At 38.0% G+C, this 528,491-nt stretch overlaps 1 long non-coding RNA gene across 2 annotated transcripts; it reads left to right on the forward strand.

Moving 5' to 3' along the window:
- Positions 1 to 6,986: 6,986 nt before the first annotated feature.
- On the forward strand, positions 6,987 to 460,161 carry LOC144246789 (uncharacterized). 2 transcript variants are annotated; one of them, XR_014957211.1, is made up of 8 exons: positions 6,987 to 26,669; positions 176,553 to 176,725; positions 264,587 to 289,322; positions 289,604 to 298,417; positions 307,721 to 307,773; positions 326,707 to 331,309; positions 457,945 to 458,064; positions 459,889 to 460,161. It is a non-coding gene; the product is annotated as an uncharacterized LOC144246789 (long non-coding RNA). The 2 variants fall into 2 exon arrangements; XR_014957212.1 differs by lacking the exon at positions 289,604 to 298,417 and having other exon boundaries at positions 264,587 to 264,714.
- The last annotated feature ends 68,330 nt before the right edge of the window (positions 460,162 to 528,491 follow it).

Genomic DNA, 528,491 nt, shown 5'->3' on the forward strand with positions numbered 1-528,491 from the left:
ATCTAGTTACATAGAAAAATTATGTGTATGTGTCTGATTTGTATTTAATCATAAAGCAAGCCAAAGTCACACTGATGAACAAGTAGTTCTACATGCACAATTTAAGCCTGTAGGTCATGAGAGCTAGAGATTTCAGGCATTGGGATTAATCTGATTTTGTGTTATAATTTGCATATTAATGAATATGCACAATCATTTGAATATATGACATGATCTCTAACATCAGGTCTTAGCCTAACAACATATTTCCTCAGTGAGAAGCCAAATGACTCTGCTTTAATCTTGCAAATGCTGGAAGCCAATGCACTAGAATTAGATAAAATCTCTGTACTGTGAGTAACTGGAAGAAAGTGACCCTGAACTGTTTAGTCTGTAAAAGCTGTTTGTAATTTCTTGGAATGACTCTCTTCCCACAGAGGTAATATTTGGAGATAATATATAAGGTTAGCACTCCTACATATCTTAGGTCAATGCTCTTTTGTAGTTGGATGTCCTTTTGCCTTCTCTGTAGTTCGAATCCTGGAGCAAATCTAGCCAATAACTTTGTTCAGCAGATTTCCAGAGAGGCTCGTGTTTAGCTGCCTTTGGGACAGGATGGTTCACTCCCAGGAGCTGTCCTGTCAGGGTGCTCCCTTTAAAGTGGTGGCAATTCCCCTGTTCTCTCCATCCCCAGCTCCACAAGCCTTCCCAGGTCTGTGCACAGGCTGAGCCTGGGGCTGGCAGGAGCAGAGCTGAGAGCAGGAATCGGGGGCTGCCTGGGATGGGATGGGAAGAGGGACAGTGGGACTGTGAGGAGCCCTGTGCCTGAAGCACCTGGGAGACACATTCCCACCAGCAGGCTTGTAGACTTTGGTGTGGGATTCATGGTTTGGGAATACTGAAGAAGTAGTTGGGCCTGTCTTCATTTTTGCATTATGTTCTTTTCCCAAAACGCTGTCTTTGTTTTTATTTGTCACAATATGACTTCCTCACTTTTCACAATCCACTGTAACTAAAGAAATTCAGCCCTGCTTTGGTCCAGTCTCCATAGGTACTGGTTTCCCAGGGATCCTATTTGTTCTTCCCAGCTTCTGCTCCAGTAGGTTTAAGAGATGCTGAATGGAAGATGAATGTATCACAGACTGCAAGACTCAGAAAAGATTATGTACAGAGTTAAAAAGATGTCACTAGAATAGAATTATCTTGATTAATTCAGGACTTTCATTGCATTTTTATACTGTTTCAAAGTGCCTGAGGTAAAAGTCTAGACAGTGGCTGCTACCCTGCTTCTAGAAAAGCAAGCAGGAAGAGGAGTTGGAAAGGAAAAGCACATTCAATACTTTGGTTTAAATTATAAGTTTAGGTGGAAATAAAGGATGTTTCTTCATACCTTATCTGACACAGGAAGAAATGTGAGAGCCAAAAAACTGATATAAAAAATAAAAGTAATATGATTGACATGAATACTTGTATTGTTTGCCTGGTGTGTTGCAGAAGAGTGTTTTAATTTTTTTTTTGTTTGTCTATTTATTTTTGTATATTGTGTCAAGGAAGTCTGGAATGTTAATGTTTTCTGTGAGATAATGAACAGCTGCTTAAGGCTTATTTTCTTGGCTTTTCTAATGACATTGGTTTTTTGGATCTTTTAGTCCCTGTAGAGTTGACAAGAGGTGAAGTTTCATTGTTACAATTTGTTTAGGAGCTCTAAACATGACCTAGGATTCTACTTCATAGGTATTAATAACCATGAAGCAAAAGCACAGATGCTACTTCCCCTCCTGCTCACCTCCAAATGTTTCACATGTAAATAATACCTTCCTTCCCCTCTTCCCAAAACAGGAACTGTGGTTGCAGCTCTAGTATTTTCTGGTTAGGGTTCATTGCTCCCGCTCTTTTCTGCACAGGAATGTTTATAGACTTTCCTGGCGCACACTTGATAACGGAAGTTCTGTTTCTGCTTTGGGTAATATTCAGCTAATTTAGTTAAGTGCTTAACTAATAGTGTTCAACAGATCAAACCCAAGCATTAAGGTCTGGTTTTGCGGGTTTTTCCTGTCCTGTTCTGGGTATTTCTCCCACTGTCCTGCTCTCTTCCATTCCCTCTCTGGGAAAGGGCTGCCCAGCTCCTAGCTGTACTCAGTCACTTGTGCAGTGGAGTGGTGAAGCATTTCCAGAGCCAGCAGAATGATGGGTCACAGGCAAACACTTCTTACTGGAGCTTTATTTACTGTACCAAAGATATTTGGGTGCCCTCATCAAAAGGTCAGGCTTTTATTTATTGGCATCCTAATCCAACTTTCCAGGCCAAAAGAATTCTCCACATTCTGGAGCACTGACACTGAACTTGGTATATTTTGACCAGAAGAATGTTACTTAAGCTGCTGCAAGTTTTAGGATCTTGGCCTATCTTAATATCTCGTGTTTGTTTTAATATTTTAATGAACCCCAACTGGCAGCTCGTGGTGGTGTGTTTTCTTGTGTAAGTTTATAATGGTTGGTTGCGTTGCCCCTGTACAAATCGTTTATCCCCAAGTTGTATTCTCCCGCTCCCCTTGTCCATTTCCCCAGAGACCTGCCCTTTGTTCCAGGCCCTTCCATGTCCGTCACTTTAACCCTGCCCTTCTTCCTGTCTGTCATTCTAGCCCCACCTTTACTTCTAGAACATTCCACACCAGCCCCTGGTATTCCCTATTGGTTGGAACATTGTATTCCCTGCTTTAGGCTCCTCCCCAGGATCCTTGCGATTGGACAAAGTTTGTAACCTCCCCTTGTCCCTTCCCGTGTGTTGGTGCATGGCTTTGTTTTTGTCTTTCTGTTCTTGACCTGCTGGGAAATAGACGCCTTTGGAAGATGTACAGAAGCCCTCTCCCTGTTCCGTGTCCCCGCCCTGGGCACAGTCCTGTCCCGGGCAGAGCAGCTGTGCCCTGCAGCCCGGCTCTGGCGCTCTCCGGGGGCGGCCGCTCTCGCCGACCGCGTCGGGAGCCAGTCGGGCCGAAGAAATCCGGCGCTGCAGTGATAACCATGAGTAGGAAAGAAATCTTTCTTGTTAGATAAATATGTTCCAAGAGAAGCACAAATATTCTTCCTAGTCTATTGAGACGTTTGATAATAAAATATTTCCACAACATGTCTCTAGTCTGTATTTAACGGTCTGATCTGCTGAGGATCCAGCCAGAAAGGCGGAAAACAGAAATGCATCACATTTAGAGTATTATATTTTCTTCATTATCCAAGGTGCTGAACTGTCTTCCAGTAGAATTTGTAATAAAGTTCCATCAGTCCAGCCGTTTTATGGAAAGTATTGAAAGCTTGTGAGTGGGACCATGCCTATTTCCCAAGGCAGGAAATAGTGTTAAAATTAATGGTCACATTATACTTCAGAAGAAGATTGATACATTTTTTTTTAAGGTAGGATATTTTGTTTAGACTCACATAGGATCACTTGTAATTTAAGTAATGGGCTTGCCTGGTAGCTCATTAAAGACCTTTTGTACTGAAAGATAGCAGAAAATGGCAGCATATGAAATAACCTAGGCATTGCTAAATAAGACAATTTTCTAGAATGCTTGAAAATTGGACTAAATGCACTTCCTATGAAGGACAGGTAGCAAATCTCATTGCAATGGACTATCTCAGAAGTAAGCTGAGTGATGGGACCTCAAATGACAGATGTACTGAAAGATATAATATACTTATTGTTTAATCATGTGGCTAGAGCAGAAGATGGAAACATTGAGAATAAGAAGATTACAGTAAGAACAAGTGCTTAATCTGAGCAATAGCCTCTGAGGCTTCTTAATCTACTAGGGGAATTGTATAGATGCAGTAAGTCTGACAAGACAAATAAAAGAATAAAGAATCTTGTAAGCAAGTGAAAGTCTAGGTTTTAATTTCTGTTATTCTACAAGGAATTGAAGAAAGGGAAATGAAAAAAGGCAGGCAAAAAATATGCCCTACATTACTGCTGTTCACGATGTAGGAAACAGATGAATGAGTGTAAGATGTGACATTTTTTGCTTTGGAAGCATATGAATTGCAGGCTTAGAATCCCTAGCTTTGACTGAGGAGTCAAGAGGACTGTGCTGCTGATTGATGCAGTGTGTGGTCAAATATTGCTATGGTGTCAAAAAGCCTCAGCTAGGTCTGAGGAAAATGTGGTGAATACCTGTCCCTCACCCACACAGCTTGTGGTTTAGAAGTTTGCAAGAAATGAAAGGATGTCAAAACCTGCTTGAGGGTTGTATGGCTGCTGCCCCTAATGATGTGTGTTGGGTAGGCAGGATTGAAGTAGCTCAATTTTAACCAGTGCAGTAGGTCTTAACACACCCATCTTAATAATATTACAATGTAAACACACAAAGCCAGGTTTTTCAATGAATATGCTTGTGTGGGAGTGTATCAATATTGCACTTGTGGCCACAGAAACCAGGACAAACAAATGCAAATGTATTTCAGTAAATCTGCTGGTAGGTACAGGAACCTCAGATAAAGCTGTCCCTTATGTACTGCAAGAATACCCTGCATGCTCAGAAAATCATAAATTTCTGTAATTTTTACAAGCTACAAATCATGTAAGCTATTTATTATCTCTCAAATAAGTCAGTAATTTTGGAATCTGTGTAAAGTAAGCAGAGTGCTTTCCCTGACTCATGTGTCATTCAGTTGTTGAATAGCATGTTCACTTAGACAATTCCAGCAGCTTTTAAATGTTCTAGGAAACATCTAAATTACATCAGTAGGAAAGGTATTTTGGGAAATTTAATTAGATACAAAAGCATGCAGGTGCTTGTAAGTTAATTGCTGAAAAAGGAGGGATTAGTAAACATTAATAATAATATTTTTTATTCATCAGCTTTTGCTTAATGCATATTAGTTCCATGAATGCTAATTAGCAGAATTTTTATCAGAGATGTTAATGAACACTGCAAACAGTCAAAAACAATACAGACTTTAAATCTTCTTAAGTCTATATAGTAGCATATGATGCAATAAGTTAAATTCTTCTTCATGTTATTATGAGAATCCTGGAAAGATTTCTATCCCATCCAAGTCCAGAAAATCTTGTGCCTTATATGAATTCCTGCAGTGTTGAAGACTTGTAAGTCATAAGAATTCAAACAATATAAGCCTAAAAGAATAAATCACTTCTGTGTTTTCCTTGGTACATGTTTTAAAAATTTCAGCTTCAACTTCTCTTTTTCTTTTAATTTCTCTCCATCCTATATTCTTCTCATCCCTTCAGTTTCCTGTCATCTTGACTTACCCTGTGTCTCTGCATTTTTCTGAGTTCCTTCCCACAAAAGCCTGGCTTGAGCTGCCTCTGGAGGCAGTGGTGAAAGGAAGCATGACTGTGTTATCATGGGGAACCACGGAAACTTGGGATCCTTCTGTGGCTGTTGAAAGAGATGGCCAAAAATCATCTTTGCAATTACAGTAAACATTCATAGCAGTTGGCAATTGAAGATAATTTTTCTCTCTCCTAGGCATCTTTGCTTGTAAAGCAAAGACTTGAGTGTATTGCTTTCCAGACTGTAGCCACTGCCCTACCAAGAATAATTTCACGACTCATTCTTTAAGGCCTAAAAAGTAAATCTAAAATATGTTTAATTAAAGCTCATAGAACTAATTATTTTATCTCTTTCCTACTATTACCACAAACAGGGCTGGAGGGCTAACACCAGTTTGTTGGTTCCCTTACTGCCATTCTGTCTTGCTGGATTTGGTGTTTTCAGTACAGACCCATTATCCCTGCCAGGGAATGCCCTGCAGTAAGCAGCAGAACAGGAATATTGCTGTATTACACAGTGAAATGTTGTATGACTCCCTTCATCCTGAGAGGAATTGCTCTGATTGTAGTATTTGGACAGTCATTTAGAACATGAAAGTGTTTCTGTATTGAAAGATGAGAGGAAGATGGTTCAAGGTTAGTTCACTGCCCGAGCATTTGTGACTGAAGATTACTGAAAAATATTGTTAAAAGCCTTCAAAGTCACCCACCTCACTGGAGTTGGTGTGTCTGAGTGGCTTTGTTTTATGCTTGGCCAGCTTTGCAAACACAGTTCCTTTCAAAACCCACCTATTTTCTGTGTCATTTTGACATCCAAGGTTTTCATGCTAATAATGATCCATCTGCTCTTTCCTCCTTCCTCCTGGCATTGCCATACTGTTTCAGTGAGTTTTCTTGGTAAAAATTAACTATATGAAAATATCAAAGAAGAGATTTGTAGTTTCAAAAGTATGGTGCGAATGAAAAATTTACATACTTTTGTATTATTTTTATTTTAATTTGGGTATGCCTCTTTAAAATTAGAACTGAAATGAAGAATGAACTAATAAGGAATGATTAAGTATTAAGCACCTATAATCCTAAACTGCTTTGATATCTGTATTAGGCTTATTACATAAAAATACACAAAATATTTTTATTTCAGGATAAATGAGATGAAGGAGCAATAGATAACTTATAGCAAAAAAGGACTCAGTTATCTGGCTATGAGATTACTGGATAATCACTGCACAAGCACCAATAAAATCATTAATTCTCTGATTGTTTTTTTTTTGTCACTTCTCAGTGTTTATACAACTAATTCAGAAAAATATGGCATCCATGGAGTTCTGGTATTCAAAACAGGCTTTGAAACTCTAATCATGCAGGTTTTTAAAGTATTCCCAAGTAATGGGAATAGTCAATATAATGCAGGCAAGTCTTTGGCCTATAGTATGAGCAGAGCCTGGTCTTCTGTGGTTGTTAGCACCATTACTTAAATCGGATATGAATAAGCATCTGCTTCAGACTTGGTGGCAGGGGCAAAATGAAGCCAGATAATTTAAATGGGGTTTTCATGTGTTGGGCGGCATTGTGATTACTAGAAACTCTTCAGAAAAAATATCAAAAATATCAATAAATTTATATGTAGAAATCTTATTTACAAAAAATATATAGAAAAAAGTATTTTATTTCTGTATATTGTTATTCATAAAATCTGGATCTGGAAAGGCAGATGTCATTCCTGACATCTGCAAGCTAGTTCTCTAGCTGTTTTGTAGAGCTGGGCATGGTAAGATTTCATTGTAAAGAATCTTTTCCCACTCTTAGCTTAAGGCTCTTTCCTAGTGTACTGTGATAAAGAAATGGCAAACCCTTGGTTTGCTTCCATTTATCACTGAATTCATATAAGAAATCCCCAAACAATGAACAAGGAATAAGTGCTTGCCAGTTTTTATTCTGATCTGATCTACTCTGAATTCCTGCCCAAATACTGATGCAGTGGAGAGTCAGTTCCATGAGCTGTGCAAGAAATTTACAGCTATAAAGGGCACCTGCTGTACTCTTTCTGTTCCCTCTGCCTTTGTGGAAAAAAGCTGTTGATCTATGACAGGTTTTTCATGGAAAACTGTACAGCTGGGAAGATCAATCTTTCTTGCTAGATATTTAATTTCTATCTTTTTGTGCCACATAGAGTTGAATTGTTTAGCTTAATGACTCAAGTGCTTTTTTTGGCTTGGTTTAATTTTGCTGGTTTTTTTCTGTTTGTTTTTTTGGCGGGGGTGCTTGGGGAGGTGGGGATGTCTTTGTTGGGCTTTTGTTTTGTTTGGAGGTTGGTTTTTGGCTATGGTGAAAAGTCAAGTTCAAAACTACTTATTTAAAGCCATGAAAAATATTTTTAAAAAGATCTTGAAACAAATATGTTCTGTCATGTTTAAACCCAAATAAGTATCCATCAGTCAATCTAGAGTGTCTGCTTTGTAAACACAGTGTCAGGGTGGATAAACTGGCAAAGAGCTGTTGCTTCCTTAAACCACAGAGAATTATACCAGTGAAGATTCAGTTCATTTATGTCTTTGATAAAACCAGTGGAATATTTCCTGTATCCCAGCTGGTATTCTGAAGAAGGGAGATGAGGAAGACCTTATCAGTAGCTAAGACTTGATAAGCCATAAGCAAATTGCATGTAATCAGCTCCCAGGAACATACCAGTCATTTAGTGCCCCTAATCAGGGTTTATGGTTAAGGGTGAAGGTTACTAAAGCCATTGTGAAATAAGGAAAAATGGAGATAGTTAAAGCAGATTTGTAGCCATTTGTGATATGTGGTTTTGCAATTAACTTGTGCTGTTTTCTGTTTATGAACACAAAAACACACTGACTCTGTAACATTGATTGGCACATAGCAAATTGAATCTATTTACTTAATCTTCTTAATAGTTTCTGCATTAAATGGGGGGCAAGGTAACTGAATATAAGACGGAAAATCAGAGCAGCTGTCTGCTTCCATTTGTGGTATATAGAATTCTAGACTGCAAAGAGTGTTTCAATGCTGGACAACTTATTTCATAAGGCAACCTAAGGAGACACTGTGGGAGAAAATCTCTTGTTCATTAGAAAACAGCTTTAAAAATACTGCCATAAAAATCCCTGAAAGTCACTGGTTGGAGTTAGATGAATTAAGATTTACATCATCGTTAAGTCTCATTAAGTTTCATTATGTTTTTTATGTTCTTGCTGAAGATTTATAAGAGCCATTAACTTACATGTTGCAATTCTATAAAGATGCATCATTCTAAAAAGAAAAATGGTTATTTTTTGGGTCGGCTTAATGCCAAGTTATATGTGGCACCTATTCAAGGCCTTTATAATTTGTGCTCTAATCATGTCCCAAGTTCTCTTCCTTACTGTATGGTTAAGCTGATAAAATTGTTCTTAAGATGTTTCTAGCTAAGATACTTTTAGCAGATTAAAATGAATAAGCAGGATGAACATCTGTTTAAGTGTATGAAGAACCCTTTCAGCAGGCATCTCCTGCAGCCACCTTGGAAGATTTCTGCTCACTGAATTTTAACAAATCCTTGGTACAGATGATACCTGTTATCATCATTGTACATTTATTTATAATAAGGTCATTATTCACAGGAGTTCTCCGCCATCTAGATGTGCCAGAGGAAAAGAAAAAACATGTGGTCTTGTACTCTAATTGCTTTAAATTAGGAAATGAGAGGAGAGAAATCTATAGGATAAAACTTTGGTGGTTATTATAAGATCATCTGTGTTGATGATTAGAACCAAGGCATGTCCCAAAACCACATTTGTAGTAGAGATTTTTCCCTTGAGGATGTACAAGGGTTTTCAGAATGCCTTGGGAACACAGGGATTTTTGAACGCTCGAATTTCAGGATTGACTTAAGGAAGATTTACTGAGCTGCTTTTTTTTTTTTTTTTTTTGTTTTGTTTTGTGAAGAAAATGTTTGGTTTTTTTTGCTTGAGGATGCAATAACTGCAGTTCAGATTATTCACAAGGTATATAATGTTTTTTCTGTCTTGTGGAGAGACAGCCTGTTGCTTCCCACTTTCTAACCAGTGATCTGGATACAACATATTCCAACATGTAATTGCATCTAACATGACATAAGTGGCTTCATTTTTTTTTTTTTTGTTTCACATAATTCCTAACGGAAAGTTCATGTGTTATTTGTGTCTAGGAAATGATAAAATATTTCCCAGAAACAGAGATGTGCTTTTTCTGGAAATTACCAGGAGCCATTTGAGTGCTCATTTGAAGCAACCCCTTGTACATTCTGTACCTAAGTATCCCAGTTTTCAAGTTTGTCAAGTGGATCTCATCCATTATTACCAAGGACAATACAATGTCTGTTTGAATAGATCTCAGAAAATCTTCTCTGATAATTCATCTCCATTTCTTCTGAAAATTACACTATCACAATCTGTTTATGTAGGATAGCAGATCAGAAAATTTGACAGCTAAAGCTGATCACTTCAATAAAATTTCATTTAGAGACTGAAGCCAAAAACTGAGTTCAAGGAGTGGTTCCTCAGAACTTAGCTGCAATAACATCTTTTGGGTTGATGTTGTTTATGACTTGCATCACAGAGCAGACATGAACAAGGTCAGGATGCCCTAAGTGCTCAGTGAGAGTGTAGAGCTGTACAAGAGAGTACTGACTTTATATTTGGAGAAGGAATAGCTGGAGAGAAGAATGATAGAAAAAAAGTGCTTTCCTGTACTGCTTCTGTCTTTTTCCAGCTGATCAATCTCGAGAACTTTAGGGGGGTTATTTTGACATGAATTAAAGATGTATTAATACCTGGGCTGAGCAGTGCTGCCCTGCAGTCTGCCCTGGGGCATCTGGAGGAACTGAGCAGCAGTTCAGGGTCAGCAGGAGCAGTGTGGCTGGGCAGTGGCTCTGTGCTCACACCCACATCCCCTGGCATCTCTGCTGGCACTGAGAACCAGCTCCAAAGTATCTTGGCTAAGTCAGTCTGCACTTTCCTAAGGTCCTGCAGCTGTGTGAAAAACACAGGAACAAAGAAGTGACCAAACCTTAAATTTAGAAATGATGTATGGAGGCTTTTACACAGAAAGAATCTGTGCTTCTGTTGATTCTGCTCAATTCTGGGAGAGGAGGAGGCTTCTGGATAGTGTTAGATTTACTGTTAAATTCCTTTTCTGAGGCTTTTGAGAAGGGTATGGTACATGTTTCCTTGAGCAGGCTGCAGAAGGGAAAGGAGTGTTTGCTATGCTTTTAAAATGCACTCATCCAATTTTAATTCTGAAATTTTCTCTTCTGTCTGCTTTTAGTTATTGGCATAATATTACCTGGCTGATTTGCTGCTGCTTGGAAAAAATATAGGACTCTTCCAAACCACTAAGAAGCACTTGAAGCAATTACTACTTTACCTGATTTTGTGATGCTCTCTGGTCAGAATGGAGGTGTGAGAGAGAGGAAATTGATGACAGGGGAGCAGGGAATTTCAATGCACTCAGGTTAAGCAGGTGGATGGCTGTCTCTGGAGAGGCTGGCCCATGTCCACAACATTCTGCACTATAAAATGATGATCATCCCACTCAGCAGGTCTTCCAGTTACTTAGAGAAGACTCCTCTCTGCTCCATGCTAGTGAAAACTAACACAACCCCTTTTAATCTCTCGAGGCGGATCAGTCAGTCTAAAACTACTCACTTTCCTCTTGAAATTGCTTTCAGAAATTGCATAAGGGGAGAGGGCACTCTAAGAGCAGCAGAAGGAAAAATATTTTTTTTTAGAAGATGCATTTCCAAATGTAAGTGAAACCATTTTGGAGTAGTCAATCAAAATTGGCCTTTTCATCAAAAATGAGACCTTAACTTTAGTTAATTTCTTTAGTAGGGTTCTTTCTTACTCTGTAGCACACTGACCTTTTATATTTTTTCACTTTAAAATAGATGTATTCATATATGGATAATTTAGATCTCACTTGTCCTGTGGAGTCTAGTTGTTTTCTGGTCATGGGATAAAGCAAACATTTTTCAGATGTGTATGTAATTTATCTTTTAATAGAATGAAAATTTGTAATGTTTTGGGAATCTAGAAAATTTTTACTTTGTGAATTATTTCATCTCTTAGCTACAAATTTCCTATAAACCACACTTTAAAAATGTATTTATTTTGTTCGTGTGATAGAAAAAAGTGGGAAAGGAGTCAGAACTCGCATAAAGTGAAAAATTTTGAAACAATGCATGAAAAATACAGCTCTCCTGTCACTGCTCTTCTGTTAAAGCATGATTAATTTATTCTGTCTACTAATTTATTCTACCTGGTGCAAAAAACCTTCACACAACTGAACAATATCTAGCTGCTTTGCTGTGGTAGTTCTGGACCTGCAGGACATATTTAAGTGGTACCCTGGTTTTGGTGTGTTCCTCAAGTAGCAACACTCTGTGCCTGCAGCTGGGGCAGGCTTGACACGTGAAGTCCCTGGGGCCACTTGGGGATGTGTGGGTGCCCACACCACTGCAGCTACCAGGGAATAAATAGTGCCTTGCACCACCTGGGACAGCTCTGCTCCTCTGGAGGTGTCTGACACGGCTCTTACAGCACGGGCTATTTATCCATTCGCTGCAATGTACAGGGTAATTGGAGGCAAAATTAACGTGTCAGCTTGAACCAGCCTGGAAATTCTTTTATTCCAGGAGGAATAAAACTTCTCAAGTATAAATAAATATCTGCTGGTGTTTAAGGTTACCAAGAATTCTATATTTGCTGCTCCCTAAATTTAAAGGCATAATTTTGCACAATTTTCTTTGAGAGTGGAGGTAATTTAGCTTTCAGAACTTTAGTTTCTTCTGAATTTTGCTTGGCCTCTTTTCTGACCTGGGAAAAAATTGCAGTTGATCTGAAAAGTGTTGAAGTATTTTCTCAGAAGCTGCAAAGAGGTAAGTATATCCAAAAAAAGAATAATTTCCCTTTATTGTGTTGCTGTTTTTTCACACTAACCTTGAAGAGCTTGGTGCAGTACATCTCTCCAAGCCCCATCCATGACTGACTAAATGCCAGTGAGTCCCTGCAGCTGATTAGCCTGGATAACCATGTTGTATTTGCACTTTGCAATGCATGCAAAAAGCTGACAGGAGCACACACAATACCCCACACCCATGAGATATCAAGACAAACTAACTAAGCTTTTTTTTTTCTGTTGGCTGAAAACAAACATAGGTGAGTTGGAAGGGAGTAGTATGGGGAAGGAGAGGGATTTAAGGTGGTTAGTTTTATACCAGGGAATCCAGTTTGCTTACACTCTTCTGTGGACGATGATGATGATGGCAGAACTACTTCAGGAAAGTATAATCTGAATCTTAACAGGAGGATCCTGTCTCTTTATCTACTGAGTATGTTAAAAACATGGGGCTGCTTACCTCTTTGAATAGAATGTATCTCATTGATCTGTACAGAAAAAGGAAAAAGTTATTTTCACTTTCCCCCCTACCTCAGATGGCTAAAAAATGCTGTCCTGGTGTTTTATAAACATGCTTTGTTTTCAGTGATAACTAAATATGCAGAACCTAAACCTCCTGTTTGTGCAGGCAAATCCAAATCATTATTGTATTAAATAATTTTCTCTTTATGTCTGGGTTAAGATTATCCTGTCTCAGAGAGCTGCACTGTGTGTACTGCTATGTGCAGGATCTTTGTGGGACTGTACCACTCACCATATAGGCAAAAGATTTCAATTATAGCAACTTTTTATTAGAGCTTAAGTATAGTTACTTTTTATCAGACCATAGTTAAAATGACTCATCAACTGAAATGTCAATATGCATGTAATTATTATAAGTTACTCATTCTCCATAAAAAAACTTTAAATGAGACAACACAGACATTCTTTGGTGCATGGGGAAGAAGGATCTAAGCAAAAAAACACACAAACTTATCCCAAAGTTGCTGACCTTGACTTTTAAGACCTTTTCAAAATGAGCCATACTCATAAACCCCAGAATTTAGGCTTGTCTTCATCACTGGGGTGTGTTATCTATGTTGACACTGTAAATTGAGCCCAGTCAAACACACAGCTGTCACCGGAGCTGGTTACAGTTTATTTAAAGTGTTTTAGTATACATGGGAAATAATTCCATCTGCACTGCAATAGTCAACTACGTAGCAGGGAATAACAATGTTCTAATCAGCTTCCTGGGTTAATTACAGCCTTGGCCATCATGAAACTCAAGGGAGGATGGGGGAAGAGGGGTGCCTGGGATTGTTCATTGGACATAGAGGTTTTTCTTCCAGAAGGTGGTTTGACACCATGTGGTCACTTCAGAGATTCCTATTTAGCTGTCAGATGGTGCCACCTTTTTGGGACAGCCCTCCTGTGCTTGTGTCACTCCCTCAGCCATGTCTGCTGAGGAGCTGCTGCGTTCTGAGCAGGTGTCAGAAGCAGACTTGTCTTGTGCACTTAAGCACAAATGTTTCCCTACCTTGGGAAGCCTTGGTCTCTATTAAGAGAACTGGAATTGAGGATTTCTAGGGCTATTTATATGTAATATCCCACATTATGTCATTATAACATTATGTCATCTTATTGATGCTCCCTGTCCCTCCATGCAAGCCTACCTTCAAATCTAATTCCTGTCCTGTCTCTTTCAGTCATCCTTTCTCACTGCCAGCAAAAGGGGCTGGGCTCTGGACATAAACATTTCCCTGTTTGAGCAATAGAAGCAGCTGAACAGGCTGCCTGCTTTTGCTGTGCAGTGCCTTCTGTTGGTTTGCTGTGTTCTAAATGGGTGGGGTCAGACTTAGTCTTTGGATAGAGCTGCTAAAGTCATCAGTCCATCAAAACCAGGAATTATGTGCAGAGTGAGCAGGTGTCTGCTGTGGTAATCACAGTCATTGTAATCTCCTAGCTGACACTGAGTGACCTATGGAAATTCACTAGCAAAATCATCTGTAGTTCTGTGAATACCTTTAGTCTGTTTTGCTCTATTTTTCTTGGCTATGAGTTCCGTGGTCTGTTTGACAGTGCTGTTGCACAGCATGAAAAATTTTGCCTCCTTTTTTTCCACGGATGTAACACTGACTGGTGGATGGGGTAGCGGAAAAAAAATACAAAGGGAAGTTTCAATAGTCCTTTGTGCAGATTGTTTGGGGAAAAAAAATCCCTTTGTGTCAAGTGCAGAGATCTGCATTTAGGGAGTAATAAATCAATTTTATCATTAATTTGGTTATAATAAAAATTGCAGGGCTTAACCATAAGAAGTGGTTTCAGTAACTTGCGAACTGACAAAGTGAAGTAATTCATTCCCTTTACCCCGATGAACACATTATCACGAGTGGCAGCTGCGAGCTCACTGACAGGAGGTCCAGCAACATCAGCTGCAAACCAGACTCTGGAAACTTGGCAGGAGAAAGCCCCCTAGCCCGAGTTTCCATAGTGGGTTGCAGACTCCAAGAGATTCTCAGTGAGCCAACCCTGGCTGTTGCACAAGTAAATGCAGCTGTGGTTTGTCATCTTCCCCCAGATTTGCCTTTGGTACTAAACAAACTGAAGACAAAAAATAACATGCAGGCTTACTGCAGTGAAACAGAAGTCTAAACCTCTGCTATGGAAGTGTAAGAGTTATGACAGGGAAACTAAGCATGAATTTAGTGCACATGAAGCCAAATATTTCTCTAAGATGCTGCAGCTGTGCAGACAGTGACAACTTTAAGGAGAACTTAATTCTTTCAGTGGACTTTGAAATTACTGTTAAGGCAAGTTTGGGAATGAGAGAGTACTGGAAATCCAGTTCTTGCCTCCCTATGGACAGGCAAACAACAGCTCAAGACCTTTCTCTCTTTTTGAAAACATATTTTTCTTTATCCACTAGTCTTTTTTTTTTTTTTCCCATAAAGTGAAAGGCCTCTGCTTTGCAAACCATCATTAAGTTGTATCTCTACTGTGTAGTAACTAGCATGTTCCCTCCTGCTTAAATTCCTCCCATAGTGACACAGTTCTATAAAACATAAGAAATGTTCATTGTTCATGCATCCATAAATTCATTATTTTTTCCTCACACTCAGCTCTGATGGATGCTGCATGTAACTCACTCAAGGAAATGTCAGTCTCAGTGTGCATTAGTCAAATGAATTTCACCTTATGTTTTCCTGGGGTTAAAAATAAAGCATTTTCTGTTGAAATGTGACACACCAGTGTTTGTGTTCTGGTTATCTCCCTTTGCACAGCCTGGAGTAGAACATGCTAATAGTTACATTTATAAAATGTAGCTGTAACTGCAGTAAGTGCTAGTGGAAAGCAATTTTCCTGATAGTCTGTGTTCTTAGCCCAGATTAATGGCTAACTAAATATACTGCTTACCCTTCTCTTATCCGTAATTTCTGTCTCAAGCTGAGAGCTTGCAGCACTCACTCAGCTGCATGTCACTTTTGGAGGTAGATGTGATTTAGCAGCCTCTTGGTGAGGAACATCTTATTAGCTGGAGATTTGGATAGCAAATAGCTTGGGGAAGAAGAGTGTACTGCAGAATTTTCTTTCCATTCTTTAATGATATTTTGTATATGCAAAGCAATAGAGTGTTTGACAATTTGAAACAGAAATGTGAAGGGTTATCAGGAGAGGAACAAAAAGAGAAGGTAAACAGAAAAATATTGGCAGGAATCAGTACACCCCAGCTAATTTGATCTAAGGTTTTTTCTTACCTGATATTTCCTGTAAAGTTTTCTTAATCAGTGTTAAAAATTGTATTTCCCCAAATGCTTTACTTCTTTAAGGGTTTCTGTCCCAGTTCTCTCTAGTGAGTGTTTTTGTGTGTGCCCTGGGTAGCTGTAGAACCCTTGCTGAGAAAGAGGAACAGCAGCTGCTTGGTGCATTCTGCAAGTGTCGAACACCTGCTGCTGGAGAGGTTCTCAGGCCTCCCCAAGCTCAGAACAAATCAAAGCAGGATTGTGCAGGCAAGACTGGGAAATAAGGAACTGTTAGAGAAGCAGTTCCTTTTTATTGGTTCAGGAAAATGACTCTTCAGATGTACATGAGATTGGGAATTGAATCCAGGTTTCCTGGGTTTAGTCTGATGCCTGCTGCTACAAATAGTTTGGAAACAACAGTTTCCAACAAGTCTGCAGCTAGATTTTGGAAAAGTCATTAGAATAATTTCCAGTATTGTCACTCTAGGCTTTAGATTTCTGTTTTATTTTTCTGTGCTTATAATCAGTAAGTGTGAAATTCTGTAGTGAAAAATCAAACTTATTCCTGTTCATAACTAATTAAGCTTTAAATCCCTAATACCTGACAGGTTGGAACCATGTTGAGATCAAAATAACAGGGAAGAAAACCAGGAAACTGATGATTAAAATTCTACTGGTTGGATAGAGAGAGTCATAGTATATAAATTTATGAAACCAGTGATTAAACTGAGGCTTGTGACTCTGTTTAATCTGCTGCTGTGACTGCCCTTGCTGTGCTGCTCTCAGGTGTTCAATCCTTGTCTTCTTAAGTGTTTGTTCTGATCTTTGTTTTCTGTTCACGCTCTTAAAGTTTTTTAATTCTTTCCACCCTTTGGGGTCACCAGCATTGACCAGGGGTACTGAAAAGAAAACATTACTGTTCTGGAGAACATAGGCTGGATGAAATGATGGCTCTTCCTTGTCTTGATGTTCTTTAGGAGATCCATAATGTCCACTGCTGGCCTGGTGTGAAGTCCCAGCACAAGGATGTGTGAAGCAGGTACCTGGAATCCTGAGGTGTTGCCTACAAATTTCTAGGGCACAGGCTGAGTTTTTGTGCCTGAGCCATTATGTAGTGGAAAATAATTTTCACTCCTGATTGCAGAGAGATATGTTAAAGAAAAATCAAACTTTTTAATGTTTGGTATCTCTTTAGTGCAGGTTTCTTCTGTATGACCCAGGGGACTCCAAAAATGTGACTATTCTTACAGGTCTCAGTGTCAGGAAGCCATGAGCTTAGAATAAAGAATAATGTAATATAAGAATTGAATATTTATATAATTCTGCTTTCACTTGGAATACTCTGGCAGGGAAATAGTACTTTTAAATTTGGATCCCTGAACTGCTGTTTTGACTTGAGGAATAAATATATGCAATTAAATGAAGTAAATAACTTGACATTTTGCTTCTAAGGAAAAGCAAAATCATCCCACAAAGAGCTGTATTTGTGAATTGCCTTAATAGCAGGGTCAAGCACAGAAATTTCCATAACTCTCCTGCAAGGGCAAATATTAACATGTACACTGGAGTTTCAACAGATTTAACACAGTTTTGTTATGAAGTGTTTGTGATCTTACAGTTCCTGAAGAATTCCTGAAGAATTTCCATGTGTGATGGATGTAGAAATAATAGGCTGAAGATCTGCAGGAAGCATAGGAAGGAGTTGGAATCATTGCTCCCATGAGTGGCAATTAAAGATTTTAAGTTCTTGGGCTAGAGGACCAAGATTTTATTTCCACCTATTCCATCTCTGTATGGATATTATCATGTGGTTACAGTTTTCGCTTGGCTGGGTCAAGAGAATTCAGAGCTGATCTGGTTTGTGTGGGTCTGTCTCACCTCAGAGCCCAGGTTTTTCTACCTTTCTGCATCTTGCTGAAATTTCAAATAAATAGTATTTGGATTTCAACCCCTTTTTCTCCTTTCTGAGGACCTTGCTGCTTATGAGGCTGCTGTTAGCACAGAGGAGCCTGCAGGAAACAGGCAGTTCTAGCAATGAAAAGACTGTTTACATATTGCTGTGTTCCTTCCAATGTTTTCCTTTTAAATGACATAAAGCTATGCTTCAGAAGGTATGGAGGGCACACATTTCTATTTAGTTTAGCTTCCCAGTTTGCTGTGTTTAAAAGCACAAGCAATTCATCAGTCATCTAAAGAGAGCTGAACACAACTGTTAGAAAACACACATTTTCTCCTAAAAATGTGTTAATGTGTGTCTAAATAAGGTGTCTATCTGTTTGCACACTGCTTATTGTATCAGGGTCAATAATGTAATGCTTACAGTTCCCATCTGGTAGGATTATTTCTTACTGCTTCTGGTTCAGGCAACTTCTGGTTCAATTTAGCTCAATGTTTGTATGGCAGTCATAGAATCATCAACTTTAGTCTGTAGTGAGAGACTTCTGCAAACAATTTAATTTTTCTCTATGATATATATAATTGTTTAGAAAAGTTGTGTTAAGAAGGCTTCACTCAGATGCCTAGAAATGCACTAGAAAGCTGAAATCTGGAAATGCTTTAGAAAACCAAGATCTAAATTATTTAGGGTTATGTTCTTTCTCTTTTTTGCGAATACCAGTGAAGTTGCTGGTATTTTCTGCATTGTGAGGTAATGCTCTGCTCAAGTGCAAGTCAGATTTGGACTCAAGTAATTGAGTTTCAATAAAGGAAGATCTTTAATATCTCTAATAAAGGAAGATCTTTAATATCTCTACTCTTTTGGTCTCTTGCCCTGAGCAAGATGAGGAAGAAAATAGTTCAACAACTGATTTGCCCCCTAATGAAGATGGAAGAGGTTTTTTGTCATCTTTGCCTTTGGACTTCACTGCTTGATTCATAAGCATTTTCATTTGAAGAATGCACGGGAAGCAAAACAAAGGTGTTGCCAGCCGAATTCCAGATACTGAAAATTAGTGATTGTAGTGGTGCTTAAGCTGTGGCTTCCAGTTCCATGTACTGCACAGCAGGACAATGAATGTGGTATCAATGCATTTCTTTTGGAACTCTTTTTGGCACTCTTGAGCTGTAATGTGCAGCTCAGATGAAAAGGCTGCTGTGTCTCAGGCAGCCAAGGATGGTGAAGTCTCAATTCTTCCTCCTGTGAGCTGCAAGAAGTTTGTGTTCTGCCCAATACAGTGCAGCAGCTTCAGAAGAAAACCAGCTAGAGGCTGTGGGGGCATCAGAATTAACACTTCATTAACAGGAAAAACTGCTTTCTGCTCACAAATAGCAGTCTTAAAAAATTCAAGTTTGTGCTTCACGGTGCCAATTGTAAGGCTTTTAGAATTTTTCTGAAGAACTATTTTGCTGTATTTGGGATGTAACTGCCTGTGCCTCTGTTTTGTGTGAAGCTAATCAGGATTTTGAGAGTCTCATAAATACTGCCCCCAGTTTTGTCTGAGAAGAAGAAAGTCAACTGCATATGAACTTTTTATAGAACTGTTTTGGATGGAGTGAGTTAGAGTACTCTGTTACCAGTTAAATGGAGAATCCCATATTTGAAGTGCTTCTAGTGCATTCCAGATAAATTAGACTACAATAATTCAGTTTTTAATAAATAAAAAAAGTTTGTTACTTATTTAAGCATTTATAAAGGAAAAAAAAAAGAGACACACAGAATATTAACACCTAATTTGCTGAACTCTGATAAGAAGATTTTTGCCTCGCTGGCTTCTGGGACCTGATCTTGTGAGAACATGGAGTGCCGATTATGGGTGCTGGGCTTTCTAAAACTTCTTATCTCAGGAGCCAAGCCTCCTGCAATTAGGATTGGTGGAATATTGTATTTTCATTGCTTAAACATAAGTGTATACATTATGAAATAAAACAAGAATGAGCTTTAAATCAAGCTAAATTTGAACAGAAGGATTCTTTAATATTAAGAAAAATTCCAGTGGGATGCTGCAGAAAGGAAAGAAAAAAAAAGCTATCATCTGGCAGTATCATACAGGTGTTGGTGTGGCTTTCAGACACTATAAAATAATTCTTAGGAATTTTCATGCCTAAAATTTCTCTGGATGTTTATATTTTTGAAGGTTCTTTGCTGGTTATCATGAGTGCTTTAACCATTTTCAAGCAAAGAGGAATTTTTTTTTTTCTTGGCAGAATGTCACAAAGACATTGATTATAGCTGTAAATTAAAGTTTTCTGCATGTTTTTCAATACTGTAAGTTGAAGAAAACTGATAAATTAATTGCTGCTGCAAAATAACTCCTGTTCTACAAAAACTGGTGTGTAGGGGGAGAAAACACAAGCGAAGTATTACATGATGGCTTAAGGGAAAAGTGGGACTAATAGAAGGTTAACTGTTGGATTTAAATTCCTTTTTCCAATATATTCCTCCTACCTTTCCCCTCAGCTGAAGTTGGCAGCTTTGCAGGAGTGGTGCTCTCCACTGTGTGTGTGTGCTATGCAATAATATCCAGGTGCATGGATGTTAATAGAACTTTTACCACAGATTAAAATAGGCCAAAAGTTTTACTCTGTACATCAAAATGTCTTTTGTTGTGTCCTCTTGGAGAGTGAGCAGAAACGTTGAAACATCAGGAATATGGTAGAAATGTGCACCACTTTATGGGCTTCTAAAGGACCTCAGTGGGCCTATGGGCTTGTAATGAGCATTGTATGAATACCTGCAAAAATCACAGGTGAATTTTGTATTAATTGGTCATTAGAGTCCAATTAATATAAAGTAATTTATCTAATTAATTTATTAATTGGTTTAGTTAATATAATTTAATGGAATAGTCAGTATTAAAAGTAGTAACATTATAGGATGATTCATGTTGGAAGGCACCTCAGTCCCAGCTCCAGCTGAAAGCAGGGAGAACTCTGAGGTGAATGTTTTACCACCAGTGTGGCTGTAGAAACTCTCCTTGCTCTTGGTAATTAAGTCTCAACTAGAACTGAGCTTTTGCTCTCCAAACAGCATAACTTCATGTCTGGTCAGTGTGATGGAATTATATCTGTATACCTCAAGAGAAAAACAATGTAAACGTTTTCTTATAAAAAGTGTAAGATGTCTGTTCATTATGAAGACTGCAGAAATAGGATATGATTTTTTTCACCAGTTCTCTTTTTAGTCCTAATATTGGGGTTTTTTTCTGCATTTGATCCTGCAAGATTCGGAGCTTTCTGACCTAATTTCAGTAAAATATTATTTTAGGCATGTGAGGAGACCATAAAAATATAATAGGCTTTTCTCCATATTTCATTTTTATGCCTGCCTGGTTTCCTGGATCATACACTGCCTACAATTTTCATGATGATTTCCAAATTTCATGTTTGCATGTGATAGCTAGACAATGTTATGTTTTGATGCAACTCTTTTACTCCTGTGTACATCTGATGATTTAGATGATGCAGCAAATTGTGTCAAGGCTGAAAATTGTTGAATCTCTGTCTCCTGGTCAGCAACTCACTGATTATCGAAGCTGAAATACTTGGAAAACACAAAGTATTTCACCTCAGTGTCTTACTTTTGGGGCTGCAGTCAGTGTTCCTCACTAAAATCAGGATCTGACCCAGTGTCCTCTTTTATTCTGGAGCATTTGGTCATTTGTGATGTGTCACAGAAATCACATTAAAAAATAGCACTGATCCTCTGGGTAATGTTTGAACTAGGCCTACTTTCACTTATCTGGTTACTTTTTAGTGATTTTTTTTTTTTGTTTTGTTTTGTTCTTCATAGCTGCCAAGCCACTGCAGAACTTCATGGTTATAAATTTTTTTAATGTGTTTTCTCTAAAGTGAATAATTTCTCCAGCCTTCCCAGGATCTTCGCAGAACATTACATAAATGTGAACATCCAAACATTTGACAGCCCAGTTTTAACACACTTCTACAGAGCATTCAATGGTGCTATTACAGTAAAATTACTTCCAGAAGTCTTCAATACAACAAATAGTGATATTATTTTCTTATATTGCTAGCACTGGTGACTGCTTTCAAATTGTCTTTAACTTTGGCTTCTTTAAATAACTCTTTAAATGCATTTCAAGGGATTTAAGGCTTTTCAATTGGTTTGTCTCTATGGTAGTGTTCATTTTTCCTTGTGTTACATCAGTACTTTTCAGCTGTGCTCCCTCCCTTTTCCTTGCCAGCTGAGGTGTGACAGGCTGGCCACAGGCTGCCAGCCTGGGGCACTGGGAGCAGCTGGCTCTTGCCATAGCTCCAAATATCTGGGGAATTGCCCGAGTCCCTGTGAGCACTCAGCAGCCAGGTGGGTGGGGAGCAGGTGTGTGACAAGGAGATGGTAAAGCTCACCTGCAAGTCAGATTCTCTTTTCAGCTCTGCAGGCAGTCAGGTAACCATTTCTTCATCAAAAGCAGATATACAGAATCCTGCCCAGATAAAGCTCTCTGATATCAGGGGGAGATGAGAACAGGTTTTCCTGACTTAATTTTGAGGTGTCTCTGGTTTGCCTGCTGTGTTTGTGCCAGAAGTCACAGCTGGGGAGCTGACCCGTGGATAATGTAGAGCAGTTCTGTCAGCTCTGCTCCAAAACCACAACCTTACACAACACAGGGCAATCATCTGTCCAGTGCTTGATCTTTCAGTGCTGCAGGTGGAATAAGGGGAGTGCTCCCAGTGGTCTGAAGAATTCAGCCTTGCCTCTCCAGGCACACTCTGTAAATTTTCTGTTGTTTACACCTGTGTATTTTCTTTTTTCTCCACAAGGCCTTTGTGTTCACACAGGGGTTTTTTTCTGTTATGTTTGTTTATGCTCGTGTGGTCAAAGGAGTCTCAGTTTGTCAGTGTGATGCTAGATGTAGCAAGATGGCAGAAATCTGAGGATGCTGGCAGATAAAGAAATATGTTTTATGCATGTGCCTTGGTGGTGTAAGGATTGGGAAATGATGATTGCTTGTGACAGAGTAGGCTGAACAGCACCACCCTTCTGCAGTACATTTTGCATTTGAAATGTTAATTGCAGGTTACTGGCTTACTGAAAATGTAAAAGGGATGTGCACCTTAAATGTAGGTCACTGCTACACACAGAAAGCTCTGCCCTTGCAGCTGCAGATGTGCCAGGCACTCTCTGGGGGCAGCACACACAGGCTGCACTTGACCTGGTCTGCATCGTTCACTGGGTCCAGCATCTGTGCTATGATACCAGAGTTCAGGTGCTGCAGTTTTCCCTTCCTTTTGTCACTTTGTCGCTGCCAAAAGAGGGTAACAACTGAGTGTGAAATAAACCAATGTCTGCCTATGCCAGTGACTTTTTTTTTTTTACAATTGCATCTGTTAGATTTTTTTTTTTTTTTAATGGTTATTCAGGAGTCACTCAGCAGCTAAAAGGGAAAACTTTTAAATATTTAATGTCTCTGAACTGCTCTAAGACTGAAATAATTGTGTTTTTGCAGATTTGGGTTAACATAATGGACTGTGAAAGGAGGCCAATGATTAGATAACCATTTGAGAGTCAAAATCACACCTAAATCAAGTATGTCAGCAAACAATGACTTGATAAAAATCAAGATGATGAAAGTATAGCATAAATATAATCTATACAGAAGTAAAATATGGGGTGCATTGAATTTACCTTTGAGTCAATATTAATTCAATAAGATAAGGCTTTGCAGACTGGTGTTTTTGCATCTAAAGGATGTGGAATATGGAGAATTTCTTTACTCTTCCTGCTCTATACTGTAATTGGATGTGCTGAGCCAAAGATCATAAACTGTCATTTTGTCAGTCTTGAGCAACAGGTGTATAATGCTTCCCACTCTGAAGCAAGATCTTGGCAACAAAGGTGAATTTACAATTAAAAGAAAAATAAAAAAATTCCACCAAACTTCTGTCAAAGTTAAGATGTTTAAAATAATCCTCCATTAAATCCTACACTAATGCCTTTTATTTATTTTTCAACAGGCTTTCTATTTTTTTTGTTATTGTTTTTGTGGTTTTTTGGTTATTGTTATAGAATACATTCAGCTGATTCTCTTGGGCTTCTTGTGCTGCAACACTAACTAAACCCCACATATTTCCTAAACATTTTTGTTCACCATTTTTGCAGGGCCTAATTTTCCTCACCTTACTATTGGGCTTCAATGAACTTCCATCACCTCTAACATGAGGAAAATGAGCCTGTGACATGGAAATTTTGGTGTCTGATTTTAATTTAGCTTTTGATTGATTGTCCTTGGGCAATTAATGTTTTACATTGACAGAAGATGGTGCAGTTAAGCAGGACCAAAATAAAAATTGTTCGGATATTTCAGTGGTTAACTTGTATCTGTAGTGGAAGGGACAGCAGAATATATTCATGAATCACCTCTGTTCCCCCAGACAATGAACAAGAACACTACAACTGAACAATTGCTTGCAGATAATAAAGCCTTTATTTCCTTTCAAGCACTTAAATTTCCTTTTGATTAAATAATTCCATGTTTGAGTGCAGTTTGCAGGTAGGACACACTTATGTAATCCCCACTGATTAGAGCAGCATCCTGAGGAATTTATCACTTCATGATTTTTAGCTTCAGTCTGTTGTGGCAAAGGAAACCTGGCTAAGCAGTCTGCACACCTAATCCTGCAGACTCTTTCACACTGGCTTTAGCACCCCCAGCTTTATTGCAGAGGAGCTGGTTGCTCTGGGGTGCAGCTGTCCTGGTTTGGTTATCAGCTGGCATTTACTGTGACATTCACATGCCCTGGACAGAGAGGCATAACTCTCTCTCGAGATTCCTTGGAGACATCGAGGGGCTGCTGGCAGCAAGGCCACTGCCTGGTACCACTGGCCATAGGATGCCTTCATTTTAATTTGTGCTCAGGTGTGTCTTCAGTATCCATAAAAACTTCCATTTGCAGCACCCTATATTTCAAAGGAGCAGGTTGACAAAATCTAGCAATGATGCAAAAAGTATATTTTAACTGAATTTCTGAAATGTTAGACAAGTATGCCAACAACACTGCAGCTTTTAAAAATTAAGTTAGAGAATCTATAACATTTCTGTGATTTTTTTTTTTTCTGGGTGGTTGTAGTTGCTCTGCATATCTCAACATATCTGAGGATATTTTGTGTTCATATTGCATATTTCTGAGTTGTAATGTATAAGAAGACATAAAAGTAGATTGCAAAGTTTTTATTCGGTAGTTATTCACGCAGAACTCTCACAGAAATCTATGAGAACTCTGTTTTTGTGAAAGTAGAGTATACCTGTCTAAGGTGTCTACATTAATTTCTTTATTTCACTTCACATTTATTTCCTGCACCATATATTGTAAATACACAGTGAAATCCAAGAAATAGCTAAGTTCAAATTCCAACTTTTGGAAGACTGAGGAAATGCACAATGCAAAATGCACTGGTAACCTGGGCTCCTCTGTGCAGAGCAGTGGCACTGCTGAGCCCTGCCCCTCCTGCTGCTCCTCCTGGGGCACAAAGTGGCAGAGCCAGACCACCAATTCTGTCTTCCTCTTCCCAGGGCCCTTTGGGAAGGGTTGTAGGAAAGCACAAAGTACCCTGTCACTTCACAAAGCATGGCCAAAGAAGTTTTCCAAGTACACCACTTTGGTGTTTGCATCCCAGTCCAGTTGTGCCAGGATGAGCCTGAAATGGTGGGAGAGTGCTCCTCTCCTCCTCTGTGGCACACAGGAAGGAGAGATGGGGACATTAATTACTCTTAAGTTTCTGGCAATGAGGAAAGTCTGCATCTGAATACTCAGCATTTTCTCAGGGAACACAGACTTCTAACTACAGTGAGTCAAACTGGTGTCTGTGTGCATATATATATATGTATACATATATACTTCTTTATCTACATATGTCCTTTTCATGTTTGGGTCCAAATATATTTATGTGTTTCTTTAGTTAAGTCCAAAGCTCTTGATTGGAAACAGAGCCTGATTGCTTGAGAGTCTAACCTAACCTACAAAATCCATCAAAAGCAATGCCAGTCAGCTCCTGTGTCATAACAAACTTGGTTTGAATTTATGGCAGGAAAACATGTATTGATGCTGTTTGGGGAGTGTCTGTATGGATTCATTTTTTGTGTGTCTTTTGCTGAGCTGAAGCAGGGAATAAATATTTCTAACTTTGCTTGGAGATACCCCTGCAGTGCAAATCAGCCTTGAGGGAAAACTTCTGTTTTTACCCATAGTAGCATATGAGGGGCAATAACAAGACCTAGACATCATCTGCTTCTGAGCTAACTAAATGCACCAGTAGCTCTTGCTGTTTGCAAATTAATTAAAAGCTTAATTGATTATTTCTGCTTGGTGTAAAGAAATATCCTTCAAATGTAAAGGTTGCTGATCCCATTTGTGTAGATAGAATAAATATTTGTGCATACTTTCAGGCAGTGCTTTGCAATCTCATTGCCATAGCAGTTTTGCAATGTTTGAGTCTGGCCCTGCTGCCAGGGGTGTATCACACCTCACTCATTGTTTCCGTGCTGCTGCTTTTTCAATGCCTTTGCATGGCAGCACCTGTGCTGCAATGGAGATCACAGCTCTGCACCATGTTCGTTTTCAGAAACCTCAGGGAAATGAATTTTTGTTCCTAGGCACTTCTCCAGTTTCTTTTTTATGTTCAATTTTGGCACAAGAGAGAGCTGTACAAGAATGCTGAAGCTGAACTTATCAACCTTTGCTGCTGGTGAAAGCTGTTCCCTGGCAGCTGAGTGAACGAGGATTGCTCCCACGTGCTGCACTTACCTACCCTCCTTGTTTGTTACTCTAGGTCTCCCTCACTCTTGGAGGTATTTTCCTCTTTATATGCAGAGATAAATGATGGATCTTGCTGTTTCCTTTGGGGAATGATATCCTTCTGCTTTGAATTTTTCTGTGGCAACGCTGTTGTCTTGGATGCATTCAGAGGCTGTGGAGTCAGGGTTACGGCTGCAATTGGTGTGCATGGTCTAAATTAAGCAAATCCCACTTGCTGCATAATTATAAAGCAACGTGAAGTTAATTTCACTTTTCATTTATAAATCGAATTTTGGTATGTGTTAAGTGCTAGTAGGAACAAGATTTTATCTGTTAAATGTATCTGTATTGGAAGGAATACACAGGTTTCCCTACTTATTAACTAGATGAACTGTGGCATCATTCCAGGAATGACTTTATAATACCATGACATTGCAATTCCTGCATATATTATATATATTTTTTTTTTATTTAGTTTGAATTACAGAATGATAATGAAGAATCTTGTGGAGGCTCTAGACAAAGACAAAAATTTAATCAACTATAAGGAAGTAGAAACTGTTGTGCAGACCAGTGCTGTTCCTGTGGGAAGTGGTAGCAGCCACGTTCTTGTTCTTCTCCCTTAATATTTGCTGATAGTAGGGCCCTCCTTTGCAAAGGGGGATCTGCCTTACAAATTCAATAGAACAATAAATTACCTAATGGAGGTGACTGATTCATTTTTCAAGAGCACAGAAGGTTAATTTTCCATTAGTAAATAATAAAACAAAGTTTACTTGACAGGGACAGATGGGAAACCATGCAAATAAGCTTGCAGTCAATTATATTTTGGGTTTGATGAACATATGGACAATAGACAGACAGAAAAGTCCATGCCAGACAAATGAGTTGACTGCATTAAGAAAAACATTTACAAAGAGCTCCAAGTAGAATTAAAACCATTAATAAACAAGATAGATTATATTAATGGCAACTTTAAAATCGCTGTAATTTTGTCTTTAGCAAGGAAAAAAATGTTATTTAGACATCAAAGATCATTTGGAAATGCAAGGAAACTGATGTACCCAGATGAGCTTGTATGTGTCTGGTAGTGAAATTCAGAATGTTGGTGGTGGCCAGGAGTGGTCACAGCTGTTCCCAAAGTCCTTTTTCCTGTGTGCCACTCACAGAGTCTGCACCCTGCAGCAGTGGGTGAAGCTGCCATTGGAGGCAGGGTGAATTTCATTGCCCCTCTGAATTCCAGAAACAAACCTGCCCAGTTGGGTGTCACCCACCTCTGTGTGCTGCAGGTGCCACTGCTGGCTGCTCTCCAGATTTATAGAGCAGGAATGGTGAGAAACTGTAACGAGGAGTTTCAAACAATAGTCAATGCATTCATTTTCTGAGCTAAATGTTTCTTATCTAAATAACTTTTTGTGTTATGTTTCTTTTTTAGTTTTAGTATTAAACACTATCAAAAGAATTTGTGGTGGATGACAAAATATTCATAAATATTTCTGGAGATTTCTAACCTAACCTTCAGTTGCCTAATATTTCTCCTTTTAAGTAATTGTAGAATTCAATTCAGCAGGTGAGGGGAGCTAAAATGTATATATGAAAATGGAGTTGAATGTTAACAGGATTTATGCTAACAAGATATATACCTACCTACCTGGTTTCTATGATATCAGATATATTTTTATTTCCTAACTTGAGAACTCATATTTGTTGTATTAAGAGCAATTTAACATAAATTGTGGTCTCTCTGAAGCCAGTGTTTCATTAACTTCAGTTTGAAATAACTATACCTTCTGCTAGGATTTTGCCTATTAAAATAATACCAGGTGTGGTGATCACTTGCCAAAACCCTGTGTTTTACAGTTGCCATGCTCCACTTTTTACTAGATGAATAAGTTTCCACTTTATCTGTAGCAGGAAATGCTCCATTTCTAGTCTCTGCCTTTTGCTAAATTTGCAAATTATTGCAAATAAAAATCAATTTTTGTAATTATAGACTGGAATTTATTGTTTATGTGATGTATTTAGCTGCAGGAAGCTTTTGTTTAAAATAATCTCCTCACTGTAACTGCTAGAAATGCTTTTTTAATCTCCATTAAACTTCTGGCTTTGTTCATTAACATATTGTTAATTGTTGTTTGATTTAGTTTAGTTCCACATGAGTGGCATTTGTGAAGCAGAAAGGATTTTTTTGTAATTATTGTTTGGAAAGAAAGTGATGGGAAAGTGACAGGAACATAGAATACATGTATCATACCTGAATGTTTAGTAGGAACTAAACATAAACACAAAAGAACCCAAAAATCCAAGTGGAATAAAAAAAAGAATCTGCAAGGTAAGGTTATAGGAATTCATAAAAATGCCTTTTCTTTTTTTTTTTTTTTTTTTTTTTAGTAACACTAGAATGTGAAATTGGAAAATCAACATTTGTATTTCAATGAAGGGAGAATTTTATTAGCTGTAAAAGTTTGCATTTGAAACTACTCAGCTTTTTTTTTTTCTACTGCAACACTCTCTAAGCAATGTTTGGTTTCTCACATATTGTGCTCCATATCCCTAAAAAGCCTCTTTTTAAGAATGAATTTTTTTTTTTTTTTTGTAGTCTTTAGTAAGATTTAGGAAACGTCGTGAGTACCTAGTGCTTAAGAATTGATTTGTTTCCTGTTAAACCTTTACAGTTTTGAGCATAAAATTTGTGGTTTTCCAAATTCTGATGAATTGTTCAGCAGTGTTTGTGCTGACCTTTCTGTTTGCTGCTTTGGCTTTGCTGTGTCTGCCAAAAATCTGCCTTTTTAGAAGAGGTGCTTCTTGGCTGATACCAAGCCTGAGATAAGAGGAGCTTAGACACAGCTCTTTCATAATTCTTCGAAGAGGTTTTTGTTGTTTTGAGTTTTCCCCCCACCTTAAAGAGAAGTGATTTTTTTGTTTGTTTATTTTGAATATTTTTCCATGCTTCTCTGGCATTCTATTAGTAACACAAATTATAGATTATGCACAGTAAATAAGCACTTGTTCAAAAATAACAGAAGAATATACTTGTGAACATGAAAAATCTTTTGGATTTTTTAAAAAATATATTAAGCTCTTAGAACCTGTGTTATTTGAGATGATTTCTTGGAGGCTGTTAGTTTAATTGTATCCTGGAAAAAAATCATGCCTTAGCCTGTTAGTGATCTTTATACTGAGCAAAGTATATGGAGTACAGAGAGAGCAGATGAAAGAATGTGTTTAGAAAATTAGACCAAAATTACAAATTTACTTAAACCTTTTTAAAAACTAGACATCAGAGAACATGAAGTAGAATGGCACATTTTTGCAAAAATTGTTTTAAATGTTTGAAGCTATGAAGTAAAAAGATGCCATTCAGGCAACTTAGGTGAAGGCATTAATGAAAAGTAAAAAATTTACAGTTTAAAGGGGCATGAAATAGTCTAATATTAAACTACAACTAGTAGTTGAAAGTCAAACATTTTTCTAGTATTCCTTGCTAGGCCTTTGACCAACTGCTTAAGCAATTTTGCTTGTTTATGAATGTCTTCCTCCATCTCTGATTTGGGAAAGGACAATCTCAAGTGTTAGAGCCAATTATTAATATTTAAGTGAATATTTATGGTGTTGTCTTTAAAGACCTGTTTTTTTTTTTTTTTGTGGATCTAAAGAAAAGGACCTCAAAAAAGAAATTATTATAGTCAACAATGGATTCTAAATGCATATTATTGAAGATTAATAAAAATAACTGTGCTTTTAGAGGGTCTGAAAAGAAATTAATTTCTTTTGGTGGGTTTTGTAGGAGACATCAGACTGGGGATCTCAGTGATAGCAGGAGTGAGGCTGTCACCTCGTGAGAAGCCGGAGAGGTTTCTCCTGTCTAGGCTCACTTGTTCCTGCCCTCCCTTTTGGAGGCACCTGTGCACACGAGAGCTGGGATCCAGCTTTGGACACAAACCCAGCACTGGCACTGCTGGGGGTGCAGGGTGAGAGCAGAGGGGAAGGGGAAGGCTCAGCCCCTTGTGCTGCCTGTGCTGCTGGAATAAATCTGACAAGAAGCTCTGTCAGTGCATGCCCTTATCTGCTGGGGCTCTGTTTAATGTAGTCTGCTCCTCCAAAGAGCTGGTATTTATTTGATCAAGAGCATTTGTAATAAAAATGAGCCACCCAGAAAACATGATCAGCTTATCAAGAAACTTAGGGCCTGCACTTGCTCCTGGGGATGCTCACTTGGAGTTTACCTACAAGGGAAACTGTTCAGCTGGGTATATGAAACATTTTTATTTCAGTACAGAAGTGCTCACATAAGAAGTCTGTTCAGGATAACATTCTCCCCTGACATTTGCATCTTTCTTAGAAGTCAGTTCCTTGTGTGAACAGAGAACATCACTTACAAGTGAGGTGCCTTCCTTTTTTCCTGGTACCCAAAATCCTGTGATATGCCGTTTAAAAGATTAATTGGATTCAAAGCTGTTCCAACTGAGTTTTAGCTTTGGCTCTACTTAATGCAGGGAAGGTATCCTAGGAGTAGATTTTTGCTGAGCACATGCATATAAGAGCATAAAGCATATCTAGACCAAGGGTACTTGGGATAAATTAAATAGAAGGTATATGTAAAAATAATAAAAAAAAAAAGTGCCAGTAAAAAAAGTGAAATCAGAATTGTTTTTCATGCTAGGAGAAAAAATGGTGGAGTGATGGCTGAAGAATGAATTTTAGTATTACATTATTAAGGCTGAGTAGTACATTTTGTCTTTTGAGTGCTAAGTCAGAGAAGAGAGGTTTGACTTAAATCTTCATGATTATAAAATCTAAAAAATAAATTCATTTTTCATGTAATTAGTATTATATTCAAAGATAGCATATAATTTTTAAAGCACATTTCTTTAACTCCAGAGCTTTAACTCTGTAGGTAGCAGTTAATGCCTTGGGATGTGCAAGGTGCTTGTGTGCTGTACTTTGTACACAGAGCACTGGAAATCCTTGCTAATGACATGCTGCTGCACATTGTACTGGCATCTGTAGAAATATCTAATGCTTATCTCTCAACTTTGTAAACCCTACATGGATGTATCTAATGCAGAGCAAGACTAAGCCAGTGGCTTTACTGACCCTAATTTAAAGAGAGTCAATATAAATATGTTGTATTTAGGGTTTTAGAAAGGCTTAAAGGCTGGTAACAAAAACTGTGTTACTCTAAAGAGACAGGAGTAAAAATAGATACGGGATTACTAGTAACTAATGTAGGGGTAGTATGGGAGAAGAAGAATCCTGGGGATATAAAGAGTTCTGAAGAGTCAGGACATGCTAGAATCCTCATGAGGATGCAGAGCCTCATGTACTGCTGAGGAGCCAGAGAGTGATGCAAGGCAAAAATAAATTTAGCAAATGCAAGAATGTTTATTATCTTCACATGCAAATAAAACATCATTTATTTAACCAGTTTTTGATGTCTGTAGTAGTGTGTATACTGTGTTTTATATGGTTCCTGTGTGGCCATAAATAAATTTTATTTAGCGCATTGGAGGGAGCTGATATTAACAGAGTTACTCTCAGCCAACATCAATTATCTCTGGTACTCTACAAATACTTATTTATGGTTACAATAAAATATTCTTGGGGAAGTGCAGTTCTGTAAAGCTACCTAGAGTACCTAGAGTGGGGATTTCATCTTCTAGCATAAAGCCACTGTTGTACATGACAAAAATATGGAGAATCAGTGTGTTGCTGAATAACCCTCGAAGTATTCACTCTTATGAGTTAATGTGTTCTGTCATTTGTCTTTCTTAGGGCAGGGGCCTCTCCCTTAATGAATAAATCTCACAAGTAGAATACCTTTGTAAGGGGAAAAAGGTATAATAATTTAGAACGTGGTACTATAAATGTTCTTTAAAAAATTGAGTAGCTAAGATTCTTTAGCAAAGTGATTATAGATATTTCATCTAATTAGTCTATTTTTTTTTTTTCTCTGCTTTTGTCAGAGAGGTAATTTAAATTTCTGGAGCAGAGAGTGTATTTTTTAACATTTTGATATATTAATACCTAGCCTTTTACAGTTTCAAAGATCTAATGACTTTCTTATTCTGCACTTTGAATATCTCCTTAATATAAGGCTACACATATGTGATGTTCTTTTTTCCCTTATGCTAGTAGTAGTAAGGAGCATTATAGATACCAAAAAGTCTCAGTTTTATGACTTGTCTCTCTGTATTGCAATGATCCAAATAAAGGACCCCATGCACACTGACAAGTGTGTGCCTGCCGTAGAGTGGAAAAGTCATTACAAGTTTCCCATTATATGACAATTTTTAGCTTCTTTTGTGGTGAAATGATTGGAAGATGATTAGTGGCCCAACTTTCTTCCTCTTCTGAAAGGGGGTTGACTTAGTCATTTGCACACAACGAGAATTATCAGTCTATTAGACATGAAAATTTATGACCCATTGCTGGTAATTTGTAAATCACCAGAGGCCCTGAACTAGCAAAGTGTGTGAAGTCATTCAGGTTCATAATTAGGGTTTTTTTCCCTTTAAAATATAAAGAAGTATAGATATTGATATGATATCTAAAAGGAGCATGTGTTAGTAATTTTTTGACTGTTAGAGAATTCCATTTTCATTGGATTTTCATGTCTTAGACTTTCTAGAAGTAAGGAACTGTCAGTAACTGTCTGTTATGTGTGGGACTGTGCAATTAATGGCAATGCCCTTCTAATGTGTTTATCCCAGCTTCTTGAAGGCCTGGTGAGTGGTGGAATATCATCCAATTCATGTTTGTCAAATCACTATTACACTGCCAGTGAAACTGGAATCCTGCAGAACTTGAAATATATTTCTCTTCTGTACTATGCAATATGGGAAAGTAAAGAGAGTCAGTCTAGCAGCAGCCCACAAAAAAGGGTATATATCAGCAATCTTAGGTGTCAAATTTTAGTCTGATAATAAATGAAAAGCTATTAAAGAAGAATTTGAGGTCATCCAGATAATCACACCGAGCTTTCAGACTTCTTCCCCTAGGAGTCAAGGAAATTACTTTATTATTGATCATTTTCTTATTTTGAAATGTATTAGCAGAAAGAGCAAAATATGATGTTTTCATCACCTTCTGCTCTATTGTTAAAGTTAGATCTCCAAGCAAAAGAGCCTTTCCATGTTGCTGGAGTACAGATGTAGAGTCAGAATAAAATCCATGTGGAAACAAATGTTGTGCCATGTAAAGCACAGCTCACTGGTCACAGTACAGCTACCAAATTGCATTGAACTCTGCTATGTGTTTTGCAAAATTTTTCCCTCCTCTGTCAAATATTTCTCATTGTTGGTTGGGCTGCTACAGATTTATCAAGGATATTTATAGGTGAGCTGGAGGCTAAACTGCCTGAAATACTGGGAGTATGAAATAGTGTGAAGGACAGGAATGTTATTTAGCAGATACATTAATCATAGGACTGCAGAATATGCTAAACTGGAAGGAACCCATCACGATCATCGAGTCCAAGTTATGGTCCTGCACAGGACACCCCAAGAGTCACACCTGAGAACCTTGTCCAAACACCTGAACTCTGTCAGGCCTGGGGCTGTGACCACTTCCCTGGGGAACTTGTTCAGTGCTGGCCAAGTTTAGCAGTCATTAAGGTAAGGCTGCTGTTTTTCCATACCTCAAATGCTTCAAAATTCTGACTTTACTGGAAACTAAAGCAAGCTGAGGAGTTAATTTTTGCATATCTGTAATGCTGTTTCAGCTGCAACTTTTAAAGGGAATTTCACTGTTAAATGAGCTACTTCAGTAAACAGATCTTAATTTTCAAGGACCCTTCCCTGTACTGCAGTTAAAACCTCCCAGAGCAGAGCCAGTCTCTGCATGGTTCATTTGTTTTGCTGTGTTCACCCCAAGAGAAAACCCTTCCTTTGGATCACAGAGCAGCTAACACTGCTGCAGGAGGCTGCCCACAGCACAGCTTTCTGCTGCTCACTCTTTTAGTAAGAACATTATTCAGTTGATTTTAGCCACAGCTTTGTAAAATTGACTAGGCCCATAAGAAATTTATCCATTTGTGATAATTTTTGAACGTTGATAACTAATTTTCTTGAAGAACGAAATAAACAAAAAGTTGAAAAAGATGAGCAAATGCCAGAAAAATACCTGGGAACTTAAAATTTTAGAGTTTTTAGTTTGGGTTGGTTTTTTGTGGAGTTTGGATTTTTGTATGTTCATTCTGAAAAAATTTTGTTTATACTCTTAGTTTTTACTTAGTATACAACATCAGTGCAGGTTTTTTTTTTTTTTCCTGCATCAGATATTGTTCCTGCAACATGCTGTTTATTATAGTCAGAAGCTTTAAGGACAATTCATTTCCTATTGCCATCATTACATGGAACACAATGGCATGGCTGAGTAAAAGCTCTTCCATTGGATGAACCTGGAGATTTAAGCAAGTAAAAGGCTTGGATTTTAATTGGTTAATTTTTATGTATTATGCTATTTCAGACAGACTCAAGGCAGGATCTATATGAAAGTTCATACAGATCCTCAGGGTATTTGAAATTTAACTGAGGTGCACACGTATTTTTGTCCTTATGGCTTGCATATTTGCCTTTGATAGCAGATTTTATTAGTAGCTCATTAAATCCTTCATATGAATAGAAACACATACAATTACAGGTCCTCCCAGCTGAGAAGAAAGCACTAAAACACAGATGATGCTCAAACTTGGCTCATGTTAAGCAAAATAGGAAACGAGGTACAGAAATACACTGCAAGAGGAGCAAAGTGGGAAATTTTCCCAGTAGAGAGCGTGGCTGAGGAAGGGTTTTTCTCCAGCCTGTGAGATAAGGCAGCAGTTAGTGGGTTTTGCCATCAATCTCTCTCTTTGCCACCCCCTGCCACTTCATCCCCCTGGGCTGTGGGTCTGGCAGTGGGTGCTGGGGATGCAGTCCTGGGGCCCCGAGGGCAGCGCAGCTGCTCAGGCTCTGGGGATGCAGCAAAATCCTAAAAGGAACTCGGGTTTTCCTCTATGCCATGGCTGTTTGTCCATTTTCCAGTGGCACAATTCCCAGTCTCAGGCAGCTGCTGTAATTGTTCTCAGGGAGAGGTTTGGTTAGTTACCCACCAAAGGTGTAATTTGTCTTTTACCTGTTGGAGCTCATCTAGTTAGTGAAAAGCATTGAAAGAATTCCCTGTCCTCTCACCATTTCAAATAATTCTGTGTGGAGTGCTGGCTGAAAAGGGAAATTCTGTCTTTTTGAATTTAAATGATCTATTACTCACTAATTCCCTTGAGTTAGTAACTGTTGAAAACATATGTAGCATATTCTATATTCTTTATTTAATGAAAATGAGATTTCTTGGACTAAACCATTCTAGAGGGAGAAGAGGAACATTTTTACTTGAATTTTATGTTTATATTCTTACCAAGTCAGAATGTTACATACTAAGTGGTTTGAATCCTTTAGTTATTTAAGCATTTCATAATCTTGACTGCTGTACTCAAAAGAAACTGATAGAAGCTGAGGTTGTAATTTGTCTGTCAGAATGCATTTCCTTTGCAGCAGCCTTATAGCAGTGGTAAAAATTAGTGGTTTGCCTTGGGTGTCTCAACAAGTGTGGCCAATTTAAGATGCCAAATCAGAATGGATTCCATAATTATTATAGCATGTTAAGTCAGTTAACTAATATTTTTCTGTCTACTTAGTCAAAGAATTCTCTGTGTTAAGAACTGAGGCTAGGGTAGGAGTTTTTTGTGGTTTTTTTTTTTTTTTTAATTTTTTTTGTAATAACAAGCACATAAAATCTGGCACTTTCACCAGGAGTTGGAAGGTCATTGTAACAATCACTGAATGAACTTTAATTGCAATAGGAATGGATGGGAATCTCTTCCATTAATGGAATTCTGGTAAAATAATTCAGTGTAAGCTATCATGTGTGCCATGATGCTGTGTTGCACAGAGAAGCATCTGTGAAAGAGGCCAAGAAACATTGACTGGACTCCTGCTCTGCAGCGGTGGTTTTTGGTGATGATGTGAACTGTGCAGAGAGAAGGATGAAGCTGAGGGGGGTCAGACTTGCTTTGTTCTTTGAATCTCCTCCAAAGCACTGCGAGCTCCAGTCCACTCACAGGCTGCTCTCATGCTTACAGCATGGACAGGAACACCCCCATGTTCTGCATGTATATTCTGCACTAGTCACTGTTTAACACTTGTCTCTTCATCCCCATTTCATACCAGGCAGACAGACTTTGAATATTGTTACACTCTTGAATTTATAGTTTGAATAATTGTTCATTTAGTTAGTATGGTTTTTACTTTAAACAAACTTCAACTGAGATTTTGGGTAGTCAGTGCATCTAGAATGCATATGATAAGTGTGATGCAATTTAATCTCAGTAAATTGTCTTTTCTTTGATAGAACTTGCTAAAATTGTACTGTAGTTCTATATCAAATTGAAATTGAGGAAGAGAAATGAAGTTTTGTGTTATAATAAGCTTAGTCAAAAGCCTACAAAATTTTTTCATCAACTGTAATGGGCTCAGGTCAGGTGATAAAGGAGAATTAAATACTGTTGCAGTAATAACTAAACGACATTAGAAGATGACAGCTGCATGTGGTTTTTGTGGGTTTTTTTTTTGTTTTTTTTTTTTTTTTAACATGATGAAGGATACTTTGTTCAGAAATAATACTAGGACAAAATCACCTTAAAATCAAAGATGAAAAAAACACCTCCTACCTCCCTGATGGGGTGGAACATTTCAGTCCTGCAGCTCAGGAAATTGCTCTTTTCTCTACACAAAAAGACTGAGGATCCAATACTGGTCTCTTACCTCCATTCTACCCATCACAATTAAGGAAAGCAATTTGTATCTCTAAGAATCCCACTGAATCAAAGAGCATTCATTTCAGGACATAATAGTCTCATCAGAATCAATAGGAGTGTGGCTGTAACCTCTGTGTCCAAGGGGAATTGTGTGTGCTGGTGCCTTCCCTGTCTTGGAAGGTCTCTGAACCTTTTTGCTCAAGCCTTTAATACAGAAGGAGCTTATTGAAAGCCTTGTTTGCTCTATACTGAACTGCTTTGATTTTCCTTCCTTTCTGAGGTATTGAGAGTGTGTACTGCTGTCCTTGGGGTGCCTATTAATATCTATTATTGTAGATATACTGGTTCATTTCTTTTTCATGTCAGTATAAAGCTTTGCATCCTCCAAGAAAAATAATTACTGTATATTTTCTTTAATGTTTTTCACTTAAGAAAAAAGAAACCCTCAGTAAGTGGCAGACCTTGATGTAGTTGTTCAGAAATGTAGTTTAAATCTGACTCTTCCATTTTCTGTATCTTTTCCCAGTCTGATTAACATACACAATGAAAGTATTTATCTGTGTGGTTGAAAGAACAAAGTGCATCTGTGTGCTACCAAATCTAATGAAAGACATCTTGCTGTCTATGGAGGTTGGTTTGAATTTTCCATCCTGCTTTGTTATCCTTGACAGAATCCTCTCAGACTGATTATGACAGTTGAAGTTTTGACGGGGAAAAACCCCAAGTCATTAGAAATGCAAATTTTTTTTTTTTTTTTGCATATGAAATTTTATATTGCTATATAATTGCAGTGATCTATAAGCTTACTGGAGTAAACATAACAATAACTTGTTTTCACAAAATCCTGCACTAACTTGCAATTTAAGGGATCATGCACAAAGCAGGAACCAGCGATTATCGAGCTGATGCTGGCAATGTATTAATTAATGCAATCAAGCAGCAATAATGACACTTGAGGGCATCATGCAAATCTTTTAGTTGAGTTATGCTTATAGTCAAATTAGAAATTACCCAAGGGAATTCACATTATTAACTTAGTCCTTTTCAGACCTTTAGCAGAAACCTTTATTTTCTTCCCTTTGTTTGTGGATAGTAAGTACAGGGTTTTTTAGTCACTCTCTGACTACACCTTTCACTCTAGAATCATGGTCTTTGTTATAGAAATGATGTAAACCATTTTGTCAGTTACCTGAGAGTCAGCAATTGGTATGTTCATAAGGATAAAAGGAATAATTTTTTCTAGAAGGCTTGATTTCAGTCTTGTGAATAGGAATTGTCTGTGATGTCTCCCTTCCTCATAAACAGTTTAACTGCATCAGCCATTGTGGTGATCAAGATCTTTTAATTTCTAAGTGTTTAAACCATCTCATCAAACGTACACTAAGAATAGAACTGATGAACAGCCAGTCTCTCATTTTTCTGATGCTTTTCCTTCAGTTTTCCATTCAAGTTTTGAAACCTCTGGGGATAATTAGCTTGCTCTTGGGATGGGTTTCTCCTTTGGCTGTCAGCTTGGACAAGCACCTAAAGCTAATTTAGAGATTGAAAGCTGGTTTATGACGGAAAGCATAAGAGCAGTCCAATAAGTAAATTTGCTGCCTGTGACCTCTACCTTTTAAGAGGTTTTCTTCCATGTAATGCCAGGTCGGTCATATCAGTGTTCATCTTTTTGAAAAGAACCCAAATCCCTTCTACTTTTGAAAATGAGTTATTTTAATCATCTGCCTAAGTGAAAGATCTTTTATGGTCTTCAGAGAACATGATACAGCTGGGAAGGAGAGAAGGAATAAAGACAAGCACAGAATACTCCAGAGAGGAAGGAAGGAAAAATAGAATTCTAGAAGTAGCCCTCTCTACTGGGTTTGCTGCATTATGGTGCAAGCTGAAACTATAGAAAGTCTTATGGAAATTACATAAAGAAAGTAGAGTTGATCTCTGTTTACAGCCCCTATGCATTAGAAAAACTTTCCTTTTCCTCTTTTTTTCTTGATACATTTCACTTGCTAGAAATTTCAGAATTTTTGTAAGATGCAAATACTGGTTGTGGGAAAGTTGGCTTTTTTTCCCTTTTTTTTTTTTTTTTTTTTTTTTTTTTAATTTGCCACACACAAAGATTAAAACAAGGAGGTGAGGCAAGATATAGTTAAAGCACCAAAGTTAACATGCTTAGCTTTGGTGTGTGAGTGAAGAGGCTCTCCCAGCCCAGCAAACAGCCCCATGATTGCAGTCTATAAAATCATTAGCAGCATGCAAAGCGTGGAGGGGGACTGGCTGCTGCTGTTTTTTCCAGCAAGAGTAACTGGAGGGCATTGAATGAAGCCAGGATGGGTGGGGATCAAAACAAACAAGATGAGCAGGATTAAGGGGTAGCAGGCCTGTGATCTCCTTGACGAGGAGCACGGTGGGTGCCAAAAGTTCAAGTTGGTCCTGGGGCAAATTCATTTGAAGTTTTTTACATGAAAGACTGTTTTATTAGCAAAATGAAATTGTGATCTCTCTTAAAAGAAACTCTGCATGATTCTCTCTATTTTTTCCAGTCACCATGAAAGAAAAAATTAGTTAGTGTTTTAGAAATTCCAGCTCTGAGAATGTTCAGAGAGATGGCAAGGTATGAGTAGCTTTGCAAACAGACTTTGTCTTTGGAAATTTGGTTGAATTTTGTGAGAAAGTTCCCATATACTGATAACAAATGAGATTGTAAGAATCTAAATGAATGCAGAATAATAACTACTAGGAACAATAGTATGAGTAGGTTTTGGTAGCATCCCATCCACACTGCTCAGACCATTCTTTCAGTAGAATTTAAAAGAAATACTCTTTAATGAAGCATCTCCTTTTCTGTAACACCTATTATTTTCTCCAAGCTCCCAGCATATTTCTTTCATGCTTGCATTAGATCAAATTAAATGTAGAAAGCAAGCAGTGATTTATACCTTTCCACTGAGTTTTTAGTGTGGAAAAGCTCTCCATAGAAATGCCACATTTGTTCCTTAACTAGTACTAAAGTATTATATCTTACTGCATGCTCCATTTGCCTATTGCAAATTTTAGGTTAATTTGGCATACAAAACTAACCCATCACTCCAGCTTCTTTAAACCTTCCAAAAACCCCTCATAAAGCAAGTAAATGGAGTTTTGCATACAATATATAGTGAATATGAGCTATTGTCTTCTTAATTTGCCTTTTTCTTTCTTTTGTCAGTGAATGTTATGTGTTGGCTGATTCAGGGTGGGGTAGTTTTTCTTTGTATAAAGATCAGATTCTCATTTTAAAGTGAAACATACAATCAAATAGTTTTACAGATGAAAAGCCATAAATGGATTTCTAAATTCTACAACTTTCTCATGTGTAGGGCTAGTGGTAAGTGCTAAATTCTCCCTAATAAGAATATAGGAAGAAGAATATGAAAATTACATTTGTAGTGATGCATATCCAGTAATGTTTTTCTATCCTTCAAAATACCTGAAGTTTATTATTTAAGCCAATCTGTTCCATTGTAAAATCCCTCTATTTTTCTCTTGTCTCTCCATTTGACTTACTGGGGAAAAAAAAGGAAGGAAGAAATAATCTTATGGGCTTGGATTTATGGGAACAAAGTTAATTTTTGGTGTTTTCACTGCTTTTACTATGTGATAACAAATACCCAGATATGTGTTTCTCATAAGACTCAATTCTCTATTCTTCAGAGTTGTTTTGGTTAGTCCCTGACATCTAATTCCATTTTACTTTTGTGTCTGTAGCCATTGTGACCTAAAGTGAGATCACCTGCTGGCTGACACCTTTAGCCTGGCTCAGAAATAGAGTGTTCCTGTCAACAGTGCTCTTGGTTGTATGCGTGAGACTCACATACATGCAGATGTACTGAGTCTGCCTTCCTAAGTTATATTTGCCCAAGCAAACCTCACTGGGGAGCAATCTGGGCTATAAGCACTAGTCTATGGCATGCATGAAGAAAACCCTTTTTTATAACAGCTATAACTATATATCATAGGTGAATGCTGGCAGAGGTACTAAAAAATTTCACCAGCTGTTTTATTGAAATGTAACTTCTTAGTAAAGCTTTGTTTTGATCCCACTGTGGAGTAAGTCAGTTGGATTTCCTTCAGAAAAACAATCTCTACATTCCCTAATTACAATTCACTACCTTTCCTTTTCACAACAGAATATAGCTTGAGTGTGACAACTCTGACTCAAAACCACTGAAACTTTCAGCCTGGATCACATATTTAAAGTGAAAAATGTTAACCAAAACTTGAGTCAGATAAAGCAGTGTTGCCTAAATAATATATTGCAGTGGTCAAAAGCCATCCTTGTTAAAACACACAGTATTGGAAGGAAACTTAATCTCATAAAAGGACATTAATGGAAATATGACTATGGCTAGAGGGCTAAAACAAGTTTTAAAAGCATTTTAGAATACAATTGGGATCAAAAGATACTTTTATTGGATTCTTTTCTTGATACAGACAGTGAAATCCTGAATAGTGAAGCAAAATAGGCAAGAAATGTCAACAACAATTTGTCTCCTGTATTTGGAATGAAGCAAGAACGTGCATGCAGGAGGCAGGTTTTGAGTGAATGGAATATTCACCAGCTAGGGAAAAAAAAAAAAAGCGGCAGCATTTACTGGATCTAAGGTATTTTTTTTTTTTTTTAAACCACAGATTCAGAAAATTTTTCAGAGACCTAAAAGACATGATGTCAAAAAAATGGGGAAATTTGGTTTTTGAAGGAGAGGAAACTCTAAGCTGGTTAGCTACAGGTCATGCAGAGGCATAATAAATACTATAGTTAAATAGAGACTGTGAACACAAAATTTAAGAATAAAAATGGGTGATGTAAATTCATATGGCTTCAGGACAAGTATTTTTTGGTAAACAAATCTGTTACCTGTTTCTCAGAAACACAGGTTGGATGGACAAAATCAGCTATGTTGAGTAGTAAATTTTGTTTTAACATAATTTAAAATAACATAACATACTAACATTAACCTTGCAGTCTAATTGCATTCTGCAGACTTAACAGGGGTACTTAATACCTTCAACAAAAAAGCCAGTTATCCTCAGGGCAACCAGTTCCCTGGGATGGGGGAGAGGGATAAACATCAGAACAGACCCACTGCAACCCAGGTGGGAGTAGGTGATGACCTGCAGAGCCACTTAGACCCTCTCAAGTCTCTGGTACTGGACAGAGCCTGCCCAAGGGCGGTGAAGGTGCTGGAAGGGTTTGTCCAACTGCTCTCCATCACTGATCGTCAGTCCTGGTAACCAGCAGGTCCCAGCTGGCTGCAGCGTGACCAGGGGGTGCCTCTCTGCAGGAGGGTCAGAAGGAGCACCCAGGGAACCACAGGCAGGTCAGCCTGGCCTCGGTGCTGGGGAAGGTCAGGGAGAAGATCAGCCTGAGAGCCATCCCATGGCAGGCACAGGACACCTTGCGGGGCAGGCACAGGCATAGGAAAGGCAGGTCCTGCTTGACCAACCCCATCTCCTTCCATGGCAGGGTGACCTGCTTTGTGGATGAGGAGGTGGCTGTGGATGTGTCTGTCTGGACTGTAGTAAAGCCTGTGTCACTGTTTGCTGCAGCATCTCCTGGAGAAAGTGGCTGCTCATGGCTTGCACAGCTGCTCTCTTTGCTGGGTGAAGATGGGCTGGATGGCTGGGCCCAGAGTGCTGGGGAATGGAATTCCATCCAGCTGGCTCCTGGGCACTGCTGGGGCTCCCCAGAGCCCAGCACTGGCACCAGCCCTGGTTTATGTCTTCACTGATGATCTGGACAAGGGGAGCAAGTGCACTCTCAGCAAGTTCACAGGCAGCACCACACTGGGTGGGAGTGTGGATCTGCTGGGGGCAGGAAGGCTCTGCAGAGGGATCTGGACAGGCTAGGTTGATGGGCTGAGGCCAAGGGTGTGAGGTTGAACAAAGTGAAGTGCCAGGTCTTGCACTTGGGTCACAAGAAACCCCTGCAGTGTGGAGTTATTAAAAGTAGTGGGATGCTGCTTTCAGTCAGGGTGGCTTCTTGACATCATCATCTCCCAAGCATGCTGGGGTCCAGTGCTTTCACCTCATTTCAAAACCCCACAGAACTTAGCCCTGTTAGGTCTCCATATGCTGTGGTGTGGTTTATGTGTAAATACCAGGTAACAAACCCAAAGAGCTCTGTAACAGTTTTGGTTTGTTCATTCACATGCACAGATGTTCCATGTGTTGGGGTCAAACATGTATTTGTGGAGGAGAAGCCAGCATAAGAATGTGAGCCCCTAAAATATCTCTAAACACCCCTTAGGAATTCCAAGCTTGGGAATAACACTCCCCTAAAACAGAGCACAATTTATAACATCTGCAATTTATTATAAATTTAAATTGCATACAGCACCCAAGTATATATTTTCCTTCTCACAGAAATATTCCTTTCTCTGGCAGCATTATAATATACCTGTTTCATTAAACTGCTCAGGCACATGACTGAAGAACTCTCAGTGGAGAAGAAGCTGAAGTTCCCCAAGTGCTGCAGTATGCTTGACATAGGAGTAATATCTGCTGACTTATGGTCTATATAATTTTTGAATTGTGTTCCACAGCACTCAGCAAGATCTGTCATATGCTTTGTATCTATGTCACAGTTATTGCTCAGTTCAGATGAGTAATACTTAGGTTTGTTTGAGAAATTCAGGTGAAAATCTCCAAAAGATTTGCACTGTAGCAAAGTTTCATTTTCTACTGATGAGTCATTATTTTTTATGAAAGTTTAATGAACAACAGCAAGCACATATAAATCATAACTGAGTTCACAAAGAAAGGTAGTATTGTAATGTCTTCTTCTGTGCTCATCTAGAATGTTGCTGACTTCCAAGGACAAGATTTTTCCTTATTAATTGAACTTTCCAATAATTATAACTGTATGTTAATGTCAACAAAACTGCTTGTGAATACAGTTATTTTAAATCAGCAAGCTTTAACTTACAGACATCATGCTTAGTATTCAGTTATTTTCAAAGGGAAGAAATCAAAGATTTTCAAATAATCAGAAACTGGAAGTGGAAAAACCTATTTAAGCCACTCTCATTGTACAGAAGTTCTTCAACTTTTGTATCTTTATGAGCTGGAAATTTCTGTTACTTGGGAATTTTTATCTTAGGTAGCCTTTATCTTTACCATTGTATGCCAACCTTCCCATGTTTTTGAATGAGCAGCATTTTTTTTTGTCTGAGGGATGAAAACAGCAGAGAATATTCAGCTTTTACTCTTATCCACTACCTCTGCATTCTCCCCAGTAGTAAAAGGCTCCCAATTTCTATGCTATACCACTATATATATATATCTGCCAGTCTTTACAGCAAAAGACAACATGGAAATGAGAGTCTACAGAATATTTTAAATTCAGTAGAGATAATTTTCCTTCCTTATATGTATAATAGCTGGTACATTTCTTTGGACCCATATTTACATTTCTATAGATAGTGCTCTTCTAAAGCTCCCAGGCAAAGTTGAAATATTCCAGAAGCTGGATCTGAAATACTGTCTTAAGTGTTTGGATTACTTCATGTACACAACATTCTTTGCTGAAGGAGGGAGATTTAGAGAATGACATGGTGTCTAATTCTTGCTGTTGTCTGAGTACCTCTGAAGGGAACAGCAAATCTTCATATTTTTAGAAAATAGCACTTTTACCTTGGCAGTGAATTTACTGGGCTGTGCCATCCTGCCAGGGCAAGCTGAGCTCAAGTGCATTGCACATTGCAGCACAACACAGAGCTGAGCCAGATCCTAAAATAGCAGGGAGACTTTAGGTACAGCAGCATGATTTGAGGTGTAGGCTGCATTAGATCCTAAAGTTTCCATGGGGTCTCCAAAGTCAGTGGAACTGTTCTCTCACCTGCAGTGCTTGCTATGTCATGGTTGCTCTGGCTGAGCTCATGAAGTATTCCTGGTGCTTCAAGCAAGGAGGCCAAGGGTCTGAGCACAATATACTTTTAGAATATGAGCAGAGGCAGAAATGAAAATGTAATTTCTTATCACTGTTGTGTTCTTCAGGCCTGAACCTCAATGGGTCCAGCCCCAGGTCCAGACAGTTGTGATGAGGTGCTTGAGCTGGCAGAATTGAGTGCACTGTGGTCATGCACCCCCTCTACCCAGAGAAGGGACATAGGATGAAGGGGCTTCATTTGCTTCTGCTGTCTCCCTGCCACAGGAGCTTCCCTCTCCCAGGAGCTGTCAGCACCTCGATCTAGAGTCTGTGTTTTATCACCCTGCATTGCTGATCCACCTGGTGGTGTCTTCACAGCATGAGAGTCACTGATTTCTGCAATACCTCAGTCTCCAATGTGAGAAGGTTTCAGAGATGGTATCAGTGCAGCTCCCAAGCTAAGAGTGCTTGTCTGTCAGTGCCACAGCTGGACAGGAAAAGCTGTGCTCAGATATTGCAAATTCCTTCCCTCTTACACATGCTTTACCTTTTCTGCAAGCCTAAGATGACACAAGCACATTAATTCAAAGGTGCTTACCAAGATATTGTGCTTTTCTTACTAGGAATAACAAAAGCAGACAGTGTGAATGTAGTGCTCTCTTGCTGTCTGTTCATACTTTATGTAACATATTGTGCTTATCAGCTCTTGTTGGGCTTGTGACAACAACCAGATGAGTGCAATGGTGCTGCATTGAAGGAGCTGTGAGTTATTTGGGCTGTGGAAAGGAAATGCTTTTTGTATGAGTACTGGGATTAGGAAGACTCTACCACAATGACCAATAGGAAACTAGGCCATGGGATTTTGGGCAAGACCCCTTTGACCTGTTTAACAGTTTAGTCTCTTTTGCTAATTTTGCAAGCAGGCATCCCACTTCATGCTGAAACAGAGTCACAGATCTGATAGAGCTTTGATATTTCTGTGTGTCTCAGTGAATAATTGAAGAAGGACCCTGTGAAGATGGAATGCTCCGAGTGTAAGTGGGAGCTCCCAAACAAATGAAAATGATTGGGGACATGCCTCAGGCTCCCAGGCCTTGTTTTTAAATGAAAAATATAGAATGAGGCTCCCAGATATCCTTTTCTTTCATGTTCCATGCTTAAGGCCATAGCAACTAAAAAGCCTTGCTGCACTGAGACTTGAGATAAGCTGAGGGAATATTAAATAAGCCAGTATGCAGAGATCACTGGGAGTAGGTAGGAGTTTGAAAGCTCCAGTTTATAAAAGTAACTAGGAAATTGTGCTGGTAGCTAAAAGATCAAACATTCAACTTATCAAAGGTTACGTTTGAAGTTTTGGGAAACCAAATAAAGAAATTCCTTGTTCTAATTTAAGTTACTTCAGTGGCATATTTTCTTTGGCCATTGTACTTTCCCTAATAACATCTGATTTCTGTAGGGGTAATTTTAGCAGTGCTGCATCATACAAGATGCTTCCAGAATAAATGTTCTGCAAACAGTGTGTTTAATTGATTTCTTGTCCTTAATTGAGGTTGATTAAATGTAAATTTCAGGTTCTTGATCTAGTAGTTGTTGGCTTTTTGCCTTGGCTCTGGTTAGTGCATTTCTTCTAAAACACACTTGAGCTAAAAGCACCCATCTTTCTTAGTCCTCAGTATTCACGTTGAGAAAAGTATTTTTCTTGCTGGAGCAAGACAGCGACTTTATTGAATATTTTGTCATTTGGTATATGACACCTAGGAGCTCTGTGCCTCAAACCAGCTTTAGCATTGTGCTGCTGATCTAGAACACAGGCTTCAAATGAGTTTAGAAGGCATGAACTGTAGTAGGATTAATGAAAATTACTTATGTATGCTTCCTTATTTTGGCAATTTTGATTGAATATTTTTTTCCATATTGGAGAAGCATTAAAAACATGTCTATAGAGAATTAGATTTGTTTGAGAAAGAATAGATTATTTTCTTTGAAGCAGAAGCAAAACCATTGAAAATCAGGGCTATTTCTTCTAAGCAAAATGCCAAAAATTTCCCTGTGTGTTTATTGGTCAAATCTCAAGGAGACACAGAATCCAGCAAATTTTTTCCCTAGCCTAACCCATAATTCATCCAGTAATTTAACTCTGCTTGCCTGTCTGCACTGTGAATAATTTGATTTCAGTGGGATTATGTATACCACATAGAGTTAAATCATGAGTGAGTTTTGCAGGATTGGGACCTTCAGAGGTCAGATTTAAAATGCTTTCTTCCAAAATGTGGCAGAGAGTTCTCTGTGTTATGCTAAATGGGCTTTATTACACTGAACTAATCTCTTGAAGCCTGGTTCTTTTCATCCTCATTTCAGTATGTGCAAAGTCATTGAATCAAGTCAGGGAGTTTGGCTTTTTTATTCCTTCATCCTTAATTATTACATAACCTTTAATACAGGGTTTGCAGAAGAGAGAGGTAGGTCCAGCGCATAAATTGGATTACTCCTTCTGTAACCTGTGGAGTTAGGACTGTGTACAGTGACTAAGAATCTGGCCCATAAACTTCACTGAAAGGCTTTCTCTAATCCAGCAGCGTAATTAGACTGAAAGAGTTCTTTTCAAGAGTTGTTAGTACCTGAAAATGATTACTCACTGGGGCATTGTTAGTATAATAGCAAAGTCACTTCTCAAGGATGCTGGAAATCCAAACACTCTGTGCTGCTTGCATTCCTCAGTAGGACAGTTAATATATTGCCTCCCGTGTGACCTGTTTAGTAAAACTGCTGTATTAACTATAACAGCACTGGTGCATGTTTCCCTAATCAAAAAATGAAACTGGTGTCTCTGGCAATAGATAATGCTACTTCTAGCAAGACACATACTTGTGCCTTTGATAGAGAGAGCAGCAAGGACTCAATTTACAAAAACACATAAACAACAAAACAATTTATATTTGTAGATAAGAAGCAGCATCATTTATACTGAATAAGCTGGAGAAAGCTGAGTGTATAGGTTTTAATACACTTCATCAGCAGTACATTGAGGAGCAGACCCAAAGCCTCATGGAAATGGGAAGAGTCTACATGACTTCAGTCAGGCCTGATCCTGTTATCTTTAAGGTGTGCAGGCTCTCAGGGGAAAAAGGGATCACTGCACAGAATATTGAGTCATGATGGGGGAAATCTGGGCTCTGATGGGTGGTCCTGCTGCCATGTGGTCTGTTGCTGTCTTATGTGGGGAAGGGAGGAGATCGAGAGGAGGGGGCAGCTGCTTGCTGTGCTGCGAGATCCTCTTTCGCTGCCCTGGCAGTGTGCTCAGGCTGCCAGGCCTGCTGCAGCAGTGCCAGCAGTGAAGCTGTCTCCTCCTGCCTCCATCCTGCTGGGGCAGGGCTGGACCTGAACCTCAGGGTCCCTCTGGGCTTTTCACAGGCCTTAGAAAGTGCGTGAGAGCAAAGTCCTCTCACAGGTACTGCTGCCGCAGCTCTTGCTGCAGGTAGGGCTGGTAGGGCTTCGCATGTCTCCTGGGCAAGAAATCGGGTATTAATAGCATCTTTGGTGGCTGGCACTTTCTTCCTAAAAATCCCACTAAGACTCCATTATCTGTTGGCAAAGATAAGAAAGTGTTTTCTCATGGTAGGTCACGCCAGTCCCCGCCACAAGACAGATGGAATCACGACGGGCTGTGGTGTTTCTGTGCTTATCGGGTGTGGGCAGCCTGGGGGAGCCCTGTTCACTCTGCTCCCCCCCTGCCGTCCCCAGGCCTGTGCACAGCCCTCCTCGCCCCAAATCTTGGGCAGGCAGCACGAACATCCCCGTGGTAGGGCAGCAGAACATCACAGCAGCCGGCTCTGCAGAGTTCTGCACTCACGGGACTGGTGGTGCAGCACATCTCATTGTACAGGCACAAAGTGCTTTGTGACTGGGCTTAAAATAGGAGCTCGAGCACAAAGACATCTATTTTACATCAGCTGTGCATACGAATGCAAACACTGGTCTTTAAAGGTAATTTTAACTAATGTGCTCCCCATTGCAGGATTCCCTGGCTTGATGTATCGTGAGGGAGATACATCCAATGCCAGCAGCACTCCATGTTTCAAAGCAAACTGTAATATGTGGCTGGTCTGAAGCTTAAGATGTGCTTTGTTAAAAGCCAGCTTTTATCTGAAAGGGTTTCTCTCTATCATCAGAGACTATTTACATTGCAGAAACATAATTCTGCCTCTGAAAGTTATCTGGTCAAATTAATACTGGCAGTTTCTAGGAGCTGTATCAGGGAAGTGTTGGGTTATTTCATGTTTCTGCATGCTAAGCTTTAATAGCCTTTTGTCCCATTTTATGTATTTATGCCTTTACAGTTTTTAATACTTGACTACTGAGGGCTAATCTGGTGCATCATGTATAAAATAAAAATATGTTCTTGTTATCCATTTTTATCCTAATTTGAGTTTAAAAATAGCTGTTGAACTGATTAAGTAATGGCTTGTAAGTATTTCTATATTTTCTAAGCACAATTTTGGTCTCTATTTAATCACTTAATGTAACTGATTGTAATATTTCTAATCATAGATAAATCCACCCACAAATCACAAAGAAACTCTCTTAAAGTACAGAAATGGATGGTTCTGAGATGAATGATAAGAACAGATTTATTTTGTGGAGCAAAAAATATTCAAAAACAAATTTCTGCCAAATTATCAGTTTCTACAAATTTGTGTTGAGCTAAAAAAAGTTCTCCCCTTTTGTGAAGTCTGCAGAAAACCACTTTTAAACATGTATTAATCTAGCACTGCCTGTCTTAAAAGCTAAAACTGGAGGGGAAAAAAATGGAAGATATCAGGATGTCAGAGTGGTGAAAAGATGTGGTGAGAAGATGAAGTCTTTTCTTCATTGTTGGATTACAATAGCGAAACTTGGCAGTCATTTGACTGGCTGGATGATATTATCATTAGATATAATGATTGTACATAAATGGTTACTAATGCCAAAAAGATGTGAAAACATTATTTTCTCTGCTTTGAAATCCAGAGGAACCTTATGCTACATATTTATTTAGGAGAACTGTAATACTACCAAAGGAAGAGACCTCTGACATTATTAATGCCACTAATTAATTCTTCCTGTCAGGAGGATTCTCAGACCTAATTTAGAAGGACCTCTGTGATTTTTCCAGCACTGTGCCCGCTGTGGAGCTGTTCCAGAGTGGGCACTCATTAGTGGCAGAGTTACCTTGCACTCCTTTAGCAAGGGCTGCAGGTGCAAAGCAGTCTGGGGCTTCATTTTCCTTCTTTCCACTTAAACTGTGCAAATTAAGAACAGATATTTTGGTATAAAATATTTTAAAAGTATGGGGTTTTTTGACTTTTGTATATTTTAATGAGAAAATGGAGGGAGGAGACAGATATTGTAACTTTTAATAACACTTCTAGAAAACACCTGTATGCTCCATAAATTAGTAATCTTTTCAGCACTTTTTGTTTGCATTACTGTCCTCAGCCAACACTGAAGCAGGGTATTCTGATGCTGAAGTAAAGAAATGGGCTGATGTGAACTGAGAGAAAGCCTATGACAGATCCTGTGTGAGTAACCCTTAGAAGATCTGTAATGTTTCAGAGAGCTCCCAGACTTCGAGTCCTCAGGCATCTGCTCCAGATCCTGGGAAGGAGCTGGGGCCACCATCCCTCCCTGTGCACAGAGTGTGTCTGCTGCCTTCCTTTGTCTTCCTGGGTTGCTGTAGTTACAGGTAATTGCTTGTGTCTGAGGGGCCTCCTGTGTCATCTCAGTAGCTGCTCTTTTTTTATTTTTCTGGGATGCTTTCTACAAACATCAACAGCCTGTTACTCCTTTTCAAAGTCACAACAGTCTGACAGGCTAAAAGTACCTGGTTGGCAGTTCCCTGGTTTGGAACAGACTCCTGACTGCTTCTTGATTTTTTAACTGCACCATGGGGAAGAGCTTGCAGCTTGACACAACCATCATCCTGTAATAATCTATTCCATTAAATCATTGTTTACTGCTTCTATTACCTTTCATTTTATTTTTTTTTTCTGAGTGAGGCAACAAAAATAAATGCTTTTTAATTTTTTTTCCCCAAGGAAAAATAAAAAAAAGTTATATGATGGAAAGAGGGATTTTTGGGCCTGTGGAAGACTTAACAAGAACAGTTCTGTATTCTTGACCCTCTAGTGAGGAACTGCAGAAAGGAAAAAGTCAAGATTTTCTGTGCAGTGGGTGTTTATGTGCTTAACAGTATTCAGCTTCATAAGCTGTAACAGAAACTTCTTTTGGTAGGTCTTTCATCTCTATAAACAGCTTACTGCAGCCATCACAGTTAATTTGATTAGTGGCACTCAGACATGAACCCAGTGAAACAGCAGCTTAAGAGCACTTTTGCAACCAGCAACTATATTGGGAATTCTAATCTTTGCCAGAACTGCACAGGAGGAGAGCTACTTCTCTCACATTTCTGAATGTTTTAAAACTGTTTTGAACACTTATGTACTTCAGGGAATGACACAGAAAGGGTGAGAAAGATTATCACCTGACAAAGCTTTCTTGAATTAGGTCACTGCAGGCTGTTTCATTTAACAGTTGTTCCTTTTCCTACGTGCTTAAAATCAAGCTGTCCTTCTCCACTCTTGCATAAGACAGGGCAGTGTTTTTGCTCTGTCAACGCAGAGATTGCATGGCTGTGGTGTCAGAGGAGGGAGGACAATACCTTTCCCAAATATCCTAGGAAATAAGGACAGGATTCATACATCATATAACAGCTGGTTTCTGTACGTGTCCCAGGATTGTGCTGTGCAGGTCCCTTAAATTGCCTTCTCAAGAAATATCAATGCCCATTGTAGTTCACATGGCTCTGTTTCCTATTTCTCAAGTTGGATATTTGGTGTATTTACTTGTGTAATTGAGGAAATGCACGGATCATTTGGATCCTGCAGATTTTTAGATAGAAAATATAAAAGGCAAACAATTGTGGCAGAAAAAGAAGGGAGAGAAGCTGCAGTTTTTGAGAGGTCAATCAGGGAGTCTTCTGGTGTGAAAAGATTGGAGTAGTGTGTTTCCAGGTTGGACATGCAGGTGGCAAAGGCAAATTTTGTACCTGGGAAAGGATAAAATTCCCTCTCTCCTCTGTTGGGGAAGTACCGATCACATGCTTGTTAAAAAGGCTGCACCTGAATATGTCTTGGTGCTGGAAGAGCAGAGCAGAATTAGCTCTTATCTCTGCATCTCTGCTTGTGTAAAATAATAGTGTGTGCTTTTGATAATCACTGGTTTGGTGTGGCTGCCAAAATGATTAATAGTGAAACAGTTAAAGTGAAGATATTTAAGCACTGCTGCTTGGTTTTATGGTTAACACCTGCTGAGATAAATTCAAGCTCCTAGCATCAGTTGCTTTTTATAAAAAAGTAAATAGAAGTTTAACTTAAGTCTTTGATTTGGCAAATTTTAGGAAAGACAAAACTAAGCAGCAATTTATCTGACAGGTAAATAATGTCTTCCCTATAGGATTTGAATTTCTGTGACTCTTGGCTCTCACAGGTTTTAATAAGAAGTAATATGTCTTCCAGGAACCATGTGCATCTGAGAAGAGATACAAACTATGGCATTATAGATGGCACTGCTTCTGACCAATAATTTTAATCTGTAGGGTTTTTTTCCTTATGTTTTTTTACCTGAATAGTTAGATCTGACTTAGAAGGTTATGCACTTGATTGCAGACATATCAATTATTTTCTCACTGTCATATCAGCCAAATGTACTGTTTTATTTTGAATGTAACATTAATCAAGCAATTATGGCAAATATTCCTGTGATACTATGGAAATGTATGTTTGTGTAAAGGGTTATTTGACTTTTACTAGTGCTGTTGAGTAAGCCAGGCAAAGAAGGAATATAGTGCTTGCCAGCTGTTTTTTCTCTACAAAATTACTTGGATCAAGGTATTTTTTCTAAATATGTTCAGGGTGCATATGAAATATATTTTGGATACATTCATATATTTATTTTAGGTAAAGAGCAGCTTTGAAAATTCCAGCTGCTTCACACGCAAAGTGCCAGCAGCAGTTAGGTGACAGGATGTCTGCAAAACAGTAGAGTTTCTTTAAACAAACTATTCAAACTCCCAGATCAGGTATGTCTTATCCTCCATCTCACAACCCATCAAGCATCCCACCCCTCCCTGGGAAAACATGGGAAAGCACGAGTGTCTGGAAGGATGATGAATAGGGAGCTGATGAACACAGGTGGAACAGGACTTTCATAACTGGCCGTGCCTCTGGAGGAGTGCCCTGCTCTATGGAGCCTGTGTGGATTTACACTGGCAAATTGCACTGCAGGGAAACAAGTTCTTCAGCTCTAAAAGCAATTTGCAGGGAAACAAAGGCTGTTGGATTCTATTGGCCAATAATAGCTACTGGATATTTTTTTGGTTTCTGCTGTGCAGCTCGGTTTCAGGGGCCTGAACAAATGACAGGGAAGTACTGTAAAAGTGCATGGCTGGAAGGTCTGCTTAATAAGATACAGAGGCTCTTACCTCTGAGTAGTCTGTGTGGGTTTAATAGGGCCCAAATATTGTGACAAACATTTATGCAGACAGCAGAGCAGTGTCCTGATTTTTTTAAAGGGCTGAATACTCCAGGCCTGCTGACATCAATGCAAGCATGAATGCCTCAGCTTCTTATAAATGACTTGGTCTGCACTGAAAAAAACTAATTTAGTTCTCACAGTTTTTAACTCTCAGCCATACAGAGCTCTCACATAACTCAGGACAGCAATATACATTTTAGCTCTAAAATCCACAAGGATCCACTTAATACCCAAGGCGTCTTTTGTTTGAACAATTGTCTTTTTCTAAACTGCTTCACAGTTTTGGCACAAATAGTTGGTTCTGCTTCTTGGGAGAAGGACGAAATAGGCATTTAATGGTGTTGTGACATCTATGCCATTTGTTGCTTGTGTTTTATAGTGATACCACTAGATGCCAAAGTGTTGAAATTCCAAAAAGGAAGTGTCAAAGACTGCCAAGAGATATCACATTGCATTGGATATGTGTTTGTAGAGCACTTATCTCCTTTTGGAAATCCCACAGCTAGGTTTTTTTGGTGCTTGTCATCTGCTCAGTACAGAAGTGGTTGTGTTAAGGAAGGGAAAGACCACAACTTTTTATTCTTGCAGCCAGTGACTCCCTCAGAAGAGAATTATATTTCAGAAGTCTGTAAGACCTGGCTTGCGTTGCAGATGCCAGGGATCCTTGGGGGCTGTGCTAAGTCAAAATCTACAGCATGGCCAATGTCTGCACTTCACTTACCAGAAGGAGGGAAGTCATCTTTCCAGAACTCAGTCTGAGTCCCTTCATGGGTACTGACTAACCACACAAAAATTAAGGACTAAAAGGAAATTAAATGTTTACCATCAACAATCCTAACTAAACACTGCTGCTACTGAGAAGAGATTCCATTAGACACCAGTTGTTCACAGCTTCAAAGGTTCTTTTATTAGAATGCTGAAAAATGGCTGTAGTGAAAGAAATATCTCTACTTGCATAATGTATTCACCTATCATAATTATGTATAGTTGTGAAATTCAGGTTCAGCAGGTTCAGCATACAAGAGAATCCTGTTTGCAAGTAAATTGTGCTTGTTTAAAAAGATAGAAGTAGACAGAAAGAAGCACATATTTGAAAAGAAGGGTATTTCAAAGAACTTTTCTGAGAGACTTTGAAGAGTTTTGTGTTTATTCTGTAAATGCTGCAGAGGAAACTGATCTACTTTAAGCTGCCTAGAAAGCGCATTTTTTTTTTTTCAGAAAACTTTTCACACTTTAAAACTAAGTTTTAATGTGGCATAAGCCAGCAAATTCAGGCAGCTCATCTAAGCAATTTTTTCTCATCACAGGAAACCCGAAGCTAATCCAAGGAGTAAAAAAATGCATTTCTTCCTTCTCGTTTGTACAGTGTAAGAAACTGTTGTACCAAGCAGACAAAAACCTGACGTCAGCCTCTTGATCTCCATCTTGCAAACCAACAATGGTATCCATTCATTACTTCTCCCAATATCCCTTTCTATTCTGTTTAATGGGAACTATTCTTTGGTTGCAATGTATTTCAATGAAAATTATTTTAAAAGCCTCTGCTTCCACACTTTGTTACTTTATATTCAAGCAAAAAGCTCCTTAAAAGTTTTGCACTTACGCCTTTATATATGTACTGTTCATACCCAAACCTATGTGATATACACAGAAATAGTATCTGTGTCCTGTGCTGCACTTGTTCTCTGCTGGCTTACTTCCCATTCATGAATGATGAAAATTCTGTGCCTGGGAGTGGCCAAGATATGAGATGTCTCCTTCAGAGCTCTTCCCATGTACAGTCACTCATTTTGGGTAGAGTTTAGAAATTGCTGGAAGTTTGAAGGGCTGGAATTTTTTGGGTGGAAAATTGTACTTCCCCCCACCCCATCTTTCCAATATCTGTTTTTAATTCTTTCTGTGTCTTCTAGAAAGTATCTCTGTTCCTATTTTTTTCTGTAGTTCCTAAATAATTGCACTTCTCCATATCCACAGTAATATATCACTGAGGTGTCTGATTTGCAGTGGAAAAGCAAAGGCTGTGGAGGCTGTTTGTTTAGGAGTAAGCCATTTCCATATTTTTACTGCTTCAGTTTGGAATGTGGAAATCCAAGTCTAATAAGTGTAAAGAACCTGTAGGGACTCCTTCCATAGAAGGAGAAAGCTTAGTAGCATGAGGCTATGGAAGTGCATGTCATCACATGCTGACCCACAGCATTTGTTGAATGAAAAAGGAAAGCATTTCATTTTGAATCTCAGAATAGCCCTGACAGAGCACTCTGTAGAACACAGTAGTTCAGCAGTCAGGCTGCTCAGCCCTTGCTCCCGCAGCAGCCTGCTAGAATGGGACAGTGCACTAATGAGCAGCTACAGAAGTGCAGAAGACTTGCTTTGCCTCCTGCAAACTTCTACAAACTCAACTCTGCTCATAAACTGTGTGGCAGAACCCAGAACATACCTGGAGTCACACAGCATCAGCTGATCTGGTTGTAATCTGGGGAGTGCCCTACTTACCTGCTCAGTAGCAATAGTTAAGGAAGAGTCAAGCCTAAATAAACCTATAATGCAGTGCTAAATTGCTTTTAGTGAAAGCTGAAACAATATCCACCTGTTGTAGAGCATACCTGAGCATTTTGAATTATTATTTCAGCCCCATTTAAGGGGATAATGCCATGATTGAGGGAGTGTATAATCATGCATACATCAGTACTGGAATTTGGGTAGTAACAGGTTAGTTCTTGTTCACAGCAGATGTTCCATATTATAACAGGGAGGTGTGGGAGGGGAAGCTGCAGTTAATGAAGCACTTTTCTGTGCTTGCAATTGTTCTGTTATTTTTTTTTTTTTTCTCTCATTCTTCCAGGTGTGTTAGTCACTCTGCATTTTAGTCATGCAGGGGTGCAGAATAACTAATGCATTTCTGAGAGACTTTTAATTTCAGAAAGTTAGGAGTAGAGAGCAGTAGATGGCATTTAGTGAGAGCTGTTCTCAGCTCTGACTGAAAGGTGTCAGAGACCTATTGGACCATGCTGAAGTCACTGTGTGGTGGCCTATGTGTAGGTGCACTGCACAAAACTGAGCTTGGGGCTTTCTTCCTTCCTCTTTTGTCCCACTAAACCCTAGAAATGGGTAGGAATTACAGTATTTGAAGCAATATTTTGTGCACAGGCTTGATTTCCCATCAAAATCAATGGGTAATTTCCTACAGCTGCAGCTGGCTGGGAGAGCTGCTGTCACCAACTCATTTCCTCTGTAATGACCCTTTTCTCCCTAAAGTTGTGCTTGGTTTTGCATCCAGATTTCACAGTAATTTTTATTGTTAATTTTGCGTACAGTGAACAGAGAAGTTTTTGTTTACATAGTGTGAGACTTAGCAGCCACTGTGGTGTTTATCAACCATGATACTCATTTCACATCTCATCTGTTATATGAGTGAAATGTGAGAATAATCATGTTTTTGTAGCATATCAGGGATGAAATTACTTATGACCAAGAGGGATGGCTGGGGTTATTTTTAGTCTTCTGTGTTAGTGTAATTTACCAGCCAAAGACTGGAAACTCTTCTCACACATTTATAGTAGTAAGTGCCAAAACTACAGAACTGCTACAACTTACAAACCCATTGCTGAGTTTTGGGATGCAAGTCTCAATGGCAGGGTTGTTTTTTGGCAATTATTTTACTATAGTAAGGCAGATTCAGAATCTTGACTGCTGGCCTTCCAAGTAATCACAATTGGCCAAATTCTGTTGCTCAAGCACATAGTGTAAAATTTTGGGTGGACATCAATATCAGGTACTTTGTAGTCATAATGCATAACAAAACAGAAGTTGGAAGCTGATTTCTAGAGGTAAAAATATTTGATTGGAAGGAAATTATGATTCTTTTGCTTTGCTCTAGAGAAGGCAAATATTTGCAAGAGAGGGAAAAGACAAGCCTGTGCTGTCCCCTATAGAGTATAGCATCAAATTACAGTCAACAGGCTTTTAAAGAATCAGAAAATAATTCATAGCACAAAAACTCATAAGAAAGTCACTGCCCTGTCAGAGCAAAGTAGAGGATAAGAAGGATGAGGTAAGGCAAAGAAAAATTACCAAAAAGTTATCTGAGTTTTCTTTGTAATGGGACAAAGGCCTAGGGCCCAGGGAATTTTGTCTTTGGTTGGATTTTTTGAGGGGGAGTGGGGTGGGGTTTTGTACCTTTTTGAGAGCAAGATGGGTTTTAATTCTGATGTGGCTTCCATTGTGAACACAGTCATTATAACTCACTTGATTATAACTCTGAAACTGATTAGTTCCTTAAGGCAATGCTTTGATGAAGTTTAGAATGTAGTTTGGAGAATCTGTAAGAAATGTCATGTTTTACCTTATAGGCTTCAGATTACATATATAGTGCTAGTGTCATAATGAGCATTAGGAGAACCAATTTGATTGCATACCTAAATACAGTTAAACCAGAGAGCTCCAGGCTTGCCTTTATGACTTTTTATATCTATTATACATCAAAGGGACATGACAGTTGTGCTCTGAACCAAGAAGATTCACAATTACAGGAAAAAAAAATTACACGTTAACACATACTCAGCAAAAGCACAGTGCAACTCATTAGAAATTAATTAAGCATCTCACTGCAAGATCCTTATGAAGACATAACTCCCACTGGTCCAAATTCACTGCTAGATTAGAAGGGTCTAGCTTCCTGAAAATTTATTTTATCTCAAGAATTTTTATTTCAAATGATGGAAACCAGTTGTAATTTCTTAGGGCAAGGATTGTAGAATAGTGCACTAGACTTGAGCAGGATACATCATCTCAGGTCATCCCTAGTGCTTTTTCTTTTAAGGTTGAAGAAGTAATAAACAGATTTTTCCTTAAATAGGGTAAGTAGGATGCAATGTCATTATGCTAATAAGGATTTGGATTAATCCAGATTTCTGTCATAATTTAGGCCATTAGCCTAAGTTCATTAGAAAGAGAGAGATTCCCTTTTCAGATTAAGGTGACCCTTAGTTCCAGTGACTTGCAAGGAACACCAGCCAATAAATGAAGGTTGTAAGTTCTATTCCTCCTGTAATGATGTGAACAGTCAAATTGTACTGATGCAAATTGTACATGTGCAACTCGACTCCTGTCTATATCACATTTACCTTACTAAAATATCTATTTTAAGATGTGAAGATAGCCGTTATCTCCATGCAATTCTTCTAAAACTCCCAGAGTTTGTTTTCATAGTTGATAGCAACTTATTAAATGAAAGACTGGCCTGAAGCACACACTAGCAAAAAAATAGGCAGATCAGTGAGGGAGCTTTATGGAACATGTAATTTACATATTGTTTCAGACATTCAAACTTACAAAGGTACAGCTGCTTGAAGATGTTTGAGACAGTTTCTGTGGTTATCTTTGCTACATTTTTGTACAGAATTATTCTTTGTTAAAGGGAAGTGATTGAGTAGTGCAGTTAAGTATTATGAGAGAAGCATCATCAGGAGTTTATTTGCAGTTGGATTTGAAATCCTGTAACCTACCTGTACACAGACAGTACCTTCATCTTTCTAGCTGCTATGTTCAACTTAAGCTTTATTATGATTTTTCTTCCAACCTTTCCTGAAGATAAGGAGCTGTTTGAACAAGGAAATCCTGGTAGTTTGACTTAGTGATGAAACCAAAGTTTCATGTCCCATTGATGTCCCATTGCTTGTTCCATGCAACACGTTTGTTTAAGATTTGTAGGCATATGATGAAAACAACGAGTCTGTCTGAAATCCCAGGCAAATGGCCTTGTGGACTTTGAGACAGCACAGCTGAATTTTATTCCCATGCTGAGCACTTGTTAAATGAGATTCAGACCTTGCTGCACCTGCACTGCAGGACACGCATGGTCACAGGGCAGAGGGATTCATCAAGTCCCAGTCACTTCATGTGACTCTCCCATGGGCCAGGAGCCTGAACAATATTATTAAAAACTATACTTTTGATACACGATTGTTCTTGCCATTTCAGAGGGTTGTTTCAGTGACAGGATATTATATACTCATGGGAAAGCAGAAAAATTGTCCTGTGATAGTTGTTCATCTACAGTTCTGTGTAGCCAGAGCAAAAACTCTTTAGAAAAGAAGACTGTTTCATTAATTTAAAGGCAGTTTTATTTTTATGCCACTGCTGGAGGGAGAAAAATCCATATGTGATCCACCTTTCTCTAGCTGTCTTACACAGAACAGTATAAACAATTTTACATCTTAATTATTGCATTTGGCTAACTGATATCCAGAGACCGAAACAGGTCATGAAGCCAGGTACCACAATGGATAAATTGTATTTCCAGTTACGTCACTGAAAGACCTTTAGGATTCAGTGCAGTTAAAGATGGGCTGCATGGGTGTGACTGATGGCAGAAAATGGTCTATAAACTATGAACTGAAGAGGGGAATAATCTGAATATCTCTAATTAGTGGGGCTGCTGAAAGCACAGATGGAGCTTAGCTGCTGCTGCTGTGGAATATAAAAAAATTCTGAAATGGTTTTAAAATGACCTCTCAGCGGGAAAAATACAGGAGGAAAGCCAGTTTTTCTCCTTGAAAGGAATTAAACAACAGGTGTTAACATCAAACTTTAAAGAAACTGATATTTTAGACCCAAGTAAACAAGTAAATAAATAAATGTTTAGTTAGGGATATTGTCAAATACTTAACAGTAAATATAGAGACCTGTCAGGAGAAAACTGGCCTACTCTAAAGATTTAATAATGCCTGTGGGAGCAGAGAGCATCATCTTCCATGCCTTTGAGGTACTGTAGATTCCAAAGCAAAGCAGAGGAAATAAACCATAGTGCAGCTGCAATGAAAGGACTTTTTTCCTCAGTTTTAATTTAAGATAAAGTATAGATCTGTCTCAGTGTTTTCAAAATAAACCTTATAAGATTAGAATCCTGAAGAATTATTCAGTAAAATACTTTCACAATCCACTGGGTCTCTCCCAGATGCTTTTTTGGAATATCAATAAGGTATTTCTATTTCATTGAATACATTTATCTTTTAAATTAGCAATGGAAGTACATAGAAACTAGGAAATAAATGGATCTTAGAGTTTCAGAATTGAGTGTTTTGACATGGTCACATGCAATATTCAGAAAAAATCTGCAAAGAGGGCAGCTCAAGCATCTTCTAAATTGACTCACATCTTGAATTTCCTATTTAATTTCCATTACATAAGCAGCAAATTTCTTTTTTTGAGTTCTAGAACCACATAATAGATGGAAAAACTAAATATAACACAAACATTGCAGATTTCCGTGTATTAGTTTCCCTCTTGTAACTGAACAGTAACTTCAGGCTGGTACAATAAGAGATGACAATACTCAACTGTTATGAGAGCTGGTAGGAAAGGAGGAGGAAATTTCATCAGAAGCTGGATACTAAGTTCTGGATTTAAAATCACTAATGGAATGCAGAGAAAAATCTATTTTGATCTTATTATGGCTCAACGAGACTTTGCATCATTGAAATATAAGATGGACTAATTGCATTAAAGCAATTGCATTTGGGTTTTTTAGTTTGTGGTGAAACTAATTATAAAACAGCTTTTAATGAAATATTCTGTGGCAAAGCCAATGTATTTTATATTGCTGTTACAAAATGAATAATCTCTCATGCTGTAGTTTTAAATTCTGAATCACATTCTTAATTTAAACTCTAGGAAATGAAAGAATATCTTCTATATTACAGTCTTTTGACCAGAATTTTGTTGTGAATAGTCCAGCAAAGTGATGAAATACTTTCCTTAATGTGGCCTAGGTGATGTATAGAAGCTTTTCTCAATAGTGGTGTCAGTTTAACTGTGATGTTTCCAGATACCTATATGCCAGTGACATGCTCCAAGTCTGAGATCATTCCTAACACTCCATTGAGGCTTTCCCTAATTTTGTTCATCCTTATTGAATCTGCAAATTGACTTACATATTTAAAGAAAGCCACCAGTTCTCAGGATAAGCCACAGTCTAAAATAGTCTTAAAAAGAATCTCAAATTTTATGCTTCAACTTCTTAGGCTAAAATTTAGAAAGGTATGTTGATTTAATTGCTGAAAATCCATAGCCTTTAGCGGGAACTGTATACATAAAATCTGTCACCATTCTTAGATTAGTTAGAGAATTAATATAAAAAGAAAAAGAAAAAGGTATGTATTTATGCAATTTGGAATTTTTCCTCTCTTAATCTTGGCTAAATATATTGGAGTATCCAATCAGAGACTTTGTAGAGGATATAACAGTCAGAAAACATTAGGCAACCACTCTTTGAAAACATTTGGTGTTTTTTTTTTTTTTCCAATGTTTTAAAATAAGGTTTATGAAGTAATTTGAATATTTCCTATAATTGATTGCTCCTGTGCAACTCCAAAGATATTCCATGTCCTGGAGGACTTGCACAGCAGATTGTCTGGGCTAGAGTGTGATGTGATGTCATGCCATTGCCAACCCTGATGATAACTCCACTTGGCAATCAGTGACACTAATTCCAGTGGAAAGGTACTGCATGTGAGACATATTTTTGAAGCTGGAGGGGCACTGTTTTGTAACTGAGCTGTTTTGCTCAAGCATCTTATTTTGACTGACACTTTTTGAAGTCTGTCAGTGTCTTAAGAACAATGTGCAGATGTCTCTTGCTTGGGATCAGTTTTGTTTGCCAGCATTGGCTCACATCTTTGTAGTGACATATATAAAAGTGGTGTTTCTTGCATCACTGTGGCATTTTATTGCATATCAACTCAAAGGAGAATATCTCCCTTGAGATATTTCTAGGATATTTTCCAAGTTAATGGAAGACGGAAGGAGGACAGCTGTGTGCAGGGATGGTCCACCAGGGATCCATGTTCTGCAAGCCCACCTGTGTCACCTCCTGTAGGCTCCAAGCACTGTGAGCCAAACTCCTCCTTTCAATGCCCAGCTGAAGCATTCTCCTCCCAGCCACTCAGCACAGCAGCAGCCTGCTGGTTTTGTTGTTTTGGTTTCTTCAGAAGTGCCACCCACATGTCTGACAAGCCCTACGAGTGCACAGAGAGCCAGGCTCCTCCAGGCATGGTGGACCTGCCACACTGACACTGTCAGGGTCAAACTGCTCACCAGCCTCAGGGCAAGGCAGGAATTTTTGCCAGGTAAACTCATTTATTTGCCTCAATGGCTTTGGTCCTTGATCCTCTTGATGTTGTAGCTTGTCTGGAGCAATCTATGGGCAAGTATATAGGAAAATTATTTTTTAATATGTGGAAATCTAAAGGTTTCCATAAGGAAAGAGATTAAGATCTAGGTAAATGATCTTATAGTGCCCTCTGACCTGAAGATGTACTAAATATTTTACGTAGAGATGTGCAATGAGTAGAAGGTGTGTACCAAATTTATGGAATTCAGCTTGTCAGAGGCTGAGCTCCCCTCCCAAGGAGGAGGAGGTTGGTGCTGTGTGAGAGGAGGATGCAGGTGAAGGTGCATTTCAGGCTGGGTGTTGTGTGAGAGGAGGATGAAGAGGCAAGAACTGTGGTGTGGGAGACCAGGAAAGCTGCAGGACTAAGGGAGGGACTGGTAAGAGTTAAAGAAGGTGAGCACTGAGGCTCAGGTGAGAGATGTGCAGGGAAATGGATTGTCCAAAAAAGCAGCACAGAACAACATAAAGTAAAGACAGTGAAACTGAAGTCTAGTCCTGAAAGAAGAAAGATGACTGAGGAACAAAAGGTCAGTTGTTGAAAGGTGTAGCTGGTGTGCCATGTGCCAAAGAGAAGACACCTAACAGATCATTACTAGGGGCTCAAGAGCAGGGAACTCAGCAGTGGAGGTGGAAACTGAGGTGGTGGCTGAGGAGCTCAGTGACAGCAGGGCTCTGTGGCTCTGGGTACAGGAGGTGGTTCTGGCTCTGCAGGCAGGAGATTTCATTTGGATTTTCTTCCTGAAACCTCTTTTGTGGAATCCACTGCTTTTCAACTCTCAAAGATAACTCAAGATTGCTGCTAAGTGAATGGGAAAACACACTGGTTGATAGCACAATATAACAAATGCTTAATTTCTTAAAGACATAACTAGCATTGGTTACCCAGACCCATATGTGCAAGCAGTTAAACAGCCATTGTGTGACTCAGCCCTTACCACTAAATAGCTGGAGGCTTTCACTTTGAAATATTTGTGTCATGCTTATTTTTTTGGGCAAAGCATGATCATGAGATTTCTCCACATACTGCTGTCTGGCTTTATGGTTTTTAATGGTCTGGTTTCTGGTAGCTGTCAGTAGAAACAAGACAGAAACCTTGTTCAGTTCTGGAATCTGTTGGACTGTTGGCTATTCCCAGTAAGAGGTGTCATTTACTGAAATCAGTTATGCTGGTTTCATCAAGCCTTGCTAGATTGAGCTACTTTAAAACTTACTTCCATCAGAAAAAAATTGTCATTTAGGTATAAGCTAGCCATGTGTATGATCTATCTACAAGCAAAACTGAGTTCCTGCAGTCAAGTTTAAACAGCATATACAGGTGTTTATGCTCATTGTAAAGCTGCATTTGAACTACTGCAAGTAAATAGCAGATACAGCTCAGCCTTTGGGTAGTTTGTTGGTGCCAGGTTACACAGAAGGAATAAATGCAGGGGGCTCTGGGCAGGACTGACCCCTGTTCTGCCATCAATCCTCCCCAGATCAGTCAGAGCTAATCAACACTTTTCCAGGTATGGATATTGAACACTTGTCACAATCTGCAGCTGAAAAGTTATTTACTGAAATTATACAGTGAATTAATTGAAGTAGCACCTTGGAGAAAATTATAAGTGTTTTACAGACAATTTGTGAATAGGTAAAGTGAAACTAATTGAATGAATGCTTTGCTATGAACTGTTCTCACAGAAGTAGGAAGGTTCTATTTTTGGTTTTTCTAATTTTCCTGAGAAAAGTTTGAAATGTTCACCCATATATACTGCTATAGAAATGTAATCCTAGGCTTGGCCATTCTCATCTTTAACATCTTGCCACACTCTAAAGATCACTGAGATCTTTATCTGTATTTCTGAAGCAACTTTTAGCTGAAATACTTTAACAGTTTATTGATTAATATTCATTAGAAATGGAAAATGTCCACCTTGTCATTTTCCCTCAGTTTTACTCAGTTTCTCCACTGTAAAACATTTACATTGGCCTACCATATAATGCTCAAAGGTAGAATTTTGTCTAGAAGCTCCATTTTGAAGCAGTAATCTAAGGCAGATTTCTGCTTGATGTATGAAGTAATTCTACCTCTGAAAGACCATTAACAGTTGACAGTTTTAGAAAAGAGAAATGAAGCAATCTCCATATTTTTTATTCTGTCTTTAATGCTTAGCATAAATTTTCTATTTCCACAATGTAATGCATGATAGCTTTGCCTTAGAAAACAACTGTTCAGTCTTTATTAATGAACACTTTTATTTAGGCTTAATAAATTTATTAAAATGGCAATACATGCTGATGTGATTAGATTGAAAGCGAATGCTGTGCACCTCCCAGATATCCTCTGTTCTATGATCTTGCTTTATTTCATAGGAAATATGTCCAAAACATAAAACAATGTCATATTTCCTTATACTTCTGTAATTTTTCTGTTAAGATTTCACTTAACAGTGATATCAGATACAATTATGAGAGCTGCCAACTTTTCTTTCTGCTCATGATTTTTGTCCCTGTTGATTGGATAGTGATATGTGGCTTAAGTCTCCTGAGGATGTTGCTATGTTCTTGCTATATTTAATGCATTCCTCGATAAGTGGTGGTTTCATACACTATGTAAGGTACAGGAAGACTTTTCAGAAGTAGCTCTCCATCTCTTCCTTCTGAAATCAGGCTAAAGTGAATTCTTTTGAAAATCCCATTCTGCTTGTCTATACAGGAAAAAAAATTGTGCTCTAAAAAGATAAAAGCTTTCTCAGAGAAACACTGGCATCTTCATATCACTCTTGGGGAATTCTTATTAGCACTTTATTATATTGCTTTGGAGGGCAAAACCAAGCTGCTTTGCTGTCTCTTCCAAACTATCTGAGGAATCCTTGAGCAGTATAAAATAAATATTCTTAGAGCTTTTGAAGAGATCAGAGGTACCATGACAGATTTGAGGCTGCAGTTCCTGAGGAACTTGGTTCTTGAAACTCAAATTGTCATTATTTAAAATAAAAGCTTTCTCCTACTGTGATAACAGATTTGGCTTGTTGCAATAGTGCTGTGGAACAGTATATTGAGGAACAATTAAACATTCTTTTTTCTTGCCCCCTTTCTCCCAGGCTGCATTGAATTGTAATTGTTGCAAGCAAGCTCAGGTTTATAGCTCCAACATGATCTAAGGTGAAGAAAACCTTTAACTAGATTCCCAACCAAACAGTCAGAATTCCCTTCCCTAGAGTCTAAACCACATATCTTTATCGATGTAACCAATGTGAAACAGAGAAAAGTACATTTGTTAACATTTTTTAACAACCTGTTTATTTTGTCTGCTGCCTCAAACTGAAGTGACATTGCAGTTATAACTTCTCCTAGAGACAGGAATGCAGACTGAGAGCAGGGACCATGCTGGGAGCTGTAGATCTTTTTTTGGGAATGTATATATTCCACTGTCATGTGGTAAGAAGTAGAGTCAGGCAATGCTAGAACTAGAAGTGAAATGAGTTTATTTTCCTCCCTCTCTCCCATTGGATTTAATTTGGAAAGGTGAGGGAGAAGAGTGCTGTTCTCATGTACTTTTAGAGGAGTACATTAGTGTGGCCTGTGTGGGCAAGGCAGGTAAATCAGCTGGCAGCTAGTCTAGGATGGCTGACACAGTCAGTGCCTGCTTTTCCAGTGTTGTTGAGATGATTCCCTGTTGCCTGATTGTTCTAAGGGAGGAAAGGTGTCAGGCTGATCTGTGCGTGGCCTGCCTGCTGCCTGGTCACTTCATCCCAGTGTTCCCAGTTCCATAAACTGGAGAAGTGTTTTAGCTTTTCTCAGCTGTGGAATTCCTTCAAAAATGAAGAATTCTTTTCAACAATTATTTTGCTTCAACTCAGATTGCCTTGGCAATCCCCAAATCCTCTGAATTCAATATGCTTCCCAGCTTTTGTGTTCTTGCTGACTTCATCTGTTCAGGAGGGACAGGGGAGCTGTGGCCCCTGCTGGCACTGGCAGGAGCTTGCCTGGTGCCCTGTCCCAGGAATCCCTGTCCCAGGGCACCCAGCCTGGCAGCTCTGCTGGGAGCCCATGGATGCCCAGTTGTCAGACATTGCTCCATAAATCTGCATGTTGTTCTCTGGAAGGGACTAGGGAGCTATGAAAAGTTCATGACTGATGAGATTTAAGCTACTCTAATGAACTCAATTAGTATTTTCTGCAGAGCTTTTCTACAGAAAATATTTGGTAGTTGGAATTTTTGTGTCGTTATTTGATTTGACAATACTGCAATAGGGAAGACCAAGATGTTTTAATTTCCTCACTATTTTAAAATGAAATTTTCTATTTGCTAAACACAAGGAAATCAGTATGTTTATGTTTGTATTTTGAATTTAAACCAAGTCAGGTCTGATTTTCTTGAGCTTAGTTTCATGTCAGTGAAATTGATACAGTATTTGTGGGACATGAGGGACAACAGAAGCCAGCTTTAAATAAGAAAATGACATTGTTTTCTAAGGAAAGGGGACTTCAGAGATGCAAAAAAAAGCTGGAGCTAGATAAGTGAGGCTTGTGTTTTACTGAGTTCAAAAGAATTTTGCTGTTTCTGATCTGCATGTCACTGCAAGTCCTTTTTTTCCCCTTGAATCTCAAGACAACACTGCCACGATAAGGAGAATGGATCACCAGACAGTGTGTGGCTGCAGCAGGGCTCATGCTCATAAAACTCTGAGTGTATCCCTAAAAGGCTGATAAATCACTAGAAAGCAGTTCCACCAGCTGTAACCTTGGAACACACTGAATTGTTAATTGCCAAGACTAATTTTAAGCTTCCACATTTGTAGATGCATAGCAAAATTTGCAGTCATTTCAAGTCCAGATCTTCTATGGGATGTGATTTAAGAGTACTGTGTGTGCATAAACTGCTTCTGCAATGTTTTCCACTGTCTGAGGTAGAACAAAGGAGTAAAGACTGGATTTGCCACGTTACATTATCTTCCAGCTTTGCTAAACAGAGGATCCCATCTCCAGGAGAGGCCAACCCATCACCACCACCCCCACCAAATTCCAGGTTAGCCAGAATAAAAACAGAAGCCAGGTTCAGCTTTCAGAAACATGAAATATACCTTCCTGTTTACATACACAACAGCAAAACTTATTTGTGATCATTGTGGTATCTGACCCTTGTGGTGTCCTGCCAATTCCTATTAAATGGAAGGATTTCAGCCTAGGTACTGTGTACTTGCAGTGTGCAGAAGACAGTGTCCTAGGAGATCTGCATTGTTCTTCCTCTTGGTGGTAAATAAACAGCATGAGTCTCGAGACCTAGTCTGTAATTGTTATTTGGAGAATAACAATTCTCCAAACTTCAGCTTTTCAATTTAATTCTTCTTCACTACTAAGTAAAGATTGGAGAACAGGTTTCCCTGCATACAAAAAACTTTGAAATGGAAATATTTTTAAGTATTTTTTTTTTCTTTTTAATTTTATTTCTGACATTGAGAATAGCTAATCTTTAGTTCTTAAATGTACTTCAGGGTTTTCCAAGAATACTTATTTAGTTTTCTTGTGAAGAAACATAGCAGTTCCTTGTAAAAACAGCCTCTCCTGATTGATTTGTATTGTTTTTCCACCTTTGTGCCTTCATAATCAAATGCAAACATGATGGACTAATGCAATAATGATTAGCTGGAATACAGATGTGAAAAGGTACAGATGCAGTGGAAAGGAAACACTCATTAAACATTTAAATGTATTTGATAGTGCAAATGAAAGGCTGAAGTGGATCAGTTAATTACTGAGTGAATTCAGAGCTTGGGCCTGTACACCAGGTAGGTTCAGGAGCAAGATGTGTGTGCTGATGCTGCTCCTGTGTGCTGAGAGGAGCTGCCATTGTTTCCCAGGAAACAACAATTGCTAGAAATGTTCACATGCATCAAATCATCTCTGTATTAAAGCTCATTGCTTTAGACAGAGACTGTCTCTAGAGGTAGAAGGGATGAGAATGGGACACAGATGATTTTGTAGAGTCTAAAGAACTGTTTATAAACTCTGTTTTTCAAGATGTTAGCTTGTATCTGAAGCAAATTCCAAATTAAGTATGTGCAAATCTTTATTTTGTAGTCTGTCTCAGGCTTTCAAAACAGGGTACTCGAGATGATGCTTTATATGAAGGGGCTTTCCTGAACCCCAAACAGGTGTTTGGGTGTTGAACTCAGACTGTTCTGTATTGGAATTCACTATTGCATAGGCCAAGAGAGTGCCATAATGGCATTAAAAGGAGCATGACTCTTGTCTCAGTGAATTTCTTTACCCACACCTCAAAGGAATAATCAGTTGGAACAAGCTATTATGTTTTAATGTGATATATTTGAATGTCATGTAAGATTTAGTATCCAGTTGGACTTGCTTTCCTGAGAATTTTACCTTGATTATTAGATCTTCAATATTTTTAATTTTAATACTCCCTCCCACTCAACATCATATTGTCAGTTATCTATGGCATCCAGGGCATCCTGCAAATTACAAGGGAATTTTGTATTTGATAACTTCAATTAGAGTGACTAAATTATGTACATAATTGCTTCATTATATGCAAATATGTATTTGTGAAGTAATTAGAGTATTCCAGGTAAACATTGATGGGAGGAGGAATCCACACACCATGAATTTGACTGAAGGCATAATGTAATCTCCCAGACAGAGGGAGCCAACTTTAAGTTGCTTTCTGTTACATCTGGAGGACAGAATGTCAGTCCATTTTGCAAATTTTCCTCTTTCCAAAATTAGTCAACACGATGGCTACAGGGAGACCACTGAGCCACTCTGATTTTCTGCTTCCTTGCTTTTAAAAGTATTGTTCTCTTGTCTCTTCCATCCAAAAAGTTCTGTAATTACCTGGATACAGTTAATGAAAAGCCTGAATTTTGGCAGCTGCAGTGTTTGAAGAACAGAAAATTTAAGAATTAGTAGCAACAATTTAAAGTATAAAACCCTCTTTGATGCCTCTCGGCATTATGGAAATGAATTTGTTTTGCAATTACCTGTTCTCATGACAGGCTTTGTCACAAGGACTCGTGAGCTTGATGAAAGCCAGGTACTTGGTAGGAAATGTTCCTGTGTGCTGAACTGTAGGAATCCTTGGCAGCTTTGTTCCTTTGAGCTGGAGTTTCAATTAGAGGTAGAACATGTAACAATAACCTGGCAGGCTGTGATGAAGAAGTGTCATACCCAACAGCAAATGATTGAAAGTTGGTTTTATGAGGCTTAATTTTTGTTGTCCAGATGAATAGGATACAAATATAAATTATGCTGGGCCCGGTGATGAGATCCATGCAATTCTGCCCAAATACAGAGCAAGAAAGGTTGTGGTACTGACTGTCACTTCAGTGTCATTCCTAGTGTGGGAATTCATTGCTCCAGGCAGAGAGAGGGAGTGACTGTGTGGGTGACAGTGTGAGAACATGCTCTGCTTCTTTCCTCACCTCCCTTTAGGACCACTGATGGGCCATTATAATATTTAGGGTATCTTGCCTTGCAGAAATATGAGAGAGTGAGTTAAGAAAGCTACTGCACAAATAGATGGCATTAGCTTGGAGGCACCAACTCCTCCTTCTGTCCAGAAGTTCACCAGTGGACAGCAAATTGCTCCAAAAACATTCTCCCCAAAAAACTTCTGGGAGGAATCTCAAGAGACAAGATTTATATAATGTTCTCATTCTGCACTGCTTCTGACAATGCCTCTTGGAGGTGTTTTTATTCCACACAATTAATTGTATTCTACCCTATAAACATCTATTTAAAGAACACTTTTTTTCTGCCAAGTGTTCAAGGCAGCTGAGCATGTTGACCCAGTGTTCCATGGAAGCAGTGAATGGTCAAAGATTGCAGAAATACTAAATACTGGGTAGCTCTTGATGGAGAGATTCTAAAAGTCTTTTGTGTCTGTTCTAATACAGGCAAAAATTATAATCAGAACAGTTTTTGAAATTGCCACTGAGTTTCCTACTTGGAAAAGCACTTATCTTGCAAAAGCAAATGATTTCTTTACTACTTCAAACTGCAAACCCTTTTGAAATGTAAATTAGGAAAATGGAGGTCCTGACGTTTGGAAGAGCTCTGATGATTCATTTGTTATGATGTTCCTCCCTGCTGTGCTATACTGAAACTCATACTGTGGGGCTGCCTCGCATGGTTCAGCTGCATCAAACGAGGGGGTACCACACTGAAAAGATGAAGCTCAGGGACGTGTGTGTGCTGCAGTTTATGGAAAAGCCACCTCCATCAGCTATAGCAATTAGCTGTTTCTCTTCCCTCTGCTTTTAAGTTACAAATTAATGAGTATATTATGAGTGTCCGTGAACCCACTGTTACAGCAAGAGAACCAAAAGCAGTTTGCTGTTTGATGATTGTAAATGCAGGAGTAAATGTGCAGAGAAACTTCCTGCTGTATCAGAGAGGATATAAAGGAAAATGATTGAAATAAATGAAAAAGATGGCAGCCTTCTAAGCTGACACCTCAATTTTTGTGTAACTGGACATGTGGTCATATTGTGTGACTGAGACCACCATTACTAATGAGATGATGGGACACTGCTAAAAACATGAATCCCATGTTTTTGAACTGTCAGCAGTGGAAATTATTTTCCTAGGAAAACAGCAGTCCTTTTAACTTCACTTCTATAGGTGCAAATAAATTAACAATTTTATAAAAAAAAAAGAATGCTTTTCCCCTGATACTGATTCTGTGTTGTTAGGCAGGACTGAGTATATTTTTCCTAAATTAAAGAAAGCCTCTGCACTAAACTGGAAAGTGAAATGTCAGTCTGTGAGAGTAGTGCTGAGGCTTGCAAGTGGCAGCAGATGCTTTTCTACAGAGATCTATATTTGGCTGCATCTCTCCCCATATTTGAATGGCACCATTACAATGCCCAGCAGGCTGTGAGAGCAGAGCTCAGGCAGGGTGAGCTCCAGTCCTTCAGGCACCTTGCTGTGGATCACACTGCACAAGTTTGTGCTCTCGCTGTTCTCCTGCTGCTTCAGGAAAGTTTGTGCTGATTTGTGGAGTCTGTCTAATCTTGCATGACATGGCTTTGTGTTACTACCATGTGGCAAAATACTGACTTCAAACATTTTGCCTCAGGAGATGATTTCCTTGTTAACAGTGGGTGGAAGAGCACTTTTGGTTATGTCTCCATTAGCATTTAGATAATAAGAAGGCTTTGGTACCTTCTTTAAGATCTAATAACTTAATGACAGCTCTCACTGTTTTATCAGGGTATTTGCCTGTCACTCACCCCAAACAGTGTTATTCTGGGTTACTCAATACATTGAATAATCTTGCAGATTAGACCAGGAAAATGAATAGATAGAGGTGTTAGAGTGGATTGTTTCACACAAATTTGCCTCTTTGTGCCTGCACTGATGGTATGTTCTAGATGATCATCCAAAAAACTATGCTGAGAATTGCTGAAACTTTTGTTTCTTGTTTATGCATGAAGTATCTGAGGATGGCATGACAGTACATTGTCTGCCATGTGGCATTCTGAAGAAATTTATGAGCAGATTTTGTGTGGCTGCACTTTAGATTTCCAAGATCATTTGTTAAAGAAGCATGAGTACAGAGGAGAAATGAGCTTTCTTTTTCTTTTTACCCCTCCAGACTTGATGATACATTAGATCATTATAGGACAGGTGCTTTTAGTTTAGAGTGTGATATCACCAAAGCACAGAATAGAGGAGACTAATGGCTTTGAAATATCTATCACTATTCATTACACTCTGTGAAATGATTTTTGGAGGATTTACCATAAATCCATTAATTTTCAAGATCTCAAAGACCCTGAAGCAAAGCTAAATCCACTAAAACCTTTTCAAATTCAGTGGGTTTTGGATAATACAAAATGGCTTACTACCTGTGACTAGCCCTCTAAGCTCTCTGCTTTTGGTGCAAGGTACACAGCTCAGTGAGTTGTATTGATATATTTTCCCAAAATATATACTTTAAAAAAAATGTCCGGGTGAATTGTTCAGTTTCTGTCATATTCTTACTTCTGGTTCATTATTTTTTTCCGACTAGGTAGAGTGTTTAATCGTAAAAACTGTAAGCAATTGAGAGCAATGCCATTTGCCTTTTCAAAAGAGGAAATTTTCTGGTATTCCCATACATAAAAAATAAAAAAGGCCTGTCTTACTGCACAGAAGAAATTACTCGAGCATTGCTTGTGAGCAGACACCTGAGATGCTGTTATTCCTGACTGGAATCTGTCCTGACAATTAACACTCAGCATGGCAGAAACTGCCTGGGACAGAGCTAATGCACTGTGTCATGATTATTGTACTCCTCTGAGCATAAATTGAATGGGGAATGGTTGGTAATTAGCTCAAGCAAAATAGACTCTACACTTGTCTTCTTTTGTCATTAACGTCTGGGCTGATAACAAAAGAATCTCTGGTAATTAGCACAAACCCATGCAAAAGGTCTGACTGCACTTCAAGAACCCTTTCACACATGCATTGTTGTTCTAATGAAAACTTGACTTGAGAAAACAATGAGCAATGGTAGGAAAATTGTACATTAATAAGCAATAATGAGCAATAATTGTACAATAATAAACAATAATAAGCAATTTTAGAAAGAAATTAAATTTAAAGATCATTTTTCTTAATGGCCAGGAATAATTAATAAAACAATTCTACAAAGGACTCTGGATATGCAATGAAATAGATGTATGCAAGGAGCCCTCCCCCCAAACTCTCATGAGTACATCTAAACAGAGAGCTGGCTTTGAGTTTGCTAATATTCCATGCTTCCAGCAATAAGATATGTGGAATCTGCATTTTGTGCAGTGATTTAGAGGAAGAGCTATCCTTTGAGTGTTGGGTTTTTTTCATTTGATTTTGATTTAAAGAGTGTAGAAAACACCTAAGGAGATCTGTACAGTTGAGTATTTGATTTTTTTAAAATATATTTTTTTACAAATATATGTATGGGGTTTTTTGCTGCCTGAAAGGGAAGTTGTTATTAGGGTTGTGTTAATTGGCTTAAAGTTTTATATTAAATGTTTAAAACCCTAAATACTACATAGTGTGGCTTCTAAATGCATAACAATCATAATGGTGAGATCCAACTTCCATCAGGATTAGAGGCTCAGCTGTTGGAAGGGTGTAGGTGGCTTTCTGCAGATGCAGAGATCTGAGGTGTAGAGCTCAGACTGGTGCTGGATACAGTTTTTCTGCTCTTCAGCCTAGTGTAGTTTTGGGCTTAATAAATGCAGTGTGAAATAATAATTTAAATCAAATGTTAACAAAGGTAATGACGTGGTGACAGTGAAGGGTTTTAAAACACCAGCATGTTCCAGAAGTTTTGGAAGCAGCAAGTTAAATCATCCTTACTGCTCCTTCAAGGTATAGGGCAAGAATTTTAGCTATGTTTTGTCTCTTCTCACTAGCAATGAAGACTTAGGGTAGAGCATGTCTGCATGTGGGGCTGTGGAGAGGAAGTCTGTTTTCACACAAGTGAAAATTCACAAGTGATGAATTAAGCTCTCATAATCCAAATGCAGTGATGGTATCTCAGAATTTAGTACAGCTAACTCCTCTATCCCTGGAAGGGACAAAGGCTGTTGACAGGGCTAGTTAGTACTTTCCTCAATAGTTTGTTTAGTTTATTTGTTTGTTGTTTATTTAATTTTCTTTTTTTTGCTAATTTAATTTTACAAAAGTAAGATTATGCAAATTTTGGGAGAAATATTTTTCTTTCTGTGCCTCAAAGCCAATCCAGCTTTCTTCTCTCTGGTAACAGTGTTTACACTTCAAATAGCAACAAACAATATTAGAACATACCCATAGAACATACCCATAGTGTGTGTGTACAGGAAATTCAATGCAGGAGTTCCCTATTCTGGCAGCTCTGCTATTTTCCTCTTTTTTTTTTCTTTTTTTTTTTTATTTCTGAAAGTCCTATCTAAGCATATTTTCCCAGAGAGATCAATAGCTGCTTCATGTGTGTAAACTGATATGTGTGGCTTACAAGGAAGATATGATAAAGGAAGAATCTGGAATTGCTTGTATAGACAAATTCATTAAGATAACAGTCTGTTTATCTACTCTTATTGATGTGTTGTAGTTATAGATCACCTAGTACTATAGCAATTCATTTCTGTTTCTATTCAGGTGGTTTTTATCATTAGTTTTGTTCCTGCATAGATGACTCTAAATCACTTCTCTCGAGATTTAGAGATATTTTAGATTTAAAAGACAAACCACTTCTGTCAGCTACAATGATAAAGACCAAAATACATAGTTGGAGTCTTTTGGCCAGTACTGTGAGGTCTTCACGGAAAGTACTAGAATCAATCAGAGGACAAAAAAGCCCTTGGGTGATCCTGGTGAAGAGTGAGTGAAGGACTCTGCAGCTGCGGGTGCCGGGGATAGCGGAGCTGTAATCTGCCGCCTGTGGGCTGCTTCACACTCAGCTCAGCGAGGGGGACACATCTCTGGGACCAAGGGACCTCTTGGGCTCCTGTGAGGTGGGCCTGGCATGGCCGTTCCCTCTGTGGAGAGGACAGAGCCTCTCCAGGCTGCAGCTTTGGCTGCTGACATTGGCTAAAGATGGAATGCTCGGGTGTGGGGCCAGTGCAGAGGCCGTGGCTGCTCCACGGGACCCCCCAGCAGCAGCAGCGAGTGAAGCTGAGCCTTAAAAGAAGGGTGATTTCCTGGGGGAAATACCTTGCCTATCCCTGCAGTATTCCTTTCCAAAGCTGCCAGTTTCTTGTGTGTGTGTGAATGAAACATCCTGATACATGCTGAGCTGGGGAGAGATGGCATTCCTTGTGTTTAATGCTCTCATTGGCATCACATGTTTTAGCTCTAAACTCTGAAATTGTATTCATTGATGCTTTTGGAAAGGCAACTTGATAGAGCTCATGTGGGTATGTGAGGTCCTGTGTGCCTTTTTTTGTCCTGCCTTGGAAAGGATTGTTTGCTGTCCTGTGAGTGCCACAGGAAGGAGTGACATGGGCAGTGCCAGTGGCAGCTGGGCACTGGGCCCTCCACCTGCCTGGCTCTGGAAAGACCCTGCTTCTTGAAGGTGGAATTCCCTCTGTGAAAAAACTGTTTCCATCAGGCAAAGGTGCACCATGGGTGTGGAACTTGGGGCACAGCTTTTAAACTGTGTTAATCTTGTTTAACTTTGCCCCATTGTGCACTCTTAGTTGGAAAGCCCTTTTTCTTACTGCCTATGAAACTTCGTGAAAAAGCTGAGGTCTTGGTTTATATCTTGAATTTAATGCTCTGTTTATACAGTAAGTGCAAACAAAAACAGCAAAATATGATAGGTGGTTCCAATGGTTTTAATGTGCAGTTAAAACTTGCATTAAGGAAAATCTGTTTATACTACATTACAGTATGCAGCTCTTCAGCATAAATGTTTTTATAGTTATCAAGTCACTTTCCAAAATTTTACATGGGTAAATAGCTGGCAGTACCAAGAAACCTTCATACCACATAGGAAAATGTAATGGTTATAATATTGTAACAAGTAACTTATTCAAGCCTGGATTATATTTTCACTGCTTAGATGATACATATTTGTGTTTAAACATGCACCAATTTTCAAGCATTTTGAATGGAAATAAATGAGTGCTGATGGAATTTCATAGTATAGCAGACAATATTTCTGTGTTTAGCATTTTCACAGTTGTGTTACCTAAAATCACAGACTGGCTCTTTTTTTTCTCCTTTTTTCCCCACTCTGCCTCTCCTTATTGCTTGTCCATTTTCAGTTTTGATCACAGTCACTGGAAGCACAGGAAGCAGTAGTTCAGTGCTGTTATTTGAGTGTTATTTTTTTTACTTTTCTGAAAAGTTTTGATTATAATAATTCATGCAATTACTTGAGTATCAGGTACTTGGATACAAGGACAGAAATAGATATTCCAGATGGCCTCTCCTTGGCATTGTACTGTCTAGTTTAATGTTTTATTTAGTTATGTAGCCTTGTCCTGATCTTCATTCTTTTTTTTTTTTTTTTAATTTTGGTCCTGATAATATCTGACAGATGCTGATTTATCTGAGATGTTGATGCTGATTTAGTTGTCTGTGATTTCCCAGGGAAAGTTTAACTTTATGGGTATTATTCTGAACAAGATATTAAAGGAATGGAAACACTATTTTTAGTGAAAGCCAAAATAGTATCTAAGACCAGGTGAGCAGGTGCTCTTAATTTTAATGATTCTTTCAAAACATGTTGGGTGGTTATGTCGAACATTTAGGCAATAAAAGTGATAGCACTATAAAGAGTAATTGTCAGTTAATGACTGGGGGTTTTTGGTGCCTTCCTGGGTATGTTGGGAAGAGCAGCTTGAATCAGCATGAAACAGCCAGAATAGCTGATGCCCTCAGCTGCTTGCTGCATTGCAAAGAGGAGTGGTGAAACCACTCATGCTGCACTTTTATAATGAACTCACTTCTCAGAGACTTGTGATTCAGTCCTAGACTGGGCTCTGTTCTTGCATTTGGCAGTAGTATTAATCTTAAAGTGATGTGGTTTCTTTTCTAATCAGGTGAGAATGCAAATAATAAGAAATGAATACTTTTAAAACCTCCTTTGCCATGTGATAGGTGCAGCTGGCAGCCCCTGATTCCCCAGGCATGTAAGTCCATGTGACCTTGCAGGCTTACAAAGAATTCTGTCTGTGAGAACCGAGTTTGGTAAATACTAAAAAATAGATAAACTACAACTTATCAGGCCAAGATATGAAAATGTAAAGGGATGCCCTTGGATAGAGCCCCTGTTCCCTAGAGGGCTTCCCCAGGGAGGTGGAGACCTGGGCTTGGTGCCTGCTGCTCTGGAGGTGGGAGCAGAGAGAAGCTTGGCAGCCCACCTGCCCCAGGCATGGTTACCCAGCTCTGGCTCTTGGACTTCACAGGTGACTTTATTCTATTGATTTTTTTTCAAGAAATGTGTGAAACTTGCAATTTACTGTGAATTGAGATGACAGCTCATGTTTTCTTCTTTATTACCCTCTCATGACTACTTTGCAGAGAGTGTAATTTAGACATAGAGCAATGGGAGTTGTGATGCTGGAGTCTGTGGCTGCCAGAGAATATACTGCACCTAACACAGGGTATGTTGTGGTGTCTCACATGAATTCTTTGGGAAATGAGTTGAGTTGAAGCTTAAATTTTGACTTGACAGCATTGCATTTAAACAAATACATGGTGATGAAAACCTCTGCATTCTTACACTGATTCATGATGCCAAACAGAGCCTGTTTATATCTCAGAGGATCTTAGACTAACACTAGCAGAGAAAATAGGGCATCAAAACTGTTGGCTCCAGAGCAGCAGGAAGCTGATTGATTTCCCCTCATCCTTTCACAAACCTGGATTAGAGTAGCTCTACAACAGACAAATCAACAGAAATAATGGCACTTCTGACAGTATTGCAACCTTTTATTAGCTCCACCTGCACCACTTGACATTCACAATTCCTGCTAGAAAATGTGGGATACCATTCAAAGCACAGAGTCTGCAGTAGGCTCTGGTGTGCCTTGCAATCATGGAAGTACTTCCAAAAGCAATTTTTTTTTTAATCTTATGGAGCTTTTTATTTGAGAATGGGAGAGTTAGAGGTAAGATTTGAATGATGTTTGAGCTGCCTGATGCAATAGAGATGGAATTTGAGTCTTCAAAAGAGCTTGATGAACATATGGGTACTCTTTAGGGATAGACTGGGCTTGGTTAAACCTGGTGTCTCACATGTGAATTAGCAAACTAGCTCAGATTTCTGTCCAGTAAGCTGCAGATGGATTTGGACATGTCTTTACTCACTCTATTGGTCTCACTAATATTGACCCTTCAGGTACTGGAAAGTGCTGTAAGGTCTCAAAAGAGCCTTCCCTCCCCCAGGCTGAGCAGCCCCTACTCTCACATTTTTCTTCCACATTTTTCTTATGCTATTATGAAATGCTGTAGCCATTTCAATTTGTACTGAGGAAAAAATTATTCACTATGAGGATTTCACAGATGCTTCTGAGTTTTTATCACCATCATATTAAAAGAAGAAATAAAATAAAAAGAATAATAATTTTAATGTAAAAATGGAAGTGACTAATATTGAAATTTCTGGTTTAATGTGCCTTTTGTTCTCAAATAAGTAAGAGTAAAATTTAACAGAGTTGATTCAGGTTATGAATATATTAGCTTCAAAATTGTTGATTCAAAATGGTTGATTTTTAATGAGCTTCTGTATTGAAATTGGATGCCAGATTTTGTTTAAATTTCTGTCAGTGGAATCTCAGCTCACTTGAGTTAATAACAAATTAAAAAATAGGCTCCTCTTGTTTGATACAGAACTGAATTTGGAAGCAAGTAAAACTAAAAATTATACTGGGGCAACAGCTTTAAACTTAAATATCTGAAAGTTTTCCTTAAAACAGAATTAAAAAAATTACATCTGTACCTAGTCACAGTCTTTTGTTCCTAAACTGAAAAATAATTGAGAACAGCAGTAATACAAGCCCCAAAATTGCAATATTATGAAGAATGAATAGGGGAGAAATCCATTCCCTCACAATGGGAATTTACTGAAGAGTTACCTGAGCTCCAGAGACTCTTTTGTGTAACTTCAGGTGTCTGGATGACAGGAATTGTGAAGAAATTAAATGAAAGCTAAGCCAAAGTCTGTTCAGTTTAACAGAGGAGGGATTTGGAGGATGCTGGTACTTTGGGAAGTGTGTGGTCCTCGGGAGATTTGTTCTGCAGCATAATTTTTCTATGGAACAAGAAGTCCAATTTAAATAACTCCATAGATGTAATTTTAGTTTATAAACTGCACTTCCAATTTCTGTAAAAAGAATATCACCTAGCTTGCCATGGCACTCATTCATATTGAAAAGAGAATTGTAAATCTGGACAAATAAGCTTCTGGCCTTGAGAGGGAAGCTTCAAGAACAGTAATTTGATCAAAACACTGTTCTATTTAGGAATCTGGGAATATGCATCAGCTGAATTGTGTCTGTGCTTTTAATATTAAAGGAAACAACAACAGGAATCTGCATAGACACAGGGGGATCAGCATATCCATATCTCTCAAAACATAAAAGAGGGGCACAGGGTAGCAGAAGGAATTCAGAGCCATCCTCTTCTTCTTCTTTCACATTATTTCTTATGCCAGTATCTTGTTTTGTATTGCCAGAGGGATTAGGAATGTCATGCAGGAAAAGCATATGCAGTTTCTGGGGAGTAATGGTATACTTTCTGGTTTTAAATTAATCAAGAATTTATCAACAGTCTGTTTGATAAAGGCCAGTGAAATCTGCATAGAAATGTCATCAATGCTCTCCTCAACTTTTTGACTAGCATAACCTAAGTGGAATTTTCGGTAGGAATTTATTTTTTTAGAACTGTGTATAAAATTAAAGATGTGATCTGAAAAAGCTGGTTCAGAAATTTAAAAAAATCTATCTTGTTCAGGTCAGCTATCAGCTGTGATTTTTTTGAATGATTAATGTCAGACTTTAAATCCTTTTATTTTTTTCTGCAAGTTTAGTGAGAAGCCAAAACAGCATTACTCTGAAATGATCCCAGCTCCTCTGAGCAGATTGCTGAGAGCTAATGCAGTGGCAGCACCCCACCTAACAGGATGTATCTACTCCGTTGGTTTTTGCGATTGCTGGCAGTGCATGCGAAATGGACTATTCACTTTTTGCTGGCAAACTGAAAACAGACTGATGCCAAGATAATACAGCTAAACTGGCTGTCTCAGCCAGACAGTCATTTTTCCTGAGCTTTCGAAGGCAAATCCATGACCACTAGTTTTTATTAAAGCCTCTACCTCCAACGCTGCTCTAGATCCTTCCCTTTCAGCTGATGTTGCCAGACCATTTTTTCATTGAAGTGCTCATCTTGCTCTAACAGGTTTGTGTGCTGTGGTGCCTTTGAGGGGTTTTGAACCCAGCAGCTCCAGCAGGAGGTGGTTGCACAGTATGAGAAACAAACCTATACATACCTTTTTTCCTTTCCATATAATCCTGACAGGTGAGCACATTGCTCTCTGGAACCACCATTCCAGTCTCTGTACCCTGTCTGTGGTCAAAGCAATTAAAACTCTTTCTTGCCCTTCTACCACATTCAAATTACCTGCCTAGAAAATAAGAACTTAATCAATTAAATTGATTAGAATTTAGAGTGGAAGCTATGTTGGCACGTGTTACCAAATATATCTCATCTAAGTCTGCAGACTGCCAGAAAAGGAGTTTTGCTGGTTCATTGAGTATGAGAAATATGCAACAGAAAATGCATAGTTGTAGCACTTTTTCTTTCCATATGCAAGTCAAATACATTTTGCAGATTCAAAGCATGCTTCAAAAAACTAAAATCTGAATAAACTCCTAATGCAAAACCTGCTTTTTGCTGAATCCGTAGAAAAATATTTGAGTCTGCATTAGCATAAAGGGAGTTGTTACCGTTTTATTGGGATCTGTAATTTTTGTAAGATGTTTATGAAAGACTAAAGGTGTCTGATACATGCTAGATGGGCTGTTGAGATTTGTGGGGAGAGGGACCAAAGTGGTAGTTCTGGGTTTTGTTATGAGAAGCAGAGCACACGATCCCTACCCTCTGAACTGCACCACTGCCTTGACAGGACACCAGCCTTGGTGACCATGTCTGATCTGCAAAAGGAAGAAATAGCTTCATATTAGCTTTCCATAAAACTTAGTCCACAAAGCCTTCCTTGTGAGGTAGCTTCAATGCTGTGAATAAGTGTGTTCCACCTTAAAACTCATGGTTCAAAGTTATTACTGGATCCCAGGAATTATTGCTTCCCTTCTCCACTTCCTCCTTCAGTCAGGCAAGCCCAGGGGCTCAGAGGGAAATGGCAGTGCTGTGAAGGGGATGAGAGAGGGTGAAAAAAGCATTTATATCTAATATCAGTCAAAGGACAAGACTTGCTTCCCTCTGCCTAAGCCACTCCACATTAAATTAATCCATTTGAAGCTTGGGCACAGAAGACTGGGCTGTATTTCTTCCATGAGAGTTGTAATCTGCTTATCTCTTGTTGTTTGTCTTCCTAATTTAGTTTTCTTTTTTTTTTATGCTAAAACAAGTTAATTGCTCTTTCACTGCTAGTTCTGTTGATTAATAATTCAGAAAAATCATAAGATACATCTGGGGTATTGCATTTTCCTCCTGGAGGCAGCAGCAGTGTCACAAGCACAGGGCTGTACACTTGCAGTGGGAGTACCTGGGGAAAAGGGAAGCCAGCAAGCTGGGAATTTTTGCTTAAAAACAAATTGAATGAGTGAATAAAGAAATCATTAAGACTTCATCTATAAATACTCTCTAATTTAAATTCACACTGGCATGAAATTTTAAAGATTTATTTCCATAATTTGAAGTAAAAGTTATTTGTTTTAGGGGTGATTAATTCACACACTGCCTTATGGGTAAGGGAAAATTGCAGGATCAGGGTAGTATAAATTAATGATTGGAGTATGTGTGCTAAAAGTGTGAGAAGATTTTAGTCAAGATTTTTTCTAGTTCCCTCTTCCAATTAGCATAGTGGTTGTAGAATTTCCTGATTCATTAACATTAAATGGGTACTGGTTTTATCACAATAATAAATAAAATTATCATCTCAGTGGTTTAAAAAATTACTCATACCAGGAAGTGGGTGGACAAGAATAAAGAAACAGAAAGAATTTATTACCTGTTTTAGACCGGGAACCAGTTAGAATACCCTCTTCAAGAAAAGAAATATACTTCAAGGTATGATCATGCATATTAGTAAATATTGTGTATAATAACTAGAACTCAGACACCAGAGTCCTTTGCCCAGACCTCATCCTGCGAATCCTTCAGAGCAGCTCCACTGCTCTTACTGAGCAGGAAGAGGGTTCTTGAGTGAGTTATTAGGGGACAGCTGGTAGAGGCAGATGTCAGTGCAGGGGCAGAGCTCTGGGAGCTCAGGTTTTGTTTATGAGGTGATCACTTTTGAGCATTTGGTGTGTGTGGGAAAACTGATCTGCAGCCTTTCTTTGTGATATGCTCGGCAGTGTCTGGTTCTCTAATAAACTTTTCTTTCTTTCTTTTTGTTATTGACAAATTGCCTGGTTTCCCTGCAAGGCTGTTTAGTGATTAGAATGGGAAGCACATTGCAGTGTTTTGGCTTTTTTTTTTCCGTTAAAAGATCTGGTACTTATGAGGATTGTGATATTTCAGATTCTAAAGACAATTGCAGCACCTTCACTGTCTGCTGTCCTTTGTCACTCCTTGGATCCAGCCCAGACTCAGGGCCTTGTTTCCATGGAGGCAATGCTTGTTATGAGACATATTCCTTCTACAAACAGACTTGTGAATTCTCACACCTTTGGTTCAAGCTTTATAGTTTTAAGCCTTATCTGGAACTTTTATGTTCCATCTTCTTTGATCTTTTGCCAGAAGGCTTTATGTTATGATGTTTGCATGTCTTACTTCTCAATTGCTCTGTGAACAGCAAGCAAGAGATGAAAACCTTACATCAGAGTTCCTTCCTTCAGAAAGCAGCATTACAAATCCTTGATAATGGACAAAGCATGCTTTTGTTTGATTAATCTTATTATTTGCACATTTTTTAAAGCATGAATAGCAATCGACAAATACATTAAGTTACAGCTTGGCTCATCCCTTGCTCTCCCTCAAGACAAAGCAGAATTGTGAGAGGCTTGACTTAGGAATATGTTTCTTTGTAAACTGTTTCTCTGGGGTTCTTTTTTTTTGTTTGTTTGTTTTTTTTTTTTTTCCAGTAATGGTTTAACTTTTTTTCCAGTTTGGGTAGAGTGAATTTCTAAGCTAGAAAATCCTCTCTGAATATCAAGTCATTTTACCCATTTTACCTCTTTGAGTTGCCAGAATTCTATATATCAGTTTTGTTGCCAACATCATAGAATTCCAACTGACTTTTAGGTTTTGAAGGATGGGGATTCACCATTGCTAGTGAGGAGCTGTTGCAGGGGCTAATGATCTCTCTGTGCTTATTTTAGGTTTCTTTCATTCTCTGCCCTTCCTCTTCACTACAGAGGCATTACACTGTGGGTTTTCTTCCTGCAAATGTGCTTCTATATCCTCTTCTGGGCACCATTCATTCTTTTCTGATAAAATAAACATGTTGAATTGTTTAGCACTCTTTCTGTAAAGGTTTCTTACTACCACAGAACCATCACTGTTGTTCTTTGCATACTGTTTTCTATAATTGTACCAATCACAATCAAGTGAATCATGTAGAAGAGGTTTTTTTCTCTTCTTTTTCAGATCTTTCTATGCTTTTCCTTATGGAGACTCAATAAATCTCTGATAATAACTTGAAAAATTAATAGATATCTTTCTTTTAGAATGCAATTTGATGGTGGACGGCTATCAGTTTTTTAGTTTAAAGAGAAAAATCTGCTCCTAAAATTATTAGCCATTTTGAAATTGAAACTTAAAACTAATAAACATTTTGAAAACCAAGCTTAGAATGAAAATAATTATTAGAAAAAATGTGTAAGGATACAGGTATGTAATCAATTACCCAATTAAGTAATTGGAAGCAACTGTTTGTTCATTGTAGTTAATACATAGATTATAGAGACCTTGGATTTCAACAGGGTAAGTTAGAATATGTTGTGAAAACCTTCTAATAATAGTAAAATTGAGTAGTAGAATGGATTTCCAGCAAAGATTATGGAGCTTTCATTACTGGAGAAAATTTTTTTTAGATTTGTCAAAAATGGTTAAGTACAGTTGGTCATGGTTTGGGGAATGAGGGAGCAGATGGCATTGAAGACAGTTTTAGTGTTTCTTTTGAATTGTTTTTTGACAATAGATATTTCTGCAGAATTCTGTGAATCTGTGATCCCTTCAAAGTCAATGTCTTCCCCTGAATTCAGGGAGTGGGAAATTGAAACTTGAAGCTATCCAACAGTCTGGTGACCTGAAGTGACTCAAATGTTCTTATATCCCCAGAATATTCAAAAGTGGTATGAAGTGCAGGGGATTTTTCCTTTTCCTCAATCATCTGATGCTGTTATGGAGTAGATGGAGGGATCATATAGAACATGAATGTATCTACCAATACTATATTTTTGAGGTCTAAGATTTTAAAATCTGACTCTGAGCAGTCTTATTAAAAATGGTTATACATACGTATGTCTTGTCAAGAATAAACTTCAGTAAGAAATGCTATGAATGCTAAGGAATGAAAGCCCAGGCATGTATTTTTGCATTTTTGCAGATTCCAGTCATAAGTTTTGTTAGATATTTGTCTTTCCACCTTATATCTCTATTTCTTCTGAACCTCAAATTCCTCTTACATTCAGTTTAGAGTAACACTCTTAAGACCAGCAAAACCAGATCCCTTTCCATTCAGCTGGCATTAATTGCTTCAGGCTCTCCATTGGCAGAAAGTTGTTTTAATGAAAAGAAGCACCTCAAAGCCACCCAGAACTGCTGAGGTGACCAAGAGAGACTCGCTGGGCTTTGGGCAAGGAAAAGGAAAGCAAGGAAAGCTGGCTGACTCCTGCTGTGAGCTTGACTCTCTGACAGGTGTAGCAGGAAAGGCCTTTTCAGATCAGGTGTCTCAGAGTTGTGTGGATGCTCTGGATGAGGAGGAACTCTACAGGCCTTTCTGGAGTTTTGTTCTGGTGAATAATCACTGTCCTGATGCATTGACTTCTGAACCAGGATGTTTTTCAGTGTGAGCCTTTCTGGTTTGGCCTGAGGGTTTTTTTTCCCATAACTCTGAAAGTTTCTCTGTGCTTCAGTTTCCTTTCATTTCCAAAATTAGAGTGCAATTTGCCTGCCTCAAAGCAGCAAACCAAGATCCTTTTAATAGTTACCTAATTTATGAAGTATGCAAGTAGCATAATGGCAAAGGTGTGAAATGATGCCTACAGAGGGTTTGGGGGCTGACTTTCTAAAACTGTAAAAGTGAACACATACAGGGAGCATCTTCTTTTTGCTTTGAAGATACTGCCTCAAGGTGATATAAGGATTACAGAAAACAGTGTCTGTAGGATTCTTACAGGTTTGTATTTGCAAGTGAAAAGCAGAATTATTCTGGGTTTGTTTTCTGTATAATAGTATATAACTAGCTAATTATTTGCTCCATACTAATATATAACTAGTGATAATTAGTCCTGTTGTTCAAGGAAGTTACCAGGGTAGGTTCACTTGAGGATGCTCAGCTTCAGACAGCTTCTTATAATCAAATTTTAGAATGTACTTATACATGTAAATCTGAAGAGAAGCCCATAGCAGGATTTCTAGAAGCCTCCAGGCACATTCCCTGAGTAGATGACTTTAGGCTTTACTCTAACCTTAGAAAAGGGGCATATGCAGTTCAGTTGTGGCCCCAGAACAAATTAGAAGATTTTTGCTAGCTTGATAATCATAGTTTTCTCTGTAAATTGTATTTGTTCTGTGATATTTTTACCTGCTGTGAGCTAAAATCCATGTGTCATATTAATCCTCAGCTTGAGTCTTAAATAGAAATATTTTCTCTAACATCAAGATGGGTTAGGAGCTTAGACATAGATAGTTATAATGGCTTTGCTGCTAAATGCTATCTTGATAACATCCAGATGAGCCTCCTTGGAAAACAGGATGCACATGACATGCATTAAATGTATACTGATAACATATACTGAGAAAATAATCTCGAAATATTATCTGATAACATTTATTCTAGCATATTGTTATTACTACATATTATTGGTATGGATGAAGATAAATGTGATTTCCAAGTGATCAAATGTATTCACAGGTTATTCTTCTCCTAGAAATATGACTTTTTGATCTTGTCAGAATAATCTCGACCCACAGTTTAAGGAAAGTAGCTTTAAAGAAATGAGAAAGATAGATAAATTTCTGCATTCCCTGAAATTGTGTTACCTCTGAAAACTTCCACCTGAATATGCTACATACAATTTAATGTACTTATCCAAAGGTGAGATTTCTGGTGATTTAGACAATTTTTCATAGTCAGAATTGGTTTGGTATAATAAGTTTTTAATTTCAGTGTCTTTTCATTGGTTCAAATACTCTGCTGCTCTGAAGTAAACAAGATTTCTTTCTTTCCTCATTTGCAAGAGCTGAGTTAGATCCTGTGCTTTGTCTTTTTTCTTTAGTAAATGTTGATGAGTTGAAGTAGAAGATTCAGTGGTCAGATTTGAACTTCTGAAAAATATTTATCAAAAACCAGGACATAACTATCACTTCCTTCCCCTTTCCTGCTGTCCTTTGCTTGTGGGATATTGCCTAGGCTGTTATTCCTATTGATCTTGATGGACAGATGGGTTACTCCTGCAAGCATTAAGAATTTGCCTTGCAGAAAGGCAGCAAATAATTTCAAGGTTAGCCTTTTCTCAACTTCCATTAAAGCTGGTCAGTATTTAAAGAAATTCTACAGTCATTGATTGTCCTTTAAATGTCAAAACATTTTACCCATGAGTCCCATTTTTTAAACAGTTTGCTTGTTGCAACAGGCCAAATAATTAAAATATATCTCTCTGCTTCTATTTCTACACTTGCCAAAAAAATGTATTGCTTTCATTTTGTTTTATCCTTTGTTAATGACAGGACAAGTGCACTATTCAGAAAAGAAAATGGTCTGAGTGGTAGGTCCTGAGAGGTTATCTCTGAGAACCTGCACACACTGCACCATGGAGGGAATGGGGAAATAAGTCTTGTATAGAAATAATTTCTAGGTATAGATTAACATGTTAACTCTCTAACTATTCCCAATGTAGAATAATCCAGGATATCTGTCTATATTTAAAGAAAGCATTTCAGAGTTGTAGAAACAGGGATATAGGTTAAATATCCATGGGACTTATGGACAAAAATAATGAAATATCTTCCCAAGACCTGGATAAGAGATGCAAATACCCTTTTAATGGTATAATTCCACAAGTCAGGAAACATATCTTCTGACCTAGGCTTTCTCTCTTTGAAATTTGCAATATACTGAACTGAGAAGAAAGGGAAAGGAAAATATAACGGAATTTATGTGAAGTTCCTGTGAGGTTTTTCATTTTAGTTCTCTGTAACACTAATTTCAAACAACCAAACTCAAACTAGCAAAACAGTGAACAAAAAGCTCTAGGGGCCCCTTCCAATCACCCTGGTCATTCAATACCTACACTTAAATATCAGTTCACCCTTGATACTTTGCAGGGATCTAGAACTGAGTCCAAATTGCTCTTAGCTGTCACAATTTCATGGATATTATAGTAATTTACAATATTGCCGGCCTCATGTGGACCTCAAATTATTTCAACAAATGAGATTTGTGCACGAAAACTTAATATATAATAAAAAAAATTCTTGAACATGTTGAAAGTAATAGTAGGAGTAACATTCTTCTATGTTTTCAGTCTGAGGAATGTTTTAAGGTAATCCTGAATTTGCTACATTGGTTAAATTGACAACAGAACTTAAAGCATCTTTAGTAACACTGAAAATTAATGTCTCTAGATTTAATGCTCTGATTGTTTGGAAAATTATTCACCCAAATGTCACATAGACTCGGCAAGGTGAAAGAAATATTCACATGTTCATACTGGACTACAGGAAAACCTTTTTCTTATTTTTAACCTCCTCCACCCCACAACCAACCAACCAACCAAAAACCATGAACAAAACAAACAAAAAAACCTCAAACAAAACCCAAAAAAACCTACCAAAAAGCCTAAAGAAGATAAGGTAGGCTCAGCAGGCAATTTCTTTATCTGTTAAAAAAGAACTAGTTCTTGTTGGGTAGTAGCAAAAAGGATTTTTGCAATCTAGAAAGAATAAAACACAGTATTACCAAAAATACCTGTTGAATGACTTAGAAATGGCTAATTGGTTCTACATGTCCACCTACAAATAATTCAACAGAAGTATGGGGATATGGAAGGGCGGTTGTGATCTAGTGTTTTAGAAGATTTTCAGGACATGACATTGAAAGGAGTGGGGTGGTTAGATTTGGAGAGACCTTCAGCAGCTTTTCAAAATAGGCTCTTCAGAGTTAACAGTCCAGCTTCACTGCTTTTACAAAACGAGAATGTTATTTAGGCTTTTTTAAGGACATAAGAATATTGGTGAAATTCAAGGATAATACTTGGAAAAGCTGTAACAACATTTTTAACATTTAATGCTGGGTAGACCTGTAGACTGTTATAGCCAGAACAGATCATTAAACTTGTCTAGTGTGACTTTTACAGAAATACAGACAGCTTGAGTTTCAGTAAATGGTACTTGTAGCCAATGTCTTTGAATTTCTGAACTTCTTCTAATTCTTAAAAATCTTATCAGGATTGAAAAAGCTGAACCAATGATGAATATTATACAGCCTTGAGTACCTGGTCCTGTACCATCATTTCTCTGTTTAGAGCTAGAACTTTATTTAGAACTAGAATTTGTTTTGTTCTTTCTCAAAATGTAGACTGTTTTGCAATGTAAAATAATTACCATAGAACTTCTGCTAAGGTCTAGGAGTTTATATTTTTAAATGTGGACACTGGAGCTGAATGCCACAGCCCACCAAAATCCCCACTGACATGCTCGTGCAGAGGTAGCATTTCCTGACCTCCAATCCATATATGGAAATATTCACTATTTGAGCTCCATGTTAACTCAGATGCTTATGTTGTGTAGTCTCACCTCTGCTCTGGTTCTAAAATCTTTCTGTATACCACTGATTTCTATGAAAAGGTTGTTTTGGTTTTTTTAAAGCATCACCTCTGTGCTTTCTCTCTGTGTGTGCAGTTCTTTAACTGGCTATTTTACAGTGACACTAATTAGGATAAATACCTTCTTGCTACAGTATTTTGTGGACACCAGGGCTTAAAAGCAGTGACATATTCCACTGGACATCCACAATAAATTAACAAGAATAAAAAATTATAAAACTCTAGAGTTCTTGTGTTCTGAGCACAACACAAATGATAATTGATAAAGATTGGGAGAGAAAATGAGCACTGCAGGAACCAGGATTTTAAATAAGTGTGAAGTACTGTCTGAAATCTCTAATTCAATGTAACCTCAAAGCATGTCAAATTTGTTATGCTAAAGTGTGTTGAGTCAGAACCCTTGGTTGTGGTTTTTTTAGTTCCTTTGTTTTTCTTTTTTTTCCTCTTTCAGCTCATGCCATTAGTTATTACTGAAGTGTCAGAGGAGAGTGTTAAATTTTATATGATGTTTTCTTACCTCAGGGACCTCCTGGAGAGTGTCTGCATTCTGCACTCCATGGTACACATAGAGGGCACCTCATGGGAAAAAAACAGATTACAAACCACTGATTCTATGACTAAAACACAATATGGGAAGTTTTTACATTTTGAAAATCTCTATTATATATAGTTTTAATAATCTGGAAGTGGCCTGAAAAGTTCTGCCAAGTGCATGAGCTTGGAGGGAAGAGAAAAGCTAAATCACAGACACTGGAGATATAAAACATTCTCCCTGATCTCTTGTAAGTGCAAGATAGCTTTAGGTTGCCTATTTATGACAAGTTGAAGCCATCAGATATCGGTGAAATGGTTCTGATTCCTTCAAAGAGGGGCTGTTTCCTGAAAGCTTTGTGTTATTCACTTCCAGGATGTCATTAAGCCCATGTTTTGAAGGTGTACTGGAATGACAGCAAAATCTGATTGTCACAGATCTCAGGAGAGGGCTTAGAATGGATGTCTCTTGGGAAATATCTGATTTCCAAACAGTGTGTTCACCACTCTGATCTATCTTTGATACGAGAGTAAGGATATTTTATGTTTATTTGCACTTAAGAAAGATGTGTAGATAGCTGTGCAGCTTTTTCACAGAGCATGATTTTGGAAGGAGCAAAATTTCTCTTGGAATAAAATTAGATTAGGTTAGTAGGAAGAGCTATTTAATTGCTAAGAACTTGCATTCATTCAGTAAACATTAAAACTCTTGCTGTCCTACCCCACTTCGGTACTGTAAAGATGTTTCTAGGCTCTGCTTTTTATAAGATTAAAAATTCTATTTGTCAATATACCTTATATTCAAAAAATATCATATTTACATTTTGTGTGAAACGAAGTGCTTTTATATCACAAAGTACATATGAAAACAAATTTATCTTTTTCCAAAAAGGAACATATTTGACAAAACTTAAAAATGGGTTTACTTTCAATAAAAATATGCATATGATGTGTTTTGAACCCGTTCTAAATTAGAAATTCTGTTCCCATTGAGTCAATTCTAAGATTCTTAGAAGTTGAAGTCTACTTAGGAAATAGCAGTGAAATTGGAATATGCTTAGTTGGAAGAGAGGAACTCTAGCAGGCAGCTCACATTTCTGAGGGGCTGTTGGCAGGCTCGCTGGGTCAGATGCACTTTTGCCATGCTGTGGAAATTAAATACTCAGAAACTCCTTCAATGTCACTGTTTCCTTTGAAAACCCCACTTATGCTAAAACACCTGCTCTGACACTGCTTCTCTAGAGCCTCTAATTTATGGCATAAAATACCATTATTTTTAACAGAGCAGAAAGATTTCCTACATCAGCCTGTAGATTTTTTTCTTTTAATATCATATTGAGCATTTATAGCTGAGTGTGTACCTTCAAGCATTTCCATTTTATCCCCTAATTTTTTCCCATTTGTAGAGCATGAGAGTCCAATTTAACATCAAATTTCTCTTCCATGGGTTTAATAGCACTTAGTTTGGTACTTATGGAAATTTCATAGGTAGAACCAATCTCTGTCAGCTTCCCCAGGGTGGAAATTGCAGGGTGTGGGAGAGAATATGGAGCTGCTGAAGGAGAACTCCCTCGAGTGATCTCCCTATCTTCCTCTCCAAAGCACACCAGCAATCATTTCTGAAGGGTCGCAGCTAAATTTGGAGGTTTTTTTTTCCCTGACAAATAAAAGAAGATAAAATCTGTTTTGAAGTCCCTTAAGCTAAAAGCTTTACCATCCAAAATCTTGCTGCTGGATGTGTCAGCTGTGCTTGCAATTATGAGCAACTCCAGGGAAGTTAATAAGATGCTACTATGTCCAAGAGTGTTCACAGCAGTGGAGTTCAAATTACAAAATTACACTACTGAAAGAGAGCGGCCCTTTTCCACAGCTGTGAAATTATTAACTCTCGGAAAATGACAGAATACATTTTTTTTCTTATTTTTCAGCTTTTAAATTAATGCCATCACTACTGATTAAACTCAAGGTCACAGGAATTCTATTCTACAGAAAATGGTCTCAGATCCTATGGCTGCTGGTTTCTGTGGCAACATAATTCATATGAGGAAAAGCTTAATTTTATTGTGAAAATTATGCTTTTAGCACCATAACTCTTGACAGTTTGTTTTGAAATTAACTTTCATCCTTTTTCTACAGTACAGTATGGTGCAGGATTTTTTCCTCTAAGAGAACAAAATCATTTGAGAAGAGTTACTAATAAAACATTTGGGTGATGGCTTATCACCACTTGTAAAACATTGGCTGTCTGTTCATCAGCTCTCATTTCCTTCAACCTTGATAATATAGTGGGGGTAGTGTTCCCTGCTAGAGCTATGGTGCTTTTGAAATGAGCTGGATGTTGTTCACAAGTACAAAACCTAAAACAAACAACCCCTACCCCCAGCTCCTGTACATCCATGTGTAGATAGAGATATATATCCCCCAATCACTATGTGATATTCATGTTTGTTTTATTTTGGAATTCTATGAGTGATAACAGTCACTGCCAAAATGGAACTGAAGTTCCTCATCCACTTTCTCTCTAAATTCATGGGGCAACTGCAGTCACAGGGAATGAACTCCGGGAGAAAGAAAGGTTTTTATTCACTGTACTAGGGACAAGTTCTTCCTCTGCAGGTTTTTATGGATATTTCCAAGTGTGTCACTTGCTGACAGTAGGTGAATGACAGTTGGCTCATGCATATGAGTTTTCCTGAAAGTAAGGGTAAAATTCTGTAGAAATTGCAATTTGCTCTCTGTTTCAAAGAAAACTTGGCATGATATTGTATTCACACTGATTTTATTGAACCATAATTTTATTCAATCAGAATGGTTGAATCCATCCCTGTTAATTTTTTTGGGCAGTTACTGCTCTTTCTTGTATATCTTTGTAATAATTGAAATCCTTTCCCACCTCCCTGAACTACTGAATTTCCAGTCTTTCTGAGCCATTCCATTCTCCTAACACTGACTGTATTGAGGGTGGCTATGCTGGGAAACTAAATAATATGAGTCTTGTTTTTTCCATTAACTGATTTTCTTATATTGATGTGCAATGGGAAAGTTGATCTGTGTTTCTAAATTAATGAGATTGGCTATAAAAGTATTTCTACTCCTCCCTCTCAGACAAATACTAGGCACTCTTTCATCTGAGTTGTCCCATTGAAGGACATGGCTAAGACTCTTCTAATCTGAGTGGAACAAGATTAGTCTAAAATCCTTTGTTACTATTGCAATCAATGAGAACTGAGATTTCTTGACCGAGTGTTTGATGCAAACTGTACAATCTCCCTTAGACAAAGCACAACTGGAATTCTGAAGCAGCTGTCTGCCTTTATCAGGATGAAGCACAAGGAAGCAGCTGTCAGAAACTGATAATGAGATGCACTGATAGAGCTGTGGGATTGCTCTACCCACCTCGTGTCTATACAAGCACAGTGGAAGCTGAGTTATTATTATGCTAAATTATTGAAGAATTTTTATATAATTATATATTCAGACCTGTCAAATACAATTTTAATGGCATGAGATATGCCCATAGGTATTTACTCTTCATGTGGCCATCCAGTGGAACCACAACCTCTTGCCACAATCAGCATTACCTGGTTTCATGATGCCATCAAAGGCAGCCCACAGGACTGTGCTTTCCTCACCTGCAGTCTGATGCTGAAGTGACTACAGGAAGAGCTTGATTTCTGAGTCAGAAATCAACAATTTCTGACTCAGATTTGCCACTGTTTTGGTCTGTTTCACTAGATCAATGGAGAAAAAGAGGCAGGTACTCAAAATATTTATGTCCCTGTCTAACTTTGAGCATCTAATTTAAACTTAAATCTGATTGAAATCTAATTTAAATTGATGAGATTGTTCCTGTGCTAAAAACATGCAGCATTAAGGTCTATGTAAATAGGACTCAATCCAATATTCTTAAGGTTCAAGATTATTAAGCATCTCTATAGTGATATAAAGATTCTAATTACTGGTACGCTGATGTTCCATGGAAAACTTTCTTAAAAATCTTCTGAACAATGTTCTTCAGAAGAAATCAAGCCAGAAAGCTGCTATAACAATACCCTTGTATTCTGGTAAGCTGGTGGTACGGAAGCACAAGTCCTATTGATGTTTGATATTGATCAGACTGTTTGTAGACAGCTCTTCCTATTTTTTTACTTGCCATTTCTTCCTTATTCCTCTGAAATATTAATAGTGATCTTTTTGCTATACCAAAATACAGAAACAAAGTGTAAATTGTAAGTGTAAATTTTTTTAACATTACATAACTGAAGAATCAGTTTAGTTTAAGGAATGCATAATTCATTGTCTGGGTGATAGTCACATTGATGGATACTGACAAAATTCTATTAATCTTTTTTTTTTCCTAGCTAATTGAGGTTTCTTTGCCCTTTTCAAGAAAGAATATCCTATTCATAAATCTAGTACATCCAGGACTTATGTTGCATTGCTTTTATTATTATTGTATCACTGTTTCAGTAGTTCAGTTTTAGAACTGCAGACATAACTGTCAAGGAGATTTACAACTGACTGTTATAGCAGCATTTTATAGCCCAGACTGCACTACAGATCCTTTAAAGTCTTAACACTCATCCTGTGACTTCAGTTTAAAAATGCAATTTGCTTCTTTCTATTGGTAAGAGCTATTGGTACCATGAAATGCTGAAATAATCTGTTGTCCACAATCGTTTTTACTTATTTTAGGTAGTGTTCTGAATTTCCAACAGCAATGATTTGCTGCTAAACTAGAAGTTCATTATCAGAATGTGCTTCTCCCCTCCCCACGCATTTTCCTTGCCCATGGCACTGCTGTCCCTTTCCATTTTCTGCATTCTAGAACCTCGCAGCAGTAACTGAAAACCTAAACAAGAAAACACATTATTTCCTTCCCCTCTTTTTTAAGGGTCTCTAGAGAAAATACTGAGAGCAAAACCAAAACTCTTCTTTGTCACTGGTAATCTAATTTTCTTCAATTTTTTTTAATCAATATCTTGCTCATTCTTTCTCTGTCTCTTTCTTTCTTTCTTTCCTCTTCTTTCCCCCTTTCCCTCTCTCTCTCCGTTTCTTCTTTCCTTTATTTTCTCTCCCTTCTTTCCTCCTTCTCTCCCATTCCTCACACCCTTTCTGAAATTCATCCATATCCCTTTTCTCATTACTGTTGCTAATCTCAAAAATCTGATATCCCCTCTCAAAAAGGAAATATCTGTGTGGCTTATCTCTTGTACCTTGAAAATTATTTACTGCTCAGTGTTCTCCTTGATATGCAGTTCACCTGCTGGTTTTCCTGATGCAATCTTTCTTTGATAAATCTCTCACTGAATAGGTTCAACATCTCATTAGTGAATAAGATGGGGTGTGGGGGTGTACATGTACAATCTGAGTTCTGTGAGGAGTAAGGAAGGAAAAAAAGGAGGTAAAATATGCACCTCAATGTTTCTATAAATTGCTATTTTTACTACTCATTTGTGTGAATAGTAAATGTATACACAGGTATAAAATTGCAATTATGATGCAAAAGGTAGTTGTTAAGAAAGAACATTTCACTATGACCAGGGAAATTAATGAGGTCTGGCTTCCTATGGATTTATGTCCTTTGTGCCCTTAGTCCTCTCTTCTGACTGCAATACTCCCAGTTCCTTCCCAAGACTCCTGTGATGATCACACTGGCAGGAAATAGCACTTTCTGCAGTTAACATGCAGCTGCCAAAGAGAAGTGTATAATGGCTGAATCCTGTCTTTCCCTCTGTTAGAGCACTAATTTGTTTCTTTCCTGTACAGCTGCTGATTTCCAGAATGTGTCTAAGAGCTTCAGACTTTTATCTGTCTTTCAAATTTGTTCTCAGATGGCCATCATTACTGTGGGAAAGGAAATTTAGCAGATGTGCAACATTTTAAGATGTCTTACTCCTAAATTTTCAAACTAAAAATGAGATCAAATTAAAAGATACAGTTTGTGTAGAATAGTCATTTGAGAACATCAGCCTTTATTGCAAAATCCTTTTACTCTTGCTATATTAATCACTGAGCCTATTGAATAAATAAAGTGCTAGTAAAAGGATGTACAGCAATAAGAATTTGAACAAACAGATATTATTTTAACATTTCTGAGCATCAGATACAAAACATCTCTCTCACTGACTGTCCTGCATAGTAGAACTACCAGATTTCACAGATGCTGAACACGTGCTTTAAGGGGGATAATGCCTGCCCTCAGCAATACTCTGCCAGTGAAAGCAAGAAACTGGTGAGCATGGAAATAAAAAGATATAAACCAGAAGCCCTCAGCCCCAGAGGGAGAGCTATTAATGCACTGTCAAAAGATGATCCAAGGATCATCTGTAACTCCAACCAGATGATAAAAGTCTTGAACACTATAGAGGTACTGGTGTTACGGCACATCATGTTTTTCCATGTTTTCCATCATGCTTAACATTTCTGAATTCTAGAAATGGTAATTTTCTTTCTCCATTTCAGAGGAGCTAAGGACTTGATCACAGTCCCTGTTCCCTTTTTCTTGGTGTTTGTATTTCCTTTTGTTCCCACCATCCCCATTGTCTATACACATGGCAGTTAACCCCACTTCCAGCAGACAAATAAGGCAAATTTTTCCATTTGTGAAGGTCGGAAATTCTGTGCACCTATATCAGACTTATTTTCTTTCATAAATGAAAAATTACAGCCAACTTGTTAAAATCCAGGTTTTAAATAGTGCTGAATCATGCAATCAAGAATTGCATAATAATCCTTCCAAAGTATGTACCCAGCACCTCAATGGTTACAGAATGCCACCTCTCAGTTGAATCAGTAAATGTGATGGCCTGTGTGTGCCAACTGCTTGATAGAATATAAATATTGTAGAACAAAATATTGCACTTTAAAGAGCCCAGGCAGAAGGCGTGGAGAAATGGAATCCTAAGGAAGCATAAAGGTTCAGAGGCTGGGTGTTTGCCTCTATTTGCTATTTCAAATAAATAACATTAGAATATAAGCCCTGAATCCACATAAAAATAGCCTTGAAATGGTAAAAGGAGTTTGCAATATTAATGGCTTAGAAATAATTCATCACTCTAGCATATTTCTGAGTTCTGTGTCAATTTATTTAAACTGTTTTGGTGCCTAAGGTTCTCTAAACCATTGTAACTTATTTTACATGATGAGATCTTTGATTAACATTAAGTAAAGGTGAGGGATTTCAAGGTCTTTAATAGATTATTCCTAGTTAAACATAGCTATAAATACAAAAATTTAAAGAATGAAAGGGATGGGAATAGGTTAAAATGCTGTGGAGATCTTTAGAAGTGTGGGGACAAGTCCATTTGAAGGCCTGGAGCCTTGTGATGTTGAAGCCAGAAGGACACCTTTGAAGGAGTGACCAGAAAGTCAATTTTAAGCATAATATACTGAATTTGAAAAAGCTCGATGTCTGTATTCTGAAAGTACCTTTATAAACCCAAGTCTAAAGTCTGCAGATCTGCTTAGCAAAGCAGGGGAGAGGACAAGTCTCAAGGAAAGGGGACAAAAATAAGGGACAAGTCTGAAGGAACGAGTAAAATTATCTGCAGAGTTTTACCTGAGGCTTTTGTTTTGCTTTTTTTCCTTATTAATTATCTCTCTGGTATAAATTTCCCTTTATATTTAATAAATTAAAATAATTATACCAGGCTGCATGCTGAGATACTTTGCTGGAACCAGCCATAGCTTGCATGAGGAAAGATGTGGCACAAATTGCATTTAACTGATTCTCAACAATGGAAGCAGAAGACACTTGTAAATACTTGAACTAAAACACATTATTAGATGTGTAAAAGGCCTCATTGCAGGAGCAGTTTCAAGAAACTTCATTAATATTTAATAAAGATTTTAAGACAAGGACAATAAAGGAAGATGCTGAGACACTGTGGGTACCTTATTATATCATACTTAGTTGTTGGTTAATGATGGTTGAATCTACTGTAATTAATAGAAAGGAAGGAAGACAAAGATGCAAGGAAGGCATTTCTGAGTAAAAGATGTGTGTGAGACTTTCAAGCAGTTCATGCAAAGATGACATTAGGATGTTTATGCAGATATTTGAATTATTTGGCCCAGAAGATAGAGAAACTCAGAGGTTCAGAGTAGTTTTGTTTCTAAGGTAGGTCACTTCTAGCCTTTGAAGAGGTCTTCCAAAATGCAATCTCCTTCCCCTTGCATTTATACTTGTGCTTGGCCCGTCATGGTAGTGATGGTTTTCAATTTCACTATATCTGGATTTAGGAATTTCAGTCTTCCAAATCCAAGAATTCAGATTTGTATTGCAAACAGAAGACTGTTGCCAGATTCTGCTGTTCCTTAATTCCTGCCAGAGGCAGGGTCTTTCCTCTGCATCATACTGGATGAGCAGTCTGTCAGAGATTTGCTGTCCCACTACTTATGTTTCCTTCAGCAATTGCTGGACAGCTGGCAACAGCTCCTCACCCACCCCTCGGTGCTCTCTTCTTATCATCGTTGGAGAAATAAGTTAATAATTTTGTCCATTAATATCTTGAAAGAGGACAACTTTTAAAATATCCTTTGTATCAGGAGCTAAAAACCATAGGGAATTCAACTGAAATGAGGGAAGAAAACCACAAATAACAAATATAACAGCTGTAGATTAATCCAGGGTGTCTGATCACAAAGGAGTATTGGCTGTCATATCTCAGCCAGCTTCCTGCTCTCTCTTGTTCATATCTCCATTCCCAGTAGGCAAACTAGGCTGTTGGTGTTCCCAGGCAGGCTGCAGAGAAGTTCCACCATGAGTATATGGGATCATGGAGCATATTTTGCCTTTTAGGACATGAGGTTATTATGGTACCCCAACATCTAATATTTCCACTTCCACACCTATGTAAGTGGAATGCTAATGTGTTCTCTTTTCCTTATAAAATCTGCAGTAAGAAGTTTAGGTATTGAATCTCCCCTTTCTCAGCATTTGCTTTCAATTCTTATGTCTCCTTTTCTTTTTCAGTTTGGTATCTTAGCCAGTCTCCTGCATAAGCCAAATCTCCATGACCCCAATTACATCATACTTCTTTTTAACTGCATTGGGTTGTATCTAAAAAAACCCTGCTAATTTGTTCCTTCTGCTGCTTCTATTTTTGTAGGAAGAATTGACTTGCACAGGACTCATGTGTTCTCTTCACCACGTCTCCAACTCACTTGCTCCCTGCTACTGGGAGATTCTGCTTGTTAGGTGCTGTTTGAGTTTTACCTAGGATTGTTTCTGCTCAAGATTTAACTCTTGACAATCTACATAGTGTTCCATAAAAAAAAAAGGAACATTCCCCAGGTATTTTATTTTACTTTTTGTTTTTTAAAGGAAAAAATAATGACTTTCTGAAATATTGACTGTGCATTTCAGTTATACATCTTAGCCAAGCACATGTGCTTATGATTTCTCCCATTATTTTTGCTTATTCTTCCTCTTTGTTTTCCCTCTTCATTTTCCCTTAGTGATAATTTGTCTTTTTTTTCATATTATTTGAAATAGACGTTGCTTGCACTTCCTCGAAATGAAATTAGCTGTAACCCAGAAAATCCTTGAAACACTGCTGCCAAGAAATTAAAAAGTATTTAAGTGACTTAGCAAAGAGCTGTTTCCACAACCCAGCACTAGGTGTGATGTTCCCAGATGGAAGCTGGCATCCTTCCCTGCCAGTGCAGAGTGCAAGGATACCACCATAGCTTGGGCAAGTCATGTAGCTGAATATTTCTGGTTTTCATCTCCTAAATCACACAAACAGTTCTGAAAGGTTTTTCATACCTCACTACAAAGCAGGATGTGAAATTTAAACAGTCTGGCAAATACCAGAATGGTTAACAGTACTGCAATAAGATGCATTCAACTTAAGTAACACAAATCCTTTGTCAGAAACAGGGATGCATAACAGGCCACACATTTTAATATGTCCATGCCTGCTCAATATTTGCTGGGTATCAGTGAGGCTGGATTCTCTTTGGGAATTATTATCATTCAAAAGTGTTCAGTATCCCTACACCATCATCTCCCTCCATAGTTTGGGAGAAAATACAAGAGGGACAGAGATTGCTGAAATGCCATTTTGAGATGTGCACTTCTGTGTTTGAATTGCAGTTACACAGCATTTCCCAAAGCTGCCAGTGGCCCTCTGTATGATCTGTGCATTGCACAAACAAATGGTGAGAGTGATCATTAAAAACTTTGAGGAATTGGAACCACATCTAAACTAGGATATGGGAAGAGTAACCAAAAAAGGCTTGATCTCTGAACTTACAGCATAAAGTTTTCTGTGCTGCTTCTGTCCTTCCTCTCTCATTTCAGGATGCTCATCTGACAAAGTGCACATTAAGTGTCACAGGGATCTCCAGCAGCTTCACAACGCACAGCTGCTGGTCCTCAGAGCTTAGCTCAGCATTTATGTTATCCATTTATTTATTGATTTAGCACCTCTCTCCTGTCCCAGGTGTGTCAGTTGGCCCTCCTGAGCCTCCTGTGTAAGGAGACTTGCAAAACGAGAGACAACAAATAGGATTAGGAACATGTGAGTTCAGAGCAGTGCTAGAGTTCCAGAAATACACATTGTGGACAGGATAGAAGCTTTATCTTGGTACTTGGCAATTCAAAACATGTAGTGTTTGAGGAGATGGGTGTGACAGAGAGACACAGAGAAAGCCTGTGAGAATACCAGTGGATTACTTTTTATTCCCTCCCTGTAATCTATGAATTCAAGAGCCAGGGTTTTGCTTACCTTTAAATTGGTATTGAAAATCATCTGGACAAAGGAAAATAGTATTCAAATTGATCAAATAGAGAAAATGTTGCCTTATAGTACAAGGTTTGCAAAAAGAATAAAAAGTAGGCTGAAGTGGAGTAATCCTGGCTGAATTCTCAAGGAGACTACTGTTGTGTGCTAAATGACATTCTTCAGGCATTTCAGGTTCCCTTTCTGGGTAACCTGCAACATCTCTTTTCATGGCTGCCATGGTAACTATCGTGGCTTCAGAGGGTGCAGCCTGGGCAAGGTGTTGAGCACACCTGGAGACTCCTTCAGCAGAGACACACATCCACTATGGTGTCATTTGTGCTGAATTTTTCTAGCAGAGGAACTGATTCAATGGGATACCTTGTGCATTGATATGTGGAATATCTTGCTGCTGTATCTTGGCAGGTAACCTAAAAAAAGGACTTTATTTTTTTTTTTTCTGGACATATTTCTTTTCATTTGCTCTACAGAGGAAGGAATCGTGCACTATGGTGGCCATCATCTGACCTCCCACTTCCAGAGTTTTTTTCACTCTGACAGTAAATGGCCTCTAAATATATTCCATCTACCTTTCTGTGTTCTCTGACCCTCTGTGCTGCACATAGCCACACATCACAGGAGAAGTACATACTTTTTCCATTAGGAACCTGCACAGAGTGCTGGGAGCTGTGGGAAGGGCCAGAGGGCCAGAGCCAGTGGGGCTGCAGGACTGGAGCTGTGGGGCAGGGACACAACTGAACCTGTGCCCATCCTCCTCCTCCTCCTCCTCTTTCCTGCTTCTTCCTCTAACATCCAGCACAGCAGCTGGAGTGTTAAGCAGTCCCCTCCAATTTGTGTCAAAACTCCTAACTCTTATTTGGTTATTTTTAATCAGAGTACTTGAAATGAAGCAATTGCAGGGAGAGAAAACAAATAGTAAAAAAGTAAACATTACCAAGAATGTTACCAAAAAGAAGTGTGATTTTAAATTACACTGTAATTCTAGGTGCTGCAGATAATTTAAAAGGGTTCAAATAAGTAGATTTAACTGAAAAGAACAATGTTTTAGGTATTTTTTTAAATTATTGAGTTCAGTAACACCTTAGATTTTTTTTTTCAGCTTACAGAAAGTGAACAAAACAAATCAGACTGTGCTTTAGAGACTTAAAAGAATGCTACATTGTCAGAACAAAATCCAAAGCAGCTACATCGGAGTTAGTGAGGTTGGATTACTGTCTTTGAGACTCATGGAATTTGAGGACAGATTCTATCAGGGATCAGAACACCCAAAATAACTAAAAGACTGCTGCAAAGTCTGGCTTATGAAAAACAAGATTGTTTTAAGTAGGAGAGCACAGAAGTTTTGGCAGAAAGATGGTATAATGACTCAGTGGAGTTAGTTTGCAAAACAAAGAATTGGAATTTCTAGCTATGCTGGAAAAAAAAAAAAAGACTGGGAAAATATGAAGTGTGATTCTGAATAAAATCCAACATGCAAATAACGTAACAGAATGCTCAGCACTAAACAGTGCCTTGCCTTTACACAAAGTTCCAATGTTTGCATTAAACAAAAGCATTTTCTGAAAGCCCACAGACAATGACAAATGCAAGCACTTACACGTGTGCTCGTACATATTTGTCACACTGCAGATGGAAGGAAAAGGTGATTGCAGAGCAAGGAGAACCAAAGGATAAAAGATTTCCCTTGACAATTTTTTTTGAGGAAATGGTTGCACCTTTTGTTTGAAACTTTAACATAAATACTCTTCTGCTGCTTTGTTTGTAAGATGTTCTCCCCAGACAGTGATCAAATTGCAAGTCTCAGTCTTTTTACGTCCAGCTTCCTTTTTTCCCAATGCTCAGTAGGTAAATGTTGCTGTGCTAAAAATGAACCTTGTTCCACGCTCAGGTGTGCCCAGTGAAGCTCCCACAGCTGTGGACTCTGACTTCTGACAATGTGGATACACAAGAGCAGTGGTACTGTTGTGTAACTGATAGCCTTTTTATCTGCAAGAGTTTAGATTTTGGTCCTACAAAGTGAAGGAAAGTTAACATTTAGAAAAATGCTACAAGTTTGAAAAACGATTGGAAAAAGTACTGTGGGACTAGCAAAGCTTTGTTTAGTTTAACACAAAAAAAGAGGAGAGATAGGATATATTTGCTCTTCTTAATGGTATTTAATTAAAATATCTTTATTTATTTAAGATTAATTTAATTAAACAACGTAAAGGGACAAGAGTGAACAAGAGGAACACTTTTTTAAAGAGAAAGGATAACATCTGACTCAGGCAAAGGTCTGGATAACTTATTGATTAATAAATAATCTATCTCATACAGGAAATTATAGGAAGCAATCAGTTCTGGACCAGTTCAGTAACAGTAAGAATGTGGTTAAATCAACAAGTCTGATCTCAAGGCAGACTATATAAATTGTGTTGGCTCTAAATCAGGATCTTAGGGCATTACTGCCTTCAGTACAAGGAAGGTTTGGAGTCAAAGCAGTGTCCAAATTCTCCATTCCTATACTTTCAGGTTTTCTGATTAACCTGAAAGACGAAGCCTGGACAGGTCAGTCCCAAGGCAGGGAGGTTGTGTTGGTGTTGCCCCCCAAAGGTACCTCAGATTCATTTACCATTTGTTCATTGTCTCTCATGAACAACTGTTTTATAGACCCTTCATTGAACTCCTGTGCAAAAGATTACAAAATATTATTGTGACTCTTGATCCATTTGAGGCTTTTCAAGCTAAAAGTTCCACTTTTTGGTTGTTGTATAAATAGTCAAGAAAACTATTTGTATTCTTGGAAGTCATTTTGTTTAGGGCTGAGGTTCTCCTGAAGGATCGGTCTCATGCTGGAGTGAGACAGAGTCTGCTTCAGTGTCTTGCATTCAAAATGAGACTCTGACATCCCAGAAAATATTGTTCTACGCACACAGTTTCATGTGATTCATGAAGGTACCATTGAGAATTCATTTTGTATTATTTTGGAGATATTTTTCATTGCTGGCAAAGAGGTGAACATTTATCTGTATGTAAAATAGAAACTCAATATGCCTGTTGAAAACTAATAATGAAAAATGTCAGAGGAAAGTTTTTAAACTACAGCATTTTTTTTTGCAATCAGGTAAAATAGCTTGTATTTGGATTTGAATTTTATTTTCTATGGAGGATGGAAACAACAATTTGCTTCCTTCTAGGTCTACCTTTCATTATACAGTTGTAGAGACCGTAATACAGAGAACACAAAATGGTAATTATTCATGGTTTGATAATAAGAATTAATATAAATCAAATTATTAAATAATGTATGAAAATACATAGCAAAAGTCCCTTGAATAATATTTAATGAAAGAAATTTCAACTTTTTCATGAATCTGGGCATGTGCTATTGATTTATATCTTCTGAAGGAGGAACAATCAGGTCAAGCAACATTGCATCCTTGCCAAGCTATTTAATGGAACTTTCTCTCCAGCCCATGCTTTGACAGGTCTCATACTCCTAAGAAAAATCCCGTTATTATCAATTCATTATTAGTTTTCATTGAAGGCATGGGGTCAGGTCACAAAACTTTTTTTTCCAAAGACTCTCTCACTATTGCTTTCACTTCCAGAGATAAATAAGGAAATGATGGATGAAGCTTACTTACCACAGTTAAATTATCAGTAGAAAACTCATTGGCTGGTCCACCAGGCTAAAGAAATTGAATAAATTCAATAAACCACTGGCAGCATAATGTGTAGATATACATGTGACATGCAAAAACCCAGAGATTGACCAGGCTGATTAAAAGACAGAAACACATTAAAATGAGTGACTGCTAAGCTCTGGAGGAGGCTGTTTGATGTGGATAAGCTTCTTCCTGTGCCTCTCTGCTGGAAGCAAAAATAGCTGGAAATTGTACAGGGACAGCATTATAGATGGTGCAAGCAGTTGGCGTGAAAGGCAAAGGAGGGAAGCCAAATACTTTCCAATTTGTTTCTACCAGGCCTTTGTGACTTTCTGCTCTATTAGTAATAATGAACAAAGATTTTCTCAAACTATGTTAAAGACTTTGGGAAAGAAACGTATTTATTTATCATGGATTGTTTCTCAGCTGTTTTCTGATACTTCTGAGTGTGACAAGCAATTAATTCCTACTTGTCTATCAGTTCCACTGATTTTATTACAACTCTGCAGATGCTTCAGTGCAACAAAGGTGTCAAACTATATTTAAAGTTTAAAAAATGCTGAATGCTGTGTAAAACGAGGTACTCTATGTTTAATAACATACTCTGACACTCAGAACCACTTTGTAACATTAGCAACAACTCCAGCCTGTGGAGAAATTTTATCTGTTACATTGAGTGCAAAAATCAAGATTTGGTCTTTCCTGGGACTAGTGACTTAAAACTATTGCTTCATTACATTTTGTCTGCTTCATTACTGATAATTTCCTTTGCGTCTAGTATAATTTGTAACCATTTGTGAAAGATTGAAATGGTTTCTGTATTTGGACAGCTTTTTTTTCCCCTTACAGTCAACTAAAGCTTCTCTCTTCTGTCTCAATTCACTATTTTATGAACACTGAAGGAGGGGAGAAGCGTATGGTGGAAACAAAGAGTGTCTTATAAAGTGAAAAAATGGGAGTTATTCTGTGATATTTTTGATTCAAGTGTTGGTTATGTTGCATCTCTCTGCTGCTTTAATTGGTATTCTATTTCTGTTTGGAGTAGTGCTGAATCAGGGCTGCTTGTACATGACCTTTTATGCTTTCTGTGGATTTACTATAATGTATTACTCATGGAAGTTGTCCTCATTGATGTTACCAAAGCAATGAATGTAGATCCCATCACAAACAGAGCCTGTTGTGCAAACACCTCCAAGTTTGTTCAGACACTGCTCATGCAGGCAGTAAGTCCTGTCTGTAAAGTGTCACTGATGTGTAGTGGGACTAGGAAATATTTTATATAACAGGAAACCACTCCAATTCACATATTTTTCAACTTTATCAGGGAATTTCACTTTTGGGAGTGTGTACCCATTGGTAAAGCTTACAATGTAATTGTGAATTAAACATGGATCCAAAATTTGCTGAAATAATTAAATAAGAAAATTGGACTGTGAATTTGCTGTGAGTTTATACCCAGTTTCCCGTGCTGTTCATTTCACTGTGTGCCACTGTGAGACACAGGTACCTAGTGCTTTAAAGAAGGCTGGCTGTGGCTGCTTTTCATTCTCATTTGGGACCAAACCCTTCACACACCAGCTCTGTCCTCGCACAGGGGGAAGGCACCCGGTAGCTCCAACAACCTCCTGGAGCTGAGCCCTCTGGCACAGGAGGGACAAAAGCTGATCCCACCCGAGAGGGTTCACAGGAACTCACTTTCCATACTCTGCTCTGTTTTCTCTTGGGGGCACAAATGGTGTTCCTGCTTTATTTAGGGACTGGATGACACAGGGACCATCATGTACCTGCTTAGGTTCAACAGCTGCTTAACATTAATTGGGTTGGTTTGGTCACCCCAAGAGGGACCAATAATTGCTTTGGGGCAACACCGAGTGTCCCTTGAGAAGCCATGCTCCCTCTTAGTCCAAAGGTGAGTGGGAATGAATGAATTGGGAGATTATTCCTCTTAGTCCAGCTTGTAAAGTGGCACATTTTATGATTAAAGTAATTTCTTCTAAAAATAACTGGTAAAAAACAATGGCATCAAAAAAAATTTAAATCTAGAACCAGATAAAAATGAGGATATATTTGGGCGCACACTGAAAGATAAGCTTTACCATAGGACAATTTCTTGCTTGCAATTCTGTTCTGCAGCCTGTGGAGGCTTGGAAGGGAGCCCAGCATTTGTACAGTACAACTTATCTGGTACTTGAACCACAAAACACAGCATGCTTTTTTGCTTTCTGAAGACATGATTTTGGCCTGAATCCAAAGAGGCATCTTGAGATTTTTGTTTGATGAGCAGCAGACAAGGTATAATTTGGTGACTGTATCATGTTATCTGGGCTTCAAACTGACGCTTCTCTGGAGTAATGCAAAAAACATTTGTTTGTGGTTTCTTCTTTATATTTTTCTGCCAAAATACAGATATGTTTTATTTTGGCAGTCCACATTTCTGTTTTGTACAAATGTATTTTTAACATAAAATAAGAACGAGGTAAAACATTGAAAATTATTACCAAAAACCTGCTCATTAGTGATTCTTCCAAGGAAAGAAGAAACACAAAAACAAAGTCATCTTTGTTCCAGTGCTGCTGCAATCTGTCTTTTCAGCACTCTGTACTGATGGTTCCACTATCGAGCTTTTTCATGAAAAGCTAGAGGACAATAAATTCCCAGGCAGTGCTCAACAGCAAGAACATGACATAGCTCCTTTGTGAACTTCAAACAACCGGTGCTGCCTGAGCACATGGTTCAGAGAGCTCCTCGGCTGCTTGATTGATGCAAGATTTTCTCATCTGTACAAATACAGAAAGAATTTTGTGTGTGCCAAGCTTCAGATGAGAGGTGCTGCTGAAATGTTAGCAATCAGTCTGAGGCCTCTTTGAAAGTGGGATCCTGAGGAATTTTACACGTGGACAAATAGGAGGATTATGAAGATCATCCTAGGAATCAGCATGTCAGAAGGAGGGATGGGGTGTGGTGGAGCAGGGGTGAGTGCAGTGAGTTCCTTGTTAGCAGGAGCAGCACGGTGGCACTCACTGGCTCTGTGGGCACAGGGTTTGGATGCCAACACCCACGAGTAGCCCGGAGTCCTCTGGCCTCAGAGTTTAGAGGATCCTAAAGGCCTTATGTAGCACCATATCTGTTCCTCTCAGATCTGCATCTAATGGATGCAGAAGGGTTAAAAAAAGGCATTTTATCACTTTTCTTGATTGGCATCTCAAATGCTCTTCCTCTCTCTCTTTTCTCTTTAGATTTTTTTAAGTCAAAACAAATAATGTGAATTAATTACTTTAGATTAGAACATCTGAGAACTCCAATCCTCTTCAATTAATATGAAAGACAGCAGAATGGTAACAATACCAGTACCCACAGACTTGTTAGTGGTTAATTTTCTTGCTCTTTCAGCTTGGGTTGTAACTGCCCAGAAGAGATGCCACTGAGAACATTTTTCACTGCTGTCATTCTCATACTCTCAAGAAAATACACATTTATTGCTCTTTGCATGAAATACCATGCACATAAAAGTCAACAGCTAAGATCCCATTTATTTGAGGAGATTAAGATTTCATTTTCTGAGTCATCTTTTGTGTGTCAGCAATGACAGTATTTACAAGTTTTCCATTCATACTGCTTTTATTTTATTGTTGTTATTGCAGTAAGATTGGTTCTATTCATAATTTTTAAAAAAGTAAAATATTTGTAGCATGCAGTGTTTCATTTTGGTTCCATTGCTTGTTCTTGTAAAACATACTGCCATAGAAAAAGTGGAATTACTGAAGGAAAATTGCATAACAAAATCAGGCTGGTGTTAAAGAAAAATTTTAATTTGCAAGAAAGGTGAGTTGCTAAGTTTTCAATACAGACAGACGTCATAAAATGAGAACAGAAGGTAACAAATTAAATTCCAATTTAATTTGTCTTTCAGTTGCCTTTTAATTGAAAATTTTATATTGAAATTAAGCTTATTCCCACTCCCAGTATTGTTTTGAGTAGTCCAAACTGGTGTTTAAGTTTGATTAAATGATTCCACATTTTTTGGATCTGTTAGGGGAGAAAATGGCTGTTTGACTGTTCCAGCTTCTTGGGGTGTCTGGGGGTTTTCTCTTTTTTTTTGGTGGGTTTTTTTTGCTTGTTTTTCTTTTATCTTTCCCAAGAATATAATTTACTGTCAAGAGTTTGTGGCAGAAATTTCCATTAATGTCCATGCAGTAAAGATCATTAGCTGCTTGCTGCTGCAATTTCCAAGCACTTCTTGTGCAAGAAGCAGGATCCATAATCACAGAGTGGCTGTAGCTTCTGTGGACAGGACACAGAAAAATCCTTGACACTGCCCATCCTGTCCTGCCTGTCTGGTGAGATTGCATGAAAAACCTTTAGAGGCTAAGGCCACAGCGTGTGAACTTGGTGGTAGATTTGGTCACTGTTGGTTGTTTTTTTCTCCTGCAGCCACCTCACATGGCAGGTTTGTGTTTCAAAGTCACTTTGGCCTCTCTGGTTTTTGTGATAGGAAGAGAAACTCTGTCCTTTTATTAGAAGCAGTTTAAGGAGATCTTTTCTGCCACAAAGGTTAGGTACAGAGACTAAGCATGGAATGAAAATTTTTGTTCTGCTGTATTGAATTTGGGAAACTTTATTAACTTTCTCTTCAAAATATAGTACAGGCTTACTGATGCCTGTTTGTTTGCTCTCAGCTTAGCAAAATGCTCTAAGGCTCTGCTCCAGCTGTGGTGTTTGCTGTCCTTTGAAGTCTCAGCTCTTGAGGATTTTGCATTTGAAAAGTAGCCATCACTGTGAGTATGCCTGAGTTACTCTTACCAGTGTTTGCACTGTGCCAGAGGTAAATCAATTGCATGAAATTCCTATCCCCAAAGATAGGATTTCAGTGGGAGCATCTCTCTCTTAGTGTCACTTCCACTGAGACCAAACTTTCTGAGAAGAGGATAGCTGTGCCATTAGAGTCCCATTGCATCTGCAGGGCTTTGGGGAGGGGGGCACAATGTCCCTGCAGAGACAGAGATCCACAGAGATCCTTCCTTTCTTTAACAGCGTAAATACCAAGGATTTTGCTATTGAAAAGAAACTGCTTTTATGAATATATTTTAGTTGCTGTTAATAGTGTTTTCATTGTGTCAAAAGTGTATTGAATTTCTTCCAATAAAGCTCTATCTCCTGAGACACAGTTTCAGTGGGAGCATCTCTTACTGTCACTTCCATTGAGATCATGATTGCTTGAAAGGCAAAAAATAGCAACTGTGTCATTAAAGTTATACCATATCAGTAGGACTTGAAAAGACTACAAAGCCAATGAAAAATGTCATATGCACTTTCTCAGTGTTTATCTTTCAGGGTTTTAAAATAAGAAAAAATTAAAGATATATTTGAAAGGTGAATGCAATATTTTGGAACTATTTTAGTACCTTCAGTCCCCAGTGTCTAAATCAACAGGAAATGTGCTCAAGCACTGAGGCACACTTGGAAGCAAAGGTGCAAATTAAAGAGAACAAAATCTTTTGTCTTGTGTCAGTCACCAACAAAGATGAGGCTGTTGCCTGGGGTCAGGTGCAACCACAAATCTTTCACATCAAGTCAGGAAGCAGCTGAGCCCATGAGAAATGGTAAAATCCCTGATTTTGGCTTTGCTGGGTGTTGTGTTGTGCTCAAGGCTGGCATGCAGCAGCTGTGGCACAGGGACTTGTGTGCTTTGTGGCATGGAGGGATCTTCCAGCAGTGCATTCTTCTGAGAATGGCAGGAAGAACTGCTTCTGCCACTGCCCAGGAGATGAAAATAAAGGTTTATTTTGTATTATTTTATACTCTGAGACCCATCTGAGGAAAGAAAAGGTGTCTTGTTACCCAGCCACTAGCCAATGGAGTCTCTGTACTAAGCCAATGACTGCTCAGCCAAGGTGCCAATTCTGCAAATTATTTGAGAACTGTTTATAGTACTGAAATACAAACATGCTTTTTTTAATTTTCTTTTTGTTTCAATATCTAATTTCTTTTCTTGCAGATACCTATTCAACACAAGCCTGTTGCTTTTTTGACATGTAGTTTTGGACTTTATACTGAATATGTTATTTGTTATGCGAAGTGAGCTGAGAAAACATGCAATTTGACTTCTTAAATTATATGGGTGTACTTGTTATTCTATTCTCAGGAGCATATGAAATAGCACTACCAGCAGAGATTCTGACAATAACTTCAGCTGCATGCTTCTTCTCCCTTCTGCTCACATCTCATTAGTGATATTGTTCTAATAGAATAAAAATTAACTTGTACATCTTCACAGATGAGCCAAACAGCCCCAAGTGAAAACAAATTTCAGTAATTTGCACTTCCACATTTTCAGTGATTTAAATCTGCAGCATGGTAATCTCTGGCTAAGAAAATTTTAGATCTAGCCATGTAAAATAAGTTATTTTAGTGGTTGGAATTAGCAAATACCACATACTGTTGTCTTTTTTAATTTTCCACCTCATTAACATCTGCAAATGAGTATATGAGGTTGAGCCTACAGAAGTCATACTCTTTTGTCATTAAATGTATATGCTGCTAGCAATAACTGAATCTCATAATGCTGATTTGAAGATATATGTGTATTTATCCCCAAAATCCAGCAATATGGACAACTTAAAGTTGTGCAATCAATACTCATATCCTGAATTTTTGGGACAGTTATAGAAAACCTTTCCAACTCAGTGGCATCTGTCCACACAGCTCCAAGCTGTCAGCTGTTTTCAAGAAATAAAATTCAGTTTAAAAAATTAAAATCACTCACCACAGAATTTTCTTACCCCAATCTGATGATGTTAAAATCTCAAGAGAAGTTTTTTCTTGGGCCAAGCTCCTCTGTTAAGCTTTATATCAAATGTCACACTTCTAGGTAGCTTTTCAGAAATATCCCCCCAAATGGTGTAGCTTGGAAATAAATGTAAACCAGCTTCCTTTTCAGTTCCTGCCTCCAAAGGGCTCAGTCAATTTTGTTCATGCAGAAAAAGGTGAGGCATCATCCTTACATTAATCTGAGTACCAACTCTATTTAGTCTCTATAATATTGTCCCACCATGTATGGACTATAATCACATCCCAGTCATTGAATGGGTCACACGCAGGCATTATTATGGGACTGAAACTTTAGCCTTGGACTCCAACACTGGATATCATTTGAAGTAATGCAAAATTCTGTTCCCATGGAAGTGTAGAAGGGCAGGGAAATTGATAGGCACTGTTACATTGAATTCAGCCCTTTTGATAATGTGCATTAGGGTTCCCTTTAGCCATACTCATCCTCACTAGCTGTGAGGAGCATATGATGGCAAATGCACCATTACATAAATCCTTAACAGTTTCTATATTGTGACTTTCTTTGTTGTCCTATGATCAGTAAATTTTGTTTCCTTCAAAAGCTTTTCAATGTCAGAACTGGTTTTCAATTCTCTTAAAACTGCTGCCATCCACATCTCTATCAAAATCTAAGTCCACTGAAGGAGGATTATACAGCTTGACAAACCAGGAGGAACAACTTGACCTTTGTAGTTTTGACTATGCTTTTGTAATGCTATCACAAAGTAAAGATAAACAATATCTGATGATCACATATCAGGAAAGACTGGAAAATTTCATTGCTCAGACTTGACATTTTGAGTGGCAGATGGCATAACAAATAATGTTTTCCCATCTTTTCTTGTCAATATTTATTTTAAAGTACAGAAGCTGATAAATATAGTGCATTTTAGTTCCATAAAATGTGATTATCAATATGCTTCTCTGGCCTAATTGCTAATCTGTTGACAAGAACTGGATCATAATTTGACATGAAACCAGACTTTTTTCCACTATTTTGAAATAGTGAGCAAGGCATATTATTGTGCTGATAAAAGTAAGTATCTCGTCAAATATTCCCTGTGATGTTTTCACAACATCCATATTTTTGAGATGTCACTCACTAAAGTTAAGCACCCTTCAAACCTGCACCAAATACTCTCTGTTTCTAATTGCTCTGACCTACAAACCCCAAACATTTTAAGCTTTTATCCAAACATTAATGAAGTCAGCACCAAGTCTGTACATTATGTACCTGACCTATGTGAATATAAAACAGTTAACTGTGCATATATTGTTCTAATTCTAGTAGCTGCATAGACCAGTGTCACCACGGATTCCTGCTAATTAAGCTTGCTCTTACCCCATGGGTTTTCCACTGAGCCTTTCACAATATAATTAAATTCTTTCCCTGTCATCTCCCACGTGCCTTCCAGTAGGTTTTGGCAATTATTTGCCCTGTGTTCTGGACATAAAACCTCTACCAGATACACTTTGTTATTAAACAGGATCTCTGAAAAACCAAACACTAGAAAAAGTGTATGGATTTGGCTTGAACTGAAGATCAGCTGAAACGGGCCATATGCAATCCTTATAAATATTGAGGCACCTAAAAATGAAAGGCCTTTAGTAACTTAAAAAAAACCCTCTCAGTAGAAGAATTAAAGCACAACTGACAATGCCACAGCTGCTGTCTTCAACCCGGTGACACCCTGGAGCACCTGTACAACCTGGAAAATGGCACCAATGAGAGGATTTTTAGACACATGACCATCTTCTATCAGTAATAGCTACAAGAATAGAATTGTAATTGATGTATAATTTATCTAAAGCTTGCCTTCAGTCATGCTTTGCTAGGAACTTTTTACTTTGGTCCTTATTTTCTACCAGTAATTTCACGGAGTATAAATATATGGAACAACGTATATAGGGACCATTAGAGTGTTATGTTTGATACAGCTATAATTGAAACTGCTTGGAAGCCTTCAGGGAAAGCTGAATGGAATCTTTAATATGTTTCCATATTGTTCTTTTTTTTTTTTTTTCTTTTATCTCTATGGATACGGACTGATTCAGGTTAAAGGGATTACAAATGTTATAGGAAGTTACTTAGGAAAAATGTGAGATAAATTTGATGGCAATATTTGTAATAGACTGAAAAAAAAGAGTAATTTCTCAATTATTAGGGCATTTCTTCTAAGTTGTATTAAGTTGTCACACTCCTGTCATAGTTGTTGCTTTAGTGTCGTGTAAGATCATAAATGTGTGACTCAGATAACTATCATGTTAATTTGCTTTTAGCCTATAAAATGTTCCTCCTACAATGCATTTCTTTTATTGAACCTGTGAAATCTATTTGTTGCTTTTAAAATAATTTTTAAAGCCATATTCATTTTACAGTCCTTAACTATTTATATGTCCAGCCTATTGCATTTGAACACAATAATAAAATCCTTGTAGGAATTTTTCCTGAAATCTTTATAAAGGTTAGAAGTTTTCAAAGACATAATCAGGTAAGTGATGTTAAAGCACTGAATACAATGTTTGGTGGCTATTTTCTTTACAATGATTCCCCCTGAATTCAGGCCTTTCACTGATGGGGGATATTCCAGTCACATCCTTTTGCTGAAGGCAGCATCTTCTAATGTGAAATTATGGGAGTGCAGTGCACCTCTCTCCAGTCCCTAAACCAGCCTTGGGTGGGGGAGATGTAGTGCTGTCCTAGCCTTTCAGCTGGCTAATCGCAAGGAAAAAAAAAAAGAAAGGAAAAAAAAAGAATTAATTGCTGCCTGACTTTCATATGGTCAAAATATCTGGAGATGTCTCTGCTGAGGCCTGGCTACTCTTTAGGATGCCATTGGAGTACCTTGAACAAAGTTTTAAGATTAAAATGTGTAGGTACAAGATAGCTAACCTGAATGTTCTGGAGTTGAGGGTCACTACTAAGCAGACAAAACTATATCATCCTTCTTATTTCAGTTTTGTGGAATAAAATTACAGAAAGGTGTGAAGGATGGTGAATGAACTCATAGATTAAATGAAAGTCATGTATAACCATTTTCCCAGGTAAACGTCCAAGTGTTCAAGTTGCTAAGGAACACGTTTATGTATTTTGAAAAATATATATGCATATCTTAAAACATATACAGACATCTTAAAAATATAAAGATGTTGTTACCTCACTCATATGAAACACGTTTTCTTAGCTCTATGAAACAAGAAATTAGAGCTTTTTACTTCCTAAACCAGACATGCTGTCTGCATCTAAAACAATTTTCTCTTCTGTATGCTCTCAATGTACAAACATTAAATTGTAAATGTCAAACTTGATTTGAGATTTGGGTGGGGGCCTTTCTGCAAATCCTATTTTCAGTTTGCCAGCAAGCACTTTTCCCTGCTCTGTAGCTTGCACCTTTTCAAGCAGAATAACTTAAGGCACTTCTCATACAATCATTAACTTGTTGTTCCTAGTGGGATCTCTTTCCTGAGTACTTGTTAATGTTCATGATATGGGTCACAACTCTGCATTGCTATTTTCTCTAATTACCATCCTTCAGTGTTTTTTTTTTTTTTTTCCCTCAGCTGGAACATTGTGTTCTCTCAGGCACAGTGTATACAAAAGTTGAGATATCACAAACTGAGAGGAAAAAATAACCTAATTATCTTAATGGTCCAGGAAGGTCCAATTAGGAATTCAAGAAATGTGTTGAAATAAAAATTATATATTGTTTCTTTGGACTCTGTTTCTAAACTGATAAATTCACTGCTCAGATTTATCACGGGATTAACTAACTACTGATAAGAACACTTTTAACACCAAAGCTCTAATGTTTCTGAGCACAGATGGTTCAAGGTGTTTGAAACTGCATGAATTTCTGAACTATAGTATCATTGCAGGGTTGTTAATTGTTCACTGAGCCTTGAATGGAAATAGACTTTAATTCATGCTGCATCATCACTGGAGGTGCAGTTTTCATAAATGAACATGCAGCTGCCATGCTGAGAATGCAGGAAAACGACCTCATGAGTGAGTGACCTGTGAATGTGCAGACTCTGCTTGGTCCTGCTTCTTGCATCATGCACACAACTGATCACATGTTACAAAACCTACAGAAAAGGTCCCACAGTGGTACTGCTTTATTCTGAGGTTTCATAGTTTATGCTGAATTAAAGAGGGTAGGGATGTTTGGTGTGGAAGGGGAATGGTTTATTGCAGGATGACTGACTGCAATGACAGCACAGTTTCCCTTTGGACCCCTCCTTCAGCATGAACTGCACCTGAATTACAAGGTACAGTCTGCAAAAAATGATTGCAAACTAGGACTGCATTTGAGAGGAAAAGATCCATAGTCAAATCCACAATTTACATTCTAAGGATTGATATGGTTATATAATAATCCTCATTTATAATTTATACCATTATGTTTCTACTTTGGTAGGTGTCCACATCAATCTTTGGAATCTCTCTAGCAAGTCCTAAGGGTAAGCATAGATTCCTACCAGCATGCGGCCTGAGCTTGGAAGTGTTCATAGTGAAATACCATTTCTTAAAACCTCTGGAGGGAAACTAGAGGAGATCAATGTAAGCACAGAGGGAATAAAGAATTTTAATACTTATTACTCTGCAGAATCACTTTTTTTTTAATCCAAATGAATTCACATTTCTGGAATTGAAAGCTTTGAAACTGGTAGCTGACAGTAATATATACATGTCTTTATTCAGTGGTGGTGGGGGTAGGCTGTAATACAATATCATAATAGAACTTGTTAGCTGTATGATATGAAAGGAACAGAGGATAATACCTACATTTTTCCTGCACTTTTTTGCCCTGAACTGAAAAAAAAGCAGCAAAATAATTTCTCTGCTTACTATCATAGATTATGCTAGCTGTTATTCATCCATCCTGTTATTCAGTTGTTTAGACATTTCGCATCTCTTTGTCTTGTGGCATGGGCCATGTATAACCTCGTCTTATCTTCTTACCCTGGAATATGCTTTCTATTTTTAGATTTCATTCTCCATGTATTTATTCTCTAATTTCTCACTCTGAAGCCAAACCAATTCTTGACCACGCTTTGCTGCTCAGGTGCACCATACAAATCAGGCTGGAAGAATAATGACAGGCAAAGGCAAAGTGCATGAGGCCTGAGTGCTTGGAATCCAAGATTGCTGCATTTAGCATCTAAATACAGGAGTGCTCACTAGGGTATATGAAATGAAATGTTATTACTTAGAAGTATTCAGAAAATTATGCTTAGCAGTTTTTTCTTGTAACAAAAATCTAAAAAAATTGCCTTCATCATGATGCCTGCTGCATTTAGGGCTTCAGTGTCCTGTGCAGGGGATCCTCTGCACAAGAGGTGTTGTTGCCTTGTGTTGGAAGGTGTCAGGGAGAGCAGGCCATACCTCAAAGATAATTGTATAGATCTAGGCTGGGAGAAGGTTCCTGATTTTCCATTCACTGCCTATCAAAGAGGAGTTGGACCATGTGAAGAAGGTCAGATGGAAACCAAAGAGAAAACACAGAGGTGTAGAAAACAGGAGGTATGAGAGTGTGGGTTTATTTGTTCTAGAAACAGACAGCCACAACTCCTTCATTAAGGACAAGAAACAGGCCATTCTGGTAAGGAAGGGAATAACATGAATAGTTCAACTGATAAGACAAAACTAAGGTGATGAATTAGATTTCTGTTAGGAGAAAATAAAAAAAAAAAAGGCGGAACAGCAGATATTAAATATAGAAATATAGCATTTCTGCCATGGGTACTTTTAAAGAAGAAGTGAAATAAGCATCTGTCAGCAATATCAAGAAGCAGCTAATCCTTCCTTGGGGCAGGGAAATGTTTTTGCCTATCCCTTAAAATCCCCTTCAGTACTAATTTTTCATTGACTCTATGAAGATTTTACAGGGAGATTTTCAGCCCAAAGGGTATTTGCTAGGAAGCCTTGTATTGTTTTTGTTGAGAATTTTTAGATATTTTTTCTCCAAGAGTAAGTGGAAAATATCACGTGGGGAATGTCTGGTCAAACAAAAGAATGTTGAAAATGACAGTGTTTTATAGTTGTGCAGTGGGTAAGTCTGTAAAGCGGATTCCTGTGGTTACTGCAATCAGTGTCAAAAATCCTATTCACTTAAGTGGTTGGAGACAGAAACCTTAAGCTGCTTAGAAGAAACTGGTTAATCAATTTGAACAAAATTCTTCTGCCGTGTGTTTTGAACCAAGCAATAGTTTTCTTTCTCTTTAGATGTGACAATCTATCATGCCAATCTCTCTGCCCCCAACATTCTTTGGCACTCATTTAAGTTAATATTAATTAAATTTGCCTTGCGGAAGTTATTTTGCTGCCCAGATTTTGTGAAAGATTTTTCTTTCTGCCTGCCTGCTTTATCACCTCGGCGCATCCATTTACAGGAGATGTAGACGCAATATGAAATATTAATTCCTCAATTTGATGATTAAAGCAGTGTGTCCCCCCTTCCCCTGCAGTGATTTGGACCTGTAGCTCTGCGGGGTGGCCCGGGGGAGGCTGTGCAGGGCCCAAAGGGCTGGCGGAGCGCGCTGCGGAGCCCGGGCACAGCCTGGGCGGGGAGCCGGAGCGGGGCTCGGCGCCGGGCTGGGGCTCGGCCCCGGCTCTGTTCTGTGCCGTGCCCCGGGCTCTGCCCTGCCTCTGTTCTGTGCCGTGCCCTGGGCTCTGCCCTGGCTCTGCTCCGCGCTGTGCCCCGGCTCTGTTCTGTGCCGTGCCCCGGGCTCTGCCCTGGCTCTGCTCCGCGCTGTGCCCTGCCTCTGTTCTGTGCCCTGGGCTCTGCCCTGCCTCTGTTCTGTGCCCTGGGCTCTGCCCTGCCTCTGTTCTGTGCCGTGCCCTGGGCTCTGCCCTGGCTCTGTTCTGTGCCGTGCCCTGGGCTCTGCCCTGCCTCTGTTCTGTGCCGTGCCCCGGGCTCTGCCCTGGCTCTGTTCTGTGCCGTGCCCCGGGCTCTGCCCTGCCTCTGTTCTGTGCCGTGCCCTGGGCTCTGCCCTGGCTCTGCTCCGCGCTGTGCCCCGGCTCTGTTCTGTGCCGTGCCCCGGGCTCTGCCCTGGCTCTGCTCCGCGCTGTGCCCTGCCTCTGTTCTGTGCCCTGGGCTCTGCCCTGCCTCTGTTCTGTGCCGTGCCCTGGGCTCTGCCCTGGCTCTGTATCTGCCATGCCCTGGGTTCTGCCCTGGCTCCGTTCTGTGCCGTGCCCTGGGATTGAGCTCTGCCCTGGCTCTGTTCTGTGCTGTGCCCTGGGTTCTGCCCCGGCTCTGCCCTGGGCTCTGTTCTGTGCTGTGCCCTGTTTTTTGCTGTGCCCTGGGCTCTGCCCTGGCTCTGTTCTGTGCCGTGCCCCGACTCTGCCCCGGCTCTGTTTTGTGCCGTGCCCTGGGCTCTGTCCCGGCTCTGTTTTGTGCCGTGCCCCGACTCTGCCCCGGCTCTGTTCTGTGCCGTGCCCTGGCTCTGTTCTGTGCCGTGCCCCGGTTCTGCCCCGGCTCTGTTCTGTGCTGTGCCCTGGCTCTGTTCTGTGCCGTGCCCTGGGCTCTGCCCTGGCTCTGTTCTGTGCTGTGCCCTGGCTCTGTTTTGTGCCGTGCCCTGGGCTCTGTCCCGGCTCTGTTTTGTGCCGTGCCCTGGGCTCTGTCCCGGCTCTGTTTTGTGCCGTGCCCCGTTTCTGCCCCGGCTCTGTTTTGTGCCGTGCTCTGGGCTCTGCCCCGGCTCTGTTCTGTGCCGTGCCCCGGCTCTGTTTTGCGCCGTGCCCTGGGCTCTGTCCCGGCTCTGTTCTGTGCCGTGCCCTGGCTCTGTTTTGTGCCGTGCCCTGGGCTCTGTCCCGGCTCTGTTCTGTGCCGTGCCCCGGTTCTGCCCCGGCTCTGCTCCGGGGCTGCGCCGTGCGCTGGCAGTGACCCCGCGGCGCTCCGGGCGCTGCCGGGGATGCTCCGCTGCTCCCGCCCGGTCCGGGCAGGCTGTGCTGTCCCCGGCCTGCTCGGGCCAGAGGGATCTCGCCGCATTCCCTTGGCTTTTAAGGGATGTGGTGCAGGGAAGATGGGAGCTCCCATAATATGAAATGTTCTGCTCTGTGAAATTCCACGTTTGTAGGGTGTGTTCCTACGGTCCTTGGTGACCGTGGCACAGCTCTGTGTCCTGTACAGTGCTTATTGTGAAACAGGGGTTAGTGGAGAGGGGGAAACACTGCTGCCTCCCTGTTTTATTTAGGGTTAATCCACATTTTATCTCAGAGCACATTCACACAGACTTGAAGATTCTAAATTTCTGAATCTCAGTGAGTAGACATCTGTGAACCTCCCAGCATATTTTTTCAGGGTTGTGGTTTGTTATTATAATTACTTTTTTTTAGAATACACATTGTTTTACCTGGGGTATAGATCAAACTATAGCACTCCTTTGATTTCTTTATCCCATTCTTCTGTGTACCAAAGAATGGAATAATGCATCTTTCAGCACTGTAGAAAAATTATGTAACTCTGCTCCCTAAACACAATTTTTCTTGAAACATGGTATGTATAAATATATACAGATAGTATATAACACTGTGTCTCACTTTAGTTTTTCTCATGTCTTTTCTAGAATCTCATTGGATTAATATCTGCCTGTGTTCTTAATCAATAGAATAAGCAGCATATCTTTTATTTTATTGATCATTTAGCATGCTGTTCTAGATTACTACATGAGTTCATCTGAAACCTGAATCTTTTATTTTTTTTCCATTGTGTGCCCAATTGAACATTGCATTGTGTTATATTGGAGATACTAATCTGTAGTAAAATCACTGTAATTATGAAAATGTTCTTAATTTCATTGTACTAAGCATATATTGCTGCACAGGTACACACCGTAAGAAAATCTAAATTGAAGTAATTTCATTTGTGCTCACAAAGCTAAGAAAGATTTAACACTCTTTCTATAAATTAAGGATAATTTTAGCCATTTAAAACCCTAGGGAAAATACCAACTATAGCAAACTACTTAATTGACATTTTAAAATACAATATAGCCTTTAATAAGGAAGTATAATGGTTTGTGAGAAAGCCCAAGACTAATATTTTGGCAGCCAGCTTAGTCTTTAGCACAGCAAAACTAAGACAGCTACAGCACATCAATTACTGTTTGTACAACAAGCTGGTTTTCCAAGCATGCGATTGTCTTGTTTAGACTGACCTGTTTTTCTCAAAACAGGCTGTTGTTTGTGACTAAAATTATTGAATTTGGTACTCTTAGTGCCCAGTTTGCAAATCCCTGGATAAATCTCACTGCCTTGCAGACAGTGAGAGTGCTATTGACTTGGAGGAGGACAAGCTTGAGCCTTACTCCCTGTCTCAGCTGGAGGGATCCTCCAGATCCTGGAGCACAATCCCCTGCAGGAAGCAGTGTTACACCTGGAGCTGCTGAGAAGTTCCCTTGCTTGCTCACATGCACATCTTCCCCTGGCTTCCCTGTTCTGGTTGTTGAAACCCTCCTCTGCTTCCTTGGTTATCAGTCTTCACTTCCAGATTAAACCTGCCAGTCTTGAATCTGTTTCTGGCTCTCCCCCCTGGTTCTTTTTCCCTTTTCAGTAGATCTTTATGGACAACAGTGATCATCTCGGGTCTGTCTTACTGGACAAAGCCATTTAGGAGTAGGCAGCTAATACTGATGAGCAGTCACTCTTCATCAGCAGCTACAAGCTCCCTTTCCCAGGCAGTGGGTGACTGACCAGCAACTTGTCTGGCAGTGACTTGGGGATGCATGGGGAGAGAATGAAGCTGACTGTATTATCCTAGGCTAAGATTCCATTTTTTACTTGCAGTTTTCTTTAATTTTTGAGTCTCTCCACAATGTAACACCTATAGCTGTTTTTGCTCTCAAAACCACCTGCCTTTCCTGCTGCTGGCCCCACAGCTCTGCCCCAGGGCCTTGGTTCTCCCCTGTGCCTCTGGCCACACTTGGCTGTGGATGGTGCCTGTGGAGTGCCCCGGTGGTGCCTGCTTTGCAGGGAGGCAGAAGCAGGTGACTTAGTGGCTGCTGTCTCTGTTGTTTATGGCTCGGCAACGGGGCCAGCCAAACTCTTAGTTTTACCCAGAGAGTGCAGCAGGCTGAGGAAGTGCCTCAGTGGAACACATCCAGCTGAAGAGTTATGTGTCATGCAAGCCTGGTACTGCTCACGGACTTCACACAATCCTCTGAATGTAGTTCAAATGTAGTCCATTCTCAGACTGCAAAATTCTCTCTGCTTGGAATTGCCTAATGGCAGCCAGAAGTTTGCTATGCACCAGTGGGGCCAGAACCCCAAGAACATCTATTCCAAATCTTGGTCTACACACAATTTCAGCTGGAAACCTTTCTTAGTAGAGCTGTTATCCCTTGAGCTATCCATATAAACATTGTGTGAACAGTTTGACTAGGATTCATCTTATGGTACTGTTATCTGTCATGAATGCCACCTCCCCTTGTATTGGGACTATTGGTACATGTCTTTTAAATCTTGCTATGATGAGAAGGAAACTAATTGTATTAGAAGTCTTACTGATAGCTGTAAGAACACTTGAAGCTATTTGTCCCACTCTTACTCTAGATAACATGTACCAAGAATAGGAATATCAATAAGTATTTGATTGCATTCCAGCATATTACTCTCATAAAACTTTTGTTTTGGTGTTGTGACTTTGAAAACTCTGGCCTGTAGTTGTGAAAAATGTTTTCAGTGGATGGATTGGAAAAGGGATACACCTGGAAAGTCAATGTTTTCCTGCTCCTGCTTGGTAATACCCCAAACTTGTCTGTTTCAGATTAGATTAGATTTATGTTTAGCTAGTTTCCCCAGCAATGTTTGAATTTCAGAAGTTATATTTGCTTATTGGATTATTTTTTTTTCTTGGTGACTATTCCAAATTGGACTTTGTGCAGTTTTATTCCTTTTAGAGATTATTAATCATGTTTGATTATTTAAGAGTGGCTATTCTCAATGTTCTTGCAAGCACTGCATATGAAACAGATTTAAATTTTAACCGATAATATTTATTTTACTTTGGATAGTGGGGAGCATCCCAGTAAGATATTTGGAAAAATATATTTATATCTGTTGGACCATTAAATAAAAAAAACAGGTGAACAGGTAAAAGCAGCTCAGTGAAAGCCCAAAGGAATATGATAACTGTATTTTTCTCTCTCTGTGTGTATAAATACATGTTGTGCTCCTTAGTTCCAAAGTGCAATAAAAGCTAAACAATAACTGTCAGTGTTATTGCCAGACACTTTTGGAGAAAAAAGTCTGAGGACAGCTGGGGTTACTTTAGTGGGAAGAGTAAGAGAGGTACTTAGTGACCTCAGAAATTTGCAGTGGTCACAAGATGAAAGCATATTTTGGATCTACAAGGGACTTCTAGCTGTTACAACATGACTGTTATTGCTTGTTTAGTAATATTTACTACTAAAAATTTATGTCTTATGCCTAGGAAACTTTAAAGGCAATTTTTATATATCATTGCAACTGGAATGAAAACACAAACATTTCTAAGTCCTAGATTTGGTTTGGTTTTATTATGTCTCCTTGTGTTTTGAGCTATGTATGTTGTTGTAGAGCAATGCAGTGGTCGCCCAGTTTAAAACACATAAATCTGCCTGAGAACTGGCTATGCAGAAGAGTTTCAATATGATCCTTGGCTCTGCAGGCCCTCCCTATATGGAAGCAAACCCTCCCTCCATTAATCCTCCACTGCACCTTTGGGTGATGCCGTGGCTGTGCAGTGCTCTGCTTTTCCTCACACCACGTTTCTCTCTGTGATCTTGCTCTAATGTGTTGCACTCAGAGGTCGTTGCTAAGTTTGGCACTGCCCCTTCAGTGCTTTGTCAAGACTTTGTCTTGCTATTGTGTTTCTGTGGCTTTGCCTTCATTTATATTCCTTTGTGAAGGATGCCCTGGTTCATCCTGACGCTCGCACACACAATGGTATTCTGCAGAACCTGCGTGTGTACTTCTGCTAAACTAATTTCCTTTTGGCTTCATTGATCTCTTTAATGAAAGTCTAAGCATTTTTATGAGCCAAAACCTCATTACACTGTACAGAGGCTGTACTTTAAACCTATCTGTTCAGTTACTGTACATTTTAATAAAACTTTATTAGATTACTTTTCTGATGAAAGACAGCAGAAAATATTTCATTCATTAGAAAACTTGAGGTGCTGGGAAACTTAATGTTGCATTTTTGTTTTCAGATTAATTATGAGCTTTGTTATACCTTGTTAATGGTTCTTCCATGAAAGGAAGTACTATAAATTATCCCATGAAGATAACTGCATTCATGGCAAGATTATCTTTACATATCCTACCATGTCGCTTCTTTTGCATGAATAATAATTTTTTCAGTCTTGATTTATTTTTCCTGTTGTAGATGGGTATGATACTCATTTTATAAGGATGTATTTTATTTAAGTTCTGCTTCTACTAGTGACACTTCGCTACAGCAGCAGATGCAAATCTACTACAAATGTAAATCTGTTGGAATACATTTTCTTCCTTCTTTTAGTGAAAATACTTCATTTTTTTTTCTGAAGTGGTTTCCTATGCAGCATGAGATACAGTAATCTGTACAGTTATTAAGTTGTCTGAATAGGATGAAATGAAATTCCATTTCCTAGTAATGAAAACGTTTTTATGTAACTTAATTTTTTAAAATCCTGGGTAGCATCTGGAGGAAAGGGAATGCTGGGGAATTAAAAACTTGGAGGATTTGTTCAATATGTTGAATCTACTCCAGCATTTATTTTTCTCTATGACCACTGTCCATATGTTTGGGCTGCTACTGAGAGCAGAAGGAGATGCTTAACTGAAAGCTACAACAAGTTTGTGTAGATATAAGCTATTTTCCTCTCTTTTTTTATATTCTAGCCACATCTCATTAGTGTCCTGGCTTAAGTAGGAGGATAAAATCAGTTGCATTTTCTTTCCCTGCTGCCACTACTCTGGAAGGCTGTAATAAAGAGAATTGGTTTTTTCTTTTTTATCTGTGCCTGAGTTATTCCTATATTTCTAACTCTGGTATGGTTTTTATTGTTGTTGTTTTGTCTTTTTTTTTTTTTTTTTAATGTGCCTGTTCTTTGGTTTTGATAGGTTGCATTGCTTTTTTTTTTTAAACGAGGAAAATAAATGAAATAAACCAAAACCAAACTGTTTTTAATCTAACTGCATAATCAATATAAATCACCTTGCATATTGTTAATCTTATGAGGGAAATTGAAAATTGGTGATGAGGTTCCTTTCACTAATACAGCTTTGTTTATTTGAAAGCAATTTGCTCAAAACCCTAGGTGTAAGCAGGCTCCAAATGTAATTTTTTTGAGCTGGTACTCCTAATTGTATCTTTCACTAATTGTTATTCCCCTGTTGCTTAACCAGTACTGAACTCAAAAGCTGCTTCCTTTGCTACCTGTCGGAGACAGGTTGTCAGTCAGAGCGTTCCAGGCTGTTTGGGGTTCTTCTCTGTCTTCTCCATTCAAGCATCCTGAACTCTGCAGCCCCAGCAGGAAAGGTTTTGGCTCTGTGACCTGTGCTTTGCTGTAGAAATTGGTTGGACCTGAATTCTCCAGCTCTCCTTGGGAGACAGGTGGGATTTTTGACACCCAGTGAGGTCGGTGCTCTTGGGGTCGGTGTGGCTGGCCAGAGCCTGACCTCAGGCAGATTTCTCACACCTTCTCCCCTCAGTGCCCCCAGTGTTTCAGGACTCTGGACGTGGCTTCCAGCAATTGCCTTGCTTCTGTATGAGCTAGGAAATACTTTGCAGTGAATGTGCACGATCCTGATGAGATAAATACCCCGTTGGAAAGTTTCACCACACACATCTGATGCTTTGGCCCATCCAGTGCTGATAAACAATGTTTGCTTTCTAATGCTTCTAATTGTGTTAGAAAGTTTATTTTCCAGCTGGTTCCAGTGTCACACCCCAGCTCCCATGGCTGGGCAGGGCCACCCCAGGGCTCACTGTGCTGTCCTACACTTGAACATCAACATTGTCCCAACAACAGCTCCTTCCTTGTCTCTGCTGGTGTCTTGCTGCCCTACAGCCCCACAGCTGAGCAGTGGGGGTGTGCAGGGTGGGACACGCTCCCAGCACTGGGGGTGCTGCATGGGGGCTCTGGGGCTTGGGAGAAACAGTGGCAAACCATTGCTAACAGGGAAAGGAGCTGAAAGGAGATGGGAAATCTACAGCTACAGTAAATTTTCTGCCTTTTGGTGGGAACGCCTCAACCCTGCATGGCAGTAAATAGTCATAACATGAGGGAGAGTAGTATTTATCTCAAGATATTGTGGAAAAAGTGAAATAACACTCTGTATGGCAGCAAGGCTGATCAGTTTTTGTGTCCTGACCAATAGTGTTTGAATTGCTCTTTTTTATACAGAGTCATTTTAATCCTAAATTTTTAAACTTTTACTTATATACAGATGTCACCACCAACCAGGTACTGTGGATTTCATCCCTTGGATTTCATTATCTTGAGGGTTTTAAATCCTGCAGGATAAAAGAAAGAGTGGTAGTAAAATCTTTCCAAGGCTTCTGAAAGCTCTTAGTTTCTGAGACTTCCTGGGCTCCATTCTGGTTAGTTTTGGGCTTAGCATTTAATCTTTTAAAAGCCTTTGGGAGCCACCAGCTTGAACATTAGCAACCTTGTATGAAATATATGCCAAAGCCTTAATCTGTACTAGGTGCTGTTGAGTTATTTGAATTATGTACTTCTGAAGTAAATGTCTGTTTAGAGTGACCTACTTCTGACACACTGTCTGACATAGGGAGCGCCTTTCTTTCCAGCAAGCAGGTCCCTTTGAGGTGTTTCTAATAATAGCAATAAATAGGTTATGAATATAGAGCATATGGGCTTTGATCTGGTTCAGATTTCAGGATAAAGATTTCCCATACCTTCCAGGAAGTGATTTATTTTTCACCTCCCCAAAATCTTCAGGTCTTGGCTCCTGACAGGCATTCTGGCCTAGGTAAGGGAGACTCATTGATGAACATACCCTAGGAGTTGTACTGAATCATAAAGCAGTCATAATTTGGCTTATGCCAATCCAAAGGACACCCAAGGATGGAGCTGCTCTTTTGCACCCTTTGGTGAGGAGAACCCTGTGGAGGGGTGGATTTGTTGGTTTACTTTTTTCTGTTGGGAAGAATTGCATTTCCAAACACTGCAAATGTTTGACAATTGGTTTCTAGTCAGTAAAATCTGAGATCTGCAGTTTTGGATCTCTTCTAGTCTCGTTCTACTGCCCAGTCCAAGGGCTTATTGGAATGCCTGTGGTAGGATAATACTGCAGGGAGTAGCTGAGACATAGTCCTTGACCCTGTTTTCACTTGTCAATAGCTCTTAATACTGTTCAATATTCTGTATGAATGAGAAAAAGCTTGTGAAGTCTTGCTGGGTAGATGGGTTGATGGATCAATACTGACCTTTGCCATTACAACTGCAATTAACACTGAGTATGAACTGTAACTGTAACAGGAGTAGCAGTTTTGGCACAAATGGAGACGGGGGAGACGGTTTGCAGGGAGATGTTTTAATCTAAGAGCATTTTATGCCATTTTTATTGTCTCTGAAAATATCACAGAACTGAGAATAAAGATGTATGGAGAATGGCTTGAGTATGTGGGTAGTTTAAAATCAGTTCTATGTTATTTGTTTCATTCTTTGCTTTTATCCTTGAGAGTGCAAAACCTCTTAGGACTGAGTTTAAGCATCTTCATTAAAAACAAGCTATGAATTCAGCTGGCATTTGTTTACCCTCATTTCTATCACTGCACTTGCTGTGTGGTTTGGTGAAGAAATGATATTTATCTCAAGGAGATCTCCCAAGCTCTGGGCAGACAGGGCTAGCAGACAGGCCATGGCAGGGGAGCCAGAAGTTTTTAAGGTCATGCCTGCACTATTGTTTTGGTGGTCTTTTTTGGCTTTGGGGTTTTTTTAGGAGTTTGGGACAGCAGTATATATGTGATGGTTCAGTTTCAAACTTTGTATTGATAAAGCATGGAAATGAGACCCAAAAATGAGAGAAAAGAGAAAAAGGGCTGTGTGGGTGGAAAAGATCAAGGACAATCAATTCACTTCAGAGTACTTTCTCTCTTTTCAAAAAATGAAATAAAAGGCTTTTCCTCTGTGTACCAAATCCCAAGCACTGCATTCAAGTAAGAAGCTATATTTGTGGTGGCTTTAACCCTAGTCTTTTTAGCCTGCTTTTCTCATGGACATTTTTTATTATGAAATACAGAATTGAGAGTGCCTACTTTAAGAAACAAGAGGACACAGCAAATAGTTAAAGTCCCCTAAAATTTTGGCCAAATTTGTTTATAAATTCTGGAAGGCTATTTTTACAAGTAAAGAAATGAAAAAAAGAATTAATTCCCACACTGTGTCCTGAAAAACTATGAGTGGTTGAAAGGGTAAAGTGAAATGGGAAAATGAGAATGAAAAACTTCAAAGGAAATTTAAAAGTAGCCAGGAGACATTAAGTGACTGAATGGAGGACAATTTCATCCTTGAGTACTGCTGGTTTTTGCTGCCCTAACTGAATTATTTTTTTAACATTGCAAAGAGTTAGAAGCTCTCTCAAAGCTGTGCTCTACCTGTGATTGGAGAACAGCTGCCAGCACTACAATATAAGATTTTCATCTATCCACAGATGTTTGTGGGGGGTAGGGGGAAGTACAGAACACACATTTTCCAGGCTGGACTATGGAGTATTCCCTTCTCCAGAAAAAAAACACGTTTTTGACCATACCTGGGCATGAATGGGATGCTGCAGGTACCTGCCTTGTCCTTGGCACTCCTGCCAGCTGCATGGCCAATACTCTGCTGCAGGGCAGTGACAAGAGTCAAAAGTGCCAGGGGGGATTGATCTTCCTGGATGGGTTCAAGTGCAGGATGCTCCCCAACGGATCTGGGAGAAAAAAGTGGTATTGATCTGTTCTGTAGGAATGTTAAACTTGCAGCAAACAGAAAAATCTCATTAAAACTCCCCAAGATGCCCTTTGCTGCTATTGTTGGCTTTTTTAAAAACATTTTTCTTAACAACAGTTTTCCTTAGATTAAACGGCCTCAAGTGTAGCAGGATCAATGCAGCTATCTGGAGATTGATTTTGGTAAATATAAATAATTGTAATACAGCAAATAAAACCTATTTGCCATGCTATCTAGTGAAAAAACACAGCAGAATATTTTATTTGTTCTAAAGCACTGACAACCTGTAATTCCAGCTCTTTGGGTGATTTTCTCTCCATCCTGTGCTAGAGCCTGTTCTCAGTGTGACAATCCTGCCAGTCAAAGATGCTGTAATAGATATATCTCTTTTTAAAAAGCCTTTTTAGAAAACCCAACTAATATGTTTGGAAATAAATGCAGTTGAATGTGACTGCAACCTTTATCACATGCCAGCTCTATTTAAAATCTAATGGACCTTTCATTTATGTTCTCTTGAATTGTTATAGAAGTTATTATTTAATAGTGGTATACTTTATGATATTTTTAGACTGCTGCAGTAAAATTGTAAAAAATACTATAGTTAATCACCTTACCTTTTTGGATTCCATATATAGATGGTTATCTGCCTCAGATTTTTGAGTGTCTTAGATGCTGGTTAATGCTTTGGTTCTAAATTATTTCTGAAAATGAAAGCTCAGGTAGAATTTGCTAATATTTTACAGAAGTAATACCTTGGATTTGCACTGTTTTTCAGCTGAAGAATTCAAAGCACTTTGGAAATGTGTTATTTATTATGTATCTGTAGAATCATGAGGGAGCTTTGTTAAATTCATGACCTGTACAATCATGTTTAGAGCCCAGCCTTCACTTAGAAGAGTGGTCAGAAAGGAGAGCCTGGCCCCTTCTGGACTTCATTTATGGGGGTGAAGCTCCCTCTGGGCAGGAGCTGGCTGAAAGCTGAATTTGGGCCACGTTCAGCACTGAAAGGCAGGGCCAAGCCACTTGCATAGATTCAACTTACCTTTTTCTTCCTCAGTTGGCCTGGCAGGCAAATGTACCTAAACAAATTCAGCCTGCCTCTGTTTCTCCTTTAGAGTTTAGGAAAGCGTTACTAGGAATTCAGCATGCAGGAAAAGGGCAGTTTGATTCCAGAGATAGTACAGCAGCAGAGGTCCTGGTCTCTTGTGAATCATCACTTCTGGAAAAAAAAAATTAAATATATGGACAGATCAAGGCTTACTTGTTTGATCTAGTTCATTTTTTTCTGTGAATGCAGCAATCTTCTAGCAGTGTAATCCCTTAGACCGTGATTTTTACTTGACAGCAACTAATTGCTCACATTTTTGTCAACTTTTTGAACTTTAAATGGTGCCACTTTTGACAGCACTTGAAAATGGTGACTGCTTTTAGAGAAAGGAGGAAGAAACAAAGCATGCATTTCCACATTAATTAGGATTTGTAGTGCATTAATGACAATCATGTTGTCAAAAAACTTTAGACCCTTGGAAGGCTGTCATGATGGGCAGTTGTTATTTCTTGTCAACTTCCTTTCTCTTCTTATGTCCATAAAAGTGATGAGTGTCCCCAAGGGTAATGTGTCTTGGTGCAGTGTTTTCAGTAGGATACTGCTACTGACAAGGGGAAAATCATTGTATAATGTACTGCCAGACTGCCCGTGGAGAGAAACCAGTGGGGAAGGAGGTGCTGTGACAATCCCCATGTTTTGGGGGTAATGCCTCACTTGCTAGATGATCTGAACAAGCAATTTCTGGATCCAGGAAAGTTCCACATATCTGGGGTACTAAATTCCTTCTGAAGGACCTGAGCACACAGCTCTGACCTGTGCTGTAGGTCTGGCCTCACCCCAGCATGGCAGCAATGGAGCTGAGCTGTGTGTTTGATATCCCCATCCCACACTAGGGAGCAGCTGCACTTGGTGCTTGTCACCAGAACTGGTTGTTTTTGCTGCTTCACACACCTCCTCAAATGCTGGGGCTCCATTTCTCCTGTGTGACTATGTGGATGGAAAAGCCACAGGGGAAAAAAATGGTGAGGGTGTAGCTGGCACTGGAATAATTTACTGAGCTGTAGTTAACTCTGTGGTGCTGTCACTGGCAAAAGAGAGCCTCTAGGCAAAGATGTGAAGCGTGTTAATCACTTGGTTTCCCCTTACTTAGTGGGATGTCTGTCTATAACTTTAGATTTAAACATATACAGACACCTTTCACGTCTGCCTTTTCTGGTTCATAGATTGAGGTCCCAGCACCTAATAAACTGCTTTTACAGGCTTCTCTCTACTATGCTTGTACAGAAGACTGCACAAGACTGATTCATTCTAAGACTCTTACAGCAGATTATAAATGTTGACTGTGTTTTTGGTTGGGATTTTTTAAAATCAAAGATTCACCTCTGACCCATTTCAATATCAGTTTTACCTATATCTATTATATTGTCTTTTAGTATTTGGCTGTGGTTCCGCTTTTAAAGGAGATTTGAGACTCCTAGGAGTCTCAAATATATATCCTATATATTTGTTTATTTCAGAAATTATTAGTAGCTGAACTATTCATTTTCAAGTAGGTGGATTGAGTCACTGAGTTCTGGTATTATATTTATAAAACCTGTGTGCTAGATGGATAATCTTGTCTCAAGGAGCACATGACTTCTGAACTGCTCAAAAAATGGTTTACTTAGTATTTGATTCTCTCTGTTTTGCCTGACTTAAGTATATCAATACTTATATTTGTTTTACCATTTATTTGAATGGTCAGTATACAGTGATAAACTTAACAAAGAAGTAGTGAAATGATACAGTTAAGATTACAAATATTCAGCCTTCAAAACAGCAAAAATAAGATCCTTCTTGGAAAGAGGGTTAGATGATTCTGCTTTAGGCTTCTGACACAAGGGATGTGGGTTCTTCTGGCTGAGCTCTGAGTTTCTCTTTTATTGAAAGTGAAAGCCTGATCCTTCTGTTGGGGAGAAATGTGCCCTTTCCGTCTTTCAGAGACATGGAAAATACTGATATAGGCCATATTTAACCTTGAGTTTTTCAGGATTTTGTTTAAATATCCAAAACATTTTCAAGTTAAAAATGCCTACATGGAAGATCCCAAATAAAAAGTGTCTTTATTCCATTGGTTTGTAATAAATCCTGAAAATAACTTCTTTAGTTGCAAACCAGGAATACTTTTAGAGCACTGTGCTATTCATAATATTTCTCCTATTACAATAATGACTGTAACTGAAGCATGAAATGTTAATTAAATGTTAAATTCTTTCTTTTTCATCGTGTTCTGCGCCTTCTAGCAAAATTCTGACAAGCACCCTGGAGCAGGATGGCTTATTCTGTAACCTAATTGAGTGAGGTCTCACAAAGTCACAGCTTCCCTGCTCTGGGCTGTGCACACTAGAATGTAGATGTGTGCTGGGTTTGCATGGCCAGGTTCTGATTGCAGGGGTGGCTGCAGAGGCGTTGTCTGTGTGCAGCTGCTTGAGGCACAGCCAGCACCTGCCAGCTCCAGGACAGAGCTCCTGGGGCCGAGGCAGAGCCACCAGTGTGGTACCAGCACCAGCACCTCTGTGAGAGCACGGTAAGAATGCAGCCAGGGGAAAGGGAGTGAGAACATGTGAGACAACAATTCCCTGCAGACCCCAGGGCAGTGCAGAAGGAGGGGCAGGAGCTGCTCCAGGCACTGGAGCTGAGATTCCTCTGCAGCCTCTGGGGAGGCAGCTATGCCCCTGCAGCCCCTGGAGGTCCACGGGGGAGCAGAGATCCACCTGCAGCCCCTGGAGGTCTATTAAGGAGCAGAGATCCACCTGCAGCCCCTGGAGGTCTATTAAGGAGCAGAGATCCACCTGCAGCCCCTGGAGGTCTATTAAGGAGCAGAGATCCACCTGCAGCCCCTGAAGGACCCTGTGGCAGAGCAGGTGGATGCCCAAAGGAGCCTGTGAGAAGCCCACTCTGGGGCAGGGTCTTCACAGGAGCTGTGCTCTTGTGGAGGGAGGAGCCCACACTACAGCAGGTGTGCTGGCAGGACCTGTGACCCGCAGGGGAGCCGCCCTGGAGCAGTCTGCTCCCGAGTGCAGCCTGTAGAAGGGATCCAGGTTGGAGCAGTCCCTGCAGGAGGTTCACACTGGATCAGTTGATGGAGGAGTCTCCCATGGGAGGAGCCCCATGCTGGACCAGGGCAAGGTTGTGAGTCCTCCCCCTGAGGAGGAAGCAGCAGCAGAAGCAGTGGGTGATGAACTCACTGTGGCTTCTGTTTCTGTTCCCCTGCCCTGCTGGTAGGGAGGAAGTAGAGAATTTGAGTGTGAATTTAAGCTCTTGAAGAAGGGAGGGATGAGGAAAAGCTGTGATAAGATTTATGTTTTATTTCTCATTATCCTAATCTGATTTGAATTGTAATAAATTAAATTAAATTCCCCAAGTCGAGTCTGCTTTGCCCATGGGAGTAACTGGTGAGTGATCTCTCCCTGCCCTTATTTTGACCTAAGAGCATTTTGCTTTATTCTCTTCCTTGTCCATCTGAGGAGGGTGGTGATAGAGTGGCTTTGTTGGGCACCTGGAACCCAGCCAGGGTCAACCCATCACAGCCTGCAAGGACAACATGGAGAACTTAGCCTTGAAGACATGACACTGAAATTCTATTTGTTAGTGTGTTTTAATAGGCCAATCCAAATACTTGCACAGTCTGAAGAGGATGAATTTGTTGCTGTGTTTAGATGAACATTTAGGGGAAAATGCATTGTTCCCTGCCCTGCCTGTGGCTCTATAGTGGTTTACTGCTCATTTTCCTCTGCTAGCTATGCATGTGGTCTTTAATGTGAGTGAAAATAATGAGAACACCTATTACAAAACTATCTGAATAAGTTTATATATAATTAAAAAGCCTAAACCCCCTTTTATTAAAAAAGAAGGCTGTACAAGTAGCAGTTGTTACTGTTTATATTGAATTCTGTATAAGGCTATTAACAACATCTAATGTTTACAGACAAATACTTCTGTTTTTCATGGGAGACAAAAGAAATATTCAAAATACTGAGTTTAATGTGATTTACTTTTCAGTAAGAGTACATTGACCTGTTGGCTTTGCTGTGGTCTGCACTGATGAAAGTGTGACCTTGCTTTGGAGCTGCAAGCTATTTATTCTGGGCACAATGTGCCTTTTGAGAGTGTGGCCAGCAGTTTTCTTTGTCTGAAAGAAGCATGCCCAGCTTGAATTGTAGAGAAAATGGCTTGCTTTAAAAATTATAATGCCTGGAAATAAGCCTGAAGACTAGACGAAAACATTTGTCTGTGTCTTACAGCACAATTTATTAGACGCATATTTAAATGGTGTTGAGTCAGGGTCTAAATTGTTTTTCAGGATTTTAAGTAGTTTATTTATTTTTAAAATAAGCTTCAAAAATGTACTCTTGGTTAAAGATGGTGACACCATGATGCAACCAGACCTCAGCTCTGGTTTTGAGACGCTTCCACCTGTCCCAGTCTCTCCTTGCATGGGGCCAGAATCCTGCAATGCTGATGTTTACCCAATATGTTGCTTGAATCAGTTTTTAGATACTGCTTTTCAGGATACAGTCTCCAGTTCTGAATTCCTTTCCCAAATGTCTGACCTTGTGTTTGGTTGTGAATAGCTTTAACTTGCCAGCTAAGCCAGTTCACTTTTATGGCCATCCTACCTTTCTCAATATTTAGTATCACTCTAGTGGCTCAGTGATCCAAACATTTATCAGCAGTGACTGCAGTGACTAACCCATTTATTTCCAGCTCATTGTTTTTGCTTTCTCTGTTCCTTTGGATTTGGGATTTTTTTTTGTTGTTTTATTTTGGTTTTGTAACTCTAATAAAAACTGGAGAAAGAATTGCCTGTATAATTTGCAGCTTATGTATCTTGGAGACATAATGTCAATCATAGAACGTGGAGCACTTGTGCAGATTCACCCAGCTAGATCTGAGGTTTATGTCAACTAAAAAATTTTATCTTCTCATTGTGATAATTTCTGTCTCTGTTAGCTCTGCTTTCATTCAGCAGTAGCAGAAAGGGATGAAACCCCCATTTATGTGCAAGAGAAATAGTTTAATTTATCCCTGAGCACATGATTCCTTATCTTCTTATGCTGTATTCCAGCAAAACCACAGCATAGGTGTCAAAAGATGTTCTGTGAATATTTACCAAAGGTTATCTGCATCTGGGAGATATCAGATGTGTGCTTTTCTTACCTTAGAGGGGTCACAGACTTGATTGTTGCTTGTTCTGGGGTTTACAGTGCAGAGGGATGAGTTCCAGTAAATAATGGCAGGACTGAAGGGTTCTTAAAACATTAACTGCTTCAGTGCCCCAAAGATGTAAAGAATGTGCCCAATAAAAGTTACCCTACTGTGACCCCTTAGTTTCACTGGATTTTCTTGCTCTTTTCTGGAATGTTTCTTGTGTAATAAAATGTCTCTGCACACAAGGGATTACCCTGTAAAAGCATATGCTGCAGGCATTGAAATACAGAATAATGGTTTTATTTTTCATTCTCTTGCACAAGGGAAGAGGGGAAAACATGATTTTTTTTCTCTTGAGAATCATTCTTTGTGGCCCAATGAATCATCCTGTGAATTTTTTTTCCTTCTTCATTTCTTCATTCTAGGAAAAAAAACCCATAATTGCAAAGTCCTTGGTGGCTGAAATCAATACATCATCTTCATTTTATTAGGAGTTACCCAGAGCCATTAGGAAATCTGGGCCATAATTAAAGTCAGTACAGAGTTCTAATAGGTGTGAGACAGCTCTCGTCTGTCTTGTCTCGGGGTAGTGTGTTTTAATAACTGAACTGTGAGCTCTTCTCAGAGAGGCTGAGCATCCAGGCAGGGGTATATCATTGCAGGAAATGATTTACAGAGCTACAGAATATTTGTGCACAGCCAAGTGCAATTATTTAGATAGTTCATGTTATTCTTAAATCTGATACTATTTTGACATGTTTCTGGAGATATTTGTGTGAAGAGTGGATAAACAGAGCAAGTCTGTTATTTCACTGCATTTTGAAGCTTGTTGATCTCCCTTCGTTTAAAAAATTGCCCATTAACTGCATTTTTTGTCTGTGTTTATATCTACAAATGTTAATTAACATTCTAGTTTATAGATTTCAGAAACCTGACTGCAAATCTTTGACTGTTTTTGCCTGGATGTCAAAAATCCTTTTAGCCTTGTACTTGATATTGATGTGAGAATGGGATAAGGCCTTCTTTTTGGTGTGGGATTTTTTCTTTTTTCTATGACCACTAAAGAAGTATCTGTTTAGAGGGATGTGATAAAAATAATCCTTACTGAAGTTGCTTAATGGGAAGACAGTGGGTGAGTAGGTCAAGGTGACAATATAAAATGTACACTTCAAAAACTGCTTGCAAAGTAAAAATTCCTTTGTGTTCTGAGATTACAACTCTGTTATCCCTAAGTATTTTTCTATTTGAAAATATTGCAGAATTCTTTGTTGCAGTGGGCAACCAGAGGTAGCAGAGTTAACTTTTTAAAAGGTCAAGAGTTGCCTCACTCTGACTATGGACAATGAATTTATTTACAGTTCTGGGTTTTAAAGTCAACTGGTATCCCCTGTCCCGCATGCCATCTTTATCTGGAAAGACCTGGATTTGACAGATGGAGCACTCAAATGTTGAGGAGCATATTCAGTGCAGGCAGCTCGGTGTGTGAGCCACACGTTGGGCTCTGGGGGCAGGGGCCTGAGGCAGGAGACCCCGGGAGCTGGGGAGCTGTGTGGCAGATCCTGGAGACGTGGCAGGAGCCCCCAGGCTTCCCTTGCTTGCACTGTGACTGTATAAGGCTGTAAGAGCCTGGGGGTTCCTTTGTTCAGAATCCCCTCTTGGAGGTGAACAGCACGAGATGTTTTGGTATTTTATTGTTTTATTATTTAATTATTACAGTATGATTAGATTCTTTTAAAGATCTGGATGTCTGAGTTCCTGCTGTTGGAAACCTGGTGAGGAAACATGGTCTGATTGTGTGAGTGGGGTGTGTTGCTGTGAAGGGGCTTTGGCCCCAGTTCAGGAGGTGTGAGTGTGACAGTGGCTCCTGCTTGGCTGGACAGGGAACTTCCCTTAACACAGAGCTGTGGTCAACAGCCATGGCCAAGCAGAGACCAGTGATGAAGAGTGCTCCTCTGGGCTCACACTGGGACCAGAACTGTTTAACATCTTTAACATGGACACATGTTAACATGTTTAATGTGGATCGAGAGCACTCTCAGGCAGTTTGCAATAGCACGGAGCTGTGTCAGCGTGCAGGAGGGGAGGGATGCCATCCCCAGGGACCTGGACAGGCTGGAGAGGTGGCCCTGGTGTGGCCCTCATGGAGTTCAAGGAGGCCAAGCGCGAGGTCCTGCACTGGGTCAGGCAATCCCAAGCAGAGGCTGGGCAGAGAAGGGGGTGAGGACAGCCCTGAGGAGAAGGAGAAGCTCTTGGGGTGCAGGGGGAGGAGCAGCTCAGCACACAGGGACGGCTCTGCCCCTCTGCCCTGCCCTGCTCAGACCCCACCGCGGGGCTCTGTCAGCTCTGGGGTCCCCAACACCTAGACTTTGACAAAGAGGAAAAAGAACAAATTCTGCCTTTCAATTTGATATGATTCTATCATGTTAACAACTGGAAACAGCTGCCATGGTTCAGGGTCCATTGCTTGACTATTGTGCTAGGGCAAAGCAAAAAGAAGCAGGACTGTCTAGAAGGAGAAGAAAGGCAAATGCAGCATACATAAGAACCTGTTTAAAGACTGAGTCTAAAAATGGGTCACCACTGTTTTCTTAAACAACAAGGCTGTATTTTCATGTTTTCAGAACAGACACTGAATTTGTTCAGTTTAAACCTGTTAGAGATATAAGCTTTGCTATTTGTTGTCAAGAGCCAATAGGATGGAGCATCAATTCAGAAAGTCCTGGGTGTTTTATCATGAAGGGATCAGCGATTGCTTTTTAGTGGTGTTAAGAATTTTAATCTCAGATAGTGGAAAGATTTTTGTCAGTTTTCTAAGAGACAAATGTACTTACATGGCAAAATGGCTTAATCTGAGCATCCTGCTCATAAGATTAATGTCAAAACAAGAAAGAAGTCTAGTGATATGAGCAGAATTGATATCTATTTCAGAGGAAAGCAGTTGTATGAACACAAGATCAAGTACAAGGTATGGTTAGGAAGTTAGGCTGGCTGAAAGATAACTTAGTTTAGAACCATGGAAATCTTAAGCAGCCTCTGCCTTTCCCATTTCAAAGGCCTACAGAAGTTGTGGTGTGACTGTGACAACAAGAGTTAGTGATGGTGCATCATTTGTTAATAAGAAAATGTGTTTTAGATACAAATCTGGATTTGGTTGGATTTTTAAAAATTTTCAGTCTGGAAAGAACCAGAAAATCTACAGCAATTAGCAAAGTTAATGGCAGAGGATGTGGGATATACAGAGGTGACTGAAAGCAAACTTACATTTCCAGGAATCACTGAGGAAGAGAGAGCACAAATTGAACTATGGGAGAACAGTCAGAAAATAGAAGGTTGACAGGAGGGCTAGGGATGACTGAACAGGGCAGAATAATTTTTTTTTCTTTGGTGAAAGTGGGTGAGGTTTTGAGGCTTATTAGACAACCACACATTTCTTGTGCCTCCTGATTTTCTTTGGGTGTTTTGCTTGTTGGTTTGGTTTTTTACTTGTTTATTGGCTTTTGGTGGCTGATGGTGTTGCCTCACCTTCACACAGCTATTGCGTTTGGTTCCATATCAGAAATTCAAGCTGAGATTTAACAGATGAACTCAAAATATTTGTTTCATAATTGTGTCATAGAAGCATATTATAGGATGGCTGGTCTCTATAATTCTGTGACCAACTAGATATAAATATAATTATATACATATATTTCATAGATATAGATACTCTAGTTTTTAACAGTTGATGCCAAAGGTGTAACCTTTTTGTTTGTTTTACTTACCTTTGTTCTTGTGTAATTATTTTCTGGAACATGAAGGAAAATACAGACTACAAAGCAGTTCTGACTTTTTTTTTTTTTTAATGACCTGCATCTAATTTTGTATAACTGTGTTGAGATCTGGAAACATAAAAGTTTATCTCTAATTTACCGCATATTTCCCAATGGCAGAGAATTGTTCCAGCGCTGTACAAATTGTTTTGCTATAATTACACTGGACTGTACCAGTGTGTTTAAACACACTGGAAGAACCACTTTACAGAACATAACCCAATTAGTGCTCGTCCTTAAAAGTTAATGTTAAGTGCACCAAGACAATAAATCAGCAAGTGATCCTCAGAGCAGTAATGACACTTGTGGTTTTCAGCTGGATGGAATATGAGCCAGCAGCCTGCAGGTGAATATCTCTGGGTAGGGCCCCACCAATCACCTGGGCTAAACAGGCTGTCAATACCCACTTGGCACAAATGTGTTTTTCAAGCAAAGGATCTATTGCTTTTTTTCTTATTCATGTAGCTCCCATTAATGTCAAAGGGAACTATGTGTTTGTGAAAGGAAAATGGATCCCCTGAGGGTGCCAAGAATTGTAAGGTAATGTTCTTCTGTAACATTTTATGCACTGCTTATTTTTATGAGTTGTTGTAATTGTTTAGGGCATATGATTGCTTTAGGGCCTGCTGTCAGGTGTGGAATCGCTGCATAAAAAGGGCTCATGAATGAAATACTGAGAATTCAGAAAAGAAACCTCATTTTTTTAGTGTCAGCAAAGCAAATACATAATATTTTGAATAGTAACTTACATAAGGAATAGCAAAAACTGATACCTGCTTGAGAATTGTGAAAATTCATGGTCCTAACTGACCAATTAGTGCCTACAGGTATTGACATTCCTGAAATTAATTAAGGTCTTTGTCAGTTCTGAAGCAACTGTATCAAAACCAGCTGCTATGCTGGGAGGAGAGCTTGTAAAAGTGGCATTGGTTAAATCACTGAAGCTGAGAGACCTGATTAATGGTCATATTCCTAACTTGTAAATTGACTACTACAATTTAAACTGCTTCTTTAATCTCATTTTGACTAAGCCTTTTGACGTGATTTTGGAAGTGCTGCATTATCTGAGCTAACAGAATTGTCCCAAAGTAACTGTGAAACTTTTTTTCTTGGTTTATGCAATTGGTCAGTGAAAACATGGTATTTCTTGACAGTAATTGACCATGGCTTGATACAAGCCATTTGTCTTACTACCCCTACTAATGTTTGAAAACTGATTATCTCCTTGTTTATATAGGCACAGTAAATAAACACTGAAAAGACAACATGAGTAAGAGTTTCTCTGAATGTCAGTCAAGAATTGATACAGATGAGAACTATTGTAAAAAAAGCTTTCTATGAACCCAGGGGTTTTTTTTGTGGCATTATGTGAAACTCTTAATTTAGAAAAATTTTGTATGGGTGGAAAGCTGTTTTAAGTTCCACAGGATGAGGAGTTTCTTCTTGCTGCAACTTCAGTACTTTTCTACATTTCTGTTCACCATCAAGATGACAAGTTATTACCAGGATTGAAATCCTCTTCCAGCATTGTGTTCCAAAGAACTATAGAATAGGCTGTAGTTTACCACACCAGGATTTTTGTTAAGATGAAGAATATTTGCCTTTAGTCCTGTGTTTCTACTTGATAGGCATTATCTGTGGTGCAAGGCAGCTCATTTGCAGTTTAGTCCACTAAAGCGAGTGGTTCTGATGGGTAAGTAATGAAAGTATTTATTTCTATTAACTTACAATTTTCTACCCAATCCTTGATCAAAAGAGCAAACCATAACTGATTTGGGCTCAAGCGAGGAATGATGAATTTAATTTTTATAAAAGTGCAGTCTGGAGGTCAGATTTGTGGTTCATGATTGATGTGGAATGTGAGGACAATCTGTTTGTTACAAGCTGATTTATATACCCAGTTATTAACTCTTTTCTGATGTGTAAGCTGGGTTCCAACCCCAAACAAAATTCATCCTTCTGGCATATTCCTGAAGCAGCTTTCTCAGAACTTTCCCTATGTACAAAATGCAGGCCATTGTTTGCATAAACCCTATTTTGGAGATGATTTTTGTCTATTTCTGATATATTTTTGAATAAAGCCAGAACTGGTTACTTCAATACTGCTGTTTTTATTAACAAAACCAGTTCTTTTTCCCTTGGAAAATGCAGTATTTCTCTTTAAGTGGACCTCTGATACTGTAGCTAGGTTACCAAATTGGCACAATAGCCAAGACATCTGCCTGGCCAAGTCTGTGTATCTGGCAAGACAATACTGCAGGTGCAGGAATAAAAAACTTGTTTTCAACAACAAATTTCTGTGGCTTACTTCATGTCCTTGAACTTCTTAAAGCTAGAATTATTTTTCTTCTCATTGCAAAGCTGCACTAGAACAACATTAATCTACTTACCTATAACTTTCTGCTGTAGAAATTGATTCTATCTGAAACCATTTTTCTTGTGTTCCCTTTCTTACCAAACTTGCTTTCATATTTCTCCCTCGTTGAACAGGAAATGCCTGGATTGCAGGTGGTCCTATGAATTAATTTCAAACCAGTTTATTATTCAGTGACCACTTGGGTTCTTCAAGTGGTATTTTCCAATGTTTGATTCAAAATTCTGAAAAAGTCAAATTATATTCGAGCCTAACTTTGGGGAACAGGAATAGGAAAATAAAAAAGTGTATTTGAGGGTGATTTCTCAGTATAAACTTCAAAAAAGTTTCCAGTTTGGGATTGATGCCATTGAGCTGGCCTTAGTGCATGAGAGCTGATCTTTCTAATTATAACTAATTGGTGAATTAATGCAATCAGTCGATGCTTAAGTTTACTAGCACAGGAGTTACCTGGAGGAGAAAGGAGGGTCACTGGTGAGTGAGGCTGCTTTGGCAGTGTCAGTGTCCTGTGGCCCTGGAGCTCCAGGAAAAGCAGCATCTCCTCCAAGGGTGAGCCTGGGTTGTGCTCTCAGGCACTGACTGGCAGCACCCAGGCAAAGGACATCCCCCCGTTCAGCCTGGCTTTGCCAAGCCTCCCGAGGCTGAGGGCTGGGCACAAGGAAAGCACAGCAGGAGCTGGGCTGAGATGGCAAAAAGAGACTGATTCCTAAACTGCATTTCACTGCGTCAGCTTGCCCTATGGTACTTAGTTCATTTGTTGTTTTAAAATTCAAGACTGAAAAGCTTTGGCTTTCCTCTTCCTTTTGGCACTGAATATTTTTACTAAGCTGTAAGAGAATGAGTTAGCTTGGTTTGAAGTAATTTTGAAACGTGTTCAAGAGTACTTAAGAAATAGTTTTCTGTCTTTTTTTTTTTTTGTACAGTTCAACTTATTTTTGGCACTTGCATAAAATAATTAACTAATCTTTTACTATGTTTTCTGGGATATTTTACATTGGTATGTTGTCTACCTAAAGAATCAAGGTGATCTATTCTAGCAGTTTGTTTGGAAATGTGTTTTTGTCTTGAAATGCAAGAGGAACTTCAATTGTTCTAATGTCTTAGTAGGGTGTGCACTTACAATGCTTAACATGGTTCAAACATAGATGGTGAAAATGGTTACAAGATCTGAGTTTCTCTTCTGGGCTGGCAAATTAAGATTTTCCAGTTTTCAGGTGCAGGTGTTAGCTGATCAAAGGAAGAAATATCTGAATGGTGTATTTGAGCTCTGTGGTTTTGTATTCAAGTGCGTATTAAATAAAGAAAGATAGTTATGACGGAACAGGGAATAACTTTAAGTAAAATTATGCATATCCAACAAGAATATACACAGAAAAGCAAAGGCAGCCTGACTCTGACTGATGAAGTTCATAAGCAGTGTTTAAGTGCTCAGTGGATTGCAGCTGGTCCCAAGAAGGCCCCACATGATTCTGGATCTTTAAAAAGCTGAATCTCCTGGCTCTAGTTTAGTTCTCCACACATTAACTCTTCTCTCTCTTCACCACCTCATTCCTCAAGTATTCTGCTAAATAGATCAGGTAATTTTTTATCTTTCCTTACTTTTGTTAAACATGTCCCAGACTGAGGTATGTGTGGGGGTTTTTAGTTTTGTTGGTTGGCTGATTTTTGTTATTTTTATTTTTTTCTGAAAGGAAGGAGGAAAAAAGACCTGATGAAATATGTGCTTCTCAAACTCTCCTAAAACACAGAGTGATGTATTGGCATCTGGTAGGTTTGCCAGCAACAAAAGTTTTATGATTGTGATTTCACTAAAGTCAAGGGAACAGAATGCAAGTCAGCAGTGTTATACTGCTGTAAAACCAGTGTTGTGCTAAGATAATCAAAACCTAGTGTCTGTCTTTTTCGTGGATTTATTTCTGCTTTCTATGTTGTCAGTAGGGGGGATGTGATTGATGTGAATTAGTGTCCTTACAGGCTTAAAAATAGAAGAGGGGTAAAGCAAATTATCCTTAGTTGTAAGTATTTGTAAACCCTTTCTCTTGTTTATGAATTTAATATACAACAGCTTGAAACCCTGAGGACATAGAATTGTTCTGCAAGGCAATTGTAACTAATGATCTCTGGAGGCCATTGTATTTCAAGGCAGACCAAGTTCTTGCTAAATCAAACCCTTGAAGTTATATTTTATGCATACATTTCTTGCATGCAAACCCTTTATCAATCTTATCAAAAGATTTTCAGACCAACTGCAAAATTTGGGTGCCTTCATTGACAACATGTGCAATACTTTAAAATCACGGCTTTATTTTTTATTTCAGTCTTGGAAGACTGAGCAGACCAAATTCCAAATTTGTAGTGTTTCTCTGTTGCCTACGTGCCCAGACCTCACTAAGATTAGACTAGCAAAGCTGTCTGGTGAGAAAATTGCTGTTTTCTGGTGAGAAAATTGCTGTTTAATGAATTCAGTTGGCTTGGCCAAAGGTTTGATTCCAGGACAAATGCAGTGAGGTTGGGTGGTAGGATGAGGAGACCCTCCCAGACTACAGAGATCCCATCCTGCTGTCCTCACTCTCTCCAGGCCTGAGTCTTGACCGTTTTTAACAACTCAGATTGATGACTTTGAAATTATCTGTTCTGAAATTATCTGTCATTATCTGAGCTGCTTTGGGGGAAGGGAAATAAAGTCCTAAATCCATCAGCTTTACCCCACTCAGTATTTTGTGTTGTGCAAACAAAATGTAGTAATTTCAAATGCTTCCAGTGGGTGTTGACTAGAGGCTCTTACAGAGTACAGATTACTGTAATAATGGTACAAGAAATTGATTATCCTTTAAAAAAATGTACTGCAGGACACTTCATATCATGCTATGGAATATGGTAAGAGCTGAACTATACCTGTCAAATGAGCAAAGAATATATTGCAGTCTTTTACACTTGCCCTACTTGTATTTCCTCACTTTCTACCATAGTTTGGATTTTTTTCTCAGTCAAACAACCATTAGTACTAATTAAAACCTTGTAATGCTGCTTTTATGTAAATGAAATTGTCATTTCATGTGGTGCATTTGACACTCAACATATGTCACTCTTTGTTTTGCTGTTCCCTCTTTTGGAGGAAGGCATATAAAATGGGTGTTACCTTCTGTTTCAAAGCTGATGGCTTTTAGGGAACCTCTGAAAGTACTATTTTTCTAATACTGAACATAATTCATGGACTCCTGAGGAAGCCTGCATGGCATTGTCTCCATCTAGAGATAGGTTATTAAAATTCTACTCCAAACTTTGTTTCCAGATGACCTGTGTGACTTCAAAGTGAGGTTACACCTTAGCAGCTGCCCAAGTGCCACTTCAGTGTTACACAACTGCTTGGAACTTGCTTTTGCAACAATTATGTAGAAAAAAATATTTCTCTTGGAATCTCTGAATCACCAGAAATACTGGTTGCCATTAGTGTGGCTGTAAGTGGATTTCTCTCTAATGTAGGCATCTTTATATAGGAGGAAAATGCATTGTTTTTAGACTGCATTTAAAGTGCACCTTTTATGAAAAGAAATGGAAGTGAGGAAATCCCCAGAGGAATCTCTTACACTATTCTGATGCCTCTTTACTTAAAAAAGCTACAGTATTGTTACACTCACCCAGCCAAGTGGCCTCTGCACACATACATGCTAAATTCCCTCCCAAATTTGCAACCAAACAGGATAAAATGCTGTTTGATGCTTGGAGCTGAATTCAGTTTGAGATAGCAAAGCCTCCTCTGGCCTGGGACGTCCATAAGCTCCAGACTGCTATGATGTGAGATGAACAAACCTGACAAGGTGATACTTTCTCATCATGACTGAGTGTCTGAAATATTTATTGACATTTGTGCAGAACTTTTGTCTTTCAAAGAGGCAGGATGATACTGAGATTGTGGAGAATGTTGTTTTCTGAAACACTTCAAAGAGCTGGAGTTGTGTATTTCATTGCTAAAATGTGGTGTATGTGAATCAATAGTTCAGATCATGTCAGGAGAGTCTAATTCAGGTCTGCCATTCTTGACAATGTCACTTTAACAATAACTTGGGCTCTATCTTTCTGTGAGATACTTGAAAATACAAACTCAGTGGAAATTGTAGCCAGTTTTTATGCAGTATCTGATAGGAGTCAGGTTTGGAAGTGTGGCTTACTCTGCTTTTGCTGGCTGCTCTCATTGATTTCTGTGTCCTGAGAAAAGTAAAATGAAACAAAATTTCAAATACAGTTTCTGTTACAAATGAATTGTGTATTTCAACATGTTGGTAACCTATGCAGTACATACTTTTTTGAGAGCTGGCTATGCTGAACCTGCCAGCTGAGAAATTACCAGTGAATTTAGGATCAAATGGGGTTTGTTGTCCCTGATGTTTGTGTCCATGGGGATCCTGAACTGAATGTAAAAAAAAAAAAAAAAAGAGAAACACAAATTCAAAAGTTGACTTTCATTTGCTGCTGGACTGCTTTGATTATTTAAGGACACTGCCTCTGTGGGTTTCTGCCTCTTCAGATTTTTTTATCTAAAGTTCTGAAAGGCATTATTTTTTTCTAAGCTGTGTCATAAACAATGCCTTTATTATTTTTGTCTCTCATTTTGTAACACAATGATAACAGATAATTTCTCACTGTTTCTCTATTACATCCTAGGATAGCAAATAGCTGCTGCATTTATTATTAAGATATCTCTGCATACATGTTATTTGGCACACATTTATGAAATGTAAGGATGCCAGATATGTTAGTGCAATCTGTTACAAAGACAAATCTTGTGTGTGTGTTTCCAGACTGAAGGGATGGGGGGAGTGGGAAGTCCCAACACTTCAGTGGCAGAACAACCATAGCACTTTGCTGAGTGGTAGATGCTCAGCTTTCTCTAAGCATTAATGGAATTTAGATAAATTTATTACTGTGCCATGCCTGCTTTACTATCATAGAGCATATGGTATCCAAGGATGGGACATGCTTGGCAAATAATTATTTATGGATTTCTCTTTGCCAATGCAATGTGTGTTCTCCTCTTTGGTTGTTAAATACCCAAGACCAGTGTCTGGTTTATGTTCAGCAAATATCTTATTTCATCAGTGTAAGTGTGTATAAGTATATAGCCTGAGCAATACACATTCTGAGACTCTCTAAGAGGAAAAAAACTTGATACCTTTGAATAGATATTACTTACTCAGACATAAGCCACTAGCTGAAATGTCTGGTGGCTCTGGGTTGTTGCAGAAATAAAAGGAAAGTGGAGCAATTGTTCTTTACTTAGAACACAATATGAGCATATTTCTCTGAACATAGTGAAAGAGTAGGTCTGTCTTTCCTGGATATCCCTGAATGTTTCCTCTTCAGAAAGCTTTCTGTGGGAGGTTATTCTAAGCAGATATTAATTTGCTATATCTTAGACTTAGGTAGCTTACAGGTAGAAATTAATTGTTAGAGATAAGCAATTAAAATAAATCATGATGAAAGTCACGTTAGGCCTTAATATATGTTTGGTCCAAATTTTCAAGGCATTTTCACAATTGAAATTAGATATACAATGCAATAAATGAAAACTGTTTTGTTGCCCAATTAAAATCTTTTTGAAATTGATATAAAAGTATGTATAAAGAGCAGGGTAGAAAGTTGCTCTACTGTGTGGGACCTCTAGCAAAACTCATTATTACCTAATTTTGTTCCTGCTCTCAGTGAAGGGGACAAAGTTTTGTAAGCATGAGAGTGTCCATGTCCATGTTTTCTGTCTCAGTACCAGAGCTGGTGGTTGCTGCAGTCCAGAACCTGGGTTTGTGTGCGGTGAGTCAGTGCAATAGCTCAGGAAAACTCAATTAATTAGCACTCTTTTAGGGCTAGGCTGGAAGATGTTCTATTAATGCATTCTCACAGTGTGTTTTTGAATATCCTTAAAAATATTACATCTATTTAGGTAAGTACATGAGCTTATGTGTTCTGTCAGTTCTCTGCAATCATTGGACCAAGATTATTAAGGCTTTTTGTTTCATTTTTGTTAATAACAAAATAAATATTTAAGACTTCCTGAAAAAAAACCCAGTTGTTTCTGTTGGAATTAAGAGTGTGATTTTTAGGAATTCTAGTGGAGATTATTGTCATGTTGTAAAAGATGGCCATTAATAAGGGCTAGGCTTGGTTATTGAGAAATTGTGTGCATGCAGAGGCAGAGAGTAACTTCCCTCTTAGGGTTTTAATGGCCCCTGAAGTTACTGTGCTGTAAATGCCTCTGTTAGGATATGAATCTACCCACTTAATATGGTTACATGAGAACATAGTCTAATTTCTTCAGTTATTAAATTATAAATAAAATGAAGCTGTCATGTTTCCTACTTGCATGAAGAAAAGGCTTCTCCTCTAAAATGTATTTTTTTTCTAAAATACAGGTTTTAACTCCCTTTATTTTGAGTTTTTAAAAAATTCTTCCTTTATTTTGAGTTTTTTGGCTGTATTGTTTCTTATAGTTTTTAATAGGATGAAAAGTCATTTTGCTTGTTTACAGTGTCTGACAATAGCTCAGTTCTGGTGAAGAGGCAGCTGAAAACAGCTGGTTAATCTCCAAATAAACTACTACATAAAGCAGCTGGTGGGTCAAACCTTTCTTGAGTTTGCATTCCACGTGGGTCTGGGTTTCCTTGCTCTGCTTTGTATGCAGTACTGCAGACTGCTCTGCATGAATCTAAAACTGTGTCAAATCCAGTCCAAAGTTTATACTATAAAGTCCCATAGAAAAGGAGAGCGTAATTATTCAACCACCATCTGACACTTCTGTTTAAAATTGCATTTTTTGTCTTACATGCCAGCTATACATTAAAGAAGTCTGATGAAAGTTAAGTCTGCCAAGAACAAAGGTATTATCAAACAGCCATGCTGCATAACATTCTACTATATTTATTCAGAGTTTTTTAAAACAAAAGGAAAGATTGGCAGAAAAAAGTTTTCCAGGAGTCTGGCAGTTAATATTTGGCTACAATATAGAGTACCTTACAAGATATTAGTTGCAGCAGTTTACCCTCAGATTACTAGTGCAAGTTGAATCATTGAAGGAAAAAGTTTCCACGTGATTCTGATTTTAAAACTTGTATTTATTTCCTTTTCCAAATATGATTCTTTAATTCCATTTTGAAAATTTCTGCTATGTCAGAAACTTCTGTGCTCTTTTAACCACCAAGTCTCCACAAGGGCTTGTAGCAAATATCTTCACTGACCTGGAGATGGCAAGAAACAGTTTTAACCTGTTTAATAATTTAGTCGATCCTTTCTTCTTCACAGCATTGTAACAGCTACCATACTTTAAAATCAAATTTAGTGTTCTAGGGGAAGGAACCTTGCCATTTGCCCCAGAATGAAATGCTCTTCTCCCTGAAGTCAGCCTAGAACTGGTGAACACAAATGCAAATTTCTCACTCCCCTCCGAATGCAGGGGGAAAGCTTTGCCCTGGTCCCAGCCAGCAGCACTTACAGGGCTGGGCTGGAGCTCTCCCCTGGTGTGGATCCATCTGCAGAGCAATGGGATGGCACCGCCAGGTTTTCATACTTGGCAATTCTTAGGATTCTGCTTTTCATTTCCCTAAGGCACCAGGTGCTTTCAGAGCAGGATTTGCAGTACTGAGGTGAGTGGGAGGAGTTGGGTTGTTCTGTTGTTTTGGGGTTTTTTGGTGCTCCTTGCCCAGTACTTCTCTCCTATGCAAATCCTGATCCTGTAGCAAGCAGATTTCCTCAGCAGCTCATCCTGAGGAGCAGGGCTGGCCATGGAAACCTCACCTGGAGCTGCAGCAGGGGCACAGCTGGGGCAGGGACTGACCTGCTCTGAGCTCTCTGCCTGAGTGAGATTCGGAGGATCCCATTTTGGAGGTGGGGAATCAAGGTAGCCCTCCTTGTAGGGCTTAAGATGAGTAGCTGGGCTAAGCTAATTCTTCTGTCCACCCTGTTTGGGTGGCTTGTAGTGAACTAAGGCCCTCTTTACTGAGGAACTGAAAAAATACCCTTTAAAAGTCCAGAGGTAGAATTACTGTCAAACTTGTTTTCTTAGTAAAGTGTTTTTACTGCTGCCTAATTCACTGATATCTATCATATTTCTTTTTTACTATTAGGAGTTGGCTTTCTGTGCCTATAGATTTGTATTTGTTAGTTTTAAATAAGCTGGTTGAAATGCCACACTTTCTAAATTGAATTTGCACTTGAACCAGTCCCCCACAATGATTTCCAGGTGTTTTCAAATGGCTGTGATCTGTGTTCATTAAAAATACTGTGTTTTAGACCGTGTCTAAAAAGCATTTGGATAATTAGTACTTGGAAAAACTTGCCTCTGCCAGTGAGATGCATATTGCAATCTTACAGATACATAATCAATAAACCCGGAATTCTGAGCTGTGGTCCAAATTTCCTTCCAAGCTTTCCAGCAGTATTTATTTAGCCATTAGCTATGCCCATGCCTTTATTGATCTTCAGTCTACAGCTAATTTTTTTTTGGTATAGTTTTTTTCATTATAACTTGGCTTCACAGCTGGGTTTGGTAGTTTCAAAGAGGCAATTCCATTACCCTCTTTACAAGAATGAGGAGACTTGGTGGAGTTCCACTAAACATGAACTTTTTCCTTTTTTTGACACTGGTATTTCATCATGGTCAGTAAAGCTTATCCTGAGTTCCTGCCTGGTTACTGCATTTACTATAATGAGCCATGGACACCTGATTGGTGCTGCTGTAAGAAAAGATAGGAATGCAGGAGTTGTCTCTCACTGTACTTTCCCCCTTCATATTTAGGATGTCTCTTTCAGGGCAAGGTAGCATAGTGCTTTTGTGGCCTGAAAGAGATGACTCGGTGAGAAAGTGCCCTGAAGTCTGAGGAAAAGCAGCTGATGTCTCTTGAGCTGTGGGCCAGATCCATTGGATCTGTCAGAGGTGAAGGGAATTTTTAATTGCTGGGTGCCATGCACTGCTCTGTGCTCCTGCAGTGAATGTTAGAGCAGGGGCTCGGAGGGAATTCCAGTAGGAGCCCAAAGAAAGGGATATGTCTGCTAAGATAATTTTCTTCTTTAATAAGCACTTTATAATTTCAAAGCATAAATAATTAGAGTAAATTGCTGATGTTTCTCACAACATCTGAGAAACTTATTTTTTAATAAAAACAGGGCTGTTTCATTGCTTTTGGTGTGCCATGACTTTCTCTGGGTTGCTGTGCAAGGCACTGGAAGCTCCGCTGAGTCCAAGCAATGCATTAAATCTGCAGGCAACATGCAAATTACAGCAACTGAAAGGTGTAGCACTGTTTGGAAAATTACATAAAAGCTTATTATTCCTGGGCATTACGTGAGCAAAGCACTGACCTCCTTTGTCATCTCTTGCTCTCAGCTGGGATGGCTTAACCAAAGCAGCTCAGGGCAGGGACGTGGCACAGAACAGCTCTGGGCAGTGCCCTGCTGGAGGTGGCACTGACTGACCATCTGCTCTTGCTCCAGCCCCTTCTCTTGGCTCCTGCTGTTGCTGCCACTCATTAAAGAAAAGCATTCTTTGTGGGCTGGGGGATGCAATTGTGTTTAGACAAAACTAAAGTCTCTGAAATCAAGCTCTGTTGTCACTAGACTTCACAATAAATGTATTTAATGAGGGTATCTTAATCCAGATAAATATGTCTGCTGGTTTGGTGCCAGTGTTTTCCTTCTGTAGTAGCTGAATGTTTTGTACAGGGCTTGTTCCCCTGCTGGTTGTCCCTAGATATTAGAGCAGTGGTGGTCCTGCTCAGGAGTGGGTGCCATGGGTGTTAAAGTGAAATGAACTGATGAAGGGATGGTTGCTCACTCACAAAAAAAGTTGGGATGTTTGGTAAGGCTGTATACAGTGGGTTTTTAAGGTTGTGTGGATCTGAAAAACTGAATAATTTTTGTAGCTTTAAGATAGGAGTTATTTATGCTTTACAGTCCTCCTATACATGTGCAGGGGCCTGCAATGGGCCTTCTTACTATTTCAGTTTGATTTTTTAAGACCAGGTTTGAAGCTTTTGCATTAAACTTTGAGGTTTTTGCCACTTTGATGTACCTGCACTGACAGGTGAATAGAGACCTGACTCTACCTCATGTGAGGTAATGTATTATATTTTGTGAGGGAATGAATACTGGCCTTAGTGATTTCTTCAAGTCAAATAACATGGGGTTCTCTGTGTTTGCAATATTGCTTTCATTATCTCATAAATAGCAGCTGTTTGTCCTGGATGTGAATTGCCACAAAAATGGTTGAGAAGGTAATTGTGAGTGCTTTACACAATTTTAAACATGTAAGAAATTATGTTTTCACTCTTCTGTGCAGAAAAATTGGATCATTTCTAACATTATTGGAATACAATGCAGATTTTAATGGTAAAAGTAGTTCTGGGAATTAAAAAATTATGCACATGAGGATGAGTTAAATACACTGATCGAGAGAGGATAAGAGCCTGTGAATAGAAAGAATCTGTAAAATTTGTAATGTTCACTTGTATACTGTCATCATAGGACAGGTATTTGAGAAATCTCATCTTTCTTGAATGAAGCTGATTGTGAAAAGAAATCTTATCTCTTCCTGTAATATTTCTGTTATTCCTTTGCTTTCTGGATTCATCATCCCAATGCTCTTTCCACGTACCCTCTCTCAGTTCTACTTTGAGCCTGGGCAGGTTGCTTGGAACTCATGAAAGCTGTAGCAGAAAAAGCTCAGAGCTAATCAGACTGTTCTGTCTTGTGCTGCCTCTGCCCCTTTCTGCAGTCCCTATAGTTTCACATTTATGCAAAACTGTGTGATGTGGTTGGATAGACCATATGGTAAACAATGGGTGCCCTTCAGCTCCACAGGCTGTGCCCATAAATCAGGAGTGACCCTGCAATGTTCATCCTACCTGTGCTGGCAGGGGCTGCTCTCTGCTCACACCTGAGCCAGAAGTGCCACTTCAGCTGTGAGCAGCACAGGCTGTGAGCACACCCACAGGGGTGGGTGCAGGAGGGTTACTTGTGCTTTGAGCCTAAATACCTGCAAGTGGTGGTAGCTGTGAAAGCACAGTGTTTTTCTGAGATGCTGACATCAAATATGGTTTTCTGTCATCTCTGCACACTGTCTTCAACCTGCAGTGAGAGGGAGGAGTAGGCTTAATTATTTCAGAGGGCAATTTCCTTCCTAAATGTATCCAAGTCTGGTTCCTGTTTGGAAGGCAGATCGTGGCAGAGGATTTTCTGATGCCGGTCCTGGATGTTTTCCATTTCTACAGATTTAGCTGAATTTTGCATATGACTGTGCAGATACATAGCCTTGGAGTGATTGAGTCCTGAGGCCAGAATAATTAATCTAATACAATTGGTCTTGTGGCCAAAGCTCCTGCACAGATCGGTAATTATGCATTGCAAAAGTTACTTTTGTCATCTGCTTTTTATTTCTCTAAAATAAAAAGACTTGTTAAAAAGGCCACATTTTACTTTTGTGTTGAGAAAAGAGAGTTCATTTTAGTCTTTGATATTCTCATTACTAGAAGAGGGGTTTCCATTTAATATTTGTCATTATGCATGCATTTTAACATTATTTAGGCTTTTTTTGGAGGCTTTGTCAATGTTTTTAAGACCTCTGAGCTTAATAATCATACTCAGCAGTTATCTGGTTACTGTCCTGGTCAAGCCAAAAATGGTATTCAATTTTTTTTGTTCTAGATGCTATACTGGCAATTCCTTCTTTGTGCACTCTCCCCTCTACCTAAACCACCTTTTTTTAATGCACATTGAAAGTGCACATCTGATAGTTCATAAAAAAATGATCGGTGTCTCATTTCTCTATCAATTCTCCAATGTGATGAAATAAGCAGATGGCATTATGAAGAATCCAGCATGAACAGAGTTAGACTGTACAGTGTAGGTTCTAAGTATATTGAGAGCAGATGAAATCCAAATTATAATTTTGTAGTCAAACATGATAAAATTGTTGATAGTGGTAGAGCAGAGAGTTTATAAGAATAGAAATATTTCTGATTTGAAGGAGGGAAAGTACATATCTGTGGTGACATATTTTTAGCATATAAAGTTTATTCAAACCAGGTGAATGGCTTTTTCATGAGGCTGAATTATGGCTGATAAAGTTAAGTTCTCTCCTATTAGCACTTGCAGATAACAAGTATTCAAAGGAATTAGAGACTCACCAAAGGAATCCTGTGGAACTCAATATTCTTTGGTTAGGTTGATTTTTGTGTTTGTTTCTTTCCCCTAGAACTCCCAGGCAGTAAAGTGTTGGCATTCTGGAAGAAGATTGATCTTTCTTTAGTATTTTGTAAGGGTTAATATGATTATTTACTTGAATATTAGAATTGGCCAGTATGACTGGAAATAATGAATGTCTAATGTGGTCCTTGATTAATACAATTAAGAGGGATATAGATCTGAGAAAATTGGCATGAGTTTTTGATAGACAATACTGTCATATTAACTTTATAAGACATTCTCACTCAATTCCAGGCTTGGCTGTACTAGAAGCACTACTAAAGATAGATCATAGACACAAGGGATTTAACTGTAGTAACACAGCTTAAATAAACAAAACAAAAATTATGCAAAGTGTAGCAAACTTGTGTTATGTGAATAGGATGTAGTTTATGGTCATCTCAAAATGCAATTTTAAATAGGAAGTAATCACTGCGCTTCAATAGTTCTAGATTCCAGAAGATGTTGGTTTCAATAGTTTGGTGCAACAGACAAAGTAGTATTTAATCATTACTTACATGTACAGATATCTCTGGAAAATAGAGACTACTGAACAGCAGCCTCAGGTTCTAGACATTCTGTATGGTTTGGGCAGCTGAAATCAGTCAACCACACACTCTGTCTGAGGGCTTTTGATTTGGTCATGCTCTAACAGAGGTTAAACATTTGAGAAGCAATTGAGTTATGGAAAAAGCAAGAGGATGATGATAATGGTTGACAGTTTATGATCTCTTGGGGTGAAATTACACTGAAGCCCTTATTCTAGTCCTAGATTTACAAAAAGGGAACTGTTTAGTAGGAGTAGAAGATCCTGGATTTGACTTTGATATGAGGGCTATTTGAATCATCTTAGTCTGAGTCCAGAATGTAACTGGAATATTGGTGAAGATGCATAAAAAAGGGTTAAACAATAATATATATTTAGAGTGAGAGAGTGCTGCTGTTTATCTAAAGGGACTGCTTTAGATGTTTATGTATTTTTGTGAGACAAGTATTTTGTTGAGATTTGAACAAAAAATTGCCACTATTTTGTTTGTTGATTTTAAAAATTTTTTTAAGGATAAAAATCAAGTTTGGCAATATTGTTCTGTAAAGAATACTTTCAAGTGACAAGCAAAAATCACACATTTTATGTCAAGAAACAACTCTGTTTTTCTTCGGGAACATGAGCATAAAAATACTGGAAGAAATGGCAGATTATATCCATGTAATTCATTGGAGCCAATAATGATGAGTTATCACAAATCAGCTTTCCAGCTAAGTCATTCAATAACCTGTGGTGTTTATTTATTGTCTTATTAATGAAGTACGAGAAGAGCAGCCTAACCAAGAAAAAAAAAAATCCTTCACTAAAATTGAGCCAATCAGTCCAGAAAAATGACTAAAAGATTCTTGTTGTGAAACTTTACTAATTAAAATAAAAGCTTTGGGTAGCAGCGTGCTGTTGAATGTAACCCATCGGTGGCAGTGGTCCCAGCTCAGATGTGAATGCAGCCTACAGAAATTAATTGACTGAGTTGTTTTAGCCTTGCCAGAGCCTAAATCCTGTCATGTTTGTCTGGGAGATGAGAAAAAGCTGTTCTGTTTTGTGCAAACCATGGCAGATTACACACTGTAAGCGAGACAATGAGGTGGGGTTTGGGCTTCTTCATGCTCGTGTACAGTGTTGCCATTTAAATGAGCATCAGGCTGTCTTGGTTTTCATTTCAAATAATCCATGAAGGTTGAGTTTTGTTCCTGTTTAAGATTTCCAATTGCTATAATGTTTAACTGATTAAATTAATAATGGCAAAATCTGTTTAACTTAAAAATCACCTATTTAACCTCCTGCCAAAGTAAGTCCTGTGATATCCATCCCCCTCTTACACATTTTTGTGATGAATCATCCAGTTTATTTTTAGGTAAATGTATATTAACAGTAGGGAAAACCTTCCCATTAATTATTTTGCAAACAAACTCCAGCCCCATGGTTAGATGCCTGAAAATTAGGTTTATGCAAAGCAAAGGCACAAAGACTGTGCTTCACTGGCCTCTTGCTTAAGTTTTTTACCTTAGCCCTTTGAATGGAAGGATAATTTAATTTATTCTCAAGAAGTCAAAATGTAAATTAAAGATTAAATTCCATTATGGCAATAAATGTAATGTTCTCAGTGAGCCATGACCAACACCTTGTACTAAAAAAATGGATCATGAAACACAGTAGGGATATTGCCAGTCTTTCCCTTGGGGGAAGAAGAGGATCTTATTGCCCATGAATGATGGAGAGAAATGTGTTCCATATAATTTGTCATTCACTGAACTCGCTTATGAAAATCAAAAATTAATTGAATAGGAAAAAAACGGGAATCATTCAAGAGTCTGCCAAGGGATAGTAAGAGAAAACAACCCTAAGCCAGTAATTTTCAGAAAGCTGTTACAAAAATAACCCTGCTCCAAACAAGAGCAGAATATGGGGTGAATACTTGGAGGTCTAAGAACATGTCCATTGAAATCAGCATTAATCTATGCCACTTATACAGATTCCGAAGGAACCTTCCAAATGAGCTCCCAGCTTGTTTTCTGGAATGAAATTTGAAAATGTTATTTCTATAGTTGATTCAATATGAATGTGGCAGTCTCTTGCCTTTTTGTTCCAAAATCATTCCTAATCAAGTCTTCACTTAAAAAGCCCCAAACAAACCTGCCTGAAGATAAGCAGTAAAACACCTCTGTTAATCATCTTATACAGCACTAGAGTTATCTTGTTAAGGAGTTTGTTTCTTTCAAATGATTCAATCAGCTAAGCAGATAATTTGTATTGCCATGGAAATGAAATCGTAATGTGTAATTGTCAGGTTTTAAAAGTTTGATGTGCAATACAATGTTTTTCATCTTTCCTTTGCTTTCTTGTTTCTTCCTAATTAATTTCCTGATTAGAATCCGAGTGATAAACTTGATTTGTACTCAAGATAGGAACCCAACATAAAGAGCTGAGTCATAGAGGTGAAATAGATAATTGTTTGAAGTTTTACCAAGTTGGTTGTTTTCTTTTTATCTAATTCTTCTGGAGAAATCTGGATAATTTATTTTACTTTGTGTTTCTGGTGCCTCAAAGACTGAAAAGTAATTGTTTGGGACAACAAACACTTCCTACAAAGCACAGACACACCAGTTGGCTTCAGGGCTGTAGTTACTGATAATAAAAAGAAAAAGTGTTTAAATTTGAATATTAAATTATGTTCCACATTCACAGTTCTTGGTTTTCTCTACTTTTTGGCTTAGTGATTGAGATTCAATTTTAACATGCAATTACTTATCTTTAGACAAAGAAAAGTCTGTTGTGTACCTAGAGCCATCCTAGACCAGAGCGTTTGTGTATTTATCTCCAGATTTCACTGTTGATATTTAGACCTGCCTTTAAAGTGAGGCAGTTCCCATTTTCATCCCATAGCCACTGCCTTATATAAAGAGCCACAGACTATAGTCTCTCTTATCCAATTATATACAAGATATAGCAATTACAAGGCTTTTTGATCGTTTCAGTGACTGGCTTCTTACTGAGATAAGGCAGAATTTTATTTTTGGGGATGGAGTCTCTACCCCAGGACACTATTCACAGTTCCTTACTTCTCCTATTTTATAAGAAATAATAATAATAATAAAAAAGAAATCTAACAATAAGGCTAGGGAAAGTGAACAAATTAAATTCTTTTCACATGGATTTGAGTATATTGGACAGTTGATTCTCCAACATTCCTCTACTATGCTTATTGAGCTTTATTCTTCCAGGCATTTGGAGCTGGTAAAGGAGAGGCTCCCAAGGATGCTGCTCCAGATCAGGGGGCCGAAATGAGGAAGGCAATCTTCCTGCCTCACAACCTCACTCCTCAGCTACAGCCGTCTGCATTCAGGGATGGTCACACAGGTACGCACAGGTTAAAATAGAGAATGACATTGAAAAAACGGAGGCAAATAACAAATACTCAAGGAATTGTTTGCTAGTCCTATAACCAAAAAGAAAGACTTTTTCTTTTCTCACTGGAAAAAGAAAAGTAGTCTTTTTGCACATCTTGGCATCAGGAAGAGGGATACCAATCCCAGCTCTCCCAAGAAGCTGCTCAGGGACCACAGGGCTGTACGTGATAGTATTCAGCCCACAACAGAACCAAGTAAATGACGTGATAGATGTGGTTTTGTACTTTTGCAATTACAATTCTCTCAAATGTCAGAAAAAATATTTTCAGTCCATGGGGAATGAAATTAATTTTTCAACTGTATAAGAGGATTTTTCTTGATGTAGAATTGAACTATACCCCACAGTCATGCAATTTACTTGTCATAGGCACACAGTACTTTCATTTCTTAAATCTATATTTCCTGGAATTGCTTTTGCTATGTATGTTTTACTGGAACTCTGTCATTCACTGAGCCCTTACCTTTCAGCATAAAAAGAATACAAACAATAATAATGAAAACCCCAAAGAACAACAACATCCACCACACACAAAAGGCACAAAATTCTCCTTCCCCACAAAAAAAAAAAAAACAACCAACAACAAAATTAAAAAAAACCAACCCAACCAAAAAACCTTCAAACAAACAAACAATATAAAACAACCCCAAACCAAGTGAAGATGAGAAGGGAAATCAATTCTGAAGTAGAGATACTGTATCAGTCACCTGTTTGAAATAGCCAGGCTTTCTTCTGTACTTTAGGTGGGTTTTTTGTTTGTTTTGTGTGTTTTTTTTTAAAAGGAGGAAAATTAATTGTCATAACTGAGTGTTCACAGTGGAGTTCAGTGGAACCTTTTCAAGAAAAGGGTGCAATTTTCAAAAGCCATGTTGAAATGTAATTATTCATGATATCCCAACCAGTCCCACCTCTGCTGCCCTAGATGTCTGTGAAGGGATTCTGAGCAAACTTCTGTCAGTTTTCAGCTCTGAATCACTTTTAGCTTATAGACAAGTTCTGTAACCCTCCCCTCCTCAAGGACGGTTTCTGATAAATAATGTGTGCTAAGATAATTAGTATGCTGCATTGAAAAGAACTAAAAGAACTTTTTTTTTGAGAAAAGCTACTTAGAGGTTATAATAGCATTATTACGCAGTTTCATACCCCTAAATAAGGATTGGCAATTTTTTAACTGACTGGTCAACTCTGAAAGCACATGGTAAATGTGCCCTTATGTGGCTTTTGTGTAAACCCTTCTAAAGATAGCCTTCCATTACCATGTTTTCTGCTGATGGCATGGCCTTCATATGACCTTGGCCTTTAATAAGTGGTATATTCAAGAATTGCTACTTAATTAGTTAATGATACCTTGATCAAATTAAATAAATGGTTTGGAACAATGCTGTATTCAATTAATTTTCATTTTCAACTGATTACTATTACTACTAATGCCTGTAATTCGAGATGTAGTTTTGTGCTCTGATATCTCATTCATTTCTATTTAAAACAGGAAAGCTAGATCTTTCCAGACCCAAATGCATTTATTATCCTGGGTGTAATTACATTTAAGCTTGTCAATTGGCACCGGATATGTATTTTTTACACGTGATGCTTATGTAATCTGTGCCCTGGCGGTGTTTGCAGGTGAGGGGTACATCAGCCTCGTGTCTGAGGGTGCAGATGTCCCGAGGCAGCTTCCCAGGACACCAGGAGTTGTTTCAAAAGGTATTCCAAGGCCTGAGCTGCTCCCCAGTGCCTGGCGGGCTGCTGGAGAGCAGAGGCTGAGCTGGCTCAGGCTCTGCCCCAGCTGCTGGGCTGGCAGCACATCCCACCCCAAACCCAGCGTGGCTCCGGGCCCTGAAGGACAGTTTGAGATGGAGCTCTGCCCTAGGGCTCTCCTCTAAGAAAGTTCATCATTTTAATGGTGACTTGAAATGTTTTATTGTCAATTTAGCCACGTTATTCTGTGTGAAATTTTAAAATGCAGTATTTCATCAGATGAGGAATCAAAACGGCATCAATGAAATGTCAACCTGATACAGAGCTTACTGTGAATTTTCTTATAGATGCAAGAAAGGGCAAACTTAAGCTACATGCTATTTTTTGATGTGGTGTTTGATCTGATGAATGGTCTTAATCTCTCATTAAAGCAACCTTTTCTGCCAATAAAGGCTTTATTCAGATTTTTTCATATGATTACTACCAGACAATGATAAGAAGTGAGTGGGAGGAAGGCATAAGAAAAGACCAATTTGTACCATCTGTTCCAGACATAAGAACTGAGGTGATACCATAAAAGGCAGAGCCAAACACTTGTATCTGAAAGGGTGATCAGTGGCTATTTTACATTCATTTGAAAAATATTATTCTCTTGATACTAGTTCTGGAAACAACATATACTTTATATAGTTAAACCCCCCCCTAAATCTCTACTAGATTTTGCATTGCATTGACATGGTGTTTTAGTTCTGGATATAATGAAACCTATGTGGAGAACTATAGTGGGCTATTTAAAATGTTTTTATTAAAGCAGTGAAGGATCTTCAATTCCTGGTAATATTTTTAGGTACTGTGCATGAACAACACTGTTTTTCCATTGGTATGCTGTGATCTATCAGCATAAGATCTGATCTTTTATGAGTGCCAGAATGCTCATAAGTGTCCAGAAGGTCTGTTGGCAATCAGTGAGTTTTTTTAGCTTACAAAATAACATTACAGCTTGTATTCCCATTAGCTTTTCTATTCCCAAGGACTCCTACATGTTCTGTAGATTTGCTGGTCTACTGGGGTTAAAGTAAAGATCATGAGGTGTTTATTTGCTGCTGCATCCCAGAGCATTTGCAGTAGCCTTAGGAAATACTGTCACAAATCATACTTCAACTACAATTTTGGTCTCAGTTCTTGAGGTGGTCTGTGGTGATTTAAAGGCACTTTCATTATAATTGTGTAAGGTTTCTCTTAGCAAAATATCACGGAATAGAATCATAGAACAACTTGGGTTGGAAATGACCTTAAAGATCATCAAGTTCCAAAGCCCTAAAGCATGTTGGTATCTTCTAACCTCTGCAGGAAAGATTAAGTTGCACCTAAAAGTGAAGTTAGCCACATCCAATAACTGTAATACAGTTGTGAAAATGTGGTGGATTTAGCTTTAGTTTTGACATCACAAAGAATATTAAAATATACAAATAGAATTCTAGGACTGTATTTCAAGTTTATTAAGTCAGTTTGAGCTTTTGGTCCTTACTGAAGGTAATATAAAATATTTGGATCCATTATTTTATGTCTCTCAATATGAAATGTTATGAAAACATCAGAACTTATTCCAATAGATAAAGTGCTAATTATGTTGAAGAAAAAGACTTCCTGAATTTGCAGAATCATAGAATTGTTAGGATTGAAAGGGACCTCTGGGGATCACCCAGTCCAACATCTCTGCTGAGACAGGTCACACAGAGCAGGACAGACAGGATCCTGTCCAGGTGGGTTTGAATGCCCCTGGAGAAGGACACTCCACAGCTTCCCAGGGACAGCTGTAAATTCATGTGTGAGGTATTCATTTCTATTTGTTGAACAGATGATAGTGTTGTGATTAGAGAAGCTGATCTGCTAGTTTTTGTTTCTCTCTGTGTAGGTTAATACTGAAGTTAATTACATTTTTCATTCCAGAAGCAATTTTTTATTGTCATGAATGTAGGTTTATTTATTTTATTGGCATATTTTGAAATTCAGTCCTGTAGGCGTTTTATACATAGGGAGCTCTGAAAAGGAGTCAGCTCGTGAGTCTTTAGTGGTTTTGGAGAGTGATGAAATGGCTGGGAGACCTTGGAGGAAATCAGTGTCACCCCCTGCAGGATAGAGTGTCCCTGCTGTAGCTCTCTGTAGGCTTTTTCTGGAAACTCAGTTCCACAAAATCAGAGAAACCCAGCTGTTGAGGAGAGTTGGGGGCAATAAGGTAGCTTCAGAAGCTACATTAGAGTGAAGAAAAATATCCTCATAAAGAGCATAGAAAGGGGGTTTAGGAAACCTTGGGAAGAGAAGTCATAAATCCACAGTTTTGGTTTTTTCTCTCTGTAACTATTGTCCTTATCTTGAGAAGTTTAGTTAAGTTTTACTTAAATGTCAAGTAAATCTCTAATAATTGTAGTATTGTTAACTGAGAACGACAAAGAACCTAGTAGTAAATTGAATAATTACAGTTATTTTTGTAGCCCTTGTTATGTAGGGTTTGAGACTAGAATGTATAGAATGTGTATGTCTTGAATTGTATTAGTGCTTAAAATATACACAGACTCTTGTTTATCTTTTATTTTATCTTCCCAAAATCTTAACTGCCTTATTTGATTCTTTATATATGCTGCCTGTTTTACAGCACCCATCCACACCAGCTGTTTTTATTATAATGCATGCCATGTTACCCCAATTCAAATAAACCTTTGCATTTCAAATAGTAATTTTTTTTATTTCTTCCATGGAAATGAAAAAATATCCTTGTCAGAAATGCAAAGTGTTCTCTTCACAGTCTCATTGAATAAGCAAAGTAGGTCACTCAGATGTTCTTGTACCAAGCTAATACAGAAACTAAACAGTCTATGTATTTTCAAGTTGTGAATCCCAACCCTTGTTCCTACAAGGTGTGACCTTATATCCAAACTGTCACTTCAAAGTTTTGACATATTATAACTGTAGCATGTCAGGAAGCCATGGGATAAGCTGAGGAGAATGAATTCCTTCATAGGCCAGTAACAAACTGAAGTGTGAACTGAGGTGGAGATGTATTTGTCAGTCATCATGGCAGGTTTTTTAAAAAAAATAAATCAAACCACAAAGAAAAGCATGTTTTGTAGGTGCTTCCTTCTTCATGAGCCCATAAGATTATAGAGCTGCTTTTGTTCTTGGCCAGAGATGGAAATATATGGGAATAATTTCTGATCAAAGATTATTTTGATAATGTGTCACTGGTATTTTTGTTAATATTTGTCTGTAGTTCAGTGAAGTGACAACCACTTTATTTTCTTGAAATTGTATGACATTTTTAATATTTCAGCTCAAAAAATTTGGTAAAATGGCAAGTAAATCATGCATACATCTGATCCTATTCACAGAAGCAGCCTGCAGCATTGTAATGTGACCTTCTTGGAGCACAATTACTAGTATGTTTTGCAGGAACAGGGTTTTTTTACAGAATTCTGATATTTTTCTAAGCAGATAATGCAATCTAGATGGGAAAGAGTGAGAAAAATATGAATAAAATTAGATTATTAATCTAACTTTAGGTTTTAACTGGGAAAAAAAGAGGAAAAACACACACACAGACACACTTGTAAAAAAAAATGGTCAGAAAGCTATTATACCACAAAAGATGTCTCCTTACAATTCTGCAAAGAGTAGGGGAGATACAATTTATTTTATTATCTGCTATAATAAAAGATAGCAATATTGATATAATATAGGTGTCCCTGTTTGAATATATTTACAGAGAGACCTTGAATATAAATTTTGTTTAACCTTTGAAAATAGCCTAATTGTATAGAATGCCTAAAGAAGTATGTATAGAGAAGATACCAATTTTTGCAGATGAGGTATATCTAAAGTCTGATAGTGCTCCACTGCTTGATGTGGTGAAGAGCTTAAAGCAGTCATTGAGGGTGGGCATTATCTAGAGCTATGAGCATGCTTTTGTTCCAAGTGGTGTCTGTAGTGTGTCATACACATACACCTTCATGGAGGGGACCTAAAACGTTTTTCTTCATCCCAAAACCTTTTCTACATAAAAGAAGAATAGTTACTCTAAGTGACATTTCACTTAAAAAAAAAATGGAAACAAAAGAAACCTAACAAAAAACCAATTGTGCCATCCAATCAACTGAGTTTCAATTATTTCCTCCTTCCAATTACACAACTGTTTAAAAATTTATTTTTCACCTTTCTATCTCCAAAATAAATTGCCAGAGAAGGATAAATTTTGCCAGTCAGTTATAAAAATCAGGTTGTGTTTCACTTCAGTTTTCCAAATAGGAATGTTTGAGATGCAGGCATTACTCATTATTATTATTATTTATGCTCTAGTAATGCTACTTTGTTTATCACAATAACTTTCAAGAATCCAAAGTAGCTATTTAAAGAAATATAAACTGTTTATTTTTTCAACCAGTCCAATATGCTGGCAGTTCAGAACACTGTCTTACAGCATACAACTTTAAAACTCCACTCAGACCAGATACCTTCTCTTCAGACTGTTATAGCTTCTCTTATTTAATAAATGTTTAACAAGACCTGCTTCTGATTTGCCTTATAAAGGTTTAGATAATTTGATTTTAGAATGGTTACTCTAATAAAAGCCAGAGTACATAAAACTCATGGCTTCAGACTTGAGCTGCATGTACAAAGTATCAGCTGCTCAGCTATTCTCAGTCTGGTTTATGCTGGATAAAATCTTGTGAGATTGGTAATGATTTCTGCCCGCCCTATGAACGACTGCGAGGGGCTCCTTTTACACAGGGATTACAACTTTTAAGGTAGTTTTAGTCATCCTCTTCCTACTGTGCTCTCATTGCTGTTAAAAATATCTTCATCAATTTATTAAATAACATGGTTAGTGCTAGAGGTATGGCTCATTCAAAGAACTTCAGCACTCTCCCTGTGGATATAGCTGGGATACACAGATGTGCTGAGACAGGATCTGGGGAATCAACCAGGCTGATTCAATGGCTGAAAGAGAAGTACACCAATGTACACCATGATTTTGCCCAGAATGGGTGTTGGATAATAATAAAATCAGTAGGATGTAATCCTTACTCTCATTATGAAGAGGAGAAAATTAAATTAGTTAAGAAAACAGCATACAGGAGGTAATATCCAGAAATCCAGGTCACATGCATAGCACATGTATTTCAAGAATTTGCAAATGACTTCAAGCAAAATTCCAAGATGGACCACATGATGTAATATCTAAGTAGATGCTGTAGGGTCTCATTCCAGCAGACCTAATAAATATTCCTACTGCTATTGTTTATCTGTTTAATAACCCTGAGTCCCTGTTGTTTTCATCTGAAATGTAATTTATACTGTTTAGCCTCAACCAATGGATTATTTGCACTGGGAGACCTCTAGAGAGATCTATTTCCTGCCCATACTATCTTAGCACCTGAACTGTTTTCCTGTAAGATGATTGTAGCCAAAACTGTACAGATAAAAAAGCACTTTCCCCTACACAGGTCTCCAGGCAGGCATCTTTTTTTTTCCTGATGCATTGTAAAAGTTCTGTACATCATGAGAATACATGGTACTGTTTGCCTTGGTGAAGTGCCTTCATCTCCTGCTGAGTTTGCTCATCTTGTTTTGCTCATTGCTTCACAGTTTATAGTGCAGTGCTGACTTCCCAACAGCTACATTCTTATTGCAGCACTCTGCTTTGGAGCTGTTTGAATGGTTGCAAGGCCAAAAATTCATTAGGCACAATGGAAAATGCTGTGCTGTGCTGTGCTGGTCCCACCCCCTGTGCTGCATTTCAACAGGCAGCACCAGGAATTCTGACCTGCCTTAAACTTCTGTGCTCTGCATTTCAGATGCTAAGTGTTGACTGCGCTTCAATGTAGTTGTTCTGAGAATTATTTTCCTTATGTGAATTTATAACTTGACTTTCTGTGAGACATTTGAAATGCTTTATGGCATTGGACTAGTCTGTATTTATCATTTAGCAGGTCTGCAGGAATGCATACTGGGTCTTGGACACGTGCCTGAGTTAGAATGGAGATACCCATGCTAAGATCAAGAGCTATGTGAAGATTTATCAAATTGCTTGGCTGGTAATTTACTGCAGATGGAATATGAGAACTTACAGTCTTGAATATAAATGGGCTATAATAAACTTGGAGAAGTTTGGTTTCCATTTTCCATTTAAAAAAATTTCCATAGTCCGTTGAACTAAGCAAGTAATTTCCATAGTCTGTTGAACTAAGCAAGTTATTAGTGGCCAGATCTTTGTGAAGAAAGCATAAGGAGCAGTCTTTTCAGATTTTTTAAAAGTCTTTCAGAAGACTATTCATCTGCAGCTGGCTAATTTCATCTGTGAGATTTCTTTTTAATTGGAGGTTAAGAAGTTCTTATGACAGTAATTATTCAGGGAGCAACCTCTGACTTGATGCTAAGCCTGGTAAATGAACATTTTTTTTCCCTAAATGGCAGGGCTTTCAGAATCTTTTGGTTTCTAAGAGGTGTTATTCCCCCAGTTTAGATTTCTGGTGCAGCTGTAACTCTAAGGTGGGCTGACAGCATTCAAGGGGGATGGGATGGGTTTTATTCTCTGCTCCCCCGTGTGCAGGGGCAGGCAGAAGGGGATGTGTGGCCAGCTGGAGGTGCAGCGAGGCAACCTGGGCTGGGCTGGGCTGCACAAGGTGTGGCTGTCTAGCTGCTCTGCCCCAGCTCCAGGGAAGGCAACTCAGGAGGAGGCTCCAGGGAGCAGTGGGGAGCAGCATTGGTGTTCTGGGGTGGTTCTGTGCAGGGCTGCAGTGCCAGGCTCTGCCATGGCCCAGCACCTCCTGCACGTGGCACCGGCACTGCCCTGGCACCGCGGTCCTGGCGCTGCTCTGCTGCTTGGCCTCGCTGGGAGAGACATTTATGGACAATGATGGGGAGCTGGCCTTTACTGCACAGGGGAATGAATGGCTTGAAGGCATCTCAGAGAGCTGGGTTAGCAGAGGGAAGCACTAGGGGTAAGACATGCATAGAACATGCGAGCTTCATTCTAATGTGAATACAGAATTTAGTGTTAGCTGTGTCAGGGAGACTTAGAAAGGGAAAGAATTTCAACTAAAGCAATACAAATTACACTGAAGAGGAAAGTCCTGTCTTGTAGAAGAGTTTTATAAAAACAAAAATGTGTTCTGATGTTTTAAGAATTAGGAAAAAATAGTTTTAAATTTTGTTTCCCTCTGGGATTTAGCAGTATGTAGCGTGCTCAACAACAAAATTTTGCAATTTGTCATGTAGCTTTTAATTTTTTTTATTTAGCTATTCTGAGAAAATCAATTTAGCTGAGTAACAGTGATAGGATCTCCAGCTATTATCACCTAATCATTAATTTCTTCTGGTCTCTGTTAATACAACTACTGCAGAATGTTTGATAAATCATTAAAATAGCTTGGATTTAACTGGGGAATAAATGATTTAAAACTATAACTACAACTTATTTCCCCACTCCCAACCCCCAAAACCCTTTTCACTTATTAAAGCATAAGTGAATTAAAGCACAATGAAATCATAAATATGACAATCTACAGCTTTTAAAATAAAAATAATGAAGAGAATGAATGTAGACGACTGAATTCCTAAATCTCATCTGTTCATGATCCATGCCTGCAGACACCACAGGGCTGTATTTCATGAAGTACTTAGCACCTCTAGCGCTCACACTCCCATTGTCTCGTTTAGAATGAAGATATTGCTCTCTTTGTTTTTGTCACTGCTTTTTCTTTTTTTCCCTTACCCAAAGCAGCAGAGAGACCATTGGCAGGAGCAGATTTATTTGTGACTTGGCTGGTGCTTTGCAGCTGTGATTGCAGCCCTGCCACCAAGGTCAGGGCACAACTGAGATGTGGGTGCACAGCTGGCTCAGCACCCTGGGGCTCTCGCAGGAACAGGACCAGCAGCACAGAAGTGCCTTGCACCTCTCAGTAGCTTTAGTGAGAACTGCTCATAAATACGATTATTTTGCTAAGGTGTGGCAGTTTATTTTTTACTAAATTTGGCATCTGGTTTGCTTCCTGAACATCAGGTTCTGGCAGCACAGCAGTGGAGGAGTAGAAGAAACTTTCAACTGGTATAAAATGAATTAGTGATCTCTTTTCTTCTTCATGTTTGTGGACTTGATAGATGCCTGGAATCTTTGTTTACAGGAAATTAATAATTAAAGAAATTTAAGGCCCAGTTGAATAGCATCATTAGGTTAAACAGATTCCTCTTCTAGGATTAAAGGTTAAGGTGAAAGATAAAGTAAATAAGTAATTTGATCTCCTAGTAAAAGGCTTAACTCATTCCAGCATGCTTTGTGTAATTTTTAAATATATATCTGTAGTCACTTAGTGGCAAATCCAAAAGCAGATGGTTATCAATATAGGTCTTTGCTCCTTTTATGGATACATCATCTCCTTCTTTTTTTTTTTGTGAAAGTCATGTTTTTAGTAGCTAAAAATGAAGGGAAATGTTCTCTTGCCTTACAAGAATTCTTTTATAGTCAATTTAAAGGAACAATTAACTGTCTCTGAAAGCTGACTTTTTATTTTTTTCAATTTTCAGGAAGAGAAAAAAGTAATGTAGTCAACAAATACTTGGAAAAAACCTCCAATTGTTTATACTAAGAAGGGACTGTTCCATTATTCAGAAGGGTCTTTTGGTCTTACTGTCTTATAAAGGGACTCTTGAAGCTATGTTCTGTTTCAAAGTTACTACAAGCCAACTTGATTTCATCATGTAGCCTGGAAAATGCATCCACCAAAATCAATGTCAACCCTTTGGAATTTTGTTTGAAGGATTAATTACGAAGCTGTGTTACCTGGCTGCATAGCTCTAAGTGTTGCCTCTATTTTAGGAGGCCTCTCCTATTGTATTGAAGAATTTGCCTTATGCACCTTAACACACTGGCTTCACATTAAAAAGAACTTGAACAACTGCAGAACAGAAAATGAGGTGATTGCAAGGAAAGATATCGGGTATCAAATGCTACTGCAGAGAAAGCCATGCCCAGATGCTTATTGCTTTCCTTAACAGAGACATGATCTGTTCATTTCTATTAAAGCAAATTACAGTGGATCTCTGATTTGTACCAGGTGAGGGTCTGCCTAGTGATGTATTAATTCAGTGCTCTAGAGGTGTTCAGTGGGAGAGTTGAACCAGAGCATGGAAAGGACAAATCAAAGTAAATGAAGGAGAATCCATCTGTGCCAGAACCTTTGGATGAAACAATCAGCAAATCAGAGCTGAATATTTGCAGTTGGCCAGTTCATAATGTAGTTGTTGTGGAAAACAAACAAAATATACACTGGGTGTAGGTCAGCAATACCTCATAGCTGTGAGAGACAAAAATGAAAAAATAGAAAAAAAGAAAATGCTTTCTCCCTTGTCTCAACCAAGGACATCCTGTACAATGTGCTATTGTAAAGGTGCTCAAATGCAAACATTTGTTGTCCCAGAGTAACCCAGCACTTTCCCAGGGGAAGAACAGGAAGAGAACATGTCTACAGCTTCCACTGCTGTGCTTTACATTTCAAATACTGACTAGAACAGAGCAAAGGCAAACCCAGAACTGATATTTTTCTGTTTCCTTGCACAGAGGCTAGAAAACAGCGTTTGTAGGAATTTTTAGCCATTATTAATCCATGCAATTGTAACCTTTGTAATTTTCTCCCTTCAAAGTGTAGAAGACGTTGAAATAACAGCCTAAGGAGGTTTCAAAATTGGGACTTGGCATTTAAAGCCTAGTCAGCTTGCATGGCATTGTGTAGTAATTGCTAGTTAATGTAATAGCAAAACCATTACGGTGACAAAATCTTAGAGTGTATTTCTCTTTTGATGTGTAAATTAAGACTGTCAGAAAGCAGTCCCAATATTAAATAGGCCCCCTCATCCATTCCAGTTTGAAAACACTTTGCTTAATCACTGGCAGCATATAGGTACTCTTTTGCTTGTGTCTGCCATATTCACTAAACTGATCTTTCATGCATTCTTAAGGAGGAAGGTTTATTTGGGCTGTGAAATGTTTGAGGGGTTATCTGCTGAACAAAAGAACAGTGATTTTTAACTCAAATTCTAGTCGAAATTTTTGTAGCAAACTACACAAATTTCAAGCTTCTTAAGCCTGAGTATTTAGATACATTTCTTTTTAAATAGCAGTGCAAGATTGAAGAAATTCAGAAAAGATAATGTGTTTCCAGAGGATGGAAGAGAGATTTTGAAATAAGTACTAGCCTATTTGTAGAAATTATGGGAGCTTCAATAAAACCAACCAGTACTTACGGGTTTTTTTCCCATTCTGTAAATCTGAATTGTTGCCATTATGGTATAGACATTGAAATATAGTTATCTAACCTTTTTTTTAGCAAACATATAAAATAGCAAACCAAAATTTCCCATATTGCTTTCTCACTTTAGCAGAATTCTTCACAGCTATATTTCTTCTACCAAAGGTCTCACATGATTTTATGAATTACCAGGAAAAGTCACTATAACATTTCTTCATGGAAGAGTGAAATATTAATGACTGTACTGCTGTTTCCCCTCGTGTGCTTGCTTGAACACCTTTGTGCTTTTACCTCCTCCAGTTCCTCTTCTGCTCCTGATGAACTTTTAAAGTAATGATCATGGCCCAGCAGCAAGTGAATCTGCTGCAGGTGGTCTGAATGTGAGTTGTGTATCTTTAGTTAGGGTTAGTGAGGACTTGGAATGCCTGTGGTACTGCGACCCATTTCAGGGTCACTCAGCTTGCTCCTTGTCTTGTCAAACTCGGTTAGTTCCTTCCTCCTCTAGTCAAATAGAAGTTGCAAACTAATTTTGGAGATGTTTCTATGAGTTTATGTACTCTCCTAAATTGTTTTTGTGAAGCTGTGGTTTGATGGGATTCACATCTGCTGAAATAATGGATCACTTCCAGGGAAGGGAGTGAAAAAACCCAACAAACCACTACAGAGCAGCACATTCCCCAAAGCCAGCAAGCTTTGGTTTAGTGGTTGAATTCCATGGAGGAAATGAGCCTCCATGGAGGAGGTGAGTAGCTGATATGTGGTGTTAGGTCAAGCAATGACTTCAGCTGGGATTAGCAAAGACAGGAGTTGTTGCTCATCCTTCTCCCACAGTACAATCTCTGCTCTGCCCCTGTGCTGGAGGCTGTGTCATGTAAAACCTGAGGCCCTGTGCTCTGACCCAGAAATCCAGCTCGTTCCTGGTGTGGTGAGCGTCTTTCCTGGCAGATTTGGACAAAGGGCCTTAGCAGGGCACAGTGGAGCTGCTCTGAGGGCTGTGTGCAATCTTCCTTCATCTCTAAGTCCCACATGAAAAATTCTTTTTCCCCCTAATGGTTTCACTGCAGTGGGATGAACTGCTGTTTCTCTGCCCTGTATTAAGGGTGAATAGGTAGTTTTTCATCATTGTGTTACTCAGTGTTGAGGAATATTTATAGGGATTCTTTGATCAAAATATTCAAGGTAATCACTGTGAGGCAATTAAAAAAAAAAAAAAGAGCACTTTGAAGTTGCTGACAGAAAAAGTCCTTCCTCAAAGACTGCTTTCTGTCCAGTAGAGAAACTTAAATTTTGTATAATAATCCTTGTGCTCTATAATGGTATTTAGACAGCCATTTCTCCTTCTTCTTGCAAATGAACTTTGAACTCTATAAAAAGACCTTCCAATAAATTAGCATGATTTAAAAGGATCTAGGAAACACCCAAGAGGTTGTGCTAAGGCTGTGACAAGTGTTTGTTGCAGCCCATGATAACATCACCCTAAATGTGTGAAGTCACCTTTCAGCATCTTGCCTCACTGGCTGCAATCTCCTTCATGGACTCTATCTGCATGATCCCACAGCTGTGCCTTGTACCCCACGCCACACACGCTCCCACCAATAATAATCCTTGCTCTGTTCTTCCTCCTGAGCCCTGTGCTGCTGTGCTAAGCCAGGGGGATAACAGCATTGCCACGAGAATGGCCTGACTCAGCTCTGCAAAGGCTGCCAGAGGCTCTGCTAATAACCACTTTTAAAACTAAACAAAGAAGGAAAAAAAAAGCTCCAAATTTCAGACCCTCCCAACTCAGTAATCAAGTGTTATCAGGAAGAGGAAGATGGGAGAGATGAAAGATGTTTAATGATGCGTGTAAAATGCTGTTTCAGAGCTGCACCTCTGGTTTTGCCCCCCTGCACTGCTGTGTTTAACTTCTCAATTTCCAGGTACTTAAAAGCTGTGCCACTATTTTGTTTCTAGATTATATTCTACCCTCTCTGTTATTTGAACCAATCTTGACAGTCATTCTTTGTCAGAGTACCTCTCTGCAGTTTCATCTGTTCTGCATCATATTTTCTAGGATAATCTGATATGAACTGGTAAATTAATACATCATTGGGAATGGCTGTCACTTTAATGATGTATTAATGTTACATGTCATGAAGGTGAAATTCAAGGTAGAAAATATGTATTATGCCAGATATGGTGCCTTCTATAGAATAAAATTTCTGAAGGAGAGATGCATTAATTTTTTTAAAATAAAAGATTTTTATAAAAATCCCAAACAACATAAACCCAACAAACCCTCCAAAACTGAAAAATTCTGTCATGCCTCTGCCCACAATCAAAGTAACTAAATTAGACAACTCTGTAATTGTGACTTGTTGTCCAGTGTCGCTGGGCTAGTTTTGCTTTTTCAATTGTATAGCCTGTATGGAATGTAGCATTGCTATATTTGAGTGTTGTAGGTAAAACAAAAGTGATTTTATTGCTTTTCTATACAACAGCTTTTTTTTTTTTCTGTTAGATTTTAGCCAGATTCACTAGGATAAGTCTGCAGGGCATGGATAGAGAAACAGCTTGATGGGGATCTGCCTAAAAATTCATGTTTTATTTTACCATGGAAGAGAGCCTTCTTCATGTCAATTTTCCCTTGCAACCAACATCTTCTTATCTGAACTTAGAAGAAACAAAGTGGTTTTGGAAGGGCTTCCTTTCCAGTGTGTTTTCTGCCAGAGGTGTCTGCAGCCCCTTTATCTCATTATTTCACACCTGTGAGATATGGAACACAGTCCAGAACACGACTGGTGCCTTCCCAGGGGCCTGCAGAGCTGATTCTGGCTGGTGGGTGCAGCTTCAGAACTCTGCTGCTTCAGACTTTCAGCTGCCCTTGAATGGGTCATGCCTATGTTTTGTGATTCTGTTTCTTGCATTGGAGAGAAGAAAATCTTAGTGCCAAACATTCTGGGGCTAAGTAGGATTGGTGGCTGGTTCTCACTGAGGAATGGATCTGGTGCAAAGAATTTTATTGAGCCCTGTGCTCCTGCAGGTTTTATTTCATGTCAGTTAAACACACATCACTGCAAGGTTTGGATTTCTTACCTGGGCTTTGTGGGCCAGGTGCTGCTCCTCTCCCACTGTGACTTCTCTTTGGGTGTTTTCTGAAGTCTGGGAGACAAGGGTATTTGGAAAGGTTTGTCTGTGTTTGGTGAGTGTTAGCTGGAGAATGTTACTCTTCAGTTCTTGGAAGTGTTTTGGAAACTTGGGGAGCAGCGGCTGGTTTTTGTTCATTGTGTTTTTCTCTATATATTTACAGTAAAAAATATCAATCTTCTTTTCCATGGATGAAGCCTACCTGTTTCAGGAGGACTGAAACTCAGGAGAACTGTGTCATAATCGTGGATATTTTTTGTGCGTTCTGACAAGTGCTGTAGCAATTTGGTCTCCATGTTGCCTACAGAGGATTGTGTGCCTTGCTGCTGGGATTTTTCTATTAACATTGTTCCAGCATAGGACTGCAGAATATATTGTTCTAACAAAATATTGTGTAAAGATGAAGTTTGGCTGAAATTTTAAAATTAAATAATAAAAATATTATATTTGACTTGATATTTTGCCACTTCCCCTACAGCCAGCTGTTAGTGTGGTATGTTGTGCTCATAATACCCCAAGTCACTAGACCCATGTGTGATTTTCAGCACCATCTCCTGCCACGTTTCTGGCAGATGCTCTTGTGCTTTTAGCTGTGTTTATCCCTTGCACAGTGAAAGCACGAGTGAGCTCACTGTGGCTGCCTGGGAACCAGCAGTAATCCGGGTAATTACACCCTGACAGACCCAAGCTGTGCTGGGGTCAGCACAGACATCTCTGTCTGCTCACACCTGAGCACTGGAGATGAACTGTCCTTAACCACAACCCATCTGTTGGGATAGCAGGGGATAGAGGATGGTGGCTGTTATGTGTATAATAACACATAAATAAATGCACTGGATTGCAGATGTGCAGTTTAGGAAGAAGGCTTGAGGGAAGGTGATCTAATTCTAGTGGAATAATTTACAAGAACTAATGTTTTGTTAAACAAAAAATCATGGTAATATTCAGCAATGAAGCAAAACATAGACACAATTAAAATATTTAGAAATTTATAACCATTAAAAATTTTATTTACTGTTATTTGCAATGGTTCCCCTTCCCTTTAGTTTTAGAAAGACTCATAGTTTGTTACTCAGAAAGAAAAAATAAAGAAAAAGGAACCACGAATATATAATTGTGCTTATTATAAGAAATAGTCACAAACTGATTAGTGTGGGAGGAATTAATTATTAAATCTACCCACGCTCTCTGTTTTTTTAAATTCTGCTATTCAATTATGCAGCAGTAAATGTTATCATGCAATCACTAGCAAGGTGGTAATTAGTATTTATGAATTGCTGCTTTTTAAGTCTGACCTTTTGATAAATTCCATTTGTGGAGGTGGTTTTAGGTATACAGCGATCTTGAGAAACTGTATTTTTTTGTTTTGTTTTTCCTCCGTTCTGATTTTTTTGATACGCTGTTGCAGTAGCAGTGACTTACAATCCCCTTTTAGTTTTGCTAATAAGAATAGACACTTTAATGCACAGAAAGGTTCTCCTGTAAATCACTGAATTAAAAGAAAACAATTCTTAAGGTAAGGAAATGCATGGAAATGAGAGGTCAGTGAAAAGTACTGTGAAAGGTAGTAAACAGATGCCTTTTAACAGCAAGCTTCTTACTGGGTGCCTAAATGGGATTTAGATGCCTGTGTTTAAGCAGACACTGACAAAGATTTTATGTTTTAATTATTAATGCGCCCTTGAACAGAGCAGAGGTCAGTGGTATTACCTTTACTAGCTAGTATGACTTCATTCTGCAAATAACCATTTTCACCCCTCCTGAAACAGAAGCCCAGTGTTCCTAATCTCCCAGGCACTGATTCTGCCATGTCCAGAGGCTGCTAAAGGGGATTGTGGGAGCAAGTGGGGTCACAGCTAATCAAACTGACTGGGGGGATTGTGGCCAGCCCTGCTCAACCACTTGTCCAAATGAAGGCTCCAGCCATGGCAGAAAAGCACATTATTGCTTTAATTCCCAGCCTGTCCTACCAACAGGATTTGTGCCTCTGCTAGAATAGCCTGTCTGGGGCTGCAACTCTGCCAGAGTCTATTTAAATGTTCTTCAGCTAGCAAAGAGAGAGAAAAAAAAAAAAAAAAAAAGAATGAATGGGAAATAACTGTTTGGTTTCACCAAAAAATGAAAATAGGACTCTTGTTAAATTTATGCATATATAAAATTATGCATTTGTGTATATCTTAGATTAGTGTGATGTGTTTGGTTTTAATATTATGCTGAGGATTCATTGCTGGCTGAAGTGCTCCACTGTGCCAGGATTTCAGGGTACTTGTTCTCTTGAGGAAACAAGCTTGTCTGGAGAAGAATTACAGAATCTTAAAGTTGAATTACTATGACTCACGTCTTTTACATTTTGAATTATATTGTTTGCTTATGGGACAAAGGATTACTTTCTAGTAGGTTGATTTAATGCTTGCTAAGGCACTAATATATATATTTTTTCCCAAATACTAGAACAGCTGATATCAGCACATTTGATTTGATCAAAATGGGTTGAGTCTCCTGGGTGCCAGGTTGGGTGTGCTGCTCTTTGAGGCTGCACAGATGTCCTGGGAGCAGGAGCAGAATTCCTCCAAATGTCAGGTGTGCTCAGAGAGCAGCTCCAGAGGAGCAAATAAGCCATGGCTGGGGGTTGTTTGCAGCTTGGTTTTGTAAGCTTTTAAAACAGATTTAAGAAGGATATATAAATATATATACACACAAATAGTCTTTACCCTCTGGTGGGAAAATGTGCCCTTGTTTCCCATTTTTCCCACAGCTGAACAGTGTAAGGTAACTTTGCAGAGTTGACTTGACAAGTATTAAATATTCCGTTATGTTCTAGATGTGAGATTAAACTTGAGGATGAATTATTTTTTATAATACTATTTTTCTGTGTTCTGAAAGTGGTTTTGAAATGTATTGAGTCATAAAGTTGCTCCAGCTGGACAATAATTCTGTTATAGAAACTGGATATGGAGAAGAAAATACACTGAATTTCTTTATATTCTTGGTTTCACTTTTTAAACCATCTCTTCTTTAAAAAATCTAGAATCCTGATAAGAACATAATATTATGCGCTGCTGTAATTGAACTAGATACAGTAACAAATCATCGAACAGCAACATAAATAAGGACTCTAATTTTACTTAAGTAAAAATTCCCATGAGTAAAATGGTAAATTTTAAGACTCTGAAGAAAGAATAAAGAATTGAATTCATGTTTTTTATGATAAAAAAGTTTAGTTACTTATGTTGCATTAATAAACAGTAATTTTTCAGCAAAGTAAATTAGGAAATTAATTAAAGGTGCAGGAAAATAGCAACATCTTAGTTAATTTTCTTTGGGAGCTGATTCCTTTTAACTATAGGTGAGTTTATTGGGTTTTCTATATTTTGCACCTTAAAGTCTGTGACAATTTTAGATTTTACCTATTATTTAAATATATAACTTAGTTGAATTATATTTTGGTATTCGTGAGATTTTTGTGGCCAATTTAATTTTGTGATCATAAACAGGAAAACCATTCTAACCTTCAAAAATTTTTTCTTTAATTTGACTTTAGGTCAGTCTGCATTGGTTTGTTTTTTCTACTTTCATATGAATTTGAATGTAAAACTTCTCTGAGAAAAGTTCTACTAAAAACAAAACTCTGTGTGTGCATGCAGAGCCAGGGATACTTTTTATTTAGGGTGGATTTTTTCTTTTTTGCCATTTAAGTAGAAGAAAATATTTGTATAATTTCAGCGTGTTTGGCCCCTAATGTAATGGATCAACTTAGCTGGGAACTGAACTGAGATACTTAATGAGCAGAGACTTTGGCTACACTATAGCCTTACATCTGGAAAAGAACTAAATAATACCAAGGAGTTGTGGGAAGAGATGTAGAGGTGTCCTTCATGAATGATTTATAAGAGTTCATGCTCCTTCACACACAATGCAAATGGATTTGTGCTAATGAGCTAAATTTTGATCTTCAGAAATTTAGCAATAGTATTAACACATGAAATGCTATATTTAATAAGTAGAAATATGTGGTATTAAAATACCTCTAAGTATTTTTTTTTCTATATTAGGAGAAGAATGTGTTTGAGTAGGATGCACTGTTTCCACTGCCATCTTGGTTTCTACACTGTATTTAAAATCCCATAATAGAGTTAATGATCTTGAACTTTTCTTTATTTGCCTTTTACCAGCCACCCTAGAGTGATCTACAGCACTGGAGTTATCAAAGACAGAGGAGAGATGCCTCTTGGCATTCTGGAAAGCAAATGCTTTTGCATGAACTGCTCCCTGAAGTTCATATTTAGAGGTTGACTAAAATTGCCTCCCTTTGCCTTCAGCCCCACTATCTTTCACACAAATTAGGCTCACTGGCTAATGTTGATTATGTAATAATTAGTGTCATTCCATTGTTGGCAATTTTACTTGAAACACTAATGCAAGATATGAAAGTTATTAATCTTGAATTATTTTCCAATCCACTTCCCAGATGTTGTGCAATAGTCTGCTACTCTGTGATGCACAAGAAAGATGCACTGAAAATCTGAGATTTACCTGTGCTGATTCACATGACCTGTAGTCAGTATCCATCAACAAAGACCTGCCAGTTGCCTCTTCATGTGGAGGAAACTCAAAGCAATCTAAAGGAAATGCTTCTCAGAGGTAAGAGAGACTACTTTTTTTTAAAATTTATTCTCTCTTGACTGATGAATTCTGACCATTTTGAAATGTGCAGTTGTGTTGTATTTGTTGCAGGAAAGAAAAAAAAAAAAAAGCATGGGGAAATGAAAGTAGCTCTTTAGCCTTGAGTTTTGAATTATTCCTCTAAGGCTAATTTAAATTTTCAAATCAAGATTTTTCTGCAGTTATGGTATCTATTTCTTGTCACCAGTGAATTTGTATGCGTTCTTTCTTTTGCATTACAGAAATGGAAATTCTCCTCTTACAGAATATGGAAAAATAATACCTAAAAACTTAAAGGTTTCTGCTGTGCCTTCTGATCTGCTCCAAAAGGCTGATTAGCAAATTAATGTGCATTTCTGGGTTATATCCTATCTATGTAGGCACACAGTTTGTGGTGATTGGGGTGGGGCTGTGGGAGCTCATCCCCAGTGGCTCAGCTGTGAGCAGCAGGTGAGCAGCACTGACACAATGAGCCATGGAGTGCCCAGGGGCACTGAGCAACCCCCAAAGGGAGCAGAGGGCACACAGGGGCACTGCAGCAACGTGAGGGGATGAAAGGTTGGGCTAGAGAACAAGAAGGGGAGATGCTTGCAGCCTCCTGAAATTGTGAGATAATGTTTTGTGTATCGTGGCTCTCTCAACTGTGACACATCTGGTTGGTGAAGTTGGCCAGTTCCACACCCCTGTATGACAAAGTGGGGAGGGAAGCTGTGCATTACATTTTGAGCACAGGGAAATCTGAGCCAGGCTTTGTTGTGGACACTCTGGGGATAGCTTTTGCTGCTATTACTGTGCAAAGTCCTTGTTACAGCCATTTCTCTTAAGCTGTACCCAGGGGTGATTGGTCTTCTGTAGATGGGTAGGAGGGAGCTGGCTGTGGTGTATGGCTGCAGTAAAAAAGCTGTGTGTTTGGAGAAAACTTCATGGTTTGGATTTGACCTCTACAGAAAATGAGCTGTGGAAATCCTTGGGACTCTCACCCAGAAAAAACAGAAAGCATGCATTTTCCTCATCAAATAGCCTTCAACAGTTTAGCTTAGTTTTTTGTTGCTAGAAGGGCAAAAGCCTGTCTGTATCTATGCCTCTCAACCTTGCCTTTTGTTATTTAATATATAGTTTTAGCTAAGGCAAGACACTCTTGTCATTCTTAGCTTTAAAATTTTCTTCCTGAGTGTGATTATAGTGAAAAATATTAGACAAAGGAGTAGGAGGGGAGAGAAAAGCTTTAAAATTGTGCATGTGGGCTGTAGCTAGAACCCCTAGGTGAGTTAATTAGCATGGTGGGAGCCTGCCTGCCTGGGCTATTAGTACTTAGCCCTGTGGTATTGGTGCTTTGAACATGCTCTTGAAGCTCTTGAAATGAAGATTGCCCACAGAGCAGGAAGGTGATATGTGGTGTTATTGTCTATACATTTTCTGCAATTTCATACTTCCAGGAGACTGCTAGCAATTGATACCAGTTTATGATGTTGCTGTGATATATTTTTTAAAGCATGCATATCTTAAAGGCTACAAGCAAAAGCCTGATAAATTATGAAGTTGAAGGCAAGAAGGGATTTTATTTGTTTAATTAGGAGTGCTACCCTTCTTGCAGTTCACACTTTCACTCCTAGAAATCTCAGTCAATTTGTAGAAGCTGGAGTGTTTACAGATCAACTTCTGGTACATTTTGAGACTAATCAGTAGCCAACCATTTCTCTCAATCTTAATGGTGCAGTGGACGCAGGGCAAAAGTCTCTGTCTGCCATTTCCTGCCTCACAGGCCTGAAATGGCTGGAGATGTGTTTTGCCTCTCTCTTGTAGGACACCCTCTCCCGTAATAAAAGCAGCAAAAATAGCAGAAAATTGACTTGTAACAGCATATTGGCTTGTACCCCATCAGCAAAAGCCACACGTGGCTGTGATGTTGAAAGATTTTTCCCTTCCTCAGTTAGGAGTACAAAGTGGAGAATAATATAGAAAATAAGTGGTTAGCTTGTCCCCAGGTGTCAGATGCCAAAGTCACTGAAACCTGTGATTTAGCTGATCTGGCAAAGATGTCAAATTCTGGGAAAGTTTTTGAAATCTTTCTGTTGTATCAGTTTTGCCAAAGTTGGCAAATTTACTTTGTAGTAATTGCACAGAGAGCAGAATAGTTACTGGGTTTTCTTCCTTAGATTATCCATTAGGATGCTTAACCACTTGTGGTAGGCCTCTTCATTTAACCAGATAAAATCTAGTATTAGATTCACTTAATTGATTTAATAATTTATTTCCTGCTGTTAGACCAGGAAAAGAGGTTCTTATACTTTATTAGTAAACAATTGACACCGTCATCCATAATTCTGTCTTCTCCATGTCTCTTTGTGTATATATTTGTAGTGTAATGTTGAACGAATGTGCTGAGTCTCTATAGTAAAAATTGAGCTGAGTCTGTATCTGTTTTGGATCAGTATGTTGGAAAAAAATATTAATTTATAGACAATACCAAGACCTATGTCAAAGGTAAGCAAAAAGGTCTTGTTTTGGGCAGAGTTATAAGGTAGGTATGACTTGAAATAATAAAAAGGATGAGGGGAAAAAAATAATAATTAAGATAACATCATGACCTCTAAGAAGTTTTGAAAAAGCAGAAATTTTACCCATTGTTCTTTAACTTCTGATACAGATTTCATGTATTTACATATAAACAGAAAACATTATCTTTAAATATTCAGACAGTCAGATACTCAAATATTTTGTCCCTTTGCAGGAATTTAAAATGCTAATGAATGACTAGGCTTCAGTAGCAAGCTGCCTAATTTCACTTGCAATGATTTAACAAAAGTGTTTTCCATCTGGGAGAGCCAAGAAACAAACAACTCAATTTTTGGAAGCAGATTTTTTAATTTATTGTTCTTTCTGAGGTTGCATTATGATGGAGCAATGTAAAGGGAGTTATTTGTGGTTTCTGGTCCCTGTCAGAAAAATACACATGGGTAATCTTGTTAGAGAAGGAAAAATTTATCCAGAAGACTTATGTCAACACATTCTCTACAGCTCTTTCTTTAAAAGCACAGATTGAGTATCATATTTTTCAAAGCCAGGAACCAAACATTTGTTTAAAATGGGATATTCAAATCTTTGAGTCTTATTTCTAGAGTAGCAGTTAGGAAATTCAGGGGCCATGCTGCAAAACTACAATAAATATATTATGTTATGTAGAAAAATCTAAAAGGAGAGACATTGTGGATTTTGTATAAAAAATAATTTTTAAAAGTGCATTTAGAATTTGTAGTTTCCTAAGGCACTTTATTCTCATAGCACAATACAATAAAGTTTTGAGTTTTAGCACGTGTCAGGAACCACACAGAAATAAGGTATTTTTTTGGCATTCAGTGTGGATATTATTTAAAGACAATGCTGTGTGATATCAGCTGGCACTTTCACCATATCCTTAAAAGCTCTATTTGTTCCTTCTTCACTCCTTTCCCCTCAGTTTCAAATAACTTATTTCACCTAATTTCCTTTAGAGTTCTAAAACCTGCCCTTTCAAAGGAAGGTGTAATGGAAATGTGAATAATCATTCTTTGGTCTGTTGCAAATGCAGAATATTTACCTTAAGTTTTTTCTTTTTGCAGTTTAAGAACTTGATGTAGATTGAAAATGTTGAATTGAGGCATCCTGGGTAATGGAGATAAACATGAATATTTTTGCTACAGGTATCTCTGTTGACTGCTCAGGGAGAAAGGGGATCCTATTGTGATATTTTCATCCCATTTGCATAAATAAGAGTCTCTGCTTTATGTATTTGCTCTAATAATGTACTTAATGTGTGCTGTCTCACCAGCAAGGGATCATAATGTAGATGCAACCATTTACCTGGGAAATTCCTTTAATCCTGGCAGTGGCTGTGCATGCATTTAGAGCTGTGGATGTCCTTGGAGCAGTTTATCCAGCACTTTGCAGCATCAACCTCTCAGTCTTGAAAACACAGAGAGAACAACAGCAGAACTCATTCTTTGTATGAATGTGCTTAATAAGAACAAATGGTACCAGCTACAACAGCAAAATGTTTAGGAGAGAAAATTATTTCCGTGTCATGTTGTGTCATTGTGGTGAATATCCCTTGTAAAACTAAAGGAGGGGGCTTTTATCACAATGGGACTGTTAATATAGGCATATTACAGATTGAGGTTTTATTTTTTGCTGTAGAATTGTTATGCTTATTTGCTGCTTACATTGGCAAGTCTTCTAAGGTTTTCCAAGTAAAATTTTAAAACTATAGTATTAGAGGCCAGTAGTGCTGCTGCTTTTATAGGGAGCATTGAAATGAAAATATTTATGGTCAATTAACTCCTGTTGACTTCAGTATACCTAAGATCAGACAACAAATTCCTGCTTTCTCACTGTCTTTTTCAGCCTTATTGAACTGGAGTAATCTCTCTCACACACACACTGCCCCCATTTTATTTCTACCCTTTGAGATGTTAAAAGGAAATGGGGAACTAAAGAAGGAGGTGCTGGGAAGCAGGCAGGTTCTCTGTGAGCTGCAGTGCCTTGGCTCTTGCAGCCCGGTTCCGCGCTGCGGGGCGGTCGGGACTGGGATCCCAGCACGCGGCTCCGGGAGGCTCATGTGCTCCTTTGCCACTCTCCCGTGCCAGAATGTGAAATCTTGCAGCGTGCATGTCACTTGCCAGGCTAAGGGAACCTCATCAAAGTTAAATCAAATCCAAAGATAAATATTAGTAAGCATAAATTCTCATAAAATTACTTTGTGGTTATTTATTGAAGGAGTAGGCCTTGGCTTTGTTTTTATTTATTATTGCTTTTTTGTTTTCCACCCAGTGTAAGGAGTGGTTTATTTTGGTAATGTAACAATTTAACTCTAATTAGGAAATTGTGCAATGAGAAATCTTAGCATTTAAGAAAATATTATTCCTTTAAAGATTCTACATGCTGGATGCAAGTTAATGCGATTTTCATTAGAAGTTTTCATTGAGTCCCATCTGTCTGAATATACAGCAACAATGAATTATTAATGTGTATTGCTGTAAGAGAATAGTCATTTACTGACAGAAAACAGCATTTGGTTTGATACAGGAAATTAAATCACTTTATGCTTGTGAGGCTTGTTAATTATATCTGAAGTAAAGGATTTTAATTGATCTCAATAGTTGCTGTGCAAAATAATTTTCTTCACTTGAATGTGAAAGGATGCATAACCATTTTTTATTCTGTTTTTATCCTTAATATTGGTTTAAGCTGTTAAAGAAAAAAACCCGAATAGTAGTTTTCAACAGCTAATAACAATTTCGTACAAACATAATTTACCATCTACTCAGCTTTCAGCAAATGATAAATAGAACAAACAAACACAATCCTTATCTTTAATGTATTGGCTTGCAAGAAAAGGTGGTTGTTCATTGACCTCTAGGCAGCCTTCCCAAAAACCTCGTTGTAGTCCCTGTGACAGCTTTGGGCACTGGAGCATCCTGGAGGTGTTCAAAGCTCTCAGCACTGGTCACTGGGTGTGCAGCTCTGGGAGAGGACAATCTCTCTCTCCCCTGTGCAGGGCCAGTCCCTGCACTCCTCATGTTGCCAGGGCAGCAGCAGGTTTCATGTTTGCCCAGGTAAAATCAGCTTTCTGATAGCTCTACACAGGGAATCCTGAGGAAATTTGTGACTGCTGCTGGAGAAAAAGACATGTGTTTAGGGGCAGGAGAACAAGTCCTGGCTTAACTTCCAAGTGATTTAAATGTTTTTATATAAAAAGCTTAAAACCTAAAAAAAAAAAAAAAAAAAAATAGACTGAAGATTTTAAACGTAGTATATTGCAACTCTATTTACATTTCACAGATCAAGCAAGTTTTAAGGGTTTGCTCACTTACCTCAACACAAAAACTAGAGAAAAGTATCACAGGATTAGGAAGTCTCCAACTTAGGAAATACATGTGCGGCAGGAGCCCTTGAGGCAGAGAAATAGACAGTACCAACTATTGGCGTAACAAAAGTGGTGTTCTCACTCAGCTCTTGAGGACTCCTTGCCTCAACTCCCACTGTGATGTTTCTGGTCCAGAAGCAGCTCCTGTGCATTTCTTTCTGCTGTGTTTCATCTCCTTTAGACCTCGGGGAGGCTCTAAAGATTTGAGAGGTTTCAGTTCAGCTATGCTAATGGAGATTTTACTGGAAGGAAGAGATGAACTGGAGGTAATGACTAGGCAATGATTAAATGGAACCCAAAGTGACCACCTAACCTTTTTCTTTTCAGTTCTCCTGGTGGGGTGGCTGATCCTGGTGGGAGGAGTTGGGGAGGCCAAACAGAAGGAGTTCCCTAGTAGTGCTCTGTTTCAGTGCAAAACATGAAAATTTCTGCAGCATTTCTGTTCATCACATCTGCTGCACAGGCAGCACATACATTTTATTTTTGTCCCCTGGATCTGCTAATGAAACATGATTTTTTCCAACCCTATCCCTTAATGTGACTGCAGCATTTCTAAGATTTAGACTATGTGGATACAGCCTCTGTGACCCAGATAGTTATGGAAATATAAACCTGTGCCTTTTTAACCAGTATAGTGCAGACAGTGCTATCTTTTAGTCATAGTTTTGTGTCTGTTAATCCACTTAAAAAGCCTATATATAATCTGTTCATTGGTTTAACACTGCTATATGGCATATGTGATATTTACCAAAACACCTTAGGAAGGTATTTGAATCTGAATAGCATGTTTGTCTATAAAATAAAATAGAAAATAAATAGAATTAATTTGTGTCTTGGGGATGAGACCCAGGATGGAAATAAAAGGCATAATAGAAGAAAATAATAAAAAGAAGGTGATTATTGCCTCAGCTGGTTTCTTATCTGCTTGGGTCCAGAGTGTTCAGAGACCAGAGCACATTTCAGGGCAATTGGCTGTTGGAAGATTTCAGTCCCACTGTGCCCTCCTCATCTACTTCTACAACCCAGGTGGAACCTTATTTACCAGTGAAAAGTACAGATGAAGGAATGATGGCGCTCAATTTGAGAAGGTTAAAGGATGTGCAGTCAGTTTCAAATGCTGTCAAAAAAAAAAGAAATGGAAATATGGTAAAAGTTCTTTCACTTGGAAAGTTCAATCAGCTTTGTATTTGAAGATTTTTAGCAAAACACTTTCTTGTTTCATCAAAACTCATTTCTTACTAAAAGATAATGATAGGAAATTTCTGCCCAATATAGATGCGAGTCTGTGAGCTGGTTTGTGGTGCTTGAAGGTTCAGTCTAGAGGCACTGGAATATGCCAGTAGCCATGTGGATGTGTTTCCTATCAGAATATCAAATATCTGCTTATTTCTGTCCCTTTCCACAGCCAGTTTACCTGGGCTGTACAGGTACTATGTAGGTGAAATATCATCTGGATGGTTTTTAATGTTACCTTGATTGAAACTGGCAACATGTACTGTCAGTGGAAAATCTGTTGTTAAGAATAAACGTTTACACACTTATCCTATTATTTCCCTAGCATGGATGCTGATTTTAGGTTTCTATTCTTAGCAAAAAGAAAGAGAGTGTTATCCAAAACTCACAAGTAAAAGCTGTAATTTTTTTCTGTAAATCTGTTTTGGGGTGAAAAAGTAGGCCTGGCTTGTATGTTTTGGAAACTTTTATGTTGGGATCACAACCACTCTCATTCATGAGAGCAACAGAATATTTTGTATTTTATATTTTTGGCAAGCTGACAAACCTGCTAATCCAGAAAATCAGTCTCAAAACCTGTAAAAAGTGCTTATGATGCCTCTTTCCAAAGTATTTAATCCCTTTCAAATAGTTTTGCTATAAAGTATTGCAAACTGCCCCAAATCTTTCAGTGCTTTGACATCTGTATCATCTGCATTCCTGGCACATGTTCAGCTTTCAGATTATGCTTGTGACTTGTCATGTATTGATTTCAAAATACGCCTTAGAAAATAAGTTGTTTTCATTAAACCTCTGCACAGACATGATTGCCAGAGTTTTGTTTCAAATGATAACATTCTGGTAACTAAGTCAAGAGCTGTGGCATCAGCTTTTAAAGTAACAGATTTAAAATAACAGCAACAAATATCTACTAATTATTTATATTGCAATAAAGTTTAGTTTATCAAAGCTATGAAGAAGTCCTAGAAACCTCTTGCTTTTTCTACTAAAGGAGCATCACTAGAGAAATTTTGTTTATTATAATTACAAAACCAGATCCCATGAGTAGCAGATGTTTTGAGAAAGCTGAAAAATTAAGTTAAGTTTTAATGAGAACTATTGTTCTGGTTAAATAATGCATATCTCCAGCTAGAGAGATGTTACATTTAGAGATTCTAAAATCTTATGTTCAAGTCTTGAAAATAATTAAAATGTCTTTTTGTCACCGATTTAAGTAATGCTTGAGAACTAAGAATTTTAAGTGTCTTCCCTGAAGCAAGAAACACATTAACAATAACAAAGGCTTATTCCCTATTGTACTCTGTGAGCTGCATTTTGCAGCAATAGCTTTTTGAAAAGAACTAACCTTCAACAACCTGAATTGCTGAAATCTGGAAGTGAAGGATGTTCTTTAGTACAGGAAAAATGCAAAGATCTAAGCATAGAATTGCTACACAACATGTACAGTCCAAATAGTAATCTTTCATAGAGTATTTTGTTTCAAATTTGTTTTATTGACCTTATTTCCATTTGTACCTTATCTCCCAATCAACTGTTGCCTTTAGATGTTATGTGGATTATAAAATTTACCAGAAAAATGATTCCTGGAGGATTGATTTGGAAGAACAGTCTTTGTTTAGAGTTCTGTGTGCAATTAAAAGTAGTTGGAATGCTACAATATTTAAACCTTCTTTCTGGAATAGACAAGGATGTCACTATGCTCTGTTGCATTGTATGTACTCATTTCCTTGGATTGCTCTGCTCTTTCCTTTGCTGTCTTCATTTTCTACTTCAGAAGTCTTGATGGAAAAAAAGCAGCATAATAAAGATCATATTTTTGATTGCAGCTAATCATAAGCTAAAAATGCAGAACTTCTTAATTATCTGGTAAAGCCAGCTATTCTGCAGGGACAGAGCAGTTAATTTCCTTTCTTTGCATTTTGTAAGCATATCGCTATTAATCATGGAGATCATAAGCTCAACATTGCTGAAAATGTGCTAGTTAAGTAAATGCAACTGACTTATGATACACCTCGTAAGAAATCTTCAGAGAGCTGCATGTCTTGCTTTGCCTGAGAAATTGTGGGCACTCTCTGAATGTGCTGCTGAAATACAGCAAAGGCTTAGATCCATCAGATCTACCTAGGGCCTGGAATAAATACAAAGCTGATTTCCACTCTTCACAATGAGTTTTATTTATTAATTTATCTTAAAATCTATTTTAACATATTGCTGATGACTTTGATGTGGCTGAAAATCGTTGCTGGCCATGAATGGAGTGAGGGGAGCTAGCTCATGTCTGGATGTTTGATTCCCTCTAGAATGAGCACAAAGCATTTTGGCATTGGACTGGCATTGCAGGTAATGGGATTTTTTAAATTAAAGCCCCCCTGCCCCCCAAACAATGGTCATTTGTGTGTATATGGGCATAAGTCAGTTATGTAACTCAGTGCTTTGCAGATCTGAAGAATCCTGATATCAGATTCAAAAACCCAAGTGATAGATGTAACACTTTGCATGCCAATTATTTTATGACCTTATATGGCTGCCTTAATACTTCCCTTTGCATTATTGTGCTCTGGATTAATTAATCAGTGTAATGGTGTGGCTGAAAAGGTCACAGAAGGGTACTATGAGTGATGAAGCTCTGAACTGCATCACTGCTCATAGTTTGAGTACCTCTAAGAAAAGAAAGACAGAAAATGTGATAGATGAGACTTTTCTAAATGAAAATAATAAACGAAAGTAGTTTTTCCACCACAAACACTTATGACAGACCTTGACAATGAATTGCTTTCAGTCTGCTAACATTTACTTGAGCATTTTGACCAGCATCCAGCTTTCCTTCTCCCTATGTAATTCTTCCTGTTCTCAAAATTAGCATTTGTGTCTTAACTTTAATTAGTTTATTAATAGATAAACCACATTCAAGCTAGAAATTAGGTGTTGGTCTACCTGTGAATGGCTTCTAAATTAAATCCTTTCCTATAAAATAGGTGATTATGGTAATCCATTCATTAGTTACAGAAGAGAATACACCTCTGTAGCCAGAGGAAGATATCTTTTTAAAAATTTGTAATAACTATCTAATTGGTTGGTGCAACTCTTAGTGCTCATTTTGTGCTGTGTCACATCTGGTACAGTCAGCTTGGTGACACTGTGAACTGTTCTGGCTTCATTCGTTCAGCCAAGAGGCCTTTGAGGGGAATCTGCCTGAGACTTTCACAGGTAATTTCCTGAAGGCCAAGGAAAATCCATTAGCACTGAAAAAATCCACATGACCAGAGAAAGCAGAATGATATGAAAACTTACATGAGGTGAACTAAAGCAGTGAAGGGGAAAAGTGGTGCCCCCGTTCCTTTAGTAGCCTCCTGCTGCTTGGAGTGCTGCTGTAGAACTGGGAGTGCTCCACGTCAGGCTCTTGGGAGAAGATCATGCCTTGAAATACCAGCTGGTTATTTCTGCCTGCTTGGGCATAGTGAGTGGTGTTTGCTGTGAAAAGGTCACATAAAATTTTAATCAGGACAGAAAGAAAGGCATGGGGAACACCGGGCAGGCTGACAGGGAATCTGCCATGCTTTCCCTTGTGCCCCTCTGGAACAAGTGCTGCTTTAGCAGGGACATCTTTGTCCCTGGGAGAACCTGTGAGCCAGGAGGAGCAGCCTCTTGCTGGGAAATATGCCTCCAGGACCCCTGCTGGAGGAGGGACATGCATACTTATTGCCATTGTCCTGTAGAAGTGTTCAGTTCATAGAAATGCTATTTCCTGTGCTAAAGAAGTGGGAAACTATCTTCTTAATTTAGTAAAAAATGCTAGACTGGTGCCATCGGATTACTTTGTGAGACTGAAAAAGAAATAAAGCAATTTCTTTAAAGTGGAGTAAATAGCTCTGTTCAACTAGAAAAGACATCTTTCCACTTGGCCAGTCTCAGAAAATTTACAAAAAGAAAGTAATTATGGTTGCTCTGAAGTACATGTCTTTTGTATCTATACCCTCAATATTTTGTTTGTTTGACTGGAGTTTTTAAGGGGGAGTTTAAGTTGTTTTGGGTTTTTTTTTTTTGAAAGTGCTGGAGGCTCACTTTTTATGAACAATTGCTATTACCCCAGGGCTGTGCCTTGAGTCTATAATGGGAATAGTTGTGGTCATGTATCTGCTCTTACCTAAGGTAATAAAGGCGATTAAAGGTTCTGAAAATTCAGAGCTCTGCCTTGGTTTAGCTTCCTTAAAAAAGCCTAGGTTTTCTAAATTTACTAACCCTTTTACTCTTAGTTTATGCAGTTTTGTGTTAGAGCTTGTCCTCCTAGCTAAAATAGATCTCACTTGTGCAACTCTGATGCAAGGCACTGCAGTATGTTCTATATATACATAACAAAGCTTTGGGAAAGAAAGGGAAACGTGATATGACTAATTCTGACTTTATTTTTGAAATGTTTTCAATTACACACACAATTTTTTTTGTATTTGAAATTACTTTATGATCAAACAAAAAAAAACCTTCACAGAAATAAATGGATGTATTGTCAATGGTAAACTTATTTTCAAGGAAGATGTTAATTCTGAAATGCCAGCTTCCACTTTAAATCAAAGGTGTCTGGCTCTCTATACTAACAGCATAGAATAATTCTCTGAGCTTTCTGTCAGTCCTATGGAAAGGGAAGCTAGCTCTATAATACCAGTCTAGAAAAACACTTGATATTATATAGGTTAAAATAATTTCTATCCATAGGGCTCTGAGGAAGAAAGAATAACAAGATCTTGTTCATCTCTAGGAAGTAGGAATGAGGGAAGGAAAGGTTACTAAGACTGAATATTAGTACTTAAAAGCCTTAGTTGACTGTAAAAGGCAAGGTTTTTAAGATTTAAGGCTCTGTTACTGTTTTGATATAGTTATGATAGTTAAAGTATTTGTTTATAATTGCTAGTTCAAATTGATACAAAATAAAGGGAAAATTTTTATTCAGTTATAAAACTTGACTCTTCTTTCCCAAAGAATTATTGGTACAAAGCCTTGAGGGTTCAATGTACTGTGAAAACTGAGGTGTCAGCTTGCATCTGGATCTGCTACTGGAAGTTTTTCTGTTGTCAGTGTGGCATTAAAGAGCATTTTAACTTGTTCGTTTTGTGAAGCTGGTGTTTATGCAACTGTATGACACAGATTGCTTTCTTTACTGCTGAAGTTTAGTTTTCCCAGTGAGAGAATGGAGAATGCCAGAGAAAACACAGTGCTGCCAAAAACCAGTTCAGGATCACAAAGGGTATTTTGTTACGTAGAGGATTTTTTTTTGATCTCTGATACTTTCGTTTTTTGCTTTGGGAAGGGAGAAAGTGAACCCTATAATGTATTTTTTCCCCTTTGATCAGTATTGGATATATACTTTGGTTGAGTCAGAAAATAATGATGAGACAGTGGCATAGGTTATGGTTTTGCTTTTTCCTTGCATTTTGCCTAAACTAATTCAGATGTTTGGATGCAGCTGGCAGCCACGCAGACTGTGTGGTGAGGACACACTGATGGTGACAGGTCCTGGCACTCTCTTCTTGTGAGATCTGATGAGGTAACAGCATGAATCCCTTTAGCTGCACTATGCAGATGACACACTGTATTAATCAAACTGAAGTTTACAGGTCTTGAGCTGTTCACTTTAAATTTAACCACTTTTTAAAAAAGCAAAAGGTACATAATGCTGTGATCTGTCTCTAAGATTTATTAACACCAAATCCAGCAATTTTTACCTTTATGAGAAGTTGCAATTCAACTGTGACATCCTTCATAGCAAAAATGATATTCCAGACATCATAAATGACATTTCCCTTTGCGCAAGCCTGCAGATAAAGAAGCACCAATACCTGTTCAGAAGCTGATTTAGAGTTAACAGGGGGACAATTTTACTATGCTACAGTACATAAACATTCTGCACTGACGACATTTTATAGCTGGTCACAGTGCTGATAAATATATTTTATGGAATATCTGCTGGTAATGTGCAGATGGAGACAGAGGAATTCTCCATTTCATTTTGGTTTATTTTACTTTGTCATTTTAATAGCATTTAGAAGAAGCCGGATAGTCCATTAAAAACTAGCAGATATACCTAGCTCTTAGTTACACTGATGTAAATTACAGTTTGCTGCCTTTGGTAAAGTTATTCCACACTTACAGAACAATTTGCAGATTGTAGATATGCCTTGAGGCATTGCAGAGATGTAAAATTAGAGCAAGTGCAATAAGCATCAAACCTTTCCTGGAAATTATAACTTTTTTCTATGATTAAAAAAACACAACAACAACTAAGCATTTAAAAGCCAAAACAAAACCACCACAAAACAACAGCAAAATAAAACTCTACACATGATGCTTTTATATTTCTACTATACTCTTACAGCCTGAAATAACAAAAATATATTCTGATTAAATGCTAAATATAATTTTTGCTTTAGGCTGTTTGTATTTAAAGGATCTACTGTTGCTATTGAAGTAGGGGGGTCAGTGCCTGGAGAAGGCTGGCTGCCAAAATTTTCAATTCTTTAACTGATTCTTCTGGCTTAAAATGTCATAAACCTTGTGATCCTGCATGCATAATTTTAGGCATGTTTTCCCATGAACATCAGAACGGGAAAATATGGGACTATTTATGAAATTCTAATTGTCTTATAGTCAGTGTGTGAAGTCAAGTGAGCCCAGTTTTTTATCTTGTGTTTTTTCATTTAGACCTGAATACATCAAGAAGCTTTGAATTAAAATTCCTGAATATTATTCTGCAGATCTCCCAAAGCACCAAGGGCAGCTTCAAATATAAATCCTGCAAGATCTTCCTATTCCCAGAGGGTTTTGCCAGAATTCCCAGCAAGAACCAGGGTGGGATGTGATTTGGATGTGAAGCTTTTTCCAGTCTGTCCTCTGAAGAGAGGAAGGCAGGAGCCTAGTAGAAAATGAGAGTTGTTCCTTGTGATTTCCTGCTGTTTCTTATACACTTTTCAGTACAAATTGCCCTCTTAGCAGCTGGCTTAATTTGTTTAAGGGTCCTTTAGGCTGTGGAAGGTAAAATCGTGTTCACATGTTGGGTATGTGGTTTGATATTGCAGCTTCTGAAGGAGCAGAAAGAGATTTGCAGACACCAGCTCTGGCTTCCTGTGGGGCTCTGGCTGGGACTATGCTGAAGGCAAATACCTTGCAAATCTTTATTATGCCAGAGGAAGCTGTTTGTCAGGCCTCAGAACTACTGCAAAGTGTGGTTTCCTTCCTCTAGGTTGTACACGTCGAGCTTTGATGCTCTGTGTCCTACAGGACTTTGGTGGGGATTTTCAGTGGCTACTGAAATATTTTCAAGGCGTGAGGAGGCTGGGAAAGTCCCAGGTGTCACAGTATGCCAGTGCCAGCAGCTGGGTGCCCTCACTGTTTGATGTCATGGCATGACTGCCAAGTTTTCCTATTGCAAGGGAGCCATCCTGGCTGGGCAATGCCTTAGTCAAGCTAGAATGGAAAATCACGCTATAATACTAATTACAATGAAGCTTGCCATTTTAGTCTGTTAGCATTGAATTTATAGAATTTGTTTTACCTAGGCACATATCAGGTTTCCTGAGGAGAAAGGCAGCACAGGTGATGTGAGAAGAAACAGATAAAAACCCATGAACTTAATGTTAGCTATCCTGCATCTGTGCTCCAAGCCAAAGTGTAAGGGTCTTCCTCTGGAAAAAACCTATTTTGCATTAGCATTTTTCTGTCTCTTTTGTGCATGTCTGTTTAGCCTCACAGTCTAATCTCATCTGTTTAAACAAGATTCAGAATGTACCAAATAAGGTTAAAATATAAATATGAGTTCATGAATTGGAGCCACAGTCTGGATCCCACCCCAAGGTCTCTCTTACACCACTGTAAGTGGGTGGTGAGGTGGAGGCATGTGAATTAGACATAGATGAGTGCTGCTGTGGTTATTGTGCCATCAGAGACCACATAAACTGGAAACAAATCTGCTGATTACAGAGTGAGGATTCGAGGGGGAGATCTGAGATATCTGGCTTTTGCATTGTCCCTCCAGAGCCCTTAAAGGTGATCTTGAAGAATGGTAGGTGTTATATGCATTATCCAGAGCTTTTGCCTTGTTACTTTCCCTAAGAGTTGCTTTTTTTACCCTCCTGGACCTGTCTTTGCTGTGGTGATGGTTTTCCAGACCCGTGTGCTTTGCAGGGTCTCTGTATTGGCAACCACACAGAGAAGCTGTGCCCTTGTGAGCAGTGCTATCACCAGTTTTACTTTTTTCTGCCTGTACAGGATTTATGTGAATGCCTTGCAGAGGCATTTTGTTTTCTTCTCAAAAAAGATGAGCCATACAGATTTCCTCACCATAAATTGTGGGAGTTGTCCATTCTTATCAATAGTGGAAGAACTATGGGCAGACAATGAGGGTTTACAGGCATTTTCCCTTCTTGCAGACAGAATGGGCAAGAACTCCAATTAGAGCAGTTAAAATCACCATTAATTTCAGGTCAGATAATTCTGAGTTTTGGTACAGGAGAGGTCAGGAACAATGGCTGTGTAAGAGCCTGGATTACCTATAATGTGAATACAAAGATTAGTCAGCAGTACCATAAGGGTAGACATGTGCTTTAAGTGCCAATAAGGCTAACAACCTGACAGAGACATTGCTAGTTTTGCACTGGGATAAAATTTGTATTGCTTGGTAATTCAAATATTCTGTTACACTAATCATGAATCTGTTTGTATTGCAAACCATAGAAACAAATGCAGAGTCCTCATCAATGTAAAAAAAGTCTCTGTAACTGGAGGTTATTCTGCTGATTTGAAATTAATACCACTGCATTTAACCCTGCTGAGTGTAAGGAACTGGAGCTGCTTCTATTTCTTTATATCTTTGTTGCTTAAGGTATGACAAGGACTGCAGCACCTACTCTTGCTGGTCATCTGGCTTTGTCATGCTTCCCCTTACCATTCTTTTTCCTTCTTTTGAGATACTTGCAGAAATTTTTGAAAAGAACCATCAGTTCAGCTCTGAATGCTTAAATCCCTATAACTGTGTTTCTGTTATCCATCTTGTATTCAGTATAATTCCTGTGTGCAAGCAGAAACAAATATTAAATTGTCAGAGAAGAATAAAATACTTTGCTTTACTTTCTTCAGTGGACAGTTATACATAGAGAATGATATGGGTAAGCAAAAAAATGTTAAGACATAAATGTGTAAGCACAGTCAAAGCTATGGCATTTGAGAACCTTTATGGTACATGTGAAAACTTGGTCTGAAGAAACTTATTTAATGACTCTTACAAGCCAGGCATTGTATTTCAAAAATGTTCCTTTTAACAGAGCTGCTATTTCACTGTAGGTTTTTCTACTAGAAATATTCTATAGTTGCTGTGTAACGATGTAATAAATTCACCCAGGAGCTTGTTACAGTTAATAACCTGTAAAGGGCAAAGGTATTTGGACAATGAATGTGAAATTAGACCTGTATCATTCACTAACAGTGTAAGTTATTTCTTCCTTTGTCCTTCAAAGTAATGTCATTTTGCAGAATAAATGGAGGTCAGCTTATTTCCTACATGTTTAATTTTTTACAGCCAGTGATTTCTTTGTAAATAAATAATATGCCTTGCTCAGAAGACAAGCATCAGTTCTGAAAAATTATCAAAGACATTAGAATACAATGGTAATGTATTTCATGCTTCAAATGCTACAGCTGCCAGAAATTCATAGCAATCAATCAACATTTTCCTTTTGCTGTTTTTCGTATATTAGCAACACATCAGTAATAATTATGACCCTGGCTGTCCCCACTCTTTCAGATAAATGTACTGGTTATATTGATTCACTTAATATTCCTCCGTGGCTATTTCAAAAGCAGGTAGCATTTCAGAAGACAAGCAGACACCTCTTTCCCTTTCTCTGTAGAGTACTTAATATTTTTTTTTCAGACAATTTAACACATTTCTTTGTGTTTGAATAGAATTACCTTTTCTACTACTGTGATCTGTAAATTAGAAAACTGAACAATAGGACTGCAATAGAGAAAGGTTTTGTCTTTCATAGCCTGTCAAGTCATTCTTCCATTCTTTAATAGACAAAGTCTGGCAATCACAGAGCAAACCCTAGTGTAGTGTTCTCTCTAAAGGAGAACTATCCAAGTGGTAATGGCTTTGAACCAAAGGAGGGTGGATATCAATTCTCTATTAGGAAGAAATTCTTCCCAGAGAGGGTGGGGAGGCTCTGGCACAGGTTTTTCAGAGAAGCTGTGGGTGCCCCATGCCTGGAAGTGTTCAAGGCCAGGTTGGATGGGGCTGTGAGCAATGTGGACAAATGGAAAGTGTCCCTGCCCATGGCAGAGGGTTGGGATCTTTTAATCCAAACCAGCCTATAATTCTACCTCCCTCTATTAGAACAAATGGTTGTGCAGTTGAGGTCAGAAACATCTTTCATAAATTCTTGCATATAGAGTAAATTATTTCAAGCCCTGAAATGCTCAAGATGCAGGGGCCTTCTAGGTCAAGGCTTATACTGCAGGCAGGAGAATTTGTATTAAAGGAATCTGCACTATGTGCTGTCTCCATTTTAAAGACTTCACTTTCCAATCCTGTCTCTCTCACTTGACCTTCACCCAGAATAGACTGTAATAAAAACTATTTTTATAAGTGACAAAGAGGAAGCACAGGCACTGCAGCTATAACAATGTAAGATTACCTGTGGATTTATGAGGAAGGGATGTTGCTGCTTTGGTTAGGGTAATGAATCTCACTTGTGCTAATAAGCAGTATTGTCTCTGCCCTGTCGATGCTGGGGCAAAGTCGTGATGCTCTCAGTCCTAGCTGGTATTGCACTGTGGCAATGAGCTCTGGTTTCTTTCTTTCACATTACATAAGAAAGGAATCTATCTTGAAGAGAAAATGGAAATTACCACATGCCTATTCATAACTTTGCCTTGGTTTCTTTATTTTTTTTTTCCTGCTTTAAATTACTGCAGCTACAAGTCATTTCAAAATTAGTTTCTCAGAAAATGAGTCTCATCTCTCATGGTAAAGGAGAGCAATGAAGGTCTTGTTATCCAGAGAGCCAAGGAATAACAGTCTGAATAAATATTCCCCCTTACATGAGGGGACAGGGAGGGGGAAACTGGCTGCTCTTTTCTTGTATCTCCTATTTCATGTGAAATTTTGGCTGAGAGGGGACCTGGTACCTTCTTCTTATGAAACAAAATGAGAGGAATGGAGGACTAAGGGGATGAGGCAGTAATACTTCTCCTATTGACTTTATGCTTGTGAATGAAAGAGTACTAAAAAGGAAAAATTGTGTCTAGAGAAATTAAAATAGCTTGTTGCAATTTCAAACGAGGTTATTAAATTATGTTCTGCAATGCAATATTATCTATGTGATCTTATATGGTGTCCTAATTTTGTTATTTCTGTAGTAATTTTAGGCAACATATACTTGGATGCATGTTTGTAGATTTTAAAAATACTTCAGAGCTTTTAACAGTTCAGTACCTTTGTGAGATGCAAGTTTGAAAGCAGGCCTATGATGTAGAGATGTGGCTGAAGGTTCAGGGATTTTTCTGATACTGCAGAAGAGAGGAAAAAGCTGGTTCACAGTGCTTTAGTACTGCAGTGGTAAAAGCAGTGGAGTAATTTTTATTTTTACATAAAATCAGAGGATATCAATTTGAACACTTTAAATAGATGTATCTCTGTATGTATGTTTAACAACTTTCCTATAAAACCAAAGAAATAGCCAGTATCCAAAACATTTACTTTCAGTTTTTGGCTACCTTGGGGCTTTGTTTGCTGAAACACAACAATCATATTTTAGTTAGATCTGTTGGATATGTACACAGAGAAGTGTTCAGCAGGTTTTGCTTCATATGACTGGTTCCTTAGGTATTAATAGCATTTTCCAGAAAGATATTTTAACTTCCTTTTGCTCAGAGCTTGGTGAATAATTTAATACCAATTTACTACAGTGTTGCTGTCTGTGATGGTTGGTGAGTGATGTTCCAGCTGTGCACTCACTCAGGAAATATGAAAAGTCTCTATGTGCTCTGAGAAATGAGGAATGATCTGTTTGTTTGCTTATGAAAGAACAACTTCATGGTAAAAGGTAATGGAAATAAACCCCCTTAACAGTTGTATTCAGGTAGTTAACTACAATTAGAAAGAACACCAAACCGCTACTAATGAGAGCCACAACATATTAACTTAAAATAAAACTAATGAGTACAGAGGAGTTCCTGACTTCCATTTCATAACTGCCTTGAAGGTCATGCTTCTTCAGGGATAAGGTACATTAGCAACAGTGTTCATAAATCTTTACAAATGCTAAGAAAAGCAGGAGGAAACAAAAGAAAGGCTGAAATGTTTTTACTGTGCCTGAAAGAAAAGAGCATGCTTTATTAAATGTTTAGGAAGCTGCACTGTCCCACTGTCCATAATAATGAAAAAGAGATTCTGCTTCCTTTCTGTATGCAAGATGATGAAATAGAAGTTACCCTATTTTGTAATGTCAGCTTCTAAGGGTAAAGGGTTAGCAAAAGACAAGATGCAAGGATGATTTCAAAGGATGTATTGATCTTTTATTTATTAAAAAGTGGGATATTTGCAATTCATGTAAATTGCTAGTGTTCTCTCTGAGATTGTTAGTTGTGTCTGTATGCAGGATATGTAAAGTTGAAGGCAAATAATTTTTCCAAGGCTTTTCCCTCTTTGAATTTGTGAGTTTTTGGCAGATGTGCCTTCCTCAGGACTAGAACTGAAAAACAGCATATAAAAATCTCCCAGTCTCCATTCAGCCCTCAGTTACCTTGGAAGTCATAGTCCTTTATAAAAGGTGAGAGCTTTGAATTGCTAAAATGTTTGGGAACTAAGCATAGCTTAGCAGCTGAGTGCACCAACCTGCCTTAAGCTTGTTTCTTCTATCTTAAATTGTGGAGGAAAAGCCTTCTGCTTATCTAGACATTCATAATGCATGAATAGGTATGCAATGGATCAGTTTTTCAATGAAGAGAAAAGCAGTATTTGATGTGGGTCTCTCTCTCCTTTTCTCTCTAATTTTTATTTCCTTATCTCTGAAAGGTATCTTGGGGTAGGGAGAAGTAATTTTCTAATGGTAAATTCTGTCTTCATGTTAGTAACAGAAAGGCAACCATAGATTCCTCTTGTGTGTTAGAGAAGGAAAGCTGTGATAGGAGCAAAGGGAATTCTTTCATCTGAGTGCTGGTAAGACTTCCAGCTATGGGACTGCTGATTTTGGTACTGCACTTCAAGAAAATCCAGGGGCCAGAAACAGAAGGGGAGATGCAGAAATAATGTCAGGTTTGAAAATCTGATTTGAAAATTCAAATAGAATACTTAACCTAATAAAGAAGGTCAAGAACCTTCAGAAGGTTGGCTGGGACATTGGTCCATGATGTTATAGCAGCAAGTCTGGCCAAGGGTCCATGCACTTGCATAGATCATAGCAATTAGTGCCATGGTTGTGAAGCTTTTGGTCTCAGGACTAGGCTATGCTGTACTTTGGAAGGGCTTGCTGTGCCACTTTTGTTATCCATGCTGTGGCTTGCACTGCCTGTCTCAGACATGAATGGAATTTTGTGTCTGCAGGGATAATCTATCAGTCAGGAGAGTCTGGGTTATCCATCACACATGGTTTAACAAAGCAGGTAGGAAAGGATGTGTCAAATGTCTCCATGTCTGATGTATTTTGAGATGTGAGATGGACCAGATGATTTCTCAGGATGCTTTGTAGCTTTTCTATTATTTATAAGTGCTAGATATTTTTTCAGAGTCCTTTAAGCCTAAGGTTGTTCATATTTACAGCAGTCTTGGGGTCTTGGTATAGCTGATTTGTATTTTCTCTCATGGACTTGTAAGGTTCAGATTTTCTGTCTGAAAACAATCTCCATGAGAAACGTAGTGACTGTCAGTGGTGGTTTAAAAGAAAAAAGAGTAAGCCTACGGAAGGGAAGAATATGAAAAAAAACAATCCAGTATTTGGAATAATGCTTATAGATCTGTTGGTGGATTTTTATGTATTTCAGAGTGATTAAATCAAAATTTCTGGGGTTTATTTTTAATGATGCATTTTTTATCTCTGCAAAAACATTTGTAGCATTCTTCTTTGCTCTTTCTTCTTTTACTTGCCTCTTAGCTTGGCAGGTTGTTTTTTTCCCACTAATTGGAAGAAACAGAATAAAGTGAAAAGATACCAAAGAAGAGGTGAAGAAAGGTAAGATAAAAGTAAAAGGGATTGTGCAGTTGTGATTAAAAAAAGAGAAAAGTAATTGCTCATCTAGTAAAAATAAAGGTACTCAGAAAAAATTTGAAAATAGGCAGAGAACAAAGACATATAATCAAATAGGGGAGATGCAGTTTGTAATTCTTGATTGATTCCAGACCCTTCCACTCTTTTCCTATGATGATAGAGAAGCAATATAGGCTTTTAAATATAAAAGTGCTTGCACTTCTATCCAAAAATTGCAGAAATGTACAAACGTACAGAAATCTTCCAGTCCCCCTAAGAAGGTACATAACTGCTTTGCCTTTGGAGCATGTCTGGGGTGAAGCTATTTGCTAGCCCCTGTTCTGTGGAAAATAGTGTGGGCATGGTTGGACTGGCTGTGCTGGTGGAGAGGGTGGACTCTGAAGATTTGCCCCGAAAATCTTCCTTGAATCCCATCTTCCCGTGGCTGGGCAGATTGCAGCACCAGCTAGATTCTACCTGCATGGTCAGGAGACCTCTTGCCTCCTGTCTGGTTATGGGCATGCTTTCCTCTGGGATGTAGTTAGCTGGGATAACACATCCTGAGGTCCAGGCTGGGGTGCTGATCTATCTGGTTAACTGTTTTAGGGAGTGTATAGAAGTGAATTTCTTTTCTGGTGCCGTCTCCCTTCTCTCTGCCCTGGACAGTTTGAGTGTGAGTTTTTCTGGGAAGGAGAGTTAGTTTTCTGTTATATTCTAGGTGGGTTTTGATTGAATGAGCGACTACATACAAAAAGATCTGTTTGCCTTGCTCTTCTGAAATAATTCATTAGAATTCTTGTAGTAAATTCAGTAATTTTTTGCAGTTGCCTAAGTTAAAACTCCTTGCAGCCTGATAATTTAGAAAATGAAGGAACTTTTAATTATTTTCAAACATCTTTGGACAACCAACCAAATAAAGCCCAACCCCATCCCTCTAGACAAGCAGTCCTTACAGTGAAGCAGCAAAATTTTATTCCTACACAATAACATTAATTTTTAAATTTGTGAGCAATCCTTTCAGTCTGAGTAATTTTGATACAATTGCAAGTGTAAACAAGATATAAAAGGAATATAAGGGCTGCCAGTTTACTCAGAGGGCAGTTCTTACAGCTCTTGTGTACACTGGTGACATCTTGCTAGGAATGCCATCTGCTCGACGGGAGAACACAGCTTTAAGAGTGGTCTTTCAGAAAATGTCCTTGGAAGCAAAACACAAAATACAGAGGTATTTTCCCCCACCATTGCCTTTATTATGTCAGTATTACTGATATTATGATATGTAACTATATTGCAATTTAATAATACAGTACCAGTCATACAGGAATATACAGATTACACAGTATTGCTATTAGCTCTGTTGCTTTCTTTCTGCTGTTTTATCTTGTTAATGTCTCCTTTCTTTTCCACACTTCTCATAACAACTGGATAAACAAAACAAAATAAAATTTTACTCTTTTTCTTCTCATTTTATCCCATGGTAGCCCACATCTGTTTTCTCTTAGGACACATCTAATAGTGGGGTCTCAAATGTGCATTGTTTCAGTGAGATGTGTGCAGCACTTTGTATGTGTGTTTTAAAATAATGCATCTGTTGGGAGCATACCCTGGCTCTGAAGCTGAGGTGTAAAGGGGCTCTGGCTTTTGTACACAGCTGGAAGAGCTAAGTCTCACTTTCAGCTGCTGGATCTTGATTTGAAACTAATTGTGTTCTCTTTCTTATAAAAATAAAAAAAGGCAAAGACCCCCAAACCAAACTAAGCTGTAATCCCTCCCCCGAAATTGTACAGAAATAGTTGGAGGTGGTTCCAGACATGCACATATTTTTAAAATAGTGTTGATTCTGCTTTAATTTTTAAAGCAAACAGAAGTTTTTAGGAATTGTAATTTTTTTCTTCAGGAATTAATATTTTTCCTAATTTTCTCCATTGATTGATGAAATCAAAAGAAAGAGCACATTTCTCTTCACACACTACTAGTCCATGTACCTTTCCCAGGTAAGATGGCTCCTAGGCTGTATTACTTACAGTAATATATTTTTTGTGAATGAAGCAGACTTTTGTGCTAACATATGAGCCTTTGAATTCCAAAGCAGTTTTTCTTTGCAAGCTTTTGAGTGGTGAAAAGCTTTCTTTTCTCAGCTAGAATGTTCCTAAATTCTCTAGTCATTTGGAAGAAAAAGTAAAAATTTCTTTGAGGGGACCTAAAATGAGTCAAGCAGTTCAAAGAGCTGTGATATATTGCTCTAATGTCAGTCTTACCCATTTTCACCTTGAAATCTTTGTCTTAATTATAGGTCTTCATAAAGCTAATAGCTTGCAACTGCTTGTGCAGCAGCTTTGTTTGCCTACAAGTATATTTAAGGCTAAGATTTGACACAGCTGACATACACCCAGTTAAAACACTATACTGAAGGTAGCTTGACCTGTTAAAATCTTTCCTGTAATGAAGCATTTGACAGGAGCTCCAAAGGGGTTACAAACACAGCATTAAGAGGAAGTTTAGAAAAGAAACTGAAATGAATTAACTACCTACATTTACTTAGAGAGGAATGAAATTTTAACCTTTCTTTATGTGTATAATGTTTGCCTTATCTACCTAGCCACTAGCTATGTGAATAAAGATTTAATTTGAGAAAGAACTTTTTAAAAACTTTTATATTTCTTTGAGAAAGCTAAATTATAGCAGTCTAAACCTTGGAGTTGTGAAATACAATTTAGTCTTGAATGACTCTCTTTATATTTGAATATGTCCAAAATACCTGAACTTGCATTTAAAGTGCTCTGCTGTCAAAAGCCAGTTATGAATGCAATACAAACAGGGAATTATGGGAAATTATTTTCTTTAAAAAAACATTAATAGCATTTTCCTAATTACAGTGCCATCTGATGAAATTTTAAATATAGATTAATTAGTACAAACATAAAGACAAAAGCAAGAGGAAACAATCTACATGAAGAAATGTATATCTGTGCTCTGCGCTAGTAATAAAAATAATTTTGAGTGTAACATTGCATTTTATGTGCCATCTGAACCATCTCGCTGTATTTATATGCCTGTAATTTAGCCTAACTTGTATTTTCTGCATTCATTAATATGAAAAGAACCCAGTGAATGAGTACCTATTTTATGTGAGATCTATGGCCTGGGGACAATTTTATTTTACTCATAAATTTTAATATCCATACTCTACTACAGTAAAAATAATGAGCCTGTAGTGGTTTTGTCCATCATTGCAGAGAACCTTTTAAAAGCTGTTAAAAGGAATTGTGACTGATTGGAATTGACCCACGAATCTGAAAATAGGCTTTTCTCTTTTCCCCTCCTCCATTTTGTCAAATGCCTTTGGCCAGTGTCAGTTTATATCTGGCAACAAGAATGATTTTTCTTTTTTACATCATGCATAATTTCTCAGTAGTTTGTTATTAAAAGGGCTGCACTAATTTTTTTCCCCTTGAGCAGAAGAATATGTTTTTTGCTTTGCTCTTAAATGAAATATTGGAATTTTTAACCTATCTTTGATAACCTATCCATTAAAAATCATATTCTTTTTGAGTACTTCTTGATTGATTTTGGTGCATTTTTTTTGCCAAATCACCTTAGGCACCTTTAAATATCTAAATTATAATTTTATAATGATCACTATGTGTAGAAGATAATTATGGTTTTAAGGTGTATCCAATCCACAGAAATCCATGTATGGAAAATTCAGTGGGAAAAACCAGAAGAACTCAGTAGCTGAGGCTGTGTTGAGTGTGCAGGATCGTGTGCTGGTCTGTGAATGTGTGTCCAACACCAGACAGGCAGGGAGAGCTGCCTCCCAAGGGGGAGATGTGGGCTGGTCTGGGTGAAACCAATCCATGAGGTCAGTCATCAGACCTGTAAAAACAGTGCTGTTTATATCAGTGCTGAAAACATGGCTCTCTAGTTTTAAAACTCTTTTCATGTTTTGTGTCACATTTTTAGAAAAAAATTCAGGCTCAAACTCTAATGAACATAATGCTCAGGATGTGGAAGCAAATGCTTAATTGCAAAACTCATTAATTCTTTGTACTCGTACTTCAAACAATGCATTTAGAAAAAGAGCTCTTAACAGTAGAAAGTAGATCAGGAAAAGTTCTTTCAGACTTTTTCAAAAATAAATGTGAACTTTCTTATAAATGGCATAGAATAAATCCCTACATTACAGGTTATATTAGTTTACCTAGCAAAAGGATTGTATTTAGCTTGCTAAAACACTCCCTGAATAATTCCCAAATCTTGCTTTACAATTTTATATAGACTTTCAAAATTAATACTGCCTTCCAACCTCAATTTTGATCTCTAGAATTGTATATGATTCTGGTTTTTTTTGTTGTATTGAAGTCAAAGTATTAATTCCTTCTGCCATGTCATGAGATATCTGTTTGAAAGAGGAGGGCAATCCAAAAATCACATGAAGCTCTGTCATTACGTGTCAAATATTTTTTGTCCTTGAAGTTTGGCCCTGTCTTCTTTCTTCCTAGTCTGCTTTTTAAAATTCTTACAATAATTTTTGTTCAGCAGTTCTTTGAGCAGCATATGGAACCCAAAGAAGAAGGGCAAAGAGACTTCAGACTGGTTCCTGCTGAGACCATGCCCACATACACAATTGCTTCCTGGGCTTCCTCAGGCATTTATCCTTCACTGTGACAAGTTATTGTCTGAGAATATAGCATATTTACAGCCAAGCTTTCTTTTTCATTCAAATTATGACAGATTTTTAAATCTCACTGTAGCTGCTCTGATCTTGCTGTTACCATTTCTGATTCCTAAATTCATAATTGGGGTTGAACTGTATCCCACAGCTGCTGCCACCCGTTCTGGCTCTGCAGTGGCAGAGGTTTCCTCCTTGTGTTTCCCATGCCAGAGCCTCTCGGGCAGTGGGAGCAGCCTCGCCCCGGTGGGCAGGCAGGCTGCTGAGGCTCTGTGACAGGGAACACTTCCCAGCCACACTTGAAAAGTTTGCTCCTAAGCCTTGAAGTTGTACTTGAAACAAAGACGTTGTTCTGCCAGTGTCTCAGATTTTGACGTGTCTGCACTCTGCTAACCCATCTGTGCAGAACTTCTCACCCTAATTGACGTGTCCCCTCCTGGTCACCTGCTGCTGCTTTGTGCCACTGCTCACACAGCCAGCAGTGCTGATGCTCCTCTTCCTTTCTAGTTTTGGTCAAGGTCACTTTCTGTGGCCAGACATTCCTGCACCTGCTCTGTCAGTGCCCCCAGTCTGGTGCTCAGACACCTCTTTTCTGTCCAGGTGCATCAAAAGTGGCTTTTCTGTGGAGCGAAAATAATGACCAGAATTCTGGTGTAATCAGTGTTGGATTTACCTTTGTAAGCATCAGTCGGGATTGGAAAAAACCCAGTTATCTCTTTATGAGTGACAAGGGCCACTGGTTTAACATTTGTAATTATTCATTTTAATAACTAAGATGATTAGTTAATGTTATATGGGTCACATTGTGTGGTATATTACATTAAATTGCAAAAAAATTCCTCACTGACATATGATCCCCAAATGACACAAAATTATTCTGTTTGCAAACCCTTCCCTCCTCAGACGATCTAATTTTTGCTAAAATATCACTGCAGTTTTCCTAATTCTCATTTCCCACTTGAAAGCAGCTCATGGTTCTGATTTTACTTTGTTTTCTTGAGGTGTCTATTTTTTGAAGGGAATTCAAATTCTTAAACTGTATTATGTATTGCAGTCAGTAATTTGAAGTTTGAGGTTTAAATTGGTAGTCAATTTTCTTTTATTTCTTTCATCTCTGCACTTTCACTTTTACTAAAACTTCTTTTGACAATGGAGATGCTTAAGTTTAAAATAAACCCTCTCCATTATGTAAGAAAACTGAAAAAGATTATTGAACTCTGTCAAAACATGAACTTAAATTTGGTCTTTTTTACTGGTTTTTTTTTGTTTTTTGGTTTTTTTTTGAGGGGAGGGGTTAGTGAGGCAGTTATTTTATTTTTAATTATACAGTCAAACTAAAACATTGAAAATTTTGATTTCTAAAGCCTGAACTCAAACCCATCAGAAATATTACAACTTTTATGAAACATTCTGAAAATTAAAAATATATATTTTTATAAACTCCATGAGCGTTCATTTCAACAAATTGGTTGTTTTAATGAGCAACATTTATAGTAAAAAAGCTACCAAGTTCTCAGCTGAGGTTCACAGGGATGCTTTTTAAGGGTCTTTCTCCAGATAAAGCTTCCTTGTTGGCCATTTAGTGGGTGCAATGATGCTTATGGGACATTGATTTATGCTGTTTCATCATTGAGGGTGGAAAAAACCAACCCAAAACAAAGCAGAAGAAAGCCAGGCATTGTGTTGGCTGAAGGGAAACAATAATAAATGTGTGTGTGTTTGGGTGTGAACCGTGCAACCCAGCAGCAGCAGTGCTGTTTGTAAATGTGCACTGTATTCTCTCCAGGGCAATCTGATATTTCTTACAGCTGCTGGAGCTGTTGTAAATTTTGTCTGTCGAGTCCTGTGAAAAATCTCTAGACCAGGTATTAGAAAAGCTGCAGATGGATGTCAATAACTGGCATTCCTTGTATGGAATCTTTGATAGAGGTGTTATTTCTGTTTTCATACTACAATACTTCAGCTCCTGGTTACCAAGGCAGTTCCCAGGGAAAGTCATATGGTAGGTGGTACTGCACAGGAGGATACAGTGGAGCTAAGATGAGGAAGAATTCAATCAATTTTTTATCTTAATCCTTTTCCCCATGACTAAGAGAAAGAGAACGTGGCCAGGGTTTCTGATGCCCTGCACTTTTTGAAGGGAAAAAACCAGGGACTATGGGCAGCATCTGGCAGAATAATTGATGGCTGAAGGAATAATGTCCTTCTGCTCACCATGTGCTCCTCCTCTCTGCTTCCTTATGGAAAGGGAAATACTGGACTGGATTTTGAAGTTTGTGGCCAGTGGCTCGTGAGCCTTGGCTTGGAGAGGGGAGACTGAACATGCCCCCAGCTCTGGGTGTTTTGGGGTTTGTGCTCCTGTGGCTCAGCTCAGATGACAAAGGGTCAGGGGTGATGGAAGGACAGCCAGGCAAGTCCCAGCCTTGGATAATTCCCTGGCAGGCCCTGGGACCTGCTCACTTTGATAGCTTGATCACAGATCTTCATTTTGATGTAGTGGTTTTTGTGGTTTGCTAATTTGTAGCCAAGTACAGGAAAGCAATGTGGGCAGAAAAGGAGTTTTAATGAGATTACATACAGTCTTGGGCATAAATTTGATTATTGATTTTTGGAAATTGCTACTAAACCTTAAAATATTTTTTGTTTTAAATAGCCATTTGATTTCCAGAAGAAAGTTCAATAGGTCAAATTCTCAGCAACAGAAAAACTTGTAACATTTATAACACACTGATCTTTTTGCTGCTGTTGGCTACAGACACAGTTGAGTGATCATTGTGCTCTTTTGAGAGGATTTAAGTGTTATATTTGAATTATGTTGCATAACCTTCAATGCAAAACTGCAATGAAAGGCAATGTTTTTATATGCTGAGTATTTTTCCCTAATCACTACTTTTACAGGGAAATTGGCTTCTTTCTGTCAAGGGTGTGCCATGCTGCTGCCTTTCATGCTTTTGGAATGGAGTTTTTATATTAAATTAACAGAAGCAGTAGGAGTTGACTATTTATTTGCAGTAGGGCTAGGGTTTCTCTCCTGCCATTGTAATTCTGCCCCAGCTAGTGTCACCAGTCCTTCAAGAATATTTATTCTTCTCTTATTTCCCCTCTAAGGGTAATTCTGCCAGTGAAGTTATTGAAATTCTAGAAGGTATTTCAGGTACATCTATAAATTGTACAAAAGATACAAATTATCAGGTTCATCTTGCAGAGTGCTGCAGTGGTTTTGTTCTTTTATCTTGCAGTGTAAAAAAAGTTTGTTTCTCTTCTTACTTCATTTTACTATGCTGCTGGCAGACATGCTAACATGCATTTTAAACAGCCCTTTAAGATCAGGAAGAATACTCCAATACACCCAAAGTTGATCAATATAAGCTTTTAGTGGCTATTTAAAAACCAGATGTCTGGAAGTTACAGCTCTCACTTCTACTCAGTCCCTAACAGTGTGTAGTAAATTAAGTTTTTGTCTTTCGAGTTAATATGAGTTATGCTCACACAAAATATGTAAAAGAAAATTAGAAAGGTGTAGGTCCAAATTAGCAGAGCTGTTTTTCTGGTGCAGGTTTAGTGCCATTGAAGCTTCCAAAGAGTATTATTAAAAGCAGAATTGCTCTCAGGCAATTAAGTAACCTTCCACTGCCAACATTTTTGTAACTGAATCTGTGCAGGTACAAAGACTTTTAATAACAGTGTATGAGAGGCCTTTCATTGATATAAACACTTTTGCTTTATGCAGCCTGAATCACACACCTGCCCTAGTCCTTTACAACTGTTGTAATAAAAATCTCTACTATTTTATATTTTTAATGGTTTGTTTTCACTTTCTCCCTTTAACTTTTTTATGTACTGTTTTTATAGGGTCTCCTTTCCCTGGCTTCTGGTGTTTTAGTAGACTTTTCATAAGGTAGTCATAAGACTATTTATTTTCCTGGGTCTTCAATAAAAACAAGCAGCAGCAGATTGGTCTCCTTTAGATTAATTCCATCCTTTTTAATTTCATCAGCCCTGGAAATTAACTCATAGTTCAGAATGCTTTCCCTCCCCCCTCTCTCTCTAATGCATAATTTTCAAATATTTCAAAGTGTGCTATTCCAGTGTCAAGCTCAAAATATCATCTTTGAAATTTTTGGAGAAAGAAGAAGGCTGATAACTCATTTATCCATCCTCCAGGGGATATTAAACACCTTGCTGATAATTGATGAGGGAGATCTCAACCCAGATCACTTTGTCAGATGAGTTTTCAAGCATCTACAATCTGGAATTGGAAGGTTGGTCCTGTCAACATCACAGATGTACCTGACCAGCTTTGTAAGTTAATTCATTCCCATTGAAAGCAAAGGCTGAATTGCCTGTTTCATGCTGCCTCTGGAAGACTGCAATCACTCAACTCCTCATGAATTTTTTGGCTGCAAAGTAATTTTCTCCCTCCCTCCGCATAGTTTAATGGAGCAGAATAAACATTTAAGAGAGCAATTTCTGAGACTTCTCCTGTGATTAAAGTATTTTATTGATAAGTTGATATCAATGCACACAAGGTCTATGAAATTATGGAGTATGTCAACAGCATAAGCTGATTACATTGTAAAGGGCTAAACCCCAACCAGAGCCTTGCAGTGAGAGCTGAAATAGCTGAGGGTTTCTCTGAATAAAATGGGTTACTACCAGGGAGTTAAAGGCAAAATTCATTTGCACAGGAAGATATTGGGAGGCACGGTAAGGGTGAGCTGATGCTTTGCACCTTCAGATTTAGAGAAAAGGGATAAAAGGTTGCAGTAAGAGGCCTGGAGGAGACATTCCATTATCTGCAGGAAATCCCATGGATTGCTGCTGATACATTTAAACACTGAACTAGGATGTTCCTTAGAGTGTCACAGGTTTGGTTTGGACCATGCATCCCACTTCTGCCTAGGCAGATGTTTGCTGTACAAAATGAGATAAATGTGCACTTGATTGAGTGGGTGTAACTGAAATGGATCAGAAAATATTTGAATATGAAAATTAACTACATATAATACTCATTTACTTTTTTTTATTGTTTATTGTTTAACTCAAGATTGATTATCTGTCATTTCCAAAACAAACAAACAAAAAAAAGCCAAACAAAAACAAGTAGCAAACCTGTAGCATTTTTCTTTGTGGCTCTGCAGGTACTTGTGCTGGTGCACAGGGTGAATGAAAGCCACAGGCTTTTTATTGAGCTGGTTGGTCACATCTCTCCACTGTTCTTAACTTTACTCAAACACAAGTAATTGGTTGCAAAGGCATTATTGTTTCTTGCACAAGTTGCTCTAATTTGAACCAATTAAAATATAATTACACTATTTTATGCTTAATTAGACTCTCAAGTAGCTTCTTCAGGCTAAAGTTATTCCCCTGGCTCTGTATTTTGAGATCTCTCTTGTCTCCAGTGGAAGCCTCAGGTTAAATGAGAGGGCCTCTAAACTCAAGAAGTGCTGATACTTTAAAGTTCATTAAATTACTCTTCAGTAACTTTGCTATTCCATAGTTCATTTCTTCCAGAACATTGGAACAAGAACCATATGGTGGCGATTCACTGCACTTGAATTTCTTAGGTTGCTCTATTATTTCCTTTGTAAAGTGTTCAATCTCTCTTAACTCCACACTGTGAATTCCTGTAAGAAATGCTCTTGGAATAGAAATTCCCTCATTATCCCTTATGGTAAGGGCTTGTGCCAAAAAATAATTTAATTTCACTGCTGTCTTGTCATTATTTTTAATTCCTTACATATCCCTTATCCAAAAAAGAGCTTGGGATTGCTCATATATTCATGTTGATATTAAAGCACTTGGATATTTCCATGCATACAGAAACTCAAACCCATAATATGATGCTGACTTTTCAAATATTAATACTTGTGACCTAACCATGCTCTCTTGTATTTTCAAAGGGAGTTTTTTCTGCATAAAGAATTTGGAAAAAGGAAATGAAAAAGAACTTTGACTAATAAAAATGAGGGGAAAAGATCAAAATACACACCTATGAAATATTGAGGTTTAAGCAGTTTTATCCTGATTGCAGTGGAATTGCATCTACAATTCATTTGTTCTGGTACCATCAGTCACACAGAATTTGTGTGGCTTTGATGTTAGGTCCAGATGTAACCTATGAAGTCATTCACTAGTAAGATAGTTTTCTTTAAAGTTTACTCATAAAAAGTGGCAAACTTCATGTCAGTAATTTACAAAAGGCTTACTAAGGCTATCTATATATACAAAGACTCCAGTGTACTTTATTAAGTGGAAGATTTTCTTTTTTTTTAGGAGTGGCAATAATTATTCTTAGTTCTGAGAGGTATGCAGTAGATTAATTTATATTCTTGTGTGGCAAAGACCAGTTCAAGTAGATTGTTCTTGATGTTTAGAAAGAGGGGGTAGACACCTTCACTTTTCAATGATCAATGCATATATCAAGTGTTAGTATTAAAATGGAATACTTGAACTTCTGAAGAGCTCACATCTTGTAAAGGAAAAAGGTTTGCTCTCTCTCATTGGGTGTTGTATGAGTGGCAAAATGAATTACCATCCTTATGATCAGCTGAATTGGAGATTTAAATGAACGGGCGTTCACTTGAAGAGGGGCCTGAGGTTCACCCAGATGGGCTGACACATAAAGTAGCAGGAAATTTCACCAAGTCAAGGCTTTCCATGGTCTAATTCCATCTGCTGTAACATTATTTAGTGTCACAAATCTCAAATTCTTGACAGAATAATGTTTCTGAACCAGGTTTTCTCTGCCAGCTAAGGCAATGTGTGATTCCACCTGTTTGGGGTCTATACTTCAGGGTTTATATTCTCTGCAGGTGGTAGAGGGATGCTGCAATACTCCAGATGTCCAAAAATCCATGCAGGTCCTTCTGCATTTATGGTGTAGCAGGTGCTGATGGCAACTAATGGCACCCAACTATTTATATATGCAGCTATTACATTTTCTAATTCACTGATTTTAGTAGCAGAGAAAATTGATCTTGCTGGCTGCCTGGAGATTTGAAATCTTGAAACTTGCTCACCTGTGTTACAATTCTGGACTTAATCAACAGTGCTAGATATAAAAGCAAAGGCTTTTAACCTATAGTACTAACCTTTTATCTTGATGGAATAATTCTGCTTCCAAATACTCAAATGATATCTATTAAAAAGTTGATATAGCATTTGACTCTCTTCCCTTTCTTTCTGTTAGAAGTCTAAAGACTACTATCATTATACATAGCATCCCCATATAGTATTAATTCCACATGTAAGATATGTGAGTGTTATTTTTATATTCTTCAAAAATCTTGAACTTTTTTATTCGTGGTTAAAATTGTCTGCTCAGGTTGACTCTACATTTTTCTTTGATTCTTCACACTACACATAGATTTTCCTCAAATGTAATTATACTAATTTCTTCATACATTTCTGACACACTATTCCTTTACTTAATCTTATTAGTGAAGTCCTAATTCTGCATTTGACAAACGCACTGTCACCTGCATTTTTATGCCAACTAGTATTCTATGACCTTTCATCCGAGATTAGTGATTCCAGAAATAAAAAATTATTTCAAAGAGCTTGTGGAAGTGAATGAAACACTCTGCAGTGCTTCAGTTGGGAAACATAGTTATGAAGTAAAATTAAGCAAGGCAAGTGTTTTTTTTATTTTCAACTTAGTTAAATCAAAACATTTCCAAAAATTCTAATGAATATCTGTAGCCTGTACTGGAAAGAAACAGGGAATATTGTTACCCACTATATTAGAGAGCCAAGACAGAAAACCACAAAGCTACCATGAGGAAACCTGGTGAGTTTTCACCCCTTAAAATATAATGTTATTTAGAGCCTTGCTTAGCACGAGGCTGAGCTAATGCATAGTCTTTGTTAGCTTTGCTATTGTGAAAACACTAAATAAACAAGCACCCTTCAAAGAAATATAACAGATACCTTTGTGTAAATCAAAACTAATCAAACGTTCACGACTGTTTTTTATGTGTACCTGCTAGTTTGTAAATGGAAAAGAACAAAGAAGAGCTTAGGTTGTTGGCACCTTTCTCTGCTCTCTGGCATTCACCATTCATGTGTCTCATGGATGTTTCACAATCTATTTCTAATCCCCTCTGAGGAGAAAAAATTATATTGTTTTCACCTGTTATTTTGTTGAACAGATGCTTTATCTGCAGTACATGTATAGATCTGATTTGTTTCAGAAAGTTATGCATTTTGTTGTACAGTTTGAGTACTTTGTCCTTCGGGGATATGTGTGTGCACTAATAAGTAAATAGCTTGCAACAGAAATGAAGTTGCATAGAATTATTTCAGTGTCACAGTATTAGAATGAATGAGGAATAGTCAGATAAATGAATAAGGAAAAGCATCTCTGAAAGCCTGGGGAGTATTTATAAATCACAGAGAGTCACCAGGACAAATATATGGCTAATATTTGGCTATTCTTAATTTTTATATCATACTTTGAGACTTTATTTTACATACCGAGAAATAATGTAATCTGTTTTCAAACAAGAGGTTGTGGTTTGTTTTCTGCATTTATCCCAGTGTTGTGAGGGGCTTTGTAGATAATTTAGCTCAGATACTCCAAGAGTGACTTAGGAACTCACAGGTTTGAGTTTTTAGGTAGAGTTGTTGCTAACCAGCTCTGGGTTGTGGGCAGCACAAGAGGATGTGGCAGACCCTTAGGGCTGGGATCTGCATTGCACCACTGAGTAGTGGTGGTGTGAGGATATTCACCTTCCCTCCCATGGCTCTGGTTTCCCACCACTGGGAAACATGGACCAGCCAGCAAGTAGCAGTGTGTCATAAACACTGGGAGTCTCCTCTGCTCTCTCTTGTGTCACAGCCAAGCAAATGTGGAACAGGAAATGCTGAGGTTGCTTCTATGGTATTTGAAACTGAGCTAGTATTAAGTTCCCAAATGGAACACTTACTTTTTGGTATGATTCTGTATTGGCTTTGTTTTCCCCAAAATATCAAGCTAATGTTCACATTATGGTTAAAAAAAAAAAAAAATCCTTCCAAAAGAATCCATAAATCTCCTTTGCGTTTCTTATCTTCATCATGTTGTCAGAGAAATTTGAAGCAGTGAGACTACTCAGGACCAGGTACTCCTAATTTCTCTGATCCACATTAGTCAGGATTACTTAAACTCAATAATTCCTGGTAAATTCTTACACATGCTTTTCCCCTCATCCAAATAAAATTAAAACTTTTGCTTTTGCCATCATGTGTGTTCCACTGTGCCTATGCCATCATTGAGCCTTGACTGAACCTTGCTTTTCCTTTGGAATGGAGAGAACATATTCTAAACTACTGTTCAGTGTTTCTGGCCTTTTCAGTTCATCAAAATTATAATTCAGGATATCTCTTTTTTTTTTTTTTTTAAGTATGTTAAAGAAAGGTATGTTAAAAATCATAAAAACTAATGGGGGAAGCACAAATGAGAACTATGAGATACCTGCTTCTTGGGTGCCATTCAAAAAGGTAAGACTGCAAAAAATTTAGGTTGGGATTCAGGCTTTATTGGGTGAGTTCTTCATTTGAAGTTGAACCATGGATACTTTTGGTAGACTCCTGGGCTGAGAAACAAAGGTCAGAATGGGCCATAAGTGTTTGGAAAAATGCAGTTCATGTCAGTTTTTGTTTTCATGGTCTTCTTGACATCTTTAATATTATTGATCACTGATCTGTAAAAAATATTTCAGCACCCTCTGGGGCATGTTACAATGCAGACATAACCAGTGGGATCTACAGACTGTTTGAAGCATCTCTGCCAGAAATGTATGGAAAGTTAAATGGCATTAAGTCACAATAGGATGCAAATTAGTTTTCTCCTCTCTAGTGGTTTACAAGGCTTTCATCATTTGTGAATTATGAAAATTAAATTTCACTCAGGGTCACACAAGCTGCATGTTAATCTATTAGCAACAAGCACAATGTCAAGGGCAATGTGCAGCTGAAACAATTTTTTGTTTTATCAGAAATTCATGCTTAGGAGTTATAGAGTGTTTCAGTCAATTAGGACTTCTGAATGCAAGTCCCTTTCTTTGATGTCTGCTTAGGTAATATTTATTTTTGTGTATTATCTGCTAAAGTACAAAAAAGATATTGAATGAGGTACATATGTAGGTCTAACAGTATAGTAAAATCAAGGCTCTTAGGTTCTCAGTGTCCCAAACAGAAACATTCATTTAATTGTAGGGGAAATGGTTCCTCAAGGTTTAAACACAGTAATTAGTACTTTATGCTGGTAAAACATTTTTGCTAAATCACAGATGTATGGCCTTGGGAAACCCAGAGACTCATGAGCATAAGGAAAGCATTTGAGACTCATCACATTAAGCATCCACAAGTGAAATTAAGCTCTTCATTCTTCAAGCATCTTCTGTGCTGCTAGGGAAGAGGGCTGTTGGGACAAACTGGACAGCATTAATGCCCCTTCCCATAGCTAATACTTAGAGCACAAAATTCAGCAAACAAAAAAGGCAGTGTCAGAAATAGGGTGCTGGAACCTCATCCTGTTGTCTCTTATGCAATGGAACAGTTTGTGACAGCAGGGTTATTATCTAAGGTATTCTCCTTATCTTTTTTGTGCAACAATTTATACATAATCATTTAAATAAAAAAGAACTTAATATTTTAAATATTTTATTTGATCAAGTTTTCATATGTAATACATGTCACATGCTATTTTTGGTGCATATGACATCAACTGTTTTGGGAGCTGCTGCTTGATTTTCTTTGTACTCTGAAAGCCACTTAGTAAAGTGGAACCTGAGAAAACTCAGCAAGGATATATCTAGAGAAGAATTTGTCAGATACAAATATATGGAGTCTTCATAGTCAGACTCAAAGAAACCAGTATTTTTTTACTGCAATTAATTTATTAATCTGTAGGTAACTGTAAGAGAATTATTTCATGTCTTATCTGAATGTTGTCTGTTTATACAATGAAATATTTTTAAAACACTGAACACTGACAAAAATGATATGACAACTGGTGATGTTATTCTCTTGTGCTACATAATCTCTATCATGCTGACAAAATGTCATGTACCTCTCTAAATGTTGTATTTAGGCTTCTAGGACATAAGATCCTTCTGGTTTGATGTGCCTTGATTTGTTGGGAATTTTTTTGCCTTTTTTTGTATTGGTTCTGTTCTTCCTCCCTCATAATTTGAGGAAGGCATAAAGTGTGAGTGAATAAAAATGGATTCTCTGTTGCTCTGAAAAGTTTTTCTTCTATGGATTCCATCCTGGCTAGATTGGCTCCCACTTGATAAGGTTTGACACAGGATTAGCACATAAAACCTTTTTGATACAGGTCACAGAAATGTGTGCAGAGAACTGCAAGAGATCAGGTGCATTCTCTGGGTAAAAATCTGTGATTCAAGCACTCAAAATATGCACTGATGAAAATGTGCAAGTCTTTTCAGATGAAGTCTGAGAAATACTCTTATCACCTAATGCCTATTTTACTGTCAGGGCAGAATTAGTGAGTGCATGAGGATAGAGGCTGGGGGTGAATCAGTGCTTTCTTTGAATTTGTAGTGTTTGAAGGATTTGGAAGGGTTAATTTTAGGAGTTCTTTCTCCAGACTGGAAAGGTGTGATTGAGAATTCTCAGTGGAAGTGAAGCTACTTTGAGGCCACACCAGGGCATGGGCAGTAAACACATGTGTGAGTTGGAGAGAATTGGACCAAGAGCTGTGGCACTAAGAGATGTGGCCTTTCCTACTGAACTTCTGGACTCCCAAGCAGGCACAGCAATTCTTGGCCATGGCTCAGAACCCTGAGACAGGAACTTTGTGCTGCCCAAAATCCACAGTCTGCCCACTTCTCTCCTACAGGAAGCTGCTGCCCTCTGCCTCTGGGAAGGAGCAGGCCTTGTTCCTTCCAAAAAAACCCAAAAAAACCCCAAACACCTGTGTAAAGAAAATCAGATCAGTAACTATAGAAACAGAAAGGCTGGTCTGACTAAAAGTGGAAATAAAATATAGTAATATGAATCAATAGATCAGACACTCTAATTATGGATAACATATACTAGAAATTAACCTGAAATTTTAGTATTCTGAAAGCTCATCTGGAAAATATCCTTTCTGTGTGGGGTGTTTCATGTCCATAATGGATATCAATGGTTTGACAGCATTTTACTATTGTAATCATCAACTGGTGGATCAATAAAGAGCATTGGGCAGGTTCTAAAAAGAGAGCAACATATCTGTTAATATCCCTGAATTGACTCAAAAGTCTAAGATAATACAAAGAAAAAACCAGGGCAGGGAAAAGAATCAGTATGATTTCTTTAAACCAAGTCGATATGCTTCATAAAACCATAAGGAAGGACAGCCCTGAATGGAGATAGTCTCACCTGAGCAGAGAAAGTATCTCCGTTTTTATTTGTGCAGTTGCAGCAAGTCCAGAGGAGATTTTTTTTCTGGCTGAAGTTACTTCAAGGCAAACTGCCTTTTCTCCATTTTGCGATGCTTTGGGAGGATTTTTTTTTTCAGGGTCTCCACATAGCATCATAGCAGACAAATATCTGATAAGTAAAATTATTTAAAATTAAATTTGGCCTGAGTCCAAATGTTGAGTGCTGAGTCTAGCAGTGGCACTTAACAAGGCACCATTTCAGAGCTATTTTCTACCCCCCAATTCACAATCTGGCATGGTGACTGAAGTATTTCAGCACTGGTGTCTGATTATTTTCTTGTGGTATGGCAGACATTTATTTTAAGCTTTTATGAATGATCTGTTGCTAATGATCTGCACCCTGAAAGTACAGACTGGGTCTAAAGAGGCAGATGACCATTCCAACAGGCTGTGTTCACAGACACCCTGAAGCTGGAGGAGGCAGCTATTAACTTATGGAACAGACAGCTTGAAAAGTGCCACCAGATGAAAGATCAACAAAAAAGAGGTTGCACATCCCTGGAAAGGGTCAGGTTTTGATGTGGTTTAGAGGCCCATGGGGAGTAAGATCCACACTAAGATCCTTTTCTGTAAATGCAGTGTGAGGGCAGAGGTTGCCCAGCTCCCAGCAGTGTCTGTGGGCATTGTGGTTAGATTTAGAAAGATAATAAGAGATCTAACAGATTCAGTTGTGAGAGAAGTTACAAGTGGTTCTGGTCTAGTCACCTTTCCTACGTCTGGTTTGCATATCTGTAAATAAAAATGTTTATTTCAGTCTGGCCTGAGTTCAAGTTGGTTTCAACACAACTGGCAAGGATGGGAAATCCATCCTTGCTGTTGGTTCTGACATTTGGCTCCAGGGACTGCCAGTAGGTGCCTTCACTGAGCTGTGCAGACTGCTCTGGGTATTTCTTTTGCTGGTGTATGGGTGGAGAAAATATTTTCCAGTGGTCAGTGCTGACAAAGCTGGTGATTATCATGGTTGCTGGAGCTCAGGAGGATGCCTTATCATGATCAAAAGGGAAATAATGAAATCTTTGGAATTAGTTTAATTAAAAAATGTAAAGCACTGTTAAGAAGAGCAGATGTTGAAGTTATCTATATATACTTAAAAAATAAACTAGCAAACCTCTGACTCTCTTCCTGAAACAGTGATTTAAATCAAGTCAGCTCACACTGAACTGAGAGTAAAAGCAGAGTAGTAGTTGTGCATATGTTTGGATCTATGCTTGATTTCCAGATGTACAACTGAGTTTTTTGCTTTGACTTTTAGACTATTTAAAGATAATTCTGATAGCCTGGGATGTTTTGCAGCTGTGATTTGATGTTAGATCCTTGGCATACATCCATGCCTTTGAAATCAGTTAAAAGACAACATAAGTGAGTGGGATAGTCCTAAAACCATATTGTGCTGATAAAACCTCCCATAAAGCTACATTAACATAAAGCTATATTAACATAAAGCTACCTCGGAAAGCAGAAAATTCAAGTAGAAGTGAAATCGGGTGTAGCTGGATTCAGGTTAACATCATTATAGGCTGCTGTTACCCTTTTCAGTGTATGGAGGCAGGAGATATCAGGATGCTGGATTAAAAACGGTTCATTAGCTACAAGATCCAGATTTTACAAGTGGAAAATGGGACTAGTATTAGATCTGGCAGCTAAACTAAATCATTTAGGTTCTAGGTTATCAGTTCCAGTGCTTTTATTAGGATTGATAACATGGGAGCACTGCACAACTCTGTTCAGTGGAGACTGGAAAAAGCCTGAAACCATCAGAGTAGCCATAAATAATAGACTAGAACTGTCTGTGGTCAATTGTTTGTACAGACAACTTCAACAGCTCTTGGAATCCACCTCTGAGGCTGCTGGGGTGATGATTGTGTTCATTAGCAGCATGTGATCATTTGGCTCTACAGCAGCAGCTGGGATGTGAGTAATGGCAAAGACAAACTGACCTTTTCTCCCAGTAAGAGATCCTCTAGATCAGTGTCTTCTCAGCCCTTTTCAGAGAGCACAGCAGTGGGCTGGTGGAAGGTGCAATAGGTGCAGTTACTGTGACTTGGTAGCTTGGGTTCCAGCAGTCCTTTCTGCTTGCTGTAACTCAGAGATAAATGTCTGTGATTTGTTGTCTGGGGTCTGTTCCCCTCTGATTTGTGGAGTGGAAGAATGGGGGGAGGTGGAAAGAAGAAATGTCTTAAAAGTGGCAGAACATTTCAGTTGAGTGCTTTTCAACTGAACCTTTTTTCATTCAAGGTGACAAGGTTTGTTTGTAGGTAGAGAGAATGATTTGAAAAATTATGTTTTGATTGGACCAAAATAAATTCCCAGTCCCCAGGATTTTCCACTTTGGATCTTTATCTAGAAAAAAATCTGCATAAAATTATATGGGGCCTGACTACTGTCTCAGAATTTAATTCTAACTAATACTGGCAAATCTGATAGATGTTACCAGATTTATGTGTTTATTGAGGCAAGCTTGACTGTAAATTCCTAGTGGCTAAAGAATAAAACCATCTGACACAGCAAACATCTGACATCTGGTACATTGTTAAAGCTACAAAATTGTTTCTGTGGATCCAGCTTAGTAATGAATATAGTTTAATGAGCCATAGAATACTGCATTGTATAATATTAAAATGCATCTGTTTACATTTTATTTTACTATGTTACATAATAATATTTCAATTTGCTCTGTTGGACTACATAACTATTTTCAGGTTTTCATGAAAGTAAATAAACAGTTTAAGAAGAAAGGACAAGAAATTCCTTACTCTAATAAAATCCATATGCAGTGTAAACAATGGAAAAATTTGCCTCAGACAGAATTCTTCTACCAAAACGTTAACCAGACATTTTTCTAGTGTGTGAAATATAACAGAATACAAAACCAAGGCATGAGCTGTTCTAAGCCTTCTGTGTTCTGCGGGAAAAGTGGTTTAAAAAATAAAATATGGAAATTACTGCAGTCTTTTTTTTTTTTTAAACAATTGGATCTTGTCAGTATTTCATTAGTGGAGTACTATTATGCAGCATGTTCACATGGAAGCAACAAAATGCTAAGTTTTAAAATGTGCTAAAAACTCACCAGTCTCATCAATGTAACTGCTGAGAAGCAGGTGATGAAAAAGTCTAGAAATATTCACTAAATAGGTGGTGTAAGTCTACTACTTTGATATGTATTTTTTTGTTGTATATATTGATAAAACCATCATCAGAGCTCCAAGTTTGGATGTCTTAGTTTGGTTTGGTTGAATAGCAAAAACAACCAAATGAAAAACATGAAGACAGCAGTGTAAGTTGTTACCTGCTTATATGAGTTGTGAATGTCCATACTGGACATAGAGTTAAATCCCCAGATAATGCCTAGAACATTGCATTAATTCATCCCATAATTGGCAATTGCAGTCAAATGTGCAAACATTATTCAACTAAGTTTCACTCTTACCGAGTTTTGGTACTTTGAATTATTTCTAAATTCTACTAGGAGACCAACATATAGTACAGGTGCATTTTTCAAGAGCACCATGACTCTACTAATCCCAAGATGAGAAGTAAATAATCTATGAGACAGCTTTTATTATGATTTCAATTTTTACATCAATTTTAGAAAGAGATTTTCTTTTTCTGTTGTCACATCTCCCCTTGGAATACTCTTGGCTCTAGAAAAAAAATTGTTAGAATTTACTGTTTGCTGACTGAAATTTTTCACCTATAAAATCTATAATATGATTGTGTTATTTTTCATGAGAACATAAAATCTTTATAGGCTTAGATCTAAGTACAAAGTGGCTTGAATGTGTGTATCTAGGGAAAGGCATAGGAGCAGAACACATCTGTAGTAATACTTTGCCATAATACTCACTCAGTAAACAATTTATTGCTGAGAGATTTCCTGAGCCAAAGGTGACCTCTAAGTTTAGTATTGTTTTACAATTTTTTCACTCATGAACATGTCTCTTCCTTTACCATCTCTGTCTGGAGCAAGGAGTTCCACAGCTTATCCCTGGGCTCCGTGAAGAGCCATTTTTGCAGTGTATTTTAAAACTCCACCTTGCAAGCATAAAAAAAACCTTCCAGCCCAACTCTCTAGTCTGTAGTTCAGGCACCACATGATGTTTTTGCATCAAAACACCCTTGACTTACTTCTTTTAAGTCGATTTGAACAACTCCTTTCCTTAATCAAAGTTTGGGAATTCTATTTTACTGCGCTTTCAATTCAATATTTACAAGCCGGATTTGTGATCCCGAAATTAACAGTCTCATCTAAACCATGTTGTCTCTTTACTGCCTTGGTGTTCAATTGCACTGTGATGTGAGCGTGCCAGCTGCTGGGGAGCTCTGATGCTTCTGGGATTCCCTGCTGTGACAGTGAGCTCTCATTCCTACCCACTCGCAGCTGAAGCATCTGGAGCACTAAGCAGTAAGTACAGCATCCATTCCTCCCATCCCTCGGTGTAAAACAAGCAGAGAATACCCCCCATGGCATGGTTCTGCTTCAGCCCAAACTGAAGCAAGACTGAGAACACACTCCGTGCTGCGATGTGCAAAGAGAGCCAATAAACATAAAATATTAACATAAAGCAATGATGTGCTCCAGGCACGAGTGGTTGTTATGTCCATGTTGGTTTTCCAGGCGATGATATCAACTCCACAGTGCAGCTTTCTCTGCCTTCAGGGAGCTGCCATAAAGGGAAAACAGCCCAGTATGGCCCTTTTTAATGATGAGACTCACAAAGGATGTTGCAGCACTTGGAGAAAGATTGCTCCATGTGCATATTGGGAGCTCTGCTCTGGGAATTCCCCTGCGTGAAATTATTGCATAAAATTATCTTAACTCATGAGAGTTGAGATGATGAGAGTTCTTTTTAGGAGAGGCTGTGGCAAGGAGTGGCTTACATGGGCATATGTTTATATTTATATATTTTATATTTATATAAAAGGTTTAAATATTTCTATTTATATATTTATTTATATGTATGTATGTATTTATATCCTTTTAATTCTGGGTCATATGGTTGTAAAGGATTCAGTTCTCTAGCATGATCAGAAGCACATGAGATAGCCCTAAATTAGAAAAGTAACTCCTCTCATCCTGTTGTCACTGCAGTATTTGTAATTAATTTTTGCTGGTAACCCTTTGATAATCAGCCTACACACTCTAGTTCATAACTTTAATCTATTTTTGGTTCAGTAGCACAATTTCAGCCTTGAATGTTGACTTTAGACAATGAATATTTTTATCAGCTTCTATACCTCCTTCTTCCCAATTGTGCATGTCAGAGGTTGGAATCCTGACAGTACACCACAAAACTGTGAGATATCTATTATTGGTCATGGCATTATATTCAATATAGGCTCATTCTTCCTGAAAGTGTTTGGTTCTTCCATGTGAATTACAGCTCTTTGGATCTGTTCAGCTGTTTAGGGACTGGGAGTACCTGTACTACATGGGGCCTTGTGATGCAGAATTCTCAAACCTCTCCTGTGCTCTGATTGTTCCTTCCAAGTGAAAAAAAAGGTTTGAGGACTGAGTTTCTTATGTCCTTTCTCTCAATGCATTTATTATTTGAGTATGAACCTTGGTCCAGGTGATGATCAGTCAAGCACTAAGGACAGCATCAGAATGAGCTGAGATTTTAGGAGTTGTCAGGGTGCCACCTTCTAGGCATAACTTACTTCCACCCAAAATAAATGTAGATATGTCAGGAACAGAATAAAGTTAAATTGCTCTTTTCCTTAATAAATACTGACTAAAGGAAGAACAAAAATTCTGACTTTATGCCACGAGATGAAGACACTAAAATTAAAAAAAAATAGTTTAAAAAAATCCTACTTGTTGCTAACCTAGGCTGGTCACACAAGAGCAGACATAAAAACTGCAATAACACAGTTATGGAAGGTAGAGCTAGATTAGATAACTTTTAAAAGACTCTAAAGTTTTATTACATATGATTTTTTTCTCCTCTTTTTTTATTTCTGCAAAATGTGTGCTACAAGAATCATAGTCCAGCAGGAACTTATTTTGTGGGCCACAATGCATGAAAAATAGTACCAATAAAATTCCAAACTCCACAGTAAAAAATTAACTCCCAAAAAATCATTTTTCTATAAAATATGTAGCATGTGTGGAAGTCTTGGTGCCATGGTTATATAAATGATATACAGACACTTAGGAATAATGCTGTCATTCTAACCCATGCCTATAAGAATTATATTGTGTTATGCCATCAGGGTTTTTTTTACGTGCTCTTTGAAAATATATATATTTCTTAATGGTTTTGATATAGGGTATAGGTACCTCTCTTTCCCACCCCATGGCAAAATCACTGGTTTTCCTGATGTGCTGTTTTCACCTTCCTCAGTGGCAATCCTTGCAAACCACCCCTTTGGCCAGGTTGGATGCCAGGAAATGAGGCAAAGGGTTTGGCTTTCAAATCTAAAAATGGGACTGGCAGATGCTTACCTCTGTGGATTGATAGGTGTGTGCTTTCCTGAAGATTTGCTCTCCTCTGAAAAGCTATACCATTTCAAGGGATTGTTTTTGGGGGGCTGAATATGTTCTTTTATTGAGAAATCCTGTGTTTTCAGGAGTAAAGAAAAAGAGGAACATTTGGTCAAGATATTAGTAAAGTTTTATGTACACCATAAAACTGCAAACAAAATAATTTCTGTAGTTAACTGGCTGAGAGAAGTCTCTTAATTTATGATATATCTTTAGGACTACAGGAATTTACACTGAATTTCCTATATGCATCACGTGTCTTGAAAGGATCTAAAGTTTAGAACAGAAATATTCCCTGTTGAACATCATGTTGGGAATCACTGACAGTGGAAAGAATAAAGAGATATCAGGAGAGATGGGGGAGAAAAAACCAGCACCATTTTCAGGTTTGGTGTTTTTTTGAATCTAGAGTTTGAACTAACTCTGTCTACTAACTCTTCTCCCAAAGGACTTCTTTCTGTAAAAAATTCAGAACCCTCTGTGTTCAGAGCAATCTATGCTGAGACATCTTCAAAGTATTTCTGTAGCATTCTGCTGTATTACAGGAAAGGTAGATTGTTATTTTCTTGCTTTTTACCACCCTTCTACAGTACTCTCTCATCCTCTCTGCTGGGACTCTTCCCAGGACACATGGAATTGTATTGGAGAAAAGACTAGTAGAAAATCAAGTACATTTACACCCTCACAATGTGATCATGTTGCATGAAGGGAAAACTGAGAGTGTTGGTGCAGTCCTGACTTGTTTGCTGGTATGTGTTTGGGAATTACCACAGTGGGAATAATTTCAAATTGCCTCATGTCTTAAGCTCCAGTGTTTATTGTTTTTGGTTTGTGCTTTCTTCCCCCAGTGTGCTTGCTGGCAAAAAGTGAGCAAAGAAATGGAAGCACTGAAAAATGGTCATTGATACACAGTGATGCAGCAAGAGAAGGGAGAGGGAGTAGTTGCAGGGATGAATTTGAGATGCCTGGCAGAGGCCAGAGCAGTGCATGGAAAGGGGTCTCAAATCATACAAAGATAAAGGAAAATGCAATGCAATACCCTTTAGATTTTCACAATATCAATGTCTGATTCATATTAAAGCCATTGGGCTAATTAGAGCAGTAAAAATGCAAATGTAATTAGAGAGGACATGCATGCAAAAAATTTTATATTCATTTTGATAACTATTTAACTAACTTCATAACAGATATGACATTTGATTAGGAAGTAATTGCTTTGAGCTTCTTTCAATTGAAAAAATACAAATATTCAAAAAGAAATGTTTTGGTTGTCTATAAGTTCTGCTTTCAAGAAAAAGCAGATGAGTACCAAGTTTAGGCCTTCTTTAAAGATAAGACTGAAATTAGTTCTAAATGTGCACAGTTTGATGCTAGCTTTGAAAACTTCCACTGCAACCCAGTTGCCAGGAGTTTTAAAGGACAGATTGTGGGTAGCCTCTGTGTGACTGGATACAGAGCAGAGAGCTGTGTGATACAACAGTGGTAAAATCAACAGGAGTCTAATCATGGCAGCCTGAAGCTGTGTATAATTATAATGCTTAATTAGGTGAGACACAAACAAAGAGAGAGTTCATTTGGTCAACATTCTCTACAGTCATGTGTTCTGATGGGAAATAAAATCTCTATGCTGACCAAGTAATCAAAACAATATTTTACACTGTTCATAGCCTTTGGCAAAGTTAAACTTTGTAACTGTGACATTTTATGGAAGGTTTGAGCAAAAACTTATCTATTTTAAAAAATTAAAATCTACCTGTAAAGAGCAACTCTTCTTGACAATAATCAGATGCACTCCTTCCCAAGCCATGTTTTCCTATTTGAAAACTGTTGCTCTGGAGAGGCTGCCTGGTTAATTATTTAGTTGTGTATAGCATCTTGTAATGCAATGTCTTGGGTAAGCGAGGTGCTCGCAGCACTGCAGTCTGCCCTAATGGTAGGCACGGGGAGCTGCAGGGTGTGTCTGCCAGAATCCCCCAGGGATGTGCTGGGCAGCTCTTACCCAGCCATTGCACAGGGCTGGGAGCTCCTTGCAGAGAGCTGTGCCATTGCTCTGCGGTGGAACTGCACTGAGCAACCACAAGATGCCAACACAGGTCCCCAGAGACAGAGCTTTGTTTTCTAGATCTTTGTTTGCTGAGCTGTTTGTAACCTCCTTACCATAAAAAGGTGTGATCCCCATTGGACTGGTGTCCTCATGGCACCTCATCCCCGGCAGCAGCAAATACGTAGGCAGCAGAATAAAAAAGGATTCAGAGAACAAAATATTCAGTAATGTTTTTCCTGCAGGAAACACCTGCAGCCTCCAGAAATTTAGTTTTCTGAAGAGTATTTTGAGCCAGATGTAGCTTGTTTTATTCCTCTTGAGGTATTTTTCCAACTTTTACCTATTTTTCTCCCAATTACATCCTTTGTCCTGTCCCAGTGTCCCATCCTTTGTCCTGTCCCAGTGTCCCATCCTTTGTCCTGTCCCCCACAGCTATTCTCATGGTGAAAAGAACTCTTTTGCTTTGAGATGGTTTTGCTGTAGTGCAGTTTTATTGGAGACTTTGGAGTCCTAGCAGAGGGTCAGATTCAAAAACAGGGTGTGTGATGTGGCACGAGCTCTGTGAACTTCATGCACACCCTGCATATTGGGTACACTCCCCGGTTTTGCTGTGGAGCAAAAATCAAGAGGTAAAGCAAGACATGAATGTGTGTGTTGTGGGTACAGAGGAAGATAAGGCTTTTCTGCTGCAATATGGAAGTTGTTAATGGTTTTATTTTTGATTTACTTTTTGTTTGGTTAGTTTTTTTTTTATGTGGGACATCACTTAATTGTGACAAAGGTGAAAGTTTTTGCCAGAAATTCACTGTGACTTACACAGTTTTTCTGCAAACTTTTGACAGGTTGCTTTATTTAAAAAAGAGGAACATGTGAAAGTTCCCCAAAACATCTGAAGAGAAGTATCACTTGAAAGTGTCTGAATTTAGAAAAGGAGTCCTGATACACTCAAAATTAAGAAAATATTTTGCTGAACCTGTCATTTTTTTTCATCTAGAGAGAGAAAAAACCAAAACCAGTTTCATTATTTTTGTGCTGTAATGGTTATTGTGACTGATATCAGTACTGAAAGCACAACAGTAGGTAGCATGTAAAGCAGAAATTGTAAAAACACTGCAAAAAATATGGAAAAATGTGATTTTTGATACTGGGCTTCAGTCTTTGGTAGAGAGACTGAAGTAACAAAACATTTTATTAAACTAAAAATTAATTTCATAATTTATCTCAAGTCTTGGGGAATAGTTCATTGTTGTATGTAATTGTGCAGCAATTTCAACTGCAGAGTAAGTTAATAAAAATGACTTACAGTGCTGAGTATTAATTTTTGACTAACAAGTTGTAATGCTTGCTTCTGTGCTCCAGGGATTGTTTCTTCTTTAATGCAATTAGCATTTTTCTGCTGAAGGAGGCATGTTCTTACTCAAGACATAAATTATTAAGCAACCCTAAATAAAAAATTTGAAGTATGCATGTATGCATTTCTGTGTGTTTCTTCAGGCAATTAATTTTTAATTTAACAATGTCGTATATTGGCAGTAACTTTTAGTGCACTAAGGTTGTTTTATCCATTTTATTGTCATTTAATACATCAACTGTAGGCTACACACAAGCAAGTGCTTTTTGAGCCAGAGTGTTGAATTGAATTATTTTATATTTCTGTACACTTTCCAGAAAATAAGCATTAAATGGAGTGATAAACCTGACTAAGAATAAATCATGTTAAAATGAGGAAGCAGAATGTATTGAAAGATTATTTAATAGAGTTCCTGAACATCAGTCCTGGAACCAATTTTGTTTAATGTTTATAGTAATGGCTTTGGCACAAAAAGCGTAGTATTCTGTTGAAATTTACTAAAGATTCAAAGTCGGGTGGCATTGTCAACAGACAGGACAAATTGAATTTCTGGGCAGAAAGTGGGGAATGACATTGAAGGTGGAATTATTTTATTTCTTTTTTTCTTATGATACCTCTCCTACTCTTAAAAGAGAGATTAAATTCCACAGTAAAAATCATAAAGTAACACATTTAGGGAGCAAAAAAAAAAAAAAATTCCACTTTATATTAATTGGCCATCCCTTCAGGGGGGTAAAAAGGATAACTATAAATTGATGCAGATGTGAGGCACATCTGGAGTGCTGTGTCCAGTTCTGGGCTCCTCAGCACAAGAGAGACATGGAGCTCCTGGAGCAGGTCCAGCAGAGGCTGCAAAGATGATGAAGGGGCTGGAGCATCTCTCTTCTGAGCAAGGCTGAGGGAGCTGGGCCTGCTCAGCCTCAGGAAGAGATGACTCAGAGGGGACCTCACCCGTGTACACAAGTCTGCAGGGAGGGCTCAGAGGAAGGACCAGGCTCTGCTCAGGGGAAGGACCAGAGGTGCTGAGCAATAGCACAAGATGCAACGGGCAGAAACTGATACCCAGGAAGTTCCATGTGAACATGAGGAAGAACTTTACTGTGCAGGAGACCATGCACTGGAATAGAATGCCCAGAGAGGGTGTGGAGTCTCCCTCACTGGACCAGATGATCCACTGAGGTCCCTCCCAGCCTGACCCAATGTGATTCTATGTGACTCTGAGTTGCCAGTGTGATGCAGTTGTGGGGAAGAAGGAAAATTCAGTGGCAGATTGCAGCAGCATTCAAGATCTTCCCAGTAAAATTACCAGAGTGTCAGGCCCCCATGAAAAATCCTGTTACTCTGTTGGGGATTATATATACTCTGTAGAGATTTATATATTCCTGTGTAAGAAGATGGTATTATTACAGGTAAAGATTGAATTTGATGCTGATTTTGGACATTTTGTATCATAACATTTACAGGGTTTTTCTTTCATATTAAGTATCATGTTAGATGCTGTTATAGAATAATGTAGTTAAATCCCTAGAATACTGCCATGAGAAACAGAGGTGACCTAGAGTGCTTTGACACTGGGATGAATAGTTTTTGATGCATTCTTTAATTATTTTTCTTTCTGAATAATCACTTAACATTTCATGACTTCAGAATCTATAAATCAAAGTATAAAATTATAAATGATGTCACTTCTGAAATTTCATACTTAACAATTAGTCTAGTCTTTGTCTAGTGGATGATAAATATACTTTATTCCTTTGTCTTTGAGACTGATATATTGCTAATAGTAGTTTTAAAATTTTAGATAATTGCTATTATGTGTATTTCCATAACATTATATAATAGCTTTGCTTTTATTTTAAAATGGGCTAAAAGGGCTCATTAGGAATGCAAGAATATATCTTTATATTTCGGTTATCTTAAAAAGGTATAAATATATTAATTGTAACAAAAACATAGTTTTCAAAATGTATTATTTTTAAAAATTGAAAACTGGAGTATTTAACAGTGGAATAGTCACAAGAGATTTATGGACACTAACATCTGCTGTGTTATTTGAGTGTTATGGAAATACACTGCAGACTGCAAATAGAAATAATTGCACATTTTAATGGGAGGGATCCAGACTGAGTTTGTTTATTGATATATAAACCAACATTTTGATTTGTATAGAGTTGAATGCTGACAAGTCTAAATAGATCACAATTTCATAACAGTCACAGTGGCTGAAGCCCATGTTGACCTCACTTGTGGTTCCTCAAGACTTGCCACAGATAACTTTCTGGAATAATTGAATTTTGTATCTTGCCAGTCATGGCACTTTGGAGTTAGTGAATGTGGTGCATTACCAGGGGAAGGGCAATGACAAGGGGAAAGGGGAAAGTCTTCCAAAGATTTAGCACATGTCCAAGCATATGCCACTTTGGAAAAGGAATAGGAGTTTTCTTGGCTTAGGTTCTATGCCCCAAGTGAGCCCCTCTCGTGTCATCTGGGGCAGAAGCTGCACTGTCCAGGTATTTCCTGGGATTCTTCTTCAGTGCCATATTATTTTTCTGACTCTTAGAGGCTTAAATAGAGGATGTTTTGGGGCTTTTTTGGTGCTTTTTTATTCATGAAAGGCCCACCATGAGTACACAGGACAAACTGTACCACTATTACCATATCATATTTTATTTCAAGGTTTTGACCTATCTGGCAAATATTTATAGGCTTATAAATGCACTGCTTTAAAAGAGGATTTTTTCAAAGACTTTTACTCTTTCAGACCCTTGGGCAAATGTTTCTACTTTTGGATTTTCAGCTTGCTAAAATGGAAATGTTTCAGTTTAAAGCCACATGATTTTATAAATAAACAATATGTGATGAGTTGCTGAGTTAGTCATGTTTTGATCCCCTTGGACTTGCTGGAGATCTAGTCTATAAACTCAGAAAAAGCTAGGATTTAATTAGCATTAGCCTCAAGGAGATGTTTCCATGTGATCAGCTACATAAAGTTCTAAAATTGCTTGGTTTTTTCATCAACTACAAACAGAGCTAGGCACAGCCATAGTGGTTTAGTGAACTAATTCATTCGTTTTCTTAGTTCACCAAAAATGGATAAAATCATTGGGAATCGCTGAATGTATCTTGCCTTGTGCTAACAGCTTTAACAACAAAAGCTTCTCTTGGTGGGGATGAAGTCAGGAGTTCAGCCCATGTGTGTTTGTGAGTTGTTAGGCAAAGGGACTCTGGGGAAGCTGTTACACAGCAAATGCCAAATTCCTCAGGGTCAGGCCAGGCTGGATGGGGACTGGAGCAGCCTGGTCCAGTGGAAAGTGTCCCTGGCCAGGGCTTGGGAAAAGTGACCTTTAAACATTTAATGATCCTATAGACTATGGGAGATTTCTTAATGCAATGATGAGGAATAAATACAGCTAACCCGAGAAAAATTACTTTTATCACTTGTAGTGTAGGAAAAGGTATAGAAGGTAATTTTTTTTGCTTGGCTATCTCAGCTGGCCTAAGAGCCTTGCAGACTTCTGAATACCAGTGTCTCAGTTATCATCTATTACCAGTCTTGTGATCTGTGAGTTCAGGAAAGCTTATCTGAAATATAAAAATATAAACTGTTTTTAAACTTTTGCTAAGATGAACTTTTGATTCTATTAAATATATACAATACTTTAAATTGTTCTTACTGAAATTTTTACATTCTTGTAGTCTTGTATAATATTTAATACTTAATAAAATATGCTGTTTTACTATGCCTCAAAAGTTTTTAGTGATTTGTAGAAAATAGGAAGGAATTTGAAGATTTGGTCTTTGCTTTTAGTCTACAGATAACGGCATTACCAAAATTGATAGGATTGATTTTATTGGTATTTTTCAATATTATCAATTGTGTCCAGTATTGCCAACCAGAAGAATCCAATCAAAACAACACTGTTTAAACTCTAGACTTGCTCCCCCAAAAACAAGTTAAAAAAAAAATAAAAGTAGTATTTTCAGTAGGACATCAGAGAGAACTGCAATTTTTTGCTGGCTCAGGGATATGCAGCAAATCATCTTAATTCTTAATGCAATGTGTGCTTAGTTGAGATCTGTCTGTGGTAAAAGCGTTTTTCCAACATCTGTAAGGAGTCTTCCTGCCAAGTAGGTCTTTACAACTCCAAAGCTCCACTCTTTAGCAGGAATCTGAAAATACACTTTAAACATATGGGTGTTGCAGGATGAGAGTATGGGCCATCTGGTCATCATATGTCTTCTTTGCATGCTTGGATTGGTTTGTCAAGGGTCTCAGAACTGTTTCTGAAGGATTATTAAAGGAGACAAAACCAGAGATTTCTGCAAAGCAGTGAAGGTCTGGGTGTCTTTGGCACCTCTGTTTTACCCTGTGAAGTAAAATGCCTGTGCTGACCCAGCGTGTCACTGCCTGTTGCTGGAGGGCTCAGAATGAGTCCCTGTGGTTTTTGGCTCTGGTGTCCCCCAGATGTGACCTGCCTGTGAGGGTGTCACGGGCGGGTGTGGCTGTCCTGGCGCAGCCTGGCCCTGCTGGCAGACAGGGACAAAGCTGGGCTCTGAGGGGACAGGCAGGGAGCAGTGGCTGCTGCCTCTCCTCCAGCTCTGCCTCCCACGGTCACGGACACTGGCTGCAGACAGACTCCTAAATAACCTTCATTAAGTTTTGCCTGCTCTCTGTGCCCAGTGACAATTTCATTTCTATGGCAGTGGCCTTCCATTTAGTATCGTTTTTTTGCAGTAGAAGTATTTTTAAAGGGGAAGAAAAAAATACCCCATTGTCTGCCTTACATAGAAAATAATTTTATCTTTTGGCACTTAACATGAGACTTAAAATGTCCAACTATTATTTTCAACTGTAATGAGAGGAAGCTTAGGTCTACAGTTATCTAGTATTTCTTTAATTTCTTATTTTCCCTTGTTTCAGAGGGAGGATAAGATACTGTATAAGATCTCTTTCAGTAAAAAATGTTTTTCTTTCAATGATTTTCTGAAATTTTTAGTGCTATAATGAGTTGCATACTATTGTAGATCATTGAATTCTTTGTGGGAAATGCTGTTTTAACAGAAGATGTGTACCTGTCAAGATCCACATAATCATCCACATTTTCTGGTATTCATTAAACCAGAAAGTTGATCAACAAGCAGAAAATTGCTTGGAATATTAATGAGACCAGTAGAATGTGCTACATTCTCATGGTAAGGTTTTAAATATTTTCCATTAAAGCTGCATGACCAGTATACAGACAGGGATGTATAATTAATCAGGAAAATATTGTACTATCTTGATATGCATCAGTAATAGAATTTTTATTTTTTTTTTCTGAAAAACTGGCTAACAGGAAATATGGTGCTGAAAATATTGTGTAAATTATCATTGAATACTAATATAGAGAATTCTATATAACCTTTGTGTCTTTTTCTTGCATGAGTAGTTCTCTTTTTTAGATATGATCCATTTAATTTTGCCAAAAAATAACCCAACCAAATTTAAACTCCTAGTTTTTCTGTTTGGTATAATTTTGCATATATATGTATCTATTTCTTCATGCTTCTGAGCAAGATAGATAATGTGAAGAAAAAGCCCTGAGTGTAGCTGTAGGATGAATTCCATTTCCTCTCAAGCTGATTTTGATCACTCTGAAAGCAAAGTTCCTATAACTGAAGGGATCAGGAGTGTTTTCAGGACCTTCTTTCTCTAACCCTTTGTGGAGATCCAAGTTGAAGCTCTGGTGTCAAGTCCCAGAAATCTCAACAAAGAAAAATCAAAGATTTTTATTGGGCAGGAATGTTTCAGATGTGATAGCCTTTGCTGTGATTGTAAGCAGTCCTTGCAAATATTTTGTCAAATTGAAGATATTTTAAATCATGCTGTAAGTGAACTGAATGGTTTCATAGACATAAAGTACTGGTTACATTCTTAAAGTTCAGTTCTGCAGCATTTCTTCTCTTCAGTCATGCTACTTGTTAATACATTGCTAAAACAAAAAAAAATGCAATTGCAATATTAGCAAACTATTTTCTTTCCTCTTTGGCTGCACCTTATTGTCTTTTTTTTAAACTGTGCCTTTTTTTACAACTGCACAATACCCTTGATATCAAACACTTTGAGGAATGCAAATTACAGTTGTGGTTTATGTAAAGAATTATCCTCATTCCCCGTGTTCAGACCTAAATTACTAAAATTTTAGGGATTTATAGTTAGAGCATTTCTGCAAACACAGGCATCCTAATGTATTCTTGTGTATTTAAGGGCTTTTCAAAGGGAGGGGTGTGTGAGGATGAGTGAAAGGAGATGATAACAGCAAAAGCCTGCAGACTGAAATATTGCTTTCTGGACTCCCTTCAGGATTACACTAAATACAGAATTTTTTCCCTCTGCTCATATTTTCAGTTTGTAACTTATATTCATCCACTGGAGTTGAACATGATGCTGATTGCTAAAGTGTCTTAGCCCTCAAGCATATTGTCAGTGTTAACCCTGTACCTTTAATAACTTAAGATAGTTCTGCTTGTAAGTCTGCTTTCTCTTGTGATGTTGTACTGCCCCAGGCTAACAGCTGTGCTTAGCTAAGGCGTGGATCAGAAATCCTCTTTACTGAACCAGAGGGGCAACACAAACCTTTACCATGAAGGGTTTTAATTTGCTCATCTATATCCCCTGAAAATTCTCAGTAGTTTGTATTTCCTTGCTTTGAGGAAGAGAATTCCCATTTGTACATGCAGAAAAATCAGTTCTTTCCTTCTCCTCTGCTGTTACCTCCTTTGTCCTGTGCTGCTTTAGCAATGGATGAGTAGCCTCTGACCTTTCCTGCTGTCCTTACAGAGTAGCCAGTGCTCTGTTCCCCTGCTCTGTAGCATTTCCACTCTTCTGTGTACCTAGACAAGCAATTCATGAGAGGATGCTTCTTGAAGCAGTAGAAAAGCAACTACTTTATCAAGAGACTCTGGTACCTTTTATAATATTTCTCCGACTTGTGGCAGTCAACTTTATTTTGACAATACAAGGATATTTTTTGACTCACTGTTCTGGCTAAAAATGGTTTCAGTTCAAGGCTGATGGATAGCAAAAATATGATGTGTTTTGCAAGTTCTGCTGCAATATGAAACTTTACCTGATGCACCTTCAAGTATAATGCCAGCACCTCATGATGCTAGAGTGAGAAAACTACATTTCCTTGGAAAATTTAGAAGCATCCTAGGAGCTGGAAGGGCTTCATAGAGACATGAAAGACATGAATATTTGATTTCCTGTTTTTTTCTCATATCTTTCTGTAAACTATTTAAAAGTTTGGTGGAGCTGGGAGTTGCCAGATACTAGTTAAGCAGAGATAATTTGGTTTTTGTTTATGCTCAAGTCTGCTCCCTTATTGCATATGGTTTCTTGTTTACAGTTGTCAGCCACAAAATGTATTGGATTAAAAAAAAAAAAAAGAAAGAAAAAAAGAAGAAAGTAGGAACTAACTCTAAATTGCAAAAAAGGAGTCATTTCAGTTCCATTAGTGACACTAGATCAGGCAAACTCTGCTGCCTGTGATTACTCTTTAAAATATAAATGTCTTAAAAGCAGGAACATAAAGAGATACTAAACCACATCTGTAACCTGAAAACAAAGGCTGAAGATGGGCATTATATCAAGTGCTTTAAATGTTAAAAAAAAAATCATTAAAAGGATGGAGTAAGGAGATAAATTTTAACTGCACAGCCGCTTCCCCACTAGGCAAAATCTTTCTTTAAAGGCTAGGTAAGAGAAATTGCTTAAAATATAAGTGAGAAGAAAACCATATTTTTTATATAAATTTACATAAGTTGTTTTTTCATTGGGCTATACAAGTACTAATATGAATCTTAGAGTTCAATTTTAAAATAGGTTTCAAAATTTTCCTACTTGTCTATAAAATAGGATAAGTTTCATCCAGGGAATGATGCTTCGTGCTTGTTGCTTGAGTCACTTCTCATGTTTGAAATGCCTCATAGTTTGAAAAGCATTGATGCCCACCTGTTTGGTCAGATGCATTTACAAATGAAAAACAATCAACTGATCTGTCACTTGAAGAAGTTTTGTGCAACCTCATAAACAGAACATTTCAGGTTCCCCAATCAACATATGAAAAAGGCTTGATGAGATCTTACTTTGGGGTTTTTTAAAATTTTTTTAATACTTTTTCTCTTATACAGTTCTGTTTTGAGTAGGTTTTTAGTGACAGGGGAAAGGAAGAGGGAAGAAGTGAAGGAAGGAGAAGGAAATACTTTGGGAGAGACCCTGTGCTAGTTTCTTTATGCTATTACAGTAGAAAATATTTTTCCTGGTGAATAGGAGTCCTTAATTCCATCTTGCAGTCTGACATGGACTGTCAGAAGGGTGAGGAGAGGGAGCAGGCACAGCAGAGACCTTGCCTGGCTTCCAGGCTGTAGGTTACCAGCTGCTCAGTGACAAGAGAATCCCTCCTTGCCTGGGCCAATCGAAAGCAATCCATGAGGAACATAAATGGGTGGAAGTGTGTGATTAATTGTCCAGGCATCCTTGGAATGTCTGATGTGTCCTGAAACCTCAGTTTGATTTGTTGTTGCTGGTTCTTGCTCGTTAGGCTTATGCACTGAGAGCCAGGAAACCAATGCATGTGTCAAGTGTTCAGTGTAGTGTCATACTGAAAATATATCTCATCTCTGCAGAGACCTGATAATATTGAAAGGATGATTGATGCCTCTGGCATACAGAGAGAGAAGTTAGACATGCTAAGAGTTGTCTTTATAAAGACTTCATCTGTTAGCAGGGCTTTTTGTTTGGTTGTTCTAAATGGGCACAGCTCATGGGAAATTAAAAAGATTAGTAAAGTTCCTCAGGAGAGTAAGGCACATCTGCATAGCAAATATTTTAATTATTACAGTGACCCCCTTCCATTGCAGGGGACTTAAACTGAAGTCCCTTCTCACAAACCTTAGATCCAGGATGCTCATTTGGGCCTTGTTCTACCTTTTGTAACTTCTGTCATTGTTCCAACTGGGAGCTTCTGAGGTTGAAGGAAATCTTTAAAAGTTTTCACAAAAAATCACTCTTGTTTTCTGCTTAGCCTAATATCAAGGACTGTTTGGGTTGACTGATGTGCATGTAAAACCCACATATGTGTTGAAATAAATTTCCTCTGTAAACAAGTTCCTGGGAAGGATTAATACTAAAAAATGGATTTTTTTTCTCTTGTAGTTCATCTTCTCTGCATGGTTCAACCTGAGATATTTGATTTCTGCTGGATGGGATACAATTAATTTTCATGTGTTCTATTGCTTTCTGTTACCAGTCTTACAACACATATGACAGCGTAGCACAGGCCTTGTGGAACAATGTTGGGAATGGCAGTGACATACTCTTTAATAAGTTTAAAAATGCATTTAATAAAACCCATTCAGAAAATCATCACAATTTATACCCTGATTATTGCTAAATCTCATAGAACAGCCATGTGAGAGAGCAATTTAGCATGATCTGTATCAGTTTGCCTCCCTGTTACAGAGTATTAATAACCATCTTTTAGGCAAATCAATGTCAAAATAATACATTAAAAAAGCCAAAACAAACCATTTATGCTCCTATTCACTCAAAAATAAATAGAAAAGTATTAGAAGTTCACAGCAGACTTCTGTTTATCAACAAGTGGAAATTAATTTTTCTGGATGTAATGATCTAGACTATCATGGATTGCAGCTTTAAATATGGTTTCCATCATGTGCAAAATTTGCTGTGCACCCTTTAGAGAGGGAAAGTGTTGACCTGATGAGTGGTTTGGGCAGTACAGTTCCTCGCTCAGGTGTTCAACCTGTAACAAAATTTCCAAACTGAATAAGAAAGAGGAGTCCTGTCTGTTACCCACCTTTTGAGTCCTCACAGGATGGTGAGGTAATGTGTCAAAATTATTCTAAGATTGGGTACACTGTATACTGCTACATCTTGTGGGAAATTCAGAAGGCCTTAGTTGTATTTTGTGATGAAGTTTTTTTTTGTGTGAATTTGTGTGTGTGTGAAGTTTACTTTTTTCTCGTTTGGTTTTTTTTTTCCTTGGTTTTTTTTTTCTGTTTTTTTTTTTTTTTTTAATTTATTTTATTTTTTTTTGTTGTTCATGCAGGTTTATGTAGGTTTAATAATGAAAAACTTACGAGACAGGGACTTGGTGAGTAGTAAGACACTCCCTTGGGTCACTTTGTGGATCAGAGGTAAAAGTGCAAATAAAAGGCTGGCTTCCTACAAACAAGATAAATAGAAAAAATCGAGTCTATTGTGGTTGGATTAATTATGTGCTGTGGATTCAAAGTGATGGAGTTTACACAGCTGGATAAGAAGACAGATGCTAGCCTGGAATTAAAATGATTGAAAAAATTGGACAGCTACTATCCCTTTGATAGGACTGCTTGTAATCTTTTGGTCTTTGAAACAAAACAAATCCAAGTTTTTGGTTAATAGAGCTCTGTTTCTGTTCTGGTTTGTGTTTTGCTGGTAGTTTTCCTGGTTGGGCTGCAGCATCTCCCACACTGTGGCTTTACTGTTTGGGTCTGAAGGCACTCCAAGGCCCTGCCAGCCTCTCCCATTGCAAATCAGACTCTGAGGAGAACTTGTCCACCAGTCCTGGATTTAATTGCAAATATTGTTCTGTTTGTGTTCGGTTACTGACTTTAGAGAGCGCCTGGCAGAGCACATGCCAACTTTGTGAGGGAAAAAACCAAAAAAACACAGCCATGAAACCCGAGTGTGTCAGTGCAGAGCCTGCTCAGCTGCTCCTGTGCCTCATCTCAGAGCAGGAGACACAGAAGCCTCTGGTCAGTGCTGCCTTGCAGCTTGTGTCACTTTAATGTGAATTTTGTCCTGTTTGTGCCTCGTTGGAGCACCCAGGGGAGCCAGGCCAGGGCAGTGGCTGCTGCTGGGCTTGCAGAGCCTGGGAAGGAGAGGGAAGCGAGGGGGACCTGCCCAGGCCATCACCTCCTCTCCTCTGGGGCATCTCCTGGGACCCCCAAAACCCACGGGAAATATTTATATGCTGCCTTGAGGTCAAAGCAACATTGATGAGGGATTTTTGTCATTTTAGAGGGGTTTCCAAGCTGTAGGTCTCCATTTGCTGCATGTGTCTACATGCACCACCCTGACCCTGAGAAATGCTTTTGGAGACCTCCAGAATAAAGATTGCTTTATACTTCCTTGCCTTATTTCAAAGAAGTGTGCATCAGCTGACAGGATAACAAGGGTATGCCTAAAACTGGATGATTGCTTTTCTGTTGCTGAATGTTACCCAGCTTAAACTTCTGTGAATATGTATTCAATCACTTGCATTTTTATTTCTGTTTTGTGTACCATAACTCTGCCTATTGCAATTTACTGTTTCCTGTAGAAAAATTTAGCATTTAAAAGTGCACTGAATGTCTTATGAATCAAAATTTGGCAAAGACATATTTTTCTTTTAATTTTCAACTGTGCTTTGAACAGGAATTTAAGGGTAAAATAGTACATGGAGTGAACATAGATGATTTTACCAGGTCAATTTCCAGTTGTCATAATAAATAACAGGTTTATTTGAAAAGTACATTAATGCACTGAAGACAAACAGATGGACACATATCAAAACTGTATGAAACATTGATGTTGTTAGGATTAAAGGGAGATAAGGATAATCTTTCTTGGGAAAAAAAAAAAGTGATTTATATTGATGTGAGAGATCTACATATATTGGGAGCTGCTTTGTTGGCTGATGTCATCTTTCATTTTTTTTTCAGAATCTATGAATGACAGTGTGAGAAATGCTACATGTATAAGTCTGGAAATTGATCTATATTGAAGCAATCTCCCCAGTTAAACTACCATATTAATTATTCTGCTGATATTCCATAGAAGTTCCACTGACATGGCTTAAAGTCTGCAGATTTACTGAGGTACAGCAGAGCATAAATTTTACCTCAATCAATTTTTCATAAGAATAAGCTCTTCCAAGATCCACAGAATCCACATGGGTTTTATTAATCCTGACCCAACTGTGAAAGAATAAGATTTTTTGGTGGTTTCTTTGTTTGATTGTTAAGTTTATTGTTATATTTTCCTCCAGAGAAATATAGTATATGCAGGTCACTATGTTGAGTTTTTGTAATGATTCCCAGAATTGCAGTTTCTGAGTTTGTAACTGTTAGTCTTGTAGGATAAAGTTCAGGAATATCAGTATAGGGAAAGGGAGTGAAAGGTTCCTGTGTGAGTATGTTCAGCCTCCAGATGGGAGACAAACTGCTGCACCTCCTGGGATGCTGAGGTGGGAACCTGCCCCGTGTCTCAGACTGTAAAATCTTGTCTCTGAAGAGAAGTTCCAGCAGGGGGGACTTGTCCTGCAACTCTTATTCTGCTATTAAATACACATCACTTCAGTTTACAGCAGAGTCAGAAACACAGTAGATCCAGATAAGAGCAAGGTCTCCTTTGCTCCTTTGCTTTTCTTTCCTATAGAAGGTGGAAATTATTTTCTTGCTTCCCATTCTGCATTCTTTTGGTAACCATTCTTGAGATTGCTGAGACATGCAGAATTCTCAACAAGAGAATGCAAAATTATTTGCTCAGGCAAAATGTACTTTCTTTCTTTCTTCCTTTGTGTTTTTCCTAAAATAAGAGTACCTGGAACAGAGAACCTACCTGTACACTGGTCCCTAAAGCAAGGTTACAATTACTTTAGGTAAATGATAAGGTGCTAATATGTAGCAGGTTTAATAGTCATAAAACACATTGGTGTTTGGCTATGGAAGAGGATTGGTAAAGAAGTATTACTGAAATTATTCCTTCGGGTTGAGTCATAACCATTCTTGTCAATCAGTACTGAAAAGAAGGTTGAGCAGAGACTCCTGACATCTACTTTCATACCTGTCTCACTGTGGGGAAAATTCACTAATTAATATAAACTCAGTTATTTTCAGTTAGGATGCTTCTTCCATTTTAAATCTGTGTGGTTGCATATATGTTGTAAAAGTGAATGAGGTGATAAGATCTGAGTTTCTTTTCTTTGCTATCCTATTTTTTCTTTAATTTGCACCATCTCCATTGAAACTGGGACCACTATACTTAATTCACTTATGCACTGAATCACAGCCCAAACTTATTTATCTTCTCCTTCAGTAGGATTTGGAACCAGCAATGTATAAATCTTGAGGTAGTGTCTGGGAGCCTGTGTGTGCTGACTATGGCATTAGGTTTCTGAGCAGGATGAATTTACACCCAGGACAGTTCTGTATTTAGTTTCATCTGTACATCTCTGAAGCACAAAACTGCTTTCCTGTTTCCAAGTTTTTCCCCAGTATTATGGATGACTGTGATTTGGCTCACTACATAGTGAAAAATGCAGACTATGGTGGGTAAAGGTTCAGAGTCTGCATGTGTATGTGTGAAGTGGAGCTTTTCTAGCCAGGAGTCAGTGCTCTTCCTGGAATTAAAAAGGTAATGTTTGAAGACGTTTAAGTCTGCCAACTTAGATGCTTTCTGATATGAATTAAATCAATAAAGTGGTTATTAAATCACTTTAATAAAGACGTTAAGTCTGATTAAAGTTGCTGTACTTTGGGTCACACCAGAACAGATTATATACAGCTTCCATTAAATAAAAACTGGATCTAAAATTTTTAGCAGTTACTAGGGCTTTGGAGAAAAAGTCATAGCCATAAATGAATAAAATAAGATAAATATGGTTTTATATGACTATTCTGGAGTAAAATTGTGAGTGCTGCTGAATGAGTATTGAATTCCTGGACACATATTTTTTTTTTTTTTTAAGAATACAGGAGAAATGCTTTGGAAAAAAAGCAAGGGAGAAAATAACCTCCTGCAGGAAGTTCTGAATTAGAGGCAAAAAGAAGCACGCACAAACTGAGGGTGGAAACCAGGTTATTTTGCACTGCACAATTATATTGACTAGATCCTTGCAAAAAATCACCTTGTCTTTGCAATTCTCCTGGGATCTTCTCTATAGATAAAACAGCTCTTGGCAATAAATAACTTTCAAAGATTAGTAGCAATTCAAACATGCATATATTATACAAATAAAACAACACCCCTCTTGTACTTATTTTTACAGCTGATTATTTTACATCTTTATTTAGTTTTAAGATTCAATATGCAATAGAATATGAAGAGGGAAAAGCACTCTCTCAAAAAAAGTCTGTCATTTCTTGGGCCAAGTGACAGCTCAGGTTTCTGGTCCTGTGTTAGGTCTGGGAGGGATTTAGAGCAGATGCAAAGGCTGGAAGTTTCATCACTAGGGGAACAATTAATTGACATTTGTATGATTATATTTCAGCTAAGTCAAAGCTTGTATTTCAGGCTGTCAGAGAACTTGGAATGACGGTGATGCATTGTGTTGCATTTTTTTCCCTTTGGATACATATTTTTAGCAATTAATAAGCTTTTGAAATCTCATTTCTCTCAACCTTAAATACTGTGGCTGAAATTGTGCCGCTTCAGCGAGCATGAAATATTGTCATTTGGGGAAAGCGGACTTAGAACTTGTGTTTCCTAAGTGACAAGTGGAACGAGATTTCAGAAGTAAACTTTGCAAAGTTTCCAACTGTTTCCATGTTTCTTTTTATGTAATTTACTTGTTCTCACAAAGAAACTACTTGACTTTTCTAATGCTCTTGTGTTGGAAGAGCTCAGACTGGTGTGAACAGTAAAAGTAGAAAAATTTTTCTTCAAACTCAGATGATAATTCTGACAGCAGTAGTGATAGCCTCTGTTTTGACAGCTGAAAAATGAACCCAAATCAGGAGAGATCTTTGAGATTCACTCTGTCAGACAGTGACTGAGCTGACTTGGGCTAGTGGGCTGTAGCTGTTGTGGAATGGTACGCTCTAGTTCACATATAAGCTTGGTAGGCTGTGAAAAAAATACTTTTGCTTTTGGTTCTGTTCTTTTTTTTTTTTTTTTTTTTTTTTTTGGAAATTGATAACTGTTGAAAACAGAAATAAGAGGTGTTGGAAGGTTGGGTTTTTTTTGTATATATAGTGTATGTTGGACTTTTCTGAAGGGAGATGAGTGAGGTGTGTAGTAGTGCAGACTGTGCAGTATCAAGTGCTGGATACAGAAGCTAAATCCCAGTCTTAAGTTTTATCCCAGTCTCAGTTTGTTTTCTCTGATATGTTCAGGCAGAAACGAAAGTAAGCTCTAGCCAGAGCTCCAGCTGAGCAAAATGTTTGCAGTGAGCCAACATCTCCTTTCTTCTGCTCTAAGGTTTTTGGATCCACAGCTCTTGTGAGCTTCAAACTGTGTTCTCTAAAAGCACATAAATTTCAGCTTAAGTTTTTCAGCAGACTTCCTAAATCACCTCTTTGCCTGCAGAGCCCCATTTATCCTCTGGTGCTCTCTGACTGCATTTCTGTGGCTGGGTGGGCTGCAGCTTCTGAGCTTTCAAATAGCACTGGGTAACTATCTGGAGACATTGCTTGATATAGTCTACAAAACTCCTTCTAAAACATCTTGTAGGGAGGTGGAACCAGGAGGTGGACCAATATTTCAGGGAGGCCATCTGGAATATGGAGGCAGCCCACAATAGCAAATTGTACATATTGATTCCAAGTAAAAAGAAATAAAATACAAACAGGCCAACACCCTGTGCAGCCAGGAACCATCAGTTAAAAGTGCAAAAAGTTCTGCTTATGAACTCAACTCAGAGCACTGGATAACTGACTCCTTTAAATTTTGCTTCCTAATGAGTTTATAATAAAAATCTTAAATATCTGTAGGTTTTTCTTGAATTTAATTTTTCATCATATTTATGCAATCTGGAACATAGCCTCTCTACTTTAGAAAGCGGGTAAAGGCTTCCAATATCCAATATGTCATAGTCTCAAAAGTCAGATCTAATTTGCTTTTCTACCTGCCTCAGTCTCATCCTGGTTACATTGCCATGGTGCCTGTGGATCTCATTATAAATATAAGCATGTAGCAGAGCATCTAATCTCATAAAAGAGTTTAAATCTCCTTATTTTAACTATTCCCTTTGCCTGTTTAAGCACCTTGCTTGCTCTATTTGAGCTGGGAAGAGTTTGCCCTGTACACACAGGAAATGAGCAATGGACACTCCTCTGTGCACTTTCACTCCCATTATCTGTGTGTGAAATTGCAGTGTCTGAAATTAAACTGACCTTCATAAGTGTTGCTGCAGGTTTATGATGCAGAAAGAAATTAAAGAGGATTGAAGACAAACAAAAAAGTGGTAGGTGTAAGAAGATATTTTTAGTGGATGTGGTCTGTTTAGTTATGTGACATGGTGCCCTGTTATTTCCTAATGTTTCTATGCAGCCCTTGGCTATTAAATGAAACAAAAAAAGCAAATGAAGCACAAGAAAAACAAAATAAAATGTGGAGATATTTGTTATATAATAAAGGACTGAATAATCACTGACTCGGTTCATGGGTTGTGCAGCCAGGGGATTGACATCTGTGTGTGTGCCCTGTGCCTGACCCAGTCTGGGAGATGCCTTTGGAACAGGAGATGTGCAGAGAGCTGGGCAGGGACAAGAGCAGCCAGGGTCCAGGGGTGAGTCTGGGGAGAAGAGCAGAGCCCAAGTTCTCCCCAAGGTTTTGGGTGTGCATCCTCCTTTCTCCAGGAGAGCTTCAGCTGGACACTGTGCTGTACTCAGCTCCTAAAGAATCTGCTTTGCTTTTAGGAATCAATGACATCAGTAATGTCTTTCATGTAGTAAAGAAACCAACAGAACCATATTCTAGCAAGATTTGAGGTTTCTTCAATACAGTGTATTCTCAGCTCTGAGCTAAACTTCTTTTTATTCATGGTTTACTGGATCATGAAGCAAGTATTTTTGTTTGTGTTTTATTTAGTAGTGGGATTTTTCTTGTCCTTGGAGTCATCTGTAAGAATATTGACATGGAATGTGAGACATCTGAAAGACAGTATGTTAAAAATAATTGTGATTGCCTGAAGAACTTAAATTATGAAAATCAGCTGGCAGGCAAAATTTAATTTGGGGAGAATTGTATATAATTAAAATATAGTACTAGTGGGAACTGACCTCTTCATATATTATTACTTCTGTAGACTTTAGTAAATTAGCAGGTAAAAGTGTACTGCTACCTCTTTCTCAGCAAAATGAAAATCTGACCTACTTTTTTATTTAAAAAAAATAGTATTTTCATTAAGTTCTTAAAATGGCTATGTTATGAAAGTAAATGAAAAATAACTTTTATCTAAGGAGGACTTAAGATTTAGTAATTTCTTATAAATATTGAAATCTGTGTTAATACTTGCAAAAGCAAGGGAATACCGATTTGAACAGAAAGGCCTTTTTCTTATGTTTAAAATGAGAAAATATCAGTATGTGAAGTACAAAAGAAAGGTCTAAAGAAAGAAGGTGGTAAATTATTTTTTAATCAATTTTCAGACAAAGAAATCCTACATTATTTAGTCAGTAGCTCAAATAAATTTTGAATGGAATAAATAAGCATTGCAATGACAAAAAACTTGCAGCAATATTTCTGGCAAATGTGATAGCATCTGTATGTGACACTGCATTCCAAATGTGAGGGGCACAGTTCAGTTGCAGGGGAAAAAAAAGCAAGTTCATTAAAAAGGGCCATCTTGTCACAGATGACATAAATTAGCTCTGGCACAGTTTTTAGAAGAGCAGTAAGAAAGAGTAGCTCACAAAATAAGACTTGCACTGGACTTCATGGTTTCCCTTCTGCTTTTTGGTGTAGTCAGCTCCTCAGATTCGGGCAGCCTGTGCCGTGTCGCCCCAGCCGCTGCTCCTTGGCCTCCCCTGGCCTGACAGTGACCTGGGGTTATGGTCTGCAGCCCTGAGACTGCAGGGAGAGAATCTCATGGATTGATCCATGCCTGATCCATGCCAGGGTTCAGGGGTGGTTGTTAGGGGCTGGGAGGTGTCTCAAAGCAGGCAAGGTGGGCACAGGACGGGCACTGGGAGCTGGGTGGGTGAGCACGTCTGGCTCTGTGCTGGGTCAGCGTCGCCCTCGCTCTCCGACACTGCTCCAAGGGATCTGCTGCCGGAAGGAGCTCTTCTCTTAACAAACTAATGGGCACAGCAAAAGGAAATTCTAAGGTAGATTTGAAAGTGCAAATTTCTTGCCCTTCTACTGCAATGTCTTTCTGTGCAACAGTGAAAATTACTATAAATCTTGATATTCCTACATCCTGGCTATCCAACTCTGTTACAGAATTTTTGAGAGAGAGAGGACATGATTTATGTCTGGAGTGAGAATTGAGCAACCCCTCAGACTAGGCCTGATAAGCAGCCTTGATGGGGCCTCGAAGCCTTGGACACAGTAAGAATTCAGTTGTGGCGCAGTTAGAAATTACATTAAGGTAACTATAAAGCCATGAGCTATTTGAGTGTAAACTAGAGTAGAGCTGCAGTGTGAAAAGTCTGACCACCTTAAGGCAAAGGTAAACAGTGTTAGCATGCCAGAGTGCCTTTGAAAACTCTAAACTATGTAGAAGCATATATAAACTGCCATCTTCTCATGAATAAAGGGGAGAACATTGCATTCATCATATTGGTTGGATGTGCATTCTGTCCTGTCCAGCTTTCCCGTTTTATGAGGTCCCTGGCTTTGCAACTCCAAAATTTTTTCACTATCAGGGCAATATGAATTTTGAGCATTTTAAACATTGGTGTATTTACTCTCTTCTTATCTCTGGAATGACTGCTGTGATGCTGAGAGTCTTCTGCTGAATGGCTGACTCCAAGACTTTCTTCTTTATAATTAAGATTTCTTTTTTATTTTTTAACAATTTGGCATTTTTTCCTTCTCAGTTCTATCTCCAAATTCTCATAATTTTCCTTTCAGGAAATATTTTTCCTGTTCATTCTCTTTCTTCAGTAAATGCACTGGCAGAGGCACTATAGATTTAGTCCCAGCATGATCATCTGTAAATGCACTACATTTCCAAACATTAGTTTATTAGAAAAATTGCAAACTAGAAATCCTATCCTATCCAAACTACTCTTACTGTTTTGTTAATTAAATTTGAATTTTATATTAAATTTTAATCCAAAACTGTGTTTTGAATAACCAATAACAGAATACATCTGCACAAATCTTCAGGCGTGGTGACTTCAAGTTCCTTCAAACTGAGCTTTGTCTTTCAGGAGATGTTTCTAGATGAGAACTGTGGGGTGGGATTCTGAGTGTCTGATCTCTGCTCTAGACTCCGCCACAGGCAAATAGACCTTGGATAGACCATTTTAGGCATTATGTAAATGCAAAATTTTTCAACAGCATCAAAACAAACTTGAAGAGCTTTTAGAAGGCTCAGTTGAGACTAAAGACATTGGAAGAACCAAGCAGCAAATGTAAAGCAAATGGCAGCTGGTTTGTTTTTTTAATTAATGTTTTACTTTATGAAAGCAACAGGATTTCATTACTTTTTGATAAAGTACTTGAGTAAACTCTTAGGGGAAGGGGAATTTTACATTAGCCTGATATTATTACTGTTTTCTAAAAAATAAAAAAGGTTCAACAGAGCACTAACATCAGTAGGCTTTTGGTATATAATTCTGATAATTCTGTAACTGAAACTGAGAATCTTTAACACAGGAAAACAAAAAACTCTTGAAATTTGGAACATGATATTAAAGCTTTGCCAGCTATTCAAGAAGCAAAAGGCAAACCTTGTGACTCAATGCTGGCATCTAAGGGAAGGACAATAGGTCATGAAATAAATCATCCAGACTTTGGAGTTTGAAGATTTCCATTTTCCCTCTAAACATCTCACATATCTTAGGAGAGATGCACTGTGCCTCTGCCTTTGGGAAGTTAATGGAACTGAATGTTCATATCTGGCAGAGAAAAGGAGATTCTGAGCTGTGTCGTTTATAACCAGCCTCGTGAAAATGATGAATCTTTGTATCTTGAGCTCCATTTGTCTCTGTCCTGCCTGTAAACTGTTCATGAGTTTTTTGGTCCTGAATAGGAGTTTTTGGGAGTTGATAACAACAAAGTGTCTTAATATTTGAAAAGTTGTAATTGTGAAGTATATTCAGTTTTTTCCTATGTGCAGTCAAGCTGTCATATACACTAATTATTCTGCTGCAGAATGCTTGCTTTTACAGTTTTTTCTTCTATTGTTCCACCTGTGTTTTCCTAAAATTGCTTGAATCTCCCTCAGAACTACAAACATGCAGAAACCTGGCCACAATCATGTAGGGCTCAGTAGGAACTGGGCTGGGAGTTTCCTTGATATGTGGGGCTCTTTTTTGTTGTTGCCTCGAGGTGCAGGCTATTCCTTCCTTGCTTTATAACAAAAGCAGCTGATGAGTAGTTGATAATTAAATCTCAGGTATAATCATTTGTGAATTACATCTAAATCTATTCATCTTATTTGGAAGTCTGTAGTGAGTTGGTACATCCTAATGGTCTGGCCTAAAATGATTTTTTTTTTTTTTTCCCTGAAATTGCTTCTCTAAGTTATACAAGCAGGAGAAGAAGGAAAATAAATAAATATATTTGGTTCATATACTACATGTTTTTAGTTATAAAGGAAATACTTAATCCACAGGATAAAAATTAGAAAGTTTTCTAGGTGATGTTTTAAGAAAATTCATCCTTGCAGTAAAAAAAATGTGAATTTATCTAATGGTATTTAAAAGGTTTAAGTAGGTAGGTGCAATTTAATGTCAAAATTTTGACTGCAGCATTTAAATTCAAATGTAATGCATGAAGCAATAAATACATTGCTAATTAGCATTAATGTAACATGATTACAAAATAAATATTTGATTAGCACATTTAAATTTCAGTGTAATAAACTGCTGAGCTAATAAGTAAATAACGTCCTGTTAATGCCAACCTTTGGATGAGACATTTATGTGTTGTGCATGGGACGGTGTTTATAGTTAAAGCACAAAACAGACCTCTATCCTTACCCATGCATATGGAGCCTAATAGCTTAGCAAATAAACAAAACCTTTGCAAATCACTTTCCAGCCCTCACTTGCATTTTCTTTTGATGCAAGTTTGTTAACAGCTTCAGAAGACACATGGCTTGGTAAATGTTGCAGACAAACACTGAAGCTGAGAGCAAGTGACTATCTCAGATCCCTGCCTGTCACCTGAAAAACCAGAGATAAACACAAAGTCCTTGCCTGACTAATTAGGTATCATCCAAATCTGCTCATCAGTGTGGACTGGGGGAAGCATTTGTCTGCAAGTGAAAAGCAAAGAAGCAGTTTGATACCCACATTATTGTCCATGATGGTATTTCTTCCACTTGTCTGATAAGGTTTTGAGAGGCCTAAAAACGTGAAGCCTGGATGAGCAACACTGAGCTCCTGTCTTAGACAAATGGTGTTGACACCAGCCTCAAACAGCACTGGTTATTCTTAGAAAGCCAAGGTGGATGTCACATTAGTTTAAGTTTTGCCCAGGTTTCTTGCAGCCAATGAATTTCATTTTTTTTAAGCCTTTTTATTGTTAGATTTGCAATTTGTGTGGAAGCTGTCTGAGGTTACAGGGCAGGACAGTCCAAGCTATCTAAGAAATGTTCAGTTACTGATTATTCAATGAAAGGAAGATGAAAAATTCATGCTAGAGAAACTGTGAGTATTAGTGCAAAGATCTAAAGACCTTTTCACTGGATACTGAGTAAAAAAGAGAGAAGAGGTTAATGAACTCAATGTCTCCACATTAAAGCACAAGTCACAAAAGAAATGCATAAAATGTGTCTGATAGATTTCCATTTTAACCCCATTTACCTCCGAGATTCATGCTTTAGGTTGCCAGTTGAGAGAATGGTCATTTTCTTGGTATTTGGACATTCTCAAGACAATGCAGAGATGTTTTCATTGAAGATCCCAAACTAACCTTGCTTTGCAATTGCTGCTATCACAGATAGGAGTAGTGTTCAAAACAATCATAATTATACTTCCGTACAATATTTTCTACAATTTTGGACCCGCTTTTTTTCTAAAACAAAAGTTCCACTGAGCAAACCTAGGACTGAGCAGACAAAGGCATTTTGCACTTCTTCAGACCCGCATTCACTGCCTGCTCAAAACATCTCCAGAACAGCTCTATATCTTTCAAAACATGAAAAGCTTTCTTGGAAAGCTCTCTTACTCCTTGCAAAGATTTCTTTATTTCTTTTGGCATAAAAGGCATTCAGAAACTGTAAAAGAAGTCTTTGCTGTAGTTATTATTTCCTACTAGTTCCTAGTACAGAATGCATTTCAATTCCTTGTTACAAGCCAAACTTGTTTGAGCCTTTTATTTTTGCAATAAGATTTTAATCAATTAAAGGTAGTAGCTAATTTAATAGGGGAGAGCAATTCTTCCAAACAGCTTATCTGGGTTCCCAGTGTCATTTGCAGTATAAAGTGTAGCTATAAATAAATTAAATGGAAAGTCAGTCCTGAGGGACATCATCTTTATTGCTATGAAGTCTGATCTATTCTATAGTGACTTAAAAGCTGAAGCAAGAAATATATAATTAGCTGATACTGAGGATAGTTACAGCAGGATTGTTTTTCAGTCTAGGAACTTCTGGGGTAGCTGCACTTATTTACATTGCAAAATAACATAACTTGTGAATATAAGGTTTTACATGTTAGTTGTAATAGGTTTTATAATAACTGCAAACACCCCTATGTGTTTTGAAAACCAAAGGCTCTTATTTGAAGAAAGATATTACTTTGAGTGACAGATGGCAATTTTCACTTTTCAGGTGTTAGAACTGACAGTGGTTCCAATGTGCATGAAGTGTTGTCACAGCCCACGGCCAGTGAAATCCAGTGTCCAGCTGTCCATTCCTGAATGGGGGGTTTATTCCCTCAGGGAAAACTCTTCTGGAGGTTCCATGTTCTCACTCATCCTTCAGAGCAGTGCTGTGTGTCCTGGGAGTGAATTGCACTGCACTACCACCCTCTTCCTTCTTCACTCCCAGTTTTAGTAAAATCATTAAAATATTTTCCTTCCTCATCTGAAATTCCTCCCTACTTTGGAAACATCAGTAAACATCTTGATGTTTGCACATTATTGCATCTAGAAAGATGAAAATTTTAATTTCACAGTTATTCTGATGTAATTAAGATTCCTTGGCTGATAAAACTCTGCTTCTTAAGGATTGGATAGAAGCAAAATCTTAAATATGTGCCTTTTGAGAATTTTATTTTCCTTCCCTAATGGAAATTTTATGTTAGAGTCATAAAATAAACATAGAAATCACTGTAGAATAACATTCTCCTTCTTGTGGAGAGTATATCTGAACTTTAATTCAACTTTCCAGTATGATGTACACTATTTTGAGCTTGTAATTTGTGGTGTAAAAACAAAGACAGTGTAGAGAGGAAATTGTTTAAAACCAAAAGGGGATGCTTTAACAGGTACAGACAAAATGTCTGTTGTACCCATTGGTTAAAAACATATGAAATGTAAAAATCAGGAGTTGGTTAGGGTCTCATGGTTCAGATGACATCTAAAATGCTGATATTTTCTTGTGGTCAAAGACTGTTTTAGTCACCTTTTCTACAGTCATAGAGAGGCTTAGTTATGTCAGAAGCTAGATCATGGGTGGATTAATAGCAAGGAAAAAATATTGATTTCTTCATTCTTAAAGGAAAGAGAAAACATTGATCTCCCAGTGATGACACCAATTATAATTTGCTCTTCTCATTGCATGGTAATATTAAAGAGTTTTAATATTATTAATAAAAATGGTTTTCATAGAAGAGCATATTCTGATTCCGACAGGTAAGATTTGCCTTGGCTGAAAATACAGCTCTGTTGAGAGGAACAATTTTAACTGGATTTTCATTTTTAAATGTAAATGGTCTGGCAAAATTATATTAAAGTAGAGTGGAAGGAAAGCTGGAGAGAAATCAAAATAAAGATTCAATGCATATAGTGAAGCTGAGTGATTTATATTCACATTTTGGGATTTCTCATTCCAATTTGCTGAAAAGCATGTATGTGCTTGTTACTGAATATGTTCATTACTGCAGTATCCTTTCTCTGGGCAAATTTATAATTTTTTTTTAAAAATTAAAAGTTCAGGAAAAGGTATTTGGATTCTATCTTAAAATAAAAATATAAAATCATCCCCATGTTTAATTCTAATGCTATATTATATATAGGGATACAAATGCTTTGAACATTCTTGCAATACTACACCACATAGTATTAAAAAATACAGCAAGCCTACCTAATGACTAAATTTTAACTTTTTTTAGTAACTTTACATTTGTGTTTCTGAAGCAGAAACTCAGAAAAGTTGTTGATGATTTAAGCTAGGAGAATAATGTGAAGTATTATAGCTTTCCATGGAGATCTGTGTGTTGTTGTGAGTGAAATTAAGCAAAATATTTAAATCATGTGGCTACATTATCAATTTATTTTTAAGAAAGAGTATTCAGTGGTGTAACAGTAACAGTGTTTTTTGAGTTTGCTTAAGATATATAGGTAAATTTAGATGTGAAAATATAACTGTAAATGAAGGAAACTTTACATGCAAAATTCTGGTAGGAACTATCCTATATAAACAGAAGGTAGAAGCATGGAATACTGAAAATGTAACTGTTCAATCATCACTGTGGCTTAAAATGTTACTGGTAAAAGGCAGCTTTGAACACAATTTAGAGTGGTTACTTGTTTGGTTCCTTCACTGGCCAGAAGGTAACTCCATCTTAATGAATTGAATGAAGGAAGATCCCAATTTCAGTAAAGCTGGGCCGCTTCCTTCCATACTTACGGTGTGTCACTGCCAGGCTCCCCTCACCCAGTACAACTTCTGCAAGTAGAAATCCTACCTATTCCAGACTCAGGCAGTGGTAATGGATGTGTTGTTTGTGACAAGAAAATGCATTGGATGGCTGATGTTCAAGGGTGCATACTTGGATCTCATCCTATAACCTATCACTTTTATATTTATCTAGTTCAGCTACTGCTAATCTAATTATGCCAACTAATTTTTCAGGTATTTAATTTATATATGCCTTATGCCCCTGCTGTATTAGTACAGGGATGTTTAATTAACATTTCCTTCTTGATGCAGCCAGTCCAGCTTCCTGAGGGGTGAAAATTTATGTTTGAAACACAAGAATTGTTAATTTGCACACTAACTTCTGGATTGATGTCTTAGGTTGTTTTTCTGTTTATTGGCTCTTGAGCACTTTAGCTTAAAGTCCAGTGGATGGGGTAAATAAAGTTAAAGACAACCACAGGTCCTCTGTGAAGGGAGCATTACTGTGCCTGATATGTCTGCTGTGCTACTTGGTGAAAACAATCTTCATTCTGCATGCTGGAAGATGATTCTTGCTGTTCTTACTAGTATTTTTGTTTCTGAACATTGTCTCTGGTTAAAAAAAATAAGAATCAACTTTTAAATTTAGAGAAAATATTTCCATTATCTGTAATTTGGCCATTAAATCTTACCTGTGTTTTTCTGAGCCTTTTAAAATTAAAGTCTCCCTTCAACATACAGAATTGGAATCTTGTAATAGTACTTCAGACATCAAGATTCTTCAGACTTCAAATCCTACTTAGATATAATTTTGTTCAGTCATGCCCAAGGCACAGCTGAATATTTGTCTTAGAATCTTCAGATTTTATATTTTGAGCAAATTATAGCTTTATCCAAGTCTGGGAAATCAATAGAGCTAGATGAAATATTTTTTTCTTCATCCCTACTTTAGCATTCTAGGGGAAAGCAAGAGATACATATTTAAAAAAAAATAAAGAACAGAAAAAAAGGTGTTGATGATGGTGCTATGAAACACCTACCAAGAACATAATCTGAGTCACTCTAGTGACATTTCTCCAAACTGCTCTTCACTCCACAGTGGAAAGAAGGTATCTGTGTCATATTGACATTTTCTATGAGCTAATTACATTTAAATTTAAAAGATAGTACAGATTACATCCTGGTATGTTGACATGCACTTAGATGAAAACTTTAATTTTTTTTCTGAATGCAGTGTTCAAAAAGAGCTATAGAACAAGAGGTTCTTCACATAACTTGCTAGTAGATATTTCATGTGGAAAATGGAATTAAGTCCAAGAAACAGAATAAAAGAAAACAGCTTGAATTTTAAAACTACTTTTAAAATGTTCTCACAGATCATGAAAAGGGCAGCAGTGGATTTGGTTAGCCATAGGTTAACTGGCACTAATTGGAGAGCAGTTCTTGAGGGCAGAACGGAGTAACACTTCAATAAAAGCTAAACTTGCTATTGAGTGTCTGTATCCTATTTCCAGAGAGGAGCTAGTGACCCAGAACACAGTATTTTCCAGTTAAAGAAGCCAAAGCTTTTTATAAATTTGAGTCAATTGGCTATCAGTGCCATTGTGGAGAGATTTTATTGGAAAAATTGTTCTGTGGGTGTTCTTGCTCTACACAGGATATTTGTGAGCTCAGCCCCAGGATGTAAATGTAGTAAGGGATGATCAAAGTTATAGGTTGCACTTTCTGAGTAATCTGCAGTGGTGGGTGGAATCTGGGCTGTTTCCCTTTTAGATTTCTTTCCAAAGAGGCAAAATATTTTCTTCTTTTTTTTTTTTTTTTTTCTGAACAGGAAAAAAACCCAAGCAAAAAACAAAATCCCAGTCTTATTTCTTGTGTTCACCTCCTTTTTCCCTAATCATAACTCCTTTTCTAACTTGATTTTAGTCTTCACATGTGTTCCCATTCCTCAGCTGCCCAGTCAGTCCTTCAGGTTCAGTTATTGAGGTGTGGTTGCAGTGCTGGGGTGATGGTACATTTCTGTCAGTACATTTTTGCTTTCTGCAGCTATCACTGCCAGATCCTCCTTCTCTGGCTGCAATTAACCTTGGGTTTGTGGTGTGTTGGCAGTAAGTCAGTCAGCTTGATGGCATAAATTAATTGCCAATGTAGGGATTTCTTTCAACATTAGCTTCTCAAAGACCTGTCTCAGCCTTATTTTGTTTGGTAGGGGTTTTTTGTTTGTTTGTTTTTGTTTGTTTTGGTTTTTTTTTTTGTGGGTTTTTTTTGTTGTTGTTCGGTTTTTTTGTTTTTTTTTTTGCCATACAGCTTTGGGACATGCCTAAATTCAAAATGCAGTTTTATCTTTATCTGCAGTACTTTATCCCATCACCTCTCATCCTCCTCCCTCCCTGCTCTTCTTTGATTTTGCTAAGCTTGTGACTCCCAAGGAGATGTGGAAGAAGGTTACCCTCTAGCTGAGGTAGTGCCAGAGTAGCTGCTGAGCATGAGGAGTTCATGTGAACAGGGCAGAGGGAATGTGCAAGAAAGAGGAGGATTAAACCATCCCTTGGCAGGATTCCTGCTTGTAGCTGTGGATGGCAATTCCTACAACATGTACAGCCAGAGAACGAAGCTGTGCCAAAACTGTGCCTCGTTTGCTTGGCTTCATAAATCAAATCAGAAGATGCTGGAAATGATGGCAGCCAGTTCTCACTGCTTTTAGCAACACATCTTCCTTTGTGTCAAACCTTTTATAAATAGTCCCTCTATCAATATATTGAATTCTTAACATCAAGTAACTGTCTCTCAAGCAGCCACAAGGGAAAAATACCCCAGGCTGGAAATAGTGAGCTAGCTGCTGACTACATACTAGTACATTTATTTTAATTTTTTTACCTCTGCAATTTCACTGACATTATCTAAAGGCTGCATTGGACATACCTGCAGCTCAAATGAAAACAACTTCCATAGATGATTTCTTTTACATTCAGCAAATCCTAACCAATTAGATGTTTAAAATCTGAGATGTTACTCAGGTACTATCTAGAAGCCTTCCAGATGACAACAGTTGCATGTATTGTTGCAGGTAAAGTGGCTACAACTTCACCTCCATATTGTTGTCATTAGTTTTGCCTGAGACAGCTTGAAATAATTAGGTTAAGATCCAGTAGTTAAGGAAAAAACAGCAAATACAAACAATTGAGAAAATTTATTTATGACAGAAAAACACATTAAAACTTGAATGGTCTGGGTAATTTACTATCAGAGCTGAAGTTTCATTTTTTTAATGCTTTTATTACTAAATGGAACATCATAATACTTCATCTCTAAGAGAAGATTTGTTAACTAAGGCAATAAGCTGAATTGATTAGTTGTTATTTTTGTATCCTGATCTGCTTTTTAAATTTTTCCTCACAAAGTTCTTCTGAATTTTCCATTAGTGCTGTTTGCACCTTGTAATTTATATCTTGCTATTGAGGTAAGTAATTTATACATATAGACTTCCAGTATTTGGTGATACTCAGATTTATGTATCACTTGAGTGGAGTATTGATTCTTCTATCTCTTTCTTTTTATAGCCTAGTTGTTTAGGACATAAAAATGGGTGCAACACAATTTTCTGTAGTTAAATGTAAAGTGAATAGTTTTTCTTAGTGGTAAACTATTCCTGGATTTTAAGGAATAGGTACATAGAAATATATATTTTGCATATGGATTTGCCAGCAAATTGAGTAAAAAAAAGATAATATCCAAGTGATTATGATTTTCCACTATAAACTCATAAGTAAATTCATACCCATGCTTTTGAATTTATGTATAATAATTATATATATGTGGTTTTTTTAGAGTTGAATAAGCTTTGATTATTTTTATGATTTATATTCATATTCTAGTATTCTCAAAAATAATGTCTTTTAAGTTGGTTAATTATACTCAGAAAGTGAAAATGTGTCTATATCCGTATATTAGGGCTTCTACCATTATGAAGTATATTAGTTGAGAGGAAAATAAAACTAATTTCTGCATAATTAAAAAGGGATTCTAAAATGAGTAGAGTTAAATAAGGAAAAGGTTTTGTTGTCTTTGCACACAAAGTAGAAAGCATTGCAGTGCCAGCAGGTTTAACAAATCATTCATCTGAGTTTGGCCCTTGCTGCAGAGCTCATACCTGCATCACTGGGAAGTAAGGAGTAGATGGCTTTATTTGATATAAGTTCAGAAATATGCTCCATGATAGTACAATATATCAAACAAAATAGGAATGAAGACAAAGGGTGCCCCTTTGGAAAATACTTATGAATACACTGATCATAAATTCACAGACAAATTTCAAACCAAAACCCTTCCCTTTTTTTTTCCTGGTAACCTTCCTTTATTTTTGTTGTGTGTCAGCCATTTTTAAAATTATTTTTTAATCTCCCTGTCATATCTTCATTTAACTTATGAGGAAAGCTTGTGGAAACACTTGTAATGTCAGTGAGATTTTAAGTCAAAGTCTTCAATCACATCACAAGATGCTGTTTCATTGAAAGGGTAAATTGTGTGTACATCCAGGTGTACTGGGCTCCCTCTCAAAAGAAGGTTGTTATTTCCATGAACAAACTATAGTTGGTAAGGGCCAAAACTGTGATTCAAATGCTTTTCCACTCTTGTTTACCTTTGTGTTTAAAATAACAAAGCAGACTCTCTGCTCTCCCTCTGATGGGGCTGGGGATTCTGCTTGGTTATTCTGTACCAGTTTGTTATAGGGAATGGCTTTAAATTCTGGTTCTGCACAGGGACAGAGGGTGAAACATTCTGCAGAGCTATGCAGTTCTGTGGGAAGGAGAGTGTTCTTCTAGAAACAGAATTAGAGAAAGAAATCACAACCAGGAATACTGAGAAAACTCAGTATTCATAAAAATTCTACATCTTAAGAGAAATTAGAATTTAGCAACACAATATACCCCTAGGTTAAGGAGATAAGTTACATAAAGGTATCATTGGTAGAAATTTTATTAAAGTAATGGAACTAAATTGAGTAGGATCCTGGAAAATGCATGTCACTACTTTGCTATATACTGCTTTGGGAGGTTCAGCTTTTGTGGCATCTCACTGGGCAGGGAAAATTGGAGCCTGACATTCCTGGTGTTTTCAGCCTCCTTCACTGAAAGGAGGTAAGAATTGTTGCCTGTCACCAGGCAGCTATCCCTGACAGAGATCTGTTGTCAGCCCACTTTAGCTCTGGGTCAGCAGCCAGCTCCTCTCTGCACCCTTAAGGATGGCAGCACAGAAGCTGGACTGTTGGCCAGACCTGTTCCTTGGGTTTGATCTCTTCTCTGATCACATCACCCCAGGACAAGCTAGCACATTGTCACCGAGCTCCACAGAAACATGCCAGACACCTGAAAAGAGAATGTATTCAAATCTGCCTGAAACACCAACAGTGAGCTCATAAATGCACTGTAGAGGTGTCATCTTTCAGGAGGGAGGTTGGAATCCTTGACAGCTGCATGTCAGTGTGCTGGCTTATGAATGTGTATAGAAAAGCCAGATTCATACAGGCTGAGAGTGACCAAAATTCCAAATTCAGTGTCCTGTGTTCCTTGCTGCCCCAAACCAGTTAGAGAAAGTGAGGTGACAGTCATACTGTGCATTAAGTAATAATTAATTATTTAATACACAATTAATTAATACAATTAATATTATAACTTTATAATGCACAATTAATTCTATAACTTTATGCTTTGTGTAGATGCTATTCCAGCTCACTGATCACAAGGAAAATCAAAATACTTGTATATGTCTTTAAAGAATGTCACCAAGCTTTTGAACATAAAAATGAGAAGATGCTAAGGAGGCAGATAAAGAAATTAGCAACCATTTATAGCAACAATCATAAGAACAGAAGCCATCTGCCTTTTGTACAGATCACACTACCTGTGTGCAAATCTAGCTGAATCCAGCTGGAAGATGAGAAAGTAAACCGCAAGGATGAGGCAAGAGGCTTCCAGTACTTGTCCATCCACATGTGGGTGCTCAGCAGAGATGGAGTGGGCTCCATTTGTGGGGTGTGTGTGACACTCCAGGAGTGCATGCCCAAAGGTGCTGCAGACTGCTTGGGAGGTGCTTTTGAGTCTGAGCCTGGCTCCCTGGAGGATCCTCTTCAGTGCCCTTTGCTTCAGCTGCATGGGCTGTATTAACATCAGCACTGCAGTGCTACTCAGCTGCACTCCAAGAACAGAATGAGGAGGTTTGTTGAAAGGAAAAATCCATAGTGTAGTCAAAGAAAGATGTGAAACAACATGCCATACCAAAGATGAATTGAGTACTACTTGTGACTAACTCATCTTAAGGTTTTATTAGGTTTGGTTTATATCATTTTTTATTGATCTATAAATTCTTTTATCATTATCCTTTAAATAACTGACCAACTTTATATAAAGATTTAAGGTTTGAGGTGGTTTATGCATGATAGAAGTTTGAAGCATTTTGAGAAATTTCAGAGGATATGTAATTCTTTGTTTTGTTTTCCATAGTGTTATAATTTAATTCTTCTGGATGCCTGTGTCACTTTGCAATGATTTCAAGTACAGCTTGACCTAGTGTGTTTTTATGGCATAGAAGAAAGTGAACAGAATTTTAAAAACTAAAAAAGGAAGCCCTTAACAGTATATTATTAAGGTAGTATTTTAGCTGTGATGGCCTTGATTATGAAAGTAAGATACTTACAAACATAGCTTTCTATTGTGTTAAGTGATTCCTATTTTTTCCATAGCAATGCTTTAATTTGGAATTCTTTTCAAAAGCTGACTCTTGCTGTGCATTATTCTTGCTCTACCTAAACTGTCTTACCTTGAGACAGTTATTGGCAGCAGTACAAATTATCTGGCTGCTGTAATGATCCATTAGAAGAAGAGTATGAGAAGCCAGTGCAAATTAGCAATAAAAAACACTAAAGGTATAGATCACTGGCAACAATTTAGGAATAATATCTCTGCCTGAAGCAAATTCTGGTGATTCACTGGTAATTTGCTAGAAGCCTTTTAACTTGGTTCTCATTTGTAAATTTAATAGTAGGTTATTTTGTATTGTGATTGAAAGACCTGAAATCTTAGTTATTATTTAAGACTATTGATTTCTCCAAATGAAAATTCACCCATATATTAAAGATCTTCCTGTCATAAATGATAAAGGTAATAATAAGAATATTGTTTGCATGTATTTTAAAATGCTACTCTTTGGGCACAAGGTTTGCCTGCTGATTGGCAAATAAGGTGAATTCTCTGTTTAGGCAGCTGTGTTTATGACAAACATAAGAGCCAGCAAGTTTTGCAGTGAAGAATAAGGGATCCTGTTTGAATCCCTGTGATTCAAAGGGCTCGTGGGATTTCTGCAATCAGGGCTAACAAAAGAGGCAGCTGCCTGGAGTGGCTGTTTGGGGCACCTACAGGTGTGATCCACTCTGGGGTGCAGCTCTGACTCCTGTGCTGCTGCTGGAGAGGTCCCTGAGGGCAGGGGGAGTTTTATCTGCACATCTTTCTCTGTACAGCCACTGCCTCTCCCCTTCTTGGCTGGGCACCACAGAGCCCAAACTCTGGGGCTGCTTCCTGGCCAATTTGCCCTGGGTGGGATGGCTCCTTCATTGCCACAGCTGGGCTGGAGCAGTCCTGGCCCCGAGCTTTAGCCCATTGTGGTCAGGAGCCTTGGGCTGACTGTGCTGATCAGGCTCTGTATCTTGTGGAGGATACAGAGGGGTGCTGGCACTGGTATAACTGAGCATCCTGCAGCACTGGGAGAACTGAAGTCAGAGGCTTTTCACCAGCTCTGATGGGCACATGGCAATCTTTGTTATTAATCTAATGATATTGTGTTGAATGCAATGTAACATGAATATCTTGTTTCATTTGAGACAGGAATTTTTGACTTGGTACTAATTTTCTTTTGTTCACTTCCACAAGCTTGTGTCCTGTGTGTGGCTTCTGAGGCTTTATTGCCATGTGGGTGTGTAAAGGTGGGAGCACGCACAGGTGAGATGCTGCTCTGAGAGTGACCAGGTTAAATCTTGGTGCACAGGAAGGGTTGCAGGGGACAGAGGCTCATTAAGCAAGAGCAGAGGGACACTTGATCACACCAGAGAGAACTGTACAATAGGCTGGGTCCTGAGTTTGCGTCTTTCCAAAGGCTACAGAAATAAAATATAAATAGTAGGAGGAAAAATTCAGGGCTGTTTTCAGAGGTCAAATCTACTACACCAGCTCCTTTCTTTAATTCTTCCCATTACTTGCAGCATAAAAGCATTTGCAGTTGATTGCAGTGTAGTAGCATAATAAAGTTTATTTGTGGTACAAAAGAAGGCTCATAATATTTAACATTTACAAAATATATCTCCATGACATTTGTCCTTTTAATTTGATTTGCATTTGCTAGAGATGTAGGCATGCACTTCTCTTTAGAGGTCATTGAATAGCCTGTGTGTGTTTTTCTTAAATGGCATTAAAGGCACACTGGGAATTTAATCAACTTCCTACTGAAATTAATTCTGAATTCTTTTTCCATGGAATGTCATCAAGCTCAGTTCTGTGTGTGCTGTGTAGTTCACCTGAAAATACTTCACTGAACTGAATGGCTCCTGTTGTAGAAAAGAAACCTTTCCATAATGAGGCATTTTTGAGGAAATAGCATTTCAGGCTCCATTCCTGGGTAGACACTGCTGTATGCTTAGAAAAATACTTAGCAGAATTTTGCCTTCTCTTACACAATGATAACTGACAGTGGAATTTCTTGCACTGGCATCCACTCAGCTGAGGGAAGATGCCAACTGCTATGAGTTGTTTTTGTGTCTTTACTCTTTATTTCCTTATTTTGATCCTTGCCAGTAGAAAATTTGCAGATGTATTTGTTAATACTTTGGAGGAAGTCCTGGCTTCAGTGAGTCCAAGACTTTCCTCCTAAATGTAAGATAGCAAATAAAGAGGTTTGTTTGCCTTTTATTTCAAATGTTTTGCCTTTAATAGCTACTCCACTAAATAGTGTTTATTTAGTGGAGTAGTGCTTTAAAATCTGTCCATCCCTGTCAAGATTATTAATTAGAAAAGTCTATACAACAGAACACATCAGTGTTCAGACCTTTTCTACCTTGGAATCAGAAGATACTTTCCAGTGTTAACAGATACTGAGAAACCACCATCTTCTTTGCTGTAAGAAATAAAGTGCTATATAAGAGCTAAAGCTGAGTGTGCAAATTACTATTAATATTAGGAATGGGGCATAAAAGTGAGTCAGTGTCTTGGAGGATGCTGCACACACTCCTGAGTCCTCAGTTTTTATAGTCTGTTTAGTCTGTGGTCTGTTGTGGCAGATATTTTGCTGAATGAGGAAAAACAAAAGTGGTGGGTTATTTGATTTTAGTAATTTTTCAAATAAGAAAGGTGCAAATCTTTTAGAGAATAATTGTGTGTCTTAAATCTGCTTAAATGAGCATCTGTATCCTTTATCGTGGAAAATATAATTAGAAAACTCATTTTAGCATGCAGCAAAAAATGCACCATTTTTTTCCATCACTGCTAATTTTTGGGTTGCAAAAAAAAAAAAAATATGTAGGTTTATTTTTCAGGCTTCCATCTTATGAATGGAATTCTCTTTACAGGCAAATTTCTTATCATAGTTTAATTTCAAATATGGGCTTTGTGCAACCTATTATTTAGGAATATAGATGCCTTTTCTTTTCTTTTTTTTTCTTCCTTATTCTAAAATAGGGAGTTTAATTTATAAGTAGTTTAAATGTGCAGTCTTCTGAGGTAATGCTACTTAGTGTCTGTGATTTCTTCTAAGTAAATGTTCCATTGCCAGATGATGTTTCCATAACACAAAGGGAAAGTGTCATTTTCCCTCTAGACATCCAAGTTCCAGGAAAATTTGCCAAACCTAGGAAGAAGATAAAACCTCTGAAATCAATTTATGACAATTTACCTTTGTTTGTTGAAATGTTTTTCCCACTGTAGTTGGGAATTTTTCATTCTGTTTCTTAAGCATCACAGATGGTATCAGAAGAAAAAAAATTATAAGGATCTGGTCTGAGACTCAGGAGACCTGGATTTTAATTCTGTTCATCATCTGTTTGCCATAGGCAAGTTACTTTGCCTGCAGTTATGTCACCTGAGACCTCTGGGTCTGACTGTGATACAGATAATTCAGTCCTAACTGCTGTATGGATTTAGCAGTAACAAACCCAGGCTGGTCCATCAGCTCCCTCATCTATTGTGCATCCGTTCCTGGTCCTGTGACAATGTTCTGTGTGCATGTCTAAGCTTCACTACTCATGGAAATGAGAACCATTATGCTTCTAAGTAGAAAATCCACCACTCCCTACACTGCTTAGTTTGATGGGGTTTTGTTGTGTGGTTGTGGGGGTTTGCACTTGCATTTTTGTAGCAGACCATAGGCTCTCAGAGTTGGCCCCACTCCAGCAACCTGAAAGCTTTAATCACTCCTTTGGAGAGTGTGTGTTCCTAAACAGATGATTTCAGCAGATGCCAGAGAAATAAATCTTCCTGAGGTGAAAAGACATTCATTTTTTGTCTCCTCCTTAAGTGGACTTGTTTGTGAAAGGTAGTGGAAAGGAGCTGGAACTGGGGGCTGAAATTCTTTGGCTTTTGGACTGGTGAAACAGGGAGTGGCTGCTCAGACTGATGGGCAGCTCCTCCTCCAGCACTAACCTGCAGGACCTGGCAGGGCAGGGATGGTCTGCAGCTCCTCTCAGGGACACTGCTCAGCAAGGACATGGATCAGCAGCAGGAGAGCTGGAGCTTTCAGAGCAGACATCACAACAGGGCTGATGTAAAGCCTGAAGAGCTCCTGGCACAACCTCTATTCACTGCCTTCTGACCTGACTGAGGCTGGCATCTGCCGTGAGGGTCTGGGCTCCAGTCAAGCAGATGGTGCCGAGTGTGGCTTCTACATTAGCTGCAGCTCACCCACGTGGAGCTGGGCGAAAAGATGAGCAGATAAAATGATGCTGGGCAATAATCTCTTGTCTGCCTGTTAACTTCAGTGGGGCAGGCTCAGAGAGCCCTTCAAGTCTCTGTTCTAGTCTATGTGCAGCCTGAATTAAGATGTAAACTTCCCTGCTCTCAATGCCCATGTACATGTTCACTGCAGTTATGCTGGATGGTCCTTATTTTCATCATTAAAAGACCAGCAAAAAATAATGGATAAGTTTTAGATATTTTTACAAAATTTTTCTGAAAAACAGTTTTTCAGTTAGTACTGGTCTCTCAAGCAGTATAAAGATGTAGCAGTTTTTTATTTTTATAATTCTCAGGAATTGCTAAACCTTTTCTTCTTGGCATCTGTGTTTCTCCTTTGCCCTGTATCCTCTGGTAGAGGAAGCACCGGGTGAAAGTCACCTAACTTCCCCTCCTGCTAGGAAAGCCCTGATATTTCTTTGGAGATCAATGCAGATTTTTAGATATCTGCTCAGTGTGAATCCAGCTTTCTCAGAACATGAGAGTCATGAGGACTGACAAAGGGAAACAGTCCCAGCAAAAATACCAGTCTCTGATTTTATAATAACTTATGCATGTGATCAAACTTAAGCATATGAAATAGCCTGCTGTAGCCTCTTTAGAATAGCCCTTTGCATAATTAAAACTTAGAAAAACATCATTATTTTTTCTTGGAGAGGATGATTTAAAAGCTGTGTCACTGTGATTAAAATTGCTAATTTTGTCTTGTAAGTCCAGCTGGTGATTGAGATTAAAAAAGATGGTTGGAATATTATTATTGTTCTCATTTTTCACATTAGTGCTTTCCAGGCTCTCAGAATGTAGCCACACACAATTGCAGGGTGGGAATGAGTAGCAGGAGATAAAGTGGCAGGAGGATAGAGTGAAGAACTCAATGTTTTTTCCAACAGAAATGAAGCAAATTTCCCTTCCATCTGCTTGAGAAAGTGCTGAGATTTCCTGGCCATATTCCTGCTACCTTTGCCACCAGCAGTCTCTTCCTATGGGTTGTGCTAAAGGCAGAGAAGTTTTTGTGTGGCTCAGCACCAGCTGGGAAATGGTGAGGTGTGTGCAGGGTCAAAAACAAGAGGCTTAACCAGGAAGCTCCTTTAAAGAACAAAGACCTAAACTGATAATTGTTTATGAAAAGCAGATTCAGTAAACAGGTTATCATCAGTATTGATGTGAAGTGCAACCAGGTCATGGTGCTTTCTCCAAGACAATGGTGACATTTTCATTTTTCCCCTTCAAAATATTACTATAAATGTAGCTGTTGAATTGTATCTGTGTATATTATGCTGAATTTTTTTTATTATTACAGCAGGCACATTTCAAATGGTCAGCTGCCTTATATAAAGTAGCTTTTGTTCTAATATAGATGGAGATTCACCAATTTTAAGAGAAACCTTAAAAGTAGCCTTGCATTTCACAAGACTGGAGAAAATGTTTCTTTTCTGGTGGCTAATTCTCAGCACCTGTCTTAATTTGCACAAATAATTGACAGCTCATTAACAACTTGGTATGAACTCAGGAAAACAACTGAGAAAAAACAATTTGAGTACAACAGAGCAAAATATCTGTTTCTCAGTTGTGCAGGTAGTCTCCAATCAGATTTAAAATAAGGTTGGAAAATTGGTATAAATTATACAGATTATGCTTGCATAGACAGCTCCTGAAAGCTTTCAGCAGGTTATGTGGGGCAGCTCATTTGAAGTGTGTGGATGCTTGTGGCTCCATGGATGTCTGTGCTGGGAGTTCTGTGGTCCTTCTGAGCTGACCCTGCCAAGGCAGGGCAAAGACACTTTGCTTTAAACCTTTGTTATGCCTTGGATTTTACTCCAAATTTTGACAAATTAGTTAACACTATTGGTCTTAGCTGTATATTTGAGCTACAGGATAAAAACTTTGTTTGGTTTAATTAAGTGCTGGGCTTGTGAAAGTCTTCTTGTGGAAACTGGAAAAGTGGTGCCCCATAATGATGGCAAAACCTGTAGCAACAGAGCCAGTGGCCAGTTCTGCTTCCAAATCCACTGGCTTCTCTTCTGAAGTAAAAGTTGTTGGAGATTTAGGCTGATCTCTAGAAGAGTGAGAAAACACTTTGTCCAGAAAGAAAAGCTACCAGAGTAGCTTTCTGAAAACAAGTTACAATCTTTGTCTGAAGAACCAAATTAATATTTCATATCTGGCCTCATGTCAACATTCTCCCAATTGTTGCATAAAAGGAACAGAGGGGTAACATTCAAGAACATCAAGAGAAAAATTCCACAGGGTGCTTCCTAATCTGGTAAAGAGCCTGATTACTGATAGTTCTGAGGAGCAGTGACTCTAGTCACAGCATTATTTCAGGAATACTGAAACATTTCATTCAGATCACCAGAGTGTAATGGTGAGGCAAACACATGAACACAAAATTGGAATTTGGGAAAGGTACATTTTCGTTTTTCCTTTTTTTTTTTGAAAGTGTTCTACCAGCCAAATAGTGTTCTTGAAATAATTTATTTCCTTGTAAATCAAATTTAGATTGTAGCAGCTTGTGATTTTAGCCATGGTAAATGGATAAAACTGTAGTTAATGATTTAATCAATATTTTATGACTTGTTCTTTAATGTGTAATTGGTGATCCACCAGGCACTGAGTAAAGCCATTCCCATAAGTAAATATTTTGATAAATCCAAAACCCTATGCAGACTAAAAAGAAATGCTACTTGGAAACATAACTATTGACAGTATTTCTCCTCTTGGAGTGTCAATGTTGTTTGGTTTTCTGAGGTATTTGAAATAGTGAAAAAATTCCAAATAAACTGAAGTAGTCAGGAAAAGGCTACTTTGCATGTAGAAGTGATTTTTTGAGAGGAAGACAAAGACCAAAAAAAAAAAAAAAAAAAAAAAGCAAGCATGGTTTAGAGCATAGGAATGGGATTCAGGAAATAATTAAAACAGGCTAGTGGTGCTGCAGTAATACTGGGAAGTGTTGCCAGTATAAATATTGCAATAAATATTCTAGTCTTCAAACTCCGTGTGCACACACGTGCTCTGAGGTTCCCAGCCCTGCTCAGCCCTGGCCGTGCACGGAGCGCGCACGGCTCGGTTGGCACGTGCCCGTCCGGGGCTGGGCACGCCTCGTGTGCAGCACACCAGCAGCTGCTGGAGCCCAGCCACGGCACCAGGAGCCAAACTTGTGTCATGCTGGGCTCAGGAAAGCTGCCCACGGGTGGCTCCTTTGCCAGCAGCAGAGGTGCACTCTCAAGACCAAGGTTCAGACTGACATTGTAGTGGAGACTTCCAGTGTTGCCTCTCTCCATTTTGATGGCATAGTAAACAGACAATTTGCTGCTTCCAAAGCTGTCAGTAAAATAGTTTTGAATTTCTCATTTGGAGATACTTTCTAAGCTAAGACCAAACAGATATTTTTTTTTACAGGAAAGTCTGGGTCTGTTTTGGTTACATTACTTTATATGCTATGCTCTTTTCTCTACTGCTCACTGGGCGAGTAGCACTTTCTTTGTTATTTTTGGTTTTCAGTCTTGCATTATTCACAAACTTCTGTTTTGAATCCCAAAAGATGGGAAAACTTCATCATGCATTCAAATCCACACATATATTATAAGAACATCCGCTGGTGATGAGCGTCATTGGCAGCTTTCACAAGCTAGCATTAATTATGCACATAACGAAAAAGCACCATGACTGGGAATCATCATTTCTAATAAAAACACTGACTTCTAGTCATGGATCATTTTATTGCTCCTTGGGGCTATAAATCACTCATGTCACTAAGATATATGCTTTTCCTCTTTTTGCTTTATTCTTTATAGAAAGCTGCTGCTGGTGTGGTGAGAGGATGAAGAGGAAAATGTCTCGCTCTGTCTTTTTGAATAAATGTCCTGGTCAGCCATGGTGAAATGCCAGGGTGGATTCTGTGGCTGTGGGGGAGGACAGAAGGGTGAGTGCTGAGCCTGAGTGCCATGAGCAAGGCAAAGCCGGGGTAGATTCTGTGCAGTTGCCATGCTCCACCATCTCATGGTGAGTCTTAGGTGAGAGGTACATCTTCAGCATTTAAGGCTGTCCTATCCCTTTCTTTCTCCTCTTAGGTAAAGAGGATGGAAAACGGCATAGGAGCTTTTCCAAAGCAAGGAGTTGGTATTTCAGAGAGGTAGTTAGATACAGGATTAATCACTGGTAACTGAGAGCCTGGTCTATTGTGTGAACCAGTGAAACCTTTCCCTTGGTTTTTATCATCCTTAACTGTGTAATGTATTTTATTTCATAAAGTGACCTCATTTAATTAATCATGTGTGCATGAGTAGAGAGAGAGAAAGAAATTCTAAATTCTCTCTGGAACATTAATAAGGTTCTTTTCCTGCATATTTCTTGTCTAATATTTGTTTCCTTACTTTCCTATGCATTTTTTGGCTTGGCATATGGACAAGTTGTTAAAGTATTTCTCAACTTGTCAAAAAAGGGGAATACTAAGAATCCTGTTTATTTTTTATTCACACAGCCTTTGGGAAAATGTTTCAGAAATGCTGTTGCTTGCAAATTAAAACCAAAAGCAATAATGGGGACATTGATGTGCAAAGTGATGTAGGCGCTGGTCACAATACTGCACAGACCTTAACTAAGAGTATGAAATAAGTAAATTTAAATTGTTTGACAGCTGAAGAAACAGGACCTAGAACACCAGGTAACCTGTCCTGGATTCTGTCTGGTCAGAATTGTGCTTCCTGAATCTTGTTTTAATTTCACTTTTTGAGTAAAAATATTTAATTTCAACTGACATTATATTTATTTCAATTTCATTAAAAGACAAACTTCAGACAAAAAAAGTAATTGCCTCAAGATAGACAGAGCTGATATAATTCTTTATTTCAGCCACCACACTGAAAACTTGCCATCTTATTTCTTTCTTCCTGCCTCTCACTGATGGCAAGGTCATTTCTGTCTACTTTTGTGTTTGCCTCTTCTTATGATCTAGTTGGCATTTGGATCTGCCAACATGTTGGAATTATAGATATACATGAACAGAGGAAACCAGGTAAGGAGACCATGTCAAGACTACATCCCTTTCTTGAAAGCTCTTGTCAATATTAAAATATATTTGAGAGCAGTGAGATTTCCAGTGGCAATAGTTAATATTTTATAAAGAATTTCTGAAATACTGAACAAATGTCAACTTGTCTTGCAAGTTATTTTTAAAACTATTTTCTCATTCTTCTAGAGCAGCTACACACAAAAGGGAAAGATTTATAGATCTAGTGCTAAGACTGATAATGAACCCATATATATAGATTTGCCTGAAAAGATTATGGCCACCATTTTGTGCTGCAGCACCTGCAATGCAAAGATTTCAGTGTTCTATAGAATTCTTATACTCTGTTCGAAAAGCAAGCTATTTGAGAACTGTGTCAGGGTCTTAAATATAATGTTATATTTTACATCTTGTTAATACAGTGACAGTGAAATCCTTGGTTTATCATTTTTTATGCTTCTTGTTTTCCTTTTGTACTTCATTTTTCTCAGTGCTTGGTGCCTGTTTAGGGTGTGTCAGTGTGAAAAAAAAAGAAGCAACTGGTAAAACATGGAGTTTCCAGAACAACAATTTTGCTGTGAACAGCAACAAGAAAAAAAAATTGGTCAGAAGTATGAAAGGGTTGGGTAAAACTTTTGAAAGTTTATTTTCTAAGGATAAGAGGTCATAAATCAATTTTTTTCTGACTTCTTCTTTTAAGGCTGGAAGCTTCCATTTTCCATCTGAAACTTTTTCCTAAAACAGTTTTATAAGTTCTGCAAGTCCTCTTATGCAATATGTGTTGATATGATGTATGTTTAGAGAAGCTGCCTATTTTAACTTCACATTTCTCAAGTGTGAAGACACCAGATCAGGACCACAGTTTTGTTTTAGCTTCCAGAAAGCTTAACACATATTAATATGAGTATGCCTTGCATTACAGCACTTTTCAAGCTGTGAACACACATTAATTTACTTTGACTGAAGCAATTGAGTGGTGCAATGAACAGTTCATTCCAAATACATTACAAAGTTAAGGATGACAAATATATTTCTTATTACAATCAGAGCTGAGGGTTTATGAAACTGTTGCCTGTTTAAACATCAGACCTTTGAAAAAATTGAATCAGTTTTAATTATTAAAAAAATGAAATGGAAAAACTTTCAGAGTTTTTAAGCCCTAGGGTAGCTTCATTAAAACGGAAGAGAAATTAAAATTATCAGAATTTAGGGCAACAGGAAATGAAATGATAGGTAGGAACTTTCAGGCTATAATAAGAAAAGAAATAACTTTAGGTCACTTGGTAATTGTACAGAAAAACTTCTCTAATATGCTGGCTCAAATTATTAACTGACCTAAATCTCTTTAAGCCATCTAGACTTCAGCCTAAAATAAAGCATTTATGTATGAATAGTTCTACAGTAAAGTGAATTTATATCAGTTACTTATCATGTTAATGAAAATAAACAATTGATAATTTACCATAAACTTACAGATTTAAATACTTTTAGATTACAAATGAATCCATAAATTTAAACTCAAACTGGTTGCAGTATGGATGCTGCAAATGTGATTTCTATCAGTCTGTAATATTTCTGACAACAAATGAGGCCCATTTTGAAAGAGTCCTTTGCCATCCATTTGCTCAGGATTTTGACAACAGTGGGAATCAAGGGCTCTTTATTGCTATGAGATGTTGTGTGTATCATCACTTCCTGAGCTAGATGCCTCATTTTATCCTGCAAAACTTAATGCCTCTTCTAAAATCAGGGGTCCAGTATGCTGTTTGTATTTGTTGGTTTTGCAAACAAGATTAATGCAAACCTTCTTCAATATCCACCTAGACTTGAACGCTGTGATCTATTTTTTTGTCATGCCTTGTACACTGTTCTTGTTTATAATAAATACTACTCACTAATACTTAGAGGCTACTAAAGACCAGATTTTCATTCCTAAGTATCATTAGCATCAGATAGGAAGAGAAGGATGAAACTTTCTTTGTTGTTAAGATGTCATCTTGATTTTTATGATTAGAAAATAAACTCAGTATAGCCATGTACACTCAATGAAAGCCAAAAAACATTAGCAAATTCAGGCACATCATAGCATGGCACCAAGCTATCATTCAAAGGCTGCAATCCAAAGGCTGGAAAATACACAGTATCAGATGACAGACTGCAGTTAATTGTTGGATATGTTTGAGCTAACACAGTAGTGATAAGTAATTTCTGTAATATAATCATAGCCAATAGATAATTTTATCTGCTGCAGATGACAATTCAGTGTACAGCAGCAGCTTAATATTGCATGAAGAAATTTTTCTAATGTAATTTTTATCACTGAGAACTCTGGGAGAACTGAAGAACATGCTTCCATCTACCCTTTATTATCTTATTTAGCACGCTACCCCTCTTAAAGAATGGTGAGTTGATCTCTGTCCTTTCAGAATAAGGACTGTCTAGACAATGTGATACAATTTACTTTCCTACTTATTTTTAGAAAATAAAAGGAGCAATGTAGAGAAAATGACTGCTGAAAACTTCACATGTGATTGCTCTGTCTTTTCAGACTACTCTGTATTAATTAGGTATGATTAAAGATGGTATGTTGCATATCTTTATTCTAAGTTTACAATTATATTGCATGACAGATGAATGAGCACTTCTGTCTCTGATTTTACACTACAACATGAGAAGTATTCAACTTGAAGAAGTAATTCAGGGTAAGGCTCATGTATTTCCTGGGATTTTCTCTTGTGGCAGTATTGCAGAGATACCCAGGAAAATTTCTCATTGTGAAGTTTGTGTCACATCAGAGGTGGGTGGCTGTAGGTAACACCACACGGGTGTGGATTCAGGCAAACCTTGATGGAGCAGAGGGACAAGAAATTGCAAGGACTGAGTCTGGCCCCTGGTACAAAGGTAGGAGCAGCTCTGTACCTTACAGACCATTCTGCCATGGTACCTGTACTTGGGACTAACTCCTCAAAAGCTTCCTAAAACAGAACAGCTGCCAGACCTCATCTGCCTTGATCTCAGCAGAGTCCAGAATGGTTTCAGCCACTCCTTTCCCCTGGGCTGTGAATTCTGCCCTTGTCCAGGCACTGCCACAGTCCCAGGCTGTGGATACCTGGGCTGCTGAGCCCTGCTCTGCTCCTTTCTGGCTTTAGGTATCTCAGATGCCAGTTGGGGGGTTTTGGATTATTTATTTAAATCTATGGTATGGGTTTTGACTTTTTTTTTTTTGTTGTTGCTTTTGGTTTTCTTTTTTAACTTCTTAAATGGATTTATGGGGCAGAATCAGGTGTTTCATTTATTCACACCATAAAAGAGGGTGATATGTTCTTGCCTACTCTCTCGCGGTATTAGTTCCTCTCTAAACTGAGGAAAAAAGGCAATTCAGGTGCCATTACCATTTTGTTGAGTTTTCATTAAGGGTGCAGTTTGTAATCTGGATTTTCTTGTCTGTCATGTGTATTCCCTGGTAACCCACTGGTTCTTAATTACCCCAAGGTATTTCAGGCCTGTCTTCTTTAGACAAGTGCACAGCTGTGTATTTTCTGGGGGATTACTATTTGAGCCCTAGTCTGAGCATTATTTAGATTATAAAATATAAATTTAGAGGTGTCAGGCTTATGTGTTTTTCATAAGGGATGTGCAGTGCTTGGTACCAGGAGATTCAGGGGAATTGATCTACTGCACAATAGCAGGGCTGATTGTATGAATCATCCCTTTACATTCTGTACAGATTCAGGCATTTTACAGTACCCTGCTTACGGTTTTAAACACTCAGTATTCATAGTCTTCACATATGAAATATTCACATACTGTGAGGGGCCTTTGGGAAAAAAATATTAAAATACCAATGTTTGTGTGAATGATTCTGCCTGTCTGTATCTGGATTAGCAAATGCTTTAGTCCTGATATAAGCTACTTAAAAAAATCCTTATATCTCACATGATGCAATTTTTATGGTTATCTCTAAAAAGATTCAGTCAAAATACACCTATGGCCAAAACCAAAAAGAATAGCTGTCCTGTTGACTAATTTACATAAAGCTATAACCAACATGTTCAGCAAAATGTCTGAAATGGAGCCTCTCTGTTGGATTTAGGGAACTTGCCTGTTCTGTACAGCTCTAGCAAGGAAAATATTGAATAATACATTACAATTCTAAATTTTAGAATAAAAAAATAAATATTGCAGAAGTGTAATAAAATTACGGAATCTCTTTTTTCTTTTATAAAAAAGGATCATTTTCCTTTGAGAAAAAGAATTCTATTTTAAAAATGTCCCCAAACACTGTTTTTGTTTACAGAGATGTAAAGTGAGCACTAAACTTATGTTTAACTAACAAAGAATCTGAATTCTTTGTTAAACTAACATAGAATATTAATAGAGTGGAAGAAAAGAAAAATCCTAAAAACTTATTTTTTAATGCCAAGAGAGAATATAGTGTTTCCCTAGTGAAGCAGACGTAGTTTTTTACTTGCCCCACTATTTGTACACACCAGACTTTCATGCAGCACTGCAGTGGGCACCCCTGCATGGCACTGATGCTCCGGTGCATCTCCAGTCAAGGGAGATGTGGTTTTCCCCATTCTGATTGAGAAAATGCTCAGATTTTGTTGCCTCAGATGTGTCCTTGGATGTCCAGTGGTGCTTTGGTGAATTGGCACATGAACAAACTGAGATCCCCTGCCAGCTGGATAAATAATGACACAGGATTGTTTTAATATTATTACATATATTGCTAAATTTTTATCTCAACTTTTTTAGTATCTCAGCCCCTGTATGAATGGGTTAAAAGACCAATGATGGTCTGATGAGTCCTCATCTCATCTTTTTGCTTCATAGTAGTGAGAAAAAAGTCCCAGAAGGATACTGCTTCTCTTGCAGATAATAATCTGTGTTTAGCACAAGCCTCTGCATGTTCCAGGCTGTTTAATGATGAGAATGCAGGACTCTGCTGCTGAGCTTTTGTTCTCTGCCTGAAGCTGGTGCCTTCCTTTCTTAATTGCTGTTACTTCTTGAGTGTGATGACAATATCTGTACGAGGCATCCAGCTCTGTGTGCATCTCTGTACACAGGAGCCTCAAGAAGGGAACAAACTACACTACATCTTAATAGGAGCTTTATAATTAGCTTGGTTATATATTTATCTGTGGGTATTCTCTGGTTTGTTTTTTTTTAATTGAAATGTAATCCTCATTTTTCATCTAAATTTAAAAAACTTTTCTATCTTACTAAGAGTGTACTAAATACTAAGGCAGTGTGCAAACTGAGATATTTGATAATGATAATAAATGATAATAAATATCAATTTATACTTGGTAAACTCTCTATTTCCACATGTGAGGTACTTCTGCCTTGTATTTCTCAAAAATTGCAAGCTTCACATGTCATTCAATTAGTATTTTCCATAAATTTCTTTATCTGGTTGCTGTTTCTAAATATTTTTTCTGCCCAAAATGGCCAAATACAGCAAAGTGTCCAGTGAAATAACAAAACACATTTATATAGGATTCTTTTTAGAAAATACTATGTTTTGATTTTTTTTCATGTAAAATGTCTGAGTATTCCCACCTCTGAATTCTTCCATCTCTAGAATGGTAGATGAAAAAGGAAATATGTAACAAGATCTTAATTCCCTTTCTCTTTAGGCTTGAAGAGTCATGTCAGAGATGCAACATATATAGTCTTAAGTTTAAAATTTTAATTTATTCAAGGGGAATTAAGTGCCTACCCAGCTTGGAGAGTATTTGCTTTAATATCTTGGATTATTGACTGTTATTTTGAAAAGTAACGACAATGAATACCCTAATTTTCTCCTGCCCTCAGATATAAATTCTTGATGAAGATTGTTACCATACATTAGGGCGGAAACAGACTGAACATCATTCCAGGGTTCTGTGCACTGCCAAATTGCAAATAACAGTAATGATTTTACCTTAATAAAGTTAGTGTTGGTTTAGGGTTTTTTTCTGCTTAGCAGGCACTACTACAACTTTTTACTTCATAAATGAAAATAAGCAGACTTTGTTGAGTCTATTGCCAGAAAGAAATGAAATCATTGTTAGACACTCTTTTCCTGTTTTTACATATTACAGGTTCAAAAATTATCTATCTTAAAGCCAATTTCAAAATATTCCTCATTTTTATTGCTATCTGTTTTTGCCACCTAGAGTCTGTCTGCTTTATGTTCCAGAAATAATTTATTTCTTTTATCTTTTCTTTTTTAGTGCTATGTCCTTGTGAAAAATTAAAATATCTTGCATAATTAAGATCTGTATGCAATGCAAAGTAGAATTTATTAGCTCACAACAAAACTCTGTTTCTTTAGTTTGGGTTGCTGCAGCTGCTCTAATCGTTAAAGGCAAAATTATAAAAAAGGGAAGAGAACACCATAATCAGTCTTATAGCTACCAGAATAGTGAGAGGGTTTAATTGCCTTGGTTAGCTGTATCACTAATGAGTACAGTTCATTAAAATTTCCATGACTTGTCTGATTATAGCTGGAAACTTGCATTTCTCTCTTTTGCAAAGGAGTGCATTCCCTTGGAGCCCTTCCCTGGTGAAGACTGTGCCAGACCCAAGGCTGCTTTGCCTGGGAATCCTCAGGAGGTCAGAGCACAACTCCCATCCCTGTGACATTTCATACTGACTATGCCAGAGCAAACTCTCCTCCCATTTTGGTGAGCAGGACACTGCTCAACAATGCACACTTGATTGCACAGTTTGCAAGAGTTTCAGATTTGGGAAACAATTTCAGGTTAAGGGAGATGTCAGTGTCTGCCTTAAGAGTTGGTGGTCTTTGGTTTTGGGTTATTTTCTTTTTCTCACTTTGTACTTATCCTCTGCAAAGAGTCAGAATTCAGCAGGTCTGCACATATAAAATAATTCCTGGCTTTTGTATTTTAACTCTTTTTGGATTAAGGAAATAACAAACTTAGAAAGATATAGTTCATCAAACTGTACAGATATATTCCCTCATAATAAACAGAAAATAAAAGTGAATATATTTTAAAGGAGATCTTGGTATGCAGGGAGTAGGAAAGCAGAATCCTCCAATCATCCCAAAACTAGTTTACAATTAGAGGTTAAGAGACTAATTAAAACATGAATCCTTTTTGATCTTCTCTTAAAATATTGATTTCCTCCCCCATCCTCCCAAGTAAGGTCATTTTTTTTTCCTTCCATGTGACTAAGTGCACTTATGAAATGGATAGGGGACTTTTTTTAAAGTGATAGTTTTAGCCACAAGGTGTCTGGCATAGCTGCATTTATGAGAAAAAAACAATGATAAATTTAAGATTTTGACAAAATCCCACATTCCCCGCAGTCACCTGCCATCAGCAAGTGTCGCTATAGGACACGTGAAAGCATGACGCGAGCCGCTGCTATTGCAAAGGTGAAAAAGAGAACATTTATTTTCTGACTCCAGCATTTATACTTTTTCAAAGGTGACAGTGGATTGGAGGGTGAAGGTGCCACCTCTCCAATGACATTGGACAAACTACTAGTACATCAAGTTTCTCCACCTCTATGAAGGAATGCAAACCAATACATTGTTTACAGAAAGTTGTGTGAGAAAGTTCTCTAACAGAATGTAAACTCAGAAGGCTTTAGAAAATCTTAAGAATCAGGGTGACAAGCAGGTATCTAAATGTTCTTTGAGGAGCAGCTTCTAAAGATGAGGCACTTAAAGGAAAAATGATATTGGGCAATATTGAGAATCTTAGTTTGGTTATGAGAGGCTGAGAGCTGTCTGTGTGCAGTGGCCGGGTGCTGGCTCAGCCTCTCGCAGCCTTTGCCCGTGCCAGCAAAGCCTGAATGCTCTTCATAGGCTGGGTCCCACAGGATTAGGAGAGGGATGGTCTGTGAGCAGCGATTCTCCTCCTCCTACTTCCATGCAGATGCCAAAACCTTGTTTGTAGTACTTTCCTCTGTGGCTGGTGGCTGGAAGCCTTGAAGGGGCCAGCAAGGGAGCTCTGGAGGGGGCTCTTTTCACCAGGCTGAAGATGAGTGAATTGCAGAAGGGCAGGGTGGTTGAACCGTGGATTTAGCAGGCGTCTGGCATTTATGCAATACATCTGTCACTATTAAAAACTCAAACTGTGTGGTGCACATCCAGCTCCTCCTGTGCAGCCCGGGCTGAGAGTCATGGATGCTGGTGATGGCCATACCCAGTAGGAGATCCCAGGCTGTGCTTCCCTCTGTTTTACAATACAACTTCTTTGATTCCATTACATTTTAGTCCACAACTAGCTGTAGCCCCTGAGGGCTGCTTCACTCATCTCTGTGTTAAAATTCAGATTCGTAAGCCTTTAAATTTGATAGATCATTTTCTTTTATGTTAAGTTGAAAGGGCTGTAAGGAACACCCAGTGATAATTTATTGAAAAGACTATTAACAATGAGGTTAATGACAGTGATACATCTCAGCTGTGATTCAACCTGGCAAAATAATTAGTACTTTCAGAAACACACATGGTCCCCTTTTTTTTTCTGTCCGCACAAAATAATTAAATATATAACTTTTATGGCAGTCTTGTGGGCCCATAGTTTTTCTTCAGTCTTTACCACAAAAGTTAAGATTTTGCCATTTCAGAGTTTTATGTATAAGTTCCCTACTCACAAACTCTACAGCACTTCCAGCAGAGCTCTCCCCCCCAAGCAGTGCTTCAAAGAGATTCCAAAACGCTCTCTGCATTTCCTCTGGTGTCACAAGCAACACAACAGAAGGCATGACTGTGTTATCCCTGCCTTTACAGTGAATCCAACCTCATCTTAACACCATACTCTTCATATTAGTTGTTGCCAAACCAGGAAAAATATGTTTCTGCTTCAGAAACAGAGGCACCATGGGCAAGGAAAGCTAATGGAATTACTGATCATAATCAGTTTTTTCTGTCACTCCAAGCCATATTTGTAGCTATAACTGAAGATATATTTGTTCCTTGTAGCTATTCCTGACTTTGCTAATGATTTCCTATACTGTTTCTTTGAAATTTAAGCTGCACATTTAAGATCTAAGAGTATTTTGGTAAATTTGTTTTTGTTAGCAAGAGGTTTAAATTATATTTGTGAAACAGTGCAACACTAGTGTCCACTTTGAAGTATGAAAGTGGTTTGAGTTCTTAGTGGGGGAAGACTTGCAGAGGCAAAGGCAGCTGGCATTCAGTAACAAGTTTTATGACATAGAAACATCATATCCATATCTCATATTAAAAAGTACAGTAAGTTCCTTTTCCAAGCAAAATGCATTTATGTATATAACACACTTCTTTATGATGAATGTATTAAATTCATCAAAGTATGAATTTTTGTTCAAGGGATGTAGCATTTTCACTATGTTTAAGTGTATCTTTGAGTTGTTTTGACATTAATAGTGACATGTTTAATAGATACGAAGTGCATCATTTGTGACAGTTTCATTGCAGCTGAACTTTTGAAGAATTCATTTCTCCTTCCTTACACATGTTCAACCTCCCAAGCCATATGGTCTGTGTTCCTCAAGATGTTTTGCATTAGACCAGCCAACTAAGTGCATCAAAACATGAGTTATGCCAGAAACAAGAGACAGGCTGAAGACTGAAGTACATGGCTAATGTTTTTTCTCCTGAGAAGGTTTTGCCTCCTGATTGCATCATGTCCTATCTTGTGTGGTAGATGCAAGTAATAAACTAATATTCCAGTAGTAATTAGCTGCATTGCAAAGTATCTCCTTATTAACTGGGAAACATTTAGAGTCTGTTACCTACTGTAAGTGCAGGATGCTAATCCCTGTGGAGTCTTGAATTGATAAGGAAGTTTAAGAACATAGAGATGTTTTCTTGTTGAGATTGAGGTGAATTGAGTGTCCAAAAGTGAATTATTTTTGTTTTTAGGGCCCCAGCTTGCATGTAATACATTTTCTTAGATTTCATTTCGGTGCAGAGGGCTGATATGTTCTTTTTAGTATGAAAGCCACATTCAATATACAAAATCAAAAGAATGGAAGGTATCACCTCTGTATGTAGATGTCTTACCTTTCCTGCTTCTACTTCACTTTACATTGTTGATGATTAAAATGATGCAATGTTACCTGTGAATTCCATACTTTCAATCTGAAAAATCTACAAATTTGCAATATCTAGCATGAGCTTTAAAACATAAGGGTTTTGTTTCAGGATTTTCCATTTCCCTTTCTTTGTGTGTGTCTGCAACATTTCCATCACCATTTCACCTTGTAAGGCTATGGCTGCAATCCACAGAAATGCCATAAATTTGCTGCAAAATCTGGACATTCTTTGTGGCTGTCACTGAATACAAAAATTTGGAACACATGCTCCAAGGCCAAATGGTTGAATGACTTAATTTTGTATGTCAGGTATTCCTTGCTGCTTTTCTGAATAGTCTTACATTTTAAAACCAGTCAAGTGGTCAGGAATGGCTTCACATTGCTCTTCCATTCATGTCGGCAGAAGCAATCTGGCAAATACTTTGTGCAAGGGCAACTTTTCTGAGCTTTTACACGCTGCCAGTCTCCCATTACAGGTGAGATGAACTTTGGGGAACTACCCAGTTTCTCCTTCATTGCCAGGGGTTGTGCAGCCTCCCTGTCCTTGTGTGAGCTGGCTGCTGTCCTGTGCTCAGCTGCTTTGGCCTCAGCCTGAGGCTCCCTCGTGCACTCCCTGTTGAGTTGGAGCCCAGCCATCAGTGAGAGCACTGGGTTCTTCCTCTCTGCACACACAGGGGAGGAGAGAAAACCCACAAGCATGGCTGGTGTTCCAGCAGGCAGCTTTGTGGAGGTTCTTATGCTTGCTGCTGCCTTGACATCTCTTGCTGACCCCTGCAGCAGAGGAGAGGACGTTCACCAGTATGTGTAGGAATACAAGGAAGCTTCTATAAGATCTATGAAATTTCTGAATTAAGCACAGGATGGTAACTGTTATCTCTTGATATTTTTCCTATTTCTGTTGTGTGTCCTCTGAGTGAAATCCCCACAAAATGATTATCCAAAATGTCCCTTCCAAAGCCTTTAACATTTCCACCTTATTTGGCCGTAACCAAACTTGACAAAGGAATGTCAGCATTGGAAATCCCTCTGGCTTTGAATGCTGATAATACAGACTCCAGCAATCTTCCTGTGTGAACCTAAGATTCCAAGTGTCTCTTTCGGAAGTTCTCCCTTGTACTGTTTGAAAGGAGAGTGTAATTGCATTTTCACATTGCAGAATTTCTAAATATATCTCCTTTATCATCTTAATATACTTACTGAGATATTTTTTTCCTTAAGTAATCTGAAGGAAGGTGTGTTCAATTAACTACTAGGAATGTATTTTATTAAAGAGGCCATATTTTTCTGTAGCGAAGAGGGTTTGGGGTGGAAATGACTCTAACTTAGTATTCAAATGTATTCCTCATCTTTTCTGGTTTTTCTCCAAGAATACATCATGCACAGGTAGTTAATTTTAAGAGCTGTATACAATACCTGTTATGCTAGCTTGCTTAACCTCAAAACAGGATGAAAGGACAAAGACAGTGCTGTTGAGTAAGAATAATCTCAGTTGCATCTCTCTTCTCCAATGTCTTTTTCTATTTTATGGCAGGGTGAAAGATTATGTTTGGGGGTGGTTTTGGTTTGTTTTGAGTTTTTGGGGGTATTTTTTTTTGCATTTTACTACTAGTCCAGTTGTCTTCCAGCCTGTTATCAAACAATGATGTGTAGCTATTATGTTATAAGGCTTAATCTGATTTGATTGACAGTTTTACAACCACAGCAGGGAGTGATAAAACACATCTTTTGTGTGGGATGTTTATTTTTTCTCAAAGAATAATCTTTTGTTCAAAGTTTCTATAAAGCTTTAGGTGCTATGTAATTTTTGCTGGTGTTTTTTGAGGGTTTTGAGGAAGTTTTTTGTTTTGTTGGGTTTTTTTCCCCTATAGGTATTCTGTCTCACTGTAGCAGTGACACAGTTAACACATTCTGGGACATGCTGTCCTTGATAGCAGTGGTTCTAACACCTGAACTGCAGGGCAGGTGTGTCTCCTGTTCTGCTGGATGAGTGCTGTACACCATTTTTTCAGATAGGAAACCCTACTGGAAATGCCCATGGGCTGCTGCCCACCCGGAACTTTCTCTCCAAGGAGGGCCTAGTGTGATGTCAGTGCCTGCTCATGGTGTGGAGGGAAACAGAGGAAAAAGAAATCTTATGCTGGAGAGCTTTCATTGTTATAGAAAGGATTTGGCTACAGAGTGCACTCAGACTGCTCCAGATTCTGGTAAAATGGATATAACCATTCCGATTCAAGCGTGAGCTTGAGCTTGACTTTGATGTCTTTGCAGGATCAGAATCAAGGTAAGAAAGCCCTCAGACTTCTGGTAGTGGAAAGGAAGGGTGTGGATTTTGGGAAAAGTCGGCAAAAGGTAACAGACTACGCAAGGATCCTGCTGTCATTGTGCTTGCAGAGGAACCTGGCAGAAAACAGTGAGCTTACTTGTCTCAGCCACAGAAGACAATACCCTCAGGTGGCACAACCTGATGGTTTTCTATCAGAAAAGGTTCTGAGAATGAGTCAAGCACTGCCTGACAGAAAAATTACTTTTTAAAGGCCGTTCTGTGCAGAAGCAGATGGCTTGTTCCACTCCTGAAGTTTGCCTCGTGCAAGTGAGAAGGTCTAAATATGTCCTAAACTGCTGCTACTATTAAACTTCACAGATAATCCTCCCAACCTCTTGCAGACACTTCTGTCAAATTTAGATTAACATCTTTCCTTCAGTGTAGGTGAGGGCACTCCCGAATTGTACTGACAAGTAGAGCTTTTTACATAACACACAGAACTCGGCAATTTTGTGTTTGTTTTCCTATCCAAGTGACTCTGTATGACAATGTGTGAAGTATGTGCAGATGGCAAGAACAGTTATGTTATCAAGTTTGTTTCCTCTGCCAATGCTTACTGAAAAATAATTCCAGTTCTCCATCTAAAAGTATAAATAAAGGATGAAACAAAATATCTTTTCTTTCCACTGGTAGAATAGGCACTTCAAAGCTTTTTCCCAAAACAGTTATACGTGACTAAGTGGGACAATAAATCTTCTGAAGATGGCTTTATTTCTCATTCATATACCTTTCAAAGTACATTATCTGCTTAGCTCCTAATTTTTTAAAATTATAATTAGGTGTCCCATTATATTTGTTGTTAGTTATTTGCATATCCTGTAAGCTGATAAAGGCACAAAAAATGAGATGATTAATGAAGGGAAGCTTCATTTCACTGCACATCTGGATCTAACCATGGGTCCTGAGGATATTTGGCATGCCAGAACCAGCTTGGAAACCTTGATTTGTTCAGTTATCGAGGAAATGTTTTGGTTTTGCACAGCTGAGAATTCCTAGTTTGTATTGAAGAAACTGAAAAGTCCAGATGCAAGAAACTTTCTAAATTAGTTGATAACTCTAACACTTCCATCAAGAGCAAGAGGTTTAACTATGTTTTCAGTTTGCTTTTTAATGAAAAATGAAATAGGTATGTCAAATAAAGAAACTCATTGATGCTGTAAGTGCAGCCATCTTGGAGAGTTTTCAAAAAAAAAAAAAAAAGGAAAATGAAAGAACATATGAGTATAGAAGGTCAAAACTATGAAACATTTTTATTGTAGAAAGAAAAGGAACAGAGAAAAGGAAAATCACACTTCTGGATTATTTTATTTTTCTGAATACCTTTCCTTGAAGAAAAAACTGTTTCTTGCATTTTTTAATGGTTGAGGAATTGTCAGTACATTTGCATAGGTTTTGTTTGGGTGGAATTGCTTTTTGTAAGTATTTTCACATTCAAAACATCACAGCCAACGAATAATCTTTTTAAAAAGATGAAGGTAGAGAATAAAAAAATATGCACAAGGAAGTGGGAATTTTTTGTGGTGTTGCAGTAAATGCATAAAATAAATTTTAAATTCATTCATTTGTAGTACTCTTTGCTTTTACCTCTTTCAACTTTTTATTTTTGTTATATTCAAGATGATACTCATCAGTTCTTTTGTGCATGCAGTGAAACATTTCTTTTAAATTCTCTATGTACAGACAAGCACAGAAAAATAACAGTTATTGCAAGGTATTGAACAGGAGAGCCAAAAACTTTCAACTTCTGTGGTGATATTCAAGTGGTATTCATTAAACATCTGCAGTATTTTTCACGTAATTCATAAAAAAAGAATATTTTATTTATTTAAAACATGATGAAAGTGAAATATCTTTGTCCAAGGTAGATAATTAAAAATGTAAAGAAATGAATTAGAAATTGTTTCTTAACAACTAACATTGATATAATTGAAAAAATACTTCTGTTAATTTAGGAGAATCTATGGAGTTATTCACTGACACATTGCTGGCTCCACTTTAACACGTTATTTTTGACATTTGCATGTCTTTGACCTTTAGTCAGTTTAAATGCTTGAGATATGATTGTTCCAGTCAGCTGATGCAATAAAAATAAAGATGCAGGATGTCATCACCTTGTCAAGCCCTGAAGCCACCTCTAAGAGGTCAGTCACTCACTCCCAGCTCCTGGTGGAAAATTCTCTCCCGAGATGTGGTTGTCAATGGAGGATCAGGAGCCCTGAGGTGTGGGGGGATGGAGGCGACTCCTCTGCTCTGCTGCTCCAGCAGCAAACACAGGACAGGGACTTTGTGCACTGGGGAAGCTTTCTGGGAGTTTTGCAGTGTATTTAATACAGATTCCATGATTGATTCCCCATTTAATCCCCGTGTGGGCTGCTCAGTGGGGCACCCAGCACTGCTGCCAGGGTAGTCTCTCTGCAGAGGGAACCCTATTGCTGTCAGCAGAGATTTGGGTCCTTCAGACAAAATTTAGGAGCATTCAGGGTGGAATAGAATGTGCTATATGGATATATCAAATGTGAATTCTGATTTTCCTTAGCCCTCAGAGTAACAGCAAAAAAATATATTTCCTCTGGAACTTTTAACTACTGCAAAATTTAAATTTTGATCTTGCACTTTTTCTGTTAGTTACACAGGCCTGAAAGATACTTCACAAATGTAAATCAAGTGAATATCATTGGAGAAAATCTCTGTCTGAAATATTAATTCTACAAGTTAGAAACTGGAGGAGAGAGAATCCAAGATGACTGGTACAAAGCAGAGCTTTCCTTTTCTCGTGTACAGGTACATTCCAGAAGAAGGAGTTCCAATTCTAATTGAAACCACCAGTGGCAATAATTTCAAAAGCTGTTCATGATAATGCATTTCTTGGCAATTGCCCATCATGCCCCTCACATACATATACAATAAAGTTGTGTCAGTTTGGTCTCCTAGAGGGAGAAAAAAATCTCACTCCTCAAACAGACATCAGGGACTATAAATAGAGAATATTGGTGTTTGGTCTTTGATAGGAATTGTATAGAGATCTTTAAGACAAAGAGAAGTTGTGAGATTGCCTACAGGGATTGTGCTTTCATTTACAAGAGTAGCACACAGGAAAAAGCTGCTAAAGTTAGTCAAACAAGGCTCATTTCCCCAGAATGTACAAATATACACACGAACCTGGTATCTCTCCACTGCAGTAGGGACCAGTGTGTATTTTCCATTATTTTTTATGAAAGAATAAGCTGACCCCTTCCTCCTAAGGATTGTTTTAAAAACCTCCTTTGATCTAGTGAGTAACCATGCACTTTATAACACTTGAGTGGATTTTTGCAATTGCTTTGGATTTAACTAACTTTGGTTTTGTCCAGTGGGAATTAGAAGACTTACTTTTAAGGCAGCAGAGCTAAATCACTGTTGGACACTTTTGATATTTCCAATTTATATTCTTATATTTTATAGCTAAAAATAGGATGTGAATCATGAGTGTAGGTAACCTTCATGTACTGGAGTTGATTTGCAAGGTTTAGTATCCCTGCAAAGAACTACAAACTGTGAAAACAGGATTTGTAATCCAGTGTGTCTAACTTTTACCACAGAAGAAACACCAAAAAGCATTTTGTTTGTGCTAACAGCCTACATTGACTTCAGCTGAATCAGTGCAGCAAATGTGAAACACTTTATGAAGTAAAACTGGATTTGCTCCACTCCAGGCTACTTTTCTCCCTGTGTGAAAGCAGAAATGACTTTTTATAGAGGTCATGGAAATATTCCATCCAGTTCTGTCTAGAGGTGTTTTTTCCCAGCATCACTATTGATATGTTCCACTCAATTTTTGTTCTCTCATAAGGAAAGATGAGCTTTACAGCTGGTCATATTGTTCTTAGCCCTAACTGCAGCAACTTGATTATACTTTAAGAGGTTTTAAGAGGACAAATCCTGCATTCTGTATTTTGATGGAATTTCTCTTCCTCGCCTCATAGGCATTTAAGATGAAATTTTACACTGCTGATAATCCTGGAGACCTTGTAAGGATCCTTCCAGCCTGTATTAACCTGTGATTTTTAAGTCCTACCTATATAAAAAGCAAACATAAATAAATTCATTCATGTATTTGAAGTTCTCATACTTGTAGGGGAAAAATAATAAAAAAAAGGTTTAATGAACATTACGTTTAGCATGAATTCTGAATTTGCACTTCAGACGGGTGAAAGAAATATAGGTACCAAACCACCAACAAGAAATCAGGCTGACAATACTTTTCTAGATTCTACACTTGTTTGTTATATTATACTCCTAGATTGAACTGGTCAGGAGCTATAGAAGATATTGGTTCTGCTGTAACTCTGTAATGATGTGACATCTTGGTATGATTCATTGTAAATTAAAAAAACTATGTTTAATCTAGATTAAATAGCTTGTGCAAGGTTAAATAAAATACAGCTATAGAAAAACAAAAGTTGTGGGGATTTTTCTTAAAAAAAAACATAAACAGAGCTCCTGTCTAAATTATGAATATTTGAATTGATTAATTCCTTAAAATGTCTTCCTATTCACTGTTATATTGTCTTATTTAGGGGAGATGTAGAGAATACTGCAAAGCAATGATAAAATGATAATTACTTGAGATTAAGCACTACCACCAGAGAATCGAAACAAAAGCTGATTTGCCAGATCGAACCCACCAGCCTTTATTGTAGAAAACAATGCAGTCCTCTGTCTTTGTCTTACAGCTCACTTTTCTTTCAAGCAGATTAGAGAATTCTGTCTCACAGCCTTTCAATTCTAATCACATCCATTTTCCATTTCTCCCTTTTCATGTGCTCTTTCTGAGAAAATTGACTTTAAATGATCTGACTTTACCCCAGCCCTTGGCTTGTCTTTCCTTCCCCTCTCACAGCTCCGCCTTTTATCTCTTGGCAGTGGATGTGGAAGTTTCTTGCCTGCACGGTGTCTGATCTTATCCTCACCAATACCCCAGTGACCTTCACTTTATTCATCTCAAGATCTCTCCTGTGTCCCTGACTTTCCCTCCCTTATCAAACTCCTGAAGCTCTCTGCTATTTTTTTTTGTTGCCACCATCAGTGCAATGAGGATGCTGCTCAACAAAGCCTCATGGCTCATGCAAGTATCCAAAATTCATCTTTTGTTACTAAGCTCCAGCGTTCCCATTATCATTTATCTGGAGATGGTGGAGTCAGCTCCTGTGTCGTGATTTCACCAAAACCCCTGAAGAGAAGAACTAGTTATAAAGGTTCATTGATGCAGCTTCAGCCACTTTTCTGACAGCTTTTCTCCTTACATATATCACATCTGGCAGAGCTGTCCCAGAGCACAAGGTCACCTGCTGTCCTCACCTGGTTGTTGGCAGAGCCACAGTTGTACATCCCGGTCCCCACCTGCCCACGAGCAGCCAGTGTTTGCTCAGCACAGTCAGGACTCCTCTTCCTCACCATCAGATTCTCATTTACACGATTTCCCTTTTGGTTGTGAAGAAACCCCTGCCTTGTGTTGGCTCTTTAGGGCACACTGTGCATGTCACTCATCATCTCTGACTTGCAATATCCAGGCCCTGTATGTTTTCCATCTCCATTGCAGAAACCAATTCACTGCATCTGTCCATAGATGTGAAAGTATCAAATTCTTTGCTTGTATTTGATTTTGGTGCCACTCCTCTACAAAGATTTTTTTATCTTGTCTTGTTCCAGCCAGTTCCTGTTAGCCCCTCTCTGTGGAAACATTTCTTCCCAAGCAACCTGATTTTCCACAGTGTAGCCATGTGCCTTCTCAGCTGCTTTTGAACTATCAACTCTTATTTTGTTACCCCATATTATTCCTTGTTAAAACCCACAAACGCATATTTTTCTTCTTGCCCTGCTTCCACATTATTCTTGGAGTATAACTATGCAAAATACCTCATTAATTCCTTTCAGATACTGCTGTAAAGCTACATGTTTTTACTGTCCTGGTTAAACTAGTTTTGACAGCGTGAAATGCAGAAGTGTGCCAAGGTTTCTTCTTGTCACTAACCAGTTTTTGTCTTTGTATTTTTTCATTCAGTTTTACTTAAAATTGGACTGAAAGCTGTTTAAACTGGATCTCCTTTTTTTAATGAACTGATTCACAGCAGAAGTTTGTGGGGGTGTTTTTGCACTTGGAAAGAGAACTCTTTGTAGTAGAATTCTTTTCAATCTTGCAAGATCACCATCTCCTTCCCCTGTTCCCTCACTCTTTCCTGATAAGCAAGAGCTTAACTTTCACATCTGCATTTCTCATTAAGACCTGACTGTTCCCATGAGAAGCTCAGAATCTCTCTATTTCTGATAGATTAGAAATCCAGCAGATGCAATTATAAAGCAGATGATAATAAACTGTTTGATGTCAAAGCCTTTGAAACTGTTTTATTTCCAGCCATCCTTACATTAAGTTTCTTATTCCCTTTTTCTAAAGTGCATTTTCTTGAAGTAAGGATATTTTCTTGTCACTGTAAGACAGATACCCACAAGTTGAACATAATGTGTTTATCTTTCTCTGAGTTTCAGCAGGCTGTCAGTTTAAAAACAATCAAATTTGAAGACTGTAATTTCTCAGAGGTCTTTAATTTTGTTTTTAGCAGTCTGCTTCATTTCTAATTTCCATTATTATTTCCCTCTGGTGATGCCTCCACAGACCTACAAAAGCAGAATATGAGAGATGAGTTGAATATGGAAGATCTCCAGTGCCTTTGGAAAAACAAGCACAATTCTCTCTCCAACAACCCCAAATAAACAGTAACACACTGTTTAGGTATGATTAAGTATAGCTTCACAATATTTCTGTGTGAAAGAAAACAGCTAAAAAAGAACTATAAGCAGTTTGGATTAATCATATTACAGTTCTTATGTCTGTAAAGACAAATGTACCAATTTTCTGCTGTTTCTTAGGTTTCATTTCTGGTACATTTTAAGAAGTTAGTACTGTGTACCATATCCTGGAAAAAAATGTATGGAGAAGCTCTGGCTGTTTTATTCTAGCTATCTGAAGTTAATTTTTCTCTCTTTATGAGCAGAAAAACTCTGATGCCTGGTCTTCAGCAAATAGGGTTTGTAACCTTGGAATTAGGAACTGTGAAGAGTTCATTCCAGTATAAACTAACACTGAAAGACATCCTACAATGTGAAGTTTCAGGATTTCATTTTTTTTATTTTAAACCACAGAGGTTTCAGAATATACAATATCAGTGTTTTAGTTTTAATAGAGAAAGAGAACACCCTGGAGAAATTATAATAGAAAATCCATTATTTCCTAGACCCAGAACTTGCACCCTCAGAAGGCATGTTCAGCTGCTAAATGCTCTTAAAGCCTCCAATTTGGACAGTTTCCCTAAAGAATATGCTAAGTCCAGCCAGGGCTGCAGATATCCCAGCCTGCAGGACAGTTTGGGCCCCATGTCCCCATTCTTATGGCTCTGCACTTCCAGCTGTTGGGTAAAAGAGTTAGAACAAAGATGTCTGTACATGAACCTCACTTAAAAACGGTTCCAGATTGTGGAAGGATGCTGTGTTTTGGTGCCTTGAGCTTGGGCCAAAAATCATTGAAAGCATCATAATTTCCTAACACTGTTTTTGTTGCCCCAGATACCAACCAGCTTTTCTTTCAGGTGTCCAAAGTGGTGAGTTCAGTCCCATGTGTTACTGCTCATGTTCAGGTTAGAAGAAGATTAATTCTGTTTCAGAAAGGTTTTTGTTCCTATAAAGTGTTTCTTCCCTTCATGATGTCTGTCAGCCTGATGAAGATTAAACCTCTTCCCCCAAACTTTGCCTTCCTTGAGGCACATACCCTTAGGGCACAGACCTGCAGATCTGCTGTGTATGGAGCGTGTCATTAACAGGGGTGGCTTTACCAAAACCCAAAGCGTGTGTGGGTGAAGAACTTTCACTCTTGCAGAGGCTACTGTAACATATGCACTCTCAAAGAACCCAGTTCAGTTCTTTGCTGCACAGTAAGTTTTCTAATCTAACCCAAAATTTGGCCATATGAGGGGTCAGTGCTTTGTCAGGAAAAAGCTCTCAGAATGTTCATATACTAACAAAGATCCCAAGTTTAAAAGAAAGACTTTGTGCATCCCATGATCTGAGTGAGTGAAGTGTGTATGAATATAAATAATTCCAGTACAAATGGTTTTCTAACATTTTTGAGAACCACAAGGCCTCTTGGAATATCTCACAATCTAGATAAAGGTTTATCGCAGTGCAATAAAAGTATGTTTCTTGCCCAAATTATCTTAAATGTATTTTCCAAAAGTAGGTGGTTGTCCAGTTATAGCTATGACACTTGCTTTTTTTTGTGCGCTTATTAGGAATTTCAATTTGCATGTATGTTTTATATGATCCATAGAACAACATTTCTGATTATATGAAACAAACATTTTTTTTTTTTATTCCTGGCTGAAGATACTCTCTCGTTTACCTTTCTCTCAAGATGTGACATTAATTAATTCTATAAAAGCCTGTCATACCAGTTTTATTTTAAACGGGGTGCATATAATTTCTTTAACAGGGATAAAACTGTTACTTGTGTAAAATTATGTTTAATATAAGTTGGCTGAGCTGCAGATTGAGTGAATTAACATATCCATTAAAATCTAGTCTAAGTGCAAGATTTACTTTTGGGTGATTTCATTGACCTAAGAGGGTTTTATGTCTAATTTGGTTTATCTGGGGTTTTGACACTATTGCCTGAGCTCTTAAAATATAAAAAATAGACTGGACTTGTGATACCCTGTTTAATTAAATTCAGTGACATCCACAGTATGATGAGACTATTAATACAGGCCCACAACATGAAGGCCTGGGGCTTTATCTCCAGCAAACCAATCTGCAGCATTTTTTCTGTTTGTTGGAGGGACAAAGCTCTCCTCTCAAAGGATTTGGCTTCAGGAGCTCTGGCTCCTGATGCTGTCTGGGCCACCACAGGCACTTAAGTCTTCTGCAGTTCCTATTTCTATAGGTTTTGCCACAGCCAAATGCTAAAATGTCAACATCTATTATCATTTCTGCTTACTCATGATTTTGACCTCTACTTTTGTGAACAAAAAGAATCAGATGATTTGGGGTTTAGTTGAAACACCTCTATGCTTAGAGTGAAAAATACATCAAAACATTGGAGACAGATTTTCTTTAACAGCTTCTGAGGTCATCAGCTTGTTTGTTTGTGTGCCCCGTGAGAGGCACAGTGGCCAGACTCAGAAGGATGAGGAGGAAGCAGACATAGAGTATCCTGTGCCCTGCCTTGCCCCTGAGTGTACAGCAGAATATCAGTATAAATGAGTAGGATGAGAATCTAGTATTTTTATAATCATGTCTGTAAGAAGCAGCATGTTATTGTGTTGTAGCATGAAGAGAAATTTCAGCTGCCCCTTAGGTAGATTCTGCTCTTTTACACACAACCCCAGCAGAGTGAAATATGCCCTTTTCCAAAGGCTGGTGCTCAGATGAAATTTTGAGGTCTGTGTGAAAATCTTTTAATTTGCCAGGTCTTTTGGTTACTGACAGTTCAAGCCAGAAACTTTTACACCTGACTGCTCAGGTATGAAGATTTTGGAATAGATGAAACTTCATTTTAAATGCAGTCTAGCTTCTTTTTGTTTTTTGTTTTTTTTTTTTTTTTTTTTTTTTCCATTCAGAGTATGTTGGAATTGAAAATAGGTGCTTATATTTAAATAACAACTATCTAAAAAAGCTTTTTCTTCAAATGAAGGAAAACTTTTCAACTGTTTCTTTGTCTTCCATAACTTCGTATCCTTTGAAGTTTTTTGTTGTTTTTTTTTTTTTTCTTTTCTTTTTTCTTTTTTTTTCTTTTAATGTAGTTGTACCTACTCGTGGCTGGATGTGTTCTGAGGAAATAAATGATCAGATATCTTGGTTTCTGGTGTGGTCTCATTCAGTGAAAGACATAGTGGTTGTAGTATAATTACTAAATTTAAATCCCTGAACTGATTCGCAAAGAACTTTCTGGTGTAAAGGGACTGAGCTTTCAGTTCTCAGAGAACTTTCTCAGTAAAAGAGGAAATATAGAAGGATTGCTTTTATCTCATTCATAGATGTCAGATGAAGTATTTTGAAATTAAGATTTTTGTATTATACTTGTGCTATAACATTAATGGTGAAAAATGAGAGGAAAAGTCCCTTTATCAAATTATCGAGAGAATCATCTAGTTTATGGCAAAATAATTTCCTCTCACAGTGCGTATAAGAAACTGATGTAATTTTATTATATTAATTTTATTTTACCCTTGTTATTTTAGATCCTGATAATGTGGTTTCCATATTTATTCAAATACTCAAAAATCTTTATTGACTGGCAAATTTTATTCTGCTTCTCTACAGTATTTCTAAGGATGATGGAGTGGTAAAATTTGGATTCAGCCATGCTTTATGCTAGGGGTTTGGCTTTGCTTATATTTTTTAATGTGAGTTTCTGGTTCAATCATTTTCCTTAGTAAGGTATTATTTAAATTCTTATTTTAAAAGTGATAGGTGGAATATGTTCTTTTTGTTACCAACTTTATGGACACGAACTGCAGTATCTTGGGAGGAGAATGTAGTTATAACTGTATGTATAGCTCTACACTAAAATGCTTTTCAAAACAGGTGTTTTGAAAACACTGAAGGATATACTAATTGAAATAGTGTTTCTGAGAGTTTTGGCTACACAGATTGGTTTACTGATTCCAAGTTAAATCAACATCTGTCCACACATGGGATTATATTTATACTAATTTAAAAAGTTATATAATATAAGCAGCTACTCAATTCAGATGCACACATAATATTTAAAATCCATGTTTGTTTATTCTTATGTTGCAGATCATATTGTGAGAATATGATTTCTTTTTTGAGAAGCTCTATCTGCTTTTTTCACGGTGGATAGGTGTAGGTGCAGAGGAAGGGATTACAAGTGGCCTCACCCCTGATAAGGCACAGCTGTACTAATTACCAAAGGAGAGCAGCCTTGTCCTTAATGGGTCACAGCTGTGACCAACAAAGGTAAGTGTGATGAAAGGATGGTCAGGGAGGGCCTGGAGGAAGAGGTCCTGGAGGAGGTAGAGGAGCCCTGAGGAAGAAGGCATGATCAAGAGAGACACAAAGAATAACAAACCCGGGAAGGGAGCTGCTGCTGCAGGAGATCTGCTGTCAGGTCAGTCGGGGTCTGATGGAGCCTGCAGCCATAGTCGAGCTCCATGGAAGCCTGTGGGCAGAGGCAGCAGGGAAATACTTGCAGTCATATTCCAGCAGGAAGAGGATATTCTTTTCATATGTAACAGTGGCTTTCAATGTAGGAAGAGTTTCCCATTAGACTTTTAATCTCCTCCTGGTAGGACTGTGTGTGTGTGGGAGTCTGTCACAAAAGTTTGTATTACATTCTGTGACCTTCAGGTTCTGGGATACATAAAATAATATTTTAATAAATTGTTACAGGGTTTGATGCATCAATTTCTACATGGAAAACTCATTTTGTGAAGCAGCATCACTGTAGAAGTTGATTCTTCAAGACTGTGTGCTAAACTGAAGTGGTACCAAATAATATGGCTCTAAAAACTACATCCAAGGCAATTTATGGGATCATTTAGGACACACAGAATGAAGTTGTATGCTTTGAAATTGTTGAGGATATCATTAATAATAGTGCAAAGTTCTTGCTTCAGTTCTTCCCTGTCTCTTTTCTTACTGCAAAATTGTCTGTTTTAAGCAAACCTGTTCTCAAGTCCTTTGCTTTTGAAGCCATTGAGCTGAAATATTGCCTCAGCCTGATTGTTTGTCCCATGAGACTTGATGAAATAAAACAAAACTCTATGTGGATGCTACAAGAAAATATCAACAGACTTCAAGTTCTCTTTTGCTGCTGGTATTTCCAGTGCATAAATTGCACTGCTGAGCTTTAGACTAAGAACAGAGATTAGTGAACAGGGATATGTAAATATGGGTGTCTTGTGAAGTACCTTGTTGGATGACTGAGTTAAATCTTTTCATAAAGACTGGTGAGGGAAATGTAAATGTGAGCAAAACCAATGCGTTTTACAAGGAATTTGTTATCATATAGACACTGTAAAACCATCTAGCACTAACTCATCCTGCAATCAATGGGTATGTTTACAGTTTTATTCAGGAGCAGACCTACTTTAATCAAAAAGATTAATAGAATCTGAAAATTAGCTATTTAGATACTAACTAAAAAACCCTGAAATCTTTCCTCTGCAACTACTACAGTTAAATTGTAAGGAAAGGATAAATTATTTTCATTTTTAGAAAGATAATAAGCTTTTAAAACATCTGAATTGGTGTCTCAGTCCAGACCTTTCAGCAAAGTCCCTTGCCTGCTGCTGATGCAGAGTCTGGACACGTTGCTCCTGATGCTGGAGTTCTGCCTACAAAAAAAGATGCCATATTTAAAGTAATCTTTGAAGTCCAGTGATGAAACTGATATTGCTTTGAATAAAATTACCATTTAAAAGAGAATTGTAATAGACAGACTTTGAAATGAGCAAGTTTTGCCAAATGAGATATTTGTGTCTTGGATGCTTGTATTTCAACAGTTACCAATTGTTTTAGATTAAGAAAACTAATGAGGCAAATGTCAGAGAAGCCCTTTAATTATGATACTTTGACATATATAATTATCTTTAAAAACATTTTAAAATACAAGTTCATCTAAATGAAGATCAGGTAGATGAAAGGAAATGCCAACCTCAGTCTGTAATTTGCTGTCTTGAAATCCAAAACCAGAAGACACTTTCATGCACCTTGAGCACCCATGTCAGAAAGCAACATGGCCCAGTGAATGGAGAATAATTCATCCCGAACATTCAACACCCTTCTGTCTTCTCCCCTCTGTGTTTTGGGAGTTTAAGAGTTCTTATGAAAAAAAATTCTTTTGGTAGATTAAAGGCCCCTGGAGGTAATACAGGAATCCAGAATTTGTGCTACAAGGTTTTTATTCCTTAGGTGTTTTTCTCTACATTTGATAAATCATGCAAGAACTCTTTAACCTGCAAAGCATCAAAACCCTTTGTGCTCCACTGTGTGCAATTAACAGTGGCGGATTTAATTTGGTAACATGTTTGTCCATTTAAAATGTGTTTTCTTCCTCATCCCTAGTAAAAGATATAAAGTCTATGGATTTGACAGGTTATGTCTGTTTCATGTTACATTATATCAAGTGGTCCTTTACCTTGATTATAAATTACACATTAAAATATTATAGGGACAAAATTTCAATACCCTATAACATTTAGATTTACCTTCATTTATTCAACTGTTTAAAAAAAAGAAAAATTATATATTTTTGAAATGAAAAATCAGTGACACTAAATATTATTCACTGTATTTAAATATTTCTTTGCACTATCCAGGACAGTGAATTCATTAGGCTGAGTATTGGGGCTTGCATAGTATTATAAACCAGAACTCCATTTCCTAAACTTTCAAAATTTCTTGGCCAATGAAATTTTCGTTGGTGAGGATGATCAAATAGGACATCTTGAAGGAAACCTAAATGTGTTATTTTAGCTATAAGCCTGAGATTATAAGGTACCTAGGATTTTCTGTTTCTCCAGGTTTATTCGCCGACTACTTCTTTGTTGTTCCTTTTGGAACACGGGAGCCTCTTCCAGTTTGTATTTCCCAAATTCCTTGCCATTTTGGTGATTTTTTTGTTGTACTGTTTATGGAAATCCTAAAGCAAGTATTTATCTATTCCTGAATGTTTCCCCTTGCTTCCAAGCCTTAGGGAATTTCAGCTTTCCATGAATAGTATTAAAGGAAAAGTTAAGATGAAATATTTGTGTGAGCACTGAAAACACTTTCCAAGTTACATACCCAGCTAAAAAATCTATAGTCATGCTGAGTTTAGTTCAAATAGCACACTGTAATTTACAACCAGTAGAAATGGCCAGGAAGATTTTACTGAGGCGTGGATGACAAAAGTTGTCATCAACATGGATAAAGCTTCTATTCCATGGACTGATATCTCATGTTTAAACTATGAGGCCTTATTTACTGATATTTGCTGTATGCACAGTCAGACAGTAGAAGGCTGTGAAATCTGGATTCTGCCTTAAACTATTTCCAGTGTTGTTACCAGTGTTCCCTAAGGAGAGGAAAATGTTGCCATCTGTTGATAGGAGGGAAATTAGAGTGTTTGTAGGGGGTGGCAAAACCCCATGTGGTGGTTGGAAGTTGGGATTGGGAAGGAATTTACATTCCTGGAGAGATCTGCCATGTATCTTGTTGGAAGACTTGTGTCTTCAAGGTGTTCAAAGCACCTTTATATTATGTCTTACAAATTTTCCAAGCAGAGTGTACTGTTCATTAACTCATGGTAAGAAATCATTTCCTTTGTAATAGCAAGCCAGCAGAAGGAAGAGATCTGCTTTATTCAAATAAATACCAGAAAGAAGAAACCATTTTTTTTTTTGTTACAGCAATGTTGTATCTGATACTAATAGGAATCTCAGAACAAATTTAAGTAAGTAAATTTATAAAATTTACTTAGAAAACAAAGTTAATTTGTTTTATTTGAACTGGTTTTAGGATATAATGCTTTACTCTAGTACTGCAGTGGGGAAAAAAGTGATTAATTCTTGATAGTTTATACTAGGAGATTATATTTCTATTTTTCTTACAGAGTTAAATAGCTGAAATATTTTTATTGTAGGGTAAAATATTGATTTTAAAACTTGAAGTGCACAGTGAGAGGCAAATACTTCAATGAAAATGCTGACCAGCTTTGATGTGATGCATGACAGCTCATTAAGCATACAAAAGTTTAAATTCAAACAAAAGATCATCATGGTTTGCACCAGCCAGTTTTAACCCACACAAATCTTCAGTGTAGGTAAGACAGTAATTGCTTAGGTAAAAGGTAGTTTTGATTTTTTAAGAATACTTTAATTTATTATTTTTAATGATTGTTTACTATTCTTGTCAATTGTTAATTATTATTTCAGACTGGTGAAAAAATTAATATCAAAATCAGGGAAATTTACACTTTTTGTGCTACTTGCATCACTCTTCACCAGAATAGGCACACAAGTACCTTTGCTGTAGTAAAATCTATTTTCCAAGGGTATCCTAAGGTCTGTGTATGAAAGTGAGAGGACACCTAATGCAGTTGTTGGTGTATGTTGAAAACTGGACATATGTTTCAATCACTGAATGCCCTGAATCTGCACCTACTTTCCTCTGTACTGCTTGAATTGCACAGTAACCTCCAACTGTAGTGGCCTTTTCTCCTACCCAGAACTTCTGGGAGGAAGGAAAATAAAATTGTAGGATAGTGGGTATGGGACTCCCCTGGGATGGGAATTGTAGAGAGCTCAAGAAGGAGATTTCTGAAAAAGATATTTCTGAAAACTCATGACCACCTCACTTTTTTGTTCAGATCATTTCTGGTCTAGGTATTCACTCATTGCTCAGTGGCAGATATTTCTACTTTTGTGCATCTTGGACAGCAATTGGAATCATCTCTAGGAGAGGAGTGGAGTAGAAAGCCAGACACTGGCAGTGCTATCAATTTTGCTACAGTGTCAATCCTGCTCACTTTTATGCTTGTCAGGAAGTGAAAAATCTCTGAGATAATTCCCCTGTGGATTGCTGCCTGCCAGGTGTGCAGGCTCACAGCAGTGGTGCTGCTGTCCCACTGTTGCCATTGGGAGTCTGGTTCCCTTTGCAGCTTGCAGATATGAAAACTCTCTTTGGAGGTCTGTTTCTGCCGTTCAATTTTTAGAAACAATCCTTCAGAGAACTGTTTTTATCTAGATCTCCTCTGTCCTTCAGATGAGTCTTGCATTCAAAAAATTCTTCCCTTCTCTGGACCTGAGCTTTGTCAGGTTTCCCCTGCCTGTGTGTACTGCCAGCCATGACAGAAGGCACAATGGGAGGTGTGTTCATTTGTCTGTCACACCATTTGGATTTGTTAGATCTCAGAAACTTTTATGCTGTATTTTCTATGGGAGAATAATTTTATTTTTTTCTGTTGTAAAAGGTTCATTATTACAAATTCTGTAATTTGAAGTGCAGTTTTTCATGCTGGACCTGTACTGATACTGGAAATGGATCAAAAGAGAACAGTAAAGGAATAGAATAACCTAGAATTAATCTCTGTTAAAGCCAGATTGGGCCAGATGGTGATCAAGCTGCCCAAGTTGTCTGGATAGCTCTGTTCTGTGTGAATATGCATTGTACTTGATTTATCCTTTGGACCTGGGTTGAGGTGGATAAGGTTAGCAATACAAATGCATCTTCCTGGTTTGAGTGTAACAGGGTGGTAAAAAGTGACAATATCCTAAGGGGAACACATATTAAAATGTAATTGTTTTCACTATGAATTTAATTAGTCTCAAATTATCATTCTTGCTTTATGGATAACATTTTGATTAGATGGAAGATCGATTTTGCATGGAATACTTCCTGGCTCCTGACAAAGTTATGCTCCAAGTGCTGTTATTTAAAGTTTCGGGGAAAGTAGTATTCATTTTTCCCATGCTGATTGCAACATCACATTCAAATGCTTAGATAAAACACAGCTCTCAGATGAGACATTTTATGGATATCATTGCAATATCTTTAACTCTGTGTGGAGTAAAAAGGAACAGTCACAGCCTTTCATTTTCCTCTGTATACACTGAGCTGTAGAAGAGCACAATTCTGTTTGCTTTACAAATGAACAAACAGAAACTTGTGCAGGATTAATTGTAAGTCAAAGGCACAGAAACTTGTGTATTATTACTCATCCTTTTCCAAAATTATCATATATATTCACTTGGAAGTAGAAATAAGAAAGCAGCAGAGAATGAACCCTGCAGCCATAGCAGTAATCCCAGTTTTCCAAATCCAAATTGTATTCATTTATAGCAAGTTTTGAAAAATTATTTTGTACTCCTTCCCTCCACCCTCATTATGATGATGAGTATATTTCTGTTTACAGAATAAATCAGATTTTTTTTCATACTCTGAATTTTTGCTTGCCTTATCAATAGACTTGGCAAATGAAGCTGATAAAAATAAATTTTTGGTCTGAATTAGGAAAGACCATATCTTTACATGAGATCTTTCTAGCTAAAATACTGCATTTTTTATATTAATATGTACACTAACAAAGGTAAATGTTGCAGCTAGATGGAGGTCTTTTTTTACCAACTCCAAACTCTTTGCACAGTAGAAAAATTCTTTGAGTAATGAATATATAATGTAATATTCCTGAGGCTTGTTTTCATGTGGAATAAGGTGTGTAACCCAAACTCTACTAGCTTAATCTTGCCTGCAGATTTTCACCCTCTTATTGAGTTCCATGCAGTGAGAAAAAAGGCCAAGTACCAGATGAATAATAACATCCAGATTATGGATACCAGATGTGCAATACCTGTGTTCTGCTGTTGAATAAAATTGCCACTGGAGATGTAAATAGATGAAAGAAGCCTGAAGTGCTTTTAAAAGCAAACTGTTTATAAAAGCAGCCAGCAGCTTGGAAAGGTTCCACAAAAGATCCTGACTACTAAACCAGAATGATGCAATGGTCTCTATCGCTTACAAGAGCTCTCACAATAGAAAAAACTAGAAAAATCAATACCCTTGTTTAGTATAATCAAAGCTTGAAATATTTCATTTCAGTGAGCAGTGTTGGATTTTTATTTAAAGAAAACAAGCCGTTTCTCATGCGAGGACTAAATAAGTCTTCTTTGTTTGTTTATGTTTCATGAAAAGGATTAAGAGCCCTGAATTGGATGGTTTAGCACAGGTATGAGTGGAAGAAAGGAGTCACAGATCTGGGATAATATTGCATGTGAGTCCAGAATAGATTTCAAGGATTTCTAGTGGCTGAAGAAAGAGGAGGCTTGCAGATAAATAATAATAATAAAAATAATCATACAGTGAATAGCATCATGATTCTTAATAAGCTTATAAATGCAAGGTGTACTTTACAAATGCTACAGTGCATGACAGTGCATCTCTACAGCCTGAATGTGAATAAGTCAGGAGGAGATGTTGTAAGAGGAAAAACGTATTAAAAAGCATCTATTTATCCTTATTAATTATGGCTCCATCCCTCCTTGTATTTTTCTTCTTGTTAAGAAGAAACTCTAAATGCAAACTCTTAAAATACTTGTTTCCCCAGTGAGATCTCTGCTGTGGACTAGTCACATTCATTTTGTACATATCAATTTTATCCACCCATAATTTAAATCAATAAAGTGTGTGCACTGGCACAATGAAGGGTTGTCATTTTGTTGCTCAAGGAGAAAGGGAGAAAGAGAAGGCAAAAAAGAAAGAAGAAACCTGCAGGCATCTGCAACATAAAAAGAAGAAATCTTGTTACTACCTTTCTCTTAGTCAGCCAGCTCAGCTTCTGTATGTTCAGAGTAATGTGCATATTTTCCATAGACAGGGAGAAAGGATGAGTCACTGAAAAGTTCTTCATGAGCGAGGGAGCCCAGCAATGCTGCTGACAGTGAGCTTGCCAGGGCAGGAGCTGATCTGAGACATGGCTATGCTCTAATTGCTCAAGAGCCATGCTCTGGCAGAGTATTTGCTGTATTCCTGCTTTCCAGCCCCTTCTCTGACCTACGCAAGGTGTGCAATTTGAAGGAGGGTGAGCTAAAATCTCTCTGTCTGTAACATGAAATGTTCAATGGAAGATGGACTGTTCAATGCAAAATAGGGAAACTCGGGTGAAGAGGTTTCAGAAAGTACAAGTTCTTCACTGAAATACAATATACAAGAGGTTCACCTCAGCCTTAGTGAAGGGAAAGCTGTCTGTGGTTATTTTATGCCTTTCTGCTCTCAGCTACCTCAGGAACTTTGAGATGTTGATGAGCAGAGCTTGGGCAGCTGCCATGGCTGTGTGGTCCCTTTTAACTCAGCTCTCTGCCAGCCCATGAGTTGGGTTTTGTCCTGCTTTGAGAGAGTGTTTTGCACATATATAATAATGATTTTGTGTTAGCCACTGACCTTGGCTGCCTCAGTGAGTGTCCACATATTTGGGTCATTCAGTCCTTGGGGCTGCACTCTACAGTTCTGACATTTACTGCCTGGGCAAGTAATGAGCAAGTCTGGAGGACTATCTGGGTAGGGAGGAAATATGACACTGAAATATGAAAGGACTAAAAAAGTGTCAACTTTCATCTGTGATGACAGAAACTATGCTAGAGTCACCTTCAGAAATCTAGGAAGTTCTGAAGGCTGTGGCAATGTGTGTGCAGCAGGATGTCAAAAAGAAATTCTGGGAGTTGGTTAAGTAAACTAGGAGAACCAAAATGGAGTAACAGGAAAACCATCTCTGAATATGTTCAAAATAGGACAATAAAATTTAGCCTATAAATCAAAACTTTCTGACCATTTGTATGCTCTCATTGTACAACTTACTGTGAAGCAGTTTTGAAGGTCAAATATATAGTGATAATGTACCCCAAGGCAAGAGGCAAAGCACTATGATGCTTGTTTGTTTGCTGGGGAGGAAAACTTGTGCTCAAACCTCTTAATTTATTTAGAAGCTGTTGGTCTACTCAAGTGGCACAGTTTAAACATCTTGTAAATGCAACATGATAGATTAAAATATTGGGTATACACACCAAAGAGGATAAAAATAGGAGATTGATTTTTTCAGTGCAGTAGCAATATCGATGTAGGGTTAAGGGAACAAGAGTACAGTAAGAATTTAGGGAGCAGAGCTATAGATGGAAAGTATTTCATAGACACCTTCTTATGAAAAAGATGTTTATTTCAGCACTGGGGATGCTTTCTGCTTCCAGGGAAAAAGGAAGAGGTACCTTCCATTGTGTTATAGTAAAAGTAAAGCAATGTTAGAAAAACACTTGTTTTTAGTGGCAGCACTTTTATAATTATTTGCTCAAAAAAAGATGTTTTAATTAACTCAAGATTACAAAGAGGCTGGAGTGCCACCAGGTGGATGGGCCAGCCAAACTTCTTTACAAGAAGGGTGGTACTTGCTGGTAGAATTTGTGTATTGAAATGAGAGTCAGGAATCAGTGGCAAGTACAAAATATAGTTAAAAAAAAAAAAAAAACCAAAAAAACAAACCTGCAATGCAATCAGTGATTTAGTTCAAGAGCAAACTGCTCCTCTGCTGCTCTTTAGCTCACAGTCTAAGTAGATCAAACAGGCTTTCCATCTGGGGAAGGAGCATTTGCTGCATCTATCCCACGAGTAGGGTGGTGCAGCAGAGGATGCTGTGACTGGGGAGAGGAGCTGTGCCTGGGGCTGGTTACACTGAAATTGGTGAGCTCTCACCACTGCTCTTTCTTTTCTCCTACTATTAATATGACAGCTTGAAAACAGCATCCACCTACCCTAGCTGGAGTAGAGATATAAAGAAATAATTTTGGAATTTACATGGTATCAGTGTCTGATGGCATGGACAAGTTACAGAAACAGATGCTGATTTGCAAGACAGCTCACAAATGAAGAAAAGGCCATTATTTTAAAATTGAAGGCACTATATGCAGCATGCTGTCCCGGAGTTATGACCATTGATCATCTTTCCTTGTTTTTTACTGTGAAAAATTTAATTATTTTCTCTTATCCTAAACTCAAGAAAGTAATTTTTTTCTAATAAAAATTATTTATTTTCTTAATATTGTTTAGAATTAACTACTCTTTCTGAAGTGAAAACTTGCCTATGATTTTTATAGAAGTTTTTTATAGTTCTTAAATTATGCAAATCACAATATTTCAATGGTCATATTTTTCACAGTGAAGTCCAAAATTACTTTCAATATTCAATTCATAAGACTTTTAATAGAAGCAGGGAAAAAAAGACTTTCAAAGTAAGACTTTAATCTGAGCATTTACAGAAATGTTAGGCATTTAAATAAATACCCTTATTTGACCATAGGCCAGTTATTTTGAATTGCAGTGTATAGAATTTTGCTGATTTATTGTCAGAATTAAATGAAAAATAAATAACCAAAATCTCATGAGGTGCTTATTTATATAGGACAGTTTCTCTGGAATCCAAGACAGTACTTTTTTTTTTTCCTCAGCTTTATTCAGCTGAAAATAGAAAATCCATCCCACGTTCTGTGTATGGAATATTAAATGCTGTGTGCGAATGCGTCTCACATACTTGAGAAGAACAACCACTGTGGGTAGATAATTCTCTGCCACTTCTGAAACTTCACAAGGCAATTCAGCAGGCCCAGCTCTGAGGAAATGTCCTTCAGCATATGCAGAAATAAACAGCAATAGGAGCTAAATATTAAATACATTTCATAAGAGGGTTTTTCTTCTCTGTATGAAGGTTCTCCCCATTACTTAAATTTACTTAAACAGTTAGGTTTGAGGTTTTAATAATTTTTTTTAGTTTATTGCTCATTGTGCCATCTAATGTCATTTAATTTTGAAAAGTTGTTTAATCCCTTAGGGGTCAGGAAGATAAATTAATTGGCAGTAGTCAAGCAGGCAGGGATAGCAGCATAAAAGGCACTGCAAAACTGAAGTTATACATGTTACTGTAAAATTACATAGACTGTAAGTGAAGATTTCACTGGACAGTAAACTACTTGCTGAACTTTCCATTTTTGCTAGAGTTGTTTTCAGTAGGTCGTTGTACACCAGCATGTGTGACCTCTGAGGCAGGCAGAAAAGCACATCTTTGCAATTTAAATGAAGAGTAACCTATTTATAATTTCATTATTATTTCATTACTGCATGACTTCTGCTATTTTTAAATGTCAAATACAAAAAAAAGTGCTTGAATTTAACCTTCCCTGTCACAGAATAAGAGCTTTATTTCCACTGTCTTTAAGGAAGCACTTGGTGTCTCAGAGTAAAATCTATCAGACTCAGCTCAACAGAGAATCACTTTGGTGGGGATGGGGAAGGATGGAATTTTTCTTTTAAAGCTAATTTCATACACACAGAGTGCACAAGCACACAATATTTTCAATTGAGTTAATCAGTCACTTCAGACATCCAGTGGTCTTAATCTTGGTTCATTTTTTCTTGCTCTTTTGAAAATAGGCAGTTCATTCAACACAGAGTGTGCAAAGCTCCAGAGAGTGAAAACAGATTTCTGTACTTCAGCCCGTTATATCCATCCAATCATCACTGTATTTTATTTTTTAAATTTTTTTTTCCTATAGAGCCATCACCAATGGCAGGAAAAATGTTATAATAATGGAGAGAGCACTGATTATGCTGGCAATACTGTGAATAAACTACCTTTTTCTAAATTTGTATGCATTTAAGCCAAACATAAAGCAAAAGCTAAGGGACATGGAATGTGTTTAATACGCTATTTGAGGTAGTTCTTGAGTCCTAATCTATATTTAGAGGTCAGCAATCTCTCTTTGCTGTTAGTAGTCTTTGGAGGAGAGCCTCTGGTGGTCTCACATCTCCCTTGGCTCAGTTTAGGTTCATGAAGCTTTATCTGAACACCAACCATTTCAGAAAATGTAAAAAAATAGTATACGTATTCTGTTATTATAATGGACTTGGTTTTTTTTGCAATATTAATATTCAATTTTGTACTGCCCTATTTTCCTATACACAAAGACTGTCTTAAAATAATACTTTAAAATGAAATATTTACTTATGATTACCTTCACTTTTCCACCTTTTCCTGTAGCCAGCAACCTTTTACCACTTTGTTTATCCCCATTATGAAATTTGCCTCAGATTGACTTTCAGTCTTGTAGCACCAAGAAGATAGGGAGCTCTTTGCTCCTGGCTATCAGGGAATACATTTCCATATGGGTCTTCCATCTCAATGGGCTCACTGGTTCTTCATATTTCTGACAATCCTTAAAGAACTTTTCAAACTAGAGAGAAGTGTTTTCCATTGGAGACTGCTAACTGGAAGAAACACAAATACTTTGGGGATCTTAGGTTTTTGATTTTTATTCATGAAACACTGCTGAAACTGATCTATGTATTTTTTATTATTGTCTTAGTTATTCCTTTGTGTAATTGGAGGAAAAAATTAAAGGCTAGATTTTCAACTTGTCAAAATCAAATATATTGACAAAGTAATTTGCATATTCACTGAAATAAAGTTGCTTGGAATTGTTATTTTTGTAAAAATTCTTCCAGTTGTGGGAAGAAAAAAAATGAAAATAAGGAAATTTAGCATGAAATGGAAAAAGTAAATTGTTAATAGTGTGTTAGCTGCATTTATCCCCCAGGTATTTCAGCATTTCACTACAGGATTAGTAGAACCCACTTCATTGAACTATCCAAAGTTATTACAAGTAGCTTCTTTCTGTTCAGGTAGTCTGGGCAACTCATAACCTCAAGATTTCTCACACAGACTCCTAAATGTATTGCAAGCCTAAATTTACAATTGTGAGGATTATCTGTGAAAGAATTAAATATTTGATATGTCTGTGCAAGTGCCACTCACAAGATGTTGGGGAAATATTTCACAGCTGGAAATGAGATTTTAAGAAGGCTTACCTGGACATAAGATAATTACCTACTCAGAAAGTAGGTTTGAAACTTGATTAAATAGGTTTGGATTTTTTTTTTCCTCTTAGAGTAATGCTGTTGTCAGAAAGATAAAAAAATTAAAGGAAATTAGCTTTTGATAGAGTTAGAAATTAATTGGTTAATTATTTTCTCCCAGTGTTCAGTTTCATATAATTTAAAATAGATTTTTTACTTTCCGCTTTCAATATACTCCATTGTGTTATAGAGCTGGCAGAGTATTTGTGTGAAATCAGTCACAGGCTGTTTAGCATTCATCAGCATTGCCCAGTCTGCCACCTCAGCTCCTAACTGAAAATGAAGGCTAGAATTGTCCTGGATAATCAATTATGCTTTCAAGATTTATTTTTGAATGGGAGTTATACTGCACAGGGAGTTAGAGATAGAGGAGGTTGTAATATAATCTAACTTCAGTCATCTTAAATAGGGAGTGAACAAAATTGTCAGTGTTTAATTACTTTAATGGCAGCAGTCTTCTGAAATAACAGTAATAGGTTTTTTTGCTAGGACTAGAGCAATGGCACCTTTCTGATTTTACATTTTTTTGCATGCTACATTTCTGTACCTGATGCTCACAGCTGCACAGCAGCAGTAAATCATCATCTGGCTGGAACTGTTTATCATTTTTGGCAGCTGGGCTCCAGCATGTACTAAATAAAGACCAGCTTGGGTGTTTGCATTGGACTGGACCAGCAGAAGCCTTTCTGCATCACTGCAAGGCTGTTAATCAGTGGCTTTCCTAAGTAGTTCTGAGTGCCAAATGTGCATTTCTAGTTAGCTTTTAATGCACTGACATTCATGGTCATCTGCCAGCATAAGCTAGTGGTGCAAGCTGTACGTGACGTACAGAAACTTCTACCTCGAGACGTTCATGCTGCAAAACTTTCTGGAGCACATCTCCACATGGCTGCACCCAAAGTGAAGAGGGTGCAAGTGCAGGGACAGGATCTTTTCCCTTGCAGGGACTGAGTAAGGTCCTTACAACTCTGTCTGGGTAGATAAGGAAGGAAGCAAAGAAAGAACTATTCAGTTTTGAGATAAATTACTTTCAATGCATATCCATGATATTAGGAATGTGACGTCCTAGATGAAGAGAACCATGTTAAGGTTCTATGTGTAGTTATATTTCTCTGCTGAAATCAGAGGTATACTCTTGATGCAGGACTAATTTTTGTCAATTTGTACCTCTCCTTAAACTTTTGTTGGTAAGGCATCAGGTCCTGGAGGTTATTCTAACGGAAATAAATGGTAATTAGTCAAACCACTAAAAGTACAGTGAACTATGCTCACACCAATAATCAATTTTCCAAAATTTACTCAGCTTCTGGTTTGTCTCACTAGGTGTTTAATCAGAAGAAATTTTTTTTCTTTTCTAAGGATATTGTCTCCTCCATTGTAAAGATCTTTATTTCTTATAACAGATGCTGAATTAAACATTAGTGATTCCAATTGTATATATTTGCTAGCTGTTGATTGATCATAGTTTTGATTTTTTTTTAATAAAAATTTCATGACAGATAATATTTCTGATAAGGTTTTGTTTGGCTTTTAAAGAAAGAGTAGCTTGGATGCTATCATCTGTACCATTTGCTATCAGCTACCTTCAGTAGCTATCATTCCTTATCAAATCAGGCAGGCATGAGAAGCAAACTGATTAAATTTGGCATCTTGTCTACAAAAACTATACAGCAGCATTGCATTTATTCTTTTCAATGTATATATCATTTAATGAAAAAGCTTTGCCTGAAGGGTTTGACTCTGCATTTTGGATGCAAAATGCAAAGCAACAATAGCAGTATTTGAGATGGTATTAAATCTTTCTATTGAGTACTGAATCTCATTCCAGTTACTTCTCAGGTGGTGCTGAACATTATTTAAACTCGTGATTTTGTGAGGTCACTGACACCTGGAGCTTAGAAGTAACACCAAAATTAGCTTGATAAATGTCTTGTTTTTCTCTATCAGGGCACCTTAGTGCAAGCCTGTGCTCACTTTGCCTAAGACTGCTCCCCTGGTCTCCTTGCACGGGTGGGTTCGGCACGGGGACCTGCAGCTGCGGGGAACAGAGCAGAGAGGGAATCAGGGAGCATCTGTAATACGAGGATTCTGAGCTCCTGAAACACTCCAGCATTTGTGTAATTGTCACTGTCTATAAAAGCAAATCAATTGTAGATGACATATGTGGCATTAGTGGACATCTAATAAAATAGAAAACTCAATTTTCTTTTTCCTGAAATGCTGTTGGCATCAGTCATGTTGCTAAAGATGGTTTTGGGTTTTTTTTTTGGTAGCTGTTTGATAGCAAATAAAAGAAAAAATAGTCATTCATAGGCTGTCATGTAGAGAAACAAGAAAAATCAGTATTTTACAACTATTTTATGACACACTGAATGTCTAAATTCCATTTTCAGGTTAAGTATTTAAAATGAGGGTGTGGTGATCTTAACACAAAAACATTACAGGTGTGGGTACTATGATACTTGGTGTAGGGAAAAAAAAAGTATCCTGATATCTAGAAAAGATATCAGGATGCAGAGCATCTTATATGGTGCAGATAATGAATTCTTTCAGGGAAGCTTAAGTAATTCCTTAACTATAAAATTGTTTTGTGAAGGGAGTTGAAGCACCAAAGTAGGAGATAACTTTTTGTCCTGTAACATTATTAAAGCTGGATGTAGCTTTGTTATTAGTATATTTTAAAATATAATTTACATAATTAATTGGTTCCAGGTGGCTTTGATATGTTAATGACAGGCCTGAAAAAGATCATGTAGAAATCAAGTCATGGAACTGGATGTGCTTAGAGCCCTGATATTGTCTTCACTGGAGACATGCATGCAAAATTATTTCAGTTCTAAGCTGATTAGAATATGCTTAAAACAAGAAAAAAACCTGTGTGCAAGGCAACACAGTAGTGGATAGTCAGTGCATAATGTCTGTGTCTGGACAGCTTGTGGGCACATGTGCCCCTGCTGGGGGGGGTTAATTAGGATGTGGGTACAGAATTGGAAATAAAACACGCTGCTGGCTCCCTCCTTCACTCTAGATATTATCACAATACCAAGAGCACATGTACAACAAAAGTTTTGTTCCCAGTTACATTTAACAGAAATGTTCTGTAAGCCTTAGTTTCCTGAAATTACTCCTCAGAATTTATTTTCAAAATTGTTCACGCTTATAATTAGTACTGTAAAATTATATATTCCATTACTTTCCTCTGTCTCTCTGAGAGGAAAGGCCCATTGCTGGAGATACTGTTATTTACCTGCTTAGAAAAGTATCCCACAATATATTTTACTTTACGTGTATAATAGAAAATTTTATACCTTCAGTGAGGAGGACAGAGGTACTTGCTGCAGAAATGTAGATTTATTGCTGAATAAAAGAGTAAAAAACCCTTCAATCCAGTGTTATTTGAAGGGTACTTTGGTGTTACAGGTCTTGAAATGCTTTATGGGAGAGAGGAACTAGTAGTCAGGTGGAGGAGATAGAAATATTACTATTTTCAAAATGTGTATTTCACATCTGTATTGTGCTTAAATATTAATTTCTTAAGGGTCAGTTCTGAAGTAAAATTCTTTAACTTTTTCAGAAGTTAGAGAATTCTAGAGGCAGTTGATAAAAACTCACCAATCGGTTTCAGATAGCATGGATTTTTTTCCAAATTAATTTCAGTTTTTCTAACAAAAAGTTATAATTCATTAAAATAATTTCTGTTTCAGATATACATCATAAAAGTTTCATTTTATTCCACTTCTATACTTTGCCTTTTTTTCTTATTTTTATTTCAGTATTATTCCTACATATGACTTGCAAAAATTCCACTAAAAATTAAATATGGTGAGAAGAGATACATCCTCTGGAATAGCATTTTAAAGACACAGTCATGTGTTCTAACTTTTTGAATCAGTGCAGCATAAAAAGCAAGCCAATACTCTTTTCATGATGAACTGTGGAGAATAGGCCTCTTGAAAAATCTGTGGAATTATCCACAAAGGGTTCTCAAATTTGCTTCTATTTTGACTCGTTAAACTCTTGATGTAGTGACCCATCAGATCTTGTCTGTGTCACAAGTTTTTCCCAAAAGAGTGAGTTTTGCTTGGTTCATATATTCACATTCTTTGCATTCCCATTAATTGCCCTGTGAGAAGTAGGGAAGCAGTGGCACTGGATGTAAGGCACTTTGTGCTGTCATGGTGATTTGCTTCTGGGGCTCTGTAATTTCATGTTTTCTGTAATTGAGCAGGACAAATATTGTCCTTTCAAAATGCCAAGCAAGAATGTATGACTATGAAATAGCATGCATGCCCATATGAATTATTGAAGTAATTTCAAGTCTGTGCCATTGAGATCAGAAGGATTTTACAGTAAATTGTCAAGCCTCAATATTTAATTGGTAGGTGGTATTTCTAGAAATTAGTCTAAAATTTCCTGACTGACCTGCAAAGAATTTGGGGACATGAAGGATGGTAATGGATCATGCTCTGTATATGTCTGAGTTTTTAATAAAGCACCTATACTCAATACTTTTCAGGGGGGTCTTGCTTCCAAAACTATGAAGTTGGCCATAGATAAATTTGTATTATAAATTTGGCAATTTCAATTTTTCAGCCCAAGATTATTAATGAAGCAACATTTGGATTTGTTTATCTCCAAGGATATAAAATCAAAAAACATTTCAGTAAAAATAAAAAATCTAAAAGAGTGTAAAGTAAAATTATGTTCAAAGAGATTATTTCAATACTGAGCCATAGAAATATTATTTTAGAATATGTTCACTCTCAGAGTGCCTGCATTGCAGTGAAATAATAGTATAAAGTTTGTTTCACTGACTCTTTTAGGATCTGTCTGCATTTTTCCCCTGGGGGAGGCTATGGCCATTTTTCCAGTTGTAGGTTCTGAAGCTGACCCCAGGTCTGGGCTGACTGTCAGCACCTTACAAATGCAGACACTGCCCTTCTGATTTTTAAATATAGCTCATTGCTTTTGATGTTTTTATTCCTACTCCACACTATTGAAGGATTCGAGCCATGTGTACCTGTATTTGTAAGAGAGCAGAAGCAATAAGATTAAAATTGCAGGAGTGTTGTCCTTACTGTGGTACCTTAGTGCCTGACAGAGGTGGTAAATAATGTAAGATAGTGAGATAAAGTCTGTGCTGGGCTGAGGCCTCAGCTGGGGTGTTGCTGTGCAGCAGGAGATGCTGGTTATCCTGGAAGATGAGAGGAAGTGTCCTCAGGGGTTCCAGCAGCACAGAATCCAGTTGAATCTGAATTTCATACAGCAGCCTTGAACAGCAATTGATCCAGTGCTTCTGGCCTGGAAACTTTGATGTAGCCTTAGGGGGAGAACAAAGGGGTTGCTTTCCATTGTACAGCATTGCTTGATAGCAATATGTGGGTTGTTTGATTGGGTGTTTAATGTTTCCTTTAGCATTGGGAGGGTTGGTTGATGAGCAACTCAACACAACCCAATGTGTGATAGCAGCTCAGAAAGCCAAACATTTTCAGGGCTGCATCCAAGGCAGAGTGGGAAGCAGGGGAGGAAGGGGGCTTTGCCACTCTGTTCTGCTCTGGTGAGATCCTACCTGCAGTGCTGCATCCAGCTCCAGGGTCCCCAGCATGAGAATGATGTGTTCAGAGTGCCACAAAAGTGATCACAGTGCCAGAGCACCTCTCCTGGGAGAGCTGGGGTTGGCCATCCTGGAGAAGAGAAAGCTCCATGGAGACCTTAGGACCCCTTCCAATACCTGAAGCAGGCCTACAAGAGCCAGAGAGGGGAGTAGTGATAGGACAAGGTTCATGGCTTTAAATTGAGAGATGACAGTTTTATATTAGACATAAGGAATAAATTATTTACTGTGAGGGTGGTAAGACCCTGACAGATTGCCTGGAATTGTCTTTCCATCCCTGGAAATGGCTTTGGATGGGGCTCTGAGCAACCTTGTCTAGTGGAAGGTGTCCTTGCCTGTGGCAGGGTGCTGCAAGTCAATGATCTATAAAGTGGCTTCCAACCCAAGCCATTCTAAACCATTCTGGGTTGGTTCTTTAATGCTGTGGTTTGGCATTAAGCAGACTTGCTTTCCTCTTTTGACAGAGACCCCAGTTCACAGAAGGCAATGAGATCAAAGGATGGTATCTTCAAGTCAGGTAACATCCATAAGTTCTCAGAACAGATCATTCATTAAACTTACTTTCTGACTATTGCTATTAGTATTTATTGACAATTCTGATTGCCAAGTCCTTGCATTGCTTCATAGTACAGTGTGTTATGACATAACCTTAAAAATTGTTTTCCAGTATCAAAATGCAAAATTTCTGAGATACAGCTTGGAACTAGTGCTTGGTTGACTCCCATGGGAGCTGTTGCAGCAGCATAACTTATATAAAATAGGAACTATAGGAATTTTTATTTCAATCAGGGCTGCTCATGTCCAAGTCATAACTATGCAGATGAATTTGTCTTGCAACATGCAAAACAGTCTGTTCTGTAATCTTTAAAAAGCCACTCATTTCTGGAGCAAATGCTTTTTAAGAAAATCCTCCAAATATATATGAAACAGTTAACATTATATAAACTTTAAATAATAGACAAGTTTTCTATAGGCTGCAAATGGGGTAATTGCTGCTTTCAAATACATTGTTTCTAAGTGTCAATTTTGGTGTTTGCAATAGTATTAAAAATGCTGTTCTTGACTTTGAACCTACAAATGGCTTCTGGTTTTGGAGAAGAACCTGAAAAGGTAGAAAGGAGATGAATTTTCAGAAATCAGAGAGGGAGAGAATGCCTGAGTATTTTTACTTGACTCTGATCTAAACAGAGAAGGAGCAATGGGAGCTAGTGGGGAACACGTACCCCTCAAGGCTGCCTGTGAATAGGGCGCTGTTGCTCAGTGAATGCACTTTTTATATGCAGTCCTGTCTTTAAAATAAAGAACCAAACCATGAATTTCCTTCTTTCTCCTATTGGTGAATAGTCAGCTACAACAAAATATTTTCCATAAAACCTTGTTCATGCTATATTTTTTTCTTTGTTATGGAATGTAACACAAGAGAAATTCTACTCTGGATAGCTCAGCTCACCAGAATTGCTTTGTCTTGTACCTTTTGCTATCTTGTGCTTCTGTGCAGCATTAAGCAGGATTTTCTCTTGAGACTCTATTCCCCTTAGACCTGTACTGCTGCTGTGTAACCCTGATCCAGGACGGGGAGGTTTTTCCCTGTTTGTGCCACTCAGTGTGCTGCAGCTCCTTGCTGTTCCTGTCTGGGAGGAAAATCCAGACACTGCTGTAGTGCTTTATAGAATCAGTTAGATTGGAAAAGACCCTTAAGACCAACTCCAACTATTCATTGAACACTCCCAGCTCCACCTCTAAACCATATCTCCAAGTGCCACATCTCTGTGGCTTTTAAATGGCTCCAGGGGTATTCCACCACTTCCCTGGGCAGTCTGCTCCAATGACTGACCACCCTTTCAGGGAAGAAATTTTCATAATGTCCAACCTAAACCTCCCCTGGTAAATCTTGAGACCTTTTCCTTTTCTCCTATATCTAATTGCCTGGGAGGAGAGTCCAACCCCCACCTGGCCCCAAACTCCTGTCAGGGAATTGTACAGAGCCTGAAGGTCCCCCCTTAAGTCGTCTTTTCTGAAGGTTGCTCAGCTGCTCCTCACCAGATTTTTTCTCCAGACCCTTTCCAGCTCCATTGTCTCTCTCTGGACACTCCAGCCCCTCAATGTCTTCCTTGGAGCAAGAGGCCAAACCCTGGACACAGCTCTCAAGGTGCAGCCTCACCAGTGCCACGTGCAGCAGGACAGTCCCTGCCCTGGTCCTGCTGCCACACTATTTTGGATACAAGCCAGGATACCCCTGACCTTCTGGCCACCTGGGCACAGGCTGGCTTTGTGTTCTGATTTAACTGTCTGAGCAGTGATTATGGTACTCTACCAGAGCATAGAGCATTCCACTGTTTTCTCCTCTGACATTGGTATCAAATTCTGAAAAGGATATAAGATATAAGCCCCAAACAAAACCTGGATAGAAAATAATATACCCAGCAGAAAAGTGTCATACCAAACTAAAGACATATAGCCTGCCAGGAAGTATATGAGTAGATGAATCACTGCTATTATATGTTATTGTAATTGCTATTTTTTTAATCTAAGTTAACTCCCACCACAACTAGAGTAATGCCCATAAAATCAAAAGCCTTGATTCGCTGAAGTTCCCATACTGTTGCAGGAATCAGGATTTTTAATGTCGTAGAATTTTCTCATTATTCGTGTAAATGTCTAACCTCTTAGCCAGTTTGATTTCTAGAAATCAACTCTTTGATAAGCATAATGCAAATAGTTCAGATGCATGTTTTGTCTTTTATATATCTTTTATATGTCATGTCACTGCTTGCCTTTTCAGTAGGAAAGTGCCTTGCCATTTTCTTCTGTCACTTTTTATTATATGTAAGATTTTCTTAGGGTGTCTTTAACTTTCCACTGTCAGCTTATAATGTTCTTCCAAGTCCCAAAAATCTTGGTTAATATAAGCTCAGAATTGGGCAAGTCACTGCTAAATCCTTCTCAAAGTCCTTATTACAAACTGATAGCTGGGACACTTTCACATTAAAAAAGGACTACTATTTTTTTCCTCCGTAATATCCTACAATAGTTATTGGAGCAGTATGAAAAATTGAACAAATATTTCTGGAGATTTTATTTTATTTTGACACCAACCTTCATTTGTTGTTATATTAAAACTTCCTATCTGAAGTACTTTTTGGGTATCCGTACACACACATACATATATATCTCTTGTACTTTTATTTAAAGGATTATATAAAGTTGTTCCTGTGGGAAAGCAATGTGAGGGCCAACACAGCATGGGCATGTGGGCATTGGGGGTGACATTTATCTAAGTGCTTCGGAAGTAATTTTTTTTCATGTCTCAGCCTTTATCCAATTCTAAATGCCAACAGAACAGATGCTTTGACAATGTAATAATTGCAATAAATTCTAATATATATAGTGAAATTGCTTGATAGAGAAACACTGAGCATGAGATAAGCACTGAGCATTTTCACTTCATCCTACAAATTTTTGTTGGACAAGACAATGTGGTAAATGACTGTGACTCAGTCTGCTCTTGTACTGATGACATGGAGAGTAAGAGTTCTGTGGTGCTTTACCATGTTTTTGACACTGGATCCACTTGCAATTAAATGATTGTATTATGATTATCTTTTTCTTAATAAACATTTTCAAAATATTATATTTAAGTAAACCACACTTCTGATAACAATGGAGGTTCCCAGGGATCACAAGCTGATGTGTGAAACTTCTGGCTGTCATCACTGGTTTAATTCACACATTTGCTGGATGCTGGAATTGGTGTTAGAAAAGCAGAAACCAGCCTGCTGAACAGGGAGTGCAGGATGGGGGAGGTACCTCCTGAATGTGCTGAGTGGATGTGAAGAAACCTTGTGAGGAATTGCCCTGGTGCCTGTTGGCTGGGAAGGGGACTTGAGGACAGCCTGGTGGAGCCCTTGAAGCCGTGGGGGTGCAGGTGCTGAGGGTTTGCTGTGCTCTGGTGCTCAGGGTAGCTATGAGCTCTGTCAGCAGGACTGTGGGTAGGAGTTTACCACCCGTGTGGTGACTTGGTGGAGCTGGCCCTGGGTAGTCACTGAGCTGCTGACACTTCCCAGCTTTCCAAGACACCTGCTTGGGGGGAAGCTGAGGTGGGAACAGGCTCTGTCATGAGCAAGTTCGTGGTTAAATTTTAGGAAATCACTCTTTCTGCAATTCTAGCAAGCAATGAGTGCAAAAATATTTTCCTTTCAGTGATGAGGAACTTAACAGGAGAAGAAAGCCATCAGTGGATGTAAAGCATATATCCTAGTAACTTCCTAGTTACTAGGAAAGTTGCCCTCTAACGCATTTGACAACTTTAATATGTTGACATTTATTGAAGAATGTACCTTCAAAAGAAATGAGTGCCTGGCTTAATTTCTGTGCTCCCATTTTTTACCTACCAATCAGAAAGGACATGCATTTTAGGGACAGCTTCAGTAATTCCAGTACTTAGATCATGGCAAATTCCCAAGTTTTGATAAAGCTGTCAGTTGTCTGCTTCAGGTATCTAGAAATACTTTCTGGGGGCGAGATTCCAAAGATAATTTTATGCTTGCTCTTTGCCAAAGGCTCAGTATTCCTAAACCAACTGCATAGTGCATCTACCCTGCAGAAAAATAGTCAATGCAGGCAGTAATTAAACTGCCCACTTGAAATAGTGTCCTGAAGGGGAGATAGAGGTTTGGCCACCACTCACAGGAAGATATGTGCAGTACCAGATCCCAAAATAAGCATGTGTCAAATTAAAGTGACAGAGTTATTTACTGAGATATTTCTACTGTCTCTTAAAACAAAATTATCTGTTCTTTCTGTTTGCAAGTTTATGTATAAACCTCTTCAGTTTAGTACCTGTAACAGTACAGGCCCCTGCAGCAAGGTTTTGGTTAGCCATACGTTAGTGAACATTTTGGTTAGCCATACGTTATTAGCCAATATCTTTGCTAGATAATCAGGACTTTTTAAATAACAGGATTTCATACAAAAATTACACTTTTGCAGTGATATCATGGACTGTCTGGCTACTTAATGAAAAATATTACTGTCATAAAAACAAGAACTTTCACTTTGCAATCCAAACCTGTGGAAAGTCATGCTGGATTACCCCCAGGGTTTTGTCTCATCTGCTGTTGTCTCTGAAACTGCAGTATGAAACAAAACATTTCTCAAGATGTTGCAGGAAAATGCTTGACAAGGGTCTACAAAACTGTACAGCAGTAGAGAAACAGTGAAAATCCATGAAGCAGAGCCAGGTGAACGTCTGTGGGATACAATATCATCATGTGCTGGATACAGCCACATTATGGTCAAACATCACCATTCTGCATGAAATAATGCTGCATTATGTAGGATTAGAAACTGACATTAGAACCTGACATTGTAAACATTATTGCCTGCCACTGCACATTTGCAATTAGCCAGAATAAAGTGTTTTGCTGCCCTTGTGCAATGAGGATGTTCCAGCACATCCACCTGGCAGTACACTACATTTTGGGTGTTTCCAGTTTATGCACTGCAAAATAATCCTGGAATTAATTGTACTGAAATAAACAAAAATAACTGGGAGAGTGTCCTTTGAAAATGGGATAATTATGTTGCAGAATACCAATTAAATGAAACCCAAGATAATCCAGAAGTTATTTCATTGTTATCAGTCCTCTCCTAACTCCGCTTTGATGTTGGAAGGGGAAAATGCCCAGAGATTTCGAAGTCTCAAACAGTGACTGCACTCCCTTAGGCATTCCTCCTTTCTTTTCTAAGATTTGGCCTATGATTAAATGTGGTTAATTTCCTGATTTTGCAACTTTTTGTTCACTGGGAAGCAGTGTCACTTTTAAATAATAGTCTATGGTTTGGGATGGAGGATTGACAGTTATCCCAACTAAGGCACAACATGAACAGGTTGTGGTAATTCAGGATTTTTTCTTTTTATTGCCCTCAGCTACCTGACATAAATACTGGAAATATTATTATTATTAGTGTTTCACTTAAAGGCTTCTTTATCCTTTGTTCTGCGCTGTTTTCAAAGATCTTATCTTAGAAACTGAACACATGATTAGGAAGAAGGTGGCAGTTTTGGTCAGTGGCTAGAGTACTGTTATATGCAAAGATTTATAATAAAGTATAAGAGAAGAAAATTGAGTAAATCAAACAAGAAGGAGGTGATAGAAGCTGCAGTTCAATACTTTGACAGGCAGGTACAGTTCCAAGACAAAGGGAAAAAGAGTCAGGCAGTGGTAAAGAATTGACGTTAATCCAAAATTGCATAACATTCCCCAGGAGCCATTGCATTTAGGAAGAAGAAAATTTGTATTTTACAATCAAGCAAATGTAATTCTAAAATTAATTATTAATTTTAAGGATTTTTCCATTTCAGAGTTATATGGAAATAAGAGAATATTTTAAAGCAGCTATCAGCTGAGAAATTTCAGCAGCTCTGTGTGAATGTATGGTTTGATTTTTTTCTTTTTTTTTTCTGTAACTGAATTCAGATTACATATAACAGCAGAAAATCTATAAGTTGAAATAACATAGCAAAATTTGGGGGTAGGAGCTGTGGACTATGAATTTTACTACTGTGAAGGAAATACTACACATTGTTACCATTGCTTTATCTATTTTTTGTGAAGGAATGGAGACTCAGATCTTCTCCTGAGGACACTGGAGATGGTCCCCACTCCCCTTCTAGCCAGAGGTGAATACCTAAGGCAGATCACTGTAGGATCACAATGGCCTTAAGTGAGGTAAAGTAGATGTGAGGGGAATTCTGTTCCTTTGTTGTTGCTATATTAATAGCAATATTAATTAGCTTAAAGGTCTTTTGAAAGGAACAGGAAGCACACAGCTGGATTAATACCCCTTCTTAGGAAGTTGCAAGATACCTGTAAAATTTGTCTATCACTATACAACAAAGAAAATCATAAGCCATATCTAGTTTGAAACATCCAGACAGCCTCTTCCTCACCTAGGGAGATTCAAATAAAAGATCAGTGACAAAAGTCTGTTAAGGGCAACTCTATATATATTTCGGATGAATTAGCTTTCTTTCCTTGTATTCTGCTCTTAACTACATGAATTTAATGGCTTCCACTCTGCACCCTCAATTAAACAGAAGTTAATTATTTTATAGAGAAATAAACTTCTGACTGAAATTCTTCATTGTAACTAAGCTTGACCTCTAAACTCAAAGCAAGAACTAAGACTGGAAAGTGAATTATGCACGTGTTGGGATGATCAAGGGAGCAGGATTTTAACAAAACATAGCCCACTTAACAATTGTATATAGGAAATAACTTTCCTGTGTTTACTACCCCAAAAAAGGCAAAGTGGAGGCAATAAAAAAGCATAGTTACCTCATTTCTAAGGCAGCTGTTTAATAGTGAGTAGGTGCTGAAGCAGGGCCCTGCCATAATGCAGTGTTTTATTGCAGAGCTGTGTTTTATCATAGTCATGCAGAGATTCTCATAAGCAGGAGAAAGTTCTTAAATCCTTGCAAGCTGTGGTATATGAGGATGGGCCAAGCCTTTCAGGACAGCTACATAAGGAGTGTTTCTTAAAAGTTAAAAGAAGGTCAGGACTGTTCTCTTTTACTTGTGTAAATTGTTCCTGCATCTTTTCAATTTCTAATTTATATTCTGTTTTTCTGAGTAATGAGAGAAATTCAGTCATGGTTTCAGTAATGTTGTTAGGTTGTTTCCTTTTTCATGCTGATATCAGCATTGACAAACAGGACTTCTGCTTTAGAAGATGCTTCTAAAACTGCTTCAAATAAAGTTTTAAAAGACAAGAACTCCCATGACTTTAGAATACTGATGCTATTAAGTGTCTGTACATTTAATACTGACACTATCTACATGTTAGACTTTGTGAAAATGATAATATTTTCTTTATATTGTCTCATAAATCAGCTAAGCAGTGATTTAGAACATCTATTTATCTCCAGCTCAAACATAATTCAACATCTGTCAGAGGATGTCTGCTGCCCTCTATGAAGCCAAAATACCCAGTTCTGCCTTCTCACACAGCTTGGTCATAAGAACTACTCACACTGAAAAACAAACCCAAGCCAGCTCTCAATGTAGTTTGTTTAGTACCAGCTCATTCTATCTCCAAGTATATCCAAATTTAACTTTAGGGTATTTGGACACTTTTCCTTGAATAATTTTAAGCTATTTATTAGAAACAGGGTGACAAAGTAAGCCTGGAGACTTAGCTTCTGAAAATCATTGACTAAAGAAAGTATGAAGACAATATTGATTTTTTCGCTTTCATTTTTTTTTTAATGAGACTGGGTGGCATTATTATAGTGACATTGATGAAGTCACCTGTCAGTGAGAATTTAAAATACATTCAGAATGAGAAGCCTGGTGAGCAACAGGCAAATTTTTTTTTGCAGTAGGCAATTTGTCTACAGCAATTTTAAGGAACAAAAGGTTTTACCTAATATTGGCAGATTCCTAAGTTTCGTTTTGTCAAAGGAAGAAAAAAGGTCTTATCACATTACAGTTGGCTTTTAATTTATTATGCAAAAAATAAGACACAGATTTAATCTCTTAAAGAGATTAAGAGAATAATATTCAGAGCAGAAATGTGAGGAGCTGAATGGGATAGAATGAAAATGTTGCAATCCTCATGCACACACAGATGACACAGTTTTGTGTCAGAGTTTGCTGAGTTGTCAGCTAAAGCACTATTAACATCAATTAAGTTACTTCTACTGAAGCTGGCTCTGGCAGAACAGTTTAAGCCTTTCTCTGTAAATATTTGATTTTTCTGCTGGCTGTGGAGTTCATCTCATTGGCAAAGCTCCTTTTTATCTCAGAAGAGCATAAATTGACTTCTGTTTGCATTTCTTTGGAAATCTACATTGGATGTCCAAAATCAGTAGTGGAGAAGTAGATCTAATTTCCAGTAAGTCGACTTTTTGAACTCTCTGCTCCTCTTCTTCCCTCCAAAACAAAATCTACTCATTTTAATTTTGTATTTATAATTTAAATTTTATGCATACAAAACTTCATTGTTTATTTTCTTTCACCCTTATATGCAAGTCTATACATTCCATTAGAGCCTCATTTTTCAAGGTTAGAATTTTTCTATTTTATTCTTTTTGTCTTCTTTCTATAAACACAGTGGAGTAGTTTATTCAGCTATTCCAAGTTATGAGCTGTGCAGGCCATGCTGAGTAGCACCAATTCTGTTTCTTCCTTGGCTGCCCTGTCCTTTCCTGCAGCACTGGAAGAGGTTAAAGGATTTGATGTAATGCTCAGATCCTGATGGATTGCACAGCAGCATAGGAATCCTATCTATATGTAATTCCTTTATCTGTATTTTTGTCAAATATCCATGTTTTTGGTGGATGCAAATAATCATAAAACAATGGTTTTAACAGAAGGATCCACTTTCAAAATACACTTTTCTTAAAAGTTCTTGGAAAGCAAAAGAACATGTTTGCACAGACATACCTATGCTTACAATTTGGTCTGCTAGGTATTTCCAATACAACAATGTGGAAGGTAAAATCTAGCTGATCAATTAGGTTGAAAAAGTAGGTTGTTTTAATTCCTGCTCTCTAAATTAGCTACTTAGAGCTGGTGAATGTACTTCCTACTGAAAAAGGTTTGCTGCATAGTACTTTTGGGTCATAGGGAAAAGGTGACAATATCTAAATTAATGTATTGTTTGTGTTAATGTGACATTTCTGTGTGAATCATCTTTCAAAACATGGTGTGTGCATACTCCAAACAATTCAGAAATGCAGTGAGAGAACAGCCCTTTGCTTCTGTTTTAACTATAGTTTGGATTCACTGTAGTTGAATCAACTACAGAGGAGATGACATTGCAAATTAATAGAATAACAAAAAATCTCATTTGATTTAATAACTTGTAATTTCATTTAATTGGTACTACAGGTGTCTAAAAATATGTACAGTGACATTTAGAAAAATGTTCTCTTTTTTTTGATAAATATTGTTTGCCAGGATCTACATTTTGATTCTACTCTGGAAAATATTCCATTGAATGTCACTTTTTCTTGTTGAAATGTTAATATTAGGATTTGTTACATATTTGATATGCTGTTTTCAATGTACTGCTTCCTTCTGAAAAGGATGGGACTCTTCATGTCTCACTCACTTCATTCAGGCTGCTGTCAATAAACATTGGATCAGTTCAAATGAAGGGCACACTGCCACCAACCCTGAGTTGTAACAATAGCAAGCAAGTAGATGACCTGCAAATATAAAAAAACCAGAAGTGCCATGCATAACAATAGTTCCTGTGATGTTTGATGGGAAGTGGTATCCCAACTGGAATTTCTAAGCTTACCTGATCTCAGCATGCAGATGGCAAATATCAGAAAAAAATGGGACACTAATTATCTTTGTTCTTGACTTGAAAAAATACAGCCATATTTAACTAAAACCTGCATTCTGACTTTGTGCAGGCTTGAGTGAATTTTCAAATAATGATATTGGCAACATTGTTTATACATTTTGCAAAATCATAGTAGCCTCTGCATCTTAGTTAAAGATTCTACTTGCCTCTAAAATAGATGAAGAAATTAAGTTTCATTCTTTGCTTCTCATTCCTGGAGCCCTTGCATTTTTCACAAAGAAATTTTTTGCATATTTACTTGTGCAAAATGATTCAAGATGTAGCTCGGAGCAAAAAGTTCTAAATTTGATTGCTATTCAGATGAAGTAATGTAAAATTAAATACACTGAATAAACGGCATATGGTGATAAGTGTTAATTTACTACACAAACCTCTCTTCAAAGTGTTTGAGTAAGCAAAAGTTCTGATGGTAAAAATGAGCAAATTTTAGATACTTGCTGGTTTCTTTGGTGACCTGATGCCAAGCCTCCATTCAACACCACATATTTACCACCTCCATTCCAATTAATAATGTACAGAATATTTATTGCCTCCTTCTATGCATGAGTCTATAAAATCCTGATAGGATTCTATACACAGGATTTTCCTTCACTGTGTGGGAAGAAATGAGCAGTGGAAGCACATTAATCTGGGAAGAATTAACCATAGTTCCAATCATTCTCAGGAGCTGAAAAGGGTTTTCAATTGATTTCACCCAGAGGCTTTGTTGTGGAATTTTCAGTATTGATAAGATCCAAAATGTCTATGTACTTGAGGGGTCTGGAGACAAATGAAAAAGTAACCATTTTTCTCAGTAAGTAATTATTTGTCTTAAGAAATTTGCCAGCAAGATAAATTTTCCTGTTTAAAAGATGGCAGGATTCTATAAGCAAAATTTTCTGAAGTTTCTATCTCTGATTTTTCAATTAGATTCTTGAGATTAGAATTCTCATGGGCTTGATTAGTTGCCTGCACTTTGCACCAGCTGAAGGGTAATGACCTTGATAACCAACCAGCAAAGCCAAACTAGGATATCCATCATTAAATTACCACCAATAAGTAACACTATTGATTATAAAAAAATTGTGTGTCAGTGTTGACTGTGTTCAGTGCTACTTTAGTGACAAATATGTTGTCACATATCAAAATGACTGGCAATATTTTGGAACTCGCCAGCAATATTTTGTTTTCTCAGTTATGGATACTGTTCTTTATGATTTGGTGGCTGCTGAAAGAGTGATCTGCACTATTTATACTTGGTGTCTATTAGAACAACCTCTAAGATTCTTCAGGGTTAAAGAACAGCAAACCATAGATTGAACCTTAGGAGAAAATGTAACCTATGTCATTCCTAACAATTTCTGTAATGGTGGTTTTAGTTATAGCTTTGGAGGGAATTCACATTTCTTTGAATCCAAGAGAAACAACTATGCCATGAACAGCTCAGGCTTTAATTTTGGATGCTACGGTGCAGCTTCATCCTTCTTGTTCATCTCTCCTGCTGTGAGCTGCTAATTATGTAACTTAATTATAAAGCAGTGAATTTCACCTGCACTGTTCCTCCATCACTAAGTTGCATGTCATGCATATCTCTTTACTATTCACAGAAGCTGCCATTTAATTTCTCACTGGATAAAGAATGAAGTAAAATTCAGCTTCATTTCTAAGTCTCTTGTGTGGAAGTGAATTGCTAAATTGTCACCCAGCATAAAAGGCACGATGGAGGGGCATGATAAACACAAAATCATAAATCTAACATTTATGGGGTCTATTTTTTAAAGATTGCCATTAATTTTTTACTATAACTTTTATAAAAGATGCTTGCCATAATACTCAGTACTTTTCAAATGTGCAGGAGGAGATAGAATATCAGAATCATATTAAAAATATACTCTTGTGTTGTCAGAGCCCCAGCAGACTCACTATCTTGAGGTCAGTTACATGGCAGGAACATATTTGACATTAGTGACTGGATTTAATGAATTCTGTCTGCTTGGAACATAAGCAGCCTAAAATGTATCCCTAAGACTGTATTCCTAAGGAGAAATAAATAATGCTAATAAGGTAAGCACAGTTGTTAATATAGTGATTGCAATCATAATCCTACATTAAAAACAACAAAGAGTGCTGATGTAGTATCACTCAGATTATTTTATTTAGCCTGAGTTGCCATAACAACCATAGGAATCATGAGATCACATTTTAATTAAAAATCTTCTAGTAATTCTGATTGTACCAGCCTTAAGAACATGGTGTGCTGATCTGCCTACTGAGTGCAGAGGAGCTTGATAAATATACAGGTCACTGGAATTCCAGTATAATTAAACTATACTTTTGGGAGGGTAAATTCAGATTCAGCACATCAGGTTATTTCAATCTTTCATAGTATTGAAATGTAAGAGGAAAAGTAAAACCAAATCTTTGGCAGTATTCTAGAAAAAGCTGAGGAAAGTAAGAAATATTGCCATATCTTTACACCTATTGAAATCAGCACATGGTAAGATGGTTAACAATACCTCATTTTCTTAAATTGGGCAAAATTTCATGGCTATTGAATTTAGGAGTGCCAGCTGTATAAACAGAATTAGAGACCAAGAAGCATGTTAACTAGAACTAAGTATCTTGTTAGGACATTTTGCATATGAAGAGCTCCAAAACATTCAGACATTTCAAAGTTACCACTGTACAGATTAGAACACTGTCTAGTTGAAATATAAAGCCATTTATAGAAGGAAATAAATGAAAAGCATTTTTGAATTGATTGAACTCAGCTCCTTCCTTTTTCCTTGTCATCAAACAAATGCCTCAATGTGTTACATGCTACTCTCTAAAGTTTGGTAGCAGCAGAAGGTCAAGCTGTCATTGCACTGTTCTTCCACCCAGCTGCAGGTTCCCACTTTGTTTAAACTGAGATAAACAGTAGAAAGATAAAATTAATGGTCTATGGGGTAGGGCTTTATGTTTTTAATTTTTGTATTAGATGTTAGAATATTTTATTTGTCCTATGCTGAATCTGAAAATTTTAGACAAGAAATCTTAAAATACAGCCATTAATCAGGTCAGAAATGTTTATTGGGTGTAGTAGGGATGGTTAGTAGTCAATTATTGAAATAAACACACTCAAGAGTTTCTTGGAGCTAGCTTTTTATCACAAATACTCTCAGCTTATACTGGCAGAATATTTGGGGTGGAAGAATTTTACAGCAGAAAACCTGTAATCACCACTTCTACTCAGGCAGTCTTGGAAAATAACACACAAATCAGAAATTAATTTTGTAATTCAGCATAATCTCTAAAAGCTTAAATGTCATTGCTAAATCAGCTTCCTGAATGTTATTTAGAAATATTTACTTTGGTGCTTGCAACCCATATTTCTTCCAGTCAACAGATATATAAATGTATTCATGTCTTGAACCATTTTGATCTCCATGCTGTTTAAAAATTCTGTGATTTCCGACTTCTTGTAGTTTCAAATAATTTCTGGAAAAGGTGTGAAATAAACATTTCAAGTCTCATAGATTTATGCAATAGGATAGAGCAATAATATTCTGTCTAAAAATGGTTTAGATGAACACATTCAGCTAACCTGCTTGCCTTAAAACTGATAAAGTATTGGATAAAGTTTTCCACCTTTAGATAGGTCTAGGTGATAGTTCTCTCTTGGTAAAGATTGCATTTAAATGCTGCCACATTTTTTATTGCAAGCCAACATTGCACCATGTCTGCTTCTAATGTTCACGTGGGATGAATGTTCAAGGAGGAAATTGAGAATTAATATTCATATATATGTCAGACAAGGCTGAAATAGGAAATTAGTGGCTGAATATAGACTCTGGATGATTTAGTTCAGACTCTGTGTTGCACTGAATGATGTTGTAATGACAGATACAAGCATTTCAAAATGACCTGGTTATGACACTCATGGTATGCAGTTCCAGTCAGGTATAGTTGAATATCCTCCTCACAATGCATTAGCTGCTTAATTAATTGCACTAATGACATTGTCCAGCATTTTACATCTAATGACAGAAGATTTGGTTGAAGTAACAAACATCCTAAAACCTATTCATATAAAAATTAAGATTACCCCAAGATACCTCCTGAAGTATGATCAACTATAAATACCTCTTGTAGATTATAATGAATTCACTCAATTGAAAAAAATGTTTCTAAGATTTTTTTTATATAAATAACTAGTCGCATATTTCCTGTTTATGTTATTATTTAGGCTACAAATGTTTTTTGTTGTTTTATTTTTTTAGTTAGAACCCATGTTCACAGAAGCATAAGAAAGACAACAATAAATCTAATTTGAAGTATAAAAATGTGTGAACTTGAATATCCTCTAATAGTGACATTGAACTTGAAAAACATTTGCTATTTCCAATGACAATGTTAAAAGAACAAAGATGGGAGGGAACAATCAAAAGAGAATTATTTCTGGTTTTGAATAAATTATTGTTATGACCACAAAACCTTTTCTCTCTGAACAAAGCACCATTTTGTGAAGGTTCATTATTTCTGTACAGTTGTGGTGTGCCACCACATTTTCATACCTAATTCAAGAAAAAAAGATAATCTATTTGGATAGTAATCCTTTCTAGCAACACCCACCATTCCATGAAAAATAGTGTTTATGTAATTTTCTTTGTAATTGTATTCTACCTATGTGAAAGACCTGACAAGTAGAACTTCACTGAACTTTGTAATCTACATTTCTATTGTCTCTAGGTATTGAATTATCAAAATTTTACAAAACATTGTAACAGTGGAACAAAATAGGAATGCTGGGATCTAAGCACTATTTAAAATATATGTTTTCTTCAGGTGTCTACACAAACCCTAAAGTTTTATTTTGATTGTTTCACAGGAAGGTAAACTGAAGCCAATCTGCTATTTTTCTCTTTTCCAAAAGAAAACTTTAAAAATTCCTATGGACAAATAAAAGGTTAAATACAGTTTAACCTCATCTAGTTTAACAAAAGAAATTAAGAGAAGCATTCGGATAAATGCGAAACAAATATTAAAATTTCCTGCTTTGATGTTAAATGTTAATGTAACCTGAATGAAAAATCTAATATGGATGTAGTGGATAGAGTAGAGATACAAGATGTGTCTTGTGCAAGGTGCAAAAAAATACTTCCAATAAACATTTAGTAGAATTTTTATGTTAAAATTTGTGCCAGTGCCTCCAAAAAGCAATGTGTACCAGCAATTTAACTAAATATGTCATTAATAATTAAAATAAATAGATGATTAGCAGTTATATGGAGTATGTGGGAGTGCCTGCATATCTATGAATGTCTATAAAAATAATCTCTGAATCATAAGAAACTTTTACCATCATTTAGAAATTGTTTGATGATGACGCAGAGGAAAACAATTTTCCATATGGTGTTTTATCTCAGGTTCAAAACTGCTTTCCAGGTAGAGCAGGTTTTTACCATTTCTGTGCTGCCTTTGTGCCACCAGGACAAAAGTAGTTTCATTAGTGATCTCCAGGAAGTCAAATTAGAGAATCTGGTATTGGTGCATTACAATTGTTTGATCACCTGCTGCTACAACAGATGATGTGGATGTGAAATCACATGAAATAGAACATTGGTGTTGTACAATCTCCCAAAATATGACCAGGAAAGTTATGTGGAATTATGTAGTTAGTGACATAAGAATTGGATAATGGACTTTTTCCTTGTATTTTGCAGAATTCAAATGTTTTTTTCTATGTTCCTTGAGACTGGATTCTTTTTTCTGTTGTTTGTTTGTGTCAGATTGTTTCTTCTTATTGTATTGGTTTTGGGCTGTTTTTGTCTAGTGTGATGTTTTAAAATATCTAAATTAGACCTTTATGCCATACTAATAGATTTCATTTTGTTTCTGATTTCATTTATGACATTTTTCTTTAAATGTAAGATTTCCTGCTACACAGTATATGGACTTTTTCGTTCTCTATTAGATGTTCTTTTCCTGTCTGTTTGTGATACACTTTAGCAGTGCAGCTTTGGCATGTGAAATGCAAAAGCTTGTCTGGTTCCTTTGTATTCTACTGTTCTGTTACTAACATTAATGAAGTTTTTGACAATGTTATGACTATATTTAATATCAATCTTGGGTAGTTCTACTCTGTCTCGAATGATTTTCTCACTGTGTCTTCCCAAGAGGATTCATGCCCAGCTTATTCAAGTTGAGTAAGTAACCATTTCTTCTAAATTTTGCATGGTCAAAAAAGCTGGAGTTGTTTTATGCTTGAATCACAAATTATGTGCTATTCATCATGCCAGAGCACTCAACCAGATAAACATGGAAACGATCCACCTTGGTCTTTGTTAGTTCTAACAAAATCAATTTGTTTTATTCAAATTAAATTAAATATGTTGGAGCAATGTTAACAGAAAGACCATGTAATTACTGGAACTAGGATGTTATTAAGCTTTTTGTAAGAGTGAAAAACCACTTACAAGGTATATATATAAATTGTGTTCTGTAGACTTTTTACCACCCTCCTGTTTCATTGCTATTCTGATGAAGTCAGCACCAATGGAACCTCATTTAAATTTAGATTTGAGGGAGGTGCTTCTACACCTATGGCTCTTTGGAGTCTGTGTGAAATGTTTCAGCTGCCCTTGGCCATGCCCCATTGACCCTCCCAGTGACAGAAAACCATAACCAGGACAAAGAAGGTTGGGGCTGCACTGTCCAGTGACTTTTAGCTTTATTAGACCAACCAGAAAAACAAGTTTATAGGCACTTTGCATTATGCCCAGAGGAAAGTAAGCTCCAGCTCTGCATGTATTGTATAAAGAGCTTTTGTGTGATAAAGAGTTTCATGTGACCTAATTTAGGGTAAAGGCATGAATTATCCCATAGGTATGACATTATTTGTGTATAATTTTATGTACAATATCTAAACAAGAGGTATATGTTTTTTCAGTGATCATATATACATTTGATTTTTATTACAGAATAATTAGCATTTGAAACTTCATTTTTGAATGTCAATGCGGCAATTTTGGTGAGGGATAATTATTACATGCCTCATCATTTCCATTTTGAAATTGCAAGTGCTGTTTATTTTATTTTGTATTTTCTCTGGAAAATGAAATTCATAGATACTTTGGAATGTGTAAGTAATGTAGGTTAGAACATGTTCTAAAGATGTGACACATTTTTACAGTTAAAAGTAGTGAAATATGCAAACAGACTAAATACTAAAATGGAATAAGATCAGCAGAGGTTTGCTTAAGCAAAATACAAAGAAGACAGGAGAGACCTCATCTGAGATTTCAAACTATGAATTCTTATCCTTTAAAACTAAAAATCAAGTTGAAAAATATTCTAACAGGAAACAGAAGTTTACATTTTAATTTGAGATTTTTCAGGTACAGGTGCAAAGATAAGCTTGTGGACTTTTGAGGAGTTATAAAGGCTCTTCAGTGGCATTTTTATATTACTGCAGCATAATATATTTTTGGCTAAACAACATATGTTGCTTTAGCTAAAATTTTCCATCCCTTTTATCATCTCCCCTACACCTGATATGTTACAAACAGAAGCCTGATGCTTGTTAGAGTATAAAAGCCATTGGTACAGCTAAAAAGTTGAGTATAATTTAAAAATAAGAATGGGAAAACTTTGAGCCTTCAGCTCTTCTGGCACTCTATTTTAATGTAGAACACAAGTAAGCTAAAGCAACTGAAATACTAAAGCATGATTCTGAAAGATGAAGCCCTTGGCAGAGACAGATTTCTAAATTAAAATTAATTTAATAACACTGCAGTTCATTTTTTCAGGTTTTTTTCCCTTTTATTATGGTTTTTCACTAGAAATTCATTATATTTTAATATGGGGCCTAGAACTGGTTAAAATTTGTAAGGATTTTTTTAATCCAGGTGTAGCATAGGAATATTTTAATGTTATTGATGTTTAATTGTGGAACAGTGAAACTTTGCAGTTTCTTCCGTAATTTGCAAGGTGCACACTTGCTTTCGATATGATCATGTAAATTTATTTTATTTTATTTACTTGTTTCAGTCATGCTAAATTGAAATCTCTGAAGAAAAACAAATTAATGTTCCTAAAAAGGCTGGAATTTCACAAGAATGTATTCATCTGTAATTGTTTAAAAAACATCTTATTCAGCAGAGCCAAAGGTCATTTAGGTGAGGCAATGGGGGGAAGGAGGAATTCATGTTATCATCTGTATAGTCCTGTAAGCATGATTATTGTTTCACTAGTAGGGATGACAGACTAACTGACCTGATACTTAGGTACTGGACTGAACATTTACCTACAAAATCAATAAATGGTGTCAGCTCACATTTTCTGAGGCTTTCCTCTAATTTAATTTAGAGACATGCATTGGTAATTGAAGAGAATACTTGATACTGTAATTATAACCCATAAAATATTAATGATGCCACAAATATTATTTACTAATAAAACATGCATTTAACTAGTATATCTTTAACTCATGCCTTCAGTGTTATCATGGTCTATTTCTGGTTATGAGTCAAGTATTGAGCCCAAAGGGTTTCTGATTATATCAAGTAATGCTAAGGAAAGCTGTAATCTTTCAAAGTATGTTGCTTGGAAGATAGGGAGAAATGAAGAGTAACTTTTGGCAGGACTTTGGATTCTCACCATGTGGAATATGGAAAAATATTATATGTGAAAGCATCTTAATTCTTTTCTTCTAAGAGACAACTAAAAGAATTCATCCTAGGCATCTTAAAGCACCATTAATGCAGTTATTATAAGAATTGTATTTTATATCTGGAGGTCATGGCTGTTACATAGTAATAAACTGCATTAGGAAAAGCTCATCCACTTATATATAGTCCAAAGGTTTTCTTACCCCTATGAACAAATAAGAATATGAGAACTTTATCCTTTTTCCAATCAGAAAATTTTGGAATATGCAAGACCACATGTAGACAAATGATTGCAGCAATATTTTTAAATACTACAATTCTTATGATTTTGGTGCCTTTGGTTGATAACAGGGAGTATAGAAACATAATTTTGTGTCAGTTCTGTTGCATAACACTTCATAGTTACTAAATTAACATAATTTCCTCAATATTTCATTTAGGAGAAGAGATGGAGAAGACCAATCCAGGCTAAAGGTGACTGACAGCAAAGTGTGAGTAGAAATCTTTCAGGTTCATTTTTGTGCAATATTCATCTATGATGAGGGCCTGCAGTGTATAAAAACACATTTGGATTTGTTAAACACATAAACCAAGAAACTCCTTTTCCACGGTTCTTTGTTCCACAAATCTAATCTTGCTACATTCAATAATTTCAGTGAGAGAGAGAATACACAGGAAGCTTTGGGATACAAAATTACTTCTTCAGAATGAATTCTTTTTCATATTCAAGGTATTCAGGGATTAGTTGCACATATGCTCTCTGAACTGAGCCCTAAAGCTCTGAACTCTACAAATAATATTACCCCAATAAACATTTCCTACAGTCTAAAGAGGAGCTAAACACCATGGAAGTCACACATAAGAGACAGCTAAACAAGTGTGAACCATTCCAGGGTAACCCATAGAAAATGGTGAATAAAGGAGAGCTCACATCTGGGCATTTGACTCTTCTGTGCCACAGAAAGAAAAGCTGGGGAGATAATAAGCTAATTTAAAGAAAACATATGTTTGTTGTTTTGTTATGCATTTTCACATGCATTCCTGAGTGTTTTCCTGTCAGTGATTGCAAAATAAAGCAGTTTCTTTGTTTGGATTTACTAGAAACATGGCCATTTAATTAAATTTTAACATATTGTGGTCACGCACTTTAATATATGGTACATTAATTTTCTATGATGCTGGCATGCTCTGCTGATGGGCTTAAAATGAAGTAAACCAGGGATTTTTCATGCAGTTTATTTTTTTCCAGAAGTGATGGCATTAACATTCTTTTTGGGAAGACAGTTATCAAAACCTGATATTTCATTTAGTGTTTGAAATTCTCTTCTAATGTGTATTAAGCCTTCTCACTGCACTTATAATTGTCTGTTAACCATCTTTGTTAGTGAAAATACCATGGCCTTATGAAAAAACAGTTGGGCTTTATTATCAAAGAGAAATGTAAGTCATAAATAAATTTCCCTTATGGCAGTAATATTTACCATCTTCTTTAATGTCAAAAAATATAGTCTTATTCTTAAGCTTTGTATGGTTTGTTTCATTTATTTTTAAATTTATTTTTTATCTGGGGAGTCTTGCCTTGAACCATTCGTTATTTTGTCAGTGATCAAATTCCTTATAATTCAAATTCCCATAATAAGTGCAGTTTAATTTTTTTTTTTTTTTAATGCAGGACTGTACTGTGTCTGATTTGTGTGACCTGATGAGAAGGAAAATAAGTTTCAAACCCTCCCTTTTACCTTTCCAGTTGTGAGCCAGTGATCAGTATGAACTGGAAGATTTTTGTTACTTTTTAATTGCTTTGCTGAAGTGGGGATTGCTTGGGACACGCTCTTCCATGTTCATATCAGGAAACTGTTCCCTGAGCATCTGCTGATTATGCTCATATCTTAATATTGGTGAATACAGGTGTCCTTTTCCAGATTCTCTACTGAAGATTCAAGTTCAGGGTCCTAAGAGTTTGAAGTAAAAGATGAGAGATAACAGATAAAACAAGGCTGGGGAGATAAATCTCTGTATTGGTATTTTTACACAGGTGTAATAAGCCAACAGTTTTTCAATATTGCTATTGTAACTTCATTTTTCAATCCCTTACAATGACCTCTTAATGAGGGATAATTTTTCTAATACCTTTTCATTGATTTTGGTGACAAATGACATTATTTCTGACATTTACCTTCAAGAGTATACTGGAATTCAGGCTGGGTTTTTTAGAACTTAATGCAATATAAGTGTGATGTGAAGAGAGTCTAAAGAAAAGATGGAGATGTTGAAAGAAGCAAAGAGACAAGAAATGGTTCAAGGTCTGGTCTTTGTGGCTTAACTCTACAGAATTCACTATTGCATACTGGAAAATGCAATTGAATTAGTGCATTATCTAGCAAAAAAAAGAAAGGTCATTATAGGAGTAAAACATGGGGTATATTCTGGGCACACATTGGAAGTGTGAGGGGTTGAATGAAAGTGACATCTGTAGCATGGCTTTGCCTAGACTGGATGTGAAGATTAGAAGAGGTTTCCATATAGATCCTGCCAATGTGGAAATAGAGGAGGAGGATGGGTCTTTCAGATACCTGCAATATATGAATTTTAGGACTATATGGCCAGTGTTTCTAATCTGAGGTTTTTCTCATTTCACTGAGTCTCATACTCTAAGGACAGGATGCGTGTGAACAGCAATACAAGTAAAAGATCTGGAGCAACAAAGATTTTGGTGGCTGCATAAAATATACTGTGATGCAGGATTGCTTCTGGAAGGGCAGTGTTATGCAGCTTGATAGGTGTTTCTACACTCTCCTGCTCATTAATTCAAATTTGCTGCACTTTGTTTCCTTCTTGGTACTTTAAAAAGATTATTGAAAGGGATATTGAAATACTGGAGATAGATAAGAAGCATTTTCAGGCTGTAAAATCACATAGGTAATAGGTAACATTTAAGTAGGAAGCACTTACCATAAATAATTGTCTATTGTTGGTTTGGGGTTTTTTGTCAGACAGATACTTTAATGTATAATTTACAACACTTTCACCAGCTAGTTTAGCTGCACTGTCTTGATTTTTAAATTATGGTATGAAATAATTACTGAATCCTCCTTTTAACTCCTTTAGAAACATTTAACATGTGCTTAACTAACATAGCTTTTGAAGGAATTTTCTGGTGGAACAATTCCAGTACTCCTGCTTTCAGGTACTGCATCAAAGGGTGTCCAGCCCAAATGGGTGATAAGCAGTTAACAAACCATGCCTCAACTAGAAGGAGCTGTTGTTGCAAACAGAGGATTATTTTGCTGTGTATGTGGTGATTGTCATGCTGACAAGTGCAACAGAACCAGAATTTGCAATACTACCCAGGCTTCCCAATCTGCCACCTATGGCAACACTCCTCCTCACCTCATCTTTAATGTAGTAGCACACTGAGTGTGCTGACCCAGGCTGAGATGCTCCTAATCACCTGTGTAACCTCTGCATTCACTAGTTGTGTTGATTTAGTAGGAAATACTGGGTTTTCAGAAAAGCAAAGTGCCAAATCCTGTTTTATTGCTTAGCTTCACTGCACTCACACTGAAAGGATTCTCTCATCCATGAGAACATGGTGGTGTTTACTTTCCAGAAGCAAAAGATACTTGCTGGATGGATTTTTTCTGTGTCAGAATGTTGTTTTTTTTTTCCCGTTTCCTTCCTGCATCAGTTAACAAGGGTGTTTCTCAGCACTCTGTGGCAGCAGAGGTGACAGAGGTGGTGCTGGGTAGTGATGCTGCACAGCAGGCTAATCTGAGCAAGGCATTAATGCAACCCTTGGTAGGGTGGGAGCCAAGATTAAAAGTTACTTCAATTTTCTAGTCACTGGGAGGGCTACTTCCAGTAGGGCTGTTTGGTGTGGCAAATGGTAACACCAGGAGCTGTAAATAACAACAATGTGTTTGATCTGACTGAGACTTGAACTTTTGCCTTCCTAATGCATCACACAAGGCATATTAATATGCTAAAGATTGTGGCTGTGATTCCCTTAGCACGTGTATCTGCAGCTGCTTTTTAATACAATGCAATGCAGAGATGACTGGTTGGAGGATGCCTGCTTGGCAAGGTTTTTTCTGTGATGTGTCTTAATCTAGTCATCTTGCTTTCAAAGTGAAAAGAGAATTTACTTCAAGGAGCTCAAAATATAATCCTCAAATATTTTTTTTATTCTTTGACTTTAATATAATCATTACATTCACACTTTGCTTTCACAAGTCCTTTAAAGGACTCAATAATTATTTTTGCTGTTCAGACCTATCAAATCCTGTATATGATTTGTGTAATCTACTGAAGTTCTCTGTGGTTGTTTTAAAATCCTGATACTAACACAGCTGACCTGAATAAAATATGTAATAACTCACATTTTGTGGTTAACCAGGACAGAATTATAATAATGCCAAGGTCTATTAAAGTAAAAGGCTGTGCTTTTATTACTTAAAGGTCATTGAAGTCCTCTGCAATGACATCTCTGTGTTCTGGTATTGTGTTCCCAATCTTTATGTTTTCATATGGACAGATAGTGGCACATTATGTTTTGAAATTGATCATGAATATTTGGGAAATAGTATTACAAAATAATTCAGTTTAAGATTTTTATCATGAACTAACTTGCTATCACCAGCTTTCTGTAATTTGACTGCTTTTGCCCTTCAGCAATGATTACACTTTTCCCTAATTTTGTCAGACAGAATGGTAATAACCTTAGGCAATTATGCTAAAATAACTCGTCAGCTAGTCATTGTTTTATTTTTAATGTATTAAGAAATTAAATGCTCTAAAATGCAACCGACTAAAGAGCTGAATGCATTTTTTATTTGCGGGGTGTGCTCAGAAGCCACCATGGCCGATGGTGTCCCCCAGCAGCGCAGGCTGGGACAGCCCGGGCACCCGCCCTGCCCGCCAGCCTGGGCACGGCACAGAGAGAGGGGGATCCTCTGGTGCCTTGGAGGAAACTTGTCCCCATTTCTCTTGGGAGTCCAACCCCCTCAAAGGGAGGGAGTTGAGGAACAGGGGAGCAAAGCTGTGGTGAGTTTAGCAGGAGCTGTTGTCTATGATCTTAGGTCACAAACACAACAAATTGCCCTCCGTGACAAAACGCTCCCACAGCCAGAAGGGCTGATGCTCTGGAAGGTTCAGGGAGTGTCTCCTGATCCAGCTGCACCACTGCAATGGTGACTCTTCTTCTCATCCAAATAGCACTTGGCCATGCTCCTTGAGACGCTTGATCCCGCAAAAAAGCACTGCCCTATTGCAGTTATTTTGTATTATTTTAACAAAGACTCTGTCCATGGGCATCTGTACAGCACAATGAAATATACATGTGCAAAGACAACCTCATCCCATTATCAAATTGCAATTCTACTTTGGGCATGTTGAGGAGAAAGAACCAAGTGCTTCAGAAGAGCTTTCTGAATACCCTGGGCTTTGTTTCTCATGTAAAAGGCCAGAAGTGCTTTGGTCTGAGAGGTTCTTGCCTTGCCAAGTGCACTGCACTCCTCCCTGTGTCTGGGAGAGCTGTTTCATGTTAACGAGCAAAAGACACCTTCTACTGAGATGCTTTATAGATTAAAAGCATTGTGCCTGTTCCACAGCATATTGCTTTCAGGGTTCACTTTGACTAGGAGAGTATCTTATTATTATCAACAGCCTTTGAAAATGTGCATTTCAGGTAATTTTCACAGATCTCCTTGGCACTATTCTACTACATAATGCAGTGTTCTTTCAAAAATGACATGCTGCCATCAGGAATTAATATTATAATATGACCAATTCTAAGAGAAAAAATGTTTCAACCTTTGAAATTCCTTTTGTGTGTGAAAATCTGGTGATTTAAAAAAAAAAGATACATTTCTTCCACTTTATCTCTTGATAGATCACTGACCATTACACCTCCTTGTTCTCTTTGATGATTATTAACAGCTGAGACATATTTCTTGTAATATCTCTCTATAAATAATTCCAGGCTCAGAAGTTTGTTTCTTTTATAAATTAGGCTATCCAAAAGTGATAGCTCATTTCTCCATAACTTGAATCTGTCTCCTCTAGGGGCAATTTATCTTTGCAGCAGCTAACCCTTAGGCATTATTTATTTCATAAACTTTTATTAATCATATTTGCCAGTTTCTCTCAGTCTTTCTCTTCCCATAATCTTCTTCTACAGTCAGAACACCCACCAAGTTTCCTAAATATTTATACTGCTATTTTTAGAGGAAGAAGAGTTGTCTGAGACATTGTTTTATTAAACTGAATGTTTAAGAACCAGTCACCAGGGATTTCTCATGGAAAATTCAAATCTGAATTTTGTTGTAGAGTAGGGAATGCCTGTTATGTGAAGTCAGTCTGTATGACAGGGCAGATTCACAGTCACTGGGGATTGTCCTCTGGGAACAGCTGCTGCAAGGAAGGAAAATTAATGTGAAGAAAGATGGCAAAACTAGCCTCAGTCCTTTTGAGTTTTTCTTACACTGGCTAGAAAGGAAGATGTTTCTTGGTAAGAATGTCTTCCAAGCCTTTTGTGCCAAGTGTTAAATCTCAGTCAGTGACCAGAGTAAGAGAGACCTGCATTGGAGAAACATCCCTGCCATTCCCAGTGCAGCTGTGACTGCTCAGCCAGAGGGATGGACTCTGTGGTACAGCTGGCTGCTGGTGCTTTGCAAAGCTATAAAGGGAGCCCTAGGCAAAGGTGAGACACTCATGGCAACAGTGGCATTATAGAGTTTGCAAAGCTGGCATGCTCAGGAGATACACAGACTGGTGTACGCCTACATTTAAGACAAATGTTTGGGTTTCCTTTCATATTAAACAATTCCGTGCTGTTCTTGTAGCCATAACTCATGCTGGCAGAAGTGCAGTTCATGTGCCAGACAAGTCCTTTACAGACTATTTTAAACATTATTGAGCCAGGTGTTGCCAGTAGTTGCATTATTTCTTTTATATTGATTAAGAAATTTAATCAAATGGATTTTTTTATGGCTCCAAAAGGTCTAAATAATTCATAAGCTGCATTTTTAGCTGTCTCAACAGATGCACATTCTAATGTGTTACAATTACAAAAGAGTATTAATTTGTTTTTACTGTATGCATTGTTGATGAAAAGAACATGTGAAAATCTACGTAAATGTTGGCATTTTTGGGAGGCATTTCATGTATTACTTCTTCAGGTTTTTTCCCCAATACTGGTGGTTAGTGAACAAAAAAAGAAAATTCCTGTGACAAACCTATGCAGTAATTTAATTTAAAAAAGAGAAAACTTATCAGTGCTTAGCATATGCCCTTTAGCTCAAAAAAGTTATCTGTAATTTACATGAAATCAGTGAGGTTGACAAGAATTACCTATAATAACCCTACCTGGGTTATTTGCATATGTATTTGTATATAGCTATACTATAACTATATAATGCATATTTAGTTTTATTTATAAATTAACAGCAAGACTTAAAATTTGATGCTATTGATTTAAAGTATTTGCTCAGCCTGCAGAGTAGAATTATTTATTTTGATGTTAATTTCTGGGCAACTAGAAAGAAATAGAGTCTGAAATAGAATCTGTCAGATTTCAAGGTGACAAGAAATCTCACTCAAGTCCATCATCAGATGTGCCTACAAATGTCTATGACTGAATCTACCCATAAAAGCCTTCACTGTAAGAACTTCTGCAAACTTCATATATTCCGTTCCTTGCCTCTTTGTACTTTGAGACTTTTCCTGATGCCTGTCTTGTACCTTTTTTGCTGCAATTTAAACCTTGTTGTTAGTTTTTCTATCAGTGGTAGAAGTCTCATTTTCCACCTCAATTTTGCTGTGTCACTTCAATCTTCTCTGTGCTAACCTAAAATTATGATACCTGGTAATACTTCCTCTGTCTTCTTCACTCTGTAATAGAGAACATTTTCCTTTATTACACAAGGTCCAAGTTCTTCACCCTGCAGTGTCTCAAAAAGTGATTTGCATACCTCATCAATATCCCCAGATTTGGTGTATAGTCCCCATTTATAATATTGCTTTTTTCTTTTTTTTTCCCTGCTGACATTTCAGCTGTATGAAAGGCCAACTTCTTTAGTCTTTTATTTATGGCATGAACCATTTCTCACTGGATTTTGTTACTACATAGTCTGAAATTTTTTAATACAGTTCTAGAAACTGTTCTCCTAAAATATTTTTTTAAGCCTTCATTATCTGGAATTGGGTATTTAATTGCCTAAACTTCTATAATACTGAGAAGTTTCTTCTTTCATCTATGACATATGAAATTTTATACAGCACATGCTTTTCAGAATAGAATGAACTTGATTTTTTAGTTTTATTCACTTTCTCTTCTAATCCCAAAATGAATTTTTTCCTAGTTCATCTAATTTCCCTAGAGCATCTAATTTTCTTATCCCATTCTAAAATACTGATTTTCTTTTGAATATTTTTCTCCATATCAGAACACCACAGGGTTTGTGTTTATTTGGGTTAAATTGGTGAGACCCTTACTTGGTTGATTTCCTCACAGACAGCAAAATCTCATATGCCTCCCCTAAAACCATTAAACCTGAGGGCTGTAGCTTGTTCTATACAACTATTTTCCTCTGACATTCTAACAGTGCATCACTTCCAGGTGCAAGGCCAAGTAGATTATTTCAGTTTTGCCCTCAGGTTGTATGTATTTCTCTACAAGTCCAAATGCAGGTGAGGAGATAAGTTTTTTCCTGGTTGTCTGCTGATGGAATAGACAATAGATCAAAATCTGGTAATAGATCTTCATTTTTCTTTTCTCATGTTAATTTTTATGGTTTCTGACTCCCTAGAAAATGAATTGCAGAAATGCCACTGCTCTGAAATTAATCCACTCTGAAGTTGGTATTCTGTTGCTGTGTCTGTTCAAACAGACCAAACGTTATTTGTGCACTGGTTTTGGAGAAGCTGAAAACTCTGGTTTTGTCTGATTACCTTTTTCTCATTCCCTGATAGAATAGTCACTTTGGAAGAGAGATTGGTATACTCTACCCAATTTGCAGATTCAGGCACTAACTTGTGTCTTCAGGCTTTGAAAGGGTAATGGCAAAGAACTGCTTATAAATCTTAAGTTAATTTAGGATATTTAGTCTTCTGTCTCTTAGATGGATAGACTTTGGCACTTTAATTAACTGCTTGTTAATTCTAGACTTTCACATTGTTCTGTGCAGAGACTTTAAATGCCTATATACTGAGTCTATATTAAAGGGCATATTTTAGTGGTAAATAGATTCCAACTCTGTTTTTTGCATCCCATAGATCATGTGGCCTGTGACTCAAAACACACAAGACATGTTTCCAGGTTTTCACTTACTGTAAATAAACATAAAACAAGCTCCTTGCACAAATGTGCTACAAAGTAACCAGCACCAGGAAAGCTAAGAAACTAAATGATATTTGGAAGCCTGCAATTCAGATTAATCTCTTACAGGCCAGAACAAATGATTAAACTACTCCACCTCTTTTGCTTGATATGTAAATCTGGCTGAATGGCAACATCCTATGATACAACTGCAGCAGCCACTGGCTGAATTTAAATATGCAGCAAGGGGTTCAGAATTTAAGAAAACCTGTAAGTAGTTTAAGAATTTCATCATAAAGCCTATGCTGCCTGTTTTCATTTATAGTATGAAAGGACAGAGATACGTTTCCAGGTAGAAATCTCATCTCCTGTATTCTTTAATAGAGTGTTTTTCCTCAAAGTAAGAAAAGCAGCACACAAAGTTTCTGGTAAATATGGCTGGAGAGTTACCCAAGTCACTGTAAACTATGTGGTCCAGGTTTCTCCCTGTTCTCAGTGTGAGAAGGGATAAAACCACTTCATCTTCAAGAAGACATGCATATTTTTTTTCATTGTGATATTTCCTAGGATTTTTTGTCAATTTTTATTTTCATGAACTGGGAGAGCATGAAAACACCACTATGTTTTCAGTTTTTACAAGCATTTTATATTTAATATATCAGATCCCTTTTTTCCTCAAACCTTATTAGAAATGGAATTAAGTCTAATTTTACAGTTTATAGCATGACAGTAAATTTTTAGAAAACATTTTAAATTTAAGAGGTAGCTTCCTTTCAAGTATCTTCCTGTTTTCCATATTTTTATCAGTACTACTTTGCAATTACTGGAGCAATATGAACAATTCGATTATTGAGAAAATTCTTCCCAAGGGAATTTTCTTTTGTGTAATACACTCACGATATTTGGTTAAGAATAACATGAATAGAGCTTAATTTTCATATTCAAACTGGGGCTGGATTTGATATGTTCATTTATTTTATTATTTAGTAATATTTCCTTTAGGTTTTTGCCAAGGCTTAAGATTAACTGACCATCTGTCTATTTTGCTACAAGCACTATCTGCTACTCATTACTGGCAGTTAATTTTGTGGCAAAAAATCACAGAATGTGGCCTGGTGTTCTGATTTATTCAGTGACATTTATAGAAACCTAGCAAATCCAATCAGAGAATTCAAGGATGCTCAGCAGAAGAAAAATATTGTGAAAAATATTCACTACTGCTACTGTTCAAGACTATGACAATGATATGCTTCTGTGCCATACCACTTGTGCAGCTTTACTCTGTGTAGTTCAAACTTTTATTACCTATTTCCAACAGGAAGGTGTAGGTAGCATCACTGGACACAGGCCTGGAATATTTATCCCTGTGTGAAGAATCTTGTGCCTGCAGAATGCACTGAGAATATGCAGAGATTTGACTCCCAGATAGACTTACACCCATTTTTGCATTTTGTCATTAAGTCATAAATATATAATGAGATATGTCATAAAGGTGAGCTTAGAAGCAAAAGGATAACTAGAGATGGTCAGCTGCTCTCTGTTAACTTCTCAAAACTGCTAAATTATTTAAATATTTCAGTTCCCCAGACAGGTACCCTGAATATTTATAGATAAAAAAAACCAATCCTTTTCAACAGAATCTACCATTTGAATTTTAATATTCTTGCAGGTTGTGCAAATTTTTAAAATCTGGTTTTCTCATTTCATTTTTGTTGATGTACTTAGATGAGTTTCAGATATCCATATCAGGGCAATTTTCACCCTAGTTCTTGTTCAATTAAGATTCTATATTCTGTTCAACAAAGTTCTTCACAAAGATGCTACCAGTAATTGGTGTTCGATTCTTTTGTCTTTTAAGACTTTGTCTCCTTTTTGCCATTACTTTGGTGTTCAAAGTGAAGTCAGTGCCAGTGCATGACAACTGCACTTTTTACCAGACATGAATATTTTTATATTCATGATTATCCTTCAGGGAAGTGAGTAAGGGCTGCTCTTTTGTGCTAACCAGCACGTCACATTGCAATTACTGGAGTTGCCTATTTCTGATGAAGCATCTGAAGCTATGGTGTGGATTGTGGTTTATATTGAAGAATGCCTGTGCTAACTTTAGATTTAATAAGAATCTAGAAACATCTATGTAGCTCCACGTAATCCATTTTCTCTGTGGGAGGCTTATTTTCTGAATAAGCCATCATCATCCTGGTGCTCCCTCCCCTCGTGCACAGGGATGGGCTCTGGAGCTGCTTGTGTGGATTTTGTCGGAGCCTGGAGCAGGCAGCACTGACCCCCAGGCTCTGGGCTGTGCTCGCTCTGCTTTCTGTGCTCTGCACACCGAGCTGGGGCAGATGCTCTCAGCTGGCAGAGCAGCAGCTCTAGCCTAACACTGCAAGTCTGGGGAAAGAATTTCCCCGTGGGACAATTACTGTGCATTGGCAGTAGGTTTATAGTGTGATATCCTCTTGCTTTACTAATATTCATAATAGGCTTGTAGTGCTTTCCTGTGCATAAAAGGGAATCAGAAACACTTTGAGTACCTTTTCCAGCATTTGGAAAGTTGTCTGAGCCTTTCTGTGCATACTGCAGGAGAATATCATAGAAAATAAACAAAACCATGCTAAGGTAGCTCTGTTGCCTTTTGGATGTGCTGTGTAGACATAAAGGCTTGCTCAGGAATCTCTGTGCTGCATTGTGGGCATAGTCGACGGTCTCAGTTTGTCATAAACTCATGAAGCATCTTAGTTTTGTCAATAATTTTACAAAGCTTATTGGCAGCAGAAAAGATTGGTATGCAATTAAATTTTATTCCAAACTTGGTTATATAATTATGTGTAAAAATGAAAAATCAAAGCACATCATCAAAAAAACCAATATAATCAAGAAATTAAATTAAAATATTTACATGTCTCTGATGGAAAAGTGGCTGCTCTGCTTCCATTATATCAGAATGTGCTAGTCTTGATAGTGAAAATTAAAATTACCTTCTGCAATACATATTTGCTCAACTAAAAAGGTTTCTCCATTTGAGAAGTTTGTTAAATGGTACATAAAAATTCCAGAAACTGCATGCACTTGAGAGCGTGCAATGTCCTTCCATGTTAAAAAAAAAAAAAAGTGTAGGATTGCAGAAGCTCAGTTTCACTTCCAATATTTACTGCTACCAGTATTCTTTAATGCTTTCACATAGAATTAACAGTGTGGAGTAATACTATTTATCAAAACAGTTTATTTCTGCTGCTCACATAAATATATATTTTTTATCAAAGTTTAATGATTTAATTCAAGATTAATAATTTAATTCAAGATTAGTGATTCAGTCAAATGAAAGAACAGCAAAGTAATTATCTCTCTCCTCCCACAATCAACTTGAGCTTTTCAGAGGTGTTGCAGAAGGAGTGTGAAATATTTTCATTTCACTGACATTATAATGACACTTTGCAGGTGTTCTTAGACTCTAATCATCCACGACTTTCACATATGCTACAAACTGGGAACAGTCCCTTTGAAGTTAATTGAGTTTCACCTGTTTACTCCAGCAGGGAGTGAAACCCTGTTTACCCAATTTTAAATTAAATATAAACACATTAAAATATAAAACTGTACTTTAACTCCTGGTAGTTCTATTAGGCATGTTGTAGGCTTTCTCAATTAAAATACATCCAATTAGATATATTTAAAGATGAAATCATCCTCTAAGGCATTGGATGTAGAAATGGATTAAAAACTAATTAAATGTAAGCCTCTTGAGACCTAGATTACTTTTCCCTCCCCCTAAAATCAGATATATGTCTAAATAAGAAGATCTGAAGGTTAGTGATAACCTCAGGGTTCTTGGCTTTTATTTGCTCTCAGATCACCTGACAAAGGCTATTCAGTTCCATCACACAAAATGTGTCCTTCTGTTAGACTTTCTGGGGACTGAAATATGACTTCAGGTCAAACAGTTGTACTCTTATTAAGGTTAAATCACATGCATTTTAGCTACTTTTTCCTATTCAAAGTAAGAAAACTACAACTGCAATTTTCCAGAGTGGAATCTAAGCTAAAGCATGTCACTATATCCAGAATAACTCCATCAATGAATAAAATGGAATCATCAGAAAAATAAGAAAAAAGGATTTCTTTTTTTCATATGTGATTGTGGCTGTCTGCTTGGGGGTGAACAGAAGTTTAATTGATTTAAGGACTTTACAGAGAAAACTTCATTACTTTGAGAACTAGTTTGAAATAAATTGTACAAAAATTAAATTTCTATTATGTAATGGACCAGATTATATGAGATTTCCACTCAGTAAGAACTGGGCATTCATTATTACCCACATCTTAGCTCAAAGGCACCTTAACTCAAATTATAGAACTTCTACTACTGGAAGAGTGTGCTTTTATTAAGGATCACCAGTGTGTTTGTACCTGGAGGATATGAATCTGTAAAATTAGAATTTAAAAGACCAAGGCATTTTTTAGGTGATATTAAAAAGTGAATCTCTTGCAGTGCACCATGGTGCATGGTATAAATGCAAGATATCACTCAACTGAGAGTGAGAAAACTGAAATTACCTTCTAGAGGAAGTGTAGATGTGTTGGACCCAGATGTTGATGCATGAGCAGGCCAGCGGCAGAATGGAGAGTTGCTGTCCTGGGATCCTGCAGCCACTTCCAAACCTGTGTTAAGCTTGGACCACTTGGTTGCTGCTGTGCCTGTGCTCAAGGAAAGCAGAGAGTGACTCAAGAAATCACAACCAATTTATGTCCATGAGAGGAAGCTGTGAATTTCAGTGTCAGTCTGGGTTTTAGACTGATAAAAGATTTATGAACAGAAATTATACTTGACATAGTGGCAGCACTTCAGATTTATTTTTTAAAGGGCTAAATACTTTGCTTACATTTTAAGCAGTACCTGAAGTGTCTCTTTGATCCCCATAGGTCTGGTCAGACTGTGCTAAGTTGTGCCATGCACTTCGATGTGCCATGCAATGCCAGAACTTGTCAAGATCTGTGGCATAATCCCTGATTTAAAATACTGATAAGAATGTTGTCTGAACATAGGAAATCTGCAAAAGGGCAGCAACATTGGAAAGGTTGCCACCACCTTTAGTGACAGCGGTGTTCCTGATGCAAGTCTTGTTTGGCAGTGGAATCCTAGCTGACAGATTTATATTAATTGTTTAAATTACTTGTGAAACAAACACATTTTAATTTAATCTTTGTACAAAATCTCTATAAAACTATTATTTTTTTTCCAATATATATTCCTATTGCAAAACTTTTTTAATTTGTTTGTTTCTTTGCTTTTTTTTTTTTTTTTTGCTTTTTTTTTGTTTATTTAGTTCTTTCTAGTGGGGTGCTTGCAGCAATTCCAGAGAGATTTGCAAAACACTGACATTTTAGTCAGGAGGGAGCAGTGATTGATAGCCCAGCACCCCAATACTGATGCTGAGGAGATCAGGGTATAATTCTTTACTAAACTAAGCAGCTTTGGAGCTGGAAATGCAGCAGTGGATGTGCTTTGGAAGGAATGCATCCTAGAGAGAAAACTGCTGGCATGTAGCAAGACAGTGGAAGGTGGACAGAATGAAGAGATTTTCCTTATGAATCCCCAAGAGTTCTCTCAGGTGCACTTGAGAAGCAAAAGTATCACTAAACTGGAAGTGAGGAGGAGTTGTGACATGTTTTCACTGAGACTGCCTGAATGTTTCAGAGTCTAATTCCTGGATACTTCTGTCCTCTTTCCTTATCCCTCCAAATGCTTTTGAAGTTTTGCAAGTTCTCTAGTCATGCCCACAACGATGAGCACCACCAGCAAGGGGCACAAATCAATACGGAAAATCTTTTCCCCCTTTCATGGGACAATCCTTCCCTACAAGTTTGGTTGGTGATCCTAAGAGCCAGATGACTGAACTTAATTGTTGAAGTTGTCTTTAACAGATCAGAGTATGTTATATTCTGGACTTTTATGCTATGTCAGACTTCTCTTAATATTTACATATTTATTATTCTCCAGTTATTATATGTAGACCTCTATGCAGCTATTCATATATGTTGATGCTAACCATGTTCAGACTATGCTTTAGGCTATAATTTAGGGTCTTAAGGTACAGAATAAAGGCATTAAACACAGATTGTTGTTCTTGATGTGATTAAAAGTGATTCCCATTGTTACTATAGTGTGGTTTTTAATCTTTTATGTAATACTTTAAGGCAATCTGTGAATAGAAACCATAACACTATTAATTTAGTGGAGCACTAAGCCTCAGGAGAAAATGCTAAATAACATTTAGTAATGGGTTTTATAACAAATTTATGGAGCTCCTTATGTGTGCTTTTCACTCTTTTTCAATGCTAATGTTGGTATCCATTAGCACTCAGATGTTCTTGCTCATCATAAAATAGCTATGGCAGTCTGGATACACAGACTACAAATAACTTAATCTAATGCTAGTTGGAGACAATAGAAAGAATTCATGGGTGTCATATAGTGTCCTCTACAAAATCAGCTCTAAATGCTACTACCTGCTGCTTTTCTTTGTTCCTGAACATGAATTAATATTTTATATCTATTCCATCACTTGACACAACAAAAAAAGCCAAGGTTTGTCAGTGTGCCTGCAGTAAGGTTTGTAGTGGGTGTGAGGAGCAGAGTGACACATTCCAGTTGTATTTGAAGAAGTTCACTGGGTGAGTGGTCACAGAGCATTATTCCATAAGTCAGGAAGGCAGACAAGGTAATATCAGGCATGACCACTGCTCTTGAAAGCAAGATTCAGTGGTCTCTGACTTTATTTTCTTTACTGATTGTCATGTAGCTGAGTGAAAGGTGTTTCTGTCTCCACTAGACATGAATTCATATTTCCAGAAAAGATGAAGCAAGCAAGCATTCAAGCTTCCCCTCTGCAAATGATTTTGTGTAGAACAAATTTGTATACAATCTTATCAAGTCTCTTGAGATCAGGAATGAAAATGTAAAATAATTTTTTTTTTCATAACCACAACCTGTGGATTAAAAAAAAAATTTAAATGTTAATGCTTTAAGCTAAAAGAGACAAAAATGCTCATAAAATGGAATTTTTCAGTTGGGAGTTCATTAAACTAATTAATTATTTAACTTGACAAAACAGTTAAGCAGAACAGTTTAAGCAGAACAGTTTCTGCATTAGAAAAACTTGTAGACCTCTTTAATGAGATTTCTACAATTAAGATTGCTTTATGTTGGTCTGCTAAGAAATAAGGCATCCAATTATTAGAGAATTTATTTAAAAAAAAAAAAAAAAAAAACTAGGTCAAACATCTGTTTAATACATATGTCTTTGAGACTTCTCCGTAATGACAGTTTTGACATAACAGTGTATGGTGATGGTATCAATAATACTTCTTTTTAGAGCATAAATTTATACTAACTTTTAATTTCCCCTGCCTAAATGTGCATTGTTTTTTTCCATAAATTATCAGATTTCATTGTCATCTGTTCTTACATATAAACTCTGAGATTATTATTTTCATTCCTGTGACAATCAAAGTGAGGTGCAGCAACTTATCTTTTCATTGAAATTTCTTTATTCTCTCCCATATGGTGAAGTTCTTAAAGTAAAATAATTTCTGCTGAAGAAAGCAGAGAGAGGAGAAAGCTGAAATAACCTTTTATAACCTCTAAGATCAAAGCCAAATGCACATCTAAGGTAGATGAAACTTCTATAGTTTTTTATGGCTAGATCATCCACTTTACCTGTTTACTGTTTTAACAAAGGTAAGATTCTCAACCAGCAAATATTAGATCTTTAATGGATTTTTCATTTTTCAGGAGTGTAGTTCAGTAACTGCACTATAGATATGCAAATATTGAATACATTGGTTGTATTGGTCCATGAAAACATCAATTCCCATGCAGATTTTAGGATTTTCTAAATAACTAACAGGTTTCAAGTTTGCTGAATAATGAGATAATATTAGTTGTTTTGTTTTTCTGGGAAAGGGAGTTTTCTTCCAGTTTTTCTGCAAAATTGCCACCGTGAGTTAGTAATTGATTCTTCAAAGTCAAGTTTCACATTTAATTCCTGAAACTATTCTGTGTCATCTGTCTAGAATATGAGCAAGAGAAAGTGCATTTCTTATGGTGATGGGCTCAGGAATCCATTTTTTATGAATGAGTCACAAGGCACATGAGCATTGCCTTCCCCTCATTGTGATTATCACCAAGTTTATAGATGGAAAGAAAGGCTTTTGCTTCATCCAGCCCATCATGCCTGACAGTTTGCATTTATTCTCTGAAGCAGAGTTTCTGGTTTTGCATTTTGTTTAGCACTAAAACATCTGCAAAGGGCTGATTTATCTCCTCCTCCATTTGCTGCCTGGAACATTGAGAGCAGCATCCTTAGACCTCCAGTCTCTCTCCTGACATCCCTGCAGTCTTTGTAGCACCTGCAAACAGGTTTTTCACCTCTGGTGTAGTAAATTAGTGTGCTCTGTGTGGAAACAAAAATCAAACAAAAAAAAAACCAAAAAAACCCACTGGAGTGAATTAAGACTTACTGTGCTGTCAGTGTTGCCCAAGGGAAAATCTGTGATTGGTAGGAAATGCCTCTTATTTGTGGTAGTTTATCAGTTTCTGTAAATGTCACCACTCAAAGACTGAGATAGAAACATTGCCATGAGCAAGACCACTTAGCAGGCTTTTGCAGCACACATAAAGTCCATGCAGACATTTGAATATTACTTACTTTCAGTATAATTTTTCAGAATAAGAGAAGACAGTAGCAGTGTAATGTAAGACACAGAATTAGGCTTGTCTCAGTGACCAGGGCTCTGGATTGCTCTCCCAGGTGAAGGGGCAATTGCTAACATATAGAGAGCCTGCTCCTGCTCTTTTCTCTAGCAAATCTGGAATACCTTAATGCATTGCTGTTCCAGCATGAGGGCTGGAGAGTGCCTCCATCCAAAATATAAACTGTGTGTGTGTGTTTTTTTGCCAGCCAGGAAGCTGCATCCCAACGCTGAGCGCCCTCCAGCTGGCCTGTTACCTTTTTTTGAAACAGAGGGGCAGCAGCCAAATGGCTGTGAGTGATGAGAGTGGGGATTCCCTCCTCAGGGACAGAGGGGTCCAGCTGGAGTCACATCCACACCTATCCATGCATGTGGCTTCTTTTATACAGCCACTGCCACAGCAGGGAGGTCTAGAAAGTGGTACGTGATTGAAACTCAGCTTGTGTGGCTGAAGAGATGGAAAACCTTTACTTACATTTACTTAAACCTTTACTATCAGTATGGATGGAAAAGGGAAAATTTGACTCGTGATACTAAAATGAGAGTGGTGACTCAAAAGTGCAGGGACAAAGTATAAGCAAGTGAATGTTGTAATCTCTGAGTTTAACTATTACTACAAAACACTATTAAGCAGTGTTTATGTTTTCTCTTTTCCTGCATCAAGATTAATGGGAAAAGTTGAAGCACTTCTAAATCACATTACTTGCCTGAGGAAAATGAAATGGTAATAGTGTGTCTTTCATATTTCAAACTGTTCATGTATGTGTTAGCTGATGGAATTCAGATTAATTCTCAGTTTGTCTGCTTTTGCAGGCATGTGTATCTGCAGGCATGTATATCACGCTCATTTTCTCCTTGTCTCCCTGACACACTTCCATGTGTGAAGTCACATTTAACTAATATGCTCAGATAATTTCATGTACCCTGAAGCTGTATTGATTATATTATCAGTTTTGTACTGTCATGTAGAGTAAGGCTTACTTTCTGAATGTCTTCCATCCATCTGTCATAGATAATGCAATATGCCAAGGATATGCTGTCTGATTTAGCAGAGATACTTTAACAGAGTAAAAGTGTTACGACATGACCTAATTATTTTACTGCTTTTATTCTGCTTCTCCCCCATCTTAACCACTGCCTATTTTTCTTGGATTTGCCTTTGCTAAATACTTTAATAAAATCTTCATTTACATTACTATATCACCTCCTAATCTGGTGCTAATTTACCTGCTAAGACCTCTCTAACAAAAGAGCTGTTCCTTCCCATTTTCATAGATTTTGAGACTTATGTGTGTTATTGGTAGTGATTCCTACTTTCCAAGGCTGGGTGCACTTACATTGGCTATAATTGACTAAATCTGTACCATATGCTTGATATATTTTTTAATTGTGTTGTGTTTTCTTGGGATTGGAGTCTGAAGTAAAAATTCACAGTTAAAATATGCATACTCAGGATTATGAATGAAAATCATGACTGCAAAAAGTATGAAGTGAGAACATTTCAGTGCTATAGTAGCAAGATTTAAAGTTCAAAGAAAGGAGGAAGGCTAGAGTGGATCAGTAACTGGAACAAGCTTAAATGATGCATGTCAGGAATAGAAACAGAAAAGCCCAGAAACAATTCTCTGAGACACACCATGGATTGGAGCAGATAAGTAATTGTTTCGAAAGGATGAAGGGTCCATGGTCTCCTTAAGCCCACAGGAGCAGTAAAGCAGAGGGGGAGTGTGGGACTGGCTTTGCAGCCTGCTGATGTAAGGAATGGGTTTTCCTCCAAATCCCAGGCAGCACTGTCAGCCAATGGATCCCAGTTAGCACTGCCTCATGTCAGAGAGGGAGCTCATCTGGCACCTGGAACCTGCATCAGCTCCAGCCCGCAGGAGGGCTTTCCTTTTTTCTAGTCTTTCTCCATTGACAAGCCAAAAAAATGCACCTTTCCTTGCTGGAATCACCAAATCTCTTATATAGCAATTACTGTTATAAGATTAGGCTTTTCACCTAGTTAAATATTCTCTGAAGCACTAGTCTTTGAATTGTGGGAACTGTGAGCTATGTGATTAATAGCATTTTTGTTATTTAAACAATTTTATCAGCGGACACATTGTCAGATTTTATTTTGAAAGCAAATTTTTGACTGTGACAATGCCAAAGTGAGGAGGCCAATCTATGTGATGTTGAGAAACTGTACTTTTATTGCAAGTTGGTTTTGCATTCATTTTGTTCCTGGACCTGCTGAAAAACAAAAAAAGAAAATAAAAAGGAATCCTTCCTTCAAAGAAGCCTAAGGGATATGCTCTCGTAATTGTTGGTAAAAATGTAACAAATTTTTCACAGTTTGATGACCCAAACTGTGGCTATTGTTTGCATTCCTCAGTATATATTGCCAAACATTTTACAACATTGGTTTAATGTGAAGTGTACTACAGTTTTTCAAGTGAGAATACTATTCACATTTCCAGTCTATATTCATTATCGTAGTAATATAAGATATTGTGCTACCAGTAATATTTTGCAGTAAATGTATTGATTTTATAATGTCTGTTATTTCTATGGCAAAGAAAGCCTGATTTTCTTTTTGCCAATTATAATTACCAACTGCATACAGTCTTCACAGTATCCAGTCTGCTAATTAATGATTATACTGAAGGATGGGCATCTGATAACAAAAAATAATTTGCATAAGCTGCTGCTAGAATGAAAGCGCATCTTCCTTTGCAAATCCTTTATAAATGAGCATAAACTAAGAGGTCACATTTAGATCTTGAAAGCCACCTGAGGGATTCATGGCTTTTAAAGTCTTAGCCATAATATGTACTGCTATAAATGAGAGCAACGCAATTCAAATGCATAACAGCATGGGTAATAAAAAAATAGCATATGTAAATAATTTAGAAATGAGTCTGTTCTTTGGAGGAATATCCATATGAGCTTCATCATAATAGCTGTTGTCTTGAACATTGCTGGGAGCTGCTGCATTGCAGTAAGAGTTCATCTGGACCCAAGAAAGGCCTCTGTACTCTGATTTGCAGGCAAATCCTTCAGCAACATCAGAACACTTTCACCTAGGGAGGTGGAATGATGGGACTGCCTGTGGTGAGAAAAATATTTCTGCCTTCATGGCAGTCTCTACAGAGAGAGCATTTGGAAACCTAAAAGGGTCAGGAATGATGAATAGGAAATCTTCATCAACTGTGGTTTAGAATATACTCGAAAGGCTGTTGTTGTTGAAGGCCTTCCAAATTAAATTGGATTGCTTTGTAATATTCTTATATACAGACAAATGAGATACTATACAAATGCTCAAAATTATTTGTCTTTAATGTAGCAGAATACAGTAAGAGCTGTGAGACAGGAAAATAATTCTGTGGATTTTTGTCCTACCCAGTAGGAAATGAAAGCTAGAATGTTAAAAAACTTGCAATTTAGACAACCCACTTCACATCTTTTAATGAAGGGAAGTATCATCTTCTATCTTTTTACAGAAATGGATAAGAAGCAAACATTTGACAACTACTGATGTACCTGAATTTAGAGTTACACATTCTCAGTAAATTGACATTTAATTTAGTTTAATCTGTTGCCATTCATTTGGTCCTTTTAAAAATTCTTTAAAATACTTCAACTCAGTCTTCCAGGAAATCTGATTATAAGAAGCTGCGGAATCTTTTGTACCTTTCCACCAATGATTTTCTTTCAGAAATATTACTTTTGGTTGTAAATAATTTTTTTCTGCATGACTATTTAACATTATTTAGAATGTGTTAACAACAGAGTAGCATCTCTTGCTGGAAACTCTTACTTTTTTAAGTTGTTTTTTTTTTTTGCTTCCCCTAGCATGCCGGCAGATGTTACATGTGTGATGATATCTGCTGGCCTCTGTTTAGCAACTTCTGTGAGTTACTTCAGTTACAGGAGGATGATTGTTTTTTTCTCTTCTGTTTTGAAGTTTGTTGTTTTGTTTTTTTCTCTGCAGTTTTTCAAGTAGCAGGTGGAAGAAAGGTGGGACAAAATGTCAGCTACTGAGGAAAAATTGGTAAAAGCATGACATGGTATTGCCTTCTCATCCATTCTTCCCAGTACCTGTCAAGCATCATGCAAAACAGATGGCAGAGGCTGCACTGTTCCACAGGAGAGCTTTTGATCTTTGGTGCTGACTTTCATTGCAAAATTGTCCAATCACCTTGTGAGCAGGCAAAATGCCATGGCAACAGATGAGGAGGAGTGTGAGTGCCCATATATCATATCTGCTTGTCGAGCTGAGACTGTCCAAAGGGCTTGGGGTTCAAATAAACAGCTTGCCTGCACTGGTGCGACAAAGGGGTGAGGAAAGAAGGGGATTCAAAGCCAAGTCTGTGCTTCTAAGTGCTTATGCTGCACATTAATATTGAAAAAAATCCTTTTCAATATAGCTTAGAACATCATATAGTTTTGCTCTATTATGTTGTTACACACCTCCAGTGCTCCTGTAAGTACAGGATGAAGCTGTAAGTACAACGTGTAGGAACCACCGCAATGAGAACATTTCACTTTAAAAGTCTGTTTGTCAACCTTGGTTGTTTCTTGTGCAAGAAGAAGTAAAATAAGGTTCAGTGTCATAATCAGAGTCCTTAGACTCTAGTTCATTGCATTCTTTTAGTAATGTCTAGTGGTATTTGAGATTCTGTGAGCATCGTTTCTATCCATAGACATGGTTTGTTTTAGGAGTTGTTGATAAGCACTTATGTTCAGGGTACAGTGGGAGTGGGTTTTTACCTTTGATTGTCATATCCAAGCAAGAGGGGGAATAAAGATATCTACCTTATGTGCCATTTCTTTTTGCTTGATAAGACTTTCTCAGAGAAGAAGTGGAAAATTTAATGCCAATTTCCATAACAGTAGGGTTTTCAATCTCACTTTGGGATAGCAATGTAGTATTAAATACTGACATAAATGCTGTTCAGGAACAGAGCCAAAAAAATCTGCATTGTCTTATTGTTCCTTCACATGGAATGAAATTTCTTATGGCACCCTGTTCTAATATTTTTTCAAGTATGTCATTCAAAGTGTAACATTATTGAAAAAGCCTAGGGATCGTGAAGACTAAACCTGTGTGTTTCACTAGAAATGTAATTTACCTCAACAGAAATAGCTCTGAGGAAATCAGAGAATTAAATAGAACATGCAAATGTTGCTCTAAGTTCTTTTAGCATTTTATAAAAGAATATGATTTTCAGTGAAATTATGAACAATTTCCAGAAGGACAAATCAGAGATAAAAAAATCAATACAACTTGAAAATCTTATTCTTCTGAGGAAACTGTATTTACTCCTTTCAAAGACATATTTGTGCAATAATTTCTCAGTAGCAATTTTACGACTGAATTTTGTTCCTTTATTATTAGTCTTAGCATCTTTAGCTTTCATGAACTAGATCATAAAGTTGCTTTCTTTATTTTTTTGTAAAAAAGAAAGGAATTATCACTTTTTTTAGCATTTTTTTAAATTTTGAACCATGAAGGGGGGAAGAAAGCTAGAAAGAAAAACTGAGAAATAATACCCCCTCAAGTGTAACATTAAAAATTAATAAATTTTAATGGCTTGGAATATACTATTTAATTGTCTGGATTGCTAAATCAGCTGGCTATGATAACGGCTATCTGAACTTGACTGCAAGAGAAAATATTAAAATACATTTGCTTTTTCTTTTTTCCACTTTTTTAAATCTTTCTTTGACAAAAGGATTGAGAAGTTCATCCCAGTTTACTGTATCACAGTCTGAGAATCCCTGGGAAGAAATGACATAGGAATGTGGATATCTTAAAAATTTTGCTTGCACTTTGGTACAGAAACAACTTTGTTAAATCTTCTGGAATTAATTCTCAGATTGCCTAGATAACCTTTTTCTGAGCTGATACAGTGAGTATATAAATTATCAAGACTGATTTTACATATTGTTCTAAGGCTGCTTTCTGCCGAGTTTATCTTGCTGTGTCCCTTTTGCATTGTAAGGAGAGAGATTTTTTTGTAAGGAAGTTTAATGCTGAGAATGCTGAATAAGAAATAAGCACATATTGTTTTTATTTCTCTTCCCACTCTTTTTGAGCAGTTGTACTACTTCTGCCTTGCTCTGATTTCCCTATACAGTTGAATTGTCATAAATTTGTGCAGGCAGCTTGCAAATACTTGTGCAATAAGTTTGTTGAGTTTCAATAAAAACAAAAGCCCCAAAATCTTAAAAGTAAAGTTGCAGATGTAACATGTCTTATAACAAATAAGAATATTCCAATTTATTTCTAAACTGGTAGCTCTACATTGCAGGACTGAGTTCTTTGTATTGCTTCCACTGCTTTTCTTAGGATGCACCAAAAATTTAATTCCCCAACTGTTTTTTTGAGGGTTTTTTTTAACTTTTTTTTTTACTGCAAGAGATTTTTGGTCTAGTTTTGAGAACTTGTACAACACTTTTTACAAAGTAATACTCATTCTCATATCACATGGTCAGTGTAACAATTTACTCAAGTGTGGCCCTTGTTGCCATGTGAATGATTGTGAAAATTTCTGATTAGATTTCAATCAGCTGGTAAGAAGAAATGGAAACTGTAGGAAGGAAGACAAAAGATATCAGTCAGTAAGTAGATGAACAGTAACTCTGCTGATTCATCTCCTTTCCATTTCTCTTGGTTTTCTGCAAGGCAATCCAGCATGGAAGCACTGTGGCAGCTCTCCCTCTTAGGTGTTAGCACTGTAAGGACAATTAAAATCCTAAAACATTTTCAATCCCCTCTTCACCTTTTCTTCAAGCTCCTTTCTTTTTCTGGCTGTTCTGAGCTGTGGAGGAGGTTTCTCTGCTTTGTCATATTCAGAGACAAATTCAGAGCTGTGTTCAGCAAATGGTTTCTTGCTTATCCCCTTTTTTCCACTGAATATCTGTGATTAGTGGGTATAACAGTTTCTCTGAAGCTGCTGCTCTGATCCCATTGTCTTAGCAGCAAAATTCAGTGGCAAAGGAGTCTCCCAGGCTCCTCTCTGAATCTCTAAATTTTTCTCATGTTTCCACTATTGTCTAATAGTATGTAGATCTCTTGCTGTGATTTTAAGTGCTTCACTCATCTGACCTTTCAACTGAGAATTTCACTGCTGACTTCAATTTTCTTTTTAAAGACTTAATTGTTTCAAATGCAATTATTTCAAGACAGCCTAATGCAGGCCCAACTATGCTTCCATTACACATAGCTAAAATAATTGGACATTAGGCATACTCAATATTTGGCATATTCTAAAATCCTGGCCAAAAAAATTTCTCAGCATCTTTCTATAATCAGGTCATCCAGTAAAGTTTCATCTGTTTGTTCATCTCAAGAGTCCTTCACAGAAACCATTCTGTCAGCAAATGTGCTCAATTTTGTCACAGGAGGTTAATGTTCATGAGAAGAAGTGAGGTCTCTGCCATGGTCAGACTCCAAATTAAAATCAGTCTGTTAGGAAGAGATCTAAGGTTTACGTATATTCAAACCAGAAGTTGGATTAGAAATGAGACCAGTCTGCAGATAGTAATGAACATTCTGGCTGGGTTTGGTCTTGTTTCCAAGTAGTTAATGGGTATGTTTTGTACCATGGCCATTTCTGTATCTGCCCCCAGCAGATATTCAGACAAAGGAAGCTGCTTTTGTAACTGAGATTTCTGTGTCTGGCCAAGCAAAACAGACAGGACGTGAGTCTTGGTGTGGGCCTCCAGACTGATATCTTTTAGCTCTTTTCTTTTATCTCTTCCTCTCAACTGTTGACTCATTTTCCTTGACTAGCAAAATATTGCAGATATCATTAGCAAAAATACTGGTCTGGAACTGGGGCAAGGGAACTTTTTGTGTCAGCAATTGAAAAGGGGGATTTCTCATGTTTGGTGCCATTGTATGTGCACTGCTGTCACATTTGTTTGCAGTAAAATATGTTTGAAATTATCAGGTGATGAACATTCTGATTTGTTTAGCTGTATATTCAGATTTTTCTTTTTATCTATAACATCTACTTGCAAATGAATTTTTTAAATAAGGTTTATAGGTATGCAGTGTGTAGTGCAATAAATAAAATCTCATTTGTGAGCAGTCTAATGTTGATTCCTTTACTAGCTGTCTGGAGTGGGCTGCCAAAGGGCTCTGGTTTTGAAAAAATAATCTTAATGTCTCCATTTGACCATAGTTACAAAAATGATGAGTTGTGAAGGCTAACCCAATGCATTTTATGGATGAATGCTTAAAAATATAGAAATTTTCAGAGTATTCAGAAATAAATTACCTTTTCTGAGTCTCTGGGGTGGGTACTGGGGGTGCTGAAGTAGCCTAAGGAAAAAACCCTTAGAGACAAAAATCATTAAAATGGAAGTCATAGGGGTTTTTTTTGCTAAAATAGGTGGTGAATATTGTTGGTCACTCAATCTGCCAACTAGCACTCCAAACAGCAGTACTGCTAGCAGCAAAAAATTATTACATCATTTACTTTTTAAAAGTGAAATGAACTGCAAACTTATTTTGCAGTTTGGAGGGAGAAACTATCCTTTCTTAGCATGCAAATTTGTCTTTTATTAAAATTTAAAGCAGTATCCAGCAATGTCCTATTGTCTGTTAAAAAAAAAAAAGATCTTTGGGATGACTTCATCTCATTATCTTACATATTTTTAAAAACTACACATCCTTTTTACTATTCATAGTTCTAAAAGGCTTTAATGTTAAATTACTTAAAGAAAGGAATTACTACAAAATTCATTAAAAGATGAGGGGCTTTTTCGTGTCCAAAAGTCTTTTCAGTTACATCAAGTATCTGCACAGCAATCCTGTAAAACAAGGGCTATATTCAGCTTGATACAATTTTTATTAATCTGAAAGAATTTTTTTTCTTCTTGCTGCCTTCTATGGGAGTATGAGACTGTGAAGTCAGAAATAATGCCCTTAGAGTTTGCATATAACAGACTTGGCAAGCATGAAGAGAAATATTTCCCTGAGTACTCTGCTGCAAGAGCCCCTTAGTTCCCATCTGTGGATTGAATGTGTGCTGCAATCCCTTAAATAAAGCTTTCTAATCCCACTGCAAATGGAAATTGATTACAACAGCTGGAACTGCTTTGGCTTTCCCTTTATATTCAAGGTATTTTCTTTTTCTGATAAGGTAATGTAGGTCAATGTTTTAGGTAATTCACAATATGTGTAAGCTCTGAATTCAATTTAGAAGGAATCTGCAATCTCTTTAAGTTGTGGATGTTTAAATGCCAGTTTTGAAAGGTGATTATGGAGTAATAGAAAGTAAACAGGAAAAATATATATGTTCGTAATATTCACATTTTTGTACATTCTCTAAATATACATAACCTTAAATATAAAATTATGCTATTAGAAATAACAGGTGAATTTGAATGCAAATGGTGACATTTTGATAGCATCATTTTCCAGCTATAATTCATTCCCTCTAGGTGTCCTGACAGAATTTTATGTAGGAATGTAACACTGAATCCTCTGCATTAGTGGTAGCTGGTATTTTGTCCAGGTGCATCAGTGCCAAGAGCACTCCTCCCTTCCCACCCTGCCACACTCCTGCTTCTTTGGGCTTGTCTTCCTTTCCCCTCTGTCAATTCTGCTCTCGTTTTACCTTCCCTTGTCAAGGCTCTGCCCCTTGGAGCAGCCAGATTAAATTGTTCAGAAGACTTGAATCAGCTTAGGTGGAATAAAAATGGCCTTAACCTAACTCTGTGTAGAGGAGGGCTGACCTCTCTGTACTTTAAAACTATTTTATCTGCAAGTTATTTGTCTGGCTTCTGTGGGTGATATGAGTTACTGATTAAAGCTCAATGATCCTCAAGCAAGTCCCAGGACTGTCTAATCTTATTTTTCCTCCTATTCATATTTCAAACTGGCATTTTTTCTAGCTATATTTAAAATTTGAAGTTTGTTTTCATTTTTCTAGCTTTCATTTCATGCTCACTTGTCAGGATTTCTTTGTTTTTCTGATTCTGGGACTGCATTGCTGATTAAAGAGTGTTTCTTTTCAAAATTTGTCTCCAAAATTTGTTTGAGAGCATATGTAGAGGATATATAAATAGTATTTGAAACAAAAATACATCTGACTAGCTGCCCAGAGGAAAGAAAAATTATTATGCTTTGATTGCCTTTATGCCACTTTTCAACATATGTATAATGACTAAGGCTTTTTTTTCAGAAAAAGAAAATGTCGTATAAATATTAGAAAATTTTGAAGCTGTTAATATATGCAAAACAAAAACTTTATTCTAAAATCCATACTTGTCATTGAAAAGAAAGTATGCATCATTATTTGTAAATATTATATGATGGATCAACATTTTCATAACAACTTCCTGAACTGTGAATGGCATCCAGCCCAAGCACAAGTGGTAGAAATAGGCAAGTATATGCTAAATAATTTAAGGTAGTTTGAAAAATGAGAATATTTTCATTAGCAATCTGAATAGAACAAAACACTGGATATAACAGATAACTTGGTAGAAATTATTTCAGTTATTTTTAGTTCCAGGCCAAGTTTAATTTGTGCATATGTGACTTAATGGAACAGCTCAGTTGCTTAATATTAAGCATAAGATTAAGTGCTCCACTGGATCAAGACCCTGTTTGATAGTACCTTTTCCTCTGGGCTATGCTAATTCATTTCCTGGCTGATTACTGTGGCTGATAAAGAGTGTGAAATTGATTTCCACTGGAATTTTCTCACTGTGATAGCAATATGTGCATCTTTTGAAGGCTACCTGCCCAGGATTCATCATCTGTGGTGTAGAGAAATTCTCCTCCCCATATTTCTTCCATGAACCATGATTTATACATTTTTGCTCTCTTCAGGGCTGAATAGAAGCAGCAGATTCTGTCTCATTTTCCTGAATTCTGGAAAATACTTTTCAAGCTGGGACATGTTTTGAGGGGTTTCTGCCAAATCAGCTGTTACACAGAGGTGGTGTGAGTTTGGTGGAATTTCTGTTGTTAGTGGCATAATTACAATGGCTTCATGTTTGAAACCTGTTAGCTGAGGGGATGCAGTGATTTAATTTCTGTTCTGTCTTACTGAATCCTTGTAAAATGCAATAGTTTTAACCCTTGTCTCCCTTGGTGTCTTGGAGGAGTCATGACTTAGTCAGAATGAGAATTATTTTGAGAAATGAATTTCATTTCTAAATGTATGTACAGGAAGTTCATCTGTGGGAATTGTGGTTTTTAGATTTTTCTGAATGAGCTAAAATTCATCATTAATCTCTAGCCTTCTTACAGGTCAAATTAATGAAGCCTGTGAGAAAAGGCACATTTTCAGCCCAATTGTTTGTGTTTGGACACTGCCATGACTGCATGTTGGTGGCCTGTCTTTGTAAATAGGAACCATCAGATGCAGGCCCTTCTACTGGGTACTTTTGGTTTAGGGAGTTTAATTTGCTTAGAGAGAAACTCTACAAAGAGAATAACTGGTTTGTGGAGGGATGAGAAAGCAGCTGGAGAAATGTTTTCTCCTGCAGCTGGCCAACTTGTTGGAGAAGAGGAATGGGCCCTGCCAATTGCAGTCTGAGTAGGTCTTTGGAAAGAGCAGAACCACCCATGGGTTTAGTGCCCTCTCCAGAAAACCTACCCAGTGCTGAAAACCTTTATCCCTGCAGACTGCATTGAAGAACAGTTGAAATTCAGTCTCACAAAGCTGCAGCTGAATCCTGGATGGCATCTCATTTGAGGACCACAGTCTCTAGTGATGCAAATCTTTGACAGCCATCAGCTTGCTGGCACACAGGTGGAAATGCAAAATATTATGGCTTACAAACTACACAATCCAGTTTGTTTGCAGAGACAACTCCACGTTTGGATTTCTATCCAATTTACTTGCGGCTTTTAACTTTCAAATAATATAATTCTTTAGAGCAGATTACTCTTAATTGAGCCTTCTTGTGCAGCTTTGTAACCTTCCATGTTTTCTTTCAGGAGAAAATACATCTTGAATCATAGGTTCTTATTTTGCTTTTCATGCCTTTCATTCTCTGCTCACAAAATCAGTCAAACACGCTAGACAGCACCAGCTGTCTCCTAGGGCTCTAAAACTCTTTCTCAGTGCTCAGTAGGAGATCAGCTGCAGACCAAGAATAACATGAAATGCATTATTTATGTGCCCCATTCCTTCAGAGCTGGCAGCTCCAGAATTCTGGGAGGTGCAAACTGTATTGAATTTTCCACATCTCAATGTAAATTGCAACATGCTCTTATTAAACATTCTGGAAGTTCTGAAAATATTTCAGTTTTTGGAGCACTCCATCTTTTTCTCTCTTTCTTTTCATCGTATTTTTCCCCCCTTTCTTATAATTACGTTATCTAAGTTATTTTGTAAAAAAACAAATGGATAAATGTTTATTCTACCTGCTATTTTCTTTATATTTCTCCCAATTTTCATCCTCATTTTAAACATTAATACTGTGAAGATGGAGACCTGACATGTCCCTGGAACAATCCTTAAAGAGCTGCTGGATGAATTTGGCCTTGCCCAAGTGTCCTTGACCAAGATTTGTAGTGATAGCCATGGGCTATGGCCCTCTTTGCAGACATATTCACTGCGTGCAAAAATACTGTGGTTTGCAGTATCCACTTATAAAAAACAACAAAAAAAAACAAAAGAAAGCATCCACAGCTGCTTCCAAGGTTGATTTCACTTGTTCAAATGGCCTAAATACAGCTTTATGCCTTATTTTACCTTTTAAAATATCAACAAGACAGTTTCCAGTTGCTGCACCTTCAGACTGAATGGATTGCCCCACACATCTGTAATTGTGGGGCCTCTAACCCACTTGGGGTGTGCTTTGTTAGAGCAAATTGGGGAAGGGTAAGATTGTATTCCAGGAGAAGAGTTGATGCAATTCCTGACTTATATCCACCATAAGACATGAAATATATTTCAGGAAGAATGCCTCCCATCAAGAGGTGGATCAATTTCTGCAGCAGTCAGGAATGCCTCTTTGGTGGCTGGGGTTTAATTAGCATTCCAGTGATCTGGATATGCTGATTATGCAGTTCAACTCTATCTCTCACAACTGATGTGTTTGTAAAAGCAGCTGCTGCTTTTCTGTGCTTTGCAAGACAAAAAGGCTTTATCTGTCACACACACATGGAGCTGCTTCTTGCCCTCTATAAAAATCTTTTTGGACTGTGGCAGGTGAAGGGTAGAGGTAATATGCACCAGGTTTCTACCCAGTCACATTTTGAGTTATACTTTCAGAGTTTTTAGGCTGATGACAAGTCTAATCTTTTAAGTATAAAATCATATTTCTGCTTCTGTGGAAGTGGGCCTCAAAATATAATTTTTATTTTAGTGTTTTCTTCCTTGGTCTCTTTTTCTTCTTTCCTTTTTTTTTCCCTTCCACTTTTATTTTCTCCTTGGTCTGATCTATGTCCTTTCTCTCTGCTGAGTTACACTCTTTTTGTCTGTCTTTTACTAACTGCCAGATATTATCTTCCTCTATATAGAGAGCAATTTGATGTATTTTACTTCAAAAGCAAGTGCTGTTTGACCGACCACCACTGTGTTAACAAAAAAGCAGGGCAATTACTCTTTCTTCCTAATAAATATGATAAATCCCAGCTCTTGTCTGGCTTTTCAACCATACTAATAAAGCCATAGTAGTTAATGGTTATGTCCAAATTAGCAATACTGTGATTTTTCTAAATCTTTTTAGCTATAATGGTAATACCTGTATAATACAACACAAGAACAACCATAACCAGCTTAACTTATGCCATTCGATTAAATAGTAAAATATGGATTTAATATGGGATGTCATTCTACATCTTTATTCATCTTTCTATATTGAAGTAGTATTCTTTATTCATTAGAACTTCAGGGAAAAGGACCAATGTGTCTTTCACTGCCTGTTGCAATAAAAAGATAAAATATTGTCAGTACTAATGTATTCATTATATGTGTTTTTAATGACTTACATCAATAAAACAGATAAAATTAAGCTTAGATAAAGCAGTAGAAAATGAATCTAAATAATATAAATTCTATTTTATTTATGCAATCAAATTGAAAAGGCTCCTATAACACTTCTTTTTTAATATTCTGTTGAAAAGAATTCTTCCAAATCAATTCTTGGTTTGGAGTATGTTTGATGTTAAGAGCTAATCCTGGGGCTGTAGCCATATTTTACTAATGGTCACATTTAAATTATATTTTCCTGATTTCTTGAGCTGGGGTACAATGGGTAAATGTACTTTCTCTCCCAGTGTATCTGCACTACTTCTTCTGCTTCCTCAGCCACAGTTCTGGGCACTTTTTGAATGCCTCATATTTGTGTATTCTGCAAAGCAGCTGGGGAAGGGAATCCTTGGGGTTCTTGGTTTTTATACAATACTCACACTTATATACACTCTGTATCAATGGTTAGCTGTACTTTGCATTGCACATCATCTGAAAATATTTTCAAATGAAGGATAATCAATTAACTGTACTGCAAGTTTCTGTGGATTTAGGTTATTCAAAAGGAAATAAGCCAGTATCTGTTTTATGAAGATGAAATTTTTACAGTGCAGAAAAATTTCAGTAAAGTGTAGTTCCTTCAAAAAAATAGTCACCTTCAGAAATAATTTCAGGTTCAAAGACAAAATCCTCCATCAGGACTGTTTCTATCACAGAGATACCAGAGATTAGTGTTATTTTCTAGAATAAGATATCTGCAAAAAAAAAACCCAACCTAACATTGAATAACTAAAGGTGCTTTCTTGAAAGCAGTGTAAGGCAATCGCATATGGACAATCATCTTCAGGAGTATCATATCTCCTTCATTTGTGCTTGGGTTAGCAGTGTGAGTGTGCCTCCCTTCTAGCCAAAATTACCTAACAGGGAAAAAATCAAATTTCTCACCATTATCCACTCATATTTTACTAACATAAGTAAATCTTGAGGAATAACATAATATGGGTAAAATTTTTGGTCTGAAGAGATAACTAAACATTTTCATATACTGGAAATATTCCTATTCTCAGTTTTTCCCTTCTCAACTGGTCAAAAAATCCAAGCATCTCTATCTTCGATGAAATAGAAAATCAAAGAAACCTTGGTGTGCTGTAACTCTGAGTAGTTTTCCTTGAGCTTTTAATTACTGTTTTCCTCCCCTGTGAAAAAATTGGAAAATAGGTATGTCCTTATTTGATGAAATGAGATAGATGCTTGTTCTGTTTGTCACTGAACAGCAAACCACTTAATTTGTGTTCTGATTTGTTGGATCATGTGTTTGTTGTACTGTAAATGCAAAGATATTGGACCCAAGTCCACCTGTCCCAGCTGCCAATATTTTGGGGGAAAGCCACAGTTTGTCAGCCTGCCCTAAGTGAAAATTAAGGCTGTCAGCATCTGAGAGGGTGGCAGATCAGTGCCATGCTGGTGCTCAAACAACAACAGCAAAAAAAAAAAACCACTCTTAATTTCAAGAAAGCATTATGATTTGGGTTGGTCCAGCATATAAAAGTGCAGTTTAGCTACACGAAACTGTTCCTGTTTCCTCCTGGTTTGGAGTTTTGGAAATTTTAAGAAACAGCATAGCTGAAAACTAAGAGAGAATTTCTTTTATAAGACAAAGAGAATTCTCTTTGTCTTATAATTTTTTTATCTTTTTTTTATTCAGAATGCTGGAGATAAAATGAAATACAGGACCATTTTCTGGATGCAATTTTCAATCAATTCTTTTATCCTAGTTTTCTTAGGGATACTTGTCTGTCCTAATACATTAACCCATTTAAGAAGCCACAGAAATTCCTTGATTTGTATCTAAATTCCATTGAAATAATTGTGATTTTTTTCCTTCAGTGACTTTTGTGGAAGTAGGATTCTGTAACTCTAGTACATCAGGAGGGCAAGAATCCATTATCGTGTTGGAAATTCTCTTTCTCAAGCTTGTTTCAGTCAGATCTTTTTGCTGTCTTGAACAATGTTATGTAAAGCCACTTTATTTTAACCTGTATGTTAAAAATGTAATTCATAATGATCATCAAGGAGTAAATTTCCTTGGTGTCAAATATATTCTTCCATCTGGAAAATTTTAATTTACCCTTGTTTTGCACTTTCTTATGAAAGGATGTCTCAGCTTCATACAATCTTTGCAGAATACCTAGGCGCAGACCATTGCACTATATCAGAATTGCTGACACCTATTGCCAGTTTTCAAGGCTAGCTTTCATATAAAAATCAAAGAAAGAAGCATGAAACAATCTCATTTTATAAAGTCTTTCTAAAATTGCTACATAAAAAAAATTTGGTTTTCAAAAAAGCCTTGATTGCTTGCACCAGGAGGTATAGGACCTAAGGGTTGGGTTATTTTTTTCCTCCTGTATAAACCTTACTATGAGTACTAAAATAATTTAGAGGACTAAAGTGTGACTCATAAATTAAAAAGAAAAAAAAAAAACCAAAACCCTGATTTTTTTTCTGTGTTAATATAATTTTAAACTGACAATATTGATTGATTTTTCCTTATTCTTTTGATTTAACATAATTTTTGAAATTCAAATATTTAAAGACTTTTTTGGTCACAGAAGAAATTTAATAAAACCAATATTATTTGTAAAATATATACCAAATTTGCATAATAAATGTAAAAGGAATATCCTTTATGACTTGCATCAATGAGATCCGCCTTCTGAAATACTACCTCATTGCATTTTCCATCAGGAAGTTCTCTGGACCAAAAAAAAAAAAGAATAAAACCATTTTTGGGAAATGAGTAGGCTGATGCTGTTTTTGGGGTTTTTTTGGTGAGTTTTTTGTTTGGGTTTTTTGTTTGTTTCCTTGGTTGTTTTCTTGTTTTTTGGGGTTTTTTTTAATAAGAAAACCCTATTTCCAGCCTTGCTAATTATTAGGATTTAAGTAATGGGAACTCTTCACATTAACTTTGCTTTTCCACATTACTATTGCTGTCCTATTTACAACTGGCAAGAGAAATGAGAATAATCAGAATCACAGTGTCATCTGTAGTGCAAAGGAAATATTTCAATTGCAGTACCAAGACATTGATGTCAAACTTTGTTTATCAGAGAATCATATGTCGTCCCCCCATCCACAAAGGATTGCCTACAGGGCCAAGGATTCTCAGTAAATTGCAGCTGCTCCTGAGCACTTTATTGACTTTCACTGCTCATGTATCTACAGAAGTTCTGTGGCTTTGTGATGTGCCAGGGTTGTTCTGAAAGCAGAAACCTCAAACTTGCCCATAGAATTAGGGAGGATGAATGGGTTCAGTCCCAAGGATGAGACAGGCAACAGACAAAAGCAACAGAACAATGCCATAAACTAACCTCAGCTGTTTCAAGCAGTTCCCTTTTATCCTTAAATGAAGGAATTCGACAATGAAAAGTGGCAGTGGGAATACAGATGGAAGAGTAAGTACTTTGTTATTTCCAGTCAGACATGTTTCCAATGTGTCTCATAAAAGAAAACCAAGCTACAAAGAAATAGGCACCCCGTAGGGTGAGTGTGGGGGTGTGAGGATGTGTGCATGTGTGTCGGAGGAATTTTACAAGAGGAGATGTCGGGCTATTCAAAGCTGCAAAAATTTGTGTAGGGAAATAGACTTCCTCAGCTACAGATCCTTACCTAAAAAAGCTGGAACTATGTGAATCCAGAATTACTCTAAATCTCAGCTGGGATGCTGTTCTTGGTGCTACTGGAAATATTTAGTCCTGAAGTAGCTGTGCTATCATTGAGGACTCTCTTGCTTAAGGCATATCTTGTCCAGCATCCTACTGAAGTACAAACTAACCCTCTAGAAGATCCTTTCTTTGGTTCCTTTGGGTTCGTTGGTTCTTCTCACTCTTCCCAGTACAGACATAGCAATAGAAGCCTTACAGGGAAAAAAAAAAAAGTGCTTATGTCTAATTATTTTAATAACAGGTGTTGGGGGGAACAGAATGACACAGAAGCAAGAAGGAGATGGAGTCAAGAAGGCAGAAGGGAGATTACTGGGTTCAGCTGAAGGGTTCAGCTGACGACTAAAGTAAACATTGGTATCCTGCTTGGAAACCCACTGCAGCCCTAAGTGTCTATCAAATGACTCGAGAAAGCTCTAGCACTGTCATTTGCTTCGTTTGCTGGCAGGAGACCAAGCTGTATATTTACAGATTCTGCAAAAATAGAGCTTGTGCTGTCCTGTAGTACAATCTCTGTAGGGAGGTTATTGTTGTTGCCTAGGAAAAAAAAACCCAAATGGCTGAAAGACTGAAATTAAAATGATTCTTGGCTGTATAAAATTTAAGTCCTGCAATAGTAATTCAAGCAATTCTATTACACACAGCCAGCTTTCTGATAGGCATTATTTGTGGAAATACCTTTCTCATCAGAAACACATTCAGTTATAGCAGAAGCAAGAGAGAAAAGAAAGCTTTGTATGAATTTGGTGTCAGAGCTGCCAATTTTATAGTAGCTCCCATTCTCTAGGAATGGAAGGCATAATGACTAAACAAAATAAAACCAGTTGAGATGCCTGAAATAGAAAAAGTCTTTTTAGATTATTATGCCTTTAGACAATAATTGCCTCAGATGTTCTGCAAAAAGGAGACATACAGGATAAAGACAGAAGTGAACATAATCATCATTCTATAAAGGACTATTTTAATGGAAGAAAAGTACAGCACAAGAGAGAATATCCACTTTCCAAAACCATAAGTGCCAAATTAATCAAAGTTATTAAAGATAGTCTAAAATCCAGGAAGGAATTATGTTCTTCTTAGCACATAAAATGAGCTAATCTCAAAGATCTCTGCTGCACACTTCTGTCATGATTTCTCTCTCTTCTCCTGGTCCAAGAATCTCAAAAACCACCACCAAACTTCAAAGGAGCAGAGAATAATAGCAGTAATTAAAAGTCTGTAACACAGCCTCCCAGTGGGCATTGCCTGTCCAAAGCACCTCTTATAATTATTTATTTGAGGTTTTTTCATAATTTTTTCATATTTCCTTACAAATAGAGAATGAATCCAGATAACCTAGAGAATGGAAAGTGTCCACCAGTGTATGTTACAAATGCTATTGTTTCTTGCTTTACAAATTATAAATTCTATTACAAATTATAAATTCTATTCCTCATATAAAACAATTCTATTTAAGCTCTAAATATGTTATACCTATTTATGTTTTTTCAGCCTTTTAAAATCTAACTCCTCTGTGTAATGCACATTGTCATGTAAACTGAGTGGTGATCTACACGGTGTTCCATATTTGAATGGTTTTTAAACATTATGTCCAAGATATATTATAGAAAAAGAGTTGTCAGCAAAATACTCTTCAGTCCCTGCAGTATCATTTACATTTCAAAGAGCAGTGTCTCTGATGAACTGAGAAATATCACTGACTGCATTCACAGAAAAATAATATTTTAAAAAAGGAACCTAAGCTTTATTATATATATTGGGAGCTGTATCAATATTTCATTTTCCTTACAATTTTTATTGCAAGTTTTTAATGCATGCTGGAATAACAAATGCGATAACCCAGTGGGAATTAATTTCCCTTCCATCTGAAATTTATCCTCATAGACAACAAAATGGATCTAGTAAGCAGAGGGGAGGTGCTTCCAGATTTCACTGTGGCTTCAGGAGAGCACTGAGAACTGGGTCATTTTCCCCCAGCAGCAGCACCTGCAGCAGCCTGGGCTGCTCCTCTGAGTCCCCAGTGAGCCATAATTCCACTTCTACTTCCATTGCTTGGGTGGGAGGGAGAGCAATTGACCCTGGCCTGTACCAGCAGCAATGGGATCCAAATTCTGACAACAGGAGAAGGAAGAAAGTAATGTTTTCTCACCCTCAGCTCCTTAGGAAAATTAAAATTTTCTTCCTTTAATAAAAGAGTCAAGGTTGGGATATTCTATATTTCACTGGTTCCAAGCAGTATGGTCCAGTTACTTGGCAAGTAACAAGACAATAAACTTTCAAGAATACTATTTTATTTTGTCCATTTTGATTAGGAGTAACCATAATGATAATTTCTATCAAGATGGAACTAATCAAAAAATATTACAGGCACATAAAATTTCTTGTTGGTGATACCCTCTTAAGAAAGTAATAGCTTCTTACTTTTTGTAAATAATTAGCTTTCATTTCTCTTCTGTTCAGTGACAGGGAAAGAATATGACCTTATTTACATAGGCCTAGAGGAATGCAGTGCTGCACTTTGTCACTTCCTAGTTTGCTTTTTTCTCTGTTTATCAGAAGAAGAATAATTAATTTTATGGCATGATAATTTTGGCTTGACAAGTGTGTCATTTCAGGAGATAACATTTGAACACATAACCTCTTTAGTGGTGTTAGCAAAGTCAGATTTTTTGAAAATAAACTAATGTTATCTGTAAGATTAATGCTTGACAACATTGAGACTATAATGATAATGTTATCTACTAATGGTATAAGGGTAAATTTATTTGATAAATAATCATTTAGACTGGATTGTAGAGTATATGAACTATGAATAAGAACATACAAAGGGCTATAGAAATTGGATTTTGTAGGATGGAACATATTTGAGAATAGTGGTTTAATGGTATGAGACCTCTATATCCATGATCCATTTTATCCTTTCCAAGAAAGAGTGAGCATAATGGTTGGAGTTTTCTTTTATGTTGATAATAGTATTACACTTGGATCTTTTTATCTCTGCTTGCAAGCATGCAGTATTGGCTGTAACAGCTTTAATAACCATCAAATGATTAACAAATCTAATTCAAGATGTGCTGTAAGTTTTGCTTAACTTGAAACCATCACAGAGCTGAGTACCTCAGTGGATGCTTATGAGTTCAGCCAAACAAATTCTTTCAGTACTTTCCCACAAAAGCCACTTAATGTTTTTCTTGTCTCTAAGCACAAAAAGTAAAAGTTAGCACAAGTCCTGATGGCCTTAATTGATAGAATACATAGATTATGTCTGTTAGAGGAAATATCCACTGTATAGCACACTTAAACTAGTTTGAGGTCTGCATTTGCAATTCTCACAAAGTGTATTGATCCTAGCAGTAAGCAATGTCAGCCAAGGTTACTAGGAAATTTGCTACTATGAGCACTGAAATCCACAAATTGAAATTCCTTTATTATATTTTAAAAGCATGTCCAATCTTGCTTGATTCCCATCCTTTTCTTTACATAAAATATTGTCTTGGTTTTTTTCCTGCAAAATGGAATTTGAATCCTCATCCAGTTCATATTACTGGTGAGACGTGTGATTTATCAACACATTTTCTCCTTTTCAGACATTTAGCAACAGGTTTGCTCCATTTTTAATTCACTAAAATTTGAAGAAACTTGCACACTCTTCTGCACACTATCATCAGCATGTGGATTCACTTTGACCACAAAACAGCTCAAAAATACACTTCTTTCTGTCTGCTAAACAAGAAAACAATACTAAAATAAACCTTTTATTTTATTACTGCATTTCCATGAACTGCTTAAATCTCCTTATATGTGTTTTATCAAATCCCATTTCACAGATTGCTAAACAGAATTCATTTCTGTATCTATTCTTTCAGGTTGATCACTTGTTACTTTGAATATTTCCATGATTACATTATTCTTTCATCATGTAGTCTCTGCTTCCAGTGCTTTATTGATTGTATCTGTATGTCTGCTTTTTCCAATATCTGCACTGAAGTGCTGCTCTTTGCATCATCTTCCCATTTTCTTTGAATGGTTTTCAAGTGGTCTTTATTTTGCTTCCTTTTCACCCACTGAGTCTTTCATGTTTATTAGCCAAGCAGGTACCTCTTCCTACCCTCCCGTACAATCCTCTAATTGCATTTTTTCATGGTAGTTGGGGTGTAAAAGCCTTGGATCAGTGCCCTGCCAGTGCTGTATCAAGTGCATTTTTAAGCAATTTGGTGGCTCTGAAGAAGCACCAGTCACAACCTGTATGATATCAAGAGGTTCAGGGCATATCAGTTTTATGATGATGAATGGAAGTAGCCATTTCTATGTTTCTTGGCATTACAGCAACTGTCACTATATGGAAAGAATATTTCCCTAACTTTCACCAAACAGACCCATAAACCATAACTATGGCAGTAACTGAGGGAACATAAAACCTTAGCAGCTTTGGAATGGAGCCAATCATAAATACATACAAATGGTCTATTCCTGCTAAAAAAAAAAAAAAGCTATTTCACAGTGCTATCAGTCAGATTAATGTACCCCAAAAGTATTAAAATATGACATGCTGAGCAGTTTTGATTCTCTTCTTAGAAACTATATCTGTAGTGTCCAAAATGCACTTGTAGGTATGTACTTCAATAACATGTCAGAAAAGTTATCATCTTCAGATCTGAAAGATGAACTGAAAATATTTCTCTACTGACATATTAGGCCAAATTTGTTCTTAATGTTTTTATTATATGGGGAAAATATAATACATGACTAATGGGTCTTTTAAGGCCACCAGTATTATGTATTCACTTGTGATGGCATAAGAATTTTGTCCAAGTGGAGTCATATTGATGGATTGAAAGAAATATCTGAACCCTTCCTATGACTGCTTGCAGTGAAGGCAAAGTTCATGGTTTTATTGATTAAAGGATTGTTTCTGTTTTCTTTTCAGCAGTGTAGATTAGGAGAAAATGGAAGTGTAGCAAGGTGTGAATGAGGTTGAGAGCCTGGGGTTAATTTTGTAATTCATTCAGATTGCATTAGGGGAGCCTTTCAACACCTTTTCTTCTTATGTGTATAAGATTTTTGTTCTGCACAGAGTAAGACCTATTCTGGTGTTCAGCTGCATCAGGAGGGCTTTGCCATAATGGATGGAGCTGCTCCATTGACAACACAGGCAGGACTGGAATTATTGGGGGTGTCTGTCTTTGTGAAGGGCTCTTGAGCAAATGAGCCTTGTGCAGACTGTGGAGATGGATGCCAAAGGAACGAGATCTGTAACTTGGATGTATTTAAATCCTGTCTGGACAAAGCTGTGACAAACATCATCTGTTTTGAACAGGAGTGGCCTAAACAACATTTTGTGTTCCTTCAAGCCTAAGTTATCCTGTGATTCAATTAGATTTTAAAAACACATGTCCCTTCTCCCATCATATGAATTTAGTTCAGGAGTTTCCCACTAAACAAAGTTTATCAGTTGGGAGTTCATATTTACATATTCCTTTCAGGAAATTGCTTTCTGTTTTTTTAAAAAAAATGTTTCCCACCATTAAAAATAAAACAAAACAGTCAAATACACACTTTGTGTGAAGTTGTACAACTCCCCTGTTGCAGAGAGTCTGTAGTACATACAGAAAGGGTCTGAAAGGGATGATGCTCAATGTTGCTTGAACCATCAATTCCCATGGACATGCTGATGGAGTAGTTGGGAGTAGAAGCTGATATCTAGTGATGAGAAAAGAGGGCCAGAGATTTATGATGAAAACAAGAAAACATCAGAGAGCCATTCACTGTCACATCAGGAAAAACAAATGTTGTTCATTACTGAACAGCAGGAAAGAAACTGGTGGCAGTTGACATGAACTATCCAACTTTTTACTGGTTTTGACTTTGAGGTGCAATGATTGAGAGGATGAAGGAAGTGCTCCAGATGAGGAGCACTATTTCCTCCATAATAGTTAGCTCAGATATGCAGCTGTGGGAATAGAGGAGGCAGGAGCCCTGCCCTGTGCTCTGGGCTGGGCTCCACTGGCCCCAGTGCAGCTCAGCTGCATGTACTGCATCGTGTGTAGGGGAGTGTGAGGTTTCCTCATTGCTGCAGGGTTATCCAGCTCTGTTTGCCCCCAGGATTTGATCACAGTGATGCAATTCTGAAAGAAAATTCATCACTGTCATATTCAGCTTCTGCAGCTCGTGCAGGGTATTTCCATTAATTCATCAATATCTGCAGTGAGACAATATTAGATGGGTGGTTTTTGACCTACAGTTTTAATTGGGTTGTGAATGGAACTCAAATAGTGGTCGTGGCATAAGATTTGGTGTGTCTTGGAACTATCACACCACATGAATTTTCCCTCTGACTGCTGCATATTAGCCACAGCTGAGATTTGTAAAGGCAGTTTGCAGGAGTTTCCATAGGATGAATGGCAGAGGAGGCAGTTTCTGTGTAGTATTTCTGCAGGAGAAGTATGGTTTGGAACTCGTATTTCAGTCCTGGATCCATGATGAGTCATTATAAAGAGCAGTAAGATTCAGGAGTTGGATTTAGCAATTCCTTGGCCTCTTAAAGGACATTATTCTCTAAATTTTGCTAAGGTTGTTTGTTACAGCATGCACTGAGATGGCAAATGAACATCAGGCTGTGATTGTAATTTATGGACAGAATTCCAAGACATCTAACTTGCTCTGTGGGGTTTTTCTCCTTAATTTTTAGTGCCCTTCCCCCTTAAAATATAATATTAGTTAATTTCACATTAACTTCAAAAGACTTGTTACTGGTATTAAGAAATAGCTTATCTGCTATTTTCCTGTTATTTTAACAATATTTTCACCATGTTTTTGTTCAGCTGCATCTATGTTGGTATCATATTGGCTTTCTATTTATTTTAAACTCTCTCTTAAAATAGTCAAGGTAATTACCTTTTTCTGATTGGACAATATGGTAATTCAAATATCTGGCACATATTTTTTCTTTTTATGTGCTATTTTGAAAGCTTTTTCTTGAGTAATTTTTAGGCAGCTAGTCCTATAGATCATTAATATTTTAGGACTAGTAATATTAATTTATGGTGGATTTGGGGGCAAATCTGTCTGTAAATAGGACTCTGGAATATAGAGACCATTCTTAATTTGTGCACATATCACACTATGTCATGAAAGTCCAGAACGTGGCTCTTAGGACAGTGGTGACATTTATTGGCAGTCGATATTGAAGCAGATTAATTACTTGAAGAACAAGGTTCATAATAATCCTTTATCTGACATTACCTGGCATATTATTATCATCAAAGAGCTCTCTCTCCAGTGAAGTAATTAAAAAAGGTCAAATTTTCCTTGCTGGAATTTTAATTTCTTTTGCCAGTTCCTTCTATTTAAAATATATGTTCATATGGTTTAATGTGATATAATGACATTACCAGTGATCTAATGTACCCAGAAAGCCAGTTAGTGTACTAATAATTCTTTCTATTTAAAATAGAAAAATTCATGTTAATGTACTCCAATTGTTCTTGAAATTATGTAGTATTCTTTAAAGATGAAATGGGTAATTTCAATTATCTGGATAGAAAGATATATGCTTTTCTGGTAGATTAATGGATATTGAGTGTGTTTCTCATCTCCTCTTTTTATATACCAGGAAACTGTGGGTTATTTGTAATTAGATGATTTTCAGAAAGATTGTACATAGTTATTTCTAATGTTCAGTGGGTATTATGCTATACTTATATAAAATTGGAAACACTAAGGCTAATGCATTGGCCAGAGGAAAACAAGGTACTAAATTAAATGAGGACGTGGTAATGAACTGGAAAATTAAGAATCTGGACTATAAATCATTCCTTTTCCTATGACCCTGAGTGTATACACCTTTTCACAATGCAAATCACAAGGATTGGTATAAGGGCCAAAAAAGAATTTAAAATATCCCTGTGTCACACCCAATCAAAACATATTTTTTTTTTTGTGTGTAATGTTACCATATTTTATTGAACACTCCTCAGAAATATTAGAAATATATCATAATTTCAACATTATGTTTATATTATATGGTAGATTAAAGATTGAATTTATGTTTTACATTTAATCATGCCTATAAGTAGTTATTTCCTTAACCTGCATTTTCATGAGCAGTTTAAAGAACTTCAGAGAAAGAGATATGCAGTTTGTTCTTTTTTTTTTTATTGGCTGCATATTTTTTTCTTTGGAGACCTCTTTTGAATTTCTTCTTGATTTGCAAATCCTACTGATATTTTTGAAAGATCCAGAGAAGTTATAAAGATATACTGAGGTCTTTTGTGAAACCTTATGTATTTCCTAATGCTGAGAGCTACAATTTAGATTGTAATTACAGAGTCTTTTCTGCAGTGGAGTATTGAATGTGCATGAAACTGCCAGTCCTGTGCACAGCAAATGCTGTTCCATAGTTAAAGCTGCAGCATTTAGAGTTAATTCATGACTCAGTTTTTCTTCCCTAATGACATAACCTTTCAGAACTACCCTCTTTTCATTGCTCTTATACTTTAAAAGAAAGTTTGCTAATAGAGAATTGGATTTTCAGCATGATCAATAAAACTAAGACTAAACTACTCATAGATCCCCTCATTCATTCTTTTTTCCAACTGTTATATCACTCTTTGAGATTCCCTTGAGTCCACAAAAACACCCAGCCAGGGAAAGGGAACAGAAATATCTCATGTATAGGCTTGTCTGTGGTAGGAACTGTCTGTCCATGGCAGAATTTCACAATGTTACTGAGGTCTAGAATTTTCTCCAGATCATTCCTTTATAGAGAAACTTTTATTTTGGGAGGATAATTGTTATTTAGAAAACCAGTGGTCCTTCTGTTGAGATGGGTATATGAAGAGTGAGAATCCTGGATTCAAATAACATAAACCTCAAGAGCTGCTTTGAAATAAGCATTTTTTGCTCTGCTCTCTCCAAACTGCTGACTTTTCACACCCAATGGCTTCAAACTTATCAAGCTGAAAGACTTTCTCTTTTTGTGTTTGATTTTATGTTTGTGTTTCTACCCCAAGTGAAACCAGTTCTGTGGCAACTGTGTCCGAGCCCTTTCACCAGGTGGTGGAACAGGAATTCAGATATCTTCTGAAATTGGGGGCAGAAGGATGCTTTATCTATCACAAAAATTCCATTAAACACCTTTTGACATGTGTTGAGCTTAATGGTTTGATCAAAATCTCTTCAAAATTGCTCACAGATAATGGTAGGAGGGCATAGCTGTCGTAAGTACTTGCATTAGAGACAAGACTAATCTGCAAAAGCAAGAAATATTGCTTGTGTTGTGAAGGAACACCTTGTCTAGAATTCCCATTTTTTTCTTTGTTTCCATCTGTGTGAAATAACACTTTTTCCTTGCAAAATACCAAGGTTTTTTTTCAGAAAAACAGCATGGCTATATTTGCCACTTGCTCATTAATTGCTCCAGTTATTTTTGAAAGGTAAGGAGTTTAGTGAAATTTAGGAAGTGTGAAGGGGCATCAAAAAAGGAAATTGCTCTAGAATTCTTTCTGGATTTCTTAGGCTTGTGAAGGAAGGCTTGATGAGGTTGTAGGAAAGAGGCTGAATAGCAGTATTTACTATCTATTTCTTAATTTATTTATTTTTCCTTATTACTTTTAGCCTTCTTGTGAGCAAAGCATGACTCTTCCTAATTAAGAAATTGTACATATATTACAGCATTGAAAGATGACTGCATTTGGGGCAAGGACTGAAGCTGCTTTCTGAAGAGTAAGAAAACCCTCAAAGAAAAGATTGACAGCAAAGTCTAAGACAACAGAATTGTTCAGGGATGGCTTAGGGGATGACATTTTAGTAAAAGAAACACAAAACACACAAACCCCACACAACAGAACCGTATTTTGCACTTGGATGAAGAGAATAGGATTAGAAGTCTAAACTGGGGGAAGATTGGCTGCAGGCAAGGAGCCAGATATCTGCCCAGAGCTCTGCACAATCAGCCAAATAATGGGTTCTAAACAGGAGTGAACAATAACTGCGACAGGGAGAGCAAAAATCCATCAGCTTGTGATGGATGAGCTGGAAGAGCTCACAGGAGGTGCAGCGTTTTATACTGGCTGTTAGGGAGGTTTGGAGAGCCACGGGCTGGGAAAGGAAAGGCTGGGGAAGGGCTGACAAAGGCCCTGGATAGAACCAGCTCTTCTTTGTGCCCGTGATGGCCAGGCCAAGGGGAGAATTCTGCCTTGTGGCGAGAAATGTGTTAGAGGAAAGCGTGTGAAGGGGAAACACCAGCCTGGGCTGCACTTGGAGCTTGTTAAATCCTCCCAGCTGAAGGTCTTTAGCAGCAGCTCTGAGCAGGATTTAGCAAGGATGGTGTGTGTAGCCCAGGGGCTGAGTGAGCACGTCCTGAGGATGCAGGTCTGAGCTGCAGGGTGGGATTCTGCACTGAGGAGGGGGAGATGCTGGCTGGGGCTGTGTCCCCCTGTAGGGCAGCACCGAGTCACTGCCTGCAGACTCCAAGGGCAAGGAGCAGCAGCTGGGCTGGAGAGATTTCTGTCTCGGGGTAAACACTGCTGCTGATCCTGCCCTAGCACAAAGGGATGGATTACATCAGCTCTAGAGGGGCATTTTAACCCTGTTTTTCACCAGGATTCCATTGTTTTGCTCTAAATGCTGTCAGATTGTAAACATATCCTAATAAAGCAACTCTTGAACAATGGCTCTGGTACGCCTTCCCCAGATGCCAGTGTGATAACTTTCCAACCAATAACAAATCCAGAAGGGGAAAAAATTGACTAGAACACAGTGAAAGCTGGAATATGAGATTATTGCTATTAGATTTTGTTTAGAAACACTTCCATCTCCAGCTAAATTGGTCTGGGGCAATGTCTGCATTTAGATTATCACTTGTGCAAACAGTTCTTTTGGCTAAGCTATTATGATGGGAGATAACAGTACAGATAAGTTCTGTGGGGGAGAAGTCTCTCACAACTGAATCTAATTATTTACTTATCTTTCAGTCAGATAATGCTGCAAGAGTTTATACTTGTTTGCTAAAATAGTAATTTGAGTTGTCACCTTGCTTGTAAGCTATTAGCTGTTTCTAATACTGGGAATAATTTTCAGCATGTGACATCTAACCAGAAGGAATTCTGTTCACTACAGATATTCTTTGGATGCCTAATTCAAGAAAATATCAAAGATCTAATATCAGAGAATAACCAGAAAGATAAAATTTCTTCATGCTGGAACAAAATCTAAATATGACGCCACTTTAAATGGTAATACAGAGTCAGCATGTATATCCGCTCATATAATACACCAAAAATTAAAATTAACAGCAGAGTATTGGGAAGAAAAAGGAAAAAAAAAATAATACCAAATACCACAGTCTATTTATCAGATGTATATAAAACACTATATTTAAGCTCCAGATTAAATGTTTCACCTGTTACAACTGAAAGATATCAGTACATCTGGAATTTGGCCTCATCTTTTACAGGTCAAGCACAGGATTTATTCTACTTGCTGCTGTGTTGCCATGTTGAGCATGTTCTACTCACAAAACATTGGCAAGCTTCAGCTTGGAGAAGCCCCCATGGAATTTATGCAAGCACAGCTTTCAGTGGTTTATGGCTCATTTCACTGGGGTGGCAAAAATCATCTGCTGACCCAGAATAACTATCAAGAGGTGCTCTAGAAATTGAAGCATTTGAGACTTGTGCTGATAGAATTTTACATCCTTTTAATATCAAAATAGGGTGGTTTTTCTAGCCTTTTTAAAAATAAGCCTCAGCAGTAGTAGTAATAATAATAATATAACTAAAAACTAGCAAAGATATATGCACTGGAAACTGTAGGAAAGTACCAATGTCGTGAGTTTCTGAGGTCTCTGATATTTGTCTCTGTTTCCCGTTCCTTGCTTACAAAACCAGCTTTTCTTATTGCCTGGCAAATCTAAGACCTAAATCTCCCACTGAGTCTGGCAGCTTGTACAATCAGTCTCCAAGCAGGTCTAGTAAACACAGAAACATCTTTCCCAGAGTGTTTGACAGAGAATTGTGTGCTATAAAGTTTCCCAGACCCTTGAGGGGGGACAAGTGTTTTCCAAACCCACATGAAATTACTTTCCCCCCAAACACACTTTAATAATGAAGCAAAGTCAAGTTCATTGTAATCAAATACAAAGCAAAGCAATTCCCTTGTGCTTGGAAGCAGGTGCTGTGCAGGGAAACAGCAATAGCTACCTGCAGCTTTGGCTTGGCTTCAAGTTGTTTTCTTTGGACTGGGAACTGAACTATCAGGAGGCTCTGCTCAGGTGTAAGAAATGGAACTGATCCTCAGATAATTTGCCTTTCTCAGGCTTCTGTTCCCTTGTTAAAATGCAGTTTAGAGATAAAGTCTTCCTGGGAATCTCGGAGAGCAAATTTATCTCTAGGGAATATGGGTTTCTCTGACTCTTGATAATAAAATTCATCAACAAAGTGAGGTTTAACCTGCCTACTAATGAATTCTTACTCCTGCACTGACAGCACTTGATGTGCGAAGGTACTCTGAATGCCACTTCTGGATAAAAAACTTAAGAAAATCCTAATATTTATCTGCCCAGTGTTAATCCAGTCATACAATACAAACTTTATCCCATTTGGGTGGTAATCATTCAGATTTATTGTGTAAAGTTCTCATCAACATACCACTCTAGTGTTATAGCCTGAAAACAATGCAAAACACGTTCACATTGGTAAAAACATTCATTACGAACTATTGAACAGTGACTAACATTGGAGAGGATTTCTGTGGATTTTCTATAATTGCAAATTTGTGTTACCTAGGTTGTTGAATTTAACAGAAAATCCTGCTGTTAGTAAACTATTTTCTTCTTTTTTAGTTTAATAGTAGCTCTCTAAAAAATAAAAATCTAAAGAAGAATTTTGGTTTTGCTGGACAGATTGGACAGTGTTATAAATATCCTTATGAGTGTTTTTTATAGTTCATACATCGGTATGGTAAAGGTATATACTCTAAACAAGAGTTTACCCTTGGCATCAAGAACTATTTCAGCTCCAGAGATCAGATTCCCCATATTTTAATTTTATAGTTTTGAAATTTAGTGAATTATAAAAATGTAACACCTTGTACTTCGGTTGTCTGATAAACCCACAATCTAGAAAATGCAATTTAATTGAAACTACAATTTAATCTGGCTCTGCTAAGACAGATCATCAATGTTCTTATTAGCATCCTGTGTTCCCCCAAGCTGGGGAGTACGGCCTTCTTTCCTTGTTTTTGTCACTGACAGATGGAGCGGGACAGTTCTACCTTTTGTGTGCTTTCTATTGCTTTGTTCTGTTTTGTTGTCATTCTGCTCTGGGAGTCTCAGAGGAGTGGGTAATTTCTTAACAAGAGTGAATCAACAGTGCTTTTGTCTGGTTCAGTGTGTCAGGTCGATGAAGAAGGCAGGAGGGGGGATAGAACAAAAGAAGTTTCAAATTCAAAGTCTCAGGTGCAAAGAAATAATTTTTTAAAAATTCTTCTATGGGAAGAAATAGACTAACTTAATACATAGTAGCAGCACCAATTGGATATGGAGAAATCACAGTCATATTTCTGCAAGCCAACTGTTATATTCTCATATACTAACAGAGACATTTTAACCACAGACATTTAAAACACGATTAAATGCCACTTCAGTGATGACATGATTTATGACTGAGCATGTACTACAGTGACTGAATACTCCAAAAGTGACACCTTCACTTCAGTCTCTCTTGCATGAAAGGAATACACTGCATTTTTAAAAGATGTAAATGTCTTGAGGTACACAGTGTTTAGAGATGTACTTTTATGTGACTATACATTTCCTAGCATTTTTAACACTGATTATGTTTTATGTACATGAAGGAAATAAAAGCAGAGGCTTCTACCTTTTTTAGCCACTGACTGAAAATCAGATAATGATGTCCTGTATTGTAGTGCTTTCCCATTTTGTCTCTTACTTGCAGTGAAGGTTTCAGAAAATTCCTGACTAAAGGCTTGCAAAAACTCTATTTTCAAGCAGTTATTTACTAATGTTTCCAATTATATTGCATTCTCAGTTTTAGCTTGGCAAGAAAAGGGAAAAAAGATGAATGGCAACTAACTGAAACGAAGTCTTCTTTCTAATTACATAATGCTAGAAATTAAAATTATTTGTTATGTTGTGACTTTAAGTCCTCATTTCAGTTCCAATAAACCTTGCATAAAAATCCCCTTATTCTGAAAGAGATTTGTTATAGCAGTGCAGCAGAACAGTTTATTAAAAGAAATAAGATGCAAAAAGTCTATGAGGTCTCTGACAGCATAAGACATGATTCAACAAATCCTTAATTTCTTCAAGAAATATATCTCTAGGGAGACAAAAAAAATATTTCAATAACAGTCACTTCTCCCTCACGTCTACAGGAAAGCAGGCTTTATGTCTTTGGGGCTTGTGTTTTTCAATACTTTTCTTATAACATCTCAGTTCTTCATGGCCTCATGAACTTGGTGTGTGTGAGGACTGTTACTGATGTTCTGCAGATGCTCTTTTTGCATTTGAAACAAGCTGGTCATCAGGGAATTATTCCAGATGCCCAAAATAAGTTTGTTAGAAGTTCAGGTGCCCTACTCCACGTTTAATGTCTGTCTTTATTGTGGGAAAATAACCCCTGAAGAGATTGAACACCCTGAAGAGGTTTACACTTCACAGTACTCAGTAACTGGGGAGTCTTTGTGGGCATTAAATTTTGATCTGGTAATGCAATAGAGGGACAAATCTGTAAAGCAAAAGAGAGAGGCAATCATTAATTCAGGAAAGGTTTAGTAGACTCCTGGTTGTCCATCACTTTTTTATTGTTGTTATCTTCTAAAGGTTTTGGATTATTAAAAAACTGTATTAAGTAATTTTATTGTACTTTTCTAATGGATGAGTGTTACAGACTGAACCTTTACAGTTTAGGCTTTTACCACTGAGAACAACCCCAGTGTTTACCATGAGGCATTTTCCAAACCACACAAATTTGTTTGATGCTTGAAGCTGTAGGAGGAAGCTTCCAGTGAAGCTTCAGAGCTGATTCTCCCACACTGACTTTATAAAAAATAACCAATTTTCAGCAAATCGCTGAAAGGTTTATCACTAACTCCTGGATTGTCTCTGCCAAGTTTCAAGTCCCTTTCCTGGTCCACATTTAACTTCTGGTCAATATAGTACTGCAGAACTCAAGAATGAAAATGTGTAAATAGGAGGGAATTTCTTGTTTTAAAAACCAAACTCTTACTCTAAGGCTAACATCAGAAATTGCTGCTTTTTTTGTCTGTGTAATTTGGTGAGCAGAGGGCATGCAGAACATGCACAGTACTGATGTACATAGGATATATTTGTATCTCCTCTAGAACCCTTCTGGAAACTCTTCTGGAAAGTGCTGAAGCCTTTTTGAAGCTGAGACTCGTGGTTTGCCCTGATCTGTGATTGTTTTTGAATAATGGGTGCAAAATGCTAATTATCACACAAAGTAATAAATGCAAGGCATTTTGAGCCAGTTTTCTGGCTGGATCCATATTTAAAAATAAAACTAGGTCAAACCAGGAGGTGCTCAGTTGTTGAAGGAAGCAATGTCTAACTTACTCTTTTTTCACTTATTTCTGTTATTCTAGACTGAATTCCTCAGAGCTTGTTTACCTGCAGTATAAGGGTTTGCATTTTCATTTTTCGTTGTAGTAAGGGAAACTTTAGCCTTTTAAATAGTATCTCAATTACAGAATTATTCTTAAAAAACTTGTCTAGTCTAATAAAAGGAGCTGATAAAATCAGTGGTGATTAGAATCAGTAATGTTTTAGTTACCTCTTAGAAAATATTAGACACTGTGAAAAAAGGGTATTTTCCAGCTTCAGGGCTAATTTAAACTAAGGCAAAGAAATATTTTCAAGGTTTAAAGAAGTTAATTTAAGGCCATAATAACCTAATGTTATAACCACTCCGTAGCTAAACACCCCTACATACATCTTCTCAGGGATTTTTCTAATAGAAATTACTAATCCAAATTCATAGATTTGAATATCTGCCCAAAATTAATTCATTTTTGACATGAAGAATATCTAAAACACCAAGAAAAACTGCTTTAGACAAGGAGACTATTTTGTCTTTCCAAACAACTATCACTGTGAGCACAGATTTTTTTCGCAGAATCATGAAATGTATGGAACCTTGAATAGTTCTAGTTCCATCCTTACTGCCATGGGCAGGGACACCTTCCACTAGAGCTGGTTACCCCATCCAGCTTGCCCTCCAACACTTCCAGGGCTGGGACATCCGAAACTTCTCTGGAAAACCTGTTCCAATGCATTACCATCCCCACAGTAAGAATTCTCTCCCAGTTTAAAGCCATTCTCCTTTCCTGGCCCCTACACACCCTTGTGAACACTCCCTCAGCCCTCTTGCAGAACCCTTCAGGTCCTCCAGCAAGGGCTCCAAGGTCTCCCTGGAGTGATGAGGAGGCTCCCTCAGCAGTGGAGCTTCTCCATTCCCTTTGTGACTTCCTCTGGACTTGCTCCACGCCCTCCTGATGCTGGGGACCCCAGAGCTGACAGAGCCCCACGGTGGGGTCTGAGCAGGGCAGGGCAGAGGGGCAGAGCCGTCCCTGTGTGCTGAGCTGCTCCTCCCCTGCACCCCAAGAGCTTCTCCTTCTCCTCAGGGCTGTCCTCACCTCCCAAGCTTCTGCTTGGGATTGCCTGACCCAGTGCAGGACCTCACACTTGGCCTCCTTGAACTCCATGAGGGCCACACCAGGGCCACCTCTCCAGCCTGTCCGGGTCCCAGGGGACAGCATCCCTTCCCTCCTGCACAGCTTGGTGCCATCAGCAAACTTGCTGAGGGTGCACAGCTTGGTTGGCTGTCTTCACTGGTGTCATCTAGCAGAAATGTATATGAAGGACTAAATATGTGCATACAGGAGATCTAATACAAAAATGAAAAAAAATAAGTTTTTGCAACTGTTTACCATCACACTATTTGCCACAAACAGTTTGTAAAAAAGCAGTTGAAATTTAATATATATCTATTCTAGGAGATACATTTTTAACACTTTGGGAGTGGTTTTACAGCTTGGTAAGGAAAACCTTTATTTTGAATATGAACACTAAGTATAGTCTGAATACTTGCGAACATTTCAAAATAAATCAATTCCATTTCTATTACTTCCCTTTCCTCATTAAAATCTTTACATCTTGATTCAGACCAAGACAGATATTTTGGCAAGTTTAAAGAAAGAAGGCCTGTGCATGAAAAAGAATATTTTTGTTCTTGTTAAAATTGTCTTGCTAAGTAAATATTGATCAGATGCTGTGAAACCCCGTGGCTGAATTCATTCCATTTGAGGAGGAGGGAGGAGGGAAGAACTGCCTCAGGCTACTGTAACTTACAAAACTATGATGAGCAAAATAGGCATGTACTGGTACTTTCAACTGGGATGCTGGTACAAAAAAGAGGAGTTCTGAGCAAAGTCCTTTGAACGCATTAAATTCTCCCTCTTGCAGGGTTATTGATTAGGCCTACTGCAGTGGCAGATGAAGGCTGCAGGGGAAAAAGCAGCTCCTCAGGCAGATCTGCTGACATTATTGGCTCTATCAGAGACAAAGCTTCTCAGTGGTCATAGTGGGAGGGCTGTGCACGACCTGAGTGCCTTGTTGTGTCTTCTTAGTTCTCTTACTGCACATTTTAAAAATATGTAAAAGCTTATCAAATCTCTTCTCACACCCCATTGAGCTTTACCCACATCAAAGAGCTGGTTTCCAACAGTGTCTGAGCCCTGGCAGGCTGGGATTGCTACCAGCAGCTTTAGAGAAAAGGCTGGGTAAATCAGTGCTCTCCTGAAGCCGAGCAGAGGTCAGCTGCTTTCCACAGGGCTGGGCAAGGGGGACAGCTCAGGGACCACAGGGACAGAGGGGAGGAGCAGCCTTGGAATCCCCAGCTCATGAGAGGTTCATGGTGAGGCTGACCTTGGAGTGTTCATGCAAGTCTGTAAAACTGTAAATGTTCACAGCCCTACTTGTCCCTCACTCATCTTAGTGTAAACACCTACAATCACAATTCCCTGAATGCTGTGAAACTTAAAGTATTTTGCTGTCTCTGTGTCCATTTAATTTCGTGCCTCTGTGTGTAATTTTGGTCCCACAACTTTTGTAAAGGACAGAATTTGCAGGTGCTGAAGTTTCTATTGCTCACTTTGTACATCCCCGAGGTTTATCTGCTCAAGGTCAAGCACAGGCTCTCTGTAGGTGGCCTCCCAATGCCTTAGAAAGTTTACAAGTTCATCAGCAAAGTCTGAGTTTCATGTTCCTAAGGCAGAAGCGTGCTCGCATTCATCACCATTGGCTTCAGAGGAAATTGGAACTCCTAAGTGCTAAAAAAGTAATATTCCCTCCATCACTTCCAAATAGATGTGGTTAAATTCAGAAGCTTATTATGTACAATAAACTGCAAAACTAATCTGCAGCTTAATATTGAGTTACAGACAAGCAAATCAGCTTTGCTTAAACACAACAGCACGAGCTTCAGGCATCTGTTATGTCTAACAAGAAATTAAAGAGTTTAACTTTTTCTGTTGTTTATTAGCATCTCTCTTTCCATTTTTCTTTTTATTCTTATTGACACAATTTTTACAAAACAAGCGTTCATTTATGATGTTCAAAATCTGATTATTTTTATCTGATTATTTTTTATGCCAATGTTATCCCAGAACGTGCTGGGAAAACAATGGGAAAAAATGTATTACATTGCTACTGGATTTAAAGGGTGGATTTATTTCCAGTGTCCTGATCTGGTTTGATTTGTGATTTCTTAATGCTGACCAAGCTTATTTGCTTGGTCAAAACCCAAACATCTTGTTTGCTGGTTAACTGTTGCTGTGTAGCACAAATTTAATTTTAAAGGGTTCAGAAGTTCATTAGCAAAATCCTGCTCTTTGCTCACTGCAAAAGGCAAGCATCACCACATTATGAATGGGAATAGAAAAGCACCTCACCTGTACAAGTCCATGCCACAAAATAATTATGACAGCTAATGAGTTAACACATTTGTGCTGATTTATACAGATGTTTTATATTTTACATATTTATATTAATGTACATATATTTATTCTTCTTATTATTTTTCTCTTTAACTTAGGCTTTTTTGATTTCAAGTTTCTCCTAAAATCAGCAACTCTTGTGAAAAGGACATCTCTGATGCAGTTTTTGATGTTCTGAAGATGTTTAAGCTTTTAAAGTTTTTAAATCATAATTTTTTCCTATACTAAATCTTTCCATAATCAAAATCATTCATTAATCTGCTAATGACATTGATGTTGTCTGGAATTCTTTGTAACATAGTAGCAACAGTAAGAGTTTGCAAGTGTATAAGTAAAAAAAATGGATTAAATAAGCTGGGGTTTATTGCATACAAACTACTGTTACCTGTGAAAATCTTTCCTTTTTTTCCAGTCATGCCTTGAAAAAGAAAGCCTAGTATGAAAATAAAAAGTTGCCACCTTCCAATCATATTTTTTTTTGTGAGTTGTGCTTCCCTTTTTGCCATCCTGCTTTGAAATTCCAGTTTAGCCTTGAAAATCAGCAGCAGTGGCCCATTGCTGCCTCTCATTGTCCCTGGGTTCCTCTGGCTACTGACCAGGTGTTCTCTTTTTTAGCCAGTCAACTTTAACTTTTAGGGGAAGATGATTTCATCACGATGACACATTCCAAGTTTACATGGATTTGGCATTTTCAAGATGTGGGGTTTTCTTCTTTCTTCAGTTTCTGAAAGGTACATTGCTATTACTGTGCTCTCAGAAGTACAGCTGATGATAGCTGCCTTTATTGGATTTGATAATGGATTTCTCAATTCAATCAAGGGATCATCTACGTGGAGAAAAGTAATAAAGCTAAATATGTTTCCTAGGAATTTCATCTGTCTGTAATCTTCATGCTAAGCTAGTTTTGTTTTAAAAGAAACATTCTTCTGGTTGAGTTCTTGTACTTCATAAATCCTATGCTCAATATCTAATAAATAAATAATGACACAGTATCAGATTAGCTCCAAAGAAGGATTAGTACTAGGAAGAATGTCTGCAGTAATGAATAGCTTGTAATTAGAAAAGAAACTGGTCTGAAACAAACTCATGAAACCTGGAAAGTCTTAGACACCAGATTTCTGACAATCTAAACATGAGACCTGAATACTCCACAGGAATCAATAAAAGTTATTGTCAAGAAAGATGTGGAACAGTGACCAAACATTTGATATCACACAGAATATTAATAACTTCAGAAATTTCTCCAAGACAGAAACATTAAGCTTATTTTGACAGTACTACAAGCATTTTCTATATATTTCAAGTTTTACAAAAAATTTGAGTTTTGACATGAATTTGGGCCACCACATCTCCCTCAGGCTGCTTCTGTTGAGGAAATGTAGGATCTTCTCTGGAAAAAATCAGATTAAAAAGTGGCAAGGTATTATTTTTATTTCATAATTACTAGAAATTATTATATATTTAAATAGCAAATCCATTCTTCCCTGATAAGAGTTTAAAAAATGCAGGATATTTATAACTTTTCCAGTCAAGTTTTAAATTTCCTCTGACTAAAGCCTTGAAAGTGATTATCTTTTGTTTCACTGCATTAGCTTGCTTCTGTTAAAGAAGCACTTTATGGGTGCCCTTGAACCAACAGGCAACCCCATCACTCTTCCTGACTGCGTGGTAATAGTAGAGCTCCTTGGCTTCTTTATTTTAAATATCATTTACACAGCACAATATACAACTTGTTTTCAGCTGTTATTTGATATGAAACACATACAGTAATCCCCAAGGCTGGCATCCATGTACATTTTTTATCACTTTGAGCCTCAGCATATCAGTATTTTCTGATTGCCTTATTTTTAAGCTAAATTCAGCAAGAAATGTTCCCTGTAGATCTGAATTGTGCAGGAAGGTATTGCTTTGTTATGACAACCAAGCATCCCTTCTCACCCACATGATCCTGTCTCATTTCACATTATTGCTTTTTTTGCCTATACTTCTCTCTTTGAAATATATAGTAAAGTTTAATATCCAGTATAAAAAAATCTTTATTTCCCTGTTTCCATTTCTTTACGCTCCATGCCCTGCACACACCGACCCCTTTCCATCATCTACAAACACAACAAAAAAAGATTCTCTCATAAATGTTAAAATCATTGCCTCATGTAGGATGGGTTCAGTTCCGGGTCGAAGAGTGACCTTCTGGCGATGCCACTTAGAGCCACCTGCCCACCTCTGTGCACTCTCAGCACAGAGCCACTGATGGGTGCAGCAGAAACCCTGGGTCTGTGACTCATGATCAGGAGTGTGCTAATAACCCACCAGCTACATTTTTCATAAAAGTAGAAGAATCAAGATGGTTTGGGCTCATAATTTCCAAGCTGGGTTTGCAGCCACGGAATTCAGTGTTGTTTCTAAGTTTTGGGAAGGATTTGATGCTTGTTTATGGTAGTTGTGCTAGTTCTCAAAGCAACCATAGATATTTGGGATCTGCACAGTGTGAAGATATTGTAAATCTTTTGAGTTCCATAGCTTTGAATAATTTTAACTGAAAGAGAAATCTAGAGATTAATATTTTCCTTTCTTCAGAAGAAAATATCCTTAAGGCTATGCAGCAAACTGAACAAACTTATCATTACTATGTACTGAGCCATGATATAACAAGAATATCCTTAGGCTTAGAGAAATAGTTCTAGAAATGCATCAGTAGACATTATATTACAAAGCACACATTATAATATTCATTACAGTAGTAGAATGTGAACTGCATGTTATTGTAAAAGAAAATCCAATTTGCTGCCTACTGCCTTCAATTTGGTTTTGAGAAGTACTCAATCTTCTGCTATGTTTTGTGTTCTACATTTATCTTCCTGGGCATGTTCTGTAATGTCTGCTTAGGGCAAAAGCAATAATCTTTTCATTTAATTTAGTGAAAAATCTCATGTATTCACTATGCTTACTAGGTACAACAATATGAAAACAAATCCCACTTGCTAAAGATCCATTTGACAATATGAAATAGATTCTGACTTTTTTATCTAGGCATAAAACTTCAGAGGGCATATAAGGAATGCAGATTTACAGAGCTGTGCCCTTTATTTATGAGTGGTTGTAAGAGAGTGATTTGCAAAAGCTCATTTTAATTTACCGGTGGCAGATGAGCTTGAGATGGTAAAAAAATAATTTTATTTGACCCTTGCAGAACAGCTCTGGAAAATATTAAACTTATTTGGCTTTGTTAAAAATCTGAGAACTTGAGTTTACCTCACTTTCTGCAATGAATGTTTCTTCAAAGTGGAGCCTAGTTTTAATTAAATTGAAGTTGTCTCATTTGTAATTTAGCTCACTGCAAATCATGGGAAGAGAAGAATTTAATACAAATTCAACCAAAACTTAGTATTTCTGCTGAACTGTCTTTGAAATGATACTGTGGGATCAAAGGGATCTTGCTAAAATTTTAATTGTTTTTACCTGACATTTGGTTTGCTTTATGTTTTTCTATGAATTTGTATAAAAGTGTCAAAATAATGTGTTTTATCTTGCTCATAGTAACTTGAAGTGTGGTAAAACTACATCCCTAATTTTATTAGGTTTTCCTCAGAAGGAAATCTGATTTTTTTTTTTATAAGCTCCTCAGTTTACCTAACCAACAAACACCTCCAGTGCTTTCCTCCACCAAGTCGTGTGTCTCAGATTTTAGAAAATAAATTTTGTAGAAATTTTTACTGTGAAGCTCACAGAATCAGGTAAGCTTACGACGTTGATCTAGAAAGCCATTTCAGCGCAATTCCCCATCCTTTTGGAAATAAACAGAAATGAAAGGATATTAAAGTTTGTCCTATATAGTGCTGTTAAACCCAATGTCTTATCCCTTCAAACAGCAAGCAGCAGCATCTTTCCTGTTCCCTCATTTATAATGAGGAATAGCTGAAGGGAGACAGAGTTGAATTCATTATTTTTTCCAGGAATAAGCATCAGTCTGAATACAAGGAGCTATTCCATGGCCTTATGTATTAGGAACTGTTTCCAGTGATGGCTGAAAAATGACAATTATTTCTTATCTCCTCAAACTGGAAGGAGGCGACATAGCCTCAAGCAAAAACAACCACAGACACATGGGCTGTGGAGCAGTTTTTGTAGAATTAAATATTGCCAGAGCAAAATTGATGCTTCTCACACCCCTGAGTTTGCATTTTCAGTTGGCCAATTATACCTTTAAAGTTTAGTAGAGTTTTGTTCCATAGCCAGAAATGTATTTAATTCTTCAGAACCAAATACTGCAGGTGCTGGCTCAGTAAAATTCCTTCAGACCTCGAAAACACTGTAGGATTTGACCTAGCAAATGGTGGGGTTTGACCCCCTGGAAGCTGGTCAGCAACATATCAGATTTTTTATTTCCTTCATACAAATGTCTCTTCTCTCTTATGCACTTGTGAGCAACTTTGTTTTTCACTAAGGCATCCAGACCCTATGGATATGGGTGTGATTTGGATATGGGTGTAATTTTGGAAACTGTGGTGCCACACATGCTCTAGAGCTCAGCTCTCAGTCACTGCATTTACAACTGATTGCAAATGTTTCTGCATGACCTGAAGATAATTGAAATTTAGCAAGCAACTCCAGATCTGTGATTCTGCAAATTCCACCAACTTGCTGCATTATCCCAGAGGTTCACCTGACTCTCTTTTGGCAGAAGATTTTCTGTAGACTCCTGGAATTTAATTTTTTTGTATGTCCCAAGCTACCTCAGTTGTGACAAAGATGAACATCTTGTGACTGAGCCTGATTTATCTTATCCAGAAAAAAGCCCAATAGGTTTTGTGTCATCTAAAACACTGAGAGGCTCAAAATGTAGGATGTTTTTCAGAGCAGATTTTCAGAACTGGGTACAGTATCATCACTGAGAATATTGTTGAGGCCAACCATTAACCTGGGGAGGAAATCCATAAACACTCAGTGCTGCCTTTACCCTCTCCTCCCTTCCCACACATCCCTTGCATGAAATCTTCCTTAAATGTGCTGGCATGGGTGACTTTCTCACCTATCCCAGTGCTGCTGATGTCCCTGTGTGAAAAGAAATCAGGAGAAAGGGTGCCAGGACCAGAGCCCACCACGTCAGTGCCTCTGCAGAGGTGCAGGCTGAAGAAGGCATTTTTGAATCTCCCTGGTGAAAGGAGACCATATCATTTTAGACTTCTGCATGTTCTGAAAGTGCTGTGATATTTTTGCTCTTTAAGAGCATCATTTCTTCCTCAGTTTTATGGTGTTAAGTTTGCTGCTTCACTTTGAAGTCTAAATTTCATTTTCCTAGAAATTATTCAATCTGTTTTTTGCATAAAGCTCTTAATCCTTAGCCAATCTGGAAATGCACAAGAACTTCAAAACACACTCCTTGGTGATTTAGCCTTGTATGTCTTCATTCTTCATCAGCCTATTAACAATCCTCCTCTCATCTGTTGACTTCCTTCTCTCTTTGCTGTAAGCTTTTGCCACTGAGAGCCTCTCACAGTAATCAGTAAGTTTCATAAACTGCAATTGTGCCAGATAATTAAATAAGAACTCTATTTCAAATCAATTTAAATCCATATGGCTTTCAGAAATGACAGTTGCTACACTGTAAAATGAGTGAATAAAACACTTTTGTATATTTAAATCAATCCCAAATTTGTTTCATCTTTATCTTCAGAAAGCAATTCCTGCAAATGTCAATACTGTCCTAATAGATTGGGTGATGATATCTTGTATATGTTAGCTCCAGAACTGTGCTTGGATCAGGTCAATTAAATGACTGTAATTGCTGCTTTTCAACACAGCACAGACAGAAGCTGGTGCTGTAGCTAAGGCATTTATTTACAGCAGTGCTGAAGCATTGCTATGGACATAACTGGATTTCTCCTATTTGCTGTGTATTGTAGATACAGCACCTACCATAGGTTTATCAGCTAACAGCCAGTAATGCTGCATGGCTGTATAGAATGGATATTTTTGTATGGTTGGGGAGATGGTTTTGATGGGGTTTTTTTATTGTTTTATTTTCTCTAGGATCAGGGCCTTATTTTGAATGAAACATCCTGTGCTGCACAAATTCATAGGCAGAAGTAATCCTTTTCCCTTAATCAAAGTCAGTGAGTGGAAAGAAATAATACAGCAGCAGGTTACAGAGTAAATCACTGGCATAACAGAAACCATCTCTGCTGAGTCCCATCTGAGCAGCCCTATGCAGCAGAGCATCTTCAATAGACTAAATTGCTTTATATCTTTTTACATCTGAGAGTCTGCTGTTGTCAGTGTATGAACACCAAATATATGTTTCACATATTCACAATGTTTGCAGCAAAATAACAGCTAACATACGTTCCTGAAATAATTTTTGTTTTATTGCTCCTGGTCATCTGAAATCCTGACTATAAAAACAACTGTCACAAAATTGTCCATCTCTACATGTGTCTGGTGAAAATGGTCATCCATCCAGTAGGTTTTGTATTAGTAATAAAGAAGAAAAAACAGGAATTAGCAGAGGCCATTGCTGTTTGTAGCCAACTACTTGTCTGGCTTGAAGGACCTGGATGATTTGCAGTTACTGAACAATAGCAATCCAAATTACTAAAATTAGTTGAAAATACACAGTATTTGTACCTTGTTCAAAACCTGCAGCTGGCAGAGACAGTTAATTATTCTGGAGTTTACATGCAAAGTTCCAGTAGTGCCCTGACTGAAGTGATTAGCTGGGCCTGTAATATGCTTTTAGTAGGAATCACACTTAAACCTAAATTTTCATTTCCAGATAGTATCATAATGTGCCTGTGCTTTTAGTGGGAATTGAAAATATCACAAATTGCATTGCTTCCCAGGTGAAATTACAGGAGGGATTTGAAGCACAGCTGTCTAAATGCTTGTTCAGAATGAGTGGTGGGCTCTGCAGCTCTCCCAGCTCAAACTGCTGCCACTGAATTAGCAGGCAGGAGGGCTTTATTAGAAAAATTGTCAAACCAGCAATCATTGATGGTATAAAAGTGTCTGGATAAGTGAATCCAATCATGACTACCACAGGTCATAATGGCAAAAGAGCCAATTGTCTGAAAGCAGAGGAACGTGGAAGGCAATGAAAGGTAATTTGGTATGTTGTGGGATTTTTAGCACAAAAGGAGACACACACAAATGGAAAAAAGAGCAGTTGGCTCTCAAAGGCTATCAAAACCCTTTGGGTTAAAAAATCAGCCAAGATAAAATGCTGATAAAATTTACTAGGGGTAAAGAAAGCAAGAGGATCTACAAGTGCATTAGGTAAAAAAGACAAGAGTGAAATTAGGCAGTCTCAATTAATCAGGGTGTAAATGCAAGGGAGGAGGAATTCTCCCTCTTCTGTCTTTGCAAAAAGGTTAGCAATGACCAGATACTTATGAGTTTAATAAGGCTATAAGAAACAGCCAAATGGATTTAGAGAGCACTAATAATATCAAAGTGATTTGATTTTCCTCTTTGACGGAAAGCTCCAGCTCTGAGGAGAAGCAGTCAATGTGCTCATCTGGAAATTTGGATAAGGCTTAGAATCCTGTTCACTGACATGTTCATGAGCAATTGATAGAAATACAGGCAGGAGAAAATGCTCTTAAGGTGTAATGGAACAGTCAGTTTGGGAAACTCTAATTGAACATCAATTGCCTATAGATCTTTCAAGTTTCTGGAAAGGTCTTTTCATTTTAACACATTTCTCCTTTTCCTTTTTCCCCTTCTCTTTTTCTTTTGCCAGAGAATTAAGTAAGATTCAATAATTGTGGTTTAGGAACTGGTTCCTTTACATTTATTTTCTTTGCCAGTAAGTAAAATTTTCTTAAGGTTTGAAATGCTCAGCACAGTGACTGAAAAGATAAAGAAATTTTATATTCTTTTTGTTCAGTATCAAGGGAGAGAATAAGAAAACCAGCGTTTCCATACATAAGTGTATGGGATCTTAGTATTGTGGGTTTGGAGTGTTTTTTAATGTATATTAAATTTATCAAATGTATTTTTTTCCTTCTAAATAATATGATGTAAAGTATTTAGGTTTTTTTTACCTACAGAGTTCCAATAAACTGATTAGAGGAGGCCAGATCAGTGGGTTTAGAAAGTTGACTTTGATTTGTTATTTCAACAAAATGGGCTGAAGGGAAGTTGATGCAGAGGGGTTATATTAATCTACATGTCACTCAGGAAAAAAAGTTCCCATGCAGAAATTTCTCCATTACACGATTTGTGTTAGCATTCCTGTCAACACATATAACTGCTAAATAACTAAGATTAACAAGCCTATGGCCAATAAGCTTTTTATTTCCTTATTTTTGAGCTTCTCATATCCATGATTAATAATTTGTCAGAAGCCTCAAATTTGAGACTCAGAATACAAAATACATTAGTAATTAGAGCTCTGCAAAATAACGTTGTAAACAGAATAGCCAAAGAGCTTTCAGATATCCTCTAAAATACAAAGTCTGAAGGAGGAGGGGAGAAAGCAATGTAGGGCAGAGGGAAAAGGAAATGTCTGTGCCCAGAGATTAAGTTTTAAGTGAAAATAATAAATTCTCTAAATAAGTTTTACTTTCTTTTAAAAATGATAATTTAGGAATAATTAAAAACTACCAAGAGCTGTAGAACCAATATCAGCATCCACTGATACATAGGAGTGCTGTAAATCAGTATTTTTCAAAATTTTTATTTATCAAACTGTTGTAAATCTTTATAGGAAAAAAAAACCTCTCAACAGGGCTGGTGTTACTGCAATGGTTTCAGTTATAACGAGAATTATGCTAAAATTTGGATAATTACTCTGGCTTTTATTTCCCTTATTGGTTACTAATTTCTTTGCATACATCTGTTCTATTTTTTCCCCTTTTGTTTTTCTTAGGGAGGTGGGTATGTCTTAGGTGCTTCACAGTCACCATCTGATCTATTAAAGCTCCCGTGACCACAGGACACAACAGAAAAACATTGCTGATACCTTGATGCAGTAACTCCTAAATCTGGTGCTTCTCTAATTCAGATGTGAACTTTCAGCCCAGTCATACCCCAGTAGACAAAAAATCAAAAGCTAAAATATAAAAGCAGAAAAGATAACCAATATGAAGGAGTCTTTGGCACTTAGCTAAATAAACATTTCAGCTAGTTCTGGCTCTACAGCTTTTCCCCCTTCATCCTGTAAGTGAGGTATTCAGGGAGGTTTTTTACTTGGTTTATTTTCAAATTAAAGAAACCACAGCTGACATCGGTTTCTTGGTCAGTACTTTTGTTTTTTGAGCAGTTGCCAGATTCAGATGTGACTCGGATGTTTTTCTGAACTCCCTTGGCTGCAGAAGAGATGGGTGGAGGTTCAGATCCATGCAGTGGGTACCTTTGGCTTGGGCTTCTGGGGAGAGCTAAAACATCTTTCTGCTTTTTACAGAAGATCCTGCAGTGCTGATTATTGTCCCATCTCTGGGAAAGCAGCTGTGATGTGCCAGCACACTGTGAATTTGAAACAGGGTGTAGAGAGCCCTCCCTCCTGCTGAGAGCCCCTGTAAAAATAACTTGACCTCGGGGGATTTACCCGGCAGGCCTTGGGGAAAATGAGCAGAGTCACCAATTATTAATGTGAGGATGTCAAGTGTATCATTGTACATCAATGTAGTTGCTATTTCTGCAATCAAGGCAAGATGGCAAGGAAAATTAGCAGAAAAAACCCTTTCCACCTGCTTCAGACCTACTGCCCACATTAGAAAAACAAAACAAAGAACTGCTTTATGATATCCTTGCAATGTCATGTAACCTAAATGCTGATATTTCTTTCAAGGTTTGATCCTTGTGTAGAGTGTAAGAAGCAGAAATCTTCTTCTGCAGCTCAAATTGCCTCATTCTTAGACCTTAGACTTTTCTTAGTATTTTCTCAGACTTTTATTAATGCTGAAATTGATTTTATATGTGTGATGCATTATAAGAGTATTTAGTATGCAGTATTACAAAAATATATAAACTCTTTTCTGTTAACTTTAATAATACTCTTCACATTAATATTTTCATATGCATGCACAGGTAATACATCTGTCTGATGCACAGTGCATTACTTGTACTATATCAAAATGATGGAATGCTGGCTTTACCAGTAAATGCAGAGATTGGGAACTTACTAGAAAGAAGTCATGGAAAGTTTAGAGACTGACTTAGATCAATCTTTATTTGCATGAAAACTCTTTGCACACCTTTGTGTGTAGCCACACATGTATTTGCTTAAGGACCTCTGTGTTGTCTGAGAAATTGAATTCTGTTTGATCTGGATGTCTTGTTTAGGTACCAAAGAAAGACATTTCAAGAGTGCTTGGAATTCTAAGATTTAAGAAATAGTTTTTGCAAGCACTGATACAGACTATGGTATAATCTATAAGTAAAGAAGCAGCACTAGTTTAGGCTGCTCACCAATGTTTTCATTTCTCTGGAGGATTTTTCACGTATGTTTCTACAATTCTTGAAACTGATGCCTAATTACAGATGGGTTTAACAGAAGGAAGTTCCCTCAGTGTCCTGGGTTAATCTTAGCAGCATTTGAGCAGCTGATCAGTCAGAGGAGAGAGACCCCATCAGTGCCTTCCCTGGGGGAACAGATGAATGTTGACATCAATACTTTATCAGATATCAGAAAGGATGAGAATGTTTCTGAAAATGCCCCCACTGGAGGAGAGCCCTCAGTCAGAGCCAGTACCAAAGCAGTTAACCATGGAACATGGCTGAAAGAAACCAGGCTGGGAAATGGAGTCTGTTAAATTTATTTTGGGTGTTGGGGTCTTCGGTTTCTGCTTGTGCTTCATGGAAATCACTCTAGTTTCTGTGCTATATAAGACAGAAAGTCAGATGTGCAATTTTTACTGCCTCCACAAAACTATGCATTTTGAATGGGCATAAAATCATCAATTTTTTTTCTTTGTTTCTTCCTGTGGCAGATTATTATGAGGAATTTCTCAGAAAAAGAAAGTAGGTAGAGTATATGTTTTATGAGAGTTTACAAGTAGAGAGGCATGCTGGTCACCAGTAGGTGAGGTCAGTAGCAGACAAAAGTTTTCTTAGTGCTCAGTTATGTTCTAAGTTTAGTTAAATTTCTTGCAGCATTTGTGTGAATTGGTGCATGTTCTCTTGGAAGAAAGAAGAGCAGTAAAATTGAGAGCAGCAAAACCTGACATGTGGACATTATTTATAGGAATTGCTTGTTATACATCCAGTTCTGGACATCTAGTGTGGAAGATGTAAATATTCATTCCAGGATCACCCCTTCAAAGGGATTTTAGTGAACAATAGGAGCTACTTGGTAACTATTGCAGAGTTGATTTGACTGATGTTTATAGAAATAGAACTGTCTACCAGGTAACTGGTTTTAGTTGAAATTCTATGTAGTAGAAGTAGGCAGTAATGCTGAAAAAATATTTGAATCCATCTAATTTGTGACTAGTTGGGATGCTGACAGCAGCTAGAGAAGATTTGTTGGGAACATCAGGGCTACTTCCAAGATTTGTTCCATGATAGGCTTCCTGTCAAGAAGGAGGGACAATGGCACAGGACATTGGATGGGGTGCACAGGACCACAGGACAGTCCCTCCTCAGCTGCTTGCAAAGTCCATGCTGAGCTGAGCTGCTCCAGACCTAATGTATGCTGAGGCAGCTGTATCCAACCTGCCAAATCCTTATAAATACACCTTGAATTTAATGAATTTCAATAAAAGGAATGCAAAGATCTGCATAGCCTCATGGAGTAAAAAGGGATTTTCTATGAAAGATAAGGAAGGTTTGTAGTTATTTTGTATCTTTAAAGCCTGATTCAGCTCTGAAAATAGTCTGCTTGTAATAGTGTGTTATACTGACTCTTCTGCATACCTTGAGTTCTCTCTCAACTTTCAAAGCTGCTATCCCATTCCCATCTCATCTGACTCAAATGTCATCAGCTCCATTTTTGTCTCATTTTTACCACCTAGCAAAGGATTTGAAGTTCACACTAAGTATATTTTATATTCATAACCTTACTCAACTTTAGGGTGTATGACCTGTCATTGCAAAAAATACTTTTTATAGCTTTATATCCAGTGGTGTTGCTTCACTTTGTTCTCATATTAAGAATTTTGGAGCCCAGCCATGTGTGAGTTCTGGAGATGCTGTAGAGAGGGTTGGACATTTGAGCTGTTGCTGTCCTGGCTGTCCCTCAGACTGACCAGGGCGCACCACAGTCACAGGCATTGACCCAAGTGGTTTTCAGGCTGACACCTCTGAACCCTTAGCTGACCTTAAGAACTATGTAGGATAACTTCAAAAACCTACCCAAAATAATTAATTCTGCATATTATGGGAACTCACTTGTGTGGGAGTTTTTTTATAATGGTTGAACTGAGAAAAAGGTTCAAGCTCCTATCAAGTACATTGAATAAAAGATTTCAACTCTAGGTATATGAGAATAACTTTCATATGTTCCTGCTTTGAATACATAATTTCACTGTGGTTTGTGATTGAATTATTTTCTTAGGTTAGGAACAAACAGTGGTTTTGTCAATAAATTGTCAACAGCTGAGTCTTACTCATCAAAAGCACCATCATTTTGAGAAACCTGAAGCAATGAAATCTTAAGCTTTGAATAATCCAGCATTTTACTCCTCTCAAAGATTCAAGCTTTCCAAACACTGAAGGTTTTTGCCTCTGAATAATAATGTATTAATGGAAAAAAATTCTCAGCTGCCCCTTGAACTATCATTCCCTCTTTTTTTAAACTGCATAAAGATTCAGATTTCTGTAAATAAACTTGAATTTCTCATTTAAGAAGTTTTTTATTGAATTTTTTTTGGAAACAATGACTTTTGTTAAATATAAAAAAATAGAGCTGTCAACTAGTATATATATGTGGCCTTAAGTCAAAACTTGGTTATATCTTCATTGATTCCTAAGAAGCATCAGAAGTACTTGTATATGCAGTCACACAACCACACATTGTGCGTTATACACACAAGTTATTGTTTATTTGTCCTAAATCAAATGTGCCAAATGAACATCCAGTAATGCTGCAGCTCCAGGATACATTTACAGGGCTAAAAGTGAGTAGTCTTGTAAAGAACTAGCAACCAATTTGCATTGATCAAAAATTTTTGACCCAATAACAAAATACAGATTCAGCTATTCCAGCATAGGCAGTGGATTTGCATTGCCTTTAATTGAATTACAGATTATGAAGAAGAAGAAAATATGGAATCATTCTTAAATTACCCCAGAACTATCTTGAAGACATTTTAAGCAGGAAATTTGTGATGTACTCTTGCAAAAGGATAGAGGTTTTACTTAAATGTTTTTAATTGCTTTCTCTTTTTAAATTTTAAAAATATTTCAAATGTTTTTAGACATTTCATTTTGTTTTGTATTAAATCAACCTATATTTAACTCGTTATTGTTCTATAGCTAGAGACAATGTAATTATTATATTGTTTCCTATCTCACCTTTTTGATGTAGATACATTTATAAGAGACTATGCTCCATTGCTAATTCTAGATTATGATTTCTAGACTGGCAAAAAATTAGTATTTACCATATTTCAACATGTTTTGTCAGTGACCTTGGAGTGGGCAGTGCTGTGGTGTTATTTACTGTCATTAGAGATTTAAGTTAGAATGATCAAGAATAATTACAGAAGGATTTCCTAAGACTGGTGACTGGGCACTAAAATGGTGAAATTCAGTGTAAATAAACGTAAAGTGACTCAGAGGAAGAAAACTGCTTGAGCTTCACATATAAAATTGTGATCTCTGGGATTGTTAATTGTTAAGAACAAGCCCTTGGGATAGTTACAGACAGTGCTGGTGAAAAACATCAGCTCAGTGTTTGGTGAGTGTCCAGAAGAAATTGCCTTTTAGGAATTATTAGGGAAAGAATAGAAAATAACCAAAACTATATCTCTGCATAAATACATTGTTCATCAACCCTGTGAATGCCTTGTACTTTTCCAATGTCTCTCCATCTCAGAAGGCTTATTTTGGAATTTAAAAACTTTAAAGAAAGGAAATAAAGATGATGAAATTACTTGTGTACGTGAAATTGCTAGGTGTGCTGGGACTTTTTGTCGTCAAGGAGAAAATTTAGAGGGAGAATTTAAATATATTTGTATTTAGAGTCTAAATTTTTAATTAGTCATATGCACTTCATATGAAATTTGAAATTCCTAATTTTATTGTCCTTTGCTGTGACTGTTTATATTTTCTTTATGGAAGCATACTTCTAAGGGAAAGATATTTATCTGTATCTAACTTGATGATTTCATGTGGTATAGATTATTCTTAAGCAGAAGTCAATGGTAAAATCCAGTCTGATTAAAGACTGGAATATATAAATATATTTTCATGTGATAAAAATTAATTTAAAATATCACATGAAATTCTGTTCATTACAGTCAGGCAACATTAGTATTTTCTTCAAGGGGACTGCTCATTTGAATAAGAAAATTATCCATAATCAGCAAGTCCTTTCAAATCTTGGATTGATGCCAGGCTAAAAGTTCTCCATTCTTATCTCATGGAGCCAAAGGAAGAAATGAAAAGAGAGGAAAGAATTACAATAGATGTTCTTATCCACTGACTTAATCAAGTAAGAACTTATCACTCCATTTAGTTTCAAAAAAAAAAAAAGAGAAGAAAAACCTCTCTTTTTGAATCTTCTGACCTTGTAAGTCAGACAGGCTGGCCTGTAGTATGACAGGCTCAGAGATAACCTTCTCATTTCCTTTCCTGAGCTAAAGGACGCATGTTCTGCACAGGGAAAAGAGAAAATCAGGGTTGTATTTAGTTTAAGAAAAAGCAAGCTGGTGGGAAGTGCACTGACTGTGAGAAAGGAGGAAATCTTCTGTTATTCCATTTTACTGCATCCCTGGTTCCTGGCATTATCTGGGAGGGTGTCAGTGGTACCTGTGAGAACTCTGTGATCCTTCCAGTGGTGTGGGACAAAGATTCCTCTTATCTAGGAGGAGCACATGCAAATGGGAGGAGAAGCAGAACCTTTCCAGGCTTTCCTGACCTTTACCAGTCTTCCTCAACTTACAAAGTGGTTTTACCTTCTGTGTAGGAAAAAGTTGATGTAAAAATGCAATTAAAATTAGGTTTTTAAATTTAATAAGCAGGATATATGTGTGTGTGTTTTTAAGAGAAAATTAATGTTCCCTGCAGGCTGTGTAGAGGCATTGCTGGTGGCAGGGAAGTTGTAGCACCTTGAAGTATATTCATATATATCCCCACACTTCCACTTGCTAAACTATACCATCTGGTAATCGGGAAGAGAATACTTTATGGAGAATTGGAAGGAAAAATGTTCAAATAAATCCTTTTTCTTTGTCCTTTAAGCTGCACAGAAATATCAAACTGCATTTTGACCTTATCTATCTACGTTCCTTCTGTTTTACTCCTGACGTGGTAACCTCAGCCCTAAATACCTCTTGCATTTCCATCTTTTCAATTTCCTCTCCCTTTTTCCATACCTCAGTTACTGAATGGTTTTGTGGCAGAGAGTAATTTTAATTCCACTGTGCTTTGAATACCCTCAGAGCTCAAATAGCTGTGCAACTTTAGAGAATTTTCCTTGCTGCAAATAAATGCTGCATGGGAGGCTCCCTGCATGATTCAGCACTATAGAAAGAAAAATTATTGGATCACAACGTGGTTTGCAAGGATTCACAACTAGTTGTCAGTTTTGCTCCTGGGAAGCACAAGTGAAGGGGGCAAGAAAGGAGATCTGTTCCAGCTGAGAGGATGGCAGAAGTACTGGAAAGAAAACAAGATTTGGAACCTGGCCACTGTTGATCTAACAGAGAAAAAAATAATGGTTGCAAATTCTGCATATCTGCATACCAAAATATTTGCTTAAAATATTGCCCAGAGAAACAAGTAATTTTTCACACCTACAGCTGGTTCAAGATGAAGTAGGTACATTTTTACTATTTTGCACTAAAACTTTCCTTCCTGACCTAATCTCAAAATCTTTTCTCCTAACAAATTCATCCGTTTCAAGCTGTAGAGTCTGATGTAATCATTGAGTCTGTCTTTTATTAGTTAAATACTTATGGTATCAGTGTTACAACATCAACCTAAAAATTAAGAATTAAAAATATGAAGTCCTGAAAATATATTCCTTTTTACAAAATATTCGAAATATTCTAAATATTTTTGAACTTTTCACATTAAAATGATGTAGAATTTTCTAGCTGGAGCTTCAGTTTTTCGACTTTCTCTCTTGGTTCTTTTATGCCTTTTCAGATCCAAATGTCTCTCTCTAAGAAATTAACCAAATTATCATGAAAATAGATTACAATAATTGATTTTGAGTTCCCTATGCTTTGTCACCTCCTTGTTCTACTCTTTCCCCCCAGATAATCATATATTTTATGAGATGGGAATTTAGACTTAGATGAACTTTATTGGTCCCTTTTCCAAAATTCCTGAACAGAAAATAATGCCAAAGTAGACATACAATTGCAGAGGAAATTTGAAAATTATCACAGCAAATCAGTTTTCAGAAAAGAGACTTTCCTGTCTTTACTTACATCCATTTTTAAATGGCAGCAAAAATACAGAACTCAGTTGAGTTTATTGGTTTCAGACCAAAATGGTGGAGTTTATTTTCACCATGTCCTAGTGGATTCAAGTTCCTCTGGTTTGTATTCAGGAAAAAAGGACTGTGTGGCATTTGCACTGTGCTTCTTTAGTTGATTTGGAAGCATTGCTGTTCATCTGAGAACACCTTGAAATGGAGCCCAGCTTGCAGCTTGAATACTCAGCCTGAGGCAATGATATTAGAATTATAGTTACAGAATTAAAATAGATGAGGAGAAACAAATAATTATTATTTATGGTGTTTGTTTGACTCCCAGTTCTAAATATTATACTGTATTAAAAATTTCTGTGAAATTCTTATCTCAGAAGGCTGCTGAACACAGCCTTTCAAAAACACTACATACTGCTAATATTGGAATTTATTTCAAGTTGTTTTTAGGAAATCAGGTCCTCTCCACATATGACTTAATGGGAAAGAGAAAAGCAAAACAATGCACTTGTATTAATTATGTCTTTCAGAATAAGTTTTGGACATTGACTTGTGAAAACCCGTAACCTTTTCTCTCTCTTTCAAATGCTATTTCTTGCAGACTAAGTTAATTTGGGGTTTTTTAGCCTGAAAGTTCTTTCCATGGCTGAATGAAAAAGCAGTTTTGGAGAAATTGGATAAAAATCATTGTTTCACAGCAGGGTAGTTCCTTTCTCATTTTCTCTTGGTGGTGCTGAGGTTTGGATCCTGTTTTTTTTCTTTTTCTTATAAAGTCTCAAGGTTTTTTACCAACTTTGAGGTCAAAACTTAGGTTAATGTTGGGAGAAGCATAAAAATGTGTTGCTGCAAATATACCATAAACAAGCAGTCTCTCTGTTACCACTTATTGTGTGGTAGTGGTTTATAGTCATATTTCCTAGAAAATTTCCTTCTCAAAATATTTTTTTCTATTGCTTGAAAACGTTTCAAGATTATTGCTTGAAGAGGATGGACCTCTGTCCTTGAAGCAATTCCATTTTGAGCATCTCCTACATCTCACAGTTTAGAAGCCAGCTGATGAAATTTCCTGGATTTTTTTTTCAGTTCAGCTGCTTCAGCTTATAGTATTCAAAGGCATAGGCTTTAATCTTCTTACTAGATTCCTAGAAAATTGACTTGGATTTTTGTGAATCAATCCATTACCCATGACTGCCTTGGAGATATGAGTCCTTGCTGTATGAAATTTCATAGAGCTACAGCTTGCTATTTTAAATTCAGTTTATACAAATTATATTATTTAATACTTCTGTTCTTATTTCATGACCAATACTTTACAAGCTGAAGTCATCCCTGTCTAGTCTGTTTGACAACCTACTTAGAAAAGGGATATTTTAGAAAGAAAGGCATTACAATTGAGCAGGCAGAAAATCAGTGCTCTAAACTTTGATGAAAGTGGGGAGATAAGCTGGAGATATTCCCTGAATTGTTAATGCCATTAGCTCTAGCTTCATCCTCACCCAGGCATGTAACAGATAAGCAGGTATAGCTTTGTAGGGACAAAACCACCTCATGCTGCACTGCTTCTGTAACACACCCAGAATCAAAACCAAGACTTAAAGGGAGAAGTAGAGGAGGAGGAGGATGGCAGAGTACTTGCTCAGTTTTATTTAGTCCAAAAATAGAAGAACCGCACAGATTTTTATGGAGTAAATTTTACCAGACTAATAAAAGTTATGGACCTTCTTACAGAGAAAAACTGGTGACTGACACATCCTAAGGACAAAGCTGATCAACTGGATCAGAATCATTGTTAGTCAGGTCCTCTTGTCACATTTGTTTAAAATTTCTTTTTTTTTTTTTTTGCTTGGCTGAAAAAGGGGAATAACACCTTTCCTGGAATCTTACATTTTCTTACTCAAGTTATGTACACTTGCAAAAGATTTTGAGCTCTTAATTGTTTTCTTTTGTTGGTACAGTATTGATTTGAGAAGTTTCCTTTATGCCACATAAAATTGTTATTTTCAATTACTTATTTAAAACACTTTCAGGATCATTTTATGAGATCACCGAATGTCTGGACTCCAGAAGGTTTATAAATCTCTGTGAGGCTCTCAGTCTTTTCAGAGGTAAAATTGCAGATGGGCCCATCTGTTCCCATTTCATTTTCATCTTCCATGTTTATCTACCTCTTTTATATTTGGCAGGATATGGATGGCATAGAGGTTCAGCAACTGGTGTAAAAGTGGTAGTACTTGATACGTGTCAAGTCTGAGGAAAATACACCAAATTTTGAAACTCAAAAAACATGTCGTAGTAATAAGTGAATAACTTCAAATTCCAAGTTAGCGGACAAAAATGATGAAAACCTACAAACCCAGCAGAAGTCACAAAGATGAATTCATACATAATTTATTTAAAGGATAAATATGTGGGTTTTTTTCAAAGGAGCTAGATAGTAACAGAATATAATGCAGTTGTAAACTAATAGGGAACAAGAGGAATTCCCAACAGAGCTCTTGGAAAATTTCAGAAGTCTGGAAAACTTCTTAGATCTGTCATGACATAATACCTGTGCAAGTAACATACTTGTAGGTTGCCTGTATATATATATCAGTATCAAAGGTTCTTAAACTGGCTCTTACATTTTAAGCTCTGAGAAGTGGTTTGGTTGGGTTTTTTGTAAAGATCTTTGACTGAATCCACACCTTTGATAAAAGAAAAAAAAATAAAAAGTTGAGAGAAAAGGCAGAGTAGATGCTGAGAAACCTCTCAAGTACACCTGCCTTTGAGGACTGCCATGAGTTGATTGTCCTTTGGTGCATTTTTGCTCACTAATTAACATGGACAGGCCCTCACTGATTGTGCAAAGGCTCTGAGTGCCACAGAGCTCTTGGCGTGGGCACTCCCAGGGCCAGGGTGTTCCTCTCCTGTGCCCACTGCAAGAGCTGCTGCTGCAGGGGGAATGGGGCCAGAGGCAACAGAGAGAGAGGGGTAGAAGTTAAGGTGAGGAATAGGAAAGAACCTCTGCCTCTCAGCTGACAGAACACCTGTGAATCACTTTTCCAGATATGGCTGACTGGTTTAGCAACCCAGGAAATTTCCAGCATCCTGCCTTAAATGTCCAGCACACAATCGGGGGAGCCCGATTTATACAAACAATTTTCTTTATTCCAGCCTGGGATCCCACTCACATTTCTCAAATGAGCTCTGTCAGAAAGTTGTATTCAGACTACCCTGAAAAGGCAGACTTGTCATATAGGACATAGCCCATAAATTTCCTCACTTTGTACATACATCTATATTTATATAGAGTTGGCACAGGTTATATGTGAAACCAGCAAATATCTTGTGACCTTTCAGTTTTGATAACCAAATTACTCAAGACTGACAGAACATTTAGCGCATTATTAGACACCAATAAAATGTGTCTTCCTCATGTGACAGACAATATATATTTTGGGGGGTGGGGCACCTTTCTAACTTTGCAGACTTCAATATTACCATAAAATGTAAAAAAGCTGTTCTTGGAACACAGGCACACTGGTGGTGAAATTCTAAACAAGGAGTCCAAAGTAGAAAATCCTCTCTCAGCTGATGACAGTTGGAGGGGGAGGTTTGTTTGTTTCTCTTTTTGAGGCATTCTGGCACAATTTATTCTAAGCTGCACAGAGAGGCAGATCAGCAGATGGAATGTAGGTGAAGCAGGTCCATGACATGATTCATCACTTGAATGTTATAACCTTCTTAAAGGATTATTTACTTTTTATTATACTGCCAAAAATAATAATAAAAAAAAAATCCAATTTCTCTGTAGTTTCTGACATTGGGGGACCTCATATCAGTTGGGTACAGCATCAGTATCATCCCTATTTCACAAGCTAGGATGTGATACATGGAGATTGTTGCCATGTCCAGTTTTGTGGGAGCTGTGTTATTTCTGTGAGACCTTGGTGCTGTTAGGGTGAACTTCCCAAGTGCTGGGGCATTCTGGGCTAAGGTTGGGCCCATTTTAGGCTCATCTTGAGCTAATAGCCCTGCAATCCCTTTTTAGCAAGGAACTGTCACAACAGCCTTGTTAGGTCTGGCACAGGTGTGATTTGCTCATCATTCAGATTCATCTTTCAGTTTAGGAAATTTCAGTTCACCCTTGTGGAAAGGCATTCTGTGAAAATATTTCTATCTGTTTCACAAATATCCACTCCTTGGCCAACATTTGGACCAAAGTGCTGGGCTGGGGGTGCTTTATCAGCCCCATAAGGGCTGTTCTGGTGTCTGAGCTGTGCCTGTCAGCCTGCTCTGCTCTGCAGTGCCCTGGCACACAGGCTGCAGGACATCACTGTGTCAGTCTGCTCAGCTCTGCAGCCCTGCCCTGTCTGAGGGCTTCACTTCTCATCACACAGCTCTCTGATCAGAAGGAATGATCCTCTGAAGTACATTTACAGGCTTTTTCTGCTTGCAATATCTATTCAGGTATGTGCACAGCCCTCAGCATCTTATAATTTTTTTTTCAGATTATTTTTACTACCTACTCTTCTTTATAGATACAGAATGGAAATAAAAGACATCTGCTTGAGGGCAATAAAAGGCATCTGCTTGAAGACTGCCATGAGTCAGATCCCAGCTGAGTATTTCAGCCTTACTCTGGTCACCCATCCACTTGTCTCAGAGTGAATTGCTCTTCCTTCTCTCTCCTAGATCACTGCAGTGCCTCATTCTTCAAGTCTGCTTCCACTCTATTCTGCAAGCTTGAACATAGAATATATAAAATTAGATTGGCAAAAAAGAAATAAAATCACCAAAAATATACCTCTTATTTTCAAGGAGTCCTATCAAGGGCCTCTTCTTTTCAAGGAGAGACTAGTTATTCTGAAATACTAACCTAATTTCATAAGAATTTTCTTTCTCATAAATGGTTTCCAATTAATGCACAATATCACTGTACCATGCAGCATTTAACCTCTCACTAATTGCCACTAATGACACATTACTGCATCAATAGTTTTGTAATAGACTGAGTGATGGTTTTAACACAATTCCTGAAGTAGTTCTCTCCCACTTCTTTATCACAGAAAGATGATAAAACACAGGCAATGTTTCTAACTGATGACCTTTTTGGTTTTGGAGTTGGCTGATTATTTGAAGGCAGTGTTCTTGATCTTAACGTAATAGAATGCTTTGTGCTCTACAAAGACACTTGACATCCATGATAGAGCACCAGTCTCACAGTATCCTTTTCTTCCCTGTAGCAATGGCTTTGTGACTTTGTGTTTGTTAGAAGCCAGACTGAAGCCCTTACACGGTAATTTGCTGGGATTCAAGATAAGAAATATTAATCAACTTGGTAAAGACCCTGGATTTTCTTGCAAGTCACGTGTTAGAGTAAAAAAATAATAAGCAGCCTCTTTCTAATGGAATGAGATTATTGGAAATTATTATCAATGTGCAAAAAGGATGTCTAAATTGAAAGAGTAGGTCTCAGGTGCTTCTATAAGGCAACACCAATTACAGTGTTAAAATCTCCATGATTACATCTGTTTCTGAGAAGATCAAATGAACTGAGAAATAGCTTGGACTTGCCTGAAAGTTAGTACAGACTTTTTTTTTTACAGTTAACAAAAGAAAATTTAAACATATACTTTCAAATATGTATATATTTTTTCATTAAATTTATTCATTCTATATTAACAGATAATAGAGATGGCATTTCATTGACATCTTCCATGTTTCTGTGTAATGAAAATCCAGCTGTGAAGTTTCAGATTCCTGAATGCTGCCCTAATGGGCACCACTTAATGAAATGATCCCTGCAACTCTGTCAGTGATCCATCTGCTGCAGGCCCTTTCAGTTTGGCAGTTTGCAGAGGAATAGAACGAGATACAGAATCAAATGCAGAGTTTTCTGCCGTGAAATCTTGGGGTTTGTACATTGGCCAGAAGAGTTTTACCGTCCAGGATGCAGGACTGTCGGTTCTGGTCCTCTCCACTGGAGGACAGTCTGCTGTCACATCCAGCTCCCCGCTCTGGCAGCAGCGCTGGGCTGGAAAGAATCTGCCTCAAGTTCTTCAAGGGAGGGAGAAGCATTGCCACTCCTACAACAGAGCTCTGAGGCTTCAGCCAGAGGCATTACAGGCGTATTTAAGGTTTTCCACAAAGGCAAAGTGAGCGCCTTCTCCAGCCTTACGTCTTTTCCATGATACCTGGTGATGGAAAATATCAGTAAAAATAAGAATTTGGCCACAAAGTCCAGGAAAGCAAAACATTTCTGTAGAATTTGGGCAGATTTATAGAGAAACTATCCAAGGGTTGGCTGGCCAGTAAAGTACTGAAAAAGGAAAACTGTCCTTTTTGCTAAAACTGCAAGGAAAACTGAGGACACCAAGAAGAAGTTGAAGACAGAATTGTAGCTAAATACACTGTAAAAAACCCACTATGTTTTCCTTAAGATCCTGATTCACCTCAAACTAATAAGAAAGAAATTCACAGTTTTGGTAAAATTGGATAGATCAGAAGGACACTGCAACTTATTGCCTGGCTTTAATTGTCAGCTGAGTTGTAATTCTCCTTACACAATCCACTCAGCCCCTGTCCCAAACCTGCAGAATTTGATGAAGTCTTGTACCCAAGAGTCTGTGCAGAGTTTTATTTTTTTAAGTTTGATGTGCCTGAGTGCATACTGAAATATTTCATCTCATCCAACAACTTTCCTAACAGTCTTTTTCTTGCAGCATATGTGCATGCAAGAAACTGAGGGTTCTCACTCTAATTCAGAAAGCACCATGGGGATGTGCTCAACTTTATAGCCAGAATGTCTAAAGGATAGTATAATGGTTGCATTAGTTGGATTTTAGGGCTCAAAACTTGAGTTCAACATTAATGCAGATTTCCTTTCTGACCTTGAGTAAATCACATGTAATCTCAGGCTCCATTTCCTTGCCTGCAAGATGAGGGTGCTGCTGTGCTTGACAGGCAAGAACTGTAATGACTGAGAGGTATTTTTATAATGGAAGCTGTGAGTATCCAGGTACTCAGTCCTATTCAGAGCCTAACAGGGGATGCTGATGGACTCTGAGGCAAATGTGGATTTACAAGTCGCAGTGCAGATTTGTCTTTGTAAATACCCACCCAAGTATCTCTGAAACATACTCATTCTTTTTAACACTGTATCAGATAATGGGAAAAAAACACCCTCTTAGTGTTCCTTGTACAATCTAGACAAAGTTTTTAATATCTTTCATGTAGGAAGCATTTTTCTAAGCTAGCCTAAAAATTAATTTTAGACAGATGCATGGTAAGCAAGGGGGGGAGGTTCTGCAAATGGGTCCTAAGGAATTGAAGTTCCTCTTTGGTTATGTAAGGTAAATACTGGAGTATTTTCATTTTATCCTACATCTACAAAGAGGGATTTATTGTTCTTTCCTTGCTTCTCCTTGTCAATGACAAAGAGTTCAGAGATTAAAGTTTATCTTAAGAACCTCAATTCAGTAGAAAATTACACCTCAAGGTTAAGATAGACTATTTAATTTTTTTCAGACACAATTTTTTATTCTAGCATTATTCAATATTGCATACTCAGACACTGTACTGAAAAAAAAATAAATAAAAACCCAACCTGACTTGAAAATTGATTCATCTTCTAAAGGAGAAAACAGTTTCCAGTAATTGAAAGGATGTCATTTTCTGCTTTGGATCTTGCCTTATCATGGTCATATTTCTTAATACATGCTGTCCTGACAGTGTGTTCTTGAAGTCCTCAGAAATTGCTATGGTTTGCAAACAATTTTTTATTACCACACTCCAGTTTCACAAAATACACTTGGCTGAGTATGTGCCAGCATGGGCAGTAGCTGTAAAATACTGATTTTCCCTGTCATCTCAGAGCAGTTTCATTATATCAGCTGGCATGTCAGATGTTCCCTTGCCATGTGTTTGGCTGAGGGAAGAATTTCGGGACTGCCACAGTATTTTGTTTACTGGACTGAGAGGTTCATGAGATACCAGGCTCTTATTCTACTCTTGCTATAGAAGTTTGTGATGTTTAATACACATAAGAGGCATTTGGAGTCCCTTTCGTACCACAGATACATCAGCATTAATCCACCCCAAGATATTCAACTAAATATCAGATGCTTCTCAAAAGTCAATATGGTATTTTGTTCCAGCACTTTCATGTGTTCCTATGTATGTGGAAGGAGGAATTCTTTTTGAATTACTACTGAATTACAGAAGTTTTAATTGTCAAAGAATGATTAAAATTCCAAAAAGGAATTTCTTTTCCAGATCACATGGATTCTTCCACTGAACTGAGATAATTTTTGATCGGCTTGGGTTTAGGCTGCATTGTAATGTACAGAGGAGCTTTTGATGTGGCAGTATAAGGGAAAGTGTTTGCCTTTTTGACAGGCAACAGGGCTGAAAGTCTGTGCTAATCATAAGAGCAGTTGTATCATTTGACATCAAAAGCCAAAACCTTTTGCTTTCTTTTCATGAAGTCAGGTTTTGAAGCTGTCAAATGATGAATATTACTGTAAAAAGGCAAATACTCATAGCCAGAAACTAGCAAGTAAAGAAATCTGTAATATAAACATAAAAATTGTGCTCCTTTGGAAAACTTGGCTGTATATAAATGACAAGCTTCCATACCACTATTGCAGTAATTGTTATGCAGTATGACCAGCAGGTAAAGGACACAGTGGAAGTTTCACCTTTGGAGTCAGAAATAATCAGTGTCAGTAACTGTGCCAAAAACCCAGCCCAGAATAAAATCAATTTCAAGACCCAATATACTGTAATTGGTTTCTTTCTCCTTCTGTCCATTCAAGTATTTGTTTATGTCTTCATATTATCATGAAAATCAATATATCCCTATATTCATTATATATATACACATGTGTGTATTAGACATACGTGTTTCATAATGAAGCATCTTGAATTAATGAATGAAAGTGAACATCTCCCAAAAAGTTTTTCTTTCCCTGTAATTTGTAGGAATTTCAAAATTTTACCCCCAAATAAGCAGTAGAATCTTATTTTCAGTGAATACAATGACAGAGCCCTGTTTATTTCAGCAGGAATAGAATTGATTTGCAAACCAAACTGTTTCCTAGTTTCCAAATCACTGGCTTCCTTCTTCTGGTTTTAAGCTTCATTTATTATTGTCTTACCATTTTAATAAAATCCATTGTATCAACATGGAGAAAATTACATATCAATTTGATCTCTTTAAAAATAATTTTCACACATATTAACTTAATCTTTGGAAAACATGAGTTCATCCAATGCATTTTAAAATCTGAGTTAGTTTTGTGCAAAGACAGGCAGGTTTTATGTGTCAGTCTGAAGCCTGGGAAAATACCTCTGTGTACTTTATAGCTATTTATGAAGAAAGTAAATATCAATGAATTGTGGCCTATAGAGCACAACTTAAACAATCTTATGACTACCTATCTTATTTTTCTTTTATTATAGCTATATATTTCTCCATTTTTTTTTACCAAAATGAAAATAATGATAAATTGATCTATTTCCTTCTGTAAGCAGGCTAGAATGTCATAGTTTTTAGTTCATTGTTGATGCAGTGAGATGACTGAATACACTGAACATTCAGAATAGGCCAGGGCTAAAAAAAAAAAAAGGTTTAAAAGTTTAATACTAAATCTGTATTCCAGTTAGATAGCTGAGGAAATTAAGGTTTTCTGAACTTCTTTCATTGATACCCATATATATTTGCATAACTCTTCTCAATAAATCTTGACAGAAATGTCATGTGTGTCTGCTTCCAATATTTCCAGATGTACAGTGCATGGACAGAAACACAATGGTTGCTGATGGTAATTTCCTACCTGTAGCAAAATCTTACTTGGATCACCATAGGAGGATGCAACTGCTTTAATAAAAGGGAGTAATAATAATAAAAAAAGCAGGATTATAATCTTATAATCTAAAGTTTGGAAAGCTAATACAGCTTCTAGAGGAGAGAAGGTCACTGAACAAATTTGGCACTAATTAAACCAATTGTGTGCCGGTCATTGCTGAGATGTTCTGCAGTGATGTTCTTCCTCATTTGTCATATTGATACCAGCATCTACCAATATATGTGAAACAGGAAATGCTTCTTCCTTTGTACCTTGATTATTGAAAGCCATATCTGTTGTCACCTCATAGCAGAGAAAGAGTTAGCCACATTACAGCACTTTGTTTTACCTGGCGACTTCTGAAAACCACTTGTGTTTGAATTCCTTGGGTCACCTTCCCAGTCTAGGAAATGTCATGATGAAGATCTTGGCTTACTAAAGAGAATGTTTTGTTTCATTTGCAATACATTTGTTGTGACCTATGCAAACACCTAAGGGTGTGATTCACAATAATAATAAAAAAGTAAATTAAATAAGGCAAAATCCCTAAGAGTTTCTGTGTTAGTTTATATGGTAATAATTTTACAGTTCTCCTAAGAGGCGTCTGACTGACTTCTGATCTGATTGGTCACTTTAATATTTTGCAGTGTTATCCTCTTTCTTCTTTCACCTTGTCAAAAAGCCATGTGTTCTGCAACAAATATAGTGTATTTCAATAACTTAATGATACCTCTTCCAACCCTAATTGTTTTAATTGCTGCAATCACAGCACCATAACACCTGCAATTCAGAGTTCATATGAAATATTAAGTAATATGAACCTGTGTAGAGGGCTGTCAGTAGGTCACCTATGAGATGCCCAGCTCTGTTCCAAGCCCATTCTACAATTCTGATTGTAGAATGAATGAAGGAAATGGTTCATAGAGTTCCCCCTGCACAGGCTGTGTGATGTCAAGTGAAGAATCTGATCCTGTTCATGTGTGTTCTAACAGAGCGTGTTCTCCGCAGCTCCAGCTTTGCCAGCAGGACTGCAAATAAAATGAGTGGAGGGAATTAATTTATAAATTGAGTGGCATAGGATACAGTTTCCCAGAAGAGTTGAGATTAATATGGATTAGAATTTTTGACAGAGAAGCCTACTAGGAAATCAGAATGCTGTTTTCAGGCAAACTAAACCCCAGAGTTTATAATGGTTAAGTTCTAAAGGCAAGTGTCCAAACATATTACTGAAGAATTTCTTTGCTTAAATGGCAGAAATCTTCCTTGGTGACAGAGAGCTGGAAGAGCAGAGCAGCTGTCAGTCCGAGATGCAATCAGTCTCCTACAACATATGCTTCATGACATGCAGAGAGCAGGACAGAAAATAAACATCATGGAGATTTTCCTGGCTGAGAGAACATGCTACACAGAAAAACAGACTGGCTAACTAGACTTATTTAAACAGTTAGTGAAACTAAAGTTTTTTCACAAAACTCTATTTCAAGCTCCATACTCAAAATAATTCCAATGCCTTTTGAGGCTGATACTAACAAAGGAAAGAATAATGTTCAGTAACAAGAAATAAAATAGATTTTGTTTTAACAACAGGAAAAAAATTAGATTTTGTTTTGACATTCTTAAACCATATGTTTCAAGTTTTCATTTTGCTGTGACATTTCAAAATAATATTTAACTAAATTTGTTGCCTAAGGAGTCAGAATTTTGAAAAAGTATTTTAACAGAACAAGATAATTTGTCAGCTTTCAGTGTGTTTTTAACTAGTAAATTTGGGTAGGAAACAAAAGTAGCAGTTTTGTTCAGATGTAGTCCAAGCAGATTGTTTTCTCTGTGTTCCTCTTCACACCACAAGAATCAACAAGTTCATTTTACAAATGCTTGTACTGGGCACTACCCAGTACTATACAGAATGGACAGACCTCAGCCTAAAATTTCCCATTGCATCCCCTAATTACAATGTGAGTTTTAATAAATGTAATAAGTAAATTTAGAGCAAAGTTTCTTTACTATAAAAGGGTTAATTTTTGTTTCAGTGCAGTCATAGTAACAATCTCAGATATATTTGTTGCTGTTGCCAACTGGGTGTTATGAAACTGTGAAAGTATACAGTCAGGAAATTTATATTTCTGTTAAAAGTCTAAAAGTTTTAAGCTGCCTGTCATAATATTGACTTTTTTCTAATACTATCTGCTTTAGTAGAGATTAAAATAATGTGTATCAATATCTTTTGGGATATTAAAGTCTTGCACATGGCCAAAATATATCATAAGCATTGGAGAATAATACGTCAGAGTAATTGATTTCCTTGTCTATTAAGTTTGCAGACCAAAGCCCCACATGATTCAAGCATCCTTCCTTACAGAACTACAGTGACTTCTGGATCTGTTGGTGTTCCAGAGTGAGTTGCTTTGTCTGTACAGAAATAAGGATGCAATCAAAATGCTGTAAAATGGTGACAAAGTAATAAAATTTTACAGAATTGAATGACAATGGTCATGTAAGAAAAAACTCTGACAATGCCAGCAGCACAAAAATACAAATTCTAACATTAATTAATTAATGTAGCATTAGTAGATACCATTTCTGTGTAAGTATCTGCAACTTACTAATTTTCAAATTATAGGTTGTTTATTTAGCATACTTCATTACCAGTAAAACTTTTCCTTTAAATACAAGTTTATAAGGCAAATTACCCAACTGTGAAATTGGAAGCTCAACTGTTTCAGCACATCCCAATTTTTTTAAATGTTCCCCACAGTAATCTGCACTTGTCTTTATAGTGCCTACAACTGAAAAGGATTATCTAGTCAGAATACATCAGTATATAATAAATGTGCTTCATTTCTTCTGCAGTCCTTAAAGCTGACAGCCAAAATGAATGTTTGTCTCAGCACTGGCACCACTGATACTTTTGTAGAAACTATTTCATGGTCCATTGGACCCTAAAGGACATGGTTTTTAAAGGCATATTATCAAAAGGGATGAAGCATGCCATCAGAGTGCATATCAGTATGTATTGAACTTAAGGGCAATAGTATTGCTTAGTTGATATTGTAAGGCTCTCTAGTCAAAATGTATTAAAAATCATCTTTATAGTTCTCAGCTTCTGTAATTATTTTTTTGTCTAACCAGTAAATACAGGTCATGCAAGGCCCTTGTACATCCTCAGTAACTTTGAAAGAAGGAGATAAAAATGCCTTATAGTCAAGTTATTTGTTCTTTCTGTATGTATATAGAAAACCTACTATCACCACAGCTGTTATACTAATAGGCTACTGTGCCATGTTAATTAGCTGTGAAAACAGTACAGCTCTGAATCCCATTTTGCTGATTTATGTGGAAAAAAATCCCAACCTACATTCCTTTAAAAGTATGCAGATTCGTTGTTAGGGATATTTCCATGAAGTAATCAGCTTTCTTAGAAGCAGCTATTGAGCTGCACAATGCAAATTTCTGAACCTTGGAGGTGAGGGGCTCATTGGAATATTCATTGGTCACCTCACAGCTGTGGTAAGATTGTGTGGGCTGTGCCTAATTTGATCCAGATTGCAGCAGTGCTCACTGGGTTAAATGCTGCATGGTCCTGACAGCTTAACTGTCAGATAAATTGCTGCAGTTATAGCATATGAGCAAGCCCATAAGCTGATCATATTAATATTACAAAAATATGACACCAAAAACTAATAATGTTCTTTGAGGCATCTGGACAGAAGCAGAATCTAATCTTGTCTAAAAGATCTCCATTAACAGTAATCATTCTGTAATATGATCAACATATTCTTGTCAAAGCAGATAGTACTGCACAGCCTTAGGAAAACTGATTAAATGTGGCATGCTGTTCTAAAATAAACCTTCAACTTTGGGAATCCAAGCCTGCTGATTACACTGGATTTGTTGGCTAAAACATGTCCAAGCCATTTTCAAAATAGCTTCTTGTGATTTGTTCTTAGTGAGGGAGGAATACGCAGTAGTAGAAAAGGAATCAAAATCAGAGGTTAGGTCCTATAGAATTTGAACTACTTGGGGAAGGGGAAAAAACCCAAAACATCTGACAAAATTTTGAGCTTTTAGTACAATAATGTCTTATTTCTCCCAGATAAATGCAGGTTCACTGCTTGTAATACCTTGTGATATGATAGCATAATCAAGCAGCGTCACTCCAAGGACGCACATTCTTAGAGCTGAAGAATAAACACATCAAGAGCACATCAGGCTGCCAACTTCTTTGTTAAAAAGTGGCTTTACACTTTGGTCTAAGCCTTTGAAAGTTTTCTGATGATTTGCTGGAAGTTAATGCAATGGAACATTTGGTCCATGATCCTCTAATGTTCTTTGCAACCATGGAAGTCAATGAATTCAAAAGTGAGAATAAACCTGGGCATCAAACACCATGCAGTTTTTCCTCAATATAGTTGCTGTGGTCCAGGAAAGTGCTATGAATAATGATCTAGAGCAATGCAAAATAGATATAGAGCTGTAATTTACAAAGCACGAGAATGTGGGGGGTTTTGAAAATTGGGGGTTTTATGTTTTGGTTTGGGCTTTCTTTTTGCTTTTGTTGGTTTGGGGCTGTTTTTTGGGTTTGTTGGTTTTTTGGTTTTTTTTAATATACATATTTTTTTAAAAAGTATTTAACTAATTCTTCTATAAAATCTCTCAAGTACAGCAGAATCCAGCTGCTCTCCCAGGAGAGTTCATTCAAATGCAGAACACACAGACTCTAATTTAAATTATAATTGGGAAAATATTTCCCCAGCTGTGAACTGGTTTCCTTTTTGGGGTTGTAAAAGGATCCAGACAGATCTGAGCAGCTTTAGTCTGCAGCATCTCAGTTCCTTAAGGCTGAGAGGGTTTTTGACAGGTTGTAATTACAGCCTGTAGGTGTTTACTTTGGCTGGAAAATTACTGAGCACCTTGAACAGCTGGCAGCAGCAGTTTCTCTAGAGAAGGAAAATGAGCTACAAAAGGTGCAGCAGATCAGGATGGTGGTTTCTGCTTTCTTGCATGGAAGAGCTGAGCTGTGGCTGGTTGGGGACCCTACACATAATGATGAGGTGAAATAGGGGAGAAAGGCAAGGCATGATGGGGAATACAGGTTTGTTTCCTTCTTGGAAAATGAGGAGTTGCAACCTCTTTGGGTTGCATTTCAGAGATGGAGCCAGATGGACCCATCAGTGCTTCTGCAGCTGCTGTCCCCTGCATGACAAAGGGGTCGAGGTAGTGCAGAACTTTGTCCTCTCAGAAGTGTGTGAACTGCTGTGAAGTCTTCAAAAAGAATTAGATGATTTGCAGACTTGAAATAGGTTGTGAAAGTCTGAAGATGGAAATACCAAGATGTCCCTGCTTCTGTGTAACATGAATTAATTAAGACCAATTTAGTGGTAGCTTTATTTGAGAACTTGACAGTAATTGCAGTGGTTAGAATAAGGTGAGAACAAAGCAGCGAACCCAGTGACAAAGGATTTGAGAAAGTAAAAAAATAGAGTCTTGAATAAAATACCCACACATAATGAAGAGTCTGGGTCCAAAATCCAGGTGAGATAATTTGGTTATTTTCTGTGATGTAAAGACAAAGGCAGCAACCATCAGACAGAAAAGTAACATGTCTTTAGCATGCCTTCTATATTTTCCTTCTCTCAGCCATTTTGAACTGAACATCAAATGTTTTTTGTTCTCCTGATCAAAACGACAGTTGTTATATTTGGATAAAATATTTTCCAGTATTTATCCTTGTAAAGTGAAATATAGAGCTAAGTGTTGTAAAGTCTCAGAAAATTAAGTTTAGTTTCTCCTGGCACGACCTTGTCTAACAGGATGGGCATCTGTATCATGATGTTATACTGTCCTCAGGAGAGACATGCCTCGTTTTTACAGCTGGAGAGCTACTTCCAAGGTGAAGGATGTTCAATACTGAATCATAAATTCAGCAAGCCTACTCTGTCACAAGAAACAAATTCAATTTTACAGTAAAAATTGTTCACTGAGTATCTGTGCTTCTAAAATGAAGATGGGCTGGTGATAAATGAGATCAGGGCAATAGATGTCAGATCCTCTAAATTATATGGACTAGACTGCAGATAGTACCAGACACACACTTTGAAGTGAAAGGAAATGAGAGTGTACTCACTTGTATTAACATTTGTGTGCAAAGTGTCTTTTAATTTGTGTGCGTGGAACAGATGAAAAAAGCTTCACTTTTCCCCAGCAGTGCCCAGCCCTGGCTCACAGGAGGGACAGGGTTTGCTGTCCAATGCCAGAACGTCCACCTGGCACATTTCTGCCCCTTCAAAAGACCCCCCCATGGTCAGTCTGCCTCCCATCCTCACCAGCCTACAGACAAGCCCTTGCTCAGGCTGTGCCAAGAACCAGTTTTAACCTCCCAGTACAATGACTTATTTTTTTAACATTTTTCCCTGATGGTTTAGCCCTTGAACGTTAAGCTCATAAAGTATGTCATTTAAACATGATTCCAAACTAGAAATAATGTTTCAGTAATAACTTATTAGAACTAATAACTCACTCTATAATGAAATTTTAACTCTACCAACAGTCAAACTGAATTAATACAAAGGAGCAGGGATACTCAAAAAGAAAACTCCAATTATTTCACTTTCTCTTCTGTCTGTAAAATGCAATAATTCCCCCTTATTAAGGCAGTATATTTTGGAGGAATTTAAATTTATACAAAATTAATAATATCTTGAAATATCATTGTTTCTTGGATATTTTCAGTGAGAGAACTATTGAGCAAATCTTTCCCTGGAAGATGTAGATGCAGAAAGCAAAAAAAAGCAGTCTGTTGTCTGTAGTTGGAAAATGTTGAAACTGGCTTCACAGATATTTATTATAAATACACAGGAACAGATTTTTGCATTTAGTTTGAAAATTATAGCATTGAGATAAATTCAGTAAAATGGATTATTGGACTTTTGGTAATGCTTATACTTACTGTGGTCTTTTGATTTACATCTACCCACCAGAGATGCAAGAGATTGCCAAAGATCCTAAGCCTGCACTAATCAGCACAGATGATGGGTGATTTCAAAGACAAAACTCTCTTGGGGAGTGACCATGTCAGTGTGCTGCTGTTGTGAATCACCTTAAAACCTTCTCCACTGAGTGTGAAGGACATCCCCTCAATAAAGGGGTTTGGTGGTTTGCTTAAGTCAACCCTGCTGTGTTCAGCAGGTTTGTACGGAAGAGAAACTCTGCTGGATTCCAAGATACTGCCACTAAAGCTAATTCTGACTGAAATTCTTCCTCAAAAATATCCTGTCTTTAAAATGTGCTAAAAACTGTTTATGTGTGTTTTCTGTGAAGAGTTTTCTACAGATTAGGAAAGTTGAGGAAAATGCCACCATCCCTTTCTTCCCATTAACTTGTGTGTCAAAAAGGATGGACAATAAATCTCTTCACTCCTGCTGGATAAGTAATATAAAAGAGCTATTTGACCTCCTGACAAAACAGAGTTGCTCAGTGTCCACTCACAACAGTGTTCATCCAGACCACTGAGGTTTCAGTGATAATTGCTGTGTGTTACAGGCAGGACACATTGTGACTGATGCTCTCTAATACAGAAATCAAGAGAATAGGAAAGGCATGGTTTGTGAGGCAGGGAACTTCCCCTTCATGTGTTGGGCCTCTTAGAACTGCTCATAACCACAAGCAGCCTTGACCTTGTACAGCTACAGTCCAATAGCTCTAATTGTGTGTTTGACACAGAGCACATGCAGCTCAGCCAGGCTGTGTTCTAAGAAATTGGTGAGTAACCCAGGAATGTACAAGGGAAAAAAAAAAAAAAAAACACACCACTTTAATATATTTTAGTTAGGCAGAATAAAATCTGGCTAAGAAGAATTTAGTCACCTGAACTTCCATTGCTGAGAATTACCTTACAAAATTTATGACTGTCCTTATGGGCTATGTTCTAAATAAACTGATAGAAAAATAGGGAACAAAATGTGAGTATGCTTCCCATGCATCTCTCACATCTATCCAAACAGCAGCAAAGCTCTTGATAATGGAACAATCACAAGGGTCAGATTTTCTGATGACAAAGATGTCCCAGCAGCAGCACACCTGTTTGGTGAAAACAGAAAGATCATCAGGGTGAGCACAGGTTGGCATTATCTCTGGTTATTAAGAAGAATATTATGATGCTGAAACCTCAGAGTTGCTGGTGCATGCTTTGCTGGTATTTTGGGAAGACTCAGAGGTTAAAATTCTCAATCTTGATCTGAATTTTCTCAGAAAAACAGCTCCACTATATATATATATGTCTATAAATTAAAAAAATATATAATATATTTTACATATGTGTGTGTTAGAGCTTTCAACTCTATTATTTAACTTGTGTTTAAATTCTTACAGTACATATTCTCTGTGTGGAAATTATAGATTTTGTTTAAATAAAACCAAACTGAGAAAATAAAACCAAAATGAGAAAGGCATTACCTAAATTGCTTTTTTTATATTTGCTTTGTAAGTGAACAGAAAGAAACATGTATAAATAGCATGTTTCTTTGTAATGGGAAGAAAGAGGGATGAATATAATTTCCTGAGGAAGAAAATGCTATTTATACTACTAGATGTTTAAATTATGCACACAGTAACATTTTTATACTAATTCAACTTATTAGCAGTAAATCATTTTTGTGAGTAGTTAAAGTGAACTTTCTTCAGTAGGCTACATGGGTTAACATGACAAAACAGCACAAATTGCAAATGTGTTACTTATAATTCAACACACAAAATGCTGGAAAGAACTAAATTTTTGAGAAAAAATATTTAATGTTTTTAAAGATTTTAGTAAAAACTTGTGGTCCAAAGGTTATCTGTAATTGCTTTCAGCGAGTTTACTTTATATTATATTGTCCCCCTTTATTTATTTTAAAATTTCTTCAGAAATGGAGAATAGACTTGTTTCAGTGAAGTGAAACTAAGCTAATACAAGTTAATGAAATTAATTAAGAGTTTTTGTTCTAACTTCTAAAAGTGATTCAGCAATGTTTTACGCATTTTCAGAGGATTGTTGGATGTTTCAAAACTGCAGGAAGCTTAACAAACTGATTCAGAGGAGGCAGTTATTAAATACTGTGCACCTACAAGGAACTTGCTACACTAAAGAGTTTGGCATTTGTTTATTTCTAAAAATTGAAGTCTTGTGGGGAAATTCCATGCTTCTTTTGAGGCTTTTTACCTACTTTGCCTGGCTGAGGTCTGATGCTGAGGTCTATCAAGCTCCATTTGATTTATTTCAGCAGTCACAGTGATGGCAATGGCCAAGGGACCATTATTGAAAAATGTACCTAAACTAATGTGATGACAGAAGGCAATAGAATCAGAATTATAATATTGTAAAAGACTCTGTATGACATGTGTCACTGTTGAGTCAGAGATTACACAGAGTTGTTTCAGAAGGAAAATGGCAAAAGCCCTATTTCTTTGATCCTCTCCTCTTTTTACCTTACTTTGTGTTCTAGTTTGAAAGCAAAACCAGTGAGAGACTTCAAGTCAGAAATACAATTTGTTGGGAAAGGGAAAAGGATAAAAATACATTCAATGATACAAAGGAAGACCACTGACAAAGTCAGAATACAACCTAACACCCCTCTGGCCAGCATGCTGGTAGCAGTCCAAATTGGAGTGGCTGCAGTCCTCTTGGAATGGCAGATATGGCTGCTGTGTCTTCTTGGAAACCTATGGAAAGGCTGCTTCTCTGTCTAGAAATCCCCGGATTTACCCAGGTGGGAATGCCTGGCTCCTCCCCCTGGGCAGAGCATCTCACAATGGGCTGATATTATTCTGAGTCACGAGGTGTGTCCTTAATCACCTGTTAAACAGAACTGGCTTCTGGAGAGTGCTATCTCTGAGCCATGTGGCAAGACATTGATGGGCCTGTTAACAGGAGATAAGGAAAACTGCCCGGAGGCAGCTTCTACTCGGATGGTAATAGGAAACATCTTGGTCTTCAGTCTTGGACACTTTGACACAGTGGACCTGATTGGTCCTTTAATACACCATCATCACTGGCTAATTAAAAAACCTTTCTTTTTGGTAAACATCCTTATGGGAAAACAGCTTGTTAAAAAACACCACCTGTGGATTGTTCCCATTTGATTATCATTATTTCTCTCCCGCTCCCAGACTGACTCATGGGAAAGCTTGTCCGGCTTTCTCTCTCTCCAACCAGGCTGTCACATCCAGAGATGCTCTGTGGCTCTGCAGGCCCTGGAGAGACACTGACCCCCAGAGCAGAGGAACCAGCTCCAGGGTATATTCCTACACGTCCCATGGTGTGATTTTCCCTGTGGGAGCTCAGGGGGGCACAGGGGTGCTGCTGACAAACAGAGGCCCGTGGGAGAGCAGACATCCCCCGGAGCCGCCGGGTGCAGCAGCAGCTGCCGGGTGTCCCCACGTGCAGAGGGATGTCCAGGAGGTGAGGACATCTCTGTGCCCTCTGCTGCTGCAGCTCAGAGCAGCTGCCTGGGGGCCCCGCTGCCATTCCCACTCCAGTAAGGGACCCAGCCACACTGGGAGCAGCTGAGGGGAGGGCTCCTCCAGAGGCAGTGTGAGGCTGGGAAAGAGCATCCCCACGAGGGCTGCCTGGGAGCCACACAGAGGAGAAATGGCCATGGGCTGGCCCTGCCCATGTTTGCAAGCTTTTAGAAGTGTGTAATGTCCATTTAAAAATTAGTATTTGTATGAACAGAAGTAGGGTTCAATTCAGATTTAAGGGATGCTGGTGCCATAATTTTTTTCAGAACTATTTTTTTTTTTTATTCCATGAATAGTAGAGTTTAATGGAGTAAGAAGAGTGTAAAAAGCTTGATTGTAATGAAAATAATTGTGAGTATATTAAGTGAGTGTAATTAAAATCTAGAGACATAAATAATATGCTGTTCTAATTAAAGAGGGATTTTTATCATCAGAATACACACACTAAGGTGTTTTTTTTCCTATTCTGATTTTTAGGATTAATTGAAAACATGGGCCACACCACACTGAGAAAAGTATAAACAAGATTTTTTTTTTTTTTTACTAATTCTTAAGCAGTTACCCAATGGTCTTATTTATTTTTCATACTGCGAAATTTGTTTTTTGTTACATATGTCTGCACTACCTGCATTAATGCTCCTCCTGTTTTTGCAGGTTAATATTCATAGCAGTAAGTCATCATTTCTTGATTGATAAGTGATTGAACTAATTCAGTATATTTTACTTAGTCAGAGCTCCATTTTCAGGACCAGTTGTCTATTAAAGTGTGCAGAAGACTACATAGGAAGAGAGAGGGAACATGGAAATAGAAAGAACAGATACCACTCCTTGCAGAGCCTTGTTAGTGCGTGGGGGATTTTTCTGGGCAGAGCTTATGGCTTGATGAAGTGCGAGTTTTGTTGATTTATCTCAGTGCCCTGGGGCCTGCCACCATGGCAGGTGACACCATCACCTTTCTCTAGGCTCAGCTGCATCACTCAGGACAGCGATCATGAAAATCACATTTCTTATGTACCCTGAACTTGAAGAATTCAGTAACAGCATGTAGTGGACAAGTGATGAAGGTTTTTGCCAGTGCACCAAAATCAACTTTCTAGATGCATTATATGAATGTGCTAATGAATTTAGCTATCTAAATGGGTTTTTTCTGTCAAAAATCAAAATTTTGAAAGGTTGTAAAACAAATTAGTGCTTCTCTGGCTTATTTTTATCTCCATTCTGTGAAGTTTACCAATTAAATAGTGCAGTGATGAGACATTATAGAAAGAGGAAGACATACCTTGTTTTCAAAAGTTCATGGAATTATAGACATGAGAAGTGGAATGATTTGTTAGGTATATTAAGTTGGTAATGAGCCTTTAAGTACAGGATTGCTGTCATGCATACAAGTTATATACTTTTTCACATTCATAAGTCAATAATCATATTCTGATCTCTAGTTCTGGTCTTCTGCTGAAAAAGCACTTATGTGCTAATTTGCATTGCTAAAACTAGAGATCTTTTATAGGTTGCATTGACCTGAGCCAAGGAAATAATGGTTTGAATTGTTCCTAGAGCCTCACATGCTACGGCATTACAACTTCTGGTACATTATAAATGAGACAGGTTTAGCAGAGAGAGTACAAGAGATGCTTGAGGGAAGTTCTGTTTCAGACACAGATAAAAGGCATAAAAAGAGAAAGATTTCTTTGTTTATTTGTTGGTGCATTCCATGACCAACATGAACTGGGTGTGCAAAACAGACCTGTCAGCTCTGCATGGAAGGCAGGGATGGCAAGATGTTAACAGTAAAGTGCTTGCTAGTTTGCAGAAGGAAGAGTTGACCTATGTTGACTCTGTATGTGTATTTTTATTTCAATTCATGGAACTTTGAAACAAATGGAAAAGGTAGAGATAGGCTGAAACTAAACTAAGGATGAGGATGCTGAACACTATGTGCCATGGGAGTCTGCACTGTCTTTTGTAAATAAATGTCTGCTCTCCATGGGGAGCTCTCAAAATGAAACTTTCCCTTTCTGTTAACTAAAAAAGAAAAAAAATTGACACACTGCTCATCCACTGTTCTGAAGTACTTTATCCTTGAATATTCTAAGCTCCATTGAGTGAAAAAGGACTTCAGCTGGTTGCCTTTTCTAGTCACACTGAACCCCAGGAGCCTGAAGCCAGCATTCCTGTGGGGAGCAGGTAGATTCTTGCTGCAGTATTCCCTAGCAATGTTGTGCTAAGGAGCTTAGCTGGAAAACATTTCATGTAGATAGCAATTTGTCATTAAAACTGAAGCAGTGAAAGCTAAGGTTAAAAGAAAAGCATTGAAGCTCTTATCAGGATAGGCACCATATTTTTCATGTTGGAAAAGCATATTTAGACATTGAGTAACTGATGCATTTGGTTCTCATAGTGTATTGTAAATACAGATAAACTTGATAAGCAAAGACATGTCTGCTGAATAAGAATGTAGCTTACAATTTTTCTCCCAAGGTAATGACTAAGTATTCACCCTCCCCTTCCTCAGCAGCATTTGTAAGACTTCTCCTCCATTCCCACGCACAGGGACAGTGCAAGTTGTTCTGCTTATTATTCTTGTATTGCCAACACTGCACCTGTCATCTCCAATGATGTATGGCCTGGCCTTAGTGGTGGTTAATCTAATGATGAAATGACTCCCTGGAGGTTACAGGCACCATTTTCTCTGTTTCTAGCAGCCAGCATCACATGGGGATGAATATTTTGGGCTTTCCTCACTCCCGATACTATGTGCATATTTATAGGGGGAAAAATTATAGGTATAGCTTCAAAAATAGTGATTTCTTGGCAAGGCATCCTTGGTATCTTGTCTGCCTCATTCTACAATTGGAACAATTGTAGAAGACAATATTGGAATGAGAATTAGTTAATTCAGGAGAGTGACAAAATCCAGGGGTGGCTGGATTAGGTGCTTAGATTAAAAAGTAATAAATTTAATGCCAAATTAAACTCCTCTCTTTGTCCAAATGCCTCACCCAGGGTAATCTGGAGAGCATTCGCTTGTGGTTTGTAATGTCTATGGACTTCAGAGAAGTTTATGCATATATATATTTTTAAATAAGGTTTATATTTAAGAATTTCCTAGACAAGTCATATATATTTTATAAACAGCAGAAATTAGATAGACTTGACTGTTTTCATGTTTCCATTTCCCCTATGATTCCAATCAAAAACATGAAACTTTCAGGTAAAGCTTTAAGCTGGGCTTTTGGTGGTTTTTTTTTTTTTACAAAAGAGCAGGATTGTATTTGGATTAAGATTAATGGAAGAAATGATCCTATTTTAATTGCATATTATGCTAAGGGGTTTTGTTTGCATAAATCAAATAAGGACTCTACAACAATGTGGTTTAAACCCTTCAGGAATCTGGTAAAGACAGCAGTATATTATGCAGTTTATTTCTAATTTAATGGCTTAGAAAGCCGCTTCAATTCTCATTCTCTAACAACCTGCTCAAGGAGTCAGGAAGCTACAAGATAGAATGTAGAGCATGTGCTGAGTATTTTAGGGAGTAAAACAATTCAATTCACAGTGTTACAGTGCTGATGCTTCCTATATTCCCGTAACAAGCTCAGACAAGGAGAGCTGTAAAATCACATCCATTTTAAGTTACTGTTCCTGATGTCAGTTTGTAGGGCTCCCTTGGGACTGTCAGGGCAGCACAAGTTTGAGGTGGGGGCAGCTGGGGTCGGGGACACATCCTTCGATGTTTGGGTTTTAACAGGCGCTGTGCTATCAGGGCCACAAGGCCTTGAGCACAAACACCATCCCTTTAACCTGGGAAAGAAAACTCACCACCCCAGGTTCCTGATGTCAGTTTTTAGGGCTCCCTTGGGACTGTCAGGACAGCACAAGTTGAGGTGGGGGCAGCTGGGGTCTGGGACACATCCTCTGCCGTTTGGTTTTTTTGCAGTCAGGTATCAACTCAGGGCCACAGAGCCCTGAGCACAAACTCTGGTTGTTTTCCCTGGGAAAGAAAACTCACCAGCCCAGGTTCCTGATGTCAGTTTATGCCTCTCAAAGACCATTGGGATAGTAAGTTCAATCAGACAAGGCAGAAGTCCCCAAATAAATAATTTATTCCTCAGCATGGTACAGAGTTCCTGTAAGAGCTGAGAAAAGGAAGGCTGCTGTAACAGCATGAGATGCAATGCAGAGGTCCCTACACATCTTTAAGGTGCATCCAGGCTTGTGGAGAACATTTTATCTCTTATCAGCTACTGAAGAAGCAGATCCCAGGAGTTTTTCTCTTGTCTGTAATAATCTATGAGACTTCCAGCACCAGGAAAGCCTTTTTTTTCTGAAGTAAACGTGCAGAAATCAATACTGGTTTTTGCAACTCTTCATAAGAGATACTTAAACAAAATCTGTTCTGCCTTGACCCAAAGTATTTATTCTGTATTGTGGGCTGCATTGAAGAAACCTCCAGAGGACTCTTTAGTTTGAATATATTTAAAGGGAACAGATGAAATCTGATTGCAAATAATTGATCCTCAAAACTGGGTTATAAATGCTCTAATACTTCCCAGTGATATTAGCAATATGATCTTTCCAGATTAGTGTATTCTTGTCTTTGCAGACAGCCCTATTTATGGCTGACCCAGTTAATTAAGAGCTCATTAATCTGAGATCTAAATTGTTAGGTGGGGAAGTTCAGAGTTTTCTTTATAGTCATCTCTATGCTTCTCTATTATTTTGGATAAATATAATCAGACCTCCTGGGACAGATGCACAGCTGATTTAGATTTACAACTAGAACAGGGCTTCTGTTGGGAGCTGGTGAATGTAGATGATGAACAAAGCAGAGGAATTAAATGCCAGGAACATTTTCAGCCCTTACTGCTGGAGTTCTCTCAATCTCTGAACTCCTCAGTCTGAAAACTGGGAACTCAAATAAGCCTCACTGGATATCTTCTTCTCTGACTTACAGACTCAAGCCATAAGCTAAATGCAAGAATTAGCTGGTTTTAAAGGGAGGGAGGAAGCTTTCAGTAGTGCAGCAGTGCAGCCTTGGACAGAGCCCTTAATGGCCCCACTCCAGAATCCATTCTTCCTCTCCCCTTTGGATTTTGTGCTAAGGAAACCCCAGCCTTAACTCTGCCTATACACTTCTCCTGAAGGAGATCACAGTGTCCCAGAACAGACCAAGGTGTTGACTCCAGAGGGGCACAGACCTCAGGACTGCTGGAAAAGGCTGTCAAAGCACTCTGGTGTTAAGGAAGGTGTGAAATGGACGATCATACCAAAAATTTACTGGAAAATAATCACCTCCTCTTCTCTGACAACTATTTAAAATTAGAAGGGTCCCAATACTAGTATGTATTCTTTTCTGTATGGTTCAGTTACATTTTAGATCCATTATAGAGAGAAAAGCTTTGATTTTCTTATGAAAATTTATAGTGAAGTATAAATTATATTAGTAGGATTTTTTTATATTAATTCTTAACTGTCTTAAAATGTCTAAACAATCTTAACTAACTAAAAACATGTGGAGAGGAGACAAACTCCAAAAAATTGTGATGTAGATCCCTCCTATAATTTTTATTAGACTAAACAGCATATATATTATATAAAACAGTATAGATATGTTTTTCTTGTATTTTATCTGTCTCCAAGTTTATTCAGTTTCTTCTATAATATCTAGAATAAAGCTACTGGTGCCAGGGCTGCATTCATGTTAAATTTCATTTCTCTGGTGACAATTGCAGCTGTGTTCAGAACATGAGTGCTGACCCCAAAGGACAATACAGTCCATGTGCATATAGAATAAAAGACACTCCAAAAACATATGCATGCCAAATACACTCACAACAGGTTCTTGTAATGGGTTAGGCTGTACACAGTGGACCTGGAGGTTTTTTGTTAAAGCAGCAACTGGCTCTGACAGATACATCTTTTGACAACCATGATTTCCTACTTTGTCTTGATTCAGCACAGCATTGTTTCAAGTCCATACAAAACATGACAAGGGATTGTAACAAGTTGAAGATTAAAATACTTTTAAATTAAAATTCACTGTGGAGAGGATTAAAATTGAAAGCTAGAAATATGAGAGAGATCAGGGCATATTTAACAACACCTCTTTAAAACCCAGCCTTATATAACGCTGGGCTGCCACAAGCTCTTTGTGAGCAGTGACATTTTAAGAAAAGCTTCTGTCCATTTCTTTTCCCATTTACCCTACAGAATGCTTGCTTTTCCCTGTGCCCTTTTCAAGCAGACTGGCATTAATAAAATATGGGGAAACTGAAAAATACAGAGTAGAAAAAGGAAACAAGTTTGTAAAAGTGCTAAAAATCTTAGCTCATGAGGCATAGGTTCTGATGAAAAATTTCTGGCATTTGTTGCTGAGGTGCAGTTCCATGCAAGTGAATATTTTACCTCAGTACAAGGTTGGAAGGCTGACACTAATAGTTTATGCATTAAAATCTGGATAAGACTTAATTCAACCAGCTATCTCTAGGAATATTGACCATCCAGATAGTAGATACTTGGTATCCTGGCAGTATAACAAGTGTCAGGGAAAAATATCATCCTTATTGTATCCCCCTGGACACTTTACTGAGGAGGAATAAAGACCCTCCCCAAAAGTGACATTTCATTTAAGTTTGTTTATAATAATTCTTAATGGTCTTAAATGTCTAAACAATCTTAACTAGCTAAAAATGTGTTGAGCGGAAACAAAGTATGGAAATCTCTGCTTTCCTTTTCTCAAGACTTTCCAGCTTATCACCTGAAATGTGCTGCAGGAGATTGTCCCAAGCTACTGTCACTGGCAGCCAGAGCTGTAAAAGCCATGCAGGTGGCATGAACGGTGCCTATTGATGCTGTGAGGATAGCAAGCCGTAGAGCTCTGTTTAACCTGTCCCTCCTTGGATTTCCATGATTTTTTTACCAGAATTCTACATCTGACTAGCTTTGCAACCCTGTCGATTACTAAATAGATTAAGGTAGAGCTTTATAGGAACAGCCAAAGGCTGAAAGAGTGGCTAAATAAGCAAGAAATCCTTCCTATGGGAAAGTGGCCTCTCCTCTCTTAGCCATACGACTCTATGCTTTCAGGCCTGTGCAATCCTATCACAGTGCTAAACCAAAATTATTTAGGGAAAGCTGAATGAGAAAAGAAAGAAGAGACGCAAAGGATAACAAATTGCAAAGACAAATAAACCTAAAAAGTATTTTAGAAAATCTTCCCATGTTAGGAAGTTATGTAAATGAAAACTCACCCCTTCCCCAAAATTTATTTCAATCAGTAGGACTACTCAAGAAGTAAATTTTGTCTCAAACTTAGAAATATTGATTCACATCTGGTCCTTATCAAAACTGCAACACTGTTAGTAGCTTCCAGAATTCCTCTCAGACAATCATGCAAATAGCATTTAGATGTAGTAAATGTTTCTTGCATCCTACCCTTTACTTCCACATAGTTGACAATGAGGTTTGAGTTAATAGAGACAGCAATATAAGTCATTTTAGTACTAATATAAAAAACTTAGTTGTTTCTTGAGTGGCTATAGCTTGAGAAAACCATTGCTTTTATGGATCATTCCTTCCTATTTTGTGATTTGGAAATTATTATTGTGCTTTACACATAGCACTGCTGGTGCTTGCACAACTATTAAGGATTGTGACTGACCCGTCAATTTATGAGTGGATACAAGAAAGTCTCTATGTTATAAATCATATATTGTTTTTAGAAAATGAGTGAGAGTTTTGTCACTGGCCACATTAGAAGTTTTACATATTCCTGCAGGAATATTATGATGCACAGGTGATGGAGTTTCTGGAGGAAATCATTTAGAGAGGGCCTGCTTGAGCTGGGCTGGTTGGACAAGATCTGCATAGGTGCCTTCCACCCTCAGCCATTCTTTGATGTGATGGGCTATCAAAATGGAAAATTTAATTAATGGTAGCTAACATCGATAGCAAATAGGTTACTAAAATCTGAAAAAAAAAGTCCCCCTTCAAATTTTGTCAGTCAAAAGTTTAGAGTTTAAGCAACATTCAGATACTGTAGGCTTGCAAAATGTAGGGCTGTTTGAAAAGACAGTAAAATCCTTAAATGTTGCATTCTGGAGGTAGGTTTGCACCAGTGTAGATCATGTCATTTGACTTAATTATACAGAAACAGTGCTTACTGTTATTATCTGATTATTAACCCCTATGTGAGCTATTTATGTCTTAGTCTTGATTAATTATCATAATGAGTACCTGCCTGTTGTGGTAATAATTAAGTAGAAAAGCTAGCAACAAAATAATAAGATATTTAATATTCTTTTTAGGTCAGACGTAATGAGCATGAGGAGTGTAATAGTGGATCTTGAACATAAGGCAAATTAGATTAAGTTTTAGGAGGCCTTTTTTTTGTTGTTATTGTTTACTTACAGATATTTACTTTTTGCCAATGGAAAGCTAAAAATGTTTAGGGTCCAAATAAATGAAATAACATAAAAGTCCTGTTTCTAATGCATGAGACTTCCTGGCATGCCCGAAGAGGAAGGGTCTGTGTACACCTGGCCCACACTCGTGCCATCATTCCCCCAGATGCTGGGCACTGCAGGCTGCCCAGCTGACCCTCACAGGTGTGAAATGTCACCCTCCATTTCCACTCCTGGCACTGCAGCAGTTTCCACCAACTGATAAGTAACATCAGGAGAAAAAAATTAAAATCAGTTAAATACTTCATCACCTGAAGTTATGGATATCTAATGTTGAGTCAAACATGGAATATACTCTGTACTGAGTGCCACAGTAACATCATGTAAGGCTCATCAACAGGGTTATCTCCATAGGGAAATGAGAGAAGTTTGCTGACTGTGGGCATTGGAAATTAGATTCAAAAATGCTCTAAGAAATTTACTTCAAGGTACTAATACTGCAAATGTGTTAGTGTACAGCATATGGCTCTGATCTGAAAATCCTGAAGCATGAGCTCATTTTCATTGAGTGGTCCTGTGGGAAGAACATCTTAAATTCATCTGGCGTTCTGCAGCTGGTGTACATTTTGGAGGATTACTTGTAAGTGTTCGTTTTGCCAGCATATTAAACTACTGCTTCATCACATTAATTTTTCTGCCTTTAATCACAAATTAAACATTTTTTCATTAAAATTTCTTAGTATGCTCTCCTCTCTTCTGAGAGTTGACCCACTGATCGACATATCCCATAGGAGATAAAGCCATGGACTGTATGAAATCATAGTCTTTAGAAGACCAGATAGCCTTTAGAGATTTCATTGGTTTTCTCTGAACTTCCTTGATTTTATTTAGAGCTAATTATCAGCTCTTCATCTGAAGACAACTGAAAGCAACACTTTCAAGCCACATTACAAATACATAGAGAAAGGTCTTATCTCCCTTCTTGATAATGAGATAGAACATCTGAAGTATGTTGGCATTATTTGCTTCATTCTTACAAAGTAATCTTGTATATATGTGACTTGGTGTGCTGGGATAACTCTTTTCTGAATGTCTAATTAAGCTAAATCCCATATTATTTCTCTTAGTGTTTCAAATGTATTTGCATGATTTAATTATATTTCTATTTAAAATCCCTCATTACTCTTGGTTAGCTCAGGCTCACAGAGTGTGGTAGGACACACATGCTGATCAAGTACAGGTATTTTCTCTGTAAAGGGAAAAAAGAACAAACACAAGTTGTTGATGACATCATCTTTCATAAGATTAAAAAATCAAAATGTTCTTTGTTTCCTTAGAATATCTTCAAGAAGGATAGATCTTAGTGGGATGCTGCTAAGCTGTCTATGGATTAAGAATAAAGCTTAGTACCCTTATTTGATTTTGTTCTGACCTCTCTGAAACATTGATTGCTTGTGGTCATTTTCCAACTCTGCTCTCAGACCTTTCTTTCATCATTTCTCTGAATGCTATATGGGACTCAGAAAGTCCCATACCACTTCTCCCCAGAGATCTTTCTTGTTTTGCTCCTTGTCTTTTTCTGTAATTGCATTTGTGTATTTAAAGGTTACCATGTTTTATTTCTCTATGGATAGGTGTTTTTGTTTTTAATAGAGAATATATTGAAGGCCTTGGCTCTGCAGTAAATTGCATTATGAATACATGGTGAGGCCTTTCCAGAGGTTATTGCATGGTTAAGGCCAATGCAGAAGACAGATTTTATGTACACTTTAAGGAATATGCAGCACCAGCTTATTATAAAGTACTCTGGTGCTTCAAATGCTCATGTGTATTTAACTTCACAGCCACGAGTAATTCATTGACAGTAATGGAACTCCTTTTGTCCACTTCACATGAAGTGTTTGCTTACTCAGGAATGAAAGTTTATGTCCTCAGTCACAGCACAGTTCCTTGGAGGGATGTTTTTACTTGCCTTTCTTCTCAGTGTAATGAACCTTGCATAAGCCCTACATTTGAAGAACTGTCTTTAGACAAAAGGGAACTATGTCTTCCACTTTCAGTGGTTACATGGTTTACAAGCAGCACATCTTAAGCCTTCTATTATTTTTTAAGCAAAGTAGAAATGCTTCTCTCAGTGAATAAAAAATGCTGACTTTTTGCTTTGCTCTAAGGATGGGCTTAAAAAGGGTTGTTCTATATGCTGCATGAATGGTTGGAGGATGGGGGAGAGTGAAGAGTAATTGCTTTTATTTCTTAATCCTATTTTTTAAAGTGTTGTTAATGATGAAAATGTTTGCAGAGGAGATTAAACGCCACCAAAACTTGGGTAGATTGAAATGAAGATGAGTTTAATATCTGAGATTATATTATGAATACTTTATTTTTTTTTAAGTATTGCTCTGTCAGCTAAATATAGTTCTGATTTTTACATTTTTATAGACCATATGAGTTCCCTGTAGGCACATTGTCTCTCTTCAGTGATTTATATAGTTTGAATTATAGGGGATGATAAGCATTTGCTGTTCAATAGTGTAGTTAATGCTCAGCCCCCTCAGGTAACAGAGCAGTGAAGCATTTACTACTCAGTGGTAGTTCTGCAACAATCAGCAGCAGTGAGACTCCATGACAGTAAATTTGTACCAATACACTCCAACCTCAGGGAGCTGAACATTCACTCAGCATAGCCTAGGGAAAACAATTAGAATGGACATTTTCCAGTCTTTTTTGGTGGCACAACAGGAGGAGTTTACTATTGTAACTGGATCAGAGACAAAAATCACATATGTGCAACAAGATCATCCAACCTTTATTTTCCCTCCCAGGATAAAAAGTAAATAAATGCTTGGACTAAAAAGCTTTTGGAAGTTAATAAAAAGTTTCTGTATTGGCAGACCCACTGCCATGCTGGTGAGATGTCAGAGAGCCTAGGAGGGCTCCAAGATCTTCACTCCTGTGCTTAGGAGGAACCTCCTCCATAGGTTGGTGAGCTTTCAGGCACTGGGGCTATACAACAGTTCTGTTCCTGTCATTGTGCTGAGAAAATAGCAAGGAGTGCATCAGCCAAGCAATAATAGCATTTCTCCTCCAGGTTATTTTTTCTTCAATAGGCCTGAAAGCTTTTTATAAAGGAAGCCAGTATCATCAGGGTTGAGGAGAGCAATTAGTGTTCTCTTCTATCCTTCTGGTTGCAGGACATGATGAGGGGAAAAAAAACATGAAATGCTGTAAAATCAACATCTGGCTACAAACCTGGTGCTACTGGAAAAATTTCTGGGTTTTTTTGGCTGTGGGTCAGTTTACACAACACAATAAATGGGAATGGGGTACATTTGTCTCAAAGGGGAAAGGGTTCTTTGGCACAGGTGTTAGCAGGGCCCACAGAAAGAAATCAAATGAGATTTGAAGGGAAAAGGAATAAAGCCAGGCTCCTTAGAGATAAAACCTGGGCATAGCACGAGAATATTGAAGGGTGGCTTTTGTGGCAAGGTCTGTGAGCCTGTGGGATGGAGATCCATGCAGCAGCAAAACCACAAAGGTTATTGATGTCAGAAACCATGCAAGTACTTGAGAATAGTCATGCAGGAATTCGGATTTGTCCCCTCAGGAAGGGGTGGATCAGCAGCCCAGGTGACATGGACGTGCACCAGTGCAAGCAGCACAGGGAACAAACAGGAGGAGCTGGCAGCCCATGTGCAGCAATAACACCATGACATAGTTGCCACCATGGAAATGTGGTGGAATTGTTCCCACAGCTGGAGAACTGCAACTCCTCAGAGGGACAAGCAAGAAAGGAGAGGACGTCGGGTAGCCCTGTATTTTAGGGAGAGTTTTGATGATGGTGGCAACAGGGCTGAGTATTTATGGGTGGGAACCAGGAGGAAGGCCAACAAGGCAGATATCATGGTGGGACTCATCTCAGATCACCCAGCCAGGACCAAGAAGCAGATGAAAAAATTCTGTAAGCAACTGGGAGAAGTTTCATAATTGCTAGCCCTTGTTCTCCTGCAGGACTTCAACTTACTGGGGTTCCTGGGGTGTTCCTGGAAGATAGGGAAGAGTGATCATCCCCCTGTACATTTGGCACTGCTGAGGGCACATCTTGAGTATTGTGTTCAGTCTAGGGACCTTTGTTTTTATTTGAAGAATCACATTGAGAGAGTGTCCAGAGAAGGACAACAAAGCTGGTGAAAGGTCTGGAGAACAGGACTTATGAGGAGCAATGAAGGGAGTTGGGGTGGTTGAGAAGGAGATTCAGAGGAGACATTCTTGCTCTTTACAACTACCTGAGAGGAGGGTGTAGCAAGGGAGGGGTGGGGGGGGGAGTGGTGGGTGGTGGTGTCAGCCTCTTCTCACGGGTGCAAGTGATAGGATAAGGGAAAATGGTCTCAAGTTGTACCACATGGGTTTAGATTACATACAAGGAAAGCCTTCTTCACCAAAAAGGGCTTCCAAGCACTGCAACAGGCTGCCCAGAGAAGTAGTTGAGTTACCATTCCTGGAGGTATTTAAAAAACATGTAGATGTGGTGCTTAAGGGACATGACTTAAGGGTCAGCTTGGCAGTGTGCAGTTAAAAGTCAGCCTTGATGATCTTAAAGGTCTTTTCCAACCTAAACCAGAATTCTGTGATTCTATCTTTGTATGAAAGATGTTGAAACCAAAGCAGAAGGAGGCCCCAGGAAATAGCAGGAAGCCCCAGTCCTTCAGCAAGACTGTGACAAAATAAAAATAAAGCTGAGGTTCCCAGGGTGTCTTGCTTAATGCTGTGGCTGCTGCAGCCAATACTGCCTTCTCTCTCTGAAATGCATCTGGAAGCCTCAGGCTCTAGTACAGCCAGCATCAAGAATAAGAATTGACAAAGTTAATTTTTCTCTTGTAAATTATGAAAAATGAGGCAGAGTAAAATATAAAAGAGGAAGAGAAGCTGCAGTAGTCAAGATGAGTTTCAGCCTAGAAAACAGTGGGAAGGTGTGAAGTGGGATTTCTGTGAAGCAGGATTGTAAGTGCTCCAACCCCACAGATGCTGTTGTGATTGTGAGGAAATATGATTGCAGTGAACTGAAGAGGTGTGAACCCTGCTCTGGTGACAGGGAATCTACAAATAATGACCATTATACCTACACTGCATCGTTAAGCCTCACTGGTTGTAGAGACCCAGCAAAAACAAACACAGATGAATTGAAATGAATCTCTCAGGGCCCTCAGATCTGAACATCAAACATTTGCCAGCATCTCACTGCACCAGAGACCTGAACAGGCTGTCAGCAGGAAGGCTTCAAGCTGAGAGGCCAAGTCATGTTTCCAGAAGATGTCTGTGTTCTGCTTTGTGCTTGCCTGCCTGGTGCAGTGTGGAAACAGCATAAGGACATTTTGAAGAGGCTCAGAAAGGGTTATGTTGACAGGCAAGTGGAAAAGTGAGGAAAAAAGCATGATTTTTGTTAAAGTCATGGTGAAAGAACTGCTGACATCCTCTGGAAGTGGAGGGAATGTGAATAATTAAAAAGAAGCTTGATGGCATTAGAATTTGAACTTTTTTGAAATCAGCATAAAAATTAGGATATGCAAAAGTTTCAAAGAACAGGAATCTGATTTATAATGGGGAAAAAGATTAACTGTAAATGGCTAATTGGCTGAAAACCCTGAGAAGATTCCAGCTGAGCTGTTCCAGTCAGTGCTCAAATGAGCATGGTTCTCTCCCTGCTGTCAGCAGGCATAAGCATCACTCACCCAGGCCCAGCCTGAATCTGACCTTAAAGCACAGACACTGATAACAAAGCAAGGAGGACCACTTACATAAAGCCTGGCATGAGTCCTACAGAACTGACAAAGACAAATCTTACCCAGTTAAACAGTGTGGCCTGTTTGGTCACTATAGTCAAGGAAATCAAAATTATATTCCAGTCCTAGAAGGGAGTTTAAAACTGTGAAATTGAAAAAGAAAAAAACTATGAATAAAATCAAAGACAAAAAAGAAAAGGTCACACTTAGAGTCAAAGAGATGAAGGAGCACTAAATGAATAGCAAATGAGCTTACTATGAGGCAGAAGAAAAATCCCAGCAGCTCCAGGATTGAGGTAAGTGACTCATTCCTTCATCTCACGCTGTAAAAGACATGTGTCTTGGGGAGAGTGGCAGTAATATTTGAATGATTTCAGTAGTAATATCAGAAGGAAGTTGAGAATGATGAAGAACTCATTAGGTCAGGATTCAGAAACTGTGGGCTCAGAAATAGGAGAGGAACAGAAGATCCAGTATTAATGCTGTAAGTCTCAGTGCACATGTAGGTGATACAAAGAGCCTGTGTCACTTTATCTCTGATAAAGCATTTACCTCTGCTGCTACCTCCATCCTCTGCCCTGCATCACAGTGTGCCTAAGGCAAGAGGAGTGAGTCGAGGCACAGTGTGGAGTTACACAATGCAAATAAAGAACATCTATTCTCAGTGATAGTGATGATTGAATGAGTGGGTGTCTTCAACTGAGAAGAAAAATATATTTCTTTGAACTCTCTGGAACTGAAAGAAATCACAGATTCAGTCAGAATGGTACTATACCAGACCATTTTTATAAACTCTTTCCAGAGGAGAATCACATATGGAAACAATTTTTGATAACATGCTGTAAAATACATTCCAGGGAATATTCCCTTCCTGGCAGAGATTGAACTAGACAGTTTAATAAGCCTTCCATCACTAATTTCTCTCTGCTTGTGATTCTTTAAGTTGAAGTCACGTAATTTTATGTTCTTTATAGCTTTTGAGTCATCCAATATCTACTGATTTATAGCTTGACTTGTGTATAACAAACTCCAGGTTGCTTGAGGAAGAAAGACACCTTAATCACAATAGCAGGCTTCAGTCATCTCATTGGCAACTCCAGGACCTAGTTTCATTTATTTATTTAATCTGTAGGATGAAGTATACCATAAGAAATATCTACACTGGCCAGCCTCACCTAGGGTCTTTAGTAAATCCTCATATTAAAGGGCAGAGCAGTAAAAGTGATATGAAAATGCAGGGTAAGGTACACAGAAATTAGATGATGGTTTGGGAGAGGCCACCCTCATTTTTAAGGCTTGAGTACTGGGAAGAGGTGGTGTTATATAATCAAATAATCCATATATTCTGTGTAGCTGCCAGGGACTGTGCACACTGCACAGCCTTTGATGGGCAATATGTAACTTTTGGAGGTGTGCAATATTTCTCATGTGGATCCAGGGAAGACAACCTGTATCTTCAGAGACGTTTTGAGATTCGCATCTGTATCAAGTACTGCTGGCAAGCTACATCTTTGACAAAAATCTGATATCTGAAACCCCAGCTTGGAGTAGCTGTTATGGAGGAAAGAGGCGTTTGGTCTCATCTCACCTTGCTGTAGAAACCATCCTGCTCCTGCAGAACAGAGACATGGGCACTTCCAGAGGTCACTTTGTGCCATGTGTGTCTCCTAAGAGGAATGACTTCAAATCACCAAGAGTAGAGCTCAACCTTCACCTTTCAGAACATCCAGTTTGATAGGATAAGCTTTAACCAATATGTGGAATACTGCTGACTTTTTTCCATGAAAAATGATAGGTTTTAGAAGGCTGAAGTCTGTAACAAGTTGTGCTGGGCTCCAAGGCTTTGATAGCCTGCATTGCTAATGGTGCAACATTTTCATACTCAGAAAGGGGGGTGTGAGAAGGAGGGAGAATAAGAAACCAAATAACATATTTCTGCATAATAATCCTCAATATTAGGTGATTTTCTATTTTTAGTAGGGTTTTAAATAGAATGAGGACTGATTATGAATCATTAAATCATAATTAATTATAAATCAGTCTTCACTCCAGATGTAATCTCAGGTTTTGGAAGAGCTCTTGTTTGCATAACTAGAATTTCAATTTTTACATTCAAGGCATGTTTGTATCATCTAGGATTCTAGCAGGAAGTCTGTTTGACTCTGGCTGTGTCAAACTCGAGTATGACAGTGTTGTTTCCTGTGAAGTAGATATGCAAAAAGCAAGTGACTGGAACTATCACCCATATTGATTTTTCTATCAGCAAGAGCTTGCTAGGTCTGTCTTAATAACACAGTTGAATCTGAAACAGGATAATTAAACATATCTGTGATGGGCTTAGTCCTGTGAAATACAGATCACCCACACTCTAGCAAAGCAATAAAAAAAATATTTTGAGACTGTGTTTTTATCTTATATAAATGGAATATTCTTACAGTTATTGTGAGGGCTGGCAGCAGTGACTGCCTAAAACAACCTCCCCGAGTTGTGTGGGTTTTGGATCGGTTTCAGTTAAAATTTGGTTTGGAATATCCAGATGAGAAGCACTAAACCAGCTGAATTAACATTGGAAAAATGTGTACATTGATTTACCTTCAGCAGACTGACGTGCAACTGCCACCTGCAGGTTCCAGAGGCTTTCAGTGCCCAGGTGTGACCTGGGGAACTGCTCTTACAAACACCTCAGGCAGGTATGAACATTATTTATTGACAAAAAGACTCCTTCAGACATGTGGCATTAATGTTATGGGACAACATTGAAGCAGGTCTGTGATTTGCATTTCCTTTTTCTAGAATAACTGAGCGAAATTTGAAGCCACATATTAAAATATAGTACAAGTTCAGTGATGAGGTGGCAGATGAGAAAGGCAATTCATTTGTGCTGCAGATTATGTCTTTACCTTGAACACTATACAATGGCCCAACTGTGCTGGAGACTTGACTTTGTTCAAGGTAATTTGATATTGATCAGCCTTCAGGTGTAATGCTACAACAATCAAACTGATCAAATACAATGCTACACAAATATGGCTTTTCAGACACATTATTTCTATGAGAAATCATCACATCACAGAGAAAGGAAGCAGACTCGCAAAAGCATATTTATCATGCTTAGTTTCTTTTTCTCCCTTCTGAAGTATTTGTATTGAGTTTTATTTTTAACACTGGAGAACAGCTAAGAAATATGTGGTTATTTCAAACATTCCATGAACATTTTTTTTCATCTGCAATCCTCTTAAAAGGCACTTATAATGCTAACAAAGAACTTAAAAAAGACCTTTGAAAAAGAAGCAATAGCCAAAGTCTTAAATTCAATTATTTACTCCAACCTGTCTCTGAAATTCAATAAGTTCTTTAAATTCAGTGGAGACGGTTCTCACTCACTTTAATGAAGAGAGTGTTTAGGCCCTGCCAAAACTCATATTTATAAATGAGACACATGCACCTGTCTTATTCTAGCTCCCTGTGTTATAGTGCTGCCTACAGTGTTCATTTCCAGTGCAGCCCTAGGTTTTCTGGGGTTTTCCAAACTCCATATACCATTTGTAGCTCATCAAGCCCGTGACCACATTAGATTATGTACATTTCATACCTAATGCTATTGTTTCTACTGTGACAGTAAGACTGAGCCAAGGTATATTGACATCCAGAAAATTTATTTGATCTTTGACCAGTATGATTTGTGTTGCATTTTTAAAAAGGCACATTTTGAAAGATGTTTTATTTATTGAAAAGGTATGAAGGTCTTATCTATATGACCTTATTTCCTGAATCTTAAATGCCTCAATTTTAAAACTTTCTTTTTGTCTTGAAAACCAGAAAGTGTTCTTTAATGGGGAAATAGATGTTATTGAGAATCATGCAATTAAAACTTGGATAGTGATTTACCTTAATACTAGAAGGAATTTAGAATTATAGGCTTCTCTCTCAAGTTCAATATATAAGTAGAGGTAATCAGTGATTGCTTAAAATAAACCTTTTTCAGTGGGAATTGCAGCAGCATCCAAAAGTCATTAAGATATGGACCTATGTTGCTCAGCCAAATATTCACCATGGTCTTTTAGACAATTAAAGCATTAAATCTTCACATATTATATTCTGACTTACAGAGTCTTGGGCAAGTTTTTTATACAAAGAATATAAAACATGTTAATTAATAAATCCGAGTGCAAACTCATTAGCTTAAGACCATGCAGTATAAACATGAAAAGAGTTGTGTTTTTCCCCTCAGGATGACAATTTCACAATTATAAACAGAGCATGGAAAGACATGCTTAGGAGGCACTTCTTTCAGATGAGTTAATTAAGAATGTTCTGTTTATTTCTGTGTGCACCTAAGTGAACAGTACTACTATGGCAGGAGGAGCTAGGTAATTTTAAAATCCAAGTCACAGTCAGTTCCAGTGGTGAAGTTTAGTTTTGAGGCAGTGGTTCAAACTCAGGTTGGACACATTTTTTTTGAGTATAATTTAAGAAGATAATAAAAATGCAAACTAGTCCTGAGGGTAAATCATATCATCTAGGGGAGGAATTCAAATGACCTCTTTGAATAAATTCAAAGTGCTGACTTAGGAAAAAATGGAAACCATAGAGATTCAGTTAAATCCTTAATAAAAGATATAGAAACCACGTAATGTTCTTATCCACTATTGAAGTAAAAACTAAAGTATTTTCTGTGCAGCATTTACATTTGCTGAAGCATCATGTCTTTTGTTACTAAATATACATCTATCCATCAAAGCCATTGGTTACACTGGTGCTGCATTTGGTCATGAAGCTTTGACAAGAATTGATCAATGTCAGTGAAACAACCTTAACAGCAATCCCTGCTGATGTATTCATCTGTTCAGGAGTTAAAAATAAACACATACAAATATTTCTGCTGAGAATAATTCTTTTTATGCTACCTTGTAAGCAGTAATATTAACAATAAAGTAGTATAGCTGCAGATGTAGCCCTGAGCATATAAAATTTTACAGCAGCCTTTTCCATTGTAATATTAAGGGTCAAACTACTGTTGTGGCTGGCAAATACAACAATGCAGGCTGTAGGAATCCTTACACCCTCTATGAACAGAGTAAGAATCAAATGAGCTTTTTCATTTAGGAAAACACATCTAGCTGAATTCCAGATATATTGTGTGCATATGTAGGTTGTACATTATAGAAAGAGAAAACAATGAACTTTTTCATGCCAGGGAATGTGTCAAAAAGCCATGTGGCATTTGGGTAGTTATATTGCTTTAGCTTTGCCTAATAAAATAATATTCCTTTAATTGTTCTTGGTTTATTATCATAATTCATGTCAGTAATATGAAGTCACTGCTTTGTAGAAAACACTTGAAATTTGTTTGTTGCCCCAGTGAAGGAAAGAATGAAATCTCTTTATTTTGAGTGCAGTGATCAAAATTCTACTTTGTTCACAGTATTTTTAAGCATCTTGTTTTTGTTGGTTGATTTTTTAGTTTGTTTTTTTTTTTTTATCGAGGAAGAAAGTATATTGACTAGCTTGAAGGTTTAATATGCTCCCATGCACTTTTTATGACTTAATCATTAGGAAAAAACTGCTTCTCAACCCGTGTTACTTGATGCAAGTCTATTGTTTTTTACAGTCTATCTTGATTACAAGAAATCGAAATGCCTTGCTGACAAGCCAGTAAAAAAGTACTTTTGCAATCATTTAGTGGCTATAGAAAATATCTTCTCTGGATCAGGTTCTTAAAATTTAAGCAATAAAATTTGGCTGTTTTTATTCTGAGCCAATCAGTTGTTGGGCAGTGTTGATGTTAAGGGGTTTCTCCTCTTGTCCCTCACTCTGTCTCAGTGTCTCTGTGTTTGGCTATATTGTCCTGTTTTTGAAATAATTGACTCATTTAAACAGAAGTAAAATAGATCTTTGTTATTTCTACAAATGTAAGAAAATATATAGCTAGTTAGAAGAGGGAGAGGTAGTGTACCTTCTCAAACATATGCTGTGCTTTAGGGAAGACAAAGTAATTTTTTCTTCTATGCAATGGAAAAATAACATTGTCATATCCATCTGAACCAAATAACAGGGTCAGGTAAATTCTCTAAATTCACTTCCCATACAGTTTTTCTAGAATCACAGCTGCTTGGGGCTGAAATTAAATGGAAATTGCCAAGGCTGCTTTTCTGATCACAACAGTTATTTAAATCGAGACGAATGTTTTCCTGGGGCTTCCTTATATTCCAGAAAAATTCCATGAACACTCCTTAGGAAAAAACCTTTCTATTCCTACCTCATATGTGGAAATTTGTCTACTAGATGTTGTCTGTTGTTTTCCTGATACAACAAAAGCCAAAGGAAATAAAATGTCAGCAGGTGAAATGGAAAATGTAGTGCAATGGAGATTTCAATGCATTAATAGTTAAGGAGTTATGCAAGAAATCATCCAGTATCATGAGAATAGAGGACAACATGATAGTAAATCACAAATGTATATGACAAGCACTATTTCAACTTGAAATAATTTCGGGTTTTCTTGTTTCTCCTTAGTAAAACAACTTATTGCACAGAGAAGGAGGTTTTACATCACCTTATGTTGCTCATTTTTCTTCTTTATTAAATTCCACTATTCTACTAGAGTGAGGATTTTGGTGCCAAGAAGGCACATAAGCCTTAGCAGGAGGCTGGAGGCCTAAATCATTTTATGTTTCCAACATTGTAAAACTGAAATTACTTGACTAGAAAAAGTCATATCAGAATAAATCAATTTCATGAGTAGGGAAGACTGCTTACAAATTTAGTGCAATTGAAAGAGAATAATTTATATTATCATAATTGTACTTGTCTTACCCAAATTATTGATTACAAAAAGATTTCAGGATGTTTCATTTCCAGGCTCTTGTACATTTTTTGGGAAAGTGTTGAGCTAAGCCAAAGCTGGCTGTGGGAAGAGGAAGGACCCCAAATCAGAATTCGTTGTTTCACAAAAACAAACAAACAAGCAAAAAAAAAAAAAAATTTTAAATAAAACTAAAATCAGGAAGCCATAAAGAGTTTTGGTGTGGGTCACAAGGTATAACACAGATTTATGTGGGTTGAACTGGTTGACAACAAACTTAAAAAGTTGACAATAAATGTTGCTGTTCATGTGTGTTAGTGGTCCCTTTGCAGGAGAAATAGTTATCTTTGTGATTAGCTACAAGGCTGTTTAAAGCAATGCTAGAAACTGGAGTAAAAAAAATAGTCACTGACTTCTCCATTTGAAGCTTTCTCTAAGTAATTATTCACGTGCCAGCTTCTTAATGAAAATTTTCCCGTATTTCTGCTGTGGTCAAACTAAATGTCAGAAGTTAAACCCAATTCTTCAAACTTCAGCCCAGTTCCTTGTTTGGCAAATCCAAAATATGTGTGGATATCAAAGAAGTACTGTGGGTTTGTTAAGGCTTGACACCAAATTAAAAAGAACCAATTTGGTCATCTACACCCTCTGAAACATTCTGACTTCATCTGTTTTGTGACAATAGAAATTTATTTGTTACAACAGATCAGTCCAAGATCATGGGAAAAAGATTAAAAATAGGAAGAGAAATTGTTCTCAGATAGATATTTTTATACTCCATGGCAGAATCTAGTTAAAGATCTGAGGAACATAGTTCCTGTAAATGGGAAAGGTCATCTTCTGTGCATTATTTGCATCTATCACAACCCACCCTTGGACATGTGCTGAAATGTTCTATGTTCAGGCTTGATTGCATTTTAAAATTGCAGCTTTTTTACTCACTTTTGCTTTGCTCATGTTTCATCTAAAGATGGAAAATCTGCAACAAAGAACAGGTAAGGAGAACAAATGGGCAGTGAAAAGGTAAAAGAATCTTGAGAAAAGAGCAGATATGCTGAAATACTGCAAAAAATGAGCACCTGTTTCCTACAGGCTTCATCCAAAAACCAGAGCTAGTAACAATATTCATGTGTAAAAAGGATGTAGAAATGGCTACTCATGTTTTTAAAAGTGTAACACATACTCTCTTTAATTAACAGAAGTCCTACTACTAAGTCAGGGAACACTGAAAGAAATGTTTTTCTCTTTTCATTTATAATGTGGAGTTGTTTGGTTTTGTTTTTTAAAACCTGTGTAACAGTGCATATCAAATACTGAACCAAAAATGAATGAGCCAAGAGATTTTTCCAAAAATTAAAGACAAGCACCACTAGTTCTTGCTGTTCAAAGCATTTAGAGTTTCATTAGCAGCTGTGCTACTAAAAATTATAGTGGGTGTACTCTGAGCTGGGAGAGGAATGGTTCTGTTGTTCCCATGAATTCCTTATCTGGTTCTTCAATTCCCTGTGTAATGACATCACTATTTGAATATTATATCAATAGTAGCAGTAATTTTTCCTTTCGTTTTCATGACTATGTCTGCAGGTTGGAGAATACACAATACCTTTAAGGTTTTTTTCCCCTAAACAGGTGTGCTCTGGTAGCCTCTCTTTCTTCCAGCCAGGTGGCTTTGTGCTAGGGTGTGATGACAGAAGTCCAGCAGCTTTTCCCTGCTGGGATACAGCCCACTGGAGCCGAGAAAATAGAATTGCTTGAGTGGCATTCAGGAGCTCTGAACTGAGCACAGCAGAGACCTAGCATGACTGGAATTTCCAAGCCCTGCTGCAAGGTTAACTGCTCTAAAGTAGCAAAAATCTTGTGCAATATTCTGTGAGCATTATGCTGTTATTTTCAATGCAGAAATCCTCCTTTTAATGTCTGAAGATTCCTTCCCTTCTGTCTTGTTTTTAATTTGTGGGTTTTTTGTTTGATTTTTTTAATTGTTTTTTTTTTTTTTTTTGTTTGGGGACTTCTTTTGGTTGTTTTTGTGTGTTTGTATATTTTGGCTAGCTGGGGTTTTTGTTTTGGTTTTTTTGAGGTTCTTTGGGGAAGGTTTGTTTTGTTTTGTTTGGGTTGTTGTTATTTTTGACAGGTAGACCCAACCTCTGAGATGAGTCTCACTGGTGAGACTCACTAAGAGTTTTATTAGTAAAAAAAACCAAAAAAACACATAAAACACATTATTTTCCTACTGAGGTCTTGAGAGAAAATGCAGTGGAATGGGAATAGGTAGAATTTGCCTATCAAACTATTCAAGAGCACCATATAGTTGTAAATAAAGCATTAAGTAATTATTATAAATGTAGATTCAATTTCCAGAGAGTAAAAAAGCCAACAAAAACCATGCCACAGAAGCCTAACCATATTTCTGTGAATTCCAGCTAGAGGAAAACTCATTGTGTTTGTTTTTATAGATTATATCAAAAAGTTACGTGGAAAGGAATATTCATTTGGGAATAACAAGTTTCACAATGAATGAAATAATTCCATTTTAGAAAGGGATTCTTTTTAAATCTGTGAATGAAAAAACACTTTATATTTTTGTTTAAATATTATAATAATAATTTAGAGGTTTTTTGATTCAAGAGCTATTTTGTGGTCTGGATTACTAAAGGATAGAAGGTGTAATGAAGTGATTCAGCTAGCAGCTGACTTGGTGGAATAAGAAATGTTAGTTCAGACTCCAGTTTGTCACTGTTTGTTTTCTTGTTTTACCCTCAAGAAGAAGCTTAAATGTTTAATTCTGTAGCATTTCTAATTTTATACAAAGTTCACAGTAAAGCATAAGGCAACTTTGCCCTAGTTTATTGGTATTGACATTGGCATTTTTAATGAAATGTTTTTTCATTGAAAACTAAAATTTAAACCAAATATCAGCAGCAGGAGATTTTAACTACAGAAAATTCCTTTTGAGATGGAGACAAAAGCTCTCATTGGTGTCACCAAGGATAGGTTATGTCTTTGTCTTTTATCTAAAGTCTGGTTAATTTGTTGAGTTTTGCTAGCTGAGTTTATGGTTTAGTTGCTCAGCTGAATTCCTGCAGTTACTAATTAATAATTTTCACAAAGTTGTTGTCTGGGAGAAGATGATTTATCTGCACTTTATAGGCTGGACAAGGCACAGCAGAAGCAGCAAATATTTTTGTGGCTCTGGTGCTGTGTTCAGTGTTACCAACAACACCTCCTGTACCTGAGCCAAATGCCTGTGCCACAGAAGGGCTGTGTTGATGTGCTATTCATGCACCAACAGAAGGAATCCAATGGAACTTTAAATTCAGTGAACCAGATTGGAGAATGGCTTTGTGTGGTTCTCTATTATACAAACTGTAATGGAGTCTGATTTCAGGCTGCAGTTTCAGCAAAGCATCTTCAATGGCAGGGCTGTGACCTGTTTTTTTCCAAAAGAATGGGGCCTTGGCATAACCTTTCTCTTATCTCCTGTATTCTCCATCTTGATTTGCACAAGCTAAACAAAAATTCCACCAAACAGAAGAATAGTATTCTGGCTGAGTACCTTCAAATATTTTTATAGGTGCCCACGGGTCACTGAAAATGCTCTTTTTGCAGAATATGAACATTAAAATAGAGCTGCAGACAGAGTGGGAGCATGTCTTCGACTTCACACCTGTAAACAGAGTCATTTCCACATGCCCGTGGTCATTACGTCTCCTTTATTTACATTTGATTACATGTGAAGTAAATTTACATTTGATTACATATTCAGTAAAAAGCTTACTAGACTGAATTTTGAAGCTGGATTGATGCTGCCTGCTAAACCCATTATATAGAATACAGACATCATAGAATTAAGTTCTTGCTCTTTGTTTAACTTGGGACTCCTGCTTTACTAAAAACTTAGCTGTCAAAATTCTAACTAGGTGAAGTAATTCAGGCAAACAAAGCCCAAGCCAGATTCAATAACTTGGAAGCAATATACTCTTTCATGAGAACTCCAGGAACTCAAGTGGGAAATATTGACTCATTCTGCAGAAACTTGAGTCCAAGTCTTACCACATTCCTAACCTACCTGCAGATTCACCAGTTCAGCTGCATTTCACATAGGCAGTTGAATACCCAGGCATTTCTTTGGAAATGGTTTTTTTATGGAATGTGATATAAGCTGAGAGCTGATTTGTTTGAGCCTGGACTTCTACTGAATTTGATCCTTGTCCCCCAGGTTTTTAATTCTTGATTTTCAAAAACCTTCATCCTGGTCATGAACTCTGTGTTTTAAATGCAAATTGCTTGCATCATTATTTCTAGATGAATGATTCACCAGATGAAAAGTAACAGAGGGGAAAGAAAAAACAAACAACAATAAAAATGACAACCAAGCTTAAGGGATTTAAACAGAAAAGCAATAACCTGGATCCCTCTAGAGGCCATTTGGGTAATATTTGGTAGGGAAAAAAAGATTGGAACTTGTCTCCCAATTCACTGTCTACAAATAAAGGAAGCTTATCTATCTCATGTTGTTGCTTATTATCTTGCCAGTGTGCTTCTGTCTGGTGGTGAAAGCTGCATAATTATTGTACTTTCTCTCCTTCAAGAAACTAGTTCTTCCTTAGAACTGAGCAATGCAGCAGGAGCTTCTGCATGCACTGATTTGGTCTTAAATTAACTCCTAAAGGCATGCTTCCCTGAAAACTATTTCTAGAAAGCAGGTGGGTTATGTCAGAAGCCAGTTGAGGCACCGGAAATTTAGGTTTCCATTTGTGGTAGTATTGCCAAGGAGTTAATTACACAGACCAAACAACAGGGATATCACTCCTTTCTCACCTGTGTGCATTGATTCTGATCTCAGGCATGGTGAGAATGCCCCTGTGTGTGAAAAGTGAAATCCTAAATCCTGTAAGAGACAAGACAGGCCATTCTGATGGTGGAGACCTGCAGGCAATCCAGAAGAGGGGGTGGTTTCCTTGGAAAGGAACAGTGCTCAGCACAGCAGGGTGTGGAACAGAGCTTGTGAACCCTTCCCACTGCTTCTGGTGTGCATGAAATGCTTCCTGAGACTGAGAGCACTGATACTCTAATGCCTCATTCAGGGTAATCTGCTTTTGCATGCATGGAGTTAAAGGACAGAGATTCCACAGGTGTATCAGCTGTCCCTGTGATGTAGCAAACTGTGAAAAAAGTGAGTGAAGCATTGGCACTGTGTCACAATCTGTCCTCCATTGATTGAAAAGCCTTGGCACAAAAAAAAAAAAAAAAAACCAAAACCAAAACCTCAACAAACAACCATAACTCCCTCCTACCCAAATAAATTTAGATGGCTAACTGAAAAAAAATCAGAATATATTCCTAGTGATCTTGGTTAAATCCATCAAAGAAAGAAACCTCGCTGCCAAGGTTTATGTATTTACTTTTTGTAATTTGAATTGATGGTATATAAATACTTTGCAATCGAAATGTGCTTTATAATATTTTTGGTTCATCTCTGGTCCCTATTCTCTTTCTCCTGAACATTTTTCATTCTTATCTCTTTTCTAGAAAAGTGCTATAGTCTCCTGTCACTGTGTCATTCCATGGGATCCTACCACCTATTTGAAAATCAATTTAATTTTTAAAATTAAATTTATATGAAGACAAGTATGTGTATATATATATATTGTATATATATATATATATATATATATATATATATATATATATATACACACACACACACTTCTGGCATACGGAAGAATAGTTTTTGATCATTCATTTTCTGTAAAATATCCTTTTGTACACCATGAAACATAATTTTATCCACATGAGTGAATGCTGATGAGGTGCTTTTGAAGAACTGTGGGCAAAAATTACCAGCAATATTCAACTTTGCTGTATAAGTGAAAAGAATAGTGTTATAATGAATGATAAAGAGGTGGGTGAATACTCATAAAGGCCATTAACAAAAGACTTTATAGAGAGCACCATCTTTTTGTGCAGCATTATGCTGTCTTCAGAAAAACACCCTGTAACTTGGGTATATTGAGCACTAAACTAAAGCCAAGCATAGGGAGATTATGCATAATCTGGGTTAATTTTCTCACCACAAAATGTTAGTGTACCAGACTAGAATGATCTGAGGCTCACAGTGTCAAGTTCCTTACTGTTGCTCTGGAGCTCACCAAGAACTGGGCTTGATTGCTGGGATGGCTGCAGTGGGTCTGGGGTCACTCTTCACCCTTTGCTCCACCCTGCCTAAGAACCACTTTCCATTTTGTCCACATACTTGTTCAAAGTTTCCCTGCAGACCAGGAAGTATATTTGAAAGTATGTGAGCTGTCACTGGGTACTCTTAAGCAATATAATTCTTTTATTCTGGCTTGATGGGCTGTACAATTGGTTTATGGCTGTTTATTTCTGCTTTGGTTAATTAAGTGGGAAGCAGTGACTCAGGGGCTGCATCTGCCAGCAAGTGGAGCTCTTTGCTAGCCTAGGGAGGGTTGTCCTCACCGGGAGCTTCCCCCATCCCAAACTGGAGCCACTGGACACTGGTATTCAATTTCATTTTGGCTCTTTTGCAACTTTCAAATTATGCTCCGGTTCTGTTGGTTTGTTGCCAAAACCAGGCAATTTATATTTCCACTGAGATTTTATGGCTTTTTGATTTGACAGCCAGATACTGTATTTATTCTCTTCACCCCTCAAAATGAAAATTTTAGTATTTTATTTTTAGTTTATGTATTTGTAAGAAATATAACCCAGTAATTTTAGTAAAGTGGTGCACTTTGCCATACCAGGAATATGGGGATGCAGGGGACAGTTTTCCTGTAGTTTTCACACTCTGGGCTCATTGCCCACTGATGAATATTTACAGGAATAATTCCTTAGAGCAGGATGTCACCCCAGCTGTTCCATGATCTACTTGGTGGTTTCATCAATGGTTTGAAGTGTAGGGCATTGAAGGATCTTTCAGTCAGAACCACTGTTCCAAGAAGAAACTTTATTTTAAATTCCCCTTCTTTTCTACTACAAACTGTCTTGATGAGGAAGGATTTTTGACTAAAATATATAACTTTCCAGTCACATAAAGGAATACACCAAGAAAATGTCATTCAATCAAAATAAGATGTCAGGATTAATTTTCTAACTCAAAGTCTCAAATGAATCCTCAATGAAATCCAGACTGAACAGAGCACTTGCCTGCTAATGCTAGAGGTACTCTTCTTATGTACTTTATTAATGTTGAAGTCTCATTTATTTATGCTGGTGTGTGGTTTACTTGGTATGTTAGTCCATGTATGCTGGCAGTGTTTTATCCTAATCATTCTACACATCCACTGGTTAGTGCTAAGTCATCCAGCTTTCTGGAAGAGGCTCATTTTGTGCATAATTTATGCTCTGAAGCTCCTGCTTGCTCCCTCAGAGCCCACCAGTGTTTTACTCCCCCATGCTCAGAATGTTATTGCCATACTTAGAGAAAAGCAAGTCTATTTTGGCAGGAAAAATATATTATTTTAGGTGTGTAATTCTAATTTAATAAGGCAGAAAGAGGAAGATGCAGCCTCTCCTCACACATCCTCATGTGCTCAGCAGGGAACTCACTCTTTCCTCCTACTCTGCTGAGGATGAGTAAAGCAGAGAGAATGCACCACTACTCTGAGGGGGCTCCTGCTCACTCCATGGCTTCAAACTGAAGGTGGAGGGGAAGGGAGATTGGATTTCTGGAAAGGTTTAAAAGAGCTGAGCTCCTTTTCTCAGTTCTTAAGAGGCATAGCAATCAGTAAATTAGCAATGTTAGTCATGCTAGTAACAAAAATGTCCAAGAAAGTAGAATTTACATCCCCAGTGTATGGGTGGAGGCACAGACTGGGACACGGGTTAAGTGAATTCCCACCTGGTGAAGCTGGAAATTGTGTCCAGCTCTCTTGTACTCAAATCCTACTGCATGAGGCTTCTCACTTTTGCTCCTTTTGAAAATAGTGATTTTATGAGCCATCATTAGCTTTTCTCTGCTTTCATTGCCATGACAGAGTTCCCTGGAAATGCTTTGCAGCCTTCCATGCCTGGCCAGGTCTTTACAGCCCTGGACATATTCAAGCAGAGCTTTGAAGGAGACTGCTCAGACAAACTGTATGAACTCTGGAAACAATGGAAATAGCTTCCAGCTTGGCTCCCCTGCCCCTGAAATCTCTGGAGCTTCTTATCCTGAGCTGGCTCAGCAGCTTTTGAGAAAAGATGTTGTCCTCTCTCTTCCTGACCCATTGATTTCTGGAAGGAATTTTTTAAAAAAGGAATTTTAAAAAGCATGTCATCCTGAAATGCAAATATTAAATAGCTACAATTCTCCCCTCTCAAGTGAGAGAAAATCACTGTATCTAAGGAAAAAACTGCTCCCTAAACAAACACTGAGAATAGATCTTTATAATTAAGTATGAAATGAAGGGGAAACAATCTCCATAAAATGAGAGTGGCTCCTGCCAGCTTTCCACAGTGCTCTCTCCCTCCCTGTAACCTGTTGCATTTCCCAGCCTCTGCAGAAATCAAAGCTCATTTGTGCTTTCCCTGAGGTCTTCAGGGATCTGGTTGTTTTCCAGAATACAAAGACTTACTTCATTTAGCTTTTGGGAGCTCTCAGTCATATATTCAGAAGAGAACACCTGTATATCTCTGCAGGATCACCTTGTTTTATTACTGCTGCAGCACAGTGAGACTGCGCCTGAGATCACTCCCAGGCAAATCTGGCTTTTGTTCCACATAAAAGTCAGGTCTCCCAGAAACCACAGCTCAATTTAGCAACATACTCAGGGTCTATGGCCTCTTACAAAGCAAGGAAGGCAGAAAGTAATTTCACTCAATCAGAACAAAACAAACAAAAACCCTTTCTCTGAAAACCCAGTGCAATAAGCCTCAAGGCTTCAGTAACTTGTGCTCCTCTCAATTGTGTGTGACTTTGTTAGAGGATCATTAGTTAAGGCTAATGAGTGCTTGCCTACACACTCTCATCTCCATAACTTGCACACCAGCACTTGTCTCAGAGCATTACAGTGACATTACATCAGCCAACAGAGCCAACTGTGATTTATTAGACTGCAAAACAAAACCAATGTGAAATTAGTTAGGATGGATATGGGGAGGCGAAAAACCATTGGATTCTGATCTCATGTATTTGCTTCAGAGAGGAATCAGTCATTCTGCCCAAATCAAGGCCCCTGTCTACTCTTTGCTGTATTTTTGTATTCAAAACTACCATGCAAAACAGGCTGGATTTTGTGGCTGGCTGTTAACATTCTCTGTCAATTCCCATGAGCTTTGAAGGAGATGTCAAAACTCTTTAAACTCAAGATAAGGCACCACTTTCAAAGTCCAACCTGTAAGTTCCACTAGGGAGAGGTGTAACATTGACTCCAATGGAAGAGTGCAGGGACTGTAAACTGAAGTGTTTAAATGCTCGGATGGATCACTGCCTCCTTCTGCACTGTTTTACACCAAACTGGAGCACTTGAATTGAGCAGGAAAGACACAGAAATGTAGCCATAATTCATGGCCAGACAGTGCAAATTTAACTAAGGCACCCTCCCCTTTGAATTGAGTCGGTGTTGGCAGCTTAAACTGAGGCAGGGAGTATTGTGTAGCTTTGTGTCTGTGTGCTGCAATCAGCCCTGGAGAGGGTCTCTCACAAGAGGTACTGGAATGACTGGAGCCTCCCTGAGTTACTGGTGCTGCAGGAGGGGCAGTGGGGCTGTGCTACAGAGTGCTGGGTGGGTGGTCAGGGGCAGAGCAAGCACTGATGCTGAAAGCCCTGACTGGCATCAGCATTCAAAGGGCCTGCTCATACCTAGCTCCCAACAGGAAGCTTCCCTTTCCACAGGGCAGAGATACACCTCAAGAAAAGTTTAAAGGACCAGAGATAAGAAAGTAATGAAATATTTTGTCACTTCTCTCATGTTGTTCTATAAACAATGGACAAGTTGGATAAACACATTATTTTGCTAAGCATTTTGATGTTTTAGAATTACTTTTGAAGGTTAGGCTGTCAGATAGGTGTAGTCTCTGGATGTGCTGAGATTGTTATCAAACAGAGAAAAGTTAATTCCCAAGTAAGGCTTCTTTGGGCCATACAAACCACAGAAGTAAATGTTATTGAGGTCAGCTTTGCTTGTCTTTTCAATGATTTTCATGTAGGGGCTTTGGGCAGGGGTTTATTTCAGAATCCTTTGTGAAAATAAAAAAGCAAACTCAAGAAAATAACAGGTTATATGAAAGTTCAATCACAAGGGAATAGTTAAAAGAGTTGAAGAGTTCTTTTAAGCTCTCCAAGATTATAGTGGAGTTATAAAGAGGAGGATTGGACTGACCTCAAATAGAGTAAGGTAAAACTATTCAAGAACCAAAGTAATATTTTTCACCTTCAGGAAACTGAATGTGCACATATGGACACACTTCTGCTCTTTCTTTAGACATTGGTTATGGAAAAAAAACACATTCATAAATAGACAGTGTGAGATCTACTGATAAAATCAACAAAAGCAATTTGGTACCTATTGCAGAGAACAAGCCTGACATTTAAATGAATACCCAGAGCAATAGATTGAAGAGAATAGGTAGATGGTTATATCCATTGCCTGCTGTCTTCCTTCTCCCCTGTCTTTTAGAGCAGTCAGAGTTGGAATAAAAGAGGAGAGATTATCTTCTTTTGGAAAGGACTAAAAAATTAACCCTTTTCACTTTATGGACATTAGGGATGCCATATCTTCTTTTATTATTATCATCATCCATTTTTATTTTCATCTCTAGTGCAACACTTTGAGAATAGTTGGAATAAGTAGAGTAAAACTTCAAGGAAAAGAAAAGGTCATTCTGTAGAAACAAATATCAAAAATAGGTCAGTATCCTGTATCATAAACCCTTCTTTACACTGCTCTGGTAGTGATAAAGGTTATTCAAAACCCAGAAAGAGTCCCAAAGGTTACACCTTTGGAAAAAAAAACAATCACCACTGGATCAATATTGTTCCACAGCATTGTGTGGAAAGCAGAGTATTTCAAAAATAATGGAGCATGGAAAGGAGGTGAGCATCAACCTACAAAGCACTGAGGATAAAGCTGGTCCTGCAGGCCCCAGGGCCGCATGTGGTGGCTGTGACACAGCTGCCTGGGCAGCCCTGTGCAGGCAGCTCTGACCCCCTTCCTCCCTTGGCAAACCCCTCTGCCAGAAGCTGCTAACTGCCTTGGGCACTTTTATATTTGGATTAAAGCTTTTTGCCCCTCTCAGCCTGCAGAGCTGCAAGAAATTCACAGTTAAGGTTCTAAATTACTTAGACAATGGGGAAAGAAGTTCCTCTTAAGAAAGTGTTTGTCCCTAGAGTGCTGAGGTTGCCAGGCTGGTTATGTAGAAGAGCAGAGACACACTGGTTCTCTGGTTTTGGGCAGGTAGTCTGTGAAATTTTTCTTACTGCATTTTTCCCCCATCCAAAACAGGTCTTGTTTAAAGTTAGTAGCTTTTTGTAGTGCATGTCTCCAATGTACTGTGCCTGGCTTAACTTGAGCTATAGAAATTTCAGTCTTTATAGACTTGGGCTGCAAGCCTGCTTAGGTAGAAATTGGTGACTGTTTTGTGGCTTGTTTCCTTCAGTACTCCATTGAGAAGTTAGAGGGCATCATGTCTGAAGATATTTGGACTCTCAGAAATGCAGCCCAGCTTCTGATCAGACTGAGATTTGTGGGCAGTCACTAGCCAGGTAAGGACAGCTGTCAATGTGCTGTTGGTTGAAGTCTGCAGTGCACCTGCAGAGACCAAGGAAAACCAAGTTCACATCTGCTGCACAGCAGTTACTGTTCAGCATGGTTTGCCATTTATCCAGAAATATGCATAACACTCCTGGGGAAGTGTCACTGAGTGAGATGGAAAGGCTAAAAACCCATTAGTGCCCTAGTAAATCTACTCTGAAGACAGTAAGGACTAATCTGATCTATTGAGGTCTCCAATATTGCCCTGGGCAGATGATTTACAGTGCCTTCAAGTGCCAGGGCAGATCATCGCTGCTGCCCGAGAGTAATGGGGGCACAGCCCTGGCTGCTCAGTTTGCAGAGTAGTGGCAATTGAATTCTTAGTTTTAGTCACAACCAGAGGTTTTTCATTTGACTTGTACTTGTTTTCTTTTCTAAACTTTAATAACATGAGTTAATCACCCAAGTCAGATTTCTGCCTGCTCTGTTCAAGAAGGACCAAAGGGTGTTGGTGCTGTGAAGTGTGAGCTGTAATCTGAACACTGCTCAGTTTCAAGCATCACAATAACATCTCTGTGCACCTGAGCTTAACCCATGACCCTTTTCCTCCTGACACTCCAGTGCCAAACCCTTGTCTTTCCCACACTGATGTGGAAGCCTGTGACTGACTGTGCAAAGCACAGTGGTGTCATGCATGGCCCTACAGCCAGTCACAGATGGCTGTGACCTGGCTAGAGACACACTCACTCTCAAACTGGAGTCTAAATAAACATTTCTTATTCCACCAAGTCAGCTGCTAGCTGAACCACTTCATTGCACCTTCTATCCTTTAGTAATCCAGACCACAAAATACCTGAAATACACCTTGGGCCCTGAGCCTGATGGTGCAGGACAAGATTCTGGTGCTGCCACCAATGAGACCAGGGACAGTGATGGCTCTGGGGAGCTCCCTGCTCACCCAGACACAGCTCCCCTGGCACTGCCTCAGCCCAAAGATGCTGCTAAAGTCCCTGCTAAACAAGTCAGCCTCTGCTATGAATAGAATCTGTCCTCTTGCTACAAGACACAGAGGAAAAATGCTGTAACTCACTCTAGGCTCAGGGTCCTGACGTGCCTTTGTATTGTCATTGCTGTTGCAAAATCAGCTCTTATTTTTCAGACTACATTAGCAGCTGTGTGATGCTTTGGCACTCTCACTGCTGAGCAAAGATTATTGCATCCAGTGTTAAATCAAGGGGTGCATTATACTGGAAAAATGTTATTTTGCATAAATAACCTTCTTGAACCTTCCCATGTCAGTCTCCAGTCTGTTTCTGGGACAGAGACATGCCGTGTTTTTCCTCATGGCAAAATTCACATAAGTAATGAAGAAAAACTGGGAACAGGCTGACATAGGAGTCAGATTTCTGATTCTGAGGCCTTTATCCACTCATGGGGAAAATTGCTGTTCTTCTTTCAGCATTGTGTAAAATAAGAGTTTGTTTACAGATAAATAAATAACACAAGAGTGCAGTGGAATGAGTATAAAACTTTACATACTGACTGTCTTTGCTTACTCAGAAAAAGTAGCTAGTCTTGCCTAATTTTGAAGTTCCTTTATGTTTGTTTTGTTACTCAGTAGGGACAATATTTTTTCCTTGTCTTGTTGTTTTAATGTGAGAACTCTTCCATAGGATTTTATGCTTGATGCCTCTTAAAGAAAGATGGAATTTTATGTGGTAAACATATTTTCTCACTATTTCTTGGCTAGGCTTTTTAATAAAATCTCTGTCCAAGAGCCAAGTGTAAATTTAAAACAGTGGCTTCAGTGCTGACGGCTGAAGCTGCTAAACCAATGGATATCCCAATGACACATGCATATCATATTCTGGTTTAAACCTCTGAATACATGAGCTTCTTTTTGCCTCCTCCAAAAAGGTGTAGTTGGCCTGTGGAATTCTCTCCTGCAGCTGCTCTTGCTGCCAGTTTCTCGTGTAGTAAAGTATTGGATTCCAGTGGTGCTGTAATCTTCATCACTTCTGAAAATCATTTCTGCACATGCAGGACTGTAAAGTGACACTCTCCAGGTGGTTTCTGTGCTCAAGCACATCTGCTTTGCCTCTCACAACTTCTAATTGTAAATGCTCTTGGTCCTGGGCTTGAGTCTCCCTCTTACTTTCACCACTGAATAATGTGTGAAATTTCTGTAGTCTGCTCTGAAATGACACCTAGTCACAGTGACCTGTAGAGAGGCAGAGAGGAATTTCACACTCTTTGGTATGGTCTGTGATCTCAGGTAAGGAAATATTACAAAGCCAAAAACACTATCTCTTCTTTATTAGATGATTCCCTTTGGTTTATATAAAAAAATTCTTTTTTTTTTACCACATAAAATTGATTGAGAAAATTAAATGGAAGTAGTTAATTCTTAAGCCCATTTCAGATCTTGAAAATTTCAAGATAATTTTGTTTAAAATGGCAAAATATTTTTAATGTACTGTTTTAGAAGTACCATAGGTCCTTGGAAATATCGTTTCATAGAATGTGGCCTTCTAAATGTTTAATTTAACAGCTGATAATAGGATTCAGGCTCTTCAGGCTGAGCTTTCAGAAGTTTATTCAGCTTGTTTATCTAGATAGAGCAGGGACAGAGCATGTAATTGAATAAACAATGGTTTAATTAATTTTTCAGTTGTGCAGTACAGCTCACTTCTACACAGGAGTGATAGCCTCTTTGGAAGGTGCTGCTTTCACACCACAAAGCAATGTTCCACCAAAAAACCAAAAACGCTTTTTCAGTCCCCATCTGTGTTTTACTCCTGAACAAAGTAGTAAAAACTTTCTATGTTTTTTTGGTTTTTTTTTATATTGACACAGAAATGCTGGTTGGAAAGAAGTTTGTCTTTCCCTTCAACGGGAGCCCTTTCCTGCAGCCTGGCTGTCCAGAGCTGGCATGCACGGCGCTCGCAGCAGCTCCCAGGGCTCGGTGGCAGCCAGGCTGGCACAGCAGTGCCCGGGCTGGCAGTGCCACAGGAGCAGCCTTTGTTTGCTTCCTCCCTTCTGAACACAGGGCTGGGAGTAAGAGCTTGGCCATTCCTACTCCTAATATGCAGTTTCCAGCTTTGGGGTTGTACTTTTGGCTTAGTTGTTTTGCTTGTTTGTTTTGAGTCTTTCTACTGAAGCGAGGAGAGCATTTTTAAAGTGCAGACACATTTTGAAAAACCACAATAAAGCAAAAGAAAATCACAATAATTAGAAAGACTGAGTAAAGGTCAAAGATAGAGTTGGTTAAAGTCATCACTTAAACTTGCTCTGTAGTTTTCCTACACTGCATCACAGCTCCTCAGCCTTTTGCTGGGCACAGCCAGTCTTGTTTGATTGTCTTCATGTCTTCATCTTTTTTTAGAAGACCTGAGCCCACAGCTGCATGAAGAAAGACTACACAGACAAACATTAGGATTTCTTATCAAAGACAACATTGTTTTTGAACCTCAGATAGGCTGAAGGAATCTGACTGGGAGCTTGAAACCTCCAGATTTTCTCAGACTTGTCTTACAGTGCCATTTTTAGGATCCTGATGTTTTTACCATTTTTAATTAGTTCTTTGACCATGATTTCAGGGAAAAAGGCAAGCATGAAATTATTGAGAAACGCATTTGGTGACATAGGTGGTATGACTGTAAGATCATAGAGCTAATCTGGTTGCTAGTATGAAAAGTTCTCATTAGGAATATTTTATGTTTGTTTACAACAATGTGTTTATAAGAATGTTTACATTGCCCTTTATGCTCTTCAGCCCATTGATACTGAAATACAGCAGAGATCTAACTGCAAGGAGAATTTGGATGAGTGTTTATTGAAATAAGAAAGGCACAAGCAAAGATTTTTTCATTCTGATCAGACCAAGCATAGGAGAGAAAGTCGATTACCTTATCTGGTAGAATCTGTAGATCATATAGATTGAAAACAAGCAGCTCAGGATCTTCTGCAAAGAATTAGTATAATAATGGGTGTATAACATCCTAAGCAAGTTTAGGTCCCCAAGAAAAGTGTTTTCTGGCCTGCACCAATCTGAACAATAATCAACCAATACAGCAACTAATCACTCTCTTGGCAAGTTCTGCAGAAGAGAAAAGTAAGAGAGAGAACCTCTCATCTTCCTCCAGGGCCAGAAAGTTTGGTAAAGAGCAAGCCTAAGGAGACACCCATTGAGGTGTAGCAGCAGGCAGAAGCTGGGAAACTGAGGGAAAAGTTGGCACAAAGCATAAAAGTCAAAATGCAAACTCAGCAAGCAAGATGTTAAAAGTGAAAAATAGACTCCACCTACTCCATGGCTGATACAGAACTGGCAGAGGAAGCTCTTGCAGTGTTGGCTGGCTCTCTGGTGGGAAGGCTGTGTCCTCTCCAGCCTGGATTCACTGAAAAAGCCCTTGGCATGTGCTTTGTGCTAATAGAGTTGTCTCTGGCCTGGTTGTCTCTGGAGTAGGAAGTTTCTTAAAAAGAAAAGATGCAAAACCGAGAAACAACAAAACCAACAACTAAACCCCACAATAACAGGATTTAGAAACGAAACCAAGTAAGTGTATAGTAGCAGACTGGCTGTTAACCTTTTCTGTACACAGAATGTTGTAATTTATTTTTGAAATATGGCACTAAGATCTGGATTTATTCATGAATGCTCTGAGAAATTTGTTATCATTTTATTACATGACAGGAGATCCCACAACTCTGTGATCTTTTCTTTCACTTTCTGCCTTAGTTTGAAAGTTGTTTTTTTTCTTTTTGCCTAGTCCCTCTGCATTATATTTTTTGGCTTTTAACAGAAGTACTATTTCCATGCTCCAAACTCTTCTCACATAACTAAATCCATATGTCCAGTTCATACAATTGAACGTGAATCCCTGGCAGAAGCTCTCTTGAAATCTGACTACCACTTTGGCATTTTTCATCCCATGCAGTTTTTTATGAGATTTTTACCCATCCAGTTTGGCAATTGGAAATCAAAGCACCTTCTTTGCTACTGTATAACTTAAACAATTTTTTAAAGACTTGGTTCCCGGTTTTGCATTCAAAGCAGTGACCTAAAAATTAGCTGTTTGGTTTTCCTAATCCTTCCTGTTTTGCAAAGACAAGCTAAAAATTTGAAGAAATTTTTAAAAAATATGTTGAGACTCCAGCCTAATGTTCCTCTATCCTAATCCAATTTCTTTGAAAGATAGGTTGGATCAGCAGCCTGTACTTGGTTACAGATGTTGGTCTGACTCTTATTTGCTAGGCTCTATAAGAGCTGAAGAACTGGAAGCAGTGGGTTGTGGGTTGGGTTTTTCCACCACATTTCAAAGCAACTCATCTTCTTGATCAAAAGTAGCTGTGTCGGTTTTCTGTGCTTGATTTAGACAGGAAAAGTCACAACACTATTCAAGCTTCTGCAAATCTTCTCAGTTTCCTTATCTGAATGCTGCCATTTTGGTTTATATGCCTGTGAACTGAAGCTCTGTTTTCATGAGTCCTTGTTCTGTGACCAAACTCTATAAATGAAAAAGATTAAACACTAAAAGACATGTGCACAATGTGCTTCTACTGCACTGAGACAAAAAAAAAAAAAAAAATCAAGCTGTAAAAGCTGTCTGAGCTACCAAAATGAGTTGTGAGGAGGTATGTTTCCAAAGATATTTGGAGAGAATATGTGTTTATATAGGGAATTTATTTCAAACAAAGGCAATTTATCTTGTCGGAAGATTCACATGGTTGGTAATGCAATTGAATTAGAAAAATAAGACCAGGATGCTCAAAGATTCTTACATGTTTAAAAAACAGCACAACATACTTCCTATTTTAGAACAAGATTTAATTGCTTTCTGTAAAATGCACTGGCAGGACAACCATTTTCTCACTGGCAGGTAACAGCAGTTCCAAAAAATGTGCTTTCTCCAATGTAGCTGTAGGAAGTGTTGCTGCCTAGAAACTAGCACAGTCATTAATCAAAACAAAAAGAACAAACTGTTATATAAAGCAATAATTTTACTAGGCAAGTATTTTGAGTCTGCTTAAAACAGATGATCAGAACATATTACCCAGTTCTTGGTTTATTGTCTCCATAAAAACTTGCAAGAATGCGTGTCTACTCCAGTAATATTTTTTTTCCAGGCTCAGGTATTCTGTAAGTGATTTGGTGGGGGTGGTGGTGGATTTGTTTATTTGTTGGATGGTTAATTGGCTGGTTGGTTGGTTGGTTGGGTTTTTTAATCTTTCTGGTTCTTGCCACATTTTTTACCTCATTGGCTTCCTGCTGTGGCGGTCCAAGCACATCATTGTCCTTGATTGCACTGTAGCTGAAAAGGAGGGAACTCCAGCCAGGAGTTTCACTAGGAGTGGTGTTATCAATAGGTAACGTGGAAATGTTTAGGATAACCTGAAGTAATCTAAGCATAAGAGGAGGAAAGCAAGTAGAAGGAAATTTATGCTGATCCTTAGGGAAAACCTCTCTTCATATTCCATCCTGTTACATTATATAAAAGGTCACTGGGGAACAGATAGGTGCTTGGAGTTGCTGTAGACTGAAATTTCAGGTTCACTTGCAGGAAGCTGTTTTGTCAGAAGGAACTCTTCTGATCTAAGATTAATCTCACCAGTCATTGCAAATGTTCTGATTCCATGGGCCTTGTTGAGCACTGGTAACTTTCTCATTTTGCGTGTCCAAGTGCCTGGTGTGTCTCTTTTCAAATCAGCACTGGGAATCCCTATTCACTGGTGACAATACCGTTCTGGAAAATATTAATGGAGCTCAGAGACACTTCAGAGACTAAGGCAATATTGTGCTGTCTCAGCAAGAATAAGAATTATACAGCTCTTTTTTAAGCAGAGGCCTGTAATTGGAGCTCAAGCAGCCAATTTTCTCCTAACTTAGAGTAAGTGGGGAAGAAGAAATAATTTAGTTAGAAACCTGAGTCTTAATAAGAAGTTATTTGGTTAGAAATAATTCAACTATTTACTTTGGGGTTTTTATTCTCTTTCAGAGAGGCTGTACAAAAAAAAAAGAAAAAAAAAAAAAAAGAAAGAAAAAAGTAATAGGAAATGGATTAATGGAAAAATAAAGTGAAATTCAGATATGGTGTTGTAAAATGTTTAATATTAATATACTAAATTTAAATTTATCCTACATGGACTATTTATTGGCTCCAGTAAGCTGGTTCTTCCATCCCTGTTATGCTCAATTTTATTTTGCTCTCTTGCTATCCCTCTTTTACAGGAACACCTTTTTAAATAATATGCTAGTTTTCTTGTGCCTCCTGCTCTCCAAAATATTTGAGGATTTACAAAACCATGTCTTACTTTTTCTACCCCTTCACAATATTGCAGAAGATGAAGAAGTATTTTCTAATTACATTTTCAATTATTTTTAGGCTAAAGGACTGACTGAACACAGATTACCTCCTCCTGATCCTCCCACAGGCAATGTACCACTGGCAAAAAGAGAATGCACAAAATTCCTTCGCTGTTTAGAGATCTTTGTATCTGCAAAGGTATTATAAGTAATTTTTCAATATTAAAGAATGCGAGATTTTTCTTGTATAGAATCTGCACATCTAGAGCATTACAAAAAAGAATTTATAAGGCTTTCTGCTTATTGCTTGATAAAAACAAGAGAAACACCCAAGAAAAAGAGCTTGCTCAATTCAGTATGCATCCCCATGTGCTTGGTGAACTGCCTGGCTCATAAAGGAGCATGATCCTTTCTGTGGCATTCTGGTGAATGATACCTTGCATTACACCCTGGTTAGAGTGAACTTTTTGGGATGTTGTTTAGGGGAAGTGAGATGGCAATGAAGCAAGAAGCTGGTCGGAATTTTTGACATTTTTTATTATGGTAGAGATTTTTCTTATGAGCAAATGCAAGTCACTTGCATAGAAGTTTCCTTCTATGACTGATGTTCATTTATTTACTTTTATACTAATAAAAAGCAGCAGAGAGAAATAATGAATGTGATACTTTCCAATTCATATTTGTCTGGGCCATATATCAAGTTCTATATCAAGTTTTAGTTAAAGCAGATATATATTTTATGTAATAAAATTAGACTTTGTTGAAACTGATGGGTGGAAAACTTGGCTTCACCTGTCCCTGTTTGTCATCATCTTTGTTCAGCATTTGGAAACCAATGACCTCCAGGAGTCTCTTAGAAATCCCCCTGGGATGTGTAGGCAGCAGCCAAGTGTCACTACTGGCCTCTGGCTTGTACAGCTTCTCAAATCCCACAGATGTGATTTGAACAGCTCTGAACCTGCTTTTACACAGCACCTGTTGTGAGGAAGCCAAATTGCCCTTTTCTAAAGCCTTGAATTCATAAAAGACACAATTGATATAAAGCCACTGTGTCTTAATATTTCTTCAGCTTTAGGCTAAATACAGCTCACCATGGTCAAGCTCTCTGATTGTGTCTAAAAAATGCTACAAATCATAATTTGAAGTATTTTCTGAATACTTTAAGACATTCTTTTCCAGTATATTGAGAAATGTTTGTTAATTTTAGTTTAAAACCTGCTAAACAATAACACACTGTAGGATAATGTGGTGAAAATAATCAGTCCACATCTGAACTGTACTTGACCTATCAAAAATTCAGTCAAAAATCACTATTAGCCTGAATTCACAAAGGTAACAGACTGGGATTTTCAGTCAGCCAGTACTCAACAAGCTCTGTAGTTTTCTCTGAGTTGTGACATTGGCTTAGAATATTTTATGACCATTTATTCATCACCAAGAATTAAAAATGGTTTGTTATTCAAATTAAAAAAAAAATGTAACAATACACTGTAACTGTCAATTCAGTAGCTTCCCAGACCATTTCTAAATTAACTGCTTTAACAAAATGAATTTTCTTCCTGGAGAGAGTGGACAGGAAAACAAAACAAAACAAAACAAAATAAAAAATAAAAGCCACAAGAATGTCTCAGTGCTATTTAGAGTTATGAGGATGATTAGCAGAAGCATTGAATGCATCTGCCCACTGAAAGGGATGGAATATAGAAACTCAGGGTGTAAAATCAGAACTTCTTGACTCAAATCCGAATTCTGACACGGAATTAAAATTAATAGTTAAGTGTTTGATAGATGTAAGATGATATGTAATTACCTGCACCAAAATACATAATTTGATATTAATTCCTTTGAAGAGCTTTCTTTATATTTATTGATATTAACCTGAAATTATTCCAGCTCTGCAATGTTGGTGTTTTCAACAATCTCCTTCCAAATCCTGATGAAATTATTTTCACAAGAATCAAAAGATTATTCTGAAAATAACATTTAATTAAATACATTTAAAGTATTTTTTTTCCTCTTTCAGTGTTCCTTCTGGAATTGCCTTATACCCCCATTAGTTATGCAGGAATTTGACCCCAAGAAGCACTGGGTGAGGCTTCAGAAGTGCTTGAAAAAGTGTTGGTATTCCCATACATCTCCAAGTACCCATTGCAAATGCATTCCCATTTCTCATCATGGTAAGAATTTCTGAAAAACTAGGAAAAAATCTGTATCTCATTGCAGTTTATTTGGTATTTATCATCATAAAGTTTAGGAGATTAATCCTTTGTGCAATACAATAATCTTTCTAAATACATTCTATTGCACATGCTATTTTTTCTTTATCAGAGGAATTAACCTCTACTACCAAAATCCACCATAAACTGTAAAAATTAAAGAGGACACTAAAACCATAGTACTTAAAAGGAAACAAATCAGTTTAAAATTAACAATAAGCTTTCTAGTTAGGCTGTTTATTGCCATTCATATTAAAGTTTTATGGGATAATAAAAATGTCTATTATTTCTGTGCATCTGGTCATCAAGTTGCAAACTTACCCATTAGTTAAAAGAATGAAGTTCAAAGCAAACATCCATTTTGAGTGACCAAACCATCTAAAATTTAAATAATTTGAAATTAATGACACAGAAAACAATGTATTTCAAGCAAGTCTATAAAACTTAATATAATCTCAATGTAAGTGGCTTATGATCTACTATTAGATTAAAAATTGTTATCTTCAATTAGAAATCTCCACTAGCAAATTTAATAACAAGTCTTTAACAGAAATACTCTTGATTCAGAGTAATTAATCTTCTTGAGTCACAAGTAGCTGAAAAGTGATATAGAATCATTGTTAGTAAAACTTGCAAATGACAAAAAGTCCTTAAGAAGGTAGCAATTAGTAATTGTGCTGGGTCAATCTTGCAGCCCAGCTTGGGTGAGCAAGTAATAGAACAAATTCTGACTAAAAACTCAAGTTTGTATATTCTATAGCAATTTGTTAAATTCAACTGTCTTTGGGCACATGGAGTCTACCATATAAATTTTTCTTTGGTCTTAGGTGGTGTTGTTTTAACTGTCCTGCTATTTTATTAGAGTCTGGGAATTTAAAAGCTTAAAAAAAATTAAAAGAAGTAAGACTTTCCCATCAAATTGCAAAAAGTGGGAGTTTCACAAGGTTAAAATATGAAGCCAAAATCAGAACTGTTTTCCTAAACTGTGAAAATCTGAAACCTGTGATGTGATTCACACCATATCTACTTTTTGAAATTAGATGTGTTTTCAGTAATCTTGTCTTTATTATATGCTTTCTGTAACTCTAATATTTAGCCTCTAGCCTTGCTCTTGTTAAAACATCATGTTGTTGCAGAATTCCACTTTGTGATGACTCACCCTCACAAGATGATTTTTTGTTGAATGATGACAGTGATGCTTTCTCTTTATTCTTTGCTCAGTGACATATTTAATGATAAATAGTTGATGACTGAGATCCAAATTCTTTTATGTGACTAAAATAAGTGATAACCAACTCAGACTAAGTAATTCCTCTGTGACCTAAGGCAAGACACTTCAGCTTTCTGTAGCTAACATCCTTATCTATAAATTGTGAATGGCATCACTTCATTTATTACCTCAAACAAAGCAACAGAGCTTTGGCCTCCAGCACTGTGATAATGCACAACTGACAGGTGTTACTGTTTGTGACCAAAGAAATTAATGAGTTTCATGGGATTCAGCAATTACTCTGCACAAATCCAAGGCTTTGGGTGTTTTACACCTAGACACAAGCATTTCAAGCTTTGAGTACTAATGTAGAGATTTGAGAGGTTTTGGTTATTGCTTTAAGAAAAGCGTACAGTTGTTTTTCTGTTCAGTGCTGAACCTGCCATGTGAAGAGTTTGGTTTTTAAAAGTACTGCAATCGATTTCCTTGGTGTAGGGAACAAAGATCTGAGTCACTGGATTCTCTGGAGAGGTGTCTGTGAAGTTTAACATGCCTTCAGGGAAACTGCAAAATCCACATGTCCCTTTTCCCCACACAGAAATTCCACACCAGCGGTACCATGACTGGGCTGCAGCCATCTGTATGGAATGTTTGTTTTCTGAGGTGTGAACTTGAGGAATATTTTTCACTTAACAGTGCTTTTTTATGGTTTAACATCAGCATTTTAGTTATCAATATTTACACCTTACAGAAAATTGAGTGTTGATAAATGCATAATAGGCAAAAATACCTTCCATGATTGTAAGTAGGGAGAATGATAAAGGCCACAGTGTTTTTATTGTCATTTACAGTCTTGAGTATTAAAACTATAAACCATTTCTAACTGCCTTGATTCAAGGAGTTGGATTCATTTTCTTTCTCTTCTAAACTGCTCAATAATGCAGTTCATTCTTTTTCTCATGGTTTATGAGTTAAACATTTATTTATTTTTAATACCATCACTTACCATGGTATTAGACTTCCTCTAACCCACAGCTCATCTACATCTTGTCTTGCAGACTCACAGGAAAGCTCCTCCTCTCCCAGGCACACTTTGTCTTGCCTACAGTAACACCTTCCTGCTAAGCCATTAATAAACATCATGTAGTTGTGCTTCCACCTGTTTGAAGAGCACAAAACAACAAATAAATCTAGAACATACCAATTTATTTAACTCATAATTTCATCTCAAAAGAATTGTCATTGTTTAGGACAGAACATATCTCCATGGCACTCTTAAAGCTCATCATACCTCCATGTTGTGCTTTCCATGCAGAGACATCCAAAGCCTTCCCAGCATAGTTATAAAATCAACATGCCTCCGTTCTAACCCCTCTCCTTAAAGAAAATTTGGTGCAAACTCTTCAGATCTTCCCTTCTGATCCCTTCACACTGGTTCCAGGAGAAATGAAGCCAGGCCCATGCAAGCTCCAACATTATCTCTCTGGTCTGACACCTGATCTGGGTAATTAGAAGCCTGAGACTCACCAAAGCAAAGAATCCACCCTGAGAAAATTATATGGTTATCTGAATTTGTATTTTGAGCTTGCATGTGCTTTCAAATCAAAAGGAACTCCTTGCTGCAGGACTCTAACTGGCATTAAAATTCAGCACTCTTAGTTTTTATTTTTAAATCTGGGTTCCTTTGGCAGATTTGATTTACAGGAAACCCAGAAGAAGACAAGGTTGCCATTGTATTGCTCTGTTATTGTCATATAATGCCATCCATCATAGATTGAAAAGGTGATGGTATGATATTTCTCTGTTTGGGTGCAATGATATTCAATATGCCTTCTGGAGAGCTCTGTGGTCAAAGTCAGGGAAACCAGAGCTTTTCTTCTGATTTTTCTCATGTCCTCTGTAGAATTTTGATAGAGTGGGGAAATTGCTTCTAAGTCTGTAAGCTCTTCTTAAGACAGATAAAGGGATGTGATCTTTCTGGTATCAGGTTGCCAATGTCTTAAAGAACAAGAAATTATTTAAAAGGTACACAGTTTGAGTCCTTTATTTAAATTCTGATGTTCTGTAAATAAATTTTGAGTGCCCTGAAATCAGTGAAGTGGAGCTTGAGAAAAGTGACTGAAGAAAAGTTTTAGGGATGACATTACTGTTCTGTAAAGAGATTACTTCAACTATCTTCTCACCCCCTGCCATGAGTGTGGAGGTGCTACTGCCCACAAAGAGGGCACCTGAGAGAGGGCTGGACTCTTACAGAAAATTTTACATCCTGCTCTGGGCTGCCTTTTTCCCTCTGTATTTTATAAATTGATCAAGTTTGCAGGCAGAAAATGGCCTGCAGATTGTAAGATGGCTGCAGTTATTAGATTTATCCTGCTTTTTATAAAAGAAAATATGATGCAGAATTCAGTAAAGAGATAGGGAAATGGCTTTGTTTCTTGTGCTTTCCTTTTTAAAACTTACAGAGTAATGATGCCCTGAGCATCATACTAAAGAGCTTGGGACATAGACTGCAAGATTTATTTGAGGTTTTTATGTCTGGGCTTGTTCTGCATCTGTCTGATCTATCTGCCTTGGTCTGGTCTTGCCCAAGAGTGATCTGGATCACAGAACCAGAAAAATACCTCTTCCCTTAGGCTGAGTCAGGAGATACTTTATTGTGTAGCAAATTTCCTTTCCCTCCCCTGTCCCCTCAGTATCTGAGCCAATAGTTTGAGAAGAAAAACTACCACTATGTCTGCTATTTCATAGCTGGCTTGTGTATTGGAATCTCACCTTTCCCCATGAACTTTATATGTGTTAAATGATTGAATACTCATTGAAAACTCAAAACCTGTGGTATGTATATCTCAGGCCATGACACACAAGCCTATCACCATTTTTTTCCATCAGCTAATGGAGTTGCAAGGAAGGGAGACAATAATCCCCATTGAAAATAGAAACCTGTCCCATGTTCTGAGGCAAAATAGAAGGAGCTATTGAAAAATAGCATGACAAAAATGTAAGAGTTGAATACAATTACAAATCAGCAGTGTCACAGTTAACCAGCACTAAAAGATGTTCATCTTAATAATGATCATATTAATGATTTCTTAAAAACATGCAGTAATTACTCAGGATAATCTTGAGATGCATTTCTTTCACAAGATCAGGCTTATGATCAGAGTTTACCTCACAGGTACATTTTTTCATTAAGAATCATTTATCGAGCATGGCTTTAATATTTTTTTAGCAAAAATGAAAACAGAAGTTAAACCTTCTTGCCTCTGTGGGCTTCAGAAGCTACTTTTTGTGTCAGTCTTGCATAAGGTAAAGTGCTGGAAAGGAATTTGAAATGGTGGGTTTTACACAGTTCAGAATTTTTTCCAGTATTAATATTTATTTAAAGGAAATTCAGTACCTAGCTGGAATACCAAATCTATTTAACAATGAAAAACTGTGGCTTTGCACCCTGTTCCCTGGAGTAAGCAAAGGCTTCCTACCAAATGAAGCAGAAGTTGATTTTCTTTTCAAATGCTGGAGTACAGGCAACCAGTATTTCATTTTTATTTCTTACCATTATTTTAAAGGTTATTGTTAAAACATATATTCATGCTGCTGAATAACACTGGGTATGCCTTTACTTTGGGAGTAGACAGAGGTCATTAAAATCTGTCTTCTTTTTTCTCTCCCACCCTCCCATCTTCTCCCAGTGCACCCATATTTTGCATACAATAACCAGTGTTATTTTACTCCTTGTAATGATTACCTACATTGGCAGCTGTTTGTAGGCTCTGGAACAGCAGAAAAGGAGGGAGAGGAATTGCACAAACCCTCCCACATCCCTTCACTGTGGATGTTCCCCATGACCAGAGTAGTGCTAATCTCCAGTCTGCTCATCACGAAGAAAACCCGATGACTTCTGAAATCAGGGACACCAATTTCTCTGCTTATTGTGGGAATTCACTGCTGTGGAAAAAAAGTTGATTCACAAAACATTGGTGAGTTGGTAGTTCAAATCAGCACAGAAAGAGATGAAACCATTTATCCTGACATAGTGGTTAGATGTCACACACAAAATTGCTGTGAGCAGGGGAGCAGCTGGCTGAGGCTCAGCATGAGTGACTGGTTTTCAAGCCTGGTACAGGAGAAGGGGGTTCACAGCAAACCTTCTGAGCAATGCAGGGAACACAGACCTTGTATCAGCAAGCAGAAATGGTTGATGAGGTTTTTATCATTATTAAAGAAAGAAATAGTATCCATTGTATCACAAACGTGATTTCTGTATGTATGGTGGGTTTTAGTGGTATTCTGGCAGGTTTTTTTCAGTATGATTTCTTCTTTTCTATGGATGCTGAAGATATATTTTTATGGTGTTTTTTATCTGACCTTTGCTAATGTATCCACTGCTTTGCCCAGAATAATCCATCACAGAATTTTAAATACACAGATCCCTTTTTCTTTTGCAGGATGTACAGGGAGAAAGCCCATAGCGGGTTGAATTTAAAAACTATTTATGTGCTACTAAATAAAAATAATTCAGTATCTAAATACAGCACCAATCTGGTAATCATAAGAGACATAAAGAAGCAGTAAAAATTTAATTAAACCAGTTGTATTATTGTTATACTTCCACCTCAAATGGATCAGGAAAACAGTAATATTAGAACTGCTAAACCATGTACAAGGAGATTTGCAGAACTTTATAATTTAAAGCAAGAAAACAAATAAGATCAAAAATAGTTTTAGGTTGAACTAAGTCAGTGGTTAAAACATGAAATTGCATAAATTAGATTCTCTTAGCTGTGTCTTAGCAAAGAGACATGCATAAGAAATTACTTTGCACCACTGGTGTGCTCAGCTCTGTACATATGGGAGGCACCTGTAGCTGTCATAAGAATGCTCTGAGAGGAAATGCAGGAATATGGAAGATGATTCAACTGGCTTTTTCCTTCCACAGTCTATTCCTCTGCAGGGTTTAATTTGAGTACTGCTGAATTGTAAGCCCAGAGCCTATAAGAGAGAGATATTTCTGATCATTCACAACACCGAGTCTATAAAATATTCATAAAACCTCTGCAATCTGAATTAGCCTTTCAAGTAATAAAAAAATACATCAAAGTAACACAATGAATGAGGGGGTCTGTCTGCTACATGTGATGAAGCATAAGAATTTATTTTAAATATTTGATTCATGAAAAGTAAATGAGGCATTTTCTGTTGCAACAATTATGGGATTTCATACGGTATGAAAGAGTAACAAGAAAGATACTGTGTTATTGTTAATGGCTCTATTTCCTACCATCTAAACTAATGAGCACCTTTGATCTTCTCTGAATTTTTCATGCTTCGTTGTTTCCATCATTGTCAAAAGCCCACTCCTTTACTTTTCTTGGGAAATAATCTACATAATGCAAAGTGACTGTTTATGGAGTGCAGTGAGTTTTCCACTCAAGGAAGAAAGGGCATCGTCTGATAAAAGGAGACATATCCTTGAGACAGCTACAAAATTAGATAATTTTTGCAGAGAGCAGATTTTTTCCCTGCCAGTTAGAATACAAAGAAAGGAATTATTCCACATTTGGCAGACAATTTTGTGTCTCCAAGGTTAAACAATACTGAGTGAAAATAGTTGCAATTTTGGTTTTTCTCAGATAATTGTATTAGTTTGAAAATTTTTAAGTGCCTGGTTAATGAGAAAGCTAAAAAAAACTTAGCTGTAACAATTATTGTTCAAGAGATATAGGCAATATTAATGTTATGTTTTTATGAGTTCATTTTTAATTTCAATTTTCAGATGTCTGAATCACTAATTTTTGCTTTTTGGTCCCCAGCCAGCAGATAACAATTCAGGAAGACACCTGACACCTTCCATATTGCTGGTGTACAAATTTGAATAAATTTCTTTGAAGCATTGATGTTGGCTATTAAAATATAATGCTCTAATCCTAAAGTATCTCCTAAATTTGAAAGTCCTTCTTAATTTTAATAGCGCCTGTCTCAAGATTGCATAGATGGATTTTTACAGGATTTATTAGACATGTTTTCATCAGGAACAAGAGAGGATGATTTTAAAGAGATTCAGTTACAAATGTGTATGTGTGTAGTCCAGGATGACAGTATTTGAATGTGTCTGATGCAAACCAAAAATATAATTTCAAAAGCAAATCTTTGGTCACAAATAGGTCACATTGGTATAGAAAAGAGAAGATCCTGCGCATGAACCTTGAGGATCTCAAAGATCCTGCGCATGAACCTTGAGGATCTCAAAGATCCTGCACATGAACCTTGAGGACCTCAAAGATCCTGTGCGTGAACCTTGAGGATCTCAAAGATCCTGTGCGTGAACCTTGAGGATCTCAAAGATCCTGTGCGTGAACCTTGAGGATCTCAAAGATCCTGTGTGTGAATCTTGAGGATTTCATTCTCACTGGAATGGTGCCCAGAGGATTGAGTTGGTGTGAATGGCACATGAAGCCGCCTGAAGGATGCAGTGTTCAGAAAAGTGACCTAGAGCCTGCTCTGTCTCTGGCAGGCTGCATTTTCAAGCTGGCAGCCCAGTGACACTCGCTGGCCTGTCGGGCTGGGTGTCCTGGCACTCCCTGCTGTGTCCTGCAGCTCCTGCCCAGGGCACCTCTCTGACCCTGTGCCTTTGCCAGCCAGACCCTGCTGACTCCCCTCGGCCTCAGCTTGGCCAAAACACAGAAAACAAAGCCAAGTTTGGCTTAGGAGCTGATCCCAGTGTGACCAGAGAAGGGACAGAGCCGAGGAGCCCTGGATTGCTCACACGCTGCTCTGCAGAGTATCTGACTGGAGAGAGACTGACTACATTCCAATATTCCTTTTTGAAACTAACCTTCCTTAAACAAGAAGAAAAAGATCAAACAAGAGCTAGTTTCATTCAAAGCAGCAGTGTGAGAGATCAGCAAGAAGCAAGCTTATCCCTAGAGGAAGGATAACACACTCATTTTCCTCTCTCATCACACACTCCTGGAAATAGCTTGATCAATATCAGAGCTCTGTGCAGTATGTAAAGGAGATTACATTTCATAAGATATATTTTAAATTATACATTTCCACACACTGTATTAATATGAAATGCAATTTTATCTGATTCTAATACTTTAATGCTAGCTTCCATTATTTGCACAGTAAGTAAATGAAGAGATGCACAGAAATCTGGATTTAATTAGATAGGCCATCCTATCACTTACTAACTGACATAAGTAGAATACATTTAATACAAGCATTGTGTAATATTTTTGTCCTGAGATGATGCACAGCAATAGAGCAAAGTTATAGAGCAAAGCTGCATTTAATGCTGACTGCCAAAACCCACGCAAATTTCGTAGAAGGTAAATTGACAATATTTTCAGTTTGCTTTTGTTTTGTTTATTTTTTGGGTTTTTTTTTTGGTTTTTTTTTTGTTTTTTTTTTTGTTTGGGTTGAGTTTTTTGTTTGTTTTGGGTTTTTTGGGGTTTTTTTTGTTTGTTTGTTTGTGGTTTTTTTTGGTTTTTTGTTTTTTTTGTTCCTGGATATCGGTTATTTGATTCATCCACCTTTAAAAAGCATTTGTCATTTTTGCCTTTCATTAATTTGATTTGTAATGACCAAAAGAAAATACTTCTCAATTTGTACATAACTGAGTCTTGGTGCTATTAGTGTCATTGGCAGCTCTCTTTACCCTAAATGTGTTATTATTATTATACCACATACAAGAGCACCAGATGTAAGAACCATAAGGAGAAGGAGTTTGCAGAAGTTACAAGACTGGGCCATGACCCAGGAAAATATCTGCCTCCAGGTATTTTGAAAATCTACTACAGAAAGAAATTACTTTTTCACTTTTTAGCTCCCGGTGAGCAGAGACTAAATGTCGGTGTGATTCATCAATGTCCCTGATCATTCTATGAGCCCTGCACGTGAGGCCCGTGGAGCTGCTCATGCTCCGGGCTGCTGCTGGAGGCAGGGCCAGGCTGGGGCACAGGGACACAGGGACACGGGCACACAGGGACACGGACACACAGGGACACTGGGGCACAGGGACACAGGGACACGGGCACACAGGGACACGGACACACAGGGACACTGGGGCACAGGGACACAGGGACACAGGGCACAGAGCACAGAGCACAGGGACACAGGGCACAGAGCACAGGGACACAGGGCACAGAGACACAGGGACACAGGGACACAGGGCACAGAGCACAGGGACACAGGGCACAGAGCACAGGGACACAGGGACACAGGGACACGGGCACACAGGCACAGGGACACTGGGGCACACAGGGACACAGGGACACAGGGACACAGGACACAGGGACACGGGCACACAGGGACACTGGGGCACAGGGACACAGGGACACAGGGACACGGGCACACAGGCACAGGGACACGGGCACACAGGGACACTGGGGCACACAGGGACACAGGGACACAGGGACACAGGGACACAGGGACACGGGCACAGGGACACGGGCACACAGGGACACTGGGGCACACAGGGACACAGGGACACGGGCACACAGGGACACGGGCACACAGGGACACTGGGGCACAGGGACACAGGGACACAGGGACACAGGGACATGGACACACAGGGACACTGGGGCACAGGGACACAGGCACAGGGACACAGGGACACGGGCACAGGGACACAGGCACACAGGGACACAGGGACACGGGCACACAGGGACACTGGGGCACAGGGACACAGGCACAGGGACACGGGCACACAGGGACACTGGGGCACAGGGACACAGGCACAGGGACACAGGGACACAGGGACACAGAGACACAGAGACACAGGGACACGGGCACAGGGACACAGGGACACAGGGACACAGGGACACAGGGACACAGGGACACGGGCACAGGGACACAGGGCACAGGGACACAGGGGCAGGGACGGGTGAGCCAGGGCTCCCGCAGCCTCGTGCCCTGCTGTGCAGCCACCCCCAGGATGGATTTCATTCCAGCACTGCTTCCCAGCTCCCCTCGTGCTGGACACAGAACAGATGCTGCCCAAGCCTTTCCCTTTAGTGCTGTGTTAGAGCTCCTGGTGACCCGCAGAACCAAGGGCAGTAACCAGCTGTGGTTCCTCTGCTTTTATCAGGCTGCTTTTTCTGTCTGGAGTATTGTTCTGAGCACCTCACTGCCTTTAAACCCTCAGCAGTTTCAAGGGCAAGAAAGAGGATGGTGACCAGTGCTGTGCTAACTCCACATATGCCCCTGTTATTTTCTGTTTTTTTTTTTTTTTTCCTTGGTCATTAATTCTCCTTAGGTGAAAAGCTTTCTACACTGCAGGTTGTTATCCATAACAGACAACTGTTGGGCAATATTAAAAGTTTTTATATTTTATAGAGGAAGAGTTAAAACCAGAGCCACTAAATTTCTCCCCATTTCAAGGAGTTCTGATTGCCAGTAGCTCCTTCTATTTCCATGAGACTTTTTGATTTTTCCCTCACAGCAGACTCTTTCTTATGTCCAAGAAACCTTTGTTTCTTTATTCATAGCTGCCTACATAAATTCTTGAGTTGTTATTTATGCCATTATGCTAATACCCCTTAAAATACTGCTCTGAATTTGTCTTAATTTTCTGTTAAAGGTTACACTGACAAAGGCCAATAAAACACATGGAGCATTATTTGTATTTACTTACAAAGCTGTGGTATCCAGGACGACATCATCACTTCTGTAAAGTATTATCCTATAAAGTTCATTTTGAAAGTGAATGCCGTATCTCATTTTACTATGACATGCAAACAGCCTATCTATCTAAGCCTTTACAGCTCATCCATCACACCAGAAGTGTACTGGTGCCACTGATTCAAAAGCTACAGCAGCAGTTAACAAGAAGTGTACTAATTAATGACTCAAACAGAAAGTTTTAAGAGTGATTTTTCCAGACACTTCCCTCAAAAGTGATTGAGAAGGAAATGCCTCTTTAAAATTTTTATATAATGTCACACTAAATGAACCATAAAGAAACAATATAGAAAATACATAGCTTGGAATTTATGAGAACATTTTACAACTATTAAAGACCATGTTTAAAGGTCTGGATTTTAAATGGAGCCAAGGGACCTTTGAAAGCAGATTTACCTGCAAGGTCATCTTTAAAAATGAAAAGGAAGAAAACCACTTCCCAAACATCACAGGCAGGGATATAACAAAGTCCAGAATGGCTAGAGAATAGAGGAAAAATGGACACTAAAATGCTAGGAAATCATGATATAGAGAGTGTTTATTCAAATCCAAAAGAAATGTTGACTGCCAGTCACCAGCTAAATGAAAAATGCCACTGCAGCTTGGTTTTTTAGAAAAATGTCTTTTGGACCAGCCATCCTCACTGGCTATTTCAAACTGTTGCTGTTAACCAGCTTAGCTGGTGACATGTTACTGCTCCTTAGAACCTACAAATCTTGTCTCCTGAGAAAACAGTTGTCAAAACATTTTTTTTTTCCCCTTCATGACATATGGAAAGAAATTCTTCATACATATTGAAACCATTTTTCTTTCTTTGAAACAGTTTCAGTCATATGATATATGGCATTACATAAAGCCAAGTTCCAAAATACAAACCTAAAACAAAAAAAAAAATTAAAAATTTGAAATATGTCTATTTTTTGGAACATAATTTCTCCCATTAATTAATCAATAAATTCAATTCCTGTGAAATGGGTACCTCCTTTACAAAGTAAAGTTGATGTTGATAAAACAATGTATTAACTTGGATTTGGATTCTCTGACAACATTTCTTTCAAAGCTTTTTTTCAAACTGCCTGGTAATGGAAACATGACCCATATTGTGTAATAATAAAAGTCCTTTTTCCTTTAGGTGAAGCAGTTAGTTGCCTACCCTCTCCAAGAAGACAAATTCCAAATATTTCTTTTTAAGGGAGTGCAAAAAAAGTAATTATTAATATGTTTGGCTGTAAATATAAGGCCAAGCTCATTCAGTATCTGAGAAACTGAAAGTGAAGTGGCAGAAATTGTTGAATTTTGAATTGTTGAATTGTGAATGTTGAATTGTTGAATTTTGCATAATTTTGTTTAATACCTAAGCCCCTCCCAGGTCTGCAGATTGTCACCCTTAGTATGTGGCAATAATTAAAGTGGTGTCAAATACATACTTAATCTTTCCTGCCTTACAAATGTTATATTGTGTTTTTCTAGGAGAGTGGGTGTTTTATCTGGGGAGCAGCTGCACACCTGCTGGCAGGGGAGTGGGAGAACTCCTCCTGCTTTCAATAATCTGGTGATCAACTCCACCATGGGCAGCTGTTGTAAATGCAGGTGAAGCCAGTGGGAAGAAATGCTGATGTCTGACTCCAGTTCAGAAGGTTGAATGATTTCTTTATTATAACTATAGTATAATACATTAATATACTCTTTAAAGGAGATACTAAAACTACATACCTAGTTTTTCTAACTACCATATCTAACTCACAACTTGTGACCCTCCTCTCTCGAGAGTCCAGCTGCAGGTGGATTGGATTGTCCATCAGGCTCAAACAATCCTCACCAGAATCCAATCAAGCAATCACCTCAGGTAAACAATTCTCCAAACACATTCCACATGGGAAAAACAAGAAGCAGAAATAGAAATTTTCTCTTTCTTCTCTCTGTGCTCCTCTATGAAAAAATCCTGAGAGAGAAGGATGTGCCTGCCACAGGCAGCCACACATGGGCAGGTCCCACTCCCTGCCCAGGGATGATTTAGAGTTGTCCTGCACCACTGGGGCTGCGATTTAATAACTAATGTATGACAAGAAAATTCTTTGTTCTGCCTCTGAGTGAGGAGCTGAGAGAAGCCATGGAGCTCAGACTGGGGAATTATTTCTGATCCTGGGGCTGCAAATCCCGAGCCCTGATGTGTCGTACCCTGACCTGGGCAGTGTGGGCAGGGTGGGCATTGTGAGCATTTTGGGCAGCCTGGGCACGAGGGGCATCCCCAGGACAGACCCCTGAGCTCTGCCCTGGCCACACTGCCCAGGGACAAGGACTGTGGAGGCTGTGAACACCCTGCTGCCTCCAAAGAGCTGGCAAAGGAATGAGCAGAGCTTGCCAGAGATCCTTCTTTTCTTACACAGTGCTGGGAAAGGACATTTCGCTGGCTGCTGAGATAATTCTCTGAGTACCCTTTACCTTTGACAAAGACATTCTTATTGAAGTTCATACAAAATAATTTTAGTCTATTGAAGAGCACCACTTCATTCACAGCTAGTGCAATTAAATGTATCCAGAACAGAGCTGGAAGGTAATTAGCAGTGATAACTGTCTGCCACCTTTTTCTTATCTGACATTTTCAAGCCCTGTAAATTAGAAGTGTCTAACGCTAATAACTTATTTATTTTTATATACCATTGAACTTGCCAGTCATTTTTAGTTATCAGTTCTTAAAGAAAACACTTTAGAACTGGAATCTTGTAAAATTTCAGCCTGGAGCAGACTACACCAAAGTTAATGAGCCATGAAAAATAAGACTTAGCTTGAGAAGGTTGTTAATACAATTTTTCTGCTGTGGCCTGTATTGGCAGGCCAATGATCAGTTAAAATAGATACTTCAATAAATCCATTATTGAAAATTGAGAAAATAACCCACGTGGTTTCATTAAATTAAAAAAAAATTAAAAATTTTTTAAAACACCAGTTTTTCTACTGGGTTTTAGTACCTTTGGCAGCAAGATAATGAGACAGTCCCAGGTGGAGGGAGAGCTCTCATTACAGGGCAGTGTGAGGGTCAGCACTGGGCTGAGCTGCTGCTCCACTCACTCCTTGTCCTCTGTGCCCCTCGGGCTGGCCCCTGGGCACAGGATGGAGCTGTGAGCCCTCCCCTGTCCTGCAGCAAAGTCACATTGCTGGAGCTGCAGGAGCCAAGGGCGAGCTGAGCTCCCTCCAGGCTCCTGCTGCCCCATCCTGCCACGCAGAGGCATTTACAGGGAGTCAAACACAGGGCTCCATCTGCCCACCATTTCTCAACACTATGCTTTGAAAACAATCCTGAAATACTCTTTTATATGTTCTACATGATATTTGGTGTTGTCTTTTTTTTTCTCTTATCTGGAACAATATTAAGCTGTACGAGAAAAAAAAATGCAAATGAAAAAATGCAATGGTAAATTCAGGTGTCTGGGGTTTAGTATCATGCTAATTTTTATCTGAATATTTATAGGTTTTCTTTTAGAAGAATAGCCTATTTATTTTCCTATTTAATTGATGTTATTGCAAAAATGCAAAGAAAGCAAAGAACAAAGAAATCTACACCAACCACCCCCCACCCCCCGCCCATTTTGTTTAGTTTTCTTATTTTGTCAGGGTAAACCAACACAGTTAATTTGTAATAAAGTTTTTCGCAATTTTATTTTGCATTCAAAATTTTTTGACTTTCAGAGTTCCCTTTTTTTAAGAAAGGTGTCTAGGAAAAACAGAAAACAACACATTGTCGCTAAATTCACCATGTTGGCCTCTTTTCCCAAGTGTCATTTTCACTCATGCTGCTTGGCAAGCTGATATGAGAAATGACAAAGAAAGTTCACAGAATTGTCACTTCTCTATTAAAATGAAATAGCCTCTCTTTTGCTGTCCTTCTTCACAATTTTCAGAATTTAATGTTGGCCAATGAGTGGCACACCAGTGGCATTTATAAATTCAGTTCATTTTGCTCTATCTAGAAAACAGAAATGGAACTTGGCACCTTCTGTGTGTTTTCTTGATATCAGATATTCAGAAAACTATCTGACTACATGAAGAAGCATTTATCAAACTAAACATGCTATCTATATGTAAACACCCCTACCTGTTGCAGAGATTACTTTTATATCCCCATTTTTCTCCAGTCCTGATGGTGTATTTTAGCACTCAAAGTGCTGATGAAAATGATTGTGTTCTGCTGACTACAGAATGGGAAATGACAAATAGATTGAAAACCACAGATTATTGTAAAAATAATTGGTAAACTTGCTACTGTAACTCTTACATATTTTCTTGCCACACAATATCCATATTAAATAAACAAATGTAATAGATAAGTGTTTCTCTAGCCCAAAAAACCTGCTATAAACTATATACATTAGCATTCCATTTTAGTGGGTGAATGTTTGTGTGAGATTCAGCACTGGACTTCCCTCATTACCTTTTAGATAAGACTTTACACATATTTACATTTATATAAAATGTATATAAATATTTCATGTATAATTTTTATATTACCTTTTAGATCTCATACTGCCTGCTGCCTGCTACCACCTGTCTGAGATCATCTGGGCCATGAGAATACACATTTAAAGGTGTTGTGTGGTGGGAGGATGAGTGCAGTTTTTTAATATGTGGAAAAGGAGAGCTCACACTCCATCCTAGAATAATTTCCTGCCCTGAGTGGTCACAGTGTGCAGCTCCTTGTGCAGGGAATGGTGCCAGCACAGCTGTCCCAAAGCAGCCCGGGGTCACTGCCCAGCCTCACCCAGATCTCAGCTCCCTTCCTGCTGAGCTCCCAGCACCAGCACAGCCTCATTGCCCAGCCTTACCTGAAATCCAGCTACCACACACTTACCACACCGAGCTCTTAGAGACTGAGTGCATTGTTGGACTGCTCTCACATTCTCAGTGTCGCTTTTCAAGCCCTCTCCCTTCTGGATTTTCATTTCTGTCTCTGTCCCCCTTTGTTTCCCTGCCCCTGCCTGGGGCAGTCATTACCTAATTTTGTCTTGCACTCATTTCCCCATCTCCTTCAGTCAGTGCCACGTTGTGCAGCTAAAAGGTTCTGTCTGCCCCTTACACCCACACCCGAAGGGATGATGAAAACCCTGTTCAGAGCCTTGCAGCATTCTGTACCAGGCTGTTCATCACTGTGGGGTGGAATTGTAAATCCCTCAGTGGGAGTGTCTGGAGGTCCTCGTATCTGACTGCCACCTCTCCTGTCACACTTCTCACTAATACCCTCTTGCATTAGCTCTCCTGCCTGTACTCCCCTAAACTCCATTCATGTTCCTACTGGGAGCACAGCATGCCCATATCCTGGAGGATATCCTGCATTGCCTTAAATCTCCCATCTTCCGTTGCTCTTTCATTTTGCTCTCCAAGGTTTGCAGTGTGTTCTTAATTTCCTCTGCAAAGTCTGGCAACTTTCACTTCCTCACGTCTTCCCCTTCATCTGTTGCTTTGCCTGAATCTTCAAGATTCAACTTTTTTTCCCTGCTTGCTCTTTTCTGCTCTACAAGAGGGGGTTATTTGTCCAAAAATTTCTAATTTTTCACGTATCCCTCAGATACAGTTTTCAGACAATTTTTGCCTTTGTTTTAAAAATAACCTCTCTGTTCCACTTTTTTTTATTGACTGTTTCTCTTGCTATCTAAAAGCCTGGCCTTTTGAAAACAAAACCTACTATTTGTTGATATTTAAGCAAAATTAATGTGTGAACTCCTATCAGTTTCAAATTAATCCCTTCACCAAAATTAATGGCAGAATGAAAATACATTTTGCTTTGGAAATGCTGAAGTCTTTCACCTGTAACAAGCTGCATTAACTGGACCATTTTGACAATTCCTGTTCTCCAGTCTGCATTTGGGAAGGTATATTATTTTGTGATGTTAGAGATCCCAGCAGTATTTATCTCCCTAGTAAAATGTCTTTCCAGCTTTATCTCTTTCCAGTGTACTTGAGCGGAGGAGAGTCATGACAAGCAAAGGATTCAGGACAGATGCAGCCTTCAACACCAACAGAAATTAATCTACAGTCATTCTGCAGCGTGCTTTGGCTCCAGACTCCAGCTTTCACCAGCTTCCCAAGCAGTGCATGCCAGCAGCCCATGTCTCAGTCAAGGCAGGGGCTTGGCTGCTGGAATGTCTGACTCATCCTGCAACAGAAATTCTAATTTCTGTTTTATTCTCTGAGGGATTTTATCTTTTTATACTAAACAAACATTATAGTTGTTCCTTTTGCCTTAAACCTGATAGTGTGACATTACAGCTAAGTAGCTCATGGTCTCTGCTGATGAACAATAATATTTTTTTATGTCAGCTAGAGCCCTTTGTAATACTTCATGCAGTTAGCACAGCGTTCTGAATATTTTCTGAGTTCTTGGAAAGCTCTTGTGTTTTTCAAGATGTACAGAAGGGTTTTCTTGATTAAAGGAAATACAGTGACAGATTCTGCTGGATCAGATCTCTTTTATGCACCTTCTGTTACTGCTCAAGTAAGGCAGATGAATGAAAGATGGGGACTCTTCTTCTTGCCAGCTATTCCAGAATTTCTCAAGAGTCCATGTTTTTATATGGAGAAGTTGTATGGTTTTTCAATACTAGACTTTCTGCAGTATTATGCTTGGGGGTGCAGACAATTTTTTTTCATACCAAGCAGAAAGACAAATGGAAACAGCACTTTACACCTCTGTCTGTAAAAGTGATTTTCCTGTTGCTTTTATTCTTCATCTATTGAGTTGGAAAACTAAATTCTGGAATTTTGCAACTTAAATCCATTGACATTAGCAGCAAAATGTAGTCAAATGAGCAGAGGGTAGAGGTCCCCTGAAGAGTATGAGAGGGTCTAACTTCATAGCACAGTTTGGTTCTCATTTTGTGGAGTATAAAGTAGATAAGAATATCTAAGGATAGTTAGAAACGTATCAACATAAACATGAGGAAAAATCAGTCTAGGCAAGAGGCAGATCTGCCAGGACCATCTCCAGCCATTCCAAAGTTTATCTGTGATGCAACAATTGACCTGGCTTTGTTTCATGAGCTCTACCTCAAAACCACCTTGGTACTTGAGGGCTGAGGAACATAAAATATGATAAATGAGTGTCCTGAGAAGGGCACAGAATTACAAGACAGTAAATTTGATATTGATACTTTAAAAATAATCTAAAAGTACAAGAAAAATTGAAACAGATAAACTAAAACATAAATTAATCTTTGTTCTTTGTTTTTTTGAAGGAGACAAAAAGACTGTGATAAAGAACATGCACTTAAAATAATATATCTGGCTTTCCAAAAGGCTCTCAAAATCTCCCTTGCCAAATGAGGATGAAAGAGCTGAAAACAGAGAGAAGGAGTTGAAAGAAAGAAAAAAACCATTTGAGATTGGCAACTGGTCATTTAAATGGCAGATACAAGTCAACAAAATAAATGTGAAAAGATCTAGATGAGGGAAAGATAAATCATCATTTCACATATAACATGATGTGTTATAAATTACAGCAGACTGCATTTTGCAGAGTAATATGCAGTCCATGAGAACATCAGCTCAAAGAATAGAAAAATAAAGACAAATGTTAGGAATCATTAAGAAGAGGGGAAAAAAAAAAGAAAACTTTGGTCTGTGTGAGACATCTGCTTTTACTCATTGCCTGAGATAGCATACTATGGACTTTGGTTTTAGCCTGTATAGCCATTTTAAAGCTTTTACTGACATGCCTCAGTGTACTCAGCAATTTAGTAATTTAGTCACTAAAAAGCATAAAAGCATATTTTATAAATAACAGAACTAAGCCTAATTACATAAGTCTTGTTTTCATTTTCAGTGTGTGTAATATATATGCATATATATATATATATATATATATATATATATATATATATATATGTTTCATTTTTCTAATCCTAAATTTCAATGTTGTCTTTATTTCATTTTATATCCTCTATATTTATAGCTCCTTGCAAGCTCCTAATATGTTCCTAAAGATCACAACTCTGACTAGGAAGATGAAGGAACATTAAATCAAACATACTGAACATAATTTGACTGGCAGCTTGCCTTAAATACTATTTTTCTCCTTGTCTTTCCTTTTGATTTTACAACAGAATTTTCCCTGAAGCAGCACTTACATTGTGATGCCTTCCCTGACACAGGTTAATTGCTATTTGTTTTAATTATTCTCTACTCAGCTTCAGAAGAGCAGTCAAAATACACCTTTCTGATTATATATTTCACAATAAGACTGGAATGAAGGCTGGGCCATTGAAATAGTAGTAAAAATAACCCCATTATTTCTAGGTTAAGTTAGTTTTTCTCATCAGCTGCTTTGGAAGAAATTGGCACATTCTTGCCAATATGCTAAGAAAAGCTTACTGAGACAGACAAATAATTAAAATAAAGTTTGATAGGGGAAACATGCAAGCATATAACAGCTCATAAAAAATAATACTTTTTTATTTTTAGATGCAAAGCAGACATAAAATGGAGATCCTTCAGATAGTGTCCTCCTTCTGATGTTCCTATGCCAAACTCAAAATTAAACAAATCGAAAAATTGGTATAAAATTATGTCCCAGCCTGGAAAATTTCTTCATCATTGTGCTGTAAGTTGCCAAAGAAAATTATCTGTATAATAAATCAGGGTCTATCTTGGATCTTGCCAAGTTATTCTCTATCTTCCCCTGGCTTTTGATATGTATTATTTTCTCTGGGCTTACGCTGCTCTCAGTGAGGGACAGCTTTTCTTCTAACTCTCCTCTTTCCCTCTGCTCTTGAATGAATCAATTTTACCTTGTCAGAGCTCACAAGCCTGAGGAGTTTATGAGTGCACAGTTTCTTCTGAAATGGGTACAGACAATGTCAGCATGAAGCTCCATCATTATTTCAGGCTAATCTAGATCTGATGGCATAGTCTTTCAAATTAGATATAGAAATAAATTGTTTTATTACTTGTTTGGATCCCTCAGAATCAAACTCAAAACTACTGTTTGGATCTCTTTCTCTTCTCTCATAATCAAATCTATCATGTAAGTTAAATTAATCTAAACATTGCCAAGGAAAGCAGAGCCCCACTCAGAGTCTTTGGATGCCCACCTTTTGCTGGGTGGGGTGGATGTTGGAGCTGCTACATCTGCAGGATGCTGGGGTCTCCACTTCCAGTGCCTGGCTTTCAATGCCTCCTGCCTTGGGCCAGTAGGCTGGTTTTCTCAAATAATCCCAAAATTACCTGAAAGTAATTATGCTATGTCTGAAAACTGCTCATAGGTGTCGAACAAGAAACAATTCTGGATTAAGATTGCAAGACAAAATGATATCAAAATAAATGTTCAACATGGCAAATCTTCACAGTGCATAACCTACTGAGCTAAAGAAAGGCCAGTACCACCTACACAGCTGAATTTGAAACTTGTATTTCCCTGAAAAAACAAACATACCGTTGACTTTCATGGTTACTGTTCTAAAATATTTCTGAAATGGAGTGTAATACATGCAAGGTTTCCTAATTTTTTTCTATCAGAGAATTATGAGAGATATTTTTGTTCTCATACACCTCTCTCTGTACTCACCAATATTAGATTGGTAAAATTTTCTAAGAGAGTTCAAACTAACCCAGAGAGGAAGTCTTTAGGCTGCAGACAGGGCAGTAAGTGTTTGCAAATGCTCCTCTTGGCTTTCTTTATGAGGATTGTATGTGAGCAAACACAAGTAATTGAGTTTGCCAATCCCCAGCTGTTTATTCCCAATTATGAGGTTTACTCCAACAAGATAACTTTTCAACTTTATCCTATTCTGAATCACAAGCAGAGAAGCAAAATCTTTTTTAACAAAGCAATTTGTTTGTGGAACAGGTTTAACATTGAGGCTGGAGCTATTTGATGGCAGGATGAATCTTCTACATTCCTCTGCTTCCCACCTTTGCTTAGCACAGTAGTGCTTATTCTAGAATAGAATTGAAAAGGGAGCACTTTTCTGCAATTCTTTAGTCATCATTTTGTGGTTATTCTAAGTCTGTGATTTGGGGGCCTTCTTCATGGAATTTGGCCATTCCAATGACACTTTGTAATTTACTTTGTTCAGAGAGGATTTTCAGCCACACAAGTAGCATTAAGCAAAAAATACAGAATACAAAAATAAATGTTTTTCCAAACAGCAAGGTGTTTCTATAGGAGGCTTGCAGAGAAGTGATGGCATTGTGGGAGGAATGAAAATATCCTGCAGAGCTCTGTTGGCCACATACATCTTTAGCAAATAATATTTCATATTATTTGGGACACCTATTCCAAAAGATATAATAGTCCAAAACCCACATGAAAAATAGAAACTTTTTTCCTGCAATTTTCTGGACGTCTAAAATATAAGATCTTGAACCTTCAGAAAAAAAGTATTATTTCAGTGCTTCTGTTGTCATATTGCCATCTCTTACTATAAAATTCTATTTTGTTTCCATTTCAGGATATAGGATCTTCACATCTCTGATTTTTCTGCCATCTATTTACTGTGTCATATTTATTATTTATTGGGCACCCACATTCCAGGCCAGGAATGCTATCTGGGGTGTGTAATATGTGGCATTTCTAATCTTTGCCAGCTTAACCAAAGCATTTTCTTTTTACGAGCAATTGCTCAACAGGGATTGAAGTGTGCAATGAAATATCAATACCTGAAGGTAAAACTCTTTTCCACCTTGCCTGGTTTTATGCTACTATAGATCAGTTTTTCCTTCATTTCTGTAGGAACTGTTTTCTACCAAATCACTGCTCAGACATAGAGTGGAAAATGAGACCCACCCACAGTGATGACAGCTAAATTAATATGCAGCACAATGCAAATAGCTTACATGTAAACTGGAACGAAAGAAATTATTCCTATATGTGCCGAGACATTTTCAGGCAGGTTTCACCACTTCAGCAGAATAAATCCAGTCATTCCTTTGATGTTTCTTCAACTATGAGAAAGAAAGCTTTCCACAGTACCCTCACTGGATTTTGTATGAAGTCACATTGTGACCAAGGCTAAAGAAGGCAGAAAAAGTCAGCAGCAGCCAAGGATCAACCATCACTGGAAATCAAGGGACAACACCTCTCCCTCAACACCTCTCATGAGACATTTTTTAGAGGAGTGTGTTGCCATCAGTGGACAGAATTCCTAGTAATGCCAATATTTTATGACCAGGTAATTTGTTTTCCTCACTTTCAAAAACTTTAAAATAGAAATGCAAACCCTTCCTATAATAAGAATGGGGTTTGTGTCACTCCTGTAATTTTTCACAGTTTTTATTTTGTTGAGAGGAAGCAAAATCTAGGAACATGTGCAAATATAAGAAAGAAGAAACTTAAAAAAATAAATTATGAGAAAATAAAAAAACTTCTACATCTCTTTTAAACTCTTTTTTCCCCTAGTACTTTTCATGTTTTTCCTCTGGAAAGTGATGGTTCAAACATTTCTTTTACTCACTCCTTCTTCCTGACTTCAAATTTGAAAAAAGAGAAGAATTAAATTGTTTTCTTGTAAATAGAGATTCTTACAGCAGAAAATTCCTAGAAAGGTTTAAATAGCATATTATGCCCTGGCCTATTCCATATCCTGCTGCACAATAGCCTTAAATAAAGACATTTCCTCATCTTCATGATGAGAAAAAGGGGATTTCAATTATGATCTCTCACAGCAGAGACTGGTGATCAACAATGCATCAGCTTGCAGGATTTATGTTAATAGAATTGTGACCCAAGATTTTACAGGAAACAATTTGTTAGAGCTGTTCTGCTAGACAGGATTTCACAGTTCAAAATTTCACAGGAGACATGGGTGTCTTCAATTCCATGGGTTTCCATATGTAAAATTAATGACCTTAGAAGCCCCAATGTTTACTCCAAGCCTGCGTGCATCTAAATTTAGGTGTTACTGTTCTGTTTGCATCACTTGTACAACAGTTCTCCTGAATTCAGCATTTTCCTGAGGACATCAATGGACTTTATAACTGTGTCTAAAGACATTTCAGAAACAATTGACAGCAAGGCAAAAAGATATGTCAATACCTAACTGGGAAAATTGAGCTATAAGAAAGGAAATTTGCTCTATAGTTTGAGTTCTATGATTGGTATTGGAAAAAAAAATTATGGATCTAAAATCAATGAAATATGAATATAGTTCACATTTAAATAAAATTTTGATTGTTATCCCAAATCGGTGGAAGGGCTCACATTGTCTTCAAAGAATGTTGAACTGTGGAATGGTTCCTCAGCTGCCTTTGGGTTATGGAAATCACAGGAACATGTGACAAAATAGCAACCATCTGCTGCAATCGTTGTTCCAATAGAAAAGTCAAGTGTGCACGTTAAGCCATTTTCCACTTAGTACAGACTTGTTTCATACAGAGTGGAATCTTTTAAATAAGGTGTCAAATATGGCTTTCTATATGCATCAAAGAAATAGCTGTGCAGAAATATATGTCAGTTTCAAACTGGCACAGCATCGTCCTTCTGGTTCATCTTAGAAGCTTTCACAGATTTTCGCCAAAATACTTACTCGTCTGATCTCATTTATGTGTTAAAACTCATCACCACATACACTACATTTATGCTATTTTCACATTTGGCTTTTTTTTTTTTTGTGAATGTATAAAGCATTTAACCTACTTTCAAACATATATTGTGTGTAATATGATTTGTTTCTTGTGTAAAACACCCTCTGATATACCTTTATGTGCGTTCTGCTGCAAAGCTCACACAGTTTTATGACTTTAGCATTAACTGCTTCTGGAAGGAGCTCACTTGGAGTCTCTTCTCTACCCTTAAAACTAAGGCTGTTGTGTTTTGACTGGTCAAAAGTCTGTATCCAATTGCTAAGCCACATGGACATAGATCAAAGCTACCATGCCCAAGAGCGTTTTAGCTTATATCAAAATGGGGACTGTGGAACCATAAATACAGTATTTTAATGTAATATTAATACATTATAATGCTAATATTACTATTTAGGGGCCCTTATATTGGGATTTTGGGCCTTAATGGTAACATTATAGTAATGATGAACACAATTTTGGTGAGATATCCAGTCCTCATTCACTTTGTGGGCTTCCAAATATAACTCAAAATGGACACAGATACTGCAAGAAAGTAACTATGGGAGCAAGGAGTAAATTCAGGGTTTTAATCTGGAAAATATATTTTCAGAACTGATTATATCAGTTAGTGGAGCCACTGGTATTCAGTTTAGATATGTTGATTAACTAAGTATAGGTTTAAATATCAGCCAGTAGAGAGGAGCTGGGTTAGAGCAGCCCAGATTTCCTATTCTATCAAAACATGCTTCAGACAGAAGAAGCTTGTAGCTGTTTGCAAAGATCTAATATGTGCCCTTGAATTTATTGTAAACCTTTGCTCTAGACATTATAAACCTTTGTCAATAAACACTTCTTGGTTTGGAAGGAATCTGACATGGTTCTAGTTTAATAATTCAATTCTTCATTAGTTTAGCCCTTTCAACATCCTTTTTAATGTGTGGGAAGTTCTGAAATCCCAGAGCAAACAACAGTTTTTAAAAAAATGCTGTGGTCTTTGGAATATATTACAGTAAAATCAGACATAGACAAATCACAATTTTTTCATACTCATGCCCTTTGGTAAATCAGGTTCTTTTTTTAAGGGATGGATCACAGACTGAGTTGTGAAATGTGGCTTCAATAAATTTCTGTATGAAACTTGAACCAGCCAGTAAGTTTTTACTGAACATCAAACCTTTAAACTACTGCATACTTCTATTTCAGTGCAATTCCAAATGTTGCCATGGTCATCAGGTGCTGATATAACCACGGCAGCCAAACCCACATTTTTCTCCTGCTCTTTCCCACCACACCTGGTGCACCCCAGACCTGCACTGACTCCCTTGTGGTGTTACAGACACATTCTTTCTCCTGCATCATGGATTGCAAAGGGAGGATTACACTATTTGGAATCAGCTTGCATTATTCCAAATAACGCTGTAGGCTTTTAGAGAAAGAAATATTTGCTATATAGCCAGAAAAAAATAGATAGTTTAACAAAACATAAGGCTCTGAAAAATGAAGCAGTTTTGAAATAAGGATTTGTATTAATCTGCAGGAAAAAATTGCTCCTGGGATTTTCTGCTAGGATTAATGCAGACAAGCTGAGCACAAATTACGATAGAATCCCTGTTTCTTACTTTTTGTTTTCCTTTTCACCCTGAATTCTACTTTCTCATTTTCCAGATATGATGCACTATCTTCCCTAGTTGTTCCTCCATGTTTCAAAATTCTCTTTTCCTTCTCTTTGTTAAACAAAGCTATCAAAAAACATTATATTGTTTTATTATTGCATTTTTAACTTTTTCCAGATGCCTTTTAATACTTCAAAACAATAACAATGCTGTAGTTACTAGTAGTTTCCCACTACTTAATAAAGACCAAGTCCACCTCAGCTGTCACATCCTCCCTCTTTAGGCCTTGCTTTTCATTCTAGAGCCAGATGTGCTCTCTGCAATTTCCCCAGGTAAGAAGAAAAAAATCACTGAGCAGATATTAGGAACACCTTCCACCATCCCAGGCTGCTCAGAGCCCCATCCAGCCTGGCCTTGAACATTTCCAGGGATGGGGCATCCAGAGTTTCTCTGTACAGGGTCCTGTGCCAGGGCCTCACCACCCTCACAGAGTAGAATTTCTTCCTAATATTGAATCTAAATCCACCCTCCTTCAATTTAAAGACAATTCCCCTTATTGAACTTCATGAGGTTTGCCCTTCTCTCAAGGCTGTCAAGGTCTCTCTGGATGGAATTTGATTTCTAAAGTCATTCCAGTCTTATTGTCTGCCTACTTCAGTGGCAGCTCAGAGTAGCCTAAGATTATACAGTTCCCAAAACATGAAAAAAGAACTAATTCATATAGCTCAGCATTGGTCTAAACTCTTGCAGACCTGGACAGGGTGGCCAGACATCTCACAGAATATCAACAATATATTTTTAGCTATTTCAGTGACATTTCACTTCAAACAAATTCAGTTTGCATGTTTAAATAGTTCATAAAGCACAACAGGAAAGACCAAGTCTCTCAAATTGTTTTAATAGATACATAATCTACTGAAAACCAGCATGATAATAATGAACTGGAAGAAACAGAAGAACCAATAAACTTTTCTAGGAAAGAAAAGTGCTCTCTTAGAGAAGACAAGGTGGAAAAGGAGATAAGAGCTGTGACAAAGAAGAATTATAGACCTTTGGCAGAAAAGCAGGTTTGTTAAATCTATTTTCTAGCAATCTTAACCTAAAGCAGGCTGGTTTTGTCTCAATGTGAAATGTTTGCAGTTTTGGGCTAGCTAAGCCTAGAAGGTGCTGTTACACATATCTGATTGGCAATGTTATTAGTGCAGGGAGCAAATCCAAACTAAACTAAATAAAGAGTAAGTAGTATAGATAGTCTGCTATTTTTTAGAATGCCCCCATGTAGCAAGAATTTATTTTAGAGCAAGAAATAAATCAAAATTAAAAGATCACAAAATAATAATAATATAAATTTATCTACTTGACAACCATTGGAAAAAAAAAAAAAAAGACAGCATTTGGCAATAGTTAATAGGTTATTTATTCCTGCTACTATAATTTTATGCTTCCAGGTATTCAAAATGGCTACACAGTCACAGTTATAATACTATCACCAAACTGAAGCAAGATAGGTTGCCTAGAGAATATTAGGCCAGAAGACTCAATTTACTTTTTTTTTGTCCTTCAGCACATCTTTATATAGCCCATGAAGGTTTAAGAGTTACTTTTTGCTTTAAACCTAATTCTTTACTTTAACCATAAAGTTGTCTCTCAAGCAGAATTTGCTTCCAGAGCATCACACTGTTCTTGGCCAAAGCACAGCAAGTCTGCACATGTGCACTGAAGGTCCCTGAATCTGGGCCAGACAGGGATTCCCAGGAGGATTCCCAGCACTGCAGCTCCCTGGAGCATCCCCAGTGTCACACACACACACACACACACACACACACTCTGCCAACAAGCATCCAGGAAGGCACCAGTGCCAGGCTTCCCTGGGTTTCCTCTGAGTAGGAGCATCTCTGTCTCTGTTATTAACCCTCATAGGCTACCTGAGCCACTCTCCTTCACAGGGCAGGCTCATGCCTCTTTCACACTTTTTTGTTGTATCTTACTGTTCTTGGCCATTCCTGCTCCAGTTAGATGTAATATTTATGTTGAAGAAACCTTCCAGAAAGATGGTTGTGTTTGCTCCTCAGTGACAGGAATGCCCTTTAGACAGATTTCTGCCCTTATTTTAATCACTTCATGTGTTTTTGTGTGCTGCATACCAGTGCTCTTTTTATAGTTCCCTTTCTTTAGGCCTGCAGCTTCTTCTACTGATCTGCTGACTCAGTAATCTCTGTGATCCACACTATCTTCTTAAAGATCTTTCCTCATAACAGATCAGAAACTGCTTCACGTACTGGACCTATGTACCTCTACAGAAATCACCAGGCTGCAGGTTTTGTTGTTCCTGAACTCCATCTTTGCCCCAGGCACCAATGTCACAGTGTCACCTGAAGATAGTTACTTTCTTGCTTCACAACTAAATTTTTATCCTGGTTGATTTACAATCTGCTCCCAGACCACTCTTTTTGAGAGATGGATTACCCATCACCTTGGTACTCTGAGTCATTAAACTCATGATTAAGCTAATCTGTCTTTAAGTCCCTAGATCTCATCAGCTCTAAACACGTTGCCTTGGCTGTACCTGAACAAAGCACTTGTGCCATTTTTTCCCAGTGCAGGTGCCTGGATCTCCACTGGACAGGAGTAACCAACTCAAACTGGCTGCCAGCACAGCCCAGCAGTGCTCCATAACTCCAGCATGCTACATGTTTTCCAGGCTGCTTTGAAGAACAAAAATAATGTATGACATTTCAAAATTTATCATCACCTCTGTCCCTGTATCTCTAAAAGATGGGCAAACTCTGAAGCCTTTGAGGTGCCATGACTGAGCTCATGCCAACCTAAACCTTAAGAAATCCACTGCTCTGTACAGGATTTTCTCTCCACTCTTCCTGCAATGCCTGGCAGGGATTAGTGAAGTATAGCTGTTACGTAAAAAGTCCCATGTTATGTATAATTAGTGAATGCATGAGCAGGCAATAGGCTGGTTAATATTTCTGCTTGATACCTATGTTGTCATAATGATCAACCTTTCCTAATTGTCAGAGCAGAAACACTATGTGAAAATGCCAAAACAAAAAGGGGCTGGGAGGGAATAAAGATCTTTGTGTAAAAGCTGATGCACTGCCTCCTGATTCCAGTGCATTTTATGGTGTAGAAGAACCACATGTAGCAGTACAGGTCAGCAGATTGGAGGTAAACATCTAAGTAAGAAAGAAAATAACTTGGCAGACCAGACTTTGGATAACAAACATTGAATATGAATCCTGAAGTAAAATGGTAGCAGACTCCTGTGTAAGTGAAAAAGCTGTCAGTTAAATTGATGATCTTGGATGATCTTTACCAATGTGATACTAAGTAAAAAAGAAGGACAGTGCTTACAACTCTAGTATAAATATGACAATATTTCTATGTCATGTATTTTATGAAAATAAAAAGGCAAAAAGCTTTCTGTGGTGCCAATGAGGGTAATATCCATTAGTTTATATTTTGCTGAAGTTGGATTCAGCTTCACTGCTCCTTAATGCAGGCCCACATAAAGCAAATGTCAGCATTGGGGCTGAAGTCCAATTAAGCAATTAAGACTTATTAATACTGAGTATTAGTAAGTAATACTTATCAATAAGTAGTAGTACTGAGAGGCCTCAGATGAAGTGAGTGTCCCATTGCCTCAGGTATAGTGTGAGAAATGCCATGGAGTTAGGACATGGGCCATGGCATGAGAGGGGAAAAGCCTTTCTAAGGACAGAAGTAATTCATATATCTCTTTCTCTGTCTCAACAAGAATTTGTCTTTCTGTATCCTTTATTGTTCCAAGCTTTGGGCAGATGCCTTGAGCTAGATCCGAGTTGTTGACTTTTCTACTGGGCCTGTTTTAGGAGACTTTACTTCTAAAGATTTTCCTCTTGTATTTTAACATCTACCCCCGCAGTTTATTAGAGCTATAAACCACAGACTTGTTGAGGAGAATATCAGGTGTGTGTGCACTCATAATTCTGTGTGAAATCCTTCCTTCCTTTGCCTGCTGTGTGTTTCAGTGAGGAGCAGGCAGTCCCCCCAGGCACAGTGAGAGGAGTGCAAGGATTCCCGGGTCTGAATGTGCTAAAAGCTGCTTTTCCATGGAGTTCCTGTGGTCACTCCCTGGGCCAAAGGGAAGGTGCAGTGTTGAATGCACATCTTTGTCTGGAGGTCACTGGTGAGGCTCAGCAGAACCCTGAGAGGCCATGCAGGGACAGAACTCCTACCTCAGACAGCATCTGGGAGCTGTACACAAACACTGCCCAGAGGAAGCTGCATCTTCAGTAAAGACAGAAAACATTTGGTGTCTCTGTTTACAACTGTCTCACTTCTCAGCGAATTCACTAACCTCAAACCTTGCTTCTCTCTTCAGGCTCTTGCAGGTATAAAAGTGAATAAAACCTTTTCAGCTGAAAGGATTTTGGTGTGAGTCATTTGGCACCCAAATGCTGAGTCCAGTTCTCAAGCATAAAATATTTTTTTATATTTTATGTTTAAAAATAATAAGTATTTCTTATACCAAGTGTCTATCACATGGCAAGGGGAAATTATCACCTTTTGGTGTTTATATGCATAAATCTAGATGAGATATTTCTTTGTAGGAAGATTAATATTTTTTTAATGAGTACCCAGAAAAAAATGATACAGCATCAGCTTATCTAAACCTATTTTGTACCTCTCAATTTCTGAGTGTGATGTCACAAATTCTTTTTCCCTTTCACAAAGTCCTTTAGAAAACACTTGCAAGAACAATTAGAAATTTAACTCATTAGAGTATTGAGAGGATTGTTTTCACAAGCTTCAAATTTGTATTTCGAAAGTTCTGCTGTTTAATATTTATCTTTATTCCAAAGCGTAAAAGTCCTAAATGCCTTTAATCAACAAGATTAAAATACTAAGCTTGCTAATATTTCTTCCATTTATAATTAATTTCCATGAAATGGTATCTACCAATTACATATAAAAAGCTTTTAGTTCCCAGATGTCTTTTCTAGAGCCACCTGCTTCTGATAAAATTCTATTGATTTTCATTTTCAAAAGAATATATTCCGCTACTTCTGTATAATAACTGCAGATTTATGACAAATAGAGAACGATAGCTCTGCTTCACTTATGAGTCTTGTTTAAATTAGATTTCAGAAAAAGGCTGGAAAATAATTATGTTTCAATGGACAAAGACCTAATTAATAGAGTGAAGTTTATCAAAATACAAATTCAGTTTGAATTTTCAAATTCCATTTAAAACACATTCCAAAAGAATTAGTCAAGTAAATAGCAAAAAAATAAGCAGGAGAAGGAAACTAAACAGAACTGTTAAGCAGTAGGATGGCAAAAATTTTAAAGAACTTTAAGCCCAAAAATTAAATGTAAAATATACCTACATTTTTTGTAAAGAAGATAAAGTAGAATATTGGGATGAAACTATGGTTAGCTAATGAACTGTGACTACAGAAATTAAAATTACCATATTCAACATTCATCCAAGGCTGAAATTTATGTGTTCACACAAGGAATATCCATCCAGAACGCTAAAAGAACTGGCATGGGGTCAGACCCAAAAGGACTCGTGACTGGGGAAAAATAAGTAGAACTTCTGTTTACGAATAAGGAAATATTGTAGTCCCAAAAACTGACTGATATGTCATGACCATCAACACCAACATAAGTTAAACCAGAAAATATATGAATACTATAAAAATAAAGAAAAATATTGATAAATTTTAGAAATGAGACAAAAAATAGCCTGTGATTAATAGTGAACTGTTGCATCAAAGTCACTGAACTGATTCTTGAATTAAAATGCAAAGATTTTTTTGTTGCTGTGCTTTATTTTCCAAAGATGTGGAGAAATCTGCATTCTTCAGGATTTATTCAGGCTGCTGAGAATGCTGTGGAGCCCAGGAGCAGCCCAGCCAAGCAGCTGAAGCACTTGTGTTCCTCTGTTCTCACATCCTCCCAGCCCCTGCTTCCCCTCTCAGCAGATTTGCAGATCTCTGAAGGCTGAACCTTCATTAAAATTAGAATTTAAAAATGGGACCACTAAACCACACAAAACTAAGAGGACATTATACCATTTACCAATCAATGAATGTATCAGTCCCAAGTACTTATAGATGAAATTAAGTGTGCCACTTTGGGCATATGTGAGTAACTTTAGCTTCCTTTTTATTTTAACGCAATATGTGGTAGATACAGTAACTTATTTTTAAAACCCACAAAACATAAGTTTCATTTCCTCCTGCTTATAAAAGGATCTCAGTTTATACACTTCCATGGAAATATAGTGTTCAGCTTCCTGCAAAACTGTTAGCATGTTTCTGCCAACTTCTCAAAATGTTTTTCCTTTACCCTTGTTGATTGTGAAAATACTCCAAATCTTGGAGCAAAAAACAGTGGAAAAGAACAGAGGCTATAAGTAGGTAATATTAATTTCTTCACACTGTGAGCTGATATTCACAGACCTTTTCCCTCTAAAAGATGGGAAATCAGACTATACTAAGGCAAGGTCTGGGTCTCCCCAGTAGAAGCCATTTCTTTTCCAACTTTTCTGCCACCATTAAACAATTTTCCATGAACCACGAGCCCATCATTCCTGAGAAGCTTCTGTCTACTCCCCTGCAAACTTTAACTGCATTTCCTAACTAAAGACTTAGCAAAAATCACTCACTGCTCCCTCAGAACCAGGGCGAGAGCAAACTGTATGAATTTATGTCCTTCACATAAAACTCATATATTATGGACTCTACCCTGCATCACAGATTCTCTCCTACTGACAGTGTAGCTGTGCTCAAGTCACATTTCTAAGTAATATTTTCCTAGTAGTCAAAAAAATTTACATTTGCATGGAAACATTTCCTTTAAAGCCATGACCTTGTTGGAATCACCATAAAGGAATTCCTGGTTGGAATCACCATAAAGGATCTGATATAGCAGAGATGAAAACCAAATTCTGAAACACTCATGGTCACAAGAGAGTGATGATAACTCCAGCTTATGCTATTTCCACTGTCTACCCCTACTATAATAATTTCTCACAACTGGAGAGATAGAAACAAAGGCAAAAAATTATAATTCTGTTGCCCATAAGGAGCAGAAAAAAACCCTCAGATCAATAAAAATCTTTGAAAGCAGTTTGGAATAATTGCCTTTTTTTTCATCCCTGAAGCAGCAACTCCACTTTTAGTAGTTGCTTGTTTACCAGATGCAGAGAGTGAGCTGCAGCAAAATAAAAACAGAGCTGTCTTTCCCCTTCCAGCCTGTCCTCCTGCATGCTTCTTCATATGGTTTTATTTTTAAACATTTTCCCATAAAGATGTAACTTACTTTAGGGCTTACTCGAAGGAAGCTCCCAACAAGGTCCCATATGCGATTGCTTAACCCAGAACAGCTGAGCTCTGTAAATCAGCAGCAGGCCCAGCAGCACGCTGCCCGCACAGGCTGCTGGGGTTTGCCTTGCAGGGCAGCCCTGCACTAATGAGGAGCTGGCAGGAGGCACAGTGCCCCCAGATCATTAAATGGCAGATTTGGGGCTGCTGGGACCTCACTGCTGGCCTGGAGCAGCGGCGCTGCTGCATGAGCAGGGCTCTGTCCCCTGCACACCTGGGCTCTTCCTGAAGAGTTTGGAGTGGGGTTTCCTCCCTGTCACTGTCTCTCTTACTGTGACATAAAGTTTCAATGGCACTTCAGTGGTTTACCTCAGGAACTTGTCAATGTTCACATTGAAGAGGCTCCAGCCTGAGGCCACGCTGGAGTCATTGCCCACATGTCACCATGTCCCTGCACTGACAGCCTCCAAGCAAGCTGGCCCTTCTCAGCCTGCTCTGCAGAGCTTCCACCTCTGAACTTAACAAGCTGCACAGACATCTTCCCAAAGTAAGGGAAATTACCTGAGCAGCAGCAGAGCCAGCCCGTGCCACTCTGCTCCAGACTGTGGGGCTGCTGAACAGGGAAAGCCACAAATAAATTAATGTTGCTCTAGTCAAAACTCATTACTCAGTTCTCTCAGCTATGGGGGAGTCTGGAAGTGAACAACAGTCATTAGTGCTTCCTAACCTGCTCTCGTTCTCCTCAGCTGTCATGTCCAGGTTTGCTCTTTCTAGCTCAGACATGCTGGCAAAAGAGATGCTTATGAAGTGAAGCTCAAGTGCCAAGTCCAGTGATCCCTCTGGGCTGCAGATTATTTTTGTTGGAGGCTCATCTGCTCTGGCTAAGCAGAAGAATAAAAACACTACAAATTTGATCAATCTTTCCTCTGCTCACAGGTAGGCAACTTATATTATGATAGAAACTGGAATCTGAAGCTGTGGTTGTGCGAAACATCAAGTTCCTTTCGAAGAGGAAGAACTACCTGAGGAGCACTTGAGGAGTGACAGCAGTGCTTCAAGAAAAACCGTGGACACCTCATCCCCTGGCACAGCTTGGTGCCCTGCTCAGGGTGGGTGCAGGAGGCCTGTGCCAGCACAGTGGGGGCATTAGGTTGGTCAGGGAAGCCCCTGCTGGATTTTGGACTCTTCCCCAGTTGAGCAGCCTTTGCAGCTGGTACAGGATTGTCAGCAGAAATAGCCTTCTACAGTCAGACTTTTTTTTCTTATAAGTCAGTGGGTGTTGGATTGCACCCAAAGCTGCAGAAGTATTTGGAAAAAGACTTAGGATCATAATGGCAGATTTGCATTAGCAAAGATTAAAAGCTGCTTTAGCCTAAACAGGGGCTTTACTTACTAACAGAGCATTACACATATCCAAGCCCCTCTAAGTGCAGCTGGACGTGCAGTCAGCAGAGTGCTGCTGGTGTCTGGAGACCACCCGTGCTGCTGTGCCAGGTTGTGACCAGGCCTGCAGGTGGTGCTTGGCAGTGTCCTGCTGGCCTGGCACACTGCACAGCAGCATGTGTGTAAAGAGTACACGAGCTGTGCTTTTCTAAATTAGTAGTGACTTATTAATCTGGACAGGGATATTCTGGCCATGGGCATCTAACAAGAAGTGAGAGAGCTGTTTTTGCTCTTCTGCGTTGGTGCAGAAATATGTTTGACAAGGCTGGTAGCAGCCAGCTTGCTGAGACATCCATCAGAGCAGCTGAAGCTCAGAGTCTCAGAGGGGTGTTTGTTCTGGACAGCACTCTCAGCCATTCTGACCCCTCAGGGAGTTTGGTCTCCTGCTGGCTCAGTGAGGCTCAATGCTGGCTTGCTTTTATCATGGCTCTGGCTGTGCTGTCACTTCCAGTGTGACTGAAGAACAAGGATGAAACTCTTGTGGTGTGCCTTATTTGACAAAGCTCACAGCTGTGCTGCAGCTCTGGTTTATTGTAATAAAGTAACTGGTTTAGTGTACACCAAAGTGTTCCTTTTTCCTCTGTCTACTGTGCTTCTGATGTATTGTGGTTCCATGGTGCATCCCCTGGTAAATGCTCTCACACACTTTTAGCAGACACCTCTCATGGCAGATTGCCTTTTGGAAAGGAAGCAGTTTATTCCTGTTTTGAGATTCACCATTGAGCATCTCTGTGGAACAAACTCACACAGACAAAGGAGAAAGCTGAGCACGCAGACTTGCTCCAGTACAGTCCAGATGTGAGGCTGCAGGTGAGCAGGAGCCCTGAGGGGCTGCAGCAGCATTTCCCAGGTTCTCCCTGTGGAGTGGGACAGCAGCTCAGCACCAGTGTGCTTAGCTTCAGACAATTTTCCCTACTCACTCAGTTCATTACTGGGCATAAGCTGTGACTGCCTGGCTTTCACTGGTTTTGATGTTTATTGAATATTTGATGTTTGTTTGATGAGACTACTTGTTAACAAAGCTGCATGGAGGTTTAGGAAGCACTTCAAGGTAGCTTAGAAAACTGCCTGGAAGTTTTCTTCAATTTTAATAACACACTATTGTCTGAGTGCCCCACGCTTTGTGTCTGTTACTTTCACAAAATAAAAGCAAAAGTAGAACAGTTCATCAACTGCACTGCTAGCATAAGGCAGTCCCCAAAGGTCTGGCAAGGAGCCACTGCATCCTAAGCCTTTCTGAAATTACCCATCAAAAATTTAGTGAAGTATTCAGGTATCTTTTTTTGTTTGGTCCATTCTGCCTAGTTGCTGATACAGAAAAAACCTACACCTTAAAGAAATAAGTAGAACGGGCACTTTAAATAATGATCTTATTCTTCTCAGCTGTGTAAATTTCCACTAAAATTGAAATCCAGTGGTGTGTTTCCCATGCTTAATTACAAAACTTAAGCTACTGTATATTGTCATCTAGTCCTGACTCAACTGTGACAGTACATCATCAAGACTATTTATGAATTGTTCACAGATAAACAGGCTACATTTTCATTGTTACCTAAGAAGTGCTGTGATTTCTTTGATTTTTTTTTTATATGTTTGTTCACCAAAACCAACTTGTGTTGCTAAATTATGTTTCTGGTTTAATCAAGCTTCATTAGAACCTGTTCTGCCTGAAATTTCATCTCTAATTTTTACGTGTCTTCTAAGATGGGCAAAATTAGTTTAAGACTCTTACCCATTTGGAGGGCTGCACCTCTGAGGGTCAGCTACACCCTGTAAGCTGAAGTTGTTATAATGATGAGTTTCAAAGAAACTGTAGTATTAAACCACACAGAATGCAGGGAATTCTACACGATTTTGCAGATTTTTCTTGTGCCATGAGATCCTGAATTCCCGGACTGTAAATGGAGGCCAAGATGGACTTCTGACAGCCTCTGTGGAAAACAGAACAGTAATAGTAATTTAAATAATTACTTTAAAAGCAGTGTGCATGAGAAATATCTTTTTAGATGAGCTGTACTGATAGAGGTTTCAGACTGAGCTGTTAAACAGATTAGTTCTAGATGGGGCCCAGTGCTGCCAGTGCAAACGGCATCCAGCTACAGTCATAGGTCCCCATGGAAATGTTTATGCATAACCACATCCCTCAAGAAGGCAAAAAAAGCAAAAATTTGCATTTTTACTGTTCAACTGCTGAGTTATTTCTCTTCCATTTTCAATTTCCAGCATGAATTAAGCTGTGCAATAGATCCCCAGATTCATTGATCTGTTTAAATAAACAATGTGATATATTTAAATAAACAATGTGATACATACCAGGCCACAAGAACATGAGACACTGATTTCTTTTGTTGCCATTTGTGGAGCAGGCAAATTATATCTTGAGCAGTCAGAACAGACCCATCCATGTGATTTCATCAAAGATCTCCGTTTGTGGTGGTAAGAGCCACCACACCACTTAATGGCCTGTTTTTCCTAAATGGAAACATTTCTGGCTCTCAGAGGGTGAAGGAGATTTCCGTAAGAGGAGTTGCTACATGCACATTTGTGGTTCTGCCACTGGCACAACACCAGGAAATGCCAAATTCAAAGGGTTCATGACTGTATATATGTTAACTACAAGTTTTCTGATTTGAACGACTTAAAAATGAGGATGATGGAAACTTTTTGCCCATTTGTGATAAGATTTACAGGTTAGGAAAGTTAAATTTATAGGTGCCATTTCCTCTCATACAGCAAGATGGTTTCCATAAGAAAAGAAGCACTATTCCCTGGTGTAAATATACATTAAGTAAAAAGCCTTCTTGCAGCCAGAGTTTAAAATTCCACAAGAATTGATTGAGCAAACATTCAACCCCTGAGCCTGGAGCACGAAGAGCCCTGGGAGGCTCCAGGAAACAGAGAAAACCTCCTCTCCCAGGAGTGGCTCTCCCCACAGGGTGAAGGATGCTTTTCTGCACAGGGCTCCTGCATCTCCTTCTGGCTGTCCTCACAACCCCCAGGTCCAGCTGGAGTAAAGGCTGCACCAGCACTGCTCCATTCTCAGCCCTTGGGTTCAGTCAAACCTGGGTGTCAAACCCTCCACAGCAGCAAAGCCAGGGCCCCAAAAGAAAAGAGCCCATAGCAAGAAAAGGTAGAGGAGAGTTAATTGCCCAGAAGAAAACATGTGAAGGCACTGCAATGGTTCCCTAACAGAGAGAGAAGGAATCAGGTACTCCATTGTCAGAAGCTCTGCCAGTCCTCTTGCCACGCAGCAGTGACACTAGGAAAAGAAAAAAAGCATTTGAAGCAGTAAAGATGTGTTTCTTAATTTTTCTTATGTGGTGCAATTTACATGCCAGAGAACTTTTATTTTCTTTACATAAAAGTCTTTCCTGCCAGAAGTGTTTATATTACATATAATAAATTCTCATTTATTTATTTCTCTTAGTTATTTAAAATAAAGGATTTTTCTTCTACAGCCAGATTATTTTGTTCCCTGAGTACTATTTGTAACTATTGGCAGTCCAACTGCCTGCTGTTTATCAGAAAGATAATTTCATCCATCCCATAGCAGGCAGATCCATGGCCCTCCTCCAGACAGTACTGAAAATGCTTATGTTTAAATGTTTAGAATCAAGGAGGTTATAAATCCACATCATGTGATCAAGCTGAAGGAACAGCTATATTCAAAAATAACTATTAATTTTCTTACAGTCTTGACATAATTTCAAAAATAGCTGGTCCCTCTAGCATCTGATTTATGTGCCAGAACAACATAAACAATATTGTAGAGCAAGCCCATATATTTTCTAAACTTTGTAATATTAAGAGATAAACACATAGATTGACTGGAAAAATTAAGAAATATTTTAAAGAAAATAAAAACTTCTGTGCCCCAGAGTTATAAAAAAATTTAATTTCTCTGTATTCTAGGAGAGTTTTCAGATCACAAGCTTCACACAGTTGGAAAGCTCTTTGTACTTTGAGAGGACTAGAAAATGTGATTTTTGTTGAAGATGACATGTTCTGGCAATATAACTTACTTTGCCATTACCATCCTCAGGAATATTTTCCTTTCTTTCAGAGGTGGATATGTGCATGTCCATGTGCTCGGCCTGGCAGAAGATGTAGGAAGGAGCTGCTCACATTTGGACAGAGCTGTTGGTAACTTGTGTGCCTGCATTTCTCATGGAGCAGCAGCTTCTCTGCATGCCTGTGATAGAGGTCCTAATTTACATGTGGAAGTGTTAATTAATGGCAATTCATAAGGTCATGTCTCTACAAGTGAAATTCTTTCCCTGTGGAGAGGAGCAGAGAGCAGCACTGATGCCAAAGAGCACAGGAAAGCCATTGCAGATAAAACAAAGAGGCACATCCACTCCCTGAGCTTCTCTAAATAAAATTTTAAAAAAATTTAGCCTCCAAATAGTCCACAGAATTTCTCACAGATTACAAGCCAGACAGATCCTCTACTGCAGAACAGGCATGCTCATTTACCTAATAAAAAATTCACAGATTTACAGGAAAAAGTTGTAAATTGGTATCAAAGTGGAAAAGAAATGTGATAGAGCCATGCCTTTTCTTTCAGTGAAAGAATATGTGAAACAACTTGAAACTCCTGCAATCACTGCCTAAGCACCCTTTCTGAGAGAAGTACTTGCAGGACAGCAGAGTGAAGATCATGAAGATCAAGATGTTCCTTAAGGGCTCCCTGGGCTCTGGGTCAATAGGAATTTGTCTTCAGATCTGTCTCAAATGGCTTATCTCAGTCAAAAATTAAACCCAGAGAGGATGCTAAGAGGCTGGTTTAAAATGTAATAAGAATTAGGTAAGAAAGGTATATTCCCTGGTCTTCTCTCCTGAGTGAGAGGATGCTAAATCAGCTGAAAGAGCAAGCAGAGACCTGGCTTTGTTGAATTATATGACAGAGAAAGAGAAAATCCTTTTTGTAAGCCATTTTTGTACATGGTGAGTCGGGGAATTTACATTTCATTATGTGCTCAGCAAGAAGTGTAAAATACAAATCCTTCAAGCAGATGTGAAGAGACACTCGGGATCAATCTAATGTCAACTGCAGAAAAAAATGATAGCGTATGAATTAATGTTTCATTATGTCAGATCTATGAAGGCTGGATGATCTCAGGCATGCAGATGAGATGCCTGTCCAATCTGCCACTTATTTTTGTCATCCAAGACTTGGACAGAAGAAGCAGAGTTGCTGCCAGTTGACATGAAGGTGGTGGGTGAGGGAACTCTGGGGTTTGGCTGCAGGGGTTATGCAGTCATTTGGAGAGACTTTAGTTATACCTTGTGACAGCTGAGGTCCCTGCATCTAGAAAGCTGCTTCTCTGAATTTTGTCTGTGAGGAGGAGACCAAGCATCCCTCCCATGTGGAACAGCTACAAGAGTGCTCATACAAGCCCTGAAGGCCACATGGGGCTGTGCCTGTCTGTATGTTTACCAGAAACTCAGTTTTTATACTCAGGTTTGACTTATGCAACTCCTTCCAAACAAATGGAGTTGCAGCTTCTTTATCCATCTGTCATGGTATGTGCTAGTTGTGCCTCTATAGATCCTTGTATTGAATTATCCCTAAAGCTATGAGAGTTTCACAGGTACTAAATTCCCCAATGTAATTTTTAGAAATATAAAATAAGGCAGTAAAGTTGCTAACTTAGAACTTGGTTGATGCATTGTCAGCTCAAGGTCTCTCTAAGAAAACATACGACAGAAAAGCAAAACAAAACTAAACAGTAACATAAATTCTGAGTTTATAAAATGTTCAGTGCAATTTGCAGCATTATAGTAGTCACAGTTCTGTCTTTTATTGATTGGAAGCATTTAAACATACTTATGTGTGTGTATATATATATATGTATATGCACAATCCACCCTGCCAGACAAAGCTGTATGCTACATAAGGACAGATGGGAAAGAGCTGTGTATTTATTCTGTGCTGGATTGCTGCATTGTGTCAGACTAAGACTGGCCATAGTCATAAAGCTGGTTCATGCAACTATTCATATTTACCTCAAAGTCCTCTAAACAGCCATTGGAACAGTAGCTGTTTTCTTACCCAAGCAAACACAGCGTTTGAAAGTCTCTGAGCTCTTCTGAAAGATGCTGTTGTAAGTAAAGATTTCTTAATGCTGCCTTCCTTCAATCACACAGGCAGATGGGTGGAGTGTAGCAGGCACTGGAGAGAAAATAAAGCCCTTGGAGCTGGGAGCCAGACCAACATAACACAGCAAAAGCTGGAGGCTAAACCTGTGAATCATTCCAGAAATAAAGTGGTAGGGATTTAAGCTTTGGGGAAATATTACCCTGTAGTAAAAAAAATGTGAATCTTCATCAAGAAGTCAATCTAAAACAGGACAATTTTTCTAAAGGACTTCAAAATTAAATGACTCTGTCATCCAGTAACTCTGGAGTTTGCAAGAGAAGTAGAGACCATCTGTTCAAGAGACCAGTAACAGTCTGTGCAGCTAATCAGCATGATAGCAGTAGGAAATTATTTCATAGGGGCCTATCACATCTGGTTTTAAAACTAGTAAGCAGACTTTTTTAATTTTTATTAAGTTTTCTGCATCTCTCATAAAGCCTCATTCCTCATTTATACTTTAATTCTTACAGGTTTTTCTCAGTCTCTAAATAGGAATATGCATGAGAAATAAATACATAAACAGTAGGGTGCATGGGTATTCCTGCAGCATATTGCTACCTCAGTGAATAGCAGTTAGGAAGGATAAAATCCCTATTGTCCTAAAAGTCTAATATAAAACCTTTTTTATATGGCAACTTTTGATTAATTATTAAAAAAAAAAAAGAAAGAAAAAGAAAAAAGCAGTACTCCATTACTGAAATCCCTCCCTCATTTTCATTTTTACTAGCCTACTATTATCTAGTATATTTTCTTATTGTTTTTAAGCATTTTGTTGAATTCTGATTATGGAAGTCTGGAATGCTTTACTGAGTGCCTTTTCAATTTATTTTTTGCCAAGAATTGAGAAGATGTACATTAAAAAGTGCTAAAATTTTCAGAAGTCCATTTACAGCCTCCCTAATGATAGGAATACCTGATACAAAATATCTAAATAAACATATCTTAAAGAATTTAGCAGGGAAACAAAGAGTTATCAGGTATTTCTGAGGATGGTGAGAGCTGCAGAAGTTTTTTGCAGCAGTGTTATACAGGTCAATACAAATATCCTGGATATTGTGCCAAAACTCTTTTTCCTGTTGCATTCAGCTCTCTAAAGCCTACCTGACTTCTTCCTTGGAAGGACAGCTGCATGTCCCCTGCTTGCTTTCAGGGCACAAACAGGCCACAGATTTCTAAGGACTTTGAGACATAAATAGAAATTAATGGAAAACTGACCTCATGACTGTTCTTGGTGGTCATGCACGAGTGAAGGAGGGATTACAAAGAGGCAGATGAGCTCTGCAGAAGGAACATTACTGAGGAAAAAGCCCCCTGAGCATTGCCCAGAGTGGATCAGCTGAGGTTTGCCCACACCAGGAGCCAGCAGGCAGTGACAGCAAAGCCCAGGTGGCACTAAAGCCCCAGCGAGGTCTGAGCAGCTCTGGTCAAGGCAACGTGGACCAGGTGGGTCCAGACCTCACCCTGCTCTTGATAAAAACAGGATTTGTTGGCCTGGGAAGGAAAGGGTGTGGATACCACCACACCTTCCCTGTAAAACAGTCATTTCATGGGTAGTGTTTAGAGCTAAATGGAAAAAAAAAAATGAAAGCAATGCAGGAAACAAGCATTTCTCCTTTTTTTTATGTGTAATCCTGCCTCTTTATAGTCTATCTGCTTCTCTAAGTCCTCTGGAGCATAAGTACAAATAAGTTCAAAGTGCCTGAATCCAAGATGTGGACATTCTACACCTGGAGACTAAATACTGATTGATCCCTTACAAGAAAGCATCAAAACCAGCTTTGGAGTGTACAAAATTGATTTCATTACTTCTTGGAAGTATGAATTTGGGGGGAAAATATTTAAGAAATAAACTGAGAGAAAAAAGACCTTTTGATTTCACACAACGAGTAGTAGGAATGTTTTTCATACCACTGCATGTCAGCAATTTGGAAAGTCAGTATGACCAAATGAAAACAGCAATGTGCTCTACATCTTTGTTCCAGCAGAAATATTGACTCTGAGCTCCATGTGCCTCTAGATGTGCAATTCTGATGGTTTATGGGATTTTCACCTCATTTCATTGACAATATGTCTCCAAGTGGTTAAATCAACCATGATAGTTCAAGAAGACATAATTTCTAATCTTCCATAAGCAGCAAGAATGACAAAGCAGGAATAGTTACATAGTAAAAATAAATAGGAAATGGAAATATTTGAATTATTTCAGTATTGAAAATATTGTTTATATGTCTTGGTGCTGCATTATTATTATATGCAGGATTTCCCCTTTCAGATTTCCCCTTTCATGCTGTTGATGAACCACTCCTGGTATTGTTTCTGGCAGCACAAAGGAGTTAACAGTGCTCAAAGGGCTTGGAGCTGTACCACAGTCTAATAGAAAAGGGGAGCTATGTCCTAGCGAAGAAACTCACAGCCTCCCTTCCACACCCCTGTCTTCATGCCAACAATTTCCCAGCCAGCTGGAGTTTCCCTTCCTTGTGGGAGCTAGCACAGAGCTCATCCCTCTAGCCTCAGGACCCCAGGATATTGCATTTGCTGAACCCTGACTCTTACAAAGAGCCCAGCAGGACTCAAGGCATCCTGTTTCTCAGGTGGCCTGATGAGTTTTCTCCCTAATAATGTCCCCTCCTCTGCTGTCACATCTCTGTCATAACAACAACAAGCCTCAGCTCAGTGGTGAGTGTTTGCAACAGGGGTATTCAGAGTGGATGTTGAACTGGTTTATAAAGATCCATTTTTTATGGGATAGGGCTTATTCTAGTGCTTTGCACTCCTGCCCAGAGAAGTCTAAACACTATCATTGATGAATTTGGAAGGAGGAATGCATTTACATATTATGTTTATCTCAGAGTAAAATTCTTATCAATTCTAATGGTAAAAGGGAGCTAAACCTGTAAGAAAATGAGCTGGGCCCTGAGAAGTGAGCAGCACAGGTGGTCTATCAACCAGGAGAGTTGGTATTTCTTCCTGAAAACAAATCTGACTTGTTTGTATCTGTTTGCACATACCATGTCTATGTACTGACTGCAGCAGTCCCAAGGTATGGATTGGCTTTATGGTAAAGAATTTTCCTGAATATGAACTCCACTTGAAAGCTATAGGATCAATGCATATTTGCAATTTATAAGCAGTTACCAATCAACCTAGTTTAGATGATCCCTGGACAATGTAGATGAATACTTAGAGTTATCCTATTAAGATTAGGCTATTTAAGCTAATTTTGAGCCACAGATATTGGGTGTTAAAAATAGACTATTGATGTGCAAGAAAGCAAAAGAGACTATTTGAATTTAATTTTGACTCCAGACCCGATCTTTGCAAGTCAGTGCTAAGCAGGGAACTCCACAGGTTCCCCTGTCTTCTGCTCTCTCCCTCCTCTGCCTCTTAGCATTACAAAAAATTCCAGCTGTGAACAGTTTGAGGACTGAGTTGTTTCTCATCACTATTCTGTAACCAGGGCTTTAAAAAATACTAATGCAAACAACACAAAGCTTGCACAGAAAAACAGATCATATAAAATATAAAGAGGAATGGCAGGAAAACATCAGTGCAAGGCCTCTAGGTTATCTGCTCAGTCACCAGGAATTAAAAGTGTATTTGGCAAGCTATTATTGTTAGTCTTCTAAGTGCACTGAAGGTATGTAGTTATGCCTGCAAGCCAGTGAACAGAAACAGAGGATTTAATTCCAGCTTCTCTCCACCTGCTTTACTGAAGTGGTCTAGCAGCTCCTGCAATACTAGCATGAGCTCCAAAAATAACGATGTGGTTTAGTAAGTATAATGACAACATCTGTAAGATATTAAGAGCCAAACCTCAGGTTTTCTTGCACATTTCTAAAAGTCTGAATCAAAAAAAAAAAGAAAAAAAAGTACTTTGTGAAATACTTTTTTCAGTTGAGTGGTTAAAGGACAATTTGCAGCCAGGCATTTCCTGGAATCACAGAATCATTTAGGTTGGAAAAGATCTCTATGATCATTGAGTCCAACCTTTAACCTAACACTGCCAGGTCCAGCCCCAAAACAGGTCTATAGCATCACATCTCCATTGTTTTTGAGTACTCCTAACAACAGTGATTCCACCATTTCCCTAGGCAGCAATGCCTGACAACCCTTTCAGTGAAGAAATTCTTCCCTAGTACCCAATCTAATCATCCTTTGGCACAATGGGAGGACATTTCCTCCTGTCCTGTCCCTTGCTACCTTGCAGAAGAGGTCAGCCCCCACCTGGCTACAACCTCCTTTCAGGTTCCTACCACATTTGCAAAAAATAATTACATTATCATGTAAATGTCACAGAATGTCTAGAAAGCTATGGAAAAATAAAAGGAACGAAGCTGGTGGAGTCATCAGCAATGACCTCTTTGTCCTCTGCTTCCAGCCCCTCATCTTCCAGGAGGGCATGGATGGAATAAGCTGCCATGGCCATCCCTGAATGCAAACTACCACCCTCACCTACTGGACTGATGTTCCAAATTAACATTACACACAGACAATGCAGTTAAATATTTCACATCTGCACCTAACTCCTTCAAGGCACAGAGGGAGGGGACAATTTGCTTAGGCATGTCCTCCTGCTTTTCAAGGAGGAAGGACCATCCTCCAAAACAGGGAAATGCTGATCAACAATTTTTGTGTGTCATTATTTTTGTCTCAGAGTACTTTCCAACCTGTTGGATTATTTTTCCTTTTCCGTGCTGAAAACCAGGCCACTCCTCAGGAAGAAATAATGTTTCTGTTTGAGACAGAAAACACCTCAGGGAATTGTGTGGTTTTCTAGACATACACAAAGCAGAGCTCTCTGTCTGAGAGTTTTCAAAGTAAGCACCAGATTCCTCCTCCCCACTGTGGATCCTTTACAGTGCCCAAGTGGCAACAGCTAAAAGGAAAAGTGGGTTACTGTAATACATTTTCCTGGGCTTTCTAAAATCAGAGTCTGCAATGTTACCTAACACAGAATATATCTTGCCTGTTTAACACACTGCTGCAGTGACAGAAACATTGCTTTCAAGGTGTTCGTTTAGGATACTGATCCTAAATAAAAGGCTCATGTTTAAAAGCCTTCCTACTGCAACCCTTTCAAAACATTTCAGTGAACTTTTTATACTCCAACTTTGATCAAATATGTCCCACATACTTTACACATTAATCAGGTACTGAATTTCCTAAACCAGGCAGTTTGAGGGTGTGGTGGTGTGTATTTGCTACGTAAGTGCTAATTTTTTCCCACAGTAAAGAATCTGTGCCTTGAGTCTATTTTGTCGTCATTATTAAATATTCAGTAAATTCTGCCACAGAGGCCACATAAACATTATGGGATTCATTGCTATAGAAGCTGTTAAATGAAAAACAGCAAAAATCCACAACCAGATATTTCCTGATCCTTTTACTGTCATGGAAACTGAGGTGGAGTTATTTGTACATCACTGAACCTGTGTATTGACATGAGCAACATAAAAAATGGATTGGGCTGGGTATAAATGTATCTCTGAGACTGCCACAAGTTTCCATGCAGCCCAAAGCTTCCTGGAAAGCTTCAGGAGAGAGAGAGATCACAATCTCAGCACACAACAGGTTTTGTTAGAGAAGTGTTTGCTGCTCAGTGGCAATAGAGAGATTCTGGGCTAGCAACAGTTTTGTTCTACATTTACAGAGTTCTGATGGTGCAGTAGTAAGAAGGTGGGAGATTGAGGAAACTAGACTATTATGGGATGACAACCAGTGATAGCAGGGAATCCTGCCCACTGTAAGGCTCGTTACAAATGCTTTGCACTCACCAGCACCACAACTTCAGTCCCATCAGCAAAGCAGAATTTTTCTCTAAATGGACTTACTGCTCTTAAAAGAGTGAAGCAAAACAACCCTCAAAGAGAAATGGAGCAACATAAGACATGCAGACCATGGCACTTGAGCCCTTCCAAATTTAGATCCCTGTTTTGGCACAGATCCCTCTGACAAGGCAACCACACAGGTCAGGTACTAGTCCCAGCAAAGCAAAGATCATGGAGCAATTTTTGAAGATGAAGCTACCCAAAATAAGTCTTTTCTTGCAGTCTCATTGGCTTCACTGGTAGTCAACATGTGGGATTCAATTTTACAGTCATATTAGATTTGTGTATGTTAACAGCTAAGAGGGTTTTACAAGCAACATCTCTTGAAGTTCTCTATTCTGCTCTTGCTGTACGGACCCTGAAGGTTAACAATTTTACTTCAGGAAATTTTTTTTCCATCAAGGAATAAATTACAGACAACATATTTGTAAAAAAAAACAAAGAAAAATTTTATGTGATGGTTAAAATATTAGCAGGTTAATGGTGTTTTAGTATATTTTTTTAAGGTTTATTAGCAGATGATTAGTCTAAAAAATAAAAGTGTGGATAATTATATACATAAATATCCAGCTGACAATATTGTAATTAAAAATAACAATGTCAAAAAATCCTGTGGCTCAAATGGAGTGAATCTGAAAATCAGCATTCAGGCTTTATTTTCTTATATAAAAGAGATGTCAAAATCTTCTACAGCATTTTTATCTTACCAAAGCCAAGATTATCATAACTTTTCAAGGGGGGTTTCTTGTGTGTTTACTTAGATGACCTTTAAAGAAGTCAAAATGTCTGATGGGAATTTTTTGATAACTACTATATTTTCAAACTGTACCAAAAATGGTAATTTCTTAATACTTTAAATTCCTTCATTTATAGTAGTAAAGAGTTCATCTAGGGGAAAAGTTCATTGGTAAAATTACTGAAAGTTGCACATTAAATATATCTATATGTGTCAAATAATAGAAATAACTCCTAGAAACCTTGAGAAAATAACTGTATAACAACTTAGGTAAATATTAACTTTATCAAAGATGAGAGGTACACAGTGGATGACAAAAAATTTGCAAAATGTTTGAAAACCAAACTCAGTGGTAACTTGTCAAAGGATGTATTTAACTTTTCATTCTGAAAAAGAAATTAGAACCCTTTACTCACATTCTCAGCTAAGACTGGTTACAGTCAGATTGCATATGACTGTAAGCAACATAATCAAAGGAGTAGGAGGAAATATTCTTATTCCCTTGCCTAAATGAAAAGTCTTAAATCAGCAAAGCAAGATAGCCACTTAAAAAGATTGTTTTATACCTTAATGACCATGAAGAAAGATTAAAAAGAAAAAATAAAGATTATATAGGTTTTTTTCTCTTTAAAGAGTTATACAGAGAAATACCAATTTTCAGCATTAAGGATGATTGCTAGAACTCCAAATCCTGTGGTCTGAATGCATGGATACATGGTAAATTATTCAGTTCTTGGTTTGTAATAGAAAAAGGCATTTCATTACAAGTCATCCTGAAATGTTTTTAATAATTTGGTTAAAATTTTAATTTGTTCTTTTTGACTAAAAGTTTGTTTACTAGTATCTCTGATGTCAGTAATGCATTAGCTCTTTCATTAAAGCAAACAGCAGAAAAGAAGGTGGCTGAGAAGAATTTCTAAGACATAAAAAAGTCTTGCTTAGATTTAGACACTGTTAACACAAGGAGATTTATAGTCCACCTTAAACAAAGACAATTTAGCTTTTACTGAGAATATAAATTGAATGTCTTTCTTCTCCAGTGTAGACATTGCCATCCTATTTTATATCACAGTCCTGCTTAGGCTCCAGTGTACCTTGAGTTTAAACCAAAGCCTCAAAAGCAGGTGAGTTTGATAACCTAAAATCCTGTGCAGGTGTTTTCCCAGTAATGAATAATTGAGTATTCTGATTAATCCCTACTCTTGGAGCCAGTGAGGGTTTTATCATCAGTTGTAATTGTATTAAGTACACATTTGGAATTTATAAACACATTGAAGAAAGTTTTAAAAACAAGACTGGTTATTCAAGAGCATTTTATACAGACTTCTAAAATGAATTTCCTTACTCATAGGATAACTGATGAAAGAAAGCTGGTTACTCTCCCAGCTTTGTATACCTACCAATTTGAATTTTTTTCCAAGCATTTCAGCATTAAAATGTTCCAGACTCTGAACATAATGGCTCTCATCTGTTTCTTCTGGGCTTTTACACCTGCAGCTGCATTAGAGCACAAACCCAGGAGGAAGGAGGAGGCTGTGCCCATGGGTCTGACAGGATGGTGAGCAGTTCTCCTCCATCGGGTGCCAGGACACCCCACAGGGTGGGGCAGGCACACAGGGGTGCTCAGGCAGGTCCCCGAGCACCCAAGGGCCACTTTGGTTCGGGTGCTTTGGGCCATGCCCTGGCAGGAGGTGGTGCCAGGCTTGGGCTGGGAGTGGCATTGGTGACCTCGGAGTCCTGGAAACATCCAACTCCTCCTCACTTCAGACCTGGCACATATCATGAGAAAGAATGGAGGGACTGGGTTAGATGAGTGCTAAAGGAAGCATAAGCCTTGTGTGCTTAGAAGCCAAACTAAAATAAGGGGAAAAAAATTAAACTCCTTGTGGGTTGAAGTGCCTGTGCATCCCCATGCCATGGAGCTGTGTGAGCAGGAGATGTGATAGCAGACTTCACCTTGGAGGACAACATTATCCAGCTGTCACTTTTAGAGATATCGTTCCAAAAGATGAGCCTTGACTCAAAGGTCTAACCTGGAAATTAAAGAATTGGGAGAAATTAATCCTCAAAGGAAACCACCCATGTAGTTAATTAGCAATGAGCCTTTACATGACAGGGTACTTTTTTTCATAATTTTACTTTCACTGAACTCAAATGAATTGTATATTAGCTTTTTAAAATGCTTTAAAATGAAGATTTTTTTACTTAATATAAGTAGGCATAAGAGAATGTAAAGAGGGTTAAAAGTTCAGAAACATACTTGAGACAAATAATTGCATAAAATGTGTCAGTACATTCTCAAGGAGGAGAAAAAGCAATGGTGGTTTATGAATCTTTAATGATTTTACTCCAGGACCAGCAAAGTCTTAATCAAAGTGGGATGCACACTTAGCCTGAGCAAATAAGGCATGAAGATTCAAAAATTCTTTCTGAATACTAATATGGTTTTATACTTGGACATTTAAGAAACTAAGATTAGAAAAATGTCCAAAGACCTCCAGACCATGTGGGAAAAAAACATTATGGTTCAGTTAAACCTTTTAAATTTTGTGTCTTAAACATAAATATTAAGCTATTTACTGAAATTTAACTCTCTACTAACCTTTTTCTCAAGCAGACTCAGGAATGCTGAATGCCTTTTGGCAAGCACACTCTGAGAAAGGTTTCTGAATATTCTCTTTAGCATCAGACACTTTATGCTCTCTTCAGCAAAAAGCACAGTCAGCAATAGTAACACATGCAAAGAAATGTTGGAAGGTAGGAAACTCCACCCTTCTGTGCTGTGGCAAGATTGCTAGATGTGAAAATGGTTAAGTACATCCTAGGAACAACAACGAAAAGAAAAGGCAAGAAAAATATACAGCTATTTTGGTTTTGTGAAATGGGGGGGGGGGGGGGGGTGGTGTTAATGCTTAATTTACTTTGTTTTCTAATCAATACTAAGGCATTTAACTGCCAATGTGACCTAACAGTTTATTAAGGTTTGTAGTTAATTAAGGCTACAGCAAGACTTTGATTTATCGCTGTTAAAAGGGCCATTCTCCACCAATACCCCAGTGTAAGTGCTTCTGCACTTCTGGGCTTTGCTTTTGCTTTCACTGTTATTACATACATATGCACACCTTGTCTAGGCCTGATATAGGAAGATATATGAAATCACATCCATTAGTAGTGTCCTCATCCAAGGTTTATAAAGGTCTCTGGAACAGTTTTCCTATCAGAAGGAAACTGCTCTGCCAGTTGTATGGAAATTCAGTGATGTTCAAGGATCACAAGTCAAACCTCTCTTATTTTCGAGACACTAAGTCTGAGCAGAGAGAGACAAAGATGGTTAACAGGAGGCATTGCAGACCAGCCCATGATTTCATTGAATGAGAAGACATTGATTTTAATGTGCCCAATACAGAAATACTTTCACATCATGTATGTTACCCACAAAAATAAATTTAACATTTTAATATTTAAAATATATAGAGAGTAAAAACCCAGTATCTCTGGGAAATAGTAGATTGAGATATTCTGTTCTTTTTAATGAGTAAAGTTTGTGCAGTTGATTTTTACAGGCTGATGAAAGAAGTGGATAATTCCTTATGAAAGAGGGGAGTGGTTATAGGACTTCACTATCAGTGAGACTATCCAAAATCTATTCACTGGTGAATGCCTGCCATATAAATCTATGTAGAAGGCAGCAAGCAGAGAGAAGGTATGATTACTAAGGAAATTAACAGGACAAATACTCATTAATTCTTAAAATTTAAGAAACGGATGTTTAGTCCTTTAATAAAAGAACCAGAATTAGCAGTTTCTTCCTGTAGGTACACTTAAATTACTTTTCCTTTGAGGAGGAAGGTCACCAGATTCCTACGACTAAAATAAAACTAATATGCAGCACTTTCTGCTGCTTAGTTCAATGAGGATTTTAGTCTTCATCCAAATATGTGCCGACAGAATTTTAATATAAATTCCTCTAATATGCACTTAGAACTGCTAGCAATCCATGCACTCTGCTTGTACTTTGCTAGGTATTTTTAAAGTGTTTGCTGAAAACCATTCCACTGTTAGGACAGTGAGAATAGCTCTCTTTAGTTGAGATATCTGCAATGTGGAAAATGCAAGCCAGCCATACCCAAGGAGACCTGGCTGCAAACAGAATGTTCTGACATTTGGTGGTGGTATTTCCTTCTCTGGCTTTATGAAATAAATCTTGAAAGTATGAAAATCATCAACACTCAGAGAAAACTGGAAAATATTATGTTGTTGAACTTGCCTCTTGCTCCTGGAGGTGGCCCTTTCAAAACAGAGCTGAACACCTCTGCCAGAGCTCAGTGCCAGCATTGGTGTTGCTCAGTTTCTCCATAAACTGAACTCAAGGTTTCCACCTCCGCTGAAATTTGGCAGAAGTTCTTTTTAGGAAGAAATGAAATAGAAATACTTAGTTATATGGACTACGAAACAACTTAGAAACAACAACAACAAAAAAAATCAAGCATATCTTTCTAAAGTCAGGTACTTCTGCTTGTAGAATTCCTAAGGGAAAAGGGTCCCGTCAGCTCAAATCAAAAGCCTTTGAGCTTTCCAGTTCTTGAAGGACACTGGGTTTGTGACTGTGGTATTGATTGTGTTTAGCAAAAAAGGACACTGCAGCTTAGAGGCTTATGGATCCCTTGTTTGATAAGGGAGCTTGGCACCAAATAAGTGATCCTGCAGTCAAGAACTGCCTCCTGGTCACTGCTCCCATTGGTTAGAGGAATTCCCAGAGGACCCAGACACCAGCTCTGAGGCTTTACACCAACAGCATTGGTGTATTGATGGACCTAAGGGCTCCTGCCTCCAGTTTCACAGCTGGGAGCACAGACAGCACTGATGTATCTATATTTGCTAGGACAGAGAATTGCTCTGGGCAATTAGGTTGACAAATATTTGAAAAACTTAGATAATCTGATACTTTACTTTAAATAGTAGCTTCCTTTTTTCCTTTCCTTTACTGTATCTATTTTTTTAAAAAATCACTATTTCTCCCTTAGCAATGCAGATATTTTGAACTAATAAGACCATATAAAGCCCCAAAATGGTAGCATCACATGCTCCTTGTAATTACTGTTACCAGATATATCAGCTCCTTGACTGCTCACTTCTAAAAGTTTTAATAAACATTTTCTCCAGATATGACAATTTTGCTTAAAATATCGGTAGGAAAAGCATAAGAAAATGTCAATTTATTATCTGTGGCTCTCTATTGGAGGTTTTATTTTCTGTCAGTACACAAATACTGTGAGTTTAGATCTTAGAGTAGGTATCAATTATTTAAAAAGGTGATGCAGAAAGCAAGCACAGTTTTTCATGACAAATGGCACCATCAGCAGAGTTCCATAATCCAGCATGCAGCATTTTTATTTTTCAGAGGACAAAGAGAAGAATGACTAATACATCAATTTCAGTGCTATTCCCCTGCACTTTTTGAAAAGCACCTTGCTACCCAGGACCACCCTTAATTTACCATCTTTTGAAGACAGAAAATGTAATGAAAACATCCGTCTCTGGTTCCTGCTAGCCTGTAATATTAAACATCAAAGTAATAGTTATTCTCCACCCACTCATCAATCATGTCCATATCTATGCATACAAGTCTGCTCTTCTGACACGTTATTTAAACCACCTAAAACCTCTGCTTAAAGAAATTTTCACTAGTGCAGAGATGGAAACTGGCCCTGAACTCTACAAAGTCAAGATGTACAGTCTTTCTCTCATGCTGATGATCCAGAGCTTTAGATTTTAATTCCTTAGTTGCTCTTAAGGAGTTTAGAATTCCTGGAATTTATAATTACATTCATCACAACATGCTAAGTCCTAAAGTCTACAGTAAGAGGTTTTGAGGAGACACATCACCATGCACTTCAAGAGAATTAAGGTGTTTGTACCCACCTGAGAGCTTCCCATTCTTTTTTACAGTTCAATATACAAATTGTCTTTCACTCACCCGTGACACTTAGAACCAACTTATGTTCACCATGCCCATGCCCTGGAGGTCCCAAACCCCCTGATCTGATCCAAAAGCCATCTGACCCCATGAGTGCAGCACAGGGCTCACACAGATGTACTTGTTTATCTGAAGGACTGGCTGGCTCAGAAGTGTCATGCTAGTACAGTGACAGAGCTGGCAGCCAGCTCAGAGCATCACCAGGGGGGACTGTTCCTGTCCCTGTCCCCACTCCCCTCAGAGAGAGGCTCATGCTTTGGAAAGTTTTATAGGACACAGTGGAACAACGCTGGTCTCTGCTTGTCAGAAATTATGGCAACTGCCTGTGCCTGTAGTTGGGGCTGTGCTTTTTAGCTGCAAAAACTCTGCTTCATACCCTCACTGGCTGCCACAAGGTTCTGTGCTGACCCACCTGCCCTCCTGAGCCTCCCACAGCCCTGCTTGACAGGTTCCTAATTCCCCCAGCCCTTCCCAGGTTCTGCCTACAGTCAGTACAAATACCAGCACACTTTGAAAAGTCCCTGACTCCTCCTCCACAGTAGGAAGTCACTGCTAGGGAATAAATTTAAAATAATTTATGAGTGTTCAGCAGCTGGCTGTCTAAGGGATTACATACAGAGGATACAGTGCATGCAGAGCACTTCCTTTTTAGAAGGATGTGTGTGTGCATGCGAGTGTAGGTGTGTCAAACAAATTTTTCAGTGACAGAATTTGGAAACATCAGTTCATCTTTACTCCTTTTATTTACTGCAGTGCCCTAGGCACAGGCTGTGCAGGCCCTGGCCAAGGCAGGCACTGCAGCTGTGTGGATTTCTGCCACATCCGCAGCTGCTCCGGCAGGTCCCGGCAGCAGCCAGTCACAGCCTCCTCCTGGCACTCACACCCAGGGCCCAGGGGCTGAGGAACTCATTGAAATCAGTGAGTTTATACACAAACACAGCTACATGCGTGCAAAAACACATGCTCCACTTCGAAATCATAGTTTTCAATTGAAAAAAAAATCAACCCAAGCCAGAAAGCACTCACCAGTACTTGGTAGCAGAAAACTATTGCACACCATGCTAAGGGAAGTAAAAAAGGACGTGTGCAGCCTGTCCAAGAGGTTGTCATCATTGTTCAATGCTTTATGTTATCTGAAGCTTGATTTAGCAAGGCTATGGAGTAAAAAATAAGAGTCTTTTACATTTATGTTGAAAAAATATTAACCCCTGTAACCACCCTATATCCTGTCTCTCTCCCCAGTTTCAGATTTTTCTCTAAATTTTGCCATTTGACACTGTTTAATGTAGAAACCTGCGCAATAAGTGGATCCAGTCCAAATATGTTATGCTTTTTGGAGGTGGAGGGGAAAGAAAGGGGGGTTTTTATGAATATCATATTTCCATACCCTATCATCCCACTTGCTATCAATCAACTCCCAATGAGAATGTAACATTCCAGCTCCACAGGCCTGTCTCACAGCAGCAGGGATGTCTTTGAGATGTTTCCCATCCAATCCCATGCACAATTTGTGGAGCAAAGGCTCTCCTGGGGCTGCCACAGCAATGCAGCAGTGCAGGGTTGGGGGAGGCACAGGCACCAGAGAGATTGTGAAATTACTCATCAGAAGGGGTTTGTAGAGTGCTCCAGGAGGAGAAAAAGGGGGTTGGACAACCGGAATTAGAGGTGGCATGAGAAGCGAATTTGTAGATGGAGAGAAAAATTGAGCAAATTATGGCACCTCTGTTTGAAGCAAGTCAGGGCAGATAGAACCCACTGAAAATAGTGTCTTACCTACTCTTGCTATGCTACCCTTGGCTTTCCACCTGTGCACCAAAGTCTGGAAGGGTGCCTGGGATTGCTGTGCCCACTGTGGGAGCAATTCTCTGCCATGGTAGACGTGCCTGACCGAGCCCTGGGGCTGCCTCTGCTGCAGGGACTCCCATGGGCAGAGAAGATGCTGTGCTGGCACCTCCTGCCCATCCACAGCATGGCCACACCTGTATATTTACATCTGCTCACCTTTAGGTGCTTATTTTGGCCTCTTTTTTGTCCTGGATTTGACCTGCCTGACTGCTCTTTATAAAGCAGCCTTCTCACTGTAACCATGCATGGAGCATCTTGCCCCCAATATATTTTGACAAACCAGGAGGAAGAAGTAAAATATAAGTGGGACAAACCCCTAAATCCTACATAAGCTGTCAAAAACAAGTCAAATGCACTTGTAGAAACTACAATTACTTTTAAGAAGTAAGTCTTAAGAGACTTAAAACTCATCTGGGTTTCTTTAAACTTTCATTAGCATAACTGAACTTTACATAAAAACACTAAGCTTTTTTATTACTAACCCTTAAGAGATCATGTTGATTGATCCCTTAGTATCCCTTAGTAATTACACCCTTTGCTGATAATCAGTTGAACTAATGCATCCAAAGACCTACACTTCTCACTGGCAAGGCCAGGACTGCACAGACAAACAAAGCTGTTGTTTGAGAATAACAAAAGCATAACAGAGTAAGTTTGAAGGCCAAAAAATTTCCAGACTGACTTCTTTTTTTTTTCCTTCATTAAAGAATAATGATTTGGAGCAATTCTAGCTCCCAAGGATCCAAAAATGGCATTTGCTGATAAAGAGAAAAATGGACAAAAGCCTATTCTTCTACTTGAAATTTTTTTTGAGTCTTTGCAAGATTGATAGCTTCCCAAAATGTCAATTCACAGAGAGTTAATCTTACTGACTATATGAAACTACATAACTGCCTCTGGCTAAACTAGAAGTGATACACATCCAAACAATTGCTTTTGTAATAAAATACTGGAAGGTATCCTTTACACACCAATCCATCATCTCTAATGTCCTATCAATGTTGTTTTAGTATATGCCAATATACTTCAGGAGCTTCCGGGGTAAAAAAAAAAAAAAAACACAAAAGAGAAAAGAGGGCTGGGGAGACGACTAGATCATTCTTTCCTGATTTGAACACTAAAAAGGAAATTCAAGCATTTTCCCCTTGCAGAACCATGGAACTTGGCACAAAAATCCATCCCTTGTTAGAGGGTTTTCCATTTCAATGATGCTTTTAGCTTATATTTCTGGGGAAGGGGGAGTTTGCAAACTATAAATTTTGTTTTAATTGGCAATATACTGCCTGTCTGCAATGCCAAAGCACCTGAATGAAGACCTTTTTACCATACCACTAACATCCATATAAAACCTGAAACCTGCCTCACCCTGACTGTGGATTGGTCAGTCTAATAGAAGACATCACCTTTACTAAGTCACTTTACCTTGTTTATCCAGATAATTTTGGTTAGAAACAAATTATTAGTTATTAGTGCCTGGTGTATCACAGCCTCCATCTGGGTCTCCATCCCCCCTTAGAGAAAAGACCCTGAGAGTTCAGGTAATTCCCCTGGCAAAACCAGCTTTGCCAGCCAAAGGGATACAGCAGAAGAAAAGTTTGTGAAGTCTTGGTTGCAATCACAGTTCCTCTCTCCCATTACTCACCTGTTAATCAATGATTCTGACAGGTCTCTTCCAACATAGCATATTCTATAGTTCTATGAGCCTGCAAATATCATGTCATCCAGAGACTCTGAAAGCCTGAGTGCCAAGCTCTGTCTGATCTGCTTTCCCAGCCTCTTGGGATCTGGTAGATCTGCTCCATGTTTCAGCTCCTCTAGAGTCAGGCTTCCCAGCCTCCCAAAGCACCTCACTCCAGAGTGTGATCAGCATTCCTGGAGACTGCAGGTTATTGCAAAACAAACCCTTTGTGCTGCTGCCTTCACTACACTGCTACTGCAAGCCAGCTGCATTAACACCAAAGCTGGTACATTGCTGTAATAACTGAGCTCCATGCCATCAGTGTTGTGCAGCTCTCAGCCTGCAGTCTGTGTAGCACAGCCTTTAACATATAGGTGCTCTTAGAGAATTCCACAACTCAAAATTGTAACCCATTTTCCTCAGCACAACACTTAAGTGTGCAATACAGTTTTAAAAGGGAAGTAAAAAAAAAAAAAAACAGGACTATACCCAAGTAAACAACTTTGTCTTATTCTTTATATCATATGTTGTTGGCTACAGATGACAAAAGGAATTTAGAGTAATTACAGATTAACCACAAATACAACCAAAGACAGAGAGGATACAGACTGACATACCACTAAATAGCCATGGTCTGGAATACCACTAAATTAGCTCATTCGTTTCAATTCATTGATTCTTATATTAGCAAACTGTACACCTGCTCTGGCAATGCCTGCTTCAGCTGCAGCTCGATGTTGCCCTCCTGTGGGCTGAAAAAAGGGAGAGCCCTTGAGCTCCTTCACACTTCCACCACAGCAAGAGAAATCTGGGCATTAGTTGCTTCTTTCCAGCTGAGAAGGAGTAAGCACTGATGAGCTGAATTCCTGTGGATCGTGTAAATGTAACATTGTTCTCCAGATTTAATCACTTCTGGACTACTTTTGGGACAAGACTGCTGGATAGGAAATTATTCCATAGGAATAAACATCTGCATCTTGCCAGATCAACCACAGTTTACAAGATGGTATTTATGCTGACTTTCCTCCAGGCAAGGGAGGGGAAGAGATCCATGAAGTTTGCTGGAACAAAAGCAACTCTTCAATTTCTTCAGCAGTTTTTAATGGTAGACTGAATTTTTTTCCATCCTTTGCCTGACAGTGGAGAGCTTCAGTCTTGAGAAATGCCAGACACAAATCATTTTTGCTTGAAATTTGATGAAGACTTCTCCCTTGCCTTGGCTGGGGTGAATTTGTCTGACTCAGCCTTGTTATAACAAAGTTTAGTCTTTGTCACTTGTGTGAATCGTCCCATGTTTTGTCTTGGGGACTGCAGGTCCCCATTTCTGTACCAGGCTGAATTTGGGGGCTATCTGCATTCTGAACTGTGGCTACATTCATTTGGGGGTGGCACACCGTTAAGCTGGTCTCCAGCTAATCTTCCACTTCCTAAGGATGGGGTAAATGAGCAAATTCCCCACCAGCAGGAGGTAGGAAACACTCCAAAATCAGTGATTCACAAAACACAGACACTACTTAAACACTGGGAAGCTAATATTTGATTTCTTCATGACAGAAGCAACAGCCAGGAGACAGGATGGGATTACCTGGGCTATGTGAGAAAAGAGCATTCTCCTTTTCTTGTGCTTGATTCATGAGTAGTGAGAACTATGAGAAACATAGGTTAAATATAGCTTGTTTTGATACTTACATTGGTAATTAATAATTCTCTCTGTAAAGACCCAGCACTGTCACATCTGTCACTCCAACAAGGTTGACTCCCCCAAGACTCCTCTAGGAGCAATGGGAAGGAAAAGGTGTTTGAGGCAGCTGCAAGAACCTCAGCTCCAGTTCTTACCAGAGCAGCACAGCTCAGGTCTGTGCCAGGGTCATTGGAAGAGATGGTCTCACTAATATATGATACTGATATTTATGGCCCTCAAGAACAAAATCACATCAAACACAGAGTTTCAGGTTATTTAATTCCTCTGAAGATGCAAGCTGCCCATAGCAGTGTTCCAAACAAAAGGAAAGGGGTTCAATCTTTAGCAACAGAATTTGACTCTACACATAGTCAACATAGAGCAATAAGCTGGGTAGTCTTGGATCATTGGTAAAATCCACCTCTGAATCCAGAAATGCACTTTGTGGATGGGTTTGACTGTTGCCATAGGCCAAACCAACATCTTAAATCCAAATACAACCTCAAACAGAGGAAGCTGAGGTCAGACAGTTGTGGCTTGGGTTCATGTCTGCTTGCTACCAAGTCAAAGGCTTTCCTCTCAAAAACAGAGTGCTAATGATCAAGTGACAATCCAAATGCAAACAAGAAAAAAGCACCAAGACAACATCTGGAAGCAATACTGGTAGGAAGAGAACATGAAGACGTGGCCAAATGCTTCACTGCCAAAGAGGGGTGAAAAAAAAAATATATTTATGACAAGGGGCTTTTCCCTGCCTGTGTTCAAAGAACATCAACAGAGCATCTGTGCAGAATAAAAGACCAGGAGAGAAAGTACATACATGGCAAGGCAATGAGGAAAGTAGAAACTGCTAGAAAAGCAACTCCAGGCTAGCTAAGGAAAAAGAAGCTGATTAGCATGCAGTCAGTTGAGATCTACACAATAAATATCATAATCAGCATTCATATACATCTGTCCAATAAAGCCTGTAGGAGCCACCAGTTTCTCTTAACAATCTCAGAGTTTAGATCAGAAATTACCATGCACTGGCAAACAAAGTCAAATGTCTGAAATCTTTCTAGCCACAATCAATTCATTGATTAGGCATCAGCATAACACAAGGGGTAAAATTAATAAAATCCCCTGGAAATTTTTACAGTAGTGCTGAGGCTATAGTAACTGCTGACACAATGGATGAAGATGAATTCCAGAGACAAGCCAACAAAGAAAATACGTTGAAGCAGAAGGAAATTTTTACAGCAAATCTGTGTATTTCCTGAAATGGTAATTTTACTGGATTTGGTTTCTGAGAAGGAGGAAGGATAAAAAAAAAATTTTAAAGCTACTTTTCTCTCCTCTTCTGCTGCAGCTTTAACAGAAATATTCCTCTTTATTCCCTGTCCAGTTCTTATAACCTGACACCATCAGAGCAGATTTAGGAAATAGAGAGAGATTCAGGACAAATATTTGTTCTGTTCTGGGAGGGAGGAGGTGAGGGATAGCAAAGCCCCAGGTATGCTGTCTTATAAAAAGAGAGAGAGATGGATGTTGCCAAAAGCACCCATGGCCTGGTTTCCATTTCCCAGCTCCCAGTGCCTCTCTGCAGGAGGCTGAGGCTCCCAGTGGTGTGGGGAGAGCCTGGCAGCAGCCAGGGCTCATGGTCTCTGTCCTCAGGAACAAGCTTTGGCACAAGCCTTCAAGCTGAACTTTCTCCTCATGGCTGCAAACACAGGAGACAACACCCCTTTTCCAGCACATGGAAATACCTGTTGTCTGTAGAGGGTGCTTTTAGAGGACCTGGAACTGCAGCTGAAAGTACTTCTAACCTGCTGTTGAGTTATACAATGGAGCAAGAGAAATTACTGCTTTTTCCCACCTCTGCTTGAAGTGAGTTTCACAGGCTTTATTCTTCCTCTGAATCACTTCAGCTCTGAAACAGTCTTCCAGTTAAAAAGCCATTTCTGAAATCACCTCCGTCCAAATGGCAATTCAAAAAAAAAAAAAATATACTACACACATTTATTTGTCTTTGATAGTATCTTCCTCGATGGATATATACTTTCCATACATGAACAAAATGAAACCTGGCCAGAGATGTGAAGAATTCCTGAGGATGCAAGATCTGATGAGTAAGCAAATGCTTTATTAGCATTGATTTAGAAGCTTCATTCACTCAGAGCTGAGGAGCATCCTCTGTGCCCGATGCAATAAATGTCAGTCAGGACTAAAAATGGCAACAGGAAATTTCTGTTGTTGCTTCCCAGGCTTGTCACCCGAGCCCAGCGAAGCTGAACAGGTGACAGAGGAAGCAGATGCCCTGGCAGGGGCACAGCAGCCCCAGCTCTTGCATCCACACCTCCTCCTGTGCTCCTGCAGTGAGGATGGCTGTCAAGGCAAAGCAGAGCCATGAAACAAAGAGGTCTCCCTGCACCCACCCACAGTCCAAAGCACAGACTGAACCCGCTCTGCAGCTCCAAATTTCCACCGATGGGACAAAAGCTCAGCTCTCCAGCACTGCCTGGTTCTTTCAAAACGATCTGGGACTGCCAGATCTGCACTGATCCCTGGCCAAGAATGCCCTCTCAGGATAAACACTGCATGACCTGGGTAGCTGACAGCCCAGCTGTGGTTGCAAAGTGCTGCAGGATGACCAGGGTATTGCTGGTGAAGCAGTGCTGACACGTGGCACCAGAGCTACTCCGTGCACCTTCCTATTTCCAGCACTCTGCTTTCTCTGGAAAGAAAGCCTTTCCCCTTGCCCCTTCAGTCTGCTTTAACCTGACTCATTACTACCAACCACAGACATCCCATGATAAATAAAGATACTTGCTACATTTTCCATTCTTATAGGAGAAAATGTTCTTCACCCTTCACGTGCTCCTTTGGTGCATTTAGAAGGAGCAAAACATTAAGTAACCACCAAACAAGATAAAGTTTTTTTCTGGATTAGTCTTTAAGGCCAGTTTAGGAATTCCCTTATTTTCTAGCTATTTTTTTTGAAAACACTCTTCCCATTTACCATAACTAGAAAGGAAATCCCACAGCATGAAAAGCCTCAAAACTAACTTTTCAGCTCCCATAGAAGATGACATCAACAATCTCAAGTAAGAAAAAAATTGCAGTTGTATTTTCTGATCTGACACACCCATAAAATCAAAAGCCAATACAAAAATTCAAAATGACTTTACTCACAAAGAAATTGGCTCTTCTGATAATGACTTCCTGTGACAGTAAAGTTACATTGAAACAATTGAACTTTGCCAACAGAGAACTTATGCTGTAACACAAAGATTTCACATTCTATTAGTCAGCAGCTTAAAATCTTTACTTCCAGAGCAGGTAAAGAAAATAAATTAACAATGAATATTTATAAAACATAATAGCCCAAGCATTTTACAGGTTTAAGGCGTAAAATGTGCATAATTTTTCCTTTTTTCATTTTTTTCTGAAGCCTACAAACCACATAATTGGTTAATGCACCACTGAAGTATACAAAGTTTACTAAATTTTTCTGACTTGACTGAGTAGACAAATCCATCAAATTAGAGCTGATGAAAATTGCTCTATTTACTTGTCTCTTGTTAAGAAACTTCAAGGCATGAGTCTGTGCAAAAATTTTTTTTCAATATGGTTTTAAGTTCAATGTTATTTTTTTGACCTGGTTTTGAAAAAGTACAACTAAACATATATGCCAGTGGTCACCTGAAATACTTGAGTGCTTTGGTAAGGATATTAAAAAAATAGAGTTTCAATATTTGAAACAGTAAATAATTTCAAAGAAACGTGATGACATTTTACTTTTGGGAGGTAACAGTTATTTTCTCTTATCCAAATAATTACCAGAAAGGTTTAGAAAAGGGGTCACACCTCTCCAGGTAACTTCATACTCACAACCATAGACGATATGGAAATGGCACATTCAATCACCATCTAGGAAAACGTTAACCAAATAATCAGCCCCATCGTGTATTAGAACACTATATTAACATTCAAATTTACAAGAGCACGAGAGTCAGAAGGTAGAGCAGGTACAGGAGAGGCTGAGCACAGAGCAGGGAGGTGGAGGCTCTGCTCACCAGGGAAGGAAGAGATGCTCCCACGGCATCGCTTGGTGGCTGCCGCCCTTGGCTCCCGCAGGCCGGCTGATTTTGGGCTCATACCAGAAGACATTTTTAGAAAGTAACAGAATAGCACCAGGAAAGAGATCCCACACCAAACATCAGCTGGTTGGGAAAGTTTTGTCTTTGTTTCTTTGCTCTGCAGACAGAGCTGGCAGAGGCTGTGTCTGCTGTTCAAAGCGGTCCCTGCCTAGGCCCAGCACAGCCCAGCCCAGGCTCAGGCGCAGCTCCAGCCCAGGCTCAGCTCAGGCTCAGCCCCAGCCCCAGCCCAGCTCAGGCTCAGCCCCAGCCCCAGTCCAGCTCACGCTCAGCCCCAGCCCAGCTCAGGCTCAGCCCCAGCCCAGGCTCAGGCTCAGCCCCAGCTCCAGCCCAGGCTCAGCCCCAGCTCCAGCCCAGGCTCAGGCGCAGCTCCAGCCCAGGCTCAGCTCAGGCTCAGCCCCAGCCCCAGCCCAGCTCAGGCTCAGCCCCAGCCCCAGTCCAGCTCACGCTCAGCCCCAGCCCAGCTCAGGCTCAGCCCCAGCCCAGGCTCAGGCTCAGCCCCAGCCCAGGCTCAGGCTCACCTCCAGTCCAGCTCAGGCTCAGCCCCAGCCCAGCTCAGGTTCAGCCCCAGCCCAGCTCAGGCTCAGGCTCAGCTCCAGCCCAGCCCCGGTTCAGCCCCAGCCCAGCTCAGGCTCAGGCTCAGGCTCAGCTCCAGCCCAGCTCAGCCCCAGCCCAGCCCCGGCTGCGCTGCCGGGAAGCGCTCGCAGCAACCGAGTCACTCAGCCAGGGGCCATGGCCAAGGCTGAAATTGAGACTCTGCAGCCTCTTCCCAGATCTGCTGCCAAATGGAATGAACAAATCAGTTCCGAGCCACAATTTTCCCATCAAATGCTTTGACGCACTTAGATGAAAGTCTGTGCGAGCGCTGCTCTATTACCAGACACTATTTCATCCTCTCCCAGGTTGTAAATTGCAACTTCCACCTAAAAATGTGGGTATGCAAGCATTATTCATGACATTTTTAGGTGCGTGTGGACAAATGCACACTGTACAAATATGACCATATTGCTTGAGTCTTATAACTGTACTGTAAGTTTTATGTTGGAAGTATTTTTGCAGCTTTGTTTCTGTCCTAATTTCTGTTATCCAGACCCCATCCTGGTTTTAACAAGCATCTGAATGATTCAATTTTGGGCACAGGATGGCTGACAGTGGGTAAAGGCACTACTTTATCACCAACTTCTACTCACCAGATAAAAAGTACATAGATAAGACAAAGCCTTTTTTTCCTTACTGTCTGTTTGCTCATACTTTTATAACTAGCTTAAGCATTTTGACCTCCCCAGCATATTACAGAAGAGAGTTTACAGAACATAGAGATCATGAAATGAAATTGAGAAAGGTCATTTCCCAGAATTTAAGTCAAATGTGCAGAAATTCGTCATTTTGCAGGCATGGCCCCAAAACACATCTAACTATTTCATAGTTCATACACTTCAATTGTTTCAAAATTATGGATATTTAGTCTCTATTTATCAGAGTTTAAGATTATTCCTGTGAGTAGCCTTAAGTAACCACCAAATAAATCAAATAATGTTCTTGTAGTATATTTATGCAGCACATACCCAAGATAGCAGAATAAATTACCAGAAGCTTAGCAGACAGGAGACTATTGTAGGACTGTCCAAAACTCACTCCTAAATTATAAGCATTTTTTTATGCTGTTATTATTCTTGGTTTAAGTTTAGTGAATATGAGAATTCTAGTAGCCTTCTGCCCCACACACTCATGAAAATGAGGACAAAAAGCAACATCACATATTCAGAGGGCCTTCTTTGAGCTTCAGGTGTTATCATTTAACCAAAACAATGCACTCCAGCTTGCAGAGGGCAGCAGTTCAGTTCAAAGAGTTTTAACACACATTCAAATAATTTCCTGAATAACAAATACAAAATTGACACTGTGCAAAGCTCTTTGTCCACTATCTATTCAAGTCTTTAGACAGTCCTGAATTTACAGATAGTCTAAAAAGGAAAGTTCTATTTTGGCATTTGGTTTGAATGTATTTATTTCTGAACTGAAGGAGGAATGAAGAGAGAGGAACTGGAGCCTGGAGAAGCATACCATGATGAAACCATGCTTCACATTTAAGTAGCATTTTTTTTGCCAATGGTATTGGCTGTGTTGTTGGACTTTTTTCTCCTTTCCCATACCACTCTACTACACAGAAAAACATTCATAATTCAAAACTTAGGCAGTTGGAAAGGTAGATGAAAAGGAAGAATATTCTCTTTATCAAGGTTCACTTTATACAGAGGGCTATCCACATGCTGAACTCAAGCCAGGTGGGAACACAGAAAGAAGCTCTGTATCTTCAACCAACTTCCAGGAATCCAAGAGAAGCAGTGAAATGTTCCATAAAACAGTGAGGAAGGACTGCAGGCATCTCTGTAATCACTTTACCAGCAGACCACAGGCGTTTAGGAAAATACTGGGTTCAAGAAAGAAGCTGGCACAAGGGATGGAGAAGTGCCATGGCATAGCAGTGCTCTGCTTGGACCACAAGACATTGCACCAAGCAACACAAAAAGCAGGCAGCACAGCAAAGGCAAAAATTAATGAATTAAATTTATCTAACAACTGTTGTCAAGGAAACAACGAGTAAACTAAAGTTGGAGTGGGAGAATGCAGGGGCTCCAATTAACAATCTTATAAATTCTTATTGCTTCAACTGGCCAAATATGAGAAAGCAGAGATGCCTACTGGGAATTCATCCCCTTAGAACAGAAAATGGAAGACAGAGGATCTGTTAACTTCTGACATGATCAATGTATTTCACTCTGCATTACAGCTTGGCAAGTGGATTGAAATAAGACATTTAATATCATGGATAGACCATGATATGCAATGCACTTGCTCACTCAATTGCACTGCCTTGTACTTTTTCTAAACTCAATTCCTATGGATTAAGATTTATAACTTTGCTTTGTATACATCTACTTGGTTCCATTATTAAAGAAAAAAATCCCAACAAACAAAAACCCAAAAAATCAAACCCAAACTTATTTCTTTCCTTCTACAAATGAAACTGAATCCCAAATCAGTTTTCTTTAGTAGTTTTTTCTTTCTTTAAAATCTGCAAGCTTCAGTAGTGAGAGGAAAACATTCTTATAATTAGCAACAAACACTCATCACTTCTTAGACATTTAAAAGGAAAAGATAAAAATCTAGTAAAGTTTGCTCTAAGTTTTTACCATAAGCAGATTTTCTGTGGAAGATATTCAGTCCAAAAGAGCTTCCTTGGCTTGCCTTTGAAGTAAAGAAGCAGCACTACAATACAGCATGCTGCACATAAAATCTTCAGCTTGGAGATAAACCCATAAAAAACAAAAGGGCAAAAGCAGATGGGAATATTTGTAAAAGAAATATAAATTCTGCTTCTGTATAATTGAGTTACTTACAATAAATACATGAGTACCCTTCTCTAACACTTCTCTGTGAAGCAAAAAAAAAAAAAAAAAAAAATCAGCCTTATGAGACCAATTCCCTTTGCATTAGCAAGGAACTGCAGTTTTACTTTGTGCATAGCTTACTCCATTATCTACAGATATCAAATAACTCTGTAAGGATATTTCCAGAAAAAAGAACAAGATTTTCTTACTGCAGATCTCCTACACTTTGTCAACCAGAGTTTCTTTACATTTAAACACTCAGATTATGTATTTCTACTATTTCTTGAAAGAAAGAACTGTTCACTTGTCATTTCTATAGTTCTAATTATTTACATTGTTCAAGAACTGTACTAGCTTCCTTCACTTCCCAATTAAAAAGAAGAAACAAAAAAACCCAAGCAAATAAAAAGGGTGTAAGAAACCAGCCCTGATCAGTGCCATGGAAGAAACACAGTGTGGTATCAGCCCTCCCTCTTCCAGGGGCTTTGCTCTGTCTCAGCGCTCTGCTTGGACATCCATCCGTGGTGCTACTCTGCAGTTGCCATCCTGCTCCCACAGATCTTCAAGAAAAAAAACCAAGGAGCTCTGGTTGGATTTCTTAGTTAGCAAGACAGAAAAGGTCCATTTGCTCCAATCCTCAAGGAAAGAGTGTCTTTAATTTCCAACTGTAAGAGCCAGCTGAGATTTCAGCATCCTTTGAGATAAGCATCTTTTCATTCAACGATCATCTTATTGACCCTAAGTGTGAAGCTTGTCCCAGACACCAGAATTGTGGACTTATGCTCTCTCAACCCCTGGCCTCTGTGGCCTCACTATCAAATTACATCTCCTGCTTTGCAGGAAATAGGCAAATTAGCACTTTAGGCCCAAGTATTTTGCAAACTTCTTACCTGAAAGTTCTTATGTACCCACAAGCAGAGGACATGTTGAAGCCGTGTGAAAAAGCTTGTTCTAGCTGAAATTAATCCTTGCATTGTCAACCTGCACACACAGATTCAATCAGTGTCAGTACTGCATGAAGTCTGTCAAAAATACACCTGCCCATGTTCTTGACTACTTTTTGCCTGCTAGATTAGCAGAATTTACCCTGGAATTTTCACGCCAAGAATGACACTGGGCAGGTGTTAGAGCACTGCATGTGGGGGCATCATAGCTAAGGAACCTTGACCAGGTTGGTAGTTTGGCTTTATTTCTGAATACATGTTTTTAATGAAATCCCTCATTTTGGTTGTATGTGAAAAAAAGACCCTTCAGGAATAAAGTTTGCAACCAGAAGCTATTTTTAAAGAGAGTTTAAATTATGTAAAAAAAAAAAAAATCGTCTTCAGGCTGTGGTATTTTGATGACATTCCTCAAGTGCCATCTCAGGGTTCTGGTCATAAAATACTCCATTGCAGGGAATATTTTTGTTGCCTCAATGGCTCTAAAGTTTTTCTCTCCTATGCAATATAATCTCTATTTATTTTGAACTTCTGATTCCCAGCATTTGAATGCTGCTATAGTAGTACATTAATGTACTTTTGTTCCCTTGATATTACAAGTAAATAAAAATGGAAACAGCTTGCCAAGAACAGATCCATTCATTTGCTCAAAAAACATTTCAAGAACACCTGCACAGCTATTTTGGAAACATACTGGGATGTCCATTCAGTCTTTCTTGTTTGTGTAACTTCAGGTAGATTATGTCTACCTAATGCTGAAAAACAGAGCATTTCCCATACCACTATATTCAAGCTAAAGAACTTCTCATTTTTCCTACTTTTGCTATTTGAACAACTAATATGGATCAATTAATTCATGTGACGTTCATATTCATACGTTCTTTTTGTCAGTAATAGAGAAAAATGAAGCCATGCTTGTGTACTCTTCTATGTACCCTAATTTTCAGGAAAAAAGGGATTTTTTTTTCAGTATGAGCTGCACAATAAAAAAACCCTATTTGCAGAACAAGGCAAGGCTACAGAGGCAGGCTTTAGGAAAAACTGAAGCATAGGTTTGTGTTCATACTACACAAATGAATAATGAGACAAAGACTAAAAAGCCCTCATCAAAGACAGACCACAGCACTGAAATATAGCACAGGTCACCTACTCCAAAAGCCACAAGCTCAGGATGAAGGGCTTGCCTGTGGGAGCTCTCTATGTCCCTCTCATCCCACTGGCTGCACAGACTACTCGAAGAAAATCAGGAAACCTCATCTGTGTTTTTTTTTTTACAGAGCATAGCTCTGTAGAGTTCTGAAGAAGCAGTTTAAAAATTTACACTTCAAGAACACTTGAGAATAAAGATCCCTTGTCTCTGTCTCCCTTGCTCCTGCTTTCATTCATGCAAAAGCAATTGGCCACCCATGTTTATTTTTTGGCCCTGGAAAGCTGACATCTGGCAAACACACGAGATGGGAGGGGGGCACGGCTTGCATGGAGAGACGTGCACTGCATGCCTGAGTGATGGGAACACAGGCAAGGAGACTAAGAGAACTAAAAGTTCATAGCACATGTGGCCAAAATGCTCTCATGCAGATTAATATATGTGATTGAAGTATAAGAACTAAGAATTTCCTCTATTTTCAAGTAACTCTCTCAAAATCTCCAGTTTACAATTATGGCACAGCAAAGACAAGTCTGTGACAGCTGGATCTGGGAATTCTACAGCAAATCACTTTTATATACCAGGACCTAGACTACTTTCTGTGTTACGTGTTTTAAACAATGACCAAATGCTTGAAATAGCTCCCTGGGTGAATCACAGTGTACAAAAGTGATTCAGATGATGAGTCTCTAAATTTGGCTGTGCCCGGAGTTCATTGTTGCACTCTGAACCCGCCCAACTCGTACATTCTCCCAGCCCTGCTAAAGATAAATCCAGCTTCTAGTAGCTTACACTTAATACTTTCTGCCCCAGCTTCTCATGCACTCTAGTTACTTCATGCTGGAGTACCTTCCTTTAGAGAGCACTTCTTACAGAAATGCCTTAATTACACCATATCTATGTTAGAAGTATCTAAGGAAAAAGCAAGTTAACCCCTCCAAACCTTAATTTCTCATAAACTCAGAGACCTGATATCATTTAGGAGCTAAAACATCGGTAGACTAATCCTTAAAAAGCACACTCCATTTTCTCTAAGCTCTTTATACACATCCTGGGGCAACTAAGTTGGAGCAAACTCTA

This window comes from Lonchura striata, chromosome 9 (genome assembly GCF_050655825.1).
Source record: "Lonchura striata isolate lonStrDom1 chromosome 9, ASM5065582v1, whole genome shotgun sequence".
Taxonomy (NCBI): domain Eukaryota; kingdom Metazoa; phylum Chordata; class Aves; order Passeriformes; family Estrildidae; genus Lonchura; species Lonchura striata.